Below are 576,716 nucleotides of genomic sequence, written 5' to 3'. Positions count from 1 at the left end.
TTGTCAAATTGTGGTATTGCATAGTGATCAAAGAATGTTGTCTATACCATTTCTACTTTTTGTAATCTATTAAGATTTTCTTTGGATATTTTAATTTTTTTAGATCTTTCTTTTTGGATTATTTTAGAGCTTCAGGTTTTGTGAATGTTTCAGAGATTACCTTTTTCTTTTTTGAGGATATAAAGTGTGATATTTATAGTAATATCAGTTTAATTAATTGTGTTATCTAGGTCATATATATCATATCCTTACTTCATTTTTTCCTCTTGATCTGTAATAGCCAGATAGGTTAATTAAAGTTCCCTGTTATTAATAGGTTTTTAATTCTCCTTGTATATCTTCTAGTAGTACATAAATTGTCATAAATGTTATATCTTTTTGTGAATTATCCTTGGTATTATGAAGTTCCCTGTTTTTGCCTCATTAAATGCTTTTCAACCTGAGTTCTACCTTCTCTGATATTGGATTGTGACCTTGGCTGTTTTTCTTTTCTTTTTTATTTTTATTTGTATGGTATATCATTCTTCTAGAATTAGCCATTCTGAATTATTTTATTTTAAGTGCTTTTCTTGAAGACAGTCTACAGTGGGTTTGAAAATCTAATTCAAAGCCTAGTTATATTTATTAGTATGACAGATATGTCTGAACTTGGTTTTAGTATTTTATATTTCCTGAATTTAAGGATTGTTTTCAGGTATTTGATTGTAAGGCCTCTTATTTGCTTCCTTTGTTTTGATTTTTGCATGTGATTTAATTGATACTAAGAAGGGCTTGAAGTTTGGTTCTCACCGTCACTTTTGTAATTATAGCTTTATTGAATATTCTTAGTGCTTAACAAATCTAAATCAGTTAATGTTCTCCAGAGAAATAGAACTAATAGTTGTATGTGTGTGTATGTACACATATAATATCGATATATACATATAATGGGAAATTTGCTCATGTGCTTATGGAGGCTGAGAAGTACCAAGACTTGCAGTCAGCAAGCTGGAGACCCAGGAGAGCCAATAGTGTATTTCCGGTCCAACTCCCAAAACCTGAGAGAGCTGACAGTTTAATTCCAGTCTGAGCCCAAAGGCCTCAAGGCGAGAGTTGAAAGTGCAGTTTCTACTCTAAGGCTGAGTTCAATGGCATGAGAATACCAGTGTCCTAGTTTGAGGACAAGCAGAGAGCAAATTCTCCCTTATTTATCCTTTTCATTCTATTCTGTCCTTTAACAGATTAGATGAAGCCCCATTACACTGAGGAGGGCAATCTTCTTTACTAAGTCAACCAACTGAAATAAATATTAATCTCACCCAGAAACACCCTACCAGACATATACAGAATACTGACTAACTGAGCATCTGGGCACCCCATGGCCCAGCCAAGCTCACACAAAAAATTAACTGCAGCACAAGTCCATCCCTTGTCAATTTGGCATCAGTATGAATCTCAAGTCATATTTAATCTCTAAATAAGGGTAATAACAAGGTCATAATTCTGCCTAATATACTACTATCCTGAGTACAACTCAAAATGCACTAACCCCTTTCCCAGAAGAGAAATAAAGTCCTTTACTGATTGTTACTCTTTTCCTGATGTCCTATAATTTAAATACTATGATGTAAAATTGACAGCACTTAAATACTATAATATGGAGTCAGTACATTTTATGTTACATGATAAGGGAATAAGGAAGGGAAAAAGACAAAGATATTTCCTATTCACACAAACATATAACAAAATAAGGAGGCATATTCATGACAATTACAGTCCTTATTTCTGTAACTGATCACATGGCCATAGCTGGTATTTATAACCTAACTCGTTTGATTACTTCTTCTTTTTGCCTTTAGCAAGCATCTCAGATGGTCATGGTTCTTTGTCTGGTGAAGTTACCTAAACCTTCATTTCTAAGGGCCTAGGCCATTAGTAACCCTTCCTGGATTGAGTTCTTATACATTTCCATTGACCTTGGTCACAAGGCATGGTAATACTAAGAGACATGCCAAGGGATCTTTGGTATTTCACACCTACTCCTCCTTACCTCCAATGTCTTCTTAGAAGGAAGGATCAACCACTCCAGCCAGCACAGTAACTCCTTTTTTTTTTTTTTTTTTTTGCCTGTTGTTTGAAAGGCATGAAGAGTCCACTGTGGCTGGATGGCAGTTTTAACTTCCAGTTCAGTGGAATCCTTGCTGTGTCTTCTGGTAAAAGCATTCATCCCTTTGGAACTACAACCTCTTGATCAGCAGAGCATAAAATCTGGGCAGAGGAGGATTTTTACTAGGGAGCTCCTAGGGTTAATAGTGAGGGGTACCATTTCCATTTCCACCCCTTGAGTTCTGGACCCTTGAATCCTAGATGTGGGAGAAACCGCGCCATATATTGCATGCCGATTCAGAGCATATACAGTCTTCTGGAGAACCTGCAATGTATTGCCACCTAGTTAGTGCTCTATCTTCAAAAGGCCATTTCACCATCCTGTCAAGCCAGCTGCCTCAGGATGGTGGGGAACATGGTAAGGCCAGTGAATTCCATGAGAATGGGCCTACTGCCACAATTGTTTGTCAGTGAAATGAGTTCCTTGATCCCAAGCACTGCTGTGCACAATGCCATGCTGGTGAATAAGGCATTCAGAAAACCCATGGATTTTAGTTTTATCAGAAGTGATTTAATGCAGGAGGGACAAATCTGTATCTGTATCTGTAGTAAATGTCTATTCCAGTAAGGACAAAACATTGTCATTTCCATAATGGAAGCCATACAATGTAATCAACCTGCCACTTGGTAGCTAGCTAATAACCCTAGGGGATGGTGTCATGTTGGGTACTCAGTGTTAGTCTCTGCTGCTAGCAGATTGGGCACTTGTTAGAGGCCATGGCTGGGTCAGCCTTGGTGATTGGAAGTCCATGATGCTGAGTCCGTACATAGTCTTTATCCTTGCCATGATGGCCATGTGTTCATGGGCCCTTTGGGCAATGACAGGGGTGGGTGGGGAGAAAGACTGATTGGTATCCATAGAATGAGTCATCCTATCACTTCATTATTATAACCCTCCCCTACTTTAGGTCACCTTTTGATGTACATGGGACATGACTATCTTCATGGTTTATCTGTGTGTGTGTGTCCACACACTTCTTCCCAAAACTTCCTTGTGAACAATTTTCCTAACGCTTACTTAGTTTCAGATTCCTGAGCATGCAGCCAAACTATTGTCCAGAGCCCATGTATTGGTATATAATCCCTCATCTGGTCATTTCTCCTAGGCCAAGTAAACAATCAGGTGCATTTCCCAAAGTTCTTTCCCCTTGGGAGATTTTCCTTCTCCACCATCCTGCACGAATGTCCCAAATATGGGGCAGTAGTGCTGCAGCTGTCCACTTCTGGGTGGTGCCTTCACACCGCGCAGAATCATCTGTGAACCATGCTGGGACAGGGAAGGCAGTGCAGCATAAGTCATGTTTTCTGTTTTCTTCATTTTGCTTTCTATACGCTATATTGATATTAAGAAACACTTGCAGTTTTGTTCTGTTGCTTTTGTAATTATAGCTTCTTAATATTATGGTACTTCTTCATATCTTTAGATACTGTCTATGAGTTTCCCTATATAAACTTATCCGTGTGGTTTTTAGTTATCTCTGATTCCTCTTTTTCTGAGTGTACTGGATTCAGGGGGCTTTCTTCTGATATTCAGCTCATTTCCATTCTTGCACCCTCTGGGTGAGACAATAAATATAGCTTCTGCCTCTCAGAATGTCTCTGAGCTTCGGGAAGTATTTGTGTTTGTTTGTTTTCAAAATTTCTTGTATTTACAACGACTGGAATCCCTTTTCTGGGCTTCATGCTACCTCTTCCCATAGAGTTTCTGTACAAATTCAGTTGCTTTTGGCAGTGTTTACAAATATTTTGGAGTCTGACCTCCTGCCAAATATAAGTTTGAATTTTTGTTTTATATTCTTTCTGCTGCCTTTGGATGTGTTACAGGAACCAAGAAGGACCACTAGTATATGCAACCCTGTCCCCACTGGCTTTCAGGATTCTTTTTTTCTATTGTTTTAGGATCTAATACTTCTGACATTGATTGGACATTTTATAAATAAACTTACATTCCTATTTTGTATTAAGTCACTTACAGATGAGGTTATGAGAATGATTTGTTGACATCCAGATATATATGTGTGTGTGTGCATGCTTTGAGCAAAATTAAGTAAAAACATCAGGAAATTATAAAGTTAACAAAATAAGATAGAACTCATAAATCCAATTTTTGAAAAGAAAGATGGACTAAAACATTTTCTGGCAATAATTCTTTTCTTTTGGTCTTCCACATTCTCTTTCCAATGTGCAAACTATAAAATCAACCAAGAAATCAAAAAGCAGCTATATAGTATCATCAAATCCATGTTAAATCCACATATGGTTTGGAAGTATTTGACATCTAGCTGCATATAAGCAAAGGCAGATGCTGAACATTTTTTTTGGTTGACAGTATCAGCATTATTAACTCTGCTGGATTATTTTAGAAGTATTCTCAGTTTCACCTACTAGAATATACTGTTATAATTTCACACTTTACCCCCAGAATGTATGTCTATTGTTCCTGTCTGATCCTGAGAACCAGCCTTAACCAGAGTCCACTGGTTGAGTCCACTGGTCCTAACAAGAAGAGCGGACTTCTGGAGCTGATTGCATCCCAAGTTGTGTGTTCCTTGGTATCTCTGGAGCTGTTCTGGTTACAAGTGGTATGAGCCAGAGATCTGCAGATGTTCGACGAGTCTCAGTGTTCTTAACTTTTGTTGGCACTCTAACAGTTTTGATACTTCAAGAGCAAGTTCTATGTTTATTGTTTATCTCTGGATTTTTACACATAATGGGTTGCTTTACCTTTCTTAGCTCTTAAACTGTGAATATTAATACTTTCCTGGTTAGTTTCACAAACTCCATTCCATGTGGATGTGAGGGTTAAATGAGAATGTATGTGAAAGTACTTTGTAAGCTGTGCAATACTAAACAAATATAAAAATAGCATTACTTAATTTTGTTTGGTGGCAGGTAGAGGGGAGGAGACAGCAAAAAAATCATTTGTCCTGTAGTGTCAGTGACAGAAACCAGTGAAAGATAACACACAGTAAGCTTCTAAAACTGTGTTTAATTTTCTTTATTCAGTTCTGTGCTGCCAAGTGCTAAGTGTCCAAATCTCTGTTAATTATGCATCAGAACTGGCACTGTATCCTAACATATGATCTATACACCTGGTCTGGAGAGAATATAAATGACAACCATATTCTTGAACTTGCTTTCCTGAATGACTTTTTATTAACACATTGGCACCAGCTGTGGCTGCAAAACATTTAAAGCAGCCATGTTTAAATCCTTGAAAATCTAGTGAATAAGATTATTATTGGAACTAACGAAACTATTGCCAAATGGACACAATGGTGTGTAAAAAATTAGAAGTAGGTTTTTTGATCTTGTGAATTTTGAAAGTTTGACTCTAATCAGTGTGTCTTTGAAATCTTGATTCTGATTTTCAAAAACCAACTAGATTATAACTCAAATAGTCCAAATGCCTAGGTGAAATTTTTCTGTTGTACCAATGTACCAGACTTGGGCTACATGCATTTGACATTGAACATCCGCTAAGTTTCTGGGAAAATGCTCTATAGTGGACAACCCTTTGTTCCTAATTAAAAGTACTCTGCACCTTTGTTTTAGAAACAGGGTTAAAGTTCACAACTAAGTCACTGGACTGGAATTGCAAATAGAAACTAGAAGTCCTGCAGAATCCCACCTTTTAAATTTCTATTCAGATCATTCGTGGGGTGAGGTGAGAGTGGAGCAAAAAGTCTAGTTTCTGAGTGAGACTTTCAAGGCCTTTAAACTCATAGACCCCAGAAATGCCCTTGAACTACACACGAAAATGACAACAACTTAGGCTCAGTATTCACTCAATTTCTATAATTAAAATGATTGCTAAGGATATTTTGATCGTACTGAATTTACTACCATGTGACAGGCAGTGTACCAAGCAAGCAGTGGCATATGGTGTCTTACACAATCTCATGCCACCTGTGTGGTCAGTACGATTACCCCACTTCTCAGCTCAGGGAACCAGAGATATGGAAAGCTTAAGAGACTGTTGAGGTTTATTCACAGAGCTTGTGCTCTTAATCATGATGTCCTCAAATTCTTTCATCTAAGCATGCTGGTTTATTAATTTAGGCTTTATAATATCATGTCATGGCAGAACTTTGTCACTTTCCTTTCAAAAATTTAAGAAAGATAAAGATTTGAGTAAATACATATGGACAATGTGAACATTTGTAGAACAAATGCTGACTTTCAGGCTTCATGTTAGTATTTTACTTGAAGAATTCTTCTGATATGTATAGCATGAGGCCAAAGTTTGAATTCTCTCAACTCCCAGTGGATGACAACATTTCGCAAACATCCTTTTGACACACAGAGATGCTGAGCTCAGGATAATATTTAAGATGAAAAATATGGAAAAAGAACTACTGAAGCTTGTGCCAACGCAAGGCGGTTGTTTATTGTCATCTTACTCCACCACACACATTCCTCCCGGAAATGCAACTCATCTTGAGATGAAAAGATTTTCAGACCCTGGATTTTCACACCAGCAGCCTCTCAGAGAATAGAAATATCAGTTTGCTCACAATGCACGCAGTGGTGGTTATTTCAGTCTCTGACTGAGCTCACCACTTCTGATATTGGTATACAGGGGCAATTTGAGTTTAAAAACTGGCAGTTTTACTAATTTTATATTTGAAAGGGACATGAGTTAGTAATAAATGTTTCAATTTTTTCATCTTACAGAGTTTATCTGTTCCTGCATGTAATTTGTTGGCTTGAAATAAAATTTCCCATAGGTATTTAATTCGATTTGGCGTACCGTGTATATTTACAGTTCAGCACAGACATCTGTCGGAGTTCACCAGTCATGGGAATATACGCAGACATACCGTTGCCTAAAGCTTAGCATATATGCAAGTCAGACGGTTGCTTCATAAAACATGGGGCTCACTGCCAGATTTCTTTCTCGAAAGAGGATATTACAGGGCATTTCTGGGTTCCATGACTTTGTGCATGTTAAATGTAAGGCTCATATGACCAATACCCAGACGTGGAGATCATAAGGTTTCTCTAATGAGTAAAATATGATTTCATTTCAGTGAGTGTTTTCTATTCTATTTGTAATAAATGACTTTGTTTATGCATTTGATAGGCAGATCATCTTGCCCTTATAACTGACTTTGGAAATGTAAGTGATTCCACCAATTTTTTTTAAAAAAGAAAATAGGAAAAAAGACCTGCGTTCCTATGCATTTAAAAATTTACAGTATTTTTATATACTATTTCTGGCAATATGCAATGATTGTATATACCAAGGGCAATATGTGAAATCAGGATTTTTGTTGTTGTTAAGGGTGTAGGTTAAGAGATTTGTCCTAATAAATTATTAATTTCTGCTACTTTTGCTGCACTCCTTTCCCTTCTCAGAGGACTAAGAGGAGTGGGGAGCTGAGAGGAAGAGCCAGTAATTTGAAGCTGGCTCCCTCCCGGAAATCCTTGGTGGTGTTTAGGATCTTGGTGTCAAGTACTGCCACCTTCTGCTGAACCAATCCTGCCAACATGGTGTTCCTACCTCACAAGATGAGGATGAACTAAAAATATAAAAGCCCCATAGACGAGACTGCTGCCTCCCTGCATGTTTCACAGAATTCTAGCTCAGGTCAGAAAATGTTACTGGGCAGAAACTTTCGGGCCCTTAGTAACTGTGAGAAGTGTTAGAGGAGAAGAGCTTGGTCTATGTTGGCTGATTCAGAGCAACTAGGGTAAGCTTTCTGAGCCTCAGTTTCTTCTTCTGGAAAACAGGGTTGATATACATATGGGTAATAGGGCTGTTTGAGAGTTAAGTAAAAAAAACATGAAAATACTTAACACAGTTCCTAGCATATATTAAACTTTCACTAAATGGCAACTATTTTTTTAAATAAAGACATACTATGGCTCAGCCATGAGTTGGCATATGAAATTCTTGTTCTTGCCAGAAGCAGTCAATCTGGGAATCATAATTTATTTGGTTGGGTATGTGTCAAATTTGCTGTGGGGAAAAACTTTCAGAACACCGTACTAATGCACTGACAATAACAACAATGTACTCAAAGAAGCGAAAAGCACAAACTTTTCATTATCACATCCATAACCGCCCTGAGAAAGCTTTTACTCATATGGTACATCTTCAGTATTAGTTGAATTAATGAGTCATCTATGCTGAAAAAACCCATTGTCTTCCATCAATAAATGCAGTTCTTAATTTATCTTACCTTTCATTGCCTTTTCTTTACAGAATAACTTCAGAATATTGGTTTTCTTTAAACTTCACTTTTAATTTACGCTAAAACTATAAATAGCGAGGAGAATGAAACAGTAAAAATCCACAGGCCTTCTCAATGTACTTGGATAAAAGAAATAATTAGGCATGTGGTACTACGGTGATTTTTTTTTGAAGTGTATTTTTATTTGCTGAAAGTCCATAGATTTCCAGGAGCTGATCTGGAAGCTGATAATGTTATTCTCTTTTTTGATATTCCCTAAACTTTCGAGGAGGGCCTGGTGTGTTATATTTGCAGCATGGGATCTCTAGTCCTTTGATAAAATATGGTTCCTAATTTCAAAGCTCTCATATTTCTACTGGCATGATCAAAGACACTTGTGGTAACTCACTAGTTAGGAACCACTGTGCTAGACTCTGCAGTTATTGAGAGAAACTATGAAGGATCTTTGTCCAATAAGGGCTTAGTATCTAATTGAAAGAGACTGAGTTCTTTAAGAACATAACTGTATTTTATCATAGCCTGGCTGTAGGGTAAGGATGTAAAGCGTCATCAGAATTTTGGAGTTTTGGATCAGCGACTACCTGTTGGATCATTGCACTCATTTTGTATTCAAACTTTAATGTGCTTTTGAATCACTCAGATGTTGTTAACGAGCATATCCTGATTCACCAGGTCGACGGTAGGGCCTACGATTCTTGCTGTCTAACAACGGTCAGGTGATGCCCTTGCCGCTGGTCTACAGACCGCCCTGAGAACCAAGTCTCTAGAGCAGTGGCTCTCAAATCAGCTCCATATATAAATCACCTGGGGAACTTTAAACACTCTTGATGCCTCCAGCACTCTCTACAGGTAGGAAATTCCCCCCACTTCCCACTCCTCCAGGAATTTGGGACTTTTAAATCCTTCATCTGGTTTCCTAGCCTCAATCAATAGGGGTTAAGGGGGAGCCCCACATGCTCAGAGTTAAGACCACTTCTCCCCAGCCTTGGGCATGTCACATGTTGCCTGGAAAGGAAAGAAGACGAAAGACAAGAATTCATGTCTCATCAAAATCATGCAGCTACTGCAAAATTGTTCCAGGTGTATCCTTCCAAGCCACCTTAATAGACTAAGGTTCTGTGGTGTTTCTTAAGTATTTTGGAACTACAGCTTAAGAGAAACTGAATTTGTCGGATTTTTCCACATTGGGCCATCATATCTATTTATAAGTCTCTTCCTGGTACATTGGTAGGTCTTGTAAATATTAAGACTTACATTCACCTAAGGATAAATATTAGGTGGGAACATAGGAAAATAGAAGCATTTCTATAACTTGTGTCAGTTACTAAGTTATGACATAAAGGCAGATGATTTTATGTAATCAAATTTCATCTCAAAGTTTTATTTTGAGAAATTATAATCCTTCAGAAAAGTTGGAAAAATTAGTGTAATAAAACCCATAGCCCCTTCACACAGACCCGCCACCTTTCACCGTGTTGCCATCTCCTCCCCTCTGCTGTCGTTGGACCAGGTGAGGGAACTAGACATTACGGCACTGCACCCCAAAATGCTTCAGGTGGTGTCACCTAAGAACAGAGATCCTCCTAAGTAACTATGATAGCATTATCATGGTTAAGAAATTTAATGTACAAGTCATATTCAAAATTTGCCTCTTTAAATCAAAGTGGTTTTTTTTGTAACTCTTTTCTATCTTGATAAAGATTTTAAAAGAGAGTCATGTTTAGTTGTAAGGACAGGTTTCTTCATTCAACCTAGTTAAATGTCAATAAAGCCATGTAAGTTAACAGTTCTTAAAGAGTTGTGTTTTTTCCATTTGCTGTGTGGAGTTAAAAATCTTTGTGCCTTTTCCCCAAATTTACCAAAATAATGCTACAGTTAAGATACATTAACATTTTCTTGGATCCAGAAGTAGTTATCTAGGGATTTCTTTTCTTGGGCCAATTTGTGAGGCCTGTGGAAGACAGGAAATTACTATATTTTGTCATGTATATTGCACACTTTCTGCCTAAATTTTTGAGGGAAAAATAAGGATGCACAAAGGGTAGGATACACATGGGTAGTCCTAATTCTGAATCTACACAAATGTTTTTAACTCTTTTACTTATGCTTATGCATTCAAAGTGTAACTCTAGAAAGCAATAACAATATCTTTGTGCAAAATAATACAGTGGAATATGATCATTGATTTTGTTTCTAAATATAAATAAATAAATAATTGAATTAAAAAATTAAAATGAAAGATTTTTTTTCCTGAAACTTTAGGCCAAAAGTGTGGGTGTGCAATATACCCAGGAGCACATTATACACAGCAAAATACAGAATATCTTTGGGGTATCAAGTAGTTAATATGTAGTATTATCTTCCCCTATATTAGTAGCTTCTAACTTTATGTGAGGATATTAGAATTATGTGAAGAGATAACTGATGAGGTCTGATAAGGCGGTTGTCCCATTTTCTAAACAGTTTTCTTTTATGATTAATTAATTTTATGTATCGTCCTGGCTACATGTGAAATATTTGTAATGCTACTCTGCCAAGACTTTTCAACACCTTTTTTTTTTAGCTTGATTAATGACCTTTTAATCGTAGCAAAACTATATATAGAAATTGAGGTTTATCTTTTTTTTAACTCTTGTTAAGAAATATTTTAGGCTGATAGACATTTTCTTTCCTAACACTGATTTGAACCAATCTTTCACCAACCACTGCTCCCCCAGTCCTGCCACTGTGCCTTCGGATGACACAATCCACCATGTTTTGTTGAATGATGAATTGGTAACTGCCTCACAGGACGGTCGGGGGGGTTTAATGAGACAGCGCATACAGCATGCTTAGCACAGTGCCTAGAACTCAGTAGATGGCAGCCATTATTTTAATAATAACCTTTATTATTGACCACTATTATTATTATGGTTAAGTGTTCCAGGCAAAAGGAATAGCACAGACAAAGACGCTGGGGTGAGAAGGCCAGCAGAGCCGGCTTAGAGAGCAAACAGAGAGTGGGTCAGGCCTGGGTTCCCAAGGGGATTCACATCCTGGCTCTGACACTTCCTTGCTGTGTAACACTGGGAAGTTTATTTCCTCATTTTCAAAATTTAGATAAGAATAATACCTACCTCCTGTGGATCTTGTTGGGGTTAAATGAGAAGATAATGCAAATGTGCTTAGCCCAGTGCCTGACGCATATTCAGTGTCACTGAGTTTTAGCTAAGATAAAAACAATAGGTCATGAAGACTTTACATGATTGAACTTCCCTAATGGTGACTGCCGCCTCCCTAATAAAGTTTGGCTTCTCCGTTCCATCTGAGCAACACCCTGCAGCGGGCACAGAGGTCTGGTTTCCTGGTGTGACCCCTGCATTTCCTGCCCAGGTATCATGGAGAGCTTCCACCTAACTTGTCTTGCCACCGTGGGAGTACTTAGATAGTGAGAATCTTTCTGTTATTCTCATATTGTTTTTGCAAATACAATTCTTACTGAACCTTTTTATAGGTTTAAGTTCATCTTTTTAGAATACTACCTGTGATTTTACTGTCCTTGTCTGGTGTTAAGATTACAGGGAGTTTACCAACTTTTCTATGGCTCAAAATAACACAAATAATACAGGTATTAACTATTTTTAAAGAGTAAATACAACATAATTACAAAAGTATTTGACCTTGGTACTGACTTCTATGACATATGTTTGCCTTTTTTTTTTTTTTTTTTTTTTTTTTACGGGAGATCTTTAGTTGTCTTTTCTGTCTAGTATGTAGTTATGGGTCTATTCAGGTGGGTTTTTTTTCACCTTTCCTTGGATCAATTTTTTTTTTTTGTGGTACCAAAGTAAATCTTTTATTTTATTTATTTTATTTTTTTATCTTTTTTTAAAATTGATTATGCTGTTACAGTTGTTCTATCCCCCCTTCATTCCCCTCCACCCTACCCCCCATCCCCACCATTACCCCCCCCTTTAGTTTATGACCATGTGTCTCAAGTCCTTTAGATTCTATATTTCCCATGCTATTCTTGCCCCCCCATCTATTTTCTATCTACTGTCTATGCTACTTATTTTCTGTACCTTCTCTCCCCTTCTCCTCCTCCCACTCCCCTGTTGCTAACCCTCCTTGAGATCTTCATTTCTATGTTTCCACTCCTGATGTAGCTGTCCTTTTAGTTTGCTTTTGTTTTAGGTATGGTTGTTAATAACTGTGAGTTTGTTGTCCTTTCACTGTTCATGTTTCTTTAACTTCTTTTTCTTAGATAAGTCCCTTTAACATTTCATATAATAAGGGCTTGGTGATGATGAACTCCTTGAATTTGATCTTATCTGAGAAGCACTTTATCTGTCCTTTCATTCTAAATGAAAGTTTTGCTGGATAGAGCAATCTTGGTTGTAGGTCTTTGGATTTCATGACTTGGAATACCTCTTTCCAGCCCCTTCTTGCCTGTAAGGTCTCTTTTGAGAAATCAGCTGACAGTCTGATGGGAACTCCTTTGTAGGTGACTGTCCCCTTAGCTCTTGCTGCTTCTAGGATTCTCTCCTTCATTTTAATTTTGGCTAATTTAATTATGATGTGCCTTGGTGTGTTCCTTCTTGGGTCCAACTTCTTTGGGACTCTCTGAACTTCCTGGATTTCCTGGAAGTCTATTTCCTTTGCCAGATTGGGGAAATTCTCCTTTATTATTTGTTCAAATAAGTTTTCCACCGGTGGCTATGCCTTTCCCCCTTCTGGTACCCCTATAATTCGGATGTTGGAGTGTTTAAAGATGTCCTGGAGGTTCCTAAGACTCTCCTCATTTCTTTGAATTCTTGCTTCTTCACCCTTTTCTGTTTGGCCATTATTTGCTTTCTTCTGGTCCACTCCATTGATTTGAGTCCCAGTTTCCTTTTCATTGCTATTGGTTTCCTGTGCAATTCCATTCATTTCAATTAGTTTCACCTTCATATATTTGTCTAATTTGTGGCTATAATCAACCAGTTCTGTGAGGATCCTGATGACCAGTGTTTTAAACTGTGTGTCTGAGAGTTTTGCTATTTCTTCATCGCTTAGATTTATAGGCTCTGGGGCTTTGAGCTCTTCTTGAGCCATTTTTGGTCTGTTCGTTCCCTTTAAGTGTGAGGAACGGAGCCTTGGACTCTCAGGTCGCTGGGTTGTGACGCTGTATGTGGGGGCGTGGTCAGAGCGGGGAAATGGCGGCACCCTCTGCTGTTTTGCATGGCTAGGTAGGAGCAGAGCCTTAGGTGGTTCACCAGGGCTGGGCCACTCAGAGTCCCTGGGTTATAACACTGTATGTGGAGGTGGGGTCAGAGCAGGGAAATGGCGACGCCCTCCCTGCCGCTTGCCACAGGGACCTGCTCGGTCCCGGTCCAATCGCCCACTCCCTTGCTTGTCTATCCGCACACAAATGCGCGACCACAGTCAACCCACAGTCCTGCTCCCTTGCTGTTTCCCCGAGGTCACTTGCTTGGTTGCTTGTTCGGTGGCTCACTAGGTCCAACCCTGCGCCTGGATTCCGCGCGCCTGAGTCGGTCTGACCGAGTTTTCCTGTGCAACCCCGCTCCACCAGCTGCTGATTTTGCCCCTTAACGGTCAGACTGAGGAATTTGTTGTTAACAGACTTCCGAAAAGTTCAATTTTCTGTGTTCTGGCTGTGTTTTCTGTTGCTAATATTTAGTTGTCTCTAAACTTGGTTGTGTGACAAGGCACAGATATCCACTTATGCCTCCATCTTGGCGGAAGTCTCCTTGGATCAATTTTGATACTTTATATTTTTATAGAAAATCATATAATTCTTTCAGGTTTCCATATTGGTTGTCCCATAGTCCCAGATAATATTCTCTGCTAGTTCTTTAAATCTATGTAGTATCTATGATATCTTTTTCATTGGTAATCTCATATTTTTTTGTCTTTTTTAAAAATGAGATTTATTGGGTCTTTTTCGTTTTTAATTTTTTCTATCTTTTGTTAGTTTCTATTTCTTTCATTATTTTAATCTTTTATCTTTATTGATTCATGCCTCATGTTTTCTATTGGTTTATTTGGTATTCTTTTCCTGATGTTAAATCATTTTATTTATATTTAATAGTAACAGTTTTGAAGGAATAAATTTTTATTTGAATTTAGCCTTAACTACATCCTATATATTTTAATATGAAGTGGTCTTTTGTTACTTTCTAAATAGTTTGCTTTTATTTGGTGTAGGTTTATCCAGAGTGTTTCTTAGTTTATAAGAAATACTTTATTGTTAATTTCTAGTTCTGTTAGATTATAATTAAAAAATAAGGCCTGGAAAAATTTCTGTTTTGTATAATGTATTAAGGTTATTTGTAGACATATGCACAATTAAATATCACAACTGGAAGAATATGTGTTGCTTGTATTATACGTGTTTCTATATGTATGCCTATCAAATGTATGCAAATATTATGATTCTAAATTTGTTGTTATTTTCAACTCTGTTTCTTTGCTGCTGATGTTACTTAAGACAAAATATGTTATATCTTTGTAAATGATACCTTTTATCATTTAATACCCCTTTCTTCCTTGAATACTTTCTTACTCTAATAACATTGTGGCTGTTTTTTAATTTTGTGTATGTGTGTGCTTTCCTGGTGCATTTTTATCACTTATGATTTGCCTTTTCTTTGTCCTTTCCTTTTAGGTGTGTTTCTTACTAATAACATTGAGCAGGGAGGGAGCACAAATGCCTCTCCTGGAGAACCCACTGGTGACCTAATGTTTGCACTGACATGTAGGAGCCACGGTCTCTGTTTTATGCTTCAAGTCAGGGTGAGTCTTCCCTGTGGCTGGTTATTTGGCTCTTACCTGAATCCATTGAGAATTGCCTGAACCTGACCGGTCCCTGGAAATAGATGGGAAATGCAAAGTCTCAGACCCTCTGCAAGATTGCCAGCACGCGCTGAAGGTTTTCTCTGATGTACGGCTACAAGGAGGGAAACAGTGTTATGAGGTATGTGCCACAGTCAGTCTTTCATATGTTTAATAAATATTCACATTTCAGGTGCATCTTCTTTTTTAAAGTATCTTAAACATATAATTAAAATATTTACCAAATCAAAAGAGAAGGTTTCGTCTTAGGGGGGTCACATCAAAATACATAAAGAGCCAGACTTTTTTTCCTTTTTTTTAAAAATTTTTTTATTGATTATGCTGTTACAGTTGTTCTATTCCCCCTTTCATTCCCCTCTACCCTACCCCCCCCGTCCCCACAATTACCCCCCCTTTAGTTTATGACCATGTGTCTCAAGTTCTTTAGATTCTATATTTCCCATACTATTCTTGCCCCCCATCTATTTTCTATCTACTGTCTATGCTACTTATTTTCTGTACCTTCTCTCCCCTTCTCTTCCTCCCACTCCCCTGTTGCTAACCCTCCTTGAGATCTTCATTTCTATGTTTCCACTCCTGATGTAGCTGTCCTTTTAGTTTGCTTTTGTTTTAGGTGTGGTTGTTAATAACTGTGAGTTTGTTATCCTTTCACTGTTCATGTTTTTTTAACTTCTTTTCTTTTAACTGAGATTCTGACACTAATTAACTAGCTGTGTAACCTTGGTCAGGTTAATTGATATCTCTGAGACTGAGGTTTGTCATCTGTAAAATGGAGATAACGATACTTCCCAAGGTTGCTGGGAGGGTTGCTCACCATCTAACAGTGCCTGGAGTACCACAGGCATTCACTGTTTCCCTTCCACTCTCCAGGAAAATTTGATAGAGCCATGGTAGGAAATCTGTTTCTGGGACAGAAGATCTCCAGAAGTCTTCTAGACCCAGGAGCATGTCATGGAACTAAACTGTAAGTTCATTGCAATGCAGTCACCCTGATGTTTATACAAAGTATCTAATGACTTGAAAAAGGTGCAAGTAGGGCAAAGACTATCTTCCCTCGGCCAAGAGTTGTTGTTACCGGTGGTCAGACTATCTGACTTAGGAAGTTTTTTCTTTCCTTAAGTCTTGTCAGGTCCCCAAGTGGGTTCCAGTGTTGCTCTCCTTTTTCCTTTGCCCTGGATTCACTTTCCCTGGCTTCCGAGTCCTGCGCCTTTGACATTTACTTTCTCAAGTGTGGTAGAAACCTGAATTGTTTCATATAAGTCATTTGAAGAAGCAAAGTATTAACTGTTCTCTTTTTGGCTTCCTTGTAAATCTATCTCTAATTTATCCATTACTTTTCTTCTATACAATTGGTGCCTAGGTCCTACTACAGGTTCTTGGGAATGAAGGAAATAAAAGGCCTGTCTGTAGCTACTTTGTTAAAATGGGCATTTTTGAAATATTCTACCATAAAATCAAATTTTTTTGTTCTGTCAGAACTTCAGTTCATAAAAACAATTCTCTAAGAATTATTCTACCAAGCAGCATTACTTAACTATAGATAGCTAATCTTAAAACAACAGAAATTTTTTGCTTAGGGATGACTCAGTTATATATACCAGGAGTTAAAAGAGGGCTCTTCTCATCCCGGTTTATGCAATCTCTTAAATAGAATATGACTTCTTTTCCTCTTTTTAAATTTTTTTGGTCTGTAATCTTTTGATTTAAATGTTTGATGGGCTGTTGTTGAAGTTTTTTTTTCTTTTTCATGCAGTCATTAAGACCTTACATGAAAGACACCATCTAGAGCAAAAGTTTTGTTTTATTTTTAACTAAGCCAAAGTGAAAGAACAAATGTGAATTAAGATAAGTAGCATTAGACTAAATTAAAAGTACACTGGATTACTGAATCCCTTGGAAATTTTTTGAAGTGCATAATTTAGTCAGACAAAATGATTAGCTTTCTTTTTCAAAGTAAATAATCCCTAACTATAAATGATATAGAGCAATGTATGTGATTATAAAGTATAAATAGAACATCGATAGCATGTACGGTGGTACACACAGATCCCTGTCTGCAAACACAGGGCGCTACTCAGCGCCCTTTCATTCAGCAGCTGGAAATTGTGGTGGTGGAACTCGCAACGGTGGTGAATGTTGGAATTAGTCTTGCTAGCAGAGCATATGGAACATCTAATATTGTCTACTTAGGGTCTGAGATGCAGTCCTGCTGAGTCACGTTTCACTGTCCAGGCTGATGCTCCCTCTTTGCTGTCACACGTTGTGCCACTGAAGGGGAAACAGCAGTGTCATAGGGTCCGTCTTCTGGAGAAAAGCCACACGATGTAGCTACTTCGTGCTGGCAAGGGGGCGACTGAGTGTAGCTGTGGGCGTGGCTCTGAGAAGCGCAGGCCTGATGTGATATCTCGCATGAATGGGCAGCACCAAAAAGTTTCTGCATGAAAGTAATTTATATCAAAGCGCCTTCTAAGAACAGCATTATTCTAATGAGTGTTTGGTTTCTGATTTTAGCCTCTTTCGTTAATTTCAAATAACTTTTAAAAAATGTGTGTCTGGAGTTTGTACCACAAGTCTACGCAGAGGCAGTCAACAGGAGTAGCCATTACGTCATGGGCTGCTGTAAAGCTGCCTAAGGACTTGGTGCCAAGCTAAGATTTTCCATTTTATACTAGAATTAGTTTTACTAACTGAATTCAGAGAGATCGAGGCGAAATCTACACACTGGCCTGATTCCACATTCTAGTCTATTAGAAATATCCGCCATTCTCTCTCGGCTTCAATGCCTCCAATATTTATTAAAAATCTGCACAGATGGTGCTCTCTAATTATTGTTCTGTCTGCCTTCTGCTACTTTGAGCTGAGGCTGATAATACCTATGTTCTAGGATTGTTTTGTGACTTTAAATAATGATGGCAAAGCTCCCAAAACAGTGTGTAATAGCTAAGAGTTCCATAAATGTAGCATTAAATAATTAAAAATTTAATAGTTATATAAATATGATTATTTTACCTCTGCTCATACCTGTATTTAAAAGAGGTGAACTTTTTTCTATATACTATCTGACAAATGGTAACTTCTGAATAAAGAATCTATGCTAGTAGAAAAACACAAAATATAGATGATTTCTAGAAGTATATTGATAGATTCTCATAATTCTTTTGACAGTAATGTTTTGAGCATTTTACATAAAGACCACAAAGAATCTCAAATAAATTAGCAAACTCTCTTTGTAAGAATACAACCCCAGAAGATACGTGTGTATTTGGCATTCACTTTGATCAAACGGCGTTTCTCGGACTCCACAGTGATGTCAGTGCTGGCGGGCTCCTTTCTGTCATGGTCTCAGGGAGCATCGCTCCGATTTGTCAAAGGCAGTAGTTCCGCCTGCCGCCCACTTCCATTGCCCTGACTGTCTTTAAGTACAAAACTGTATTTGACATTTTATATTTGTTTATTTAGCATTATATATTAAATGCATTAAAATATTATTTGTAAAAATATGTTTTGTCTGGATCTTCACATCTGGAAGGAGACTTAAGGAGAGCTGCACCCAGCCCCTCTGGGTCATGGCTGTGTCTTCGGCACTCAGTATATTGTTGGCACTGAGGCCACAAACAAGTTGTTATTCGATAAATATCTGATGAATGAATAATCAATAAATTAATTAACAAAAGCAAGAAGCACTAAGTCACCGAGATACTCAACATCGCATCCTATTCCAGGAACTGCAAGTTATTTCATGTAGGGGCCAAGTGCAGAGGGCTGTGTGCAATGAGAACAGCATTCACTCAGCACTTCTGTGTCTGGCACTGTCTGAACCTTATCTTATTGAACCCATGAAAACCCTTGGAACTCAGTACTATTATTATCCCCATTTATGGACGAGGAGGCTAAGGCATGGAGAAATTAAGGGTAAATTGCCAGTCAGTAACAGAACCCAGAGAGACAGATTCCCAGACTAAGGCTCACAGTGTAGTGAATAGAAGAGGACAAAAGGGAAGTTGGGGAGATCAGTGAGGAGGCTGTTAAAACACTTCTAGCAAGAGACCAAGACAGTGACTCCCATGAAAACCAAGAGGAGTGGATATAAAGAATTGCCTGGGAGGCAGATAGAATTTAGTAACCAGTTGGTTGTCGGTATAAAGGAGAGAGTCACTGAGCATGACTCAGGGGATGGAGGTGTGATTTAGATGCCTATTATCTCGCATCTTTCACATACTCCCAATCCCCAGTATTGGTCATAGGATTCCCAAAGCTGTTACTCATGCCTGCAGAACCTCTGTGACTTCAGAAGGCCCAAGAGTCTGCACATGAAGCATTTGGGCTACTGGTAGTTACTAAGATCATGCTACATCATGGATATGAAGCATTGACGTGGAAATAAATCAGGAACAAGTAGCTTCCTTCCAACATAGTTCCACCTTGTAGACTTAATTATGTTTTCACTGATGTTGTGAAAGCAGCATTTCAAGTCTTCTTTATCTCCTATGAAAGCAAGCCAGAGCTTAGGCTGTGTGTGTGTGTGTGTGTGTGTGTGTGTGTGTGTGTGGTGTGTATGTATTGTTTTAGTCTATTTTCAGAGTGTATTGGTAGATTTTTTTTGAAGATACATTAGGTGTTCAACTAGTTCATTGTCCCTAATGACTTACTCTACAGAATCCATATTACATACAGTCAGATCTTTTATGGAGGAAGTGAGCCCTCTCAAGGGTCTGTGTCTGTGCAGCACTCAACCATGTACTCCTGGCTGCTCCTCGATAGGAGTCAGAACTCAACTCCTCATAGCTGTGGTCTCCCTTGCACCCCACCGAAAACAACAGTGCTTTGTCGCCCTAGAAGCCTTTCTTGAAAGATACTCCTGAGACTCTGCTCAGCCCCAGAGATGCTCCCAGTTCTTAAACATGAATCAAGGCAGGCTTCTTCCAGCAAACCAGACCATCCTATGACAGACTGCTCGCAATACAAATTCTGAGCAAGGAAACCCTGAAATTGAACTCTTAGCTCTTTAGGTTGTTTTTATTGTTTCCAGCCAGTTAGATGGTTGAAGGGAAATGCTAACCAACAAATAATGGTTTCCAAAGGGAACCTCCCAGTTCAATGAAAGAGTGTGTCTCCCTTATTATGGGAGGTGCCGTGTCATAAGTGGGTGTTCTGTGCTCAGTCAAATTAAAAAAAAAAGGGGGTCAATCTTAAAAACTGTTAATGATAGAACACATGGCATAAATTATACCGTAAACTCCAAACAACTCTGAAATTATAAACATTGCTTAGTCAAGACTTTTCTTATAATGATGCCCTGATGTCTCTGGCACAGCCCAGCAGTTCCGGTCAGTGTTATTTTACTTGAAAGGAAGAATTTCTTTTCCAGAAAAAGTCTCTCTAAGAAAAGCTGTCTTCCTGGCGAACTTCGTGAAGCATCTTGCTCCAAGGGCCTGTGTCATGTCTTGCCTGGGTCCAGGGCCAGGGCCAGGCAGTGTGAGGTAGAGGAGAAGGTTAGAGGAAAGACAAGAAAAGAAGTCATGTGATGAGGAGGAACTGCAGGCTCAGTCCTGACACAGACGGGAGGCCGACTCCAGTCAGTGGGAACTCTGCCTCGACAGAGACTGTCGGGACGCTGAGCCAACGTCCTGGGGCCCTGGTGCAGAGTAAGCATTTAATTCAGAAGGTCTTCCTCTGCGTGCCTGTCAGAACAGCTCTTCAGGGTTGGGACAGCAGAGAGACGACTTCTAAAGTATAAGAATAATATTCACATCATTTATATAGTTGTCTTTTAGTAAGCACTTAGAGGCCAGGCAGTTGGCCAACTATTCTATGTATATGACCTTATTTGATTGTAACAACCCTGGAGATAGGTACTATTATTATCTCTTCATAACAGATGGTAACTGAGGTTCAGAGACATTAGCCTTTACCCAAGGTTATATAGCAAGTTCATGGCAGCCAGAATTCTAACCCAGGTCAGCCTGGCACAAACCTACACAACAAACTATTAAAAGCTATGTTATATTTCTTCCATAAGAATAATTCAGAAAATATGTGTAAGAGTGTTTGGAGGCAGCTAATGCTGTAGAAGTGCTAGTGAAGGGCGCTGCAGTCAGAAAAGCAAACCCACCCCCCTTCTTAATAGCTCTGAGTATAAGTTTTGTGGGTGAGAAACTTTCCCGTCTTGCTCAGAATACTGGACAGCCCAGCTGAAGACCAAGGACCAGCTCATCTTCGGCCATCATGGTATGAGAGCCTTTACTGTCAATGTTGACCTGTCACAAGTATTTCCTTTTTCTTGAGCTTGATTTATAGTTCAGGTACCCTTTATCCTACCCTTTCCTCGAATACTGACCCAAGATCACACTTTTCCTCCAGGCTTATTGACTTGAAAGCACATACTTGGTTAGCAGGGGAAAGGTGAGAGAGTGTGAATGGTGTGGTCTAGGGGTGTCCAACCCTGAGACCTGTGGGCCACACGTGGCCCAGGATGGCTGTGAATGTGGCCCAACACAAAATCGTAAATTTACTTAAAACATTATGAGATTTTTTTGTGTGATTTTGTGCCACAATGTATTTAATGTGTGGCCCAAGGCAACTCTTCTCCCAGTGTGGCCCAGAGATGCCAAAAGGTCGGACACCACTGGTAGCACATCCTACTGCTGGAACAGGGATGCCTGCCTGCCCTGTCGTTTATGGGAAGGTAACACTGTCTTCATAAACAGAGACTCTTGGTGACATGAAGGAGAAAATTTAAATGAACAGGAATATTATTTCCTGACTCCAGGACATTTTCTTCTGGCCAGAAATTAGTTAGGCAATTGGTCTAGTCAGCACACCTCTCCAGTCTGGCAGGTCCCTGCCGCAGGGGCCTGCTTTATAAAAGCACAAATGTTCCGTGAGCCTCTGAGTTCATTTGTATGGCAAACCTCCCTCTGTTATACTCACTCATTCAGTGAATGTTTATTAAGCCCGCAGTCTGTGCCAGGTGCTGTGCTGTTTAGATGACAAACAGTCCCGGCCTCAGAAAGGGCCACAGTATAGTGGGGAATTATAGGATAAATACAAAATTGTCACAGAACGTGGAGTAGGTGATGAGAACACTGTGAATGCAGCGCTAAGGCAGTACAGGAAAGGCAGACTGCAAGTGCCTCCAATTCAGGGGAAATGGGGTATCGTCAGGTAGTTCCCGTGTCTGTCAATCCAGTCGCTGCAGGCCTCAGAGAAGCAGGAGGCAGACAGTGGTGGCTCCTAATTTTTGATTCATTTCTCATTTTCAGCAGCAGACTTGGATGTGTTGAAAGGCTAGAGAAGTAAGCATTTAAGTAAAGTCCAATATTTTTGCTCCTTTGGATTTTAGTGAATGATGAGTTGACTTTCACAGAGTCTGTACCACGTGTTGTACACAAGGGGAAGTTACCTGCATTTCACCTCACAGGTCACACGGAATCCAGCCTGAGCAAAGTCGAAGCTGTTTCCACAGGGCACCACGTAATCACATAACGAGTGAGAGGCTGTTTGTTTTCTACAGAATGATTTGTGAGACATACTGCCGTGTCAGGAACAGAGCTCGTGTTTCTGAGTCAGTTCCACTCCTGTGCGAGAAGCTGAGCTAAATGCTGTTTTCTGTGCCTCAGTTCCCTCATATGTAACCGGGGCAGTAGAAGTCGCTTAGAGAAGTTCAAATGTTTCATAGATAGGAAAAGCATTTCAAACTTTAAATGTGTTATATAAGCAATAATTAATACTTAAAACTCCCTTTAGCTAGTTATAGCTATGTTCCCTAAAGCCTTTTGTACACACTGTCCAACTATGGAGATGGATGGAGGACAGGTTGGTCTTTAGAGGAGGTTTTGGAAAAGGACTTAGAAGACAGATACTGGGAAAGGGGTACCCCTCGGCTGTCCCTATCACATTTCCAGCAGTTCCTGGAACAGCAGTTCCTGATGACATTCTAATAGTTACACTGTGCTATTTAGAACAGTGCTCTTTGAAAAAATGTGGTTATGATCATCAACAAAATAATAATTTATAAAAATTTGGACTTACGACTTTTTCCCCTTTCTACTTAAAACTTGAAAACTTAAAAAATAGGTTTTGTGGAGAAGAATTTTTTTCTTTCGAATATGAGAATTGTAGCCCAAAATGCAATCCAAACCAAATTTCAAGTGTGGAATTATAACCCCTACCTCTGAGTGGAAACCGTGGAGCCCCTTAGCCAGAGTGGCAATTGGCAGCTGTACCTTGGTCTCCTAGGACACATGCAGTGGGACACCAACCAAGGAAAAGAACAGGGAAGGCGCGTGAGGGGAAATGCTAAAACCATCTGTCCAGAGTTGGGTTTTCTATGCTGCTGGCCCAACAGAGTCCTTCTTGTTATCTTCACTAGAGTCCAGTCTCCCTCTCATCCTGACATGGAAAAGAAGAAATAGAAAACTTCTTTTACCGTATTGGGTTCAGAGTGTAAGTGTGGTTCAGTGGAGGCAATATCAGAACGAGGGTCAGAAGACAGGGTTCTAGTCTGCTCCCATCAGTAATGGGAGCACTAAACACGTTGCGACAGGCCCCTTGCTTTCTCTGAGACTCAGAGGTGTCCTCTATAGATGTTATACACATTTCAGAAGTCATGGTGGGAAAAATTCACTGTATCACCTCAGGCTTTCTGCACTCGAAGGACAGACTCAGGCCTCGTGCCCATAGGTACTGACTCTGGGATGCTAGTGAAGAGAGGATACCAGCCCGTGTGGGTCCCAGAGCCCACATTATAACCCACCCTCCATTCCTTCTTCCCTGGGCCATGTTTCAGGTAGGCGAGAGTTATTTTGCAATGTGGGCACTATCACAATTCTCTTTGGTCTCTGTCCACTACCCCTGCCTTCAGATGGGCCAAACGAAGCCAAAAGACCAACCTCCCACTGCCTCAGTCCCACCCATCCTGCTCCAGGAGCTGCGGTGCTGGGGACATGGGCACGGCCCTGTGCCTGCAATCTGTATGCTCTTTGCCTCGGCCAAACCGTGCTCTTGGTCAGGGACCAGCTCCCCTGAGTCTGCTTCACAGTCTCAGTGGTTACTTTTCTTTTCCAGTGACAGTTGAGCTTGTTCATGTTGAATTTGCCATCTTCTGAAACAGGAAAATTGATTTAAACACTTAGACAAATATGTGGGTCCAAAGATTGAGTGTAATGAACTTTAAGTAAAAACAAAGAGATAAATGGAAAACCAGGCAAACAAATGGAAAATCATCTGATAATTAAAGAATTGTCTGATAAATAAAGCGTAATTTAAAAGATAATTAAAGCAAAGATTAGCAAGTACCTCTTCCATCTGAATATTGAAGATGTGAGGCCTTGGTGGCAATTGTGCTACACCACCATCACTGTGATGTAGTGGCTTACTGTCCCAGAAGGTGGACGTCAAGGTGCTCTTTGTGTGGTCGGGCTCCCCACGTGGCGGTCTAAGCTGAAGATGTGCTTTAGCAGCAACTGCTCAGTGAAATGGCTTAGATGTCTTATGCATGGTTCTCTGGTCATGGCTTCTTTCTCCTTACCTCTCTGCCACAAGGTTTAACTCGTGGGTGCAGCCTTCAAAGGGGTTCTAACTCACAACCAGTGCAGGCCTGGGCGCAAACAGAGACAGCTGCAGTATGTTCTTGTGGATGACTTCCTACATTTTTTCCATTTCTAAATCCTCCCAGTAGACCAATTTTCTTTGGGAACAGTGAATATATTTCTCTTTAAGTTTGTAAAAGGAGCTACATAAAATTCTCCTGACATGTTTAAAATGTGTGGTCAAACTGGCATCCGTACTTGGAAATGGCCAGTGGTGGAGGATTTTTCAGTTTGATGATACCTTAAAGAGACTTTAAAAAAAAACGAAGCATTAGTCTCTCAATTAGGAATTGTTCCCACATTTTAGATCTGCCTAGTGGACTTACCAACTTAATGCTGTTTTTGTTACTAATAAAGAAATCCATTATTCATGTTTGAAGCCCAGTTCTTCTTAGTGTTTTGACTTTAGAGAAGGATTTCATTTAGAGAGCTGACCTATGGAAAAAACCATGTCTCACGTGAGCCTGTTTAGACAAAGGGGTTTTTATAATATGCACTGTGTAATCAATCTCTATTTCTCCGGAGTTGCCGTGTCCGATGCACTCAAAAGGCCCACTGTTAATGTAAATTTTAAGCTCTGGAAAACTTGCTTTTCCAAATACTTAGAAAGAATTTTCCCTCGTAGTCTGGAGTCCTCTGCTTTGTGGGTCCAAGATGTCAAGCGCTGCTGCCCTAGTTACCTGAGGCAAGTGAAGATTGGAACACAGCTGCAGACTAAACGCTGAAGCACAGAAATTGAGAGGACAGTGAAGGAAGGAGCAAAATAAACTCACATGTCCATAAAGATAGTAATGGAAGGTATGGTGGAAGTTAGGTAGGCTACTGAACATATTCAACAAATTCAGAATTAATTTGCTTCAAAGTCCACACACTAAGGTACAGTGATTAAGATTCTGGGCCTTGCTACCAAACAAATACAGGTTCAATTCCCTGCTCTTCAGATTATTATCTGAGTGATTCTGGATTTTTACTTCTTTTTGTCTGTGGATGTTTCCTCATACATAAAATGGGAAAATAATTCTGACCTTTGAGAGTTACTGTGATAGCGATGAAAACAATCTTTATAAAGCTTTTTAACATGCACCCAACATTTATTCAGTGCTCAATAAATAGGAAGCATTCCAGAAAAATTCAGTTTTATTCTAGTTAGGAAGTATAGAACAATTTACCTTTTACTCTTTTTCTTCAACGTGTTATTGAGACATTATTTACATACCATAAAATTCACTGTTGAAGTATATAATTCAATGTTTTGTTTTTTGGTAAATTTGTAGAGTTGTGCAATCATCACTAAAATACAAATCTAGTTTTAGAATATTTCCATCACCACAAAAAAATTCCTGTCTGTTTGAAGTTGATCTCTGTCCTGGCAACCACTGATCTGCTCCCCATTCTTATATACTTGCCTTGGCTGAACATTTTCTATCAATGCAGTCATATAATATGTCATCGTTTGCATCTGGGTTCTTTCATGTAGCATGTTTTTGAGATTCATTCATGTTGTAGCATGTGTCAGTTCCTCATTCTTTTTTATTGTGGCATAGAATTTCATTATATGGATATATCATATTTTGTACATTATTCATCACCATTGTATTATTTTCACAGTTTGGCTATTATAGACAATGCTTCTCCACACATGTGTAAACATGTATTTATGTGGACTTATATTTTCATTTCTCTTGGGTGGATTCTTAGTAGAATTTCTGGGTTGTATATTTAACATTTTGATAAGCTGCCAAAGGTTTTCCAACGTTTTCACTCTGAACCATTGTACATCTCCACTGGCTCTGTTCAGGTTTCTCTGCATCCTCACCAATGCTTGTAATCATCTGTCTCTTTCATTATAGTCATTCTAGTAAGTATGCAGTGGTTTTTCACTGTGGTTTTCAATTTGCATTTCCCTAGTGAATAATGATGTAGAGCATTTTTCATGTACTTATTAGCGGTAAATATACCTTTACTGGTAAAACATCTTTTAAAATCTTTTTCTGATATCTTAATTGGGTTGTTTGCCTTTGTATTAGTGAGTGTAAGAGTTCTTTTTATATGCTGAATACACATTCTTTATCAAATATGTGATTTGCAAACATTTTCTCCCAATCTGTGGCTTATCTTTTGAACTTAAATGAACAAAATGAACTCAGAAACAAAACAGAGACAGACTCATAGATGGAAAACAGATGACAATTAGTGGGGAAGTGGCGGGAGAAATAGGGGGTAGAGGGATTGAGCAAAAAGGAAAAAAGGATTCATAGACATGAGTAAGAGCATGGTGATTGCTGGGGGCAAGGGGTAGGAGGGGACCCCTAAATGGTAATGGAAAAATATATAATAAAGATCACATTTTTAAAAGAAAATGAAAAGTTTTAAACTTTGAAGTAGAATTGTAAATTTGTTTAATTTTATTTATTTATAATGGATTTAATGGATTGTTCTTTTGGTGTCATAATCTAAAGACTTTGTCTAATTCAAGGCCACAAATATTTTCTCTTATTATTTCCCCTGAATTTCTTTACATCTGGTTCTTAAATTTAGTTCTATGGTCCATTTTGAGTTAATTTTTTAAAGGCTTTATTTATTTATTTATTTTTAGAGAGGAGAAAGGAAGGAGAAAGAGAGGTGAGAAACATCAGTGTGTGGTTGCCTCTCACGTGCACCCTATGGGGAAACCTGGCCCGGAACCCAGACATGTGCCCTAATTGGGAATGGAACCAGCAACACTTCGGTTCTCAGGCCAGCACTCAATCCACTGAGCCACACCAGACAGGTTGAGTTAATTTTTACATAGGGTATAAAGTAACGATCTAAGGTCAAATTTTTGCACATGACTATCCAATTGGTAATACACTATTTATTGAAAAGACTATCTTTTCCTCCCATTGAATTATCATGGCACCCTTGCCAAAAACCAAATGACCATATGGGCAAGGATATATTTCTAGACTCTCAGTTATGTTCCATTGATTTACATGCCTATGCTTGCAAGCATCTTGATTACTGGGCTGAGTCTCATCTTATATCAATATCACAGTGTCTTGATGACTGTGGATTTAAAATGTTTTAAGATTAGGTAGAAAGGCAGTATAGGTCTTTCAACTTTTTTTGGGTCTTACTGTTTTAATCAATGCAGATCCTGTGATTTTAATATAAATTTTATGATCAACTAGTCAAATTCTATTAAAATGTCAAATGAGATTTTGATGGGGATTGCTTTTAGTTAATAGAACAATTGGAGGGAATTCTAATCCTGATAATATGGAGTCTCAACACTTATGATCATGCAGTGTCTCTCCACTTATTTATATTTTCTTCAGTGTCTCTCAGCAGTTTTTTGTAGTTTTCACTGTACAAGTTCTTTATTTATTTTGTTAAATTTAGTCTCAGTGCTTTATTCTCTATTAACACTATTGTGAATGAAACTGTTCTCTCAGTTTTATTTTTTAGGTTGCTTATTGGTAAGATAGGAATACAATTGACTCTTGTATATTGATATTGCATTATGTGAACTTAATAACTCATTTGTTAATTCTAATAGGTTTTTAAATAGATTCGTGGTATTTTCTACACATAGGATTAAGTTTTCTATGAATAATGACAGTTGCATATCTTCCTTTCCAATATAGATGCTGAACCATACCCCACCCCCATTTTACTCACTAGAACCTCCAGTACATTCATTATTAAGCAGGGTGGTGAGACCAGACATCCTTGTCTTCCTCCCGATTGTAGGAAGAAAGCATTCTGTCCTTCAACCTAAGTTGAAAGGGCAGATGCCCTTTATGGAGCTGAGGATGTGTTCTTATAATCTTTGTTGAAAATTTTTATCATGAAAGGGTGTTGGACTTTTTCAAATGTTTTTTTTATATCTGTTGAGATTATCATGTGGTCTCTGTCCTTCATACCATCAGTGTGGTCCACTGTATTAGTCTTAAACCCACCTGTCTTCCTGGCAAGAATCTCACTTGGGCATGGCATGTGACTCTTTTCATGTGATACTGAACTCGGGCTGATAAATTTTGTATCTGCGTTCACATGGGATGTTAGTCTATGGTTCTTTCCCTTCAGATGCATTTTTATGACTTTGATATCAAAGTATTAATACTGGCCTTAAAGAATGAATTGGGAAGTATTCTCTTTTCTATTTTCTGAGAGTTTATGAATGATCGGTACATTTTCTTTAAATATTTGACAGACTTTACCAAGTAAGCCACAGGGACTGGGGCTTTTCTTTGTGGGAAGATTACTAATTGCTAATTCAATATATTTACTTTTTATTGGTCTATTCATATTTTCTGTTGTTCTTGAGACAGTTTGGTAATTTGTGTCTTTCTATGAATTTGTCTGTTCCATTTAAATTGTCTAATTTGTTGACATGACATCATTAGTTTTCATTTCTATAGGGTCAGTAGTTATGTCTGTTCTTTTATGCTTGATTTTGTTAATTTTTGTCTTCTCTTTCTTTTACTTTGTCTCTTTCTTTTACTTTGTCAAACTAGATGTTTTCAAAGAACCAACTGCTGGTTTTATTGATTCTTTCTTGTTTTTCTGTTTTTTAAAAAAATTTCATTTACTTATGCTTAAATACATAACTCAATATTTCAAACACATTAACACAGTATTTCAAAGTCGCACCTTTCCCTTTGTTCTTACAAACCGCAATTCTAATCCATTCAGAAGATTTTTAAATGATGATTTAACTATTTTATTTTACTTTTTAAAAAGATTTTATTTATTTATTCCTAAAGAGAGAGGAAAGGAGGGAGAAAAAGAGGAAGAGGAACTCAATGTGTGGTTGCCTCTTGTGCACCCCACACAAGGGACCTGACCTGCAACCCAGGCATGTGCCCTAACTGAGAATTAAACTGGTGACTCCTCAGTTTACAGGTTCACACTCAATCCACTGAGCCACACCAGCCAGGGCCATTCAGAGGATATTTTAAACTAGAGATAATTATTGAAATTAAACCAAAGAGAATCCTGGAATACAGAGTTGATCTTTATAGATATAAAGGTGCGTTTAGGCCTCCTCCAAGGGGCTTTTTAAATCTCTGAAGTTCCATATTACTATCCTGTATTATGCAAAACTTTCAAGACATTTAACCTCTATATTCAACCCAATTGTCTGATCTCCCAAACCTATTTTTCACAATAGCCCATACTTGTCTCCTCTTACAATATTGTTTTAAGGAAGTCTTTTCCTTAGCAAGAGAGTGTGAGGGAAAAAAATAATCTGTTGAAGGAAAGCATGATATATTATCTACAAACAAAGATTATTATTTTAAACTCCCTTTTCTACTATTTCATAAATCCACTCAAAACAGAAAAAGAATAAATGAAAGTCATCTTATTTACCACTATACAAACTTCTGGAGGAAGCCTGTACTTAGTTCTATCTTTTTCTGCTGTTCTAAGGGTCTGTTGAGAGCTGCTAATGAAGTCAATTTCCGTCAAAGGCTCCTGGCTCGAGGTTGAAGAGGTGGAAAAGGACTGGTAGTTTTCAAAGCATAATAACTTGACAACTCAGACCAGAAATATGGCAAGATAGAGGGATTACTGTTGTAGGTTATGATTACAGTTTTTCAGAAAGCCCTCCAAATGGTCAAGTTTTTCCAGGGAAAACACCAGAGAAAGGAAGCAAACCAAGTCTACTTAGGAAAGTTTCAAAATCATGGATCTACACTACCCTCTGAAAAATGGCTCCTTATAAACTAAAGCGCTTTAGTCAAGTCAGTTAAATGGCTAAATTAGCCAGAACACCTTGGCTAATTTTTCCTCCCTTCTTTAACCTCAAAAAGAATTTCTTAATGATCTTGATGTTATTTAACAATTCGATAAATGATGCAAAAATAGCTGTCGGACTCTACCTGCCCCAGTCCTATCCTATCACGGCGATAAAAGGTCTGTGTGCTGTGAACAAAGCCTGGCAGGCTGCAAAGAGCAATGTCTGGACCTGAGCAGGGTTTCAGAGTTAGTAGCCTATGAGGCCATAGGTGCCAGGGGCCTGCTGCACTATCCTCCACAGTCCACATGTTCTTGGGTTTCCCCTCAGGAACTTGGCCTCCACTTCTGCCCAGAGAGTTTTGGAGTACCACCACCAGCCTGAATCAGACTGGTGAACCTCCTTGACATCTGGATTGCAAGCATCCCAGTTCTCTCCCCTAACTTTCAATGGTTACGCCCATCTCCCTAACAGCCTACAGTTTCATGTTGCACTCCTTGCTGAGGCCACACAGAATATGACTATATTCAGAGAGAGTTTTAAGAAGTTGTAAAGCAGAGGTCTGCTCATTCTGTAGGGGAGAATGTGCAGGATTTGGGGGAAGTCAATGGGCTGAGCAGTCCTTTTTTCTTTTCTTTCAGAACTTAGCAGCCAATCAGAGAAGCCATTCGGCTGTAATAGAAATCACAAGATTTTAGTTGAGAGGTAGTCATCTTCTCTGCCTAACAGCCCACAGGACATCCAGCATTCTACTCTGCAATATCAGGTTTCAGTAATAGCTACACATGTATAACCAAGCTAGGCACTGGCCCAGCAAATGAATCCCAGAATGTAATCAGGGAGGTAGGATTTGTGTGGAGCAGAGGCTGGAAGGAATTAATGGCAATTCATGGTAAAGGGGGTAATGCCAGGAGGAGTGGAATGTAGCGTACGAACAGGGCACCAGCAGCAAGAATGCCTACCATTTCTGCTGCTCTTCAGTGCTGCCTTGCCCACTGCTTTACTTGCTGAAGGCTGGCATGGGATCGGTTCCCTCAGTAGCTTTCAAAATGAAAAAGGCATGGCTTCAGTCTGAACGGAAACGTCCATGACAGCAATTATAGAAGGCAAGCACTTAAGAAAAAGTTGTGGTGAATTTTCCAAAGAGGGATCTGTGTGTCTCTTAATGAATCTGTCTGCTTCTTTCTTGAGTGCTAACCAAGTGAACATCTGCATGACAGAAGACTAAATAAGATGCTTGGTGGGGGCCCACTGGGGAATGCTGTGTTAACTGAAAGTGTTTTTGTCCCTTCAACAATAAGTCTGGGTTAACAATGGGTTTCTTGGGGGGGGTGGTAGTATGAGACTCAGCTATCTTCTTCTTCATTAAAGATGATGGAAGAATTTGGAGCAAGAGTCCAAATGCCAATTCTGTCTACTTTCTGTAGCAGTACAGCAAGTGACGGCAGCCACACAGGCTGTCCCTCTGCTCATTCTGCCATGAGCTGCTGTGCATTTACATTCACATGCAGGTATGTGACACAGGTATATTGCCTCTCAGAGTTCATCTCTTTACTTAATGAAGGTCTCGTTTGAAATGAATGACAACTTCTACACATTTCACCAGATAGGCATTAGAGAAATAAATGAATGTTGCAAATTTCGGTCACAATGCACACAGAGATGGACAGTTTTGAGTTATTGTAAAACCAATACACCTTTAGGAATCAAAGGTCCTATAATCCAACCCCATTTTACCTGGGCAGAACACCTACAACTTAAGTACATGGGGAAAATGAAAATATGCTTTGCAGGATTGGGGTTTCAAATTAGCTCCACATGTTTTAAGGAAGGAAAATATAAGTTTCTTCTCTTCTTCATTTGGCCAGCTGGTCCATGGAAAGTTTTTAAATTTGATTTTTTATTCCTTGAACAGATCATAATTTTTCCAAGTACTTCTGAAGGAGGAGGCCTTAGGATATGCCTCATGAAGAATTATCATTGTCTAATTTGGACCTCAGATAAACCCTGTAAACAATCTGGGCCCGAGCTGCCTTCTGAGCGGTGTGAAGATGCATTTGATTTATTTAGTGCTTCTCAAACCTCTTCACTTTGACACCTCTGATGGCAGAGGAAAGTGGGTATCTGCTCCCTGAGTCTGAGGCTGCCTAATGCAAGTGGGAATTTTCTTTTAAATTTCGCTTTTTTTTTTCTTAAAAAATACAGGTAAATTTGCATTGTATTCCACAACATATCTGCTTATACAGCAAAATAATGTTTGCACCAATCCTTAAGTCAAATTAAAACTCAAGAAAACTGCACAATGTTTATTCAGTGGTTTTAGGCACCCCCAGTGCTGAGAAATATTCCTCAGTTTGAGATGCATGATTCATTGCTCTGTGATTTGACACTTTATATAGCCACTCATTGTAACCCACCCAACACTGGTAGAATACTACTGTATAGTATATGGCCAGATTCTGGTCTTGGACTAGGGAATTGTATATACCACCCAACCCTATGGCTGATTGTTGGCTGTGTCTGTGACACAACTGCCACACAGAATATCAATAACTAGTTATCGATGACTTGGTCCATGGTCCCTAATGGCCTGTAGTGATGATTTTCAAATCGTGGCCCCTGACTCTCAGAGTCTAGGGACAGTCCCTTAGGTTCCACGTGAAGAGAGGGCTGGGGATTGGAGATCGAACTTGCCCTTGTCAAAACAGCCTTGCTTTTGTCTGTTATATGTAGTAGATTTTTATTTAAAGCTCTGTTTTTTGTAAGTAATTCTTTACACAGAAATCCCCTCTATTCCTAGATTTCAGATTTTTGGCTAATAATTGATGTTGGTCTTTATAAAGTACTATTTGGTACTATTGAAACTATCATATAGTTTTTCCTTTTTAGTGTGTTAATAAGGTGATATAAATTGATATTTTTGATGCTAACCAACCTTGTATTACTGGGACATATGTATTATCCCTTTTACATATTGTTGAATTAAAAGTGTGCTACATTTTTTGTTGTTTGTATAGCTTATTTTTCCTATAATGTCTGTCTCCTTTTTGTGGAGTGCTGACTTCAGAGATGTCTTGGTATGTATTCCCTCCTTTTCAATTTTCTAAAAGAGTTTGCACAGAATTGGTTTTATTTCTTTCTTAAATATTTGGTAGAATTTACCAGTGAGGTCATAGGGCTTGGAGCTTATTTCATTGGAAGGTTTTTAATTACAAAATTAACTAGTATAGGCTAATCAGGTTATTGGTTTCTCTCGAATAAGCTTTGGTAGTTTGTGTCTATGAAGACATTTATTCATTCCATCTAAGTTAACAGCTTTATTGGCATGAAGTGTCATGACATCCCCTTATGATGCTTTCAGTGTCTGTGGAACCGGTGGTGATGTCACTCCTCTGCTCCTTGGTGTCGGTAACTGTGTCTTCTCTGTTTTTCCCCTGTTCAGTGTAGACGTTTATACATTATTGATCTTCTCATAGAAACAGTGCTTGGTTTAATTGATTTTTTTCTATCTGCTCTTTTTTATTTTATTGATTTCTGCAGTGATCTTTATTTACTTCTACAATAACTTCGGGTTTAATTTGTCCTCTTTGTAGTTTACTTAGGTAGGAGCCGAGGTCATTGGTTTGAGTTTTTTTTTCAAAAAAATAATGTAGGCATTTAATATTATAAATGGCTCCTCTACTGCTGCTTTACCAATATCCTACAACTTTTGATATGTAGCATTCTTCTTTCCATCCAGTTCAAAATATTTTGCAATTTTTTTTAGTTCTTCTTTGACCCCTAGGTCATTTTGAAGTGCGTTAGTTTGCAAACATTTGGAGATTCCCCAGATAGCTTTCTTTTACCCACCTTTTTTGATGCACATGCACTGATCAGTATTTAGTTGAGTACTCAATGGAGCAAGCTCTCTGGAGATTTCCGGAGTTTTTTCTCTGTAACTGGGCAGCATGGTGTCCAGCCACTTGTTGCCATGTGTACACAACACAGAGATTTGTGTGGAAGAAAATAGGTTTTTATTAATGGGGTTCCCTATTTGGGGGAGGCTGGGAGCATTCCTACTCTAAACTCTTCTCTTCTGCAAGACATAGAACCTCCTTTGCTCCCAAAAGACTGTAAGCCAAAGCTACGTTCAGAGGTTCCCCATTATTGCTTCTCTGTCCTTTTGGAGCTTGGAGGTCCCCATCCCTCTGGGGTGTGCGTTTGTGGGTTTTACAGTCGCCATCCCCCCTCTGCAGCTCTCTCTGTCTCTCTCAGGGCCTGGGGTGCACCACCAGATCACTCCAGATGGCCGAGCAGGGGAAGTTTCATCTGTGAGGAACCTCCCGTCTCATGCCTCTGTGTGCTGCTCTCAGTGTCTGTGCACTGCTGTCAGGGCAGGAGATAGGAAGCAGTCCAGGACCCATTTACCATGCCGCACTGGGTCGTAGTGTCCCAAAGGTGTGAGCCTGGTGAGGCATGCCTCCCAACGTGGGACCCGGCCTCTGCAGAGCCTGCTTCCAACCATGTGGGGCCTAAGCCGTAGGTAAGCCCAGCATCTGATTTTCCCACAAGCGCTCCCATCTGTGCAGAACAAAGCATGAGCTCAAGAAACCAAGAGAGCCAGAGCATGAGCTTATGCCCATGTGCTGTTTAAAAGTCCTTTCCTAGAATTCCATGCACTCTGGGAGCCACTGAGAGTGTCTGGCTTTTCAACCAGTAAGGGCTAGTGTTGGCTGTACTCGCCTTTACTCCTCTTCTGGCTGCCATGCTGTGTAAGGAGGCAAAGTCTCCAGTCACATTTACTCTGTACAAGCTCCCTTCTGCTGAGTCATGAGTTGCTTAGCTGCCTTGGGCAATGCATGCTCGTTTATTTACAGCTGATAGAGTTTGCATGGAGCAATCTTTCTGCTCTGCCAGCCCCAGCATTTGGAGGAGGCAGCCTGCTTCAATCTGCTGCCCCAGCAGCTCTCCCAGATCCCTGACTTCTTCTGGCAGGAGGGAGAGCAGCCTCTTGTGCTGGGCTGGGGTTTCCCTGGGCTGGGGTCTCCCCTGTTCTCCAGCAATCTCTGACCCAACATATCCCCCATTACATCTCTGGATAGGTGTCTCCTTTCCAGTACTCTGTCCTGTGAACTCTCACTGCCTTGCTGTCCCTAGGCTCTTAGCTACATCTCTTTAACTAAGGGTGTCCTTTGGGTACTTCATGGGTTTTCCCTCCCTGTCCCATAGCTTGGAAATGCTCTCAAAGTATAAAGCCTGGGTAATTGTAGGGCCCACCTTGTTTTCTTCCCATCTTTCAGAGACCATTACTCTTCATTGCCTGATGCCTAGTGTCATGAAGGCTGTTATTTTATACATGCTATCTGTTTTCCGGTGGTTTCAGGCTAGAGAGGAAACCTAGTTCCTGTGATTTTATCTTGCCTCAAAGTAGAAGTCTAGACTGTGTTTTTAAACTTTTTTTTATCCCTTTGTTGTATCTAGTATAGTACCATTTGTATGGAGAAAAACTCCGTGTGTACAGAAGAAGTATACGGAGGGAGGAGGCAGACAGCCCAGCTTCTAGTCCCCTGTGCTTGGAATAACTGATTATACACCCTTGAACAATGATTTAACTTCTCTGAATGTAGTCATCTTCCCTGCCCAGTCTAATAATAGTAAGAATTACCATTTAATGGGCATGTGCCATATGACAGGCACTGTCTTTGCTAAAGGCTTTATGTAATTGTCTCATTTAATAGTCACAAAACAGCTTAGCAAAGAGTATTTCATCTAATCCCACAGTACTCCTATGAAGTAAGTTTTATTAACCCACATTTCAGAAAGAGGAAGCTTAGCCTTTGGCCAAATTAAGCATCTTGCTTCAGTTCACTCATCTTGTAATTCCCATAGCAGGGTCCAGACGAATCCAGGGCCTGTGTCATAGAGATGCACACTCTACAGCCATGAAAATTGAGAGGTAATTGATGTAAACATGCCTTACGGAATGTAAAGCTTAGAGAAATAATAGCTATTCAGTGTAATAATTTACTATAAGTGAATAAATCTCATTTCTATTTCTGTATATACTTCTAAAGCCAAAAGAATCTATGCTTCCATTTTTTTAGATCAATTTTTTAAAATTTATTGTTACTCAGTTACAGTTGTCCTGCCTTTTTCCCCATGGCTCCCCCCTGCCCTGTCCACTCCCACAGTCATATCCCCCCATTGTTCATGCCCGTGAGTCGTCTATTCGTGTTTCTGGACTTGCCCGTCCCCTTCTTTCCCCCATTATCTTCCTCCCTCCTTCCCTCTGGTCACTGTCAGTTTGTTCTTTATTTTCATGTCTCTTGTTCAATTTTGCTCATTTGTTTGTTTTGTCGATTAGTTCCACTTACAGGTGAGATCATATGGTATTTGTCTTTCACTGCCTGACTTATTCCACTTAGGGTAATGCTCTCCAGATTCATCCGTGTTGTTGCATGAAGGGTAGGAGCTCCTTCTTTCTTTCTGCTGCATAGTATTCCATCATGTAAATGTACCACAGTTTTTGGATCTACTCATTTACTAATGAATACTTAGGCTGTTTCCAGCACTTGGCTATTGTAAATAACACTGCTATGAACATTGGGGTGCATAGGTTCTTTTGAATTGGTGATTCCTGATTCTTAAGGTGTAATACTAGCAGTGAGATTGCTAGATCAAAAGACTGTTCCATTTTTAGTTTTTTGAGGAAATTCCATATTGTTTTCCACAGTGGCTGCACCAGTCCACATTCCCACCAACAGTGCACTAGGCTTCCCTTTCTCTACAACCTTGCCAGTACTTGTTGTTTGTTGATTTGTTTATGATGGCCATTCTGACAGGTGTGAAGTGGTATCTCATTGGGGTTTTAATTTGTATTTCTCTAATGGCTAGTGATGTTTAGCATTTTTTCATGTGTCTATGGGCCCTCTGTATGTCCTCCTTAGAGAAGTGTCTGTTCAGTTCCTTTGCCTATTTTTTAATTGGATTGTTTGTCTACCTGGTGTGGACGGGTGTGAGTTCTTTATATATTTTGGAGATCAAACCCTTCTCTAAGGTATCATTTGCAAATATGTTTTCCTGTATAGTTGGTTTTCTTTTCATTTTAATGCTGTTTTCTTTAGCAGAAACTTCTTAGTTTTATGAGGTCCCATTTATTTATTCTTTCCTTTATGTCCCTTGCTGTAGGAGACATATCAGTGAAAATATTGCTGCATGGAATATCTGAGATTTTCCTGCCTATGTTTTCCTCTTGGAATTTTATGGTGTCACAACTTATATTTAAGTCTTTTATCCATCTTGAGTTTATTTTGGTATATGGTGTAAGTTGGTGGTCTAGTTTCATTTTTTTTTTTGCATGTACTTGTCCAGTACATTTCCAGCCCAGAAATCTCTGCACACCATTTATGAAACAGGCTATTTTTGCTCCATTTTATGTTCCTGTCCCTTTTGCCAAATATTAACTGACTGTATTGACATTGGTTTATTTCTGGGCTCGAGAAATCTTTAAGGACCTTGAGATACTTTGCTAAATCTTTAAGGACCTTGAGATACTTTGCTAAATCTTTAAGGACCTTGAGATACTTTGCTACTCAACATGTTTATAACTCATCATGCATTACAAGTGAGAAGAATTAGAATTTTTCTCCACAGATTTGCTAAAAGTGAGGACTATTTCTCCTTATTTACCTTAAATCAAGGGCTTCATTTGATGAGGCCTTTGATTTTCTACACTGTGCTAGGTAGTGAAGGACACAAGTGAAGAACACGCTTTATCTTCTCTTCTGCTAGGCAGACACAGCTGGAGCAACAAGTCCACTCTGCCAAGCCAACCTTCAGGCCACATTAGGGCCACTGCTGTATAGGGGCAAAGGATATGATGTGGCATGATCTACGTGTTGTACTCTCACACTAGCTTGCAGGTCATTTCATGTTTTGTTGTAACAGTTGAAGAACCTAGAGTCTTATCTGAGGTTACGTATGTCAAAACTTGTCTGTGATTTTTTTCTTTTGTTGTTTTTGAGTTAACTGAGCAAGTAAGAGGAGGAAGTTAGTTTGCTCACTCCTTTTTGTCTGTATATGAATGCTGATTCTCATTTCTAACAAAAGGATCTCAGAGCTCTTCCTTTCTAAGTGGCCCAAGACATATGGTTAGGGTCAGTAGAGGGAAAAAAACAATTATGGACTTTTTAGAGGGTAAACAGAAAAATCTTAGAGGACTGAACTCTTCTTGAGTTTTAAGGGCATCTTCTGGAGTAAATACCCGATGGAACAAATCAGTGCAGGATTTTCAGTGTGTTCATGTAGAAAGCTGTTAAAATTCTAAATTCCATTCTTCTGAAAGGACTGTAGTGACAAACTAGAATGTTACTTATTTTTCCACTTTGTAAATGAGAACCTGCTTGTTTTCCCTTTAGCTTCTAATGGTGTGTGCCAGAAAAGTCTGCACAGAGAATGGATTCCTATCTATCACTTACCTCTGGTGCTACAAACGATTTCATGCTAGGTAGAATTGTCTCTGGACAAAAAAGTCAGGCAAACTGGATTACATTTTTCTATCGGAAATGCCAACATGGAGATTGAGAGGTCAGTGCTGCCACATGTGGCCAACCAAATGGAAACGTGTGTCTGTTGAAATAACCTAGTCACTATTTCTTCATTTATTCATTTATTCCACTATTTTGAATTTTTGTCTCTTCTGTTAAAATGATACAGTTCTTCAAATAAGCAGACACTAGAAATGCTGGTCCAATTATTTAGTCTCTTCTCTGTGACAAATAGTTTCAGATTTCTGATTTCCGTTTTGATGGGCATACAAAGGCAGTTCAGGAAGTAGATAGTTGCAGCAGTGTGTCCTTTGGATCATCTGTGAATCAATATTTATTTACCTTTGTATCTAAGAAGTCCCATTCAGTGCCTTGTATAGAGCAAGTACTCAATAAAAGTTTGTTGTGTGAATAAATAATGAAGGTTTTTCCTGTATCACTTCCAATGGGGGATGAAAGAATCAGGAAATTATTTGCATGCTCCTTGAGGAAAGCAGAACTTTTTGGGATTCAGTGATAATTTAGGTTGGATTTCCAAGGTCTCTCTGGGACTCATGATTCTGAAATTCTTTTCAATGTTGACTTTTCAACATTTTATTGGAAGTAAATTGAGCAGTTCTAATCCTTTTCATTGAAAATGCTTTATTGATCTTGATACTAAACTGCTTATGAATAAGACCCAGAAAGTTACTCCCATGTTAGGCTTTCAATCAGCTCATCATTATATGAGTCCAACTGTCTGAAACAAAATAAGAAGTATTGCTTGCATGTGAAATGATACTTTCTAAAAACATCTGACTCTAGAACCTTTGTAAGATAATGTAAAGTTATTATTCATCACAGGAAAACCTAGCCTTCTCTTTGAAGCTTTGTCTGTTGGGACTTCAGTCTTGTCAGATTTTATGAACTTAGAAGGAATGCTTTAAAAGGGTAGTGTTGTGAAATGCAGCACTCATTAGGTTACCTATTTTTCTTTTGCATCTTTTTACAGTTCTTTAAAGAAGCCATCAAAGATGATGGTTGGCACAGAATATTGTAAGAAGTCACACAGTAAGCGAGTACTTGCAGATAACAAGAACAGAGAAATAAAACATAGGGTCTCGGCCTAGCCTTGCCGATAGTTCCCAAACATATCTGTTCTGTGGGCTGACAGTGTTTCTTCATCCTCACCAATGTTTTCTCCTCTCTTGCTTGCCACTTTCCATGTCATTCTTTTCATTTTCATGTGATTAGGTCAGTAGACTATAAGCACCTGCCTGTCAGGAGTGTCCAGCCTTCGGCCCACAGACTGCATGCAGCCCAACACACAATCATAAATTTACTTAAAACCTTTTTTTTTTTGCTCGTCAGTTTCTTTAGTGTTTGTGTATTTATTGTGTGGCCCAAGACAACTTCTTCTAGTGTGGCTAGAGATGCCAAAAGGTTGGACACCCCTATAAGACCAATGCTTCTTAAACTGTAATGCGTATACTTTATTAATGTGCAGATTCTCATTTAATAGCCTAGGGGTAGTGAGGAGCATAAAATTCAGCATTTCTGACAAGCTCCCAGGTGATGCTGGTGCAGAGGTCTTCACTCTGAGTACTGGGCTTTATTTAGGTTTGAGCAACTGTACTCAGGTGCATGTTGAATCAACTAAGGAAGTTTTAAAAATCCTGATGCCCAAGTTGTACCCCAGACTAATCAAATCAGAATCAGTGAAGGTGAATCTGAGCAATGGGGTGCTGGTAAAAGTATAGCAGCTGTCCATTTCAGGGAAAAAATACCCTGATGTGCAGCATTTGCTAATTTCCATAGTGTTAATACTCTCGTTTCAGGCAGTGGACATGATGCCAGTGGACATAGAGTTGGGAAGATTGGCTAATGTTCACTCCGTAAGCCAGTTCAGCAGGCCTCAGTATACCACTGGACCCAAGATCTGAGTTTTTTTAAAGCTCCCCAAGTGGGTGAGCTATAAATGTGATTCTAATGTGAGGCCAAAGTGGACAAGTGCTATTTTAAAATTAAACCATCTCTGTTACTTAAATATACAAACATTTTTGTTTCTTCACCCAGCCTTGGTGCCCTGGACTTTTGTATCTGTCTTCTACTCTCCTACCTCAGAAGCTCACTTTTATTCTCCAAACCATCTTGACATCTGCTCCAATGTCCCACCATCTCCTGCACAGGGTTTAGTTAAGTACAGTAGTCCCCCTTATCCACAGGGGATCATTCCAAGACCCCCAGTGGGTGCCTGAAACCAGGACAGTACCAAACTCTAGTTTTCTTTTTTCCTACACATACATACCTATGATACAATTTAACTTATAAATTAACACAGTAAGAGATTAACAATAATAACTAATAATAAAATGGGACAATCATAATAATACTGCAATAAATATTCTATGAATGTAGTATCTCTCTCAAAATATCTTACTGTCCCATACTCACCTTTTTACTTTATAGCTCCTCTTTGGAATATCCAAATTGTCAGCATCACAACTCTTATGCTTTGGGGCCATTATTAAATAAAATAAGGGTTACTGGAACACAAGTGCTGCGATACCACCACAGCTGACGTACATCCAAAACACCTAGTGTCTAACGTACACTGCATGCGTACGCTGGACAAAGGGGCACCCCCGTCCCCTGCAGGAAGGAACAGGATGGTGTGAGATTTCATCACACTACTCAGAATAGCATGAAATTTAAAGCTTATAACTTGGTTATTTCTAGAATTTTTTATTTAATATTTTTGAATTGCAGTTGACTTTGGGCAACTAAAACTATTGAAACCGCAACTGTGGACAATGGAGAGGAGACTGTACTTGAGAGATCCACTCTAACCTTACTCCTCCTGGAGCCCACCTGTACTTGCACGCCACCAGCACGTGTGTCGTTCCACTCAACCATACCTGCTGTTTGTGTGAGACAATAGAATGGCAGCAGCCATGTTGTTTTGAAATCCAAAGGGAAAAATTTTCCAGATTCAGGGTCCTGTCCTCAGGAATAGGGGCAGTAATCACCTTGAAGTTTAATGCTCAGCAACTACATTTACTTAATTAAAGTAACATGTGGATCAGGGAATGAATGTGCTAAGGATTCAACTTCTGACTCTGCTACTGATTGTTCAGTGACCCTGAGCAAGTAACTTATCCTTTCAAATCCTCAGTTTCCTCATTAAGAAGATGCAGAGGAATATTGCACATACTTTATAGGATTGTTGTAAGTATTATATTGGGCATATAAAGACATGGCCACAGTACTTGGCACAGAGTTGGCATTCAAGAGATGTTAATTATTATTACAATTGTTACTACTTGTATAATTCTACTAATAATGATAACTTCATATTCTGAGGATTTAGGGAACACAGATATGCATCAGTAGATACCATCAGAAAGAAGGAGATAAACAACCAGGGTTCAAGGCTAGCTGATAACTCACCAGCTTAGGGACACCCCTAAGCCCTGGAAACACCCATGCCTTACACAGCACAACACCACTTTTTTGGCTTTTGTTTAATTCTGGTTCATAATCTCAACTTTCCTTTCTTAACTTCCTCACTCCCTTTTTAAGACTAGAAACAAAATAGAATCTCACATGCTTCTGTTAGCCTTCCCAGTGCAGAAGCATCTGTATGATTTATGTGTGTGTGTCGGGGTGGGGAGAATGAGGAAGGAAGAACTAATTTTCAATTACTTTGTTCTAATCAGAAATAAGTCTTCATTTCAATGTCTATCTGTGGCTCCCAGGGTGACTCAGGACAGATACCATGAGGACTATTTAAAGGACAGACAGAACCTTCGTACTCAGGAAGAGGTTAACTAAATAAAGAATTGATGTTTAGTGGGAAAGAAGTGTGGACAAATGGCAACCTCCTACATGAAGACTTTTCCCCTAACTATTCACTCCCTTAAACAAGAAGCCACTTCCTTTCCATTGTAGGCAATTGCAGGCTGTCACTTCTCTTTTGAAATACTTCCTTGCTTCATGATGTGTGATTATGCACAAGAAATGGTTCATTTCACAGAAAAAATACAGCATATTTGTTATACATGATATAATGTATTGTCATAGCAGTTTAGTTTTGGGAGGGATTATATATTTCATTTTGCAGAAAAGCAAATTTCAACCTTTGGCAAAGGGCACCTGTTTTATCACAGAATATAGAATGAATCTCTTAAGCAAAAGAATTTTCTTTTCCAAGGCCTGCTTAAATTTTAACCTCCTCCAGACAAACTCCTTAAACCCAATCCTCCATCAAAACAAGCAAAAATCCTGTGATATGTTTTGGAGATCTGTTATGTTCCAGGTATTATGGTAGGTTTTCTCACATAAATCACCTACATCAGAACTGATCGCTCTTTATTTTCCCATCACATTTTTTCCCTCATTGAGTGGGGATAAGCTAGGGAAAGGGAGACTGAGAAAAGACTCTGCCAATTCAGGGGAAATATAAGTGTTTGAGCTAAGGCTATGGGAATGGAAAGAAGGGATAGAAAGAGGCGGAATTAATGAGGCTTCAAGTTCGAGTCTACATGGAGGAAAGGGGAGGGTAGAAGCAAGAACGAGTTCCAGCTCTTAGCTTTGGTGATTCCAAATTGAGAAGGTAGAGCAGATTGGGGGTGGGGTTTCATGAAACTACTGACTTCTAATACAAATAAAAGATGCTGATTATTTTTCATGGACGTTATGAAAATGACTACTTCAGAGAAGGAATTTAAAAACCATTGATGTTTGATTAATAATGCCCCTCCAATACCTTCTATGTAAACTATCAATTCTCCGGGTGACTAAATATGGAGAATTAGGCATAGACAAGTTTGTCCTGAAAAAATATGCAACATTCTTAATGTCTTAGCCTGAAACCAACAGGCTTGTTCACTGCATATTTTTTGAGCACTTACTGTAGGGCAAGCCCTATTCTTGGTGCTGAGCCTGTGTAGCCTAATGGGATTTGCTGCCTGTCCTGGTAAAGCTCTTCAGATGTACAAATGATGAACAGTGGTGGAATGTGGTGTGGCCTATGATAGAGATACACATTAGGTAGGGACAAGGCACCCTTACCATGTAGGCCAGATGGTGCTGCTGTAACCATGTGTATAATATGAAAGACCTGATCCTTGATTGTTTTCATCTGAATGCTTTATATTCATATAATAAAGAAAAGTTGAGAGGAAGTAAGCTTAGAGTTAGACAAATCTGGGTTCCAAACTCAGATCCACACTTACTACCTATGTCACTTTGAGCAAGATGATCTATCCTTAGAAGCCTGAGTTTCCTCATTTATAAACGGGGATGACTAGTACATTCACCAGGTTGCCGTAAAAATAAAACTGACTAAGAATCAGTAAGTGGATATTACATAGTGGGCATCTAGAAATGTTAATTCTGAAACTGTATTCTCTTTTTCTCATTAATGTTTATATAGTATCATCCAGGAAGAATAAAATTCTATGGATGAATACCCCGAAAACTTCTTATGTAGGATAAGCTAAAGTGAGCTAAAGTCAGAGCATTGGGTCCTACAGTATGTCTGTCTCCAGTGAGTAATTTAACTTTGGGCAAAGCCCCTTACACTGTTTGCTGGATTCATTATTTATCTCCAAGCCTGCACTTTTATTTTCCTAGGCCCCAAGAAACTCACCTGTTAAAATGTTGGGAACTGCCCTGCCTGGTTTCAGAAGCTGTAATACCCTGTGGCTAAGGCTGAATAAAGGACCTTGGGATGATTCCTCAAAAGAGGGACAACCTAAGATAAGCATGGTCATGAAGGGGCCCTCAGGGAAGGACTTGGGGAGCTATAGAAAAAGGGAGTGATAGACTCTCACCCTTTGGTTTTGACAGAGCCTGTGTCCTCATTCTGTCTGCAAGAAGTCTCTTAATCTCTTGGCTGCCTTACCAACCAACTAATTCACCCCCAAATCTTTACAAAAGATTATAAATATCCCTTCACTACATTTGAACACATCTGTTAATCTCTCATTTCACAGAAGACATTTCTCCAGGAGTTCTCCATCCTCTTATTCCAAATTAGATTAGTGCTCCCTAGACCTAGTATGAAACCAAATTCCTGGAATTTTATCTCCTTTCTCCATTATCCTGAGATATTCTTCCCCTCATGGGCAATGGATTTTCTATTTCTTGAATTCCTTGTCTTTTTACTACTCATTTTATGTCCTCATTTTGGAGAAGAAAATTCTCCAGTACTGTTCTCTAAAAAAGGGAAGAGTAGCTTTTGTTTTTGAGATATGAAATATCTGAAAACATCCTTAATCTGCTCTTACATTTGATTGATAGCTTGACTCAGTATAGAATGGCAGGTCAGAAATATTTTTCCCCATATTTTTATTTTATTTTTTGTTATTTTCTTTTATTGTATTTTTTCCATTACCATTTAGTATCCTTATACCCAACTCCTGCAATCACCACACTGTTGTCCATGTCCATGAGTCCTTTTTCCTTTTTGCTCAGTCCCTCTACTCCCTCCCCTCCCCTCACTGAGCTGTCCACTCTCAATCAGAGTCTGCTTCTATTTTGCTGTTAGTTCAGTTTACTCATTAGATTCTACAGACAAGTGAAATCTTATGGTATTTGTCTTTCTCTGACTGGCTTATTTCACTTAGCATAATGCTCCCCAGGTCCCTCCATACTGTCACAAAGAGTAAAAAAAAATTTTTTTACAACCAAGTAGTATTCCACTGTGTAAATATGCCATAGTTGTTTGGTCCACTCATCTACTGATGGACACTTGGGCTGCTTCTGGATTTTGATGATTATAAATAACTGCAATGAACATAGAGAGGCTTATGTTATTTCAAGTTAATGTTTTGGGTTCCTTTGGATATATTTCCAGAAGTGGGATGGCTGGGTCAAAGGCAGGTCCATTTTAAATTTTTTGAGGTAGCTCCATACTGCTTTCCACAGTGGCTGCACCAGTCTGCTTTCCCACCAACAGTGGAAAAGGGTTTCCCTTTCTCCATATCCTCACCAGCACCTGTTTGTTGATTTATTGATGACAACCAGATATGAGATAATATCTCGTTGTGGTTTTAATTTGCATTTCTCTGATGAATAGTGACATTGAGTATCTTCATGTGTCTATTGGCCATCTGTATGTTGTCTTTGAAAAAGTGTCTGTTCAGGACCTTTGCCCATTTTTAAATTAAGTTGTTTGTTTTTTGGTGTTGAGTATTGTAAGTTCTTTATAAATGTTGGATATTAACCCCTTATCAGGTGAATTGGCAAATATATTGTCCCATTCTGTGGGTTGTCTTTTTATTTTGTGCAAAACCTTTTTAGTTTGATATAGCCCCATTTGTTTATTTTTTCTTTTTTCCCCCTTGCTTGGACACATATATCTGCTAAAATATTGCTATGAGCTATGTTCAAGATTTTGCGGCCTGTGTTTTTTTCTAAGATTTTAATGGCTTCAGGTCTAACATTTAAGTCTTTAATTCATCTTGAATTTATTCTTGTGTGTGGTGCAAGAAGATGGTCAAGTTTCATTTTTCTGCATGTATCTGTCCAATTTCCTCAATACCATTTATTCAATAAACTATCTTTAGTCCATTGTATGTTCTTGCTTCATTTGTCAAATATTAATTAACTAAAAGGTGTGGGTTTAGTTCTGGGCTCTCTGTACTATTCCATTGATCTATGTGTCTGTTTTTGTGCCAGTATGACCTCTTTGACTACTATGGCTTTATAGTATAGTTTGGCATTAGGTAGAATGATTTCTCCAACTTTATTCTTCTTTCTCAGGATTGCCATTGCCTTGTGGGGCTTTTTGTGGTTCTATATAAATTTTTGAAATTTTTGTTCTGGTCCTGTGAAATATGTCATTGGAATCTTGATAGGAATTGTGTAGAACCTATAGATTGCTTTGGGTAGTATGAACATTTTGATGATGTTAATTCTTCCTATCCATGAACACAGTATATACTTCTAATTATTTGTATATTCTTCAATTTCTTTCTTCAGCATCTTATAATTTTTGAAGTATAAGTCTTTTACATTCTTGCTTAGATTTATTGCTAGGTATTCTATTCTCTTTGAGCAATTGTGAATGGGATTGTTTTCTTAGTTTCCTTTTCTGCTAGTTCATTATGGCATATAAAAATGCAACTGATTTCTGGATATTAATTTTGTACTTTGTGGCTTTACTGAATTTATTGATCAGTTTTAGTAGTTTCTTGGTAGAATCTTTGGGATTCTCTGTGTACAGTATAATGTCATCTGCAAATAATGACAATTTTACTTCTTTCTTTCTAATTTGGATGCCTTTTATTTATTCTTCTTGTCTGATTGCTATGGCTAGGACATCCAGTGCTATGTTGAATAAGAGAGGTGAAAGCAGACATCCCTGTCTTGTTCCTGATCTTAAGGGGAACACTTGTAGTTTTTGCCCGTTGAGTATGATGCTGGCAGTGGGTTTGTCATATATAGCCTTTATTATGTTAAGTATGTTCCCTCTATTCCTAGTTTTCTGAGAGCATTTATCATAAATTGGTGCTGGATTTTATCAAATGCTTTTTCTGCATCTATTGATAGGATCATATGGTTTTTATCCATCATTTTGTTTATGTGGTGAATCACGTTTATTGATTTGCAAATGTACCAACCTTAAATTTCTGGAATAAATCTCATTTGATTAGGGTGTGTAATCTTTTTAATGCATTGCTATATTTGGTTAGCTAATATTTTATTAAGGATTTTAGCATTTATATTCTTCAGGAATATTGGCCTATAATTTTCTTTTTTTGTAATGTCCTTATCTGGTTTTAGAATTAGGATAATGCTGGCTTTGTAAAATGAGCTTGGTAGCCTTCCCTCTTCTTGAATTTTTTGAAATAGTTTGAGAAGGAAAGGTGTTAGTTTTTATTGGAATGTTTGGTAAAATTCCCCTGGGCTTTTGTTTGTTGGGATTTTTAAAATTACTGCCTGTTTCATGAGGTGTAATCTGTCTGTTCAGATTCTTTTATTCTTCCTGATTTAGTTTTGGAAGATTGTATGCTTCTAGGAATTTGTCTATTTCATCTAGGTTGTCCAGTTTGTTGACATATAGTTGTTCATAATACATTTTTACAACCTTTGTATTTCTTTGGTATCAATTGTTATTTCTCCTGCTTCATTTCTGATTTTATTTTTTGGGTCCTGTCTCTTTTTTTCTTAAGAAGTGTGGTTAAAAGTTTGCCAATCTTGTTTGTCTTTTCAAAGAACCTGCTCTTGTACTCAACGATCTTTTGTATCTTTTTAGATTCTATTTCATTTATTTCTGCTGTGATATTTATTATTTCCTTCCTTATGCTCACTTTGGGCTTTGCTTATTGTTCTTTTTCAAGTTCCTTTAAGTGTAAAATTAGTTTGTTTATTTGAGCTTTTTCTTGTTTTTTGAACTAAGCCTGTAGTGCTATGAATTTCCCTCTGAGGATTGCTTTACCTGTGTCCCACAGATTTGGGATTGTTGTGTTCTAATTTTAAGTTGTTTCAAGTTATCTTTCGATTTCTTCCTTGATCTCTTTGTTGAATCACTCACTGTTTAATAACATGATATTTAGCTTTCATGTCTTTGTGTATTTCTCAGTTTCTTCTTGTGTTGATTTCTACTTTCATAGCATTGTGGTCAGAGAAAATGCATGCTATGATTTCAGTTTTCTGAAATTTATTTAGACTCATTTTCTGTCCTAACATGTGGTCTCTCCTAGAAAATATTCCATGTGCATTTGAAAAGTTTGTGTATTCTGTTTCTGTGAGGTGAAATGCTCTGAAGATACCAACTAAATCAATTTGATCTAGTGTGTTACTTAAAGCCTCTGTCTCTGTTGATTTTCTGTCTGGATGATTTATACATTGAAATAAAAAGGTGTTAAAATCCCCCCTATGACTGTATTTGTGTTGATCCCTCCCTTTATGTCCATCAAGATTTGCTTTACATATTAGGTATTCCTATATTGGGTGCATAAATGTTGACTAGGGTTATGTCCACTTGTTAGATTGTTTCCTTTATCATTTTGTAGTGTCCCTCTCTGTCTCTTAGTATAGCCTTGGTTTTATAGTCTGTTTTGTGGAATATAAGTATTGCTATCCCAGCTTTTTTCCCCTTTCCATTTGCATGAAATATCTTTTTCTATTCCTTTACTTTTAGTCTGTGTGTATCCTTCATTCTGAGATGGGTATCTTGGAGACAGCATTTATATGGTCTTGTTTTCTTATTCATTCAGCTACCCTCTGTCTTTTGGTTGGAGCATTTAAGCCATTTACATTTAAGGTGATTATTGATACATACACATTTAGTGCCATTTTATTGTTAGATTATTTTTTCTGTTTTTTTCTCTCTGTTTTTCTTCTCCTTCCCCACTCCCCTCCCTCTCTTGCCTCCCCCTCTTTCTTCTCTCCTTCCTCCTCCTCCTCACCTTTTAACATTTGTTGCAGTACTGGTTTGATGTTAACAAACGCTTTTAGCCTTTTCTTCTCTGGCAATCCTTTATTTCTCTTTTAATTTTAAATGATAGCATTGCTGGGTAAAGTATCCTTGATTGTAGGTCCTTGCTTTTAATCACCTTGAATATTTCACACCTCTCCCTTCTGGCCTGAAATGTTTCTAGAAATTAGACAACAGTCTAATTGGTGCTCTCTTTTATGTAACTACCTGCTATTCTCTTGCAGCTTTTAGGATTCTCTCATCTTTAAGCTTTGTCATTTTAATTATGATGTGTCTCAGTGTGGGCTTCTTAGGGTCCAACCTGTTTGGGACTCTCTGAGCTTGTGTATCTTTTTTCTTCACCAGATTAGTTAAGTTTTCAGTCATGATTTCTTCAAATAAGTTTCAACCCCTTGCTCACTCTCTTCTTCTGGTATTCCTATGATGCAGAAGTTGCTATGCTTCATGTTGTCCCAAAGGTTTAGGGTCTCCTAATTTTGTAAAGCTCACTTTTCTTTTTGTTCCTTGCTTGGGTGTTGTTTTCTACCTTGTCTTCCAAATCACTGACTTGATCACCTACTTCATCTAACTGTTTATTCCTTCCAGTGTATTATTTATTTCACACATTGTGTTATTTATAGCCGACTCATCCTTTTTTATGGTTGCTGTGTCTTTTTTCATGCTGCTGAGTATCCTTGTAATCATTCCTCTAAACTTTCTATCTGATAAATTGCTTGGCTCCATTTAATTTAGTTCTTCTGGAGAATTCTCTTGTTCTTTCACTTGGGGGCTGTATTTTATATTTCCACTTTGTTTCTTTGTGTTTGTTTCTATATATTAGGTAGATCCATGAGATTCTGGTGCAGACCTAAGGCAAATCCTTCTTGTGACTATCCCTGAGCAACGTGTTTGGAGCTATCAGCAATCTATAGCATTTAGATCACTCTGGGCCTGTTTGTGAGCAGAAAGAACCAGGCTGCACACCAAGGTTGGCTTTTATCAGCACCAGGCCCAGGGGAGGGCCAGCTGAAGTCTTAGAGCTTCCAGGAATCTGCCTCTGCCTGCAGGCTTTCTGGAGGGTTAATCAGTGAATGTCTTCCAGCTGTACTCCTCAGCAGCAAAGCTTAAGCAGTACAGGGTGGAACAGAGTCATTCATGTGGGTGGGGCTATTGCTCTTCCTCAGGCTGGTGCCATTTGGAGGGACTTACTCTGCCTGAGAAAGATGGCTCCAGCAGTATGGGGAATGACTCAGCACAGGGATCCTGGTGGCTGTTCCTTCAGTTCTCTCCCCAGAGACACCAGCCCCAGATTCACCTCACATGTCTCTAGTTCACTCTTTCTTCCCTCTGCCTGGAGCCCAGGTTAAGTGGCTGCAAATGGAATTTTGTTCACTGGCCCTTTAAGAGGCCCTGTGCATCTTGAGCCATCTCTGCCTGGTGGACAGAAACCCTGCTGCTTTTCACAGCTCTCTGTTATTTTGGTACCTTTCCTGGTTCTGGTGCTGTAGGCTGGGGATCCCATCTTCAGATTTAGGCCCCACACTTCTTAGGGCGAACCCCCTGGCCATTGAAATGTTCTTCTAGCACTTCAGTTGCCACCTGTAGAAGCCCAGCCAGCCCTCTCATGCCTCCTGCACACTCTCTACCAATCACATTGTGGTGATGTGGCCTCTTCCATCTCTTCCCATATTTTAAAATGTTATTCCATGTCTTCCAGCTTCCAGTGTTTCTATTTTAGTCAGATGCAACTATGGTTTTCAAAAATTCTGGGGTGAACTGTTTTTGCTTATTGTTTTTTATCACAGTAAACTTTAAACATGTTCTCTTAAACTCAACTGTCTTGAAATTTCACAGTTATCTGTTTTGATGTAAATCTGTTTTCATTTATTGTGACGTATTTTTAATAGACCCTTACGAACAAGAAACTCACCTTCTAGTCTTTAATAGTTATAATAAAGTTCTTCTAATAATATTTTCTAATATGCTCTTTAATCACAAGTTCAAAAGTCATGTTCAGGTTTATTTTATTTCTTAATGGAATTACTGTTTGAAATCATTTTAAGTAGATATAGAGGCTAAATTAAAAGAATAAGAAAGTAATTTCTCAATAAATATTGAGATACTCAATTTTCTGTAAGAAATTTCTTTAACTTGTATAAAACCAGGTCTTTACTAGTTATGAAGGATAAGTAAACTAAAAATTCCTGCTTTGAGATGAGCAATGAATTAGGTCTGTCCTGATTTCTAACATAGACACATAGATGGGAAATGCCTTTTCAATTAAACAAAATGGAAGTCATGCAGGAGTAGCTTGAATGTTTCCCAAGTGAGAACAGAATATCTAGTAACAGAGTATCATGGGATTTATTTCTCAGTTCCTTGATACAATATTCCATTTTAGCCATGAATAAGCTTCAGTTACACTAAGATGAAGGAATGATTAGATTTGCATTAGGAATTGTGGTAAATGTTATTTAGCTAGGATGTACATTAATATAACCCTAGGAAAAATGTTTATTGATTTTACAAGTCATTTATTATTGCAAGTTTTCATCATTGCTTCTGTCTGGAACTGTGAAAGAAAAAAGTCTAACATAATGAAAAAAAGTTAAAGGTTAGTAAATTGAGCAAATACTCTCACTAATTATGCTTATGAAGTTCATTCTATGGAAACTCAACCTTCTTTATTGGACATCTTTAGGAAATTATGAATTCCATAGAAATTTATGTACACACCCTTTTTTTTCATTTTACCAATTTTATGAAAATATTCCTCAAAGATATTATTTAGTTGGCTAACTTAAACTAAGACTGTAATTTTAACAGTCTATTTAATATTTCTTTATTCCTACTTATTGATATGTAGTATATAAATTTTTCTCAGTGAGTCAGGATCATCATTCCACTTAAGATGGTTTTGCTCTCAGGCAACATGAAACTGTATAGTACAATTGGCCCTAATTTCAATGCTTTGAGGAAATTATATTTTATGTGAAAAACCTCCTGTGACTCAGTAAGTAAAGCAAAACAACCCAGTAGGGGAAAAAATAGACAAGCATTTCACAGAAAAGGAATAGCAAATGGCTCATGAACATGAAAAGATTCTGAATTTCTTGGTAATCAGAAATATGCAAATGAAAACCACAGTGGGTTACCAGTATAACACTACTGCAAGAAATCTGACAAAACTAAGTGTTAGTGAGCATATGGAGCCATAGAACTCTTTTACACAGCTGGTAGAGGTATACATCTGTGTAATTCTGTAGCGAACAATTTGGCATTACCCAATAAAGTTGAGTCTGTAAATCTCTATGATGCAGGAATTGCACTCCTAGATGTGAACCCTAGAGAAAATCTCATACATATGTAGAAGAAGGTATATATAAGAATGTTCCTGACAGTACGGTTTATAACAAAAATCCAATAACAACCTAAATAAACATGTGATATAAAAAGATAGATGAACTGTGGTGTACTATATACTGGAATACAATCCAGCAGTGAAAATTAGTCTGTTAATATGTGCCTTAATATGGATGTTTTGAGAAAAAGGGAGTCTTGGGAGGATATATGCAAGTACTATTCAATGTATATAAAGTTTAAATATATATTTTGTAGAGATACATAAAACTTGGTCCAGCTGTAAAGAAAGGTAAAGAAATGATTAACACATTATACAGAGAGTACTTACATGGGAGGAAGGACAGTCGGGGGTGTGATTGCAGAAGTGCGTATAGAGGGATTCTAAGGAATGATAATGTTCTATTTCTTCCATATCATTTCACTCAATCAATATTTACTAGATACCTGCTATGTGCCAGGCACTGCCACAAGTAACTGGAGTGTAAGAATTCACCATGGAGAACATGTTCTACAGGGAAAGACAAAAAAGTAAGCAATGAATATAATAAATTAAGTTATTATTGTAGTAGATGATAAGTTCTATGAAAAAAATAAGGTTGAGGGTTAAGACAAATCAGAGTGGGTATATGTTATGATGGAGGAACTTAAGAGTTAAAAATTTTTAGCTTTATTTGTAGTTAATAGACATAGTGATTAGAAAGCATGTAGAAAGCATGTAGAAAGCTGTTGTCCCAGGAATGGAATACATGCCTAGATCTACCTTGGCTCCAGGAGGCCTGCAAGCAATTCAACCTTTGTGCCCCAGGAGGACTTCAAGAGATCAAGATAGTATCTGACCATTGTGCTCCAGGGAGAGAACTTCCTCCACTTACTGGGATGCAGGTGAAAAATCACTGGTCAGCAGATGAAGAGATGCTAGGAAAATCTTCAGATTGCAACTTTATCTGATTAACTTTTTCCCTGAATTCCAAGCCCCTTACCTATATTTTCCTTAATTCCAAATCCCTTCCCTACCCATTTCTTCTTATAAAAAAGGTTGGCTGGAGATGAGATATTTAGAACCCTAGAAGATGGTTTTTAGGGTACCTAATCTGACACATTCTCAAATTGCCAGCATCTGTATAAAATGACCATAAAGATTCAATCCTTGTTTCTATTTATTGGTTTTGGTGGTGACAGACAGCACAAACAGCAACTTTTCCAGCTGCTGTTACAGAATTAAATGGGATGATAGGGGTAGGCTTCATTGAGACGGTGACATTTGAGCCAAGAATTGAAGGGGATAAGAGTAAGTCACATGGGTACCTACAGTAGTAGCATATTTGGTGATGGGAATAGCTAGTGCAGTGGTGTTAATATGGCAATGTGCCTGCTGTCTTTGAGGAGAAATGGAAAGGGAGTTACAGGTGAAACAGAATAAGCAATACAGTCAGAGAGGTACCGGTATTAGTTGGGCTTCATAGGCCATTACATGTTAAGTCAGGAATGGGCAAACTTTTTTTGTCAAGGGTCAAATAATAAATATTTTAGGCTTTTGGGATATAGGGTCTCCACTGCAAATACTCAGCTTGGCTATTGTAAAATGAAAGTAGGTATAAATAATGTGTAATGAATGGACAGGATTACATTTCAGTAAAACTTAAAAAAATGTTTGGCAAGTGGATTTCACAAGCAGGCTGCAATTTGTCAACCCTTATGCTAGGTGACATGGGGAGCCAGTGCAGATTTTTAAAAAAGGTTTTATTTATTTATTTTTAGAGAGAGAGGAAGAGAGGGAGAAAGAAAGGGAGAGAAACATCGATGTGAGAGAGAAACATTGATCAGTTGCTGCTCTCATTTGCCTCTCATATGCACCATGACTGGGAACTGAACGCACAACCCAGGCATGTGTCCTGACTGGTAATTAAACTGGCAACCTTTCACTTTGTGGAATGACACCCAACCAGCTGAGGTATACTGGGCTGGGCACCATTGCAAGATTTTTAACAGAAGAGCAGCATGTTCTGAGTTAGTCCTTTCAAAGGGTCCTTCTGGCCACTGTGTTGAGAACAGATTGTAGAGTGTGTCAAATATGAAGCAGTGATTCTCTTGCACTAATCAGACAAGGCATGGTAGTAGCTCTAATTTTGATGGCACAATTGAGGTAGAGAGGAGGGGTCCATTTCTCTGCTTTTGAGATTAGAGGAAACTGAATTTGCTGATAGACTGCTTGGATGTGGGTGTGAGAAAAAAGTCAAAGATGATTGTGAAGTTTATAGCCTAAGCATCATTTAAGGAGAGCAATGCCCCTCATGATTACACGCTATTTTTCAAATTATAGATTTACATACTTTTATGTCTTATATATTTAATACTTTTAAAGAGAAGATGTTACATTCAAAGCCTAGTGTTTGATTCAGTAGCCTGACTGACCAAATTTTACCTTTTTATCCGATTTCACTATAAATTCTGCTTTCCCTCCCTTTACTGCATTTTCCCTCCAAGCATATGAGCTTCCAAAGAGCACAAAATGACTATAGTGACTTGGGCGAAAAAGAAACAAAATGTCTAGAATAAATGGAAATTTAAGATTCAAGAGGGGTGCTGCAATTTTTGCACCTACCATTCTCCCGAAACTAGTCTCCCTCTCCTTAAGGAACACCAGCACTTCAGGGAAGGAGAGAAGGGAAAGAATGCTGAAGGAAGGGTAGCCATAGAGAAAAGGAAGGAGAGGAGGAAAGATGGAAAACTCAAAGAACTGCCGGGTCTATTGAGATGATACCAAAGCAATATCTATAATTGGTGAGAATTTCTCTGTTAGATAAATTTCATTTCCAGTGTTACTAAAAGGACAAGAGGAAAAAAGTGGGAGGGAGGAAAAATATGATCCATTACAGGGACTCTGTGCTAAAGTTCCTGTACTATATTCCACAGCACTTCTGACAATGGTGGTGAATCCATTTACAGTGAATTGATGTCAGAAGGAGAGGCAAGGAATTTGGGTTTTCAGTGTCATTCAAGGAAGCAGAAGAAACAATGTGCTTTATAGAAATAGGAAATATTTGTACGGATCTTGGAAGTTTAAGGAAAGGAAATCATGTTTAGGAATGAAAATGATTCTTGCTCTCTATGAAGTTATAATTAATTTAGAGGGAGAAGACAAATATATATAAAAGCAAAGAAGTGAAGGAGGTAGGTGGAAACATAGAATTATCCATGCAGTCTGTTCACCTTGAGCATTGGTGCTCTGGTCTGGGTTGTTTCTAAATTCCAGCCCCTCCAGAGTCTCCTGAGGCTGAGGACAGGTCTTCCAGCACCATCCCACATTTGATCACATAAATCAACCTTATCCAGTCTTACATTCTGAGAGTCAAAGCTCACCATGGGCTGAAATTCCATAGCAGACTGAGGTTTGCAAGGAAATAAGAATGTCTTTCTAGGACACGCTTGAGACAAAAAGAGATACCAAAGTGGAAGATTCAAACTAAGGCAGAAACATGCTTGGGAACCCAGAGGAGAAAGGACTCCAAGGAAACAGGACAAGTACAGAGAGATCCAAGAGTTCAGAACGGGGTTGATGAGAGTGAGCACAATTAGGTCAGGATCATAAGAGAGGTGAGACTGGGAACTGAAAGGCTGTTGAACATCTGCTAGTCTTTGCAACTTGATTTTATGGCTTTGCTTGGGTGTTTTAGCCTGGCTTTAAAGTATCAGGGGTAGGGCAGCCACTTGGCACAGACAGGAACCACATGGCCCTCCAGTGGTGGAGTTGAGAGATGGGGCTGCAAAAGGACTTGCAAGACAACTCATTTTTTTGGACTGTGTAACAGAGGCAGGTGAAGTCATTTGAAAAGAGGAAATGTGAGAAAAAAATGGATAAAAGGAGTATTTGATGTAACTTTACGAATATGGGTCCTGACATTGTATTCCAACTTCCCCACTTACTAACTGTATGACTTTGTGCAAATAATGTAAAATTTATGAACCTAAATTTCCTCATATTTAAGACTGAGATTAGAATAACCAATTTGTACTTATTGACATGATTACTTACATTAATTATATTACATATAGTAATGATATTACATATAAATATACAGTATATGACAAATACATATATAATTACATATATTAGTTGACTTGCATAGTGGTTGGTATATACCATAAATGCTCAATAATGGTAGTTCTCTACCTTTCTTTCACTGCCATATTCCTTAACAAATGATTAGATTAGTAAGAAGCTGATTATTCATTAAGAGATATTATTTGTATAAAAATATAATGTTAACATGGACTTCAGTTAATAATAATGTATTAGTATTAGTTCATTAATTGTAACAAATGTACCACTAGTACAAGATATTAATAATAGGGAAAGTTGCATGTGAGGGGAAGAGAAGGCATGCGGGAACTCTGTACCTTCCACTCCATTTTCCTGTGAACCCAAAACTGCTCTAAAATGTGCGAGACAGTACAGGTAAAGAAAAAGAAGCAAAAGAGATGGTCTCTTCTCTCTAGAACTTTAGTTTCATTGAAATCACAGATTTACAAAAGGGACAATCTAGTCTGTGGTGGCAAGGCATACCTTCTTACAGTTCTTAAGCCAGTGTTTCTCAACAGAAGTTCTATCGACATCTTGGGTCAGATATTGTTGCCAGTGCTCTCCAGGGCATTGCGGGAGCTTTACCAACAGGTCTCCAGATTTTTCCATCTGTCTCCTGAGAGGCAAAATTGCTCCTGGATGAGAATTGTTTACTAATACAAGAAATTCTCTTTCATCCCACGCTCCCACTGATCCACCAGCAAGTCCTGTGTTGTCTTGCCCTTGCTTACCTTGGATCTTACTTTCTCCTAAGAGCCGTTCCCTGAGGTTGCTCTGCCACTGCACGCTGCAGCCATCATCTTGTCTGGACTGCAGCAATCCAGGGCCAGATCACCCTATCCGTTCTTTCTGCTTCTGAACTATCTCTTTCAATTCAATCTTCTCATTGGATCCCATGGTCATTTTAAAATGTAAGTCCAAAACATATCATCCCCCTGTTTAAGTGTCTCTTGTGTAGAGATTCTGGACTCAGGCTGCACATTGGATTCATAAGGGAAGCCTAAAACCAAATTCTGAGGCATCTGTCTCATTCCCATAAATTCTGATGTAATCAGGAATCAGAATGTTTTTTTTCTGAGTTTTTATCCTGATATTTTACACTGACCTATCTTTTAATTCATTAATTTTCTGTTTATCTATGTCTAATATGCTGTTAAATCCATGTATGGTATTCTCAATTTTAGTTACAGCATTTTTTAGTTTTAGAATTTCCACTGGATTCTTCTTTTCTATTTCTTGAAACATATTAATCATGGATATTAGAGATCTTCAATAGGTACTTTAAAAACTGAATTACTTGTAGGTCTGTTTTCATATTCTTTTTATTTTTAATAGTTTCCTTTTTTGCTAAGTGCCAGACATTCTATATTAAAAAATTATAGTCTCTAGATGGTTTTCTCTTCCTCCAAAAAAGGGTTAACGTATCTTCTAGCCAACATATACATAGCCAGATTGCAGTAATTCTATCAAGGGCTAGTTTTAGGCTTTGTTAGGGTTAGTCTATTTCAGTTTTGCCCTCCCTCTGGGGTATATTCCTCATTCATCAAGGGTAGCCTTTCCATGGTTTATGTAAGCCCAAGCTATTTACCTGGGAATCGGCACTTAGGTGGGGGACTCCCACCTCATCTCCCCAACGCATGTGGCTGCTGAGGTCTCTGCTTAGTAATTCAGCATTTGTTTGCTGCTTTTTGCTGAGCTTCTTGGAGGTTTATCCTATACATGCACAGCTTAGCAGTTATCCAATACTTTCAGGGGGAATTGCACGAGACATTTAGGTTCACTTTGCTGAAGTTCTCACCTCCCTGGGATTTTGCTTTCCAAGAAGAGAAGCCAGTGTGAATGTGAAGCTGTGCTTCCCTTCTTCCAGGAACCATAGTCCCTCAAGTCCTACCAGAGTTGGCTGCTCACACAGTTAATTTGTGTACTTTGTTTTACTTTTAACATTATTTTCAATGGAAGGATTACTCCAGTTCAAGCCACTCTATCATGTCTGGTACCAAAAGTCTCAACATGGAGATTTTTCAAAGCTTGCCAGGGGATTCTGAAGTATGGCCAAGATTGAGAACCACTGCTGGTGGTTGACGATTGTTTTTAGATGGAACAATTGGCAGTTTGGCCTATTAAGTCCTATAAACCTGAGGGAAGCCTCTGCCTTATTCGCTGCTATATCCATACGACCTAGGACACTATCTGGCACATAGTCACTTAAATTAGTGAATTAATAGTATAAACATTTTTTTAAAAGCTATCACTAAGAAATATCCCACTTTAAGAACAAATGGGGGGCCTAAAAATACAAATAGTAACAGTCTGGCAAAATGAAGAGAACTGTAGACTCATAATAAAAAGCGGATGAAGTAAGAATTAATTTAATTTCCCATCTCTCTATGTGAGTCTAAAGTTTAGGGTTATTTATCTGACTCAATCAGCTTTAAATGGAAAAATTGGTCAATAGATTTATGATGGGTGGATGTGATGATGCTGTAAGTGTGTGGGTCAGTGTTAAACACTTTACTTTGGGATTAATGATCTCAGAGAGACCTTGCAAAAAATTGCATGTGCTAAAGTGAGATGATACAAAATACATATTGGCCTCTGCCCTGGGTTCTTGGCACAAAGGTCCTGAAACTGGTCATTTCCTGAGTGATAATAGCACTAGGAGCATATTTTGTTTTAATATTTGGTCTTTGACCCAGGTTCATGACACGGGGCTCCTGAAACTCTTGTAGCTTCCTGGGTAATAGGAGTGTCTCTTGTTCCAATGAGGTGACTGTGGATGGGCTCTGGATTGTTTCTCAAATAAGGGCTGGTCACCAGAAAAAACAGGCCATGATTAGAAACTTGGACTTTTCAGCCTCAATCCTCCTTCTTCCGAGAAGGGCTGAAAATGGAGTTAATGATTGATCATACCTGTGTGATGAAGCCTCCATGAGAATCCCATGAGTGAAGGACTCAGAGAGCATTCAGGCTCCAAACACATCCTTACCAGGATGTAACAGCATCCAGCTCCACCAGGGCAGAAGCTCCTGTGATTGGGACCCTCCCAGACATCCCCACTTGTATCTCTTCCTTGGCTGTTCATTTGTATCCTTTTATAAACTGGTAAGTCTATGTTAAATGTTTCCTTGAGTTCTGTGAACTTTTCTAACAATTAATTAAACCCAAGGAGGGGGTCATGGGAACCTCCCATTTACAGCCACACTGGACAGATGTTCTGGGTAACCTGGTACTACTTGTGATTGGCTTCTGAAGGGGGAGTGGGACTGAGCCCTTAACCTGTGGGATTGGACACTACCTCCGGGTAGTCAGTGTTAGAACTGAGTTAAATTGTAGGGCACCTAGCTGGTGTCATGGAAGATTGCTTGATGTGGGAATACCTCCACACATTTTGCGACCAAAAGTGTTGGAAATAAAGTGTTCATTGAAAGTAAAAGAGAAAGACACAGCACTTAGACTTGACCAAGGGTTTTTTCTTTATCAATAAGAATAGTCAGAAAACTCTAAAAAAACATGGTTGGCAGCTTAACAGTTAAAAAAAAATGGCAGATTGGAGGAACCATCTGGCCCAGCATTTGAATATGCTAAAATGTGAACTCAAAGCGAAGCCAACTGAAATGGCAAAAACAAAACAAAACAAGACCGAACAAAACAAAACTTGCTGTAAGGATCTCAATTTTAAAGAGATTAAAGAACAACGAGGGTAGCATTTGCTATCTTAATGTAGATCTTTCCCCTTGAATTGACAATGACCTAAGAAAATGAGGGACAGCATATTTGTCCCCAGGTATCTGTCACCTGTGTTAGCCTCCCACTCTTACGCCCCTTCTTGAGTTCTTGTGACTGATCAGCTGGAGAGCTTTTCTGCCTTCTTAGGAACCATTGAGTGACTAGTAACAGGTGAGGCCAGTGGAATGCGCTGGTAGCACCTACTATTTCAGTTAAGGTTGTTCTCATTCCTCAGTCTAAATCCCTCCTCTTGTTTCCTCCTCGAAATTTTTTAGGAAAGTCTGATGTGATCGCTAACATACACATACAAAGTGGGGCTGCCTCTCCCTTGTAGGACTTGTTAACTAACAGCTCAAAGGCTAAACATTGTGAGTAGTAGTGAAGACATGTGGTAAGGAGCGATGAATTGATAGTTTCAGAATTTCAACTGTGATGTGTAGGGATTTAGTAAAATGAATAGCAGGACTAATTCTCGAGGAATTATGTTTTCCTGGGGTTCTTTGAAGTAGGGAAGAGTGACGAAAGCAGGGAGGGCATTTCTGGTTGAATCCCAGGGATGACCCAGCTCTGTATAACCCTCCTCCTTTTAGATGCTGCCATTTCAGGACTTCTGTCATGGTGATAATCTGTACTGACCACATGTCATTAAAATGAGAGCTATAGGCTTGAGAAACCAGAATTCAGCCCACAATGGGCAGAATACATTGCCTCTGACTGAACCTAAAGACCCTTCTATTACTTTCCTAGGACAACTGTAAGAAAGAACCATAAACTGGATGGCTTAAACTAATAGAGAGCTATAGTCTGGAGGGTAGGATTCTGAAATTAAATTGTAGGTAAGTCTATGTTCCCTCTCAAATCTGTAGGGGACTCCGTCCTTGCCCCTTCTTAGCTTCTGGTGGTTTTCTAGCACCTTTTGCATTCCTTGGCTTGCAGTTTCATACCTTCAATACCTGCCTTCATTGTCGCATGGCATTCTCCTCATGTGTCTTTGTCTTTACATGACCATCTTATAAGAACACCAGTCATATTGGGTTAGGGGCCCACCTTACTCAAGTATGACCTCATCTTATCTAGTTATATCTGCAATGAACGTACTTCCAAATAGAATCACATTCTGAGCTACTGGGGTTTAGGACTTCGACATACCTATTTTGGGGAGACACAAGTCAGCCCATAACAGCTCTCATGTGAGCAACCACAGTGATCGTACAAGACAGGAGAAGAGTGAAACTGTCTCCTCAGTGATGGACTCTAGTTCCATGTCTGCATTTTCTACTGGGATGGAGATATGCAGCTATATGAAACGTACCTCATTTTCTCTGTGGAGCTCCCTACTCTCTTGTTCCCACAGTTGACCCTTCTCCATTTATGATGTACAAAAGAGACATACTACCCAATGATGATAGTGCAAAGCTTTTCTAGGCAGAAAGAAAACTCCTATTGATATTTATATGAAGTTATTGACCCGGACTCAGTGTTTGCTAGCCCTTCCAAGGACTCGAGCTTCGGGATGAAAACCTACTATTCTGAGTGAGCCCACTGGTGGAAATAAGAAAGTATCTTTCTTTTTTATCTGCCTTTCCAAAGTGTCTGCCAAGGTCATGTCTCCTTGTGATAGAAGCCATTCACACTTCACATACCAACCAGTTGACTATGGGTCTGAGGTTATTAGAGAGAGAGAGATGGCAGAGAAACTGCCATCTCTGCCAAATGTTTTGTTTTTTTTTTCCTGACTGTCTGGAAAAAAAAGACCACAAAGTTTTTTCTTAGGAAAGAGCATTTATCTCCAGAATGCCCTCACATACCTCTGTCATTGATGAATATTTAAAGTTTGAGGAGATGAGAAACAAACATTCAGTTTATAGCAGTGCTCTACATCAAGATTTCCTCACGGGCAACCGCTAGCTGTACTCAAAATTGTTAGCAACAGCAGAGAATTTACATGACAGTAGTGCTTACTTTGCATATGCTCCTTAAATTATATTGGCTGCTCTCAGACAGCTTTAGAAGTTAACACTGCCCTTATTTCTGCCCTGAAACTAGGTAATTCAGCACAGTGCAGTGAAAAGAGCGCAGGTTAAGGGCTCAGAAAGACAAACGTGTGATTTCAGTTACCTCAGACTCTGGTGGTCAACTTTGGCGACTCCTGAGTCTCATTTTCCATATTTGTGAAATGAGTAGGTCAGGTTTCTCAGCCTTCAACAGCTGTGTGTAGCGTGGTTAGCAGAGTGTGTTCTTGAAGCCCACAGTTCCTAATTCATATCCCCTAAGTCATGTTCCTTGAGCTCACCAAGCTTCAGTTCCTTCCTTTTTAAAATGAGGAAGGGTAATAAGATTTCTCTCATGGGGTGAAAGAGGTTGGTAGAGAAGATGTTTTGACCCTCTATGAGTAAGAAAGTATCAGTAATCATATTGTTGATATCCATGCAATGATTAATTTATTGAAATAATTTTAAGCTGATAGCTGTGGCTCTAAATAGAAATATTGATTACATTCATACATGTTAAGTGCATGTATGGTATACTACATTGAGAACTATGCCTAGGCTAAAGATACTACTGTAGAATCTTTGCATTCCAGGGAGAGAATAGGTGTTTGCTTTCTCTCTGCCTGTCTGCTTTTTGTTTCAATTGCCCTGTGTCTTAGAGAGATAGAGTATGGGGCATGTCCACAACAAAAGTGAGCATAATGACTTTCAGAGTCTGTTAAACTCTCTATCCTGGGTAGGATTTTCTGGAGTTTAACCAAACGTCAAATGTGAGATAAATGCTTTATCAGTCGTTCCACCTCTCCTCCCTCCCCCCTACCCACCCTCACCTCACTGTAGCCCACAGCTAACCCAAGGGCAGTTTGGAGGGGAAATGAGCTGGATAAAGGCTGATGTGGTCCTGGGATGTTCAGAGGACTGTTCCAGGGCCACCTCATCTGAAATGTATCCAAGTCCATTCACAGAGTGCTTAGGAAGTTGAGTGAAGTTTTCAAACCACAGCGTGCCTTTGTGGGGTAAAGAGGAAGCCCTTCAGGAAAATGCAGACCAAGACAGTCCCCGCCAACCCCGCAATCATTCTAATAAACTCTACCACCTTGCCCTCTCACCTGTGGACTCTACCTCCATGTTGGCCATCCAGGATTTTCTCCTCTGCCTCCTCTTGCGCTGCCTACCTGCTTGCAGCCCTTGTGCTCAGAGGCACAAATACCTTTTGTATAGGAAGTTGTAAAAAGGCAGCTCAGGTGTCACTTGTCATTATTTTAGCAAGGAGAACTCTGGCTCTCACAGAAGCTGTGGGTTTGACCATTTCCCAGGATTTCTCACAATCGCTTTTTCTTCCACAGCTTAATGTGCTGCTCTCCTCTCTATTCTGCCTCACTGTTACAGTCATTAGGAGCTGTGTTGTCAGTTGCTTTCTCCATTTTTGATATTTGCTTAGGCTAAAATATCAGACTTGTTCTGGCATTGAGCTGGCTGAAATTAGAGAAAAAGGCAGCAGAGTGGCCAGAAATACAATCCCAAATCTTCAAAACTCTGCTCATCTGGCAAGTTTAATATTTCTACAGGAGTGAATGAGCAGCCTTGCCACTGTGAGTTTAGGAAGAAAGTTAATTTCCACCTCTGGATCTATGATCAGATTTCATTTGTCTAATGTGTTCAATTTAACTAATGGCTACTGAGCGCCTACTGTGGGCCAAGCACAATACCAAGTGGTTGGATACAGGTCGAACAAGGAATTATCCTTATCCCCAGGGCTCATCACCCCTGAGACACTAAACTGAGAACGTGCCAGTTCAACCACAGGAAATTACAGCCCCCATGTCATGCTAACAGTTTGAATCTTGAGCATACGCAACTTAGAATATGACCCATGTTCAGTTCTCCATGATGAGCTGCTAGCCCTTCCAACATGAGAGCAAGACCTCTTGGGATCTCCCAGGATCTAGGACCGTTTGTGTATGTACGATAATACCCTTTGACACCAGTGTGGCACTGTAGGGTTTGTAAAACATTGTAATTATCCCTAAAGTGGTCAGGACAGATACCACTATCCTTTTTATTGATAACAGTGTTGAAGCTCAAATAGATCATACTGCTTTCTCAAGGTCAGGCAACGAGAAGGAAAGCAACACAGCTGGGACTAGAGCTGATGTTCTAATGATTTCTCCCATTTTTCTTGATATAATTTATTTGCGTCCAATAATCTGATAATAGTTATCTAAAACTATTAATATTCTCATGTGTTTATGATGGATAGATCAAGGAAAATACTTCTTTAATCAATAACTTATTACTGGTACACTGCAAATAACATCTCTACATCAGAGCCTCTTTTTAGAACAAGGCAAGAGGTTTCCAGCCAAGATGGAGGCATAGGTAGACACAATGTGCCTCCTCACACAACCAAAAGAAGGACAATAACAAATTTGAAAATAAAAAACAACCAGAACTGACATAAAATTGAACTGTATGGAAGTCCAACAACCAAGGAGTTAAAGGAGACATATTCATCCAGACTGGTAGGAAGGGCAGAGATGGGCAGCTGAGCAGAGGGGACTCACAGTAAGGCAGCGGCTGGCAGACCCAGCAAGGTGGTGGCTGGTGGAGAGGGAGGTCCCACATTCAAGTGCAGATAAACCAGGAGGAACAACTGAGGAGTGAGACAGACTCACAACCCAGGGTCCCAGCACAGGAAAATAAAGTCTCAAACCTCTGAAAACACCTGTGCGGGTTGAGGCGGTAGTGGGAGAGATTCCCAGCCTCACAGGAGAATTTATTGGAGAGACCCACAGGGTCCTAGAATGTACACAAGCCAACCCACACAGGAATCAGCATCAGAAGGGCCCAATTTGGTTGTGGATAGTAGGGGAAGTGACTGAAAATGGCAGACAGCAGAGAAAGCACCATTGCTCCCTCTTGGACTCCTCCCTCACATACAGCATCACAATGCAGCAACGTGGGTTGCCCCATCCTGGTGAACACCTAAGGCTCTGCCCCTTACTATGTAACAGGTGCACCGAGACAAAAAAAAAAAAAAAAGAAATGGTTCAAATGAAAGAACAGATCAAAGCTCCAGAAAAAGTACCACTAAGTGACAAAGAGATAGCCAATCTATTAGAAGCACCATTCAAAACACTGGTAATTAGGATGCTCACAGAAGTGGTTGAATATAGCCACAAATTAGATGAAAAAATGAAAACTATGCTAAGCAAAATAAAGGAAAATGTATAGGGAACCAACGGTGAAGGGAAGAAAACAGGGACTCAAATCAATGGTGTGGACCAGAATGAAGAAAGAAACATTTAACTAGAAAAGAATGAAGAAACAAGAATTTTTTAAAAATGAGGAGAGGCTTAGGAACCTCCAGGACATCTTTAAACAATTCAACATCTGAATCATAAAGGTACCAGAAAGAGAAGAGGAAGAACAAGAAATTGAAGACTTGTTTGAACTGAAGGAGAGACTTCCCCAATCTGGTAAAGGAAATAGACTTCCGGAAAGTCCAGGAAGCTCAGAGAGTCTCAAAGAAGTTGGACCCAAGGAGGAACATACCAAGGCACATCATAATTACATCACCCAAGATTAAAATGAAGGAGAGAATCCTAGAAACAGCAAGAGAAGAGGCAGTTACCTACAAAGGAGTTCCCATAAGACTGTCAGCTAATTTCTCATAAGAAACCTTGTAGCCAAGAAGGAGCTGGAAAGAAGTATTCAAAGTCATGAAAGGCAAGGACCTACATCCAAGATTGCTTTATCCAGCAAAGCTTTCATTTAGAATGGGAGGGCAGATAAAGTGCTTCCCAGATAAGGTCAAATTAAAGAAGTTCATCATCACCAAGCCCTTATTATATGAAATGTTAAAGGGACTTATCTAAGAAGAAGATAAAAATATGAACAGTAAAATGATGACATACAGCTATTAACAACCACATCTAAAACAAAAACAAAAACAAACTAAGCAAACAACTAGAATCTGGAACAGAATCACAGAAATGGAGATCATGTAGAGGGACTGGGGGACCCAGTGGGGGTTATCAGCAAGGTGACTGGGAGGGAGAGGCAGAAAAAGTACAGAGAATAAGTAGCATAAATGGTAGGTAGAAAATAGACGGGGAGGTTGAGAATACTATGGGAAATACAGAAGCCAAAGAGCTTATATGTATGACCCGTGGACATAAACGAAGGATGGGTAATAAAGTGAGGGAAATGGCACAACTGTAATAGCATAATCAATACAATATATTTTTTAAAAGTACAAGGTAAGAAGTAATATTAAAAGAAAAGAAGAGATAAAGAAAGTGTGGGATGATGCAACTTGGTGGTTAAAAGTCCACTTTGGGTGAGTTGATGAATTTACTAAACTTCCATCTCTTCACCTGTCAAATAGGAATAATATTAGTACCTATTTCATATATATTAAATATTCAATAAGAAGTAGCTATAATTATTACTATAATCATTATAATTCTAACTATACTACACAAAATAAAATCTTAAGCAGCTCTGACTACTGAGCTGGGTCCCCAAGCCGTATGAGAATGCCAAAAGTCAAGTCTGGGGCTCTTTTCTGTGGTCTGTCCAGGGCACTTTCTGCTTTGTGAAGACATTTGCCCAGAAACCTACTACTTTTGAGGAGTTCTGGAAAGAAGAGGAGGGTGGAGGTCAGGAGAAAAAAAGAAAATTAGCAATAGCATTTTTCAATCAGGCTAAATTTTCTTTCTAAGACACTGTTGCCTCTAGTGATGTGTCAGTACAGTAAGTTTGGATGTTTATTTTGCAAAAGAAAATGGGTACCTTTCTACAGATGTGGATGCTGAGGTAGAGGCTGCAGACTGGCTGAGCTGGAAACTGTGGTTCCATGAGAGTGATAAAAGCTGGGCCAAAAGTTCAATCTCAGTCTGGTTCAAGATTCAAAAGAACATAAGCACCTCATGTTCCCTGCAGCATTATTTACAATCACCAGTACATGGAAGCAACTCAAGTGCCCATCAGTAGACAAATGGATAGCAAAGCTGTGGTACATGCACAATGGATTACTACTTGACTATCAAAAAGAATGAAATTTTACCTTTTGTGACATGTATGGACCTAGAAAGTATCATACTAAGTGAAATAAGTCATATGATTTCACTTGTTTGTGGAATCTGAAGAATGTTATAAATGAACAAAATAGAAACAGACTCATAGAAACAGACTCAACTGATAGTTGACTGAGGGGAGGAGAGTTGAGGGGCTGCGTGAAAAGGTGAAGGGATTATATCTACGGATTGGCAGTTACAAAATAGTCACAGGGATGTAATGTACAGCATAGGGAATGTAGTCAATACTATTGTAATAACTATGTATGGTGTCAGGTAGGTACTGGAAATATTGGGGAAAACACTTTGTAAAGGTTATGATTGTCTAACCACTTTGCTGTACCTGTAAAACTAATATAGAATAATATTGAATGTAGACTATAGTTGAAAAACAATGATCTTCCAGGATATGTGCATTAAATGCAGATGCTAAAACAGTACCAACAATTCACGCTGGACACTGCTCACAAACTTTCATAGAACCTCTATAGTTTAGTAAGCTGAAAGCATGTACCCTAAAAGAAGAGAAAGTAATACAAAGCTTAATAGAAAAGGGTTCAAATTAACTGCCCTCTGAAATTATTTTGGATTGTACAACTGAATGTCAAAATGCTACAGATCTTTTAAAAAGCAATTACTAATTGTTTATGAATAGAGTCTGGATAAGTTATTCTGTGTGGTTGTTCCTAATTGAAGTACGCAAACAAAGTAGAAGGACTTTGATTCTTCTGATAAATATTGTGAGCTGCACGGTGCAGAAGGGATGGAGATGCTGTAGTTTTGAAAGGGTCTGAGAGCATTCTCATACTCTCAGAGCATTTACGTACCACACTTATGTCCTGGTTTGATCCAGCAGTCCTTCCTCATGGAGCTACCTACAGTATCAGAGGCTCAAAGTTTATTTTGGATTGAATAAAAATGAGGCATGTGAGAAGCTTACACATACAACCTTTTTTAAAATGCAGGAACCACAGTCTTTTCCATTTCCTTTTTAAAACTGAAGACTGGGAAACTCATCAAGGAGACAAATTCATTCATTTTAAACATGTTATATAACAGGCTTGTGAGATCAGGAAATGAAATGGAAAAGCCATTTCTGCCATAAGGCTTAGCAGGCTGTGATGGGGTTTACTCTTCATGCACTTGAGGGTCATCAGCCTCATGTGGCTTCACCTTCAAAAACTTTATTCTGACCACTTGTACTTGCTACATTATATCTGGATATTTGCAAGGTTGTTTCATAATCATTTGTAGAAATTCATAGCCTTAATCAAATTACAAAAAGTGGTCTAACCACTGGCATACATTATTCAGAGCTTGCAAAGCTATACTTTATATTTTCAATTATGCTAAAATAGTTTTCCAAGGAATCAAACATATGCTTTCCTGTCTCCTTTTCACATCCATTATTTACACAATGTAGAGACTTCCAGAAGTATGTATTTTCATGCCACAAAAAAAGATTATTATGTGAAGAGGCATCCAGTCCAATTAGCTTTAATGCCATTAAATTAGGCAGATATTTCTTTTGTGGCGTATTATATGTACAGTCTGGTGGAATGACAGATGCCTCATTTATCTAATTTGATGTATTCTTCATTTGGTTTCAGTTACACTTTCATGACTAAATTGTACAAAAGTCACGCTCTTTCCCCCTTTGTTTCTTATGTTTCCTATTGACTCTGCTCCTCCAACCTTTTTTGTGAGAGATGAAAGTCAAAATGCATACATGTAGAATGCAGCACTGTTCCAATTTGTTTGAGTTCTTAAGTAAAACCATTCACTCCCGGGTTCACCATAAAGTGAAGCAAAATCCCCAAATAAGCTTTGGCAATGTAGTCGTCAGGAAATTCCTATGGAAGGAAGTCTAATATCTGTGCTGATGAATGGGATGCAGGCCTTTTCAGAGAGTTGAAGCAGGATTCCTGGAATACAGTAAGTGGTTAAAATATGGTTTGTTAAATTTTTTTGTGGCAAGAGCATTTAACATGAGTTCTACCCCCTTGACACTTTTTTAAGTTCGCAGGTCAATATTGTTAACTATACACACAATGTTGTACAAGAACTTACTCATCTTAGGAAACTGAAACTTTTATTGAATTAAACTATTGGTGTCTCCTGAAGAGCTGACTCATTACTACAGAGAAAGCAGGTTTGGGGAAAAAGAAATGTGGGAGTTTATAGCACGAGAATGCTGGTATCATCCCACGGGTTCATCTTGAAGAAAGGAAAAAAGATCATCGGAAAAGAGAGAATTTCAAAGAGTTTTTCATTTGATAGTGAATGTGGATAAAACATGTACAGAGGCTTGGGTTGTAAGTATCTTTATCATCTTTCCTTTCAAATATTAACATTCTTTCAGGAGTTAGCACTTAATACTCTACTCTGAAGAAGATAAATATTATTCTTGGCTCTAATAAGATGTGCTATTCCCCCAAGTCAAACAAGAATTATCAATATGATAATGATATGAAAGTGTGTTTCACTTACAGATAGGTGGATACAAGATTCATCCATGCTATTCCATGTAGCTGCATTTTGTTCACATTTATTACTATGTTGTATTCCAGTGAGAACATAGCAAACTTATTTTTACTACCAGTGATGGACATATGGGTTGTCTTTAGCTTTGGCTATGATGAATAGTACTGCAAGGAACACTCACAAATAGGTTTCATGGTGCACATGTGCGTGCATTGCTGTTGGGTATATACCTAGAAGTGGATTTGCAAGGTCATTAGGTTTGCCTCTATTCAACTTCACTAGATAATGTCAGAAAGTTTTCTTGAGTGGTTGTACCAACTTATACTTCTACTAGTAGTGGTAGCATTCCCATTGTTTCATAGCCTTGCAAGAACTTTGTATTATCAGTCTTTTATATTTTACTTATTCTTCTGGGTATTTGGAGATATTTTATTGTCTTAAATTTGAATTTTCCCAGTGAATAATAGAATTGAGTACTTTTTCATTTGTTTATTGGCCATTTGGATGTCCTCTTTATTTAAGTGCCTGTTCAAGTCTCTTGCTCATTTTCGTGTTGGATATTATGACTTTTTTCTTATTGATTTATAGGAATTCTTTCTATATCCTGAATATGAACCCTTTGTCAGTTATAACTGATATACCTATCTTCTTCTACCATAAGGCTTGCCTTTCACTTTCTCAATGGTGACTTTTGATGAACAAAAGTTCTTATCCTTCAAGTTGTCAGTATATCAGTCTTTTACTTTATAGTTTTTTTTCTTTTTGGTATCCTAATTAAGAAATTTTGCTTACCCTAAAGTCATGAATATATAATTCTCTATGTTCCAAAAGTTTTATCATTTTGCCTTTTGCACTAGATTGACAATCCACTTGGAATTTATTTTTGTGAATATGGTATGAGACCTTAAATCTTCTTATTTTTTAGTGAGACCCAGCATCTTTTATTGAAAGCATCATCACTAAACCACTCACTGCTCCATAGTTCTGCCTATAAATGTGTGGGTCCATTTCTGCATGTTCTATTCTGTTCTATGGGTCAGTTTGTCCATCCTTGAGCTATTTCTGTTATTACATTGTGTCAGTTGCTAAATCTTAATAACTGGAAGAGTAAGGCTTCCTCATGCCTTGTTATATCCCTGCAGCATCTTTATCATCTTAGTCCCTTTCATCTCCTTGTGTGTTTTAGAATTTGCTTGCTTATTTCTATCCCACGCAAATAAAAAGCCCTGATAATTTATGAGATTGCACTGATTCTTTAGTTTCATTTAGCAAGAAGTAATAGCTTTAAAATAGTCTTCTAATTAATGAACATACTAAGCTCTTTATTTCTTCCAGTAGTGGATGTGGAAGTCATATACAACTTTTGTTGGAGTTATTCCTAGGTAATTGATTTTTTGTATTTTATGCTATTGTGCATAAATTTAAAAAATTTCATTTTCTATTTGTGGCTAAAATATAAAAATTAATTAATTTTAAACTTCTACTTTTTATTTGCTTTATTTATAAGCTCATTTATTATTTCTAATACTTTATCTGTAGGTAAAAATTTTTTCTATGTAAACAATAATATTACCTATGAATAATGAATTTTGTTTCTTCCTTTTTAATTGTATACTTTTAATTTGTTTTTCTTGATTTATTTCACTGGTTAGGAATGCCATATAGTGGTTAGGAGTAGTAGAGTATATACCTGTTTCCTTCTCAAGCTCATTATTTTACCATTAAGTATAATGTTTGCCATAGGTTGTTTTGTTTTTTGTTTTTTCATAGATAGCCTTTCATCAAATTAAGACAGTTGCTATTTCTAACTTGTTAGGGATATTTATCATGAATAAATATTAAGCCTTACAAAAAGATTTTTCTGCACATTACAGAGATATACAGGCCTGGCATTTGGGGGGGGGGGCTTTTTATTCTTCTAGTGTGGTAAATTATATTGTAATTATTTTTTAAATTAGATTTTATTGATTATGCTATTACGGTTTTCCAAATTTTTCCCACTTTTCCCCCCTTGATTCAGCACCACCCAACTCTCTCAGGCAATCCCCACACCATTGTTCATGTCTATAAGTTCTTTGGCTACTCCATTTCCTATGCTGTACTTTACATTCCCAAAGGCTATTCTGTAACTACCTGTTTGTACTTCTTAATCCTCTCACCTCTTCATCCATGCCCCCACACACCTCTCCCATCTGGCAACCATAAAATGTTCTCCATATCCATGATTCTGTCTATTCTTCTTTGCTTAGTTTGTTTTTTAGATACAATTGTTCATAGCTCTGTATTTATTTGCCATTTTATTCTTCACAGTTTTGATCTTCTTTTTCTTAAATAAATGCCTTTAACATTTCATATAATGATGGTCTTGTCTGGGAAGCTCTTTATCTTCCCTTCAATTCTAAATGATCTTGTTGAGTAGAGCAATCTTGGCTGTAGGTCCCTGCTTTTCATGACTTGGAATATTTCTTGCCAATCCCTTCTAGCCTGCAAATCAGCTGGCAGCTGATTTATGGGAGCTGCCCTGTAGGTAACTAACTGCTCTTCTCTTGCTGCTTTTAAGATACTTTCTTTATCTTTAACTTTTGGCATTTTAATTATATGTCTTGGAGTGGGCCTCTTCGCATTCACCTTGCTTGGGACTCTCTGTGCTTCCTGCACTTGCATGTCTATTCCCTTCACCAAATTAGGGAAATCTTCTTTTATTACTTTTTCAAATAGATTTCCAGTTTCTTTGTTTCTCTTTTCTTTCTGGCACCCCTATGATTCTAATGTTGGTACATTTAAAGTTGTCCCAGAGGCTCGTTACCCTATTGTCATTCATTTGGATTCATTTTTCTTCTTGTAGTTCTGATTGGTTGTTTTTTGCTTCCTTATATTCCAAATCGTTGATTTGATTTTCAGCTTCATTCACTCTACTGTTGTTTCTCTGCAAATTGTTCTTTATTTCAATTCGTGTATCCTTCCTTTCTGACTGGATCTTTTTATGCTGTTGAGGTCCTCACTAAATTTCTTGAACATCTTTATAACCAGTGTTTTGAACTCTGTATCTGATAGATTGTTTATCTCCATTTTGTTTAGTTCTTTTTCTGCAGTTTTGATCTGTTCTTTTATTTAGGCCATGTGTGTGTGTCTCCTCATTTTCGTAGGCTCCCTGTGTTTGTTTCTATGTATTAGGTAGAGCTGCTATGACTCTCTGCCTTAGTAGTGTGGCCTAATGTAGTAGGTGTCCTGTAGGGTCCACTCGCACAGCCTCCCCTGGATACTGGAGGTGCACACCTTATGTAGGCTGAGTACATCCTCATCTTATAGTTGAGCCTTGACTGCTGTTGGCAGGTCAATGGGAGGAATTTACCCAAACCAGTGAATTGCAAGGACTGGCTGTGACCACTGACCACAACCTCTGCGCTCCATGGAGGATTAGCTGTGCAGGAGCAGGATGATAATGCTCTGGTGTAGTCTGTATTTATTCACTGGGTTTGCAGGCTCTGGGGTATCCTAGGTCATTGTTGCAGGCTAAGGTCAGCCCCATCTATATTTTTCCTGGTGCCACCATGTTGAGCTACTAAGCAATCTGAGATGGCTGCTACCTGCGCTGGGCTTGAAGATTCCCAGGCAAAGCCAAGCTGTGACTCTAGGCTGGCTGTTGCTACTGCTGGGCCCGAGGCCACTTAGCAAGTGGCCTGTGGTATGGGGGTCTGTGGGCTCACTGTACCCCTTTTCCATATGAACAGCCATTCATATGGAAAAATCACCGTTGACAGCTTGGGTGGGTTCTTAAATTGGGTAGGATGGAGTCTCAGGGGATCTCCAGAGCAGGACAAACTGTGTTAACCAGTTTGATGGAGTCTCAGATATGGCACCTGCCTTCTGGCTCTGTGGCTCTGTGATTGGAGGATTCAGAAACAGAACAACAGCCTCTGCCCAATTTTATGTCTGAGAGAAATCTGTCCCCCAGCTCTTGCCTTGATGCCAGACACTTCAGTTCCTCTCTGTCTGCCACTGGTGCCTTTCAAGCTGATACCGCAGTGCTGGAGCCCAGAGGGAATGAGCCTCAGTAAGTTCATGTTTGGGTTTCTTAAGGGGCACTGTTTGGGACTCCTCAAGTTTCTTCCACCAACTCAATCCCCACTGGCTTTCGCAGCCAGAAGTTATGGAAACTTACTTTCCTGGCATTGGAACCCTGGGCTCAGGGGCCTGGTATGGGGTTAAGTCTCTTCTCAAATTTTTTTGCACTACACGTGAATATGGGACCAATGCATTTCACAATTCTGCCTCTCTAGCCCACAAGTCTGATAGATGTGGTTTCTTTAATTCTGTAGTTGTCAGACTTCTAATCAACTCAATTTGTGATAGTTCTGAGTGATAGTTGTTTTATAGTTCAGTAGTAATTTTGATGTGGTTGTGTAAGGAGGCAAGCTGTATTTATCTATGCTGCCATCTTGACTGGAAGTCATTAATAGTTATACATTTTTTAATGTTATATCCATCTTGCAATTCTATAAATCTAATTTGGTCATAATGTAGAATTCTTTTTATGGACTATTAGATTCTGTTTACTGCAATAGTATTTTGTTTAGGATTTTTTAAAATCTAAGTCATAAGGGAAATTGGCCTATGGTTTTTCTTTTTTGTAATATAGCTGTCAGGTTTTGGTGGCCTGTTTACATAGACCTCCTAGCAGAGTTTTCTCAAGCTTCTTCTGGCTTAAAGAAATAAGCTACCATGAAATAAATGGTCCATGTGTCAAGGAACTACAGGAATCCTTTAGGTGCTGATGTTGGTCACAAGCAAGGAAACAATGCTTCAGTCCAACAGTGCAAAGAAATTAATTCTTCCAACAATCTGTGAGTGGTCAGGATTGGATCTTTCTCTCTTCAAACATTCAGCTGAGAACATAGGCCAGAGGATACCTCGACTGAGACCTTGTAAGATCCTGAGCAGAGAACTCAGATAAACTGTCCATAGATACCTATATTATAGGAATTATGAGATAATAAATACATACTGTTTAAGCTTCTGACTTTGTAGTGATTTCTTATGTAGCAATAAAAAATGAACAAATTTTTGTGTCTTTTGACATGTCCTTTCATTGTTTGAGCACTTCTTTATTTTATGGCCCAAAAAGCTATTCCAGGTTCAGCTGTACATTCTCTGAGTACAACTCAAATAAACCATTTTCTCCCCACAAAGAACTCTGGTTCCTTTTAGTGGATAATGGAATTTAGAAAATAAAACCTAGGTGCTGGATATACTCAGTACTACCAAGTATCTGGTTCCCAGGCCTTCTCATTGAGCAAAACTAGAGAATGTGTGTTTTTGTGGTGTGTGTGCATTCACATTTATATCTACATTTATTTCTATATCAATCTATACTATACTGAAAAACATGAGTTCACACTGAAACCCCACTTCTAACCAAGCACCAAAGGGTTTATTCTACTTTTCTTTTTTTCCGTATTCGTGACTCCCTTTTCTGACAGGAGAAGCATGGGTCCCATCTAATATGTTTACTTATTGGATAAATCCCCTCTGTACATGCCCAGTCTCCCATCATCTTTATCATTCTCCACTTCACAGATGCCATCCTCACCCTGCTCTGTCTCTATCACCCAGCTGGCTGAACCAATGCCCCATCACCCTCAAAAACACCTATTTTGCTAGGCCCTACCTAATGGATTATGAACCAAATTATTCAAGAAGGAAGGGACATCTGTTTTCGATTGAGCACCAGATATTGTATATGCAAAATTATAGAAATAAGGTGAAGCCTGGAATAAATCTCTATTCCCACAGAGAGTATTTACATAGTTGCAGGTAGGTAGGAGCCCTATGAATGCCACTTTGCCTTAATAAAAAGTTGTAATTGAGATTATTTGAAACTAGGCTTCTCTTACTATAAAGACCTGCTTCAAGTTGACCTTTACTCCTAGTTTCTAACCCTAGTTTCTTCCCCCTTCAGAAGTCCTTGGACTCTGATTTTTGTCCTCCTAACTCCATGAGGCTGACAAAAGCTCTGCTGGGCTTCTCCATCTCTCAGCTTCCTCTTCCAGAATTGGAAGCAATTCCTAGAGGAAAACGGGCCCCAAAAGCCATGTTCTCTGAAAGTTCCCTCTGTGGTTCTTCACAACCTGTTAGCTCACTAACGTATCCAAGCAATATTTTAAAGTTGGTTTTGTCCAGGTGTTTAAAGTAGTTTCCTAGTTATCACTATGATGTGGGGGAAAGGGGTCAATTGAAGTTATCTAGTTTGCCATTACCAAGAGAAAAGTCACCTATTGGTAACTTCTTATTTTTAAACTAGCATATAGACAATACTTACTGCATTCTTAGCACCACTTAAGCACTTCATATATGTTATCTCATTTTATGTTTCAACCACTTTATGAGATAGGTACTATTATGATCTCATTTTACAGTCGAAGGAACTAAAGTTTAGTGAGATTCGGTAGCTTGCCCAAGGTCACACTGCTGTGTGCAGAAGTCAGCTCAGGTCTGTCTGACTCCAAAGCCTAGGATTTGAAACACTAAGCTATGGTGTTTCCCACGGTTAAACTTCACAGCCTAGAAACAAAGCACCCTGTAGGGAGAGTGTTAGTTACAAGTCTGTTAAGACCATTTGAAAGGGAAGAAGAAAATAGAGATGTTTTCTTTATTTGCTTAAATGACTCTGAGGCAGGGCCAATAACAGCTCTCAAGTTTGGGCACAGAGTACCACATTTATCTTCCTGTTATCCAAGCTAGAACTGTGATGGATTTAAAGTTAAATTAAAAGACTTAAGTGGGGAGGGGAAAAATGCCAACCTAAACTACCTTTATATTCTTTGTGGCATAAATTAACTCACAATTCAAGAGTTCAAGTTCCCTCCTCCTGTGTTAAACATCAGCCAGTTCACATGAAACTGTGCATGGTGACCGGATGTTATAGAGGCAGACAAGCAAAATGTGTCTCACTGATGCATCTGGACAGGAAACCTTAAGTATGGTTTTCTTTTCTTAAAAAAAGAAACCCCAGCCACAGGTGTTTTTGTTTTTCTTCTCAGCGCCTGGTGGATGAAAACACAGGGCCTGTCGTGCAGGTAGCACTTCTCACAAGAGTGGGAGCACATTTTAAGAGACCTGAGGGGCCCTAATATTCTTTCCATAATGAAGACTCAAATATTTTTATCTCAGATACTTTTCTAAAATATATTTATTTGTACTCCTTTATGTACCAAATAAAAAAATTGACTAAATGTTCTTGAAATTTTGGCAAAGTCATCCCTTCTCCACTAATGGTGCATATTTTCCTATCAGCAGCATTTTATTCATGAGGCCATGAAGATAGATAGTATCCTGGACTCTTAGTTTCCCTGTAGACCGCCACTTTTGTTGTACTGCCTCGAATTTTTACATATAACATCTAGTCTTGAAAGAAATCAGAACTCTTTCTAAAATGATAACCATCCTTTCTTAAAAGGTGTTGGTGAAGTAGTTTGTAAAGGATAAAGAGCTGAGGAATGTTAACCAATTCTTCCTTGTCCACTGAGGAATTAAACACTCGCCCTCACTACACAGCCAAAGGTGGAGTAACAGAAACTGTCTGGTATTCCAGCCTCTCTTTGCATGGCTCTTTTATCTCTTTGGTCTCTTTGGTCTCTTTCTTATTTGGCTCTCACCAAATGTTAATTTTCCAAAGTAGATTCCCACTTGGTTAGTAATAATTGCTCATGGTCAAGTTGCAAACCCTAGATAAGACTTCAGCACTAGTAAATAAATGGATATAGTTTGTATGTACTGTCCCCCCCAAAAAAGTTAGAGATAAGATGTGGTTTTCTATTTGGACCCAAGGAAACAGTTTTCTTTGGCAGATTCCCATTTGGTAAGTTCAATGTCTGTTTAACCAGTATGTATAATGATATGGTATACATAAAAATCTGAGCCAGCTGGCATTGGGTTTTCGATTATTCAAAGACAACATTTTAATGATCTTTATAAACTAGCAACCCTGGAAAATACCTAGCAGGCTGGCTCCTTACTTTAGCTCTTGGTGTGATATTGTCAGCTGTACTGAGACTTGAGTAAACTTGTGGGGACTTTTAAATGATATGAATCTGTGTCTTCTTCATAGGGACACGGAGCAATTGCATTTCAGTCTTAATTCTAAGAATTACTTCTGAGAAAATGGTCTGTTTTTTCCTTTCACACACTACACATTGGGCAGCTGATTAGACTTCTCTTTTTTAGTGTTTGCTAATTAAAACATTGAGACAAATTGATAACCTACTAATAGAAGACTTGTAGGCCTTTATGGGTAGAAAGAAACATTTCTAAAGTTAACCTTATTCCTGGCTTCATTTTATTTTCCTACCATTGTTTTTTTTCCCCACTTCAACTTGAGCTATCTTGCTTTATTTTAGGTTTCCTCATAAGCTGCCCTAACCCTTTCTGAAATAAGAAGAGTCAACCATAAATGTCACCACGGTATCTAACTCAGTGAAGACCTTCTGCATTCGATTTGCAGAGAGAGCACCAAGTTCTGAGGGAACGGAACATTACTTTGTGAGAGCTGGAGGGAGGCTTCCAGGGGAAGGCGAATGATGGTTTGGATTTCAGTGGAAAGAAGGGGGCTCACTGAACAAAGGGAGAAGGGCTCTGCAATTGAAGCTGGCTCAGCACAGATGACAAACTTGACCTGTTTCACAGTTCTGCAGAGTAGGGGCCCTTGGAGACAGGGAGCATTCAGATAAGTTATTACTGGAAATGTTTGTGGAAAATTGTTGTCTGCCTCAATTCTAGTAGCATCTACTCTACTATTCATTTCCACTGCTCTCCAAGACATACACCTGGGGTTAATTATACTGAATAAGTAACATGACTGGCTCATGATCTTCCTTCTCTGATATTTCTCTTTCTTGTGACAGACTGGCCACTGCCTGTTCTGTCTCCCTGCTAAGAGCAGACTGAACCCGCTGTTGGACCCAGACCCAGATTCTCTTCCCTTTGATTATGGAGATGAGACTCAGAAATGCTGGCTATACTCTGTTCATTGCCTGAAAACCTGTGAGCCAAGCATCTAATTCTGTCTTAGCTCTGTTTGTCCACAGAGCGGAGAAAATTGATCTGCAGTGAGAGGCCAGAATAAAGTAGGACACCTAACAGAGCAAGCAAGAAGACCAATGTTCCAGAGCCGAGGCTTTCTGATTCCTATCCCTAAGGAAGTCTATAGCTATGGTTCCTGACTCTTGTTTCCTTGTCAGTGTTCTCCTGCTGTGGCTGAAGTAGCTCAGGTAGCTGTTTACCATTCAGGGGTGAATGATCCCTCACTAAGACGTTAGTCCTGAAAAGAATGTACCCAGTGGAAATCACCAAGGATATGCTTAGAAATTTACATGCAACACTCATCCACTCAACAGCTATTCTTGAGGGCTACTATATTCATCCTCACTTGGAAGAAGCCATTGAACCACAAACAGTTGTCCCTTAGTATCCATGGTGGATTGGTTCCTGGAACCCCTGTGGATGCCATACTCCACAGATGCTCGAGTTTCTTATAAAGTATTTACATATATCGTATTTTGCCATATATAATGCACACCTTTTTGCCCAATTTTTGAGGAAAAAAGAAAATGCATTATATATGACTATAATAATTACATACCATGGGTATAATAATGGGGTATAATAATCCTGTGTACAATGTGCACAAAGACGTGGGTGTGCATTATACATGGCAAAGTGTGGTACTTTAAATCATTTCTAGTTAACTTATAATACCTAACATAATGTAAATACTATGCTTATAAATAGTTGTTACACTCTATTGTGTAGGGAATAATAACAAAAAGTGCCTGGACATGTTTAGTACAGACACATCCATTCTAGGTCTAACATTGTACATGTTGGCAACAATGTAACATTAAAAAATATTTTTGGTCACCAGTTGGTTGAATCCACAGATGTGGAATCATATATGGAGGGTCAACTGTGCATCGGGTTGCTTACTGTTAGAGGACAAATCATAAAATAGGTTAAATAGCAATGTGGGAAAATATTTTCTGGCCCAGAAATATGTTTAAAATCAATTGTTAAATAAAGGAACTTATAACATAGTATATGTAACATATTTATAAAACAATGTATATGAATATACAAGGTCTGTCCTAAAAAAGCCCAACCATTGTTAATATAATAAGAACGGTTTGCACAACATCGATGTAACCTGGCAGCCATGGACAGTGGACCGGAATGCTCAGGTGTGAACAATGTCACTTCACTGTACTAGTCAGTGGGGGTGGTAGGCGCCATTGAGTGAGCATGTGTACTGTGTGGCTGTTGCATTCAAAATGAGTGAGTACAGCAAAGATTCTGCATCAGATTTTGCATTAAGCTCAAACACTCCTCCACAGAAACTATTTGGATGATTCAGAAGGCCACAGCTATGGGCAACTGGTGATTGGCAGCTTCATCATCACAATGTGCCTGCTCGTGCAATCATGTCTTATGCAAAGCTATTTGGCAAAACATCAAATCACCCAGGTGATTTAACTCCCCTACAGCCCAGATTTGGTGCACTGTGACACTTGGCTTTTCCCAAAACTAAAATCACCTTTGAAAGGGAAGAGCTTTTAGACCATCGATGAGATTCAGGAAATTACAAGGAGGTAGCTGATGGAGATTGGAAGAACTGTGTGGAGTCTCACGGTACCTACTTTGAAAAGGACCAAGGCATCACTGTTCTGTGTACAATATTTCTTATGTCTTGTATCTTTTTCAATAAATGTCTCTATTTTTCATAGCACATGGCTGGATACTTTATGGACAGACTTCATATGTTTGTATGCATACATCTATATGTATATATCCATATGTAAATATTTTTTTTGCCCTGGCTGGCGTGACTCAGTAGATTGAGTATGGCCTGTAAGCCAGAAGGTCACTGGTTCAATTCCCAGTCAGGGCACATGTATGGGTTGTGGGCCAGGTCCCCAGTAGGGGGCCCGTGAGAGACAACCACACATTGATGTTTCTCTCCCTCTCTTTCTCCCTCCATTTCCCTCTCTCTAAGAAAAATAAATGAAATCTTTTAAAAAATATTTATTTTTCTCTCTCAATCTCTGTACAATTTTTATATATGTGCACAGATTGAAGGACAAAATGAAAATAAGGATTTGAAGGATACCAAAATGTTAAAAGTAGTTTTCACTCTAGTGAAATGATTATAGATAGTTTTTATTGCCCAATTTTTTTCCTATTTGCATGTATTATGTTGAATAAAAGTTATAAACAGCCTAGAATGTACTTTGGCAAGTTCTTCAAATAATGTAAAATAATATGTATTTCTCAAAAGTCTATCTGCACATGTGCATCTTTATAAACCACAGTGAAAGACAAAGTAGATAATTAATTTTAACATTCAAATCTATATCCAGTAAGAGGATAGGGAAACTACCCCAAACGATAGTTTGGGAAAATCCAGAGAAACAGTAATATAACATGTTTTTCAATGTAATATTTTTTCAAATAAATGACATTGTTAACAACAAATATAGATAACTTTGGTTTTATTGTATCATTCAACAAATATTTACTGAATTTTTCCAAGATTTCAGCCCCAATTTTAAGCTATGGAGGGGCCTCCATGAATAAAAATGACAAAGGTCTCTCTGTTCTTGTGAAACTTATATTCTGTTAGTGGTGATCTTTTTAGGAAAAGGCAACCTATCTCCTAGCGTGTGGGAGATGTCAGCTTTACATGTTAGGTCTGTTCCATCCCCGAAACGTTTCTGTGTGAAACCACAGTGATGCTCAGGCACAGTGAACACAAGGCCGTCGTGACAGGACTCGTGCACTCAGGCATCTCTCTGTCATAGGGAACATGCAAATTCACACAGCAAGTTCAAATAGGAGGCACAGGGCAAAGTCAGACTCACCCTGGCCCTTAGGTTGGGGCAGGCGATAGCCAGGAAGACTCAAAGCTAGTTGGAGATGGCGCCTAAGCCGAGACCTGGAAGATAATAGTTATCCAAGTGAGGAGGCTGGAAAAAGGGCATTTGAGGAAGGGAAGCGAGGGCAGACAGGACATGTGTCGTGGAATGAAAGTTGCTCAATATAGGTGGAGCTTAGTCTGCAGAGCTGAAAGGGGCAAGAAGTGAGACCAAAGGGGCAAGCAGAGGTTGTTTGCTCTTTAAAAGGGAATGTTGTCTAATAGCAAGGGTGTGGCTGGCCTAAGAAGCCAGACTGCCACCTTTTATCCTCAGGACTAGGGGGAGTTCCGAAACCGCCCTACGGGTCAGTTTCCTTGCCTGTGAAATAGAACAGTGGTGCGTGACTCTGGGGCTGTCGTCAGGATGCAACGAAATGGCCTCGTTTCTCCCCAAGGAGATAGTTTTGAGGAAGTCATACCTTATTTCATCAACTGACAATTGTCCGTTTTATTGGTTGAATGTATATGTTGCTCATAAAAATGCTCCATCCTCTGTTCTTGCGGTTTTGTTCTGAGAGATTAAGTAAACTAACAACTCTGTGACCGGGATCCGGTTAGTAGAAATGATTGGTGGTCCAGTGGGTCTAGGAGTTCATCAGTCATGCTCTTTGACAAGTTTACAGGTTGCAGAAATTCTCTTTGCAATGAAGTAATATATATTTTAGATTGTATGTGGCTCTAACAGCTTTTTTCATTCTAAATAAATATCTGGAAGTGGTCTGTTCAATGTATTTTGCTGGTGAAACATGAAAACATAAATAACTTCTTTTTACTAAAAGCTGAAACTGCCCTATAACCTGGTTTACACAAAGCGAACATGTATGAGTGACACAGGAACAGGCACCGTGTAACAGCGGACTCATTTGCGTGCATGGTCTTGTGAGGCTATTGTTTCCTGGCTAGTTTTCCTTACGGGAAAGCCACCTATCTCTCTGTTTGCAGCAGGTGCCAAGAACTGACCTCCAACATCCACTTTCCCTTTGACTTTTAGCTGGGCATGTGGCACCCATTTAGAGACTGCATTTTCTACCTCCTTTCAGGTAAGTGTGGCCCTCTGACTGTGTTCTGGTGCAGAGAAGAGATGAAAGGCAGGTGTGCAATTTTCAAGTCATGGCTTTAAAAAGATACTGCCTACCCTCTGCCTCCTCTGGGAGTGGGTATGGTTTTAAAAGCCACCTTTGACCAGTACCTGAAGGCTACACCTCAGGGGATATGGGAACAATAAAAAAGAGGAAACCTTGCTTCCTAGACAAACCAGGGAGCAGAGTCATTACATTTTTCCAAACCCAAATCACCTAACAGCTTAGATTTAGACATGATAAATACATTTCTGCTGTATATAAGCTATTGTCATATTGATTTTGTTAGAGCAGTCCTGACCAACACCAAACTAATAGAGTCCAGAATATTTTTTCTGTGGTGAGATGTAGACACAAAGCACAGATGACACCCCTTGTGTTGAAATCAGAACGCTGGAGCAGAGTGATCAGAGAGCCCCCGATAATGAGCCCTGTCAGCTGAACGAAGATTCTAGAGCAAAAGGCTATGTCTCTTATTATTCCATCCCTGTTACCTGGGGCAGTGCCAGGCACCTGACAGGCCCTCACTGATTATTTTTGACTGACTGAGTGACAGATCCGAAGCAAGCCAGGCAAAAGACATCAAGAATAGGAGGAAACTAAGTACCTAGTATAAAAGAAATAAAATGTGGAAACTTTAGGCGATATCAACAAAAAAGGGCACATGAATAATCTTAGCATTAATGGGAGTTAATGACTGGCATGCACTATGAGTCTTCTTGCACATTTAATCCCCACAAAAAACTCTTGGGTACATACTATTATTCCCCTCATTTTAGAGAAGAGGAAATTGAGGCTTAGAAAGGTACTCCAGAGCTTTGGTAGAATCTGAACTTAGGCCATCAAATTAGGCTTCATGTAATGCTCTAAAACATATTCCCAAGCCCACTGCAAAACTAGTAGATAAAACCGGCAAACACCTTCTCCGTGGCATTTAAGGAGGAGGCAGTTTGTTTGTGGTAAAAGGGTGGTTACGATCTATAAAGCAGTTCAGAAGAGGACTGTTAGCCTTGAGCATATGGTGATTTATAGAAAAAGTACTTTCTATATAAACCTCTTAGGTTTTTTGGCATAAATGTGAAGCAGCATGGCACATAGAAAACCCAGAATGAAATTAGAGCTTCTGCGTGAGCTTGGTAAACTCTCTTAATTCTTTGAGACTTGAGTTTCTTGTCTTTCTCCAAAAGGACTGGACCTGGCAGCTGGGGCCCCAAGCAGTTCTAACTCACTGTTTGTGATCTCTGATCAGCTTCAGAAAGAACATCCTGGACTCCAAGAAGAGAGTGGGTTCTTGCAGGCTTTTTCAAGACACACACTCCCTTTTCTGACTGGTGACCAGCAGTTCAGGGGCAGAGATGTGCAGTGAGCAAGGCAGCACCTAGAGAAAGCTTGAGAAAGTCAAGCAAGTTGATCTAGGAGCTTCCTCAATTTTCAGTTTTTAGTCTTGTCTCTCCTCCTTTTTAGTCACATCCTGCCTGCCTCCTCAGTCCTTTCTCCGAGGTGTGTACACTGCAAAATTTCTGATTTAGAATTTCTCAGAACATTTTTCCATGATGTCTTCCTTCCTCAGATGATGCCCAAGCTTTCAGGCATTTTCCAATCTATTCCCCAAGCATCTGCGTTACAGAACAAGAGGTCCGAGGGAGGGGTAATACAATATTCGGCCCACCTAGGGATGCCAAAAACTGCTATACAACAGGGGCCCCTCCCAAGGACAAAATACTAATATCTACTGGGCTCTTCTGTCCGCCGCCAATTGGAAAGACATCTCTCAATGCCAGAGATTTGTGAAAAGGAAACAAAATGTTTATTTAATGCTATTCAGGCCTAACGCCTCCACTAAAATATCAAAGTCCTTTAGGGTATACACCTACACCCACACAGCTCTCCCTTCTCCCACTGTCCCAACTCCGGGTACTGTAAATCAGGAAAAGAGCGCACATCTATGTCTCAGGCCGCTGGCACCGTCAGCTGTGTCAGGCAGGATCTCTATTTAATCCAAAGTACTGTGGCACCTCTTCATGGTCCACTGGCAAGAGTTCTTTTGTACCCAATTCTATTCAAAGTCTCTCTTGCTTTCCAGACCACGCAGCCAAAGGGGGCACCCCAAAGCCGCGTGGGCCTCTTCTACCAAAGCTGCAGGGGTTCACACTCCACCAAAAGCATGTGGCTTTCTTCTTCACCTGGCTGCAGGGACCTCCATTCTGGCAAAGCTTCATGGTTTTCCCTTTCACCTGGGCAGTTATCCCCTCATGTCCTGGAGCCTATCTTTTCCAAGCTCTCACACAGGCACTCCCACTCAGGGGCGCAGCCCCTAGTTCCTAGGTAGCAGCCACTCCCTTCTCCCTGGCTCAAAACTTGGCCGCAGCTATTTAACATATCTATGAAACCGGTTAAAGGTTATAGATATGTTAAATGACCATTCCAGAGGTTAGCTGCAAAACTGTTGCTATGCAAAACAGCTCTCAATGGCCCTGCTCTATTTGTCTCTTCCCCCTGTGGGAGGGGTGGGGGGGTGAGGACATCTTATATGTCTCTCCAATATTCCTATACGCTTTGAATTCTGGACACCATTCCAAATCTTTTTTGGTGGTCCCTCCCTTGGCTGCACTCTGTATCACAACTGCTAGTTAATTAGCCAGGCAGTTGAGAAAACTAATCATTAGGGCCATGGGGATAATGGTCGATAATAGCCTAATTCCTTTTATAGCAGGGACCATTCAGGACTTGGCTCTGTTATCTAGTGGAGAAGGCATACAGGAGATTTGGGGTTTGCATAAGCAAGTTATACTTAAGACCAGATCTGAATGAAGAACTTAAATGTACTGAACTGTCAGAGAGTTTTCTTCAGTTGAAGCCAATGTAGCAAATATTAATTAACTATGTGGAAGGGGGTTGGAGGTTGTTTTACTCTCATGTAAGCTGTAGTTCAACTCTCAGAACAGTTCAGACAAATGTAGGATTCACTTCTAGAAAGGGCGTCTGCACTCAACTGCTGCCTCTTTTCCAAGTCTGGTAACCTGGAGGGTAGAAACCCAAGTTCTCCATTACTTCTCTGTTCTAAACCCAGAGCAGATCACAAGAGATCAGCCTCCCATTTCCTACTTCACAGACTTGACATGAGCCCTCAGAGCTCTAGGATTACAAGTACTTCCTAAGGGAAGGTGTCCCTGATGTCAAAGGACAGAGAAAGGGAGTGTAGAGATGAGAAAATGGAGCTGTTGCTTATAGTGGATATATTAAGAATATGTACTTATTTTGAATTAGGGAATTATAACATCATGGTAAATGTCATTGTGTTTACATGTTAATTGACACTGAGCACAGGGTTTGAAAGTTCACAGAGATAATCTTTGAACTGGGCTTTGAAGGATAAATAGGAGTTTTTCAGTTTAAGCAGTAGGGCAATTCCAAACCCAGGGGAGTGCATAGCAAGAGCCCACAGGTTTGAGCATGCATGGGGCATTCAGGAAACAGCATGGAGTGGCACGGGGTGGAGCACAGGATACAGGAAGGGGTGAAGTGGAAAGGTAGGATGACTGTTAAGAGAACCTGTGTCCTTGACCTGAAGAAATTGAATACATGGGAGTAAATGGCAGTGAGTCTGGACATTTTCTGGGACCTAGAAACACTAATACTATATAGGAACCTGCTGGGATAATCTTGGAGTACTTGAGAAATACAGACTATAATCCTGCTTTTGTTTAAACCAAGATTATTTGGTGGTAGATTCCCCATGAGTGATGCAGGCACTGGACTGGGTGGACCCAAGTGCCTCTCACCCTTCTCTGTGTTAGGAACCAGACATGGGCTGACATAATTCTGTCATGGTGCCACACCTGCCCCAGGATGTGGGGAGGACTGTTACCGAGCTGCCATTATTGGGCTCGGCCTGAGTACCTTTATAGTAGTGACTATTTTATTTTCTCCTTTAGCTCTCCAGGAAATGTTGGCCATGCCAGTCTTCTGCTTCTTTGCTGGGAAGGGCTGACTGTTTTATTGAAGTATATGACCTCAATCCAAAAGCTTTAATGGAAAGGTGAGTTCGTGTGTGTGTGTGTGTGTGTGTGTGTGTGTGTGTGTGTGTCTAGAAACCACCACTTGGTCTTGGAGTCACTCAGAGATTTGAATCGAAAGGTTTTCTGCAACCTGGCAGTAAGTGTGACATCTGCTTTGGGTAGGGAGTGATGAAGAGGGCTGCAATTAACATTGCCATTAGCAGATGAAAGCACTAGAGACACTTGGTGTTTGTACAGACCTCCCTCCTCCCCTTCTGGGACTGTGACAAAATCCATCTCTGAGTTAAAATACTTCACAGAGATGCCATTGTCCTGCAGGGTAAGACTGTGGCCTGCATGACAGGGGGAAGAGAATCACAGCTGTGTCCATATTAGCTGTGTGATTTAAGTAAGTTGCTTAACTTTGGAAAGCCTCAGTTCCTCATCCTTAAGATGATTCTTCATAGGATTACTATTAAGATAAAACAGCAATTGAGTATGTGAACATGCCTGGCTTATTGCCTTAGGGCTCAGTCAGTTATAGAATTATCTCTTCCTACTGAGTCATAACAAGCCCTCAGTACATCTTGCTGAGCGTATCTCCTTTGGAATAAGTCATCCCAGTTCCTTAAGCCTTTGGCTGAGCCTTATTCCCCAGCCTCTTATTATGTTTGTGGCTGTTTACGGACCTTGCTTTTGGTTCTTTGGTGACACTTGAGAAGAACCCAACCTTGTAGGAGCTGACAGCCACAGCTGCGTGCCAGTTTGTCTCATTCTCACCCATCACACTCCCTCCGGTTCCAGTATCCTCCCCCTCCTGGGACTCTGGCCAAACTGAAAAACTCCTAGCCACCACCCCACCCACTGCCAAGTCGGGGTGATGACTGGTCCTTGCAGCGGCCACTCCTGAGACAGGATCTTGGCAAGGCTGCAGCTGCTACCAAGATGCACATCCTGCCCCTGCCATATCCTTGTTTCAGCAGGATGAGGCCATGATAAAGGGTGTGGGAGGGGCTCTCTGTTTTAAATCCATCTGTAGCATTTTAATTACAGCAGATGGAATGACTCTGTAAGAATTTTTTGAGGGTCCAGTGCAGACACCACTGCCAAACAATCCCCATTAATGCATAACTAATGCAAAACCAATGCATGGCTGGACTTCCAATACCAACGGTTACTCCAACTGGAATGGAACCGAAATACCAATTTTTGAGCTAAATGTGACCAACAACTGCTGAATAATGAGACGATCTGAGCAAGTTTTCTCTATTACAAAGAAACAATCACATGTGTGTTTAATTAATTTTTTTAGCAAATATTCAAGGGCTCGTTGTGTGTCAATATGCTATTCTCAATATGTCGAGATGCTATTCTTAGGGACTTAATGTATTTTTTCATTAAAAGAATATTTGTGATGTTTGAGAATATGTGTGATATTTGAGAATATTTGTGATGTTTACAATATAACTAAGTCCATGTCATCATTTTTTTCATTTCTCACAATATTATTTACTTTTCACAAATGTCAAAACTGAGGCAGCAGCACTTACACCTTGGTTTAGAGTAGAATCAGATCCCATAGTGGAGTCTTGAGATAAGCCTACTATTTATATGTAGCATCATAACCTTCATGGTAACTGCAATTTAGGTTTGAGGAATGGCCTAGTGACTCTCTCAAACACACTTTGGGTAGGGAGTGATGAATTCCCATTACCATCTCGATTTCAGGAATTCTTATTCAACTTAACAAAATATCTGAGTGCTAAGACAGTGCTTGACACCTTATTTCTCTGACTTCTTGCACCTTTCCAGAATGTTTATAACATTACAGTGGTGGGGTACTGGTGGGAATGTTAAGATGAGATTCAGAAATGAAACTTTCCACAACAGAAACCCCTCAAAAATCCTGGCTTTTGGGTAGGTTCTGACTCTTATAACCATACACCACTGAATCTTTTCATGAGGACTAGCAGGGAACCTACAAACTTGGTTGCTTGGCAAATTTTGATTTTTAAGAGGAAGGTCAAATCAAATTTTGCTCAAAAACTTCAGACAAGAAAATTGAACTTGAAGGTCCTCTCTGAGATAGAGTTATATTAATGTGTTTAAATCCCACCCTAAATGTTTATTCTCCATTTGTGTACTGTTCTTATGGTTTCCTTAGGCTTACTTTGTGATTTCCTGATGCATTGCAGTTGATAACTGGATTACATTTCAGTTAATGCATTCCATAATTATTTCAATGCACATTCTACATGCAAGGAAATGTTAAAAAGCTAAAATAGCTAAGTCATATACTATTAGACTCTTAACTTCAAGCTTTCCAATCTACTTGTTTAATTCAAAACTGACACATGTCTTTACTCAAAAATAAATCTTAAAAAATAATTCTTGTGCTTTTCTTGCTCACCCTTAACTGACAGTGGGGCAAAAAAAAGTCTTTAAAATATTTGTTTGACAAATGGACAAAGGGATGAATTCCCTGAGTTCTGTGCAGGAACCGTTGCGTTAGCATGAGTCAGAGCCCCATATCTGAGGGGCTGGTTTTGCTGAAGTTTTCTTGAGTAAAAAGCACATGCTTGGGGTTTCTCCCTCAGTGGAAACATGATGTAATATCTCAGGACTGGGAATTGTTTTAAAGGAGGCTTCTTTGCATTTGTGGAAATGTTGAAGGTCATTGAATTAATAATCCAGATCATCTCTGGAGGGATTTGTTTCAAGAAAGTCCCCTTCAGATCACTTGGGCAGTATAAATGAGTTCCCCCACTTGCTGCCTATGCTAACTTGATGAGACTTTAACTCTTTTACATCTAGTAATTAACACCAGAAATGAGATGAAATATGCTAGCAAGAACATACTTCTCACTGCCTCCTCCTTCTTCCTCTTTGTTTAAAAGAAAGACAGAGGGGCATTACAAAGACAGTACCCAGAAATGATATTTAGTTCTTGACTTTTCCCATCTACTGTGCTGAATTAGAAAAAAATTTTCTTTTTCTACCCAAATGAGAAATACTAATCTTTGCTGAAGCTGTCAAGCCAATCAATTGACTAATAACCAAACTGGTTTTCTCCTGACATATTTTGTCTTCTCTTCTCTCATAACCAAACTTTTCAAAAAAGTGTATATCCAACTGTTAAAAGTATGGTTATTATCACAAATGCCATATGAGTTCATATATGAAATATGAAAAATATGGTCTTTGATTTTCATACCTTGCTTTAACTAAACATAAGGGGATGCGATGGCAGAGTCTAAGACTCTAAGATAGACTCATCCATGGTATTGATCATCAAATAAAGGCCAAGTGAAGGATCTTTGCAGACGTATCAGTCAGGATTCTCCAGAGAAACAGAACCAATAGTATATATACATGCAATTATTGCGGCTGGAAAGCCTGAAGCTTATACGGCAGGTCATCAGCCTGGAAACTCAGTCAGAGGTTGGTGTAGTCTTGAGGCAGAATTTATTTTTCTCTAAATTTCAGTTTAGAGAAAACCCCAGCTTTTGCTCTTAAGACTCTCAACTGATTAAGTGAGGCTCACCATATTATTGAAGGCAATTTCCTTTACTTAAAGTCAACTATGTGTAGATATTAACCACATCTTCAAGGTGCCTTCGCAGAAAAACCAACATTAGTATTTGATTAAATAAATAACTGTGTACTATAGCCTAGCCAGGTTGGCACATAAAAGTAGCCATATGGCAGGCATGGTGAAGAACAACATGGAATCAGGTCATGCTGCTTCATGCCTCATGCCCGTGTAGAAGCTGTAACCTCTATCTGGAATGCAGTTCTTCATGTTGTCCACTTACTCACTGAATAAGTTTTCTACTTATTCATATTTTGCCCCCTTACTAAAATATGAGCCATGGGGATGGAATATGAGGCATGGGGATGGAGAGAAGTTGGATGATTCAAGAGCTAGACAAGAGGAAGAATCAGTAGGACTCTGTTACTGATAAATTATGAAAGTGACAGGGAAAGGCAATGTGGGATAACTCCGAGGTGCTTGCCTCGGACAAGGTAACCAGTGTTATTCACTGGTGCAGAAAATGGAGAAGAAAAATAGATCTTTACTGCTCCGGCCCGCGGAGCAATCAACTGGGGCTCGACCACCTATCTAGAACAAATGAGTTGGGGGGACAAGAGGCGCGAAGAATGGCAACAAGACAAAAGATTCTGATCAAGCTGCAAACTTTATTTTTCCGAACTGGGTATATATATGGGGGGGGGGGAGGGAGAGATTAGGTTGCTTGCTATTGGCTAGCTTGAGACAAAGAAGGGCCCGCTTATTGATTACTTGGGTGCAACTAGTACTCGTGGACACCTCATGTGCCTGTAGCTGATTGGCTTGTGGAGCGCACAGGTTCCTGTAATAAATGCAGTGTTTTTAGCTAGAAGCCAAGTGTAAGGTTCCCAACATCTGCTCCCCTTTTTATTACTTTGAGGGCGAGGAGAATGTAGATAGGGTAGACTTTAACCGGCTGGGGGAGGCAGAGGCCTGACTCCTCCTGGGCTCATTCTGAGCTTTAGGGTACTTTTGGGAGGAGAGGAGTTGGGTACCAACCTCTTTGCAAGTCAGCTTACCTCTCAGGAGACTCGAAGTGGCCGTATGTACAGGCCTCTCCTTGCAGTGCTTTGCCTTGCACCCAGCAGTGTCTATCACAGCTACTTGGCTGTGAAGCATACCTTCGAGGGTTATGCTGCTCCCGCAGGAGGGGAACCTGGCAGGACTCGTGGGCTAGCACCCCAGCGGCTGTACGGCTCAGAGTCCGCTCCATGTTTCATCATTTCTAATTGTTGATAGTGCACCTGAATAGGTCTTCCTAGTACACTGTTAAGTTGGTCTTTGACTAAGTTGGTTATACGTCTAAGAATCCAGGGGGCAAAGGAGAGGATGAGGGTGATAGAAACTAAAGGTCCTAAGAGGGGAAGGAGGTAGGGGAGAATTCCGTTGAGTCCACCCCAAAGGGGGTGTTCAGAAAGTTCCTTTCTTCTTTTTTCTAAGTCTTCTTGTAACTGTTTTATCTTGTCTCAGACGATGCCTGGTTTGTTGGCATAGAAGCAGCAGTGTTCCTGTAAAGCCAAACAGATACCTCCCTGTTCTGCAGTAAGTAAATCTAGACCTCGTCTGTTTTGAAGGACAACTTCTGCTAGGGAGTCTACTTGGTCTTGGATGTCACTAATGGTACTGGACAGAGTCTGGACATCATCAATTAGTTGTTTAGAGAGCTTTGTGTATGAATGGACTGCGACTCCCAATCCTGCAGTCCCTGTGGCAACTGCTCCAGAGATGCCTAATCCAACTAATAAGGGTATGAATGTTAATGCTCTTTTTTGTCGCCCCGCAATATGGTCTAAGCTGGGAATGGGGACAGGCTCGTCTCCGGGGAGAACATCTATATCTGGTAGTAAGGTAGCCAAGACACATAGCCTGGTCCAGTTAGCGGGCAAGGCTGAAAAGGCCAGGTTGTTTCCACAAACGAAAATTTGTCCATAACCGGGGCAAAGGGGGTTACTATAATTGGTTATGCTTCTACAACTAGTAAACTCTATAAAGCCGACGGGAATGTCAAAGCTATTATTTTGAGCTATGCCTTGTAAGCACGGGGAGGGTGGGAATATTGTAGGTTGGACTCTAAAAGGTAAACTAGGGTTACATTGTAGCTGTGATTTATTAAGGGTGGATATATTGACAGGAATAGCTAAAGGCATGGGGGTGCCTAGGCCTCACACATAACCAGCAATCCTCGGCTAGGTGAGGGTTAGATATGTTAAGAGCTTGATGTGTGGCTATTAAAATGTCAGCAGTCTGGGTATCTAGGTCTACTCCCCGCAGTTTGGGGAAAGCTAGTAATTCAGTGGGGGGTGGATATGGTTAAATCAGTGAATTCTTTAGCCATGGCCTTGATTTCTCGAATGAGAATTAAGGCTTCTTGAATGGAGGTTTTTTGGAGAAGGGGTTTTTGGTGGATTGTTGGTGGCTCGGGGTTGTTTAGAATGGGGGCCAGAATACGGGTGGCCGCAGGCGGTAGGTTTGAGGGTGCATGGGGGGCGGCCGAAAAGCTGGGAGATCTTTAAGTAAGGGGGCAGAAGAGAGAGGAGGCCAGTCAAGGTTATTGTACGAAGCTGCCTCTTTTTCGAGTTCAGCCTCTTCTGCTGGGTTTAATTGGTCGACATGGTTATTTGAGGAATTACAGGAAGGGTTAGGGGTTTTTTTAATCTCTTCCTCTATGTTAACAGAAATTGAGGGGGCCCTCGAAGGGGGCCGAGATTGATTTTTTGAAATTTCTTGTCCCTCTTTACAGAGATTTTGGGCTGAAGGGGCCCTCGAGGGGGACCGGGATTGATTTTTTAGAACTTCTTGTCCCTCTTTGCAGAGGCTCTGGACATCCGGAGAATGCCCATGAGTGACTAAGATTTCTTTAATAAGATTAAAATAACTGAAGGCCTGGGGGCCAAAGACTCGATAATAGTCATTAAGGCAATCTCCGACCCGGTTCCAACACCGCGGGTCAATCGCCCCTTCTTGGGGGAACCAGGGGCACATTTTGAGTATAAAGTCAAAAAATAAAACTAAATCCTTTTTCTTAACTCGAGTTCCTCGCACCTTGAGAGTTTGCTTTAATTGACTTATAAAAATATCACTTTGTGAACATGCTTGTCCCATGATTGGGGGCCTTACCTGGCTGAGTTCGCCGTGGAGGGGAGGGGCTCCTGGATCTGTCTCGCGTCACACCAGGAATTACATGGAGTAAGAAGAAATGGAAAGGCAGGATCTTGCAAAAATATGGACAAAGAAGAAACAGGAAGAGAAAAGTGCCTTTGGAGGAGACTAATGAAGAGTTGTCAGAGAAGTAGGAAGAAAACCAGAAAAATGTTGTCACAAAATAAAGGCAACCGGCCAGTGTCAGATGGAACAGAGAAGCCAAATAAGGTGAGGTCCCAAATGCTGTCCTTTAGAGCTAGCAAAGAGGACATTGGTGATCTTGGAGAAAATATTTGCGATAGAGTGATGAGGGTGGAAGCTGGAGTTCAATAGGATGAAGACTAGATAGGATGTCAGACGTGGAAGCAGCAAATGTAAGGAAGTTTTTCAGTGACAAACAAACATTCTCTCTGTGTAAAGAGATGAATTTTTGTATTATAAGAGTCTGTATTGGAATGCAGACTATTTTTGTAATTTTTGTATTCTAATAGTCTGTATTCAGGAGATTGAAGCTACAGGGTGATTTAAAGGGGGAAGTTTAATATAGAGAATTATTAAATATAATTTCAGGGGAAAAGGGGTAGGATTCACAGGAACAAATATAAAGGACACATGGACAAAGTCTAGGGGGGCTAGAAATGGGAGGGAGGTGGGAAGGGATGGATGCGTGGGCTGGGATGGGGGCAAAAGACAGAAAACTGTACTTGAACAACAATTAAAACAAAATAACATTTAAAAAAGAATTATTAAATATCATAGTAGTTTTAGGATATGAAAATGCTTTTTATGATATCTCAGGCCAGAAGAGATGGACAAAGAGAAGGGGGCCCTCTCTCTAAGGCTGTAGTTCAAATCTCATTGGAGAATGTGAATTTGAACCCACTGGATGGCAAAATAATTTGCTGACTTGCTCATCAGAACTTCAGTCACAGCATGACCAGGGATGGACCCTCTGGAGTGCAGGCAGGGCTGTCGAGCCACAGCTGGTGGCCAGTGCATTGCATGGGCATGCGGGAGGAATGGAACACTGGACTTCCTGCAGCCCAAGGAGGCCTGGTGTCCCTAAGGAGAAGAATGTGAGGTTAGGAGATGCATAGCATGGAGAGGACTGTGGGAGACACACGCAGGGAAGGGGGTGAGTACAGACAATGAGGGAGCCAGTGCCAACAGGAAACCTTGAGCACAGAATATGTATATGGAGAGGGCAGCAGGAAGAGGATCACCAGGCCATGCTGGGGCTGCAGAGTCCCTGAGGGACAGTGCCTTTTGGGTGGGTGACTGGGCCAAGTACCACCAGATGTCCTCACAGCCACACCAGTGATAGACCATACTACAGCCAGAAACCTCAGGAGAGCCCCTTCCTCTTGCATTGTGCCCCAGTCTTCTCTGCTGAGAAAGCTTAACATCCTGGTCACTTAACAAAGAAATGCTTAAAGCGGTTCCATCCATTGTCATAGAGCATATATTTGAAGGGTGCATTTGAAGCCTAGAGATAACCAATTGACATTTGGATAGAGGCCATACAACTTGCTACTTTGTTTATGAAAGGCCTTTCTAGGACTCTAAAGATGAATGAGATAGCATTGAGGAAGCACTGCACTGGGAGTTCACAAATTTCTAACAGCTCCATTTGCAGTTGTTTGTTTTTCAGCAGTTTTTAGTCATCCAGGTGTCTGGATAAAGAATGCAAATATAGTACTGATCTAGATTTGCGTTTTGTTGATGGGGGTGAAGAGGGAGAACTTGAGGCATGTGCCAAAGTCTTTAGTGGACGAGAGGAAGTTGCCAGGAAACAGTAAGTGACATTAACAAGGAGGGAAAGAAGTGGGACAGTGGAATAAGGAGCCTGGAGAAGGGTAAGTGTTTGGAAGCAACCAAGGGAAACCAGGAGAAGAGAGAAGACCAAGATATAAGGCAGCCAGTCAGCAATGGGATAAAGGATCCAGTTACTGGAAGGGGATGCTCAGCAGTAGCTTGTCCCAGAGGAGGCAGTCCACTGTAGTAAGAGCAGGATAGGGAGAGGTGCCTGGCCTTTCATTAGGGGGGTGAAAAGTGCATGGATGAGAGCAACTCACCTCACATGTCCTCACTTTGCCACAGTCTTTTTGGTATTTGAAGTGGATTTCTGGCCTCAGAGATGTGAGGAGGACTGCCACAGGCTTGCAGGAGCACCGGGAAGGTCCCATTCAGGGCAAGGGTTTCTTAGTGGTCAGCAATGGTCAGGGTCCTGGTTTTGTTTGTTAGTTACTTATTTAATTCTTTGGTTTTTTTTTAAGTTGGACACTCTTTTAGCATAAGAATCATGTAACTACATTGAAGAAACTTTGCAAAATGAGAGAAAAAGGGTAAAATAATAATTTCTACCCTAATGTAACATTTTAGAAGTCTTCCCTCCCCTTGTGTACATTTAAAAAATATTGCTGTATTCTTAGTGGTGCACAATTTTATATTCCTAACCAGTCATAAATATTCTTCATGTAGCTACATGATCTTCGTAACTATAATTTTAAAAGATAGCATAATAGCTCATTTGTTGGGTGCATTATCATTTATTTAATTATTTCCCTGTGGTTTGACTGATTTTCTCATAAATGTTAGCAAATTCCTCAGTGAACTATGATTTGTAATTATTACTGTGTGTGACTATTCATTTTTGTGCCAGTCAGTATTTTTTTATTATGGCTTCAGTATCATAGCTATTCATGTGGGGTTTCCTAGACTACATTGAATTCAGCATGTCGCAGTGGAACGTCTTTTATTCAGAGGGAAACACACAGCTCTGATGTTTCTCTGACTTAGCATCAAAGGCCTTTGTCCATTTTTCATCTTTAATAAGTCAGAAGTGAAAGAAGATAAAAGAGCCCAATGTCCTTAGAAATAACCCATTTCTATAGTGACAATAGATCTGGAAGCTTATTTATTATGGGTATTTCTGACACCACCCCCACCTACTTTCCACATTTCAGTGGTAGTTGCTTGTCTCAGTGTTTCAGGTCTCACCTGCACATTCGGATAAAACATTGAAGTGGAATGAAATAAACTCATAAGTAGGTCTTGGGATGAATTTTCGATACCATCTATAGAAACTCAAGTTTTGAGGTAAGTCCCTGAGGAGACTGTTTATTCTCATGGCAGAACTAACGAGCAAGGCAGGGAGCAGGGGTGTGAGGAGGTCTGAAGAAACCAGGGCTGTCAGTGAATCACTGGCTCTAGGGCCCGATGCCTGCTGAGCCTAGGGACAGCACTGGTCTCAGGATCTGGAATGGCACCGTGCTCACCTGTTAAGTGATCACGCCTATCTATAAAAGTTAAGGGATCACACCTGTAAAAGTTAGAGAACTGCAAGGCAATAGAACCAAGTCTTTCCATTATCACTGTAAGTCCAGAGCTGTTGTGGGGTGTGCCAGGACTGACTTGTACTTGATCCCGAGAGCCAACTGTTACCTGTTAAGGAATTTTGCAGCTGGTTGACTCCCAATGGTAGTTTGAAATGAGCTGTCATGGGAGTAGTTATATCATAGAAACCAGCCCCATAGAATTACACTAGAGAAATGCTACAAATCAGGATTCCACCCACCCATGAGATCTAGTTGTAAAACATTTGCCAGCACATCTCTAAAGGCATCTCCTCCTTTATCAATAGGCAACTTCACATTCTCTCTTTCTCACTCTTTGTTGGCATGAACTTCTCTGATCCTTAGTTTTCTTATCTCTAAAATGCAAAGCCCAGAACTTAAATCTGAAAGAGATTTTAGAAATTACCTAGTCCATTGTTTTAATTTACAGGTGCTATTAGCTCTGACTTAGAAGGTGGTGTCTTTTTTTCTGAGGGACAGAATCCATGGATGCATTTGTCACTTGGTAGGGTAATCAGAATGATCCACACGGTCTTGAAGCAGGATTCTAAACAGCTGAAGCCTGAGGTGTTACAGAGCTTGTTGTGATTTTACAACTCATGATGATGGGCCAAGCAGAAACAGGAAATAAAAGTCTCAGAGTGAAGACCTGGACCAGGAGCCCAGGGAGGCAGGCCAGTGGGGTCAGAGGAGGCTCAGTAAGTCATTCCAGAAGGAAGCGGATGGATTCATGTGGTTTGATTACTTAGGGTGGTTTCTGATAGTGCGGGGTGGGAAAAGACGTGGTCTCAACTCAGGCCAAAGTCAGGGTTTTCATTCAAACAGGTAGATCAATCATCTAACAAAGTTCAGGCCAGAGAAAAGTAGATATCAGAAAAAATCAGTTTTCAGTAGTTAATGCAGTAGTTCAGGAAAAACAGGTCTAATCATTATAGTATTGGAAACTCTAGGGCCTATGTCAAATTGCCCAGCACACACAGTACATATGCAGTATCTGAGCCTAGTGTTTGCTGATACAATCTTGTGGGATGGAGAGTCTACTCTGCCCTTTGCCTTAAAGACATAGAGCCTTTGTAACCAGGGTTACTATTTGTAACCAGATAGTCTTGATTTCTAGTCTAAAAAGATCTTGATAGACATCTTAGAAAAAATAGGAGTATACATATTTTCCCCCTGGATTATTTTATCTTTTTATGATGTTAATCTCTCCTTCTATGCTTTTTCTTCATTCCAATCAATGTTATAGTTAATTTTGATTGCAGAAATCTATCTCAGAATTGGCTTGCTGCCTGAAGATCATTATAGCTAGGTTCACTAGCATTTCTTTGCATGCTAGCAATCAGAGAAGCAATTAAATCATATTTGGATTGAGCAATGAAAACCAATAAATCCCATTTTATTTAAGTACATGTATGCAGGTGAGGGATTAGAACTCTTTCAGGCACCATGATCAGGTAGGGATTAGCATCAAAATGGGAACCTGGACACCGAGGAACAGACACGGATGGAAGGGCCAAAGGCAGAGCCCAGTGAGTGGGGACTGGAATTTTCAGTTCAGAGGGAGATTCTCAGATCCTGTTGATCAGAGGTAGCGTTCCAGGATCACAGGGTGAAAGTGAGTCTTCAGCTGGTATGGGAAACACCATCCTCTACATTACTGTTTAGAAGAGTTTCATTTTTCTAGTAAGTAGGAGAGGGAAGAAAGATGTTATGTCCACAGGTATCACTAATAATAGCTAATGAATATTGTTCTCCCATGAAACAGGGGTCAGTAGCCATAGTTTAGTCACTCTAAGTTCTCTAGTAGTGGTGTCAGAGTTCTCCCCCTTAAAAGTGTGACGTAAGGAGGCACCCTTAAGTGTATTTGACTTACAGCCTGTATGTGATTTCTCTAGCGTTGGAAGGTTGCTACATCTCAGTTGTTTTCCGGTGTACTTCAGTTTATGCTATTTTGGTCAGTTCACCTTTATTCCCTCCTTTATTCCCACCTTTATCATAGATCATATATTTATTTGGAATTCCATTAATTTCTTTTACAGGGTTAAATTATTCACATCATGCCAAATTAATCACTATTTGGAAAAGTTAATACCTAACATATTTTATTAATTTTTTCTTGAGTGTAACTTGCATTAAAGGGATTCTGACTCACTGTAAATTAAATGTTATTTGATAATCATTTACTAGGTATTTTACTACCTTAATCATACATTAACTGCAGTAGTTTGGTTTTTTGTTTGTTTTTTTTTGTGTTTTTTTTTTTCAGAAAGCCAGTAGGAGTTTCTCAAAATGTTTTACCTTTCTGTATTATGAGATACATTTTGCATATTGATGAGATGCAAAATCCATTATGAGAATATTGGTATCTTGGATTTACATATAGTCAAATTTTTCCCCCGAGGATATCTACTCATGTATATATATTATGGAATATGTGTTTCAGCTTGTTGAATAATAGAAACATAAAATTCTGGTTAATAAATGTTCCAGCATTGGTGGGAGGAAAGGGCATCGACTTGAGCCCCCAGACACGAGTCCTATCCTACCCTCCACTAAACAATACTAAATCTGCATGACAGCCAACATGCTAATTATAAAAGATGCCATCTGTGATGTTCACTCAAGGAAACAGGATTAGGGTGAACTAATAAAGTTGAGATGAGGACAGTGCACAGGCTGAAATTCAGTGTAGGGTATTATTAGTCATGGGTGTTAAGGCAACAGGAAAAAATATATTAGTGACAGAGGGGAAGGTACATGGCCAGTGTAAAAGACTGCTAGCTACAGAGTTGAAACCATTTTGCCTTAGGAAAGCATATTTTATCTAGCCCTGTGGGCTGCTGAAAAATTGGGGATTTGATTGATTGTACTTCACAACTGATAGACTGTGTGGAATGTATCGAATGAGCATTGATGTAAAACAGCTGTTTGTGAATTTCAATGCCAGCATCAAGGAGGCCAAATAAAATTAAGATGCCCTGGCATAAAACAAAGACATCATTGTAGTCGTCAGGATGCTTTTTACACATTTCCCTAAGATCATTGTGTAACTGTCTGACTTAATAAATTCTTCTCTACCACTGAGTCAATTCTTTTGAGAAATTAAACATCTATGTTTTAATCTTGAAAGGCTTAATGACTTTTACAAATTAATAGCCATGCAAGGCAGGCATCAGTGGTGGGAGAATGGGTACTTGTCTATCAGTGTGGTTAGTGCTCCTCAGTGCCATCTTCTTTTATCCAACGGGGCAATGACATCCACACCCACTGCCCCTTGACACCCTGCTTCAACCCTTTAGACCATTCTAAACTGTTGGTTGTGGTCACTGTTTATGTTTCAGAAATGTTTATACATCTAAACAATAAATGAGCTAATTTACTTAGAGTCAGCCTCATTGATTATAAAGCCAATTTGAATATAAGCTGTTTTCAGGAACAAAGATTCTAGAATAAATTAGAAATAATTGTGTTTGAAACAATCTTGGTCAGCCCAACCTTGATCAAACTAACCTAGGCAAATTTTTGTTGCCCTCTGAAGTTTGAATTTATCATTAACTTGAGATAAGATAGAAATTTAAACTCCTAACTTGAACGTGGTAAGTACCATGTTCTCTAGTAGGCAAAGTATATTTGAAACTTTATTCTTAATTCAGCAGTAGTTTATTCAGAAGTGACAGGAAACTTTCAAAGATGTATCTATAAAACAACATGACAAAATCACTATAAAGTTACTATTTAATTCAAAGTATTTTTGCCCTCAGATTTTAAAACTTTCGAGTATAGAAAAATTGGATTAGTTTATGTTTTAATCATCATTTAATTTTTTTAAATCAACACATGTTTATGAAGTTTCTAGGAAGCACTGGTGTCACCGAGGTGTTACTGAGACTAGATTGCCATGTGAATAATGCCGTGTCTTTGTACTGGGTTAAGATTTCTGCAGGTTACCTCTGAATAATCATCTTCTGTGATAATAGGGATACTGAACTCAAGGCAGTTCCTTCTGCTCTCTGGAAGGGATTGCAGCATTTGAGGTGGACAGATGAAGCCAATTCCCATAGGCAAAACAAAGAACAAAGAAATAGAGGGTCACTCCCAGGGGAAAGTTTTATCTGATTGAGACAGAGAAGTAGAAGGAACTGAAGGTTGAACTGTAGAATTTTATCATTAAAAATTTAGAGTTTGATTTTGACTCAAAAATGTGCAGATCTTGGTTAGTTCTGCAACTTCGGATCCATTGCAGTGATGGTCAAATCTATGAAAGTATCAGCAGCAATTGCAAAGCCATCATCAGGAAATATGGGATCAGGGAACTGTTAGCAAGATAGTTGGATTTACTTCTAGAGTGGAGGAGTTCTCTACAAGAGTAGGAATAAGTAAGCTATGCACCCACCCATGTTTTAAATAAAGATAAATTCTTTAATACTATTTATATGTTGTATTTCTCTTACCCATATAATAGCATGGTTAGAGGGCATTAAAAAAACTCTTGTTTCATACCATCACTAGCTTACCATCATTAGTTTACCTTACTTGTGTCTATAACTGCCCTAGGCCACTTTCATTGTTTTCAATACCATTTGTTTCAACTTGAATTTAGCTACTACTTTTTAAAGTTCTTACTTATTCTATTACAGTTGTCCCCATTTCCCCCCCTTTGCCCTCCTCCACCCCTCCCACACCATTGTTCATGTCTGCGAGTCTCTCGTACGTCTTCTTTGACTACTGCCTTCTTCCTTCCACCGTCCTACCCATGCCCTTTCCTCTGGCAGCTGTCAGTCTGTTCTCTGTTTCTATGTCCCTGGTTCCATTTTGCTGGTTAGTTAATTTTGTTCTTTAGATTCCTTTTATATGTGAGATCATATGGTATTAGGATAATGGTCTCTGGTTCCATCCATGCTGTCATGAAGGGTAGGGATTCCTTCTTCTTTCTGCTGCATAGTATTTCATTGTGTAATCTCCAAAATATATAAAGAACTTTTATGACTCAACATCAGGAAGATTAACAATCCAATTTAAAAATGGGCAGAGGACCTGAATGGACACTTCTCCAAGGAGGACATACAGAGGGCCCACAGGCATATAGAACAATGTTCAACATCACTAGCCATTAGAGAGATGCAAATTAAAACCACAATGAGATAAAGGAACATTTATGCCCAGTCCCAGCTGCTTTAAATTCTTTCACTGATGATTCTAGGACTACAATTTAGCCTAAAGGACACAGATTCTTATTATTTAGAAAACCATATTTTTTCCTGTTTCCAAATTTATTCATTTTTAATTAAATTTATTGGGGCGACATTGGTTGATAAGATCAAGTAGGTTTCACTTGTACATTTCTATGATACATGATCTGTACATTACATTGTGTGCTCACCGCCTAAAGTCAAATCATCTTCCATTGCCATGTACTTGACCCCCTTTACCCTTTACTACTTCCCCACCCCCTTCCCTCTGGTAACCACCATGCAGTTGTCTGTGTCTATGAGTTTTTGTTTGTCGTTGTTGTTTGTTCATGTATTACTTTTCATTCAATTGTATACAAAAATACATGGAACACTTTGTGAATCTGCGTGACATCCCTGTATGTCATCTTCCCTGTGTCATTCCAATTTTAGTATATGTGCTGCCCAAGTGAGCACTAGAAAACCATATTCAAGGACTAAGTAAAGACCAATTATAAAGTTGCATTATATAGTTCAAAAATTGGCAAGTGTGGTGGGGTTAAAAGGATGTAACATTTGTGAAGCTCTTATAAGCATCAGGAATTCTAAAAAGCACTTGTCATTTGCTTTCATATTGAATATTCATGATATCTACATTCATCAGTGATGCCACTTTAGAAAAGAGGAAGCAGAGGTCCAGGCTCACAACCACTAGCAGGGAAAACTAGGACCTGACTCTGGATCTGCATGACTCAGACTGTTGCACTGGTAGGAGATTAAAGAAAAACAGTGATGATAGACTGTTGAGTGAGAACAAGATTACAGTCTAGACAAAATAGGAAAGAGTGGAGCTGACATACTGTGTTCATGTCACAGAATGAGCCTCTATATTTCATCATTTGTGTGCTTGGTGTTTCAAATTCAAATATTATTAGAAGGCAACATTCTACAAGCAAAACAGCCCTATGACAGAATCCAAAAACAACTTACTTCCCAAGGCTTTTCTGGAGAGCTTCAGACTCAGAACAAACAATTCAGGATAAAAATTTAAGCTTGACCGCAGAGATTCCTTAGTATGATACACTGGCTTTAATTTTTTTTTTTTTATTTACAAGAACTTTGATCTCCATCCCACTTCAGAAAAGCCTTGAAGTCTCCACAAACGATGGCTGGAGAAGCAAGGATTTGGATAAGGTCCATCCTATTAATTTTGTCATTAATTCTAATGAATCGCTACCATAAAAACGTAATTCTTCCTCTCTGCTTTTGATAATTATTAGAGATAGCAAGATTTGTGATCAAATACCTTAAACTAGAGTAAGTGGCTGCACTGCTATCATAAATACATAATGAATACTCTTAATGATCTTGAAAATGCTGTGAAGGAAAAATGTCTGCGAACAGAACACTCTGAAATTTCTTTTTTCCTTAATAATAATAATAATGGTAATAATGAACACTTACTGAGGGCTTTCTGTATGTGAGGGACTTCCCTAAGTGCTTTAAATATATAATTCCCCTTAATTTTCTCATGACAACCCTATGTGATAAGTACTATCATTATCCCCATTTGACGCATAAGAAGTGAAGGTATTCTAAGCCACCCAGCAATAAGTGGTAAAACTTGGGTTCAAACCCAAGAGACCTCTTAACAACTATGCTAAGCAAGATGACCATTGTATTTCTTTGGATTCAGTTAAGTCTTCAAGCATACAGAGATCATGTTTTCTAATGTTTAAGAAGTTATCTAGGTCTCCAGACAGAGAAGAAGTTTTAAATAGAGCTCTAAAAGTACTTGGGAAGAATATCAGTCTAGAACAGGCACGCTAACATTCTATAAAGGGCCACACGGTAAATATTTCAGGCTTTGTGTGCTGGTCACTGCTGCAGTCCCTCAACTCTGCCATTATAGTGCAAAAGCAGCTCTGGGAAGAAAATGTGTAAACCAAGTGGGCATGTATGTGTTCCAATAAAACTTTACAAAAACTAGCAGTGAGCAAAATTGGGCCCAAATGCTGTACTTTGCTGATTCATGATCCAGAGTATTGGTTTCCTTTTTTTTTTCATTAAATTTTTTGGTTGACATTGGTTAATAAAATTATGTAGGTTTCAAGTGTACAGTTCTATGAAAGAGTATTGGTTTTCAAAGTATGATCGGGAGCATTACCTGGGTACGTGTTAGAAATGCAAATTCATGGGTCCTCCCACTAGAAGCACTGAGTCAGAAACTCTGGGGGGTCCACCTCTGTGTCTGTGTTTGACCAGTCTCCCAGGTGTTCTGATTCATGCTATAGTTTGAGAACTACAGATCTAGTGAAAGGAAACTAATGTGTGTGTGTGTGTGTGTGTGTGTGTGTGTGTGTGTGTGTGTGTGTGTGTGTATTATGTAGTAGAGCTGAGGTTCAAACCAATGGAAGTCCAAGTCCAAAGTATACCTAAGCTAACATATCTCCACAATCATCTTGGAAATTAGTCTATTCCCACCTGATTACAGTCAAAGGAATTAAGGACCAAATAGACTAGACAGATTTGCCCCTACTATTGCTCCCAATTCAGTATTCTTTCCTTTACACCACATAGAAAACTCAAGGTGAGCAGAAATCCCCTACAAGCCCTGTGATCACACCTGAACAGGCAAATCCAAGTCACTGCCTGGAATGATGGAAAACCTCTACAACTCCTTCCAAGGGGAATCTAACAGGTTCCACACTGCTAATGCCGACGCTGGAATTTTCTCGTCATTATACCATAACTTGGGTCCATGAACATAGTGCTGGAATTTCATCCAGCCTCTTTTCAGTTCCCAGATGTAAAAGCATAGAGGTAGTGTGTGTTAAAGATTTAATGAATAAGAAGGTGAAAAAATATTTATTGATCTTCTATAAATGCTAGAAATTATTCCATTTACTTTATGTAATTAACTCAAATAATCCTTTCAAGAACAATGAGGTGAGACTGTATAAGTGAGAAACTTGAGTAATAACTGTACAGGTGAGAAACCTAAAGGGAAATCTATGTAAGTGAATTGACCAATGTCCTACAACTGTCCTGGTTCTGTGTAACTTTAGAGCTCTTTCTTCTTCCCCTTGTCACCTGCGGCACAAGTCCTGGATGTCCCTGCTACTGCATGACCTCAGTTACATGTTGATAATTTCATAAGTTCAGAAGCTGACCATGTGTCCTCTACCCTGATAGAAGTGTGAGATCTCAAAGAGCACTGTAGGATTGTAGTTGAAAAGCTTTGTCTTTAAGTTTTTATTTTACCTGCATAGGAAATTGTTTCAAATGCAAGTGAAATCAATGTGAACAAAAGCAATTGAATAAGAATGAGTTTGAAGGATACTTATTAACACTCCTTAGAATTTGGCCTTTTGGAACATAATACAAGGTTGCTCTGTTATAACATCTCTCCCTTCCCCCCATTTCAATGTTTTCCCATACATAACACTTAAAAGTCCAAGCCAGGGACCCATAAAGCAATATTTTCCCCCCTGTAATGGTTTCCTGCATGTAGAGTTCAAAAACCTCGTCTCCTGGAAAACATTATAAAGAACTTCCACAGTATTAGAATGTAACTCACACTCCTTAAAGATCAGTAACATTACTCAAACATATCCTGCAGTTGTATTTCCATAGTTTATAAATATCATTCCCCTCCAAAAAATTTAAAAAGGAAAATGAAGTGTGAAGTTCCTGACTACAAACCATAATTTTTAAACAAAATCCAACTAAAGATATTTTTAAAGCTTTTTTTTGCAATGAACTGAAAAAATGAGGAAAATAGCCCCCTTCACTGTACGTTATTGTATTAATTTGTGAGGACTGTCATAACATGGCATGACACCAAATGCTTTGTAGCTTAAAATGACAAAAATTTTTCTCATTGTTCTTCAGCCTTACTGTTAAAAACCAAGGTGCCAGCAGGGCCACGGTCTCTGTGAAGGACTGGGGACCAACCCTTCTTTGCCTCTTCCTAGCTGCTGTGGTCGCTGGGGTTCCCTGGCTTACAGCTGCAGCGTTCCAGTCCCCGCCTCCACCTTCACAGGGCTGCTTCCCTCAGTGTCTGCTCCACTGTTGCTCTCCTTTCCCACACACAGATGCCAGTTGTTGGATTTAGGGCCAGTTGTTGATTTTATCCACAAAACTTGCTTTCCACAGGTATTGGGAGTTAACTTTTGGGGGACATAGCCCAGACAACTACAATTTTCAAGTAAATAAAAATACCTGTACGTTACTTCAGGCATGAGAATAGGCCACAGATATTTAAAAATCTTTCCTTATACAAGAACTAATTTATTATTATATAGAAGAAAAACTTAGGGCTTTTTTGTCAAGAAAAAAATTTAAATTTTTAAAATGAAGTTTTGTGATGAAAACGTTGGTAATGAAATTTTTGGTTAATAATCAAAGTATGTGTATTTGTTGCTTCTGGTTGGCATTTATGAAGTTACTAGTTGGCATTTATAAACATCATTCTTATTAGCTCCTTAAATATTATTTAATAAAAACAATGATAATTGTAGTAACTATAGATTAATATCTTATTGTGTCCACACATGTGTAATCTTTCAATCTCAATAGTAATTCTTAATAAGAAGTCAGTACAACTATTACCTACATTTTACACATGAAAAAGTGGACGTCTTGAGATGTTAATAGCTTGTCCACTGCCACACAGCCAAGCAGTAAGTGATGAGGCGAGGCTTCTGCAGATTTTCAAGGTTAACGACATTTATTTCTTTGGTAAAGAATGCCTACTTCATTCCACTAAGTTGAGAAAGTGAATCAGGAGAGTTTGGACTGAAGATGGTGAAATACCAACAACATGTTACCTTTTGTTAGCCTTCTGCGCCCGAGTACTAGAACGGGTGTCTTTTCCTGGTGTTCATTTAATAGGAAACATTTGTTAAGCACACTTTTCATGTGTTAGGCACCAGGATTATTAGTTAATTAAGCAAGCAAGGAAATAAGTAAATAAAATATAAACTTCAAAGCAGCTTACCCTTTAATGGTCACCAAGCTAAATAAAAGATATTAAATCATTATGAATTATGTCACCTGCTATAACTCTCAGAACAAACCATAGCACTGTCTGTCTTTACGCAGTCAAGATAAGTTCAAATGAACATGCATTTATAGCACAAAGGGCAGAACCTGAGACAGTCAGAACAGATCATAGCGGGGAGTAGGGGGCCGGAGGAGGACGGGCAGGAGAAGTGGGAAAGAAAGTGAAGGAGAGGAGGGTGAAGGAGAGGGACATTGGTAAACTTGCAGCACCAAAATGTTTCTTCTGACAAAGACCAGTATTTAACACATTTAGCAGGGAAGCCTGAGGTTACAAATCACTGTGGTCCTCTGGTTCAAGGTTTTGGACCCCTTAACTGCCAACCACATACGAGAAATGCCGTGGACTGGATGCAAATGAGAAGCTGTCCTACAGACTTAGGCAGAAATGGACACGGTGTAATTTCTACTCAACAGTGGCTGCTCCTGAGTGACTGCCAGAGGAATTGCCTTTCATTCTACATCTGGGAAAGTGGAAACTTCTTTATTGGAATAGGGATGGATCAGAGTTGAACAACAATAGCGTTTTCACTTTAATTCCCGACTTAGCCCACAGAAACACTGAAATAGATTCATCGTTATTGCTCATGTTCTTCCATTTGTGTCAGCACCTTCATTTCATACTTGTGGTTGGTACATTGGAGGAGTTTTACTTCAACAAGAACATGTGTGGCCCAGAATTCTATCTAGACTACCATAACTTAGAGAGGTAATACTCACGCAGGGCAGAATAAAAAGAGAAAAATGGTTTCTCATGAGATTAAATAGGTGCTCATTCTCCACTCAGGTTTTTAACATGCCATTGTCGAACCTTTTTTTGTTATAACATTCACTCTTATTCTAAAATAATTCAGGGAAGAGTCAAAATCAATGCTATCTATATTTAGCTTTAGAATTTTAAAGAGTATATTTAAAGGTAATAGAATAGGAAGGAATAGTTTATGTATGCATAAATGGTGATCAATTTTAAGTGTAAGTATTAGTGAATGAATAAAATTAGCACTATCTCTATCAGCCTCTGTCACATCTCCTATGCAGCATGAATGAAACCCGAGTCATCATTATTTCTGCCAAAACTTGCTCCTGATCCTGAACTTCCTGTGACAGTTAATGGGGCCACCACTCTGTAAGGCATCCAAGCCAAAAGCAGTCATTTCATACCTGTGCAGGAGGACTTCTGCTTCCAGGTAAAACTGAATAACTGGCTCAGAACTAACCTCCTGCCATAAACAGTTATGAAACAAAACAGAATATGAGGAGGGATCCAAACAAAATCAGAATTTATTTATAAAATTTTTGTGTGTTTTCTTCCATGTTTAAACTTCAATCGCCTTCAAAATGCTCTTCATCTGATGCAACACATCTATCCACTGCTTTTTTCCACTGCCCAGGACAATTTTTCAACTCATAGATTTTTATTCCTTTTAGTGCTTCTGCCACTTTTTGTTTCACCTCTTCCACATTGGCAAAATGTTTCCCTTTGAGGACTTTTTTCATCTGGGGAAACAAGATTGAATGACAGTGAGGGTGGGGGCATGGGGGTCATGCTGTTTTTGATTAAAAGCTGCTGAACACTCAATGCAGTGTGGACAGTGGCACTTGTATGGGCAAATGCACTGAAAGCGTGTTCAAAAAAACTCACTGAAGCCAAACACAGCCTCTCACAGCAATGCCAGCTGCTATACCAGTACAGATGGGTTCCTAGAACACTTGTCTAGTAGGGGAAGCCTGTGCTACAAGGGACCCACCCACCAGAAGATAATTCCAGTTTATTCTGGGTCCCCCCTTGTATATGAAGCAATTGTTTTCAGACATTGGACCACAGGCAGCACAAAACTAATCTCTAAGAGAATAAAAGATCACAAAGTGAGCCTCACTCTTTACCTCTGCCTGGGTGCAATTTCTTTACGTTGGCACAGTGGGCTGGAGTTGAAACAGTACTGAAGTACGTTGATATTCCAGCCCAGTCAGAATAGAGAAACTGAGGTCATTCATCTGAAACACTAGCAAGGTCATACCTTATAAGTAAGAACCACGCTCTAGAATAAGACCTGCCTGAGATCCACTTTAATAAAACATTAATGTCCAAACTCTGTCCCCCAGTAGACATAAATGTGACCAAGTAATGAGAACTTCAAACACAACTTATACTTTCTACAGACCCACGCTAACAAAATATAAGACCATGGCTACCCAATTCAGGTTAATAAACCAGCAGTTGAACTGATGATTTTTCACAGGAAAAATCATCTCTCTTTGAAAGAAGGTAATAATGTCCAGAATTTCCCCAGTTAGTCATCTACCAAGTTTTGTATACAAGCAAAAATTATTACACATGCAAAGAACTTACTTAGTCAAAAGAAGCGCAGTTAATACAAACTAACCCCAAGACCTTTCACATGTTAGTTTTAGCAGACTTTAAAGTAGCTATTATAAATATGTTAAAAGAATCAAAGAAAAATGTGTTCAGATAAGTACAGGGAGACATGGTCTTAATGAAGTAACAGTCACAGTACCGCAGCAGTCCAAACTGTAAACAAACAAAACCATACGGAAATTCTAGGATGGAAAATCACAAACATAACTAAAAATTAATCAGCTAGGCTTCATAGCAAATTGTAAATAGTATATGAAGGGTCAGTGACCTTGAAGAAAAATCCAGGCATTTTCTAATCTGAAGAACAGAGGGAATAATTAAAAAAAAATTAACTGTGCCTCAGGGCCTGTGGGACAATGTCAAATGATTTAACATACATATAATAGATTCCCCAAAAGTGAAGACAGTGAGGTTAGAGAACAAAATATATCTGAAGACATGATGGCTAAAATTTTCCTAAATTTAATTAAAAAATTGATTTATACAAGAAATAAACAGTATTAAATAAAGAAACCCCTATCAAATTGTTAAAAACCAAAGACAGGGAAGATCTGTAGAGGGAAAAAGATATTACCTGCAGGAGAATAATAATACAAACAATGGCTACATTATCAGAATCATGGGGGCCAGAAGACAATGGAATAATATCTGCTAAAGCTGAGAAAAATCTGCCAATCCAGTTTTTGAAGAATTTTGAAAATAGTCTTTAAAAACTCTTATGATAAACACCTGCATTATAAGAAATGATAGAGGATATTCTTTGGACTCAAGGGAAATGACACTATTTGGAACTGCAGCCTAGAGTAAGGAATGGAGAGCACTGGAAATGGTAAATAAATGGATTAATATAAAAGTCACTTACCATTTAAAAGAAAAATAAAAGTGAGGATGACAGCTATGTAGGAGTATGAATACAATAACACAAGGATGGGTAAATAGAGATACTCTGTCAGATTATTACTCCTGTGACGTGGAAAGTAGCAAATGGGAAGTATGAAGAGTCAGGTGTAAAGGGTGAAGTAAAATATTGGACTATACGTAGTATTTGATAAACTAAATATGTATATTGTTAGTGCTACAGCAACCACTTAAAAATTAAAATCAAGATGTTATAGTTGAGAAGCCAATGGATAAAATAAAAGAATACTGAAAAATATTTGATTAATCCAAATAAAGGTGGGAAAGGAGAAATAGAGGATAAACAATTTGATGAGACCAATGGAAAACTAATAGAAAGATGATTGGTTATCCATAGCAATTTTATTGGAAACAACCCAAATGTCCATCAATAAGGGATGGGATCAGTACAATAAGATATACTCTGCATTAAAAAGAAAAACTAATGCATACAACAACACAAATGAGACTCAAAAACAACTATGCTAAAGCCAGACAAGGGAGTAATTATTGTATGGTTCCATTTATATGAAGTCCTAGAAAATGTAAAAGGAATTTATGGTGCTAGAAATAAAGTCACTAGCTGCCTGGGGCAGAGATGTGGGAGGGACTGACCATCACGGGGCATGAGACAACTCTCTAGGGTTATGCAAATAGTCCAGATTTTGTTTGGTGTGATGGTTTCATGGCATATACATTTGTGGAAAACATCAAATGATACGCTTGAAGTAAAGCATTTTAAAAACTTATCTATGGAATCTATTCTCTTTTGCTGGGTAAGTGACAAATCCAGGCATCTTGATCCCAGTCCAGGTTGTTGCTGGAATGTCACACTGATCCCCATATAACCACTTGCTGCTGGTTTCCAGGGTGTTTTGTTTATTTTGTTTTCTGGTGGACCCTGATTATTATCTCATCATCTTTTATCAAGGAGAAAACTGCTAGGAATCGCACAATAGTAGCCAGTTCCAAAGAGTTATTAAAGGTCTCCGTATTTCTGAATTTTCTCCAAGTACAATTCCACGTGTTGGATGCATCTGGCTTATTTCTTAGCAAGGGGAACACTGGGGTAAACTTTGAAAATTTCCTTCCTGGGAAACTAACTTTTGACCTAAATGTAGAGAATTGGGAAATTTTATAAATCTTTAGAAATATGATTTCAAAGAGTTATTGTGTTACTCTATCTTTTATTTCAATGCCTTTGGCCATTCTACAGCACACATTTGAGGATCCCTAGGAAATGCAGCATGCCATAGCTATTTAAAAGCTGATTTTGTTACATCATTTTCCTTCTAATTATCTTGGGCTGATGATTTCATATTTGATTTGGAAAACATTCTGCTTTGTCAAAGTTTAGATAATAATGTCTAGGCATTTCATGTTAGTGTTTCCTATTATTCATCTAGTAGACCTTAATACTATTTTTAAAATTCACATATACACATTTGGAAAACTGTTTTTTACTTAAAAGTTACTTGTTGAGTAATGTTTGGGTAGTATCAAAGTTTAATGTGAAAAATAAAACCTATTCTGAAATATTTAACAAGCTGAATTTAGGAAAATAACTCTTTGAGGGACAGCTACAGTGGGGATACTAAAATGGGAATAGGTGGATAATCTTTAAAATGCATTTGAATATAAAGAAAATGCTTGAGAGAGTATAAGCTAGAAGGCATAGAGAAAATAAGATATGTGGAAGAGGAAGGGACTCTCTAAGTCCATCGCATTTAAGTTCTTCCTTGTAAGTACTGAAAAAGACTCAGGAGAACAGCTATACTATTTGGAGATTGAATCAGATTTGGCATAAGGAAGTATCATATTTCTGCTTTCCTGGAACAAATTGTGAGCACAGCATGCCCTGTTCTGATTGTCATTTCCTTTAAATTTCTATGTCATCTTCATGTCCTACAGGGGTCACATCCCTTGCTGAGCTAGGTATCTTCTAAACTCCTTTAGCATCATACTATCTGCAAGCTCATATAACACAGAATGCACTACTTTGTACTGTATTTGTGATAAGCTTTACAGTCATTGGAGGGTAATGATGGTACCTTTTCACGTTTGTATCTTTAGAGCCAAGGACAGTGTTGACACAGAGTAGGTCCTCCTCAATTATAATATTACTGTTAGAATGTAAAATGCCCTTCCGCCATCTTTCCACCCAACACGACAGCACTTCATATTTATCACACTGTACAATAATGGTCCATTTACTTGGTAGAATCCTTTAGACTCTCAAGGTTCTTGAGAGCTCAGATGTTTTATTCAACTCATTACTCTCAGTAGCTTTCATATCTCAAGAGTTTAAGAAATATTTATTGGATGAAAGTAAGAATGAGGGAACTGAACCAAGAGAAGTAGATTTTAGTCCTCTGCCACTAATTTGTTCAGAAGTATTAATCAAATGATTTAGCATCGCTGTGCCTCAGTTTCTCCATATATATATATACATATATACATACATATATATATATATATGATTTGATAATAATCAAAGTCCTCACCCAACTCTAAAATTCTATGCTTATTTGATACTGATGATGACTTAAAATAAAAGTCACTTAGTTCAAAAATTGAGTCAATGAACAATCAACTCTTAGCAATTGGTTTTCCCATGACTCATCACTTAGAATTCTAGGAACCCCACACAGGTCAGCATGCCAAAGATTTGGGGGATGTCATTATATTGTAAATAGCGCCTCATCAGGAAAAGACTAGAGATCCCAGGCCATGGAGAACAGGTATGAAAAGGTGATTCACACCAATAGTTCAACAAGTGAGGTGGCCTGTTTTGATAGTGAACCAAAGGCTAAGCATCCTTAGTCCTCTTCCATTGTCTGCTCAGGAAAAACACCAGTTAGTTTGAGGAGTTCTCCAAATATGTAGGTACAGAAACCCTGCATATCCTTTGCACATTTGCTCAGCACTATGTAACCACACTGCAAAAAGCTCTTATGTATTATAACTCACTTAATTCTCATAACAACCCCACTTGACTAATGAAGTAACTAAGGAAAAGATAGCCAAGGTTATACAGCTAATAAACAATGAGGCAGGGTTCAAATTTTCACTCTCTGACCCCAAAAAGATCAGGTTTTCATAGAAACCACACTTTTTTAGAGGTGGAAATGGGGTATGTGTATGTTGAAAATGAATAACTCGGGCTGTATGACAAGGATTTATTGCCTTCATTCCCAAACAACTTTGCCTGTGTATAGAATACAGAGATGATTCCCAGACCGTTGGCATTTGTTTGGAAAGCCAGTTAACCATTCCTCAGAGGCCAGCAATGGGATTACATTAACTGGTGATCTGAATTTCATCCAGATCTGGTAGGTCCTGGGGGGCAGACCCTGCCTGAGAGAAAGCAGCTGTTCTGTCAGTCAGCATGGTGAGGCAGGTGGGCCTCATTATGAGTCACAGAACCAGCTTAAGGACTCACGGGCAAAGGTGGCTCTTTTTTTCCAGGCAGAGGGTGGAATACTTATCAAGTGGTTCTTTGAAGAGGTTTTACTCTGTTGCTTTTTATTTTCCTAGGAATTTTGTAACTTGGGACAGAAAATAAGAGTGATTTTGAGTTATGTTCTTATTCATATTTTTCTTTATTATGTTCCCATATTCATATGTAATAACTATAAATAAAACTGCAACAGACATAGGCAAATGCAATGGGGATGGGGTTTGTTTTTCAAAGTGCTGACAAGTTCTCTTACTCATCTTACTGGAACAAAGTGGTTTGGCTACTATTATCTGAGTCCTTCAAGAGGCATTATTTATAAGATCTCCACAGTTATTATTTTGGCTTATATTCCCAAAATATTTGCAGCAGTTTTTGAGTGGGATATGCGTAGCTTATGATTTGTAATACTAAAGAAGCCTCATGTATTTCTCCTTAATAAGCTCAATCAGCCCTCAAGACCTCAAGCATTAAACAAATAAAGATCTCCCACGGTTTTGTTAATTCACGCTGTTTTCTGTTGTTGAAAAGAATACTCAGCATGCAAACCAAATTGTTACCGGGGAATGAATCCCTCCTCTGACAACCAGACAAATGGTTGTCTGCTTCTACCAACAACCCTAAGGGCTGGGCACTCACTTCAAACAAAAGGGTTCACCTCCATTTTTGGACAGCTCTAACTTTTTTTAGAATTCTTATTTCGAGCTGAAATTGTATTCCTGTAGATTTCACCTTAATGGATATTCTTACCTGTTTGTCTTCATGGGCTCCTCTTCCCCTGCTAGGCCCATAAATTTGGTTGTTTCTCAGAAATAAATGTAATTTTATCTCACACACTGTCCTTGGATAATATGTGGTTTCAGTATTCACCTACACACTGAAAAGTATATCTCAAGCCTGGACTTCTATGCTGAGATTCAAGTCAACACATTCAACCACCCCCTCTGTATATTCACCTGGCTGCCTCACAGTAACCTTATATTCATTTATCCAAAAACCTGTTTTACCTTTACTTAGACTCCTGAATTTGATGAATGAAAATAACAAGTATTGGCAATGATAGAGAGAAATTGGAACTCTTGTGCACTGCCGGTGGAAATGTAAATTGGTGCTGCCACTATAGAAAACAGTATGGAGGTTCCTCAGAAATTAAAAATGAAATTGTCATATGACCCAGCAGTCCCACTTCTGAGTATATACTCAAGAGAATTGAAAGCAGAAAGTCAAGCAGGTATTTATACGCCCATGTTTACAATGGCATTATTTACAATAACCAGAAGGTGGAAGCCACCCAAGTGTTCAGCAATGGATGAATGAGGTGAATGAATAAACAAATCATGGTGTGTACATACAGTCAGTTGGCCTTAACAAGGAAGGAAATTCTGATATAGGCTACAATACTGATGAACCTTGAAAACACTATTCAAGGTGAAATAAACCAGTCACGAAAGGAAAAATACTGTATGATTTGACTTATATGAAGTGCTTAGAGTAGGTAAATTCATAAGCACATTAAATAGAATGATAGTTTTTAGGAACTGGGTGGAGGAGGAAATGGAGTGTTAATGTTTAATGTTTATAGAATTTCAGATTAGGAAGTTGGGAATGCTTCTGGATTGGATGGTGGTGAATATACTTAAAGCCACTGCACGCTTAAAAGTGGTTAAGTGGTCAGTTTTATATTATGTATATTTTACTACAACTTACAAAAATAAAAATTCTGTAAAACCCAATTCTTAACTATCTGTTCTTGTCTGCTGACACTTTCGTGGGCAATCTGGAATTACTCGCAGCTCCTGAGACCCACTGTACTCTCTCACGAATCACTGCTTTCCCGCTTGCTGCCTGGTGAGTTCTTACTCCTTCTTAGAGTCACTGTTAAATTCAGGGTGATTAACCATCACCCTGGTTTGCCCGGGACTGAGGGGTTTCCAGAAATTTGGGGCTTCTAGGACTTAGACTAGGAACATCTGTGGGGACAAGTTGGTTACCCCACTGAAATCACCACACTGTTTCTATGTCCTTAATGTTAGGCCCCTATGATATGCTGGAATATTTTTTCAGGTTCTATCTATTCATTAATTAAAATCCATTGAGTAATGATATATTTTTGGCTTGTGTTGTCATCTCAAACATATTTTTCTCTCTTTTTCATTAGCATATTGTTAAAACCTCATCAAATTTCTGGCTAAGATCACATGCACTGTATCAAAACGCATTCCTTTGATCTACTAGTTTTGCCAACCTGTTTAAAACACAAATTAGATTAGTCTGTCAGATCTCGGTCTTTAGGAACTTATACTAGCTTTCATGGTCACAGCTCGTGTGTGTGTGTGCTTGTACACACGAGCATGCTCACAGATGTGCATATCAGAATAACCCTTTCAATCAACTCCCTTAGGACCTTACATTTCATCAACACCAATTCACTTATAAAAATATCATACTCTTCTCTGTACCCACACTGCCCCCCAACTTCCTAGATTTAAAAAAAAATGTTGAAATCAATATAAGGAATGAAAGATTTTCTTCTCCTGGCCATGTTAGATTCAGAAGACAGTATTAAACAGTGTATGTGTTACTGAAATATGTCTTTCAGAGCACAGAGTGGGGGTCTGCCTACTGATGGTACATGGTGTACTGGCTGAGTTGAAGCAAACAGACTTTTGGAATGTTTATGTCACATGTAAATTAGCTATTTGAATACACATTTATTGGTAGGGATATAAATACAGGTCTTGATTAGTGGTTAGTCATTAACATTAAAACTAGTAATTGCTACCATTCGGAGAGGTCTGGCGGCAGATGAATCTGTTTAAACTGATAGCTTAAGTCATTGCAGCATTTGTGTTTATTTCAAGTAAGTTTTATAAATTTATTTATAAATTTCTCGGGTGTTTCTGGTTGTCCTGGGCTTGCACTATGAAGTTAGGAAAGAGAGCCTTTTCCCTGCTGTGAGGGGATAGTTTGTTTCCTCCCTTAAAATCCGTAAGAGTTGCAACTCAACACCAAAAAAAATTTTTCAATTAAAAATGGGGCAGAGGAACTGAAAGACACTTCTCCCAAGATGACATACAAAAGATGCTTAATTTCACTATCTGCGAGGGAAATGCAAGTCAAAAATACAATGAGATACCACCTTACACCTCTAGAATAGCTATTACCAACAAGACAAGTAATCGTAAATGCTGGAGAGGTTGTGGAGAAAAAGGAACCGTCGTTCACTGGTAGTGGGAACATACACTGGCACAGCCGCTATGGAGAACAGTACAGCATTTCTTCAGAAAATTAAGAATAGAGTTACCATATAACCCAGCAATCCCTCTTCTGGGTATCTACCCCCAAATATTGAAAACATTCATTTGCAAAGATACATGCATGCCTGGGTTCACTGCAGCATTATTCACAGTGGCCAAGACATGGCAACAGCCAAAGTGTCCTTCAGTAGAGGACTGAATAAAGAAGATGTGGTGCATCTATATTATGGAATATTACTCATCCAAAAGGAAAAAAACAATACTGTCATTTATGACAACATGGATGGGCCTTGAGAATATTGTGCTAAACAAAATAAGTCAGTCAGAAAAAAGCTAAGAATCATGATTTCACTCACATGCAGGATACAAAACTGAAACTCATAGGCACAGGCAACAGCCTGGTGGTGACCAGAGGGAAGGGGGTTGGGGAGTAGTAAAAGGTGAAGGGAGTCAAATACATGGTGATGGAAGGGGACTTGACTTTGGTGGGTGGGCACACAATGCAATATACAGATCATGTGGTGTAGAAATGTACACGTGAAGCCTATGTGATCTTATTAACCAATGTCACCCCAGTAAATTTGTTTAAAAACAAAATAAAGTTTAAATTACCAAAATGTTTTAAAATAACAAAATAAAAAATAATAATGCTACTACAGTAATTATTATTGTCACCAGGAAGACCTGTATTCCTAGTGTGACTGTTACTGATTAGCTCTGTGACTACAGCTGTGTCTTCAAGTCTGTTTCAAGATTTGTAAAATGAGGATAAACAATACTGGACTGCAGACCCCAAGGATGGTTGAAAGGCAGTGACATTTACTGAGCAAGTGCTATTTATGTGTCACAGACTGGCACTTTATATGGGTTATTTCATTTAGACAGCATACCCATGAACATGAACAGTAGTATTACATTTATTTTGCAAACAGAGAAATTGAAGCTGAAAGAGATTGAATAATGTACTTGAGATCCCATGGCTTGTAGGTGGCAAAGCTAGGATTTGACCCCATAGTGAGGCTAGGCCTGCTCCATCATATTGCATATGAAGATCTTCAGCTATAAACTATAGACCTACCTACAGAAGTGTTGGTACATGAAAAGAACATTTATTCTGTCATACAGAGTGGGGTGGGGGCACAGATTTTTACATTCCTGTGTAGCTCCTTAAAAATCTATATGATTTCACTAATTTCATAAGCAAGAAAATTAGCAGAAACATTCAAAGTATCACATAACAAAGATGATGTTTATATAACATGAAACCCATTGCTCATTATTTACATAACTATGCATACTACCACAGTGCATTTAAAAGAAGCCAGAGGGAATGGAGGTACCGGGTAGAGAGGGGCAAAGGGGGAAAACTGGAATGACTATAATAGCATAGTCAATAAAATATATTTTTAAAAAAGAAGCATTCCACACAAAGCAGATATTTATTCATGATATTCAAGTGCTACTTAACTTTCACATACTGGAAACAATCATTTATGCATTCTGATCCATGAATTTGAAAATGCTTCCTTTCAGCCCTGACTGGTGTGGCTCAGTTGTTTGGGCCCCTTCCCGGGGGAGGAAAATCACAGGTTTGGATGGGTCCCCTTGCGTGTGTGCCCAAGAGGCAACCCATCAATGTTTCACACACATCAGTGTTTCTCTTCCTCTCTTTCTCCCTCCCATCCCCTCTCTTTAAAGAGAAATGAATTTTAAAAATTAAAAATATTTTTAAGTTCTTTTTATATTCTTTCTTTTATAAGATGCTGACCCATGGGAAAGATGGAGGCATAGGTGGGAACACTGTACCTCCTCGCACAACCAAATTTAAGGACAACAAAGATTTAGAAACAAAAACACAACCCAAACAGACAGAAAATTGAACTGTACTGCAGTCGGACAACAATGAACCATTCAACCAGACTGGTAAGATGGGCGGAGTCGGCGGCCAGCAGAGAGGGGTCCTGGCAAGAAAAGGTGGTGGTTGGCAGACGTAGGCAGGCACAGGGACAAAAACCCAGTAAGGCTCCCAAGGCGACTGGCTGACCACAGTCACACATTCGTGTGCAGATAAACCAGGCAGGTTTAAAAACAGCCAATGAGACAGACCGTGCAACCCAGGGCCCCAGTGACAGAAAATAAAGCCTAAAAGCACCAACTGGAAAAACTATCAGGGGTTGAGGTGCCGAGAGAGGCTCCCAGCCTGGCAGGAGAGTCCGTTGGGGATACCCAGAGGGTCCTAGAACATACACAAGCCCACCCACTTGGAAATCAGCACCAGAAGGGCCCAATTTGCTGGTGAGAAGCAGCAGAGGGGACCAAAATCCGAGAGAGAGAGAGAGAGAGAGAAGAACAAGCGCCGTTGTTGCCTCTGACCCTACATCCACATACAGCGTCACAGCCCAGCAACTTGGGTTGCCCACCCTGGTGAACACCTAGGCTCTGCCCCTCATATGTGACAGGTCTGTTTGGTGCAAACAGACCAAAACTTTATGGCTCAAGCTGAAAGAAGAACAGCTCAAAGCCCCATAGCTAATACTTCTAAGTGACCAAGAGAAAGCTAACTTATCAGATGCACAGTTCAAAACACTGGTGATCAGGATGCTCACAGAACTGGTTGATTTTAGTCACAAATTAGATGAAAAAATGAAGGATACACTAAATGAAATGAAGCAAAATGTACAAGGAAACAATAATGATAGAAAGAAAACTGGGACTAAAATCAATAGAGTGGACCAGAAGGAAGAAAGAAACAACCAAACAGAAAAGAATGAAGAAACAAGAATACAAAAAAATGAGGAGAGGTTTAGGAACCTCCAGGACATCTTTAAACATTCCAACATCCAAATTATAGGGGTATTAGAAGGGGAAGAGGAACAGCCATGAGTGGAAAACTTATTTGAACAAACAATAAAGGAGAAGAAAATAGACTTCCCCAATCTGGCAAAGAAAATAGACTTCCAGGAAATTCAGGAAGCTCAGAGAGTCCCAGAGAAGGTGGACCCAAGGAGGAACACACCAAGGCACATCATCATTACATTAGCCAAGATTAAAATGAAGGAGAGAATCCTAGAAGCAGCAAGAGATAAGGGGACAGTCACCTACAAAGGAGTTCCCATCTGACTGTCAGCAGATTTCTCAAAAGAGACCTTACAGGCAAGAAGGGGCTGGAAAGAAGTATTCCAAGTCATGAAATTCAAAGACCTACATCCAAGATTGCTCTATCCAGCAAAGCTTTTATTTAGAATGGAAGGGCAGATAAAGTGCTTCTCAGATAAGGTCAAGTTCAAGAAGTTCATCATCAATAAGCCCTTACTATATGAAATGGTAAAGGGACTTATCTAAGAAAAAGAAGATAAAAAAGATGAAGAGTGAAAGGACAGAAAACTCAGTTATTAAGAACCACACCTAAAACAAAAGCAAACTAAAAGGACAGCTAGATCAGGAGTGGAGCCATAGAAATGGAGATCACATGGAAGGTTAGCAACAGGGGAGTGGGAGGAGGAGAAGGGGGGAGAAGATACAGAGAATAAGCAGCATAGACAGTAGGTAGAAAATAGGGTGAGGGTAAGACTAGTAAGGGAAATGTAGAAGCTAAAGAACTTGTGACACATGAACATGAACTAAAGGGGGGGAATGTGTGGGGGGAGGGGGTGTGCAGGGTGAAGGGGAATGAAGGGGGGGGAATGGGAAAACTGTAATGGCATAATGAATAAAATATATTTTTAAAAAAGATGCTGACCCATGGGTAAAACTTGTCTTAGCTCCTGTTTTCTGACACTGTTTCTCTTGCATTTTATTTAAGACACATTTTTAGGAAGAACATCCATCTCTTTTAAGGATTAGTCTAGTTATCCTTAAAGGCACACTCTAATTCTTTCCATTTCTTGTATTTCCTGAATATTTTCTATCCACATTTAATATTGCTTTAACCAAAGTAATGCCCCATATTTAGGGGCTGGCACTAATAGTATTTAAAATACTTTCCCCATGAATATAAATTTCAAAATATATTGGTCTCATCTTGGCTACAGATATTTTGTTTTATACATTGGATATAGTTGTTATGAGTATGGAGAAGTTAAAAAAATCTAATCTCTGAGAAGGAAATGATCAGTGATGACAGTGGGCAGATAATGTCTTAAATTTCTAATTTTTAGACAGTTTAGACATCAAAGTTTTTTGTGCATTTTTTAGTTTTATTCAATGTTAACACAAACTATACTATTAATTTAAAGAACTGTTAGAACTGCTATAGAGTCTTTAAACATGACCTAAATTTCCATGGAGGAGAGAAATTATTTGTATGTCATCCAACTAAAGACTTCCATCTAACTTACTTCTTAAATTAAAATGTGAAAGTAAGAGCTAAATACATAGACTTAAAGAGCAATGATGAAAAAGAAATTGGTTCTTGAGCCTTGTCTGTGTGTGTGTGTGTTCTCTCTCTACACACACACACACGCTCAACAGGTGCACAGGAGAAGAATATGTGTTTAATGTTCTGTGTGAAAACACTACCCAAAGTAAAATAGAGGGAAAAAACCTGCATGATTAGTTCATACGCTTAGTATACACTTCAGTGTTTGCTTGAACAGCATGGGAGACACGTACCATATCATAGTCAATGTTACAGCCTAAGAATTGTGTGTCAGGAAAAAGAATTTTAGAAGGTGCAATTCAAAGGGTAAATGTAGAAAACTTCATCTTGGAATTCTTGCCAATCTGAAACCTTTGAGATCTTTGGATAAATAAAAGTGTGGCTATGTTGGAAATCTTATTTTAGAGCATAAGAGGTTCAAATATAATTGTTTGGATTCCTTTTCCCTATTGGATAAGAGCCAGTGGAATCAAGTGTAGTTATATCGAGTCCTGCTATTAATCACACACTCTTATTATTTTCAGGTCTGCTGGGAAACAGCTGTGGCAGCCAGATTGGGCTGGCGCAGAAAGGTCAGAAATGGGAGTGCCTTTTCCAAGCAAAGTGCTAGATAAGCCTCAGAAGGAGTCATCGACAGACTGGACAAATGTAGAAGTGTTTGAAGCTAAAAACCCAAGGCTATATTTTCAGTGGGGAAAGAAATATAACACTCACCATAATCTTTCACAAAGGCCATTGAATAAATAGTAATTCTTCATACACTTGAAAACAAAATTGTTTCAACTTAAACCTTCTTTTGAAGTATTTATTTAAATGTTAGAAGATGTTACTAGGACATGTGCGGGAGTCAGTGGAGGGGCCTGGGGCATGTAGAGACTTAGGATATTAATAGTGTCATATTCCTCATATGGTACTGTTGTTTTATTCTTTAAATTTTACAGACACACGCTGCAATGAACATAGGGGTGCATATATTCTCGCCAATTAGTGTTTCAGGTTTCTTGGGATATACTTCCCAGAAGTGAAATCACTGGATCATAAGGTAGTTCCACTTGTAATATTTTTAAAAGAAAGAGGGGAAGGCAGAGAGACAGAGAGGGAGAGAAAAACATTGATGTGCCAGAGAAACATTGATCGTTGCCTCTCCCACATCCCCAACTAGGGACCTGGCCCTCAACCGAGGCACATGACCTGATGGGGAATTAAACCAGCAACCTCTTGGTTTATGGAATGACACCCAACCCAATGAGCCACACCAGTCAGGGCCCATTTTTAATATTTTGAGGAAACTCCATACTGTTTTCCACAGTGGCTGCACCAATCTGTATTCCCACCAATAGTGCAAAAGTGTTCCCTTTTCTCCACATTCTCCCCAGTTGTTTGTTGATTTACTGATGTTAGACATTCTGACTGGTGTGAGGCGATATCTCATTATAGTTTTCATTTACATTCCTCTGATGATTAGTAACATTGAGCACCTTTTCATATGGCTATCTGTATGTCCTCTTCAGAGTATGTCTATTCAGGCCCTTTACCCATTTTTAATTGGATTGTTTGCGGTTTTTAGGTGTTGAGTGGTATAAGTTTTTCATAAAGTTTGGATATTAATCCTCTATCAGCTGTATCATTGGTAAATGTGTTCTTTCATTCATTGGATTGTTTGTTCATCTTATTGATTTTTTTTGCTATAGGAAAACTTTTTAGTTTGATATAGTCCCATTTGTTTATTTTTTCTTTTTTTTCTCTTGCCTAAGGTGATATATCAGAATAAAATACGGCTATAAGCTGTTGTAGACTGCTCTGCCTGGTTCTAGGAATTGTATCTCGACCCCTTGTAGCTAAGGACAAAGGATGAACTTTGGAATGCAAGCCACAGGAGACAAAGCTTGTCTCTGGTAGCAAATGTTGCCTCAGTTTCCTCCCTGCCCCCAAAGCATGGTCAGACAGGTAAGACCCCTCAGGGGTAAGACCCCTCAGGGGCAACCTAGGCCAGACATGATCACTTGGGAGGCCTTCATGGAAGAACTCAGGGGGGCTGCAACAAAGAGCAATGGACTCTCACCCCCTGGCTTTGACATAGCCCGAGTCCCCATGTTCTCTGGGAGAAGTGCTTCCTGGATCTAATCCCCTTAAGCTTGAATACCTGTTGGGGAGAGGTGCAGCTCCTTGCCTTACTAGAGCGTGTCCTGGGGAAAAAATTCTGACATCACAAAGACTTCCTGATAAACCTGTTAAATTTGCTGTGCTGAGAGTGCTTTCATTCATATGTTAAGGGTTTGAGCAGGAAACCCTAAAACTCTGTTCCTGACAGACTCTGACTCAGACTAAGCCCTCAGATTTCTTTGAAATGTTATCCACTGTTTGATCCTTGCCTCCTTGTATTCCTGTGTATTATAACCCAATAAAAGCCCCTGGAGGAGGGAGCTCAACGCCTTTTTCCCCTGAGCAAACTGGTCACCACTCACGGCCTTTTTCCTCTGGGAAAATGGCCACTTCTCCTCCCCAAGCAGATCACATCATGTCTCAGTCATGATTACTCTCATCCGTGGTGGCTGGGGGGACTTGCGAGGAAAGTTGCCCCCACAATAAGCAATGTCTGAGATTTTATTGCCTATGTTTTCTTTTAGGATTTTTATGGTGTTGAGTCTTACATTCGTATCTATAATCCATTTTGAGTTTATTCTTGTGTATGGTATAAGGAGGTGATCTAATTTCATTATTTGCACTTATGTGTCCAATATTCCCAGCATCATTTATTGAATAGATTATCTTTACTCCATTGTATGTTATCACCTTCTTTGTCAAATATGAATTGACCATAAAGATGTGGATTTATTTCTAGTCTCTCTGTTCTGTTCCATTGATCTATATGTCTTGTTTTTATTCCAGTACCATGCTATTTTGATTACTATGGCTTTGTAGTATAGTTTGATACCAGGTAGCATGATTCTTCTAATATTGTTCTTTCTGACAATTGCTGTGGCTATTTAGGGTCTCTTGTGGTTCCATATGAATTTTTGAAATATTTGGTTTAATTAATTGCAGCATTATTTACAATAGCTAAGACTTGAAAGCAGCCCAAATGCCCATCAGTAGAAGAGTAGTTAAAACAGCTGTGGGAAATTTACACAATGGAGTACTACTCGGCTACAAAAAGGAAGAAAATCTTACCATTTGCGACAGCATGGATAGACCTGGAGAGTATTATGCTAAGTGAAATAAACCAGTCAGAGGAAGACGAATATAATCTCACTATAATATGCAAAATCTAATGGACAAAATAATTTAACAAACAAAATAGAAACACACTCATAGATATAGAAACCAGAGTGACAGCTTTTAGAGGGGAGAGAGTTTGGGAGCTGGTTGAAATGGTGAATGGATTATGCAAAAAAAACACCCCCAAACCTTCATAGCTACAGACCACAGAGCGCTGATTATTAGAGGGAAAGGGAGAAAAGGACAGATGGCCACAGAAGGAGACGCGGCTTTTGATGGTGAAGACAGAATACAATACACAGGTGCTGTCTTATAGAATTCTACACCTAAAACCTACATAATTTTATTAACCAGTCTCACCCCAATAAATTTAATAAGAATTTAAAGAAATCTACATACACATATGATATATGTAAATATACACTTACATACATCTCAATGATATATTTTGATAACAATTTTAACATTAGTAGATGGCATTTAATGTGCTATGATCCTAAGCACCTCAATGATCTGTTAACATATCTTCAAACTATCATATGAAAACTTGTTAATGTTTGTCTAGAACTGTATGATACTCTAATTAATATATGTAGCATTAAACTTTTTTTCCCAATAAATTTTAGACTACAATTTTGTCCTATTAAAAATGAGGGAATTGCTGGAGGAGCTTAAGGAAAAATAAATCTGAGTAGAAACTCCTACCTGTTATTCACATAAAATGGGTCTATAATAAGAGTCCTGTGAAGAAATTCAGATGGAGATAAACTAAAAGGTTTAGGAGGAAATATGTCTCTGGAGGCTACTCCCTCCCAGACAGGCCCTCCCCGACCTCCGGCATCCACAAGCCACCCCATCTGGCCCTGGCAGCGCACTGATGGCAGCAATCATTTTTTAATGGGAAAAAGAAAGAGCTGGGAGAGAAGTCCCTAAGTTTCAAAGGCACACTCCAAAGTGCCAATTTTAATTTAACTTTATGTTTGTATACATTAAAAAATAATGGGCTCCCTGGTAATGCTGTAGCTTTTGGAATTCATTCAGAAGGGGTTTAAAATGGAAATGCTGACAGATTGTGGACTTCAGTGGTGTGAATGTTGCTGCCGTAACACGTCACTACTACACAGGCATGATGCCGACTGCGACAAACATCCTCGTGGCCGTATGTTTTTTAAAAAACTTCACAGATACACACACGCATTTGAAGGGCAGACTAAAATCAAATACATATTTAGTGAGGTAATCTACTCTACATATGTGCCTTTTTATTTTGTTTTGTTTGGTATTTGGACTCAGATTATCCTAGTCCCTTGGCTTTAACCTTAAAAGTGACTAGGGTTCCATGCCAGAGAAAAGCGAGTTGATTTCAACTCAACTGGTTGCTCCCATTTTGTTCACTTCACAATGATCAGTATAGAATCTATGTTCTTGATACTTCCAGGTTTTATTTGAGCAGGTCAGCTAGGCTACAGTAGGTGTGAAATGACCAAACTAGATAACTGTGAGATTCTACTCAGAGGGAATGTGGTTGGGTGTGATTAGAATGGTGCGTTCCTAGTGTTATGCAAAATGTGTCAAGAATGTCTGTGTTTCTCTCTGATTTGCAGTTCCTAATAAATATGTTCCTCTTTCTACCAAAAGTCATAAGGAAACACCCTTCGAGCACCATTTGGCCCGAGGCACCTCAAAGAACTTATCCATCTATGTGGAAGAAAGCATTCTATGTAGAGCTCCTAATCATTCTATGTAGAGCTCCTTAGTTCCTAGACCGACAAATCAAGAAAGGGTGATCATTCTGCCAATTGTATCAGATGCACATTGGAGTAAAGTCATGCAACTGAGAACAAAGGACCACAGCAAAGGAAGCGTCTAGCAGAAACAGGGGGTAAGGAGACAGTGGCAGCAAAGAAGATCAACAAAGGTGAGTGATAAAAGACAGAGAATCCATATTGGATCAGAACTGAAAAAGCACCTTAAATATCTAAAGTAAACATTCTCATAAGTTTTCTTAGTGAGGAAGGATTGAGAGATTTCATCATTTGTAATTTACTCTATGTAAAGATGCCTCAGTTAGCTATGTGACAAATGTAGGTAGCACTCTTCTCAAAGTGAATATTAAATCACTTTTATGAATAATGTTATCACCTTCCCAAAGTCCCCGGTTAATAATTGGCCTGGGTCCCTGACCTGATGATCACAGCCAGGGTTAAGCAACCCTTATGACTTTAACAAACCTTGGGTCTTTAACTAAAATACATCTGTTTTAAACCTAAAAAGAAATCTTAACTTCCAGGACACATATTTTAAAACAAATGAAGTTTAAGCATGCATATCTCAGACGTTTCATCAGTTTCCAAGGAATCATGGCAATCAGAACTAATAATATAGAAGAATCTTTCAAGTTGCTCTAGTCTAATGAACAGAGAAAAAAATAAGCCTAAGTCAAAATTCCTGAAAGACACTCTGTGATCTTTCCGGCCTCCTCTCTGTCCTGTAGCCGTTCCAACTGCAGGTCCCTGATCTCAGTGCCAGAGCCTCTCACACCTCCATGCTATTGTCACCTGGGGTTGGTTTGCCCCAGGTGACAATTTCTCATCTACTTGGCAAAACCTATTCATTCTTACATACCTGAACTTTACATCCTTCCACTCCCTCTCAGCAGAATTGTGTCCTATCTCTTTTGTGCCCTAGCTGCCCTGTATCACCTGCTGGTTATCATCTTTTTCTATGATCTGTCCAGTTGGTTTTTCTTACTAGGTCCTGTCCTAAGCAGGTTATAAGGTCTTTAGGAGTCAAAACTATAACATAGATCTTCATAACCCAGGGCTCTAAAATATTGCCTGATACATAGTAGGTGTTCAACTTTTTAGTTACTTGTTAATTCAATAAATATTTAAGCGTGGTATTTAAATTAAGCCACAATTATTCTGCCCAGGTATATATGAACAAGAACACTTACTCATTAAGATTAAGAGCTTTCTTAGGCAGGAAATAAGTACTATGTTTGGTAACTAAGTCAAGGATAGGTTGACCTATTATCATATGATCACTAGTCTATATGCATAACAATTAATTGTAGTACTTGGTAAAAATGCAGATTGCTAAGCCTCACCTCAGACATACTCAATTAGAACATCTAGGCATAAGATTCAGGCATCTGTAGTTGTAAAACACAACTCATGTGACTAAAATCTGAGAATCATTGGATTCCAAAGAGAATAGACTTCAGAATTTGATGGGTTTGGGTCCAGGTTCCAGCTCTACCATTTATTAGCTGTATGCCCTTCAAAAATTAAATTAACCTCTCAGAACCTCATTTTAAAAATTTATAAAATTAATATATCTCCTCATTGGGCAGTTAAGAAGATTATTACACAAACACATAGGTATGTGATTTATGATATTTGTAAAAACACAAAACTATACCCTATTACCTAGAAGTGCTTGGTAACATCAATTTCTTCTTCCTCTAGGTTCACTTTGCTCCTCAAGGTCTTTTCATCTATCACAATTCACGAAAAACACTTGCAACTGTTCCTTAGATGTCTTCTGTGCAGAATCCAAGCAATCTTTACATCATCATAATAACTTCTAATATGATTACTAGAATTCTATATGCATGCTAAAATAGCCATATCACTTTTTTTATCTCCTTGGGGAATTAATCTGACTCTGATATGTTATAGTAAATTTTTACTTTGATAGAAATGGATATCTCCTTTCTAATATCTGCCAAGACATGCAATCATGTGACAGGATCTGTTAGGCATTCTTTGCCTCCCTGTTAATTTCAGAGGCTGGCCTGGTGTAAATTAAATTCTTCTTCTCTTCCATAAAAAAACATAATTTTATGACCTCTCATAATATTGTTACTATTATTGGAAGAATCTTCCCAAAATATGGAAAAAGTTTCTTCCATTTCTACAACTCCAAAAAAAATACTCTTACCATTAGTTTTGTTTTTTGTTTGTGTGTTTGTTTTGAAAAAGTATGGGGCTTTGTTCACCTGAGAATTCTTGGAAAAGATAAAATGGAAATGTTCCGTGTTGAATTTTCTAATTTTCTTAGTAAAGGGAGAGAAACTTGAACTAAAGGTACTGATAAAGAGCCACGTGTATGAGTTGGAGTTCTTATATGATACCTCAGGCCGATTACTATACCCAGTCAGCTCTTCTCCGATTCCTGATGTGGTTTTGCATCACTGGTTTCTATAAATTAGGTTCTGTTAAAATGTAGCAGCTGTACGAGTATTCATGTCAAATATACTAAATGCCTGATATAAAATACTGTAGAGCTGATTTCAGATGGAAAAATGAGCCTTATTATAAAAGAACCAAAGATACAATGAAACATGAGAGAAACCAGACACTTTATTTAGCCCTTTAATATTTCCAAATGCCAGCATTATTCAAGTAAGTTCTAAAGAAAATATGGATGCCATATCCTGCCTTACATATGAAATTCAAAATCTCGATCTTTTTTCCCCACTATACAGGGTGAGGCAAAGCTAGGTCTACAGTTGTTTTTATGAAAAAGAATATAATAAATAACACCACAAGAATAAACTGTGTTTCACATACTCACAACTATAAACCTGCTTTTGCCCTGCCCTGTATTCTTACCTCAGCATCCTCTCTCCTAAGTAACCTTCTAAATAAGATTCCATAGATATTAGGTGCAACTCTTTCACCTAATTGTGAGTTCTTGGTAGTCTACTTTCATTGGGCCTATCCTTTTCAATAGTAAAACAATAACTTTTCCCCTTATCCTAGATGACACTGAAGAAATTAATACAAATAATCAGTAAAAAATTGGTCTTTGAAAAATTGAATATAAAACAAAACCACCAAGCTTATTTCTGGATATAGGCATGTAAACTAGTCAGTTTATTATTTCAAATATAAATTCTAGTCTTCCTAGAAGACCATCCCAATAGAGGGCTCCAAAAAGGTTTTTGAAGGCAAACTTGCACCATTACATTTAAAATGTAGAGTTCTTCCCCTAGTGTAACCATGCAAGTGTGCATGTATCTAACTTCCTATTTGCTTAACCCACAATCTCGCTCAATTTATGGATCTGCCTTTCTCTAGTTACATAAACTCATTTTAATCCATTTGTTATATATATTTTATTCTTCCCTAGCACATTTTCTATATTAGTTATTCCAAAACATCCACACACTCTTCAGGAGCCCAACCCAACTATTTCTCTCAATCTTTAAGCATTTATTACTCTATTTCTGATTTATGTAAAAATACATTATTAGTGTAAAATATAAAAATGAAAAAAATGATAATTTAATTTATCCTCATTACTTTCACTACCCAGAAGTCACTTTCATGCTGCTGTTACTATTCTGATATATTTTCCTTCAGTCTTTGCTCTAGAATACATAGTGTACACTGTACACACATACACCTTGTGTTATATTGCATTGAATATGGTTTCCCATCCTGTTTTTTCCACTTGAAATATTTAAAAAATTTTCCACATTAGATAATGTTCTTCAAAACATTATTTTTCCACTGTTGCAAAATATTACACTATAATATAATGTGAAACTCATTTTCACTGGGGGCCACATCCGCCTCGTGGTTGCTTTCAAAGGGCTGAATGTAATTTTAGGACCGTGTAAATGGAACTGCTCCGTAACAGTTAAGCAAGAGCTCAGTGCTGCCAGCGGGTAGAAACAAGGTGCCAGGTGGATAAAACAAGGTGCAGGGCCTTGTGTTTGCCACCTGTGCACTATACGAATGTACCATCATTTGCTTATTGAGATATAAATTAATACTGTGATGATCATTCTTATATATATGTTTTCATGGGTAGGTCTGGTTATTTCTCTAGGATATATTCCTAGAATCAAAGTCACCGATCACTAAATATAGTAGTTTTAAGATTCTTAATCCATATTGGCCAATTTCCTATAGTTGTCCCTAATTTACACTCCTCCAGCTGGTGTAAGGGCTTCACTTCACTCTCATCAACAATGGATGTTATTCTTTCTTTAAAAATCTTTGCCATTTGATTTTTAATGGTACCTTATTATTTTAACTTACGTTCCTTGAATTGAGTTGTTTAAATATGTTTTGGGCCAATTTTATTTTTTCCTATGTAAATTGCATATTTCCTTTGCTCACTTTAAAAATATTTCTATGTGCATCTCTTTTCTTATTGATTTATAAGAAATATTCATGTATTTTAGATCTTGGCATTCTCTTAAAAAATGACCTCAACTCTAAAAATATCAAGATCATGAAGTGACTATCCCCACTTCCCTTTAAATCTCAGGGTCCCTGGTTCATCTGTCTTGATCGATTCAGTTTACGACACTCTCCACTATCCTAAAAAGTCTATAGCATTTAAAATTTACATGGTTACTTTTTTACTGAGCAAATGCCTCCTCTGCCCCAAACGTACTGTGTTTCAGGGTATGTGCACCTTTTGGCATCTTCTGCCTGATAAAAGCTCTGTTAACTCCTCTAGTACCTATTCTCATACTGAATGAACCTGAGATACATTTTAATAACTCCTTTCCATACAGAATTCAAATATTCTGGCTCAACATTGTAAATAGAAAAACAAATATTTTTAGTCCTTAAGTACATGATGGGGCAATGGAGACAGATTAGTGAGTTACTTCTGATATATTTAATTCTTACTTATTTTCTCCACCAGACCAAGAACTACCCATCCTTCTTTAGTTGACCAGTAGTGAAAAATAGAACAATTATAGTTTAAGGCTACTTAAGAATAACTATTTTCCTTCAGTTCTGAATTTCCAGGATTCCAGAAAGCTGTGTCTGTTTGCTACGAAAACCGGTGATGGTGGTGGTTGTGTGCAAGGGAGGAGGGATTTTACAGTGGCTGGACCTGACACGCGGCACCTTAACCAAGCGATCAAAACTAACACCACTGGTAATAAGATATATCAACACATGTATACCTGATATGAGGTTCTAAGAAAGGCACAGCATCATTTCACTAGTATTTATACTGAGAATACATACCTGTATCTAATCATGAGAATACATCACACATGTCCAAACTGAGAGAGCTTCTACAAAACGACTGACCAGTGCTCCTCAAAATGTCAAGACATAAAAGACAAAAAAAAAAAAAAGACAGTAACTTTCACAGATGGGAGAAGACTAAGGAGTTAAGACAATTTTTTTTACTCTCTTTCTTAATTAATTAACGCAGTGTAAGATCCTGGATTAGATCCTGGACCAAAGAGTATTTGGGAAAAATCATAAAATTTCAAAAAGACCAGTCGCTTGGTCGATAGCATCGTGGCCGTGTTAATTTCCTGGTTGTGATCGTTACACTGTGGTTGTGTAACATAACATTAGAGAAAGTCAGGGGAAGGGTACACAGAAATTTTCTGTACTATTTTTGTAATTTGTATGTAAACCTAAAATTATTTCAGAATGAAAAGTTGGAAACTGAAAGAAAGGAAGATGAATTAAATTGACTTAGGCCCCAAGCACCCCTGTAAATAAAGCAAGAAATTTGGAGGAGAGTAAACACACCTCTGAGTAGAAACAGATTTCAGGCGTGTGTGAGGAGAATCGAGAAAAAGATTGGGGATGGGAGACAGGCAAGAGGAAAACATCAAATTGGGGGCTGCTGATTTGACATCAGATTGGGGGGGAGTCTTTCGAAGCGTCCCTGGTTTGATGGCACGTGGACACCTCGAAGGAGGAGGACCAGTCACCTGCAAGGTTCCCAAACCTGGAGGAAGGACAGCGTGGGAAGCGAGAGCGCCGCAGCCGTTGCAGCGCGGCTGCTTGCGCCCAGGACGCTGCGGGCTCGGGATTTGCGGACCTCCGCGCGGGCAGTGGGCACGGGGTGGGGGGAGGTTGCGGGGCGCAGGGTGTGTTTGTGTGTGCGCTATGTTTGGTGATGTCATCTCAAGTCAGTGAGCAGTGAAATTTAACACCGGCCGGATTGACTTGGCTCCTCTTCTTGCAGGGGAAGCAGCCGGGGCAGTCGCCGTTGAGAGCCTGCAGCTCCGCCACCGGCCCGCGTGCACCAACTAGATTTTTGAAGTGGGTGTGTGTGCTTGTCTGACAAATGTTCCGGCGTGGGTTGTTTCCAAGGACTTCCCCGCCCCCCTTCATCTCCTTCCCCACCCCCATCCCTTTCTCCTCCCAGGCCCAAAGCAGAGGACTCCACTGGAGTCACAGAGTCGCCTTTGAACCGCGAGTGAACCCGAGGGCTGCACTCGCAGCCCAGCTCCCGCTGCTGCTGCCGGCGCCCCGCCGCCCGCCAGTGAGGTCTCCCCGGTCGCCCGCCCTCCCAGGGGAGCGCTTCCCCGGGCCAGTCCGTTTCCCAGCCAGGAAGCTAGAAAGTCTGGCTGTCTACCCTTCGGGTGCTATTTCTCTCCCTCCCCATCTCCTCCTCCTTTTGTTGTTGTTTTTGCGGGTTTGGAGCATCGTTTTCACGTGATTTTGTTTTCCTTTTTCATGGACAGTACCTGCACCCTTCGCAGAACGGAGCTGGCTTCTGTTTTCCGTTAGCACTTCGCTGCAAGGACAAATGCATACAAATGCATTTAGGAGCCCACAGGACAAGGCGTGGAAAGGTCTCCCACACAGCAAAAACGTGAGTAGCCCACCCCTGGGGCAGGGATGTAGACCAGCCTCTCTCCCCACCTCCGGGATCTGCGGAGCGGGTTGGAGTTTGTGCTCCCGCTTCTTGGCACCTTTTGAAATTGGGGGAGCCGCGAGCAGCGTGGCACCCTCCGCTTGTCTCCTCAATTTGTAAAGTCCCTGTTTGAAAGTTAGTCTCCTGCCAGCGGGTCTTTCCGACAGTTTATGCTAAAAAGAGCTTGCGGCTCGCGAGGGAAAGTTCGCTGGCGCGGGTCCCCCAGCTCCCGCCGCCCTCTCGCCCGCCTTCCCTTCTCCTCCCTCCGGGCCGGGCTGAGGTCCTGCTTCCCCGCGGAGCTCCTCCGGGCGTCCGGCCTGGGGATTGCCGGGGCTTTAGCCGCATCCTGGGCTCTGTGCGCTCGGGCTGGACGGCGAGGCGCAAGCAGGGCGCAGGGTTGCTGGGCGGCAAAACGGGGTGCCCGCAGAATGTCGGGTGTCGACGGCGCTGCTACACCCCCGGGACTCAGAAGCAATCGCCTCTTGTCCTCGGGAGGCCGACAAACGCTCTGCCCATCTGGGGCCAGGGCTGCGCCGGGATCACTGGTTCTCCGGGGATGGGGCTGCCTGCGAGGGGCGGGACTACCGTCCAGGAACGTTCGCGGGGGCCCTGACTGGTACGCCACCCCCTCTTTCGGCGCGGAACCTACTCCCTCCCCCTCACTGGGAAGAAAAGAGGGTTGATGGGGAGAAGGGTGCCTGCCCTTGGCTGGCTGCCCTGGCCCCTCTGGAAGAGGTCGGTGGGTTATGCAAGTTTGTTTCTGGCCCTGGGGGCGAAAGGGACGAAAGCGGCTGTGATCTTTCTCTGCCTGGAAGATGCCCCTCGAGAGAGTAGGTGGGAGGAGGGCAGGGGGCGGAACGGACTGCGGCCACCGAGGGCAGGCGGAGGCGGGCTGCGGAGAAAGACCGCCTTGTGGCAGTGTTTGTATGAACATGTGCTTCCCAGCCGCGTGCGGCCGAGCCTGGCCGCAGCTCGCGCGCTCTGTCCTCTGACCCCTGGAAACCCCGGCAGCCGGGCTTTCAGACTCGCGAGTTTGCACCTCCTCCCCGCGCGCCCGCCGCCTGATGAATCAGCGAGGGGGGACCTCCGACACCCCGTGCGTGCGGCGGGGTGCCGGGCTCCGGGGAGACCCGGTCCGAGAAGAGGTCAGGCTCTTGGCAGCCTTCCGCAGAGAGGCGCGTGCGAGTCGCATGGGGTTTCAAGGCATGTGTCCCCTCACTTTTATCGATAAACGTCCCTCTGCCTGGATTTTCTGGGAAATCCAGGCGGGGTGGGGCTGGGGTGGGGTGGGGCGCAGCGGATCCTGCCGGATTGATCCCATCTTCCTGCTGATGGGGACGTGGGATGACGGACGAGGTTCAGGCTCCCGCAGCTCCACAACCACCTGGAGCGGCTGGGTGACACCCTCCACCTCGAAGACTCTCTGTCCATCCCTGGGTCCTTCTTGCTCTCCCTGCCAGCACCCCCTCCCTGAGGGCTTTCCCGGACTGAGCAAGGCCTAGTCGCTGGCGAACATTCCCCTTGGTAGTTGTGATCAACCTTACGGATTAAAGCCGGTCTTCTGCTCCTGGCCTCTGTCTTGTCTGGTTTACACTTCCCTTCCAGACGCTCCCAGAAAAGGTCCTGCATAAATTCTTGGGCAGTTTGGGGTTTGTAAATTGGGTCCAGATGATTGGGGGGAGGGAGGCAGAGAAACCAAACAGAATGGATTACACCGAGGAACTTCTGAGGGAAAATTAGACTACGTGTACTGGGGAAAGAGCCCGTGCGGAGAGATGTTGGGGTGGGTAGCAGATCCTGCGCGCTGATCTCCCCTGCCCTCCCAGAGAGCCTCTGTGCCAGGGGGCTTGCAGCCTCTTCCAGACCCATCTCGTTCCGCTACAACTGCCAGTGGGGGTGGCCTGTGCAGAGTTAAGGGTAATTCAAGGTTACATCAGATTGCAGCCCCTCACAGCTCCAGACACACACGTGCAAGTGAAGAGAAAGTAGTACCGACTGAGTTTAGAGAATTGTTCATTGAAAATATCCAGTATCCATAAAAAATTTAGAGTTCTTCGGTTTGAAAAAAAAAGACAAAAATGATACCAACCAACACTACGTGGTGGGAACTTGGGAGAAGCAGCTGCTTGCTTAGTGGATGATGAGGTCAGGTCACTGAATTAAACCTGAGAGTCCCTAATAAAGTCCCTGAGGTTTTCACTTTCCACCATCCTTTTGTGGTGATGTTTGGAAAAAGCAGGGGCATTTTTAAAAATCCCAATTCTCATTGGTCACCCCAAAACAATGACAGTTTAAGATTGGATCTCTAAAACATTTTATTTCATGGAGATGCTTTCATATGGATTACTTAATGTGCATTGTGGAATTAATAAAAGAAAATTAAAACCAAAAGTCAGTGTTAGATACATTGACTTAATATATTATTGGAAAGTCTCCCTGGCAGGCTATTATGGTACTTAAAAGATTTCTATAACCAAAACAGAGGGCGGGGTTTTGGATATGTAGACCTATTTCTTAGCTGGCATGAAATTCTATTTTTAAAATTTGCTTGGTTGTGTTTATGTTTAAGTAAATGTTTAAAATAAACTGATGTCTCAGGGAGAGGAATTGTATTTTATGGAAAATGATTTTGGATATTGTTTAGAAGTTCTACTTGGTAATCTGTGAAGTTACAGGAAATAAATACATTATATTACAGGAATTAGAAAAGTTGTGCTGGTTTCCTTGCCATGCTTTCCTGTGACTTATTTTAGAATGTAATTCTGAGTGTGAAGACCATTTCATTTTCATTCTCCTAAAAGGCTAATAACTTTCTGTCATTCATTCACTCATTCGTTTATTCAATAAATGTTCAGCTCCAATTATGTGCCCAGCAGGGTTCTAAGCAGAGGAGATACAGTGGTTGAGCAAGTCAGAAACATAATTTCTTCTCTCCCAATGTGCCCATTTCAGTGTATGAAACAGCCAAGTTTAACAAAATGAAAAAAGGGTATATACATGAGGACACTTATTGGTGCTGGATAGGAGGGAAGGATACAGAGGGGTAATAGTGGGGGGAAAGGCTGACCAAAGGAAATGAAATTTAGACTGAGACCTAAGTGGAAAAGGCATAGAACTTTCCAAACACAGAGCAGTAAATGGCTCAGAGCTAGACAGCACAGTGTATCTGAGGGCCGGACAGAAATGAAGTTGGTTGCAGCACACATTGTAAGGACCGGGATCTGGAGAGAATCACAGAGGATGTCTAAAAGGCTTCTAAATCAGGTTACTTTGTTAGATAAATCCATGGAGGTTAGGATGACCTGACTTCTTGATCTTAGGCTCAGTGTGCAGGTAGAAGATGCTAGAGAAGCATCCAGCATCTATATATTCGTTGAAATTCAGCCCACCTGATGGAGTTACTGACAGATTTAGTCACTTATTTAAAATCTTTGTTTAACAGTAGCTTGTGCCAGGAATTTTGCTAGGCTAGGTAGCAATCAGTTTAACAATGTCTAGGGCATTATGAAGACAGACTAATTTTCTTGCTACTGACCAGATTTTAGCCAGGGGTATCCAACCTTTCGGCATCTCTATGCCACACTGGAAGAAGAGTTGTCTTGGGCCACACATTAAATACATCATGACACATAATCAAACACACACACACAAAATATCTCATGATGTTTTAAGTAAATTTATTATTTTGAGTTGGGTCATATTCACAGCCATCCTGGGCTACATGCAGCCCACGGGCCACAGGCTGGACACTCCTGCTGGGCACTCTGATCACTTGAAGTCCTTAAGCATTTATTTTTCTTGTACTCATGAATTGCCTGCATGCCTGGAATTTAACCAAAAGTTCTAGTATGTTTCACCCTGGATTATTTATACAAATACCTCGAGTTGAATTGATAGTCCAAGAAATTTATTGTATGCAGGTTAGTAACACTTTATTTCCCTGAATCACTCAACTTTATCCCCAACTGCTGGGTTGAGAAGTGTTTTTCAGTTATTTTGGGAAAGAGGACAGAAATTTTACTATTTCTGGATCTTAGCAGCTAGTAAAGAACCAAATCTGTAAAGCTGTCATGACTTAGAGAAGTTTTTGGCTTGTAAACATAGTGTGATGGAAATCGTTGAAATTATTGATGTATGTCACATGTGTGTGTTTTTCAGATTAGTTCACCCTTTCCAATTGGTTTAAATGAAAATCACCAACTAATAAAATAAAAGTTTCCTATTCATAAGATTTCAAAAGTCCTTTTTACTATTATAAATTGAATCTATGTAGGAATGTGCATCAGCAGCCTGAAGGTATGTATCATAATACCGGAGGGTCTTCTGGACATCCTAAACAAAATGATACTTGCGATTCCCCTAAAGTAACTCAGACCCTTCAGAAAAAGTTTAATAGCTCCAAGAACTATCTAGGGAAGATGCCTGGGATAGATATTAGTTCCTTAAATATTCCGAGTATGGTCTTTGGGTATCTATTTCCTGCCTGATCCCCTTTTAGGCCTCACATGTCTGGTTATGTTTTGATTGTGGCTTATCTCAAACTGAAAATGTGGCTAGCAGACCAGACATACAGAGTATTTTACATTTGGTTGGCTATCCTCAGATATTAACATCATGGGTCATATGTGCATTTAACTTTACTTTTTCTGAGGGTTAAAAAATTAGGTCTATAGGGAAAAATTGAATTTTTCACTCATTGGGTGATGAAAATGCTACTCCTTTCTTATTTAAAAATATTTACTGTCAATATTATATAAAATGGATAAAAGGTGAAGACAAGTTGCTTGCTCAGATATTTACTTATTAATTAATCATAAAAGGTACAACACATACAGGCTATAATAGAGTTATAATTAAAGCATCAAGAGTATAGTAAAGACAAAAACAAACTAAGCAAACAACTAGAACAGGAACAAAATCACAGAAATAGAGATCACATGAAGGGTTATCAGTGGGGGAGTGGAAGGGGAGAGAGGGGGGAAAAGGTACAGAGAATAAGTAGCATAAATGGTAGGTAGAAAATAGACAGGGGGAGGTTAAGAATAGTACAGGAAATGTGGAAGCAAAGAACTTATATGTGTGACCCAGGGACATGAATGAAAAGGGGGGGGGAATGCAGGTGGGAGGGGGTGTGCAGGGCAGAGGGTTATAAATGGGAGAAAACGGGACTACTGTAATATAATCAATAAAATATATTTTCAAAAAAGAGCACAGTAAAGAGTGAGTCCTTTTTAGAGGTAATGGAAAATTTCTTGGAGCAGGTCTTGTTGAAATTAGGCTTTGATGATACCTGACATCTTGACAGGTGGAAACTTAAAGGGCATTTCCAGGCACTTACAAGGTCTGTCCAGGGAATAGAGAATAATGTGGAACGGCTGGAACTCTGGGGGTGTCAGGTGTAGGGGATCCATATTGCTAATCCAAGGAGGGGGGGCCTGAATGATGAGGGCTTTTTCTGTTCTTCTTTACTTGGCTATTAGTTTTCAGCATAAATAGAAAAAGAGAAATAAAATCTCATTTTCCAATCATTGATTTCTACCTCTTCATGAGTCATCAGCTTTAGTACAGAGGTACGCTTGCATAAGGTATGGCTCGACTGACTTGTCATAATCTGCTAAAATCACCTGGTTAAAGGATAATGTAGATGCGTTCAGGTTTTCCTGGCTCACTCCAGGAACAGACTTGTTAACACATCTAGGAAGAACTGTATTTTCCAGTTTTCTCCCCTGAGGTCATTGGAGAAGTCTGTGGGTTGGTGGAATTGCAAAGTGAATAAGGCTGGCTGTTGTACTCTTCATTAGCTAGCTTTATTCTGAGTGGAGAAGTGCCCGCTGGGTTGTTACTAAAGTCTGAGTGAGCCAAATCACCTTGGGCAGGTGCGACGGGCTCCCTTTCACATTTCATTTTCTGCTAAAACAGCATAATTCTGACATGTTCTCCTTCAGCAAGTATAATCCTGAACTATTTATAGTCTCACTGATACACATCATGCCAGTTATTTGTTGAAAATATAAATTTGAAAGGAAAAGAGTCTCCTTCTATCCAAACTCTAGATTACATTGGGATCCATCCTGGAGAACCTAGAGAAATCATTTTAATTTTATGCAGTTGTCCTCAATTTTGTTTGCACATTGGAATCACCTGGTAAGTGTTTAAAATTCCTGGTACCACAGACAAATTAAAATCAGAATTTCTCAGGATGTGGGCAGGTTGGGCTGGACTCAAAGTATTAGTTTAAAACTCCCCAGGTGATTCTACTGTGCAGCTAAGGTGAGGGATTTACAGAAACTAGTATAAAGGACACATGGACAAAAACTAAGGGGGTGTGGAAATGGGAGGGAGGTAGGGAGCACTGGGGGGGGTGGGCTGGGATGGGAGCAAAAGACAGAAAACTGTACTTGAACAATAATTAAATACATTTAAAAAAAACGGATTCAAATGATCACTTTGTCAGTGTCATCTGTCCCAGAAGAGTGGTCCTCAGAGTGTGATCCCCAGGTCGGGAGCCTCAGCGGCACCTGGGATCTCATTATAAATGCGAATTCTTGAGCCACACCCCAGACCTAGTGAGTCACTGGCTCTCAGGATTTGGCAGTCTTGAGCCCTTCAGGGGATTCCCTTGCACACTAAAGTTTGAAAACCACCAATATTGAGCAAAAGAAAGGAGTTTAAAAAACAAGATCAAATAATGTTATCTGTGTCCTTGTCATAAATTAGATATATATTATTTAAGCAAAGTAATATTTACTTAAATATATTTTAAGTACAGTGTAACTATGAATACCAAAAGTTCTAAGTTGCTTTCCTTAGAGTTTTGTACACACAATCTATATTAGAATCACCTAGATAAAATCATACACATTCTGAGGATCCACTTCAAATTGTGGCAAGGCCCATAATCTGCATTTTTCACGAGCACCTCAGGTGATTCTGCCAAACTAACATGTGAGAAGCATTGTTCTAAATGGATGACGCCTTGCCCGGGAATCTTTTTAGAGGCCTCGTTAAAACACCTGGTTCAGCTATTTGCCCATACCAGTTGAAATTCAGAACCCTGTTGTGTAAAAGCTGTGCTCTAGCTGTGCTCTGTACTATGACCACGGAATGTGCATTTTCCACTTACTAAGAAATGGTTAGTGTCATTTTAATACAAATCTTATTTTCTTTTTTTAATTTATTTTTATTGATTATGCCATTACAGTTGTTCTATTCCCCCCTTCATTCCCCTCCACCCTACCCCCCCATCCCCACCATTACCCTCTCTTTAGTTTATGACCATGTGTCTCAAGTTCTTTTTTTTTTTTAAGATTTTTATTTATTTATCTTTAGAGGGGAAGGGGGGAAGGAGAGAGGGAGAGAAACATCAATGTATGGTTGCCTTTTGTGCATCCCCCGCTGGGAACTGGCCTGCAGGGAACCGGCCTGCAACCCAGCCATGTGCCCTGACTGGGAATCGAACCTCGATCGTGTGGTTCGCAGGCCCGCGCTCAATCCACTGAGCTACACCAGCCAGGGCTCAAGTTCTTTAGATTCTATATTTCCCCTACTATTCTTGCCACCCCCCTTCTATTTTCTATCTACTGTCTATGCTACTTATTTTCTGTACCTTCTCCCCCCTTCTCCTTCTCCCACTCCCCTGTTGCTAACCCTCCTTGAGATCTTCATTTCTATGTTTCTGCTCCTGATCTAGCTGTCCTTTTAGTTTGCTTTTGTTTTAGGTGTGGCTGTTAATAACTGTGAGTTTGCTGTCCTTTCACTGTTCATGTTTTTTTAACTTCTTTTTCTTAGATAAGTCCCTTTAACATTTCATATAATAAGGGCTTGGTGATGATGAACTCCTTGAATTTGATCTTATCTGAGAAGCACTTTATCTGCCCTTCCATTCTAAATGAAAGTTTTGCTGGATAGAGCAATCTTGGATGTAGGTCTTTGGATTTCATGACTTGGAATACCTCTTTCTAGCCCCTTCTTGCCTGGAAGGTCTCTTTTGAGAAATCCGCTGACAGTCTGATAGGAACTCCTTTGTAGGTGACTGTCCCCTTAGCTCTTGCTGCTTCTAGGATTCTCTCCTTCATTTTAATCTTGGCTAATGTAATGATGATGTGCCTTGGTGTGTTCCTCCTTGGGTCCAACTTCTTTGGGACTCTCTGAGCTTCCTGGATTTCCTGGAAGTCTATTTCCTTTGCCAGATTGGGGAAATTCTCCTTTATTATTTGTTCACATAAGTTTTCCACTGGTGGCTGTGCCTTTCCCCCCTTCTGGTACCCCTATAATTCGGATGTTGGGGCATTTAAAGATGTCCTGGAGGTTCCTAAGACTCTCCTCATTTTTTTGAATTCTTGCTTCTTCACTCTTTTCTGTTTGGCCATTATTTGCTTTCTTCTGGTCCACTCTATTGATCTGAGTCCCAGTTTCCTTTTCATCGCTATTGGTTTCCTGTGCAATTCCATTCATTTCAATTAGTTTCGCCTTCATATGTTTGTCTAATTTGTGGCTATAATCAACCAGTTCTGTGAAGATCCTGATGACCAGTGTTTTAAACTGTGCGTCTGAGAGTTTTGCTATTTCTTCATCGCTTAGATTTATAGGCTCTGGGGCTTTGAGATCTTCTTGAGCCATTTTTGGTCTGTTCGTTCCCTTTAAGTGTGAGGAACGGAACCTTGGACTCCCAGGTCCCTGGGTTGTGACGCTGTATGTGGGGGCGTGGTCAGAGCGGGGAACTGGTGACCTCCTCTGCTGTTTCCTGCCCCTGGGTGAGGACCTGCACCTTAGGTGGTTCACCAGGGTAGGGCCACTCAGAGTTGCTGGGTTATGACGCTATATGTGGAGGCGGGGTCAGAGCGGGGAAATGGCGGCGCCCACTCCCTCACTTGTCTATCTACGCAGGAAAGCACGACCACAGTCAACCCGCAGCCCTGCTCCCTCACTGTTTCCCCGCGGTCGCTCGGTCGCTCGCTGAGTTGCTTACTAGGTCCAACCCTGCGCCTGGGTTCTGTGCGCCTGAGCCCCTCTGACCGAGTTTTCCTGTGCAACCCCGCTCCACCAGCTGCTGGTTTCACCCCTTACCGGTCAGACTGAAGAATTTGTTGTTAACGGACTTCCGAAAAGTTCAATTTTCTGTGTTCTGGCTGTGTTTTCTGTTGCTAATATTTAGTTGTCTCTAAACTTGGTTGTGAGAGAAGGCACAGCGTCTCCACTTATGCCTCCATCTTGGTGGAAGTCTCCAAATCTTATTTTCTTTATGTCAAGGAGAATAGTATAAATTTATATAGTTGGCTCAGTTTGTAAAAGATCATCTTTCTTAGATTAAGATGTACTTTGTACTAGTTCATAAAGGTAAAAACATTGGTAATAGACAATGTACTAATTATAGGAACTTAATAAAAATGATTTTCAGAAGACTCTGTAATCAGTCCTTACAGAAACTGTATTTTACAGAACTGTCACCTGGGTTAGAATAAAAAACAGAATCAGGGCCTACTTTAGCAAGAATAATATAATAAAATATTCTTTTCATCATGTTCATTTTTTAAATTATATCTGTGATTGTCACTTGGGAGTTATGTATAACCAATTATGAAGACTATTCAACAAAATCTTTCAAAAGTTTGGTTATACTGAAAACAAATCACCACATACTTTTACTTGGCTACCGATGTAAATAAATGAAGATTTTGAGTTGTAGTGATTGAGTATTTTGCTCAAAATTACTACTTATCAAAGTGTTCATGTTGATTTCTAGAGGTCATTACTATTTTCGGAAGCAAAGAACTATGAGTTTAGTACAAGTGATTTGAATATGGTATTCAAATGGATTTTACATATAAATATTCATTTAAACAAATAACCAGTTCTATCAATTTATAATCACTATGGTTAAGTGACTATAAGTAGTACAATTTTGCATAAATTTATATGTTTGTATAAATTGCATGTATGGTAATTTGACATAATATAAAATAATATATGATAATAGTAATGTTACTTGTACTAGTTCACATTTACTAGGTGCTTCCTATGTGCCAGGTCCTGGTTTGTGTGCTTCGCATGGAGTTTTTCAGTTAGTCTTCAAAAACCTTATGAGGTAGTTTTAACAGAAGCAGAAACTGAGCCACAGAGCAATAAAAAATGTGCTGTAGTCACATAGTAAGTGGCAAAGCTGGAACTTAAATTCTGAGCCCTTGCTCTTAACTAATATGAATATAAAATAATAGCTGAATTGTTAATCTTGTACTAGAGCATATTTTGGATTTTATATGATTTATAGGTTGCAAATGTCCAGCTAAGTTTTTCCCAATTCTCTTTTTTCAGGAAGCTGCTTCTTCATTTTGTTGTGCTATGTGTGGCGGGGGGTGCTGTTCATGCACACGAACGAGGTAAGAATGTCACCTTGATGCTTCTTTGCTTACATAAAAATTCTGCTGCTGGACAGCAAAAGAACATGACTTTAAAGTCATCATAACCTCAAATTCAACATTAAATAACAAAAAATTCTACCCAGCACAATGAGAATGTAAGGGCAAAGAAACCAATTTTGGAGGGAAATATGACCTTTAGGAAATTAGTCAGATCTTCCATCTGTGAAATTGCTTACATTTTTACAAAAACTCTCTATAAAAGAGAAGTTTTGTACAGTAAAAAGGCTTTGCTTGTGATTTCATTTTAAGTGGGAGTTCTTGGGGGTGGCAAACTGTGACTGAATTACCTTTGCACTTCTTGAAACAACACCAGCATAACTAAATGTTCCATCTAGATTTACATCATTAAGAAACAAAATAAAATTTGCATACCATTGGGCTTTGGCCTTTATGTAATTCAAATGGAGAAGTTTGGAAAATAGATCAGTGTTTTGTTTTGTTTTTGCCTGCTATCTGGTTGCTCTGGTAGTTCAGGGATCTATGTGTACCTAATTTATTCATTTATTAAACAACTTTTTAAAAGTGTCTTCCATTTGCCACATAAAATCCCAATTACCAGTAATTAAAATATGAATAAGATAACATCTCTGACCTCAAAGTGGAAAAACAAATACCTTTGTCAAAGGTAGAAAAAAGCTAAAGTCAAAGAGAAAAACTCTGAAACTTGCTGGATTTACAGATGATGTCACCATGGCCCCGGTTTTTCCTTCTGCCTTTTATCCACACGCTGCCAAGTTAGTTATTCGTTCTGATAGAACCAACTTTTCAATTCAGTGAGCCACTTTTTAATCTGGTCCATCACCAAATAATAGTAAGGAAAAGACAAGTAAATACAATCAAATGAATGAACTATATGTAGGTAAAGAGAAGGCACAGAAAAAGGAGTAGTGCTCCGTTCACCGACCAAATTGAAGAGCAGACATAGATCAATGGTTCGTCAGGTAGCATATAATGGATTAAAACAGTCTTGGAAGGCATTTTATAATTCTCTTTTTTTGGGACAAAGGTTAAATTAGCTCACATGTAACTTCATGCAATATTAATCTTGAGCAAGTCATTTCTAGAACTTTATTTTGCTTTAAGTAATCATAATAGGACAGAAACTGTATCTCCTAATTTTTCACTGTTATTACTATTACAGTTTCTGAAAACTTATTACGTACCAGCCACTGGTACATTTTTCTTCAGCACTACCTTATTATAGGGTTTTTATAATTATGCCCATGATAGAACTGCTGACCCCAAGATTAAGAAGAGTAAAGGTAACTACCCAGAGGGTAACACGTGACTAAATGGAAGAACCAAGATTTGAAATCAGGCATTTATACTGTAAAGTCAACAAGTTTTTTAAAAATGAGCCCTCTTAGACCACAGAGAAGATAGGAAAGAGAAGGAGAATGTATGTATTTTGTGTCTTATTCTTCGCTGGTGCTTTCCATGTATTACTCTAATGTTCATAATGAACCTGCAAGGCAACTGACTCTGCAGAAAAAGAGCCTGGGGCTCAGAGACAGGGCCCGCCCAGGCTGCACAGCAAAGACTGGGATCTGTGTCAGCTCACCTCACCTCTGACAGCTGCTGCAAAACTCTTTCCACGACGCATCCCCTTGCTTCACAGTTGCCATCAGCTGGCTCTGTAAGTGAAATAATTTACAAAATGTGTCATTATCAAAATATTAAAAACCCAGGCAAAGCAAGACATAAAGAAAACTGAACTGAATATTTGTGAATCAACTTTTTTAATAAAAATTCAGAACCAATGAAAGGAGTAAATCAAAGAAGTAATATCTTCCAACCCTAAGATTTTATTTATAGAATACAAAATGTGCTTTTTTATTTCAGGGTGAGCATCATAATTTTTAGTTTTTTATAACCATGACATTTTATTGTGAGTTCTTAAGAAAAATAATGAATGTTTAAAAACTTCTTTGACTTTAGAAAATTGGATACTTTTGAGGACACACACACAAGAAATGAAAATAGTAGTATGCTATCAAAAACTTGGAAGTACTTTTTTTCTAAAATAGATTTTTTGTTAATTTGACATTGTATAATAATGTAACATTTAATCAGATTAAAATATCTTTGCAGAGAAATTGTGATTTTGTAAATATCACAAATATCAATTGCAACCTTAATTTAATACTGATAAATATATCTATTTGATCTAGAGATTATCCCAAATTATACTTCACAGAAATAAATATATTTATACTTATGAGACTTTTCAAAACTTAAATAAGTAACAAGGTAATACAAGTGTATAGTTTAAAAGTCAAGTTTTCCTGCAGTACCCAAAACAACAAATGCTATCCCCAACCTTACCCAGGCCTGCAATCAGTCCTCTGCCCAAACTCTCTTTCAGCACCTTCCTTTGTTTTAACTACCGTACTTCTTAATAACATGCTTAGATATTATTTTGACGTCCTATTTTTGATTGTGAGGCTTTGACACTTTTACACTATCATAGGCCCCCTCTTCCCCATCTTCTTTCTGGCCTTTCAATTTATCTTTATCAAAGTTTTGAGTTAAATTAATATTTACAGTTTACCTTATCATGATCATGTATGTATTATTTTTTTTTACCATTGAGCCACGTACATTTATATTTTCGTTCCTGAACAATAAGAGGGCCTCCATGTTTTTGTTTGCTCTGTGTTCTGTGTCACTATCACTGATACTTCTCAGATACTCCAAAAAGAATTATAAAATTTCAATGAAAAATATTTTTATAAAATACACCATATGTTCTAACTATTTAATTTTTTGAGATACTTCTTCTAGAAGCTCAAATTCTCCTGTTCCACCATGGACTGGTAGTTCCCTGCATTTCCTGTAGAGTCGATTTCTCTCATCTGTGTTAGATTCAGTGTCTTGGGACTCAGATTCTTCTTTTTCATTATCTGTTTTCTTATTTGAGTGGAACATAACTTCCAGTAGAATCCTGCAAAATTCTACTTAGATGGTACATTTTGTAACATTGTGTTTCTGAGAATATGTTTATTTCACTCATATGCTTGGGGGTAGTTTGGGTGGGTATATAATTAATTTTAGGCTATAAATAGTTTTCTCTCTGAATTTTAAAAGCTTTTATCTATTGCCTTCTGGTTTGCAGTTAAGAAATCTTATATTATACTAATTCTTGATTCGTTGCATGTGACCTTTCTATTTTCTTCTTATGAGCCTTAAGATCATCTACTTATCCTTGATGTTTTGAAATTTCACAATTTCATGTGCTTTGGTGCTGGTCTTTTTTTTTCCAGTTTATTGTGCTGGGCATTTAGTAGGTCCTTTCAATGTAGAAACATCTTTAATTTTCTTGGAATTTTCCCTCGTTAGCTCTTTTTCTCTGACATATGAGGTCTATACAGAAAGTGCCCAGCCACTTACTATGAAAAATAGGGACATTTATTGACAAAGATACAAGAAACAGTGTACATAGGACAGTGTACCTCAGTCCCCTTCAGAGCAGGCACCTTGGGCCCTCATACAGTTTTCCCAGCATTTCTTCCATGGTTCAAAATACGCTGTAAAATCCTTTGTTGGAATCTCCATCAGCTGCCCTGTTATATTTTCCTAAATCTCAATGGTCTGAAATCTTTTTTTTTTCAAAGGGAAGACCTATCTTTGGGAAAAGCCAGAGGTCACAGGCTGCCAAATCTGGGCTGTAGTAGGGCTGAATCACCTGGGTCATTTGATGTTTTGCCAAAAAACTTTGCATGAGACATGATGCTTGAGCAGGTGCATTGTCATGATAAAGCTGCTGACCACCTGTCACCCATAACTGGCCACTTTTGTCATATTGCATCTCTCACCCCAATGAAGGACACTGAGATAGTACTCCTTATTAATTTTTTGGCCTGAAGGGACTTTCTTGTATCAGACAACACCTTCCGGATAATAATAATTAAAAAAAAACCACAGTTAACTTGCTGCAACTTTGCTGCACCTGGTTTGGGTGTGGAACACCAGGCAACTTCCATTAGGATGACTGGGCCTTCATTTCCAGATCATAGTTATAGACCCATGATTCATCTCCAGTTACAATCTCCTTAAGGAAATCTGGTTCTTCTGTAGTGGTTTGAATCAAGCCGTTAGCAACCATGTAACGATGTTACTTCTGTTCTGGCTTCTGTAGAAGGAGCTGTGAATGAATTTCGCAATACACGTTTTATGCCAAGATCCTGCATCAAAATCTCAGACAATAGTTTTTGGAATCCCCAGATCAGCTTCTGGTTCTCACACTGATAGTCACTGATCTGATCTTTGTTGATTGCAGGCCATACACATTCAACATTCTCAGGTGTTCTGCTTGTTGCAGGCCTTCCAGGAACATGGGTTACTTTCAATAGATTCTCGACCATCTTTGAAGTGCTTGTGCCACACTTTTATTTTCACTGCACTCATTTCATCATCCCTAAAAGCCTTCTGAATCATCTGAATAGTTTTTATGGAGGAACGCAAGCTTAATGCAAACTTCAATGCAGGTTTATTGCTCTGCTTGCTCAGTCATTTTGAATATGACGGCCCCACAGTACACATGCTCACTCAACTGCATATACCACCCACACTGACTAATACAGTGATGTTGTCATTGTTCACGCATGCATATTCCAGTCCACTATCCTTGGCTGCAACGTTACATCAATGTTGTGGAAATGGTTCTCATTATATTAACAATGGCTGGACTTTTTCTGGACAAACCTTGTATTTATTTGCTCTTTCTGCAAATTCTGTTGGTCAGATATTGGGTTTTGTGGATTGAACTGCTTTTTTTAGCTCTTTTTTTTCATCTTTGTTTTTTATTCTATTTTATGTTAAATTTTCATGAGTCTCTATTACAAACATTTAAGTTTTATTTCTGATGCATTTCAACTTTTGAGCTTTCTCACTTCATTTATTCCCTCTCCAATATCTTGGAGAATATAATTCTGTTTGCCGCTGTTATTGAAGTAATATAAAGAGATCCTTGTGGGTTTCAAAGAGGGCTGTCTCACCATTTAGTAGGTAGAATTTAATTGAATCCCCTTATTTGCATTATGGTGCTTCTCTGCTAGATTCTGCTATGTTTGATTCAGTGTTTCTGCGTAAGTAAGCTTGAGTCTTCTGTTATGTTCTTGAGGTTGCTTGTATAGATTTTTAACTCTTCCTCCTTCCATTATTGGAAGCCTCATGCCTCTCTCCTAAATTCAGTGATTTGGTGCCTTCAGTTAGTTCTTGAGCCTTTTCAGAATTCTGTAATGTGAGTTGGCCTGCCTGTCTTTAGCACCTGCTACTGCAAGTCCTTAGTGTTCAGTATCCTCCAGCATGCTAACTCCTTCATTTGCTTTTCATCTTTTAAAACTCTGTTTATTTCTCTTACCTACTATTGTCTCTTCTATCCATTTGCTTTGCCCGTGTAGTTTTAAATCACATTTCCTTGTTCTCATTTTAATGAAATTTAAGACTGAGCAGAGATAAACATCTGTTATTTGCCATGTTTTCAGTTCATTCCTTTAAGTTTTAATGCAGCTAACAAAATCATTTAAATTATACTGTTAATAAATATAAATTTTGTGTTTGTTTTATCATTGAGTTTTAGGTATAACTTAATGAATAAATGATTTTACTTCAAGAAAAATGAACTATTAAGGCTGTTTCCTGAGCATTTGACAGATATAAATCCCTGCTCGTATCAAATGCAATCTAGTTTCCCTAGCACTCTGTCTCTGTTGGCGGGCTGGCTGCCCATGGTACGGGCGTGGCTGCAACCCCTCTGCAGGGTCACTTACACCACATGAGCCACGTAGTTCACTCTCAACCTGCACGGCTTTCCCGGGTTCGTGATTCCAAGATATGAAAACCACATGTGTGGAAATCCTGATGTATAGAAGTAATCTATGTGTAGAATGCTCATCTTTGAGAAGAGTATTTTCTGTGAAAATTAATCCAAAATGTGTTTATTATTAAGAGAAAAGCAGTTCATTCCAGCTGCAGTAACTCCAAGTATTTTCTCCCAAAACCCCTTTTGGATGTTTAATTAAAAATTTTACACACAGGTTAAAGCCACATTTCTCATTTTATAAATAAGTTTACTTTTATCATATTAACCAGAATAGATGTTATTTACATTAAGAATAATTTAAAGTTGCAATTGCCACTTTTTCATTGTTGTCCAATTACAGTTGTCCCCATTTTTTCCCCCATTACTCTCCCCTGTGTTACCCATCCCCCACCTCCCACATTCAGTTCTTCCCCTCTTTCCCCTTTGGCTTTGTCCATGGGTCCTTTATGCATGTTCCTTGACTTGACCCCTCCCCTTCTTTACCCCATTATCCCCTTCCCCACTCTCCTGTGGTCACTAACAGTTCTTTATTTCCATGTCACTGGTTCTATTTTGCTCACTTGTTTGTTTTGTTAATTAGGTTCCACTTAGAGGTGAGATCATATGGTATTTGCTTTTCACCTCCTGGTTTATTTTACTTTGCATAATGCTCTCCAGTTCCATCCATGCTGTCCTGAATGGTAGGAGCTCCTTCTTTCTTTCTGCTGCATAGAATTCCGTTGTGTAAATGTACCACAGTTTTCTGATCCACTCATCTCCTGAATTGCCACTTTTTACATACCCAGTATGACAGCCATGCTAAAGCACAGGTGGTTTGCAGCCAGAAATCTGGGTGCATGTCCAGGTCCCGATGTTTACTAGCTATGTTTTCTTGAGCAAGGGCCTAAAATACTCTGAGTCTCACTGTCGGCAACTCTAACGTGAAGATAATAGTTGTTCTTACTACATATGATTGTTGTGTGGATCAAATGAAATAACACATGTAAAGTGCTAAGTGCATGCTTGCTACATGATTAACAGACAATAGATTTTAGTAGAAAAAAATACTCTGGATCCTCTTCTCCCCCATAAACTCTTAATATTGATAAAATAAAATAAAATAGTTGTTTTTAAACAATTTCCTTTACTTCCTTAAGTCAGTGAGCTAGCAACCAGGAAGCCTATATTTGAATCTTGATTCTGGCATTGACCAGCTATTGGGGTTAGACTACATAGGATAGAAAGTGGATATTGGGCAATTATCTAGGTAATTTAGTCAACTTGAGTAAGTGTGAAAGGAAAGGAAAAGTATATTGAAGTCTCTACAATCTTTCTTGTTTGCAACTTATATAATTTTATTTTAAATAGTCATTTTTTCATTTCTACAAACTAGAAAGAGTATAGCTCTGGAGCTTTACTGACTAAAACATATACAAATTTTAAACAGTGAGAATTCATTAAAGTTAAGTGCTATACTATATTAATTTAATTCTTTAATACTGAGTTAACACTATTTATTATAGTTCATTAACTATTATTATTTTATATTCTTTATTTAAAATTGGGTAATTTTTAAAAGGCCTTTAAAACTATCAATTAGTAAGAAATGTATAAAAAAATCTCATTTTTGAGGGGTAAACTTAGTACTTCCCTTGTTCCTCCAGTTTGTGATAGAATCTTATTGGTATTGACAGGTAAAATGGTTTTTCAGTTTTTTTGTACTTGTAAAACAAGTGTGATCATTTGTTCTCCTGTATCTATTTCTTTAGGTAGACATAACAGAGTCAATTATATAGCCACTGGATTTAGAGTCAATTACTTGGGTGAGACTAGCAGTTTTATTACCTGCTGAGACTTGATTTCTCATTTTCCCTTCCCTCTCTTTCTGTCTTTCTCCCTCATTCACTTCCTTCCTCTCCCCATTTTCTGTCTTCCTCTCCTTTTACCCTTCTCTCTGCTTTCCTTTTTGCACTTTATTGAGTTCTAACTAGTGATAATGTTATCCATCCTACCAACTATACAAGTTTCAAATGAAAGACAAGCAAGTTTGCCAGATCTGTGCCAATATTTCAGCATCAGCATTGCAAGCTTAGAAGACTGATCTTATTAGCACTCTGGGAGAGGAACTACTTGTTATTAGTATATAACAAAATGCCAATAAACAAAAATCATACTGAAGGCTTCAGGAGGAGGTAACACTCAAATTGAGTCCTTTTTTTAAAAAATTGACTTATGAGTAAAGTTGGCATGAAGGGATATACTTAATGGGTCTCTGAAAGGATAGAATTAATAAAAAACACAGATAAGCTTTGATATGGTAAGAAATTCAAGGAAAGTAAAAAAAATCAAGAGCGAAGAATGGCATGGAGTGAGAAGATATATCATTAAAGGGAAAATGTGTAAAGGCTAGTGTAAATTAGAAGGCAATCTGCAAGACCATGCTTATTTCTGAAACTAACCACAAGTTTGAGGGTTCCCAAGACCACCTTCAGGCTCAAAAATGTTCTAGAAGGCCTTCTGGATCTCAATGAAATCTGTTTTACTCACAGTCATGGTTTATTATAGAAGAGGAAAGAGGTTAAAATCAGTCCAAGGGAGAAACACATGGGGCAGGGACTAGGCAAGTCCCACGTGTGAAACTTCCAGTTGTCCTCTTCCAGGGGAATCATGGTCAGTGCCAACTTTCCCAGCAATAAAATGTGACAGTGTGATGGAATATTGCCAACCAGTGAAGCTTGCCTGAGCACTATTGTCTAGAGTCCTTACTGAGATTCCATCACATGGATGTGGTTGACTGCTCATGCAGCTGACCCTCTGGAGGTTGAACTAATACCACATAACCCAAAGCCCTCACTATAAATCACTTTGTTAGACTATTTGGTATGAGCCAAGGCCTCCAGGTAAACAAATATATTTTTATCAGGCAAGACATTCAAGGGCTTATAGATTACTTCCCAGTAGCTGAGGACCAAGACAGGACTGTTCTTTGGGCAAGTTTAAATTTTCTACTACATATGTAGCATGTGGGGGTGGATGCTATTGTGGAAAGAGTGAAAAAGAAGAGTTTGAAAAAAGGGAATCAAGATGGGGGCCCTAATGATCCACTCACATTTCTTGAGAGTTTTGTAAAAAGGCTACCATATCACTCAAGGTTAGAAGGATCTTCTTATGTGTTAATCTGCTCAGTGTCAAAAACTGTATCATAGGCCCACATAGTTCCATGCAAAAATTAATGCAAAAATTATTTTAGGATGAAGTCATAATCTCTTAATTAGGGAGTGAGAGGATGGAAAATGGTAAAAAGATTTTTGATTTTTGAAACAGGACATCCACAGGCTGAAAGAGCCAGAGCACTTCATTCTTATTTAATGGTTATTTTTTATTACTAGCATGAACTCTCTTGCTTACAGTGTAATTCTTTTTTCCTGCATTCTGAGTATTTCTGTTCTGATCTTGGGATTTTTATCATGTTTGAAATTTAGCATAAACTAAAAAGAGGAAAGCTTATTAGGCTGTGAGACTAGAAACACAGGCAGGGTTTAGATCATTAAGGGTCTGAGGGCTAAAACAAGAAATTTGAGTTTTGAACCAAAAGTTATACGAACTATTGATGTGTTATAGAAAGGAGTGTCATGAACTAAATGTTCATTTTGTTCTGTATTTTAGAAAGGTTTCTCAAGCAGTAGTATGAGTAATGAATTGGACAAGGGTGTATTATTAAAGGCAGAGAAATCTATCAAGAGGCTAATATTATAATCTGACTTAGAGTAAAGAGAGCCCCACTAAAGCTTATTTTGGACTTGGTGACTGAGAAGATATGGAGAATGGGTGGGAAGAAATTACCAAAGATGATTACTAGGTTTCTGAGTTAGATGATAGGATTGATCAATTCATTAATTCAAGTAAGATCTACTGTGAGCCTGCTTTGTTGAGTCATTATTCTGTGTGTTGGAATATAACAGTGAAACAAGACGAAGTCCTACCCTCTGGACTTCCATTTCAACTAGGGAGCTAAGCAATAGGCAAGTTTGTAGATAAATTATGTATACATAATTTTTCCTAAATTTTAAATTCTATAAAGAAAAAAATGAAACACAGTAAGATGTTAGAGTCAGAGTTACTGGGGCATGGAGGATGACTATTTTATATTTTAGTTAGTGTGGTCAGGGAAGGCCTCTCTGAGAGGGTAATATCTGAGCCTAGTTCTGAATGAATTAAGGTTTAGAGCTCTCTTAGCAGAGTGAACACTATGTGCAAACACCATGAATTAAAAATGAGTTTAGTGGGGACTTCCGCCAAGATGGAGGCATAGGTGGAAGCACTGCACTTTCTCGCACAACTAAGTTTAAAAACAACAAAGTTTTAGCAACAAAAACACAGCCAAACCACAGAAAATTGAACTACACAGAAGTCTGACAACAACGAACCCTTCAGCCAAACCGATAAACTGGTGAAGGAGTTAGCAGTGAGGAAGACCTTGCAGGCCCCAGGGGCAGGAAGCAGCAGAGGGAACCGCCATTGTCCCTCTCTGACCCCGCCCCCACATACAGCATCACAAACCAGCAACCTGGGTGGCCCCGCCCTGGTGAACAACTAAGGCTCTGCTCCTCATACTTAACAGGCATGAACAGATCAAAACATGGCTCAAGAACAACTCAAAGCCTCAGAGCTGATAAATATAAGTGATGAATAAATACCCAAACTTTCAGATGCACAGTTCAAAACACTAGTGATCAGGATGCTCACAGAACTGGTTGATTTTAGTCACAAATTAGAGGAACATATGAAGGCTAAACTAATTGAAATGAATGGAAATACACAGGAAATCAATAGTAATGGAAAGAAAACTGAGACTCAAATCAAAGTAGGAGACCAGAAGGAAGAAAAAAATGACCAAACAGAAAAGAATGAAGAAACAAGAATTCAAAAAAAATTAGGAGAGGCTTAGGAACCTTCAGGACATCTTTAAACGTTCCAACATCCGAATTATAGGGGTACCAGAGGGGAAGAGGAACAGCCATGAGGGGAAACCTTATTTGAACAAATAATAAAGGAGAACTTCCCCAATCTGGCAAAGGAAATAGACTTCCAGGAAATCCAGGAAGCTCAGTCCCAAAGAAGTTGGACCCAAGAAGGAACACACCAAGGAACATCATCATTATATTAGCCAAGATTAAAATGAAGGAGAGAATCCTAGAAGCAGCAAGAGCTAAGGGGACAGTCACCTACAAAGGAGTTCCCATCAGACTGTCAGCAGATTTCTCAAAAGAGACCTTCCAGGCAAGAAGGGGCTGAAAAGAAGTATCCCAAGTCATGAAATCCAAAGACCTACATTCAAGATTGATCTCTTCAGCAAAGCTTTCATTTAGAATGGAAGGGCAGATAAAGTGCTTCTCAGATAAGATCAAATTCAAGGAGTTCATCATCACCAAGCCCTTATTATATGAAATGTTAAGGGGACTTACTTTAGAAAAAGGAGATAAAAAAGATGAACAGTGAAAGGACAGCAAACTCACAGGTATTAACAACCACACCTAAAACAGAAGCAAACTAAGAGGACAGCTAGATCAGGAGCAGAACCATAGGAAGGAAGATCACATGGAGGGTTAGCAACAGGGGAGTGGGAGAAGGAGAAGGGGGGAGAAGGTACAGAAAATAAGTAGCATAGATGATAGGTAAAAAATAGATAGGGGGGAGGGCAAGAATAGTATGGGAAATATAGAATCTAAAGAACTTGAGACACATGGATATAAACTAAAGGAAGGAATGGTGGGGAAGGGGGTATGCAGGATGGAGGGGAATGAAGGGGGAAATAGAACAATTGTAATGGCATAATTAATAAAATATATTAAAAATATAAATAAATAAAAATGAGTTTAGTGGTTTTAAGGAGTAGAAAAGACGAGTTTGGCTGGAGCAAAGTTAGGTGGGATGAGATCAGAGAGGTAGGAAGAGAACTGATGATGTCAGGTTGACACACCGAATGAAGAGTTAGAATTGTATTTTTAGTGTAATAGGAAGCCATTGGAGAATTTTGGTCAGGAGAGTGGCATGATATAATTTATACTATACAAAAATTACTCCAGCAGCTGGTGTGGCCATGGGGCTCTTCACTGAGAGAGGCATACAGTAAGAGGAACAAATTTGGGAAAAAATATGTATATTGAGTTGGAAGTGCTTGTGGGACATCTAATTTCTATTGAATAAATTCAACAGGCAATTGGATATGTAAGCCCAGAAGAGAGGTTTTGTGAGTCAGCATATGTGGTTATTGAAACCATGGTTTGGATGAAGTCATTAAAGTTGGTGTTTACAGTAAAAAAAGAGCAAGGCGTTGTCTTGGTAACATCATGATTTATTCTACACACAGAAACAAATGAGTGATGGAGATACAATCAGTTCTGTCACATAACATGTTCATTTTTTTCATTTTTTTAAGATTAATTTTTTTTATTTTTAGAGAGAGGGGAAGGGAGGGAGAAAGAGATGGAGAGAAACATGAATGTATGGTTGCCTCTTGTACACCCCCCACTGGAAACCTGGCCCTGACCCAGGCATGTGCCCTGACTGGGAACTGAACTAGTGATCCCTTGGTTCACAGGCTGGCACTCAGTACCCTGAGCCACATGAGCCAGGGCACATGTGCATTTCTAAAAGCTGTCACACTAAGAGATTGGCTCTAGAGGACTGCATGTGTTTACATTCTGCCTCTGCACTTCCTAGTGCCTTGGGAAAATTGTTTAAATTCTCCATCACTTATTTTTCATAACTGTCTGATGGGGTTTACAATAATGCCTACCTTGTAAAGTTTTTAAAAGAATTATGTGGCTTAATACAGTAAAGTTCTTAGACTTGTGCTTGGTACATAGAAAGAATTTAATAAATGCTGCTATTAGTTTTATTCTTTAAGAAATGCAAAGCACTGGATAAAGTCCCTTGTTGATAATCAGCGTTTTTTTAAAGGGTAACTGATTTCCTTAGCAACACAAACTGGATTGATTATGTGGTTAGGGCCACTCATGAAAAAGTAACTTAAGATAGACAACTAAGTATTTCCTTGCTGTATTTATTGGTACCAAATATCTAACTTTAACCTCAAATTTGCAATTTTGTGATATTCAGCGTCAGGCCTAAACTGATGGTCAAAAGTCTGTCCTTGGATGGAGGCCTTTCTTTCTTCTGCCTCTTCTCCCCACTCCCTTTCATCTGTGCCTTCACTCTTTAGAGTTACTCTCTACTCTCTTCTAGCAATATCTGCTCAAGGATTTGCTAAACATATTCACACTAAGATTTGAAAATGTAAAACCAGAATAATAATTACATTCAACATCCAGTACCTACTCTAGTGGCTACTAAGAGAATATCCCCCACTGTGAGATTTTTGTGGGGAAAAATAGCCCTGCTGTGACTACTGAGGCTCATCGAGGGAGGTGCAGTGCGGCCTGGAGAAGACAGTGGCTGCGAGGCAGCCTGGTGGGGCCAAGATTGCAGACTTTGACATCAGGCTGATAGGGCTCAGATCTATTATTTGTCAGCTATGTGATCTTTATTAAGTTATTTAATATCTCTGGGCCTCAGATTTCTTATCTATAAAATGGGTATAGACTTCAAGTATAAACTTGAAACCATGAGATATTATAATCCCACTTTTGTTTATGGATATTAAACAAAAGAAACAACATGAATGATATAATAAACCTAAAAATTCCATTTTTAGAAAAACGAGGGGACTGATATAATCTGCAGTCTCCCAAAATATGCTGAGGAAAGCAGATGCCATATGGAGTGAAGTGAACAGGAAGATGTCAGAAAGCACCAGCAAAATCAAATTTCCTAAAGTGGGGAGCACACCCTGAAGAACTTAATCTTTTTTAAGCCTTTGAATAAAACAGGTGCCGTAGAATCTCAGGAGGACAGAAGCTTCCCAGAAGAAACTACAAGAAAGAAGCACAGATCATAGCTAAGTGTCTCACTGGGGACCTACTTCAGAAAATGCAAAAATCTGACTTACGGTGAAACATTCATTCTTAATCATATACCAGTGGGCGAAGATACATGGAAAGGACAGTTAGGAGTGTGAGCAGGCTGGCTGTAGAAGTTCTCCTGCACTAGGACTGGTTCAGAGAAGGAGATGGAGCTATATTAGGGGGTCATTTGAGAAGGAAATGGTTAGTGCTGAAACAGTGTCTTTGGGTTTTGAGATTTGGAAGGCATGGGCTTTCCTCTTCTCTCCCCAGCACCCTTCTGTAAACGTCCGGGCCATGAAATAGTACATACAAGCAGTTGGCACAGCACCTATAGAAAGATGCAACAAGGTAAATGTCGGTAAAAACAGCAAAAATGAGAATGTGCAGGTAAAAAATCACCTCTATGAATGAAGATCATAAAACAAAATATAAGAACTCAGAAAAAGGAAAAGATGGCAAGACATTAAAAGGATATGAACTGTGAGCTTGTAAAACTCAGAAAAGAAGTCATAGGAAAAAACTTTTTATAAAGTGAGATGAAATTGGAGTGAGCACAAGGAGATTAGACATTGTAGGAAACAAAAAAGATAGAAATGAGGAAAAGCAAATAAGTGTAACTGAAGATAAAGGACATATTTTAAGATATAGCAAAATTGTAGATATGGAAGATAGCAGTGGAGATTCAACATACTCATAAGAGAATTTTTTGAAGAAAACCAAAGCTATAAAATAGATTAGATATTCAAGGATACAACTCATGAAAACTTTACTGAAGTAAAAAACAGCAATAACAAAACTTCAATCTATACAACAAATGGGCACATGCATGGAAACATCCAGAATGATCAGAACGAAGCCGTAGTCTAATACAATCGCTGCACTTCACAGGTAAAGAACAGCTCTTTGGGGCCTGGTGGGGGGAAATCAAGTCACTTAAAAGGAGGAAAAAAGTTCACTTCTGACTTTTATAACATTCAACACCTATCCTTAAGAAATTCGATGAAATAAAATCTCAGCAAAGAATTTTTATCTAATTAAACTTAAGGTATGGTGTTATCAACAAACAATTCTAAAAAGTCAAACACTCAGAAAATGTTCCCATGAACTATTCTTGAGGAAACTAATAGAGGATAAACTTCAGCAAAGAGGAAATGACTGAGAAAACAACTGCAAAAACTGCCTCTACTTACCAGAAGAAAATGTGGAACTAGAACAGAATGTGAACACCATATGCACTCATGGTGAAGGAATGGTACAACCACCAAAAACAGGTGGTGAAGAGGGAAAAAAGACAGGATGTAGACTGAGTTTGCTGATTAGCACATATGTAGAATTAAATAATATTATCCAATAAAAATACTATAAGAATATTTAATAGTAAAAAGGTAAATACTAAGAAAGAAAATTCTGTTGATTGATATTAGATGGTGAGGGAGAAGGGGAAAAAGAAAAGTTGTTTGCAGGAAAGAAGTAAGAGATACATCCAGATAAAGAGGCTAGGGACATTGTATACATTCATAATTTTAAAGGTAACCCTTATAATAAAAATATAAACCTTTCTAAATCTCAAAGGAGCTACATAAAAAAAAGAAACAAAAAAGTAGTGGGAAAACAAAGTAAAATGACATTAAATCATCCCATAAATAAGTATAAATAGATTTAATTTTGATACTCAAATAAAAAATTTCAGGTTAGATCACAAAATAAATCAAAATCTTCCTTTTTTACCTATAACACAATGTTTCCAAGTAAGTGAAAATAAAAGCATGGGCAAAGGTGTATCAGACCAATGCAAACAAAAAAGTGAGGAAAGGGGGCTTAGTCTTAATACCAGATAAGGTAGAAATTATACCAAAACCACACATAGAAGTTCTTTGATAATGTAGAGAAGTACAATACCAAATTGATAAATGAATATTATGGCTATATATGCATAACATTCATAAATATACCAATATTCTATATGCATCAATACTCATAAAGCTAAGACCTCATGAGATAAAATGCCAAATATATGGGTGGTGTAGACTTTCTTTACCTCTTGTTCATGACACATTAATTGTATAAAAATAAATGAGGCTATGAAGTATAGAAATAAAGAAACAGTGAGGTCCAGCTAAGTAGTATTAAATTCTGTACCCTGAAACATCTTTGCAAGTGCTTATCAAACACTATTGAAAACTGACCATTTGCAATGATGTATCAAAAATAGAAAGTGCAGATTAAATACTGTTCTCTTATTACAGTATTATTAACTTACTATTTAGTAATAAAACCAGAAAACAACAAACCATTCTATCTGGGAATTAAAATTTTTTTATTAAATAATTTGGATAAGTGGAAAAATAAAAGCAAAATCTGCATAGTTTCTAGAATAACAACAATAATGAAAATACCAAAAAAATATCATATTCTATAGGATACATATAAAGCAATACTCAAAAAATTTATAGCTTTGATGTCATATAAATAAAGAACTAAGTACTCATTCTCAGAAATTAGAAAAAGAGTAAAGTAAACCAAAAGAAAATAGGATAAATAATTAATATAAATGCGTACACTAATTAATGACATAGAAAACAAAAAAACCTAAAAAGAATAAAAAATCTTTTAAAATAATCAGTAATGATACTAACTTAACAAAAGAACAAAAATAACAAAATATTCAACATTGGAACATTATAAGAGAATCACAGAAATAAGAAGATGGAATTGTAAAGAAATGTTACATGAAGATATTTGGGTAATACATTCAAAACCCTAGAAGAAAGCTATTACTTCATAGACAAATATAAATTTCTAAAATTAATTCAAGATGTCATTGACAATTAGAATAAATCAATGAACATTAAAGAGATTACAAAAGGAAAGAGCTATCAATGAAGAAGCCAATATGACAAGTTTGGTTTGCATTTGAGTTTTATGCAACTCATGAGGGGAAAAAAAGATAATTCTAAAGGTATTTAAAATTCCATACCTCAAAAAACAATTAAACTTTAATAGTATAGTTTGATAAAAATAGTACAATAAGAGTAAAACCACAGACCAGTCTTCAAGAATTAAAAATGTTTGCACTCAAAACCTATATAATCTTATTAAAAAATGTCACTGCAATACATTCAATAAATAAATAACAGAAAAGAGAGAATGGTAGCAAATGTAACAAAATGTTAACATTTAAGACAGATGCTACATATAGAAATTATATATTTTACTGTATGTTTGAAGTATTTCCCATTTTACTTAAAAAACCCACCATATTTTTGACTATCACAAAAACCCCCAATGTGCTCATATGAAATATTTGTCAATGTTAAAAAAGTCTATTATAATATCAAAATGTAATATACATCCATCAAGTAGATTTTTAGAAATGCAAGGATGGTTCAATAACAGGATATTTATTGAACAGTAAATTGAATAATATATATACATTATTATACTATATATTATATATATGTATATGTATATACCATATATGTGTGTGTATTCTAAAGTTTTCAAATAATATTCTTCCCCCAAATATTTCCTTTTAATAGAATCAGAATTTTGAGGTGATAGATAGTCAGGGTTATTGTTAAATGCAAGAAGAGGTTGTCTTTGGATAAGGAGCAGCCACTGATATCGCACTACCTAAGTGTGGTTTTTCCTTTGTGTACAAATAGCCTGTCTTGCATCACAGAGTGATGACTTTCACACGCTTTATGATTAGATATTCTTCAAGCATTGTGGTTTCCACAGTAGCAGTGTTTATTGCGTAGTTCACTCCTTACTGAGGAGTATGCATACTGAGGTATGCATACCCTCAGAGGCAGGTAGCGCTGGGCTAGAGTACCCAAAGTCACAGACTAAATATAGTAGGTGTTTCAGCATTGTAAATATTGGGATGAGAGTAGTTAACTGACTTAGGTGGTAATTTGCTTTATATTAAAATAAACATAGCCAAATTATGGAGTAATATTAAAATTTTTCACAAAGTATAATTCTAAACATACAAGAAGTCAAAGCTACTTTTTTGTGTTGTGTTTTTATGGGCCTCTTTAAAATATTCCCCTAAATTCCTGGAGAAGCATGTAATTCTAAATTGCTGTTAGGAATATTTTGGTGGAAAAGTTTGAGAGACACAATATCTTAGATATTGATTTTTTTGTATCTTATATACAAACACATATCAATTAAAACTATTATTAAATTACAACTACTTTATAAATAAATAAGAAATAAGTGATGGTGTTTCTAACCTTAAAACATTTGTGCATTTTATAAATCACTCGAGAAAATGCTTTAATTGTATTGCTAGGTTATGCAAGAGTGAAATTCAGTAATTCTTTCATTGTTGTACATAGTTGTCAGATTTGGGTGTGATATATGCCATTATGTTTGCTATTTGTAATAAACATAAAATATAAATATCTTCTAATTTTCTATAAAAGGAAAACTAAGATGATTTAAAGTGTTCCTGGCTAATCTTTAAAACTTTGATTTTTCCTTACTTATCACAGTTATATGAATTCATAGTTCTTTGACATTTCCTGTTGAAAATTATTATATAATATATGTAAAGATACAGATGGGAAAGTTATAAGCCAAAGGATAATAAAAATCATATGGCTGCAAAGCTACTCTACGTCTTTAAGAAAGGATCTCTCATTCTTTGCAAATGGTATTTAATCTTATAGGCCTCTAGAGATAAATATTATATCTGATTAGATTCTGATGGGGCAAATTCATTCATTCAGAAATTATAGAACTATTTGCAAGGTGGGGATGGTAGATATTCACTAATGAATCAGACCCAGAATCTGTTTTACCAGAGTTTCTAACTGGGTAAGGGAGGTAAGCAATATGTAATTAGTAACATTATAGTAAAAAATAAACCTGAAAAATGTATAATTATATAAAATCCATATTATAAATAATCTATGTTACATAATAAATATTGAAAAAAGTCTACAGATTATATAAAATTATTGTAGAGGACTGAGAAAAATATGGGAAACAGAAAAACCTGGAAGGGAGAGAAAAGCATGCTGATCGCATGCAATAGGAATTTAAGTTCACTTGTCCGGGAGATATCAAGGTGACTGAGTACTTTATATACCTCACAGGCATAAGGAGAACTCTTTTGTGATTTATAAATTCCATGGTGGTTAGAAAGGAATACAACCTGAAAAATTATAGTTTTCAAACTACAGCTTAATTTATAAAATGGTTTCCAAATTATAAACTTCTTTTTGTATATCCCCGGCTTCTCTTTAACATAGATGTCATCACATGTTAAGTTCTAAATTAAAAAAGTAAATGACATCTGGGAAACTTTGAACATATATACTGATAGATATAAAAAATAAGATTCTTAATTGATTGGGAAAATCAGATAACGTTTATTTAATAATTAATTTCAGGCATAGGGATACTGGGTGGTGTGTGTGCATGTGTACGTGGGTGTACATTTTTAAAATTATGAAGTATAAGTTTTCACTTTCCCTCTCTGTATCTCTCATTACCTACTAGTTATTGATAGAAGATGCTTATTTTAGGGATTACTACTGATACAGGCAAGGAAGATTTTCTCATACTCAAACATTTATATGAACACATGAATGCATAATAGTAAGAGTCTTTCTCTCTCTCTTTTTAATTTTCAGGCATAGATATTCTTCATCAACTAGGCCTTGGAAGCAAAGATGTAAGACACTCATCATCACTGACTGCTGTACCATCATCATCTACACCATTACCTCAGGGAATCCATTTAACAGAATCAGGTGTCATTTTAACAAATGATGCTTATATTGAATCACCTCTTGTGAAAATTTTACCAGTCAACTTAGGACATCCATTTACAATATTAATCGGGTTACAGTCACATAGAGTGAACAATGCATTTCTCTTCAGCATTAGAAATAAAAATAGACTGCAATTAGGAGTTCAATTATTACCTAGAAAATTACTGATACACTTTGGAGGAAAGCAGGCTATAGTTTTCAACTACAGTGTTCATGATGAGCAATGGCACTCATTTGCCATCACTATTGGAAGCCAAGTTATCTCAATGTTTGTTGAGTGTGGAAAGAAATATTTTAGCGGAGAGACTCTTTCAGAAGTTCAGACATTTGACTCCAACAGTGTGTTTACCTTAGGAAGTATGAATAATAATTCTGTGCATTTTGAAGGGATAGTATGTCAGTTGGATATTATTCCTACTACCGAAGCATCTGCAGACTATTGCAAACATGTGAAACAGCAGTGTCTCCCTGGGACAAGCCTTTTTCATGCAACTATTGGACTAGCTAAGATACCAGAAAACTCTCGGTTGCCTAAACAATTTGGTGAAGAAGTACTGTCACAAGACACACTTACCAAAGGCGAAAGCATTCCAAATATCATCAACAATGAATCTGCCATAGCACCTAATCAACAAGAACACCAGATACCAAGATCTCAGTTAACTTCTCTTCATTCAGGGAATGTGTCTGCTGTGGATCTTGGGAGCCATGGGATTCAGGACAAGGAAATCATTACTGAGGAATATACTCAGACACATTCGAACCTGTCAAGGACCCATCATCTCCTCGGTGAGGCAAGAACAAATATCAAGGAGAAATTCAGCTCTCTCTCAAATTCGTCCAGCAATATCACACAACATAGTGATGGAGTAACTGGTACGTCACTGTTTAAGAAGATATCATCTCTTCTTCCACACAGAAAACAAGGTACAGCTACCAACCTCAAGAATGCTATCACAGCAAATCTACACACTAATGAACTCATGGAACTCCAACAGATTTTAAATGCAACCTTATACAGAGCAACGGATGAGCCACCTGTGGATAATCATCTTGATCTAAGGAAGGAAGGTGAAATTGATCCTGATGCTACTTACCCCACTGAAAATAACTATGAAAGTGAGCTTTATGACTATTATTATTATTATGAGGATCTTAATACAATGATCGAAATGGAGAATCTGAGAGGGCCGAAAGGGGACACTGGACCTCCCGTAAGTTGTTTTTTAAATGTCTTAATGCACTACGTTACCATATGTTTCAAAAAGAATTTTCTAGATTGAACAACACAGAATGGATCAGATCTGTCTCAGAAATGTGTCCTGGCTGCAGTGATTGAATTTATGGTTGTGATAATACATCCAACCAGAATGCAACTCTGGCACAAATAGTGTACTGTTTCTTTTTGGTTTATATTGGCAGACTGAAAAGGTTACTTAATTCTGGAAAAGTGGTGAGTAAGCTATATGTTTTTCTTGTTCAGTTGAAATTCAACCAGGAATTCAACTGCTAAGCATAGACCAGCCTTTTTCAGTAAAAAAAAAAAACATAAGCTTAATGCATAGTCATGTTAGGAGAAGGATATAAAAGTTATAGTAGACTAAAAAAATACCACTTCAGTATTGTTTTAGCACAATAGCATCAAATGCTCTAAAAATAGAGTGAAAATTTATTTTATTTTTTTTAATTTATTGAGTTATTTTTCAAGTACAGTTTTCTTTTGTCAATTTCTCCCATCCCAACCCCCCCTCCGCCCCGTCTCCCCACCTCCCTCCCATCCCCCCCCTCCCCACAGACCTCATCCCTGTGTCTTTCATACTTGTTCTTCAAAATCCCTCCTCGTTTTTCCCCTTAAATTCCCTTCCCTCTCCCCTCTGGTCGCTGCCCACTTGTTCTCTATTTTAGTGTCTTTGTTTTTATTCTGTTTGCTTGTTTATTTTGTTATTTAGCTTCCTGTTAAAGGTGAGATCATATGGTATTTGTCCTTCAATGCCTGGCCTACTTCACTCAGCATAATGCTTTCCAGTTCCATCCATGTTGTTGCAAAGGGTAGTAGCTCCTTCTTTCTCTCTGCTGCATAGAATTCCATTGTGTATATGTAGCACAATTTTTTGATCCATTCATTTACTGATGGGCACCTAGGTTGCTTCCAACTCTTGGCTATTGTAAATTGTGCTGCTATGAACATTGTGGTGCATAGGTTCTTTGAAATTGATGTTTTAGGATTCTTGGGATATAATCCTAGCAGTGGAATTGCTGGGTCAAAAGGCAGGTCGATTTTTATTTTTCTGAGAAAATTCCATACTGTTCTCCATAATGGTTGTACCAGTCTGCAATCCCACCAACAGTGAACTAAGGTCCCCTTTTCCCCACAACCTCTCCAACATTTGTTGTTTATTGCTTTGTTTATGATAGCCATCCTGACTGGTGTAAAATGGTATCTCATTGTGAAAATTTATTTTAAATACACATAATTTTGTAGTGAATCATTGATGGGGAAAAAGCAACCTCCTATGTTATCATTCTAAATAAAATATTTTAATTTCTATGAAGTACTGTCAGTAACATATTTCACTTAACCTTTAATGATATAGTCAGTTTGCACTTCTGGATTAATAGAAGCTCCATCTACCTCAGACAAAAAAATCTGTCAGCCCATCAGTTCAGTCAGTAGAAAATCCAGCCAAGTCACTTATTTAATAATATATGAAGAAAGCTGTGAGATAATAGACTGATTTTTTGAGCTCTGAAATTCTTTTGTTGTGTGGGTGCAATTAAAGATGACCATTTGAAGAATTTTTAAATGATTTAAAACTCATGTAAATGTATTTAAAATCATAACATGAAAAACATTGTTTTTGCCTTTTATATCTCTACCTTAATTTTAATGTCTTTAGAAATTAAATTTTTAATTGCAAGAACATCAAAATATATCTCAAAGTATATTTTGATGAAAATAAATGATAAGTCATTGGTTTAGTTCCAGAAACCACAGAATATAGACTGGGAGAAGATGTTGCCACTTAGCTTATGTTTCCTTTGTGGTTACTACTTGAAGTGATTCATTACATCTTGAGCAACTCTTATTAGAATGAATGCTTAAAAGTTTTCAAATAAAACCTGAAGAATATATTATTAGAGAAATAAAGTCTTTATTTTTTATTTGTTTGTTTTTTATAAATCATTTTATTGTTGTTCAAGTACAGTTGTCTATGTTTACCTCCCATTACTCCCCCCACCCCAGCCATCCCCACCTCCTTCCCCTGATTCCACCTCTTTTGGTTTTGTCCATGTGTCCTTTATAATTGTTCCTGAAAACTTTTCCCCTTCCCCTGAATTACACCCTCCCACCTCCCCTCTGGTTATTGTCAGTTTTTTCCTTAATTTCAGTGTCTCTAGTTATATTTTGCTTCCTTGTTTGTTCTGTTGATTAGGGTCCACTCAAAAGTGAGATCTTATGGTATTTGTTTTTCACCACCTGGCAAAAATAAACTCTTTTTAGCTATGACAATTAATTACAAACATAATAATAATCAAACTGAGCTACTGGGTAGGTCATATTAAACAAGTATGGATACAATATTTGTTATGGATACAATTCTTCAGAAAAAAATCAGTATGATAAGATGAACATTAATCTCTTCTATAAAACCAAAAACAGTCAATTCAACATTGGTAGATAAAACAATAATTTTCAGTTGAAATTTGTGTAGTCTCTACTATGAGTAAAACAGAAACACAGAGTTTGTGGAAAACAATGACTGCTCAGAAGGAGTGTACATTTCAATATTGGGCTGTAAGAAGTACATGTATTATATCTCATGGGAAAGTTAGATAAATGCTACTGAGAAATACAAACTAAATATATAGCATATATATGTTCAAAGGTAAGAAAAATATTTTTGAGGGGATCTCTAAGAAAGATCACTTAAGGCTGGGCTGTTAGGATATGTTCTTGTGGACAACGTTAGTTATAACCTGGGTCCCAAAAAATGGATATGATTTTGGTAGGTGAAAGGAACTTACATATTTTTTATATAGGAAAAGTAGCAGAATACGATCATTTATTGAGTTTTTACTTTGTGGCAGACACTCTGCCATATCCTTTCCATTTATTATCTTATTTTAAAAGAACTTTGTAAGGTTGGCATTATTATCCTCATTTTTTCAGCTGAATAAACTAAAGGCCAGAGAAAGTTAATAATACTTGCCCATAACCACATTACTAATAGGTGATAGAGCCAGGATTTAGTGCCAGGTTTTCTGCCTCTAAAGCTCCAACTCTTTCACAATGTTAGGCTGAATAATGTTAAACAAATGTAAGACCCAACCTAGATGTCAGGTTGTGGGGAGTCTTGATTGTTGAAGTGACAACTCTAACTCCATCTTCTCAATGGGGGGGTTTGTAGATTTCTGAGCAGGCATATTAATAGGAGGTTCAGTCTGATAGCAGTGTCCAGACAGGAAGTTCCTATTACCTTGTTGTTATAAGACTAGGACATTAGGAAGACAGCAGTGAAAATGGAAAAGAAAGGTGGTATTCAAGAGATATTTTAAAGGAATGTTTGGTAGAACTAGTAAATTCATTGGACCTAGGGATGAAGTTAAAAAAGAAAGAGAATCAGACAACTGGTTTTAATCCTGTACATTGAGAGAATGGTGATACTATTACTAAAAATAATGATTAAGAAAGGAAGTTGATTTTAGGAAAAGAAACTAAGTTAACAGAGTGATAGTGACCAGAGGGAAGAGGGGAGGGAATTTCAGGGGAAAAGTTTACAGGAACAAATATAAAAGACACATGGACAAAAACTGGGGGGGGTGTGAAAATGCGAGGGAGGGGGAGGGCTGAGTGGGCAGGCTGAGATGGGAGTAAAAGACAGAAAACTATACTTGAACAACAATTAAAATTAAAAAATTTAGAAAATTAAAATTAAATGCAAAAAAGAGTAGGTAGCTTGAAAGTGATTTATACGTATTCATGTTACATATACGACTGTCAATTGTTGAATTAGATGAAAGCATAAAATAAAAAAAGAAACTAAGTTAAAACATTAAGTTTTGTTGGCAATTCAGTAAGCTGTTGGAAAAGTTGAAGAAGCTGAAGTAAAAAGAGAAGTCATTGTAGGGGATATATATTTGGGAGTTTTCCCATCAACATTGTAGTTGAAGCTATAAGGTTGGATAACTTCAAGGAAAGGAGTTTGACTCAAGGTCGGAATCCAAATCATGAGGAATAATTGATTTTGGGTTACAAAAAAAAGAGCAGAAATGTGAAGGACCAGTCAGATGGGAAAGAATATAGTGTATCATACCCAAAGCCAAAGAAGACAGATATGAGGAGAAACTGATCGGCAGTGCTGAAAGTCACAGAGAAGTCAGAGGGTAAGGACTGAGAATAGGTGGAGGAAATCCATGGGCTCTTCTGATGGGAAAGTCACTGTTCAGCTTTGACAATCCTATTTCATTCAGCATAGTGTGGATTTTAGAAAGCCAAGGAGAGACTGAATGATGATAAAATGATGACCTTTGTGGGGATTGCTCTACTATTTCTTGAACTGATGTTACTGTCTGAAGTCTGAGGGCAGCCAGATTTTCTGCTCATAGATGACTGTTTTTCCCTCTCTATCTCTATGCAGTTATTTCATTGTCTTTGAAGTCCATTACACCTATTAAAGTCTGTGTCATTTTTCTTTGATCTGAAGATTATTTTATATTATTATAGAAAATCCTCCTTATATTCTCAAGCATTTTCCCACTTTTTAATGTTTTTTTAGACACACTGATATGCTTATGTTGAATGTCCTTTGTAACATATTTATGACCTTTTCTATAAACATTTAGATATCTGTAGCCTGATTGCTTTTTTCTATTTCATTTTGTGTAAACTGAGTTATCCTACATCCATATGTCTTTATTGATTTTTCAGTTGTATTTCATCAGTTTTTATTGCTTCTGACATGGTTTTCATCTGCAATGGTTTCTTTTTGTTTTTTGTATCTTTCCTTAACTCCTCTGGTTCATTTAATTACCTTGGTTGCTATTTTTATCTCTTGTAACTTTTCTTTAAGCTCTCTTTTTATAGAAAATTGGCATTTTGAAATTCTTTGAATCTATAGTGAACTCTATGACTGAACCGTTCTCTGTTGCATAGAGCAATTAATTCCTTTTGTAAATGTTTTTACTCTACTTTTAATTTATGTTTCTATCCTCATACTCCCCCTTCTCCTCAATACCTGTGCATAGTTCCCTTTCTGGTTTCTTCCTAGTTATTACTCAACTTTAAAATAAAGATGACTCTATCTGGGCCACTATTTATTTTAGAACAGTATAGGTATAGGCAAAAAGAAGTAATGTGGAGTGGTACAGAAATTCAAATTTAAGCTGCTGCCTTAAACATCATCTTATATTTATTTTCTCCTCTACTGAGAGACATCTCTCCTCTCATTTCACATACAGTTTGTTGTGAAGCCCTTTGTATTAAAGGCTCTCTGAGAAGTGATATGAGGATTTCGACTCTTGTCTTCTATCCCCTAGAAATCGTGGTAAGATTTGGTTGGATAGCTTACAAATGATGGGTTCTTCCTGTCCAGCTCTACCTTCCTTCCTTTTGACCATTTGGACCTGGGTCTTTACTGGGTCATGAATTGTCTCCTGTGGCTTTCGTCTTTCTTTAAACCTCATCACTGTAGTCAAAGGATTGTTCAAATGAACTTTTATAACTGATAAACATTTAGATATCTGTAGCCTGTCCAAGGTTTGAAGCCTGAGGAGGTTTTGTTTTTTGTTTTGTTTTTGGTCATCTCTCAACATCTTTTCTTACTCCAAAGTTTCTCTGTACTTGGAAGATAACTGTCATGTTTTGTGGTTTGTGGTTGTGGTTCTTTTCTCATTTCACTGGGGATGATGTTTTCATCTTTTGATAATTTTTGTTGTTTTCAGTGGGTTTTGAGGGACGGAGGGTAGTTTCAAAATGCTCTTTTACATAAATTCTCTAGTGATCTTTTAAAAAACATGAATCAGATCATGTCATTTATGTGCCTTAACTTTTCAGTGGCAGAAAAATAAAGCACTTGGAATAAATCAGAAACTCTCTACCATGCCCTGTGAATCAGATGTGTTCCGGATCCTGCCTGTCTCAGCAACCTACCTCATCGTGTTCTACTTTTTCTCACCGTCACTATTAGCTTCCTTTCAGTTCTTTTAAGAGTATGTGTTTTTGTTTGTTTCATTTTTATTTACTCATGCCCTCATTCATTTTATTTCTATTTTGTGGGGTTTTATTTTCTCCAGATCTTTTAGGTCTAACTTGACCTTCCTAGCCTTCTCTGGTGCCACAATATAGATTGGGTGCATTGTTTTAATCTCTCTCTTAGTTACTTGTTTTTATTTCTTCCTCACTAAGTAAACTGTATAATTATGTGTTTATCTGTTAATGTTTTTTTATCTAGACTGTAAGTTCTAGGACAGCTTGGTGCTTACTAATGTTCATTGACTGAGTAAATGAATTTAAAAAAGGAATTTTAAATGCAGAACTTCCAAGATTAATCGAGCAGGCATTACTATAGCTCAGAACTATTGGTATAGTAAATACATTTGCATTAGTATATATATTACCCTAGTAATGATAATATTATAACCAATACTGAGTGCTTGCTGTGCTACAGATACACACTTTTTAAAAAATTAATTACTCTGTAGTTTACTGGTTAACTACTACATATTACACACAGTCACAGATATTTTATATAAAAAATCTTCAATGCTCACAATAACCCTGAAATGTAGGTTTTAATCATCAGTATTTAAAGATGAGGAAACTAATGCGAAGAAAGTGTGCCTTGGCCAAGGTCATTTAGGTAGGAAAGAATTGAGACATGATTTGAATCTAGATCGAATGATTGCAAAACAAATGCTCTTTTAATTGAATTATACTTTCTCTTAATAATCAATAATCTGATAGGTAAAGTACTTTTTCTAGTACTTAACTTCATTTATAGGAAATAATTTATTCTTCTCAAAAAGCCATGCCATCTAAAATTACTTTGCCTCTATGGCTTCTATAAAATGCTTATTAATAACCTGTTTTCAAAGATTTGGGAGTGCAAGATAACTTAAAATTAATTTTTATTTAATGCTTGTAAATAACTCAGATATTTTAATCACCATATGAGATATACTTTTATTCCCCAGTATCTAATATTAACTTTAATATTAGCTGCCTTTTCAATGTTAATGGAGTAGTGGTTTCTTTTTTCACAAAGTAGTGTGATAAAGCAATAAATCAAAACAGACATTTGTTTTAATTTTCCATTTAGATTTTCATTTTTAGTACTTATTTCAAATCAACAGCTGTTAACTTCTGATTATAACAGCAAAACCAGAACTAATTTGAAAAAAATTCTAATTTTTAAAAAAAATAAAGTGAAAGTCAATTCACGGTGGAATCTAGTCATATAATAATAGCTGTTAAAACATTTGAATGGCTCAGGAAACAGAATATCCTCAGTATGGGGTTGACTGGAAATAGTACTTCTCCCTCAATGTTATGAAATGCATGAAAGGTATTTTTATCAAGTTAAGTGGTAGGAGAAGGAAAAAATAAAATTAAAGGAAAACAGATAGTTTGAAATGTAGGAAGAGTATTAGAAAACTGCAAAATAATTGTAATATCAATAAAAAAGAAAGTTTCAAAGACAAAAAAGGTACATAAAATGAGGATTGTTAGGTCATGGTCCTTGTTAATGTTAATGGTAAAGCTAGTGATTTAACCATGATATGTATAATTTCAAAGCTCATACTATTTTTCCTGCAATAATGAATTAGTATTTATAAAATGGAATATGTGTATGCTCTATGGACACCAAGAATAATGCCATTATCAGCAGAGTGCTCGACAACCATTAAATGACTGAACAGATGAGTCTGTACTAACCATATCCCAAGCAAACATTTATTCTTCCAAAATCGATTATTAAAATAAGTGAAAAAGATGATGTAAGGCATTATATAAGAAAGCAAAGAAGTAGTTCCCTAATCTTATTTGATATATTTAATAACATTTAAAAAACCCAGAAGGCTTAAAAATTTGATCAGTTTTTACTTTCGTACTTTGTTTTATAAACCATTTAACTCTATTGGTGGCCTTCTGCTATATTGCATTTTGTATAGAGAAGATTTATTGCTGAATATGCTAGAAGTAGCTCATCATAACAGTTTAATATATAACACATATCCTTGGTATAAATCTTTTAAAAGAACATAAAATGGTCAGTGCTTTAAGTTTTCAAGGCAGGTCTTCTTCTGAAATGTGTTTGAAGAAAACTAGTTATTGTTGGTCTCCAAACCCTAAATTGGATTCCTCCTTCAGTAGTAAAAGTAAATTTAGGTAAAAATTACCCACAAAACTACCAGTTGTGGTCCCTGTAAAAACCAGATTCAGTGCCTATAACCATAAGTCATAGGCTTCCTGCTGCCATTTCTGCCCAGATTAAAGAGGACACTTGAGTTTCAGCTCAGCCCTGCTGATTAGGGTAAGGGGATTCCTGTTACTTTAAAATAATCATCAGCTGGTAACTGGGGACTAAAAAAAGAGCCCTAAAGTGAGAGTCTTAATAAGACTTGTGAGAAAAGATGTGTTTATTATCTTCTCTAATATCTTGACATTTGTTTTCCAAGGGTCCACCTGGTCCAGCAGGTATCCCAGGTCCAACAGGCAAGAGAGGTCCACGGGTGAGTACATGCATTCCATTTCCCACATGCTGTTCAAATTAGTAACTTTCCAGTACAGTTTTCCTAGTATTGTACAGTATGTACTCTCTTTGGAAACCTGCCTGGATCTTCAAACTTAGCCATACCTTTGCCAGTTCAAGAGAAACTTAGGAACATGTGCAGCTTGTTTATTTGAGTATAAACACCCAGCCAATGCATTCTCTATGAACGTGCCCCAGAAAGATTATCAAATTTATAGATTAGTGGCTGTTCCAGTGCTACTTGTAACAGTGTTCTTAGTTGCAAAATGATCTCATCTGTACTTGATGTGCAAGGTGGGGTTCATTTACTTTGGGAAATAAAGAGGAGTGGGCTGCCTTAAAAATAGTACGTTCCTGGATTACATAGTGGAAAATAGTAGAGCTACTGACTAGAAAAATACTTGTCCTGAGGAAAAAAGCTGCCTTAAAGATCAGCGGTAGTTTCTCATATTACACAGATCCAACAAAAGATTTATTGCTGTGTTAGAATTAGTTTCTTTCAAACCGAAAAATAAGTGGAGTTTTACTAACAGAAATTCTTCAAAGAGCTAGAAAAAGGACTGTGCGATATAAAGACAAATGCAAATGCCATTTATAATCCATTTTCTATCTTGATTTTTATTTATCCTACAAACAATGTAAAGAAAAAATACCCTAAAATAGCACTTTACGTTGTCCATATTCACATCAAACCTTGTCCATTGAGGCCTGAGATGAATGCTCCCTGGGCTCCAGGTGTTATTTACTATTTTCTTTGTTGCTCAGCACATTCCTCCCAGAGTGCATTCTAAACCTCGTTCACTCTCTCCTGCCTGGAAACCATCCACCCTCCTTCCTCTCTGTCAGGAGATGTGATCCCACTGCTCTGGGGGACCCAGTCCATATTTGCCCTAATTGCATTCCCTCTCCACTGCCAAGGCCATTCTCCCACAGCATGGTCTTCAGTTTCTGAACTTCCATCTATTTCCTTGAGACAGCAGTTTCCTCTCCTAATTTCCATCTTTTTTTCATTTATTTGTCCAATCATCCTTCCTTTAAGGAAGGAACAATATTTCTCTTCTTACAACTAATAATTAGCCCTGGCTGGTGTAGCTCAATGGATTGAGTGTGGGCCTGTGAACCAAAGGATCATGGTTTAATTCCCAGCCAGGACATATGCCTGGGTTGCAGGCCAGTTCCCAGCAGGGGATGCATGAGAGGCAAATATACACTGATATTTCTCTCCCTTTCTCCTTCCCTTCTAAAGATGAATAAATAAAATCTTAAAAAAAGACTAATAATTATATTTGTGTTCCTAATTTTACTTCCAGTTATTTGACTTACACCTTGCAGCTCTACATTTCTTCTTTCTCTAGATCTCGTTTCATTTAGAAATAATCAACAAGTATCTCTGTTTTTAAAAATCCCAAACTTTCATTCTTATTAATTTTTCCTAAAGTCATTGTCCTGGCTCACCCTTGTACTACTAAGCTTTGTGAAATAGTAGTTTACATTCATTGCTCTTATATCTACAAGTAATTTCTTATTCACCAGAAATTTTCTCATCGACTTTATCAAAATTTATTTTTTGCATGTTACAAATGACATATGCTAGAAAATCTAATCTTTTTTCTTTAGTGTTAATCTTACTAGTTATAACTTCAATATTTGCATTGCTGACATGTCTCTGTCTGAAAAACAATGCTGTATTTATTCAGAATAGAAAATACAGATATTTAATATTTAAGTATATGTTGTATGTTAAAGTAAAGGTATGACTGAATAGCACAGAGGTAGATACCAAACCCAAATGAGTGTAGGGGACCTTGAGACCTGGAAGGCTTTCTGGAGGTGGATCTTAGTTCATCTACTTGCTGATCGTGTGAGCTTCTGTTCTCTCACTTGTAAGGAGGAATAAAAATAACCTCCTTGCAGGGATGTTATAAGGATTAATAATAAGAAATATAAAGCATTAACACAGTTACTTGCACATAGTAGGTACTCAGTAAATAGAAACAATTATTAAATTCGAATTGACAAACATTCATTGAATGGCTAATATGTGCTAAGTACTATGCTAATAGTATTGAAAACAGTCTATTTTCAAAGAATTCATAATTCTATAACTAAATAATACATGTCATAGGTAGTTAAAATAGCAATAATATATTTAAGTAACAGATTGCAATAGTATAAGAAATATCTCAAGGCAACATATAATTAATTAATTGCAAATGAATTTTACATGCAGCAATTTCTATGGAGTTAGAAGGAAAGACAAATCACTTCCTGCTGGTAGAACCGGGATTTAGAAGTGAGGTGAGAGCTCTGAATGATTTGGGTAGGTATGGGGGGCAAGATTAAATGAAGTAAGTCTTCAAGGCATACGTGATAGCATAAGCAAAAACCCAAGTGCAGAAAGAGTTAACATGGTTTTAAAGGTGCAACTAAACAACTGAAATTTGTTAGTTTTAGGCTTCTTACTCTTGCCGCTTTTAGCAGTAATACCAAGCAATGTGCCTGGAGATAGGGGCGGTATGCAAGAGAGGTAAACACCTGCAGGCAATGTTCCGAAGCAAAAGATTTACATCTAAAAGAGGATGTTTAGGCCCTCTCTTTTTAAGACTAAAATGTAAAGAAGTTTATTTTTAAAAAGTAATATTTATTTTAATGAAAGTATAGTGTGTAATAGTACTTGAATGTTGTAATAAACACTGCCTGTTATTATATCTAGATCTATTCTAAAAATGATCCAACTTTTTCTCTATTTTCAGGGCATACCAGGGCCACATGGAAATCCTGGGTTACCTGGATTACCAGGTCCAAAGGTGAGTGATTACTAGAGAGTATTGCATGACTTTCCCGATACTAAAGGTCATTAACTTTTAAAGCCAATCTTGGGACCTTGAGGATCTCTGTTATCTCCAGGGCATGATGATTCTTCAATGGGGTTGTCTTGGCCTGGCAGAGGGCCAGGTGCCTCTGGAAGCCACCGAACTTGAATTTTTCTAGTTAGTGTGAAGTCTAGTTAGTGTGAAGCCTGCTTTGGTATTACCAAGTCTTTATTGTCAAAATACGATGGCAATGCAGGGAAACCTTTGAAATATACAGATTATGATTTGAGTAGTTTACCTTAAATCAAGGCCATTTTAATGTGTAAATAAATACTGAGGAAATAAAATATCATTTATTTTCGTGCTCTACCCTTCCCTAATATTTTCACTTGACAAAAATCTGAGAGGATAATGTTTATAGGATGATCAAGTTCTTTATGAAAACAACTAACCTAAAAGCCTCTCTATATATGTATATGAGTATATATAGGTATGTGGTAGTAATATCATAGATAATAGCATGATAGACAGTAGTATGAGCATAGAAAAAAGGGATTCCATACTAGGCTGGTTACCCTGAGAGGAGGTATGGGAATGGAGAAATAATTTATTTATATATATATATATATATATATATATATATATATATATATATATATATATAAAATATGTATATATATGAATTTTGTATGGATCTAAAGTAAATCCCATAAAATATATGGGATTAGATAAATATTAAAGCCTTAGTTGCTAGTAACTTTGGGAATTTTTTAGGATCATTAATAACCCCTCTACTTACTAATGATTACACTCAGAAGTAAACTTTAACCATATAGGATGGGGGGTAAGGACACAGGTTTGGAATCCAAGAGATCTGGGTTCAAGTCTTAGCTCTCTTGGTTTGTATGACTGGAAGCCAAAAAGTGAATCTTTAAGATTCACTTTTTAAGATTCACTTTCCTCTTCTGTAAAATGGAGGAAAATTATAGCACATCCTCATAAGACTGAAGAGAGGCAAGATCAATTAATGTGAGTAAAGCACTTAACATGGCACTAACACGTCATAAATATCATTAAGAATGGGAGGAAGGTGGGAAGGGCTGGCGGGTGGGCTGGGATGGGAGTAAAAGGCAGAAAACTGTACTTGAACAACAATTAAAATAAATAAAATAAAAAAGAAGTAACAAAAATAGTGTATCGCTAGGATAATTGAAATCTAAATTTCTTAAAGTTTCTCATCATTGCCAACAATGTCTTGAGTTCAATAAAGACATTTTTCTCAAAGAGAAAAAAAGATTTGTTTAACTCACGTTTGAATGTGTAACAGTGACAGGAAAGACAGATGACTTCTAAAGAAACCAGAAGCTGGCTTTTTAATGTGTGATTCCTTAGTCCTTCAAGCTTCATGTGGGGAAATTAGAGATATTTAAACCAGTCAAAAATTAAAATAGCAGTGAAGGCCCAGTTCATACTTATTAGGGCTGAAGTGCCGGGGGTCGGCGGACTGTTCTAACAGCTCTTCTCCACAACGGGAAGGAAGATGGGGGCAGGGGAGGCCATGTCCACATGGCTTATATTCTCCTCCCACTTTCCTTACTTCAGTAAGTAGTAGTATACAGTTGTGTACTGGAAAAAAACAAATAAGAATACAGAGAATAGGGTGAGGAGAGATGAAGATAAAGTAAAAAGCCTTTCATTTAATTGACTTCTTACAGTATGTATACATATTCAGGAGAAAGAATTTCAGAAAATAAAGAACTTTGTATCAAATAAAAATGACCACTGTCCTAAGATTTAAAACAACAGTGTTTTTTTCAGTATTGACGGGTATGAATATGTGTCATTGGCAAAATGATAGAAAAAATGAAAATTTGCATTTCAATATATTTTTCTTCAATATTGTGTTTAGTAGTAGTGTGAGCATGATTTTGACTATAACCGTTCACCAATAAAATATTTTTATGAACCCATATATGAGGAGTTTTTGAAAACCTACTTTTAATTTTAAAACATACTATTTAGACCTATTGGGGACTTCTCTTAGAAACCTGAATATTAGTCTTTAATTCATACTTGATTTAATAATTTGATAATTATGTCCAAAATAGTCCAAGGTGACCATGATTTGTTTTAACTGCACATAATTATGGAGAATATTAGATTTGTGACAGGTGTTAAAAATTACCACTCTGTTTAAAGGCATCAAATAAAGCTTGCAGTGTGTGGTTTTGTACAACCAATTTTCCTAGATATTTAACATGCATTTGAAATAATCAGGATTAATAGAACATTCAAGTTTTATACTTTATAATTCTTTTAAAATATTTATTCAAGTCAATGTAAAAAAAGCAGATTATATACTCTTGACAAGAAATTTTGATGTATAGCCCCAGGATTTATTTTCCTTCAGGGAATAAAGATTCCTTTTAAGTTAAGAGAATTTAGAATATAAAGACAATTCCAGTTATTTTTCTTTTTCTTGGCTATTGTTTAGCAAGAATGATATAGGTGGAATTATTGGCTTCTAAGAAAATTAAATAAGAAGTAATCTTGCCACTTGCATAAGAAGCCATCTCTCCATTTCTAAAACCTGAATCTACTGAAAGAGCAAATTAAGACAATGGCAAATATAAAAAAGGTTTAACTGAAATGGAAAATGCATGGAACCTTTATTATAGAACCTTTTTACAAACATATTAGGATTAATGTGCTTTGTAAAAATTGTTAGAGCCAAAAGGTACCTCATAAGTTAAATGATATGAAGCATATAAAGTACCTGGTATAATGCTTGTACATAGTTGATACTTAAGAAATTAATATTTCCCTTTTCATGGAGGAGCTATTTATTAAGGTACTAGACTAATTAGAAGTGCAACTTTTACTGAGAATACCACATTTATTATTTGTTAAATAAAATAAAAATTGTATGGCTCTTATGAATGAAAATACCTCAAAATGTGTAGAAATGTGTTCTATTTATAAGGCTATTTTAAACTTTATAAGTTTACCATGTCCCTCTAAAGTGATCTGGCTCAAACCCCAAACTACTTCCCTAGTGGTGGCCAGCAGCTGAAATTTAAGTTCAGTTCTTTTAGCCCCCCGTTGTTGCTTTCTGCTGATCTCTTTGGAATCTACCATGTATCAGGATCAGCCAAGAATTAGAGTCTATATCCAGGTTTTGGAGGAAACCATATTTTTTCCTTTTTTTCTAGGAACTTCTCCCTCAATTTAGTCATTCTGGTAGCCCCAAACTCTGTCCTCTGACACCATTAGCCAAAAGACTTTTGTTTTTCTCCTTGATTCTACCTACTCTGTGCAGTCTGGGGAGTTTCCATAGGGGAAAATCTGTGTAAATATGTACTATACCAAGTGTGGTTTCATTCTTTCAGGAGCTGAATACTCTCCAGTGTGTTCTGTTTCTGATTGCTCTCCTGTGTATTCATATAGTTACTTTATGTATTTTTGGTGACTTTATAATTGTTATTTGAAGGAGGATTAGTCCCATACATGCTACTCTGCCACTATCTGAACCAGAACTCCCAATAATTCTTTTTTGAACATCTTTAATTTGAGAGGACTATTTGACATCCAAGTGGAGATATGAAAAGGGTATATGGATCTGGAGATCATGGGAGATTTCATAACCAAAAATATGTATTTCAGAATCATCAGCATATATATGGAATTTAAAGCTATAGAACTGATGACATCACCTGTGGATGAATGTAGCTAGAGAAGTACCCAAGAACTGAGTCTTGAGGTACTCCAGAGTTTAGTATATTAGGAAAAAATAAGAGGATCTAGCAAAGGGGACTAAGAAAAAAATGACTGATGAGGTAGGATAGTAGAAGGGACAAAAGTCTGAGTAGAATAAGTCCAAGAGAGAATGGAAGGAGAGGCAATCTTCTAGATAAAATAGACAAATTTCTAGGAGTTTTGTTCTAAAGGGAATAATGTAATGATTAGAGAAGTGAGATGTGGGCTCAAGGAAGGTTTTTTCTTAATTAAAAAAATTTTTAATTAATTTATTTTGTAATATATTTTGTTGATTATGTAATTGCAGTTGTCCCCATTTTCCTCCTCCAGCCAGTACCCCCATTCCCTCCAGCAGTCCCCACTTAGTTCATGTCCATGGGTCATGCATGTACAGTCTTTGGCTTCTGTATTTCCTATACTATTCTTAACCTCCCCCCCTGTCTATTTTGTACCTGCCAATTATGCTTCTTATTCCCTGTACCTTTTCCCGTATGTCCTCTTGTCCCCTCCCAACTGGTAACCATCCCAATGATGTCTATATGATTTTGTTTTTCCTTTGCTTATTTGCTTAGCTTGCTTTTTAGATTCAATTATTGATAGTTGTGAATTTATTGCCATTTAATGTTCATAGTTTTGACTATCAGCTGATTTCTCAAAAGAAACCTTGCAGGCAAGAAAGAGCTGGAAAGAATAAATCAAAGTCATGAAAGGCAAGGACCTACATCCAAGTTTACTCTTCCAGAAAAGGTACCATTTAGAATGGAAGGGCAGATAAAGTGCTTCTCAGATAAGGTCAAGTTAAAAAAGTTCATTATCTCCAAGCCCTTATTATGTGAAATGTTAAAGGGACTTATCTAAGAAAAAGAGTAATATCAAAAACATGAATGATAAAATGACAACAAACTCACAACTATCAACGACTGAACTTAAAAAAAAAAACCCTAAGCAAATGACTAGACCAAGAACAGAATCACAGAAATGGAGATCACATGGACTGTTATCAGTGGGGGTAGAGGGGGAAAATAGGGGCAAAGGTACAGGGAATAAGAAGCATAAATGATCAGTACAAAATAGACAGGAGGAGGTTAAGAATAGTATGGGAAATAGAGAAGCCAAAAAACTGAAATGTATGACCCATGAGCATGAACTAAGGGGAGGGGGGTGATTGCTGGTGAGAGGGGAGGTACAGAGCAGAGGGGAATAAAGGGGAGAAAAAAATGGGACAACTGTAATAGCATAATGAATAAAATATAATTAAAATTAAATAAGTCCCTTTAACATTTCATATAATAATGACTTGGTATGATCTCACCTATAAGTGGAACCTAATCAACAAAACAAACAAGCGAGTGAAATATAACCAGAGACACTGAAATAAGGAACAAACTGACAGTAACCAGGGGGATGTGAGGGAGAACCATTATGGAGGAAAATAGAGGAAGGCTTGTCAAGGAATATAAAAAATTCATGGACAAAGCCAAAGGGGGTAGATCAAGTGTGAGGAGCAGGGATGGGTTGGGCAAGGGGGAATGGTGGGAGGAAGATGGAGACAACTATACTTGAACAACAATAAAAAAAGATAATGACTTGGTGATGACGAACTTCTTTATCTTTACCTAGTCTGGGAAACACTTTATCTGAACTTTATTCTATATGATAGCTCTGCTGGATAGAGTAACCTAGGTTGTAGGTCCTTGCTTTTCATCACTTTGAGTACTTCTTGCCAGTCTCTTCTAACCTGCAAAGTTTCTTTTGGGAATTCAACTGACAGTCTTATGGGAACTTCTTTGTAGGTAACCATCTGCTTTTCTCTTGCTGCTTTTAAAATTTTCTCCTGATCTTTGGCACTTTGATTTATGACGTGTCTTAGTATGGGTCTCTTTGTATCCATCTTGTTTGGGACTCCTTTTCCTTCCTGGGCTTATATGTCTATTTCCTTCACCAAATTAGGGAAGTTTTCTTTCATCATTTTTTCAAATATATTTTTAATTTCTTGCCCTTTCTTTTCTCCTTTCAGCACCCTTAAGATTTGAATGTTGTACATTTGGAATTGTCCCAGAGGCTCCTTCCCCTATTCTTGTTTTTTAAATTCTTATTCTTCTTGCTGTTCTGGTTGAATTTTTTCTTCCTTATGTTCCAAATCATTGAGTTGATTCCCAGCTTCATCCACTCTACTGTTCATTGCCTGTAAATTGTTCTTTATTTCACTTAGTGTAAAATTCATTTCTGCCTGGGTCTCCTTTATGCTGTTAAAGTACCCAACAAGTTCCTTGAGCATCCTGATAACCAGTGTTTTGAATTCTGCATCTGATAGATTGCTCATCTCTATTTTGTTTAGTTCTTTTTCTGGAGTTTTGTTCTGTTCTTTCATTTGGGCCATGTTTCTGTGTCTCCTCATTTTGGCTGCCTCCTTGTGTTTGTTTCCATGTTTTAGGTAGAGTTGCTTTGACTTCCTCTCTTAATAGTATGGCCCAGTGTAGAAAAGCACACCTGTAAGTTGGTTGGGGCAGAGCCTTAGGTAATTACCAGGGCAGGGCAACCTGTGTGAACAAGGTTGATGGAGTCTTAGACATAGTGCTGCAGCTCTGTGGCTCTGTGTGGGGGAGAGCTCATAAAAAGGATAATGGCCACTGCCTGGCCTCTAGAGTTTTTTTCTGGGAGGAAACTATCCTCTGGCATGTGCCCTGATGCTAGACACTTCAGCCTCTTCCTGTATACCGCTGGCGTCTTTTAAGTTGCTGCCCTAGATCTGAAGCCCAGAGGGAGTGAAACTGCTTAAGTTCTAAGTCCACTGTGGGCCCTTGAAGAGGACATGCCTGAGAGTCCTTCAGTTTCTTCTGCTGCCTGAACCCTCACTGCTTTTTACAGCCAGAAATTATGGGGACTTAACTTCCTGGTACTCGAACCCTGGGCTTTATAGTCTGGCATGGGGCTGGGATCCCTTGCTTCTGAGAAGTCCCTCCTGATTTTTATCTACCACATGTGGATGAGGGACCACCCATTCTGTGTCTCTGCCCCTCCTACCCATCTGAATGAATGTGACTTCTTTAATTCTTTGGCTGATGGACTTTGCAGTTATCTTTTTTAAGGGAAGAAATTATAGTGTGTTTGCTCAGTGATGGCAATTATTTGGAGAGAAGTAAAAATTAAAATAATGCAGGGAAGACAGTGTACCAATAATGCCCTGATAAGAGGGAATTGCGGGTTTGGTTATGAAGGCAGAGAATTGTGGAACAGATTTAAATGAAGTAGTAGATATGGTTGTGAGCTTGTGAAAGTTGAAAGCAAGAGCACCAACTGAATGTGAAGAGAGAGGAATAATGAAATACTCATGCATGAAAATAGGAAAGTGAATTGACTAAGATATTTATTGGATACACCAAAAAGCAAAAGAAACTAATCAACATAAGAAGTCACAAATTTAAAGTGAGATTTATCAGCATGATTGTTTTCTCTTAGGCACATTCAGCTGCTAGGAGATAGAGGCAGAATAGGTAGAGAGTTTAGACTTAAGAATTGCCAGGTAAGCTAACACAGGGAGAAAGAGGCAATGGTGTTGTTTATGTATATGAAAAGGTGATTATTATGTCAGACCCTGGAATTTAGTCTGGATAAAGACTGGAAGTGAGTCTATATGGGGAATGAGACACTGAAAATATGGTAGCATCACATATTAGCAGTTCCAGTGGGTCAAATAATTGTTAATGTTGTGGGGGCTTACAGAAAGGGAGCTAAAAAGATAAGAAGTATGATTAGAGTGTAATACTTAAAATTGAGATTATGGAGTTTGTGTAGTTATTAGCAAATGATAAGATAATAATATTCAAGCAGTGCTACCTCAAGATCATGTCATTTTTGTGTTTTCTTTATGGTACTCTCACAATTTAGCTCATCCATACTCTGAAATTTTTAGTGTCAAATTTTTTCATTGAAATTTTTCAGCTTCATCAATAACTCATCAAGAGTTGTATTGTCTGCTTTTCAAGATGGCAATAATTGTAAATTTATTTTAATGCTGTCTTTAGTCTTATTTTTAATACCAATTAATAACATCTTTATAATGAATAGAGAATTTGATCCTAAATCTTGCAAGCTAATGTAGTAGGTATTATTATTCCCATTTCATTGAAGAGTCATCTCAATTTCAGAAAGAATGAATGACCTCTTCAGTCTTTCCACTCCCAATCTCAGTGTTCTTTCCATTATATTGGGTAGACTCTAATCATATAAGTCTGTTCTAACATGTTAATGGGTCTAGTAACTTAGGGAGTTTTCCTTCCTAGACAGAAGACCCTCTGATGATCCAATAACAGTCTAAATGAATTATTCTGAAAATGAGGATTTTAGATTGTATAGCACATCAGTAGGGTAGGTGGAACTTTGGAGTCCTTTGAGTTACAAATTATAGGCAACTTTCTTTTACTCACACTCAGAAGGATACATAGCTTCTTTTTTTTTAAACAAAGGTCATGTAGTAGTAAGTAGAAGACAGTACTAAAGGTCAAAGTCATTTATGATTCATTTATAAACATTATATTTATTTCCAAGGAGGATTTGAAAAGCCAATCAAATGTGACCAAAAATGTGTCAGGAATCATAAAATTAATAGAAAATGAGGGGAAAAGTGAGAAGGCAATTTTGGAGTATTCTCTTTCAAGGCAGGAAAGTATGCCCTACTTCTCTGACGTTTCAGGTAAATTTGGCATGTTCGACAATCTCTGCTTCATGCATTGTGTACTAGGATAGACACACAGTTGACAAGGTTCAAAGCTGACTTTATGCTGACTTGCAGTTTTAGTGCTAGCATACAAGTTGATCAATTAACTCAAGTATATTTGGGTGGGAATGAAAGAGATTTGACTTATATCTCTATAAGTATCTTCTCCAGATGTATAAAGCTTATAAATAAAGAAACCTCTCTCTTTAAACAAAATTTTACTTGCTTAATAGCTTTTCTACTCTTCTAATTTTTAAAACAGAGGATGAATTATCAAATTAGTGGAAGATATTAAGAAAGCTGAATGATAATAAGAAAGTTGATAAATAATTTAAAATTCAGATAAAACCTAAAAATAAGAATTTTTAACATGAGAGTTATAAGTAAAAACATTTACTACAAAGGGTTTTATTACAGTCAGCTTTCTCAAGGACTATTATTTTTCAAGTTCTTTATAAATATTAGCTCAAATCAATTGCATAGGTGTTACAATAAAAGCTTAAAATATGTTAAAATCAATAAGTAAACTTTTTACTTACTAGAAATTGTGGTATGAGAAAGAAAACTGATCTGGTTTACCAATAATTTTCTAAGTAATCTTAACCAACTCAATTATACTTTCCAGATCTCATTGCTTCTTTACTTATAAAATTTGATTTACCAGATAAGCTCTTAATATCTCTTAAAAATTCTAAGTATATTATCTTTTTTCTTTGATGAGGAGGTTTTTAAAAAATTTTGAGGTATCACTAAAGCTACTTCTCCCACAATCTTGTAACCATCTAGTGGTTATGGCTATGAAGGGAAAAAGTCAGCCTGAAAAGCCACCTTTCCATTAAAAATTTTCTTCGTCTCTAGAACATAAAGCTTTTTCACTAGTGAAAGCTCATTTCTCATTTGTAAAATGAAAAGACTTACTGTTGAAATTGAAGGACCTTTCTTTTGGTCTTCCTGCCTTCCTCAATCAGTTTGAGTGCTAGGTGATTGTGGTGGGGAGGGTAGTGGGTGGAAGTGGAAGAGGGTAAAAGGGTGATAAATGGTAATGGCAAAAAATACAGTAAGAGAAAGAAAAGCATCCCTGAATATGTGAAAGAAGACATGGCTATTTCCCTATTTCCCATAGAGTTAAAATAGCATTTAGGACTCTCTAGGAATGGAAAATTATTTCTCATTAGTTGAGAAGGCACCCCTTTGTTTATAGCAATTCTTTTTACAATTACTAAGATATGGAAACAGCCTGAGTGCCCATCAATGGATAAAAAAGCTGTGGTACGTTTACACAATGGAGTACTATGTAGCAGTAAAAAAAGAAGAAATTCTTATATTTTGCAAGAGCATAGGTGGACCTGGAGAAAATTACTCTAAGTGAATTAAGTCAGTCAGTGAAGGAAAAATTTTACATGATCTCACTCATATGCGAAATCTAATGAACACGATAAACTAATGAACAAGACAGTAAAGATACGTAAAACAAACTGACAGCTGCTGGAAAGGATGGTGCGGGGATGGAATGAAAGATGGTAAAGGTATTAATCAAAGAACATGTATGCACAACCCATGGACACAGACAACAATGTGGAGGTTGGCTTGGGATGGGGGAAAGGGTGGGGCTGGGTGGAGGTGGGGAAAGGGAGAAAAGGTGAGAACTGTAACAGCAAAACAATAAAAGGGAAAAAGAAAAAGAAATGGAGTAGATCTATAAATATCTACACAGATAACTGTATGGTGGTTGTCACTGGAGATGGAGATCTTAGTGAAATTTTATGTTTCATTTTCTGTTTTTTGATATGATTGAAATGTATAGAATGAACTCATAGTACCCTTCTAGAATAAAACCACCAAACAAATTATATATATATATATATGGGGGGGGGAGCATCCCTGAATATGCGAAAGAAGACATGACTGTTTCCCTGTTTCCCATGGAGTTAAAATGGGTTCTTACTGGAGTGTTAGCTGGCTGGGCTTAACTCTCTATAACTGTGAACTGCCCTTGAGGAAAAGTCAGGTAAAACTCATCCCCATACAGACTGCTTCCAATTTTTGACTGCAATGAACAAAATAATTACTTTACTTTTCAGAGTCTTCAGGTAGTTTATTTTGGATTTTGTCTACAATTTATAGCTGAAATCACAAGGAGGAATGGACCATGAGATTTATATCACTACAGCAAAAACAAAACTCCTATGTATTACCTCTTTAACTTTTGACATATCTGTACTTTTATCTCCCTTTTAACTAGAGATTTCATATATATATTTATGCTTTTTTCTTAATGAAACTTCTAAGCTATGTTCTATTTTAGCAGTTGCTTTTAAAACCTAGGTTTACTTTATTTCTCAATTAAATCTTTGTTTTCTATTTCTTTAATTTCTGACCTTATATTTATTATTTCCCCTTCTACACTTTTTTCCTTAAATTGAAAAAAAATTAAAATGACAGGTTAGTTAATTTGAAGCCATACTTATGTTAAAATATAAGTATTTAAGGTATAAATTTCTCTCTTTTAAACAGTTTTATTGCAAAGAATTGCAAATATTTAATGTGTATAATTTCATGTTTGGGCATATGCAAACATTCATATCCTATCACCACAATCAAAGTAATAGTCATAACCACCACTCCCAGAGTTTTCTTGTGTCCCTCCCATCTCCCTTGCTTTCTGGTGGGGACACAAAAGAAAGAAAATTCCTCATGACCTTACCTATATATGGAGCCTAAAAAAGTTGAATTCATAGCAGTAGATGATATAAAGGTAGTTACCAGGTGGAGAGGTGGGAGAAATAGAGAATGTTGGTTGGTCAAAGGGTACAAAATTTCATTCATGTAGAATGAATAAGTTCTAGAGATCTAGTGTACAGCATGCTGACTGTGGTTAATACTACTGTATTGCACATTGGAAATTAGCTGAGAGAGTAGACCTGAGGTACTGTTATCACACATGCAAGTAAACATTTGAGGAATTGGATATGTTAATTAGCTTGACTATAGTAATCATTTCACTATGTATGTGCCTATAAGAGCATCGTGCTATATACCTTAACAGTTTTTATTAAAAAATAATTCAGAAGAAATAAATCAGAATTTGAATTATAAATAATCTCAATTATAGCCTCTTGTATTAGGAGATATGAAATAGTTGAAAAAGGAGGTACTCTGGTGGTAATTTTAAGGTTAATATTGTACCAAAAAACCTTGGTTGAAATCTAATGTCATATTTCTTTTGAAACACAAATGATAAAGATTACCAGAGCATGAAGAGTACCAGTTTTTTGCTATTAGAGGTATTTTCTGGTTTATTTCTTTTATTATGAAAGCAATATATGTACACTGCAAGATTCTAGAAAATATTTAAGCTTGAAATGATAACCTAAAAAGTTCATGAATTATATAAGCAGCTTTCTTTTACTGAAAGTAACTAGTTTTCCAGTGCTAAAATGAGAATATAGCTCAATATGTCACAAAAATAGGCTAATAGAGCCTTTATGTGCATCCCTTGTATAAAGATGTTTCAATAGTGATATAACTTTACTAGGCTAAAAAAATTCAGCTATGTCTTGGTACTTTCTAGGAATCTTTTCAACATTTAAACAAAAGGCTATGGAAATATACATTATAAAGTAAATAATCCATGTTCATCTCACTTTAATATATAGTTTAATACCCTATGATGTTTATCATTTCTGCTGATGTATATGACTGAAGTATGATACAATATATGTAATTTATGCTTCATTAAGTGTTTTATAACTGTTTTCTCTAGGGCCCAAAAGGAGATCCAGGATTTTCCCCAGGTCAAGCTATTTCTGGACAAAAGGTAATTATTTGTTTATGAAATAAAATCATGGTGATATATTTCAAGCATTTAAAAATCATCTTTTTGGAGACTTTGTTATCAGAGAATATAGAAAACTATTGGATTTTAAGGAAGGAAGAACTATTTGAAGAATTAAGTACATGCTTCTTTAGCTACTCATAAATTTAAATCTCACCATTAATTTTTTGACTGTCTGACATGGCCTGCCATTGTGCCACCTGCCAATTAAGGATGAGTAGGGTGAAAAAGAGAGCGAGATATGAGTCCAATCTCAACATTTGTGCTTTTTATATGCATGCACATAATAACTCAAAAATACCCAGTTCCATCTCATACCTTTTTAAGGAGAGTTCTACATACTTTAAGTTCCACAGTAATTGTGAAAGAAACAATCATAATTATCTTGTTTTCCAGCTGAGAAAACAATTTACAGAATAAATGATCCATCACATGGATAGTAAATACAGAATTAATGATATGTCTGAGTTTTCTGACTTTTAGTCAAGTATGCTTTTCATTTTATCATAATGCTCTCAAACACACACACACACACACACACACACACACACACTCTCTCTCTCTTTCAGGTTAAAACAAAAAGCTAATGTTTTGAAGATAGCAACAAATTTTTATTAGGAGGAGTTTACTATCTTCCAGTGAGGCTGAATACAAATGAAATCTTTAGAAATGAATATGGAAGCTTTATTTAGACAAGCACTTGATGAATGTGATATAATTATAGGATGTTTTTGTTTGTGTGGTGTGTGTTCACAAACTTTTAAAATCCCTACATACTTGTGGTGGTTCCTGGGTTGAAAGCTGATCTTTTAACTGGCTTATAAAAACTCATTTAAACTTGTCGTATTTATAGGTGTATAATGTGCACTTTTTGTCCAAATTTCTTAGGGAAAAATAAGGATGCACATTATCCATGGGTTGTACTAGTTCCACGTATAATGAGAGGAATTATACATGGGAATCAGCACTAAAGTGTGCGTGTGCATTATACATAGCAAAATACAGTAAAACGAAGTCATCATATTAATGGACTTAATAGATATTTTACTGAGAATAAAAAATAATTTTAAATTATTTAAATTTAAATAATTTCTCATCTCAAACTTCTAACTTCTAGTATTTGGAGAAAATAAATGTCTACTGTTTACACTATCCAAAGTGATAATATGTTATGTCAGCCCAAATTAACTACTACAGCTCCTCAGGACACATTTAAGTGCCCCCAGTGGCACTGCTGAAATGGCACCTGAATTAAATTGCATCATGGTTCAGTAGAATCGAAAGGATGAATCACTATGGCAAAAGTCCTCCTTTATAAAATACTATGAATACAAATGAAGCTACAAGAACTGACATGGAGGACCCATGATACATACTTTGAGATGACAAAATGCAGAGAAACATATAGCATAGCTTAATTCCATCTTTTTTCTTTCTGTGTATAAATAATGCTATCAAATATGATGATGTGTAAAGTTTGGAGAAGATCTTAAACACAGTTGAGCTGACTGCTGCACAAGATACCTGAGACACATTGTTAAAGCAATTAAAAAACATCGACGTGCAAAAAAATTCTTAAAGAATTTTTTTTGGAAATTGAGTTCACTGAATCTAAATAATTTAGATCACTGAATAATTTAGTTCACTGAATTGAGTTCACTGAATCTAAATAATTTAGAAAGGGAAGGGAATTTTTTTCCTTAATTATTACAAGGAAAAAAGTCCACAATCTGAGAAATATAGATGCCATCTCTAAAAATATCTAAATAGATAGAGTAAAAAACAGAAAACTATACTTGAACAATAATTAAATAAATTTTTAAAAATATAAATATAGGACATTTAATTTCTTATTGAAAATTGGGATGGGAGTAAAAGACAAAACTGTATTTGAACACTTAAATAAAAATTTTTTAAAAAGAAAATTTAGAAATTAGAGTTCCACGTTGTTGTGGTAACTGCTTTAAATAAACTCCCCAACTTAACCATTCAGATTTATATTAAATGCTTGGCTTATCTTTCCTTGTGGTTTCTCTGTAAAAAATATAGGGTAGCTCAGAATGTGTATCGTATTTGTGTAAAATATAGAGTGATTCAGCCTGGGAGTTGAGGCTTGGAGGTATATCAGTCTTTTTTTTTTTTTTTAACTTTTTGAGCTTCTTCTATACTTATTGTGGTTAGTACAGAGGAGAAATGTAGTGAGATATAGGATTTAATATCAAGTTGCCATTGAGCTTTAAGTGAAATCCAGCTTTTAAAGCTGAGTTATATTTCTAAAATAGTAAAATTTAAAAATAATTTCTTAGAAATTATATTTATATTAAATTGGGTTCAAGTCAGGATATAAGTTATATACATACAATATGAGTACAAATAAAATACAAACATTAAATTGATGGGAGTACAGGAGGATTGGGAAACAATTGAATTCTGTTCTTAACCATTTAGCCACTCTTACAATAAATATATGGTCAGTGATGAGACACTAAAAGCAATGCAGGGATTAGTCCTTCAGCATGTAATATCCACTAAGTTACATCCTCGTAGTGTGTACATAAATGTGTAAGTCCTCCTGGGATCTCAGTGGCAGGATCCTCTCCTGGGATCCTCCCGGGATCTTTTAAATAATGGTATTTTTTTCCTTCCCATAAAAGAAGTGAGATACTATTCTCATTTTTCAGACGAAAACTTTGAAGGGAATCAAGTAATCCACCCATGATTAGAGGCAGTGAACAGAAATGATCTCTTATTTCCTATTGCCGTTTTCTTTTTCCTCTATCCGAGTAATAAATGGAAACAAAATAAATCTGTATAAACCGTCATCCCATGCAAATGGATGACATCTAAAACATTGGGAAGATACATTAAAATGAATATTAGAGCAAGTGGAAAAGAGCTCCATAATAATCAGAAAAACCCTTTTTGACTGTTTAATATGATGAAATATTAAAGTAGATAATGCACTAAAAATTAAATGGAGCATAAACAGCCACTAAGGAATTGATTTAGGATTACTACCTAAGTGCTCTTTTTTCTTTCAAATATCACTTTTTTTCCACACACAAAAAAATTGTTGCAGCAGAAAAAGGGAAAAGAAGGGAAGTAAAGAAAAAGTGCACCTAGAATAAAGAAGTTTAAGATTACCCATTCCTTTTTGACATTTTCCCCCATCAATTTACAGTCTTTTCTGTCCCCTCACTTCTACCCACCACGGACACTCCTCACCTGACACTTTCTGCTTCCTACCCCACGGGCTCGCAGCCCTCATCAAACCTGGCGAGGGGGCGCTGTGGAGGGGGCCTAATTGGTGACCGTTGGTTGTGGGGCCAAACACAAGGTCCTCCTGAGAATTTCTCATCAGTGATGTCCTGGGGGTTCATTTGCACAGCAGAAGGTGCGATGGAGCCCCCAGAAGTGGAAGGGCCCATTTCCTGGTCCGCTATGTGAACCCAGCCGTGCTCCCCCAGCCCTGCCTCCAGGTTCCAAGGATGTACGTGGGCTCGTGCCGTGGGTCCTTCACCCTAGAGAGCAGGCCAGAATCCTCCACAGTTCCCACACAAAGTGCTTGTGGAATTTTAAAGTAACCTTTAGTTTTCTTAAACATGGTAAACCTTGGAGCTGTGGGAACTTTGGGGGTAAGGTCATTAATTAGAAAAAAGAGCATGGGAGAAAAAGGCACAGGACTATGGGTGGTGAAGCACAGTCCCCCGCCTCGGCCTTGGAAGAGCAAGGGAAGCCTGGGAGCTTCAGAAAAGGTCTCAAAAATAAGGTGGAAGTTGAGCCAGACTGTGAAGATGAGAAATGAATGCAGTAAGATCTTGACGCCTGAGATGAAATCCTGCAACACAGAAATTATAATGTTCAACCCTCTTTCATAACATTAAACCCCTGTGTTTTGTTCCTAGGGTGATCAAGGCCTGTCCGGATTAATGGGCCCACCTGGTGTGCGAGGTGATAAGGTAAGATGTAGTTTTACTTGGACATAATTTTCTCATAATTTGGTGTCATGAACCTAGGAGCTCTTCAATTCCTAAAAATCTCATTTAGAAGTTGAGCCTAAAACCAATGTTTTAAATTTCTTTTCTCAGCAATACAAATTAAGATTTGTGATAATCCAGAAAATAGTGCCCACAAAAACCAGGGATTTATGAAAAGGAAAAGAAAATGCTTCTGTTAATGATGAGAAAATCACTGATAGAATATTAAAGCTCTTAAAATTATTATTAATATGTTAGGAAAATAACCTACTTCTGAAACTTCGAAGTCACTTTTTAAGTTTTACATCTCCAAGGTAAGTTACACTCAGTTATAAGTAATACACTTGGCTTTTTTTTTTAAGGGGATTCTTATTAGGAAATAATAATCTCTGTCATTATATAATAAATAATATATGATATATATAATATATATATGAGGCCTTGTGGGAAGGGTAGAAGTGAGGATTGGGGATAGCTACTAAAAACAGTAGTCATATGCATAGAACTCAGCTTTCTCTGAGGTAAAAAAGAGTATTAACACAGCTGCAATAATTATTTCATAAAATATGTTGTATAGTTTCCTGGATTACCACAAGTGTAAATTTTCCTCTATATATTCAGCTTTTCTTTTTTACCCCACACATTGAGTTGTTGAATTTCTACAGGGGATAAAAGAGACACAAAATTTCTTTCTAAGGTATTAAGAACCCAAAATATCGGTGATATTTGATGTGATGTGGATGTCTAAATATGCATAATAATTAGCTATGTTGGTGCTTTAGTGTGTCGTATTTCTTTTCTCTTGGGAGATGTAGGTTAGAGGTGGTTACTGGTTCAAATTCCATCTGCTATTTCCTGGTTTCCATAACCTCGGGTAGGTTGCCTAACCTCTCTAAGCTTTAGTCATCTCATCTTTAAAATGTAAAGATGATACTATCCACCTCATAGGGAGTTATTGAGAACATGGAATGAGATTATCCATGCCACTATAATGTCAGACAAATAGCAAGCCCTTAATAAATGTTAACCATCAGCTATTTATCTGGTTTTGGAAAGGATCTTGACCTTGTTTGCTTTCCTTTGTAACACTTGCTAAAGGGCTGAATTGTGAAATGATGAAAAAGGTTGTGACCTCATGGAGTATTTATTTTTCCTCCCATGACCACACCACACCATTATTCTTATGGTCTTCAGACTAGTGTTCATCCTAGACAGTACTCTGAATCTGATAACTTGAGGTTGTTGGTTGCCCCCACAGAGACATGAAACTGCAGAGTGATCATTTCTAACATAATTGGTCATAGTATTCAGTCATGAATTTGTTTGATTAATGCTACGTAGCATACCTCTGACCACTAAGTATACCTCTGAGAAAACTACTGATGAAGGACATCAAGCAAAGAAAATCTAATAATACAGAAATTATCTTGATTATTTATTTGATATTAAATATATAGTTTTTTCATTCTAAAGAATAACTGCATATGAGAGAAAAACAAACTAATCATTATTTTCTGAGGTCAGATGACACTGTGGCTCATGAAATCCAGAAAGAAAAATACTGAATAAAAATTTATTGTTTATTGTGTAGAAGAGGATACGGAGAAATATTATTTATAGAGAATTTTAAAAGACTTACTTTAACCATTAGAGCAGATGATTGTTTAAACTTTGAAATTGCACTTACTTAAAGCAGAATATATTAGCTTCCCGGGCCCTCTGGACATATTATATGGATCTCAGCCCATCGATACTTTTAAAATAAAGGTTCTGGCACAAATAGTGCCCCTCTTTTATTATAAGATAATAAGCATGTAATTCTGTAACATAACAATATCACACTCAAGCACACCATGTGACATTTTAGGTGAAATGTTTAAATTAAAACTATAAATTATTACACCCATATTATTACCCTACCAACCACACTCAAGCAGGCCTTACTTCTGCTGGACCCTGTATTAAGAAGCATATATTCTTTTTAGTCTGTGTAAATCTAGTCAAATGAAAGAACAGCATTGATTTAAACAAATTGCAGAATAGACTGTGTGTGTTTCATAGACTCCTTTTTCTGCTATATAACTTTTTAAAATATTTTTTAAGATTCTATTTATTTTTTAGAGAGAGTAAGGGAGAGGGAAAGAGAGGGAGAGAAACATCAATGTGTGGTTGCCACTCACATGCCCTGCACTGGGGACCTAGCTGGCACCCAGACATGTGCCCTGGGCTGCGAATCAAACTGGCGACTCTGTTCCCAGGCCAGTACTCAACCACTGAGTCACACCAGCCAGGGCTGACTTTACAAACTTTTAAAATCTGGCTTTTAGCCCTGGCTGTGTGGTTCTGTTGGTTGGAGTGTCATCCCTTACACAAAAAGGTTATTCCTGGTCAGGTCACATACCTGGGTTGACTCACCCAGTCAGGGCGAGTATGGGAGGTAACCGATCAATGTGTCTCTTTCTGGACCCCACCCCGCTCCTTCTTTACTGTCTAAAAATCAATGAACATATCCTTGGGTACGGATTTAAAAAATAATAACAATAAAATAAAATCTGGATTTTATTGTAAACTAATAGAAATAAATCCTATACGAATTAGGGATCTGCTGTGTTATCAGTTATAAGCTATAGCTGAATTTTCTCTAGGAAAGATTTAATTTGAAGTATTTAGAAACTAAATTACTTTCTGGTAAGTGAAACATCCATGTTTTACTATGATTTGACAGTTGTTCAGAACAGTGTTGAAATATTTGAGATGATTTTGTAATTTTTTCGAGAATGTTTTTCCCTCTTTCAGAGTATGTATAATGGAAACTATACACAGATTTTTTTTAAAGTTTTGCTAGCAAAAGAACATAAGGACTCAATCTAAACTTGAACTAATTTTCCATAGAGCAGGCTTGGAACAAGTTTTCAGCACACTGTCTGTGTGCAATATCTTACTTTAACACAAATATACAATAGAAATACATTCAAAATGAACTTGATAAACTGTTTCTGTGCTCTGTATGAAATGGGAAAAGATGAGATTGATCATTGACTAGAATGTGTAGGTAAGTTATGAGCTGTTTTATGGAGTTTACTAATTTTGGTTTATGTTCAAACTATCTAGGCCACTCTCAGTTGCTTTCTTTGAATAGGATCCATGCTAAGACAACCTAGAATAATGGCTCATATTACCTGTAACCTAGGGGCTTCTATTCCTTCATTCCAGTTCTAACTCTGAAATGGTAGATGAATTCTATAGTCAAGACAAGAACTTAACTTATTCATGTTGTAAGTGAGCTATCTCAGATAAGCCCAATGAAATTAAGAGAATCACTTGGGGTCACTCAGTTATGGAAGAATTGAGAGATAAAACTTACTGACATGGAATGCACTGTGCTTTTAAGTATCCCGTTCATATTATAAGAGATGAATAAATTACTTGGGTTTTAATTAGTGTAGAGTTTATTACACATTTTTATTTATTAAACTATTTTATGAATTATCACAACTAGTACCACTATGACTAATGGTAGCTCTCTTATTGTGTGCAAGGTTCCTGTCTCTGCTGAGCCCCATTTCTTTTCAACTAAAAACAGCTCTTTGAGGTTAGTACTCTGTCAATATGTCATAAATAAGCTGAAGTGTAAAAGAGTTAAATAACTCACCCGGGCCGTGCAGTTGTTAATTGTAGAGTTAGACTCAGACCAAGCTTGTTTGACACATCAGTGTGCTCTTAATAGCTTTGCATACTGCCCATTAATTAATTGATTGATTAGTTCTTTAAGCCAATATTTCTTAGATGCGTAATTCAGTATTCTGACCATGTCAAGTATGTATGCAAGAAGTAAAATTCTGTTTTTCAGGAAGGCTAAGGAAGCGAATATGGCTTTGGATGACAGAGAATAATGACTTCATTATTCCTTTTCTTAGGGAGATTCTGGACGTACTGAGATTTCTCTAATATAAGCCATGTCAAGTAATCTTTAAAATGGCTGCAAGAAAGTTATGTAGAGAATACTGACAACTCTTCAAAACTGTTGAGATAAATAAACAGAAGATTAATATAAAATGTTTTGAAAACTAGAATTAATATTGAGTCAGAAACGACAAAGCAGGCAAATCAGCAGCAATATTTTCTTTCACTCCAGTATAGTTTTTCAGTTTGCTTTTTTTCTTTCCCTCTTTTTATCTCTCTCCCCTTGATTATTTTTAAAAATTATTATTAACATCTTTAACAACCAATGTGCTTCTCCAGATTGACTTGTTACATTGCCTCAATTTAGCTACCTCCATATAACTCATTTTCCTAGGAACTAGAGTATGTTTCACTTCCCACTAAATGTCTAAATTCATGCCAAAAAGCAGATAAGTTTGGTCCAGGGTGCATGTTGACTTGGATGGAAGACTGGAGTCATAATTCTGAGCTTGGACTCCAGATGGATTTTTAAATTGGTTTTTAATACAGCTAATCAGTTCCTATATTGATATTGGAAGTCTACTATTTAAAATTGTAAGAACATTAACAGTGATTTCAGTTGAAGCATTTTTTTTAAGATCAGAAGGATCAGCCAGATGGGCGAAGTTAAGTACATGTTAGCATGAAGTTATAACTCAGAGCAACTGTGAAATAATGCACACATGTTAAAACAGATTTTTATGAATAATGTACAGCAGTATTATTCTGAATATAAAAAATATAACTAATAGTTTTAGTAATAATTATAAGTCAGTGTGAATTCTTATTTCATTCTGGAGGAACTATTTCAATTGCTTTAGAAAATATCTCCATTAATATCTCTATAAAGCTTAAAAAGAAAAAAATCCCTGAAAGCATCAAGTGGAATCACTGTGCTTTATCAGTCACTCAAAAACTAGGCAGCTTTTCATAATGTATTTAAAACAAGGACAGTAAGAAGGAGCAACAACAATAAAACTCAGGACTGGAATAAAATCAGCGGTGGATAGAGAAATAAGAATTCTATTTTTTGTAGTAAATTCATCTTTTCACTTTTCCATTATTCCTGTAAAAATCTGCAGAGCTATGTTTTAGTTTGGCTGGTTCCAAGTCCCAGGGTAGTACTGAAAGTTCACTACAAATGCTGCAGCTTAAGGGCTGTGCTGTCACTGCTGTCACCACCGTCACCACCTTCCTGCTCCGCAAGCTGTCATTCCCACTAATGGTAGGGGAAGCTGAGAACAAGGCAGCACAGTACCAAACGCCCCCACGGGCCAGCCAGTGGTTGCCAGAGTGGTGTAATTTGTGGGACTTTGAAAACTTCCCTGTGTCCAAAGACATTTCCCTCAGCCTGGCTCTTATGATTGACATTTCTAACATTAACAATAAGTGCATTTGGCTAAAAGTATTTTAGTTTCCAGAAAGTTCTTTAAAAAATTTCCATGTCCTCAGAAAATGCTGTCATCTGTCAGGTAGCACCATTTTGAGAAGTAGTTTATTATGCTGTTTTTCCTCCTTGAGACCTAGTTGAGAAGGACTAAAGATGTTGGTGGGACCACAGTAAAAATGGAGCACTAATTCAAGCAGGTTAGTGGGTCAGTATGGGAGGAGTTGGAGACCCAGGTGGGCAGCAGTGTGTTCTGTGCATGAGGGAAGTTTGTTCCTGGACAAGGGGAGGTGTGTGGAATAGAGAGGTTTGTACAGCATTCCTTCCATGAATCTCAAGCTCTGCAGTTATCTGGGATCCTTCGTCTGTCAAATCAAAACAAAACAAAACTGCTTACCCTTAGGCATTAAGAAATTCATTACCCCAAGAAGTGCTTACATGACCATGGTTGTTAGTTCTGTCTAGTTCTGAATTCTTGCTTTAGGGCTTCTTTTTGGTCAGCCCTGGCCATCTTATCACTATTCTCAGTTTTGCTGTAACTTTCTCTGCTTATTTTGGTCAAAACATGGTTACAGGCCTTTCTCTGCACTCCTCAAAGCATTGCTGAGATGAGTCCTGCTGTGTTTGACAAATTTAATAGAAATTTGGGATTACTTAATCTGTAATGTCACTGCATTACAGAAAAAGAAAATGTAATATTGGCTTTCAGACAGCAGCACAATAGGAGTCCTTAAGAGCAAAGACTATATTTTATTCCTTGTGGTGTCTCAGCCCAGTGTCCGGCACATGACATGCACAGATTAGTAAATGAACGAACAATGGTGTTTTTAGGTTTAATCGACTGTGGCCTTTTACCTGGTGCTCGTGGTCATCATTTTTATTTCCCTATACAAATATAACTGATGGAACTTTAAAGTTTTGACAAAAGTTTTTAAAGGTCACAGAATGATTGTAACTTTTCCCATTATTAAGATTGCTTTGCATGGTTTCAGTTTGTATAGTCAGTTTTATGGTCCTATACTAAGGACCTGTATATAAAGGCTTTATGTACATGCACAGGAGGATGGCCTGTATAGAAATGGTTTTGTTTATGTATCCAAATTTTAATTACTTGGGTAAATTCAGGTATATATTTAAAGTTTGTGTTTTTCCCATACCTAAATATTTCTTGTTATGTTTTCATAAAAGGAAAACTTATATGTTTTCTTTTTCTTTCTTTTCTTTTTTTGTCCTGTGTAGTCACTTATTGATAACATATTTGCTGCGGTTCAAATTCTTGTTAAAATAAGTATCAATATTAAAATTAAAGTCTCTGGATTAAAATTAGATTCTAAGCCCCATGTATAATTGGATTTCTTGGTAAGGCAACTTTCCATCACAACAAAAACTGAGACAATTCTATAACTCATTGTAATGAGTTTTTATTCTGTTCTAAAGCACAATTTGTAAATTTTCCTGTCAGTATTTTTCCATGCATTCATTAGAGAAAATCACATGTTTTTTGTCACTGAACATTTTTTTGTTATTCTTCTTATGTTAGTATATAAAACAGTAACTCAAGTAATATTTTCAAAAGACCACAATGTAAACTAATTTTTTTCAAAAAGTAGCCAATTCCAAAGTTGGACTTTTGCTAAAGCTTTAATGTAGGCAGTTTCCCGAGAACATATTTCCTTTGCTTTTGAAAACTTTATAGACTGTAGTCAAAAAGTTAGGGAATAAATGGAGGCTTTTAAACAATAATGGTGCTAACTCCAGTATATTACAGGTATAATAATATATTAAAAGTAACAAAAACATATTCTTTCTCTAACTTGTCACCTTCCAACATGAAGAGAATTGAGATATCATTAAATATTTAGAATTTATTTTCCACCCAAGTAATTCTCAAGTACATCCAAGTCTTTCCATTAGTTCATTCATTCATCTAAGTCTCTCCATCAGTGAACTAATGAGCACTTATTATGTGTCAGGGACTGTTCTTGGCACCGGTGATACCCATATGGAATTAAAATAGACAAGCAGCTTAAATTAAGTTTAAAGTCCTTACGGGGCTTGTATATATTCTGTGACTCCACCACTCAAATCTCATGTATAATCATCTTTCACCTAGACTATCATAGCAGCCTCCAACTGACCCACTCTTCCATTCTACTATACCCCAGAGTGCCCATCTCTGTTTCAGCTCTTATGCCCATGAATCTGGTTTTTCTCTGATACATACATCAGTCATACTTGAGCTCTTCCTACTCCTCCAAGTGTGAATTGACTCATAGAGGCTTTTGACTTGTACACGCCTTTGTTTTACATTCAGCGAAAGCTAAATGTTTTTAAATGAGAAAGTGATGACTTTCTTATAGATTCAAGTAATCACAGAATACTACCTATAAAAGAAAATTTAGTAATAATTTATTTAAGTGCTGTCATTAAACAAATGAAAACTTTAAAGTTCATGATATAGCTAGTTAGTGGCAAAAGTGGATCTAGAACTCAATGTGCTTGGTCTATTCTATTTTTTTTAATCCTCACCCAAGGATATGGTTTTTTTTAATTGATTTGGGGGGAGGGCAGGAAGAGAGAAACATTGATTGGTTGCCTTTAGTATGTGCCCTTACTAGGAATCGAACACACAACCTTTTGGTGACTAGGATGATACTCCAATTACCTGAGCCACCCAGCCAGGGCTGCTTGGTCTATTCTTTATGTTACTAGTTGTAAAACAAAAAGCAAAAACAATTTGTTTTACTTAAACTCTTTTAATAGCAAAGAATGGAGAGAGAATTATTTCAATCCTTTCTGCAGCATTAATGGAAGCAGGGACCATGGAATTCAACAATGTAGGTACTGTATTAAGATTTGGTTTCATGGAGACAGGCACTAATTCAAAGCAGCTCTGAGTACCCTAGCAGCATTAGTTTGTACACTTTTCACTGTACTTTTCTATAACTACTGTTACTCATTAGCTCTCTGTATCTGCCTTATTGTATCATCTTGATTTTCCTATGGCAACTTTCTCAACAATTTTGGCTTACTCTAAATTGTTTACTTTATACTTCAACTTTCTTGCAGTATCTTATTGTCCCAGCTCTTACTTTTGACCTTTCTTTGTGACTCTTTCTGGCTTCAGCCCCCTCCACTACTAAACACCTGAACCAATCTTCCCTCCCTCCCTCCCTCCCTCCCTCCCTCCCTCCCTCCCTCCCTCCCTCCCTCCCTCCCTTCCTTCCTTCCTTCCTCTCTTCCTTCCTTCCTTCCTCTTTCTCTCTTTCTCTTTTAAAAGTTAAACTTAAAACTTGACTAGCCCAGCTTATTACCTTTTTAGAGAAACCTCCCCATTCCTAGTGACCTTATAGACAATGGGCCAGACCCTGTATTGGCCTCCCTTTGACTAGGAGCCATCTCTTATGGCTGAGATGGAGTAGGAGTGAGCTCATGAAGAAGAGATCGTGACTGTTTGGCGCTGTCCCTTTATCAGAGTCTCTGGATGACAATCTCTTCAAAAGAAATTGGACATAAGGAGGATAACATGATTAACATGCCTGGTTCACTGCTATAGAATGCTTCCAGGAAAGTAAGCTCAAGAAATCATACCACCACTGCATTCTGTTTCACCAGGGGGAAGGGCGGGAAGACACTCTGGTCAGAAAATCAGGTAGTAGCCAAGAAAGAGAAGCATTTTCTCAACTCATGGGTTTGTAGAAATAAAAAATAAGTAAATAAATAAACATTTAAAACTAAAAAGAAAAGAAAATAGGCTTATGGTATGGAAAATCTGTCTTTGTGCCTCTTACCCTGGCTCCTCATTCCTTGTCTCCCTGCACTCCCCTGGGAACAATTAGTTCTCCCCTCCTAGAGGTGCTTTCTTATCTCGGAGAGCCACCGCCACTGTCTTAGTGCTGAGGACATTTCTTATTTCCTGTTATAAAGAGTGAAAACAATTTAGTTTTATGGATATTTTCATTTGTAGAATCTTGTGTAACATTCAGACTACTGAGAACAGTATTTTCTGAGAACATCATTTTCTAATGCAGCGGGTGGGCTGGGATGGGAGTAAAAGACAGGAAACTGTACTTGAACAGTAATTAAATTTAAAAAATGGATAAAAAATAATCATTTAAAAAGTAAAAAGAAAAGGATTATTTAATGTGTGCCAGAATCTCATTGTTCTGAGGGCTTAATGCTTAAGGGAGTGATCCTGCAAGGGCTTCTATGGGAGTCATATGAGGCCATTCTCCGGCCCCCTCGTACCTTCTGTAAGGGGGTCTACCACATGACTAGCGACATGCCAAGGGAGGAGAGGTCAGGGGACGGTCTGGACTTCATAATCAACTATATTCTAGGAGAGGAGCGATCGCCCTGGGGGTGAGGTCTCACCCTACAGTACTGGTTTTCCAAGTGTTTCCCTTTGCTAGGCTCCCTGAGCTTACTGTCATGGTGGCCTTATGTACCTAGCCTGCTGTTCCCATTCTGCTCCTGTCGGTTGAACTGCCTGCTGCACCACTTTTGTTGATTTGTTTTGGTGGTGTATATTGTTTGAACATAGTGATGAAAATAAGGACAGCCTTCATTCTAGACAACTATAACTAATAAAGTAAATAACAGGGCAGGTTATTCAATTGTTGATAAATCTATTAAACTGCTATGATTGCCACCTTATTGTCATGATGAGTCAAATCATTTAATTTCTCAGAACTCAGTTTTCTTATCTATAGAAATGAGAAAAATACCTACTTCATAGAACTGGTATTTGGAAGTAGTTGGCATAAAGTCTGGCACATATTATTAGCTCACTGGAGTTCATTTGCTCCTTCTTTCCCCTCCCCCCACTTTTACCCTTTCTCATTGCCATCTCCCTGATCTCTGTAGAATGGCCTAATCAAAAAGGAACTAAGCTCCCAGATAGGCCTTTTCCTTTGCCCTCTTTTAATTCTGTTACTTCCTTGCTACAGACATGCTTACATATAACGTATAGATAACACAAAGTCTTTCTCTCAAATTTGCTTTCTTACCTTTTTCTAGTCTTCTCTCTAGTTCCCAAGAGACCTCTCTATTTAAACATTTTACTGTTAAGTTTAACATCTCAAACGCTGTTTAAATAATTTTCTTATTTCTTAAATTAGACACCTCTTCTATCAATAATTTCCTTATTGTCCAACCAAAGCATTGTTTTCTTCTCAAATTCATTAATTCAAGTTGATAAACCCTCAGTGAGTAACTCTATTCATTCCATTACTTTATATCCTGAAACCTCTAAAACTTATCTTCAGTTCGCAGTATAGTAATTTGAAGTTATTGATACTTGTAAACTATAATTTATTTCAGATTTTTGAGTAATAGTTCACCTGAAATTCTATGAGGCTCTTAAAAAAAGAAACTTATTCTTTTGTATACACAAAAATCTAGTAGATGTAGGTTGGTTTACTGATTGTTGATTAGACCTATACAAATAAGGTTCAGAGTGTTTGTTTCTTTCTTCCTGTCCTTTCTTTCAGCATCCTTCATTTTGCTCACAAAAGAAAATATTTCTAGAGGATAAAGAATATTTATTTTATATCTTTGGGTGTTAACAATAGAAATTAATATTGAATTTTTTATTGTTGTTCAAGTACAGTTGTCTGCATTTTCCACCCACCCCAGCCATCCCCAGCTCCCTCCACTGATCTCACCCTCCTTGGTTTTCTCCATGTGTCCTTTATACTTGTTCCTGAAAACCCTTCCCCCTTTATCCCTACTACCCCTTCCCACCTCCCCTCTGGTTACTGTCACTTTGTTCTTAATTTCATTGTCTCTGGTTATATTTTGCTTGCTTGTGAGGTTTAAGTGGAACCTAATCAACATAACAAACAAGCAAGCAAAACATAACCAGAGACATCCAAAAGAACCTATGCACCCCATTGTTCTTAGCAGCACAATTTACGATAGCCAAGTGCTAGAAGCAACCTAAGTGCCCATCAGTAAATGAATGGATCAAAAAACTATGATACATCCACACAATGGAATTCTATGCAGCAGAAAGAATGAAGGAGCTCCTACCCTTTGTGACAGCATGGATGGAACTGGAAAGCATTATGCTAAATGAAATAAGCCAGGCACTAAAAAACAAATGCCATATGATCTCACCTTTAATATTGAATTTTGGTTCTAATATTTGGAATTTATTGTTGCTAATTTCTTTTTGTTAATTGAGGTATAATGGACATATAACATTTGTTACTGATTTCTTAGCTTTTTGCAGCTCCTTTTGAAGGACCTATGAACAGGCTCTTTTATCTGTCCTAGCTCACTCATGGAGTGTTATGACAATAATTTGAATTAGATAAACTGCATGGATGTGATCCAGTTTTTCAGTAATTACAAATGGATTATGTCTTGTGGCATGTTGTTTTAGCATTAATGAACTAAAATCAACTTTTAAAAAGCTTTAATGAAATTTAGCAGATCATTGCTAGATACCAGCCTTTATAAAAGATGCTGCTTTTTATTTGATACTATGCTACAATTTTAGTAGATAATAACAAATCATTGAAATAATACTCAAATATAATTAAGAATATTAGTAAGAATTTTTGTAATAAAACTTACTTATTGAAAAGATCAAATTTATTAAGAAATAAATTAGTAAAAATTGCATGTATATTGATGAGGAAACTATAAGTCGGGGTGCAAGGCAACTCAAAGCCTGTGTATACTTATTTGGCTTGTGTGGGTTTACTTTTCATAGCAAGTTCTCCTCTTCACCCTTGCAGGGTCTCAAAGGACATCCAGGCCTCCCAGGACTCCGAGGGGAACAAGTAAGTGTTTCCTTTGCAAAGCTGTACCTCTTCCAGTGAGAAAAGATACTCCCTATAGAATTTCACTGACAGATTTCCTCAATTAGCAAATTGAAATTTACTATTTCAATTTGCTAGTTATTTTCCCTCTGTTTAGTACAGGGCAAACTTTTAACTGATTATTTATAATAATCTTATTTTTCTTTTTTTTTCCTTCATATTCCAAATTGACTTTTGCTGTCTACCTAGTACGTTCCAGAACAGCAGTTCTTAAACTTTTATGGTTTGCTACCATCCTCTCTGGGAATCTTACAAATGCTGTGAAACCTTTTCTCATAAAATACGGTTATCCATGCATGTGCACACACACACCCATGCTCACACACACAAACACCTGGTTTATTTTGTACAGTTTTAGGGCCTTGCCTCTTCAATAAATCCTATCCCTGACCCTTGCGTAGGGAACACACATAAATTTCAACAGCACTCCAGATTAGGATGGCGTTAAGCTGCTGTCTACTGTAAACATACATACATAGGCATACTTACGAGTCCAAAGTTTGGAACCACAGCACCTAGTCTTTAGTTCTGTTATTCCTTCTCTCTCCTACCAGAAAATATTATACCATTTTATCATGGAAAAAAAGGTCATATCTCTTGTTTTCAACACGGTATATAGTAGGCTAGTATGAATATAGCAGTGACAGGACAGGAGGTGGGAAACTAACCAGGGTGACAGATTCTGTCCTTGGAGGTTCAGCAGCAAGCCTCGGGAAGCCGTAAAGGGAGTTCAACAACAATAGCAACAAAATTGATGGAGATTGTCACTGGAGGGAAAGACATTAATGAAGAAAGCCAACTTTCTAGTTGCTTTATGTTAAGTGGGACAGTGCACTCTGTTCAGTCTCTGAGGCGCAAGATTGCCAGTTACTAGACATGGCCAGCAAAGCATCAAAGGTACAATTTCAAATTCCTGAAGATTAAACAGTTACTGAAAAGCATTTCAATTTTTATGGGTGAAATTCACTAGGGTGGGAGGGGGAATGTGGAGGGGAAAAAATCCCTAGAATACTGCTTTCTCAGAAATGTATGGATTCCAATGAAGAAAACCTAATATTTTATAAAAAAATGAAAAGTTGATCTTGTGTCAGTAACGACCCATTCTCACATGACTGCTTTATGACCTAGTTCTGTTAATATGCATGTCATTGTTCTGCAAGTGTTATGCTTATTTAAAGTCTAAAATCAATTTTGAAAAATGTATTTTGGAATCAGTTCTTACTTTCTATTCTTATTATTTCCAGAAAGAGGCAATATTTGGTAACCGTGAGGAACAACTAGTATCATTTTATATTTTAAGTGTAAAAATGCTATGATCATTAAGAGGAGCACAACTACTTTGCCAGAAGACATTCACTTCTGGAAAATTTGTAAATATCTATAAATTGGTCAGCAAACATTTTGAAAAGTATTTATGTCATCTGTGCAAGCTTTAGTAATAAGATCTCTCACTCACTGAATTTTTATTAGTTGCCAAACTGCAGTACTTATTAACTACAATTTGTAGTTGGTGTAATCACTAATTGAATATCTCCATATGTTTACTAATGGAATGCTCAGCATCACTAAGACTGATTGCAGTCACCCCACTTTTAAATATATTTTTGCACATAATTCTGTTTTATCCACACAGTAATTCTGTGACCTAGATGTTGTTATTCTATTGTACTAAGGAGAAAACTGAGATCTAGTATCAACCCAGACTTTCCTTGAAGTCTGACTGACTCACGCTTTAATGCTGGAGCACGAAGTGGGCTTGGGGCTGGCTTCTTATCCCCAACTCCTCCAGAGGCCACAAGGTTCAACTTTGTGCCTAAAATCCTCCCTTCTATCTAAAGATTTAAGTGAGCCATTGTCTCAAAAACATTTTTAAGTGCAGAGTGAATTGACTTGTAGTGTTCGTTTTGAGTTTCTTTTGGGCTTCTGTGGTCATCGCAGTGATTTTAGGGTATGGTTGACTTGGCATGTGTTCATGCCATTTAAGTCTATGCTGAAGGCTTGCTTGTTTGCTTCGTTTACTGCTATTCCAGTATAGTGGAATTTAGCCATCTTTTGGAGTTCTTGTGTATTTCTCTGTGCAGATGGAATGGGTTAGCTCACCACACATTTCTTTAACACATTCTATAAGAATCCATTCAAAATCAGATTTATGTCTATAACAGATTGGTTTTTAATTGAGGTTAATTAACCTAATTTGGCTAGGAAAGGAATGAAAGGGATGGTAGTAGGCATTAGTCAGGTAGTGACCTTCAAAATAAAAACAGCATTTTAAATTTGTTTCACTCATTTCTATTGTCATACCTAAAAAGGTTTTGCAAACATCTGGATATTGGTCTTTGTATTTCAGCAATGGACGGGGCATAAAGGAAGTAGTTGTAACAGACCAGAGCAAATCTCTTAATCAGAGGGCTGTACCTAGAGTACTATTGGAAGTTATTTGTACTTCCAAGCTGTACTAGAAAGATACCTTTGAATGGCAGTCCCAGGAGTTAGATTTGCTTCTTTAAATCCTAACTTCTTTCCACTGGTAACAAACATGTCATGGCTCATTTTTCTCATCTGTCAAATAGGGATAACTATTACATTATAGGGCTTGAACAGAATAAGTTACAATATATATATGTGAAATACTGGAAATAGTTCTGGGCACATGGCAGTGCTAAAGAATGTTATTGTAGAAATAAAATATATGTAATATTAATAAGGTAATATCTAGTATGTAAATATGGTTTCTGAAATTCAAAGGATATAATCTCTTCACTTGTAGATAAGAATTTTAACCTGTAATTGTCACAAGCTCACTGTTTATTCACAATTTGTTAAATTGTCCATTGTGATATATATGTATATTGTCCATCTGTCTGTACATGTATATGTGCATGTACGTATATCTGGGTTCATACCAAGGCTCTGCTACTTACTGAAGCATGTTGGATAAGTTTCACAACTTCCCTGTATGTTAGTTCTTCCATGTGTACAAATGGAGAAAATAATATCTATCTCGTAGGTGGTGTAAAGTAGATGTAAAGTACTTGGTATAGTGATTGGCACATAAAAAGTGCTTGGTAAATGGTACTTGTTGGAGCAAGGGAAGGAAGAGAGACAGAAGGGAGCAAAATGAGACAATAAGTGGAAAGAAAGATATAGTAGGAGCCTACATGTCTAATAGAACGGAAGGGCAAAACCTTTCAACTGTGATTCTTACTCGCGATTACCTTGGTCCTCTTTCTCTAGACTTGTTGTACGTTAGGAGTTTTGTGGTGTTTCTATACTTAAAATAGAGGTAACACTCTTCTGTTTATTTCAGAGCAGATGGGCAAAGGGCTGGTGTATTTTGTCATCTCTTTTCATAAGCAGCAAGCAGGAAATGAATTTTATCCAATAAATAAGCAATCTATGACATTTAGCAAAGCTGTCACCAGTTGAAGTAAAGGCAGTTCAGTACACATTCCTCTGGCATTTCTTTTCTTTAAGAATTATTATTATTTTTTTTTAAATTTTCGAAACTTTTTCTTATGGAAAACTTCCGAACACATATACAAGTAGAGAGTGTAGTTGTAATGAACCCCATGTACCCATCACTCAGCTGCAACAATTATCAACTCAACTACCAACTTTCTTTCAGCTGGGCCCCCACCAACCGTCACCCCTTCTCCGAGTTATTTTGAAACAAATTCAGGACATTACATTATTTTGGCGATTCTCAGACTTTCGTGTGCATCAGAATCCCCCAAAGGCCTTGTTCTTCAAGAATTATATAATAGACATAAACTCCGAATAAATTGGTGAATAAATGAAAGAAACTAAAAATTGGTGGAAGTATTTCTTCTTACTGTTCCCACCATTTCTGCAACATACTTCCTCTCCAATGCCTTTGAGTCTCTGTGGATCAGCCTCTCTTGTGAGCACACCTTGTTTCGAACAAAAAACACAAAGTTACCAATTCAAAATGAGTTACATCCAAAGTTACTATGTGACTTTTTAGATAGAACTGTGTCATGATACAGGTGGGTGTTCACCACTTACTATGCATTTATTTAATCAGACTTGCAGAATAGGTTTATATTAGGAAGGCTGAAGAAGTGAAGGTTTGTGAAGTTAGGAAGGTTTGTGAAGTTCATTGCCCCATTTAGTTTTGTGGGCCTTATGCTCAGACAGTTGAGAAGAGTTTCAGATGACTGAGACAAGAAGGAATTCAACTAAAAAAGAGAGTGGTATTTCAGTGCTCTTAGGGTATAATCGCAGCAGCGGAATTGTCTGATTGAAAGGCAGTTCCATTTTTAATTTTCTGAAGAAATTCCATATTGTTTTCCACAGTGGCTGCACCAGTCTGCATTCCCACCAACAGTGCACTAGGGTTCCCTTTTCTCCACATCCTCTCCAACACTTGTTTGTTGATTTATTAATGATGGCCGTTCTCACCGGTGTGAAGTGGTATCTCATTGTGGTTTTAATTTGCATCTCTCTGATGGCCAGTGATGCTGAGCACCTTTTCATATGTCTATGGGATCTCTGTATGTCCTCTTCGGAGAAGTATCTGTTCAAGTCCTTTGCCCATTTGTTAATTGGGTTGTTTGTCTTCCTGGAGTGGAGACTATTCAAAAGAACCTATGCACCCAAGTGTTCATAGCAGCACGATTCACAATAGCCAAGTGCTGCAAGTAACCTAAGTGCTCATCAATAAATGAATGGATCAAAAAACTATGGTACATTCACTTGATAGAATACTATGTAGCAGAAAGAAAGAAGGAGCTCCTACCCTTTGCACCAGCATGGCTAGATCTGGAGAGCATTACGCTCAGTGAAATAAGCCAGCCAGTGAGGGACAAATACCATATGGTCTCACCTATAAGCGGAACCTAGTTAACAAAACAAACAAGCAAGCAAAATATAACCAGAGACATTGAAATTAAGAACAAACTGACAGTAACCAGAGGTGAGGTGGGAGTGGATAAAAGGGGGAAAAGGGGGAAGGGTTTTCAGCAACATGTATAAGGACACATGGACAACACCAAAGAGAGGCAGGATCAAGGGTGGAAGGTGGGGATGGCTGGGGTCGGGGTGAGTGGTGGGAGGAAAATGCAGACAACTGTACTTAAACAACAATCAAAAATTAATAAAAAGGTAAAATTAAAAAAAGTGATTATTCAGAAATGCACCCATTCTTTATAATAAATGCCTTCTTTATTTATGTAGCACTGGGTTTTTCTATCCCAGATTTTTACTATTAATATTCAATGTCTCATTTAGAGTCCTAACCTGTTTTATTTACTTATTTTTAGCAATTTGGGGTTATTTTCATTTCAAGCAGATGATTTCAATCAGATAAACAATATATGTGACCCTTAGTATTTTTATGAGAAAAAATTGTTTAACAAACTTGGGTATTATGAATGAATCTAATTTGTTTTCTTGGGCTTCTTTTGACTTTGATGTATTCTACTTATTCTTCACTTCAGGGAATTCCAGGATCCACTGGTAATATTGGTTCACATGGTTACCCTGGCAGGCAGGTGAGGTAACTATATTTACACTTCTTTTTTTTCATCTTCATTAATATATTTTATGTTCTGATTTTGAGAGTTGGTGTTCGAATGATAATTAATTTATTTTTTAAATGATGAATTACTCAGAGCAAAATAATTTCAAAATCAAAATTGTAAAAATCCATCAAGAATTTTCCTGCAGAAAGTATTGTTTAAAATGGGAGTGGGGTTTTTAAACCTGTTTGATGCTATATACCTTCAAAACTAAGTGCCCAAGGGTCAAATGGAATCATAAAATAGCCCTGCTGCTGATTTCACAATACTGCCACTGACTAAAATGCAGTAATGGTAAGAGTTAAGACTCTGTGTGATAAACATAGTTTTTAAATAACACGGTCATAAAAACATGGTCACTTGGGACACAAGTGGCAGTGAGCTACATTATGTCACTGCTTTAAATGAACTGAATTTAATTTTATATACTGTTTTTGAAAATTCATTCTAATCATTTTATATTTACTTTCCTCTAATTTCTTACTTTCTCTACTTTATGTAGAGTAATAATAGGACATATTTTATTTCTTATGTTTTCATTAATTGATTACTTACTCTTGAAATTAATTATTCATTAGCAAATGGAAAACTACATTTTTAATATCTTTTTTATTCTTAAGAATGAGGGAAGTTAAAATGCCAAACAGTAATTTGTCATTTTTAAGAACTTCATTATTTAAGTCATTAAAAATACACCGCGGATATTATATATTAGAATCTTATCACCAAGTGATGATTTATTAATATGAAAAATATAAATGTACTGAAAATACTCAAGTATATGGACTTTGTATGAAATTAAAAAGCATTTATTTTTAAATATTATTGGACTATATTTTAGATAAGTTAATTAGAAGTGTTTTAAAAGAACATAGGTTTCCAATGAGAAAATTTTTTTTTAATTATTATTTTTTATATTTGATGACATGTGTTAAACTACTTTATTTAGATACCTAAACTATATTTAGGTATAGATTATATTTAGTGCCTCTTATAGTCCCAAAATTCTAAAATAACTTGAACGTATATAGTCTTCATTAAGTATACAGAGTTTTGAGTTTCATACTTATGAAAATTATACCTCTTTATAACTTTTATTAATCTATCAACAACTCTTTAAAAGTACTGTAATATGATAATGATGTCTTTTGTTCACTAGGGATTAGCTGGACCAGAAGGTAATCCAGGTCCTAAAGGTGTACGAGTAAGTAAGCATTTTCATCATTTTCTTAAGTATGCTTGCATAAAAGTAGAGTGAAATGTACAAAATACTAATTTTCACAATTTTGTAGGAACTTTGAATTCAATACATGTTTAGCCTGAGAACAATTATACTTGTTAAATAGATGTTTGCTCTTAACATCACAGAATATAGTAGTAGGTTTTATATCATTCTTGGATAGCTCTTACTTTATTTACATCATTTTTGCTAGCTCCTAGAAAAATATCTGGTATGCTATATGCTCTATAAACATTTGTATTATTATTTATAATAAGTGTGTATGGACCTAAGAAATAATAATAAAAAATAAAGAGACAAAATATTCATATTAGTTTAAGGATGAGATAAAGAAGGAAATAAGCCTGTCACATCAAGAACATACCACCGCACTTCCAAACTGTTAAAGGAGTTATTAACCACTTTTAATCACTAAGGGAGTGAAAAAATTACTGATGTGTTATATAATGTGCTACAAATTAAAATCATAGTTGGTTCTAGGAAAAATTAATAAAAATGTACTAAAATTGTTGTTTTAAAAATTCTTTATTTCTAATAGTTATTTTCCAGAATCTACATCTGTGCCTTATATTATCTAAAATACTTTTTTTGAAATAAGAAATGTATAAAGTATTTAAACAGTATGTGCTATAATGATGCCTTACATTTTTAAAATACTTTCATATGTATTCTCTTCTTCTATTTTGCTATCAACCAGGTAAAGTAGGAGAACAGATGTATTATCTCATCTTATAAATTAGAAAATAGTAAGCTAAAGAATTTATGTGCTTTGGCAAAGTGATAGCTGGCCAGAATTAGAACCAGGTCTTCTCGCCTTTAGCTCTGTTCTCGTTCCACTTTATCCCATGATGCCTCTACCCTTGCACTGAGTGAAAATATAATGGGAAAAAGTCATGTATTTTTTTATTAGAAGCTTCAAGCAAAAAACATGTTGACCTCAATTCTGGAAAGCAAGAAGAGATTAGAGGATAAGAAAATGGACGTTGGAATTAGATAGGCCTGCTTTTTTTCCCCCTTAACTCCTCATTCTCTAGATTTGTGACTTTAGATATCATTCAATTCCTCTATCCTTCATTTAAAAAAATGTATAAAATGCTGATATTAGAACGAACTTTTCAGGAAGTTAAGAGAACTACCTGAGCTTAATATTCTTAAAGCACAGTACCTAGCACATAGCATGCATCCTCTATGCAGATTCTATCATTATTACTGAACTAGAGAGTGTCTTCAGTGCAGGAGATAATGAGTCCAAGCCATGTTATTTAACACCATGCAGTTTTCTCTCACTGCATTTTCTCAATTGCTTCAGTGATTCCTATAAATTTTGGAGTTTGGTTTTTTTTAAGATTTTATTTATTTATTTTTTAGACAAACAGTAAGGGAGGGAGGAAGAGAGGGAGAGAAACATCAATGTGTTGTTGCCTCTCATGCTTCCTCTATGGGGACCTGGCACACAACCCAGGCATGTGCCCTGACTGGGAATCGAACCAGTGATCCTTTGATTCTCAGGCCAAGCTCAATCCACTGAGCCATACCAGCTGGGGCACTTTTTGGGATTTTGTAAATGTCATTTTTACACTATATTATACATTCTTTTGTTGTCGTTCCCCCCATTTGTATTGGAAAAGGTTGTAACCCCTTTTAAGTTGTACTTATAGGTTGGCTGGCTTCATAAAATAATTTTTAAATATATTTTATTGATTATGCCATTACAGTTGTCGTATTCCCCCCCTTCATTTCCCTCCACCCTGCACACCCCTCCTCTACCATTCCCCCCTTTTGTTTATGTCCATGTGTCACAGTTCTTCAAATTCTATATTTCCCCTACTATTCTTGCCCTGCCCCCTGTCTATTTTCTACCTACCATCTATGCTACTTATTCTCTGTACCTTCTCCTCCCATTTCCCTGTTGCTAACCCTCCATGTGATCTCCATTTCTATGGTTCTGCTCCTGATCTAGCTGTCCTCTTAGATTGCTTTTGTTTTAGGTGTGGTTGTTAATAACTGAATTTGCTGTCCTCTCACTGTTCATATTTTTTATCTTCTTTTTCTTAGATAAGTCCCTTTAACATTTTGTATAATAAGGGCTTGGTGATGATGAACTCCTTGAATTTGATCTTATCTGAGAAGCACTTTATCTGTCCTTCCATTCTAAATGAAAGTTTTGCTGAATACATCAATCTTGGATGTAGGTCTTTGGGTTTCATGACTTGGAATACTTCTTTCCAGCCCCTTCTTGCCTGTAAGGTCTCTTTTGAGAAATCAGCTGACAGTCTGATGGGAACTCCTTTGTAGGTGACTGTCCCCTTAGCTCTTGCTGTTTCTAGGATTCTCTCCTTCATTTTAATCTTGGCTAATGTAATGATGATGTGCCTTGGTGTGTTCCTTCTTGGGTCCAACTTCTTTGGGACTCTCTGAGCTTCCTGGATTTCCTGGAAGTCTATTTCCTTTGGCAGATTGGGGAAGTTCTCCTCTATTATTTGTTCAAATAAGTTTTCCACTCATGGCTGTTCCCCTTTCCCTTCTGGTACCCCTATAATTCAGATGTTGGAACGTTTAAAGATGTCCTGGATGTTCCTAAGCCTCTCCTTATTTTTTTGTATTCTTGTTTCTTCATTCTTTTCTGTTTGGTTGTTTCCTTCTTCCTTCTGGTCCACCTTTGAGCTGGTTCTTCTTTCAAGAACAGCTTAAGGCTCCAGAGCCAATAATTCTAAGTGACCAAGAGATAGCCAACCTATCAGATGCACAGTTCAAAACGCTCCATTGATTTGAGTCCCAGTTTCCTTTCCATCACTGTTGGTTTTCTGTGCATTTCCCTTCATTTCAATTAGTTTATCCTTCATTTGTTCCTATAATTTGTGACTAAAATCAACCAGTTCTGTGAGCATCCTGATCACCAGTGTTTTGAATTGTGCATCTGATAGGTTGGCTATCTCTTGGTCACTTAGAATTATTGGCTCTGGGGCTTTGAGCTGTTCTTGAGCCATAATGTCTTGGTCTGTTTGCACCTGTTACGTATGAGGGACAGAGCCTAGGTGTTCACCAGGGCAGGGCAACCCAGTTGCTGGGTTGTGATGCTGTATGTGGGGGCAGGGTCAGAGAGGGGCAATGGCATTTGTTCAGCTCTCTCTCTTGGATTTCGGTCCCCTCTGCTGCTTCCTGCAAACAAATTGGGCCCTTCTGGTGCTGGTTCCTGGGCGTGTGGGCCTGTGCACCCTCCTGGACCCTGTGGGTCTCTCCAACAAATTCTCGGTGAGCCTGGGAGCCTCTCCCGGCACCTCGACCCTGAAAGTTTTTTCAGTTGATGCTCTTAGGCTTTAATTTTCTTCACTGGGGCCCTAGCCTGCGCCGTCTGTCTCTCTGCTCACTCCTTTGCTTGATTTATCTGCATGTGAATGTGTGACCATGGTCAGCCAGCTGCCTTGCACCCTCACTGGGTCCACACCTGGGATCCGCCAATAGCCACCTGCACTCCTGGCTCTATGAGGCCGATCTTTTCTGCCCTACCCGGCTCTGCTGCTGACTCCGCCCCTCTTACCAGTCTGGCTGAATGGTTTGTTGTTGTCAGACTTCTGTACAGTTCAATTTTCTGTGTTTTGGCTGCGTTTTTGTTACTAAAACTTTGTTGTCTTTAAACTTGGTTGTGCGAGGAGGCACAATGTTTCCACCTACACCTCCATCTTGGCCGGAAGTCAAAATAGTTTTTTTAAATAGTACAAATTAATCTTTCATGCTGTAATTCTTTCATTATCTTATGTGACAGTGGGAGGGATCAGGAGGGTATTTCTTTGGGTTTCACATTCACAAAAGGTCTCAAATGTAGATTTTTGACATTAAGAACAAATGTGAGTAAAAAGACAAAAATCACAAACACACAGGATTATAAAATGCTTTTTATTTAAATTGTTTCCTGTTACTGGACTATACCATATGCTATGCACTTTAAATTATTATTTTTATAATATCATGTGCGACATTATCTTTCAACTAGTATTTAATGGCATTAATTGATGGTAAGATAATTACTTTTAAAATACAAATACTTAAAACAAACCAGCATTTGTAACCCTCATTTGGCATTTCTTTGAGTAACAAGATGCTGCCTGCCTTGTAAATGTAGACATGCGTAGGGCCTCTCCTGATGTTTTAGTAGCCTGGCTAGTGATGCAAAATTGCTTCTAACTACAACCTTCAGTCCAAAAAGCAAAAGCTAAATGTGATGTAATTATTTTTTGTTATTAGTTTCGTTACACAATAACTCTAGCTTAGTGATGGTGTTTTGAGAATGACCACAGCCCTGTGTGATTTCTTTGGTGGTTGCTCCTGCCATTTTATTTCTGTTAGAATCAGCATAACATATATCAAGAAACTGCTATGAAATACGTATGTAATTACTCACAGCATTGCTCCCTTTAAAATCTGACTTGTCACATGTGCTTACACCCTGTTAAGGCTTTGGTGAGTGGAGGTCTGGCTTTCAACTTCTGAGTCGTCAAATGATCATTTAGTTCACTGATGTGTGCACCAGTTAGGGTGTCTGTTTCTTTTATTTATAAGCAAAACTCCAATTGTATTTATTAACCCAAAAATTAACTGTTTTTGAACTTGAAGCTATCTGTAGCTAATGATTCTGAACATACATGCAGCTTGTCATCATAACTATAAATGTTTGTAATCAGAGATACTTTCAGATGTTTCAGTTTAAAAGAAACCTTCCTCATCTTCTAGATGCTTGGCTTTCAAGCAAATTATAGATGTTTCAGTTATTATTAAAGTTAAGTAGGAGGAAACTGATTCTTTATCTTTCATCTTTTCCTTGTTCATATAATCTGTAGAACACTGGGAATTTTAAAGGTGTGTTTTTTTCCTGTCAAAGGAAAGTGCTCCTCTTACTATGGCAACAGCTGAGTAGCTTTCACATTCAGGACAGACCCCTCACAAAGTTCTTATTCCAGGCTACTTAGAAATGACTCCTGAGACATTTACTTTAAAAAATGTGATAAAATATATACAGAGATGGGCAAAAGTAGGTTTATAGTTGTTCTTATGGGAAATAACACAGCAATTAATAAATAATGATACAAGAATAAACTCTCTGTTTTGCATACTCAGAACTGTAAACCCTCTTTTGCCCACTCCTGTATAACATAAAACTTTCCATATTAACCAAGTTTAAGTGTACAATTTAGTAGTGTCTTAGTTCAGGCTGCTATAATAAAAATATCATAGACTACATGGCTTAAACAATGAAGATTTATATCTCATAGTTCTGTAGTCTGGGAAGTCCAAGATCAAGTTTCCGGTATACCTGGGGTCTGGTGAGGGCCCACTTCTTGGCTTGTGGACAGCTACCTTCTCTTGGCCAAGAGAGTAATCATCTCTCTCAGAACTTATAAGGGTACCAATCCTGTTCATCGGGGCTCTACCCTTATGACCTAATTACCTTCCAAAGGCTCCACTCTCAAATACCATTATATTGATTATTAGGCTTCAGAATTTTGAGGGAGCACAAACATTTCATCGTAGCAGGGGGCAGTAAGTCCATGCACATCATTGTGCAGCCATCACCACCGTCCATCTCCAGAACCTTGTCATCCCCCCAAACTGAAATTTCACATCCATTAAACAATAACTTCCCATGCTCCCTCTCCCTAACTCCCTGGCAACCATTCTACCCTGTCTATGAATTTGACTACTAGATGTATTTAAATGGAATTACAATATCTATTCAGAAGATATTCAGCATTGTGATATGAAAAATAGACATTTATTGAAGAAGATATAAGATACAAGAAACATTGTACATAGGACAAAGACACCTTGGACCCCTTCAAAGTAGGTACCTTGGGCTCTCACAAAGTTCTTCCAGTTGCCATCAGCTGCCCTGTCATATTTTTCTGAATCCCATTGATGATCTGAAATCTCTTCCCTTTAAAAGGCGGTTTTAGTTTTGGGGAAAACCAGAAGTCACAGGGCACCAAATCACAGGTGGGCTGAGTCACCTGGGTGATTTGATGTTTCACCAAAAACTCTACATGAGACATGATGCATGAGTGAGCATGCTGTCGTGGTAAAGCTATCAGTCACCAGTTGCCCATAGCAGCAGCCTTCTGAATCATCTGAATTATTTTCTCAAAGGAATTGTTCAAACTTGACGTAAAATTTGATGCAGATTCATCACTCTACTTTCTCAATCATTTTAAATGCAACAGCCACACAGTACACATGCTCACTCAGTGGCATCTACTGCCCCAGTTGACTAGTACAGTGAAGTCGTCATTGTTAACACATGTGCATTCCAGTCTACTCTCATTGGGTGCTGGGTTATATCAATGTCAGATCTCATATATATTATGTATCCTTTTGTGATTGGCTTATTTCACTTAGCATGATTGTCTTCAAGGTTAATCTATGTTGTAGCATATGTTGCAACTTCCTGCTTAAGGCTGAATATTTCATTGTATGAATATTCCACATTTTGTTTAGCTAATCATGTGTTGAAAATTTGTGTTGCTTTCACCTTTTGACTTTTGTCAGTAAGGCTGCTATGTTATATAGATGACATTTACAATTTTAAAACCTGCATTCTTTTACAAATAATATACATTAGAATAATATTCTAAGATTTATTATGGAAGAATTTACTCTGAAAAGTCACCCATTCTCTGATTCAAATAAGTAGCCTTTATTTAAAATTTAGTGAATAGGGCCTGTATCTCTCCAATTGTTTTATATCTTGGCTTTTTGCTGTGGTCACAAAATCATTCTTCTCCTATCTCCATTTCCACATTTCTCTCTGGTTCAGTGACAATTTTTCTTTCTTTTGTTCTCAGAGCTCTGACCTACCCTTAAGGCTCTGACCCATCTGACCTTTAAATTTTGCATCTCTCTAGGAGCTTTCTATGAGTCTCACATTTTCATTTTCCTGTCAGGATAAGTACATTCAAATGCCTCATCACCACACTTAATATGACTAATGAAACTCATCCTCTTTCTACCAAACTCTCCTTTCTTATTGGTTTGTTTTCTATATTTCTGTCAGTCTAACTGTAAACCTGAGAATTATCTTTGTCTGAATCCTTAGAGACATATACAAAGACCTGTTGACCCACTGTAATCCTAGTGAATTTTTATAAACTGTAAATTTCATTATATCAAAACTATGCCTAATTTTTCTAATGGCCCGTAGTATAAACTTCCATCATTACATATGCATTTGTATGATGTAACCACTGCTACCCTTTTTAACCCCACCTCTTTCTTGTCAACCACATAAAACCATTTGCAGTTTAATGAAAATTTGATATTATTTAATTTCTATTGATTGATTTAGTGATTGGTGGTAGTGACTAGCCCTACCTGAAATGCCTCCAAAACTCAGCTCAAATGTTGCCACCTCTATAACACTTTATTGAATCTTTCCTCCAAACTTCTGATTGCATATTGTATTTATCACATCACATATCACATACTCATGTCACAATTCTCAAATGATAGTGCAATGATTTGTTTGTATGACCCTCTTTCCCAATAAACTATGAACTTCTTGAGGGCACCGATTTTCATAATCCCAGTGGATCAATGATCCAGAGTGATATTCTATCAAATTTGGACCATTGAATGAGCCTTCTACCAGCTTTTCCTACATCCAGTGTTTTCTGTTTTAGAGGCACTCTGTATCTTGCATAGATTAATATTTTGGAAAAATAACTTGACATCAGGGGATTACCATACTCCCCTAAAGTCAATAGCTTCCAGTTGTCTAAAATATAAAGTCTCCAATTCTTAGCCTGAATTAATCTGGCCTCAAAACTACTGCATACTTTATCATATTGATGAAACAGGTTATTTGTCACAGGTGAGCTATAACTAAAGTATGTTTGAATAAATTACCTTACACAATGATTTCTATGTACTTCTTGTTTCTCAGACCAGTTGGAATCTATGAGGGCACAGTGAGTCTTTGTCCTTATCTATAGCATCTTGCACATAAAATTCTGTCAGTTGTCATTTAAAGACTCTTCCTGAGATCTCTCTATTATATCTCTGCTTACTGTAATTGTTCTGCTTGATGTGTTTTTTTTTCCATCCCCTGTTTATCAAGATTTTGCCTACTCTGTTGGCCTATCTCAAGTGCAAGTCTCCTTTGAAACCTTTGATTGCCTTGACCTTCTGCCACATTAGAATGAATCTCTTCCTCTTTTGTACTTCTCTTTTTTTTACACATTATATAGTCTTTTGATACCTCCATTTTGCTCAAATTTTAGCTGAATATGTACATGTATTTTCTCCCAACTCTAAAATACAATGAAAAAGGGGATTTGGCCTTGTTTATATTAGCTGCCATGTCACAAGTTATATTCCCTACTTTTTTCCTTTAATGAAAAAATTGATCTGTACAAGTAATTTCTGGAAGAAAAGCAAATAAGATGAGGGAAAGTTATTCATACTATTAAGCTGTATACTTTCATATTGCTGTGAAAAAAAATAAGTATCTCTATTTGGAATTACTTATAGGGTAAATGTTCAGATGAAATAATATAAAGATTATCTGCTTACTTTAAGGGTTTCATTGGTTTTCCTGGAGAAGCAGGACAGCTGGGACCTGAAGGAGAAAGAGTAAGTACATGTTCTTCAAATATTATTTCTAAAGTGGTATACATATGATAATGTACAACAGGGGTCATAAACTCAGATGTCAAGCTGGTAATCTTATTGAGTGAAGCAAGCCAGCTTTTGTAAAAATCACCTACCAAAACTATAATAAGGTTCTTCTGAATTTTACCAATTTTTGTTTTGAGAAAATATGATGATGTATTTTAAATTCAGTTTTAAAAAGCACAATTGAAGTATTAACCTAATTATGAAAATTTTATTTTGTAATTCATTAATCTTTGATTTGATTATAAACTCTTGACAGGTCTTATATTTTGTAATGCAGTGTGCAATAAGTAATTCAGCCTCACGAGATAGAATTTTTGTTTGATTTAGTCATGAAAGATAGCTGTTCATAAATGTAGGTGCTTGTGGATGAAGCTAGAATCTTTGCAAGATGATTTGTATGTATTAAAAAATTATATATGTACAGAAGTCTGACAGCCCAACCTCATCTTACCTAGTTTTAGGCACCAGTGCAATTCTGTGATTTCTATTTGCAGGCCTTCATTTATATTGTCAGTATTTTTTTCCAAGTAAAAATGTTATTTTGTTGTTGTTGTTTAAGTACAGTCGTCTCCACTTTCACCCCACCATGCCCTCCCTGCCCCATTCATCCCCATCTCCCACCACTGAACCTAACCCCTTTGGCTTTGTCCGTGTGTCCTTCATACACGTTCCTTATGGCCCTTCCTCCATTATCCCCTGTTATTTCTCTCCCTCCTCCTCTCTGGTTACTGTCAAATTGCAAAAGAATGAAATGAAATGATATTAGCATATTATAAGGTTTGAAAGCAAAGAAGATTATATTAAAAATTTAACATTTAATTTTATCATAGGAATGCTGTTCAGACAGAATTTTCATTTCTGGGAACTGACTTTTTGCTAATGAAAGTAAACCAGATTACTCTTTGCTAGATGAATTTTTCAAATATGTATTTTCAACTGAATTAATTAAATTCCATTTTCTTGCAGTTACTTATACATTCAGAGTTTAAGCTTGCTATAATAAATATCAAATTGTCCAGTCTTCTTTGGTGAGATGAGGTGAAGATTTTTTTGAGGTGAAGATTGTGTTTGCTCTTGGAAAACATACCAGTTATTTGTTTCACTTGTAGAAAATATCTTCAGCATGATCTGACAAATAAGCTACTTAACTGCCTTTTGATACAGCAGACTTACAGATGATGTCTCCAATCCATCATGCAAAGAATTGAGCTGCTTCTCATTGACAGTTTATATAGTTTACATGTTAATTATTCTGCTGCTCATGATACAGTCCTTTTCCGAACTTTTTGCATGAACTTATTTCTAGTCATTGATGTAGTTAATAAACCAAAGTTATATGTTATTGCGGTGTTATCATCTTGGATTTAAGGATCTGAGTGTTGACACTGACCTTCAATGGACACACTGACCACAATTATATTCACTAATTTTGACCAGTCTGTATGAAAACATTAAGACTGTTGAAAGTCATAAATATAAAATTATTTTGTGATATTGTGCCTGTCATGGGTACCATGTCCTAATATCTTCTGGCTACTTAAAATTCTAATTAAAACCATAAATTATATAGCTAACCAGGTGCCATTACTATGTTATAAAACATGTAAGTAGAGAAAAGCAGAAGAGAATAATATGGTGTTAATCACTCCTGAAAACAAATAGAAAAAGTCCTTTTTGAAGTTAATATATATTATATTTATTTATGAAAATATGTTTATTTATGAAAAGTGCTTATATAATTTTGTCTGTACTACCCTGAGATTTAATAAAGCTACTAAAATTTTGAAAATAATCTCATTTAAAAATGATTGAATATATTCTATAAAGATGCATAAAGTACTAATGAAATGAGTCATTGCTTACTTATGAACTCTCTTTTGAAAGAAACATTAGATGAGTGTTTTTCAAATACTGTTTAGTTGTAACTAGATGGATTATTTTAACCAATGTTATCTTGTGACTTCCCTGCTTGTACTATAAATTCCAACCTACATGGTCTGACAGTTTTCTTAGTCTCTAAGGCTTATAAGTAGTTTTAAGTCTCAAAGTGATTATATTAATTAAGATGATTTGGACAGCAAGTAACAGAAAACCTCAACTCAAACTGGGTTAAAAATGAGGACATTTTTAATAATGATGATAAGGATAATAGCAAATTATTTACTGAATCGTTCTATATATGCAAGGCACTATACAAATACTTCATATTAATGAACACCTTTAATACAATACCCAGTAAGATTGGTACTTTTATTATTCCCACCATTGATGAAGAAAATGAGGCACACAGAAAGACTTGTCTAAGACCATATACTAAAAACAGAGCCAGGATTTGAATGCATATTCTGGCTCCAAAGCCTGAGTGCTTAAGTACTGTGCCCTACTGCTTCTTACGTGACCAGAAACCCTGGGTTAGGTTGGGTCTAGGCACAATATGATCTTGAGCCCAGTGATTTCATCATTCTTCTCTCTGCCTTGCCTAATGTTGGCTTTATCTCAAGGCTTGTTTCCCAAATGATTGCTAGATTGCCAGTGCAAGGGCAAAATGTGCCCTTGTTTATGCTCAGCCAGAGAGACATGGAGACAGAGGGGAGGTAATTGGTCCTTGGGTGTGGAAAATAAGACCTGTTTGTCTGGTTGTGCCAGCTTTGGTCATGTGCCCAGCTCAGGAAAAATAACTATCACCAGAGGATCATCGGGGTTCCATTCAAAAGTACAGAGGGGATGGATTCCTGAATAAAGTCGGGATTCAGTTATGAAGAAGAAAAGGGTCCACTTCAGTTACATTAATATATTGAAGCTTTCTGACTATCACACTGATTTAAAGAACACTATTTCTCACTTTGGCATATTTCATTAATTGATGTTTGAGAATATCTAACTCAATTATTTGTTCAACAAATATTTGACTTTTGACTTTTTTTATATTCTAGGGTGTTCCTGGGATTCGTGGAAAGAAGGGTCTTAAGGGAAGACAGGTAGTTAAATTCTTGTTTCCTGAGGTTCAGTTTAGAGCAGTATTATCTAATTATGTGCATATTTATCACCTGTTAAAATATGAATGTGGTTGTTCTTGTCTACAGTCCATGTCATTGAACAGAATTTAATTTTTGCCACTTTGACAGTGTAGCAAATACTACCTGAGAATGTAAAGGAAAATTCATATTAAAAATAATTTAAATTTTAACCCATTTAATGTACAGTGGAAGAGACCTTTTTCCCCATGACAAGGGCTAAAATATCACAGAAAATACATGAACAATTTAATACACTAATGATAGCACTGCCCACCCTCATGGTTTAGAGCTTTTTTACATACCTGCTCCAGATGTTAGCTGAAAAACTAGTTTTCTAACACTTCTTATATTTTCAGGTAAAAAATAATCAATGAGGATGAATTTTTCCAGATAATGTGATAATTTCAGAGATGGGTGGAAATTTTGACATCATCCAACACCCCATTATTTAACAACAAGCTAACTGTGGCAAGGGAAGCATCCTTAGGTTATCTGGCTGGCTGAGTTAATACAGCTGAATAGACACCTGCTTTTCACACGTACTGTTTTTACTGCTATTCAAAGACATTTGTTAGAGTGAGACAGTCTGTGCTATACTGTGTTCTTTAGTCCATGAGGAAGAAAATTGCTTTTCATGATACCTTTTCTAAAATGTTGGTGTATATGACTAAAATCTTGGTCATAATGCTAAAAGATTATAAATCTGTCCAGAATATTTATATTGTTGTAAAGCATTTTAACCTTTGAGCTTTGCAATATTTCTTGAAGGTAGATGTTAAAAGACTTGCTGAGAATCACATAGTAAAACTGGTAAATTGAGAATTTTTACCAGTTTTAATGAGATTTGAGCTCAGCTCCTCTGAATATAAATCTAGGATCCTTTTTCTTACTTCTTAGATATTCTGCTGTCTGTCTTCTATGCATCATATAAAACAGCATTATTTATTTTTTATGACATTTAGACAACATGATAAAAATTATTTTAAAGTTTCACTTTTAAAATTTTAATTTATTAAAATTGAAATTACCAAACTGTCAAGAAATAAAAAATAAGCCAAACAATTTGTTTTCTTGAGCTTACATTGAACTTCATGACTAATCTTACAGCAACAACAGAAACTTTTACCATCACCATCATCACCATTTTTTTATTCTCGAGCTGTGTTAAATGTTCAGTGTGCTAAGTCATTTAATTACACTCTATTGCACTTCAAAATGCTGGTATTTGTTTCTTTAGGTTTTAGCCCTCAAACACATACCTCATGCCTCAGCAGAAATCCTTGTCTATTTATTATGTGTGAAATATTTAAATTAAACATGCACATGTATATGCTGTCTCAGAGTTGACAGCAAGTTAAGTTATCCTCTTTACTCTTGCATTCTTCCTTCTCTGTTTAATTTTTTCTATTCTTTTATCAAAGTATGCTGTCAGTAAAAGAACTAATTAAGTTATTTATACCACAATATAAATTACTTCCAGTGATTAAATATTACTTTACCTATTAGCATTTATATTTTTAATGTAGTTTAAAACAAAAAAGTAATCTACAATGGTTGAATTTTAGCTGTTGGTGAGAAAATATTTTCTCAAAGCTCTTGTGATACGTCATTTCAGTAGCTACCAGCTTTATTGATTTGACTAGTCTTATGTAAATATTAACTTTATCTTGGCAATGTATAGGTAATATGTAGTTTCCTATAAAATTGTTTATGGAAATTTATAAATAACTTCTGGGCTTCTTACTCCATGGAGAATTATAAAATTATCCAAGTGATACTATGGAATTCAAAAGGGTAGTTCAAGAAAAACTGGAAAAATAGTGAGTGGAATGATTACTGGATTCTTTGTTTGATCGTACTTTTTTTTTTTACAAATTTGTAAAGTTTTATTGATTCGAAAACGTATGCTTTTGAACAGGGTAAAAAATGGGGACAACTTCAATAGGGTAAACAATAAAAATAAAGAAAAATTATGCTTTTATAATAGATTTAGGTACTTAAAAATAGTTGAAGGACATATGTATCCTAGTGTTTATAATAGAAAATTTGTCTGGTGCTATATAATATGTTGTGTATACTATATGTACTTTCCTTTGTCTTTAACACAAAATTATTTGGCCATGTTTATGAGGAAATCACTGTACTCAGAGTAAGATAGAGTTACAGCCACAATGTAAATTATGCCAAGACTGACCTCACAGACGCTTCCAGAATGTTGTCCTATGTCTAAATGCTTCCTTATGTTCTATTTTTTTAAGTAAAATCATCTTCAGATAGTTTTGACCTTCAGTTAGGACAACTATATTAGCAGGGAATATTATATATCATGGGACATTTGTATTTCCTATGAGGGTGATTAAAATCCCATGAAGACTGGTCTCATTTCTGTCTGAAGAGCAGTAAAGGGAAAGTATCTTTCGATAATAGGTCCACTCTCTTTGATGTGGAAAATATTAGTTGTGTGGAATTCAAATATAGCCATTTTCAGTTTATTACATCTCATATATTATTTGTTGTTATATATGCAGTAAATATTCAAATACAGAAGTAGAACTAAAAGATTGTAGACCTCCATAGACAGAAACCCATGTATCTGAAAGAATGTTACAGTCACCTAGAAATGCTGCAGTCTGAAAGTACCAGTATCTAAGAAACGTTTGGCTCCATGTGTGTCAAAGACTATTATTTCCAGTTTTCTGCCATTTCAGAGCTATTTAGAAGTGTGGGCTGATGCTTCATGAGGCTACTTCTCTGTGGGTTCCATGTTATTTAATTTACTATCATTAGTATGAATATTATTAAAAGATATACTTTATTACAATGATCACTTCCCCTTAATTAACTAAATTAGTCTTTCTGTGTTTCAGATTAGCTCATTACTCAAATTTTAATTAGCTAGAAGTATTCATTCTTATAAACATAGAATAGTATGATTCAGTTTTAAATAATTATATTAACATATAATTTGTAAAACAACAGTATCTCTTTTTAGATCACTCTGTACGTTTTATGTAACATTTTATACTTAGATTCTTAAAGTCTGAAGGTAAGGCCAGAAACTAGTAAAATAAATCACTTCACTTTCTGTATTATGTGTGATATGAAACATTCTGACAGTCAAAAAAGAATGAAGATAACAGGCATAGAAAACTTTAAAATCCAAGTGCAGGTTTTTCTAAAAATTAATCAAGATGAACTTCTTTGGATTACTGAGTTGGTTTCTAACCTGCATACTGAAGATTTGTGTTTGATATGCATACTTCACACAATATTTGAATATACATATATTGACATCCTTTCATATATACATATAATGCAGAATCATAGGAAAGTGGTGAAAATCCTGTTTATAACTGTTCAACAAGTTAGTAATGTTGCTAAGCTTAGGTTTTGAAAAATGTTGCTGTAAATCATATACTCAAATAGCTGGCCAAATGATCACTTATTTCTCTGAGTAAACACTAAGCCTGGAATTAAGTTGTTGTAAGCCAACTTCCTTAGGGATGTCTATATTATTTAAAATAAAATTATAGGTTTACAAATAAGAGATATCTTCTTTAAGACAGTATAAATATTATATGAATGCTATTGAAATGAACACATTGAAAACATTATTTTGGCTATTCAAGAGTTATTTATTATTTAGCCTCATCCTGATATTTTTAAATTTAATGTTTGTGTTATAAAGTTATTTCACATTAAATCTTCCCAGAAAACTCTTTGTCCCCAAAATAAAACATTGTGCTTATTCACTGTTTAAGGATTTAGTTGATATATGTAACAAAATCTGTTTTTGTTTTCAACCAGGAAAAATAGGAAAATTGTTTTGTTAGGAATTTGGTTTATTTTAGGATGAAAGAGTATGTAAAAGTAGTTGTATTAGCAAATTCATTTGTTCCTTGGTCTTAGATTGTAGGCATTTCTGAAGGGTTTTTTTCTTGTATTATAAGCAATTTTTTATTTCAAGATATTAGTATATAGTACTTAATCAATCACTGCAATTACTTTTAAAGACCTCATGTAATTAGTTACATATTAGGAAATATTTGTGTACTCATGCTTTGGATATGATACTCTTCCTCTCCTTTCTTCCTACACTCCCTTTGTCACCGGGTTCTACTAGGTGCATTTAGCAAAACAGCCTTTGAATATGGGGAAGCCCAAAAGACTATTGATTCATTCTTTTCACTATCTTTGAATAGAGCTTGAGTTATTTTTCCAGAGATTTAAATACAGTAGTAGACAATTTTTTATTGGTCAGGACTCTTTGAAACACAATATTTTACACATTTTCCTGCCTTTACTTGAGAAGCTTCTTGGAACTTATCTAATGAGTCAGATCCATCCACTGATTTATAATAGAAAAGAACTCTTTTTAAAAAACAGGGGAAGCAAGGAAAGAGGACATGTATGTATTTGTTAACTTCAAATTTTAACTACATAATTCAAGTAGCTCCCTTTTTAATGCAGGGTTTTCAAACTTCATTTTGTGGTGTCACTGTCAGGAAATTCTACAGTTGCTTTTGGAAGGGGGAGGGCTTCCAGACTGATTTACTCAGTAGTCTCTTGTACTGAGTTGGCTATGGATATTTATATGGCTCCACAGACCTAAAATACAGCAGAATTGACTTGCCTGGATTGAAAATAAATTTGAAATTGGGGATTGGGAGTTCGCTCTCAATAACTGTCAAACTGTTGTCAAAATAAAGAGGTTTTCTAAGGAGTTTTTCAGACCTGATAGAAATAGAATATAAAAAATTATACTACATTTGAAGTTTGACAAAGAAAAAAGTGTGCTCAGTTTTCTTCCTATGAGAATCAAAATATCACAGCCTTACACTAGGAGAGAAAATAACAACCTTAGTGCACCGTACCACTCAGACTTCTGAGATGTTTACTCTTCTAATTATAGAAAGGAGTGTCCGCTTTCCTTACACATCTTTCTGTTACAAGACTGTATTTAAAGTAAACTGTGTTTTGGCTTCTAACTCCAGTGTTAGAATTTCAGAATATAAAATCCTCTGTTAGACATCTGTTATTAGTTTCTATCCTTAGCTCAAGAGCATCTTAAATTTGTATTGCACGGTATTTCATGTATATACACTTACGGAAACACTGGAGACAGTGTTTTCACTTGCCTAGAGAAAGGTTGCAATTCTATCATAAAATACTACTGTTGCTAGAGCATTACAGAAAACTCATTAATTTTTAGGTGATTCTGTCTCTTTTAGGAAAAATGTATTTTCTGGATTCTACTTTACTGGGTATAGTCTGTAATAAATGTGTTTTGGCTGACTATAACTTAGCAAGATGTATGGAAGAGCCCAAGACTCTTGAGTTAAACCTACTTTTCAAGGTTGAAACAGATACTGAGAAGAGGGATGGATACTCGGTGAACTACAGTTGATGATCTGGGGAAAGTTTAGGCAGGGCTAGTTTTCACACAGATGTGACACCAACAAGTGGAAGTTCACCAGGCAGTTATTTTCAGAGCAGATACATTAAGGGGAAACTCAGTCTGTAGGTTATCAGTATCAGGAATGTGAAAATGTGAGTGCATTTGTGGCAGTGAGGTTTGGCTTGGGTTTAGCGACTATATTCTCTCTGTGAAAAAATAGTAAGAATAAGGTGGGGCCCCTCTGACTGAGGGATAGGACATGATATTGTGTACCACAACTAGTTTTTGGACACAGAATAAGGGAGGGTCCAGTTCCTAGAACTGGAGTACAAGGCTGTAATCAGTCTTTAAGAACAGGGCAGGGACTTGACTCTGAGTACTGAGGTCCTAGCTAGGTTAACAGTAAGGCTGACTTGAAACTAAGTCTTTGAAGATTGGACTAGAAGTCCTGAAATTCCTACCTAGTTTTAAAATTCATCCCAATCATCAGGACATGGTTAGCACTTGAAGTGTGGATTGAAATGCCCTACCTGTGAGAAGAACAGGGGGGTAGAAACTGGACCATCACAGAGTACTTCACACTCTAGCCTTTTCCTACAGTAATTATGGTTCACTTTCAAAGGATTTTAAAACATCAGGAATTCTTGGTAATATGTATTCATATGTAGAATGTGTAGAATTACCTCTATCTTTTATTTTAATCCCGGGTAAATTAGTGTCTCTTTTAATCGCTTAGTCTTGGAAAAAATCAAATTTCTGTTTTTATTGCTAATGCCTAGTTAGTATATATGCCTTTTATGATACTTTTTATTTATCTCTATTTTAGATTGAATATGTTGTTTCTAAATCTTTGTTCTTTAGAATGAGTAAATATGTTCATAATTAGCTACCCTTTAACAAAAGATTTTCATTGCTTTTTTAAATTTTAAAAATGTAGTCATTAATATTTTATGGTTATTTTTGGCCCTCATATTTCTCTAACTATTTTATACATATTCTTTTTCTAATTTATATATAGAACTAGGAAAATAATACTTTTTTTTAGACTCCCTGAGGAATAAGTTTTCCACTGTTTCGAGATACTTATTTATACCACCCAGTGGAGTATCTACATGTGTTCTGAAATACTAACACTGCATGTATTCAAGCATGTGAAGTCTGGAATATTTGTTTTGTTTTAGTGTTAGAAAACTGTCACATTTGATAACAGTACCATTGTTAGACCCAGGCAAAGAGAGAAACTTGATCTGGGCTTTGAACTTTTGAGGCACTGAACATCGCAAAAAATAAATGTATTTTTAAAAAGAAACAAAAGTACCCCTGTTTCTCAGGATCCACCCCTTAGAATTGGCATAGAAACCCTAGACATCCTCTCTTGTTACTGTGTGTTAGTTGTCTATTGCTGTGTAACAGAATACTCTAGGTCAGTGATATAACACAACAATAAATATATAGTATTTCTCAGAGTTTCTGTCAGTCAGGAATTTGGGAGTGGCTTATTTGACTGGGTCTAGTTTAGGGTTTCTCATGAGGTGGCAGTCAACATTTTGGGCAGAACTGTTAGCAACTGAAGGCTTGACTGGGGCTGGAGGATCTGCTCTGGCTCACTTACTGGCTGGCTGTTTTGGTACTGGTTGGTGGGAGGCCTCACTTCCTCCTCTTGGGAAATTTCCACATGGCAACTTGAATGTCTTTATGAAATGGCTTTAGGCTTCCACCAGAGCAAGTGATGCATGAGAGCAAGGTGGAGGATGTAGTACCTTTTATGACCTAGCCTTAAAAGTTGAATGCTATCATGTCTATATTTTGGGAGGGGACTACACAAGAACATTAATCCCAGGAAGTGAGAATCACGGAGGGGTCCATCTTTGAGGCTAACCACTAGAGTTTAATAATATTCTGGCCTCAGAGAAATCGCTCTCCATATCTCTTGCTTATAACCTTATGACTGAATGCCGTGAAGGTTTATAGATGGTACCATTGCTATCATTGGATACAGAAACTGTTCAAGATATTGGTGAGGATTTGAGCGGGAAATAGACGTACCTAGGTGAGAGGAATGATGAATTAATTAAGTTACTCCAGTCAGTCCCCACCCTGTTGTCCCAGCCCATGGTCATTTATACTTATTTCCTAACTGGGCCTTTCCAGGGGGTGAGTGGGCCAGGGGAGAGCAATGGGGGAAATTGGGACAACTATAATAGAACAACAATTTAAAAAACTTTGTAACAAAAAATTAAGATATCTAATTCTTTCAGTGTGAATGTAATAGTCTCTTGTATAATGAAGTACTATTTCCTGGTCATGCAGAGATTCTATTTTCTTCTCTTTGTGTTCTGATTTATGGTTTCAAAGGTAGTAGAATTAGTGCGATATTTGCAATGGCTGCACCCAGAAACAACAAAACATTTTGCATTATTGAACAACTCATATTATTTTTAAAATTGCATTTCACAGGTATAGACACAACATTCAAGAAGCATAATGAAAACTATTTATATTGGCAGTTAGTTGGATATAAAATGCTAGAATGATTAAATTTTTAAATATAGTTATTTAACTAGAATAAAAGATTTTTAAACATTTTTACTGTTGTTCACGTACCGTTTCCTGCCTTTTCTCCCCACCCCTCCCCACCACTCTAGCCTTCCCCACCTCTCTCCCTGTTTCCACCCCCCTTGATATTGTCCATGTATCCTTTATAATTGTTCCTGCAAACCCTTCACCCTTTTCTCCCCTTATTTCCTCCCTTTTCATCACTGTCAACCTGTTCTCAATTTCAGTGTCTTTGGTTATATTGTGCTTGTTTGTTTTGTTGACTAGGTTCCTGTTAATGGTGAGATTATATGGTATTTGTCTTTCACTGCCTGGTTTATTTCACTTAGCATAATGCTCTCTAGTTCCATCCATGCTGTTGCAAAGGATAGGAGCTCCTTCTTTCTTTCTGCTGTGCAGAATTTCATTGTGTAAATGTACCATAGTTTTTTGATCCACCTAAGTGATGGACACTTAAGCTGCTTCCAGCACTTGGCTGTTGTAAATTGTGCTGCTATGAACATTGGGGTACATAGGTTCTTTTGGATTGGTGTTTCAGGGTTCTTAGGATGTACTCCCAGCAGTGGAATTGCTGGGTCAAAAGGCGGGTCAATTTTTATTTTTCTGAGAAAATTCCATACTGTTTTCCATAATGGTTGTACCAGTCTGCAGTCCCACCAACAGTGCACTAAGGTTCCATTTTCTCCACAACCTCTCCAACATTTGTTGTTTGTAGATTTAAAAGTTTTTTAAAAGTTAATATAAAAATTTTAGTTTAACAAATATATTCATTAATTATAATTTGCAATAAAAAAAAGTGGCCCTGGCCAGGCATCTCAGCTGATTGTAGCATTGTCCCATAGACCACAGGTTTGGGGTTTTATCCCCATTTAGGGCACATTTCTAAATTGCTGTTTTTATCCCTGCTTGGAGTGCATATGGGAGGCAACTGGTTGATGTTTCTCACACCCATGTTTCTCTCTCTTCCTGTCTCTCTAAAATCAATAAGCACATTATCAGGTGAGGATTAAAATAAATAACATAAAAAGCTGTAAGTAGAATCAAAGAAGTGATTTACTTAAATTCTAAAAATCCAGAAACAATGTCAGTGGTTCTTATATTGAGCATTACCACATAGTAAAATTTTTGAGTAGGACTTTATACTTCCTCTATTTAAAGAACATTTATTGACCAATTCTGTTTTCTACCTTTTGCTGCATAAAAATACCACAACCTTAGTGGCTTAAAACAATACTCAGTTTTTATCTCACAGATTTCAGCAGTTAAGGTTTAACTGGTCTTTCTGCTCAGGGTCATAAGGCTCTGCCTAAAATGTCAGCTGGCTACATTATCACCTGGAGGCTTTACTGAGGAAGAGTTCACTGCCAAACCCATTCAGGTTGTAAGAAGAAATGATTTCCTGGAGGTTGTGGAAAGACCGTAGAACTGGGGGCCCTGGCTTTTTGCTGGCTCTTATGAACTTCCTTTAGGTCTTGCAGGCTGACCACAGTTCTCTGACATGTGGGTGCTTATTTCGTCAGGTTCAAAAGGGAAGCCTATTCCCAGGCTGCTAGGATGGAGTCTTATATGGTGTAACATAATCATATCAGATACTTCCTCTCACCTTTGCTTTATTCTGCTTGTTAGGAGAAGCAGGTCATAGTCTCATGCACTCTCACAGTGAGGGTACCACACAGGGATGTGAGGAGTCATCAGGCAGTGGAAGTCATTAGGGGTCACCTTAAAAGTTTGCCCAATCTACTGATCAAACAGTGGAGATGAGCAGGAAAAATATCCTCAAATTGAAGAGATCAACTGAAATCCCTGAAATGTCATATTCTTTATAAAATAAAATTTTATAACTGATCAAAACAGTAAAAATGTATGGAAGAAGAATAGGTACAACACAGAAGCAATAATGCAACTCTTGCATACCCATTAAAAAGATGGTTATTACATTAATGAAATTGGTGAATTGGGCAAGGAAGGTGAAAACTCAAGCTTTCCTATGGATAACAATTCTAGAAGATGGACATTACATCTTTGGTAGTGTGAGGATATTTCTAGGAGAGCACAGTTTGATTTAAATTAATGGTTATAGTATTTTAGTGGGTAAACACGAGACAGAATTTCATATTTTATTTTTTAACAAATTCTATCAAGTGGTGAAAGAAATTGTAGAAATTTTCCTTTGTATTCTAAGTTCAAAGACCAAGTGTTTTGTCACTATTGTTACATATTTCACAAGCAATCTTTAAGATCTTGTTTTGGCAATGAAGATATATGGCTGTAAATAATAAATTTCATTATTAAAAATATAGAACCTCTTCAGCATTAAAAAACAAAGTATTATGCATGTAGTTGCAAGAATCAAAATAACAACTGAATAAATGGTGAATAAACAGTGACATTTTCATTAATATAAAACATTGATTGATGTTCTTCAAAAGAAAATACATGTTCAGTATATACCCAAATATGATTTTTGTGGCATTACTGTACTATGCTTCATAGAATGAGAAAATATGTCTAGATGTAGTAGAAAGTATTTCAAAAATTGATGATACAATGATCAATGTGTAAAAAAGGATAAAAATAAAACAAATAAGAAATTAAAATGAAATGAAATATTTAACAGATAAAGTAAGAGAAGAAATAATACATAAAACTTTTTAAAGTAGGTATTATTCATTTTAACAAAACTGTTTCAAGGTCAAAGTCAAGTTATTTATTTATTGCACAATATTATTTATTATTACACAGCTAATATTTATTACACAGATTTTTGAACTACCAGAAGGACAGGATGTTGAAATTAATATTTTATTGTTTTTAATGCTGGTTCTAGAAAGTACAGCTTTTTTGGTAAGTACAGAACTAATAATAGTTATCTCCCCTCTCCCTTCTTCCTCTCCTAATGGTCAGAGTTGTGTGGGAGCTGGAGAATAACTCTTCCCTCTGGGTGAGGATGGGAGCTTATCGGTCCCAGATAGCACATCCTGTTGGCAATCCTGAGTGAGTCCCCAAGGATGCTTTAGCAGCCCAGCTACTTGTTTAGGCTGATTTTCTTCATTTCTTAAAAAGACCTTTACTGAAATATAATTTACATATCATAAAAGTCACTCTTTTAAAGTATATAATTTGGTGGTTGTTAGTATTTTCAGAGTTATGCAGGCATCACGCTGATTTTAGAAAATTCTCATCACCTCAGAAAGAAACTCTGTACCTGTCCATTAGCACTTCAGTCCCCAATTCTCCCCCATACCACCATTAGACAACCAGTAATCTGCTTTCCATCTGTGGATGTGCCTATTCTGGATATTTTACATTAATGTAATTATGCAATGTGCCTCTCATTCTTTATTATTTCACTGAGGTTTATGGGAAATCTACTTATGATCTATCTACAAATCAATCATCTCTTATGTTTCAGACTTACTACAGTATTTTTCCTCCACTTTTTCCATTACCCATGGGTCATAAATGTTTTCAAATACTCATATTAGTACATACTGACTTGAATAGTGCAACAGATTTGTGAGCTTGTTAACAACACACTTTGACTTCCAAAGACAATGAAAGCAAAATACCTGCCTGAACCTCAACTGACTTTAAAGGGAGTACGTCTGCAATATGTTTGACTGCATGGGTAGTTTTTGCATTATCCTCTGATTACAGAATAGGAGAAACTGCTTTTGGTATGAGTTAACCATGTCTTAGAAATAGCATAAAATTTCAATTGCTAAATCATCTTTTAAACTTAGCCCATTTGTACTTGTACTAGTGAATGAATGACTTTTGTCAATCTGTTGACAAGTAATATTTTATACTGGGGTCCCTAAATGAAGAGTTTATAAGAATCTTAACAATATTTATAAATCAATAAATGTAATCCATCGCATAAACAAAAGGAAAAATAAAAATCACAAGATCATTTCAATAGATGCAGGAAAGGTATGTGATAAGGTACAGCACCCATTTATGATAAAAAAAAAAAACCCTCAACAAACTGGGAATAGAGGGAGCATACCTCAATATAACAAAGACCATATATGAGAAACCTACAGAAAACATCATACTCAATAGGCAAAAACTAAAAGCTTTCCCATTAAGATCAGGAACAAGACAAGGGTGACCAATTTCACCACTTCTATTTAACACAGTATCTAGCCACAGAGATCTGACAAGAAAAGGAATAAAAAGTATCCAAATTGAAAAAAAGGAAGTAAAATTGTCTTTGTTTGCATATGACATGATAGTGTACATAGAAAACCCTATAGGCTCCACCAAAAAACTACTTGACCTAATAAGTGAATTTGGCAAAGCAGCAGAATAAAAAGTCAATATTTAAAAATTGAAGGCATTTTTGTAAACCAACAGTGAAATACCAGAAACAGAGATCAGGAAAAAAATCCCATTTGCTATAGCAAAAAGAAAAATGAAGTACCTAGGAATAAACTTAACCAAGGAGGTAAAAGACCTGTACTCAGGAAACTACACAACACTGAAGAAAGAAATTAAGGAAGACACAAATAAGTGGAAGCATACACCATGTTCAAGGATTGGAAGAATTAACATAATCAAAATGTCCATACTACTCAAAGCAATTTACAGATTCAGTGCAATCTCCATTAGAATACCAATGACATATTTCATAGGTATAGAAAAAACATTTCAAAAATTTATATGGAACTATAAACAACCCCGAATAGCCTCAGCAATTTTGAGAAAGAAGAACAAAGTAGGAGGGATCACAATACCTGATATCAAACTGTATTACAAGGCCACTGTAACGACAACAGTCTGGTAACTGGCATAAGAACAGACACATAGATCAATGGAACAGAATAAAGAGCTCAGAATAAACCCATGTCTTTATGATCAATTAATTGGAAAAGAGGGCACAAGCATAAAATGGAGTAAAAATAACCTTTTCAACAAATGATGTTGGGAGATCTGGACAGCTACATGCAAAAAAAACTCAACCACCAACTTACACCATACACAAAAATAAATTCAAGGTGGATAAAAGACTTAAATGTAAGTCATGACACCATAAAAATCCTGGAGGAGAACATAGGCAGGGAAATTTCAGATATTCCATGTAGCAGTATTTCCACTAATATGTCCCCTAGAGCAAGGAACATAAAACAAAGAATAAACAAATGGAAGTTCATCAAGATAAAAAGATTTTGCACAGCTAAAGAAAACATGAGCAAAATGAAAAGGGAAGCAACCTTATGGGACAACGTATTTGCCAATGATATCTCAGACAAGGGTTTGATCTCCAGAATATATAAAGAGCTCACACAACTCCATTCCAGGAAGACAAACAACCCAAATAAAAATGGGCAAAGAACCTGAACAGACATGTCTCTAAGGAGGACATACAGAGGGCCCAGAGACATATGAAACAATGCTCAGCATCACTAGCCATCAGAGAGATGAAAATTAAAACTATAGTAAGATACCACTTCACAGCAGTCAGAATGGCCATCATAAACAAATCAAAAATGGAAAAAGTGGTGAGGTTGTGGAGAAAAGGGAACCCTAGTACACTGTTGGTGGGAATGCAGTCTGGTGCAGCCACTGTAAAAAAAAATATCAAATTTCTTCACAAAACTAAAATTGGAACTGCCTTTTGACCCAGTAATTCCACTGCTGGGAGTATACCCTAAGAATCCTGAAACACCAATTCAAAACAATGTATGCACTCCAATGTTCATAGCAGCACAATTTACAATAGCCAAGTGCTGGAAGCAACGTAGGTGCCCATTAGTAAATAAATGGATCAAAAAACTATGGTACATTTACACAATGGAATACTACACGGCAGAAAGAAAGAAGGAGCTCCTTCCTTTTTTGACAGCATTGATGGAACTGGGGAGCATTGTACTGACTGAAATAAGCCAGATGGTGAAAGACAAATACCATATGATCTCACCTGTAAGTGGAACCTAATCAACAAAACAAACAAGTGAACAAAATAAAGCCAGAGACATGGAAATAAGAAACAAACTGACAGTGACCACAGGGGAGAGGGGATGGAGATAATGAAGCGAAGAAGGGAAGGATCATCAAGAAACATGTATAAAGGACCCATTGACAAAGTCCATGTGGGGAGGGAGGATTGAATGTGGGAGGTGGAAGTGAGTAGGGCAGGGGAGACTAATGGGGGGAAATGTAGAAAACTTTAATTGAACGACAATTTTAAAAAGTATAAGAATCTAACAATGTAGTACTATTTTTGTTAGCCTTACAAATATTTTAAAATAAAAAATATTAAAGTGTTTACAGTAAGTTTTATAAATCATTTTTAAAGTAGCCTGGTAAATTCAGTGGTAAATCTTTAGAGAAAAACTGTAATATATAAAGTAAGAGTGACTGAGTTATTACTTTACCATAGAATTCATAATGAGAAAGTGTGTTACTTTACTAGTCTTCTTGATTTTACAATGTAGAATTCTCAGTAGGCATTTGGAAAGCTTCATTTTCATTGGCACCACATTTTATGTCTGCAGTGTTTATGTGCATTATGCCTTCCCCCAATAAAATTGCACTTAAATGGTTTTTTTTGCACATTATATTGTATCTTGTAATTGGGAGTTAACAGTGTTCAGCACAGCAGAGCAGAAATAGAACACTGACTCTGTGATCAGACGGACTACTCAGTTCTCAGTCCTAGCCATCATAGTAGGTTCGAGTGACTTAACCTGTCTGTGCTTTAATTGCCTCAACTGAAAAGTAAAAATATTAGTTCTCATTCATTCATCCTGTGTGAAGATGAAATGAAGGAATATAGATCTAATAATGTGGAAAAAGCCCTTAACATGTGGTATGTGTGCTAGCACGTGCTTTGTGGTCTCCGTGGTGTGAGTAGGGGAACAGCAGGAAGTAGCAGACGTAATGGATTGGTCAGCTAGAAGTCTTGGTTATGTTTCCCTCATTCAATGATTTTTATATAATGATGAACAAATTTCCATTTTCTCCAGCTTAGCTTTCTGTACATATTATATGGCATGTGAAATAATTTTTATGAAATAGAGAAATACTGTACTAACCATATCGGTAAAGTATTATGCAAAACAAACACATATTTTTGTTGTACTACCATTTAAGGATTAGAAAATAAATATCTCCTATTACTAAATTTCTTAGCAGAAAGCACAGCAAAATGGAATTCTTTATCTATTTTAGTTTTAACAACATTTCTTTCTCTTTCCCTGGGCCAGGGTTTTCCAGGTGACTTTGGCGAGAGAGGCCCTGCTGGTCCTGATGGGAGTCCTGTGAGTAAATTGTGAGGGTCCGACCTTGCAGTCTAATACTGCTTAGACTGCACAGCAACTGCACTTGCCTGCCTCATTACCATATTCATGAGTAAGCACTGTGGCCTGGTTCGGTACCACTGTGCACATTCCAATTTGTATTTTACAATAGGAGAGATAAACTAAAAATATTTAATGAATAAACTGTATCTTGACAGACAGTCACTGACAGTATTTTGACCATGTTAAATGTGACTGCTTAGGTAAATATTAGAAATATATGATCACAATACTGTCTTGCATATTGAGGTGGGAGGGGGAAGGAAGCTTTTCATGTACATGAAGGGCTAACAAGCCTCGTGTAAAATTGTGCATTCAATGACTGTTCTTTTGGACTCAAATATGTCATTGATTAACCTTTTGAATATTTTATAGAGAAATCTCCTTTGGGATTGTTCAGGTATCTATGTTCAGATTAGGAAGCCACCATTCAAAATGGTTTTAATTATATCATCAAAGAATAATGATGGATTGCTGTTTTTTCATACTATTGTGTAGGTAGATGTCCCTTCATTTTTTGCTCTCAAAAAGCATCCAGTAGCTATTCCCCCAATTTATGGCATGTACACATTTTTTTTGCAGAATTTTAAGGTAAAATTAGAGTCAACCACAAAATTCTTATAGTCTAAATTAGGAATAGTTTCTATATTTATACATATGTAAATACTAGCATTTGTTCTTAAACTAAAATATTTGGAAAATAGTTTCTTCTTTTTATAAATTATAACTGTATTAGGTTATTTAGTGAATTTAGCCAAATTTTTATTATAATGGTATCCTAAGTAGAATATTTACTATCTAATTCTTGCCCATGACTCTGGGAAGCTTCCCATTTCAAGCATAATAAAGTGAGCATTACGTACTTTTTTGCTTTAATACCATTTATGTTTAGATATGTGCCACTTAAGGACAGGGATATGTTTTGTGATATGCATCGTTAGATGATTCGTCATTGTGTGAACATATAAAGTGCACTTACACAAACCTAAATGGTATAGCCTACTACATACCTTGGCTGTGTGGTATATTACTGTCGTATGTGCAGTTCATTCTTGACTGAATCGTCATTATAAGGCACATGACTTGCATGCCTAGTGTGAAGCTTAAGTATTAAATAAGTGTGACCTTATTAAATATTTTCTCAGTTAAATATACATGAAATTTGTTGGGGTTGGACTCCTGCAATATTTAAAACTTTTTGAAATCTGCTCTTTATTTTATTTTATTTTTTAATATATTTTGTTGTTTATTCTATTTGTCTAATTTTTTTCTCCCCTTTATTCCCCTCCACCCTGCACCCCGCTCCCTCCAGCAATCCCCCTTAGTTCATGTCCATGGTCATGTGTATAAGTTCTTTGGCTTCTGCATTTCCTATATTATTCTTAACCACCCCCTGTCCATTTTGTACCTGCCAATTATGCTTTTTATTCCCTGTACCTTTTCCCTAATACGCCTTCCCTTCCCCCCTCCCTATTGCTTCTTGAAGAGCATTTTGAGTCTTTAAGAATCTTTAAAATGTAAGAATAGACTAGATGTTTTCAATTTACTGATTTATACTTCTCTATATTTAATACTATATCTTTACTTAAACAATTTGAAATACAAAAAAATAAGAGACTCTTCTTGAACCTTATATTATGTAAATAATATAACACAGATATGTAGTGGATTATAAAGACTATAATGTTGAGTTCAAAAGACCATCACAAAGACCAATTGCAAATCAACTGGAAACAATACTGCTGGGAATTTAAAATGTCACATAAATAATATAACAATGTTGGTGATTTCTTACATTTGTATAGTGCTTTATGAAACATTTTAAAACTTCTATATATGATCATTTTAATTGTGATCTTTACAATGAGAACAAATATTATTCCTGTTTGGTAATGACAAAACTCATGTTTAGAGATATTAAATAATGTGCTTCAAAAGAGTTGATAGTGCTTTAAATCATCAGACCACCTGTCTTTTTATACACTATATAGACTAGTTATGTCTTTGATGCTGATTATGAATGGGACTTATTTTCTGTATTAGGTACATAGGATACAGAGAGAAAGCTCTACCTAGGCTGGGTGGTAGTCCTAGCAGCCAAAAGCATGAAGCCAGGAGCATTTCTGAGGAATATAAACTACGACCAGAGATTTATACTTCTTAAGAGCATGCATGAGAGTAGGGAAGTTTTAGAAATTAGCTGTAGAGGTTGTTAAAATTTGATATATTTTTTTCTAAATAATTTTGTCTCCATCTTCAGAAAATACACTTAGTGTTCTGGAGTCCCCTTTAACCAATCATGCACATTTCTTTTCCTTAGGGACTTGTAGGTGGCATTGGTCCTCCTGGGTTTCCCGGGCTTAGAGTGAGTATCAGATATCTTCATTCTTATAAAATATTTCCTTGTGAATTTATGCTTGTTGGATATGTTTTAAAACTTTAGAAAAATGAGTTTAGTGTCATTGTTGGATTTATACCTTGCCCGTGTGTAATTTCCTAATGCAAATTAGACTAATAGTATGAATCAAAAATTATATTTTATGGTAAGCTAAAATACATTTCTACAGGTTTATGTGTACATATGTATTTATGTCTGTCTCATTAAATGTTACTTAATCAAGAACCAGTTTCTTCACCCTGACCAGTGTGGCTGGCTCAGTTGGGTGGGCATCATTTGGCAAAGTGAACGGTTGCCAGTTCAATCCCTAGTCAGGACACGTGCCTGGGTGGCAGCTTTGGTCCCCAGCTGGGGCTTTTATAGGAGACAGTAGTTTGATGTTTCTCTCTCACATCGATGTTTCTCTTCCCCTCTTATTCTGTCCCTTCCTTTCTCCCTAAAAATAAACAAAATAGTTTTATAAAACCGGTTTCTTCAGAAGTATGACATTATTCTAAACAGCCGTTTGTTTCCTTTGAGAGTCTTTCCGACCATCTAATCTGGACAGACAGACAGTTCTGAACAAAAAACATGGCATATGTAGACTTTACATATGGAATAAAATCGAATAATTAGTTAGGAAAACCATCCTGAACTAAAGGTAGGGACAGAACATCACCAGTGCCATTGAACATTTAAATCTGTAGTTTATTTATTATACTAAAATATCTGACTGTCTTGTTTGTCCACTTAATCAGTTTATATGCAGTGATTTCAAATCTTTGAGTTTCACTCGAGTGTCTTATGTAGGCAAAGCACAGTCTACTATAACCTATTCTGTGGAGGCCAAAACAATGTATATAGATATGTAGCTTTCTGATAATTTTAGATTATTCATTGGAGTGAACAGACTGCTATTTCTGACATATCTTCACAAATACATTTCTCCCAGCCAAGCTAATGGTTAATGACAGTGATATGAATTGCAGATATGTTATATATTCATTCAGAACTATGTTCTTTAACATTCATCTGAGCTAAAGGTAAAATTGAAATACTTAGTGAAATATAAGGACCTTAATGAAAATAGAATCTTAAAAGTAAACTATTTATATCCATATAAAAGTAGGATATGACCATTGGCAGAGATAAAGTTTTTCTTAAAAATCAATTTGGAGCTTACTCTAACATGCGAAGTAGGTAACTAAAACTCTATAGAGCTCTATGCCATAAATTATAGCCATAATATTTTTAGTTTGAACTTGAACACAGGTCTTCTGACTCCAAATTTAATGTTTTCCCCCACTTTAACTACACCAAGGCCGAAGGTGACACCTTGGCCAAAGGAATATGTCAGAAGTTCAGTTATTGGAACAATGCTAAAAATCAGAATAACAAGTTTTATCTTTCCATTTTGGGATAGCAGGAGTATAGAACTGAGAGTCCAAGAACCTGAGAGAGTGTAAGACCTTTAACCTATTCTCTTATCCAATAGTAATGTAGTAACAATAATAAAATTAGCAATAACAGCTCACTTTTATGTAGTGTTTTCTATGGAAAAAACTAAATGGAAATGTGTTATGCCATTTAACTCTCAGAATGACACAATACCACTTAGCTCATAAATGTTGAGCCTGAATTTGAAGTCACGTGATCTTTAGCCAGAGTCCAAAATTTATCTTTTGTACTGTGACACCTTCTTAAAAATTATATTACCTTAAAGTGTATACTATCAGATGAGAGTTTGTTAGGCTTCATGAGAAGCTCTATGTAAAGGTAAAGCCAAAGGACCATTTTTTCCCTCAGAACTTAGCATGGGGTTAAACCTGTAGGTGGCAGTCAGTGGTCTTATCGATGGGGACAGAAAAGAAAGAGGGGAAGGGAGCGGGGTTCCAAAGTTACTCTTTGTGCCTTCATTTAGCCTCTTAGCATTATGTTGGTTAGCTCAAAAGCCGCTGTTATTATGCTTAAGATTGAGACCAAAATTCTTATCATGGCCTAAGATGTCCAGACTTTTGTTTTTGCCTGCATCTTCAGCACATAACCTGTGTGCAGTAACAAACCGCTCGTTCCCGGGTGTCACGCAGCCTCCCTGCCAGAGGGCCGTTGCGCTTGTCTGCCTTGTTTGTCTACCTCTGCTTTTCTGCCTAAGAGTTAACTCTTACTCATTTTTCAGTTCCAGGACAGAGCACGGTGCCTGACACATACTAGTGCTCAGTGCAATAACTGGGTTTTCTGTCCTTTCTCTTTCTCCACTCACCCTTCGGTAAATGGGAAATATTCCACAAGAATTAAAATGGCTAATGACACTAACAATCGTCTTTGTAGTCCTCATATCTTCTTCTTCTACACTGACATAGATAGTGTTTTGCACTCTACAAAATACTTTTACATGCGTATCTCTTTTATAAAGTAAATAGAGCAGGTATTACTCCCTATTTTATGTTTATTAAATTTTTAATCAAAATAATGTGAACACCTACTCTGTATCAAGTGCTGAATCAGATGCTAGGCCTAAACATATGAACAAATTATAACTCCTGTTCTTGGCAATGATTATAATCTAGTGGCATAGAACTAAAAAAAAAGCACTATCATACAACATGATGACTGCTATTGTGGACTAAAATAAAGCCACCGAGAAAGCAGCAACTTGTATTATCTCTGGGATTTAGAGTGGGCATCACAAAGGAGATGTCATTTAAGCTGCGTCTTGGAGATTGTGCACAAATGGGGTGGAGTAGAAAAGGCTGAAGGGCTCTGAGACAGGAGAGGGGGGAAGTGGAACATTTGGGCGATGGAAAGAGAAGCAGGATTGCAGCCTGGGAGGTTGGGGGCATGAGAGCAGGAAGGAAGGAAGTGGCATTTTGAAGATACTTGAGAGAGATGTGGAACTATACACACTAAAGAACTATATAGTCAACAGTTTATCTGCCCTCACTATGCCCAGAACCGCAGCTTCTGCTTTATCTCTCAGGTGTTCCCTTCTGGCAAGTTTAGTTTCTGATGAGATGATACTGATTTTTCCAAATTATTGTTCCATATAGTAGATTGTTATTGTCATTTGATTTATTAGTTAATGGCTGTGATTATCTCCTGTGAGTGCTGATGGGTATGGTTCAAAAGCCCAATATGGAACTTACAGCCTTTTCCACAATGTACTCACTCATATGAACTCTAATTGGCCAGTGGCTGCTATTTTTATATAAAGAACCTATCCTTGAGTCTCTATTTTTTTTTTTACTTCATTTGACTCAGAAGTTCTCTGTTATGTATCACTGTGTGGGAGGCTCTTCTTCTTCTGTTGTTATATCCCAGACACTCTCAGCTAAGCTCCCATGCACAAAATTATTGTCTTCTCTCTACTTCATCTTCTCGTGGAAGAGGAGTGTGGTAGGTAGGAATTGCTAAGGACCTTCAGGTTATCTTTGTGGAACTAAAAACTGCTCTTGAGCCCTAGTTGGTGTCGCTCGGTGGATTGAGCATGGACCTGTGAAGCAAAGGGCTGCCAGTTCGATTCCCAGTCAGGACACATGCCTAGGTTGTGGGCCAGGTCTCCGGTGCAGGGTGTGCAAGAGGCAACCACACACTGATGTTTCTGTCCCTCTTTTTCTCCCTCCTTCCTCCTCTGTCTAAAACTAAATAAATAAAAGCTTTTTAAAAAACTGCTCTTGAGTTATCATGGATAACTTTCATTAGACTATAGTTTTTCAGAATAAGGTTTTCCACAGAAGTCATGATACGACACAAAACATTTGATGTTTTTTAGAAAGTTCTATACTAATACCATTTTACTTTTTAATCCCTGTTTTACTAAGCCACTTAAATATATATATATGTTTTTTGATATCTTCCAAAACTTACTACTGCTTTGTGATTTTTAGAACCTCTAAAAAGCTAAATAGGATATTATGCGTATAAAGTACATTTATCTGAAGATCTTAGACTACATTTACTGAAATAGAATTTAATATTATATTGCCTGTAGAAAAAACAATAGGATGACAAAGAAATATTTGCTTATAAGCTGTGTCTTTGCAGCATGACCAGTGTGGCTCAGCTGGTTAGCTGTTGTACTGCAGAGTGAAGGGTCGCCAGTTCGATTCATGGCCAGGCCACATGCCTGGGTGGCAGGTTCTGTCCCCAGTGGGGGCACATGCAGGAGGCAACCAATTGATGTTTCTCTCTCACATCATTTTTTCTCCTTCTCCTTCCCTTCCCCTCTTTTTCAAAATAAATAAATAAAATGTTTTTTACAAAAAGTAGTTCTTTATATACCTACAAAGATGTTTGCTGCGTAATATCTAAACAGTCGTTTGTTGAATTTTTAATACTATCATAAGTTTAAATTTGTGAATTCTGGAAAAAACAGCCTCTGTAACTGTAAGAACAATTTTTCCTTTTGACAGAATTTGTCAGTGATGTATCAATATTGCATATCTCTTTATTAAGTTGGAAAGTATTACACTTTGTCTCTCACAGCTCCATGTATTTCAGGATTAAGCAGTTGGAAATCATTTATCTCAGTTATAGTTCACAGACTTTAGGGCTCACCCAAAAGTAAAGATGTCATATTTTCCATTCTGAAATTTGTATTATATAAACATAGACTATTAGAAATGCTCCCTTATGTTGGGAGATGGAGTTCTAGAAATCACTGTTTTTAATTTTATTATTAAAGTTTATTCCTCCAGCATTCAATCCATACTTTATTTCAAAACAGTTATGTGCCAGTTATCATGTTGGGTCTTGGAGAGTGAAAAAAATGAGTAAAACATGCTTCTGCTCTCACAGATTGCAGGCACGAGGTAGAGCAAAAAAGTATATAGTGCAGTATACTCAGTGGTGTGGTAGATGGGTATTCCAGCAGAGACAGACATATCTCCAAAGGCTGGGGCATGTAGTAAGGGAGAGTATTTCGGAGAGTGGAAGACAGTCTGTTGTGGCTGGAGTGCAGGATGTGGAGGAGGGACAAGTACAGGGGAGGTGGAGACACATGGAAGGAGATGAGGCTGAAAGGGCTGGTGGAGGCCTGGTAGTGAGCGCTCGGGATCCTATCCTAAGAAATGTTCATTGTAACTAAAAGGGGCAACATTGTCAAGATTGTCACAAATACACATTTAAAACTGCCTTAACATTTTGAAGCTATAAGATAGAGGTTTAAAGCAACTTGGTTTCTTAGGGTGGATGATGAAACGATAGCCAGGCACAGAGAGGGAGCAAGAGAAAGAAGTAAAATGAAGGCATCTGTGACAGAGAAATGATATCTGATCTCCAAACCATCAAGAGACGTCCACCATTTTTTTCAAGTTTTGTTTTCAAATACCATTATCGTTGCTGTTGTCCTTTGTCTTATATGACATCATGTTGAAGAAGTTTTTCTAACTCTCTTGCTGGTAAGAGATGAGGGTGGTAGTAATGGTTTTGAGGAACCTTGCATTGGAGCATTACACTAAAAACCTTGACATTGATGACTATCTTTTTCCTATTATGCTCACAAACGTCCCATAATGAATGCATGAGATAAGCCTAGAAGAATAGAGCTTTTTGTTGACTACTCAGGTTATCCCTGAAATCATGGTAAATTTTATCATTCTGTAAATTCATATTATGAAATAAAATCATTGGAAGTCCTGGCCCATAGTAACTGCCCAAGTGTATTTGCCAAATAACTGAAATAAAAATCTGAGACATTCATGTAAAGTATTTATTGAATTCTTCCTGGGAACATGGCACTAAAATATTTTCCCTGTTTTCAAGATGTTATCTAGTGAAAAATATTTCAAGATGAATGTCATGGACATTAAGTATCGTAGGAGCTCAAGGAAAGAAAGGGTCCTTGTGGACTACACCAGTATGAGAAGGCTTCAGGAAACAGGATGCACTTTACTGAAGTTTGAAAGATGGGTATACTTTCTAAAGGTGGAGAGAAAAAGAGGTTGTTGAAGACAGCGTGCACACGTGGGAGCTTAGTGAGATGAGCTGTTCTGGGTTGGTTAATTCATTCATTTTACCATATTCTCTTCAATTTTTTCTCATTTATTGATTTTAGAGAAAAAGAGAGAGAAACATCAACTTGTTGTTCTACTTATTTGTGCATTCATTGGTTGCTTTCATTGTATATGCCCTGACCAGGGATTGAACTCACAACCTTGGCATATATAGAGACAGTGCTCAGACCAACTGAGCTACCCGGGCAGGGATACCATACTCTCTTTCTGACGTTGCTGGATATTGAATACCTTTCTTTCTCATTGCTTTCCAGGGCAGTGTTGGCCCAGTGGGAGCAATCGGACCTTCTGGAATTCCTGGCCCAAAGGTATGGATCTATTTGCCTACTGGATATTTGACTTTAACTTCTCTATGATATCACAAAATATCACTTTTATTTTTTAGGGTCTTTCAGGGAATAAGGGCCTACCTGGAATCAAAGGTGATAAGGTGATTTAAATATTTACATTATCATAGAAATAATTTCTTATTACATTTGTTGCCAGCACAACTTATAAAATATTTTGTTTTAATATATGAGATCTAGTATGTACTATCAATTATATAATTTTTCTCAGAAGTAGAGAAAATAGAGAAATTAATCTTTTATTGTTAATATTTGCTGTCTTTTAATGCTACCATGTTTGCAAAGCTTAACTGTCTTTGTGTGAAATGTGCTCTGTAGGGTGAACAGGGCCTTGCAGGGGAGCCAGGAGAACCAGGGTATCCTGGAGACAAGGTAACTTGTTTTTTACCATTAATTTTAAGCCAGTAAAAAAGTACAAATTCTTTTAAAAAAAGGTTGTCATTATTTTAACCATATATTTTTTTATGACATGGTATCATTGTGGTTTTATATTCCTCATTTGCAAAAGTTTCCTCAGTTTTTTAAGAATACTGGCATGAATTCTCTTTAAGGAGCTTGAAAATATAGTCATGTGCTGCTCAATGACAGGGACACATTCTGAGAAATGCATGTTAGGTCATTTTCTCCGTGTGCAGACATTGTAGGATGCATTTACACAAGCCTCAGTACTGTTGCCTGCTGCTTGTAGGCTACAAACCTGTACAGCGTGCTCCTTTACTTAATACCATAGGCCCTTGCGACACAGTGGTCAGTATTCATGTATCTGAACATACTTAACAGAGAAGGTACGATAAAAATACAGTATAAAAGATAAAAATGGTACACCTGTACAGGGCCCCTACCATGAATGGAGCTCACAGGACTGTAAGTTGCCCCTGCAAGTCAGTGAGTGAGTGGTGAGTGCACATGAAGGCCTAGGACGTCACTGTAAACTACTCTACACTTAGACTGCACTAAATTTATAAAGGAACATGAGATTAAATCAAATGCAAGAGAAAATAATGCAATCAAGAGACTCAGTAAACAAGATGGATGAGGCTGCTGGTATAACATGCATACTGTTTACAGCAGTCCTATTTTTTATAAGTAGAAAGAATAAACTCTAACATAACAGTAAAAGGTATAGTATAGCAAATACATAAACCAGCAACATAGTTACTTGTTATCATGATCAGATTGAATGTATTATACATAATTGCATGTGCTAAACTTTTACACAACTGGCATGCAGTAGGTTTGTTTACACCGGCATCACCACAAACAGGAAGGATGCATTGCACTGTGGTGTTAGGATGGCTGTGACGTCTTTGGGGAACAGGAATTTTTCAGCTCCATAACAATCTTACAGGACCACTGTGACATGTAGGATCTGTTGTTGACAGAAATGCCATTTGCAGTACCCAAAAAGGCCTAACAGCTTTTCTCTTCCCCCTACTGTTCTTTTCTCTTAGGGCGCTGCTGGCTTTCCAGGACCACCAGGCATAAGAGGAAAGCCAGGACCTTCAGTAGGTTTGAACTTTTGCTTTGCTCTTTCTGATGAGAGGAATGCGTACCGTGGCATGAGTCTTGAAACTAGTTGGTACTGAGTATCAGAACGGTATATAAGCCTACCAGGCTGGAATTTTCTCTCTGAAGTTTTACAATATAGCCTATCCTTCTAGTTTTCAGCTCCTATCTGAAGACTTTTGGATCTTACTCTCCCCAGTTCCCTCAGGCCAAAGCCAAACTGCTGTGAGCCCTAAAGATCTCAGTTGATCTATCATTGAAATAAACAAAATATAAAGTATCTTAAATAATATTTTAATTTTTGCAAATATCTGTTTCATTAAAAAACATTCTGAAAAAAGGATTATGTTCTCTTGTGCATTCAAATATTCTAGTTCCTTTTCTTTTTTTAAACTCTTCTGTATCAATTAGTTGAGAAAAAAGGATATCTTATCTTGTAGTTAACATGAGACCTAACAAATTATAAAACTAAAATTACTGAAGTTAAAATTATTTAAGTAAAGTGATTAAACATGAGTTAAAAGTATATCTCTGCTTGTTAAAAATCACAATAGTTATTACAGTTAACATTGACCGAGTGTTTACAAAATACCAGGCACTATTCTAAGGTCTGTGCTTCTAGTTTGATCCTTGAAACAATTATATGAAGTTGGTACTATTACTACTTCTATTTTACAAGTCAGGGGAACTGAAACACAGAGAGCTGAATGACTTGTTCGTGGTCCCACAGTTCACTGGTGGCCACCTGGGAAAATGTAACTCATCACATATGTCAGAACCCACCCTCTTTGTTGCTGTCACGCTGTGTTAGGATTTAACATGGTAAGGGTTACTGTTTTAATATTGATTACAACTCTATTAAGGTGAATGTTGTTGTAAATAGAAAAAATAGATATAAAATTATAATTTATTAATATAGCATTAAAATATATACTTCAAAGAGTACTGTTTTCCCGAGCAATTAATCATGTTCCTTCTAACTCCACGCTCCTATCATGGGATTACTTTTGCATCAAAAGAAGCAACATGAAGTTACAGCGCTTTATGTACCTCATTCTGTATGACTTCTAACAGTGTCCGCATTTCACATACACCACTCAGGTATTATATAATTCAAAGAACAATATTTGGCCTCTATCAAATAAAATGGTGGTGGTAAGCTTTGCTCCTACTAATTTATCACCATGGACTCAGAGTAAACCTGGTCAGCCACGTACCCAGATTTGTGCCCTGGAGTTGAATCTTGAAACTCCGAAGCATATAAAACAAGGGGCATGAGAACAGGTCACAAAGCTAAAAAAACAAAACAAACAAAAAAACCCTTCTATTTTTCAAGGACATTTTTCAAACATGTAACAGGGACTTTTTATATCTGCAGTGGTTGGCAAAATCAGACCCTAATTTTAACTTTTTACATCTTCACTTTGTATAATGTGAGAGTTTTATAGCTTTTGATAATAATAGAAGGAAATGGTACCACACATATTTGTAAGGCCAATCAATACTAAGTAACAGGTGATAGTAATATAATTCTCATGCTTTACGATCAGGTACTGGAGAAAATGAGAATCAGATATCTTGCTTACATAAGAAAGCTTTTTAATGTCTCCCTTTCTTTTTGGTTCAGTTTATATTAATAATATCCATGGAGATGAGGGGAATCCCTGCCCTGACAAATGGAGATTTAGATTTTAGCCTCAGTCCTGATATTCACCTTCTGTGACCTTGGGCACTTAACTGCTACAGTATCCAGTTTCTCACGTCTACTCAGAGGGTCAGACTACATAATAGTTAGGGTTCCTTTCTGCACTGTGACTGATATTTTCCAACCTTAGTCCTTGTGCTTATTAATATTTCTCTAGTCTAAGCTAAAGAAAAGGCAGAGAGCCTGTTTCATCTTTAAGACATTGTCTTAAAACCCTTCGTACTTTTCCTCTGGAATAAGTCACTAGAAACTCTTGATGTGGTTTTTTCAGGACAGTGATGCAGGGAGCATGAGATAGTGAGAGTAAGTAAGGCTTTTACTTGCTTATTTCATGCCTTTCTGTGTTATTCTAGTAAAAAGTTAATGTCAGCAGGGATTACTTTTGTAGGTGATGGTTGACCATCTTTTGTTTGATCAAATCTTTGAAAAAATATACTTAGGACCGAAGATAGGATAGAAACTTAAGAATTAATATTTATGAAATGGCCTTCTCTTTGGTCTCTCACTTTATTTATCACTTGTGTATATCTTATTAATTGAAAATATTGTAGAGGTTTGACCTGGAAACTTTCCCTAGTTGTGGGAGGAGAGACAGCTGTGTAATGAAAAATCACACAATCAGTTACCATGTTAAAAACAAATTGTACCAGTTAGTGCCTTCCCTAAGGTGTTTGGTCACTATCATGGGAAAAATGTCAAAATCATATGCATGTGTTTTTTATCTGATATTTCTTGCTCTTGGTTTTATGTTAACCAAGATTTTGGTGTTACTTATATTGCTTCCAAATGGATCTAAGCTGTAACATGAGAGAATATTTTCAAGGTAAACAAAGCCCTGTTTTGGAAGGTTTTTGCATTCTGGAGTAGGGAAGCCTTTGTTTCTCAAGGGTTTAAAAACTAGGGAAAACTACAAACATAAAGTTAAGAAATATTCTTTCCTTGAAACTGATAAAACTATTATATTAATTATATTATACTGTATTCTATTTATCACTAGAAGTTGTTGCTGTTTATAAAGGTTTGCTTAATCATTACTGAATTCTGTAAAAGTTTCTTAAAAACTCAGTTTTTAGAAATGAGTATTGATAAGGAAACTTTCAGTTGAAATTCTTGAAAATGAACTTTTGAGGAACAAATAAAGTTGTCCCACTATCTATGTTTTAAAATATCTGATTGTCGATCAACTTTTTCGAAAACCAATGCATGGGGTAGTGTCATTTTTCCCCCCACTCAAAACTTATATATTTAGCGTCTTGTCTAGACATGACCACTAGAGGGCCCCAGTGAGAACACCATCTCCATCACTAAGAAAGGTATTTGTCATTTCCAGAACAAGACTCCTCCTATATACTGATGGTGATTGATTGTAATTTTGTTTGTTTAGGAGAACTTAAGTGAACTTTTGAACATTTTGATTGTTGTATTTGGTTTATCTATATTGATTGCAGTTGTTGCATTATGTACTGTTTTATGTCCATATACTTTAGCACTATGTGAGAGTGAATTTAGTACAAATCCATTTGGAAAGCTGCACTTTACTTCTGGGAAAGTGGATAAACCCATCTTGTATATTGGGTTTTATATAATCTGAGGCCTATCGAAATCAAGTTTGAAACACAGAGAAATAGAATATGACAGAAATAATGAATTCAGTAGTTTTTCTTGTGAAGACAAGGGTATCAGACTACTGGCCTTTCTAGTTCTATGCTTTTGTCTCTCAGGAGCATTGCTAGCCCGCTCTAGTTTCAGGCTTGATCCCCACTTCTCCTTCTTCTGACCTTCCTCTAAGTCCCTGATTTCACATTGCTATTCTGAATATCAGAAAATGGCTTCAGAGTTACTGAAGCCAAATCCTCAAAATTTTAATTAAAGAATAAAAATAATCTAGGAATTCTGTGCATCATCCAGGAGAGGAGAGAGTCCATGAAGAGAAAGATTAATGGTTATAAAATTGATTAACATTTAATGAGTGCTTTCTATGTGCCAGGCACTGTGTTTAGCACTTTACATATGTTATCTCATTTACTCCTTACAGTCGACTGTGTAATAATGTTAGTAATATTATTATTTTTATTGATGTGAAAACTGAGATGTAGAGAAATTATGCAACTAGCATTTAAATCCAGGTGATTCTTAATTACTGAGTCAGCCCCCCCCCCCTCCTTACAGTAGCAAAGGAGAGAGGAATTTTCAGAGACAGTCCTGGGACTATGATGGTTTATGAAGCAGTTCTTTATCTAGGGCTCCCCACATTATTAAGTCAAAATTTACTATCTGTGGGTAACGTGCACACATGTACAGTTTTTTCTTGATTTGAGCATTTAACTCATTAAATTGTTTGTATGTCTAACACTAAATAATAAATATATATTACATCCATACATATTTTACTTAAGTTTTCCACACTCATGGTTACAAATTAAGTCTTTCCGAATGGTCACTACAGTTTTGTTTGATGCTATACTGAGTGTTTGCTGAAGTGTCGCTACCACTTTGCATGGCATAATATATTGAGTGCTGCTTGCTTACCATATGTTTTTTCCCCTTTCAACTGTACTCATTCAATTAATGTTTATATTTTTATTTCCTCCATACCCCACTTTAGGGCCAACCAGGTGACCCAGGACCCCAAGGACCATCTGGCCTTCCAGGACCAGAGGTAAAATGTGGGTAGGAAGATGAAAAATTTGAAAGAAAAATTATAGAAATTAAATTGGATTGTTAAAACATGTTTTTACATAGTAGGTTTAAGAAAGATTCTTTAAAGTTTATATCATTGTGAATAGTTTGTATTAAATTTTTTCTGTTCTGTCGGGAGATATTCAACAGAAGTCCCAAGGAAATAGAGAAGGAATCAGCCACATTATTGTCCTGATTCTATTGCTCCTGATTAATTTGTTCTACATAACTATTAATAACTCATTCTTGGGGCTTAGAGTAATATTTCAGGGCATAAACTTCACTGAATTTGTAATGCACAATGCTTCAAATCTTTGCTATATATGATATCATTTGGATCTCATATCCTAGAAAAAGTACAGTTAAGTCTGTAGGACATATATCAGATTTGCTTGTATATTCTTTGAAATTTTGGCTATGGCTAATGCTTGATGTACGGTGGCTTTTCCTCCTGCAAACCTACATACAATATAAGCTTCTGAAATGAAATATTTGAGTTTTTAAAAAATCATTTAATGAGTCAAAGATATACCACAGGGGGCTCAAGTTCCTGCTGTTCACTCTAGTTCAGAAATATAAGTCAAAATATGTACATATGTGCACATACACATTCAATTCAGAGTCATGGATGCAGCAGTAAAGCTGAGAAAATCAGTTTTGGCCTCAGAATGAGTAACTCAAGCAGTGAAGTCCCCAGAGCATCAGAGAAGTAGGCAGAGTTCCTGGGGACAGCACTGCCCCGATGCATTCTGTCCTTCGTAAACCATCAGATTGACTTCTTACTCCACAGCTGTCTTTCGGGGCTGGTTGGCTTCTTTAATGAATGTCTGTTCTTATTTATTGTCAAATGCAAATCATATTGGATATTGATATTTCAAAAATCTAAAAAATTATCTTGCATATGTGCTTTAAAAAAGAAAAATAGGAAGATAATAGGAGGTAAAACACAGCAATATGCAGATGTCACCATTTTGGGAAGAAGGAAATTATTTTGAGTAACTAATGTAATTATTAACAGATGATTAAAATAGTAGTTAACAGATTACTATTAGTTCATCTCTTTTACTAGCCTACATTCTTTTCATCATTTTTATGGAAATCTTCCTGCACTGAATGGTGTTCACCTGTTTGTTCATACTGAAAATATAGAAATAATTGATCTTTCATTATCTTTAAAGTCATGATTATGAGCATGGATCGTTTTGTTGTAACTTTAGTTATGGATGATATGTGTATGAGGGAAGACCATGTCACCTTCTTACTATGAGTGGTTTGGGGTCCTTTTCTCCTTTTTTATGAAGCCAGGTTAAAGCATTCATGGACCATGTTTTTACTAAATACTCAGTCTTCCCATTTTTTTCTCTGTTGCCTTTGAGACTTTATGACTTGCAGTCACTGTTAGGCATTGTCACATGTCTTTGCTCTCTGCACTTCCAGTACAAGGTCCTGAACCCTGTCTGTGCCCATTCGTCCTCCTCACCTGTATTAAATTTTTTCATGGGGCTAAAGGTGTACTCTGTACCGTCTCAGGAGTTGATGCAAGGTTGTTTGGGGAAACAGGGCCCAGTCCAAAGGTTGTAACTTCTCGATCATAAGAATACAGTAAGTGGGCAGTCACATACTGGGCAACACTTTTATGCAAGTCTTTCTCAACGTTAGACTTTTAAGAGAATTGCAGATCCAAGAATTTAAAATAGTATATTTAATACTATAGCAATCCAGGAAAGTTTCTTCAGGAATATTGTGCAGGAATTTTCTCAGATAAAAGGTCTTTTTTTTATTGTTCAGTTGCAGTTGTTCCCATTTCCCCCCCATTCCCTCTCTGGTCCTACCTGTCATTGTGCTGAAAGTAGACTTTATCCTGTAGGCAATGATTACTGATTTTAAAGCAAGGGAATGAAATGATTAGATTTGTGTTTTTGACGTACATGTCGTAAGAGTAAAGGTAAAACAGCAGAGAGGGAGAGGTCACAAGAATACAGTCCATTTAAGAGGATGACACAAAGTCAGAGCATTAGTGATAAGGGCACATGGCTATAAAAGGAATGTTTATTTCTTAAGCAATAAGAAAGAATTGGAAAATATAATTCACAGCACTTCACCCTCAGTTCAATTTATTCAGTTTGTGTGAGGGAGGAATAAAAAGACGGTTTTTAATATTTCTTGCTTGAACACTTGGGTAGAATGTGAATCACCTTTCTCAAAACAGATTTAAAAAGGAGAGTAATGATACCCAGATGGATGTAGGTAATGTTTTTTATTTGAATTTGTTAGAGCTTGTAGTACATACAGGAAATTAATCTCCTAAGTGTATGGAAAACTGGAGGCCTGGAACTCAGAAGAGAAGAATGAGCTCAAGATACATGTTTGTACAGTCATCCACATCGGGCTATTAGATGAGGCAGTTGTAAGAGGAGAAATCATTCAGAGGGAATTGGTGGAAAGAGGCTTGAAAATACTAGGCCTGGATACTCACCCTCAGAAGGCTACAGTCTCCCCCTCCAGTGCAATTTAAGTTTTAAATTGACAGTATAAAAACATTAAAATAAACCTTGGTAACTTACACAAAGGAGGAAAAGTCACAATGGAAATTACAAAATATTTGGAACTGAATGAGAACAAGTCACTATAAAAACTTGAGTGTTGCACCTAAAGCAACGTCTAGTGCAGAATTCACAGACTTCTCCACAAAGAGAAAAATAAAGATTAAAGGAGTTATGCATAGCACACATGTAGGGGTTTGTTTCAAAAGGATAAAGAAATTGCAAGGTCGACCGCGTTTTCTCTGAAAGTAGGCGACTAAATCCCAAGAGTAAGAGGAATGTGTGTGTGCAGAAGGTGCTGCTTGAGCTCTGTGGAGAGGAAGCAGGGGAGTGGCCGGGAACTAATACCATAATTATTATTATAATTATAAGTGTGTTAGGAACTCAGCTGAGATTGAAAAGCCATTTTCCCAAAATATAGCTACAAATTCCTGTAAATTTTAATTGGAATAGGATTGCAAACTTGAGCCTGAACTTTCTGCTGGCAAAAACAATGAAACATGATCAATGATGCAATTCCCTTCTCCCTTGGATAAAAACATATTAATTGTTCAAAAGAAGGGCAGCAATTCATGGTATTGTATGATTTCCATCTATAAGTGTACACTGATATCATAATGCCAAAGTGCAATTTAGTAAAAGAAATTATAATAAAGGCCAAAATGATGACACCTGAGTATATACTTCTGTGATAACTTTTGTTAGTTATTGGATGATAAGATGTTTCAGTTAACATCTGTAAATTGGGGATTAATATCTTATAAATGAGAATTGAGGAATTAGCCTCATGGTTTTGAGCAGATTACTTGGAGTTTCTTCATTGTGAATGTTGTGATATAGTGACAAATTTGATTTTATCTTTCTCTAAATGACTTACCAGTTGTCCCAGAAACGCTTGTCAAGCAATTTGTCTTCGCTGCAGTGATTTTAAAGTGCCACCTCCATCATTTTCTGAATCTCCGTGCTTCCTGGGTCTCTGTCTGGACTTTGTTTTCTTTTCCATTTGAATGGTTGCTTGTTCCTGTACAAGTATCATGTTGCTTTAGTGATTGAAGTTTATGGTATTTTTGAACTTGATTGAGGGATAACTGGAAATATTAACACATATAACTGTATATGTTTATAATATAATTATTATATACACACGCACACATTCTCACATATTGTAGGATGATTACCACAAAGAAGATAATTAGCACATCCATCACTGCACATACTTAACTTTTAATTTTTGTGTGTGTGGTGAGAATGCTTTTAAGTATGTAGTATCATATTTTTACCTGCGGTCACCACCCTGTACATTTTCCTCAGAACCGATGCTTCTTACAACTGAACATTTGTACCCTTTGACCCACATCACCCCTTTCTCGCTCCCTCCCAGCCCCTGCCAACCACCATTCTATTCTCTTTCTGCGTGAAATCAGCTTTTTAAAAAGTTTTTTAGATTTTACGTACTCGATAACATACAGTATTTGTCTTCCTCTATCTGGTTTATTTCACTTAGTATAATACCTTCCATGTTCATCTGTGTTGTTACAATGGTAAAATTTCATTCTTTTTATGGCTGAATAATATTCCACTGTATATATACTGCATTTTCTCTGTTGCGGAACATTTAGGTTATTTCCATATCTTGGCCTTGTGAATAATGCTGCTGTAAACCTGGGGGTGCATATATCTTCTTGAGTTAATATTTTTGTTTTATACAGATAAGTTTAGAGAATTGGAATTGCTGGATCAAATGGTAGTTCTATTTTTTATTTTTTGATGTTAATTCACATTACCAGCAACGGTGTACAAATATTACCAGACATCGTAACAGTTATGCTATCTCATTTTGGTTTTGGTTTACATTTACCTGATTATTGATGACGTTGAGAACCTTTTCCTGTACTTGTTGGCCATCTGTGTATCTTCTTTGGAAATATATCTATTCATCCTCTGCCTATTTTTTAATCAGGTTGGATTTGTCACTATTGAGTTTTATGAGTTCTTTATTTTGGATGTTAACCCCTTTTCAAATATATATGGTTTGCAAATATTTTCTTCCACACTGCATGTTTCCTTTTCAATTCATCAATTGTGTCCTTTGCTGTACAGAAGCTCTTTAGTTTGATGTAGTCCCACTTGTTTATTTTAGCTTTTTGTTGCCCATGTCTTATCTAGGAAATCACTGCCAAGACCAGTGTCTAAGAGCTTTTTGCCCATTTCTTCTAGGAGTTTTACAGTTTCAGGTCTTATATTTAAGTGTTTGATCCATTTGGAGTTAATTTTTGTGAGTGGTATAAGATAGTAGTCCAGTTTCATTCTTTGGTATGTGTACATTCAATTTTCTGAATACTGTTTATTGAAGAGATTCTTTCTTCCCCATTGTGTATTCCTGGTGCCCTTGTCAAGAATTAAGTGGCTGTTTGTGTATGAGTTTATGTCTGGGCTCTCTGTTCTGTCCCACTGATCTATAGCCAAAGCAATCCTGAGAAAGAACAACAAAGTTTGAGCTGCCACAATTTCTGATAACAAGCTATATTGCAGAGCTATAGTAATCAAAACAAAGTTTCTGTACTTTAAAACTTCATTTGTTTTGGTACTTAGGTACCATAAAGCCCTTGTACTTTATTGTATATTTTTATTAGATTCCACATATGAGTGAAATCATATGACATTTGTCTTTCTCTGACTGGCTTATTTCACTTAGCATAATGTTCTCCAGATCCATCCATGCTGTCACAGAAAGTAAAACTTTCCTCGTTTTTACGGCTGAGTAGTATTCCATTGTGTAAATGTATCATGGTTGTTTTATCCATTCATTTATCAATGGACACTTGGGCTGCTTCCTTATCTTGGCAATTGTAAATAACATTGCAATGAACTTAGGGGTGCTTATGTTCCTTCAAATTAATGTTAGTTTCTGGTCATTAATTTTGTACCTGTTAATTTACTGAATTCATTTATCAGTTGTAATTATTTGGTAGAATCTTTAGGGTTCTCTATGTATAGTATCATGTCTTCTGTAAATAATGACAGTTTTACCTTTGTTTTCAATTTGGTTGCCATTTATTCTTCTTGTGTGATTGCTTTGGCTAGAACTTCTAGTACTATGCTGAATAAGAGCTGAAAGCAGACATCCCTGACTTGTTCCTGATCTTAAGTGGAATGCTCGTAATTTTTGCTCATTGAGTATGATGCTGGCAGTGCCTTTGTCGTATGTGATCTTTATTACATTTAGGTATGTGGGTATGCTCCCTTGATTCCAACTTTGCTGAGAGTTTTTGTCATAAATGAGTGCTGGATTTTATCAAATGCATTTTCTGCATCTATTGATATGATCATATGGTTTTTTCCTTCATTTTGTTTATTTGGTGTATCACATTTATTGATTTGAGAATAATGTACCAACTTTGCATCCTGGGAATAAATCCCATTTGATCCTGCTGTGTGATCTTTTTGATGCATTGTAGTATTCAGTGTGCTAATATTTTGTTGAGGATTTTAGCATCTAGGTTCATCAGGGTTACTGGCTTATAATTGTCTTTCTTTGTAGTGTCTTTTGTTTAAATTTTTAAATAGTTTTTCAATTAAAGTTGTCCCCATCTTCTCCCCATTACTCTCCCCTACCCTAGCCACCCCCGTCTTCCACATTCAATCCTCTCCCCCCCCATTGTCTCTGTCCGTGGGTCCTTTATACATGTTCCTTTATACTTGACCCTTTCCCACCTTTTCTCCGTTATCCCTCTCTCCCCTCCCCTCCTGGTCACTGTTAGTTTGTTCTTTATTTCCATGTCCCTGGTTCTATTTTGCTCTTCTGTTTGTTTTGTTGATTAGGTTCCACAATAGGTGAGATCATATAATGCTGGGACCTGACAGACTTCCCTCCTCTTTAATTTTTTGGGATAGTTTCAGGAGAGATATTACTTTTTCTCAGAATATTTGGTAAAATTCCTTGTGAAGCCATTCAGTCCAGGGCTTTTGTTTTTGGGAGTTTTTTTTATTTCTGTTTCAATTTCATTAGGGGCAACATGCCTAGTCAGATTCTCTGATTCTTCCTGATTTAGTTTTGGGAGATTGTATGTTTCTAGAAATTTATCCTTTTCAGTCAGGTTGTCTAGTTTGTTGGCATATAGTTAATCGTAATATTTTCTTACAATCATTTGTATTTCTTTGGTGTCAGTTATTATTTTCTTTCATTTATGATTTTTTTATTTGAGTTCTCTCTCTTTTTTATTTATTTGTTTATTTATTGATGAGTCTGGTTAAAGGTTTGTCAATCTTGTTTATCTTTGTAAAGAACCAGCTCTTTGATTCATTGATCCTTTGTATATTTTTTACATTTATTTCTGCTCTGATCTTTATTATGTCCTTGCTTCTACTTACTTGGGGCTTTGTTTATTGTAAATCATCTTAGTTTTTCTTTTTCACTGTTTTTCTTTCTATACTTGCATTCTTGTTTTTCCATATAAACTTTACCATTGCTTTATGTAATCTCAGTAAAAAATATTATTATATTTATTGGGTTTGACTTATATTCATAAATTAATTTAGGTAGCAGTGACATTTTTATGATACAGAATCATCCTCTCCGAGAGTAATGTATGTCTTTCATTTAAGTTTTTCTGTGTGTTTTTCAGAAATATTTTCAAGTTTTCCACATATAGGTTTTTGTATATTTTTATTAAATTTGTTCCAATTTAATTTTTGTTGCTATTGTAAATGGGATTTTCTCTACTCTTATATTCTCTAATAGGTTTCTGTATGTATATGTAGATTATTGATTTCTGAACATTAATTTTACATCCTGCTGCCTTAATGATTTCTTTCCTTTGAGTTTGTTTTACCATTGATTTTCTGAAGTTTTGAAGATGTACTCATATAATTTTCAAATAGATCATTTTAGTTCTTCTCCATTCTCATACCTCTAATTTAATTCTCATGTCTAATGGCATTGTGATACCTCTAGTACAATGTCCAAGAATTGGAGGTAGTGTGCATTCTTGCCTTCTTCCCGAACTTAATGGAAGTACTATAATGATTCCTCGTGAAGTAAATGCTGGCATTAAAATTAAAATATGCATATATGTTATCATGTAAATATTCATCAATTTCTATCTCTTGATGTTTTTAAATCAAGAGTGTTTGTTATAGTTTGTCAAATATATGTATTTTGACAAATATTTGTTATATTTTCAACATCTAAGGAGATGATTATATTTTTCTTCTAAATCTATTTATATGGAACATTATAATAAAAGATTTTCTATAACTATTTCTAACGACTGTCTATATAATTTCTATATATTGACTATTTCTGTATAATGACTATTTTCTGTTGCATTCTTGAAAAGTTTTACTTGATCATGGTCTATTATTTTCCTAATCTAATGCTAATTCTACTAATATTCAGCATCAATTTTTGTAAGTGATAATTGGTCTATAGTTTTCCTTTTTGTACTGTCTTAACAAGTTTATATTTATTTCATCAAAATAATTAGAAACTCTTCATTTTTAGTGCTGTGGCATAATTTATGAAACATTGGGACTATCTTATTAATGAAGCTTTGGTGGAATTCTTCTGTGAAACCATCTGGAATTGATGCTTTTTTATGGGATCTTTTCTTTGTGTCATAATATATGGTAACCTGATAACTTTATTGCTTCTGTGGATCTGTGGAAATTCATCATTTTAAGCTTTCTCCTCTAATGGGGTTAGCTTTGTTAAATGGTTACTTCCCTGGGAAATGATCTCATTTATCTAGGTTGTCAAATTTACTTTCATATACTCATAAACCTACAAAATATTCTTTTATGATTTTTACATTTTTAATGGTTATTTCCCATGCATCATTTTATAATTTTAAAAAATTTAAATATCTGTGCTTTTTCTCTTTTTCTTAATTAGGCTTGATTCAGTATGTCTTATTTGCTATTTTTCTTTAAAAAAATCTAAAATTTGTATTTTTTTTCTTTACATAGTATCTTCTTCTATCTTTATTTTTTCCTTCATTCTTTTGGTTTATGTTGTTCTTTTTCTTTAGAGTTGAGAATTTAATTTATTTTAATTCTTTTATTTTTATTTTAATAAGTTAATAACCCAAGGGAATTAAGTGCTATGATTTTCCTTCTGATCACTTTTTAAAAATGCATTTCATAGATTCTGGAGTAGAGTATTTTTATTGCAAGACTTTAAAGGTGTTTTGTAATTTCAGTTTTATTTCCCCTTTCACCCAAGAGTTACTTAAAATGGGATCTTAATATTTCCAACTGGGAGATCCTGTTGGCTTATACTTTGTTAATAAGCCCTGACTTTATTGCATTGTTTTCCAGGACTGTTGTTCTGTGTTTGGAACTTACCAGTCTTTTCTTTGTGACATAATGTGTGATCACTTTCTGTGAATGTGTTATATGCACTTGATGGGAAGGTATTTTTTTCATTACCAGATATAAAGTTTAATATATGATTATTTTTCTTTTTCTTATTGACTATATTCTTTATGTTTTGCTATATCTTCACTTATTTTTTTGGTCTAATTGATCTGTCTGTATTAATGGGATGGACTATAGCCTCTGTTCGTCCAATGACTCTGGGGGCCACTCATTTCTCCCCCATTTGCAATCCATTTCAAATTCCCCTCATCCTCAGCTATCACCTCAGGAGGTTTGGGTGGTTTATGAGGTGGTTTAACCTAAACCTTCATTACTGAAAAACAGTTCCACAAGGTAACCAATGTATGACCTCAGTTCCAGGTGTAATTCTTCCGCCCATTTTGTGTAAAGCAGTCTAGCCCTCCTTCTGCTTTTCAGTGTTAATTAACCATGCCAGCAACTCCTCCTTTTGTTTGCTCATACCTTACTTAAAAACTTCAAAATGCCTTGGTGATAGTTATATTTTTTTATAAGGGGTGTTTGTTTTTCCTCTAGAGGCCTTTTAGGTAACAGCATATCCGACCCTGAATACTCCAAGCTCTAAAGAAAGGAGCAACGCAAGCTCTTAACTAAAATGCTAGCTTTGGGAAGATGGACTGCTGATCCTTCCAGATTGAAGAGGCCTGCATGAATGCAAACTGGTTTTGATTATCTTTTTTAATTATAAAGAAGAAGAGTTCATTTGCCAAATCAGTGGCATGCATCCGAGGGCTTCGTAATCTTTCGTAATAATACTGCATTTGACACAGTTGGGGCTGCGGTAGTCTACAGTCATTCTTCAAAATCCAGCTGATATCTGTGGGGGGCAGTCTGGAGAATAAATCAGTTCTCTTATAATAGTTCAGATCTTTAATGGTGGCACTAATCTCTGACACATAATGTGATTGGCAGTCGTAAATGTGACTGATTGGCCGATTTTTGGAACCTAACTAGAGGAGTATCCCTGTCTTTTAGGCTCCTCATTTGACAATCCAGTTCTCATTATTTATTTGTTATGGAATTTTTGAGATACCCATTACATGTTAATCACTAAAAAATGCTGAGGTCATTTAGGTTAGGTCCTGCCTTCAAGGATCTTATATGCGATATAACCAATATGCAACTCCACTATGTCAAAGCCTCCTCCATCTGTCTTTTCCAGGAATATCAAGATTAATTTGGTTTGATAAAATAAAATATTTACAAAATCAGGTCATTTTTAAAAGTCTAGAATCAATGTAGTCATCAGAGAAAATTATAAAATAGCCAAGAAATTCTTGTCCTTTGTTGCTCCATTCTATGTTCTTTCCCTCTGGGGCATGAGTTCTTGTTTATTTCAAAGAACACATCTTTTTCTTTCCATACTTTACTCTTCACATCAAAGCCTGTTTTTACAGAAAAACATGATAAATGTATTTCAATCCAAGCATTAAATGGTTAAAAAGTAACTGTAAGATAATCCCCTTTCAAGGATGTTACATTTCAACACTAAACAGAAAACTGGCACTAATGCAAGAAATCTTGAATTTGTAGAATTTTAGCTGTCATTTAGTGAACAGGGGCAAATGTGTGGTTGATAATAAACTTTGGTATTTCTCAAACTAATCATAGCATACAAGTGGTCATCCACACTACCAACAAAACAGGCCAGTTTTATTCTGCCAGTTTTGTCCTGTCTTGTAGGTAGTGCAGATGACCACTAGTATGGTATGAGTAATTTAGTTTGAAAACCTTAGGTCTGAATAAAAAGTTGGTGAAAGCAAAGCATTCAAGTTTTTGTTGGCAATGCTACATTATTTGCCATCGGCATCAAAGAAAACTTTATCATTAAAGATCATCTGAACAAATGTCACTTCAAACCACTTCAAAGTTTTTTCTTCTTAATGTTTTACATATTCTAGGCAAATTATAAAATTTCTGTAACAGAGAAATAAATATATCTCTGCATTTAACTCTTCACAATTAAAACCTTAGATGTGTCCCAATATAAAAACATTAAGTGCTTTAAAACATAAGATTAAAAATTTTTCATACTGGTTCTTTCTTCTCTTTTATTGAATTTTATTGGAGTGACAGTGGTTAATAAAATTGCATAGGTTTCAGGTATACCATTCTACAGTACATCATCCATATATTGTATTACGTATTTACTACCCCAAGTCAGGTCTCCTTCCATCGCCGTTTATCTCCCCCCTTTACCTTCTTCTAACTCCCCTCATGCCCTTTTCCTCTGCCAATCACCATACTGTTGTCTGTGTCCATAAGCCTTTTTTTCTTTGCCTAATCCCCTTACCCTTCCCCACCAGCCCCCAGCCCTCTCCCTGCTGACAGCTGTCAGTGTATTCTCTGTAACCATGATTGTGTCTCCACTTTGTTCATTAGTTTACTTTGTTCATTAGATTACACATATAAGTGAAATCATAAAGTGTTTGTCTCTCTCTGACTGGCTTATTTCATTAGCATAATAGTCTCCAGGTCCATCTATACTGTGAAAAAGATAAGATTTCCTTCTTTTTTACAGCTGAATAGTATTCCATTGTGTAAATGTACCACTGCTCTTTTACCCATTTATCTACTGATGGACATTTAGGCTATTTCTAGCACTTGGCTATTATAAATAATGCTGCAATAAACATAGGGTGCTTATATTCTTTTGAGTTAGTGTTTCAAACTTCTTTGGATATATTCTAGACGTGGAATCACTGGATCATAAGACAGTACCATTTTTAATTTTTTTTTAATTAATTTTATTTAGTTATTTTTCAAGTACAGTTTTTTGTCTATTTTTCCCATCCCAGCCTCCCCCGCCCCTTGCTCCCCACCTCCCTCCCATTTCCACCCCCCTTAGTTCTCATCCCTGTGTCCTTCCTATTTATTCCTCCAAATCTCTCCCCCTTTTTCCCCTTAACTTCCCTTCCTTCTCCCCTCTGGTCACTGTCCCCTTGTTCTCTATTTCAGTGTCTTTGTTTTTTTTTCTGCTTGCTTGTTTGTTTTGTTGTTTAGCTTCCTGTTAAAGGTGAGATCATATGGTATTTGTCTTTCAGCACCTGGCCTATTTCACTCAGCATAATGCTTTCCAGTTCCATCCATGTTGTTGCAAAGGGTAGTAGCTCCTTCTTTCTCTCTGCTGCATAGAATTCCATTGTGTATATGTACCACAATTTTTTGATCCATTCATTTACTGATGGGCACCCAGGTTGCTTCCAACTCTTGACTATTGTAAATTGTGCTGCTATGAACATTGTGGTGCATAGGTTCTTTGATACTGATGTTTTAGGATTCTTAGGATATAATCCCAGCAGTGGAATTGCTGGGTCAAAAGGCAGGTTGATTTTTATTTTTCTGAGAAAATTCCATACTGTTTTCCATAATGGTTGTACCAGTCTGCAATCCCACCAACAGTGGACTAAGGACCCCCTTTTCCCCACAACCTCTCCAACATTTGTTGTTTGTTGCTTTGTTTATGATAGCCATCCTGACTGGTGTAAAGTGGTATCTCATTGTGGTTTTAATTTGCATCTCTCTGACAGCTAACGATATTGAGCATCTCTTCATGTGTCTCTGAATGTTCTGTATGTCCTCCTTGGAGAAGTGTTTGTTCAAGTCCTTTTCCCATTTTTTAATTGGGTTGGGTATCTTCTTAGAGTGGAGTCGTGTAAGTTCTTTGTATATTTTGGAGATTAAACCTTTATCTGAGATATCATTGGCAAATATGTTTTCCCATACAGTTGGTTGTCTTGCTAATTTAATACTGTTTTCTATAGCCACGCAGAAGCTTTTTATTTTGATGAGATCCCATTTGTTTATTCTTTCCTTTACATTCCTTGCTCTAGGGGACATATCAGTAAAAAGTTGCTGCGTGAAATATCTGAGATTTTCTTGCCGATGTTCTCCTCTAGGACTTTAATGGTGTCACAGCTTACATTTAAGTCTTTTATCCACCTTGAATTTATTTTGGTGTGTGGTGTAAGTCTGTGCTCAAGTTTCATTTTTTTGCATGTACCTGTCCAGTTCTCCCAACACCATTTGTTGAAGAGGCTATCTTTACTCCATTTTATGTTACTGCCCCCTTTGTCGAATATTAATTGACTGTAGAGAGTTGGGTTGATTTCTGGGCTCTCTGTTCTGTTCCATTGGTCTGTGTGCCTGTTTTTATGCCAGTACCAGGCTGTTTTGATTACAGTTGCCTTGTAATACAGTTTGATATCAGGTATTGTGATCCCCCCTATTTTGTTCTTCTTTCTCAAAAGAGCAGCTGCTATTCGTGCTCGTTTATGGTTCCATATAAATTTTCGAAGTGTCTGTTCTATGTCTGTGAAATATGCCATTGGTACTTTAATAGGTATTGCATTGAATCTGTATTTTGCGTTGGGTAGTATGGACATTTTGATGATGTTAATTCTTCCAATCCATGAACAAGGTATATGTTTCCATTTGTTTGTGTCTTCCTTGATTTCTTTCTTCAGGGCTGTGTAGTTTTCTGCATACAGGTTTTTTACCTCCTTAGTTAGGTTTATTCCCAGATATTTTATTTTTCTTTTTGCTATATCAAATGGGATTTTTTCCTTGATTCCTGCTTCTGCTGATTCACTGTTGGTATACAAAAATGCCTTTGATTTCTGGATATTGACTTTGTAACCAGCTGTTTTGCCAAATTCATTAATTAGTTCGAGCAGTTTTTGGGTAGAGTCTATAGGATTTTCCATGTACGCTATCATGTCATTTGCAAACAGTGACAGTTTTGCTTCCTCCTTTCCTATTTGGATGCCTTTTATTTCCTTTTCTTGCCTGATCGCTGTGGCTAAAACTTCCAATACTATATCGAATAGAAGTGGTGAAAGTGAACATCCTTGTCTTGTTCCTGATCTTAGTGGAAAAGCTTTTAGTTTTTTCCCATTGAGTATGATATTGGCTGTAGGTCTCTCATATATGGCCTTTATTATATTGAGGAATGCTCCCTGTATTCCCACTTTGCTGAGTGTTCTTATCATAAATGGGTGTTGTACCTTATCGAAAGCTTTTTTCGCATCTATTGATATGATCATGTGATTTTTGTCTTTGCTTTTGTTTATGTGATGCATTACATTTACTGATTTGCGAATATTGAACCATCCTTGCATCCCTGGGATGAATCCCACTTGGTCATGGTGTATGATATTTTTGATATATTGTTGGATGCGATTTGCCAATATTTTGTTGAGGATTTTAGCACCTATGTTCATCAGCAATATTGGCCTGAAGTTTTCTTTCTTTGTTGAGTCTCTATCTGGTTTTGGAATTAAGATGATACTGGCTTCATAAAAAGAATCTGGGAGTTTTCCATCCTTCTGGATTTTTTGGAATAGTCTGTGGAGAATAGGGATTAGCTCTTCCTTAAGTGCTTTGTAGAATTCTCCTGTGAAACCATCTGGTCCAGGGCTTTTGTGTGATGGGAGTTTTTTGATTACTGCTTCAATTTCTTTTGGTGTATTTAGATTTTCTGCTTCTTTTTCACTGAGTTTTGGAAGATTGTATTTTTCTAGAAATGTGTCCATTTCCCCTAGGTTCTCAAATTTCTTGGCGTACAGTTCTTCATAGTAATTTCTTATGATCCTCTCTATTTCTGTGGTATCAGTTGTAATCTCTCCTCTTTCATTTCTGATTGTGTTTATTTGTGTCCTCTCTCTTCTTTTCTTGATGAGCCTACTTAAAGGCTTGTCTATTTTGTTTATCTTCTCAAAGAACCAACTCCTGGATTCATTGATCCTTAAAATTGTGCTTTTAGTTTCTATGTCATTTAATTCTGCTCTAATCTTGGTTATTTCCTTCCTTCTGCTTGCTCTGGGCTGTCTTTGTTGTTGTTCCTCGAGTTCTTGCAGGCGTAGGGTTAGGTTGTTTGTTTGAAATGTTTCTATCTTCTTTAGGTAGGCCTGTATTGCTATAAACTTCCCTTTCAGGACTGCCTTCGCTGTGTCCCATAGGTTTTGGGTTGTAGTGAGATAATTTTCATTTGTTTCCAGAAACGTTTTGATTTCTTCCCTAATTTCATTCTTGACCCATTCGTTGTTTAATAGCATACCATTCAGTCTCCATGATTTTGGGTGCTTTGGGTTTTTTTCTTTGGGGTTGGTTTCCAATTTCAGTCCCTTGTGGTAGAGAAGATGCTTGGTATGATTTCAATTTTCTTGAATTTTTTGAGGCTCGTTTTGTGTCCTATCATGTGGTCTATCTTTGAAAATGTTCCATGTGCATTTGAAAAGAATGTGTATTTAGCTTCTTTGGGATGAAGGGCTCTATATATATCAGTTAAGTCCATTTCATCTAGGTTGTTGTTTAATGCCACAATATCTTTGTTGATAATTTGTTTGGAAGATCTATCCATTTTTGATAGTGGGGTGTTCAAATCCCCTACTATAATTGTGTTGCTGTCAATATCTTTCTTGAAGTCCTCTAAGATTTTCTTGATATATTTGGGTGCCCCTATGTTTGGTGCATATATGTTTACAATGTTAATGTCTTCTTGGTGGATTCTTCCCTTGAGTATAATGAAGTGACCTTCTGGGTCTCTCTTTATGGCCTTTTTTTTGGAAGTCTATTTTGTCTGATATGAGAATTGCTATCCCAGGTTTTTTTTCTTGTCCGTTTGCTTGGAAATATTGTTTCCAGCCTTTCACTTTTAGTCTGTGATGGTCTTTGTCCTGAGGTGGGTCTCTTGTAGGCAGCATATGTGTGGGTCATGCTTTCTTATCCATTGAGCTATTCTGTGTCTTTTGATTGGAGCATTCAATCCATTTACGTTTAAGGTTATTATTGATAGGTACTTATTCATTGCCATTTTTGTACCTGTGTTCCTCTCTGTCTCCCTCTTATCCTTCCTTCCCTTAAAGCAGTCCTTTTAGTATTTTTTGTAGAGCTGGTTTGGTGGAGGCGTATTCTTTTAGGCTTCTTTTGTCTTGGAAGCTCTTTATTTGGCCATCTATCTTGATTGAGAGCCTTGCTGGGTAAAGTAGCCTTGGTTGTAGACCTCTGGTTCTCATTACTTGGAATATTTCTTTCCATTCTCTTCTTGCTTGAAGTGTTTCCACTGAGAAGTCAGTAGCTAACCTTATTGGGGCTCCCTTGTATGTTATTTCTTTTTTCTCCCTTGCTGCCTTTAAGATTCTCTGTTTGTCTTGGAATTTAGCCATTTTGATGATGATGTGTCTTGAAGTGGGCCTCCTTGGGTTCCTCTTGATTGGGACTCTCTGTGATTCCTGGATTTGTGAGACTTTTTCTCTTATCAAATTAGGGAAATTTTCTCTCATTACTCGTTCAAATACGTTTTCTATCCCTTGTTCTTCTTCTTCTCCTTCTGGTATTCCTATTATTCAGATATTATTACATTTCATATTGTCTTGCATTTCTCTTAATCCCTCTTCATTCTTTCTGAGCCTCTTTTCATTTTCTTGCTCTTTCTGTGAGATGCTTTCTATTTTGTCCTCCAACTCACTAATCCTATCCTCCGCTTCATCTATCCTACTTTTGAAACTTTCTACTGTGTTCTTCAGTTCGGAAATTGTATTCTTCATTTCCTCTTGTCTCTTGCTGATAGTTTCCATTTCCTTTTTCATGTTGCTGTAGTTTGCAGAGAGATCATTGTAGTCCCCCTGTAGTTTCTGGTAGTTCACTGTGAGCTCTTTGAACTTCATAATAACCAGTGCTTTGAATTCACTATCTGATAGTTGATCAGCCTCTATTTCATCTAACATTCTTTCTGAAGTTTCTGCTTTTTCTTTCATTTGTGGATTGTTTCTTTGTCTTCCCATTGTTTGAGACTCTTCTTGTTAGTCTCTGCTTCTAAAATTGATCTGTTCTGAAACCCTGGTTTTATGGTGTAAACTTCTGTGGTATGATCCTTGTGAAGTTCAGTGGTGCAGACTCCTTGAAGTTTCTTGATGTTCTTCGTCTCCACCTACTCTCACGTATGTCCTTGCGCTGGTCCCTGTGTTGGTTGCCTACCACTGCTGAATGTCCCGGCTCTAGTAGCCGCCTCCTCAAGCACCCAGGCCCGTTACTAAGGCAGCGGCAAGAGGCTGGGAATGTCCCGGCTCCCGTATCTGGCTCTCTCTGCCGCCCAGGGCCGTCACAGGGGTTTGGAGTGTCCCGGCTTCCGTACCTGACTCCCTGGTGTCTAGTCCTGTCTCTATGGCAGTGGCACAGAGGCTTAGAATGTCCCAACTCCCCTACCTGATTCCCCAGCGTCCAGTCCCGTCGCTATGGCAGCAGCACAGGGGCTGAGGACGTCCGGGCTCCCATAGCTGGCTCCTCAGGGCCCAGGCCTGTGTCTATGGCGGCGTCTCAGGGGCCTTTGGTGTCCCAGCTCCTGCAACTGACCCTTCCGTTGTCCAGGCCGGTAGCTATGGCATCGGCACAGGGGCCGAGAATGTCCCAGCTCCAGTTCCTGACTCCTCTGTCTCCCAGGACCATCACAGGGGCTTGGAGTGTCTGGCTCCCGTTCCTGACTCCCCGGCTCCCAGGCCTGTTGCTCTGGCGGCAGCACAGGGGCCGCGTGAGACCCAGCTCCAGTAGCTGACTCTGCCACCGTCTGGTGTTTCAGCATCGGTCACAATCTCTGGTCTTTTAATTTCATAAATGCTGGTAACTGATGGTTTATTGTGCTGTTTCTCTGTAGATCTGCCAGGATTTTCACTCATGAGTACAGGAGCTAGCATCAGCTCCGTCTTACTCCGTCACCATCTTCCCAGCATCCTCTCCCATTTTTAATTTTTTGAATTAACTGCATACTGATTTCCACACTGGTTGCACCAATCTACATTCCCACCAACAATACACAAGAGTTTCCTTTTCTCCATATCTTTGCCAACACTTTTTTGTTGATTTATTGATGATGGACATTTTGACAGGTGTGAGGTGATATCTCATTGGTTCCTTCTTAATAAGGACACATGGCAAATGCCATACAGGAATCTTTTCTATTTTTTAAGCATAATAGTTTTGAGCACTAACCCATGTTTTCTCCTAAAGCTGGCAGCAAACCATCTTCAAATGTGGTTGCAGGAGTTAAAATGTTTGTTGATTCAGCTGTTAATCTTTCTTTGCTACTTTGCTACAGATATTGCCAAGTAGTTGAATTTTGGTTGATATTCTTTGTAAATGAGCCAGTTGTTTACTACAAAAATGAGCTGAAATCAATAATCACCCAGATACCAGTTGTGGCCAAGCAATGGGTACTCTTTTTCCGACAGGGTGGTCTTCCTTAGAGACAAAGACCAAAGTTCGTTTGGCAAGTCTGCTCACATCAAGCAAAGGCATGCTTCTACATGCCCATTTTAGCACCTCATTGACTTAGAATAAGCCAGCCTGTGGCCAACTGCATGAGTTGAGTAGATCTGAGTGCCAGTGGATTCCATTCACTTAAAAATATTACTTTTTTGTTATCTTTTATCACTTGGGTTTGGTTGAGTAATTTGGTATTTTTAGTTGTTACTCAAAAAGTAGTTCTGAGAGAAAACACATGATTAAAGCAGTTAATAAAAATTTCCTATTGTATGCAAAACTGTACCTAGTAAAAACTGTAGGATAGATACAAAAATAGATCATGCATAACTTGGGGAAATGTATAATCTAGCTGGGAAAACAAGGTATATACATATACTGTTAGACAAAGGTAAAGGCATTATGTGAGAAATAAGTAGTGATAGTTTGTGTTCATGGAGAAAGTAACATGAGGTGGAAGAATTAGGGAGGGAGAATGTAAAAGATGTGGATGAATAAGTGGCAAGAAATGAGGAGGGCCTTTCAGGTAGCGTGACTCACATGAGCAGAGCCTGGACATCTCGGTAATGTGCATGTTGGATTTACAGAATGGTGAATAAAACTTACTAGCCAATACAGATCCCTTACATTGGTATGGAGTGACATGTAAGGTTGTTAAACTACGCTGGTGCCAAATTGCTAAGACCTTAGATTCCAAGCTACATGGAAGGTAAGGCATTCAGAAACTCAGTTGTCAGGCCTAATGTCACAATTTTTCTGTTGTGAAAAATATGGATCCTGCCCCCTCATATCCCAGGTAAACTAGTCAAAGTTTTGTTGATATTCCTGGTTTCTTCTCATAGTGCTCACAAATTGCTCTTCTTTTATACCCAGTGTAGGTGGGAGTCTCTGTAAGGGGATGAAATCTTCTGCCTATTCAGGATAAATCTTAGTACTATTAGTTACTAATAATGATAGTACTCAATACCTTTGTTAAAGCATTGTGAGCCTCAGGTGAGGAAACCTTTTCACCCAGAGGAGAGTTTGTTACATGTAGGGTGACTGTTTTTAAATATACCTCATACTTTCTGTTCCTGCTACTTGACCTATAGCCATTTCCCCCAATTACTCATCTTAACAGACAGTAAAGTAAATGACCATTTACTGCCTGGTCTGCTATACAGTTTAATTAACATGTTCATTGTGTATTGCCATGGACTTTCCTCAAATCCTGTTAATCATCTGGTAAGGCCCTCATGCTACCTTTTCCAGAAGCTATGTCTATCAGTATTGTATCCTTCTCATCAGAATGGTCAGAGGATGTGAAGGATCTGAGATTTTGTCCTATTTGCAAGCCAGCAAGTTAGACTGACAGTTTCACAGATTCTGGTAGAAAACATGACACTCTTGGAACAGAGAAAAAGGACAGCTTATTATGCTCAGCTGAAGCAGTTCCCAGAGCACGAACGTTTTTGCACTGATTCATGGGGCCTCAGTTCTCATGGGGTAATGTGAAGAAGGCTAGATGACATTTGCATGTGGAGTGGATTGCATTACATAAGAGCATCTTTGACCTTAGGGAAACTGAATCTTTTATAATAGGCAGTTATGAAAACTAATATGTTCCAGAAAGAGACATAGTTATGTGGACAGTAAGCTTTCCGCTTTTTGCAATGGGGAGACACTATCTCTAATTTGCTATACAAAGATCCCTGAAAAGGCTGTATTCTCTAGACTTATTGGGCAATCACATCATAAGTTATATAATGTCTAATCATGATGCTATACACCTAAAACTAACATAATATTGTGTATCAACTGTAATTGGAAAATACACTTTAAAAATTGGACTAGGACTTCCACCAAGACGGAGGCATAAGTGGAAACACTGTACCTTCTCACACAGTGTTTAAAAACAACAAAGTTTTAGCAACAAAAATGCAGCCACACCATAGAAAATTGAACTATACTGAAGTCTGACAACAACCAACTATTCAGCCAGACTGGTAAGAGGGGCAGAGCCAGCAGCAGAGCGGGTCGGGTAGGAAAGATCCACTGGACCAACCCAGGCTCGCAACCTAGGCATGCAGGCAGCCGAGGACAGATCCCAGGTGTGGAGTAGCAATGGGTGGACCCACTAAAGGTGCAAGGTGGCAGGCTGATCTCAGTCACACATTCACGTGCAGATAAACCAGGCGAAGGAGCTAGCAGTGAGACAGATTGCAAAGGCCCAGCAGTGGGAAGCAGCAGAGGGGACTGCTATTGTCCCTCTCTGACCCCGCCCCCACATACAGTGTCACAACCCAGCAACCTGGGTGGCCCTGCCCTGGTGAACACCTAAGACTCCTCTCATACATAACAGGGGAGAACAGACCAAAACATAGCTCAAGAAGAACTCAAATCCCCAGAGCCGATAAATCTAAGCGAACAAGAAATTGCCAACCTATCAGATGCATAGTTCAAAACACTGGTGATCAGGATGCTCACAGAACTGGTTGATTTTAGCCACAAATTAGAGGAATACATGAAGGCTGAACTAATTGAAATGAAGGGAAATGCACAGGAAACCAATAGTGATGGAAAGGAAACTGGGACTCAAATCAAGGGAGTGGACCAGAAGGAAGGAAAAAAATGACCAAACAGAAACGAATGAAGAAACAAGAATTCAAAAAAAGGAGGAGAGGCTAAGGAACCTCCAGGATATTTTTAAATGATCCAACATCCGAGTTATGTTGGGGTACCAGAAGGGAAAGAAAAAGAGCAAGTGGAAATCTTATTTGAACAAATAATAAAATAAAAGAGAACTCCCCCAATCTGGCAAAGGCAATAGACTTCCAGGAAATCCAGGAAGCACAGAGAGTCCCAACGAAGTTGGGCCCAAGAAGGAACACACTAAGGCACATCATAATTACATTAGCCAAGATTAAAATGAAGGAGAGAATCCTAGAAGCAGCAAGAGATAAGGGGACAGTCACCTACAAAGGAGTTCCCATCAGACTGTCAGCTGATTTCTCAAAAGAGACCTTACAGGCAAGAAGAGGCTGGAAAGAAGTATTCCAAGTCATGAAATCCAAAGACCTACAACCAAGATTGCTCTATCCAGCAAAGCTTTCATTTAGAATGGAAGGACAGATAAAGTGCTTCTCAGATAAGATCAAATTCAAGGAGTTCATCATCACCAAGCCCTTATTATACGAAATGGTAAAGGGACTTATCTAAGAAAAAGAAGATAAAAAAGATGAACAGTGAAAGGACAGCAAACTCAAAGTTATTAAGAATCATACCTAAAACAAAAGCAAACTAAGAGGACAGCTAGGTCAGGAGCAGAACCATAGAAATGAAGATCACATGGAAGGGTAGCAACAGGGGAGTGGGAGGAAAAGAAAGAGGGAGAAGATACAGAAAATAAGTAGCATAGATGGTAGGCAGAAAATACATAGGGGGGAGGGCAAGAATAGTAGAGGAAATATAGAATCTAAAGAACTTGAGACGTGGGCATAAACTAAAGGGGGGAATGGTGGGGGAGGGGGTGTGCAGAGTGGAGGGGAATGGAGGGGGGAATAGAACAACTGTAATGGCATGATCAGTAAAATATTCTTAAAAAATTGGAAAAAGTCCCTGGAAAGACAGACTAGAACAATAAATTCAGCACCTCTTTTGCATAATGTGTATGAATGCAAGAGACTGTGGACTGTAACGTTAAGTTAAATATTGGAGGTATGAAGATGGGTAAGATAACACTCATTTTCTTTTATGAGCTCACATTTTATTGGAAAAAATAAGCCCTTAATTACATTATAGCGCAATTAGTGCTAAATAATCATATTATCAGTTCTGTAAAAGAACAGTGTACTGATTCTGACTAAGGGGAACTAGGAAAGGCTTCACAGATCATGTTACCTTTGAGTCAATAACAAATTGTAGAATGAAGGAACCTGGGGCAGGGAGCTAAGGAAGACTTCTGAGAATCATGGTTACTTGAACAAAGACTGGAGGGAATATTAGGGATTTATTGAGTGGAAAGAATGTTCCAGCACAAATATATGGGGAAGCTACATATATTTAAAGAATAGTTTGTTGTTTTAGTCACATCTGTTTTAATTAAAGTAACAGGAACATAATTCAAATGGTTTTAAGCAAAAAAAAAAAAAAATCAGGGTTGGCTAATATAATCAGGAAGCCCAGCAGTGCATGTGCCTAGAGGCTGGCTGCATACAGGAGCTCAATGTCAGTATAATCAAGACACTCCATCTCTTGACCATACTTATCTTAGTTGGCTTCATTCACAGAACACATTGTGGAAAAGGTGGCTCTTGGCAACTCTAGGCTTCCATTACCCTCAGAGTTAGCAATCTTAGCAAAAAGAAAGCATTACTTTTTTTATACATAGCTCCAGGAAAATCTTTAAGGTGGACTCCAGCCAATCTGCCTTGGATTACATGATCATATTTAAATCAATCACAACTGCCTTAGGACTAGAATATTGTAATCTGCAATATTCTAGTCATTTGGGTCATTTACCTATCCCTGGAGACTGGGACAAGGACTGCAAATTGAGAGAGAGTAATTTCTCAAAGAGATGGTGAGCAAATTAAAAAAAAATGCCCTCTACAGGTCACTTCTTTGTCATCCAGTATCTACATTTACCCTTCTGCCCATTTGTTCAGGTTTTAACATGGCCTCTGGTAACATAGTGCAGCTACCCACACAGTTGAAAATGCACTCTCCTGCAAAGGAAGATAACCCCCGTGTGTTGGTCAGTTATTGCTTAGAGTTCCAAGGCCAGGCTCTTGGATAAAGAGGCATCGTTCTCAGTGAGGCCTAGACATAGGTCTATGGGTCCACTAACCAGTATTTAATTTTAGAAGGAAAAGAAGATAGCCACAGTGTTTATGGAAAAAAGAAAAAAAGGGAAACAACACAGAGTGGCCCAGGCCCGTAGCTGTGCATCTAGACCAACAGGAGGTGATTGATACATGCTAATTCCTCATAACAGTATAAATCAGCTGTTTAAAACCTCCTAACTTCCACTCCCTGGCACAAACACACACACTGAAAGGGGGAGAATCTGAGTTAGTTTCCAGAATATACATTTTATGAAGCAGGAAATATTTTTGTTCTCTAGTGTATGTGTTCAGTGCCAAGAATAAAGCCTTACACGGAGTAACTGCATGTTGATGAGTGAATTGATATTCTTGATTACTGCACTCATGACAGTTTGAAATGAATCAAATATGTAGATATTGAGTACCTAAAATGATACTTATCCAAAGGTAAGCATCAAATCATTATCATGTTACTACCTTTAAAACAATTTGAAATCTGAGCTTTGCTGATTTTTGTCTGGAGACAAGAACTCTTAGAATCTTCAGTTACTTGCTAACTGTTGTCTATCAAAAAGCAACTGAGTATTGAAAACATCCAATACCAATTACCTTTTCATTTGACAGTTATATTGAGCTATAATTTGTACACAGTAAACTGCATATATTTATACAATTTGATAATTTTTGACATTATATAGAACTCATGAAAACATCACCAAAATCAAAACAGTTGAACACATTCATCAAACCACAAAATGTCTTTGTTCACTTTTTCCAATTTTCCCTTTCTTTTCCTCATGTTTCTCCCTTCCCCAGTCTACTACTAATCTGCTCTTTGTCACCATAGGTCATCCAAACCTATGTATCAAATAATGGTCAAAATTGTTTATTTAAAAATTATAAATATCATGTAGCTTTGTGTGGATTTCAGTAAAATAAAAGTGGACTTTGTAGGTTCTTTTAAGAGTGACTTCAGGGTACTGTGAATACTATTTAAAGTAAGTCTTATTTGATAGGAAGAATGTATGCTTGTAATCATAGGAATTCTTGCTGTTGTAGATTTTCTGTGCTGAGCTTTTAGGATACAACACATAAATGGAATTCAGCTGTGCCATTTTCACTGCTCAAATATATAGAGTTATAAAAAAGGGAAAATATTAGCATAGCAATAATCATTTGCAAAGATTTTCAATAATCATAATTTTTAAAATCTGGTTTTTTAGATCTAAAACAGCAAAAGAGTTAAAGAGAACCAGATACCTACATGAATTCTTTATATTACATTTATTTTTCCAGAAGCTCACATTTTCTGTTTATGGCTTTCTCTGAGGAGAGGACAGTTTCTTAAATTGCAGTTGCACATTTCCTTGTGCTAAAGTTTAGTTTCTGTAGTTTACTAGGAAAGTTAATTTATTACTTTGACCTTAAAATTTTTTTTCATTAACTTTTGGATGGATTTTTTTCACTCGGAAAAGGTAATTTTAATCTTTTTAAAAAATTACTTTCCTACTTGGACTTACCATATTACTGACATGGTATGTACTTGCACAAATGCTAAAGAACAGACTCTTACAATTGTTTTTTTGGATCTATATCTCATACTGAATTCTCCCCTTACACATCCTCCTTCCCTCCGGGTGCATTCTTTCTTGTTTTCATATGTGAAATGTCAATCCTATATATAGAAGCTATGTTAGTGACTGTGGGTTGTTTTTTTAGGGTAATATTTGAAACTTTATAATTGAAAATAAAATTGTTTAGATTTTTTTTTTAATTTGGCCATCTAATCAGGCTGTCAAATATTTACTGACTGTACTATATGCCCATCACCAGACTAGGCTTTGCATATCTTTGCTCTCTAGGAAATCATAGTTTATACTTTGCCATATCTTAAATAATTTATTAATTTAATCTTTTCTTGATATGACTTTTTTCCTAAAGGATATATTCATTTCTACTTTGTTCACACTTACAAACTATGCAGAAAATATATTAAGCCAACTCATATTGAGTTCTTGCATATTTAAAGTACGATGGATATAAAAGCCAATGAAAACTTGAAAATTTTTATGAGTTAAAAGGCCTAAATGCCACTCTCATCTATAACAACCATGTATTTTAAAGCTCCCTTATAAAATCAGCAAATGTTTAAATTTTCTGAAATGTTTCTTTTCAACATATTGTTAAAATTGAACATACTATTACCACTACAAAATAATTCAAAATCTGAACTCCACTGATTTTATATGGGGAAAAGTTCAACAAATAAATTTTATTTTCTCTCCGAGGGTCTTGAAATTGTTAAAAATGGTTGCCTACCAAAAATAAATTATTGTCCAAAGCACTCAGTACCAATTTCTTTTTTACAGCTTTGATGATGTATAATTGACATATTTAAGTAGTTATATTATAAAATAATAAGATGAGTATATTAGTATTGTACAATTTTATAATTGCACATGTTTGTACATCCAGATAGTGAACATGTCTGTCAAACTGAGCAATTTCCTTGCTCACCATTTGTAATTTCTTCCTTCTGTTCTTTTTGCCCCTGCCCTTTTCAGGCTACCACTGGTCTGCTTTTTTGCCACTATAGATTAATTTGCATTTTCTAAAGTTTTTATCTAAGTAAATGCATATAGTGTGTAATCCTTTATTATGTGTGCTCTTTTCTTTAGCCTGAATGAAGAAATGCATTTGAGGTTCTTCCAGGTTGCCACAAGCAGGTTGTTTTCATCTTCCTGATGCAGCATTATTACTATATTAATCGGATTAATTTATTGTGTACATTCTTTATCCATTTGAACCATTTTTTTAACCAAAAGGACTATGAATAGCAATAGAAAATAGACACTTTATCACTCCTATTAAAGAACTATCAATGTGCCTAATGTATACCATAGATCATTATAGACTTACTTTATTTGGACATTCCAGCTTCCAAATTTCTGAATACTGCCAGAATAAGAACAACAATATTTTACTTTTATAATTTCCCAGGACAGTAATGGAATTTGCTAGTGCTTTTGGCTTCCCGGTTTTGCTTTTAAAAAATGTGTGTGAATTAGTCTCCAGCCTTTAGCAATTAGGGAATAGTAAAACATTGTTTTTACTGGAGGGAATGTTGAGTCACTCTTCTCTGTGCAGTAAACAGATGTGAAGGGTCCCAAAATAGAAGACATGTTTTTACTTCTTTAGGCTACTACTTCATTTTCAAAAACCCTCACCCAAAGATATGTTTATTTCTCTGAGAGAGGGAGGGAAAGAGAGACAAAGAAAGAAACATTGATATGAAGGAGAAACATCGATTGGTTGTCTCCTGTATGCACCCCAAGCAGGAATCAAACCCACGACCTAGGTATGTGTTCTGACCAGGAATTGAACCCACAACCTTTCGGTGTGTGGGATGACACTCCAACAAATCGAGCCACCCAGCAAAGACTAGTTTCTACTTCTTGATCAAAATTAATGATTAAATTATTTCTGTTAAGAAGGCACAAGGTGCAGGACATAAAATCTATATACAAAGATCAGTTGTGTTTCCATACACTATTAACAAATTATAAGAATGAGAAATTAAGAAAACAGTCTTATTTACAGCTGCATCAAAAAGAAGATAATTACTAGGTATAAATTTAACCAAGCAAGTGAAAACCTGTACACCGAAATCTATAACATTGTTGGAAGAAATTAAAGAGGACACTTGTAAAGGGAACAATATTCCATGCTCATGGATCACAATAATTAATATTGTTACTATTCCCATACTTCCCAAAGTAATCTGAAGATGTAAGGTAATCCCAATCAAAATCCTAAAGGTGTTTTTCACATAAATAGAACAAACAGTTCTAAAATTTGTATGGAACCACAAATGACTCCAAATAGACAAACCAATATTGAGAAGAACAAAGCTAGAGGCATCATGCTTCCTGGTTTGAAACTATATTAAAAAGATACAGTAATCAAACAGTATGAGATCAGCATAAAAACAGACACAGATCCATGGAACAGAATAGAAAGCCCAGAAATAAACCCATCTATATATGGTCAATTATTCTACAACAAAGGATCCAGGAATATACAATGAGGGAAAAGATAGTCTCTTCAGTAAATGGTTTTGGCGATCCTGGACAGCTACATTAAGAAAAGTGGAAACTGGGCACCCTTTTTTGCACCGTACAGGCATACCTCATTTTATGTGCCTCACTTAACAGCATTTGCTCATTTTGTGGCTCAGTATCACATTTTGCCACTACTTGCAATATTTTAAACTATTTCATTATTATATTTGTTCCTGTGATTGTGATTGGTGATCTTTATATTACTATTGTAACTATTTTGGCACACCACAAACTGCACACACATAAAATAGGGAACTTTAACTGGTAAATATTGGGTGTGTTCAGACTGTTCCACTGACCGGTGTTCCCCAGTCTCTTTCCCTCTCCTCAGACCTCTCTATTCCTTGAGACACAACAATATTGAAATAGGTAAATTAATGATTCTACAATGGCCTCTAAGTGTTCAAATGAAAGGAAGAGTTGCATATCTCTCATTTTAAGTCAAAAGCTGGAAATAATTAAGCTTATTGAAGAAGGCATGTTAAAAGATGAAATAGATCAAAAGCCATTAGGCCTCTTGTATCAAACAGTTAGACAAGCTGTGAATGCAAAAGAAAAGTTCTTAAAGGTAATTAAAAGTCCTATTTCATGAATGATATAAAAGATAAATAGCCATATTGTTGATATGGAGAAAGTGTTAATGGTCTGGGTAGAAGGTGAGACTAACCACAACATTCCCCTAAGTCAAAGCCTGACCCAGAAAAGTCCTGACTCTCTTCAGTTCCCTGAAGGCTGAGAGTGCTGAGAAGGCTGCAAAAAAAGAAGTCTGAAGCAGTCAGAGATTGGCTAGGAGCTTAAGGAAAGAAGCCTTCTCCATACATTAAAGTGCAATGTGAAGCAGTATTGATGTAGTAGCTGCAGCAAATTATCCAGATCTAGCTAATATAATGAAGGTGGCTACATTAAACAACAGATTTTCAGTGTAGATGAGACAGCCTTGCATTGGAAGATGCCACCACAATGCCAGCTGAAGAGGAAAAGTCAATGTCTGGCTTCAAGCCTTCGAAGGACAGGTCGAGTCTCTTGTTAGGAGCTAATGCAGCTGGTGACTTTAAATTAGAGCCATTGCTTGTTTACCATTACAAAAATCTTATGGTCCTTAAGAATTAAGCTAAATCTACTTTGCCTGTGCTGAATAAATGGAATGACAAAGCCTGAATGAGAACACATCTGTTTACAACATGGTTCACTGAATATGTTAAGCTCATTGTTGAGACCTACATTGTTTCTGACCTACCGCTCAGAAAAAAGATTAAAAAAAAATATGACCACTTATCGACAGTGCACCTACTCACCCTAAAGCTCTGATGGAGATGTCCAATGGGATTAATGTTTATCCCTGGTAACACAACATTCATTCTGCAGCCCATGGATCAAGGAGTGTTTTTGACTTTCGAGTCTGAATATATAAGAAATACGTTTTATAATGCTGTAGCTACTTCACATAGTGATCTTTCTGATGGGTCTGGGCAAAGTAAATTGAAAACCTTCTGGAAAGGATTTCCCATTCTAGATGCCATTAAGAACATTCATGATTCATGGGAAGAGGTCAAAATATCAACAGTAACAAGAATTTGGAAGAAGTTGATTGCAGCCCTCATGTATGACTTTGAAGGATTAAGACCAGCAGAGGAAGTAACTACAGATGTGGTAGAAATAGCAGGATAACTGAATTAGAAGTGGACCTGAAGATGTGACTGAATTACAGTGATAAAAAAGTCATTGCTATAAATTTTATGTCAAACCTTTGACAGATGAGAGTTGCTTCTTATGAATGAACAAAGAAAGTGGTTTCTAGAGATGGAATATACTCCTGGTGAAGAACCTGTGAAGATTGTTGAAATCACAACAAAAGATTTAGAATGTTACATAAACTGAAGTTAATAAAGCTGTGACATGCAACTCAGTAGAAAAAATCAACTAAACATTATTGAAAAGATATAAAATAAAATAGTATTCAGTCTTTAAAAAGAAGGAAATCATACCATTGTGACAACATGGATGCACCTAGAGGGCATTACACTAAGTTAAACAGGTCAAACAAAAGTCTTTCAGAGAAAGACAAATACTGTACAATCTTTTTTATATGTGGAATCTAAAACAAAACAAACAGAAACAAAACTTATAAACACAAAGAACTTATTGGTAGTTGCCAGAGATGAGAGGGGAGGGCAAAATGGGTGAAGGTGGTCAAAAAGTACAAACTTTAAGTTATGGGTAGTAAAGGGTAACAATATATGGTGATGGAAGATGAAAAATTAAAACAAGTAAGTTGTGGAGATGTACACATGATGGCACAGTAAATAATATTGTATTATGTATTAAAAAGTGGGTAAGAGAGTAGATCTTAGAAGTTCTCATTACAAGAAAAACAATTATATTTTGTGATGATGGATGTTAACTAGAATTACTGTGATCATTTTACAATGTATACATATATTGAATCAATATATTTTATACCTGAAAGTATTAATGTTATAATTGTATCTCAATTTTTAGGTATATTATATCAATTATAATTGATATAATTATATATAACTATAATTATATATAATCAATTATAGTTAAGTCAATTATATCTCAAATTTTTAAAAAGGCAACAGATATTAGGCTGCTCTTTCTTTTTTTCACTTAGTTATAGTACTTTCAATTGTGATATGATGATTTAACTGAGATAGCTAAGCACAATGGAGAAATTTTGAGTTTTCAGTATTTTCTAAATTATTTAAATCAAAATAAAATGGATTGGACTATTCTTATGGGGTGTTTGTTTTTAATTTTCTTTCTGTATATTTTCATGCCAGCATAATTATTTAATCAAACTATAAAATCAAGGAACATGTATAAAGGACCCCTGGACAAGGAGAGGGTGAGGACTGAATGTAGGTGGTGGGGAAATGGGGTAGTGGGGAGTAATGGGGGGAAATGGGGAGAACGGTAACTGAACAACAATTAAAAGTTATAAAGTCTGAATGATGCAGTTTTTATCTTTCAGTTTGTAAGGTCTCTGAAAGTTTGCAACTTGGCAAGGATGGCCATATCCTGTCATTTGATTTACATTTTAAACAGTAAGTTTGAGAGTTTAAAAAATTACTTTATAGACATGTGTTATTAAAGTTTAGCTGACCCAGCTAACTCTGATTTTTTTAATTTAAAAATTATTTAAAAGATAAGATCTCTACTTGGTAGTAACCCAAGTATAAATTTTTCTAATAATAAAATTGTTTCCTGGCCAAGTTCTAGACATTGTTTCTTCTTCTTTTAATAACTGTGATGTGTTTCTGAACTTTTAAATAAAGTTTTAATTGTAAAATATTCAACTTACACAATTATAAGATCAGATTTGTTGACATCTTTTGTCTCCTGTTCCTCTGGTCTTTGGTATTTTATGTCTTTTTTAAATATTCCATTGCCATTATTTTAGTGTTTAAGGAAGCAAATATTCATGAGTATACTCACTTCAATGACTTTTTCACACCGTCTTATTAAAAAGTAAAATAAAGACACAGAAAACTATATAAAACAAATGTATGTCACAAACAGATTATAAGAAAAACACTCTTATAACTGCCACACAGGTCAGGAATAAAACTGCTAGTTACTCCCAAAAGCTTTCATGGGCCCCAACCCAACCACAAGCCCATCTCCTCTCCCAACAGCAAGCAGCTCCTAATTTTTCTTTTATGGTTTATCAATATAGTTTTTTGTGCGTGTGGTTTAAAGTGTGCAACTTAAAAAAATAGTTTAGGCTTTTTTGTTTTATTGCTGGGTCTTTCACTCTACATGTTCTCTTTCCATCCTCTTTTTTCCCCTTTTGGTTCAGTTGTTGGAGATCCTCAGTTGTTTAACCTGTAAAGTTTCCCACAGCCTGGATCTTGCTGATTGTAGTCCTGTGGTGTAGTTATGTTTCTTCATCTTCTATTTCCTGGAACTGGTTGTCACATACAGAGGCCTGACCATACTCAGTCCTGTTTGCTTGTTTTGGGCAAGACTATTGGTGATACTGTGTTCTTTCATCAGGAAGCTCATACTGTCAAGTTATCTCTCCTTTTTTGTGGTGGTAGCAATAGTTGGTAGTAACAGTAATAGGTGGTAGTAATTTAGTAAAAGTACTAAACTGCCTAGATTCGTTGGATTCTTTAGGGGATTGCAAAATGGTGATATTCTTGCTCTATCATGTCTTTTTTATTTATTGCCTGGAATGCATTCCTTCACCTACTTTGTTTGAGTAATAGTGGTACAATATGTATTGGAAAGGTAGAACAAATGCTTGATTCTTCACTTGTAAAGTAGTAAGTTGGATCCCTTTCATCCCCTAAACATACAGGGGTTTTGTTCTTGTATAATTATGAACTTAGGAATTTAAATGTATTTGACATGTTTTAATCCACTGCAATTCTTGTCACTGAAGTTCATATTGTTCCATATCTGGCCACTGGGATCTGCCCCAAGCTCTTGGAGTTCTTTTAACAGGACTCTGGATACCTTTCTTGCTTTCTGGTGTGACGAGACGTGCCAGGCTCATCTGAAGGTTGGCCAGAAACCACGAATTTATCTGTGGAGATGCTCTGAACCAGTGGTTGTAAACCAGTGTCAAAGGGGTAACAGTAGCCAACAAACATGTTGTCCTTTTTCCTCCCCCAAAAAACAAGTCAGCTATTCAACAACAAAAATCTGTTTTTCAGCACTTACTCTGTGCCAAGTGGTGTACGACTTATTGGAAATACGATTATTAGTAAGACATAAAACTGCCCTCAGGAAGTTTGCAGTCTGATGAGGCAAAGACAACAGGCCAACACACTGCACTGAGTGACTTTGTAGGACTGATAACGTGAGAGCGCTTACAGGGGACCTAGTTCCAGGTATGGGGGGCAAAGAAAGATGTACATGTGAAATATTATTGTCTTTCATTTCAAACATAAGCCTTTCAGGTGAAGAAAGGTAGGGGCGAGTTACTTAAGGCAGAGAAGGCAAAGGTGAACTTGATTTCTTTTAATTAGAAAAGCAGTCAGCAAGTCTGTATTAAACATATTCTGTTCCCAGCTTTCAGAAATTCTGTAATCAGTCTTTTAGTTACCACTGACTTTTTTCTGCCAGAAATGTTCCCAAATAATAATTCTTTTCCACAAAATCCAGGTTTTAAATTGTAGTCAAGACATTTTTGTCCTAATCTTGACTGGATGAGTCAGTATCCTTTCTTTTAATTTTTCCTTCCAAGATGACTATTTCAGAATCAACCTTTTTATTCCCTTTTACTAGTGATAATTTTTATTACCATCATATTTAAACCTCTGCTGACCTACCTTTTCTAGCTGGCATTCATATTTAATTGGAACCTTGTTTACTTTAAAGATGCTGATTCTTGAACTTGTCTTACTTTGTATTCCTTTGTCCATGTCCACAGGAAACACAGGAACAACTTTATCTGTGACAAAATACACGTAAAATTACAATCAGTAGCTTATTATCATTAGTGAAACTGGTCATGAAAAATCTAATTCAGGGGTGTCACATCAGCCTCACAGTTAATTTCAAAGGGCCAAAATGTTTTTACGACTATGCATAGGTGGCAAACACAAGGCCCATGGGCTGAATCTGGCCCTCCACCTTGTTTTATCCAGCCTGACACCTTGTTTCTACTCAGCGGCAGCACAGAGCTACCTGCCCCTAGTTAAAGAGTAGTTACATTTACACAGTCCTAAAATGACATTTGGCCCTTTGAAGGCAGCCAAAAGGCTTATGTGGCCCTGAGTGACAATGAATTTGACAGCCCTGATTAATTCATTATTTCAGCAAGAATACTAATTTAATTATTTTAAAGTAACATTCTAGGATTTTTCCTAGCTCAGAGTTTATTTAGCACACTATAGTACATTGCTATTTCTTGGACCAACTATTTTAGATTACTAGAATATAATTTCCAGGAAGGTAAAATTATGATTCTCAGGCAAATATAAAGTAAACATGGGTCAAATATTTAATTCAACTCATAGATCAATTATGGTACCAATAAGAGGTTAAGAAGAGTTCAAAGAGCATTTAAGGAGATAAGTATTTATAGACATACTGTATTTTTCAGACTATAATATGCACTCCCCCAAAAAATTTTGGGAGGAAAAGGGGGGTGCGTCTTATAGTCCGAATGTAGCTTGCCTGGCTTGCTGTGGTGGGCAGCACCACCTGGGGTGGGCAGGTGTGGCGCTGGAGCAGGGTCACAGCAGGCAGGAGCAGGGTTGCCGCTGCATTTTCCTCCCAAATGGCAGGGGGAGTGCATCTTATAGTTCAAAAAATACGGTATATAGGAGTGTTAGAATAAGATAGTTACAATAGGTATCAAACTGATTAAAATGTTCTATGTTCGTCCATAACCTTTGGCATTATTTTTCCCACCAGATAGTAGTTATTTACATCTCTTCCTTAAAAAACCCTACAACTTACCATATAGTTAGTAAACAGTGAGTCTAACAAAGTACATTCCTGTAATCCTTGATCGCTCTGAGTACCATATGGCATTGAAAGGACCTGTTAATGGACCTCTTGCTTTTTTTTTCAAGTTGTAGATGATTTGTGAATAAGACTCCCCATCTCTTAGACAGGATTAGAGGTCTGAGGATTGTTTGTGAACCCCTGATGAAACAAGCTCTGTTTTAATACACTTCGTAAATGTAGTATTCCAATGTTAAACAATTGCCTAACATTTTCTAATGTTGAATTTTGGGGGAGCACAAACTCCTCTAACTGGGCATGAGAGAAAGGCAAAGGGGTTTTTATATGCTTAATAAAGTTAGAGCAATTTGCTATGGCATAAACTTTCCATTTTATGTTCCCTAGGGTTTTCCAGGTGATATTGGGATTCCTGGACAAAATGGCCCTGAAGGATCAAAGGTAAAAATTAAAATATGATAGGTATAGTTTTCTTATCTCACATTTCAATAAATTGGTTAAAAAAAGATTTTAGGAACTCAGAATATTTCTGGTTATCTTTGATATGTCTCAGAAGAATTTAATAAATTTTGTACATCTTGTTTCAGAATAACCAGGAAGTAGTTTGTATGTCTGGTTCTTTTGGTGGCTTTTGTTAAGTTAGAGTATCTCATCCAGTCTTTTGGGTTCAGGTCATTGAAAATCATTTTTCTGGTTTGGTTTGGACTTAGATTAGGATGACAGTATTTGCAAAGCCCATGAATCACTGAAAAAGTATTTTTTTGAAGAGATGAAAAAAATCCTAAAAAACCATAGCGTACAATAAATGGATGAGAGTGCTCTGACCACTAAAACCCTTTAGTGCCCATAAAGTATCCATTAATTAAAGTAAAGAAAGCCTATAGTGTGCTAGAATTTACATAGCACAAATGTAAAAAACCTAAGGATTTTAAGAAATCCTTAAAGAAAAGGATTCCTTTTAGAATCCTAAAAGGAATTCCTTTAAGAAACCTAGGGATTTTAAACTTCCTTTACTATTACTATGTATGTATACACAGCAAAATTTTATTTATATATTTATTTGTTTTTAAGTATATTTTATTGATTATGCTATTACTGTTGTCCCATTTATCTCCTCTTTATTCCCCTCTGCCCTGTAACCCCTCTCCCTCCCGTGTTATCCCCACCCTTAGTTCATGTCCATGGATCGTACATATAAGTTCTTTGGCTTCTTCATTTCCTGCACTATTCTTAATCTCCCCTGGTCTATTTTGTGCCTACCAATTATGTTTCTTATTCCCTGTACCTTTTTCTCCCATTCTTCCCACCCCACTGATAGCCTTCCCTGTGATCTCTATTTCTTTGATTCTGTTCCTGTTCTATCTGTCTGCTTAGTTTTAGTTTTTGTTTTTTAGATTCAGTTGTTGATAGTTGTGAGTTTGTTGTCATTTTACTGTTCATAGTTTTGAACTTCTTCTTTTTCTTACATAAGTCCCTTTAACATTTCATATAATAAGGGCTTGGTAATGATGAACTCATTTAACCTGACCTTGTCTTGGAAGCACTTTATCTGCCTTTCCATTCTAAATGAAAGCTTTGCTGGATAGGGTAATCTTGGTTGTAGGTCCTTGCTTATCATGACTTGGAATTCTTCTTTCCAGCCCTTTTTTGCCTGTAAGACTTCTTTGGAGAAATCAGCTGATAGTCTATGGGCACTCTTTCATAGGTAACTGTCTCCCTTTCTCTGGCTGCTTTTAAGATTCTCTCCTTATTTTTAATCTTGGGTAATTTAATTGTGATGTGTCTTGGTGTGTGCTTCCTTGGGTCCCACTTCTCTGGGACTCTCTGAGCTTCCTGGAGTTACATGTCTAATTTCTTGGCCAGATTGGAGAAGTTCTCCTTCATTATATTTTCAAACAAGTTTTCAATTTCTTGCTTTTTCTATTTTCCTTCTGGTGCCCCTGTGGTTTGGATGTTGGAACATTTAAAGTTATCCCAGAGGACAACTTTGAATTCTTGTTTCTTCATTCTGTTCCAATTGGATGTTTTTTTTTCTTCCTTTTGTTCCAAATGTTTGATTTGAGTCCCAGTTTCCTTCCCTTCACTTTTGATTCCCTGTATGTTTTCCTTTATTTCAGTTTGTATAGCCTTCATTTCTTTCTTTATTTTGCAGGCATACTCAATCATTTTTGTGAGCATCCTGATTACCAGGGTTTTGAACTCTGTATCTGATAGGTTGGCTCTCTCCTCATTTGCTTAAGAGATAAAAATTGTTCTTTTTCTGGAGTTTTGATCTGTTCTTTCATTTGGACCATATTTCTCTATCTCGGAGCATGTGTTACTTGTAAGGGGTGCAGCCTTAGATATTCACCAAGGTTAGGCAGCTCACTTCACTGTGTTGTAGTGCTGTACATAGGGTAGGGGAAGAAACAATGCCACTTATTGGCTTTCTGGGCTCTTGCTCCAGTTTCCATCACTTCCTTTGCTTCCCACAAACAGATTGTGCCCTTTCAGGTGGGGATTCTTGGGTGGGCAGGCAGGTTTGTATACATCCTAGGATCCTGCGGATCTCTCCAACAGACTCTCCTGTGAGGATGGAAGTTTCTCTGGCCACTACAACCCCCCCAGAGGTTTTTACAGTCAGAGGTTTTGAGGCTTTAGTTTCCTGCACTGGAATTCTGGGTGGTACAGTTTGTCTCATCCCCAAGTTGTTCCTCTTGGCTTATCTGCATGCAAATGTGGGAGTGCTGGTCCCCCAGCCACTGCTTCACCAGCCTTACCAGCCACAGCCTTTCATGGCATCCTTTTCACCTCAGCTTCCTGTCTCCACTGATCCTAACCGTCTGGATGAATGTTTCTTCTTTAACTCTTTGATTGATTATCAGACTTCCATGCAGTTTGATTTTCTGGCAGTTATGGTTGTTTTTTGTTTTGGTTTGTTTTGTTTTTTAATTGATTGTCCTTCTTTTGGTTGTGCGAGGAAGTGAAGCATATCTACCTATGCCTCCATCTTGGCCAGAACTCTACAGCAAAATTTTAAATACCAAGAGCTTTTCAGGCAGGCTGACCTAAAATGAGCATTTTATGCAAATAAAATATTGTGAAAATAAAGATATAGAAAGATGAAAAAGCCTGAAGTTGGAAGAGTTATCAGGTTATGAAGTATTGCTACTGTGGAAGGTTATCAGTATGAGTAGAGAGCAAGTGATAGATGAATCTGTAAAGGATATCAAGAGAGTTACAGTAGTCCCCCATTATCCACAGTTTTGTTTCCTCAGTTTGTTGTCCATGGTCAACCATGGTCCAAAAATATTAAGTGGAAAGTTATAGAAAAAGTCCATAAATTTAAATTGCACAGTGTTCTAATTAGTAAAATATCACGTGGTCCTTCTCTGTCCCACCAAGGAAAGGAATCATGCCATTGTCCAAAGCATCCATGCTGTATATGCTGCTCGCCTGTTAGTCACTTAGTAGTCATCTTCATTATCAAACTGACAGGTGGTATTGCAGTGTTTATGTTCAAGTAACCCGTATATTCCTTAATAGTTCAAGAATAGTGATGCTGGCAATTTAGACGTGCCAAAAATAAGCTGTAAATGAAAACTGAATGTAGTATAATAAGATATTTTGAGAGAGGGAGAACACATTAACATGACTTTTATTGTAGTATATTACTATAATTGTTCTGTTTTATTAGCTATTATTGTTAATTTCTTGCTGTTTCTAATTTATGTTAAACTTTATCATATGTCTGTACATATAGGAAAAAACAGTATATTTAGGGTTTAGTACTATCCATGGTTTCAGGCATCCACTGGGAGTGTTGGAAAGCATCCCCTGCGTGGATTACTATATAGAACTATAGTAAATGTTTTACAGACATCTCATTTAATCTTCACTACAACATTATGAGGTAGATATCCCAATTTCACAGATGGTTAAGTTATTCCCTCATAGTCGTATAACTATCAAATAACTTAGCCAGGCCTCTAACCCAGGTGTAATTTCAAAGCTTGATCTCTTAACCACTTGGCTTGGATTTAAATTGTGGAGGACATTCAATACCATACTGAAGAGTTTCACTTTATCCCTAGGCATCATGTAGTAATCAATGATGTTTAAATAGTAAAGAGTTCTTGGTGATTTATATTTCAAAAGGATACCCCTTGTGTCAGAATGTAGGATGCTATAAATAGGAATGAAATTTAAGGCAAGGAAATGAACTAGAAAAATCTAGAAAGAAAATTATGAAGATCCGAAGTAGGACATTCATTCAATCAGTAAATTTTTATCGGCTGCCTCTTATGTAACAGTTGTTGTGCTAGATCCTACATACAAAGATAAAAAATTCTGATTCCTACTTCCAAGAAGCTTACAATCTAGAGAAAGGTAGGCAGGAAATCTTTATATAAATCATATGAATGATACATAATATGTAATACTGTATGAGTATAGGGTTAGGAGACTCAGATTACACTTTGTAGAGAAGGTAGCACTTGAGCCGATAAGATGAATCAGTAAGATTTTGCAGACAGACAAATGGCATTCAGGAAAAGGAAACTTGTGAGAGAATGCAATTGTAATAAATATTTGGAACAAATTTTAGTAAAAGTTATTAATTGTTTGTGTGAAGTTCAAATTTAACTGGGCATCCTGGATTTTATTGGGCAACTCTACTGGCCATCTACAAACTTTTCCTGTATATAGCCATGTTCCCCCTTTCTGTCTGTCTCCATAGAAGAATTCCTCTTCCTCTTCAGTATTCAAGTTCCGCATATATTTTGCATTAATCCCACTTTTGTCTCCTGAATGACCTCATGCCATAAATTATCCCATTTATCCTGATTCTAGACTCAAAACTTTCTGTCTTTGCCTTTAAAATGATTTTCACTGCCAATGTTGTAGGTTAGGCTCTCTTTATTTTTCAGCAGGATTAGTATAATAGCAGTCAACATGTTCTTCCTACCTCCAGTCTGGCATTTCTTCAAATCTACTTCTAAAATGCTGATGGAATAATAATTAGAAATAGTTATATGAAGAGAAGTTGGAATAGAATGTATAGAGAATGGAGTTGTAAATTTCTTATGTCTAGTTTTTACCCTTGACTGACCATACTCAGGAACATGAACTTGATACAGTACATACAAATACATTCATCTATCCATTTATTTAATAACCAATTTATTAGCATTGTTGAGTTTCTTTTATGTGTTAGGCCAAGTACTAAATGTGGAGTTGTAAAGATTTTTAAACCATGGTCCTTCCCCTGGATGAGATTATAGTTTAGTGAGAGATTTTTAAAAATCACACAATGTTGTCAAAAGTTCTATGTAAAAGAATTGGTGTATTCCACTTGTTTCCCCCAGGGTCTTTGCAAATCTTAGTAGGAAATAATACAAAACTCTGCAGTAGTGAAAAAAAATTGGTGAAATGCTGTGAGGGCCCAGATAACGGAGCAAAAATTTTTGCCTTAGGAAATTGGAAATTACTTAATTGAACTTAATATTCTCAAGTATGAATATCATACTAGGTGAAGAACCATATAGCTTCCTGAGTTCTTCCCAGTTTGGAAATTTTATGTCTCTTGAGGTTTTGTCAAGAATAATGTCAGAGAGCAGAACAAAACCACCTACTTCTTGAGTATTGTTACAACAACGATCTTTAAAACGTCCTCATTACTTCCTTTAGTGTTAGAATCGCAGTGCTTAAAAGTGGAACAAAAGACTTGAAATCCAGCTATTTTAATGAATACCAATGGTTGAATTCCAGTGGGTAGTAGTTACTTTGTGGGTTACTTTGAGCTTGCCACCTCATCAGCACCAATATCATGAACCAATTTTATACACATCACTGAAATTTAAAATAATATCCTAGAGATAATTTTATCAAAAGAACCAGAAAATTTTAAGGGAAGAAGAATATGATTTTACATTTTGTAGGTTGAGAACAATCTATTTATGTTTCTCTTTTGGCCCTTACTATTTGCCTTAAATTTTTTTCTAGAAACAGAAAGGAAAAACGGAGCCAAACATGCTGACCCTATTAGCATGATGTGTTTCTTTAGTTGTGTATACAGGATCATGGAAGCGTCTTAAAACTAACTTTATTTTGATGTGCTATCTTGTTTGGCAAATGGAGTCAATATAAATTATTAAAGTTCTGTTGAGACTATAGAAGATGATCAACAGGAAATTATGTCCAGGGTATTTAAAATATGTGGTTACCCTACTTACAAACAAATTGGGTTCTTTCCTGAGCAATTTGGTTCAGCTCTAAAAAAAAGCCTTATATTTACTCTTCATTTTCTGCCAGTTGACTAAAAATTTCAAACTAAGATTAGAAATTTGTATTAATTATGGTTCTTTCAATTATGGGATTGTGTATATATAGATGTACACATGTATATAAATATGAAACATACATCAGCAAGTCTCCTTGAGTGCTGAGCTACCCAGTTTGGCAATCTACTTTCAAGTATCCTAGAACAGTAACAAAACCACATCCTTTGCTGTTTACCACAAAAAGTGAGTACCCAATGAGTATTCTGTATTCCAGTAAACAGTGAAATAATTTATTTGTTGCTGTAATGGTTTGTATATATTACTTTGGCTATAGAAATAGGGGTGGTATAAATGACTGTTATTGCCTGTTTTATAATATTACTGATAAATTATTAGAGAAAAGTTATGTAATAGAATATATGGAAATAACTTTTAAAACTCCCACACGATGATATATTTATTGCTTTTAGAGAAAAGAAGGAAAAGAGGGAGGCAGAGTGGGGGAGAGGGTAGGAGGGAGAGAGAAACAAACATCAGTGTAAGAAATATTGACTAGTTGCCTCCTGTATGTGCTGGGCCTGGAGATTGAACCTGCAACCCAGGTATGTGCCCTGAGTGGGAATGGAAGCCACAATGTTTTGGTGTATGGGATGATGCTCCAATCAACTGAGCCACCTTGCCAGGGTAGAAAAAACGTTTAGTTGAAGTTATAAAAATATGTTATACATTCACCCAGAGAGAAGTATGTTAACTTGGTAAGAGGAAAATTAGTAACTCTAAATATTTACCTTAGAACACCTGAAGATTTACATTCTGTGCACTTAGTTGAGATTTTATATACAGATTTCTTATAGCAACCACTTTACCCTCCAGCTCAGTGAATATTTCTGAGCTGAGCATTTATTTAGCTCAGAAATATTCAGTGTGTTTGTACAATGGGGAATGTACTGTGTTGAGAAATATTTATTGAGTTTTTTTAAGCAATTACTTAAAAACAAGATTAAAAAAAGGTCTTCTGTCTACTGAGAACTTGTAAACTTCTGAAAACGTGACATTTCTACATGTGAAAGGTTAAGAAGCATAACCAGGAGGTACCTATAAGTGAATAATAAGGACCCCAGAAGAGAGAATAACTTAGATGGCAATTTTTCTGAGAAACTTCTTAGAAAAATTAGTATTTCAGTTGGATGTGTTGGGTTTGCCAAGAAGAGCCAAGGGGTGAGAGATTCTATACAATATGTATAAAATGAACACAAGGACGAAGGAGGAAGTAAACCCACCTGACTTAAAAAAATATTAGGAGGCAGATTGTGACAGACCTTAAATATAAAGTTGAGACATTTCAATGCTAATAAAACCCATGGAAGATCTTTTATTCTGGTAAAAACACATAATATGAAATGTATTCCTTAAAATTTTAACTGTAGTACAGTATTGTTAACTATATGCATGTTTTTGTACACTTTAGATCTCTAAACTCTTTTTATCTTGTGTAACTGAAACTCTATCATTGAACCACAATTCCCATTTTCACTCTCCCTAACCCACTTGTACCCACCATTCTACATTCTAGTCCTGCAAATAATATTGCTGTTGACACTTCATGTAAGTAGATTAATTTGTCCTTCTGTGACTGGCTTATTTCACTTCACACTAGATCCTTAAGGTTCATCTATGTAGTAGCATATGCCAAAATTTCCTTCTTTTTTTAAGGCTAAATATCAAATCATTGTCCAATAGTCCAAAAGTTCACATTTTCTTTATTCATTCATCTGTCGATTGACATTTCAGTTCTTTCCGCCCATAAGCTATTGTGAATCATGCTGCAATAAACATGGGAATGCAGCTATTTCTTCAAGAACCTGTTTTCAATTGTTTTACGTAAATAACTGGAAGTGGGATGGCTGGATCATATGATAGTTTTATTTCTAATTTTTAGAGAAAATTCCATACTGGTTTCCCTACTGGCTGCACCATTTTACATTCTGACCAAGAGTGCACAAGTGTTCCAGTTTCTCTACATCCTACCCAATAGGGGTTTTTTTTAGCATTATAATAGCCATTCTAACAGGTGTTAAGGTATTGATTTGCATTCCCCTGATGATTAGTGATATTGAGTATTTTTACATATACCTGTGGATCATTTGTGTGTTTTATTTGGGGAAATGTCTATTCAAAATTCTTTACCTATTATATTCATTGGGTTATTTACTTTTTACTTTTGAGTTATAGGAGTTTCTTATCTATTTTATACATTAGACAATTATCAGATTTGTGGTTCACAATTTTTTCTCCCATTCTGTAGGCTACCTTTTCACTCTGTTGATTGGTTCTTTATTAACTGTGCAGAAGTACAGTATTCACTAGTCTATTTTGCTTTCATTGCCTTTACTTTTGTGTCACATCCAAAAAAATCATTTGAAGACCAAAGTTAAGGAGCTTTCTGCCTATGTTTTCTTCTAAGAGTGTGTGGTCTCAGGTCATATAAGCCCTGAATCCATTTTGAGTTGATTTCTATGTATATATAAGATAAGAGTCCAATTTCATTATTTGTCATCTGGATATCCAAATTCTTAATACCATTGGTTGAAAAGACTATGTTTGCCCCATTGTGTAGTCTTGGAACCCTTGTTGAAGAAATTGGACTGTATATGCACAGGTTTATTTCTGGGCTGTCTATTCTGTTCCTTTGGTCTATATGTCTGTCTTTATGTCAGTACCAAAATTTTTCATTGCTGTAGCTTGTAATATGTCTTGAAGTCAGTAAATACAAGGCCTGCAGCTTTGTTCATTTTTCTTAGGACTATTTTGTCTTTTCAGGGCCCTTTGTGGTTCCATGTGAATTATAGGATTTGTTCTATATCAGCAAGAAATACCACTGACATTCTGCTAGAGATTGCATTGAATCTATAGATAACTTTGGGTAATACAGATAGTTTAACAATAGTAAGTATTCCAATCCATGAACGTGGGATGTCTGTCCGTTGTCTGTGTCTTCTTTAGTTTCTGTCAGCAATGTTTTGTGATTTCCAGTGTATATATCTTTAACCCTTTGGATAAGTTCATTCCTAAGTATTTTTTTCTTTTTGACATTATGCTATATTAGGTTGCTTTCTTAATTTTACTTTTAATTGTTTGTTGTTAGTATATAGAAACAACTAATTATTGTATGTTAATGATATATACTGCGACTTTGCTGGATTGGTTTATTAGTTTTTTGTAGGATCTTTAGGATTTTCTACATATAAGATTCTGTCATCTGTGATCTGAGTTTTTACATTTTCCTTCCCTAGTTGGGTAACTTACTTTCTTTCCCTTGATGAATTGCTCCTGGCAGGACTCTAGTACTATGTTGAATGAAAGTGGTGAGAGTGAGCATCCATATTTTGTTCCTAATCTTCAAGGAAAGCTTTCAGTTTTTCACTGTTGAATATGATATGAACTGTGGACTTTTCAGATATGGCCTTTATTTTTAGTTTGTTGAGGTTTTAACACGAAAGAGTATTAAATGTTTGTTGTCATGCTTTCCTGCATTTGTTTAGGTGACCATATCATTTTATTCATTATTATGTCAATGTGGTATATCACATTCCTTGATATTAATATGTTAAAAAATCCTCATACCTGAGGTATAAATCCCATTTGGTTATGGCATAGGATCCTTTAATATGCTGTTGAATTAGCTCTGCTAGTATTTTTTTGAGGATTTTTGTTTCTGTATTCATCAGAGCTGCTGACTTGTAATTTTCTTTCTTTGCAATGTCTTTGTCTGACTTTGGTATATTCATCAGAGCTGCTGGCTTGTAACTTTCTTTCCTTGCAATGTCCTTGTCTGGCATTGGTATCAGGGTAATGCTGGCCTCATAAAATGAGTTTGGAAATATTACATCATCAATTTTTCATAACAGTTTCAAAAGGATTTTCATGAATTCTTCTTTAAGTGTTGGGTAGAATTCTACAGTGAAGTCATCCGTTCCAGGTTTTTTTGGGAGGGAGGGGGACAGTGAGGGGGTTGATCACTGACTCAGTATCATTAATAGTCATAGATATGTTCAGATTTTGTAATTCTTCTTTTAAAGATCTTATTTATTTATTTTTAGACATAGAGGAAGGGAGGGAAAAAGAGTGGTAAAGAAACATCAATGTGTGGTTGCCTTTCACACATCCTATACTGGAGACCTGGCCCACAACCAAGGCATATGCCCTGACTAGGAATTAAACCAGAGACCCTTTGGTGTGCAGGTCAGCACTCAATCCACTGAGCCACACCAGGCAGGGCAGATTATGTAAGTCTTTATGATTCAGTTTTGATAGGTTGCATGTTTTCAGGACTTTTATCTGTTTCTTCTAGGTTATCCAATTTGTTGTTTTATAATTGCTAATATTAGTCTCTTATGGTCCTTTTATTTTTGTGTCAGTAGTTCTAATGTTCCCACTGAATAAAAAAACTGGTGCCATGTTGAGAAGGATCAATAGCGTTTTCTGAAATAGGAAGCATTCTTTTAGTTATTTTGATCAACTTTTATTCAGTAAGCATTTGGTTTTTAACATGCATTTTGATTTGCAGAAGATTCATTTTAATATTGAAATTTCTAATCACGTTCAGTTTGTTATTTTCTTCTGTAAGTTGTCCTCTCTTTTTTATGAGCTTGTATCATAAAAGGAGAGTACTTGAAGAGCATTTAGTACAAATGATGTATTCCAGAGTTGGTATCTTAACAGATTAAAATGCTATACATCCTGTTCACCTATTTTCAGACTTTGTGAATACTCTATTATGTGTTTACTGTACTATTATCGTGTTAATAATAAGACTCATTACTTTAAATTTAGAAGTACTTTTTCTGAAAAGGTGTCTCATTGAAGACTAACATGCTAATAAGCACATTATTTAAACATTAACATACTGTTCAAAAATAAGTTTAACCTACATTTCCCAACCATTTGTGTGCCCTATAGTCTTCTGTTCATCTACCCTCCTACCCCATTTTGATAACTTCCTAATGGGAAATGAATGGTACAAAATAAAATTGCCTATCTCCAGATTAATGCTGATAGAAAAAATGTTAATTGAGCTAATGCTTTAATTGTGTCCTTGCACTGCTTTTATAGGGACTCCTTGGAAATAGAGGGCCTCCTGGTCCTCCTGGTCTCAAAGGAACACAGGTATGGAGAAAATAAATATCCATTCATCAAATTGTTGAATCTCTCCCTTTTTAATTTTTATGGGACATTAGTTTTTGCTTAAGGAAAACATTGCTTCACTGTGGACAGTTTTTGCCATAGAGGATTTCAAGTTACCATTGTGTACTAGCAGTTACGGAATGGGATTTGCAATCATTCTACAGTGTTCTGGATTCATTAAGTGATTTATATCAGTAGTTTCCATGAAACCACCGAAAATATCTGAGCTTAGAATCCCACTTATTGGTAGTAAAGTTTACATTTACTATCTGTTTTTTATATTTTAAAATAAATTATATTTTAATTAAACTGTGAATTGAGCCAAAATGTTTCTTAAGCAAATGAATAGAATATAGGATTCTAGAAAGTTCTGTATATATTGTTCAGATGTGTTAACATCAACTTCTGTTTGAAGGTGAAAAATCAGTATATTTAGAAAACATGTCAATAAATGGAATAAAATCATTTATTATTTCTTTTTATTTTCTTAAAGAATAATGTATAAAAATTTAGCTTGGAAAATTTTAGCTCTGGCTGAGTAGTTTAGTCTTTTAGGGCATCGTCCTGATAACCAAGATTTCATGGATGTATTCTTGGACAGAGCACATACAAGAAGCAACCAATGAATGCATAAGTGGAACAACAAATTTATGTTTCTTTCTCTCTCTCCCCCCACCTCTTCTCCCCATTCCCTTTCTCTCTCTAAAAAATCATTTTAAAAATTCTTTACTTATCTTGTTCTTGCTTCTATTCCCTATCCACTTATACAGTTTTTGTAAGCACAAATTTTATACTACTTTATATTTTATGAAATTACAAGTAATTTGACCCTGAGAATATTGGATGGGTAAATTAATCAAGAAGAAACTCTAGACATTAACCATATTTGATATGAATAGCACTTTCACTATTATTCACTCTCAGTTTTCTATATATAACATATTATTTACCAATTTAGAAATAATGCAGTAGTGCATATCTTCTTTAGAGTTGATGTGGACTGTCACAAAAAATTAAAATACAAGAAAAATTACAGAATTATTTTCATCATATTTCAGAATAAGCTTCAGATTTCAGAATGAATAGAACAGGATTTACATTTTTAAATACTTCAGGCTATGATATGTTCTGATTTTTTTTTAAGGGAGAAGAAGGACCAATCGGACCTTCTGGAGAATTGGGGCCCAGAGTAAGTATCATATAAATAATGTCCAAAAAGTTCTTCTCTTAAAATTACTAGTCTATAAGGGTTTTTCAACAGTGCCAAATTTTAAGTTACAGCAAAGAATAAAAGTGAAAAGAAACAATAGCCATACAATCTCCCCAAATAAAGTAGGCCCATAACTGGAATTTTCCATGGATATTTTAATCCCTGATATTATGCCTCTATATATTTATTTGTTTCTTCAGCAGTCTTATGGTCTTAGGAAGTTGTGCAAATTATTTATTAAGTTTCTTGAAATGTAATACAAAGCTAAATACCTTAGTCACTTTATTAATATTCTGGGAGTTTCTGTTTTTTAAGTATGTCAGTAAAATTATGGAAATTTAATAAGATGTATTTTCTTCTGACTTTTTAAAAGATGTGTGGTAATATATGAATTTCTCATTTTTAATTTCTGAAAATGAATTCTTTAAGAATTTAGATATGCATGAACTAAAGTTTACATTATTATGAAGTAGTTAAGGTATGCATATTACATGCATTTCAAAGAATAATTAAATTCCCATAAAATACATCTCATTCTTTTTTTCTTGAGAACATCGTAACACACAGATTCTTAAAACACTTAAGGAGACAGAAATTACTTTTTTGCACCTTTTCCTGACTGGCACATATACTGCCACTGTCCCATTGGGGGAATAAAGACTTTTTTAAATTTTATTTCTTTGTGAGGCTCTCTGAGAAGATTGAAGTAATTGGAGGAGACCTTCCACAAGAATCTACCATCACATCTACTCACTTCCCTATATCAGTGCCATTTACTCTGTCTTCTCCTCTGTTACTATGGACAAACAGGCCATTTTTCTAACAAGGTCAAAACTTCCACTTGCTTACTATATATATTATCCTCTTGTCCACTGAAGAACATTGATCTAGCAATTATCCCCACCCTCTCCTGCACCATAATTTTGTTCTCTCTAATGGATCAACCCTATCAGTATACAAACATGCCATTATTTCTTCCATCTTAAAAACGAGAGTTCTGGCCAAGATGGAGGCACAGGTAGAAACCCTTCACTTCCTTGCACAACCAAAAGGAGGTTAACAACCAGCCTAAAATCAATAAACAACCAGAAGCACCAGAAAATCAAACTGCGTAGAACTCCAACAACCATGGAATTAAAGAAACAGGCAAACAGAAAAACCAGACCAATAAGGTGGCAGACAAAGAGAAACCTCAGCAAGGCGGCAGACCCCGAGGGCAGGGCTGGCTGAGAAACTGTGGCAAGGCAGTGGACTGCGTGGTCTGGCTGGCTGTGAGGAGGGGCAGGATGCATGGGTGGGGCTGACTTAAGGAGAAACTGAGACTCAGAGCTGACTGTGGACTGTGGCAGTTGCCGCAGTGGGAGAAGCTCCCAGTCTCACATACGAGTTCATTAGAAAGTGCACTAGAGATGAGTGGGCAAGCCACACTGTTTCCTCTCTGGCCTCTCCCTCACAGGCAACATAGCAAGGAGGGTTGCCCTGCCAGGGTGAACATCTAAGGCCCCTCACCCTTGTCAGCTGTGCCAAGACAAGGAAATATGACTCAAATGAAAGAACAGAATAAAGCCTCAGGAAGAGAGCTAAATGAGGAGGAGAGCGCCAACCTATCTGATGGAGAATTTTTTTTAATTTTTTTTCATTCTAGCCATTTTGTAGCTTGAACTTGTTGGGTTTTTTAATTTAATTATTTTTCAAGTACATTTTTTTTGTCTATTTCTCCCATCCCAGCTGATGGAGAATTTAAAGCCCTGGTAACCAAAATGCTCACAGAACTGATTGAGCTTGGTTGAAAAATGAAAGAACCAATGAAAGATACTCAAAGCAAAATAAAGCAAAATATTCAGGGAACCAATGGAACAGGAAAGAAACCAGGACTCAAATCAATGATTTGGAACAAAAGGAATAAATAAACATCCAACTGGATCAGAACAAAAAAACAAGAATCCAAAAAAATGAAGAGACGCCTTTGAATCTTTGGGGCAACTTGAAATGTTCCAATATCTGAATTATACAGGTGCCAGAAGGAGAAGAACAAGAGCAAGAAATTGAAAACTTATTTGAACAAATAATGAAGGAAAACTTCCCCAATCTGGTGAAGGAAATTGGCTTCCAGGAAGTCCAGGAAGCCCAGAGAGTCCCAAAGAAGCTGGACCCAAGAAGGAACACACCAAGGCACATCATAATTACATTAGCCAAGATTAAAAATAAGGAGAGAATCTTAAAAGCAGCAAGAGGGAAGGAAAGAGTTACCTACAAAGGAGTTCCCATAAGGCTATATCAGCTGATTTCTCAAAAGAAACCTTACAGGCAAGAAGGAGCTGGAAAGAAGTATTCCAAGTCATAAAAGGCAAGGACCTATATTCAGGAATACTCTATCCAGCAAAGATATCATTTAGAGTGGAAGGGCTGATAAAGTGCTTCCAAAATAAGGTCAAGTTAAAAGAGTTATAATAAGCAAGCCATTATTATATGAAATGTTAAAGGGACTTATCTAAGAAAAGGGAGATAAAAAATATGTTCAGTAAAATGACAACAAACTCACAACCATCAACAAATGAACCTAAAAAAATAAAAGAGAGAAAAACAATGAAAACAAAAACTAAGAAAACAATTAGAACAGGAACAGAGTCAGGGGAAATGGACATCACATGAGGGTTTTCAGTGGGGAGGGGGAAGGGAGGAATAGCGGGGAACAGGTACAGAGAAGAAGAAGCATAGTTAATAGGCATTAAATACATGGGAGAGTTAAAAAATGGTACAGGAAACAGAGGACTCAAATAACTTTTATGTATAACCCATGGACATGAACTAAGTGGAGAGGAATGCTGTAGCGTTGGGGGTGCAGGGTGGAGGGGGGATGAAAGGGGAAAATTGGGAAAACTACAATAGCATAATCAATAAATATACTTAAAATAAACATAAATAAAAATGAAAACAAAACTTGTATTGATTTCAGTTTACCTTTCAAGTGTTACCTTTCTCTCCTTCCCTTTTCAGTAAAACTTCTCAAAAGTATTGCCTATATATTCTCTTTCCAAATTTTCTCCTCATCCTGTCTGCTAAAACCATTTTGGTTGCACTCCCCCACAAACTCAAAAACAGTGATTATCTTGTGAAGGTCATCAGTGACCTTCAGGTTAATGAATTCAATGATCATTTCTCAATCTTCAGATTACTCCATACTTATACTGTTCAGAATTTGATTAGATCACTCTCACCTAGAAACACGTTTTTCATTTGCATGATCTTCCTCCTGTCTGGCAGCAAATTTGCATATTATCTTAATCTCTTCAAATTATAAAGTTTGGAATGTTCCAAGGTTTGGTTTGTAGATTTCTCTTTTCTGTCTACACTTGGATAAGTTGGTCTCATCTTATGGCTGGTGATTTTCAAAATTTATATGTTTATATAAGAACCTTCTACCCCCTGAACTATGGTCTTATATTAATGCATGATCTCTCCATTCAGATGTATAAGAAGACTGTCAAAGTGAAATCTCCAAAACTGAATTTATGGTTTACCTTCTAAATTTGTTCTGGCAACAGTCTTCCCCATTTTATTTGGTCACTCTCTCAGATGACAATTCTTGACTTTTCTATTTTTCTTACATTTCACACATGACCTGTCAACAATTCCTGGAATAACTGTCTTCAGACTATATACAGAATCTTACACCACTTCTCACAACCTCCCCTGTAACCACCTTGAAATGTGTGACTGTCATATCTCATCTGGATGATTGCAGTAGACTTCTCTTTGAATCCCCTGCTTCTGCTCTTGCATCAAAGTGATCCTGCTAAAACTTAGACCATGGCAGTTCTCTTTTCAAAGCTTGTCTAAAGCTTCCTGTCTCAGAGTAAAAGCTAATGTCCTTACTGTAGACTATCAAACCCTCCACGACCCATCTCCCATTCTCTTCTTTGACCTTGTCTTCTTACTGATCTTGTCTCTTATGCTGCTTCAGCAGCATTAGCTCTTCATGGTTTCTCCAGCACAGTAGGCACATTCTTCTTCTCACAGGGTTTTGCACATGTTCCTTTCCTCCATGTGGAATGCTCTTCCTTCAGATATCCACATAACTTACTCTTTCTTCAGTTGAATAAAGTTGAAGTCTTTATTCAACTACCACATTCTCAATGAGGTCTTCCTTGGCAATTTTATTTAAAAATTCAACAAAACTCATTCAACAGTTTACATCTCCCTTCCTTACTTAATTTTGTGTCCTTCACATTTACTACTACCTAACATGCTGTATATTTTAGTTTTTTTAATATATTTTATTGATTATACTATTACAGTTGTCCCATTTCTTCCCTTCATTCCCCTCTACCCTGTACACCCCTCCCCCCCATTCCTCCCCTTTAGTTCATGGCCATGTGTCACAAGTTCTTTAGCTTGTACATTTCCCATACTATTCTTGCCCTTCCCCTACTTTCTACTTACTGTCTATGCTACTTATTTTCTGTACCTTCTCCCCCCTTTTCCTCCTCCCACACCCCTCTTGCTAACCCTCCATGGAATCTCCATTTCTATGGTTCCGCTCCTGATCTAGCTGTCCTCTTAGTTGCTTTTGTTTTAGGTGTGGTTGTTAATAACTTTGAGTTTGCTGTCCTTTCACTGTTCATATTTTTTATATTCTTTTTGTTAGATAAGTCTCTTTAACATTTCATAAAATAAGGCTTGGTGATGATGAAATCCTTGAACTTGACCTTATTTGAGAAGCACTTTATCTGCCCTTCCATTCTAAATGAAAGCTTTGCTGGATAGAGCAGTCTTGGATGTAGGTCTTTGGATTTCATGGCTTGGAATACTTCTTTCCAGCCCCTTCTTGCCTGCAAGGTCTCTTTTGAGAAATCCGCTGACAGTCTGATGGGAACTACTTTGTAGATGACTGTCCCCTTATCTCTTGCTGCTTGTAGGATTCTCTCCTTCATTTTAATCTTGGCTAATGTAATGATGATGTGCCTTGTTGTGTTTCAACTTTGGTCCTCCTTCTGTGAGACTCTCTGAACTTTCTGGACTTTCTGGAAGTCTATTTCCTTTGCCAGATTGGGGAAGTTCTCTTTTATTATTTGATCAAATATGTTTTCCACTTGTTGCTCTTCCTCTTCCCCTTCTGGTACCCCTATAATTCAAATGTTGGAACATTTCAAGATGTCCTGGGGGTTCCTACGCCTCTGCTCATTTTTTTGAATTCTTATTTCTTCATTTTTTTTTGTTTGGTTGTTTCTTTCTTCCTTCTGGTCCACTCCATTGATTTGGGTCCCAGTTTCCTTTCCATTACTATTGGTTCCCTGTGCATTTTGCTTCATTTCATTTAGTGAAGCCTTCATTTTTTCATCTAATTTGTGACTAAAATTAACTGGTTCTATGAGCATCCTGATCACCAGTGTTTTGAACTGTTTATCCAATAGGTTGCCTATCTCTTTGTTGCTCAGAAGTATTAGCTTTGGGGCTTTGAGTTGTTCTTCTGCTTGATCCATAATGTTTTGGTCTGTTTGCCCCTGTTACGTATGAGGGGTAAAAGATTAGGTGTTCAACAGGGTGGATCAATCCAGTCGCTGGGTTGTGACTGGGGGCGGAGTCAGAGGAGGAGAAATGGTGTTTGTTCTGCTCTCTCTCTCTTGGATTTCGGTCCCCTCTGCCGCTTCCCACAAGCAAATTGGGCCCTTCTGGTGCTTCCCAGGTGGGTGGGCTTATGTACATTCTAGGACCCTGTTGGTCTCTCTAACCAACTTTCCTGTGAGGCTGGGAGCCTCTCCTGGCACCTCAACCCCCAAAAGTTTTTTCAGTTGATGCTTTTAGGCTTTATTTCCTGGTGCCGGGGCCCTGGATTTTCTGTCTGTTTTGGTTGTGCTTTTGTTTCTAAATCTTTGTTGTCCTTAAATTTGGTTGTGCAAGGAGGTACAGTGTTTCCACCTATGCCTCCATCTTGGCTGGAAGTCTATGTTTTAGTTTTTTAAATGATGCGTCCTCGCTCGAAGGTAAGCTCTGTGAGGGCAGGTGTGTTCCATGCACTCCTCCATGCCCAGTCCTGAGAGCTGTGACTGGCACACCACAGACAGACCTTATACAGAATGAATGTATAATGAGTATGATAAAATAGAATTATCAAATAATTTTGCTTTATCTCATAAAATAGTCTGAATTCTTAGGAAACTTTCAAAATTAGAATGATTACATGAATCTTTTTTTTTCCTTTCTCTTCTAGGGAAAACCAGGTCAAAAGGGTTATATGGGTGAACCAGGACCAGAAGGCTTAAAGGTAGGGCAACTAACTTTATTAAGTGTAATTTTCAAAAAGATCAAACATTTACTTTCATAAAAATATGAAATGAACACACATCAAAGATTTCATTCAACTCAATGAACCAGTGATAATGTTAAAACTGGTTCTAATAGCATTTGAGCATATAATATATATGCTATATAATAGCATATATATCATAAATTACTACATCATTTTTCAGTTCAGACTACCCAGCTACAAATGCTCAACAGCTACTTAGTTGTGGCTACAGTGTTGTCCAGTGCAGTGTCACATTTCACTTATCCACATTGCAATATAAGTATTCACTTTTAGATAGAAATCAATGGCTTATTCCCCTATTTCAGTAAAAAAAATATGTATACATTCCTGTCAGATTAACTATTTGTGATGCCCTGAACTTGATCTTCTACCTTTCATTAATCTATCTGTGTGTTATTTCAGCCTTTGTTAATGCCATTTCTCACCACCCAAAATGGTCCTTCCTCATCACCAGTGTAAATATAACCCATTCTTCAGGACAAATTCAAATGTCCTTTCATAATTCACTATTTGAAATCATTAACATTTGGATTTTCAAAAGGTAATATTGTCTTTACACTGTATTTTACCCACATGCCAATAGGCTGTGGGACAGCCACCATAATTAGATTAATATTTCTGTGGTGTAATGTGAGGATATTCAGAATATCAAAATAAATCAAGACTATAACTAACCTCACTCAGATCAGCTAAATCTTTGCTGCCACATAAATTCAGATTAGGACATGTATGCCACCCAATGATTTGTGAAGATTTTTGGGTTTTCAGAGCTTTTGGGACTGTGACTCATGGTTATGAACATGACCTTACTTCTCTGGCGAACAGTTCCAGCTGCACCAGCACACAGGTGCTGTGTTCTTCTTTACTACTCACCTGTGGCATGTATTCCGTTCAGCTCCGCATTGTGAATACCTTGTTTCCCGAAGCAAATTGTGCATTCCTATGGGCAAGGGCTTTATTTGTATTCTTAGTATCTGCCATAGTACCTACCACCTGCCTTTTGCAGAGTACATCTCAATACATATTTTATTTTTAAATTGTATTTGTAGAGGTGTTTTAAAAGTGATTAAAAGTCCTTAATAGAATGTAATTTAAGCAAATATGTTATTACTGTTTGAATGAAAATAGGGGAAAAACCATATTTGATAAACTATCTAGTGAACGCTGAACCTAGTTTTGAATAACTGAGATTTCCTTTGCCTTTTCCTAGGTTATAACAAAATAATTACATTGCAAATCAAAACATAAGCAATGTCTTGAATAATCTTGTTCAAAAAAATAATTGTTTTTGCAACTTTATGTTCTTTACTAACAGGGAGAAGTAGGAGATCAAGGAAACATTGGAAAGATTGGTGAAACAGTGAGTTCATTTTATGCTCTTTTATATTTTAATTAGCTGTAAGCATTTTTAGGAATCATGTTAGCCATGATCAGTATTTATAAAGTTCACAATACAATCCTATCCACAACAAATTTAAACTCACTTGTGATGTGACAAATAAAGCCCACTGTATTTACACAAGAGTAATGAGGGAAGACATAGTTACTAATATTTTTATCTAAATATAAATTATATTTATGATTTCAGGAGTATTCTTGTTTCTAATATTTGGTCTCTATTTTCAGTTCTGATCATATTATAATCTAAATTAAACCTTAACATTTTTCACTAATAAACATTGTAAGTTATCAAACCTTAAAAATAGCTTAGTAATTTGAAGATGCCATTTTTTAGATTTGAAAGATGGAGTAAATCAAGAGGTAATGAATTAAGTATTATAATTTCCTCAAAAATTTTTTACTTTCTAAAATTTATATTACTACAGAAGTAGGAGGTTTCATATTACAAGTAATTTTATTTTCTACAATGGGTAAAGACAGCTAAAATATTCTTTTAACAAATGAACCTATACTATATATATAAAGTGTTATGTTAAATTAATTCAAATGAATTTATTTACATAGTATGCTGGGTTGTCACAAAGCAAGAGATATCATTTAATAGGTTAAATGAGCAAATTCAATTTCCTATAATTTATCTTACTACTTACATAAAAATAAAATTTAAAAAAATTTGTTTTATAAGCTTAAGTAATTAAATAATTATTTTCTTATGTTATAGAAAAACAACAATACATTTCTGATATACTTAGTTTTGTCATTAATTATTAATAAAATAAGGAGCTAATCCATTTACCTTTTTTTTTAACCATCACTCAAGCAATTTTGTTTTAATTGCTTTTTGAAAGAGAGAGGAAAACATGGATGTGGGAGAGAAATACTGATTGGTTGCCTTCTTGTATGTGCCCTGACCAGGGATCAAATCCAAAACCTGGGTATGTGCCCTGACTGAGGATCAAGTCCATGACCCTTTGGTCTATGGGATGATGTTCCCACCAACTGAGCCATACTGGCCAGGGCCCATTTACTCTTTTTTTAAATTTTTCATTTACTTTTATTTTTTAACATTTTTTATTATTGTTTAATTACAGCTTTCTGCCCTTTTCCCCCCACCTCATTTACTCTTAAAAGACTGTAGCCATACCAATTAATTCTGGATCACTGAAGGTGAACTTTTTTTGTTTTTGTTTAAACTGAAAAGGGAAATTTCAATGGAGTATTTACATCAATTAGATTATTCAAGACTTCTTATCAAATATGATTGTAACTCATATTTCTCTAAGGCCACTAAAAGAAATTAAACTTTGCCATTTCAGAGTGAAAAATTGCTTAAGAAATATATATAAACTATAACTAATAGCTAAAGTTAAAATACCAATGAAGAGCAACTGGTAAGTGTTACGTACTTAATAGTGTTGCTCTAGTTTGGCACAGTATTAGAACCTGCTGCCAGTGCTTTCCAAAGAAGAACCAGGCTGTCTAGGCAGGTGATGGATTTATGTTTGTGGAGAGAGATTAACACTGATTGATCATTTGCTATGTGCCAGGCATAATGTCAAGTGATGTTTCGTATTATGGCATTTCACTTAATTCTCAAGTAATTTGAAAAGACATATTTTGTTATTGCAGTGTTTGAAATGAGGAGATGGAAGCACACTAAGTAACTCATTCAAAGTTACAGAAGTAACTTAAATTACATAAGTTACATAAATTACAGAAGGTAAACCCAGAGCTTCAAACTCAAAATCCGAAGCATTACACCATGCTGGGGGCTTCCCCCTACCTTTACTCCTTTACTGAGGTATATTTGACAAATAATGTCCTAAGATATTTAAAGTGGAGGTGATAATTCGATACACATATACATTGTGAAATGCCCCCCCCTCAGGTCAGTTAATGAAAGAGGGGATATTTTAATGTTAATTGAACAGCCGCTTAGCCTAGATGTTGCAGAGAGGTTTTAAGCATCAGATAAACTTTCAAACAAAAGGAACTTTAAAGGTTTGAGATTTTGTCTTTCTGTTTAAGGATGGGAGATAAAGGCTTTTAAAAATCTTTAGTGACTATATTTAATTAACTAAAATATATAAAATGCTTAGAGAATATTTTTTGTTCTAGTAATTACCAGCTTGTGTTTTATCTTATTAACTTCAAATTCTTAGAAATATAGTTCATCTAATCCAGAGTTCTGTTAAAACAAAACTCTCGAGATATTAGAAAATATAGTTGTACTTCATAAAACTCTGTCTTATAATTTTGAGGATATCTAAGTTAAATTGTAACTATATAGCTAGATTTAACTTCCCCCAATCTTTCTGTATAGGCATTTAATTGCCTTTAAGTGGATCTCCTCCTGTTTTATTTGTTTCTTTCTAGATTTATACAAATTATAAACCAATCTGTGGTAGAGCATGACAAGTATAGCAGTCCCGTCTGTAGTTTGTGTCTGTGTACCCCTTAGATTTATTTACTATAGATGAATAATTAATTTCTATAAATGTTCCCTAAATAAGTCTCTGGTTTCAAAAGATATCCCCTTATCTTCCTAACCCTAGCGTTCTTTTCCTTTCTTTTTTTTTTAAACAGATAAACTGGAATTATCCCCCCTTAATCGCTAGGCCTCTCTGTGTCTTTAACTTTCTAGGCAGAAGAAGAAAAAATAATGCTGTACAAGAAAAAAATAATGTAGTTTTTCAGTATTGGTCAAGAAACCAGAATCAGGATTAGTGTAGATAGACACTAAAAGAACAACTCTTATCATAGGCAAGAATATTTTAAAAGAACTTCTAGCACTTGAACTGACACTCCCATAGAGTGGTTCAGCATCTCGCTATTAGGAGGTTTAGATCACTTTCCTCAATCATTTATTCAGTAGATGTTTATATCTGTATTCAGGCACATTTTTTGAAAACATGGTCCCTGCCTCCCTGAGACTTACAAAGTCTGTTAGAGGTTTGGCAGACATTAAATAATCACATAAAGAAATATATAATTTTAAACATTGATACATATTATAGAAGAAGAATTTACAGGACTCTGACAAGGGTAACAAACTTGGATCAGGAGAGGAAAAAAGACTGTTTTGAAGAAATGATATAACAACTTGTGATCACAAAGAATGGTGTGAGTTAGCGAGGGAAGAGTGGGGAGAAAGATCATTCCTGGAAGGTACAACATAACATGCCTCTCTCCTTTGCCACTTACCATTAAAAAAAAAAAAACCACTTTATTTCCCTAAATACTTTTTCTCACTAGTAAAAAGATGAAAATAATTAGTATTTTATAGAGTTTCTTGTGATGATTGAACATGAGAATGCATTTAAAGCACTTAGAGCCAGTTACATAGTAAAGCCTTCATAAATGTTGGCTGTATTGGTGGTTGTGGTTATTGTTATGTGTGATTGGCCTAAGTGGGCAAGCATTTAGCTGTTTCCAGGAACTTAAAGAAAGCCAGAGGGGGTAGACTTTGGTGAGCCAAGGGAAAAGCAACGTGAGGTGATATTAGTGAAGTAGGCAGGAACCAAATCATTGAGGGCCAAGTTTATTACTTTGGACTTGATCCTAAAATTGATGGAAAATCATTAAAGTATTCTAAGTAAGCCAATTACATGATTTAATTTGTGCTTTAAGATCACTCTTGTTACAAGGGATTGGGAAGTTGGTACATGGTTGCGAGGAGCGGAAGTAGAAGAAGGTATCCAGTTAGGATGCCATTGCAGTGGTCTAAATACGAGAAAGATGATTTGGGCCAGGGCGATGGCAGTGGACACAAGAGAAGTGGATATATCTGAGACATATTTGAGGGGATCATTTTGGACATAGGTGTAAAAAATGGAAGGATTCTAGTAAGTTCCCGGCATTTAATAGGCCTTTGATAACTAAACTACTTATGAATTATCAGGAATGTTATGGAAGCATAAGGAATTGGTATATATGATGCCTAAAGATAATTCTAATTCTAAGAATCTATGGCTCCTTTCTGAAAATTTTAATGTGTCTAGTCTTCCTCTCGCCTGCTGATTTGGCTTCTTTCCTCTGGCTGTCCTCCAGTTTCATTAAGTCTTTCTGGAGTTGGAGCAAACAGAGCTAGACTAAATATTTTATTCAATGGCTCCACAGCCTCCTCCAGGAGCAGGACAGTAACTTCTGTTACATTTTCTTTACTATTGATACTCAAAACCATGCAAGTTTTTTTTTTCCCATAGCAATCAGCTAGGATGTCTTTGGGAAATGATTAGCGGTCAGTCACTCTCAGGATTCTTTTCTGGTCTGTTATTTTAATGATAAAATTTGGAATTTTTTCATGAAGTGACCTTGACTGCATTAAGTTTCAGTTGCCACTGTTCTGCCCACTTAAAAATATTCTTAGGTTTTCTTATAGTCTGTCTGGCCATGTTAATTTATCTCTTAAAATATAGCCCAGCTATTTGATTTCACTTCACTTATTCCTTCATTTATCAATTTAGCAAGATTTCATAAGCAATCTACTGTGTCCCTTCTGTTTTTCTGCCTGCCCTCTGGTGTGCTATTGTAAAGTAAATGACTGATGAACAGAAAGGAAGAAGAAGAGGAAAGGCCATGGATAATCCTCAAAATCAGGTACTCCACTTCTCATGAAAAAACCTTTAAAATATAGAGCTTCCAGTGGCTGATTCTAAGCTGGTTTATAACCAATTCATTTATAACCAAACAGAGGTAAAGTCATAGGAGGAAATTAAAAAAAGAAAGAAAGAAATTTATTTATTGGTGACCTTTTGTCTTTTTTAAATCTGGAAACAACCCTTGTAATATAAGCCTTATGGCCATTCTGTAAGTGAGGAAACTGAAATTTATTGAAGTTATGTGATTGTTCACATTCATACAGGTAGTAAACAGTAGATCTGGGTTTCAGATTTGAATTTTATACTTCCAGTTCCAAGATTCTTTTCTCTGTAGTAACCAATCATCAGTTTGTCCTGTCTTTAAATGGAACCAAAAATGCATCTTTGGAAACCAATGGTTAGAAAGATTCAGGAAAGAGGAAAATAAAATTTCACCTTGTAATCTCTTAGGCCAACCTGACAACTAAATTTTAAAATGTTGTTGACTATTTTTAGTTTCTGGGAAGTAGTGAAGCAAAATTTAATGTATTTATAATGGAGTCAGGAAACATTTTGAAGTACCTGGAAGACTACATTTTAGAAGCACTCAACATAAAACCGCATTTGATATAGTAGTTAGTTTTGCTGTTCTCTGGTATTACATGAAATTATTATCGGATATAATAATCAATACACGTTTTCATTTAATGAGTTTCATTTTTACTTTCATTAAGAGGAGAATTCTAGCTTTGAGGGATCTAAATTATGAAAAGTGACTCTCATTTCCTTGAGAAAAAGTTTCAGAAGCTGATGTCACCATTTAGCCAAATAGAAAGAACAATGTAAAGCACTATCAACCGTCCCTACATAGGGCCGAGTCTCAGTGCATTTATCTTTACAACTGTCATCTACCCCTCCTGTTTTCAGGTTGCACATACCTGTAGCACAAAGCTGTTGTCTACCTCCCACACAGCAGGGAGTGGTAGTTTTTCTCAGAGAATGGAAAGTTATACTAAATGTATATTCATGATACCTCCATCGTGGGGATGTTTATCTGAATAGGATAAAAACAGCTACCATTTAGTGAAAATATGCCAGATACTGTGCATATATTGTATCATTTAATCCTCACAAAGACCCTGGGAAATACAAATTATTTCTATTTTATGCACAGGAAACTTCGGTTTCAGAGAAGTTAAGGGACTTGTCCAGGTGAGATAGTGAAAGAGCAGAGCTGGGATTGAAAGGCAGTTATCACTAACTGCTCCTTATCAACCTACTTCCTCTTATCAGTGATGTGAAGATGCCCAGTTGTCTTTCTAATGAGTATATATCGTCCTGTTATTACTGTATGAAATTAGAGATTTGGGGGCCCCATATACCACACTGTGGTTTGAGGAGCGTCTCAAAAAGTATGGATGTGTTAAAGTTATTGTGCTTTAGGGTTATGTATTTGACGTGCATCATCTTTGTAATGTGTAAATAGCATAACTTGTTTGATTAAGAAGCCACAGTGAATTAATTTCATAATAGTATTAGGTCTATGAAGGTGTAGAAAATTAGAAGTGAAATCAAAAGGAATGGCACAGAAAGTATATGGACATATCACAGGATGTGAACAGAGAAGTAATATGACACTAAAATTCTGAGTAAATTGAAGCGAAGTGAATTAAAAAGACAGTTCTCCTAAAATTTCTCCAGAAAATTTCATTCTCTGAAAACCTGATGCAGGTCACTCTATGGTTAACTATTACTTCCTAAAATGGGGTGCTAATAGTTTTAAACATCAAACACAAGAGATTTCTCTAAGAAAATTGAACCAGCAAATTTCTGGGAACTATTGATTTCTATTTATTCATTTATTTATTATTGAATATATATGGCTTACACTCAGTAATAATTTTTATCTATTTTATTGTTGTTCAAGTCCAGTTGTCTGCATATTCCCCCCACCACTCCCTGCCAACCTCAGCCATCCCCACCTCCTCCCCTGATCTCACCCTCCTTGGTTTTGTCCATGTGTCCTTTACAGTTGTTCCCAAAAACCCTTCCCCCTTTTCCTCCATTATCCCCTCCCATCCCCCCCTCTGGTTACTGTCAGTTTGTTCTTAATTTCAATGTCTCTGGATATATTTTGCTCGCTTGTTTGTTTTCTTGATTAGGTTCTGCTTAAAAGGGAGATCGTATGCTATTTGTCTTTTCACCGCCTGTTTTATTTCACTTAGCATAATGCTTTCCAGATCCATCCATGCTGTCACAAAGGGTAGGAGCTCCTTCTTTCTTTCTGCCATGTAGAATTTCATCGTGTAAATTTACTGTAGTTTTTTGATCCATTCATTAACTGATGGACACTTAGGTTGCTTCTAGCACTCGGCTATTGTAAATTGTGCTGCTATGAACATTGGGGTACATATGTTCTTTTGGATTGGTGTTTCAGAGTTCTTAGGATATAATCCCAGCAGTGGAATTGCTGAGTCAAAAGGCAGTTCCATTTTAAGTTTTCTGAGGAAATTCCATGCAGTTGTCCACAGTGGCTGTACCAGTCTGCATTCCCACCAACAGTGCACTAGGGTTCCCTTTTCTCCACATCCTTTCCAACACTTGTTGTTTGTTGTTTTGTTTATGGTGGCCATTCTGGCTGGTATGAAGTGGTATCTCATTGTGGTTTAAATTTGCATCTCTCTGATGGCTAGTGATGCTGAGCGTCCATTCATATGTCTCTGGGCCCTCTGTATGTCCTTCTTGGAGAGGTGTCTGTTCAGATCTGTTGCCCATTTTTTTAAATGGGTTGTTAGATTTGAATTCTAATCCCAGATCTCTGCCTAGTGCATTCCAAAATTCCAGTCTTCCAGAACTAATGCAGGTGCTCAGCATAAAACAGATTTGCTGGTGCTCTGGCATGAAAGCTTCACGGTGCTGTTTAAAGAGAATGTATGTTTAGTTATACAGGCCAACCATATTTGCACATGCACCAAGTAATAGGCAAGATGATATTATCAGCATGATGGGGTACAGGGCCAGTTTGCTAACCTTTTTAGAGAAAGTCAACAGTATAAAGAACCTAAGAACTTACATGGAATTTTTGTGAAATTGCTCTACTTTCTCAAACAGGCAGTGAGGGCATGATTAAACTTCAGTATTTTCAGCATAGTGCTTTTATGATTATCTTCAGCAATGTATCTCAAGAACCTGTTCTCTACCCAGAGGAAGTTTACTACCTGTAAAGTACTACTAACCATATTTTCCAGTGCAGCAAAACCTAAACCAAAGGTCTCTGAAAGTGAATACTGGAGAATTAGTGGGCAACATCATACACAGTTTGGAAGGCCTAAAATGAAGCCAAGAATAGACCAATCACTTAGTGAGGCCAAAGCTATATAAGATAAATATTCAGAACTAGCAGAAAAAAACAACACAAGAGATCACAAAGCAAAAAGAAATGAAGAATGTGACCCAGTGTGATTTTATTCTGGGAAATATCTTCACCTTTTAGGGAGCTTTCCAGGTTTTTCTTCAGCATATCTTAAAGATGCTTTCCTACACTTGAGCTATAAAGATGTCCTCTGTGTTAATCAAGTGCTCTTGTAAAGAACCATAGTCCAACCAGTTGGCAGAGAAGTTTAGGAGATTCATTGTTGTCATAGGAGAGAATAAAGACAGTCACTTGAAAATGTTCTTCTTACTCTCTAATCTCCCTTTTCCTTCTTATTTTACCATAACTTATGCCAGACACATAACAATCATCACATTTCTACATGTAAGGAAACTGGGAACTTCCACAATTTCAAAATTATAACTAAGAATCCAACACCCAATTTGTGCTCTGTGTTAATATACAGATATTTACTGAGCACCTGCTATGTGCCAAGTAAGGTGCTAGGCAATGAGATGGGCACTGAGATGAACTGAACACACCCTCTACTTTCAAAGTGCTCACACTAGTTTAGAAGATGTTTTTAAATTAAACAATGAGATTAAGGAAAACAACAAAGTAAAATCTATGAGAGGTCACAAATGCTGCCTCCTGTAGCCGTTATCAGTAAGTAGTTTGTTTAGTGATACCGAATATCCAGAATGCTAGATACCTTCCTCACCATGAGATAAAAATTATTCCAATTGTTTTAAAAATGTTCATCTTTTACCTGTTCAAAGATTTTGTTTTTTAATAATTTTTAAAATTTCTCAGTGACAGTTGAAGTAGAATGTTATATTAATTTCAGGTGTGCAACCCTGAAACTGTGACTAGAAGTTTATATAACTTACAAAGTAATCATGCTGATAAGTCTTAGTACCCATTTGACACCATAAATAGTTACTAAGATATTGTTGACTATATTCCCTCTGGTGTACTTTACATCCCTGCGGCTATTTTTATAATTACCAATTTGTACTTCTCAATCCCTTTGCCGCTTGCACTTATCCTCTCAGTCCCTCTCCCTTCTAGCAACTGTCAAATGCTCTCTGTATCTTAAGGCTTTTTTCCTGTTCTGCTTGTATGTTTATTTTACTTTTAATATTCCACATATAGCCCTGGCTGGTGTAGCTCAGTGGATTGAGCACAGGCCTGTGAAGCAAAGGATCGTGGTTTGATTCCCAGTCAGGGCACATGCCTGGGTCGCAGGCCAGTTCCCAGCAAGGGACACACAAGAAGCAACCGTACATTGATATTTCTCTCCCTCTCTCCTTCCCTTCCCCTCTAAAGATAAATAAATTAAATTTAAAAATGTTAAAAAAAAAGATTCCACATATAAATGAATCTTATGACATTTGTCTTTCTCTGTCTGACTTATTTCACTCAGCACAATACCCTCTAGGTTCATCCATGTTGTTGCAAATGGCAAGATTTTATTCTTTTTCATGGCTGAGTCATACTCCCCTGTATACATGCACCATTTATTTATTCATTCATCTAGCAATAAACACTTAGGTTGCTTTCATGCCTTGGCTATTGTAAATAATGCTGCAGTGAATATACAGATATATATGTCTTTTTGAGTTAGTGTTCTCATTTTCTTTGAATAAATACCCAGAAGTGGAATGGATTTGCTGTGTTCTTGTAGCTCATTTTAGCTTTTGTTTTAAAGTATGTTTTTTCTGGTATAAAAATAATTACCTCAGATTTTTGTTTGTTCCCATTTTCATGAAATAATTTTGCCTATCCTTTTACTTTTAGTCTGTGTGTATCTTTTGATCTGAACTGAGTGTCTTGCAGACAGCGTATGTAAGGATCTTGTTTTGCTATTCATTCAACCAGAACCATATGTCTTTTCATTGAAGCATTTAATCATTTGCACTTATAGTAATTGTTAATAGATATATATTTATTCCCATTTTATTATTGTATTTTTATATACTTTTCCTCTTCTTAAAGAAGTCCCTTCAACATTTCTTATAGTAGTGGTTTGGTGGTGATGAACTCCTTTCATTTTTTTCTTGTCTGGAGAGCTCTTTATCTGCCCTTCAATTCTAAATCCTAACTTTGGTGAGTAGAGTAATCTTGGTTCTAGGTCCTTGCTTTTTATCACTCTGAATGTTTCATACCAATCTCTTCTGGCCTGCAAAGTTTCCATTGAGGAATCAGCTGACATTCTAATGGGAGCTCCCTTCTAGGTAATTAAATAATTTTCTCTTGCTACTTTAAAAATTCTCTCTGTCTTTAACCTTTACCATTTTAATTATGATATGTTTTAATGTGGGCCACTTTAGATTCATCTTGTTTGGAATTCTCTGCACTTCCTGGACTTGTATATCTCTTTCCTTCACCATGTTAAGGAAGTTTTCTGTCATTTTTTCAAATAGGTTTTCAGTTCCTTGCTCTCTTTCTTCTTCTGGAAGCCACATGATATGAATGTTGGTACACTTGAAGTTGTCACAAAGGAACCTTATACTATCTTCCTTTTTTGGATTTTTTGGGGGGAGCTATTCTGATAGGGTGGTTTCTACTTTCTTACCTTGTAAATTGCTGATTTGATCCTCTGTTTCATATACTCTACTATTGATTCCCTATGACCTATTCTTTATTTCAGATACTGTATTCTTCATTTATGACTGGTGCTTTTTTATGTTTTCTATTTACATTTTTATGTTCCCTATCTCTTTTTTGAAGTTCCCACTAAGTTTCTCTACTTTCCCCCTAAATTCATTGAGCAGCCTTATAACCAGTGTTTTGAACTCTTCATCTGGTAAACTGCTTCTGAACTTTTTTTTTCTCTTCTTTCACTTGGGCCATGTTTCTTTTTCTCATCATTTTTACTGCCTCCCTGTATTTGTTTCTAGGTATTAGGTAGAGCTGCTATGTCTCCCAGTCTTGCCAGAGTGGCTTTATATAGTAGGTGTATTAAAGGGCCCAGTGGTGCAGCCTCCCCAGTCACCTGATTTGGGCATTCCAGGTGCACCTAACTACCCCTCTCCTGTACCCCACACCATGGTTTGTGTGCTCCTTCCTATTTTAGTTGAGTCTTTTTTAATTGGTTTTAAAGAGAGAGAGGGGAAGTGAGAGAGAGAAAAAAACATTGATTTGTTGTTCCACTTATTTATCTATTCATGGGTTGACTCTTGTATCTGCCCTGACCAGAGACTGTACCCCCAACCTAGGTGTATCAGGTGGCAGTCTAACCAACTGAGCTACATGACCAAGACTATTGTAGTTGAGTCTTAATTGCTGTTGAATCATTAATGGAAGAGATTCACCCCCAGGCTGATTGACTGCTAATTTCAGTGGGGTACTGATGCTCACTGAGTTCGCCCCTTGGGTTGTCACTTGTGGAGGTGGTTGGGTGGTGCTCAGGCATGGTCTGAATCTGTCCACACCAGATGCAGGTATGCTACTTCTCAGGCCTCCAGGGAAGTAAAGGCAAAGGTCAACCACTACCTGTGCTTTCCTTGGGCCACCCAGCTTGAGCTACAAAGTGATCTGCAGATGACTGCTACTTGTACTGGGCTTGGCAGTACCTGGAACAGGCCAAGCTGCGAAGCAAGGCTGATCGTCTCTAGTGCCAGGCTTGGGGCCACATAGCAAGAGGTATAGGGCACACTGAGGCCAAACACTGCCTATTTGAGAGACTTTAGAAAAGTGCACATCATGAGCCAACAAAGGCCATTTGTATGGAAAAGCCACTGGAACAGGCTTGGGTGAGCTCACAAGTTGAGCGGTGCAGGATCTCAGGGAATCACCAGGGCAGGGCTAACAGTGTTAGGCAAGTTGACGGAGACTCAAATATGGAGCTCTCCCTGCTGGCTTTGTTGAGGGCAGGGCTTAGCAGAGGAACAAGGGCCTTTGCCAGCACTTCTGTCTGAAAGTAAGCTGCTCCTCCTGACAATTCAGTTCCTTCCCCATGTGTCCCTGGTGTCTTTCCAGGTGCTGTTCCTTCTCTAGAGCTTATAGTAAATCTGTGCGTGGGCCCTTTAAGAGGACCACCTGGGACTTCAGAAGCCCTCCATCTCACTCGGCCACAATCCCTGCTGGTTTTCACAGCAGAAGCTCTGGGGACTTCTCTTCCCAGCACTGAAACCCTGGACTAGGGATCTAGAGTGGGAATGGTACACCTCACTCCTCAGGGGGGACCTCTAAAGCCAAGATATTCCTCCCAATTTTTAACTGCCACATGTGGGTGAGGGACAAACTGCTTCCACATCTTTTCCCCTCCTACCAGCCTTGTTGTGGCTTCTCTGAGTCAGAATACACTGAGACTGTGTATTCTGTCATAGGATGTCTGTTTAGCTGGATTTCAGGCTGTTCTGACTTATAGTTGTTCTATAGTTTATTTGTAATTTTTATGTTGTTACAGGAGAATGTAAGTGCTGCATTTACCTACTCTGCCATCTTTACCAGAAGCCCCAAAAGATTTTAAATAACTTAAGAAGCTTTTCATCCTTCTTATGATTAAATTATAGAATTTTAGAATGGAAAAGTATGAGGAATTATCTTGTCCATCCTCCTTGCTTTTGAAATTGGGAATGTGAGACCCAAAGTTGTTTTATGACATGCTTAAGAATTGAAAATCTAAACTGGAGCTCATGTTGGTAGACTAGTAATCCACCACCATCATGCTGTGATTTTCCTCACTTTTAGGTACAGAGAACTTAGTGGAAAGTGGGGATTGTTGTGAGGCATCAGACAGTAGATTTTCTGATACTAATTTTGTTTTCAGATGGCTATAAAAAACTCACAACTATGAGGCCTGCATGAGATAAATACAGAACTAATTTAGTGCTTTATATTTAGCAATGTGATTATAAGCATATATGTGCATTCTCCTCTGTGAATGATCCTGCTAGTTGTTAGATTCCTAGTAAGAACTTGAGATTCAAATGCTTTGCAACACAAGTGCCATAGCAGGAGAATTTCTCTTATTTCTCATCCAACTTACTTTTTAAAAAAACTAATAACCTAAGAAGTTTAACAAACATTGGTGATAGCTCTTACCAATATTCACTTTATCATCTTTGATTTATTGCCAAGAGACTCATTCAAAAGAGCAGAATATGTGAACAACATTGCCAGGCAATTTAATGCAGGGAGAGCAGCACCAGTTGCCTCACTATTCTCAAGCTTCCCATAACATAAGGATGAGTAAAAGCATCTGTTGAATAGACATTCCAGGCATATTCTTTTAATCACTGCCAGAACTTCCTAAAGCAGAACTTTATTCTGAACTCTTATTTTATGACTGTCTGTATGGTCCAAGAGAATAAGAGTCAAATAGTTGTTCAGGCAAATGTCAGAGACAGAAATCCCTGTGTGGAGATTGAGCAGACCTTTCCGTTACATCTTTTAGGAACCTGTGTATCCAAACAGCAGGAGTCTGAAGTGGAGGAAGTACAATGCCAAAATAAACTGTTGTCCAATCTGGAAGCTCTAAAATAATGAAGTGTTTGCCTCTAGTCTAAATTTAACTGACTATATAAAATATTCCAAATTATTTATCAATACCTAGCATGTATTATATTATCAGATAGTATTTGTGGACTAAACGAATGAGTGAATTTATTTCATGGTCCTTCTGTACTTTTTTAGTGTCAATGAATACAAGCTTTCTATGTAACTTTCTTTTCTATAGTTAGTGTCCAGTGTTTATGGCTAATCCTTAATTTTCAGAAACTTTAAATTATTAGTAATAAGGCTAATTAGGCATAGTCTTAGTTTCAAAGACTCAGTAGATAATACAGGTGAGAAATAATCATTTTTATTTACTTATATTCCTGCCTCATTCCAGAAAAAAAACAGCAAATAGAGCTATCTATGTCCTGTTTCCAGTACAGTGTGATTTTAGCATAATCTCTATGCTTCATTGTTTCCTCAGTTGGTTTATTTTAATTTCTTACACACTAGGTATTGGTATAGAAAAATTTTCAACATATAATATAATATAACCTCACTGAACAAACAGAAGTAGGCTTAAAGAATATTTTGTAAAGTAAGTCAAATATTTGGTAAAGCAAATTATAACAAGTTGTAATTTTTCCTGCCACAGTATCTTCAGTCTTTGGTGGGCCCCAATGACTTCCATCCCCAGCATGTGGAGAAAAGATTAATAACTCAGTACAAAGGGAAAGGAATGAATGTCTCACTCCAGATGCTGTCTCAGAGTCCCTCAGGTTGGATTTGGGATACATCCCAAATGCTATTTTCTCATACTTTGGACCTGGGAGCCAATCCCCAGAAACCACATATATGCAAAGAACAATTTATTCCCTTTTAGAAAAACATATAAAGCATTCTGTTGATCCTAAAGATGGTAATACTCACCACTCAGGTATTAAAAGTCAGTTTAGGGTGTGTGCCTCAGTGACCACACTACTAAGTATGAGAGTTATAGCTTGTGTTCACCAAACATGAGAACATTGAGTACAGGTAGAAATTTCTCATGTTTTTCCAGAACCTTGGACTTTGATCAAAAAGGGAATCTTCCCTTGTTTATTAGCTCAGACATATTCTACCTTAGTGATTAACAATCTTTTTGACAATAAAGATTGTGTTTTACAGACCAACAAGTAGTTTTTGTGCTTCTATGGTTTTTTTTTTAATGTTTTTAAAATACTCTGAGCACACGTATATGGGCTCACCGACACTTTACAGTGGTTCCAGAGCCCTCAGGGGTTGGAGACCCACAGTTAGGGAACAACTGCAAGCACAACTGGAATATTCCAGAAGAAGATTGCTGAGATGGCATTTTGCTACAGGGTATTATAGGAAGCAACACTTGTGAAAAGAGGAAGAGGAAGCAGGGTTGGGGGAAGTCAAATTGGTGAGGCCCACTGTTTCAGAAGTCCCTACAGGGGACTTTCCTTGTATATGGGCCACCCTGTGAAGAGTACACCTTTGATCAAGACATTCTTCTTTGAAGGAGTACCTCAGTGGCCCATCGTGGTGTTCACCACATTGCACTCCTGTCATTTGGACCCACTTGTCCATAACCTTTCAGGGTGATGCTCCTCTAAGATTCTGGTGGATTATCTTTCAGAGGAAAACTTAGGAGTTAGTGCTATAAATTATAGCACTGCACTCTGTAGCCAGTTTTAGGAACACAAATGATATCAGGCTTCTTCTTTCTGATGATCAGGGTGAATTAGCTGTGCCGGGATGATGGCTCTTTTCATTGTCTGTTAGTGCCTAGATACAGGGCACTTGAAATGCTAGGTGGCAGCCAGAGGATTCTTACTATGTCACCTGGTGAAAATTTGTTCTCTTTGGGGATGAAGGCCTACATTCTGCAGAGCTCAATTTTGTGGGAATGGATAGTACAGGGTCCCACATGGAGACATTAAGAGTGATAGTAGGTACGACCAATTCTGCTTCTAGCCCTTGGTTCTAAAACCAAAGAATATTTCCTGTGGAAGACATAGTACCATATCTGACTCAGTATATATACTTTTCATCCTATAGGATGGTGCTGTATCCTCATTAAGGATCACATTCTCACTGGCAGTTTAACTCCACCATTCCAATGCTCTGTCAGGTTGAAAGCATCTTGGTGCCAAGTGATCTGTTAGATCCCATGGACATAGGCCCTCTTCCATACCTTATTTGCTATAAAATGTGTTTCTTGGTCTGGCACAATATTTTGGAGATCCTGTGTGGTAGATTTAACACTCTGTAAGCCCATGCTATACAGGATATGTCCTGTCTTGTAGAATAAATCTTGGGCCCTTCCAGAGTGAACTTGCCCTTTAGCAGCTGGTTGGTCATCAGAAGAATGGCAGCATGTCACAGGCTCAGTGCAGTCCTCTGTTGTTGACAGGTTGGATATTCAGTGGCAGCACTAACTTACCCTTGGTTTATACATGGGAACCCATGAATACCTTCCATCTCTCCCACATGTCCCTTTCATTCATATGCCCATCATCCAGCACTGAGGGGACTGATGACCAAGACTTGTAGGTATCAACTTTCTAAGTCATTTTGTCACCTTCCAGGTACTCTTTCATTATTGATTGTTTCTGGTAGGCATTAACATTTGATACAAAGATCTTTAGATGTGTATCATTCTCAAATATTATCCTCAGTCTTACAACGTTCTTCCTTTCATGGGCCTAACCAACCAGCTGGATCACTGACAAATAGCCATTAATCTGAACATATTCTAACCTCAAGGCACGTATTCCCACAAAGTGGATGATCTGAAGCACTGCCAGAAACTCTGCCTATTAGAAAGCTGTTTCCTTGACACTTTTTTCATATTGCATAATAAAATTTAATCAGCAGATCTGTTGTAAGACAGTTGAATTCATACATTTTTCAGCCCTAAAGAGAAATAGTCACATACATTCAATATATTCCAAGATAATGCCATTGTCTTTTAAGGCACTCCTTATAATCAGCTTCCATCTATTCTCAATTTGTACCTACATACTATGTGTCTCAGTCAGTTCAGGCTGCTATAATGAAGTACCACTGACGGTGAATTCAATAGTAAACATTTATTTCTCACACTTCTGGAGTTGGAAAGTCCAAGATCAAGGTATAGTGACACAGCCTGGGTCCTGTAAGGGCCTTCTTCCAGGTTTGTAAATGGCTTTCTTCTCACTGTCCCCTAACATGGTGGAAAAGAAAAAGGCTATTCTGTCCCTATTCTTTAAAAGGACACTTATCCCATCATGGGAGCTCCCCCTTCGTGACCTAATTACCTCTCAAAGGCCCCACTTTCAAATGCCATCACTTTAGAGCTCCTGCATGTAAATTTTCAGGTGATACACATTTGTCCTTAGCACTAACCCTATCAGTCTACAAAGTTTGGACTTCTTTCTTCTTCATTAGCTGGTAATAAGGGATCCCCCAGGTAGCCAAAGGTGTCAGTTGAAAAGGAGGTCCTGGTTGGTGATCTGTAGTAATTATTCATTCAGTTTGCAGATGTCTCCATCATGCTTACGTTTCATCACAGATTGCACTGGAGCTGCCTGACCTTGTCTAATACAATTCAGATTTTGTTAGATAGATCCAGATACATCCCATATGGTCTCCCATTGTTAGGTGGTCTCCCATTGCCTGTCTCTACTAGACCCTGGTAGCACATTAGAATTTGTTGGTCAAAACACATAATTCCCTGCCACAGATGGCATGGCCTTGCTCCAAAATCCAAAGAGCAAATATTCTTTCTATAAAGGCAGAAGCCCTATATGGCTTCCTTTCCCACCACTGATGCATCTAATACCATCCAGTGTGCTGGCTGTATGACCCAAGGACAAAGATGCTTACCTCACAGCTTGGACCTACTGTGGGCATTGGCATGATATCTTCAAATCCTTGTCAGGATGTTAAATCCTATATCTTGTAAAAACATTCCCAGATTAATAAACCCTTTTATATCTAATTTTAAGTTACACTTATATTTTATATAATATTATGGCTTCCTTGAAAGTACCTATAGAATCAGGTCCAACACATACTCTTCCAGCTCCTACCAGCACATATTAACTAGATCTTTCATTCCTTTGGGAAATAGGCTCTTCTTCCTCAATCACTCACAGCAAGTTTCCAGGTGGAATATTCTATGACTTAACCCTGGTAATTGGTGCAGTTGCCTAAAGAGGAGCTATGGACAAATTCTAAATGGGTCATGTTTTCTTAGAGGGGAGAGGTCAAACAAGGGGAGAACATTAGTATATAATAAGGAGGGGTAGACCACTTCTATAAACTCTTAGAGCTCAGAGAGTGTAGTGGTTCAAAATCTGTAGGGACCTGTGTCCAGATTCCCCATCACAAGTGTCAGAGTCCCATTTGTTTCTCAACCAAGATTCTGACCTTGGCAGACAGGCTTGTCTTGGTTAGGAATTTAACCTATCTGATCATTCTGACTATAAAATTCTAAGCTTTTGCTCAGTTTTTTCTGCCCTTCAACTAGAGAAGATGAGCCTTAACAACACTTTAGGGAGTTCTGGGGCACATGTGACCCATCAGAGTATAGTCCCACATTAGGCAAAAGTAACCCAGCCTCTTGACCTTCACCGTAATTAGTCTTTGAGTGTACACCTCTCTACTGAAGCCTAAACTTTGAAAGAGCCAATTGCAGGGGCAGTAAGACCTTTCTTAAAGGGTAATGTGGGCAGCTCATCTCTGTTTTCATCACTAGTGCTCTAATTTGTTTGCTCAGTGATGCAACATACCTTCTATTCCAGGGAGTGTGCTAGACAAAGGGATGCAGTATCATATAACACATCATCCTTGCTTTACAGAGTATGCAGACTAAAGAACTTGAAGTTACATCTTCCTACTTGGTAAAGGATGAGGCACAATGAGCTAAGATAGCTTACAGCAAGTCACAGAGTCAAAGGAATGTATTCTTAGTTTATGGATTATATTTGAAAATAGAAATGAAGTGATCCATTGGTTAGCTATTTGGAAATAATGATGTATCACAAATCAACACAATAGTTAATTCATTCTTGTCAAGTCATAAAATTCTGTTCAAATGAAAAGGCCTAAAGAAAATGAACAATATTCTCTTTTTGACAGTATACTTCTTTCTATGTATCACCAACTTCTTTTTTTCATCCTGCTCTCTAAATATTTTTGTTCTTGTCCTTTTCCTCAGGCTATATACTCTCTATGGTGAATCATCTAATCCCTAGGTCTTTAACTACCATCTATTTGCTGATGATTCATAAGTATCTTTCCTTAGCTTGAGACCTGCATATTCATGTGTATAGCAAATAATTCTACTAGAATGTTTTATAGATATCTCATATTCATCGTATCTTAAAAAGAATCCTTTCTTACCCAGATAGATTATATACATTTTCTTTCCACTTATCCACATACCCCACTTTATTTGTCTAGACTGAAAACAGTCTATATCATCATATTCTTGAACCAAAGTGTGAAGATATAAGAACTTGAGGTAGAGAAACAAATAATAGATGTGGGATTAAATTTTCCCATATAGTGCTTGAACTATCACTTTTCTCAAGTCTGATCTCGTTTCTCCTACCCTCAAAAGTCTGTACTACATTGAACCATGTAAAATTATTATTTTTAAGGTGAAAATGGTCAGATCATGAATGTCGCATTGCACAAACTAACACTACCTTTAACTATGCTAACTTCTAAAATTCTTTTATTTTTAAACAGATTAAACACAATAACACTAATGCAAAAATTGATGTTAATATGTTTATAAGATGACACAGATCTAAATCCTAGGGATTTAGCCTTGTATATTGTATTTTCAAATGAAATTGAAGAGCTTTGGGGGCTAAGATTCTTTATCCTGTGCATGTAGTTATTTTCATATTGAAAAGAAAATTTGAAACAGTATAGAGAAGTTCTAAAGTACCATTAAAACATAACAAGTTAAGATAATTACCAAGTTTAAGAAGTTTATATAAAAATATTTAAAACATTTTAGTATTAACTAGGAATATTCTAATTTTATATTAGTCTTTCATGAATAAGTAAGGTATGATTACCTTTAAAATAGAGCTAGAGTATGTTAGAGTTTTTACTGACTTTTTAAAAGAAAATTCTCAATTCTAACAAATGTTTTCTGACGCTAAGTCTTTTGGCCTTCTGAATTTCTACTTTAGCTAACAAAACCTTTAAGACCTGCTGGTGTGTGGTTGGGCTCTGTGGAGGAGGCCTGCATGGTGAGCATCTGGGGCCTCCGGCCAGCAGCCTTCTTGGAAACGTACTCTCTAGCCTCATTCAAGCTTTCAGGTGACTACAGCCCGTACCAAACCTCAGTTACAACCTCAGGGGAATCTGAGCCAGAATTACCCATCTAAGCTGTTCTCAAATTCCTGACTCACATCAACTGTGAGATAATTATTATTAATTTTTTATCCTCACTCCAGGACATGCTTATTGGTTTTAGAGAGAGAGGGAGAAAAATAGATATGAGAGAGAAATATCGACTAGTTGCCTCTTCTATGGCACCCTGATTGAGGGCGGAATCTGTAATCTAAGTATGCCCTCTGACTGGGAATCAAACCCAAGACCTTTTGGTTTATGGGAGGATACTCCAACCAACTGAGTCACACCAGCCAGGGCAATATTTATTGTTTTAAGACACTAACTTTTGGCGGATTTTTGTCCTACAGCAATAGATAGCTAATACAGTTAATATCATAGAGTTCAACCTCTGCTTTGAAATGAATGAATAGGAAGTAACATAAAAATGTCACTCATATTTTTATTTAGAGGTCCATAGGTCAAGAATATGGATGAATGATGATCATTTCCATGTACACTAATTTGCATTTGAGCACTCTAAAATTGAACATTTATGACCTGGTGTAGCTCAGTGAATTGAGTACTTGTCTGTGGACTGAAAGGTTGCTGGTTCAGTTCCCTGTCAGGGCACATGCCTGGGTTTTGGGCCAGGCCCCCAGTTGGAGGAGTGTGAGAGGCAACTGTTCCATATTTCTCTCACTTATCAATGTTTTTTTCCCTTCTCTTTTTCCCTCCTTTCCCCCTCTCCAAAAATAAATAAATAAAATATTTTTAAAAAATGAACATGTATCCTTGGCTGATGTGGCTCAGTTGGTTGGAGCATCATCCTGTAGCCTAAGGATTGCAGGTTTGATTCCTGGCTAGGACGTATGCCTAGGTTGTGGATTCCATCTCTGGTCCCAGCACAGGCACATGCAACCCCTGGTCCAGACTCCTATGATTCCTGGCCCAGGCACCAATCCCTGGTCTGGGCACATGTGGAAGCAGCTGATTGATGCTTCTCTCTCGCATCCATGTTTTTCTCTTGCTCTAAAAGCATTTTAAGAGTGTTCTTGGGTAAGAATTTAAGAAAAATGAACATGTAGTATTTAGTCCTTGACTTTCATTTGTGTATGTGGCACTTGAGGTTTCAAGGATAAAGATTAGTACAAGTCACAGCACCATAGTCTGCCCTTTTAAAGAGTGCTTCTGCTAATAAGGGAGAGCAGGTTATAGGGCAACTTTGCCCAGCACATCTCCCACTGTGAGTCCTACAATTCACAAAGCATTCCCTGTACAAGAAAACTCTCTAGGCATAAGGAACTGGCGGAGATATAGCCTTTGGGATCAGACACAACATGCCAGTATCTTCTCTCTGATGCAACTGTGTTATCAACCAGCCAAGATAGATGAGGCCATAATATTAGCATGCTAAAAATATAGCCTTTGAAACAGAGTAAAAAAGTAGGTTTTGAATATCATTTCCTTCTGTTCAGAAGAATATTTTTTCTGTCATATGTGATTTTTTAAAAAGATTTTATTTATTTATCTTTAGAGGGGAAGGGAAGGAGAGAGGGAGAGAAACATCAATGTATGGTTGCCTCTCATGCATCCCCCGCTGGGAACTGGCCTATAACCCAAGCATGTGCTCTGACTGGGAATCAAATCGCGATCCCTTAGTTCCCAGGCCTGCGCTCAATCCACTGAGCTACACCAGCCAGGGCATATGTGAATTTTTTTAATCTTCCAGACAGAACAAAAAAGAAATTTTGAATAGAATCATTTTTGCAAACTACATCCTCAAACAGTGATTGTCTCGCATTTCGTTGGGTGCCCAATTTCTTCTTTTAAAAATTTTTTATTTAGCATTTTTAATTGCTATTCTATCATAATTATCTCAATTTGTCCCCCTTTGCCCTCCTTCATCCATCCTACCCGCCTCCCACAGTCAATTCCCACACTATTGTCCAGGTCTGTGGGTCATTCTACATGTTCTTTGACTAATACCTTTCCCTTCTTTCCAAACTTCTTAAAAGAATAATCTGAACAATATTTCTCACTTTTTCTCACAAATATTCTCTTAAACCTTTGAAAAACTCATATCCAAACACACAAAACCTACTGAAATTGTTCTTTGAGGTCACCGCCAGCCTTGTGTTTGCTAAATTCTATGACTTTATCTCATTGCTGATCCTTCTCAACCCTACCCATATAACACTGATTTCTCTGTTTGAAAGGCTTTTCTCCCTTAACTTCCTTTGCACATTCCTCATTCTTTTTCTGATTCTTCTGTTTTGTGTTCTCTTCTTTATTTTGCCTTCAAAGAATCTTTATTAAAATTTATTAAGATTCCTGTTTCTCTTTTATTATTGTTGTATTTACTGCATCATTACAGTTTTTCTAGAGATTCATGAAGTAATATTTCAAGATAAAAACCACAATTGTCCCACGGCTAATTTAGCATCTTTTATTTAACTCTGGCCTCTCCCTTGAACTGTTTATTTAATTATAATACCATTCTCATAAGAGTCATTACACATAACCTGGACTAATAACTATAGCTTCTGACTGCACAGCCATGTTCTGTTTTCTCATTTCCACTCAGTAAACATGGTGCTGTCATTCCTCCTTTACTCAAACCAACAATTCTTCTATGAGCACAAATTCTTCTATAAGTACAGCAAACACACATTTTTCACTTGGTATTTAAAACCCTTATTATTACCTAGTATATCACCAATGTGTCTATCCTAGTTTATTTTTTGTACATAGCCTGTATCTCAAACAATCTGGATTTGTTTTATGTTTGCTAAATATTTTTTCCTTGCTACCTCCCACCCTCTGTTCAAATCTGTTCCCCATATTCTGAATACACTTTCACAGTTTCATCTTGTCAACAGTAAGTCTTCTCTGTAAAGCCCTTCCTTATGTTCTCAACCAGACAGAACATCCCCTGCCTTTGCATTATGTAGCATTTTACTTTTTCTTCTCTTAACTTACAGAAAATATGAATTTTACCTTACCTAACTTACTACATTCTGAGCTCCTTTGTATATGTATTCATTTTGACATCTAAGGTATAGTAAATTAACAGGTAAATGTATGTTGAAGTTTTTCTTCCTATTATTTTACATTTGTTGAACACATTGATTTGTAACCTAAACCAGAAATTGTTTCAGTGCTTCTTATGCCAGCTCTGTGGCTTCTGTTTGCTACTTTTTTATATTTTATACCTCTTTGTTGAAGTGCTCACTGTGTTTATCTATACTTCTCCCAAGTTCATGACCATTACTTCAAGCTCTTTATCAGGTAAATTACTTATATCCACTTCATCAAGGTTTTTTCATGAGTTTTGTCTTGTTATATCATTTGAACATATTCCTGTGTGTCTTCATTTTGTTTGCCTTTCTGTGTTTGTTGCTATGTATTAGGCTAAATAGTTATACTACTCCGGTCTTAAAGCAGTAGCCATGTATAAGAAATAAACTTATTGTTTAGCCTTACCTTAGCCCTTGCTTGTTTCTCCAAGCTTTGTGATTACCTAAGCACCCTGATTTACTCTTGATAGATCCCAGTTGTTGAGAGTGTGCCAAGACCGTCTAGTGTTTGAAAGGGAGGAGTATCAGTCAGCACATAGTTTCAGGTTGACTAGAAGCCAGACTGTCAGACAGCAGCTTTTAAAGTAGGCAAAAATGTACAATGCCATGGAACCACAAAGGTAAACCCTGCTGGCCTCCAGACCAGGTGATCTGTAAGTAACTCCTAGGCAACCTTTGCAAATATTGGGGCTCCAAATGAGTATATAAGCTTCCTTTCTGGGAGGTACCAGTGAGCTGTAGCAAGGCCAAGCGAGAATGCAAAAGTGGCGTCCCCTGGCACGCGTTCCCTAAGACCAGCTCTGTGGCCTCTAGATGTGTGGCAAATTTGAAATCTGCCCCTATGTGGAGGTTACAGGACAAGTGGGTGTGTTTCTGTCTGCAGCCTGTGCAATGCTTGAAGGGTCATAGACTGAAGAATTGTCTCTCTCTGGTTGTTTAAGTCCCATGGGGCCCAGAAGTGCAACCCTCCCATATGACCACTAGAGCCAGGCAATCGAGGGCCCATGTGGAGTGTGCATGCCTACTGGCTTTAGCCGGGCAACAGGAGACGGCAAAGTCGGGGTGTTCCTCTGACTTTAGTGAGGCTACACGAGGGCACAGAGAGGGGAATGCCAGCCAGCTTTATCAAGACAGTGGGAGAAGCAGGGCCTGGGCACACCTGGTGGTTTTAATGAAGGAGGATGAAAGCGCCTTTGGCAGGATGGTGAGAGAGTGCGGTGTCTGCACGTACTTACCAGTGCTGGCAAGGGAGAGGGAGAACAAACAGTGGTGCTTGCCAGTTCCTCTGTCTCTAGAGAGAGTGCCAGCAGTCTCTTGTCCCTCCAGAGATGCTTTGTAATTAGCAGATGAATCTCCTTCACATATAATCTAGGTGCTTTTCAAAGTGCAGCTTTTGCCCTGGCTCCTGGGGCTAGAGAGTCTGCACGAGAGCACTGTAAGACCAGAATCTCAGTTCTCTACAGCCCTTTGGGTCTCGTGGATACAAGCCCCATTGGATTATAAATCCAGGCATTTCAGGGACCGACCTGTCTGGTGCAGGTACTAAGGGCTGGAGTGTTTGATGTGGAGCATGACCTTACTCCTCAGAAGCTCTGTATTTGTGAGATCCTTCTCAATTGTGCATTTTTTTTTTTTTTTTTTTTTTTGCAAAACCACATCTCTCCTCCTCCTACCCATCTTGATGTGCTCTGTTAATCCTTTGTTGTGGAGGAGCTGTTCAGCTAGTTTTCAGGTCTTTTTCAGAGGAAATTGTTGTGTCCATGGGAAAAGGTAAGTCCCATGTATTCTTACGCCCCCATCTGGAATTGCCCTTTTTACTCATCATAGGAAGGATATTTATTAGTCACAGGAAAACATATCAGAGTAAAAAATCTCACTGGCAAATGACAAATACAGCAAAGGGAGTGGATTAATCATAAAGCTAGTGTGAAGGTTTCAAGATAAAAGTAATAAATATATATATATATATATATATATATATAACTATAATAAATAGTTAAGGAATAAACAAAATAAAAAGAAGTAAAATATTACATCAAAAACATAAAATATGGTGGAGTAGTAAAAATAGAGTTTTAGAATGAGTTCAAACTTAATTTACTGTCAATTTCAATAGACCATAATATATATATATATATATATATAAATGCTATCCTATATAATACTCATGGTAACCACAAAACAAAAACCTAAAGTAGATACATAAAAGATAGTGAGAAAAGAGTGTAAGCATAATACTAAATAAAGTCATCAAGCCACAGGAAGAGAGCAAGAGAAGAAAAGAACTGAGAAAAACTATAAAACAATCAGAAAAATGCCAGTAAGTACATACCTACCAATAGTAATTTAAATGTAAGTTGACTAAATTCATCAATCAAAAGACATAAAGTGGCTGAATGGATTAAAAAGCAAGACCCATCTATATGCCGAATGTAAGAGACTCACCTCCAATGTAAGGAGGCACACAGACTGAAAGTGAAGGGATGGCAAAGTATGTTTTGTGCACATTGAAACCCAAAGAAGTTGTTGTAACTATACTCGTATCAGACAAAATAGACTTTAAAACAATGATTGCAATAAAAGACAAAAATGAGAATTACATGATGATAAAGGGGCCAATCCAAGAAGAAGATGTAACATTTATAAATATTTATGTATTCAACATAGGAGCACCAATTGACAGCAGTATAATAATAGTAGGTGACTTGAATATCCCACTTGCATCAATGTATAAGATTATCCAGACAGAAAATCAATACAGAAACTTCAGCCTCAATACCTTAAACCAGATGAAATTAATAAATAAATACAGAACATTTCAAAACATCATTCAAAAACTGCAGAGTGCACATTTGTCTCAAGTACACATAGAACACTCCTCAGGATAGGTCATTTGTTAAGCCAAAAAACAAGTCTCAATAAATTTAGGATTGATACCACATTAAGCATCTTTACAACCACAATTATATGAAACCAGAAGTCAATTACAGAAAGAAAACTGGGAAGACACAATTATGTGGAAATTCAACAACACACTGCTGAACAACCAATGGGTCAATGGAGAAATCAAAAAATACCTTAAGACAAATGAAATGGAAATACAATGTATGACTATCTAATGCAGTAAAAGCAGTTCTAAGAGGCACATTCCCATTAATATAGGCCTATGACAAGAAACAAGAAAAATCTTGAATAAACTTTCTAACTTTACACCTAGAGAAACTAGATAAAGAAGAACAAATAAAGCCAAGAGTAGAAGAAATGAAACAATAAAGATCAGAGCAGAAATGAAATAGAGACTTCAAAGACAATAGAAAATATCAGTGAAACTAAGGTGGTTCTTCAAAAAGATAAACAAAATTGACAAACTTTTACTTAAATTATTTAAGAAAAAACAGATGGCTCAAGTATATAAAATCAGAAATAAAGGAGAAGTTACAGCTGCTACTGATACCACAGAAATACAAAGGATCATATGAGACTATTGAGCAATTATGGACCAACACTTTGTATGACCTAGAAAAAATGGTTAAATTCCTAGAAACATACAATCTTTGAAGACAAATCATGAAGAAATAGAAAACCTGGAGAGAAAAATTATTAGTAAGGAGATGGAATCAGTAACCAAAAACTCCCCAACAAACAGCCTCCACTATTGTGGCTAAGTTGGTTGGGTGTTGTCCTGCAAACTGAAATGTCACTGGATGGATCCCCAGTCAGGGCACATACCTGGGTTGTAGGTTTGGTCCTTCGTCTGGGTGCTTATGGAAGGCAACCAGTTTATGTCTCTTTCTTACACCAATGTTTCTCTCCCTCTCTTTCACCCTCCCTTCCCCTCTCTCTAGAAAAAAAAATCCATCCTAATAAACAAAAGTCTAGGACCAGATGGCTTCCAGATGGCTTCACTGGTGAATTCTACTGAACATTTAAAGATGTAATACCAATCCTTTTCAAACTCTTCTGAGAAGTTAAGTGAAGAGAACTCTTCCAAACTCATTTTATGAAGCCATCATTTCCCTGATACTAAAACCAGATAAGGACATCACAAGAAAAGAAAATTACAGGCCAATATCTGTGATGAATATAGATGCAAAAATTCTCAACAAGATATTAGGAAGCTGAGTTCAACAATACATTAAAAGGATCATCCACCATGATCAACTGAGATTCATTCTAGAGATGCAAGGATGATTCAACACCTGCAAATCAATCATAGTGATACACCACATTAACAAAATGAAAGATAAAAATCACATAGTTAGTTAAATAGCTGCATAAAAAAGCATTTGACAAAACTTAACATCCATTTGTGATTTATAAAAAATCCCAAAAATTGAGTATAAAAGGAACATACCTCAATATAACGATACAGAAAACATCATACTAAATCACACTTGGGTGAAAAGCTGAAAACCTTTCCTTTCAATTGAGGAGGAAGACAAGGATGCCCATTCTCGCCCATTTTAGTTAGGCAAGAAAAGAAATGGCATCCAGGTTGAATAGGAAGAAGTAGTAATACTGTCTCTATTTGTGGATGACCTGATTTTATATATAGAATCCTAAAGATCCAGGTAAAAACTGTTATAACTGATCAACTAATTCAGTAAAATTGCAGGATATAAAATCAATATATAAAAAATTTTTACACTAACAATTAACTTTCATAAAGAGAAATTAAGAAAACCATTCAATTTCTAATTACATAGAAAGTAATGAAATACCTAGGAATAAATTTAACCAAGGAAGTGAAAACTATAAGACATTGGTAGAAAAAATCGAAGAAAACACAAGTAAATGGAACTATATTCCAAATTTAAGGATTAGAAGAATTATTATTGTTAAAATGTCTATATTACCCAGGCAACCTACAGATTCAATGCAATCCCTATTAAATTCCAATGGCATTTTTCACAGGAAGATAATAAACAATTCTAAAATTTGTATGGAAGTGCAAAAGACTCCAAATAGCCGAGAGCAATCTTGAGAAACAAGAGCAAAGCTAAAGGCATCACACTTCCTGATTTCAAATGTTACTACAAAGCTAGAGTAAATAAATAATATGGTATGGGCATAAAAGCAGAAGCATAGACCAATAGAACAGAATAGAGAGCCTAGGAATAATTCTGCATATTAATGGTCAATTAATTTGTGACAAAAAGGACAAGAATATGGGATGGAGAAAGGAGAGTCTCTTCAAAAGATGGTACTAAGAAAACTGGACAGCCACATGCAAAAGTAGGACACTAGATCAATATCTTATGCCATACAGAAAAATTAATTCAGCATGGATTAAATACTTGAATGTAAGACCTAAACCTATAAAACTCCTAGAAAAAAACATAGGCAGTAAGCTCTTTAACATTGGTCTTAGCAATGATTCTTTGGACAGGACTCCAAAAACAAAGGCAATAATAGCATGAATATATAGTTGGGACTACATCAAACTAAAAAGCTTTTGCAAAAGAAACCATCAACAAAGTTAAAAGAAAGCCTTCTGAATGGAAGAAAATATTTGCAAATCATGTATCCGATAAGGGGTTAGTATCCAAAATACATAAAGAACTCATAGAGAACAGACTGACAGTGACCAGAGGGGAGAGGGGAGGGAATTTCAGGGGAAAAGGGGAAGGGTTTACAGGAACAAGTATAAAGGACACATGGACAAAAACTGGGGGGGGGGGGGGGGTAGGCTAGGATGGGAGTAAAAGACAAAAAACTGTACTTGAACAACAATTTAAATAATTTTTTTTCAAAAAAAAAACTCATATAACTGGGTAGCAAAAAACAGACCATCTTATTTTTTAAATTGGGTAGAGGATCTGAATAGTCATTTCTCCAAAGAAGTCACAGATGGCCAATAGGCATATAAAAAGATACTCAACATACTCAACATCATTAATCATCAAGCAAATACAAATCAAAACTAAAATAAAATATCAGGCCTGGCTGGTGTGGCTCAGTGGATTGAGGACTGGCCTGCGAACCACAGGGTTGCTGGTTCAATTCCCAGTCAGGGCACATGCCTGGGTTGCAGGCCAGGTCCTCAGTTGGAGACATGGGAGAGACAACCACACATTGATGTTTCTCTCCTTTTCTTTCTCCCTCTGTCTAAAAATAAAATAAATAAAATCTTTAAAAAATAAAATGAAATACCACTTCACACCAGTTAGAATGACTATTATGAAGAAAAGAAAAAGTACTGGTGAGGATGTGAAGAAAAGGGAGCCCTCATGCAATATTGGTAGAAAGATACAAGGTCTGTCCAGAAGGTATTCAGCCATTTAATATTAAAAATAGAAACATTTATTGAAGAAGATACAAGGAACATTGTACATAGAAGCTTCAATCCCCTTCAAAATGGGCACCTTGGGATCTCACACAGTTCTCTCAGTCATTAGCTGCCCTGTTATATTTTCCTAAAACTCATTGACAGTCTGAAATCTGTTCTCTTTCAAAGGCAATTTTAATTTTGAAAAAGGCCAGGTGTCACGGGGCACCAGATCTGGGCTGTGGGGGGTCTGAGTCACCTGTGTAATTTAATGTTTCACCAAAAATCTCTGCATGAGATGTGATGCACATGCAGGTGCATTGTCATGATGAAGCTGCCCATCACCAGTTGCCCATAGCTGCAGCCTTCTGAATCATTTGAATAGTTTCTGAGGAGGCATGTTCAAGCTTAACACAAATTTGATGCAGATACATTGCTCTACTCGCTGAGCCATGTTGAATGAGATGGTCACACAGTACACATGCTTACTCAACAATGTCTACCACCTCCACTGACGAGTACAGTGAAGTTGTCATTGTTCACACAGGTGCATTCCAGTCCACTCTAATTAGCTGCCAGGTTTCATAGGTGTCACACAAACCGTTCTTGTTATATTAACAATGGATGGACTTTTTCCTGACAGAGCTCATAAATTGTTGCAGCCACTATAGAAAACAGTATGGAGGTTCCTCAAAAGATCAGAAGTAGAACCACTATATGATCCATCGTTTCCAATTCTGGGTATTTATCCAAAGGAAACAAAAACACTAATTCAAAAAATACACAGAGGTGGACAAAAGTGGACTTACAGTTGTAATACAAATAAATGATACAAGAATACACTGTTTCAGGTACTCTCAAAAAAATAGGCAAACCTATTTTTGCTCACCCTTCTATGCACCCTGTTCACTGAAGCATTATTTACAATCACCAAGACATGAAAAACCCAAATGTTACTAATGGGTGAATGGATAAAGATGGTGTCATACACATGCATGTACACACACATGCACGAGGGAATAAATACTATTTATCCATAAAAAAGAATTAAATCTTGCCATTTGCTGAAACATGGATGGGCCTTGAGGGTATTATGCTAAGTGAAATAAATCAGACAGAGAAAGAAAAGAGAAATACTGTATGATTTCACTTACGTGTGGATTCTAAGAAAACAAGCCAAAATCAAACTCAGATACAGGTTGGTGGTTACTGGAGGGAAAGGCCCGGTTAGGGGCTGGGTGAAAAGGGTTCGAGAGATACGAACCTCCCATCATAAAAATAAATGTTATGGGGATGTTACATGCAACACAGTGACTATAGTCAACAATGTTGTATTGCATAATTAAAAGGAGCTGAGAGGATAAATCTTAAAAGTTCTCATCACAAGAAAAAATTATGTAACTTTGTATGGGGATGGATGGTAACTAGATTTATTGTTGTGATAATTTCATAATGTATACAAATATTGAGTCATTCTGTTGTATACCTGAAACATTTAATGTTATATGTCAATTATACCTCAATTTAAAAAGAGAGACTGAACACCACAGTTTTTACAACATCTACTGGATTGTACATTTCACAAGGACAGGGACTATGTTTGAATTTGAAACTCAGTGCCTTTCAGCACCGGGCCTGTCACATACTGGACACTCATAAATGTTTCTTTATTGGCTGAATAATCAATTCTGATGTGAAGTCATAGGCTGGACCTAAACTAAAGGGATTTCAAAGATAAAATTTAGAATGTTAGAATGAAATATAATGATTACAGATGATTTAAAACCAGGATGTTGTGCTAGCAATGTAACATGTATATATTTTCTGTTATATGTTTTTCCTAAAAGGGACCTGTTGGTTTACCTGGAGAAGTTGGGATGGTTGGAGGCATTGGTGAAAAGGTAATTTCTTTCATTATTCTGTTAAGTAGTAGATTTTTAAGCTATACTCAAGAACAGGTATTTATATGATATTTTATGTTAATTAGAAATCACCCATAATTTCAAACTCATTTCAAACCTATACTGAATCTCATAAATATATTGAAATATAGCTAATAGCATATATACTTATAATTTTTAAAGCACAGAGTACATTTGGGTTGTAATGATGTGGCTGAAGAGAAGAGTTGAGATTGATGGTCTAGGTTTATGACTAGAAAATATTTAAATCTACTTTATGAGAGCAAGCCCCCTAATGGGAGCAATTTTGAAACAGAAAATAAGATATCACTGCCAGGTCGAAGTCCCAGTCACGATCTTATCTCCATTCATAAGCTATTATGCCGTTATTTATGGACGTTTCTGGCTATGGTGATGGAAATTGTCATCCACTTACCGATTACTTAGAACTCATTACTTCAGGAGTGGCTTTTACATATTGAGTTTCAAATTTTAGGAGAATTAAAAAAAATAAGAGTAATTTTTTTCCTTGAAATCAACAAGGGCTATTTTTAAAGGATTATTATAATTAACTAGTAGGTAATAAACTACTGGATCTTTGACTGAAACCTGACTTGCTGAATATAAATTGTAGGTATGATTGTCTAGTACAATTACTATACAAGACTACTCTTGTGAATAATTAAGTAGAACCAGGATTGGAAGTAAATTAGATGATATTCTAGCTATTTTCATCTGAAATTTTTAAGTCAAGCTCAACATATGTAATATTAATCATTTCCCACACTTAAACTGGTTTCTTCCCAATTATTTTATTTCAATTAGTGTGTCTTCTACCCACCTTTATTCCTCCAGTCTTCCGGAATAGAGTGAACCAATCTTGAGTTTCTCTTTTCCCACTTCCTCTATGCCTAATCTTTCAGTAAGTCTCAGAGATTTTTCTTGGCGATTCATCCTTTCTAATAGTCCAAAGCCACACCCTCAGGCATACTCTTATCAATTTATCTTAAAGGTACTCTCTATCATATTTGCTCTGCACTTTCCTGTTATATCCTCTACATTCTTCATACTGTAAGCAGAAGACTCAGGTTGATGGGTTGTGATGAAACATTTTGAAAAACCTTCACTGGCCCCCTGTTGGTTGACCCTAGGAACTTCTCTACTTGTCTGTCAAAATACTATATAATTTCAGTCTGATCAGTTTAGTCAACAAATTTTCTAATATTCTCCAATATAAACATTTCTCTCCCCTTCATCTCACTTATTATATACTTGTTTCTATTTCTGTTCTTACTGTTTTCTTAGGTTAGAGAATCCTCTCCCCCCTATTTCTTTAAAGCCTAACTGTAGGACTCAAATAAATCCGACCTCTTCCATAAAGTCTTCCCAGATTTCCCTGATCCTTCTTGATTTTTCCCTTCCCAAATTTAGAATAAGTACCACACGACTTAAATTTTAATTGTGTTGTTGATGTACCTTTGTTAATGTCATGCCTCCAATTACTTGAGGGTAGACTTTAAGTCAATTCTCTGTTTTATCTCTCCTCTCACTTAGTGCATTAAAAGTGCTTAATAAGCCCTGACTGGTATGACTCAGTTGGCTGGATGTCATCCCACAAAGCAAAAGATTGCCAGTTCGATTCCCAAACAAGGGCACATGCCTGGGTTGCAGGTTCAGTCACTGGTTGGGGCATTTGTGAGAGGCAACTAATTGATGTTTGCCTTGCACATCGATGTTTCTCTCTCCCCCTCTCCCTCCATTCCCTTCTCTCTAAACATAAATAAAATCTTTTAAAAATAAATAAAAGTGCTTACTATAAACTTACTGATTTTTAAATTAATAATATGACAAATATAAGATGAGCTCAGTTCATACAATTTAGATAGTTTTATGATTTTTCACTCTGATTTAGTTACTTCTGTATTAGGTCAAATCTGCACTAACATTTTGACAATCCAAAAATTTTTAACGTCAATCATTTTAGTCCTTTTAGTCTGCTAGGGATATTTTTGATTATCATGATCATCCAAAATTATTTCTGTGAATAAAATGTTTGAGTAGTTATATTTTAGTTAGTTTTCATAGCATGCTTTGATACTTTTACTATTCTTATATTTTATATGTGGCAAAATTGTGAGCATTTCTACTTACAAAACTTTAACATGTGATGCATACTCAATTTTAAATCCTAGTTATATTTTCTTAATTTTAATAAGACGTTTGGTATTTTATCCCTTGAAAAATATTTTAAGGAGATTTTTGTTATATTAAAATCTAACGACTTTAGGGTAAAAATGCAAAATTTTAAATTTAAAAAATATAATGTTTCATGGCTCAAAATAAAATAAAATGATAAAAAATTATGAATTAGAATAACAAGTACATGTAAGTTATGACTCTGATGTACAGTTTTTCTGTCTAAGCTTATTTCAATTATGACTAATTAACCTTCCTTAATGTTTTTCTTCTTTCTTTGTTTTAAAAGGGAGAGCGTGGAAGTCCAGGCCCAGTAGGTCCCCAGGGAGAAAAGGGTGCTATGGTAAGAGTTCAGTGATTTGAAAGATACATTTCCAAAGAATATTGCAAACTTGAGACATTCCAGAGGTGAAATTGTCTTGAATGAAATTTAACCAAAAAATGCTATTTTATGGTAAATTACCATTAGAATTTTCTTCTCCTTTAAATGGTTTGCCTTCCAAAAGGCTCCATGGCACTAAAAAGCTTGCAAATCAGATGCCCTGGTCAGATGTTTCTAAATGTGACAGGAACTAGCACAAAGGAGTATTATCAATAAAAGAATCCTTGCTTTCAGAAAATACATTGTGATGGATAGGTGGCACACAACACTGCCTACAAATTTGTTTTTCCTAAGTTATTCTTTGATTTTGACTTCTATACTATCAGAAAAGCAGTATGCGCTTGTGTTTTTTTGTTTTGTTTTTAATTTTTTGTTTGTTTGTTTGTTTAGGTATCGGCAGTTGTTTCAGCTAGGAAATTTAAATGCCCATAGACTAATCAACTTTAGAAACTATTACTTCCTAAGACATCCCCTGAATCCACATTAATACTATAGAGGGTGTGGTTCTTCTAAAATTTGGACAGCTAGAATGTTTGTACACATTCACATTAATTAATTGTGGAATTCCTTGGCCCCGGAAAATGATATGATCTCATAAACTGTATAACAGACTTCAGAAGATAAATTACTCTTCTCTTCTCAATAGGGTATTATGTGTGATTCTGCCTAATCAATTTCTTTTGTAGGCGAAGAGTTTCTAATAACAGGATACACAGCTTTTGTGTTGTTATTATTTTTTTACTTCTATTGTCTGTCTATGGAACATTTCCTATGGCCTCTTACATCCTAGATAAGAGAGAAAAATTGTATCAAACCATCACTTTTTATTACTATTTATAATTTACTAGTTTTTCTTTAATGAAAATAAATGAGTTATAATGGGCAGCTTATATCTTTTATATTTTTATTCAAATTATAGGGCTATCCAGGTCCTCCTGGGGTTCCAGGACCCATAGGTCCCCTGGGCTTACCTGTAAGTACAGAGACTTTATATCCCTTTCCATGATGTCTGTTTAAATCTAAACCTATCGTTTCAGTTATGCTATATATTTTTTTGTTTTTATGCAGAATAAATAATGTGTAAACTGACTGCTGCTTTTCTCCCCAATCAATGCAAAACACTCTAGAATATGTCGAGGTATCTTAAACTTCCTCACCTCTACTTGTTACATTATTTACTGTTCACTTGGAACAATACAACCAGTCTCAGTTCTGCTGCCTAATACTAAAAAAAGAAAAAAACACTTAAACTTTCTTTCGAATAACCACATATAATAAAACAAGGTAGTAATCAGGGTTAGAAGTGAGATCAACTGAGTATACAAATCACAAATGTAAGTCCCAACATATTTTTTAGGAATTTGCAAATATTTCTAGCCAAACACAATTCACAGAGAATATATATTTATTAAACAAAAATAGAGTTTTTCAAAATACTAAAAAATAGAGTGTTTTGAAAAACTCTATTTTTGTTTGAAATAGAAGATGAAATCTTGTCTCTTAAGGGATAAAGTTTGCTTATCAACATTTAATAGTGATTGTGAACTTAAATAGGAAAAAGGTCAGCCTTTATAATCCCCCAAACAAAACTATTCTTACCAGAAATAGTTTATGCTGTTTTGTAAAGCTTGTGTTTTTAATATAAGCAGGATGTTGTAGTATAGTGAATGACATATTCACTTCTAAAAATAGGGAAAATGATTTAGGGTATCAGTTGTCAGTCTTTTTCTTCACATAAGATAATACATAAATTTGAGATCTGTCAAAGTTCACTGTTTTTACCCACCTAATGTTATATAGATAAATTTTGTTTTCTAATTCTCTTTTTTAAGCACTATTTTCTTAATATTTTATTTATTTTTAGAGAGAAGGCAAGGGAGGGAGAAAGAGGAGAAACACCAATGTGTAGTTGCCTCTTGTGCGCCCCCTACTGGAGACCTGGCCTGGCCTGCAACCCAGGCATGTTCCCTGACTGGGAATTGAACTGGTGACCTTTTGGTTTGAAGGCCACCACTCAATCCACTGAGCCACACCAGCCAGGGCTCAAGTTAAGTCTTTATTGAAGACTATAAAGCAGGGGTGTCAAATTGATTTTCACCGGGAGCCACATCAGCCTCGTAGTTGCCTTCAAAGGGCCGGATGTAATTTCAACTCTTTAACAGTTAAGGAGTAGTACATTTATACAGTCCTAAAATTATTTCAGCCCTTTGAAGGCAACCATGAAGCTATGTGGCCCCTGGTGAAAATGAGTTTGACACCCCTGCTATAAGGCATAAAAATAATTCATTGTAATTGATTTAATAGTAACTTAATTTTTATTGCAGGCTCTCTTTGTGGCATATTAACTTGAAACATTTTATGGCTTTTTTCATAATAACAGAAAAAATATATTTATATGTTATGAGATTATCATAAATGTCTAGAATAATGGGGATGAGAACTCATAATGACAGCCATTGCTTCTTCAGCAAACCAGGGGAGTTAGACCAGTCAGGACTGCTAAACTGCTGTCTCCCCTACTACTGCTCCACAAATGTCCCTCCAGAAAACTACTTCGTAGTGCATATGAAAAGCTTCCCTTTCCTTGTTCAAGGTACAAATGCCTAGAAATGAAACTTCTCCAAATAGTAGGAAACATCAAAAGCATAATATTAGGGGAGGTAAATATGGTAATTTTTAAATAATTACAGCATATTTTAAGAAGACTAATCAATTTTATTTTGAGAGTTCTCCAGGAGAATTACATGTCATAAGAAATGTAATAACTATTATTCTGATAATATGCCTGTGAATTCTGTAACTGATTTTTAAATTTTCAACATGTAGGGTCACGTGGGGGCAAGAGGACCACCTGGGAGTCAAGGTCCAAAAGGCCAAAGAGTGAGTTACCTGATGGAGAAAGTACCTTAACCTCAAAGAGGGACTTCATAGTGATTTGTTCAGCAAAATAACTTCATATATCTAGGCTGTGCTCAGATATTGTTGGATTTTCCCCTTGTTTTCATTATATTAGATGAACTACTTACATTTATTGCCTCATGATCATTTGTATTTATAAAACCATATATTTCTGTTCTATTTGTGACAAGTTTCACTAATTCATATAGGATTCTTCTTTTTTACTCCCAACTTCCAGTTTCATTGTTTGAGGGAACTGTAAGTGTGAAGACGTTTAAATACATTATTTTTAGACTCACAAGAGGCTCACATAGCAAGGAATAGTAACACCACAACAAAATCAGAGCAGTGGGAAGTAAAAACTCTTGGAAGAGTTTTTAATGGTAAATCAGAGTGACATAATCACCCCTAGCTAATAATTATGCATACAGAATTAAATGAAAAATCTTTTTTCTTTAAAGAAATAATAATCACAATTTGTTGCATGCCTGTCATGTAACTGACACTTTTACATATATCATCTTACTTAATTCTCAAAGCCACCCTAACAAGGGGAGGCAGTATCCCAGGTATTGTATTCCAGGTGAGGAGAATGGGACCCAGAGAGCTTTAGTGCACAGACACACAGAAATGGCACAACTAGAGTGCAGACCTTAATGTGCCTGACGCTGAAGCCGGTGCCTGTTCAACACTATGTGGAATACTAAGGAGTATTTGTTCCTTCATTGATTTGAATATGTGGGGCTTTAAGAATTCTCTTTTCTCCCTTGGCTTTAGCTTGACTTTTATAGCTAGTGAAGGAAATACTTTTAAATTTTAAGAACATGGCCTCCATCTGACAAAAGTTAAAAGCAAAACAAAAATTGCTGTCTTCCGGTTGGCAAATGGGAGAAAAGTGTTACAAGTGTTCAGTTTGAAATAATGGCTGTAATTTCATGTTCTGTGTTTTAGGTGAAGATTGAAGACTGAGAGCACATTTGTCATATTATTTCTTTTCTAAAAAATGTTTTTCCATCCTGGGTGATAGAGTTACAGTCTATAAATAATTGTGATGGCCACATCTGTTTTAGCCCAGATGAGATTTAAAACAGTAAAATAAAAAATAACGATAGATGATCTGTACTTAAACTGTCACTTAGTGGTCTGTGTCCTGCCAGCATGCAGTACTTGGTCAGGTCAAATGTGTTTATTCAACTTTGTATTAGTCACAGTGGGAGAGTTCAACCAGTTTTGTGACACGTGGAAAAAAGAGGTAGTGCTCGTGCTTCTTGTTAATAGAGATCTTACTGAGCATCCAGTCAGAAGCCATGCACCCAAGCAAGATCAGCGCCTGAACCACTTGTGCCTTCTCGTGAGTCACATGGGCCGTCCCTGTGCACTGTGACTTTCTGACCTCTGCCAGTCCTCTGGGTAGATTATTACCATTTCCTGATGTGCCACATTGTCCTCAACTCTCACCTCCTCCAGGATCTGTCTTCCCCTCATCCTTCAAATACATTTTCCTGATTCTTTCCCCAAATAGCTTCTCACAGTTATTTAAAGTTCAGCCAGTGCTTTTAAAACAAAGAGACTTTGGGTTTTGTTTATAACAAAAATGATTTCTTTACAGGAAATTATTTTAGGCTGTCAGTGAACCCTGGGAGGAAGAATGTAGTGTTAGGAACTTCCATTCTAGTTGCTGCCTGGCGTCTTCCTGCTTCTATTCTCTTTCCCATCAGTCCTTTTCCACCATAGGTATGATCTCGGCACCTAAATTGATTCTTCCCAATGTTTTTCACTCAGGAAAAATGAGAAATATGTTCAGCCCACTGAGATAAATGAAAAGGTTCCTTACTGGGAGCTCCTGAGCCCCAGCCCTTCCCCGACATCCCAAAAGGGGAGGGATCATTATTTCCAGCACATCTGTAGTGCCCTGGAGGCCCATGGTTGTGTCCCAGTACACTGGAGGCCTGTTTACACTGAGACCACACTGAGAACTTTCACTATGGAACTGGTGTTTTGTCAACCTTACTGTTCTGCCTGTGATATATACTGTTAGTTAGGGAAGAGTCATGTGAACATCAGGAATGGTAGGACTACTTCTCAGGGGGTCTTCCTGCCCATCCATATGATTCTAACTTTTATTGATTTCCTACACTTTGTTACACCATCTTCTAGTACCATGGAAGATTCGAGGTTAACTATCCCTTAAAACTAGATCACATACTAACTTACATTCTAGTGGCTTTTGAAGTGTTATGCAATATTGGCACTTTTCTAGAGGCTAAGGAAATCTTAGGCAAGCAATAATGTCTGCCATCTCAGGAAACATCTTAAATAACTTAATGTAATAAAATTTTTTCTAATCCATTTTATGAAAGTTATCTAATCATGCCTCATATAGCTGTAAAAGATATATATATATATAAGATTGGCTAAAAATCTTATCCTTATAGTTTGAGATTCTTAGATGGGAAGGTTGGCATAAATTTAAAGTATTTTCATTCATCCTAGTACTCTAAGCTTTGCCTCCCCCTGTGAAATTTAGCTGAGGAATAGTTATATAAGTGAAATAAAGTAATTTAATATTTCAAAACTTATTAACAAAGTATGCATAGTCATGGCCCTCATACAGAAAACACAGGATAGCAGATTCTCTATTGCAGTACCAGAAAGGCAGTGGCTTAGCCTTCTGGGTCACCAGGAATAAGCACAACCTGAGCGGCTGTCCCTTGAGGCTAAATAAGTTATCCCCTGGTGTCTCTCCAATACACACTTCTCTGTCCAGCTGCCTGACAAGAGAGAGAACACTCAGAGCAAAGTGAACCTTGTCACCTTTCCTTCCCATGTTGACCCTGAGACAACTTCAAATCTTGTACTCTTTCTCTAGAGGACAGGCATATAACTGAGTGATTTGTATTCTGATTATGCTACTTAAGAACTAAGTGGGGCCCTGGTGGTATGATTCAGTGGATTGAGTGCCAGCCTGCTAACCAAAGAGTCTCTGGTTCGATTCCCAGTCAGGGCACATGCCTGGGTTGCAGGCCAGGTCCCCAATAGGGGGCCCATGAGAGGCAACCATGCATTGATGTTTTTCTCCCTCTCTTTCTCCCTCCCTTCCCCTCTCTATACAAGTAAATAAATAAAATCTTTAGAAAAATATTTTTAAAAAGAAGTAGGGATAAAAGATTGAAATAACTATATTAGCAATATGTAATATTTTAAGATTTTCTAGGCAAAATATAGCATGGATAGAACTATAAAAATTCTGAACCATTGCTTTTTCAGGGAAATGCATATCATATTGGAAAAGCAGCTGTCAGGATTTGCATTTAGATTCAATGCTGGTAATAGCAGAAGCATTCCAAGTGATAGAGAAGAGTGTCTTTCATGGTTTCTTCATTCTAAACATCTATCACAAGAATAGAATCAGAAGATTTTTTCTACAAGATGAAAGATTGTGTTAGTTTTTGTTTAAGAGAACATTATGTTTCAGTTATTTAGTCTAGAGCCAGAAAAGGCTGCTAGGCAGAATTAGATAGGCATCTGAGTACTTTAAAATTGATAGAAGGGTCAAGCAAAGACAGATATGCTTAAAAAAACATATAAATATACTAAATCTTAGACATTTGTTCTATCAATAAATGCTGTTTATTTTATTCATAGATGCTTCAGCTTATTAAAATCGATTACAAGGATGATAGAGATGGATTTGGAGTTCTCAGAAAAGTCTTCCCAAGTAGATTAGTGTACAGTTTATATTAATGTTAACTATAGGTTTTTCATTTTAATTGTAGCATTTATATGAAGTAGTGGTTCTGTTTCCTGTCAATTAATGCATTTAGGATTATATTAATTATTCAGGAATTTTGTCTACTCTTTAAAATTATTGCCTACAATTCAAGTACCAAGCGTGTGTATAGGTTTATGTAGGTGAGCTATCAGACTTTATTGCAGCCTTTAAAAGCTACTAAAGCCAATTTCTATTTTTCTAAAAGCTGATAAAGAGATTAGAATTTTTTATACAGGATATATTCTCCAAGAACTTTATAGATAATTAGATATTTTAAAACGGGTATTAGAAAAGTAACTTGAAATTCAATTAGGTGCCTATTATAGTATTTGTATGACTTTCTTTGAATTTGTCCTAAAACTTATTTTATCTCAGGAGTCAAAGAAGGCATATACACTAACCCAGGAATAACTTCTACAACCAGTATCAGAGTGAAACTTAAAGGTACTGAAGAAAATAAAAAGAAACATTCTGATAAAGCTAGCTTTTACTTAATTCATTGATCCTTGACTAAAGCTAGAGAGTACCGAACTTTCCTAGACTTCTACCAGCCTTACTTAACCTTTTAACTAGCAACTTTAGGCTTTATAACCTTTAATTAATGTAATAGCTAATTGCTGCACTTAGACTCTTTTTAAATTGTACTTATCTTTGTCATCAATATAGGAGCAGAAACTTCTATTTCTTTGTTTCCTGTGTAGTCTAGATTGGGAAATAAAGTATTTTTGTTTATTGCTTTATTTTTAAATAGTATGTTTTTATTGAATTCATTGGAGTGACCCTGGTTATAAAACTGTATAGGTTTCAGGTATACAACTCTATAATACATTATCTGAATAGTGTGTTGTGTATTCACCACCCCAAGTCTCCTAATGTGAAAGTATTTCCAAAAGTAAAACTATTTTTTGTTGTAAAACTTTGAATGGTTATCATTACTACATGTATTTACTTAATTTTGGAAGGAGTTCCTTTCAACTATAATATATCAATTACCACTTTACTTGTAAATGTGTAATAGTCGTTTTGTAACCTCTCCTAACCTTTAGGCCCTCTGTTTTAGCCTGAATTCACCTGCTAACAGTATTAACCTTTATTTCTTTTTAACATTTGAAAATGATTATGAACTTAATAAAGCACAATTATTCAAAAGCCTTGGATATTTAAACATCGTGTAAATCAGGCAACTCACTTAAATCTGCAGGTTTCAGTTTCTTCATCTTAAAAAGCAGCAGTTGGCCTGATTCCATCCTGACAGTAGGGGATTTCGGTGCGGAGGCAGAAATGGGCAGTTAATTATGAGACTTTTCTTCCTGATCCGGATGCAACCTTTTCTACATATGTAGCTAGGTAGCCACTTAAGCTGACCTCACGGAGAAATGAGACTTACTTATCATCTTTGATAAAACAATCTTTCTTTAAAAATCCTAAATTTACAGCTCTGTGTTGTGGGGAGGGACACACTGCTACCGTTTAACCCCAGACACAATGGCTCCTGACTCTGACACGAGGCTTGGACCCGTCTGCCTGGCTGTTTGTCTAGAGTCACTCTCATTGTCTTCTCCCCACTCCCTCGTTTTCATACCCAACAAATTTACATTGCCAGTTTTCTTCTTTAAATTAGTGCTGTCATTATTCTACCAGTTACTTACTAACAAACTATCCAAGAAAGACAGAAATTTCAGGTTACAAAGGAGTTAAATGTCTAATTATACCAGTGGACACATTTTCAGTCTAGATTTTACTTGTTTACTGTGGCATTTTAGAATGTTAACCATTCGTTCTTTTTCATATTCTCTCAACCACATTCTGTTATTATTCCAAAAGATTTTGCAAAGTATTTTCTTAAAAGGCAGAGAAGAAAAATAGACATGGAAGGTGCCAGAGAAAGAGAATCAATACAGGCTGCTGCATTTTTAAAATGGTGACTATGAGAGCAAGCTCCTGGGTGATCTCTGCTCTGGAAACTCTGGAATCATCTTTTAACAATTATTTGTTTTAACTAAATTTATCAAGGTAACCTTGATTAATAACATTATATAAATTTCGTGCATACAATTTATAATATGTATGTCTACTCTATTGTGTGTTCCACACCCAAAAGTCTAGTCTCATTTGCCTTTTTTTAAATCACCATTGGCTACTTCGTTGTCAAACATTCCAAGCATTCTCCCACCTCAGGACCTTTGCAGTTGTTATTTCTTATGCCAGAATAATCTTCGTGAAGTTATTGGCACAGCCTGCTGTCTCAGCTCATTCGCGTTTCTATCTTCGTGTCCCGTAGAGAGACTTCTCAGGCCAATCTTAACAGGGCTGTCCACTTGCACTCTCTCAAGCCCCTTAACCTCTTTGTTATTCTTCATTATAATTGACCACCTACTGTCATTTTATACTTGAATTTTATGTATTTATTTGTTTGTGGATTCAGGAATTTGTCTCTTCTCCCTTCCATATGCTCTGGGCCTAAATCAGTACCTGGCTTATAGTAGGCACGCAGTAAATGTTGTTGAAGGAATAACACACTTTGAAAATCACTTACCTGTTACATTCAGCCCATACTCTTCAACTTGACATTCAAAGTCCTGCTCAGTAATACTGTAACTTAGTTTTACAGTTTTATTAGAAAATAGGGCAGAAAAAGTTGGGGGACAGATCATAGCATACCTTAAATACAGACTGAGAAATTTTAGGGCTAGAGCTTCGGCTGTACCCTTAGTATGACCAGTGGAGCTGTAGGTCCTCCCAGAGTGTGTCTCCTCTCCAGTCTCATGGATGTGCCCGGGAGGATCAGAGAAGAAATGCAGTTACCCTGAGAACACCCAGGAAGAGAGCCCTATTATAGGATGCAACTTTTAAGTTATTGTAAATAAAGCTAAACTAAGCTGACCTCAGGTGGAGTACGAGAGAAGGTGCTGAAGTCCAGGGGGCTCCTTCAAATCATCATGATGTGTTGGTACATCTGTATCACTGTTTGGTATAGAAATATGCACTACCTCCTCATTGTCTATTGATTTAAATATAAACTCTGGTCCTTTACCTTTTAAGTCCCAGTCTTTACACAATTTCTTAGTATAGAAATACTAAAAAAAAAAAAGCCATGTAATCAATAGCTCAGTTGAACAAATTACTTTGTTTCATTCTTAGTTATCTTTTTTCCTGCCTCTGTACCCTGTCCTTATACTGTCTCCATCTAGAGCTTCTTCAAGAGCACAGTCTCCAGCTGTTAAAATACCTGCATCCCCCTTATAAGCGTGTGAAAGCTCTCTGCCTCCTTTGAATCCTTTTTTTTTTGCATTTAAAATGCCTATCTCTTCCTATCTTATAGTCATTTATATAATTTACCTTATTCTCTACATTTCAACATGGAGAAACTTTCTTTAAATTGTGTAGCCCCATAACACCGAATGCAGAACTTTTTCCCAGTTGATATTCAGTTAATAGTTGTAGAATGGAATTCATTCCCTTGAAAATGACTTTAAGGTCTTCCCAGGACAGTTATAATTTAGACAGGGAGAGAATAACTTTTGCAACCAGTGCTGCTTCATGACTAATTACTGAATGAATGTTGACAGTAACTTAGCTGGGAAGTTTCAAAATTGCACAAATATTCCCAGCAGCATTCCCCCTGTTCTGTGCCCTTGCATCTCCCAGCAACTGTTGTCAAGCTCGTGCACAGCAGGCACAATGCAACCATCACTCATCTTCTAATAAAGTGGAAAGAGCGCTATTTCAAAGATATAAAACCTAAGATGACTTTTCGGACAAACAAACCAGACACTTCTAAATTAGTTTAGAGTTATTTTTAGAATAAATCCTGAATGCTGAATAAATGATGAGGCGAACAAAATACTCAAATAATAAACCTATATTTTAGCCACCTTAACTGAATCATTAATTTTTGTGATCACCTGATTTACTATTTGGCATTAAATCTTGAAAACACTGGCTTGATTCTCTCCTGCACATGGGGTCATCCATGCACCCAGCTGTATTCTTTTCCATGGTTATGGCACAGAAACAAGCAGGAGTTCATCGACAAAAGAAGAATGTCTTCATTTGCAAGGGTGCATAACAGTAAAAAGGGAACATTTCTAATTAACAACAAGACATTTTTTCTATGTCTAGGGACCAAGAGGAACAGATGGTCTCCCAGGGGAACAAGGTATACAGGGTGCTAAGGTAATCTCTGATTTTCTCATTTCATATACAGTTATTTTGAGCCCATATATTCTACCTGTCTAAAATCTGATGCATTCCCTTATAAAAATTGGCTTCTAAATGTTCTCTTAGTGTAAATACAAAACATATATAAAAATTTTACCATACACAGAAATGTTTTCTCATTAATGTTGAACTGTATATTTGATGTCTTAATTTTTTGGATGTTCCTGTATACTAGCATGTATAACTCTAATTTACACTCATTAACTCACTTGGTACTGATCCTTTGCCAGGGTGAAAAAGGAGATCAAGGAAAACGAGGGCCTTATGGTCTTATAGTAAGTAGTAGAACATTTCACATCAAAGATATGCATTTAAAATCTTTCATTTGGGGGGCTGTGTGGTTCATGTTCTGTGAGGAAGCCACTTGACCCAAGCACTCTCTTCCCTGTGCAGGGTAAGACTGGAAACCCGGGAGAGAGAGGAGTTCCAGGGAAACCAGTAAGTGATTAAAAATGAGCTGTGAACAAATTTCGTTTACCATATTCTCTGATACAACTGTTGTTTAGTATTTAGTATGTGAAACTAACAACCCAAGTTCTTTTCTTCCTTCAGTCATTAGATCAGTGTTTTAATTTGAGCAAGTTGCTTATTCATTCTGGGCCCTGGTTATACCTACCTGTAAACAGGTGGTTGATAACTGCTACTTTTACCTCAGCATAGTTATGGTTATTTTTATGTAAAATCCATTTCAAATAAAATGATGTGATATAAGTATAATAGAATATTAATAAAGCCAATACGACAAGAACTTCTCTGAAGCTTCTTGCCCAGTTTGTTTTATTTCAACTCAAGTGGTGTGTAGGCCCTTGTGGTGAGGAGCGGTGTGTGCATCCGCTGTCCCGGGCGCCACGCTGAGAGTTCTCAGTCTCCCACGGCGCTGGATGCTTTCTGCCATCAAACATTGCTTCAGTTAGTGTACAGGTGTCTCTCTGAGAGGCAGCGAGTTCTGTGAGCACCATCATTAACTGAGCGACAAAACTGTTTTTTAAAAAATGGAAAAGTACACACCTCTGTACACAGACACAAATATATGATATTACATATGTAACTTTGAACACATAAGCTTAAATGTATAGTAATTTTGGTTACTTTCATTTGGAATCATGATTTTAATGATTACGTTTTTATTTTTAATACACACAAGTCTATATAATTAAATTTTTAGAATTAGATCATTTAAATAGCCTGCACCTGAAGAGTCAGAAAAGGGGAGGAGAAAACTGTGTGAACCACCGTAGTGTCACTAAAGTCACTGCGTTTACTCGTTCCTCTTTGAACTCTGCTGCCCCCTGCCTGTTGTTTTTCATCACAGCATTCTATTTGGAGCCGTCAAACCTGTAATAGCAGACCGAACAGAAAAACGACTGCATCCAGGGAAAGAGCTTTTGTGACACTGTATTACTAGTGATGTAATCCCAAAGAATATTCTTTGAATATTAGTATTCACCACTGAGTTCCTCTTATATTCATGTGAATGGTGTTTGTGTTGACTTTCTGTACACTGTACACAAAGCCAATATGTTGTAATGAGTGGACAAACTTGAAACACGTCAAATTCAAGTTTATCAGATATTTCTAGGTAAATGTAAATTTTGATACTTGATTTTCTCAATCAAATATAAAATTCACTAGAGCTATTTTTAACCATAGCTTATGGCAAGCAGTGTCATAGACTACTGGAAGAGTAAAGTTACTTTAGTGGATGAAATGGGTTGGATATTAAACCAGAGTTTGTAATAGTTTGAGGTATACTTAGCTCTATATCTACTTTGTCTTATTCCTCTTGATTAAACAGAAATAGACTTTCGAGAGCTAAGGAAACTAGTATCAATCAATCCAAGATATCTGGGTAGTCCTGAAGATTTATTTGATTCCACACAGTAATTGCAGTGTCTCTAGTCATTTATGCACTGTCAACAAATAGTGCTGAGAAATACAGAGAGACACTGGAGGTCAGATTGACCTTTGCTCTTCAGCGTGTGTTCCCAATAGCTGTATGTAGTAGTCTCAGTTAAATAAGTTAGCTCTCTAGATCATATTTTCCTCATCTGTAAAATAGAGGTATCCCTAAATTGTCACAATTCTAAAGCTAGGTATTTGTTAACACATAGAGCACTCTGCTGGTGCAGATAACCAAAAGCATATTTATCTCTACACAAAACTGTTTCCACACATACATCTCAAAGGGAGAATCACCAGCAAAGGCCACGATGCATTGTGTCACTGTGATAATGAAACTTGAGTATCTGTTTTTAGTTTTCTAAGTCTTGTACAAACTGTAACAATTTGTACATTTTTTTATCTACATATTTTTCAGTTGATAAAATTAGGGGGTAAATCTCCAGCTGTGATTTTGTTTCTCACTATTTCTGTCAAATCCTGTTTATGTATTTTAAACTTTATTTTTAAAGCATTCATATTATAATTATGTCTTCCTGATAACCTGATTCTTTTATCATTACATCATGTTCTTCTATATCACTGGTAAAACTTTTTATTCCTGGTAATACTATTTGTCTTAAAATCTACTGTTTGATATGTCTCTCCAGCCTTCTTACCTTGCTGTTTTCATAGCATATCTTTTCCATTCAGTTCCTTTCAACCCATCTGTGCCTTGGTATTTAAAGTGAGTGTCTTATTTGGGTCTTACTGTTTTATTCATTTTGATAATCTCTGCCTTTTAATTAGTGTTTGGTCCATATCCATTTAATATAACAATTGATGTGGTTGCATTTAGGTCTATGATTTTGTAGTTGATTTTTCTTTGTCATGGTAGTCATGTTTTGTTCAGTGCCTTCTTTTGGCATTGAATAATTTTGAGAACTTCGTTTTAATTGAACTATTGGCTTTTTAGCTATATTTCTCATTATTATTTTTAAGTGGTTATGCTAGGTCAAAAGTAGGCAAACTTTCTGTGAACTGTGACAAAATTAATATGTTAAGCATTGTGGCCTGTATGTTCTTCATCACAGCTACTCAGCTCTGCTATTGTAGTGTGAAAGCAGCCATAGACAGTATGTAAGGGAATGAATATGGCTCTGTTCCAATAAAACTTTATTTACAAAAATAGGTGATGGTTCAGATTTGACTGTAGTTTGCCATCCCCTGGTTTAGGGATTACAATATGCATCCTAACTTTCCATAGTCTACTTAGAGTTAATATAATATGATGTGCTACTCAACCTGCAATGAAGTTATTGCCTGACAAACCCATCATAAGTTAAAAATACTGGAAATTGACAATATGTCTAATGAACCAAACATGATAGCTTATCATAGCCTACCTTAAACATGTTCACAGTAGTTACATTAGCCTACAGTTGGGTGAAATTATCTAACACAATGAATGCACTGTAGGATATTGGTTGTTTACCCTCATGATTACATGGCCAACTGCACGCGTGGTTCCCTGCCTCCACCCAGCATCATGAGAGGGTATTATACTGCATATTGCCAGCCAGGAAAAGTTAAAAGCTCAAAATTTGAAGTAGTGAATGCATATCACTTTGACACCATTGTAAAGTCAAAAATCAAAAGTTGATCCATTGGGGACCATGTGTAATGCTTAGCATAATTTTAAGGAACTGAAACTATATAGCCTATTTACCAACATTGTTATTTTGTGCTATAATTATTCTATGTATTTTTCTATATGTGTATATATGTATATATATGCATGTATATATACACATATGTTATAAATCCCACATTGCAAAGTTAAAATTTTGCTTTAATGTAAATAAAATACTTGTCCTTTAAGTAAAATGTATGCTTTAGAGATATTTAGGAGAGAGTAGTGTTTTCTAATTTATCCATGCATTTGCTCTTTTGGTGCTTTTATTCTTTTCTGTAATCAGTACTGCCAAACGGTGTCATTTCTCTGTAACCTATAGAACTTCCTTTTGGTTTTGTATAGTCAAGTTCTTCTAGTGATTAATTTTTAGTTTTGTTTATGAGAATGTCTTTAATTCAACTTCGTTCTGAAAAGATGTTTTCACTTGTTGTAGAATCCTGAGTTGATAGACTTTTATTTGTGTTTATTGAATGCTGAAAAATTGATATGTCATTTTCTTTTGACCTCCATTATTTTTATGAGAATTCCCCTCTTATCTCTGTCATTATTTCCCTCTATATAATGTAACATTTTTCTCTAGCTGCTTTCAAGATTCACTCTTTATCTTTGTTTTTTAGCAGTTTTCGTATGATGTACGTAGATGGATTTGCTTTGCATATATTCAGCTGGAAGTTTGCTGAGCTTCTTGGGTAGATAAATTGCTGTTTTCAGTAAATTGGAAACTTTTCAATTTTGTTTTTTCAGATACTTTTTCTACCCTCTCTTCTCTCCCCTTTTCTTCTTAGATGCCAATTAAATACATGTTAAATGTTTGATATCATCCCTTAGGTCTGGAGGCCCTATACATTCATATTTCAATTTTTCCCCTGTTTCCTCTTTTTTTTTTAATTGGATAAGCCCATTCTATCTTTATTCACTTGTTAAATGCACTGAGTGAAATTTTATTTATGGTGTTGTATTTTTAAGTTTTGCATCAGATACTTAATTTTCAGTTCTATAATTTCCATTGTTTTTTTTTTACAGATGCAATTTCTTTTTTGAGATTTCCTATCTGTTTATTCATCATAACCATGTTTATATTTACATTATGGTGCATGCTTATGATAGCTAACATCTGTGTAATTTTGAGTTTGGTTTCCATTAATTGCCATTTCTTATGAATATGGGAAAATATTCTGTCCAGTAATTTGGAATTATATCATGGACATTATGAATAATGCATTGTGGAGACTGCAAATTCTGTTATATTCCTTTGAAAAGTATTCCTTTTAAAAAAAATTTGGCTGACAGTTAACTTGGCTAGATTCAAAGTCCAAGTCCTCTAGGCTCTGTGGTGGGTGAAACTGCCCAGTGATTTTAATCTCGGCTTGGCTGCTGGGAGCCTGCCTCACCAGTCTGTACTTCATTTGTCAGCAAGAGATTTCAGCAGAGTTTATACTCAGGTTTTGAGGCTTCCTCTCCCTGACTTTTTCTTTCATCACTTTCCTGGAGCTGTGGTCACTCCAAATTCTGCCCTCTTCTCTCTGTGCCAGTAAGACTATAGGTCTCCATCCTGCTTTTAAATACCATCCTCTATGGTTTATCCTTTGGCTAAAAGCAGTTAAAAAAATCAGAAACTCACCTACTGCTATTTTCTTCTATGTGTAGATTCTTCCAATCTAGTTTTTACCTATTTTGGGTCTTTGCTGAATGCCTTCAGATCTTTTTCAAAAATATTTTTGTCCTGGGTTTATAGTTTTCTGGATATAGGCTTATTTGATAGGAACTATTTAGCCAATATTAGAAATGGAAACTATTAACAGTTCTTCTTTAAATAGAATTTTCTCTGGAGTAACTCAAAATACTAAAGAAATCTTTATTTCATAATTATTATAATACAAAAAGTATATAGTGTTATATCTATTCTTTCCCATTCTTCAGAAAATGAAGCTGAGTGTACACAGTTTTTATGATCTTACAGTGAAAGTCTAGATATAGAACTAATGTTTATATGCTCCTTTGCTTGTTGTCATGAAAAGTCTGTAAGGATGCTCTACATACTTGTTGAAAATGGAAAAGGTGTTGAATAATTCCTCACTGAAATCAGCAGAAAGCAGTTTGGTATAGTGGAAGAGCAGGCATTGGATCAGACATATTGGAGGTCAGATATTGGTTCTGCCACTTATTAGCTGTTTTTACTTTGTACTAATTATTTAACCTTTCAGAGACTCAGTTTCCCTGTCTTTAAAATGAGATACTCTTCATAGTTATAACAAATAATGTTTATTATTTGTTTGGCCCAGACTCTCAATAAATAGCAAGCATAACAGTCATTATCATCCTGGTCATTGGTTTCACAATTGCTGAGTTCAAGTCATAGAGCACAGAGTTCTGCTTATTTTCAGTAGCATCTGAAAAGCCTTAAAGGGAGTTTTTATTTGGTGCCAGCTTGTGCTTTCCTTCTTCATCTCCAATAAAAACAGAGTCTATTTAAATCATTTCATAGCTTTGCCAAACAGATTTTATGCACTATTAACAGCATTAAAAGTATACATGAAGCCTGATATTGTGTGCAGACACACTCTACAAAGCAAACTGGACAGAAATGATTTAAGGTTCTAAACTTTCATTGTATGTTTCAGTTGGGATTCTTTATGTTGATTCTGTCACTTAATTCAGGAGCCTTTAGTAATGGGTAGCATATGATTTTTATGACTGAAAAAGGGCCTTACTCAGATGGAAGTCCATGATTTTACATATCTTCTTTTGTCCAACAGGATAACCATACCTAACTAAATATCGCATTGATTGTAGCTTAGAAGATTGCACGTTGCTAGGAATGTGGAATATCTCTGCTTTTAATAGAATATTGTATTTTTCTCTTAGCTTTTAGTTTTAAAATAAATAGTAATTGTGATTCACTGTACAGTTGCCAACCTTCCCAAGGTCAATAATGCAGAGGACACAAATTGCAAATAGACAAGGGCAGTATTTTATATATCATTAGTAGTCATCAGTGTTTGGTATACAGTACATGCTCAGTAAATCTTTGAATGGGAGAATCAAAGAAGACCTGAAACTTGATTTAAAATTCTATGTACCATTTTAGAATATACCCTCACACCTGAGAGTCAATTTGTTGGTATCATAGATGGCATGGTATGAAAAAGGTGGGGGGAAAAGGTGGAAGGATATTGGAGAAGCCCAATTTGGTCATCTATGAACTGAGACCCTTGTGCTTTACCAGGTTTTAAAGCCATAAGTCATACATATTAACACACTGAAAGGATATTATTTTGTATAAAAACACTTTTATGACAATATTAAAGTTAGTAAAAATCCAAATTCAAAATAGTTATACACAATTATTTGTCATTGTTTAGGATGGGGATTAAACATAAGAATACACATAAATATAAAGAACTCCTAAAACAAAAACAATCACCCCCCAAAATGGCAAAGGACATGAATAGACATTAGTCCAAAGAAGATATTAGTCCAAATGGCCAATAAGCACATGAATAGATGTTCAGTGTTACTAGTCATTAGAGAGATGCAAGTCAAAACCACATGAGATACCACTTCCTACCCATTAAGATGGCTATTACTAAAGGAAAAAGGACTCGTGGACACGGAAAACAGTGTGGTGTTTGTAGGGGTAAGGGGATATAAGGGGAGTAAATGGTAATGGAAAAATGCAATTAAATTTTTTTAATAAAAAATAAAATGATTGTCATTAAGAAAAGAAATGCACACACATGCACACAGAACTTAATGACTGTTGGCAAGATGTGGAGCGATCTGAACCCTGTGCAGTGCTTGCTGCAATGTTTGATGGTGGTGCTGCTGTGAATAGCAGTTTGTGGTTCCTCAAACATTTAAACACAGAATTGTTTTATAATCCATCAAGTTTACTTCTAACTATATACCTAAAACTACTGAAAGTAGGGGCTCAATGAGATATTTGTACACCAGTGTTTATAGCATTATTTACAGTAGCCCAGAGGTAGAAACACAAATATCCATTCACAGATAAATGAATATACAAAATGTAGTGTGTATATATGTGTGCATGTGTATGCACACACACAAATATCTATATTGGAATATTATTCAACCTTAAAGAGGAAGGAAGTCTTAACACATGTTATACACGGATCAACCTTGGAGACATTATGCTGCATGAAATAAGCCAGACACAAAAGAAAAATATTGTATTATTCCACTCTTAGGGTACCTAGGGTAGTCAGATTCAGAGACTGAAAGTGGAATGGTGGTTGCCATAGGAATGAGGGAGGAAAATAGGAACTTAATTGGTATACAGTTTGGAAAAATAAAAAGTTTTAAAGAGATGGTGGTGATGGTAGCACAAGTGTGAATGTACGTAATGCCCACAGAACTATACACTTAAATTGTTGAAATGGTAGATTTTATGTTACATGCATTTTATCACAAAAGAAAAAAAAGAATAGAGGTAGACAGAAAAGTTAGGTGGAAGGACTGTGGGAGGGTTGTGAAAGGAAGCTGAGGTAAGGGAACCGATGAAAACATTTTCAGGCACCACTTCTCTTCACATTTTGCCTTTGTTTGTTCAGGGTTCACAAGGACCCCCTGGGAGTACAGGAGACAGGGGACTTGCAGGAGAACCAGTAAGTTTATCTTTATAATTTCCTAATTGTGTTTTTCCTCATGATGTACATTTATCTTTCTGATATTATTGCCTTCTGCTGTGGCGGGCATGTTTCTAAGAGTGGCATTTATCATAGACACCTAACCAGGCAGAACAAATAATTCGTGGTGAATGTAGTGCCTTCCTAGTTTCATATCGTACAATTTGGCCCAGTTTTTCTAGGAAATGTTAAAACTTCACACAGTTCAATGTTCAACAAAGATAACTGTGTTTTATTGAATCCCAGAAAATTTTTATGAATGACTTGCTGTTAGTGTAATGATATCTACACTGCCACATGCATAAACATACACACTGGACACATTTATGAGGCCAACTGTGTAATGAAAGACCACATGGAACTCCAGTACACTGTTGCAGACAATAGTTATGAAGATCACATATCGTAGAAATGTACACTTGAGACCCATGTAATCTTACTAACCTATGTCACCCCAATAAATTAAATAAAAAGAAATAATACCACATACAGAAGTAAATTCAGCACCCAAATCGCCAAAATGTATAAAACTGACAGAAAAGTTGGTACATCAATAGTACAAAAGTTTTCATCATAATTTCTAAATGTCACTTAATTGTAGAGTTTACATGAAAAATGAATAGTGAAAAGAAAAGACCTTGTCGCACCTACTTTCTCACATTTTATTCTTTATTACCTATGAAATCTTTCTGCTAGAATGATATCAGATGTAATATGATGTAACATGCTTCTAAGATTTACAACACAATATAGCCTCTCAAACTACTGGGCTGATCTTATCCATCAGTTGACACAAAGGTTTGCAAGTGGCCTTTGCATAGTTTATTTAACTAGTAGCAAATGGAAAAATTCTAAAAGTCGAGTTATTCTTATCAAACTGTATTACTTCCTCATTTACATATTTAGCCTATGATATAAGTTCTCTAAACAATAAATAAATATTTGATCATATATGCAATTCTTTCTATTTAAAGAATCTTAGATATGTTATTTTTATCAAACTAAATTCTCAGTTTTTTCTGTATTTTGTATCTCTTGACTTGCCATCCCAATTCTAATATTTATTTTATCAAAAATAATGCAACTTTCTCTTGCATTATTTACTTAAATACCTCTTTCTTCTAAAAAAATATCTGTAGCTCCTTGAAGTCAGAGACCATTTCTTTCACCTTTGCAATCTTTCTGAAATAATGTCTGGTATATTATATTTACTTAATGCATATTTGTTTAACTGAATTGACCAAAGGTCATATCTCAAAGATATAATCATTCGCTCAGTAATATTAGATGAAGTGAAATGGAATGAAAATTAATTCAGTCTTAATAAAGACATATTTAAGTGCAGATTGTGTGTGTCGATAGAGCTGTGGCAGCAGCAGAGACAACAATGTCTTTGGCCTTATACAAGAAAAGATTTGTTATTGTAGTTATAAGTGACTAAGTGGCTTCGCAGCACCTAAAAATTGACATTCAGGTCACAGGGACAGTTAAGCTAGTAAATAAAAATATAAATCAATTTATAATGGCTACAGTAGCCTTTGTTTCATATATTTATTTGAGCTGCCTGGCCAAATCATAGAAAGAAAAGAACAGAAATAAATAGGCAAAATGAAGGACACAAAGGAGATGTCAAAACACTTTTATTTGGGGAATTATAAAATAGAAGACTACAACTTTTCTGCAGCCAACACCTGTTATACTTACCTCTCTTTCTCAGGCAAAACTCAAAACTGGTTTATTCATTGCAGTGCAACTATTGGGATTTGGATAGTTGGCCATTCATTCATTTTATCAACAAATATTTATTAAGAACCTGCACTTAAAGTATATGGGTAACCATGGAGTTTGCAGTCTAATGATAGACATATACATTAATTAATAACAAAAATAAAAGGGTAATTTAAAACAGAAATGCTGGCCAAGAAGGAGACATGGGTAGAAACCCTTCACTTCTTTGCACAACCAGAAGAAGTTTAACAACTTATCTAAAATCAATAAACAACCAAAAGGGCCAGAAAATCAAACTTCATGGAACTCTGACAACCAAGGAATTAAAGAAAAAATCAACCAGAACAACCAGACTGGTAAGGTGGACCCAGTGAGCTGACTCAGAAAAACCTCGGGGAGGCAACTGAGGGGCAGGGCTGACTGCTGAGCTGGGCAGAGCTTCTCAGGAGGGACTGGCTTAAGGGGAAAACTGAGGCTCAGAGCTGTCTGTGGGCTACAGCTGGGCATTGGGAGATACTCCCAGCCTCACACGAGAGTCTGTTGGAAAATGCTATAGAGCCAAGCATGGGAGCTGCACTGCTCAGTCTTTGGCCCTCAGGGAGGCTTGCCCTCCCCAGGTGAACACCTAAGGCCATACCCCTTACAAGCTATCAGCTGGGCCAAGACAAAGAAATATGGCCAAGTGAAAGAATACAGCAAAACCTCAGAACTAAGCAATGAGGAAATTGCCAGTCTTTCTGATGGAGAATTTAAAGCTATGGTAATCAAAATGCTCACAGAACTGATTGAGCTTGGTTGAAAAATTAAAGAACAAAGGAAAGGTACCCAAAATGAAATAAAGCAAAATATTCAAGGAACCAGCAGTGACAAGAAGGAACCAGGATTCAAAGCAACAATTTGGAACAAAAAGAAGAAATAAATATCCAACTGGATCGGAATGAAAAAACAAGAATCCAAAAAAAATGAAGAAAGCTGAGGATTCTCTGGGACAACCTGAAATGTTTGAATATCTGAATTATGGGGTGCCAGAGGAGAAGAGTGACAGCAAGAAATGTTGAAAACTTATTTGAACAAATAATGAAGGAAAACTTCCCCAATCTGGCAAAGGAAATAAACTTCCAGGAACTCCAGGAAGCCCAGAGAGTCCCAAAGAAGTTGGACCCAAAGAGAAGCACACTAAAGCACATCATCATTAAGTTACCCAAGATTAAAGACAAAGAGAAAATCCTAAAAGCATCAAGAGAAAAGGAGACAGTTACCTACAAAGGAGTGCCTATGAGGCTATCAGCTGATTTCTCAAAAGAAACTTTACAGGCAAGAAGGGGCTAGAAAGAAGTATTCCAAGTCCTGAAATACAAGGATCTACATCCAAGATTGCTCTATCCAGCAAAGCTTTCATTTAGAATGGAAGAACAGATGAAGTGCTTCCCAGATAAGGTCAAGTTAAAGGAGTTCATCATCACCAAGCCATTATTATATGAAACATTCAAGGGACTTACCTAAAAAAATAAGATTAAAAATATGAACAATAAAATGACAACAAACTCACAATTATCAACGAATGAACCTAAAAGAAAAACTAAGCAAACATAGTATAGTATAGTATAGTATAGTATAGTATAATCAATATAGTATAATCAATAAAAATACTTAAAAATAGAAAGTAAAAAAATAAAATAAAATAAATGCTCTAAAGTCTAGGAATTCAATTCTAAGAGGATATATAACAGAGAAACTATCCTAATTTGGGGGTGGGTAAAGCGTGCATAAAGAGGGGTGTTTGAGCTCCAGGATGGATAGTAGTTATTTAGACAAAGATGGGGAAACGTCATTCCACAAAGAAGTTGTGAGCCTGGGAGGAAGCAGTACATACTTATGTGAAGATTTAAAGAGAAGGCCAGCATGGCTGTGGCACAGAGAGCCAGGGGGGAAGTAAGTGCAAGATGAGGGCAGAAAGGAGGCAGGGGACAAAACACAGGCACTTTTATGAGCCATGTTCCCAAGGATGTGTATTTTTATCCTATGAACAAAGAGATGTCATTGAAAGGATGGGGCTAGCTTTATTATCCGATTATTGCCTTGTTAAAGTCACTCAACTTGATCTCTACAAGGTAAAGATGAAATTGTAAAGGATGAAGAAAGGAAAACAGTGGCTTTCTGTTGCAATAATCTAGGTGAGAGATGGTACAGCCTTCTTTTCCTTTACATTAGCAGAGAAAAGAAATGCATAGGTATAAAAGATTCAAAAAAAGAAAAATCAATAGAAGATAAATATCCTGTACAGGAAGTATGATTCCTAAGTTTCTGACTTTGAAAATTAATGAGATATCATTTACTGAAATTGGAAATACCAGCAAAAACCTACATTTCATCATGGAAGATTTTAAGTTTAGTTTAGCTGTGTTTAATTGAAGGTGCCTTTGAGAAATGTGAAGTTGACAATTACGATGCTCAGAGCAGAGGAACTTACTGAACTTAAAAATATTAGAGTCATTGGCCTAGGGAGAGGATATAGGACTGAGAGAAGAAAAGGATGTAAAGCTGAGCTTTGAAGAAATTCAACATTTAACAAATGTTGCAAGAAGAGGAATGAACTGAAGAGGAGACATAGAGGTGAGAGGAAAATCAGACATATAACTTAAGAGATCAGCCCCAGTCAGAACCTATCTTAAAATCTTCATGACAATCTTAGATTCCTTTAGAAGTATTTAGGCAAATCTGTGTATTTAACCAAATGATAGCCCTTAGACCAGTCACTTGCTTTTGTAAATAAAGGTGTATTCAAACACATTACAGCCATTCACTGACATATGTATGGCTGTTTTAGCAAAGTTGACATAGGTGACAGAGACCACATGATCCACAAGCCTGAAATACTTATTATCTGGACTTCAGGGAAAGGTTTGCTGACCTCTAATCTAGGTTTTAATCACATTTGCAAAAAGAAAAAGTCCAGGCAGTGCAAAACTGGTGGATATAGTGATCCCAAATTTGTGCAATGCACAACTCTAAAAAGTTGCCCTCAAAAAGAAGGAAAATATGAAGAAAATTTCACAAATGTACTATGTGAACTAGAAACTGACTTAAGCAGAAAAGCAAGTAATAATCTAAATAGAAGACTGAAAAATAAGTAAAAGACTGATTGAAGGTTCATGACTTCTCTCTGGAATGACGTTTTCCCATCTTTGTCTAAGTAACTACTATCCATCCTAGAGATCACAGATCAAATACCTGTCCTTGTAGAAGCTTTTCCTCCCTCCAGATTAGGATGACTTCTCTGTTATACATTCTCTTATGTACAAAGAGCTACAGATAGTTTATTCAGTAATTGAATTGGAAAACTGGACAGATATATGCAGAAAAATGAAACTAGATCACCTTCTTACAACACACACAAGAATAAATTCAGACATTGCTCTTAGCAATATTTTGTTGCATATATCTCCCCTGGCAAGGGAAACAAAAGAAAAATAAACAAAATACTATTTCACCAAACTAAAAAGGTTTTGCACAGCAAAAGAAATCATCATCAAAATAAAAAAACAACCCAAAGAATAGAACGTATTTGCCCATACATCTAATAAGGGGTTGTTATCCACAATTTATAAAGAACTTACAAAACTCAGCACCAAAAAAATCAAACAACCCAATTAAAAAAAATGGGCAAAGGGTATGAATAGACACTTATCCAAAGAGGACTTTCAGATGGCCAATAGACATATGAAAAGATGCTCAGTGTCACTAATCATCGGAGAATGCAAATTAAAACTACAATGAGATATCATTTTACACCTGTCAGAATGGCTAGTATCAATAAATCAACAAACAACAACTGCTGGTGAGGATGTAGAGAAAGGGAAACCCTTTTGCACTGTTCATGGGAATGCAGACTGGTGCAGCCACTGTGGAAAGCAGTATGGAGATACCTCAAAAAATGAAAAATGGATTTGCCTTTTGACCCACTTCTAGGAATATATCCAAAGGAAGTCAAAACACTAATTCAAAAGAACCTAGGCATGCCTGTGTTCATTGCAGTGTTACTTACAATAGCCAAGGTATGGAAGCAACCCAAGTGTCCATCAGTAGATGAGAGGTAAAGCAACTATGGTACATTTGCACAATGGAATACTACTCAGCCGTGAATAAGGAGAAATTATTACCCTTTGTAATACCACAGATGAACCTGGAGAACATTACACTATGTAAAATAAGCCAGTCAGAGAAAAACAAATGCCATATGATTTCACTCATATGTGGAATCTAATGAACAAACTGAACAAACAAGCAGAACAGAGACAGACTCATAGATGGAGAGCAGATGACAGCTAGGGGTAGGGGATATAGGGGTTGAGTGATTGAGCTAAAAGGAAAATGGACTCATGGACATGGACGACAGTGTGATGATTGCTTGCAGGAGGAGGTATAAGGGGAATACATCATAATGGGAAAAAGTACAATAAAAATTAAATTACAAAAATAAATAAAATTAATATATTATATTTACCCCAATCCCATTACCTATTATAAATTGATTGTAGGGGCTTGATTTAATTATTCCAATGATAAATAAAAATAAGCAGGCAAAATAGCTTAATATTTTCTTTGTTGTTGTTGTTGTTGTTCAAGTACAATTGCCTCCATTTTCACCCCACCAGGCACCCCCATTCCACCCATTCCCCACTTCCCACCCTCAAACCTACCCCCTTGGGCTTTGTCCATGGGTCCTTTAGATATGTTCCTTGATGACCTTTCCTCTATTGTACCTCATTATCCCCCTCAGCCCTTCCCCTCTGGTCACTGTCAGTTTGTTCTTTATTTCCATGTCTCTGGTTGTATTTTACTTGCTTGTTTGTTTTGTTGATTAGGTTCCACTTATAGGTGAGATCATATGGTATTTGTCTTTCACCATCTGCTTATTTCACTTAGCATAATGCTCTCCAGTTCCACTCATAAATAGCTTAATATTTTAAAATAGCTTAATAATACTGTCATAAAAAAATCAGAGTTAATGTACTTATTACATAATGAACTCACACAACTTGTTTTAAATGACCGTAAAAATATATGAGCAAAGGATATGATCAAGCAATAAATAGAATCTTACAGATAGCTGATAAACAAATGCCCAAAACAATATTTAACCAAACTACTGAAATATATACACTTTTAAGGTACCAGATTTTCCATCACTTTAACAAAGAATTTTAAAAATATTCTGTGTTGGCATGCATTCAAAGAAATAGGTTCTAATTTTTATATCTTGCTTTTGGAATGCTAATTGTTGCAACATTTTTGGAAGTTGACGTTTGCCAAATAATACTATATTACAGACTATGTTCTAAGGGGAAAAGATGCAGACCACACACAAAGACTTATGCCCAAAGACGTTTCTCTCAGAGTTTTTATGATATGGTAGGAATACATTCTGAGGAAAGTCTCTGAATTTTAAAGTACCCATAATATTTAACAAGCTATACTTGAAAAATAGCACTGACTTCTTAATACCTTTCCTTGGCTAACTGTTGAGTAAGGGAAAACTTAAGTGGTGGCCACATACCAACCCAGAGTTTTATCATTCAGAAATTTGCCTCAGTTATCTGACAATGTCACATGATGTGGCAGACCTTAAATATCACTTACAAATAGTATAAATTATATATAAAAATTCACTAAAGCAAAATTTTACTGTAAAGAGGAATTAACAGTATAAATGTCCAGTATTAAGAGAATGATTAATTTATGTCACTATGGAATATTGTATAGCCCTTGAATAATTTTGTTATGAAATATTTGAAATAACATGATATACTATTTATATTTAGAATAGAACTTTAAGCATACATAAGGATATTGAGTTATTTATAAGTTTGGTCTCACAAAATAGTCAGAAGGAACCATGAAAGAATATTTGTGATGTTTGACTTAATCTATTTGTTTGTACCTTCCACACTTTTCAAATATTTTTAAATGAACATTACTGTTACAGTTTAGAAAAACAGTTGAAGATAACCAATCACAACCCAGTTTTGCTCCCCATTATTACATTTTTAAAAGTGAGGTATTCACAAAATCTGTTGGAGTATTACCTCATAGAAAATTTTAACTATCTTGTTATTTTCTGAATCTAAAAAGCACCTTCTGTTTTTCCAGAAAGATCTAAATACTGCCTTTCCAGAAAGATCAAAAAGTACAAGTAGCTTTTTTTTGGATGGCTAGAGAAATGTCATTATATCATAGTGGCTAAATAAGTAAGAATTTATCTAAACTAATTCTAGCCAGTTAAATGACTTCCGCACACTAAGAACATCCTTTACACTTAGCAATTTAATGGTTAGGCAATAAGCTAATTACTCATAAGTGTTCATTTACTTAGAATTCAACTATTCAGTGTCCGAGCGACCGGGATTTCCATAAAGGTCCCAGCATGCATTTCACCACACCTTAGCGATTGCCCTGGGCAAGCAGCGCTCCACCCATTGACTTGGAGCGGAGGAACCTTTCCACTGAGCTTTGCCCCGTAGTAAAGTACATCAGACAGACTGCGGCATATTTTTATTTTATTGGAGACCAGATATTTACTTCTTCAAAAACGCTATTTTGTTTGTCACATATTTTCCCAGGATGCTAAGTAAATCTATAATTATCATACCCACTAAATAGGATGACCTTTGAAAGGCTACGCATAGTATTTCATATTTATTAGGCATTTGATAAGTGTTTATTGAGGAATGAGTAAATTTAGGGGATGAAAGAATGAATGGCACTGCCTTTCTCTCCTTTTCTTTTGAATCCAAGCATACCTTACTATTGTTCACAAAAGAAATGCATGTATCAAAAAGATATATGTAATTTCATTTATACTGAAAGTAAAGTAATACATTAGTAAATGTATTATAAGTCTTAAATATAAGCCGTGACACCATTAAAGTCCTAGAAGAGAACATTGGCAGGAAAATTTCAGATATTTCACACAGCAACATTTTTACTGATATGTCCCCTAGAGCAAGGAACATAAAGGAAAGAATAAACAGATGGGATCTCATCAAAATAAAAAGCTTCTGCACAGCTAAAGAAAACACTATTAAAATAAAAAGAGAACCAGCTGTATGGGAAAATATATTTGCCAATGATACCTCAGACAAGGGTTTAATCTCCAAAATATACAAAGAACTTACACGACTCCACTCTAAGAAGACAAGCAACCCAATTAAAAAGTGGGCAAAGGACTTGCACAGCCACTTCTCCAAGGAGGACATACAGAGGATCCAGAGACACATGAAAAGATGCTCAATATTTCTAGCTATCAGAGAGATGCAAATTAAAACCGAAATGAGATACCACTTTACATTGGTCAGAATGGCCATCATAAACAAAGCAACAAACAACAAGTGTTGGAGAGGTTGTGGGGAAAAGGGGACCCTAGTTCACTGTTGGTGGGATTGCAGACTGCTACAACCACTATGGAAAACAGTATCGAATTTTCTAAGAAAACTAAAAATAAATATGCCTTTGAACCCAGCAATTCCACTGCTAGGATTGTATCTTAAGATCCCCAAAACACCAATCCAAAAGAACATATGCACCACAATGTTCATAGCAGCACAATTTACAATAGCCAAGAGCTGGAAGCAACCTAGATGCCCATCAGTAAATGAATGGATCCAAAAACTATGGTACATTTACACAATGGAATTCTATGCAGCAGAAAGAAAGAAGGAGCTCCTACCCTTTGCCATAGCATGGATGGAACTGGAAAGCATTATTCGGAGTGAAATAAGCCAGGTGTTGAAAGACAAATACCATATGATCTCACCTTTAACAGGAAGCTAAACAATAAAACAAACAAGCAAGCAAAATAAAAACAAAGACACTTAAATAGAGAACAGGGGGACAGTGACCAGAGAGGAACAGGGAGGGAATTTCAGGGGAAAAGGAGAAGGATTCACAGGAACTAGTATAAAGGACACATGGACAACAACTAAGGAGGGTGGAAATGGGAGGGAGGTGGGGAGCACTGGGGGGTGGGCTGGGATGGGAGTAGAAGACGGAAAACTGTACTTGAACAATAATTAAAGAAATGGAAAAAAATAAAATACTTAATCACTACAAAATTTTAAAAAAGAAATGCATGTATCAAAACATATGTAATTTCATTTATACCTAAAGTAAAGTAATACATTAATAAATGTATTATAAGTGATATCTCAAATTTTATATTTAGATGCATGTTAATCAAGATATAGAATAAACTTTTATTCTCAGATTTAAATTTTTATTTTAATACAGGGACCACGAGGACCACAGGGTGATGCTGGACCTCCTGGAGAAATGGGTGCTGAGGTAATCCTTCTGTGGCTCTTTCTTAGTTCATCAGTGAATAATACCTTCTATAATACTCCTCAAATGTATAATTGATTTATTAGATGTATATCATGGAGGATAATTTTATAGTGTTTGGTTCATATTCAGAAAATAAAGCCTAAGATTTCATTACAGAGGGATGACCACTGTTTGGACTTAATTTTATATATATAACATTTTCTTCTTAACAGCTCATTTAAATGACAGAACAAAAAGTGGGTAAAACTTTTCCTTAACTGATGGAAAGTTAACTTGATAACCCTTCATTCTAAGATGTTGTATTTCCTTTATAGAAGAATATTGAGATGTGACCCCATTCAGAATATATTTTGGAATAATAAACCCCAGTTGTTATAACTATAAAGTATAATTACTGTTTCTGTTATTTATTCACTTTAGTACTAAAGAAGTTAGACATAAATTCTCTCCATTATTGGCTGTTTTGAAACTGCTGTGTCTAGGTTCTGCTCTTTACCTTCTGATTAACCTTTCTCTGTCTTTATGTGAAGCTGTCCTTCCTCTTCCTCAGCTTAGCAATCATATTACCAGTGACTTTAATTACCAGTACATATTATTCTGACAAGTTCTCAGTGGACAGCTTAATGCATGCCTTTCTCTTCAGCCGCAGTTATTGGGTTTCTGTTGCCTTTTACATATGTGCCTAGATGTCCCACAAACATCTCAAATGCAAACTATCTAATCCAAACCCATTACTTTCCTACTGTTCTAGCAGTAGTGCCTAGTAGTAGTGGTAGAGCCTACATTTAAATTTAGGTATTCTCTCTACACATACTGCTCTCTTAGCCACAGTGCCTGGCAACATCCAATGAGGCCACTCTGCACAGATGTGTGATTTTCCCAGCAGTTTTCAACTGCAAATATAAATATAAAGGGGATTTAAAGTGCTAAATCAAGAATGGTATAAAAAAAATAAGCACCACAGAGATCAGAATATCAGCTGTTAGATTTAGCTCAAGAAAGGAATGAAAGGAGCCAAGAGGAGATACAAAATTGGGAGGAATTAGGACCTGGAGGAGGCCTCTGAGAATAAAGGCAGTTCTGATATGGGGGAAATCCTGAAAGTGTTGGAATTCTCTCTCAAGAGAGAAATTTAATCTTAGAGTGGGATATTAAGTTCTGTAATTTCAGAGGCAGGGCAGAAATCCAGGCAGGCTCACTTCAGAGTCCTTCCTCAGCCCTGTGCTGTACCGCCTCTCCTAGCAGTAGAGAAGTCACAAAGGTAACCAGGAGAAAATTTGAAATAATATAACTATTTGAGAATTGATTAAATGATGGTAAACAGAGGCAGTATATGGGAACTAAACTTTACCAAGAAGATACATCAACAAGGAAAGGTATAACTTTTGAGTTACAAAAGTAACCACTAGGAGAACTAAAAACAAAAATTCTTCTATAAAGTAGTTGCCTCTGAGGAAGGGCACTGGGGCTTTTCATTATAAGTCCACCTGTACCATTGTGCATTTATAGATATTTTTAAAGCAAGCAAAAAGCAAGGTGCATATGGATTTTGGAAGCTAAGTCAAATAGAAAATTGGACTTTCACTGAAAACACTATAATGACATAACTGATATTTTAAATATATTTATAAGGAAGATTATTACCCATGGATCAGAACAATTGAGGAACCCATGAAAGATAGAAAACAGGAAACTTTTGGTCAAGATATTATTATGAATTAATGCTTTAAACTATATACTTCTACTCCAAATAATGTGAATTATAGAATATAATTCTATATCCTATATAAGAATTCTATATTCTATATTCTATAATTTGCATTATAATTTGTGTGTGTTTATAATTGTGTGTATACACACATACACATTACACACACAGAGAGATGTAGAGGTAAGAGAATTGGAAAATAGAAAAGAGAAGTGAGGAAGAGAACAAAGGAAGGATATATATTAGCATGCTCAAAAACAAAATAAATATCTTCAAGAAACAAAACAAACAAACAAAAAACCAATACAACAGCAATTGTAGGAGATCCAGGCCTAGAAATCCAGTGGTTACAAAAAGCTGTGTGTTTTCAAGGTAGAAGGAACCAGCTTTCCAACTGGACCCACTCACGAGAGGAGACTGGGGGAAAATGCCACAGATAGACAGACAGACATGTAGGTAGATGATAGATAGATAGATAGATAGATAGATAGATAGATAGATAGATAGATAGATGATAGAATCTTTTATAATATGAATAGATTAATATCTTCTTTGTGTGATGTATTTTATAAAACCAAGTTTTTTAAGGAGGTATGTTCCAGAGGGCTTAACAGAAATGGACAGGAAGAGTAAAAAGTGAGGAAAAAAACCCACAGAGAACAGTAAAAGTATGAGAATAAAAAATTAGAAAAGGAAATGGGAGGTAGTTTGTGTTTGACCAAGGATTAACAAATGAGTAGAAGAATTAGAAGAAACTGGTCTTAAAAATCTTTATTTCAGGTCATGTTGTTTTGTCATTTGAATTGTTAAAAAGTTCCAGAAATTATCTGATTTTATGTCATGAAGTTTATCAAAGGACATAAAAGACCCTTCCTGGACATAGATATCTCACCCTTGAGCTAAAAATTATTACCATTTTAGGATGCTGTTATTGCCTCTGTGATTGGTTGTGGAATGTGTACAAATAATGTTTCAACCGACTCTCTTGTAGGGACCTTCGGGTATCGAGGGCGAGTCTGGTCTGCAAGGAGAGCCAGGGGCAAAGGTAACTTTCCTGAGTAATAAGGGGCCTCCACACTTTCACCATTCAATCTCCTGTGTGGGCCACGTTCTGGCAAAACCGTCTTGAAATCAGATGAAGAACAGCTGATAAAAATGAGCCAGAAATTTTTTTCAGGAAAAAATATATATACACACAGATGTGCATATATACAAATATATACATCTGTGAGAGGTGATACAAATTGTAAAGCTGATGGGCAAAATATTAATAAATAACGTGCAGAAAAGAAAAAATGGCAAGTGTTTTCAGATCCCCATGCTCATGATCCGCCCTCCATAATTGTTAAACATGAAGTTTTAATAGAAGAGTTTATTGAGTCTTTCGTTTTGTTTCTTCAGGGAGATGTTGGACCTGCAGGCAGCACTGGAGTTGCTGGGGAACCAGGATTACGAGTAAGTATCTACTAGAAACCATTTTAATCCCCTGCCCACCCATTTCAGAGACTCAGAACTTAGCCTGAAGACTTCAAGAATTGCATAATAAATATTTCTGGTACATTAGAAAATGTGTGGCTGTATTTCATAATTTCAAAGCTGCATGCCAAACTCAGTTCACAGTGTGATTTAGAAGCATTTAGAGTCCTAACCTCATACATCCTTTTCTCAGAATCAACTGTACTCTGCAGAACCCTTGCCAAATATGTGGAGTCAGTGAGACTATCACTGATGTTAGTTAGCATTAAGAAGAAATTCACAAATTCTTGTGATCAACGCTCAGGATGCTTCCTGGCCTAGCAAGACAGACAGAAGATTGAAATCTAATTTATGTCTTTAAAAACCTAGTCATGCAAGGTCATTCAAGGAAATAATTGTAAATAATTATATTTAGATAGCTTACAGAAGTTATTCTAATAGAGTAAGCCTTTAATTTGATCTGTGGTAATTTCCCCCCGTAGGTAACAGTGCCCTGGGTAATTTTGAAACATTTGCTTACTCAAAGCCAAAGTAGAGAGATCTAGTTTGCATCTAGTTTTTTTTTATTTTTTTAACATTTTTTATTGTTGTTCAAGTACAGTTTTCTGCCTTCCCCCCCCACCCCTCCTTACCACTCCAACCCTCCCTACCTCCCTCCCCTGTTTCCACCCACCCTTGTTGTTGTCCATGTGTCCTTTATACTTGTTCCTGCAAACCATTCACCCTTTTCCCCTGTAATCCCCTCCCCTCTCCCCTCTGGTCACTGTCAGCCTGTTCTCAATTTCAGTGTCTTTGGTTATATTTTCCTTGCTTGTTTGTTTTGTTGATTTGGTTCCTGTTAAAGGTGAGGTCATATGGTATTTGTTTTTCACCGCCTGGCTTATTTCACTCAGCATAATGGAAAATTGCAGTTTCTTTTACATTTTCCCTTTGGCGCAGGGTCTGGGGCAGGCAGTGTGGGATCAGGGCAGTGGAAGTGTCAGTGGTGGGAGCAGTGGGACAGCTGGGAAGATACTCAGATTTACTTGTAAATAGTTCAGTTAGCAAGAGAGCCAGTACTACTCATTAGCTTCACAAAGCACGGCTCGACATTCCGCCAAGTTCTGTATCTAAAGACAGCTTTCCGTACGGTGGGGTCTGATTGTTGCTTCTCCTCTATACAGGAGAAAATAGACACCAGAAGTCAGATACACGGAATTTAACTGAATTATGTTGTATTAATCCATGTCAATTTAGTAAAGCAAAGTACTGTAATTTTATGAGGCATGGTGTTTACAGTTCTTGTACTCAGAAACAGGGGTCTAGCTGTATAAATTTCCAAGGTCACCCACCAAATGAATATATATTAACTTTTATTACCTGAAAATTATTGGTATTCTGAGACCATCTCGTATTTGAATTTACAACACTATGATTCCTTAAATCATCTTTAGAACTATTCCAGGAAAATTAAATTATACCTCTTATACTGCCGAATATTCCTTATAAATAAAGTAGAATTAGGAATAAATATACACAAATGCTACTTTCTATAGGTACCAGATACAAAAAATAAAATGATTTAGCAAAATAATAAATCTTACTGTTTCTACCACAAAATAGGGTGAACCAGGAGCTCCTGGAGAAGAGGGTCTCCAAGGAAAAGATGGAGTGAAGGTAAATTATGCTTTTAACATTGTGTATAAAGTAGATGTTTTGTAAAATCTTTAAAATATTAAGTGGGGTGGGGAAAAGGTAAAGGTTTACAGTTGTGAGTATGTGAAAGTGTTGACTCTTGTATTATGATCTATTAATCATTGTATTATTTTCCATATGAGCAACTATAAACCTACTTTTGCCTTGCCTTTTATGTAACTATTTTTATAGTGTTAACAAAAATCTACTAACTATGTGGTGTAATTATTTCACTACTTTCTTGTCCTTAAAATTGTTTTACTGGTTTACAGGGCAACCCAGGAGGAAGGGGGCTTCCTGGAGAGGATGGAGAAAATGGAGAGGCGGGCTCGCCAGGGGCTGCAGGGCCCTTGGGCAGACCTGGGCTAATGGGCCCTCCGGTGAGTGCTGCTGGGTTCATTTTCAAGTACTCAGACAACCAGGCCCCTCTGTGTACATACACACCCAGGTTCTGACCCCCTTCTCTGTGCACTGGGTAATTGGAAGCATGAAGAGAGAGTGTGGCACACCAGGGCGGCTGTTGATCTACCTCACCCCCAAAGAGGAAAGACATTCTCCATCTGTCACCCAAGCCACTGAACCTTTCCTCTTGCACTTCAATGAGATATAATTGACATACAACATGTAAGTTTCAGGTATACAACATGATGATTTGATATATGTGCATAGTAGATGTTGCTAAATGATTCCTATAATAAGGTTAGTAAGCACTTTCACCACTGAACATAGGTACCTTTTTGTGTGCTTGGTGGGAACTTTTGAGATTTTCTCTTCACTTCTTTCAGCCCTACAATGCAGTGTTGTTAAGCATAGTCATCGTGCTGTACATCAGATCCTCACAGCTTGTAACTAGAAGTTGGCACCTTCCGTCTGCCTCCACCCATTTCTCATCTCCCTGGCCCTGGCAACCACCCATCTACTCCCCTTCTGTGATTTCGGGGTTTTTTAGGTAACACGTAGAGTATTTGTCTTTCTTCACTTCACTTACTCTACACAGCATAATGCCTTCAAGGTCCATCCATGTTGTTACAGGTGGCAGAATTTCCTTCTTTGTATGGCTGAATAATATTTCATTCAATATATAAACTGTGTGTGTGCAGTTTTTTAGTATTAGTTGATTATATATCCGGGCTCTTGCCTCTTTCCCATTATCTATGTCTCTTTTAATGCCAGTACCATGCTGTTTTGATGAGAAATCATTTTGTATTGGTATCATTTGAATTTAGGAAGTGTGATGTCTCCAGCTTTGTTCTTGTCTCTCAAGATTGTTTTGGCTTTTGGAAGTCTTTTGTATTTTGTAGTTCCATGCAGATTTTAAGATTTTTTTCTATTTTTGTAAAAAGTGCTATTGAACTCTTAATAGGAATCATATTGAATCTATAGATGCTTCGGGTAGTACGGACATTTTAACAATATTCATTCTTTATCCATGAGCATGATACCTCTTTGCATTTATTTCTGTCTGCTTCAGTTTCTTTCATCAATGTCTGATATTGTTTTGCGTCCAGATATTCCACCTCCTTGGTTATATTTATTCCTAAGTATTTTATTGTCTTGATGCTATTTTAAATGGAATTGCTTTACTTATTTTTCAGATAAGTCATTGTTAGTGGGTGGAAATGTAATGGGGTTTTGTAGGTTGATTTTTTCTGTCCAGAAACTCCTCTGAAATTATTTATTTATTTCAACAGTTTTTGTAGTGAACTCTTTAAGGTTTTTTCTGTATTTTAAGATCATATCATCTGCGCAAAGAGATAGCTTTACTTCTTTCTTTGTGGTTGGGATGCCTTTTACTTCTTTTTCCTGCCTAACCACTGTGAAGAGGACTTTGAGTACTGTGTTGAATAGGAGTGGTGAGAGTGGGCACCCTTGTCTTGTTCCTGATCTTAGAAGATATGCTTTCAACCTTTCACTTTGGAGTATGATGCTAGCTGTGCATTTGTCATATATGGCCTTTATTAAATTGAGATGTATTTCTCCTGAGCTCAGCTTCTTAAGAGTTTTTATCATGAAAGGTCATGGAATTTTGTCCAATGCTTTTTTCTGCATCTGTTGATTGGAGAGTTTCTTATAGTTAATGTTATTAATGTGGTATATTATGTTGCTCTTTTTGAAAATGTTGAATCATCCTTGCATCCCTGAAATAAACCCCATTTTACCATGATGTATGATCTTTGTAACATAAAGTCGACCCTTGAAAAATGCAGGAGTTAGGGATGCTGACCTCCACCCCATGCAGTTTTAAACTCACACATAATTTTTGACTCCCCCCAAATTTAACTTCAGTCCCTCAGGATCCACAGGGAATTGGTTCCAGGACCCCAACCCCACATCTGTGGATGCTCAGTACCTCATAAAATGACACAGTACAGCCGTGGCAGGCATGGCTCAGTTGGTTGAGTGTCTCCAAAAAGCAAAAGGTCGCTGGTTTGTGGTCAGGGCACACGCCTGGATTGTGGGCTCAGTCCCTGGCTGGGGGCATGTGAGAGGCGGCCAATAGATGTTTCTCTCCCTCTTTTTTCCCTCCTTTCCCCTCTCTGTAAAAATAAACGAAATTTTAAATAAACAAACAAATGAAGTGACACAGAACAATACATAGTCAGCTCTCCAAATCTGCGGATTCCCAACAGTGGATCTAAAATACTGGTTGGACCAGAGACACAAAATCAGGGATACAGATGGCTGAATACATATTTTTAAATTAACACATAAATGGACCCATGAAATTGAAACCAGTGTTTTTCAAAGATCAAGTGTATTGTTGAATTAGATCTGCTAATATGTTGTTTGGAATGTTTGCATCTATTATCAGCGATATTGGCCTGCAATTTTTCCTTTCTTACGCCATCCTTGTCTGCTTTGGTATCAGTGCTAACCTCGTAAAATGATCTTGGGTGTATTTCTTCCTCTTCACAATTTTGAAAGAATTTGAAAGTTTAGCATTAATTCTTCTTTAAATGTTTGTTTGAATTCATCACTGAAACCTGGGTTTTTCTTTACTGTGAGGCTTTTCATTACTGAATCAATCCCCTTATATGTCATTGGTCCCTTCAGATTTTTTATTTCTTCATGGTTTAGTCTTTGTAGGTTGTGTAACTCCAGGAATTTATCCATTTTTTTCTATGTTGTCTGAGTGTTATAATCCTTCGTCTTTCTGGTATCATTTAGAATGTCTCCTCTTTCACTTCTAACTTTGAGTCCTCTATCTCTCTTTTCTTGGTATATCTAGCAAAAGGTTTGTTATTTCAGAAAAACAACTCTTAGTTTCGTTAGTCCGTTCCATCTTTTTCCCATTCTGTATCTCACCTGTTCCTATTCTAATTGTTAGCCTGTCTTTCCTTCTGCTAACTTTGGTCTGAGGTTATTTTTCTTTTTCTACTTCCTTGGAGTATAAAGCTAGATTATCTTTCCCTTTTTTAAACTGTGGCACTTATGACAGTGAACTCCCTCTTCAGAACTGCTTTTGCTGCCTCCCGTAAGTTTTGATATATTGTGTTTCACTTTTGTTTCAAGATATTTTTTAATTTCCCTTTGATTTCTTCTTTAATCCATTTGTTATTCAGGAATGTTTTTTTTAATTTCCAGGTACTTGTGAGTTCTCCAGCTTTCCTTCTGTTCTTGATTTTTAGTTTCATACCACTGTGGCCATAAAAGATACTTGATATAATTTCTACAATATTATCCTGAATTAGTTGAGACTTATATTGTAGCCTTGTTTATGATCCATCCTTGAAAGTATCCTGTGTGGATTTGAGAATAATGTGAAGAATGTATATTCTACTGCTGCTGGATGGAATATTATGTACATATCTGATAGGTTTAGTAGTCTATAGTATTGTTCAAATTCACTGTTCTTCCAATTCACTTATTAATTTTCTGTCTGGATAAGCTAGCCATTGTAGAAAGGGCAAGAGGCATTAAAGTTCCCAAATAGTACATTGCCTTTTATTTCTCCTTTTCTCTGTGTTGGTATTTTCTTCATATATTTAAGTATTCTAATATTGGTACATAAATATTTATAATTATTATACATTATTCACTAATCAACTCCTTTGTCATTATATAATGACATTCTTTGTCTCATGACTTTTTTAATCACCAATTTAATCAATTACATATTTCCAATATCCAATCAATGCCCTGCACTGAACAGCTATGGCTTCAGCAACAACATGATACTATAGTTATTAGAAGTCCTCCACGCTATCAAGACTCTAAGTCACTGCCTTCCCCCCTCCTAGTATTACAGTCATCAAAGGATTTAAAGTTAGAGCTTAAGTAAGGTCAGACAAACCTGTTTTCACCAGTTTCCAAGACAGGAACCTCACAAAAAGTTATCTAAGACAAATGTTGTTGACTGAATTGTTTTCCCCAAAATTTATAGGCCAAAACCCTAATTTCCAATGTAACTGTATTTGGAGATACAACCTTTGAGAAGTAGTTAAGGTTGAAAGAAGTCGTAAGAGTACATGCAGCTCTAATTCAGTGGGACTGGTGTCCTTATAATAAGAGACAGACTCACCAGGTAAACACAAGCACAGAGCAAAAAGGCAAAGTGAGGACACAGCAAGAAGGCAGCCACCTGCAAGCCAGAAGAGAAACCACCCTGCCAGCACCTTAATCTTAGACTTCCAGCCTCCAGAGCCATAGAAAAATAACTTTCTATTGTTCAAGCTACCCAGTCTGTTGTAATTTTTTATGGCACGCCTAACACACTGGTACAGTAATCTCGCATGCACTTTTTGAGGGGTATGTTCAAGTCATGCCTCCCCTTTTGCTAAGAACCATCCCCAGACGGAGTGGATCCCTACAACTCCAGATGCACTAAAGGAGCATGGCCTCATGGTGACAGAGACTCAGATGTGAGGGGAACCCCAGCATATTTGGGACCCCTCATATTTTCTCTCCTGAGAATTTGAGACTGGGAATCAGAAGTCCTCATCATCTTGCGACCATTTTTCACTTAAAGTATATTTTTTCTGATACATATAACTACTCTTGCTTTCTTTTGGTTACCATTCACTTGCAGTGTCTTTTTCCATTCCCTCATTCAGTGTTTGCTTATCCTTAAGGCCTAAGTGATCTTCTTGCAGGCAGCATATTGTTGTGTCTTGTTTTTTTATCCATTCACCCATTCTCTGAATTTTGATTGAGAATTTAATCAATTTACAATGAAAGTAGTAATTGATAAGTTAGGGCTTTGTATTGTCATTTTCATTGTTTTTCTGACTTTTGTAGGTCATTTCTTTCTTACTTCCTCCCTTGCTGTCTTTCTAATTTTATGAATTTTTGTAACTATACCTTGAATCCTTTATCATTTTACATATATACTATATGTTTTTTTTCTTTTGGTTCACATAAAATATCTTAGAATTATAACATCCACCCTGGTTGTTGTGGCTCAGTTGGTTGGAACTTTCTGCCCCATGGACCAAAAGTTCGCAAGTTTGATTCCCTGTCAGCACATGTACTACGCTGCAGGTTCCATCTCCTGTCGAGGAGCATAGAAGAAGGCAACCAACTGATGTTTCTCTTTCACATCTCTGTCTCCCCCTCTCTCGCTTTCTTTCTCTCTCTCTCTCTAATGAAAGAAATGTCCTCAGAAGAGGCTAAAATTTTTTTAGGAATTATAACATCTTATTTTAGTCTGATAACAACTTTGATGGCATGCAGAAACTTTATAGTTTTACTTCTTTCTCCCTTCTTTACATGTTAGGTTATTGATATTACAGTTCACCTATTCTTATCGTTTGTAACTAGTGACAAATTATTGTAGCTATAGTTGTTTTAATACATTTGTATTTTAACTAGGGTTGTAAGCTATTTGCACACCATCATTACAATATCATAAAATATGGCTTTGAATATATATTTATCTTCACAAGTGAGTTTTACACATTTGTATGTTTTTACAACATTAATTACATCCTTTCAGCTTGAAAGTGTCCTTTAGCATTTCTTGTCAGGCAGGTTTAATGGTGATGAATTCTTTAGCTTTTCTTTGTTTGGGAAAGTCTTTATCATTTCTTCATTACTGAAAGACAGCTTTAATAGGAATAAGCATAATAATATTCTTTATTAACAGTTTTTTTTCTTTCAGTATTTTGAAGATATTTTACTGTTGCCTTGCCTGCAAAGTTTCTGCTGAGAAACCCACTTATAGTTTTATGGGACTGTCTTGTATAAGACAAGCCACTTTTCTCTTGCTGCTTTCAAAATTTTCTCTTTGTCTTTGATTTTTGACAGTTTAACTATAGTGTGTCACAAAGTAACCCATCTCAGATTCAGCCTATTTGGGATCCTTTGGGCCTCAAAAACCTAGATGTCTACTTTTTCTCCAGGTTTGGGACATTTTTAGCCATTATATCTTCAAACAGGCATTCTTCCCCTTTCTTTTTCTCTTCTCCTTCTGGCATTCCCGCAATGCATATATTGTTTCGTTTTTTGTTGTCCCATCTATTGGCTTTCTTTACTCTTTTTCATTGCTTTCTTTTTCCTCCTCTGAATAATTTTAAATAACTTATTTTTCTGGTTCACAGATTTTTTTAAATTCCACTTGTTCATATCTGCTATTGAATCTCTCTATTGAATTCTTCAGTTCAGTCTTTGTATTGTTCATCCCTAAGATTTTTTTTTGTTTTATGGTTTCTGTTTCTTTTTTAAATTTTCACTTTGTTTATGCATTGTTTTCCTAATCTTATTTAGTTGTCTGTATGTTCTTGTCATTCAGTGTATTTTTAAGAGGATTATTCTAAATTCTTGGTTATACAGTTCATAGAGTTCCATTTTTAATGTCAGTTATTAGTTTAGAACTAATAAAGGGAGTGTTATTACTTTTCTTTGGTATTGTTATGTTTACCTGCTTCTTTATGATCCTTATACGCTTGCATTGGTATCTGCACATTTGAATAGGCAGTCTCCTCTTCCAAACATTATAGGTTTTGGGGGCAGGTAAAAATCTTAACCAGTCTTCTCAGCTTCAGGTACTGAATGGGTCATCTGGTAGTATTTGTGGACAGTCACAGCTTGTTGTTGGGGTCTCCAGTTGGGCAAGTTCCCTACCCATGTTCTGAAGAAGAGGAAGGATTACCAATGACTTGTGTCTACAGTTGGATTGGCCTGCTGGCTGGACTACACATTTAGGCGGTGAGGGCACTGCATAGGCACCCTGGTTGGGGAAGTGTGCTGGCTGCACTCCATGCTTTAGGGGGAGGAATCCCTAGCTGGATTCTGCAGTTACCCATGGTAGGGAGAGATCTCAGGTTGTGTTTCCTGGCAGGGTGGTGTCACTGGTTGGACTATGTGATAAGATAGGGTCTCCTGTTGTGCTCTCTAAATGAGTGGTGTCATTGTCTGGACTTCATGTTCAGGTGGAGCCACAAGCATGGCTTCACAGTTGGACAGAACCCAAGCTGAGCCCCAAGTTTGGGCAGAGTCACGAGCTGTGACTCATGATCACAATCATAGCACTGGCTATGCTCCTGTGTTGGGCAAGATCATTTACCAGACTCTCTAGTCAAGTGTAGCCTCCAGCTGTATATTGCAGTTGGTGGGGCTGGAGACTCTTCTGTGCTCGATGGTTGGGTGGGGTCACTGTCTGGGCTTCTTTGTTGGCTGGAGCCTCAGGTGGTGCTGTGCAATTGGACAGGGTTACTGGCTGGGTTCCCTGTGTTCAGTAATTGACAGGGTACTAGGCTCAACCCTGCTACTGGGTAGGGCCGTGGTTATGCTCCACAGCTCGGCAGTACTGTAGGCTGGGCTCTGAGGCTGCCCATGGCCACTGTTCAGGTTCCCTGGTTATCAGGGGCAGAGGCTATGCCCAATTGTTAGTCATGCTGCTGGCTTGGCTCTCTGCCTGTGTAAGGCTGTAGTATTAACTCCAGAGCTACCCCAGTTCTCTGGCCCTCATTCTGGTCTAGCAGGACAGGATTCTATATCTAGCTTTTGGGCAGGTTTGCAAGTTTTCTTCCCTGCCCAGACAGGGTCATAAAATGGGCTCCATGGCAGGTATACTTCTTAGGCTGAGGTCCCAGACTGCCAACCAAGCTCCCTAACTAGGCAGGATAACCAGCTGAGCTCTGCAGATGAGCAAAATCTCTAAGATCTCTGCTCAGGTATTTCTGCAGACAGGAATGCTATCTACCAAGATCTGAGTGCTAGCTGCTATGAGCCCCATTCCTCTTTGTCTCTATGTGATCCCCAGTGGTCAAGTCCCCAGATTCCACCAACAATCCTTATGATATGAGACCTGAATGGGCCACACTAGAAGTATCCAACAGCACTGGGGAAGATGATTGTTACTTTGGGTTTTCTTTTTCCCACTGGAGAAATGACAGGCTAAGAGGAGCCATTCAGAGTGATGCTGTGCCAGCCTTGGGGAAGGGCAATGAAATCAAAGGGAAACATTTCCTCTTACCCTTCTAACGTCGTGGTAGTTCTCAGTCTCTGTGTTTCAGGGGGGTGCTTGAAACTCACCCCCCAGTTCTGGTATTTTCACAGTGGTGCCTTGTATATGGGTGGCTGCTGCTTGGCCATTTAATGGGGGGCAGGGGCTGAAGTCAGGAATGATTTATGTCCCTCTCCTGATGGTGTCCCATCAGCTTGGAACTTGTAACATAAAGCATTTGAAGGGGAATAGTTCATGCTGTCTCATACTTAGTTTGAATGAACATTTCTCATTTATATTCACAGAACTTATATTATTCCTCTAGAATAATATCCTAGCTCCAGGATGAAACAAAAAATTTTACAAGCATAATTTATCAATATCTGATCTTAAATTATAATATTACTTCAAGAGAAATTCTAAATGTCATATTGAATAATTTTTCCCACCTCAGGACAAATGGAAGATATGAATAAATAGTGAGAACTGCTCTCTTTTGCTTGTTTCATTTATGATATTCATTGTATTCTTCCAGATAAGGCCTCTCTGCTTATTTTACTGTTTTACTTTACTGTTCCCTCTTCCTTACCTCATATCTTTAAATGTGGGTTCTCCCCAAGATTACTCTTTCTTTATTCCTCTAAGTATTATTGCCTTTGGAGATATTCTCATATCTTGGGAGTCATCACTGCAGCCCTAGTAAACTTTAAAGCTTGTGGGTCTCTCTCCACAGAGAGATGATAGCTCTTCAAAAGTAGAGGTTGTCTTTGCTCCTTCCTGTAAACCATGTGCCCAGGACTTCACTGCTCCATATTTCTGCATGGGCTTAGTGAACACTGAGGAAGCAATCACAAGTAAATTAGTCATACTGGGAGATAGGCTGGGAGACCAAGTAGTCATTTACAAAATTTATAGTCTTCACATTTTTTGTGCATTTCTCTTCCTCTGGATCCTAACATCCAGATCAGTGAATGTCCTGTCAGTGACGGGCCCTGACCTAGTCATTTCAGTTAGTTCTCCAAGAACTAGCAAAAAGCTCCATCTAGAAGACTATAAGAAATACCATAAATGAAGCACAAATTGGCCATCTCACCATTCGTTTCATTTATCCATGATTATAATTTTTCAGCAACAATTAATTAAAATTATGTTATATCACCTGTTCCTCAAAATAATAAATAATTGTACCAGCATATTTTAAAGTGACATTTAAAGATTGAGGATAAACCAGAAGTGTCACCTGGTTTCAGGCATTAGCCAACTGAGTCTCCCCCCAAGCCCAGTATTGTGGAACATTAAAGTGCCCATTTCTCCTCTGTCCTATCCTCCCAGCCTGGAAAATTGTGATGGCTGTTCCCCTGCAGTAAGTATAAGGCATTAGGAATTACCACCTCCCCCCAAAAATCACCTGAAACACCATTGGTCCAGACCCTAACCAATAAAATTTAACTTCTGTTCTGTATAGAATCTTTTCAACAACCTATGGATGCTTTATCATTCTCCGTTTTACAAATTAAAAAACATAAACTCGGAAAAAGCTAAGAGGCTTATACAAGGTAACAGCAGATTGCAGAACTGGCTCTCCTTACTTTATTTTCTGATTTCTGTGTCTGTAAGTCACATTTTTTCAGTAAGATAACCAGCCGTGGGCTTGCATTCTTCTTTTCTACAGTATTTGAGGGTTTTTACCTTTTTTAGAGGACTCAATTAGGGCTAGACTCACAGAGAAACCAAGTGACAGTGCAGAGAAAATGTGGTTATCCTCCTGAAATTCTTATAAAATTTGTTTTTATACAAGAAATTCATGAACAATTACTAGAACTCTACCACAGATTATTTCTCAATCAAACTGCCTAGTTCCCCAGCAGAAACCCAAAAGTTGGTGGGGAGGGAACACAACTAAGAAAAAGAAAGGCCTAGTCATGCCAGCGCATAACGCAGCCAGAAGTCCGGGTAGGGATGATGGGGCACGACAGTTGTTGACGGGCGGAGCAGAGATGAAAAGGGGCTCTCAACCAGGCACGGAAAGATGATGAGCACAGATTTCAAAACTGTCATAATTTTTCCCAGGAACAGTCCCGCCTTGTACACATCTTTGGTGCCTTTTTTAGTAACAACACATGTGTATTTCTTTTTTATTCTTTTTGTTGTTCTGCTTGGAATTTTAAATGACTTTCAGCTCATAAACTCAGTAAAAACACCATAGCATATTTTTTTCAAAAGAGTTTTATGATCCAAGGAACTATTGCTTAATAAGAGAGCCTGATGTTGGACTTATTTTTGCACTTTTAAAAACTTTCCCTTAGGCAGTGTCACAAATATGCTACCTTAAATTCTTAAAAATTAAACTAAAAGCGAGAAAGTGAGAAAAAGAAACTAAACATTTTAAAGTAAAGAGATACTCTTCTTACTTTTAAGATGACTAGGAAATGAGATATGCTTTAGAAAATAAAACAAGGAAAACATCAGTAACAAATACCCAAATCCAAGATGTAGACTTCTTTGAATAGAAGAAAAATTATGTATCTTAAGATTGAATTATGTGCTAAAATGTTCAGTTGCCTAAATGTATAACTGAATGTGAGAAAAGAGTTTGGAAACATCTGAGAAGAAACATCTGCCTGACTTATGGCCCTATGTTCATTTCTAAAAAGAAAAAAAAATTGTTTATCTGACTCTGTGGTATCAAAGATCTAAACAGGTGCAAAGCTACGGACTCCAGAATTGAATGTATAAAAATGAAGTTGTTGTCTTTTATTCATATAGGGCAAACGTTGGCTGGATTTATTTGTGTACGGTGGTATGATATTAGGTAGGGATGGCTATCTTAAAAGAAGGTGAAACAAAATAAAGCACCCTTTTCTAAGATGATTTTTCAATAGGATCTTTAAAGTGAAGTAAAAAAGATGAAAGGAATGTCACTAGTTATAAAAATGGTATGCCATACATGGCTCTTGTTTCTGAGACTGTTTGCTTGGAAACCCTGAAAAAATAATCAATTTGGAAATATGAGGTCAGTATAATTAAGGAGTAAAGGGTAGTATAAATCTGAAAGATTCTTATGACTTTGGCCTTAGGCTTATTTGTCTTGAACAGTTGTGACATAAAGGAACTCAGAAGTAAAGAACCCTGCAATGGCCACTATGCAAGAATTGTTCAAATCCCTGCTCTACCATGAAAGAACTGTACATTGTTGGGTGAATCATTTTTTAGTTTCTCAGTTTCTTCATTGCATATAATAAAGGGGTGGGAGCTGTGCAGAGCCTCCAAAATAATTGTGTCAGGGAGGTTGCTGAGTGGTCTCCTGCTCCTTCTATTCCTACTTGAGTCCTAAAAGATCCTTGAATATATATTTAACACATTAGCTTTTGTTTAGGCATTCTTTGGAAGAAAAGGTTCTATAGCTTTAAAAAAAGCATAAGCTTAGATGTTTCCAAATTTTTATTAGCCTTATAGACTGTGACTGTATTAAATGTACTTGTTTATTCTTTAATTCAGCAAAGTTGAATACCCTATATAAACCAAGAACTCAGCTAAACATTAGGAATACCCAGGAGAACAAGATTAGAAAGATCTTGATCTCAGATTTTATAATATGATGGAGAAGTCTAACAACAGACAGGATCATTGCAGGCTGTGATTAACGCAATGATGGAAATAAAAAAGGGTGATGAAAAAGAATAACTAGTTAAAGGCAGGGAAGCCTGTTTCCACCATGGCAGCAAGAGAAGCCTTCTCTGGATAAGGGAAGATTGAGACTTGAAAAATAAAAAGGAACCTGTCATGCAGAAAACTTTGGGAGATCCTTCCAGGCTGATGGAATAAAAAGGGCTAAGAGGTGAGGTGAGAATGATCTAGATGTTCCTGTAAAAGTGAAAGGAAGCTGTTAAAACTGCAGCATGGTAAATAGTGAAAAGTTGTTTGAGATGAGCTTGAAGAAATAAATAAGAGGCAGATCATGAAAGACTTTTTAAACCATGGTAACACTTTTGGATTTTATTCAAAGTGTAGAGGGAGGCTATTGAAAGATTTCAAGCAGAAGAGGAACATTGTCTTTGAAGGGAACCACTCTATGACTTCTAAACTTTTTTAATAATAGCTAGTGTTACTATCTCGAGGGATTAAAATAAATTCCAGGAAATAAATAGAGCAAAATAAATTTGAATTACAAAAGCATGTTATGCAGTAAGACAATTTAATGAGAGAAAGAATGGTGTTTTTAACAAATGGTGCCACAACAAGTGGATACTTGCGTGCAAAAGAATAAAGTTGGACCCTTCCTTGCACTACACACAAAAATTAATTCAAAATGTATCACAGACCTAAATGTAAGAGCTAAAACTATAAACATCTTGGAAGAAAACATAGGAATAAATCTTCATGACCTTGTGTTATGCCAAGTTTTCTTAAATAATACCAAAAATATTCACTACAAGTGACAAAAGAAAAAATAGATACATTGTACTTTATTAAAATAGTCTTATGCTTCAAAGAACACCATCAAGACAGTAGAAAGATGAAGATAAAATATTTGCAAATCATATATATAAAGAAATTTGTATCCAAAATATATAAAGAACTCTTACAACTCAATAACAAAGACACAACCCAACAGAAAAATGAGCAAAGTCTTTAAATAGATATTTCTCCAGAGGAAATATACATTTGGCCAATAAGCACATAAAAAATACTTAGTATTAATCACTATTAGGAAATGAATATAAAACAAAAATAAGATACCTTCTTATATCCACTAGGAGGGTTATTTAAAAATAATAATAATAATGTTGATGAGAATGTAAAGAAATTGGAATGCTGTACATTACTAATGGACTGTAAAATGGTGCAACCACTTTGTAAATCAGTTTGGCAGTTTCTCGAAGCATTACACGTGGAGTTATGGTGTGACCTAGCAATGCTACTCCTAGGTATATACCCAAGAGAATTGAAAACAGGGTTCAAAGAAAATTTGCACGTGAATGTTCATAGCAGCATTATTTATGATAGGCAAAAAATGGAAATGACCACCCTGGTTAGGAGGCTCAGTTGGAATGTGGTCCCACACACCAAGAAGGTTGTGGGTTTGATCCCCAGCTGGGGCAGGGTCAGGAGGCAACTGATCAACATTTCTCACACCAATGGTTTTTGTTCTCTTTCTCCCCCACCCTCCTTCCCTCTCTCTCTCTCTAAAAAAAAAATCAGTAAAATATATCTTTGGGTGAAAATGTTTTAAAAAGTGGAAACAACTCAAATGATTATCAACCAATGAATTGATAAATGTTTTTTTAATAAAGGTAGTATGTCCATACAATGGACTATTATTTGACAATAAAAAGGATAGATATATTGATACGCATTGATGAACTTTGAAAACCTTATGCCTAGTGAAAGAAGACAGGGATAAAAGACCACATATGGCATGAAATGTTCCAAAAAGGCAAAGCTATAAAGACAAAAAGTGGTTGGTGGTTGTCTAGGGCTGGGGTTATTGGGAGGAAATGGAAAGTGACTGCTATGGGTCCAGGGTTTTTCTTGGGGGTGATAAAAATGTCTAAAATTGATTGTAGTTGTGGTTGCAGAACTCTGCAAATACACTAAGAATCATTTCATTGTACACTTTAAATGGATTCATGATATGGTATGTGAATTATATTGCAATAACGTAGTTAAAAATAGATGTGATGTGTCACTTGAGACAATACAGCTACTCTCACAAAGCTGAAAACAGTGCGAAGTCCCAGCTCTTCCCTATTTTATGAGCCTGCTGCACACCAAGCCAACCACTCTTTCTCACTGTGACATGTGCATAAAAGCATCCTCATTTTTGTGATTGTTGCAGAAATCTATTAAAACATGCACATTATAGAAATGTTGCTTTTTTCCACTCTTCCCTGCAAACCTCTAAATACACACATTGATTACAGTTATGTTAACTTTTAATAGCCAAAATTTTGTAGCATAATATTACTTATGTATTTTAGAACAGGCACTAAAATAAACCAGTCTAATACCAGTGAAGGTTTAACCTCTCCCCTGCCCTGGAAAAAAAGAAAAGGAAAAAAAAACAACTTATCTGTAAAAACAGAAAAAATGTGAGGAACCAAGGGAGAATGTTCTGATAATAGTAACAGAAGAAAATGCAATACAAAATATAGGCAACCCCTTTCCCACACACAATGAATTCTTCAAATATGTGCAAAAGTTTCCTGTGCAAAGCTTCTGAGTAGATCCATTATTGGGCTCTCCAATATAAGTCTAGTCCTTTCTAAGCTTTAATGCATCATCTCATTTCATTTTAGTCACCCTCTGAAGAAGTAGTATTATACCCCTTTTATATAACAGGAAACCAAGGCCTTTAGAAGTTAAATGATCTATCTATGTTCGTTCAGCTGTTTGGTGACAGAGCCAGAATATGACACTGAAGCAGGCGGACTTGTAATTACAAGCTCACACCATTAACCTCTGTGACAGTTAATCAGCCTTTTTATTTTAAGTTTGTATTAGCCACAAAGAAGTCTCAGGTTAATGCAACTATAATTTCAACCTCTGGATGCAGCTAGAACTACAGCAGTAGAGCGTAACTGCTTTGGCCTCTAAATTTAGTGACTTTCTGAGGCTACAAGAGCATTTGTTCAGGAGCCTAGGGCATGAGTCATTTCCTTAGGTATCTGTTTATTCGTTCAACAAATATTTATCAAGAGTCTACATAGCACAGTGGTAAACCACAATTTATTTCTTGTCTACATCATTTTGCAGTTTTCCAAGCTTTGGGACACAACTTTGAGATTTCCATTTTCATTTGTAACCGATGCAAGGAGTGCTGTGATTAATTATTAGCCAGTTTAAAACTCTCAACCTGGCTTACCGTGGATCTCATGGAAGCCTAACCATTGTTGACCTGCAGATTCACATGACATTTAAAATTTTTGGTTTACTTTTTACTAAAAATAAAATTTTAGATTGAATTTCTAGTTACTCTTCTCTAAAAAAAGTAGATTGAAATGAAAATATTGTTTTAAACAGTTTAATATGACTACCTTCTTTTACTCCACAGATTAAAGAACATTTCTTTTTTATTGTTTGTTTTTGTTTTCTAAATTTAAAAAAATTATTTGTAGGATTTTTTTTTATTATTATGTTTTCTCTGTTATACCTGCTTGGCTTAAAAAATCCTCCCTTAGCATTTATAAACATCATTACAATCTGGTTTTTTATTTAAATTATTTTATTGTTGTTCAATTACAGTTGTCTGTATTTTCTCCCCACCCCTCCCTCACCCCCCTCCAAACATACCTCCCTCCCTTGCTTCTACCCTTCCCCTTGGTTTTGTCCATGCATCCTTTATAGTAGTTCCTGAAAACCCTTCTCCCCACTTGTTCCCTCCCCTCTTTCCTCTGGCTATTGTTAGATTGTTCTTAATTTCAATGACTCTATTTATATTTTGTTTGTTTTTTTCTTTTGTTGATTATGTTCCAGTTAAAGGTGAGATCGTATGGTATTTGTCCCTCACTGCCTGGTTTATTTCACTTAGTATAATGCTCTCCAGTTCCATCCATGCTGTTGCAAAGGGTATAAGCTCCTTCTTTCTCTCTGCTATGTAGTATTCCATTGTGTAAATGTACCACAGTTTTTTGATCCACTCATTTGCTGATGGGCACTTAGGTTGCTTCCAGCACTTGGCTGTATTGTATATTGTGCTGCTATGAAAAGAACATCTCTTTAATCCCCTACTCCAGTGAAACTTTGAGTTCCCTTGACCAAGATTAGATGGGTTTTGTAACCCTATACATTCAACAAGATGTCGAACCCATATTACCTTAGAGAAATGCTGAAGTGGTGGATGCATTTGGATTTACTTTAATTACATTCTTTCTAATTAAAATAGGTATACTGAAAACAAGTAATTTTCTTCCTCTAATAAGTAAATAACCACTTAATTTTGTCTATCTTGGAAAATCTGTATAGGTAAATTTTACTCACTAGTAACAGCTGTGCTTCCAAGTCATCATGACCTCTTTTGAAATAATTATACAAACATAATATTGTGGAAAAGTAACTCATTTTTACTTAGTCTGTAATTCAGTGATTGTATGATATAACTATTTAAACATTCCATCTAGCATTTTATTTTACAGTTTATTTATTTTTTTATGTTGAATATTCAGGGACCTGAAGGAATTTTGGGAATTTCGGGACAAAGAGGTCATCCAGGAAAAAAGGTAATTTTTTAAAACATCATTTTAGTATAGTTTTCTTTCCTCTGATGTGCCCAGAGGCCCATAGAATGCTCTGGTGTTTTTATTTGCACTCTATATAAAGTAATAAAGAACTATAAATTTACCTTAACAAGGGACATTTGTATACATTAATATTTAATTTTACTTAGCAGTACTTACCACCTTAATTATGTGAAGGCAAATTTTCCACTTTCTAGTTTCTAAAAAGATCTTTTCTTTTTCTGTTTGCCAAAAATTCTTTAGTAGACCATAAGCCAGAAAAGAGAAAAAAGGAAAATACTATACCGTTTTTGCTATTTAGTAACAACTTCAGTAAAATGTTTAAGAGAAATGAATATGATTAGAATTATTTCAGGGTCATTCATGTGTTTTTAATTTAAAAAGGTTAATAATTGATTTTATTTGTCCATATATTAACTAAGAAACACAGATCAAGAATGTTTTATTTGCTCCCTTTACATTTTGAGTGATGTATTTGTATAATTTTAATGCATTATAATTAAAATTTCATTTAATATGGGGTCAATAATTTATTCAAGTACTGATAAGACATAGAAATGATTTTCCCAAGGTACATCACTTCTGAATGTCCTGAAATAACACCATATTCTAGTTCCCAAAGTCCAATTCTATCATTTCTGCTAATAGACACCCAGCCCATCTTATTCATAATTTGGGGGCAGAATAGGAGTAATAAAAGATTTTAAAAATGAATGAGGTAAACTTTGGTTGCCATTTTTGCTCATGAATATTGAAGTCTCTTTTCAGCATATGTAACTTTACACCTGAAATCAGTGTCAGAAGTAGGATGGTGCACATCCCTAGAACAACCTACACCCTTGGGAAAGCCTGTAAATTATTACGAGTGCTAAAATTTTTTTCACTGACTATGATCACAGTTTAGTTTGTGTGTGCTTGAATATCAGTGACAGAACAGGTTGGTTCTCATGTTCGGAAATTATATCATATAATTCTCATGTTCAGAATTATATCCCTTACCGTTGTTTAAGAGCAGCTGTATTTTGGTGCCAGAGAATGATCAGTCAGCCTAATGGAAAATAGAAGATAACTATTTTTATAAGGATGTAAAATGAGATGAAGCTGTTAGAGATTTTTTAAAGGCAAACTCCAGACCAGCGAGTGATGACCCTGAACATGCAGAGCTGTACCCCGGATGGAGCCTTTTCCCATTGAACACATCTGTGTGGCATCGACATTCTCCATAGAAACAGGCTTCTCAATAGGGCCTATATTTTCTCATGATTTTAATAAATATATACATGTATGTGTACATACATACATATGTTTCAAAAAATTTTAAGCTTGCTTATTTGTAACTCAACATGAGCACCAGCTATTCTGTTTGGTCAAAATAATTTTTAGATTCTTTTACCAAAATTACTTTTAGTTATATTTTTAAGATAACTTATTTGGTAATGGTATGTTATAATCAGCAGTGGTGATCTGCATGCAGTGCTATTAAGTTAAAGCAAAGTTAGTATTTCTGCAATTTTGCCTACTACATCTGGAGTCATTCAAATATGTGATATAGTTAAGTAATATAAATATAAATTTGTTTTTCCTTACTTATTTCTCTTATTAATGACATCCACAGGGTGATAAAGGACAAATAGGGCCCACAGGAGAAATTGGAAGCAGAGGTGCTCCTGGACAAATAGGGGAAAGTGGTCCTAAGGGTGCCAGAGGAACCAGAGGTGCTGTGGTTAGTATTTGATTTGTTTCCAGAACTAAGTTCACTGTGGATGGAAAAGAAATGTATCCGTGTCCTTAAAGCATCGTCCCTTGATTAATTTCACAGGGAGAGCAATAGTTCCATTGAAAATAATCTACCTCCATGGGATGTGGAAGACTGTGAGCATTCCACAGTACTTAAACGGCTTAGTGGTTTCTGGACATGAGAAAGGAAGGAAAAAACTTAAAATGGAAATAAAATATGAAATGAGGTTTAAAAATAACAGATTGTAACTCTCAACCTAAGTAGAAAAGTTTATATGCCTTGCACTTAAAACCAGGATTTAATATCTGTATAAAACTCTGTTGTCATAGCTGAGTTTTGCTTTGAAATTAGGTTTACTTGAAAGTGGGTTTTCTTTATATGCTTGGACTCCATGGGCTTACCTAGAGGAAATTTTTCTGTTGTGATACATCTCCATTACACCTAATAATAATCAGTCTTTTAGATGAACTTTACATGATGTTGAAAACAAGGGTGGCATAATACTTTTTGACTTTTAATAATAAATATGTATTGCTAATACTCCAATATTGGGACTGTTCAAAAGGTCACAACATGAGAGATGCAAAATATTTAAGGGATTATCCAATTTAGTCTTTTCACTGTCTCATGAGCTTATTTACAAAATACATGTGTATTTCCCAATTGCCATTTAAATGTCACATATGCTAGGCTTTTCACCAAGGCCTTCTCTAGAACATTGTGTAATTCATCATTTCAAGAGGGTTTGTGGCAGGGCGGGGGAGTGTGGAGGGTAAATGCAGACAACTAGAATTGAACAACAATAAAATAATTTTTAGAAAAAAAGGTTTGCCTCAGGCTCATTTTAAGTATTCCAACCCTTACTGCCATTTTACTACTACTCTAGGTCTTTTTTACTTTTGTGTGAATTACTAAAATTTTTCGGTCTTTGAATTATGCACTCAAAATTTGATAAATTAAAAAGGGTCTTGCATTATTTTTCTACTTACATTTTCCTGATTGCTGCTAAGTACAATAATTCACATTTTTTCCCCTTTGGAAGTTGCCTATTCAGAAGCACTGTGCACAATTTTCTATTAGGTTGTTGTCTTTTTCTTACTGATTCACAGTAAGTCCTTACATATTCTAGATATTATACTTTATTAAATATGCTGCAAAGTATGTTACAAATATACTTCCCCTTCTGTCATTTATCCTTTAATATTGCTTATGATATGTTTAGCTACACAAAAAGTTTTAATTTTTTCACGTAGTTAAATTTGTCAGTCTTTTTCTATACAGTTCTAGGTTTTGCTTTGTTAGAATGCCTTCCCTACTTATTCTTACACATCCTCCTTCTAATACTTTTACAGCTTTATTTTACTTTTAATTAAAAAATACATGGAATTTATTTTTACTATGATATAAATGCAAAGGACTGTTTTTCTTTAGTTCACATTGGTAGTCAATTATGTCAACACCATTAAATAAACAGTTTCTAAACTGTTTCTAAAATGATGCCCTTGCCATAAACTAAACTCTCCAATACTCATTGGCCTGCTTTTATTCTATTTTCCTCTCTCAATCCATCAGCCCACTGTGGGGAGGTGTCAGTCCAATATTATTTAACTTATTATACTTGTACAATACCTTTTGAGATCTGTTAGGGAAAATACTCCATCATTCTCTGAAAAATTTGCCTCTTGCTATGACTTCCTCTTTCATATAAACTTTAGAATTAGCTCAAGTTCCTTTAATGTTGAATCTTTCAGTAGAAAAACACCATATGTCTTTCCATTACTCACTTCATATCTGTCCTCCAATAAAGTGTTATTTCCTTTATCTCTGTCCTCACATTTGTTGTTAGATTTATTGTTCATTTCTTAGCAGATTTTATTATTTATAATGTAATCCTTTTTCCATTACATCTTATTGGTGCTGTGTAAGAAATCTATTTTTATGTTTTGACTTTATATTAACTTTAATTAATTTAGGTGATTCTCGTGGGTTCTTTAAATAAATATTCATATCATCTCCTCTTATTTACTATCCTGACTTATCACTTTGATCAGAATTTGTGCTTAAATATTAATTAATATTTGGCTAGTCACAGACCCATTCTGTGCCTTCTTTTACTCATCTCCCATTCATTTGGAGAGTTGATGTGGAAACTCTGTGACATTATGAAAGCTAGGACGTTTTTAGGATCATTATTTTTGCTTTTTGAATTGAGCCATCTTTCAGTAGTTTAAAGGCATTCACTGATTAGCCTTTAATTTATGTGGTTTATTCATCTGTAAAATATTAATAATAAGAGGAGCCATAGGGTCATTGTTGAACACAAGTTTTTTACCGTTTCTTTTTTAACCACTTTGACCAGAGCTAAAACTGTTCCCCAAAGCATTTGAAACTGTCGATGAGCATGGAGACCCCTAGCCCCAGGGCAGCACTTTCAAAAGCTATCAGGCTTCACTCGCTAATCTTCAGTGCCGCACATCGCCACAGACTTTGAAAAATCCAAAGTACATTTCCAAGAATTTACTAGAAACCTGCAGGATTCTGACAACTGAGAGCAGTTCTCTATTTAATATGATTGAGGATGTTTATACCAGAAGTAAGCCAAAGAGACATTTTTTTGTGAGAGTTTTGTGGCTCAGGAGAAAAATAAAGCAAAAGATGGTGTTATTTTTTGTTTTCCCATTTCAGACTAGGTAGAATTTCATACCTTGAAAAATGTCTAAATTTTAAATAATAGGAGTACAAGTTTAATGATTTAAACAATTGCTTGTTTTCTAATATTACCTTTTTTTAAAGGGATACACAGGATTAATGGGACCTAAAGGAGAACCAGGAATTCCAGGATACAGAGTAAGCAACTCTAGTTGGAAATACAGGAACTAGTGTAAAGGGCACATGGACAACAGCTAAGGGGGGTGGAAATGGGAGGGAGGTGGGGAGCACTCGGGGGCAGGCTGGGATGGGAGTAAAAAACAGAAAACTGTACTTGAACAATAATTAAATAAAATTTTAAAAAGAAATTATATATTTATATGAAAACATTTATATAAAGATGTTATCTCAAATTTTCAAATTAAGATAAAATATCCCTGATGAACCTTTTTAATATATGTAGGCCTCATCCCCCTATAGAGTGAACCCTATTTTACTTTCAACATACTGCACTAATGGTGTGGCCCTGGTAGTATTAGGTAGAGTGTATACAAATGATATGGAGAATGTCTACTCACTTGTCCTTTTGTTAGGGCCATCAAGGTCAACCAGGACTTTCTGGGTTGCCGGGACCTAAAGGAGAAAAGGTGTGTGTGTGTGTATTGACTTTTTAATCCTAAAATTAAACATTGAATTCATGTGTTCTTTGTGAAAGTATGCATGCAAACTGTTTCAAAGAATGAAAGAATCACTCTTCAATTTGGGAAGAATTGCAAATTCTAGAAGAAAAACAAAGAAATAACAAGGGGTGAATATTTTAATAAATCATTAAAACATCTTCCATATATTTTTTCAAGGTTCAGGTGAAATAATACATGTTAAAGTATTGTGCAGTCTGTAAAGTTTTGTAAGAGTAAAATTAAGTACTTATTGAAAGAGATTGGGAGACCCTAGATTAAATGACTAACAATAATACATATATAGTAAAATGTTTTATAAGTTAAGAATAAGTACGACAGTGCTCCACTTGATTTGTAACATGATTGGAACACTGACACTGAGAAAATTCTTAAGCTGTTTTTTATGTGATTAAAGCAGATTGACATTTCCAAAAAGAACCACATATGAATTACAACTGTGTATAAAATACTACATGCTAAGTTTTATAGGTAAAAGTTTTCTATTAAAAAAATAGAAACCAAGCCTGGCTGGTGTGGCTTAGTGGATTGAGTGCCAGCTTGTAAAAAAAAGAGTCACCAGTTCAATTCCTGGTCAGGGCACAGGCCTGGGTTGCAGGCCAGGTCCCCAGTAGGGGGCACACAAGAGGCAACCACACATTGATGTTTCTCTCCCTCTCTTTCTCCTTCCCTTCCCCTTTCTCTCTAAAAATAAATAAAATCTGAAAAAAGAAAGATAAAACCATATCATATATTTTATAACATATTAGAAAAAATGTATATTTTCTAATATGGTAGGGCACATAGTAGGGTGCATATTTACAGATTATTTTCTAATATTTTGTAATATAGTAGGGTGCATATTGACAGGTTATTTTTTACAATTTTTTGTGATTTATTATCTTTATTATAGGGTTATCCAGGAGAAGACAGCACAGTCCTAGGACCACCAGGGCCTCGAGGTGAACCAGTAGGTCTTTTTCTAAAATTATTTTGATGTTTTAAGATAAAATGCAATTACTATAATAGATTCACAACATCAGTCATATCCTTTCCAAGAGTTTTATTCTGTTACCTTTGTAACATGATTTTTATAGGAAAACAGTATTTATGGTCACATAATCTAAAGATGAAAGCTATTTCTATCCAGGTCAAGTTCCTTAGTATAATATGTAAGTTTAATACAGTGACTTTCTAAATCTAACTTTCAGCATTAAATGCATGATAACACCTTTTATAGAGATTATTTAAAAATTCCATACTGTGACCCCGACTTGTGTGGCTCACTTGGATGGGTGTAGTCCCACAGAGTGAAAGGCCTCCAGCTCAGTTTCTGGTTGGGGCACGTGCCCGGACTGCAGGTCGGTCCCAGGTTGGGGCACGTGCCCGGACTGCAGGTCGGTCCCAGGTTGGGCACGTGCCCGGACTGCAGGTCGGTCCCAGGTTGGGCACGTGCCCGGACTGCAGGTCGGTCCCAGGTTGGGCACGTGCCCGGACTGCAGGTCGGTCCCAGGTTGGGGCACGTGCCCGGACTGCAGGTCGGTCCCAGGTTGGGCACATCCCAGAGGCAGCAGATCAATGTTTCCCTTTCACATCGATGTTTCTCTCCCTCTCTTTCTCCCTCACTTCTCCTCTCTCTAAAAAAATAATAAAATTTAAAAAACTTGCATACTCTAGAAATTTTAAGGTAGATATTTGTTTAACCATCAAATGCGGATTTATTTCTAAAGTATTTTTTAAATCTGATATGTATCCTTTTTTTATAGTAGTTCACACCAGAAAATAATTTCGAGACTCATCTAACTGGTTATTAGAACTAATACCTTTTAAAGATCTCTGATCTACAATTTCCTATTTAAGCATTTTAAGGGCTAATGGTCCATGGTTTTGGAAAAGTAGCTATTGTAGTAAATTAAATGAGTAAAATAAAAATGTTTAGTTGACAGAAATAAATACAATTGGTTAAAAGGATAAAACTTACATATTATACTAAAAGAATCATAAGGCAGAAAGATCAGAATATAGAGTCACTCCTGGTATTTTGAACTGGCTCTTTGGAGATGGTTGAAAGTTATACAATGTGTTAAAAGATGGGAAAGATTCTAGAACTTTTCTGATTAAATCAAGCTATGTCCTATACCTAGAGGCAAACTTATCTTTAAGAAGATATAAGATTCTTTATTCAAATGTTCTAGGCTCTCTAAACTTCTGAGGGGGGGAAATATGGAAATAATGCAAAAATGTAAAAGCAAATGGAAAAATATGTGCAAATGGAGTATAATGTACTTCTTTTCCCCAAATTCAAGTATACCAGATACAGAATGCCACTGAAATTTAATATGTGTATTAAAAGTCTATCATAATGATGGTGATTTTCACTAATAGACATAGGACAGGAGGGAAACTTTAACAATATCCTAAATAATTAAAGCAGAGTCAGAGATCATTGTTTTTAAATTATGTCTGTTATCTTTATTATCCACAAAGGAATAAATTAAAATTTATCAATTAGTGGTTCATAATAAGTTTTATGGTTTTCCCAACCAATTTTCATCTGAGTTTCTTTTCAAACAGTAGGTTCTGGTATGTGATAATTGCTTTTTTTTCAAGTGCATTTTAGACTGGATCATTTGCACAGCTTATCATAGCAAAAATTTTGTATTAGAAATCTTTACAAAAGTTAGAAGTGTGAGTTTATTAGATTAGTTTCCACCTTAAGCATTAAAATGAATAAATGTAGTATTTATTAAATTATGTCAAAAATTTTAAATTTCATAGATTAAAGAGTAAATAAAAGAATTTCTGATTAAGAACTTATGCACCCCTATGTTCATATCAGCACTATTTACAATAACCAAGTGCTGGGAACAACCTAAGTGCCCATCAGTTAATGAGTGGATCAAAAATCTGTGGTACATTTACATGATAGAATACTACATAGCAGAAAAAAAGAAGGAATGCCTACCTTTTGGGACAGCATGGATGAAGCTGGAGAATACTATGCTAAGGAAAATAAGCCAGTCAATGAAGGAGAAATACCATATGATCTCACCTATAAGAAGAATCTAATGAATAAAATAAACTAATGAACAAAATAGAACCACAGGCATGGAAACATAGAACAAAATGAAAGTGACCAGAGGGGAACGGGGAAGGGTAAATAGTGGAAAGAAGGGGAAGGGACTAGACAAAGGACATGTATGAATGACCCACAGACGTGGACAACAGTGTGGGGATCAATTGCAGAAGCTGGGGATAGGCTGGATGGAGGAGAGCAAAGGGGGGAAAATTGAGAAAACTATAATAGAATAACAATAAAAAATGATTAAAAACCAGTAAAGTAGTATCAGCTATTAGATACTTTTAAAAGATCATTCAATGTAATTATTTTCTAATTAGTGGAATTAAGTGGTTGAGTGGTCCTGCTTAAATTTTTTTCAATCATTTTGAAGTTAAATAAAAGTGAAACTAATTTTGACATCATGTATAACATACTTTATTCACCTGAAAATTTATATTTTTCCATAATCTAATGTCATTTATGTAAATTAAATACTATTTTGAGGTTACTTTTAATTTTTATTAAATTTATTGGGATGACATTGGTTAATAAAATTATATAGGTTTCAGGTGTACAATCGATAATATATCATTTGAATATTGTACCGTGTGTCCACCACCCAAAGTCAAGTCTCCTGCTGTCACCATTTCTGAAAATTTGTATTTAATTGTACTTCATTTTTTAAATAGCTTTCCTAGCAGAATCATGAGAATTTCTTTAAATAATTCAGTGCCTATGGTGTTCTTGGTGTCACTGAGATTGAGTCCTTTGAGATTATTTAATAAAACTAAATAAATTTATTATACATTTGGTTTCATATTTTTAGGGAAAAAAACACACTAATGATATCATCTGCATTTACAGATTTTTAGATCCAGCTGTGAAATTGTTTTTGCATGTGGTCTCTGTAGGGTCCAATGGGGGAACAAGGAGAGAGAGGAGAGCCCGGAGCAGACGGATACAAGGTAATTACTCCAAGTTTGAACAGAGTTCTCTGTCGGTCTGCTCAGTTTCAAATGAAAGTGACTATCATTGAGATACTTAGCACTGTCGTATGTTTTTGATCCTGGAAGAAGTCTATCTCCTTGTACTTTCTGTTCCTGCTTTCTAGAATCATCTTCGTCTCCTCCCATTACTGCTTTCTTCTAGATGTCAGCTGAAATGTTACTTTTCGAGAGGCCTTCTCTCACTGACCTTTCTGCCTATCACTTTATACCTTATTACTCAATTGCCCTTCATGATATTTAATACTGTCCATAATATCTTACTTAACACGTTTATTTTTTTGTTTATTGTCCAATTTCTACCACCAAAATTTAGGATCCAAGAGAATAAGACCCGTGCCTATCTTTTTGGTTATTATATCCCCAGTTTTTAGGATACAAAGTTCCTGGTATAATAGTGGGAATTCAGTAAAGAGCTGAATTCCTACTGGATGAATTCGGTCAGATGGATGAGTGTCAGTATGTTCTCGAGCCTTATGTCAATTCTTACCCTCATCCACTCTTAGAAAGACTTTATTAGACCAACTCCAACTTCATCAGCCAAATTTAGACTATGTGTGGCATTTATTGTGTCATTTTTTATTAGCAGAGTTGTTTTGAGGATGTTCTGTATTCCTGCCTTTCATCTCTTCCCTTTCTGTTTTCAGTGTCAGTTCCTGAACAAAATCTGCTCTTTTCTTGTGCTTTCTGCTATATTTCTTTGCTTACAATGTACTCTGCCTGTTCATTATTATATAATCTCTACTTAAGTAAATACTATCTAGTTTTTATAATCTAGTTCAAACTACCTTTTCCCCTGACAGCACTCTTTTCCACTCTAACAGCAATCTTTCACTCTTCTGTAACCTTATAATAGTTATTGTTTATAGAAGTTATTTAATGCAAATATTTTACCATCTTCCATTGCTAATTATTTTTCACTCACAGTATTTTAGCTTTCCAATTTCGAATATGACTTCTTTTTTCTTATACAATGTCTGTTTCTTATTCTAAGCCTGTAAATAATATATATATATATCATATGTACACAAACATAGTTCATTTAAGATAATGAATTTATGGGCTGTTTGATCCAACATACACTGCTTTCATGTAAAATTGCTGTGGTCTTGTCTGAAATGAAGACTTAGAGAGCCAGATTGAATGGATAGCTAGTAGATAAATAACCTTATTGATAAACTGATTTTCTCAAGCCTGAAATCTGAAAAATCAACTTTTACTTCCTCAAACTCTCCTTGAAGCAAATGTTGAAGGTGGCCCAACTGTGAGTGCAGTTGTTGTGATGACCATCTTCTGTTTCCAATTTATATAACATTTCTGTCTACAAGTGTTTCCTAATCCAAGGAATTCAGTGGATTTACTTTTCTTTGGGTTGTGATGCTAACCCACTGCTTCCAGTGTAATTTGAGAAGCTTCTTAAACCTCCTTAGCTTTTTCTGTGACTTCTCTACACATTGTCAGAAAAGTCAGATTCTTGCAATATTTTCTTTTGGCCTCTACCATTAGGTAGCTAAAACAGCATATTTACTGTCAAACAGTTAACCATTATTTTTTTTAATTTTATTGATTATGGTACTACGGTTGTCCCATTTTTCCCCTTTATTCCCCTCTTCCCTGCATCCCCCTTCCATCCACATCCCGCCCCTTAGTTCATGTCCATGGGTTGTACATATAAGTTCCTTGGCTTCTCCATTTCCTATGCTATTCTCAACCTCCCCCTGTCTACTTTGTACTGACCATTTGTACTTCTTATTCCCTGTACCTTTTCCCCCATTTTTCCCCTCTTCCCCCTCCCCACTGGTGACCCTCCATGCGATCTCCTTTTCTGTGATTCTGTTCTTGTTCTAGTTGTTTCCTTAGTTTGTTTTTGTTTTTAGGTTAGTTGTTGACAGTTGTGAGTTTGTTGTCATTTTATGGTTCATAGTTTTGATCATCTTTTTCTTAGGTAAGTCCCAGTTAACTATTCTGTTAGAAGAACTGAACAGTCTCTTCACTGGCTAGCAGAAGAAAAACCCTGGCCTCATTGTTCTGGATAGGCATACATTCTCCAGAAATACTTCATCAGAGGAAAACTTTCCCCTAGATGCCCTTTGGAATCTATTGCTTCCTCATTCAAAAATACTCCTGATGAAGTTTTCAGTCGTGCATGTTTCCTGCACTGGTTTGACCCCCCATCTTCCTCTCTGTCCTTTCTTGCGCTTCTGTCTTATTCTGTCCTTAGGCTCTATGGATAATTTTACCATTTGTTGATGGTTCTACTTTACAGTCATCTCATGCCAGACAACCACAATAATTTTATTGCTTAGAAATATCAAAGTCATGAATATTCACACTTGTTTCCTGCCAAGTTTTCCCAAGGACAAGCTTGATTCACAGAGGGGAATAATGCTTTATTTAGAGTTAGAGTATTCCGTTTCAGCCTCAGGTTATATTTTTAAATATTTGCTTTTTTTTAACAGAAGTTTACTTTATTTTTATTAACTTTTATTTTTATTAAGTTGATTAGGGTGACATTGATTAATAAGATCATATAGGTTTCAAGTGTACATTTCTATGATACATAATCTGTATATTGTACTGTGTGCCCACCACCCAAAATCAGATCATCTTCCATCACCATATATTTGTCCCCCTTTATTCCTTATTATCCCCATTTCTGTTTGGTAACCACTATGCTGTTGTCTGTATCTATGAGTTTCAGTTTTATATCACACATATGAGTGAAATCATATGGTTTATCTTTTCTGACTGAATTACCATTTTTTGGACCATAAGACACACCTAGGTTTTAGAGGAAAATAGGAAAAAAATTTTTGAAGCAAAAAATATAGTATAATATTTGATAACATAAGTAACATAATATCTCACCAATGTACATGTAAACAGGGCTCAACAGCAGCATTAACAACCATTATTCCTCCTAATTTTGGGTGGGAAGTAGTGCATCTTATAGTCCAAAAATATGGTATTTCATTTAGCATGATATTCTCAAGGTCCACTCAAGTTGTCACAAATGGCAGTATTTCATCTTTTCTTATGGCCGAGTAGTATTCCATAATACAGTGATACCTCAGTACTCATCGTTAATTTGTTCTGGAACTCATGATGAGTGCCAGAACCAACAAGTACCAAGCAAGTGACAAGCAGCATTTTCTCTTGCAGGGCGGCATCGTGATTCATACAAGTTCTAGAAAGTGTGATGAGTACTGAGCAAATGCTGGGTGCTAAAACATTTCTTTTCTCATCAAAATTTGATGAGTACAGGGTTTACCAAGTTCTGAAGCCAGTGAGCACCAAGGTATGACTATACGTATGCACCACATCTTCTTTATCCAGTCATCTATCAAAGGATACTTTGGTTGTCTCCATGTCCTGGTCACTGTGAATAATGCTGCAGTGAACACAGGGTGCATATATCTTTGCGAATAAATGTTTTCAAGTTTTCCAGGTAGATACCCAGAAGAGGGATTGCTGTGTCATATGGTAATTCGGTTCTTACTTTTTGAGGAACTGCCATACTTGTTTCCATAGTGGCTTTACTAGTTTACATTCCCACCAGGAGTGAATGAGGGTTTCCTTTTCTCTACATCCTAACACTTGTTATTACAGGTGTTATCTCATCCTACTTTTGATTTGCATATCCCTAATAGCTAGTGAAGTTGAGCATCTTTTCCTGTATCTGTCAGCCATTTGTATATCTTCTTGAGAGAGGTGTCTGTTCAGGTCCCCTGCCCATTATTTAATTGGATTGTTTGTTTAGTGTTGAGACGTGCGAGTTCTTTATATATTTTGAATATTAACCTCTTCTTGGAGCTGTTGTTTGCAAATATCTTCTCCCATTCATTTGGTTGACTTTTTGTTTTGCTGTCAGGGTTTTTTTTTGCTTAAAACAGAAACTTTTAAATTTGATATAGTCTTGTACATTCATTTTTGCCTTCACTTTCCTTGCCTTTGAGATCAAATCCATAAAATGGTCTTTACACCCAAGGTCCACAAGTTTAGTACCTATGTTTTCTACTATGTAATTTATTGTATTAGGTCTTTGATTCATTTTGATTTTTGTACAAGGGGACAAACTGTAATCCAGTTTCATTCTTTTGCATGTGGCTTTCCAATTTTTCCAGCACAATTTACTGAATAGACTTTCTTTTCTCCATTGTGTATTTTTGGCTCCTTTGACAGAAATTACATATGGTTTTATTTCTGGGCACTCACATCTGTTCCATTGGTCTGTGTGTCTGTATTTCTGCCAGTACCATGCTGTTTTTTATATTTTACTATATTTTATGGATTATGCTATTACAGTTGTCCTGATTTCTCCCCCTTTGCCCTCCTCCACCCAGCACCCCCCTCTCCCTCAGGCCATCCCCACACCATTGTTTATGCCCATGGGTTACTGATGTAAGTTCTTTGGCTACACTACTTCCTATACTGTACTTTACATCCCCATGTCTATTCTGTGACTACCCATTTGTACTCCTTCATCCATTCTTCCACACACACCCCTCGCATCCAGCAACCATCAAAATGCTCTCCATACCCATGATTCCGTCTCTGTTCTTCTTCTCTGCCTAGTTTGTTTTTTAGATTGAATTTTTGATAGATACGTATTTTTGCCATTTTATTTTTTATAATTTTGATCTTCTTTTTCTTAAATAACTCCCTTTAACATTTTATATAATAATGGTTTGGTGATAAGAACTTCTTTATTTTTTCTTGTCTGGGAAGCTCTTTATCAGCCCTTTGATTCTAAATGATAGCTTTGCTGGGTGGAGCAATCTTGGTTGTAGGTCCCTGCTTTTTATGACTTGTGAATGTTTCTTACCAATCCCTATAGCCTGCAAAGTTTCTTTTGAGAAATCAGCTGATAGTCTTATGGGAACATCCCTATAGACTGTAACTGATTTCTTTTCTCTTGCTGCTTTTAAGATTCTCTCTTTAATTTAACTTTGGGCATTTTAATTATGTTGTGTCTTGGAGTGGGCCTCTTTGCATCCATCTTGTTTGGGACTCTCTGTGCTTCCCGAACTTGCATGTCAATTTCCTTCACCAAATTAGGGAAGTTTTCTTTAATTATTTTTTCAAATAGATTTCCAATTTCTTGCTCTTTCTCTTCTCCTTCTGGTACCCCTATGATGCAAATGTTGTACCTCTTGAAGTTGTCCCAGAAGCTGCTTACCCTATCCTCATTTTTTTGGACTATTTTTTCTTCTTGTCATTTTGATTGGTTGTATTTGGCTTCTTCATGTTCCATATCATTGATTTGATTGTCTACTTCATCTACTCTACTGTTGTTTTCCTTTAAGTTGTTTTTTATTTCAGTTAGTGAATCTGTCATCTCTATCTGGGTCTTTCCTATGTGTTGAGGTCCTCACTGAGTTCCTTGAGCATTGTTAAAAACCAGCATTTTGAACTCTGCATCTCATAGATTGCTTATCTCCAATTTGCTTAGTTCTTTTTCTGCAGTTTTGATCTGTTCTTTCATTGGACCATGTTTCTTTGTCTCCTTGTTTTGGCAGCATCCCTGTGTTTGTCTCTATGTATTAGGTAGAGCTGCTTTGACTCCATGTCTTGGTAGTGTGGAGTAATATAGTAGGTGCCCTGTAGGGTCCAGTGGCACAGCCTCCGCTATCACCCAAGCTAAGTACTTGAAGTGTGCCCTTTATGTGGGCTGAGTACACTCTTCTCTTGTATTGAACCTTGGTTGCTGTTGGAATGTCAATAAGGAAGGATTTACCCAGGTCAGTCAGCAGCAAGGACTTGCTATGACCACTGACCACCAACCTCCGCCTTCCATGGATGATCAGCTGTGCAGGTGCAGGGTGGTGGTGCTCCAATGTAGTCTGTAGGTGTCCATTGGGTGTGATGGCCCTGGGGTTTCCCAGGTGAGGCAGGCCAAGATCAGCTCCCACCTGTGTTTTCCCTGGGGCCATCCTGCCTGAGCTGTAAAGCCATATAAGATATCTGCTACTTCTGCTGGGCTTGGAGATTCCCAGGTGAAGTCAAGCTGCAAATCTGGGTTGACTCCTGCTAGTGCTAGGCCTGGGGCTCACTGAAGCCTGGTATTGCTTGTTTGAGAGGATTTAGGAAGTTTTGAAGCATGAGCCAAGATCCACCATTTACAGGGAAAAGCAGCTTAGGTGGGCCCATAAATTGGGTGCGGCAGAATCTCTGGGGATATCCAAGGCAGGTCAAACAGTATTAGCCAGGCTGATGGAGTGTCAGATATTGCTCCAGCTTGCTGGCTCTGTCATGGGAGGGTTTAGCAAAGGGACAATGGCCTCTGCTCACCTTGATGCTAGACACTTTAGTTCCTCCCTGTGTACCACTGGTGCCTTTCAAGCAGCTACCCTCATGCTTAGAGGGTGAGTCTGAGGGGGTGAGTCAGTGTGTGGTTTCTTTAAGAGGAACTGCTTGGAGCTCCAGCAACTTCTACTCACTCCAACCCCCCTGGTTTAGCAGCCAGAAGCTGTGGGGACTTATCTTCCTGGTACTGGAACCCTGGGCTGGGGGGCCTGGTGTGGAGCTGGGACTCCTCACTCCTAAGATACCTGAATTTTTATCCGTCACACATGGGTGAAGGACCAGCACATTCCATGTCTGCGCCCCCCCCACCTGTTCAGGTAGATGTGGTTTCTTTAATTCTGTAGTAGTCAGACTTCCATTCAACCTGATTTCTGACAGCTCTGAGGGTTGGTTCTACATTTTAGTTGTAATTTTAATGTGGTTGTGCAAAAAGCAAGACATGTCTCCCTATACTGCCATCTTGACCAGAAGTCTCCACCATGCTGTTTTGATTATCATGGATGGCTCTGTAGTATAATTTGAGCTCAGGTATCTGATACCTCTGGCTTCATTCTTTTGTCTCATGATTGCTTTGGCTATTCAGAGTCTTTTGTGGTTCCATACAAATCTGATGATTTTTTTGTTCTAGTTCTTTAAAAAATGATATTGTGATATTTATGGTGATTGCATTAAATCTGTATACTGCTTTGGTTAATATGGTCATTTTAACCATGTTGATTCTTCCTATCCATGAACACAGAATATCTTTCCATTTCATTTTATGCTTTGTGACCCCTTTAATTAATGCTTTCTAGTTTTCAATATATAGGTCTTTCACATCTTTTGTCAAGCTTATTTGTGGGTATTTTATTCTTTAGGTTGTAATTGTTTAGGTGTATTCTTTAGGTTGTTGTAGAAGTGAATTGTTTTTTTCACTTCTTTTTCTATAAAATTTCATTTTAGTATCTAGAAAAGCAGTGGATTTTTGTGTATTGATTTCATATCCTGCAACAAGTATTTGTTTATTGTTTCTATAGATTTTTGGTGGAGTCTTTAGGCTTTTCTATATACAGAATCATGTCACCTGCAAAAAGTGACACTTTAAGTTTTTTTATTCCCAATTCAGATGCCTTTTATTTCTCTTGCCTGATTGCTCTGGCTAGGACTTTCAGAACTATGTTGAGTGAGAGTATTGAGAGGGGGCATTCTTATCCTGTTCTTGATTTTAGAGGAAAGCTTTCAGTTTTTCACCATTGAGTATGATATTAGCTAAGGGTTTGTCATATATGGCCTGTATTATTGAGGTACTTTCTTTTTATACACATTTTATTGGGTGTTTTAATCATAAATGGCTGCTATATCTTATCAAATGCTTTTTCTGCATCTATTGATAAATTATATAATTTTTATCTTTGTTTTGTTAATGTGGTGTGTTACATAGAACAATTTGTGTATGTTGAACCAACCTTTGTGCACCCAGAATGAATGCCACTTGTTAGGGACATATTTTTTTAATGAATTAATTTGATTAATTAGTACTTTATTTACAATTTTTGCATCTGTATTCATTGGTGATAGTGGTCTGTAGTTTCCTCTTTTTTTTCCCTTGTGTTTTCTATTCCAGGTTTTGTTATCAGGGTTGTGTTGGCCTCATAAAATGTGTTAGGAAGTATAGCCTTATATTCTATTTTTTGGAGGAGTTTTTTTTGGAAGAGTTTGAGAAGGATAGGTATCAAATCTTCTTTAATGTTTGGTAGAATTCACTAGCAAAGCCTTCAGGTCCTGGATTTTTATGTTTCAGAGATTTTTGATGGTTGTTTCAATTTCCTCAGTGTTGATCAGTGTATTAGATTTTCCAGTTTTTCATAATTCAGTCTAGGAAGTTTATATATTTCTAGGAACTTATCCATATTTTCTAGGTTAATTGATGACATATAGTCTTTCATAGTATTCTAGTATGATCCTTTGTATATATGTGATATCAGCAGTGACTTCTCTTTCATTTCTGAGTTTTTTAATGTTTTTCCTTGTTTCCCTCAGTGAATCTCTCCAGAGGTATGTCAATTTTATTAATCTTTTCAGGAATCAGCTCTTTGTTGTATTAATTTTTTGTAGTCTTTTCTCTATTTCATTCAATTCTGCTCCAATTTGTATTATTTCCTTACTTCTGCTGACAGTTGCATTTGTTTTTAAAGATGTAATGTTACTTGCAATTCCTCTCGTTTCTTGAAATACGCCTCTAATGATACAAACTTCCCTCTTGTTACTGCTTTTGCTGCATCCCAGAAGTCTTAATACATCATATTGTCATTCTTATTGTCAGGCTCATGTCTTTATATATCTTGTAACCTCATCTTTTATTTCTTCTTTGGCCCCATTGTTTTTTAGTAGTACCTTGTTTAGTCACCACATATTTCTGTGATTCTTTACTTTCTTTTTGCAGTTGATTTCTAATTTCTAAGAATTGGGGTCAGAGAATATGCTTGGTCTGATTTCAATCTTCTTGAATTTGTTTAGGTTAGTTTTTGTGGCCCAACTTCTAGTCGACCCTTAAAAGTGTTCCATGTGCTCTGAAGAAGAATGTATAATCTGATGTTCTGAGATGAAAGGCTCTATAAATGTCATTTATTTCCATTTGACTTGATGCGTCATTTAAGCCCAATATTTCTTTATTGATTTTCTGTTTGGATGATCTGTCTAAAGCTGTCAATGGAGTATTAAGGTCTTCAACTATAATTGCTTTTTTTTAATGTCAGTTTCTCCCTTTAGTTCTGTTAGTAGCTGCTTTAGGTGTTTTGATGCTCCTTGATTGGGTACATCTATATTAAGAAGTGTTATATGTTCTTGATGTAGTATATCCTTTATCACTATAAAATGTCCATCTTTGTCTCTAGCTACCTTTGTTATCTTGAAGTCTGTTTTGTCAGATATAAGTATGGCTACACCTACTTTTTTGCAGATGCTATGTGCTTGAAGAATCATTTTCCACCCTTTCGCTTTAAGTCTGCCCTTGTCTTTGCAGCTTAGATGTGTCTCCTGAAGGCAGCATAGGGTTGGGTTTTGTTTTTTGATCCAATCTGTTACTCTGTGCCTTTTTATTGGTGAATTCAGTTCATTTACATTTAGGGTAATTACTGATATATAAGAATTTTCTATAGCTGTTTTATCTTTTGTTTTCTGGTAGTTCTGTGTTTCCATTGATTCTTTTCCTTCTCTTTCAATCTGTTGCTTTTGTTTTATGGTATTCCATACCTCTTTCCTGGTTTCTTTTTCTTTTTAAGTTGTGTGTCTTAGTTTTCAGGTTTTTGTGTGTGGTTACCTTTAGGGTTTTTTTTTTTTAAATTTTCATGTATATAGTAGTCCTTTTTCTTTTTAATGTGTCTGATCTCCATTCTCTTTTGCAAATTCAGACCTTTACTCCCTCCCCTTTTATGTTTTTGTTGTCACAAATTACCTCTTTTTATTCTGTAAGTTTGTTGGTGGTCTTGCTCCTAGTTTTGTGACTTTTTTCCTTGTTTCAGATAGAATAACCCCTTGAGTACTTTCTGTAGTAGAGGTCTTCTGGTAATAAATTCCTTCAGCTTCTGGATGTCTGGAAGTCTTTATTTCTCTTTCATATTTAAAGTATAACTTTGCTGGATTTATTATTCTTGGCTTGTAATTTCTTTCAGTAGCTTAAATATTTCGTTCCACTCTCTTAGATCTTATAGAGTTTCTACTTAGAAGTCTCATAATAACCTAATGGGCTTTGTTCACAGGGTACTTTCTTTTTTTCTCAAACAGTATAATTATCATGAGTTTACAATAAGAGTTCTTCCTTTGTTATTAATTTTGACAATTTTAATACAATGCGCCTTAGAGAAGACCTTTTTGGATTGAGGTAATTAGGCATTCTGTTCACTTCTTGGATTCAAGGACACAGCTCTTTCCATAGGTTTGGGGAGTTCTTGTCAACTATTTGTTTGAATGGGCTCTCCACTCCCTTCTCCCTCTCTTCTCCTTCTGGTGTGCATATAATTCTTATATTGCTTTTCCGGGTGGAGTCCGATAGTTCTCATAGAGTTCACTCATTTTTTTATGCTCAAGTCTCTCTCTTCTTCCTTCAGCATCATTTCTAGATTTCTGTCTTCAGTATCACTAATTCTTTCCTCCGTCTGGTCTGCTCTATTTCCTACACATGCTACTTCAATCTTGATCCCTTTTATTTTTTTATCTCCAGAATATCTGTTGGTTCTTTTTTAATGTTTCAATGTCTTTGGTAAAGTACTCATTTTGTTTGTTGATTTATTTTCTGAGTACATTATACTGCTTTTTTATTTTCTTGCAGTTTGAATTTTTTCAGAACTGCAATCGTGAATTCTCTGTCATTTAAGTCATATGTTTCCATGTCTTTAAGTTTGTTTTCTGAAAGTTTTTCATTTCCTTTCTGAGCAGCCTCACTCTTTTGGTTATTCATGGTATTTCATAGACACCCTTCTCTGTCTAGGCATCTATGTGTGAGTGGCACTTCTCTAACAGACTGATACAAAGATTTCCACTTCTTTCCAGTAGGTGGCACTGAATCACAAATTTTTAAGGTCTCTTGCACTTGTCTGGCTTTTCAGGTCTCTGCAGGGTGGTGGACAATGAGAGGTGGGTGCCTCCCTATGATTCAGTGCCCCAGCCCCAGGGAACCAACACAGCTGGGGAATGTGGTGGGTGACCAGGCTCTAAACCCGTGAAATCCCAGTGCTGTCCCCTGCAGCCAGGCACTGCTGTCAGTGTAACTATAATGTGTGGGGGTCAAGGCCTCGGGCAACCCAGTTGCTTTCTAAGTAGCTTTGCCCTCCTGGTAATGGTGACATTGGACCTCCATGGAGTACCCCCTGCACCTTGACCTCGGGACCAGTCATGGAGTATACTCTTCACTTAGGGAAAAAGTGAGTCTTTAGTACCAGTTCTTAGGTTTACAGATAATGTGCTCTGCAGCCCAACCTTAAGTGTGAAGGGAGGCAATCTCTGGTAGGTTAAGGGGCAGCCAGGCTCTGTGACTTTGTTTCACTGTCTGCAATGCTGACTACCAGACAACCATAGCCACACCTCCATGCTATGTCTCTGCCCAGGTCATTGGACTTGGCAGCTTGTACTGCCCACTCCTGCAGGAATGGCCACCAAATCTCTTTGCCCCCCCCCCCCAAGTGAAGGGAGTCTCAGCCATAACCTGATTCCTCTCCTCTCTGGGCTGAACAGCACTATGAGCTCTGCCTATAGGGCTGTGTCCTTGGCTTAGCTCAGTGATTCTACCTTCCCAGTTAGCTCCCACTTACCCACCTTTAGATGTTTCAATGTGCAGGTCTCTCAGGTGTGTTGTGTGCTGAACGGGGAATCCTTTGTTAAAGCATTGTTCAAATTGTTGAAACTTCAAGGGGAGAGACCACAGGGATCTCTTACACTGCCATTCCTCTGATGTCAGTCTCTGATTTTCTGTGTATTTTATTATACATTCATTTCACTCCAGCAAACTGTGAGCATTATCACTAAGCTTTTTATTGTGCTAAAATATCTATAACATAAAATTAACCATTTTACAGTGTGCAATTTAGAGGCATGTAGTAAATTTATAATACTGTGCAGTTGTCACACACTACTTCATTTCTGAACATTTTCATCACTCCAGAAAAGAAGTCCCATACCCATTAAGCAGTCATCTCTATTTTCCAGCCTCTGGCAACCACTATTCTGCTTTCTGTCTCTAGTGATTTATCTATTTTGGATATTTCATACAAATGCAATCATATTACATAGGTTTTGTGTCTGACTCCTTTCACTTAACATGTTTTCAATTTTTATCCATGTCGTAGAATGTATTAATGCTTTATTTTTTTTTTTGAGGCACAGTAATCACCAAACTTTTAAAAAACACTTTATTTAACATTTGTAAATATTCTTCCAATTGTGGTTAACTCATGATTTTGCTGTTGGAGAAAAAAATAGAATGGAAAATGCAAATTTTGCTTCCATTTGTCTGTAAACAATTGGAAATCATTTTAAGTCCTTCTCGTCATTCCTTGCTTTCTTTTTCTCTTGCAGAAACTGAAAAGTACAAGTCAATTATGTTGCTCATTATCATCAATACATACTTAACTAGGCATCATTTTACATGATACTTATTATCATGTGATGTATAATGAAATCTCTGCTTATTTGGCATGCATATTTTGGGGTATCTGCCCTAGGCCAGGAACAGAGCCAGGAGCCATGACTATAACACTGGACATTCCTGACACAGCCCCTGCCTCATGGACAGCCCATGAAGAAGGCATACAGAATAAGAACATTTAATCAGTATAAAAACAGATGCAGTGAGTTATAGTTGTCATCCAGGAAACTATATATCACATAGGTCCAGAGAAATTTATTTAAGGCTTGAGAGAGCCAGAGCACATAGTGGGAGTAAGCATATTCTACTGTCAACATTCACTTTTAATGATATGGCAGAATCATGCAGGCACTCAAGATTAAGTCAGGCCAAACTTCAAAACTATGAAATCAATTATTTTCTATCTCAAACTTATTTTTACTTTGCTTTGGCAAAGGCCATAGAATTTTTTGCACACAATAAAATAAACAAATCCTCACTTGGCCTTCATTCCTTAGCATAAGACATGTATCCGAATAGCTATTGAACGCAATCACAGGCAGCTCGAACTCAGTATGTCCCGTACCATAGTATCATCCTGCACCCTTACTCTGCACCTCCTCTTTTTTATGTCCTCAGGTCAGCGAATGGTACCACCAGACATCCAGATACCCGAGACAGTCAGTGAATCCTCCCTCTCTCTCTCCTTCTCACTTTACTCCTCTCTGTGGTCATTCGTCCCTTAAATTCAGTTTGCCACTTCTTTTGATTTCTTAAATATCTCTGGAATCTAGCCACTTTGCCCGACTTTGGTTTACATTATTTTTTGCCTGAATTATTTTTGTAGTTTCCTAACTAGACTTTCTATGCCTAGTTACAGCCCTCTCGAGTCCCATCTCCACTTAGCATGTTTTGTCAGATGAATCTTCGTTTATTTCCCTGTGCTGTTCTCTCTGCCACAATGTCTTCCTTTTACTTTACTGCCTGAAACCCTCATCCTTTAAGATTCAGTTTATCATCATTTCTTTTATAAACCTCTCCAAGCTCCCCTCAGCCATCCAGCTGCTCCCACCTAATATCGTTGGGCAAAATTAATCACTCCCCATCACCGTGCTTACATAACTTGATAATAATATTTACTTCAACATATTTAACTCTCAACATTGCAGAAAATATAGTCTTTGTCAATATTTATTAGACTGGAAAGGACCAGAAGAATTACAGTGAAACGCCTAGAAAGCAAGTTTGTTTTTGGTGAGATTTGTATTCAGACTTCTCAAAGCCAGGAGAGAAGCTGGCTATTCTGTGTGTTCATTTGAAAAAGCTGTGTGTGAAACTACACACAAGAGTGGTGGCCAAGTCATAGTGAGTTTCCTGGTTTCTTCACATGCTCACTCTTCCTTTACGCTGGAACTCCAGCTTTTTACCAATCATGTTCTCCTGGGTCCTGTTTGGTAAGTGATCAATGACAGTTGTACTCACTTGTACCAAACTCCGTCTTGATTGCTCTGATTCTGTTATTTTCTGGCTCTACTTATGTTTTGCTGGTGAGAGTCATGTGTTATAATGGTTTTCCATGTGTTCTAGAAAGCTTTTCAAACCAGCCTTTCTCTCTAAACACTGTTTACTTCCTTAAACAGGACTTAATTTTTTTTATCGGTAAATTGAATCTTAAAACCATAAATATTTGTCTCACAGAATGTAAGCCAGAAAGCTTCAATTGATCCTCCTGAGATAATAAATACTGTTCCCCTACGTATGCAGTCCCTTCTCCCATCCCAGAAAAAGGAGATTAACCTGATAATTGTGTTTCCTATATTTTTTTCCTCTAATAAACAGAGTAGAAAGAAAAAAATTGAAGTGAAGGGGACAGTGGGGAAGGGGATAAAAGAGGTTACCTGCAGAATTCTTCACGCATAACTCTCACCTGAAACAGCACTGCATTGTTGCTAGTTTGTGTCTACACACTCGAAAAGGGACATGTGGGAGGTCAGCATTCCTCCTTAGGAGAACTAGGACGATGACAGACTGCTGAGTGTCAGAGTCACCGGATGTGTATAGATATCATATAGAGTAGCCACTCCCAGTTTTTAACCCAGTACATCTATCCAAACAGCTGTGAACTTAGAATGTAACAATGGGCACCGTTGCACACTTCTGCAGAGGGAATGGGTTGAAAAAAGGAATTTATTCTCAAACTTTTTATTCCTTTGGTAATTTACTGTATTGGTTTCCTGAGCCTGCAATAGCAAATAGCCACAAACTGAGTAGCTTAAACCAACATAAATTTATTTTCTCACAGTTTTAGAGACATGAAATTGGAAACCAGTATGTCAGCCGGGCCATGCTCCCTCCCTAAACTCTAGGCCAGACTCCCTCTGGCCTTTCCTGTCCCTGGTGGCTGACAATGTCTTTGTGGCTACACTATTCCAGTTCTTCCAGTGTCTTCCCATTGCCCTCTCCTTTGTTCCTTCTCTCTCTCTCTCTCTCTCTCTCTCTCTCTCTCTCTCTCTCTCTCTCTCATTTTCTTTCTGTGTTTTATACCGATACTTGTCAGTGGATTTAAGCCCACATGATAGATAACCCAGGATAATCTCCATTTAAGATCCTAATTTAACAATATCTGCAAAGACCCTTTTTCTAAATGGGATCACATTCACAAGTTTGGGGGATTAGGACAAAAACAACTTATGGTTGGGCACCATTCAACCCACTACACCAATCTACAGGGAAAAACAAAACATAACCAAAACTCAACACTGGTTCTCAGTCACCATACTATCCAGAGGGTATTATGTTCTATATTATTTCCAAGAGAGAATCATAATCTCTATGATATTTAAATTGAATTTTAAAACACTTTGCTACCATTTAAAATGATATCACCCTATTCCCTAAGTCACATCTACTGTATCTCCATCTCCTCTAACAATACAATCTTTTCTCTTCCTAGGGTCATGTGGGTGTACCAGGACCAAGAGGCGCCATTGGACAGCAAGGTTCTCCAGTATGTTTTGAAAACATTCTTTGTCATTCTGGCATTAAAAAAATAATGTTAATGTATCTGATTTGATCTCTCTTTCATACGTGATTTCTATTTTGGTTCCTATTAAAGGGTGAGCCAGGTGACCAAGGTGAACCAGGACTAAAAGGAGAGAGAGGATCTGAAGTAAGTTGATGTTGTTTAAGGCAATTGGAAATTTACTGTTGCCTGAGAAAGCAGAGGCAGGAAGAGTTGCCGGGTATTGTAATTTAAATGATCACTCACCCTTCTGGAGCAAAGATCACTGATGGGTTCTAAACAGGGCGTTTGTCAGTAATTGTACTGAAACCTGATTATTGATTAATTTATGTGTTTTGACTGCCATCTAAATTTCCCTTTGCCAGCAGCCTACTCTGGCTTTGTGAGAATTGCCTGAGTCTCTTCCAAAGTAATTGTCTCTTCTTAAGATTTCAGCAAAAATACCACAAGCCTTAAAACCAGTAATTCAGTGTGAAACCCATCAGTCACATCTACCTAGTCGTAGTGAGACAGGGACAGAGATAGGCTGCGTGACACAGACTCACAATTGGTTTAAAATATTTTTTCCAAAAGACAAACCAATTCTTTGTTATCAGGGAAAGAAAAAAATCTGTTGGCTTACTGAATGTAGCCATCTCTTTCTTTGTGCGCTGGTAGTTGTTGCTTTGACTGTATGTAACAACTGGCTTTGTAATTTGTACTTCCAGTTCCTAGCTGCCCTGCTTTTCATGGCATTCTGATTTCAACTTAAGTCCTTAGAAAATGTCGTTTACTTTAATAATAAATTAGGGGAAAATAAATAAAAAGCAATGCATTTGAGACTAGGTTTCTCCTAATTTTTTACACTCATACCTGTGTTTCCTACTTGTGGGGGTAACTAATAAAATTGGGTTGAAACTTATATTACACAGATGTCCGCTCACCTGGAAACCATAGCATCTACCTAGTAACTCCCAGCTAGGTTCCTGAGAACTAATAAAAATAAATAAAAATTTCTCACTGACGGCAAGTCTTAACAAGAAAAAAAAAAGCAGAGAAAGAAGGCATTTGTCCCAGTCACTTAAAATTTTTAATACCCCAAATGGGAAAAGTGGTGGAAAAAGCTGTGAACCTACAACACCGCTGCTGTTTTCATAGGACTTGCTTATATTTGCATTAGGTGCCTAAGGATGCAAATGCTTTCCCAAGGTTTGATTGTAAAATTGCTAATCTTTTATAATTAATACTTTTATATGTTCTTGATGTTTTCTTTTTGACATATCTCAGAAGTAATTAAAAAATGTTTCACTGAAGTATTTTTTGATGTGTATTAGTATCTGTTAAAATTATGCCAATGAAAACCAAATATTCTTACTGGACCACTGCCCACCCAGCCTACATGGTCGGCTCTTCCTGGGCGTCAGCACTGAAGGGTGCTGAGGAGCACGGTTTCAATTCTACGTAATCCAGGGGAACTAGCTATTTCCTACTCTGGGCAAGACTGCTTACATGCAGTCTAAGGTTATGTTAGAAGTCCTCTTAGAATTTAAAATAGTAATAATTGTGACAAGAATGTTCATTGACTATTATTTATTTAGGGTCACCTTAATTGGTGAAGTGGATACTGTCCAATTGCTGTCCTCTTGGTTTTGCAAACCTTTCCATTGTTTTTTGGATTGGAAATAGCCTTTTTAAATCACATGGACAACCCACTCATTTTTCAGATGAATAAATTTTAAGTCCAATAAGATTTTGAGTTGCTTAATATCTCAGAATTACTTACCAACAGAACCAACACTAGAAACTTTACTTCCTGACTCATTATTATTGAAGCCTTTAAAACCTTTTGTAAATGAAGTAATATATGATAAAGTTTACTTAACCAACTAATTCATTCATTGGACTTTCAGACATGAGACTGTTAACAACTATGAAGAAAAATTAAAGCAAGTCAAAACCAGTTGCAGAACCACTTCATATTTTAAAAGACTTTTGTAATGCACATGTAATGAACTGTCTCATAATGTCTTTCAAAGACTTAAATTCAAGTCAAAATTTTATTTTCCTCCTAAAACAAAATTCCAGATTTTAGTGAATTGAAATATCTTAGTTAAAAAAAGAGAGAGAGAAAGAGAGCACGAAAGAGCCCTGGCCAGTGTGGCTCAGTTGGTTGACTCACAAATAGAGAGGTTGCCGGTTCGATTCCCAGTCAGGGCACATGCATGGGATGTGAGCTATATGCTGTCCCCGGGTGCCAGGCAGGTGCACTTACAGAAGGCAACCAGTGGATGTTTCTCTCTCACATCAGTGTTTGTTTCCCTCTCTGTGTCCCTCCCTCCTGCCTCTCTAAAATAAAATGAAAAATAATTTTTTTTAAAGGAGAGATTTTAATTTTTGCCTAACTTACTAAATTTATGTTGCCATTTTAAAGCCACCCTCTAATAAAGTTAGAACTAGCGAAGTATCAACATAACCATTTGGCTTCACTTAAATAAAAACAAGCAAAAGCAAAAACTAAGGTTTGGACTAGAGTGGCACATTTAAAAACGTTTGTTGGACAAAGAATCAGGCTACCTCCTCCAGTGGTCTGTGAATCAGTACAGCCCCAAGAACAGAAAGCTGATTTAAATGGATCTGATTTCAAATGGGCCATTCTGTTTTTCAAAGCTAGCCAGATAAAAAAAAGGCACTATTTTCATGCACTCTAAAGACTGCATATAAAATTCATTTGCCTTTCATATTACAAAAACAGCAAAGTCTGTTGATTTATGAGGTACTTATATTTAAATAAAATAATACAGGTAAATTAAGTTTGAAAGGAATGTAGAATACTTATAGCTTTACTATATATGAATTCTGGGGATTGAAGAGTGACTTTTTCCATCAATGATACCAACTCAATTAATCATCTACTAACACCTTTACGACAACATATTTTCTTTGTCCTTGGCCCAATCTGTAGTTTTACTGAACAGACCACCTCTGTATAGGATTACTGTTTAATACTGGTTGGCTCTTAAGTTAGTTATAAGGCTATCCAGCAATTCCAACTTTGAAATTTTTTTTAAATATACAAATTCAAAAAAGTACCAATGTCCTACATTTTGTTGATCTTTATATATTTAAAACCATTGCAAAACTGGTTTTTCTAGCTGAGCTACTTCCTTTCAGCCATAGTGACAATAATTATAATAAGGAAATCTTTCCTTAAGTGAACATATAAAAAGAGCAGAGATTATAGTTGTGTTATATTTCTTAAACACTTTTTGTGTTCAATGGAAATATTTTATGCAGTTTTCCAAGTAGGAAAACACACTTTAAAAATAATTTAATCATACTTTTTCTTTAGTGTTATTCTGTTGGAAGCAGCTTCCTGCTGATCATTCTCATTTCCTGGTGGTAGACCCTGTATGTAGATTTTAGTGCACAACATTTAACTCTTCTGAAACAATCCCCAACGTAATGGCCATCCCAAAATGTCATCAATTAGTGATGATATGTGAATCTCTTGGGTTCGTTCTCTTTGAATGTTTGGGATAAAAAACTCACATACATGTGTACCATATCTGAACCTTAAGCCATAAACCTAGGTATACTAAAAGTATCACTTTGTTTATGTTCTTTATAACAGAACTTAACAGTTGGCCTGATGCCTGTCCCACCTGGTGGTAGTAACCTAATTGGTGGAAACCTAGTCAGCTGACAGTCTTTAACTTCATACACTCAAATATTCTATGTCTGATTTAGAGTTTTCCCCCACTCACTGTCTTGTCAAGTTTGCAGGTACATTCTGGGTGGCAGTGGTGGGAAGAGGAATGGGAGGCAAGTTTGATCTTCGGTCATCGTCATTTACACTATAACCCACTGAAATTCACCTCCTGTTTTTCTTTCCCAGTTGCCACTGTCCCACCACGTCAGTATCCACCTTGGCCTTCCTGGCCAAGCTCTTTGATCCACATTAGCACGTACAGCTATTTTCTCATCACAGGTGCAATGTCTCCTTAGATAGACCTCTAAGGGTATATGCTTCCATTCTTGGCCACATGGAAATAACATTCTGCTGCCCCTCACCATGCTGGTGTGTGCAGGACTCAGACTCTCTCAAGTCCCTCGATCCAGGCCTCTCATGCCGCAACTTCCACTCAGGGCAGTTTATGTGGACTCCTCCATGACGGCATTAGTCTCTCTAGCCACCTCTCTGTGCCCAGATCCCCAGGCTTATCTGGAGTTACAATTGTCCGAACTATCCTAAGTCTTCAAGGACAAAGTGGGGTGAAGTGTTCTTGTGAGAGATATACATTGAACAGTTTTGTTCTCGTCTTTCTCCAACTTGAAGATCTTTATATCCTTTGAAAGAGGAAAAATTCTCTCTTACGTTAATATAATTTTTCTAAATCTTTTCTTCATGGCATCAGTTTTAAGACTTAAATCCTTTATAACTTTGGTTTTTAATACTCAAAGATAGACTTTTAACATTTAAAATTCAGGCTTTTGTATTTAAAATATGTATTATTCTCAAACAATTACCCACCATGACTCTCAGAGGAGTATTTCAAAATTCATAGCTGGGGAAGAGTCTATTTTGAACATCAGAAATCTAAAACAGATCTATCACTTTTCTTAAAAAGAAAACTGTGAAGGAAAAAAACACTGCTTAATATATTTGTTTACTACTTAATTAGTGCTGTTTAAGATAACTGATAATTTTTCACTGTTTAAAATATTTACTTCTTTATTGTGTTCTGAAAGATATATATAAATCACATGTATATATCACAGTGATCATATGTTCCAGAAGCTTCAACTAAACCTGGGTCACCAACTATCACCTTTTTTGGTTTCCTTACCCTTAGAAAGTCTTTTCATCAGTGACTTTTTATGGCAAGTACAATAGTTTTCAAAGTTTGAAGTAGAACCCTTTATTCATATATCTCCCCATTAGCAGATTCTAACAAAGTTAGATTTTTATCTCTATGTAAAATACCCTTTTTTCTATTATTAAGTATACTATTTCTTCTTAAAATGTTTAAGCTCATTTTCAGAAGGTGTAATATCTTATGAAACTATTTTATTGCTGTTGTCAGATTGAGTCTTTGACACAATTCATCTCCAGATTTAAACAACTTAACATCCTATTGTGGTGGAATATCCTGCTTGTGAGAAGTTTCAGTGACCTCTGAGAAATGTGTATGATAATGATCATATGCTTTTTAAAAAATTTGTGAACTAGTCACTTCCCATTTTTTCTTTTTAAAATAATTTTAGAATATCATCAGAATACTGGCATGATTTGTCAGGGTAAAGTTTCTAACTATTCTGGCAGACCAGTTGCTGCTGAGTCAATTATGATTTAAAACATCTTACACATGGAAAAACAAAGAGTTCCGTGGGAAAAATATCTTTGCTTTGATTCACAAGTATGTTCTCTATGCTTCCAGATAGCACATTTTAGGCTTATTGGGTCATGTCTGTTACTACCCTGTAAGTGCCTTGTGGTCAGGGACTTTGACTTTGCATTCTCAGCACATAACCAAGTCCCTGATACAAACTGCTCAATAAATGTGTACTAATTCGTTAAGTACTTAACCCTTTTCAATAGGGAGGCAAAGGCCCTACCTGAAAATGGGGACATTTGTTAAATAATCTATCCAGTTCCCTTTTAGAACTCTGACTTAAATTCTTAAACCAGGAATTTGGAGCTAGTTGGAAATTCATAAATTACCTGGTCAAATTTTCCCAGTTGGGGGTTGAAGAAACTGACTCCCTGGAACTTTGAATGGCAGTCCCAGTGGTACCCAGCTACGTAGCGGCAGTACTTGCTGTACTGTAGCATCCAGGTCTCAGGGTCCTTTCGTGTGCCTTCAGTTTAATTTACCATATTTAGTACAATCAATTGACAACTGTGATTTACATTTTTAGGGTCCTAAGGGGAAAAAAGGAGCTCCTGGTTCTTCTGGGAAACCTGGGATTCCTGTAAGTAACAAGAATTTTACATCTTTCTTACTTCTCTTAATAGAATTGGCAACTTTAGCAAGCAGCAAAGTTTGGAGCCAATTATGACAAGTGTTAGATAAATCAGATTTTCTTTAAAAAAAAATTGTGAGCCCATGCTGGGGCACAGAGGAAACAAAATATGACCATTAGCTCAACCCGAGCTTGCTGTTTAAAGGTAAGTCTCTGTAACTGGGTGCCACCCTTCAGTGTTCGGGTGCCCTCTCTGTGGACCCATGCCACTCTCTGATGGGAACCTAAAACACAGGAAATTTGGAATCTTGATGAAATGGTTGGTGACAGAGGTCAGAGATCTTAAAGCATAAATAGAAGGACAGGAGCTGCATTTTGAATGAAGGATTCAACCTCTTATTTTCCTGGAGGCCTTAGAAAAAAATTTCAAACTCATCATGGAACAAAAATTAATTGTACCATAGCCACCAGTTTCCCCCTCTGACCAGGTAAACATGCGTTGACTGGCTTATTAGCAAAAGTTTCCTGCTGGTTTTCCCTAGCCATGGGATCGGTGCGGGGCAGGGGTGGGGGTGGCGAGCCGACAAGCCTGTGTTCAAACACAGGTTTGAACCTGTGTGGGTTCAAAACAGTAAAGAAAAGAAACATAAATTGTAACACATTCAGATCAGAGATTCATGCAGATAAAATCCAGTTGCCTAAGAGCAGAACCAAATAGTTCAGGCCTTTACTCAGTCATGCAATTAATTATCCAATTCAAAGTGGCAACAAAATGAGCCATAATTTGTTTGTTTGGAAATGAATACAATATGAGCTTTTGTAGAAGGTCTCTGGAAGCATAAAGAAGAACATACTTGTGAATCAAAGAAAAGATATTCATTTCCCATGGAATTGTTTGTTTTTCCATGTGTAAAATGTTTTCAATCATGGCTGATTCAGCAGCAGCTGGTCTGCCAGGACAGTTAGAAACTTCACCCTTACAAACCATGCCATCAACACCTGTATTCTAAGCTGACAGGTGCATATGGCTGATCTTTTCTCTACAGATGGAGAAAGCATGGGCTGGCACAATGAGAACAACCAGAGATTCACACTAGAGCTGAAAAGGACACACAGTAAATGGCTGATTAGCTGGGCACTTTGGTTTAGGAAACTTGTAACGGCAGTGACCTGATCTTTTGAATCCAAATAGTAAACCATTAAGGAATACGGGAAACAGGAAGATTTATTTGGGGACAGGGTATTAAAAATGTAAATGCCCTCCCCCCATAAATATAAGCATATTTGTTATTTAATCATCTGTACAGCATCTCTCTATAATCAAGTCATTTTTAACTACCAAGGGACTTCCAGGCCTACCTGGGCCAAAAGGGCTGCAAGGGTACCACGGCACAGATGGCGTTTCAGGAAACCCTGGAAAAACCGGGCTACCAGGAAGACGGGGGCTTCCCGTGAGTAGACTGAACATTATTTCTTTGCTTTTTATTTTTTATGAATACTGTCTCCTTGCTAGACCATAGAGATGCTGGCTCTCTTTTTTAGCTGTGACATTGGCTCCAATTAAGCCAATCATCTCTTTAATAATTATTAAATTAATAATTATTAATAATTAATTATTAAATTAATAATTATTAAAGAGATCATTGGAATCATGTTTATGATTTCCAGAGAGTGGCGATGGGTACATTCACTTGGATACTGTATATCTAATAATGCATATTTATAAGTTATGCCATTTTACACATCTAAAATCTCGTAAATAAGAAATAAGTTTTAGGGGCTACCCACCCTAGTTATATTTTGAGTTCATCAAAAACCACCTTTGGAACATTTGAGCCTTGGCAGTACCTCAAGGCAGGTTCTGCCAAAAATTATCTTCCCTTTATTTTAACAGCCTCAGTATTTCACTTTACAAAAATTGTGTGGATAGTTTTTCTCTATTTATGTGGTGGTGGTGCAATGATACAAATTCTCTCTTATTTTCCTATAAAATCTCTACCTTATTTTCTCAGAAATTAAAAATCATATTTTATCTTCATTTAGCTATTGCTCTTCTTTCCTTCCCTCTTGTCATCATAATCAAGATATTTTTGTTTTCCGTGTTGTTTTCACTCAAAATAGAAAAATTAACCACATACCTTCAAGAACCCACTAAAATGTACCCTTTTATGTTTCTGTTATTTGCATATACTCATCTGTTTTTCTCTTAAATAATAGGTTAACACTAATTGTTTATCAAACATAGCATAATGCTATACCTAAGTCCAAATCCAAATTAATATTCTTCATTCACTGTGATGAGTTATCTCATTTGTTTAAAAAAACTATGAAACTATGGTGTAACAAACTTAATTATTTTAGAAATAAATATCTGCCTAGATTCTATCTGTAAAGGTGAATATTATTAAAGAGTCTGTTTGTTCTAGAGTCAATATGTCAGAACATAAGAGTACTAGGTTAAGACCTAGAAAACTCTGACAGTCAGGCTAATATTTTTTAATTAAAATAGATATCTTATAGATATATGCCATTAAAGTCGGTCTGGTTAAAAGAGGACTTTCATTTGAGATCTCAGTCTTAAAAGTAGCTCAAATCAAAACAAAACAAACAAAAATACTAATAAGAAAATACAGGGAGGTTTCAGGCTACAAGATGAGTAAACAAAACTGAATTGTATGTCTATATACTAACAATAAACAATCAAAAATGACATTTAAAAAGCAGTTCTTGCAATAGCATTAAAATGGGATAATCTGACCCCCAAAAAATGTACAAACCCGTATACTGAAAACTGTAAAATATTGCAGACAGAAATTAAAGAGGACCTAAATTAGTAATATATATTCTATGTTAATGGATCAGATAACTTAATACTATTAAAATGTCAGTTATCCTATACGTTGTCAGTTATCTTAAAACATTAAACATACACCTATCATATTACCCAGTCATTTCACTTTTAGCCAAGAGATATAAAAGCTATGTCCACACAAAAACCTGTCCATGAATATTCATTCATAGTGGCTTTCTTTGTAATAGCACTGAACTGGAAACAAACCAAGTGTCCATCAAAAGATGAATCACTAAACAAATTGTGGTACATATGTGCAATGAAATACTATTCTGCTATAAAAAGAATTAATTATTGATACATGCTACCATGAAAATTGATCTCAAAATAGATATGCTGAGTTTTAAAAAAGCAGACAAAAAAGGGCACAGACTCTATGGAGATCGGAATGCGTGTTGGGAGGCATGGGAAGGATGGATTACAAAGGGACAGGGGACATTTTTGAGAGGTGGGTATGTCATCTTGCTTGTGATAATGATTTCACAGGTGTATTCTTATGCCAATATACTTTATGTGAATAATTTACAATTATGTAAAATGGCATTATGTAAAGTGAGGGAGGAGGATGGAGAAATGACACTGAGATAAGTAAGAGTTAGTAAATTAGAAATGATGATTATGTTGGAGAACAGGAAAGACACAATCTAGGTAGAGACAACTGCATAATTAAAGCTAGGAAGAACATTGTGCGTTTGAGAACCGTAGCAAGACCAGCTGGGGGCTAAAGTTTAGTGAGCAGGATGTAGAGTGATAGAGTTTGATTCTGTTCAGCTATATAAGAAGATACATCACAGTGGATATTGAAGAACATATTAAGGATATTGATCATTAATTAAAGATAGTTAGGATTCATTAAGGTTTAAGCTTAAGAGGGACATTATCCAATTTTACATTTTTTTAAAAATGCCCTGTGGCTGTAGTATGGAAAATGGGCTGGAGAGTGGAAAGATTAGATGCAGGAGGCTAATAAGAACACTATTTATTGTGGTATTCCAGGCTATATACGTTCACGGCTTAGACTACACTGGTGAAGTGGAGATGGAAAGAAGTAGATGAATTTAGGTGGTATTCAGGAGGCGGCTTTGATAAGACTTGATATTTGACTATGGGAGGTGAGGGAGGAAAAGGGGTGTCAAGGATAACCTTCACATCTCTAACTTGTGCAAGTTTCTGACTCAGTACACTGTAGGCCCTCACTAACAAGACTGAAGGATAAGTTTATGACATTTTATTGGCAAGTTTATGACATTTAAGTGGAAGTAAGTCAGTAATTAGATATTCTAGGCTAGAGCTTGGAGAGGAGGTCAAATATTATTTTAAAAGTCATCGACATATAAAAATGCACTAATCAGAATCCTATTAGGAAGCAGAAGGAATATTCAACTGGAATTTTGAAGAGACTATTTAGAGAAATGCAGACAGGGTAAAAACAGCCAATGAAGAATGTGGGGGACTTAGAGGCTATCAATAGTAGAAAATGGTTACCACCCTCAGACCTGAAAGGTTAAAGAAAAAAAATAATGTCAAGTTGAAAGTCAAGTTGAGATGTGGAGCTATTGGAAAAGGACAGAATATCAAAACTAGAAGGCTATGGGAGAAATAAAGATATTACCTCTCTCTCCACCCACATTTCTATACTAGTGGTGCATCCCATTGGCCAACTCCAAGTGCAAGTATGAGGACAAGAGAACCCAGGTGATGTAGTCCAGGAAGGTCAGATTCCCAGAACAAATGACACAACAGAGAAGGGGCAGTGAATGAATTTGAGGAGCAAATGGAAAAAGCAACACAAATATGAAGTACACAGTGGAAAGAAGGTCCGGAATCAAGCTATGAGGTGTTCTGTCATTTAGAAGGCAGGTACAGGAGGAAGAGAAGACTTCAAAGGAAACTGAGATGCAGTGATCATGATAGATAGAAGAAAAAGAAGGCAATGCCATGAAAACTCAAGAATATCCCAAGAATGAAAAAGTTATCAAGTATATCTAATAATTCTGAGAGAGTACATCGGACACTTTTTTATTAATTGTGTTTTTGTTGTTTTGTCTCCTCAGCATCTTAAGTCCATTTTTATGTTTACTGTCTTTTTTTTAGTCTTTGTAGGAAACTAGCTTCTCCTAAGGAAGTCAAAAATTTCAGCCCCAGCTGGTATGGCCCAGTGAATTGAGCACCAGACTTTTAACCAAAGGATCTCCAGTTTGATTCCCAGTCAGAGCACATGTCTGGGTTACAGGCCAGGTTCCCAGTAGGAAGCCCATGAGAGGCAACCACATTGATGTGTCTCTCCCTCTTTATCCCTCCCTCCTTCCTCCCTTCCGCTCTGTCTAAAATTAAATAAATAAAATCTTTTTAAAAAATTTCAGACTCTCACTTCTTAGCCCCTCATTAAAACAAGGATGTAGGCCCATGACCTAAGCCGAAACAATCAATTATATTCACAAGGCCTTCACTGGGGAGTTGGTGATACACAGAAGCAGTAACATCAGTAGCTCTCAGTTTCCAAGGCTGATGCACACTGCAGGGTCCAAATTCAGGCTGCCTGACCTCCCATTAATTGTATCCGTTTTTCAAACCTGCTTTTCCAGGTTTATCAGTGATTGTATGAGCTACTCATTGTCTTTTCAGTAAATTTCTGCTTGAAGTCTCCAGGGTTGGTTTCCAATGTTTGCAAGTAAGGGCCCTGACTAATACAGAAAGCTAGTAAGATGAAATTCTAACCATTGTATTATTATTTTTTTAATTGTTCAAATACATTTGTCTCCATTTTCAACCCACCATACCCCCTGGCCCTATCCATCCCCACCTCCCACCCTTGAACCACCCCCTTTGGCTTAGTCCAAGTGTCCTTCATACATGCTCCTTGATGCCCTCCCCTGTCTAGTCCTCTATTATCCCTCTCCCTCCTCCTCTCTGGTTACTGTCAGTTTGTTCTTTACTTCAGTGTCTCTGGTTATATTTTGCTTGCTTGTTTGTTTTATTGATTAGGTTCTACTTATAAGTAAGACCATATAATAATTTGTCTCTCACCCCCTGGCTTATTTTACTTAGCCTAATCCTCTCCAGATCTATCCATACTGTCATGAAGGATAGGAGCTCCTTCTTTCTTTCTGCTGCATAGAATTCCATTGTGTAAATGTACCATAGTTTTTTGATCCATTCATTTATTGATGGGCACCTAGGTTGCTTGCAACACTTGGCTATTGTGAATTGTGCTACTGTGAACATTGGGTGCATAGGTTCTTTTGGATTGGTGTTTCAGGATTTTTAGGGCATAATCCCAGCAGTGGAATTGCTGGGTCAAAAGGCAGTTCTATTTTTAGTTTTCTGAGGAAATTCCATACTGTTCTCCACAGTGCCTTCCATCTGTGAAAGTCATAGTCTACATTCCTACCAACAGTGTACTAGGGTCCTCTTTTCTCCATGCTCTCTCCAACACTTGCTTTTTGTTTATGATTGTTTATGATGGCCATTCTGACTGGTATGAAGTGGTACCTCATTATGGTTTTAATTGCATCTCTCTGATGGCTAGTGATGTTGAGCATCTTTTCATATGTCTGTGGAATCTCTGTGTGTCTTCCTTGGAGAATTGTCTGTTCAAGTCCTTTGCCTATTTTTTAATTGGGTTGTTTGTCTTCCCAGAGTGGAGTCATGTAACCATTGTATTTTAGTGTATGGTGGTCATTGGTAACTTTAGCAAATAACCATTTGACTTGATGAGTGGGGGCAGAAACAGGACTGGAGTGCTTGAGGAGAGAATCAAGAAATTCAGACAATTTTCCCTGGCTGGTGTAGCTCAGTGGATTGAGTGCCGGCCTGCAAACCAAAGGGTCACCAGTTCAATTCCCAGTCAGGACACATGCTTGGGTTGCAAGCCAAGTTGTGCCCCCAGTAGGGGGCGCGTGAGAGACAACCACACATTGATGTTTTTCTCCCTCTCTCCTTTCCTTCCTCTCTTTCTAAAAATAAATAAATAAATAATTTTTTTAAACAAAGAAATTCAGACAGTTCAATAGAGAAATCTGGCTCTGAAGGAGAAAGTAGGGCAATAACTACAGAAGAAACTGAGATTCAGGTAGAAAGTATTTTTAAATAGAGAATCTTGGCCCCATTTAAATGCTAGAAAGACCTAGTAGAGATGGAAAGGCTGAAGATGTAATAAGAGAAGGGAGAATCTGAGTGTGAATTGGTAGGACAACAAAGCCTGCATAGTCCAGCTCCATTTCCTAAGTTATTTTTCTTCTAGTTGGGAATTATTTTCGAAAACCAGATTCTGAGCCACATGTCCCTTTACATATGGCTAGTATAAAAAGCTCATTGAATTGTGTGATGAAAGAAATTGGAACGAATTACAATACTGTTGAATACCTCTCAGGACCCATGGAGTTGAATAATGTCTGGTATTGCAATTAGTAAGCAATGATTTATCAGATCATAAATCATCATCTCTTATTTTTTAGCTTTTTGTAAGAATAAGTTAGAATAATTTCACATGCATACTTAGGGTAATAGGATGTCATTAAGTGTTAAAGTGTTTTATATTCATCAAAATAAAAACAAAATAACTTTTCCTTAAGGAATTCCCCTTTGAACCACAAGATTTCCTTTGGTATTTATGAATATGGAAATGCTTTCTACAAATGTCTCTACTCCCTATAGAATGATTGCTGTGAATGTAGAATGAATGACAATGTCTACTCAATGAAATTAGGTAGCAGTGGCTGTACTGGCCATTAGGGAATGCGACTTTTAGTATGATTACTTCTAAAACCTACTATGTTAATGGAAAAACTACTTCAGAAAGTAATATGGTCTCTAAATACTAGCAAATTCCATGGAATATTTTCAACAAAGGATAAGGATATCTTTCCTTTGGTCTTTTTTTTTTTTTAAGATCATGGCATGGTGGTGTTTTTGGCTTACTTTTCAAGACTGCTGGATTTTTCCACTGAGAAAAATATTTATTCTGGGATTTCTAGCATTATGCAACTGCCTGATTTTCCTAAACAATGTTCTTTATTTCTTTTTGTCCTTTTTTTTATGTAGCCAAGGATTTAAAGAATTCCTGGCAAATTCACTGCAGTTTCAATAGGTTTTTTTTATAACAACTTTATTAAGAATAATGAACATACCATAATGTTCACCCTTTCTGAGAATACAATTTTTTCAAGGTCACATGATTATAACCAAAGGACAGTTTTCGGGAAGTTCACAGTTGCCTGTGTTAATTTCCTCCTATACAAATGAATGTTTTAACACTAGTCAACTTAGCACATTTTTAGTAAATGAATCTACATGCTGTTTTCATTGAGTTGGACTTCTGTATAAGCATAATGCCTCAATCATTTATAGAAAAAAAACAACTTTTCTCTGCAAAGATCATAAATCCATTTGTCATCAAAATGAAGGCTTAGCAGTCTTTATTTTTCATTGCTACAACTAATAAAATTGGTTATGGGAAAAGAGGGGAAGAAACGCAGCTAACAACTTGATTTAGGGCAAATCAAGGCCTTTCAATCCTGACTGCAGTTTGTGAGGTGAACACAGGCTTATGTGTTGTCTGAAATGATATGCTTGTCCTAAAAGAACATTGAAAGTTTTGGGTTTTCCACTTATGGATTATGTCCAGTATAAGAAGGGAAAACACACTTCATCAGCCAACTCATAATCCAAGCATAGAGTAGCAGGACCACCACGGGAGCTTCTATTAGAAACACCAGCACAGTCCTGCCACCTGCCTGGACTGCGTTCTCTAGTCCATGAGCTAGTCACACTAAAAAAGCAGAAGTTTCTAAGAAGTTTTTTGTCAGTGTTTTGAAGAAAGAAACATACGTCCCTTGACCAGATCTACACTCAGCATATCCTGTTAACTCTTGATCACTAAGAGACTGATTCTCTAGTTATGGCTTATCTGTATTACTACTTTTTCCCTCTTCTTCTGCTGCTTGTTTTGGCCCATTTTCTGCTCATTAGGAACTCTTCCAGAGCAGATGAAACTCAGTCTCTTTGGCTTCTTATTGGCAACAAAATGAAAGATTTGCTAAAGGGTTAACTTTCCTACTTGACTCATCAGTGACTGCCACCCAGTCCAACCTAGTTCACACTCCTTGTGGAATGCTGTTCCCTCACAATCTGAACTCTGTTTACATATCCAGTCTTCTGTTCTACCTTCCTCCTCATGTGTGCCTTTCAGTGATAATAACAACAAACAATTATTAAATTCTTATTATGTGTCAGGCAGTATTCCAGGTGTTGAATATGTATGGAGTTATTTAATCCTCACAAAAACCCCACGAACTGGGTAAACATGTTCTCTTCAGGTTACAGAAAAGGAAGCTGGGACTCAAAAAACTAAATAGTTTGTCCACGGTCACACAGACAACGACTAACACCTGCCAGAATTTACATTCAGGCCATGTAGACTCAGGGCCTATGTTCTTAACCACTATGCTATACTCCCTCAACTACATGTGCTTAATTACTTAGATATCCACCAAAGTCTGTGTATTTCCTTCACTTTCATGTCTTTGTTCATACATTTTATTCTCTCAGTGTGCAAAGCACTTTGATCTTTCCCTCTAAATTAAAAAAGAACAACTTTTTGATCTTTCACGACTAAGTTGAACTGTTAGCTCCTTTCAGGCGCGCTCCTGGGACTCCACTCAGTTCAGCATGCCTGCGCTGAACTCCCATGTTCTTTGTACCCTGCTTCCATCAGAGCCTGAATGATATGGTTTCTGGTTACTTATCTTCATGTCTTTCTTCCCCAGGAGATTGTAAACTCCTGTAGAACTGGCATTGTGTTGTGTTCATCTGCGTATCCCTAGCACCTAGCACAGTGTCAGACCCATAGAAGAAGCTCAATAAATATTTGAGGAATCAATATTCTTTGAATAATAAGTACGACTTTGGAGACTGGAGTTTAAAATTAACCTGAGTTAGCTACTTAATATCTTAAGCATTACCTATAAAATGAGTACAATAATACATAATTCATGTGGTTTTTATGAGAATCAAATGAGATATTATATGTGAAATGCTTAGTATACTGCATGGACTTACTGAGTTATCACCCTTTTTTGACCATATTCTTTTTAAAATTATTTTTATTGATTATGCTGTTAAAGTTCTTCCTAATTTTCCTTTTCTGCCCACTCCACCCAGCACTGCCCACCCCCTCAGGCTAGCCCCACGTCATTCATTGTTCGTGTCCATGGGTCATACATGTAAGTTCTTTCACTACTCCATTTCCTGTACTGCACTTTACATCCCCATGGCTATTCTGTCATTGTTTGTACTTCTTAATCCCCTCACCAGCTTCACCCATTCCTCAATATTTCCATCTGTCAACCATAAAATGTTCTACATATCCATGATTCTGTCTGTTCTTCTTTGCTTAGTTTGCTTGTTTGTTTTTAAGATTTTATTTATTTATCTTTAGAGGGGAAGGGAAGGAGAGAAGGAGAGAAATATCAATGTATGGTTGCCTCTCGTGAGTCCCCTGCTGGGAACTGGCCTGCAACCCAGTCATGTGCCCTGACTGGGAATCGAACCACAATTGTGTGGTTTGCAGGCCTGAATTCAATCCAGTGAGCTACACCAGCCATGGCTACTTAGTTTGTTTTTTAGATACTATAGTTGATAGCTATATATTTAGTGCCATTTTATTTTCCATAGTTTTAACCTTCTTTTTATTAAATAAGTCTCTTTATATTTCACATAATAAGGGCTTAGTGATGATGAACTCCTCTAGTCTTTCTTGTCGGGAAGCTTTTTATCTGCCCTTCAATTCTAAATGATAGCTTTGCTGGGTAGAGCAGTCTTGGATGTAGGTCCCTTTTTTTCATGGCTTTGAGTATTTCTTGCCAATCCCTTCTAGCCTGAAAAGTTTCCTCTGAGAAATCAGTTTACCATCTTAGGCGAACACCCCTGTAGGTAACTAACTGCTTTTCTCTTGCTGCATTTATAATTCTCTTATTATCTTTAACCTTTGACATTTTGGTTCTGATGTGTCTCGGTATGGGCCTCCTTGCATCCATGTTGTTGAGGGCCCTCTGTGCTTCCTACACTTGCATATCTATTTCTTTCACCAAATTAGGGAATTTTTCTTTCATTATTTTTTCAAATAGGTTTCCAATTTCTTGCTCTTTCTCTTCTCCTTCTTGCACCCCTATGATATGAATGTTAGACCTCTTGAAGTTGTCCCAGAGGCTCCTTATACTATCTTTTTTGGGGGGGATTTTTTTCTTCTTGTTGTTCTGATTGGTTGCTTTTTGCTTCCTTATGTTCCAAATCATTGATTTGGTTCACAGCTTTATCCATTCTACTGTTGTTTCCTTGTAAATTGTTCTTGATTTCAATTAGTGTATCCTTTGTTTCTGACTGGATCTGTTTTAAGCTGTTAAGATACTCACTAAGCTCCTTAAGCATCCTTATAACCAGTGTTTTGAACTCTGCATCTGATAGATTGCTTATCTCTATTTTGCTTAGTTCTTTCCCTGGGACTTTGATCTTCTCTTTAATTTGGACCATGTTTCTTTGTTTTCTCATTTCCACAGGCTCCCTGTGTTTGTTTCTATGTATTAGGTAGAGCTGCTATGACTCCCTGTCTTGGTAGTGTGGCCTAATGCAATAGGTGTCCTATAGGGCCCAGTGGCATAGCCTCCCCTATCACCCAAGCTGAGTACTCATGGTGCACCCTTCATGTGGGCTGAGTACACCTTCCTCTTGTAGTTGAGCCTTGATTGCTTTTGGCAGGTCAGGGAAGAATTAACCTGAGACACTCAGCTGCAATGACTGATTGTGACCACTGACCACCAACCTCTGTCCTCTGTGGAGGATCAGTTATGCAGGGGCCAGGTGGTGATGCTCTGATGTGGTTTGTGGTTGTCCAGTGGGTATGCAGGCTCTGGGATTTCCTGAGTGGTGAAGTCACGGTCAGCCCCCGAACACCCTGCATGAGCAATAAGACAATCTGAGATGACTGCTACTTGTTCTGGCCTTGGATAGACCTAGGTGAAGTCAAACTGTGAATTTAGGCCACCTGCTGCTAGTGCTGGACCTGTGTTCACCTTGCCAGAGGTACGGAGGCTGGGGTCTCGCTGATGCTGGCTATAGCTTGTTTGAGGGGATTTAGGAAGTTGTGAAGCATGAGCCAAGAGCAGCCATTCATATGGAAAAGTCAGGGCAACAGTTTGAGTGGGCCCATGAATTGGATGGGACAGAGTCTCAGGGGATCTCCAAGCATGGGGAAAACGTTAGCCAAATTGACTGTCAGAGTCTCAGATATGGCACCTGCCTGCTGGCTTTGTGGCTCTGGGAGAGAGGGGGCTCAGAAAGGGACAAGGGCCTCTGCTCACCTTTATGTCTGAGAGAAAGCTTTCCCCCAGCTCTTGCCTTGATGCCAGACACTTCAGTTCCTCCCCATATGCCACTGGTGCCTTTCAAGCTGCTACCCCAGTGCTGAAGTTCAGAGGGAGTGAGTCTGGGTCAAAGTTCATATGTGGCTTCTTTAAGAGGAACTTCTTGGGACTCCAGAAGTTTCTTCCACCAACTTAATCTCAATTGGTTTATGCAGCCAGAAGTTATGGGTATTTATCTTCCTAGCCCTGGAACCCTGGGCTGGGGTCCCATTTGGGGCTAGGACTCCTGGTTTCCAAGATATCACCCCCTGAATTTTCATCCACCTCATGTGGATGTGGGACCAGCCCGTTCTGCATCTTTGTCTATCCTACCAGTCTGGATGGATGCAGTTTCTTTAATTCTGTAGTTTTCAGATGTACATCCAACTCAATTTCTGACAGTTCTGAGTGATAGATGCTCTATATTTTAGTTGTAATTTCAAGTAGTTGTGTGAGGAGGCAAGCCATATTTACCTATGCTGCCATCTTGAGTTATCATTTTAAAATAATATTAAATACTCATGGTTAAGCTAACACTTACTCACTACACAAATACTTGTTTAGTGCCTAGCAGGGCTACAGGTTAGGGAATACAGCAGTGAATGAGGCAGGGAGAGAACTGCCCTCATGAACACACATGGAACAGCAAGAAACTGCTGATGTTTGAGCATTTCTGACCCACACCCCAGAAAGTACAATTTAATAGATCAACCAAATAATTAAGTAGCAATCTATAAATTTTAATTCCAAACTGTGATAAGTGCTGTAAACGAAATGGATAGGGTTTTGGTATAGAGTATAATGAGAAACATTATTGGTGAGGCAGACAATGGTAGCCTCCCTCAGAAGGTTATATTTCAGCTGAGCACTAAAGGTAAGACTGAACAGGGGGACAGTGACCAGAGGGAAAAAGGGAGGGAATTTCAGGGAGAAAGGGGAAGGGTTTACAGAAACTAGTATAAAGGACACATGGACAAAAACTAGGGGGGGTGGAAATGGGAGGGAGGTGGGGAGGGTTGCAAGGGTGGGCTTGGATGGGAGAAAAAAAAAGATGGGACTAAAATGAAAAAAAAAACTCTGCAGTTTGGCATATTCACAGGATTATCAGAGGATCAGATAAGTTAGTGTAGAGAGAGATTTGTCATTTTTGAAATAAAATATGGACATTTAATTTTTTCATAGTGATGTGAGCCTAGACCTATCTAAGAGCCAAAGTATAGATGAAATATCTGCCTTTAGTCCCTGTTAGTCCTGTGATTTTTGAGTTGAGGCCTGCATCAAGGAGATTTCACATGATACATTATTTTGTTCAATATTATAGTGGCATGTGCACTATCCATTTTGAAGGATGGATAAACTACCAGTGGTTCTAATGGAAATGTGTAACTAATTTCTGTGAGGTAATACAATGTTGAAATGCCTGTATTCATTAAGACTGGACAAGAGCGAGTTTTGTATACTCTTGGGAATGGACCAACGTCAAGCAGACCTGCCTTTACTACCTAGACTCGCCTCAACCCTGCTCTGAGTCCCATAAGCTTTAATATGTTTAGAGACCCAAAAGTTGCCTCCTAAATTTAGCACACAGCTCATTCATAAATCTTATTTCTAAGAGTCAGCCATATTATGTATGATTGGCACTGTCGGAAAATATATGAATGCTGCATTATTTCTGTATAATGTGGCCCTGCATATAATCACCTAATAATTACTATCCCACATATTTTTAAACAGCCAATTCTTTCCTGGAGGGATATATTTAGTAAAACAAATAAAATGAGAAATTCCTACTTAAACTGAATGTTTTTAGTAGCTTGGAGTAAAGGAAGCAAAGTATTACTTTTACAACTCATTAGTTTGCTGGCTTAACCAAAAATACAGGAAATATGTTGTCTAATAATATAAAAAATGTCAGGGCATCATAGTTATTTTTCTGTTCTCTAGAGTGTAAATTAATTTTAATTACTATATTTTCACACAATAACAACTGTATCAATATGATACCATGAGCACAGAGGGTGCTTGGCAGTAGGGAAAGGCAAAAACTTCCTTATAATTTCAAGGATAGTGTTTTTTAAAAATCAACTAATTTTAAGTTCAGTGTTATTTTAAATTTATCATTTTACTGTTGAAAAATCAATCCAATTAGCATAAAATATTTATCATTTCACTCAATATAATTTTAAGATAATATTCCTTTCTTAATCCTCCCTTCAACATGGACTTCTATCATTGCCTGTAATAAACTATTTTTTCTTACTTATTTCTTAATGTGTTTGTTTCAATCCTGATGAGAATAAGGCAGCTAAACCAAGGGACCTGGGGAATAGCGCAGCGACAGTCTCTTTGCTCTGTTTTACTATTATGCATAAACCCGTCACCATTGTTCCAAAGTCTGCGTCTGTGCCTGTTCTCTAAATTTGTGCACATGGCCCCATTTTTATTTCCATATCTTTCCATTCAGATCCAGATTTATACTTAAATTATTCCTTCCATTTTCTATAGGGAAGTCAAAGTAAAAGGCAACTCTCTCGTCTTTCCATAAGTGACATCAGTTTAAATAAAGCAGTCTAGGTTCTGGCCAAGATGGAGACGTAGGTAGATACATATTGCTTCCTGGAGCAACCAAAAGAAGGAAAACAACCAATTTAAAAACAAAAAAAAAAACCAACCATAAATACCTGAAAATCAAACTGCAAGGAGTTTGATCACATGGAGGGTTATTAGTGTGGAAAGGGAGGGAGAGAATGGGGGAACAGATACAAGAAATAAGAAGCATAAATGGTTGGTACAAAATAGACAAGGGGAGATTAAGAACAGTCTAGGGATGGAGAAGCAAAAGAGCTTACAAATACAACCCATGGACATGAACGAACTAAGACAGTGAATGCTGGAGGGAGAATGGGTGCACTGTGGAGGGAGATAAAGGGAAGGGAAACAATGGGACAACTGTGATTGCATAATTAATAAAATATACTTAATATAACCATATTGCCATTACAGTTTATGATATGTGGAAGACACTCAATAAAAAAAAATCTTGTGGTTGATGTTGTTGTTGTCATTACTAACCCATTGTGTGTTTTCTTAGAATCCAGCCCTTAAGCAGCCAGCAGTTTCAGTCTTATCAAAAATTGACACTCTCCTGCAGAATTTAAAGCCAATTTAAGGGTACAAATTTACAACTTATAGATAACTACTTCTGGAGAGCTAATGCACAACAGAGTAGTTATAGTCAACAACTCTGTATTGTAAACTGCAAATATGCTCAGAACCCAAATCTTAACGGTTCTAAAAACAGTGAAAAAGGAAATAATAAATATTTGACATGATAAAGTTATTAACTATGCTACTACTGTATTAATCATACTGCAAAATACAAATGTATGAAACCAACATGTTCTACACCTATACTTGCATAATATTATATGCCACATATATCTCAATAAAACAATGAACCAATTCAACCAGGCAGTTTGGCTCATATCTGAGGATAATGGAAATCTGTGGCCATGAGACATCATATGTCTTATTGTTTTATTAACTTTTTAAAGACTTTGATAAATTGTTGATTGGTTTCAGCATCTCTGAAAAATTAATAATTGTAATGTTATTTATTTTTTAAGTTTGCTCAGAATAACTTGTCCTTTGCTGTTGGGTTTTAGTCAAACGATTTTTAAGGCATTGGAAAAAATGCCTAGGGATTAACATCTGTTTCTCTTGAAAGCAAAATTACTCATCCATCTGTGTATTCATAATAAAAAATGTTTGTTCTCTGCTTGTACGAAACAGTGTTTGGAACTTTGTACGGAACACTCTGCTACTGTCCTCAAATTTCTCTCTAAGAAACCAAAATGAACAATAAATAACTTGCAGCATATTCATTGTGTTGTATTAACCGTCTGACAGCCCTGAAAGTAAAGTAAACTTTCTAGTGTACAGTTAACCCTAAGGTCCTTACTATTTTCCACTAAAAGCACCTGTCAGCTTCAGCAGTGTTCATTCAGATGCTGTCCGTTGTCCATTGACCACCTGAAAGACACTTTTTTTTTCCACGTTGGAGAATAAAGGTCTCAAAAATTAGCTAAAATTGCAAGTAAAGTGAAATGAAGTGGTACTATGTTAGAATTCTGGAATGTTGAGGCATCCTAAAATCATCTGTCATAATCTGTCATGTGATGCATGTCCTCTCTCTGTGTCATCAATTACTCCTATAATACACGTAGGGACAGGATACTGAATGCCTTGCAAGACAACACACAGATCTGCTGTTAGGTATGGCAGCGCTTGTGTTCAAGTGACCCTTATTGTACTTGATGTGGCTCCAAAGCACAAGAATAGTGATGCTGGTGATGCATATCTGCTAAAGGGAAGCCATAAAGCGCTTCTTTTTAATGAAAAGGTGAGTACAGTACAATAAGATATTTTTGAGAAAGATCACATTTATGTAACTTTTATTACAGCATAGTGTTATGATTGCTCTATTATTAGTTATTGTTAGTCTCTCACTATGCCTAATTTAGAAGTTAAACTTCATTATAAGTATGTAGCTATGGGGAAAAACATCATATACATATTTAGGGTTCAGTACTATCCATGGTTTCAGGCATCCACTCAGGGTTTTGGAACCCATCTCCTTTGGACAAGAGGGGGACTCTGTTCTAATGTCTAATGATTCATCTGGAGACAAGGAAAACCACTCAAAAGCGTGGCCTTGTTTTTTCATTGACTATCAATGCTGCTCCCGTGTCTTCAGCACTTTAAGCAATTGTTCCTACCGAAAGGTTAGCAATCTTAAACAAGTTTGTTTTTGCTGCGCAATTTAATTAAATCAAGAAGCAATTTTCCTTGCTGGGCTAACAAATGAACCATTCAAAAACTTCACTTTAATTGCAACTTTCTTTTCTTTCTTTCTTTCTTTTTTTTTTTTTGAGGACAAATGCTGTTGTGATTAGATACTCCATTTTAAACTTCCTAATTTTTCTTAACTGTCACATTTCAGGAAATTGTGTCAAGTACTTGGTCTACTTATGTTGATGTATATTGTATATTATTTTTAGCATTATAGCCACTGAATGAAATACACAAAGCTCTGACATCTAATCTGATAACAAAATAATCCATATTTATTTCACTGTGCTTTAAACAAACAACATTCAAAATTCACGTTTTTTCCCTTTGTTGTTTTCACATGACCAGTATGCACTGGTGCTAAAATAAATGCCACAGAGAGACAACATATGTTCCACTTGAAACACTGTCAAGTCGTAACTGTGTCACTGCAGACGCAGTGCGACAAGAGCAGCAGGAAGCAGTGAGTGCCATCTAGAGTCTCAGCCACCACTGCTCAGCCTGCCTCACGTGCAAAGCAGCCATCATGGTGCATCAATGAATGACAAGGCTGTGCTCCGACAAAACTGAAATCCTAACTTCATGTCACTTTTACGTCTTGAAATATTCTTTTGATTTTTTTAACACATAAAAATGTAAAAACTGTTCTTAGCTCACAAGCTCTACAAAAAACAGGGGATGAATTAGATTTGTATTGTAAACCATGGTTCCATAGTTTGTCAAATGCAGGATTTGGCCTTGTGGAAATAGTTTTCTTATTTAACTTTATTCCTGATCACACTATTTGTAGTACATTTTCTGGAATCAAGCGTGATTGGGGAATAGAATAGTCTTCCTTCTCCACTGAGATATAATTGATATGACGTATTCATTTTGGTTGTACAGAATAATGATGCAATATATGCATATTTTGAGTAGCGATTGCCACAATAAGTCTAGTTAACATCCATCAAAATATTCTTTTTAAGGAGAGATTAATAAGTTGTACGAGTTGTCATGTATGCCAGAGTAGGATACAAAAATTTAGAATACAACAAATATACTTTACACATAGGCTACTTAAGTCAGAAGATGCTGGTGGACTTTGTACTGCCTTGGTATTTTCATTTTAAAAACCCAAGACCACTATGTTAACTATAATTAGAGATTTTGGGTGGACCAAAACAGTATTTAAATATTTCACTTATCTGGGAAAGAATCCCAGGACAACTTCCAAACCTGGGTAATGTGTTAACAGTGGCATTTCACAAGACCAACCCTCCCCATATTTATTGAGCCTGTGGATGGATTTTTTAGGAATTGCTCCAGTTTTCATTTCTTATGTATGTTGTTAGGGCATCAGAGGCAGCCCCGGAAGAACAGGGCCGACAGGTTCTCCAGGTCCTCAAGGAGCGAAGGGTTCATCCGGCCTCCCAGGAAGCCCAGGAGTTCTAGGTCCAAAGGTAATTTAAAGTTTCGTTCTGGGTGGTGAGCAGCAGTGACCATCCTTACTGGCCCTGCATTCATTGGCTAGAACACAGGATGGTAAGATTAATAGCTTTTAAGGAAATTTCGCTAATAATCAAAATACATTAGAAAAAAAGGAAAGTATGTGGCCTTGACATGTCCTCCTGGGACAGCTACAGTGCATGTACTGTGCCAGAACAGCCCTCAGTCCAGGACTGTAATGCTTTAAAAAATGCTCTTTGACTCATTTTGCAATTTTTTCCCTCTCTGTGTCATCCACCTTCTCAAAGAGATAAATCTTATTTACTTCCAGATATACTGACCAACCAATTAGTCTGTAAGAGTGCAGAGTATTTCTCAGAGTCGGAGGGACAGCAATTAAGTCTTGCGTTAACATTCATTGCATAGAGTATTGTCACATGTCAATTGGCATCCCAAACAAACTTCTCTTAGAAATATCTCAGCGCAGAACTGACCCAGACAGCCAAGGCAGTAGTCCAGTGCCTAAAGCTGTTTGATAAAAGCCTATGGTTCAGACATTGGCCCCTTATCATGATTACCTCTTAATTGACTTTCACAGTTCCATTCCTAAAGAGTTTTCACACAGTCTGACCTATACAAAGTAAACTCAAAATGCTTTCAGTCACAAGGTGACTCACATGCTTACTCTTTACAGTTTGAACCTCCTGTTAATGGTTATTCCATAAATATCTCTTTTCACTAAAACTCAGTGTAGCTGAGCAAATGCTAAAAGTGGGAAAAGAAATGGTGAGATCCCTACCTCTGAGGTGTGAACCTGCAGTGAAAGAACCCATATTTGTCAAGTCCCTGCCCTGTATCTTTATCTCAAGACAGTGAATGATAATTTGCTGATCTGAAAGAATCTTTGGTCACAGAAAAATAAAATCTCTCAAATAAAATACAAGTTTTATCACATATAAACACCCTCTCACTCATACTGCATCCTCTCACCTTTCTCTCTGCAGCCCCACAATCCGCCTCCTGAAGTTTTGTAAGAATCCCCTTCCCTCCTCTTTCCACACTCCAGACTACACTTAAATTTTCTTTCCCCACTGCTACACTTCTTATTTATTATAATCAAATATTACTTATGTGGAAAATATTGGTGGGGAGGCTGATCATGCCATAGTTGATTTCCCCAGTGCCTTGTTCTATGCCTGAGAACAGGCCTGTATTTGGGTTTCATTTGGGTTCTAAAGTCAAGATCACCTTTCTTTTTCTGTCCTTAGGGTGAACAAGGGCTACCTGGTCAACCTGGAATTCAAGGTAAAAGGGGTCACCGAGGAGCACAAGGTGATCAAGGACCAGGTGGAGAGCCTGGCCTGAAAGGGCAGCCTGTATGTACCAAGTCAGAAATTCACTAAGCACTTATTCTGCAGACGGGAACGCCACCACACAGTAATCACTGTCATGTCTGCTCACGTTGCAGGGAGAACATGGTGTTCAAGGCTTGACAGGCTTCCAGGGATTTCCAGGCCCCAAAGTATGTTTACATCATTTTCTGCTAACCTTCTAGCTAACCAGGAAAAAATATGTTGAAATTCTAATACTGAGTCTCTGACTTGAGCTCTTATTATTTTAATCTGAATGTTTTCCGTTAGTACAGAGTTATATATTTGAGTTTTAAACATGTTAGTTATAAAACTTATGTAACTACATATTTTTATATCAATTGTATTGAATAATTTGCTTTTGTCTCTTCTTTTCATTTTTCCTTCTATCTATCCATCTCTCACTCCCTCTGTCAATCCATTTCTGGCACATTTCAGAGTAAATTGCAGATCCGAGTACAATTACTCCAAAATACTTCAGCATGGACATCATTAACTATCACATTCCATTCTTTAAAAGGCAATTCTGAGTGTGTTGGCACAAGATTATTTCATTCGGGAAATGTTTCTACAGAGCTAAAGACTTTGTCTTTTTGGTTCTTTGCTGTGTTTCCAGGGTCCTGAGGGAGATGTTGGTGTTGCTGGAATATCAGGTCCTAAAGGCCCCGTTGGACAGAGAGTAAGTGTGAAGTGCTCCCATCTGCCCAGGAATTGGGATTCTTTGCTTATTTTAGGAATTGGGGTTAAGAACTCTAAAATTAATATACTCCAAATTAGCGACTTAATGAAAGGACTTTTAAGATAGAAACTTACTAGAACACATGCGGGATTCTTAACCTTTTTCAGTTCAGATAATAGTTTGGTCAAAAGACCCCATGGACCACCCACACTTTCCAGTTCTCTCTTTAAAAACATAATCATCAGAATTAATGTGAACCCTGCATCATGTATTTATTAACTCACACTAGGAACAAAAACATAACACAGTGTTATGCTATAAGCATTAATATGACCCTAGACCACCCCCGTGTACCACCTGGAGGAGGCTTGCCTATGACTACAGTTCCTCATTGAAAAATATTTCCTGATAGCTATGTTTCCCCAGCTCAGGGGTGGGTATCCCCAGAGAGTGATGAGGAACTGCTTAAAGAGTTGCAAAGATCAGGGTCCGAAAAACTCCAATTAGCTGTTTAGTGCCTGGAATTGCAAACCATAAAGAATACAAACAGGATAGATAAGCCACTAGTTGCTACTGCTTATTGGTTTATTTGGGGTTATTTTTTGCTTTTAGGGTTTATGCTTTGTTTCTTAACCATAGTCTCTTCGATATAGAGATGATCTATAAAACTGAAAAGAAAAAACAAAGCTGTGGAACACCGAACAGTGGTTTGGCTGTAGCAGTAGAGCACCTGCATGGCTTACTGCAGGCTAGGCCAGGGAGGAGAGACTGGGCAGAGGGAGGAAGAAGGAGAGTGATTCAGATGCAGGAGAAAGGAATCATGAAGAAGAACTTTGCAACTGAAAACCACTGTCCTTGCAGAAGTTTAAATGAAAAGTCAAATTTTTGAAATTCTGTGCCTCTTCCCCAACTCTTACAATAAATTCTTTTCAGTAATACAAAGAGCCATATTGCCATGGGAAATATTTATTTAAAGACCCCTCTCAACATTTCTTCAGGTGCAAATTTATTAGTTATTTTTATGATTTCTGAAGAACCATGGAAAATTGGTGCTTTCATGTAAAGTCCAATTCCTGATTACCCACAAGTGGGTTATATGTGATAGGCTTCTCTATGATAAATATTGCTTTAAGTCTCTACATGTATTAGGTTCCCCACTAATTAAAATTCATTCATTCTAATTTTATTAAGTTCTTAATTAACTTCTTTCTTGGTGTTATCAAAGAGAATTTGGCTGCCTGCCTAGCATCTGTCTCAAGCAGAGTCTTACCAAGTGCTGGGTATCTGTAGGCCAGACTCTGAGCCTATATTGCTTTGCAGCTCCAGAAACTTGATCAGCTCACCAACAGTAAAGTTCGGATAACTATCTCATAGATGCTAGTTTATTAGTGTGGGCATTTATTTGGTAAGTCATTACAGAGTCAAGTGGAAAGTCTTCATAGGCTAATATTTAGCAGAAAACTACCAGTACTGGTTTACAGTTTGTGTCCCTTATATCATTTAATTCCCATAAAAACCTTGTGAGAGATGCTATTATCCCTACATTGCAGGTGGGGAAACTAAGTCTCTGAAACTAAGTCTGCGGCTCAAGGTCACATATGGTTCTTATACACAGGAGACAGAATTTGAATCCACAACTGATTTAGCAGATGATATGTCAGAAGATTGCTTGCTAATTGCACAAATAACATATAGAATGGATAGTAAGTGGCCTAGTGTCTAGTACTTGCTAATAATCAATCAATAGTTGATTGTTAAGTTAAATTATTTGAAGTAGGAAATCTGGATTAATTGTCCTTTATTTCAAATACGCATTTAGAATTTAACTAGTACCAGCCATAGCACTTCATCTTTTGGACATATTTGGATAAACATAGACAGTTTTGGCTTTTTCGGCCTACTTTGTCAAGAGTCCATATATACCTCTCCATTCTTTTAACAAATCATTATTTCAGAGAGTTAGGTCACAGTCAAGTTTATTAGATTAAGGATTTCTTGACTTTCCTCTTTTTTTGGTGATAAGCCAGTCAGTTGGATATATTTGATTAGGTTAAGAAATCAACTTTCTTGATTTGATGTAAATTTTTGAGATTATGGTATCATATTTACAAATTATCACTTTAACTCAATCTTTGTGTTTTTATTGTTTTATTAAATGTATTTGGGGTGATATTGGTTAATACAATTATATAAGTTTTAAGTGTACAGTTAGTGCTATAACACATCGTTCATATATGGCATTGTGTGTTCACCACCCCAAATCCTCCATTAGATTACTTTTAGAGTACAAGTTGTTTTCTCTCATCCTAGGCCAACTCAATGTTAACACTATCTGTCAGTGCTCTGTATGGCATTATAATTATCTCAGTTGATAGTCTTTGTTGTACCTTGGCAGATGTTGGAAAAAGAAAAGGCTTGTTAGTTATCTACATTTATGTCTTCCGGGTTAATTGTGAATCAGAAAGTCTGAAATTTGCAGCCAGTGAAAGGGGAAGTGGAGATTGAGGGAAAACAACTAAAATAGATAGTTTGTATTCATTAAGAAATAACAGTTTGGGAGGAGTAGATCAAAAATCTAGCTTATTCAAGGTAATCATAATAATTAAATAAAAGCTTACAGTTTCAAAATCATTTGTCACATGTAAATATCACAGTGGCCCTGTGAAGTACTTTCACAGATAAAGACACTGAAGATTAGTCTGTCACATATGATGCCTTCTGTTTTTTTCTCATAGTTTCTCTCAATTCCATGCCACATGTCACTGAAACATCTGTTCCTTCAATATCTGTGATCTATGCAAAATTTTATCATTCTATGTAGTCTCTTTATATAAAGTAATTGCATTTTTATATAATGGCACATATATAATATAGCATTATTGGAGTTACCAGTACATGGAATTGTAATGCTGATTTATCAGTTTGTAAGGAGTTATACCAATGCAACTCTCCTGACAGGAAACTGTAATAATATGTAGAATTGGGCCACACACTGCAAATCAAAATCCCTATGATTTCTACTAATACTACAAGATTTTATAGTGAAAACTAAAATTAGGTAGACATGGACTGTTTTACCATTGCACAGGACATTTTCTAGAATTTTTCTGAATTATACTGACAATGAGAATGACTGTCTTTCTTTCACTCCAACAGGGAAACACTGGCCCCCTTGGCAGAGAAGGTATAACAGGCCCAACAGGTAGAACCGTAAGTTTGTCACCAGTACAGGTCTTTTTTTCTTTAATCTTATTTCTACAGCAGTCCACAAAGGACAATCCTGGGTATTTGAAAAGCAAAGGGCAAAACAGATGCGCGTTTTCATCTGGAAGGTGATTCCTAAGAATGTAGAAATCGCGTGTATTAGGAAAGCATGTACAGCGAGGTAGGCATTAAAACTGGGATTGATGAAGGAAAATAGAACTGGAGTTTGGAAGAGAGGTTGAGCATCATAAACATAATGATGATCACTAAAGGAATAAAAGAATCAGTATTCTGAAGGAAAGAGCATAGCAAAAGAAGAGCAGACAGCTGACATTTGAGTCTTTGGAAATGCCCACCCTAAAAGAAAAAAAAACAGTTGGTGGGAATTAGAAAACCAGAAAACTACAAGGTTAAGCCACATGAGTTTCAAGAAAGTAGGTAGTAGGAATCTCAGAGAATAAGTTGCAGTAGAAGAGAGTACAGATAAAATAATAGTAGGTTTTCTAAAATTCTTGCAACAAACTTTTGATGTAGATATTATTTTTTATACTTAAGACATAAGGAAATAGATGAGTTTTATCAGTTATGTTGTTATTCATGGTGATATAGCTAGTGAATTACATAGCTGATATTTCTTATTTCAAGGCCAGTGCTCTTTCCTCTGGGGAAGAAGCTGTGACAGTATGTGCCAGTGCCTTAAGAAATTTGGCAATGAAGTAAGATAAAAATGAGACAGCGTTTAGGGGGGGAGGTCTTGAAAGAATTTTACTGTACTAATAGTAAAAGATGCAAGAGCAAGAGCACAGTAGAGAGAGGCAAATTGAGATTTGGAGAACATTCATTCTCTGCAGGGAATTAATATTTTCAAGTACTCGAAAGTGTTAGACAAAGAGTTTTCAAATAGGAAGCGGGATGCCCCTATTTTATACTTACAGTATTAAGTATAGCTATTCTCTCTGCTAAAGTTAGAAGAGTCCACTGCCAAATTTACTGGATTTTTAATTTTAAAATGTTAAATGCATAAGTTGATGTTTTTGTAGACTTTCAGCATTTACCACTCAGCTCTATAATCTAAATCAGAGATTATAAGTGAGAGAATTCTCATATTTCAGTGGGTGGTTCTTCAGCAAACTTGGGAATACAGTCTTCTGATTACAGAATGATTTAGTCCTCTGTCAAAAATATGAAATATTAATTGGTTGAAAAAAACATGATAAAACATGGCTCAATTAAAATACCTGTTTTGTTTATAAATGGTTCCTTAGGGTCCTTATAATATTCAGCATGTACATTAAAATTTTTGTATATTCTATTTTTTCCTATTCCAGAAAGAAACTTCCAAGAAAAGTTTATTGTAAAAGAATAAGCATTTGAGAATGGCCAAAACATTGTGAAAGAAAATAGTGGTGGGGGATGAGAGACTTGTTTTTATAAATAAGAAAACAATACTTTAAAGTCATTGTAAATGCAACTATATAGTAGTACAAAGAAATGAATGAATTGATCAGTGTAATAGGCTAGAGCCCAGAGTTACATCTCAGAATAGGAATGTAATTATAACAAAAGTGATACATCAGTTGGGATAATTTTGGCTGCAAGTAATAAGAACCCTGAATCAAACTGCTTTATCAGTAAGGAAATGTGTGTCACCTTATGAAGAGCCCTGAGCTAAGAACTTCAGATTTGCTTAACTGAGTGAGTAGATCATGTTATTCAAGACCAGATTATTTCTGTATCTCTACTCTGCCATCCTTTTGCTGGCTTCATAATTACGTTTACAGCAGGATGGCTACAACTTCGCAGGAGTCACATCTAGAATAATGATCCAAAGTGAAAAGTGATCTATCTTGGGAAATATAAAGCTTTTTTCAGAAGTCTCCCATTGTATTTTTTATGTCTGCTGACCAGGATTCGGCCACACACTGACTCCTACACCAGTGACAGCAATGGAGATAGATTTTCTTGCAGTCCTGCCACCGTCTAGGAAACTGGAACCCTATTTGACCCAAGTTTGCTAAAAATCCTAGGTGAACTTTTAAAGACTTTACTGTAAAAAAAAGTGAAACAATTAAAATCTTAAGAAACTTATCTAGAAAACTAAATCATAGCTTAACGGTTGGGGAGTCCTTTTATATAAAATAGGAACATTTTTATAAAACATTTATATAAAACAGGAACAGAATTATAGAAATGGAGATCACATAGGAGGTTATCAGCAGAAAGGAGGAAGGTGGAAAATGGGGGGAAAGGTACAGGGATTAATAAGCATAATTGGTAGGTACAAAATGGACAGGGGGATGTTAATAATAGTGTAGGAAATGGAGAAGTTCTTCCATGCATGACCCATGGACATGAACTAAGGAGGGGACTGCTAGAAGGACGAGGGATGTTGGGCAGAGGGGGACAAAGGGGAAAAATTGGGACAACTGTAATAGTGTAATCAATAAAATATACTTTTAAAAAAGGATCAAAAATTAAAATAGGATATCAGAAAACTATAAATGAACAGAAAATATATATGAATACTTGAAAAAAAATTAATTTTATATGGAGACAGAGTCCATAAATAAAGTCAAAATAATATAGGGGAGGGTAAAAGTAGGTTTGCAGTTTGTATGAAAAATAATATAATCATTAATAAATAACAAGACAAGAATAAACTTTGTTTCACATATTCACAACTATAAAGCTATTTTTCCCACCCTTGTAAAAGTTGGGAAAAAGTAATTACAACATATAATAGGCTAATGAATAAAAAGCTCATACAAATTAGTGTGAAAAAGATAGAAAACTTAGTAGACAAAAACAAATTCAAAACATCAATAGTTATTTGAAAAGATCCTATCCTAACTATTAGAGAAATGCAAACTCAAATATTAATGAGATGTTACATCCAACCTTTCAGAAAAGAAGTTAAGAAGAATGGTACTCTCATTTATCACTGGTAGAAATGTGAATTGCAGCCTTTATGGAAAGATATCTATTAAAATATGCACAGACACACATACATACATGTATGTGAGGTCTGTCTGGAAAAAAATCCAACCATTGTTAATGTAAAGAGAACAGTTGTGTGATGTTGTAACCTGGCAGCCAAGGAGAGTGGACTGGAATGCACATATGAGAACAATGATGACTTCACTGTACTAGTCAGTGGGATGTAGATGCCACTGAGTGAGCTTGTGTATTGTGTGGCTGTCACATTCAAAATGATTAAGTGAGTAGAACAATGAATCATCATCAGATTTTGCATTAAGCTTGAACATTCCTCCATGGAAACTGCTTGGATGATTCAGAAGACTGCAGCTATGGGAAACTGGTGATTGGCAGCTTCATCAGGACAATGCACCCACTCATGCATCACGTCTCTTACAGAGTTTTTGGGTGGATCATCAAATCACTCAGGTGGCTGAGCCCCCCTACAGCCCAGATTTGGCACCCTGTGACTTCTGGCTTTTCCCAAAACTAAAATCACCTTTGAAAAAGAAGAGGCTTCAGACCTTTGATAAGATTCAGGAAAATATGATGGGGCAGCTGATGGTGATGGGGAGAACAGCGTGAGGTTCCAAAGTGCCTACTGAGGCATCACTGTCCTGTGTCCAATGTTTCTTGTATCTTGTATCTTCAGTAGATGTCTCTGTTTTCCATGTTACATGGCTGGATACCTTCTGGACAGATCTCATATACCCTTTGATCAAGGAGTTCCACTTAGAGGAATTTGTCCCATAGAAATAAAGGCACTCAATATACTAAAGAAATTTTACAGAGGTTTTTTTTTTTCCACAGCACTGTTTTTATTGGCAAAAAAGGCTTAAAATCACATAAATGCTCGTATGTAGAAGAATCATGGAATAACTTGTGGTCTAACCAATTTATGGAAAATAATGCAGTTGTTAAAAAAGAATTAGTTTATTTAGTTTGGCTGACTTGATGTTGTTTTATGGCATGTTGTTAAGTATGAAAAATCTGATGCATAGAAGAGTATATAATAAGATTATATTATATTAAGAATAAGATTAACAGAGGATGATAGTACATGCACACTTCAGAAGTATGCCCTCCCATTTGTTGTGGTGTGCATGCAATTTCAAACAACCATTCAAAATAATTTCTATCAGAATTTTTAATACAAAGATATTTATCACAGTATTATTCATCATGAAAAAATAGAAAAAGTCTAATAGGGAAATTCAACAAAACATTATAATAGTTTATTAAATAGCAGATAAACATTATAATTACCTAGAGGAATGTGGATTGATATGGAAGAACATGCATATTATATTGTGAACAATAAATACATGTTACAGAAAAGGTGAATAGTATTATCTCATTTTTTTACTAAAACTTGCATCTCTAATTTCCACAAGGAAGAACACAAAAATATTAACAGTGTAAAAGCAGTAGGTCCATTAACAACAGCAGAATACACATTCTCTTCAAGCGGACATGCAACAGTCACCAAAACATCATATTCTGGGACGTGAAACAAATTTTATTAAACTTAAAGAACTGAAGTCTAAAATCTGTTCTCTGGCCATAATGGAACTAAACTAAAAATCTATAAACCAGAAACATAATAGGAGAATATTTGAACACTTAAAAACTAAACCACACATATCTACATAATCCATGTATCAAAGAGAATGTTTAAAAGAAAGAAATTATTTTAAACTGAATGAAAATGTATGTAACATATCAAAATGTGTGGGCTATAGATTAGAAGGAGGAATAGAATGCAAAGATGATAAAGGAGGAAACATCTCTCGAGACCAGGTCTTCAAAGGCCGAGGAAAACAAATATCGGAAGAACTCAACCTGTATTTCTTTTCTAAATTGTTTTGTGTCGAATTGTCACTCAGCTATTTCGAATTAATTGAATAAATAAGTAGCCTGTTATACCTGCCTCAGGTTAAGGTGGAGCTAGGGATTGCAAAACAGATAGCATGATAAATGAAAGGACTGTTTTTGTTTTTGTCGTTCCTTTACTTAGGAAAGAAAACTAGAATTTATATGAATTTACTAAACAAGTCTTGCTAGAATAAAAAAAAGAAAAACAAATTATGTTTCTGTTTACAACCTCAGCTACAACTGATAAATAACTATGAATAACACTAATGTAACTTTTTTCTCTTTTAGGGACCCAGAGGTGAAAAAGGCTTTAGAGGTGAAACTGTAAGTTTAACTAAATATGTGGTTATAGTATCACTTGTCCCTAAGCTATAAGCTTCATGAAAGCAAGAACCTTGGTGTGTTCATCATGTATCTAGTACTTGTGGAATAAAAATAAAGTTACATTTTTTCAGGAAGTATATAGCAGTGAAACCCTATAAAGCCTAAACATATTTAAGAACCTGCCTGTCACATTCTTCTCGGATCCCTGTGTGAAATGGAATATTTGCCTTATCAGGCATCAGGAGAAGAGGTGTGAGCCTTCTTCACTAGTGCTGCAAGAGCACTGCCAAGCCACTTTATATATATATATATATATATAGATATATATCCATTATGTCCAGTCAGAACCAAGAGGGCTGCAGAGCAAAAGGAAATCATTGGTTGTAGGCATTATATTTCACCCAGTCCAAAACAATGGTGAGCGGCTGGGTAAAAAGATACACAGCTATTTGGGGACCTACATAGCTCCTGCTGCCACTATTTCCTACTTTTCTGAATATCACTTCTTCTGAGTTGAAGATGTTCTGTAAAGGGTCCACTTTCCCAGAGGAGACCTATTGAGCTTTATAAAGCAGCAGCCACAAACAAGGCAGGCATGGAGTGAAATGAGGGAGCTAGAAACCAGGAACAGAAGGTACATAAGAATAAACTTAGAGATAGCAGTTAAGTCTTGATGAAAAGGTGGTATGATTACACAGTGACAGCTGAGATTTTTGCTTTGCATTGTGGGGTATGCTTGAGCTACAGAACAAGTTCCAGTTATATTAAATAGCAGAAGAATGGAAATTATGTGATTTCAGATAGCCTAAAAATCTCCAAAGGGCATTAAAATAAATGTGTTTAATTTGCAAAAATACAGTCAGTCCTCACATTTTCTCAGCAGACTTACTAGACCAGGAAGCAAGGGAGTATGCACACAATGAAGCCACATTCCCCGGGAAGAGAAGAGAGGGGAAGGGGAAAGGAGGGAGGCGTGGGATTAGCCCATTTCCCAGACCTGTCTGTCTCAGCTGCCGACCTGACCCACCCTCTCCAGGTGGGACGTAAGTTGCCATCAGGATGAGGAAACCTCAAATATCTGTGACAATGTCAAAACCATCTCATATGGAAAAAAAATTCATTGGCTCTGATGAGCTACAAATCCAATGGATTATGCAGGCAATCTTACATTGCACTGGTAGAAACACAGCATCCAAAATAAAGCAGGTAGTGGCAACAGGTAGGCCACCCCCCTGAGGGGAACATGGACAAAATTAAAGAACAGTCAGAGGATGGCTCTCGTAGATGGGTGGTGTCTGAGACCCGTGTTCCAAAAAATCCAGTTGAAATGCCTGAAATATTTAGCCTTTACCATACCGCAGGCTCATCATCCTTCTCCTAATTCTTTGTTCTCTCTTTACTGCCTGGCTTTTGCACTTGATTTTTCTCATCGGTACTATTTCTTCCTGTAGTTCCTACTTATCTTGAGGTTTCATTTAAAAGATCATTTGTTCAGGGTGGTCTTGCTGTTGTTTAAGTTCCACCCCGCTGCCACCTGTGGACTTAATACCTGGTACCCAGAACCGAGTGCAATGCCCGGCAACTCTTCTTCAGTTCTTTGCTTAAATGTCTGCTTACCAGAGAGGATTTTCCTGACCAGTCCATAAATAGCGATACCCCCACCTGCCTGAGATTCCCTGTTTTTCCTTTACCCGCTTCCTTGCCACCTGACATGCTACGTATGTATTAGGATTTTTTGCTGGTTGTATCTCCCCACAGTGCAATGTAGGCTCCATGACACAAGCATTTCATCTGTTCGTTCTAACGCTGTGTCCCCAACACCTAAGGCAGTGCCTGTCTTATAGTGAGTATTTGATAAATATTTAACAAATATTAACAGGCAGTGCCTGTCTTGATAAATATTTAACAAATTATTAGTAAAATGATTAGAGAAGTCTTGGGTATTGGGAACATGATAGTTGTCTTCAAATATTGGGAAGATTTTTCTCAACAAGAAAGAATATATGTAAGTAACTCTAGAAAATAAAATTTAAATGGTTTATTTATTACATTGAATTTTCAGTTTCCTTGCTTAGCTCTCTGAGAGATGGTGAATTTTGTCATACCACATAATCCCCAGTCTACAAAAGTACTTGGCACGTAATATCACCAAGTAGGTACTTATTGGCTAAGTGTATGGAATGTTGAGGCCAATTTCCATACTATAATGAGCTGTCATATAATAATGAACTGCTTTAAAATAAGTCAGTTTTGTGAGATAGTAAGTATCTGTCAGTAGAAGTTTGTATCTCTCTGAGTAACTGGACTAGTATTTCTGTCCTGAGTATGGAATTAGAATATGCCTTTAGAGTCTCTTTCAGCTGTAAGGGTTTGTGATTCTACATAAAAAATAATAAATAAATGAGCAATTCATAAAAGAAGAGCAAATGCATAGGACATAAACAACAGTTCTTTAAAGCAGAAATTAATTCTCATCAGCTCCAGTGACTCTTCTGAATCCGCCCACTTCCCTCACTCTTCATCCCTGACACTCTTATCTAGATCACCCCGATGTCTCCCATTTTGTTTATTCCACTTTCCCCACTACAGCCCATTCTCTACTTAGCAAGCGGAGTAATACTGTAAGAGGCTAAGTCAGATTATATCACTCCTCTCCTTAAAACGTCCCTCTGTCTCCTTCTTGCACTTAGAATCACATAGCAAGTAGTGATATTGTGGAAGCATAAGTCAGATCACATCACTCCCCTCTTAAAACCTCCTTATGCCTCCTTCTTGTACTTAAAATAACATCTACATTCTTCCCTTGCTCTCCAGTGCCCGACGTGAGCTAGCCCAGTTTACCTCTCCAGCCTCACACACCACTTTCCCTTTGCCAACTGTGATGAAAGTCTTTCTCTCTCTGGAACATGCCTTCCTTCTACCTAGAATATTCTTTCACCTCCTCTTCAGATGACTGGTTTTACCTTACTATTCAGGGGTCTGCTCAAATATCACCTTAGAGAAGCCTTTCATGACCACCCTGTCCTGATATTTCTGGTCATTCTCTCTTTTACAATACCCAGTTTTGTATTGCTCTTCATAGCACTTAGCAACTAACTGAAATTATTTCTTTTCTGTCTCCTCTGCTAGAATTTAAATGTCATGAGAGCAGGGAACTTTGTCTGATACACTGGTTATCAGTGTCCAGAACAGAACCTGCTAGGTAGCAGGCATTATTTGCAAAGTGAATTGATTAATCAATGTGTATTATTCCCTAGAATTAAAAACTAAAATTAACAAGTATTAAAATTCTAGCCAGTAAAGTAGTTTTTCCTGAATTAATATAGTTGTTGGTCTTTTGCTCTGTGGGTTACCATAGTCCTCTTCATAATTAAGGCACAAACTTCCAATATCCAAGGAGGAGGTGAAAAATGGTAATTAGTGTAGACAATAAAATTAGTGCAAATAAAAGGATTAACTGGCACATTAGTATTATTAGTTTATTCTGGTTTTATTATTGAATAACTGGCATTAAATGTCTTTTATCCCCTCTCTTCTTCTGATTCCTTTATAGTGCAAAGGGTCTTATAAAAGTAATCTTTTAATCCTTAGAGATCATGTGCAATTAACTTAATCCCAAAAATGTGCAAGTAAGCCTTTCTGCTTGCATTTTACAAAAAGGTTAACATTTTTACACCTCATCAAGACTTTTTCTGTAATTCTACAGGCTTTGTAAATCTTATTTTTTAAATTTTCCATAAAGCTAGTGTAAGAATTTAGGAAGCTATGCTGTTCTTACCAACTTTCATACCATCATGACTCAGTCCCCCAAAACAAAGAAGTTTAAATCTCATTAAGCAACACAGGAAAAGAATTCCCTTTAGCATAAGTTTGGGTTTCTTGGTTAGAAAGATTCATTTTTTTCTACAGTTGAATATCATGAACTCTAGTATTGATCTCACGTAGGTCCTCTTTACCACTGAGAAGTCTGTTTCTGCCTTGCCATGTGTCAGAGAGTTCCTGACCCTCCTATTCTATGCCGATTTCAGGGCTGCCTGCCTATGTGCTATTCTAAAAATAAGTCCCTGAATTCATGCATTTATACTAAATCGGTGATTTTCAACTGGTGTGCTGCAAGAGGTATGCTGGTGTACAGCAAGGATTTTTAAAACATGCAGTACCTGACTGTTTAGTCTGGGCCACTGACCTTTCTTCCATTGGATTGTCAAATTAAAAAAAAAAATGACACCAGTCAATACAATAGCTGTCTGGTGTGAATGAATAAAAATTATATCTACACTTTTTGTCAGATTGGCAAAAATATATTTTTGGTGTGCTGCAGAATTTTAATAATTAGAGTATGCGTGACTTGAGATGAAAAAGGTTGAAAATTTCTGCTCTAAATTGAGCCGGAGTTTTGTGATATTCTGAGGAAACTTCCAAGTAGGTAGCATGTAAAAGTCCCTACTCTTCCCTACTTCAAAACTGTTGTGCTAATAACAAACTTGAAAGGTTACAAAAATCTCCTGGTTTCTGTTAGGCTCCAAATACTTTTAGAACATGATTGAGTCATTTTTGAAGTAATTCACTGATTCCATCCTAGTTATATGACTGTCTAATAAATCTTATCTTATATTAACAGAACTCCCAGTTCAACCCTCTAAACCAGTGGTTCTCAACCAAAAGCTATTTGGTCCTGCCCCACAGGAGACATTGGAAATGTGTGGAGACGTTTTTTGGTTGTGGCAGCTGGGGAAAGGGGGAGTCGTTAGTGGAATCAAACACCAGTGGTGCTGCTGTACCTCCTGTAATGCAAGCTTCCAGACTTGTAAAGGAGAAAGGGGAAGCTCTCTTTAACTAGTGCAGTTTTCAAATTATGATGCTAAATCGTGAATGCATTTACATAAATGCAAATTCTGAATGCTCAGGTTAAGGACATGGATTTGTCATTATTTTCAAAATCTGATGATAAAATATATTATTTTTGGAGGATCATCAGTAAATTCTGGGACTAACCCAAAAAGAGTCTGTTTTCAAAGGTAGTGATTTGACTATAAGGAAAAAAAATACCATAACCATTCACATCAATTTGATTCCCTTTAGGAAATTAAGATAGAAAAATCATAGTTTTATTATTAACTGCTTTATATCGTATCCATAGAGAGTGAATTGCTTTTCTTTAATGGCTCACTAGTGAGAGGAATAAAAAAGAACTAAGGAGTGTTATATTGTTGGAATAATACCTTGTTGTACGTGGCTGACTGCCCTGCTCTGTGCGGTCGTCTCACCGGGGTTACCCTGCCCCGTCTTGTTTGGTTTGCAGCGTCTCTCGAGCATATTTGTGGTGACGTGACTTACTCTGGGAAACCAGCTGAAATGAGCTCAGTAAAATCAGCAGTAGAAGTGGTCTTCTTTCTATGATACATTTCCCTTTCAAAGATCAGAGAGGAGATATGTATTTTGTACTGAATCATCAACAAGATTTTTGAAAGTGTCAGAAATGTGCTAAGTAGGGTGAAATGTCAACTGTTTGTTTTTACCCTGTTGATCCAGAATGGAGACGCATACACAGCCAAATCTACTCTGAGCCTCTATATACCAAAATAACTTTCCCATAACTTACCATGCAGCTTCTGAGGTACATGTTTTAGACATTCTCTGCTGTAGATCGTAATAATATATTATGCAAATTAAGAAATGTCCATCTAGTATGGTCTTGGAGTACTCTATCCTTTTTACATTACTATGTGGTGTTTGTTCTAGTTGTCACAATACATTTAGAATCAACAGCTTTGGCAATAAAACATGCTTAATGCATGTGAAGCATAGGAACAAATTTATTCAAAACTCAGTGGAAGATAAATTTTGCTTTTGCATCTTTCAACCATAACATTCAGTTGGCCATTAAGCAAATCAGATTTTGAGTAGAAATTCTTTTTTAAATTTTATTGAGGTAACATTGGTTAATAACATTATGTAAATTTCAAGTATTCAATGTTATAATTCAATACCTGTATACCCTACTGTGTGATCATTCCCAAAAGTCTAGTTTCCATCTGTTACCATATATTTGATCCCCTGTACCCATTTTACCCTCCTCCCTCCCCATTCTCTTCTGGTAACCACCATTCTGTTGTAATTGCTGTTTTATTATTTTGGAAAATCTCAATATAACTTTTCACATTTTACTATACACATATAACTATTCTAATTCCTAAATTATTACCAGCTAATTTTAATATTATTCATTCATTCAGTAACAGTTTTTGAAACACCTACTGTGTATTAGGTACTATTCTTGTTCCAGAAAGTGAAGATGACTAACTCACTTTTAAGGGTCCTTAGGGATTTTCCAATGTTGTGGAATGCAGAAGGGGTTAGTTGAGCAAGAAGGAGGTGACGTGGGGGTAGGCAAGGTAGGTACAGTTTTAAAGAAGTATTGGAAGGGGAATGGGAGTTAAACAGATAGAAGATGTAAGAAGGAATATTCTTAGTGAGGAAACAGCAAGTGCAAGAGAATCCACATGAAAAGCTTGGAAAATTCAGGGATCTATAAGTAGTCGGTTACAGGTCAAGTGTCAATGTGTTGAGGGGAGCTAGTGGAAGTGGGACCCAGATTTTGAAGAGAGGCAGAGGTGCACATTATCTTAAAACATACTTTTGTATCTAGTTGACTTGAATTTTTATCCTAGCTGCCCCTTATTTGTGGTTATTTAACTATTCTCTTTTCTTGACTGTAAATGGAAAGTGAGCACAAACTTGGCATTCAACGAGTTATTGATAAATAAGCACACAACTTGGAATATAGTGAGTTCTTAGTAAATGGTAGCTATCACTATTAAGAAGTTCTTACTCTGTTATCTAAGCAATGAAGAGCCATTGAATGATTTTAACTAAATAATCAGAGAGTTAGATTTCCATTTTATAAGTATAATGTAGTTAGCATAGTAGAGAGACTAGGGCACGCAGGGAGTCAGATCGCAAGCCCAGGCAAAACACGATGTCTTAGCTGGGACAGCTTTGACAAATTGCTATCAGCTGGATGGCTTCAACACATGTATCACTCACAGTTCTGGAGGCTGGGAGGTCCCAAGTTGAGGTGCCGTCAGATTTGATGTCTGACAAGGGTCCTCTCCCTGGTTTTTAGAAGGCTACCTTCTTGCTATATCCTTACCTGGTGGGGGGAGAGAGATCATCTCTCTCGCGTGTCTTCTTATAAGACCACTACCATTCATAAGGGCTCCACGTAATCTAATTTCCTCACACAGGTCCCACCTCTGAATATCATCACTTTGGGGATTAGGACTTCAGTGTATGAATCTGGGGAAAACAAACATTCAATTCACAGCACGTGATTAACATAAAACTAAGACTGTTGCTGTAAGAATGGATATGCAGTATTTTGGAGAGATTTGGAGGTGAAATTAACAGTAGTTGATAACCAAATTATAGGTGGATGTTAAAGATAAAAACATCTAAGAACACTGAAGTCTTCATTGGATAATTAGGTAAGTGGTAGATAGAAATAACAGGAAAAACACACTTAGACAATGTTAACATTTTAAATGTTATATTTATAATGGTATGTTAACGTGAATAAATTCAGTTTCTAATATTAATAATACATGAAAATAAATATCCAGCTTGTTCATGAATATGGGTGAAAACTCAATGCAAGAACATATAACTTCAAATTACTGAAACAACTTTGTATCTTAAGACTCGCCTCACACAAAGAGGCAGTGACAGAGGCTGGATCTTTGCTGTCCTGTTTACACCGTCCAAATGCATAATGTTTACATGCTGTGCTGTGTCTCCATTTCTCCTTAGGGTCCCCAAGGGCCACGGGGTCAACCAGGGCCTCCAGTGAGTTTATTTATATTTATATCTGTTTATCATTGATGCTTACATGTTTACCTGGCTTCAGATATCTGTTAAATAAAACCTTTTAAAATTTGTTGTGTTGTAGGGTCCACCTGGAGCACCAGGCCCAAGAGTAAGTTTTTTTTGTTTTGTTTATCTCAGTATATCATGTTGACTTTTTAAAGCTTCCATTAACTCCCTAGCTGCCCGCTTGGCTACCTCTGTTCTTTTTGCTAATCTAGTATAGAACCTTCCCAGCTATAATAACTTCAAGTCCAAGCCCCAGATTTCTTGTGTGTGAAATGGAAATGGTTTTAAATAAGAAGTTATCTGCCTCCATTTCTTCACATTTCTGGGTCCTAGTTCTTTATTTTTAAATGTCCTTTTTTACCAGCCAGAATTATACACTTTCTAAGCTTTACATGAATCTTTCTTATTTGCTGGTAGCTATAGAAGCCCTCAGACTTCTTATGTATTTGCTCTTTATGTATTACAACCCAAAGCTTGCTACCCTTATCTTTGAGACACAGTGCTTCTGTTGCTTCATTATCAGCTATTATCCTGGCCTCCAATGTTCCAAACTCAGTTTCCCTTATACTTCGTATCCATGTTATCTTCCTCACCCATGCCCCACCCCACTTCTGTAGCATCCTGGTCAAATATAATGGTTCTTGGATAGATTTCGGGCATAAATGAGATTCACTGTTAGCTTCACTGTCCCAAACAAAGGCCAGTTCAGTGCCTTCCAAGCCTTACTTATTTCCACAAGCTGCTGTAGTGTCATTTGTATCTTGGACAGTTCTAGTTGGTGGGTCACTGTGGCCTACTCTCAGAAGGTCAGGAACTCTTCATGCTTCTCAGCTTTTCATTGGGATAGGGAATAACTTTCAAGCAAAGTGCCAAAAGGAAGATTGTCTCCTTGGAAATGGGAGATTCATTTATCTATGATTTTTAAAAGTCACTTCCCCTTTCTGTCCACCTGACTAATGGGGATTGAAACCGTCCCTGGAGCAAACATCAGTGCAAGTGTTTGACTTTAAATTGTTACATTGCTTTCGACCTCTCTGTTCTTCTTCTTCCCTGGGTCCCCACAAGACATGGGTCACTAACGCCCTCATCAGTTGCCTCTCCAGCTCACGACTGTGACACAGCTGTCGTAGCTGCCTTCCTAAGAAAAACCAGTTCTAAAAGATCATGCATCATTGGCAAATTAGAGGCGTTTAGTGAAAATTTTCACATGGGAGTAACCAAACTTTGGGGGAAAATATTCCTGTCTCGCTTGGAAAATATTTGTATGTGTTCTTATACAGCTGAAATGAAGTGGGATACATGGCAGGTATTTTGCTCTGAACACACTGTGAATAAAAAAAGCATACACTTCAAGAAATTATTAGGAGGATTAAATGAGAAAATATATGTGCTTGCCAGATTATGGTTGCTCAAGTAATACTGGTTTTGTTGTTTCCTTCTCCTTCTCTCCTCTCCGTCTTCCTTTCCTTGGCACACGTGACACCTGGCTTCCTTACACTGTCCTTGCGGGGCTTGCAGAGTGCGTTGCAGGGAAGGTGCCCCGCAGCCTTGAGAAAAGACTTCCAGAGCAAAAGTTTAAATGACAGTGAGAATATACCTACATGGTATTTCTAAACTCAACTTATGGTCACATCTTCTGTGGAACTCTTCTTAATTCTGACCCCTTATCACACTGCCAGAGAGAACTGATCATTTCCCTTTCTTCAATCATACTCATTTATTTTCATGCCAGTTTTCTCTACTAGATCATGAACTCTCTGAAGGTAGGGACTATTTTTTTTTAATTTTCCATTCAAGCTTCTAATAAGTTCCTATTGAATTAATAAATAACTATCTAAATACCAAAAAAAGCAAGCTATATCTCTTAGAAAATTTCAGTAGGAATCTTCCAAACTAGCAAACTTTGCTTGGAGGAAAATTAAAGATAGGAGTTGTCTTGATAATTATTTAGTAATTAGTTCAGAGTATTATATGACTTATTATTGGTGGATCATGAGACCAATTTAATGATACCATTTAGCATGTTTTAATGAAATAGAATAGGAAAAATATGAGGAGTGACTGTTTAGTAGTACAGGGTTTCTTTCACAGTTGATAAGAAGGTGCTGAAATTAAATAATGGTAATTTTTGCATTGCATAGTGACTCTACCAAAAGTAACTGAATTGGACACTTTAAAATGGCTGAAATGATGTGTCATATATTAAAACTAAAGTAGCATATAACAGATTGAATACAGAAGCAAATAAGGGACATTATTTGAGACATTAAAGAGATGTACCAAGCGTAAAACAGTACCACTCTTATCACATTATTTTTGTTTTGGAAAATGCAATTAACCAGAGGAGAGGGGAGAGGGAAATAACATGGGAAAGAAGGGAAAGGGTCGTAAATGAATATGTATAAAGGACTGATGGACAAAGCTAAAGGAGGGGAGGACTGAGGGTGGGAGGTGGAGGTGGGGAAGTGGTGGTAGGAAAATGAAGACAACTCTATTGGAACGTCAATAAAAGAAAATTTTAAATAATTTATATTCACATAATAGAGTTCTTGTCTTAAAGTAGTCAATATAAATAGTTTTAAATTTTAATTTCTACTATGTTAAATATTAAAAGTTGTAACTTAGATAAATGAAAGTTGTTTACAATCCTTAATAATTTTTAAAAGTGCAAAAGGATTCTAATTGTGCAAAGTCTGAGAACTGCTCGGCTAGGTTGTGTAAGATTAAAAGCCCTATTCACAAACCAACTGGAAAAGATGAAGGTGACTATTGTTAGTGCTTAATTTAGTTGCCTGTATTTAGTGCCAATATTTTTGTGTGACTCATGTCCAAAATCTCCCCATTCACATAGACGTGGGGGTCAGAATTGTTTAATCTGCACAGAACCTTTTAGGCTAACACTTTCTGCTTCTTATACAGGCCGTGCTGGCCCGTCTAATGGCCTGTGCGCAAGGCTGTTACCTCTGCCTGGAAAGCCCTTCCACCCCTTCTTGTAACAATTCATATTTGTTCTTTATGTCTCAGCTGAGCTGTCACAATCTCAAGGAAGCCTTCCCTGATCTATGCCTTCCAAACCTCGTATGTCTTCCAGAGTTGGTTCAGATTCCTCCTTTCTCTCAGAGGTTCATGTGTTTTTCTTTAATGGCACAAATCACAATTTGTTATTATGTATTTTTTGAGTTGATTTGGTTAATGCCTTTCCCTCTGTTTAAACTTCAGCTCCACAAGAAGTGCTTCTTTTTTGCTTACCATTCTATCCTCAATTTGTATCATAGTGTTTGGCAGCATGTATATATATACAGAATGAGTCAATTATTCTCCAATATGAAAACCACATGTTGAGGCAAGGTAAAGTCCATTTTATTAATTGTGCCATCATTTTAAGTAGTTTTTCAAATTACCAACCATGAGCTATGAAAGATCTGGTGAAAACAGTTTCTATTATATAGACCTCTAAGTAAAAAGATTATTAGCAATACAAGTATTCTGAAAGAAATTAGATTGCTTGATCTGCTTATAGAGATGTGCTTTCTCCCAACACATGCTTCTTAGTTTCCAAGTTATTTTTTGTTAAAAAACTAAAATATAGAAATACTTTTACTAATGGTTATGTCTTTTCTCTAAAAATATCTCTTATTAAATGCAGAAGGAGATTGGATTTATACCGTATTATTTCTTTTGGGACTAATGGTACATTTTCCAACTTCAGAAATTGTTTTTAAGACCGCAGAAGTATCGGATTAAACTAATGTGACTACCTCAAGACAGTAGTATTTTATTCTATTTTCCTTCCAAGAATATAACTTAAAAATTATTACAGTTATTTATTCTCCACTTTACAATTTATTAACTAAGGGGATCATATTTCATTCTTCTTCCATCGGAGTAACTTCTGGTGTGTTTTCACGCAGCAGAGACAAACCGTTTTTCATTTGAGGGCTCTAGACTTTGGTCCTGTTTTAATTAGGAAACTTTTGAAATTTGGATGAAGGCAGCATATTGTCCTTTCAGATGGCCAGGCAGTATGTGCAAGATCTGTCCAACTGTAAGAGGTACCAGCCGCTTTCAGATAATGAGTCTAGTATACTTTTAACAGCGGAGCTTTCAGAATTTATAGCCTTCGCTTCAGAGCACTCAGTGTTGATCTTATTGCTGATCTCAAATGGTTTTGTTTTACACAGAAACAAATGGATATCAGTGCTGCTATTCAGGCCTTGATTGAATCACATGCCACCCTACAGATGGAGGTAATATATCTGGTTTTATTTACATTGGCAGTTGCAATATACAAATTAAGCAGAAATTTTCTTTGGAGGCCAAAACGTAGCTTTATCTCAAATATATTTAAAACAGATTTAAAAGAATAAAACCATTTTAAGGACAAAATTAATGATTTTAATAAACAGAAATATATACACAGGATATTTTAAGGAATGCATTTAAAACAAAAATGTCATATCGTTAAATGGATTTCTTAATAAGGAATTTGGTGCTGTAGAGGAAATACTTAAATGAACCTGTCCACTTCTTAAAATGAGACCTAGTATCACTACTTATTTGTCCTATTTAGACTAATTATTCAGTGTATGACTTTTAAAAACACTATGAAGTAGGCATAGTAATTATTAAGTTGTGTGCTGCTTTGAAAACTAGACTCTTGAGAGTGAATTTAATCTCTATTCAGAATCAAAATTGATCAGACTTACACACTTGCTTATATGTGCATATCCCCTGCTTTTCACATCCTGCTCCACAGTCATTGCACACAATAGGAATGCATTCTTTTCGGCCTTGATCCCTGTTGATCATTAGAGTTACCTATCATTGATGGCTATGCTATGCATTTTTGCTAATATGATTTTTATGATGACTTGGCAGAGCTACCAGAATACTGAAGTGACTTTAATTGACTACAGTGCAGAGATATTCAAAACCCTGAACTACCTTAGCAAGCTATTGCACAGCATCAAGAATCCTCTTGGCACACGAGATAACCCAGCACGAATCTGCAAAGATTTGCTTAACTGTGAACACAAAGTATCCGATGGTAAGTTCCTGGTTTCCTCTAACTCTGATGTATAATTTCACTTCATCATTTCAGTGTGTTTGAGATTTGCAGTATATTCATTCCAACTAGTAATTATTTCGATAACTGTAATTTATCAAAATCATTTTAATGTCCGTTTTAAGAACCAAAGTCTCTTTGTGGGAGACATGCTTCTGATGTCAAACTATCTTTTCCTAAAGCTTCACATTACAAAGGTCTTCTACTACCCATCTTTGTTGATCCCTAAGTTCCCCCACCCCTTGCTATATCACTTGCTTATACTTTTTTCTTAAGCTGTATCATATTCATATTAAAATTAAAATAGGAAGGAAGGGCTTTGGGGTTGACTGGACCACCTCTCAAGGCTACCAAATTTGGCAATATAAAGAAAAATGTCATAGACCTCCCTCCACCATACCTCCTAAAATTAGTTTTTGCACAAAATGAAATTTAAACCTTCATTTTATGATCAGTGACTATGAAAATGGAGTGATTTGTTACACTTTGAATTTTCTCATCTCCAAAGGGTACCCTAATACTCATTAACTTAAGGCACAAAAGCAAATTTAGAGCCCTGGCTGGTATGACTCAGTGGATTGAGCACCAGGCTGTGAACCAAAGGATCACCGATTCAATTCCCAGTCAGGGCACGTGCCTGGGTTGTGGGCCAGGTCCCAAGTAGGGGGCATGTGAGAGGCAAGCACACATTGATTGTTTCTCTCTCTCTCTTCCTCTTTTTCTCTCTGTCTAAAAATAAAATAAATAAAGTCTTTTTTAAATTAATTAATTTATTTTTTAAATTATTTTTCAACTACAGTATTCTTTCTTTTACTCCCTTCCCAGCCCACCCCCGTGCCCCCTACCTCCCTCCCCTTTCCACCCCCTTAGTAGTTGTCCATGTGTCCTTCATGCTAGTTCCTGTAAATCCTTCTTTTTCCCCTGAGATTCCCACCCCTCTCCCCTCTGCTCGCTGTCCCCCTGTTCTCGATTTCAGTGTCATTTTTATTTTGCTTGCTTGTTTGTTTTATTGTTTAGCTTCCTGTTAAAGGTGAGATCATATGGTATTTGTCCTTCACTGCCTGGCTTATTTCACTCAGCATAATGCTTTCCATTTCCATCCAAGCTGTTGCAAAGGATAGGAGCTCCTTCTTTCTTTCTGCTGCATAGAATTCCATTGTGTATATGTACCATAATTTTTTGATCCATTCATTTACTGATGGGCACCTAGGTTGCTTCCAGCTCTTGGCTATTGTAAATTGTGCTGCTATGAACATTAGGGTGCATACGTTCTTTTGGATTGGTATTTTAAGGTTCTTAGGATATAATCCCAGGAATGGAATTGCTGGGTCATAAGGCAGGTCCATTTTTAGTTTTCTTAGAAAATTCCATACTGTTTTCCATAATGGTTGTACCAGTCTGCATTCCTACCAACAGTGAACTAGAGACCCCTTTTCCCCACAACCTCTCCAACATTTGTTGTTTGTTGCTTTGTTTACAATAGCTATTCTGACTGGTGTAAGGTGGTATCTCATTATGGTTTTAATTTGCATCTCTCTGACAGCTAGCGATATTGAGCATTTTTTCATGTATGTCTTCCTTGGGGAAGTGTCTGTTCAAGTCCTTTTCCCATTTTTTAATTGGGTTATTTGTCTTCTTAGAGTGGAGTCATGTAAGTTCTTTGTATAAACCCTTGTCTGAGGTATCATTGGCAATTATGTTTTCCCATACAGTTGGTTGTCTTTTTAATTTAATACTATTTTCTTTAGCCATGCAGAAGCTTTTTATTTTGATGAGATCCCATTTGTTTATTCTTTCCTTTATGTCCCTTGCTCTAGGGAACATATCAGTAAAAAAGTTGCTGCCTGAAATATCTGAGATTTTCTTGCCAGTGTTCTCCTCTAGGATTTTAATGGTTTAGTGGCTTATATTTAAGTCTTTTATCCACCTTGAATTTATTTTGGTGTATGGTGTAAGTCTGTGCTCGTTTCATTTTTTTGCACGTAGCTGTCCAGTTCTCCCAACACCATTTGTTGAAGAGGCTATTTTTAGTCCATTTTATGTTACTGTCCCCTTTGTCAAATATTAATTGACTGTAGAGATTTGGGTTTATTTATGGGCTCTCTGTTCTGTTCCATTGGTCTGTGTGCCTGTTTTTATGCCAGTACCATGCTGTTTTTATTACAGTGGTCTTGTAATACAGTTTGATATCAGGTATTGTGATCCCTCCTACTTTGTTCTTCTTTCTCAAAAGTGCAGCTGCTATTTGGGCTCATTTATGGTTCCATATAAATTCTTGAAGTGTTTGTTTTATGTCTGTGAAATATGCCATTGGTACTTTAATAGGTATTGCATTGAATCTGTTAATTGCTTTGGGTAGTATGGACATTTTGATGATGTTAATTCTTCCAATCCATGAACATGGTATATGTTTCCATTTGTTTGTGTCTTCCTTGATCTCTTTCTTCAGTGTTGTATAGTTTTCTACATACAGGTGACCTCCTTGATTAGGTTTATTCCCAGATATTTTATTTTTGTTTTTGCTATATTGAATGGTATTTTTTTCTTGATTTCTGCTTCTGCTGATTTATTGTTAGTATATAAAAATGCCTTTGATTTCTGGATATTGACTTTGTAACCCTCTGTTTTACCAAATTCATTTATTAGTTAAAGCAGTTTTTGAGTAGAGTCTGTAGGATTTTCCATATACACTATCATGTCATCTGCAAACAGTGACAGTTTTGCTTCCTCCTTTCCTATTTGGATGCCTTTTATTTCCTTTTCTTGTCTGATAGCTGTGGCTAAAACTTCCAGTACTATATTGAATAGAAGTGGTGAAAGTAGACAACCTTGTCTTGTTCCTGATCTTAATGAAAAAGATTTTAGTTTTTGCCCATTGAGTATGATGTTGGCTGTAGGTCTCTCATATATGGCCTTTATTATATTGAGGAATGCTCCCTCTATTCCCACTTTGCTGAGTGTTTCTATTATAAAAGGGTGTTGTACCTTATCAAAAGCTTTTTCTGCATCTATTGATATGATCATGTGGTTTTTGTCTTTGCTTTTGTTTATGTGATGTATTACATTTACTGATTTGTGAATATTGAACCATCCTTTCATCCCTGGGATGAATCCCACTTGGTCATGGTGTATAATCTTTTGGATATATTATTGGATGCGATTTGCCAATATTTTGTTGAGGATTTTAGCATCTATGTTCATTAGTGATATTGGCCTGAAATTTTCTTTCTTTGTTGTGTCTCTCTCTGGTTTTGGAATTAGGATGATGCTGGCTTCATAAACAGAGTTTGGGAGTTTCCATCCTTTTGGATTTTTTGGAATAGTCTGTGAAGAATAGGGGTTAGCTCTTCCTTAAATGCTTTGTAGAATTCTCCTGTGAAACCATCTGGTCCAGGGCTTTTGTGTGATTTGAGATTTTTGATTACTGCTTTAATTTCTTTTGCTGTTATTGGTCTATTCAGGTTTTCTACTTCTTTTTCATTGAGTTTTGGGAGATTATATTTTTCTAGAAATGTGTCCATTTCCTCTAGGTTTTCACATTTCTTGGCATATAGTTCTTCATAGTAATTTCTTACAGTCCCTTCTATTTCTGTGGTATCAGTTGTAATCTCTCCTCTTTCATTTCTGACCGTGATTATTTGTGTCCACTCTCTTCTTTTCTTGATGAGCCTACTTAAAGGCTTGTCTATTTTGTTTATCTTCTCAAAGAACCAACTCCTGGATTCATTGATCCTTAAAATTGTGCTTTTAGTTTCTATGTCATTTAATTGTGCTCTAATCTTGGTTATTTCCTTCCTTCTGCTTGCTCTGAGCTGTCTTTGTTGTTGTTCCTCGAGTTCTTGCAGGCGTAGGGTTAGGTTGTTTGTTTGAAGTATTTCTATCTTCTTTAGGTAGGTCTGTATTGCTATAAACTTCCCTCTCGGGACTGCTTTAGCTGTGTCCCATAAGTGTTGGGTTGTTGTGAGTTCATTTTCATTTGTTTCCAGAAACGTTTTGATTTCTTCCCTAATTTCATTCTTGACCCATTCATTGTTTAATAGCATACCAGTCAGTCTCCATGATTTTGGGTGTTTTGGGTTTTTTCCTTTGGGGTCGGTTTCCAATTTTAGTCCCTTGCGGTCAGAGAAAATGCTTGGTATGATTTCAATACTCTTGAATTTGTTGAGGCTCGTTTTGTGTCCTATCATGTGGTCTATCTTTGAGAATGTTCCATATGCATTTGAAAAGAATGTGTATTTAGCTTCTTCGGGATGAAGGGCTCTCTCTATATATATATCAATTAAGTCCATTTCCTCTAGGGTGTTGTTTAATGCCACAATACCTTTGTTGATATTTTGTTTGGAAGATCTGTCCATTTTTGGTAGTGGGGTGTTAAAATCCCCCACTATAATTGTGTTGCTGTCACTATCTTTCTTGAAATCCTCTAAGATTTTCTTTATATATTTGGGTTCTCCTATGTTGGGTGCATATATATTTACAATGTTAATGTCTTCTTGGTGTATTCTTCCCTTGAGTATAATGAAGTGACCTTCTGGGTCTCTCTTCATGGCCCTTTTTTTGAAGTCTATTTTGTCTGATATGAGAATTGCTATCCCATGTTTTTTTTCTTGTTCGTTTGCTTGGAAAATTTGTTTCCAGCCTTTCACTTTTAGTCTGTGTAGGTCTTTTGTCCTGAGGTGGGTTTCTTGTAGGCAGCATATGTGTGGGTCATGCTGTCTTATCCATTCAGCTGTTCTGTGTCTTTTGATTGGAGCATTTAATCCATTTACGTTTAAGGTTATTATTGATAGGTACTTATTCATTGCCAGTTTTGTACCTGTGTTCCTCTCTCTCTATTTTCCTTCCTTTCCTTAAAGCAGTCTTTTTAGTATTTCTTATAGGGCTGGTTTGGTGGAAGCATATTCTTTTAGACTTCTTTTGTCTTGGAAACTCTTTATTTGTCCTTCTGTCTTGATTGAGAGCCTTGCTGGGTAAAGTAGTCTTGGTTGTAGGCCTCTGGTTCTCATTACTTGGCATATTTCTTGCCATTCTCTTCTTGCTTGGAGTGTTTCCATTGAGAAGTCAGTAGCTAACCTTATTGGGACTCCCTGGTATGTTACTTCTTTTTTCTCCCTTGCTGCCTTTAAGATTCTCTCTTTGTCTTGGAATTTAGCCATTTTAATGATAATGTGTCTTGAAGTGGGCCTCTTTGGGTTCCTCTTGATTGGGACTCTGTGATTCCTGGATTTGTGTGACTTTTTCTCTCATCAAATTAGGGAAATTTTCTCTCATTACTCTTTCAAATACATTTTCTATCCCTTGTTCTTCTTCTTCTCCTTCTGGTATTCCTATTATTATTATGTTTCATATTGTCTTGCATTTCTCTTAATCCCTCTTCATTCTTTCTGAGCCTCTTTTCCCTTTCCTGTTCTTTCTAGGAGATGCTTCTACTTTGTCCTCCAACTCACTAATCCAATCTTCTGTCTCATCAACTCTACTTTTAATACTTTCTACTGTGTTCTTCAATTCGGAAATTGTATTCTTCATTTCCTCTTGTCCCTTGCTAGTAGTTTTCATTTCCTTTTACATGTTGATATAGTTTGCGGTGAGATTGTTGTAGCTCCCCTGTAGTTTCTGGTAGCTCATTGTGAGCTCTTTGAACTTCCTAATAACCAGTGCTTTGAATTCAGTATCTGATAGTTGACTTGCCTCTATTTCATCTAGCATTCTTTCTGAGGCTTCCTCCTTTCTTTTCATTTGGGGACTGTTTCTTTGTCTTTCCATTGTTTGTGAGACTCTTCCTGTTAGCCTCAGCTTCTTAGATTGGTCTGTTCTGACTCCCTGGGTTTATGGTGTGAACTTCTGTGGTGGAATGCCTGTGAAATTCAGTTGTGCAGTCTCTTTTGGTTATCCTGTTGTTCTCTGCTTCCACCTACTCAAATATGCAGCAACTTGTGGCTTCTCTCCTACAGCAAAGTGAAATTTTTCTCTCTGACTCTACTTTTGGGAAGCCTCTTCTATGGGTCCAGCTCTGGTCTTTTCATATTTTCAAGTTGTTTGTGTCTCGTCTGGTTCCTCTGTGACTGCCAAGATTTCTGGTCTCTTATTTTCATACATGCTGAGCAACTGTTGGCTGCCTGGCTTCTCCTCCACTGATCAGACAGGATTCTCTCCCTTGTATACAAGGAACTGGAATCTGCTCTGTCCTACTTCGTCACCATCTTGCCTCTTGCCTCAGTATGAACTTTTGATAAATTCTATCTCATTGAGACTTCCAGCCAAGATGGAGGCATAGGTAGACACACTGTGCCTTCTCGAACAACACATCAACCTTGCAAGTACTCAGAACCTCGGGGCATTTGGGCCTTTTCAAAGCCCCGTGAATTCTGGAAGGGTCGGTAGCAAGTCTTCTCTACTAAAGCAAGCAAGCACAGAGAGGCTAAGTGAGGCACCCAGCCCCGACTTTTAGCGCAAGCCCTTCCCAACGTGGTGCTGAGTCTAAACAAATTTTATTACATTTATTGGGGTGACATTCGTTAATAAAATGATATGGGTTTCAAGTGTACAATTCTATGATACATCACCTGTATGCCCACCTTGTGTGCCCACCACCCAAAGTCAAATCTCCTTCGATCACCATCTGTTCCACCCCCTTTACAACCTCCCCGCGCCTACCTTCCACTTCCCTTTCTCTCTGGTAATCACCATACTGTTTTCTGTGTGTATGAGTTTTTGTTTGTTTATCTGTCTGGTTTGTTCATTTGTTGCTTTCAATTTGATATCCCACATGTGAGTTAAAGCATATGATTCTAACTTTTCCATTTGACTTATTTTGCTTAACATTATGTTCTCCAGATCTGTCTGTGTTGTCACAAATGGCAGTATCTCCTCTTATGACTAAGTAGTACTACACTGCATACACAGGGTGGAGCAGACATGGGTTTACAGTTGTGAGTACACAAAACACAGAGGTTTATTCTTGTATTATTATTTATTAATTATTGTATTATTTTTTCATACAAACAACCAAAAACCTGCTTTTGCTCCATCCTGTATGTACCACACCTTCTTTATCTAATCATCTACCAAAGACACTTTGGTCATTTTCATGTCTTGTCAAGCCAGATTTTGAAGAAGACAGGGAGGTGAACACAACAGTTAGAGCTACTTTCTCCCCGGTCATGTTCAGAAAGAGTAGTGCTTTTGGTGACTTCATAAGGCCAAGGGTCAAAAGTAGGAACCTGTGGCCTCTCTAAGGTAAGACTTAGGTTTTCAAAGGACCCCAGGACCTCCCTCTAGGAAGAGAGAGGCATTTAAACAAATGTAGCCTAAGACTCCCGGTCAGTCACAAAGTAGGTAAACATGGCTTGCACCCTCACACAACCACATCAGTATTACAACTAAACTACAGAACAACCATTAGCTCCAGGAATAAAGCTTCCTACAACTACTGAATTAAAGAAGAAACCACATGGAGACTGGTAGAAGGGATAGAGACGTGGAATGAACTGGTCCCATACCTGCATGTGGCAGATAAAAATTGGGAGGACTATCTCAGGAGCTTCACACAAGGCTCCTCAGCCCAAGGTTTCAGCCAGGAAGATGAGTCTCCATAACTTCTGTCTGTAACAACCAGAGGATATTGAGACTGTGAAAGACAGAAACTTCTGGAATCCCAGGTAGTTCATCTTAAAAGGTACACACACAGATTACTCAGACTCACTCCCTCTGAGTTCCAGCACCAGGGCAGCAGATTTGAAAGGCATCAGAAACATAAGTAGAGGAACTTAATTGTGCAGTGTCAGGGCAAGAGCTAGAAGGTAGCTTTCTCCCAGACAGAAGTGCTAGGAGATGCCAGTGTTCCTTTTCAGAGCCCTCTCCCCACAGAGCCACAGAGCCAGCAGGCAGGTGCCATATTTGAGACTTCATCAACCTGGCTCACATTGTTTGTTCCACCCTGGTGATTCCTGGAAACACTGCCCCGCCCAACTTTCAGGCTTACCCAAGCTGTTTCCAGTGGCTTTTCCATGAATGGCTTATCTTGGCCCACGCTTCAGATTTACCTAAATTCTCTCAAACCATCTGGAAACATCTGGATTCAGTGATCCCTATATCTCACATTGAATTGCCCCAGGCCTGACACTAGCAACCTTTAGCCTTGGTTCACAGCTTGGCCCCTCCTGGGCACCTCCAAGCCCAGCACAAGTAGCAGCCATCTGCAGATCACTTTGTAGCTCATGCTTTGTGACCATGGACAGAACACAGGTGGTGGCTGACCTTGAATGTGCCAACATCAATCAAGGCTCACCTACAAGAAGAGAGTGTACACAGCCCACACGGTGGGTGCACCTTGAGTTCCCAGCTTAGGTTATGTGGGAGGCTGTGCCACTGGATCATACAGGACTCTTATTATATTAAGCCACTCTGTCAAACCTGGGAGACATAGTAGCTCTGCCTAATCCATAGGAATAAACACAAGGAGGCTGCCAAAATGAAGAGACAAACATTACCCAATTCTAAGAACAGAATAAAACTCCAGAAAAAGAACGAAACAAAATGGAGATAAGCCATCTATCAGATGCAGAGTTCAAAACACTGGTTATAAGGATGCTCAAGGAACTTAGTGAGGACCTCAACAGCATAAAAAAGACCCAGTCAGAAATGAAGGAAACACTAATTGAAATAAAGGACAATTCGCAGGGAAATCAACAGTAGAGTGGGTGAAGCCAAAAAATCAAATCACTGATTTAGAATATAAGAAAGGAAAGAACAATCAGAATAGCAAGAAGGAAAAAGAATCCAAAAAAAGTGAGGATAGTGTAAGGAACCTCTGGAACAACTTCAGGCATACCAACATTCACATCATAGGGGTGCCAGAGGGAGAGCAGAAAGAACACGAAATTATAAACCCATTTGAAGAAATAATGACAGAAAAATTCCCTAACTTGGTGAAGGAAATAGACATGCAAGTCCAGAAATCACAGTGAGTCCCAAACAACATGAACCCAAAGAGGCCCATACCAAGACATGTCATAATTCAAATACTAAAGATTAAAGGCAAAGAAAGAATCTTAAAAGCAGCATGAGAAAAGCAATTATCTACAAGGGAGCCCCCATAAGACTGTCATCTGATTTCTCAACAGAATTTTGCAGGCTAGGAGGGATTGGCACAAAATATTCAAAGTGATGAAAAGCAAGGCCCTACGACTAAGATTGCTGTACCCAGCAAAGCTGCTATCATTCAGAATCAAAGGACAGATAAAGAGCTTCCTGGACAAGAAAAAGCTAAAAGAGTTCATCACCACCAAACCAGTGTTATATGAAATGTTAAAGCATCTTCTTAAAGAAGAAGATAAGAAATGAACAATGAAATGGCAGTAAATACATATCTATCAACAATTGAATCTAAAAAACAAAATGAACAAGCAGAACAGACAAATAATCAGAGAATCAGAGAACATTTTGATGGGTGCCCAATGGGTGGGGGTTGGGAGATGGGTAAAGGTGAAGCAATTAAGAAGTACAGATTGGTTGTTACGGAATAGTCATTGGGATGTAAAGTATAGCATAGGGAATTGGAGTAGCCAAAGAACATAGATGCAAGATTCCTGGACATAGAAAACAGTGTGGGTATTGCCTGCGGGAGTAAGTGGGGGCTGGGTGAAAGGGAACAAAATGGAAAAAAATTGGGACAACTGTAATACCATAAACAGTAAAATATAGTTATAAAAATATGTAGACTAGTTTTACATCATCGAGATAGCTTACAAAATCTTCAAAATAGCTTACAATCTTAGTCCAAGCTTTGAACTTGGACTAAGATGGCTCCATAATGTTTGTATTCCCTATTATATGACAGAAGCCAAAATCTTCTATAAAAGATAACATCATCATAGAGATAAAATTATTTCCAAAAAGAATTGTTAAATATAGTGCCCAGAATACAATCAGTGGTAACCAAACATAGTAGTTTTGACAAATCACCATGAATGAGAACTGGCAGAAACAGCAAACAATAGAAGCAGACTCCAAAGGAAAAAAATGAAAGAATTTTAACCTGAAGCTATAATGGACAAGATAAGCCTTATACAACAACACGGTAATAAGAGGGAAGTCAGAATGTATTTGTACAAGGACAGCTGGTCGGGTAGATGTAGTAGGGGGAGCTTATGCAAGTTTTCTTCAGATTGCTTTAGTTATCTCAGAAATTGAAGCTTCTCAGTCAAGAATAAGGAAGAGGGAATGGGTAGAATAAATTTGAGGGAGAGGGAAAGGTTTTAAATAGTTAACTGCAAGAGTGATGGGAGAATACACTGGGGAAATGTAGTATTACTATACATTTTTATTTCCAAAAATAAAAACTTTTATTATTCTTATTTTATTTATAATAAAGATACATTTTACCTCAGGGAGATTGCCAAAGTTACTTTTTTTCTTGATTATTTTCTTTTATTGATTTTTAAAACTTTATGTTTATTGCTGACACTATCACAGGTGTCCCCATTTCGCCCCCTCTGCCCACCTCTGCCCAGCCCCTACCCCTCCTTCAGCCATCGCCACACTGTTGTGTGTGTCTGTGGGTTGTGCATATGTGTTTTCCGTTAAGCCTTTCGCCTTCTTTCATCTGGTTCCTCCTTCCCGTTCCCCTCTGACAGCCGTCAGTCTGTTCCATGGATCTGTGCCTCTGTTTCTATTTCCTTCATGAGATTCCACATATAAGCTCAATCATATGCTATTTGTCTTTCTCTGACTGGCTTATTTCATTCAGCATACACTCATTTTAAGAAATATATATCAGAAATATACACATACAGCACATTAAATCCAACTTTTCTATTTACTACGTCACATTAGACAATTCACTTTAAGGTGCTCAACTCATCTGTAGAATGAAGCAACAAATTCAGCCATTCTTTCATTTTTACTCAAATTATAAAATGCCCTTAGATTGACAGGTATGTGAAAAATATAGTATTTTTCAGTATTCATTTTATATAATGTTTGCAGCTTCCATTTATTCACTAAATGTAATTTTTTCTATAATCTTCTAGATGTTTACAGATAAGACAAAGTATAAAATTAAAGTATGATCATTTGTAAGGATGTTTCAAATATATTTTAGTATGGTATTTAAATATCTTTGTGGCCTACAATACATTAATAGGAAAATACTGGATTGATCCAAATCTCGGATGCCCTTCAGACGCCATTGAGGTTTTCTGCAATTTCAGTGCTGGCGGTCAGACGTGCTTGCCTCCGGCTCCCGTGACAAAGGTGTGTATCGTGTTCTGGAATACATGTCAGCATTGGCCCCGTGTCAGTAAACAATGATTTTTTAAATTCTAGCTTTAAATAATTATAAATGTTATTAATACATAAGAAATTTTTGTTTTTAAAAAATAATCGTAGTAAATCTTGACGTTTTCATTACTTTTGTGTTGGTTTATCTTGGCTTACTCCACTGATTATAGTTTTAAAATTTCTTTTTAAAATGTGAAACATGTTTGTGCACACACACACACACACACACATTAGAAAATTCCCAAACAGCTGCAGGGTTTGTAATCAGTAATCAGTTACCTAAAATTTTATTGAAAATTTTATGATCATTAAAAGAGAAAGTTTGTCACAGAACTCGCCTTTTATCTGGTGATTGAGCTCAAAATAACTTTCTTAGACATCCACTAACTATTATTGAAAACTTCTTTCAAGTAAAATTCTATAAACCAAGTATTTAGGATGAATGAAAGTTAGCTTGGTATAACTTATACACTAGGTATTGTAACAGGCATTTATGAAAGCTAATGCTTAGTTCTACCTGTAACATATATTGAAGACATCAAAATTGCATTTCTTTTTTCTGGTTAAACCAGCTTGGCATTACCAAGGACTTATTTCTCATTGGCAAAGAACTGATACATGTGTCTCTTTGTGTTTTGTCCATGACTTAAAAAATAACAGCAACTAAAATGCACAGTCTGTTAGTCTTTCTCACTGCCTTCTCCTCCTAACACCTCCCACTTCACTGCCCAGGGTGTTTCACCAGTTCACCTCCATAGGCACTTACCATTATTGCCCTGAAGCAGAGGAAGGGAGGATTCTTCTGTTGTTAGGGAATCTGTATACCGCTAGCATGACAGTCCTACCTCCCAAATATTCACGTTACCATCTTTGTTCCCCTGGATTTGGCCCAGGATTCTTATTTGGATTGTCACAGAAGAAAGGGGAGTTATGCAAAGGAGATAGGAGCAGTGGAAGAGCTGCACTTTAATCCTTTTCTTGACTGAATCAGCTCTCCCATCCCTCCTTTTCCTAAACTCAACCTGAGAAAGACTGGGCAGGTGCAGAAAGAAAGTAGACTTGGAATTGGGGAGCTGGGTTCTAGTTTCTATTCTGCTATTAATCTGAGAAAGGATACTGTGAGCCACCGGAGGACCTGGGTCAGTGACCCTTGGCACCTCAAATCTTCATAACAATCCTGTCATACCCATATTATAACCAACTTAGTGTCCAATAAGGACACTAAGGCTCAGAAAGTTTAAATATTTTACAAGTTTGTGATTCTCATCTGTTAAATGAAGGTATTTTAACTACTTAGACTCTATTGCTCTTTATGATGATCCCTCCATGTTTTCATCCTATGTCCTTCCTTCACTTTTCCTCTTTTCCTGGGGCTTTGCATTTTATGTTGACGCTTCATTTTTTGCTTCTTTGTCATCTCCTAATTGATACCTTTCTAATTTTATGTTTGGAATTTAACATAAATTCCTCATTGTCACTTAAGCCTTGAACATGTACAATTAGAGCTTCTTACTCCAATTTTGCTCTATATTATTCACTGTACTAGTTAATGCTTGCTCATGCATTCATTCATCTTATAGACATCTATGACTGTGTGACTGAAACTACACCAGAGCTGGCAACACAAAGAATATGATGCTGTCTTTATCTTTAAAGGCTCTCAGTTGAAGTTACTCAACCAATTTATTATTACAACTTGTAACTTATCTTTATAAACTAAAAAAATAGTTTCGAATGGAAGTATAGACAGAATTTCAGATTTTTAGAAAAACAGTTATTAAAGTATTAATCAACAAAAAATCCTAATATATTTTATGTAACATTATAAAAAGTATCTTCATTTTTATCTTATCTGGTAGCCTAGTATTCTGCTGAAACCAGCACATACTGGCTTAGGAGAGCCAATAGTGAACATCTCTTCCCAACTCCATGTTCAGTGATGCCACCTTGACAGGCTGAAGTCAGCCATCATGGGAGTACTTATACCATGGAAATCAAAGTGCTATAAATCAGGAATTCCCACCCACTCTCCCACCCTGGCCCCTGCAAGTGCCTGTCAAGCATTTATGAGCACACCACTGACTGGCATTTAAATGCCAAGAAGAGTAGCTTTCTCAAGGCTGTCTTTCAAGGGCTTTCCTCAAGTTTCCCCAAAGTACAAGTTTCTCAATTTCCACATCTTATAATGTGCATATTGTTTCCATAACATTAGTTGGAGTTTGCAGTTGGAAAAGTCCAGATGAACTTTCTTCATTTACTGAGCTCCGAAGCCACCCAAATCATCACCATTCACTGTCTAAACACTCCTGCGTGGACAAGCGCCCAGATGAGTGGCTCAGGATTGCCTGTCGGCTTCAAGGGGTGGAATGGCCAGATTTTTGAAGAAAAAACTCTACTTGAACCTAAAGTGCTTTCAGATGACTGCAAGGTAAAGAAGGGAATGGGGCTTTTAGAATTGTTTGATATAACTAACTTAAAATTTATAAAACTGTAAAATTAGCCATGAGAGTAAGACTAATTGTAAACTGCATATATAGAAGTATAGTAAGTTTCAATGTCCTGATTTGTAATAACCATACATTTTTCAAAATCATCTGTTTATATCATGTTCTGTTAACTTTTGTCACATTCATTGGTCATCCATGGATTTTATATGGAAAACAGGTGTTAATACATTAATTTTTATTTCCCATAGGAAATAATCATGTCATTCATAGATAGATACACAGAGAGATAGGACATACAGATAAATAGATTTCTTGTGCGTATTTTCACCACTGTGATTCTACATCTCATTACCTCATGGGAAACAGGTTATAGAGGCAAGTCGATTTTATTTTATTTTGTCAGTGCCTATGCTTGATATCAGATATGGTGTAATTGCAGACTGACTGGCCCTACCAATCAATATTTGAATTATAGCCCATTTTTATTAAAGTTAAATAACAAGTCTTATGAAAATTATATAATTTTAAAATATTTTGTTATAGGGTAGGCATTGGCAAACTCCAGTGTACAAACCGAATCTAGGCCACCACCTGTTTTTATAAACAAATGTTATTGGCATACAGCCACACTCACTTGTTTATTTAGTATCTACAGTAATGGCAGAATTGAGTAAACCTGACAAAGACCATATGCCCCACAAAACCTATAACATTTACTATCTAGCCCTTTACAAAAGCCTTTGCCAATTCCTGTCCATTGACATACATATTTTAATAACTTTGGGGGTTCTTGTGTCCTGTGACCCCCATATTTACTGCTTGTTACCATTTCCAGGGAACTCTACTTTGTAATAACATTTCCAGATAAATGGTGCATGGTTATTTAAAAAATTACAGACTGTCAGAAGTACATGGCTCATTCTGTATAAGTGAAGAAATCAATATTATCAACAAATTCACTTAAAAATTTTGTCCAAAATTTTTCAGTGGCTTACTACTATCTCTGAGGCACAATCCAAATTTACCATCTCTGTGTTCAGCACTTAAAACAGTCAAGCCCCAGCCTACCCTTCCAGCCTGGGCATTCCCTGGCACTCTGCCCTAAACTATGGCCAGACTGATCTACTCTTCATCGTCATCATCACCATCACATTGACAACAACTCCTACTATTGATACAATGTATTGGAGGCTTATTATATGGCAGATACCATGCATTGCATCCATTATTCTATTTAGTTGTAACAGCTAAATTGTTAGTCTCATTGCATAGGTAAGAAAGTGAAGGCAGAGATCATGCAGCTAATGTGAGCAACTCCAAAGCTATGCCACACTGTACTGCTAGGGACTTTTAATCGAAATCTCATTTAATCCTCACAACCCTCTGAGGTAAGTTTTTATTATGTCCATTTTATATGTGAAAGAGAATGTGGCACCTGGATTCCTATCAAAATCTCTTCCAGAACAAAATCTGTGCACTTAAACCCATGTTAGGCTTATTTTCACAATCACCTTCTACTTTCCCAGTTGTTTTTGGCACTCGTTGTTCATTATTTATATTGCACTTAGTGTATATGGTCTCATATTATGGTTATTCATTTATATATTTTTCTCTCACCCACTAGATTTATAAGCTGCTAAAATTCAGAAGCCATAACTAATTTATTCATCTTTATATTTCCCAAGCACTGTAAGAAAATAGAGGATTACATCTTACTCAACTGTACCAAATATACTTAGTGTTCAATAAATGTTGCTTAAAAGACTTACTGAGTTAAATCTAACAGTGTCTTACACACTGAACTCTAATTCTAGCTATCACATCAAGCTTATGAGTTTAGTAATTTATTTTCAGTGAGCTTTGGCTGCCTTAATTTAAAACAGAATTCATAGTTTAAATAGTCTCTAAAGTTCCTTCAGATTTTAAAAATTTATACCATGATAATCCTGTGAATGAGTAAGTGAATCAACTGCTGAATAAACACTTCTCTAAAGTAGTCAATTGTGTTTTTCTATTTTGTCTTACTGAATCTGAATCATAGGTTATTTAATGATAGTTTCGTTCCACCATAGAATTTATCAGAGTCAAAAGAGCACACAGCAATATGAGAAACAGAAAGGCCCAGAAGGAAGATAGGAAAGAAAGAAACTATATAGTAACCACAGAATGGAAAAGAAAAGAAACCTAAACAATGATTTAACAGAATTATAATTTACTTCTGACTGAAGCAATTCTGGTTATTTTGTGCCTAAAGGAAAGAGAGGTTGAGATAACTCATTTCTTTTCATCCAAGAAAAAAAGCCCATCATGAAGAATTAGTCCCAGATAAAGGAACATAGAACAGATGAGTATTAATCATATTAGGCATTGTGCAACCTTCCATTTCATTTCTGGTTTAATGACTCACAGACAACAGAAGCAGAACACTAGCCTTAGTCTCTAAAACTGAAAAATCAGAACATGCAATGCAATTTCAAGAAAGGAATAAGTCCATGTTTTCAATTATTCACAGTAACTATTAGCATTTATTGAGCATTTTATGCCAGGTATTACTCTATACACTTTCTACTTAGTATCTTTAATCGTTAAAGTAAGTCTGCATTGTCTATGAAAACATTGTCTGCTGAGAATAACTGCTGAAGAAACAATTACACATTGAAGCATTTTGTTCTTACTTTACAGATTCAAGATGGCAGCTGGCATATGGCAAAATTCCTTTTTCACACCCTGGACCCTAATCAACTTCCAGTAATTGAAGTACAAAAACTTCCTCATCTCAAAGCTGAACGAAAGTACTACATTGAAAGCAGTTCTGTATGCTTTCTCTAAAGTCTCCGAATTAGTTCTGAATTACCTGGCTGTTGGCCAGGTAACTGCTGCAGAGGGATAAATATAAACAGAAAGATAGTATCATTATGAAAGGCATGGAATAAAAGCATTGGCTAATTCTTAAAGAATCTCAGGAAGAAAAGACTTCCTCCTAAGATGGAGAAAAGTCATTTTTAAAGGACTATAATTGAAAAACTATTTAATTCTTTTAAAAAGTATGTTGATCTGAGCTTTCTTAGAAAATTCTCTAGCACTGAAGATTTTTAAACATGGATCTTCAGGGTACCCTTTATTTTTTGACTGAGAGCAAAGTACCCATTAGACAGCTGGAGGTGCAGAGCGCTATGGAGCAATACTGGCTAATGCTCCCAAAAGTGCAATGCTTCTGTCTAAAAATTATAAACCACAGTCTAATATGTCTTATCTTCCCAAATACTGAACTGTATCCAGGTCCCCAGTGGGCATACACATCCTAGCCGGTGGTACACTACCTCTTACGTGTTACCTTTTCATGTTGCTTGGTGCTCTTTCTAAAGCAAGGTGCTTGTGGCTTTTATAGACAATTTTATTTCTTTTTTGTCTTTGTCATTCTTTAAGAGTGTATGTACTGGTTACATCAATATTTGTTTTGGTTGTTAGTACTTATTTTAATTTGTTTGGTCACATACTTAATAACAAGTAAAACATTATTTATGTGAAGCCTTTGTTCTATTTTAAAATTCTCTTTGTGGCTGTGGAATCAAAGCCAGTACATTGTAACCTATGCTTCTGCACAAGAGAATTGGGAGGTTACTTTTGTTTTTGTTTTATTTTTAAACAAAAAATTTGTTGTAAAAATTTTATAGGCCAGCTACATCAGTAGTAGGTTTGGGTTAGGTTTTTGGCATTGTTATATACTAGTTTTAAAAGTCCATGATCATCTGGAATGATATTTTGTGTATATATATTTTGTAAAGTTTTAATTCAGCAAATCTTTTGAAATTGCTGCTGTTTTAAATTATAAAAACTTTATATTTCTGCTTTATAGAAATTACATGTTTTATAGTATTAATTGATTTTTGTTCACTGTTCTTCAATATAATGTGTTGGGACCTAAATGAATTAAACTTACTAGTCTTTAAAGCAACATCCAGGGGGGAAAAGAACTTTTTTTGCCATTTAAAATAGACTCGGCCAACTTAGACCTTCCTTGTTGTCAGAGAAATGTTAGTTAAGTATTAAAAGAAAAATATTATACCTTTGGTATATAGAAAAGCTTGTACATGCATTATAAACATACTTTCAGCCACAACAAACCACACTTACCTATCTATAATAAAAATGTGCTTTAAATGTTTTTTGGTGGTATTTGTTTTTCTTCTTTTGTTGCTGTATCCTTTTATTGTATGTGATAGGCCCTCTGGCATGGCCCTTCTCTACTGTGTGTGTTTACATTATTGGAAAGTATCTGCTACGTACCTGGAAAAGGATCACAGGGCCTATTTCTTCTCAGTACGAAATGAAGTCATGGCACAGAAATAAACTGTCCCATATATGGTCGGTTGAGTTTCAACAAGAGTGCAAAGATCACTCAGTGGGAAAACAATAGTTTGTTTTGTTTTAACAAATACTGCTGGGATAACTATATTTTCACATGGAAAAGAATAAAGTTGGACTTTCACCTTAAATCATATACAAAAATAAAATGGATCAAAGTCTTAAATGTAAGAGGTGAGACTATAAAACTCTTAGGTGAAAACAGGGGAAAGACTTCATGAATTGGATTCGGCAATGACTTCTTAGGTACAACACCAAAAGACAGGCAACAAAAACAGGTAAAACCTCACATCAAAAACTTGTCATCAAAGGACATTCTCAAGGCAGTGAAAAGACAGTCTCCAGATGGGAGAAAATATTTGCAAATCTTATATCTGATAAGGAAATAATATCCACAATATAGAAAGAACTCCAACAACTCATAAAAACAAATAAAAGCAACCCAATTTAAAAAGCGGGCAAAGGACTTGACATTTCTACAAAGAAAATATATAAAAAGCTCATGCAAACAGAGGGGAGAGGGGAGGGAATTAAAGGGGAAAAAAGGGGAGGGATTTAGAGGAACAAGTATAAAGGACACAGGGACAATAACTAAGGGGGGTGGAAACGAGAGGGAAGTGGAGAGCACGGGGTGGGCTGGGATGGGAGAAATAGACAGAAAACTATACTTGAAAAATGATTTTAAAAAAATGAATAAAGCCACTATAAAAAAATCTAACTAACAAAAACATGCTGAACTTCACGAATTATCAAGAAAGTGCAAATCAAAACCAGTTAAGACACTACTTTGTATACTAGGATGGTTAGTATCAAAAAAGAAGAAAGAGGAGAAGGAAGAAGAAGAAAGAAAAAATTACAAGTGCTGGTGAAGATGTGGAGAAATTGGAACCCTGGACATTGCTGGTGAGAATGTAAAATGGTGCAGCTATTTTGGGAAATAATTTGGTAGGTCCTCAAGAATTAAACATAGAATTACCATATGATCCAGAAATTCTACTTCACGTATATATACCTAACAGGATTGGAAGAAGGGACTCAAACAGATACTTGTTTTAATTATATAAATGATTAAAGAGGTGTTATTCAGAGTAGCCAAAAGGTGAAAACTCAAATGTGCATCAGCAGATGAGCTGAAACAAATGTGCTGTGTACATACAATAGAATATTATTTGGCCTTAAAAAGGAATGAAATTTTGATACATGTGGCAACATTGATGTGCCTTGAAAACATTATGCCATGTTAAATAAGCTGTACCAAAAAAGGACAAATATTTTATGATTTCACTTATATGGAGTGCCACAGACAAATAAATTTATAAACAGAAAATACAGCAGAGGTTATCAGAGGCTGAGTAAGTGGGATTGGGGAACTATTTTTTAATGAGTTCAGAGTTTCTGTTTGGGGTGTGACAAAGTTCTGGGTGTGGGTGGTCATGATGCTTTCACAACAGTTATGATGTACTTCATGCAACTGAATTACATGCTTTACATGAATCAAATGACCAATTTTCTGGTGTATGTTTTGCCACAATTTTTAAAAGTGGGGCTATGGCAATGATGTCTGATTTACTGATGGAAGAACAGAAATGTTTTTAAAACAGATCAGAGGTTACTTTAAGTTTTGTGTTCCTGAAATATTAAATATAAAGCATATTTTAATCAACTTAATCATAGGCACTATAACATAGTTGAGTGCTGTGGAGAGTAGCTGTGTGATTTAGGGGTATATTTTATATTTGTTATTGCTTCAGTTTCTTCATTGTAAAATTAGGGTAGTGAAAATAAAAACTAGAGTCCTCTGCCCTGGCCAGGTGACTCACTTCATTGGAGCATCGTCCCATGGACCAAAGGGCTGCAGGTCGCTCCCCAGTCAGGGTGCGTAGGAAAGGCCACCAGTGTTTCCCTCTGACATCAGTGTTTCTCTCCCTCCCTTCCTCTCTCTCAGTGAACATATCCTTGGGGAGGATTAAAAAAATAGAGTTCTCCAGAGATACAGAACCAGTAACAGAGATAGAGATTTTTGTAACAATATATATTTATGTAATATTACTAACAGATTTTACTGATATATTATATGGAGATTTACTGTGACAGATTGACTCCCATGGAAGTTGAGAAGTCCCATGAGCTGCTGTCTGCAAGCTGGAGACGCAGAAAAGCCAGTGCTGTGATTGGGTTAAGTCCAAACACGTGGGGACCAGGGAAGCCAGTGGTTTCAAACCCAGTTTAGGAGCCATAGGACATGAGTTGTTCCAGTTCAAGTGGGTAGACAGAAAGCAAAAAGGGGCAATTTTTTGTCAATTCAGACTTTTGTTCTGTTCAGACTCTCAATGGATTAAATGATGCCCACCACATGGGGAGAGCAGTTTACTGAGTTTGCTGATTCAAATGCTAATCTCATGCAGAAACATCCTCACAGCAACATCGAGAAATACTTTTTAATCTGGGCACCCACTGTCCAGTAAAAATTGAGACATATAATTAACCATTGCAGATACTGGTATAAAAAGAGACACACGGATCAATGGAACAGCATAGAGAGACCAGAAATAAACCCACACCTGTATGGGTCAATTAATATGTGGCAAAGGAAGCAAGAATATACAACAGAGTAAAGAGTTTCTTTAATAAATGGTCTAGGGAAAAGTGGACAGATACGTGCAAAAAAAATGAAGCTAGACCACTTTCTTATACCATACACAAAAATAAACTCAAAATGAATTAAAGACTTAAGATCTGAAACCATTAAACTCCTAAAAGAAAATACAGGCAGTAAACTCTTTGACATTACTATTAGTGATATGTTTTTGGACATACCTTCTCAGGCAAGAGAAACAAAAGAAAAAAATAAATGGAACTATGTCAAACTAAAAAGCTTTTGCATAGCAAAGGAAAACATCAATAAAATGAAAAAATGACCTATGGAATGGAAGAAGATATTCACCAATGATACATCTGAGAAGGGATTAATATTCAAAATTCATAAAGAACTCATACAATTCAACACCAAAAAAAATTCAATTTAAAATATGTGCAGAGGACCTGAATACACATTTCTCATACAAACAAGACATACAAAATGGTCAATAGACATCAGAGAAATGCAAATTAAAAACATAATGACATATCACCTAACATTGGTCAAAATGGCTATTATGAATAAATCAACAAACAAGTACTGGTGAGGATGTGAAGAAAAAACCCACGTGAACTGTTGGTGGCAATGCAGACTGGTGCAGCCACTGTGGGAAACAGTATGGAGAGTCCTCAAAAATTAAAAGTGGAACTACCTTATGACCCAGCAATTCCACTTCTGGGTATATATCTGAAGAAATTCAAAACACTATCTCTCCATCAATTTGGAGAGATATGTGCATTTTTATATTAATTACAGCATTATTTGCAATAGCCAAGACATGAAAGAAAAGTGAGTGTCCATCAATAGACCAGTGAAAAAAAAGAGGTGTTACATATGTACAGTGGACTTACTCGGCATCAAAAAAGGATGGAATCTTACCACCTGCAACAATATAGATGGACCTGGAGTGTATTATGCTAAGTGAAGTAAGTCATAAAAAGACAAATACCATACAATTTCACTTAAGCGTGGAGTCTAAACAAGTAAACAAACAGGGACAGATTAATAGATACAGAGAACAAATTGACTTGCCAGATGGGAGAGGGCTGGTGGACTGACTGAAAAAAGGTGAAGGGATTAAGAAGTACAAGTTGGTAGTTACAAAATAGTCATGGGGATGTAATGTACAGCACAGGGAAAATAGGTAACTATATCATAATAACTACACATAGTTCCAGGTGTGTACTAAACTTACCAGGAGGAATTACTTAGTAAATTACATAAATGTCTGACCACTCTGCTGTTCATTTGGAACTAATGTCATATTCAATGCTAACTATAATTGAAAATCAAAATTTAAAAAATTAAACATTGCCCTATCTCACTTGGTTGTTGAGTAGATTCAATAAATTAACATGGGAAAGTACTTAAAAACTGTGCCTTGCACAAAGTAATTACTTTGTAACCATTAGCTACGGCTGTTGCCTTCATCATCAGCATCGTCACTGTCATCATTGTCGAGTTAATAGTTCCATGCAAGCTATTACCAAAGGAGGTTGTTATGAATTCCTTAATAAATTTATCTGCTTTAAGTCCATGCCATCCACATAATTTGTTTTGTAAGTGTAAATTTTATATTTTATAATATATATTAAATATAAATGCTTTTTAAAAGATGCAACTGTAACTGTATATAATTATTAAATGTGCCTTGCTTTTCTTCCCACTTGTATATATTAATGTAGAAATTGCAAAAGTCATTATAGGTAAATATAACAAAGCTTTCCTGTAGTACAAAAGCATAGCAGAAGGAATACTGGACATAGAGACAGAAAATTTTAATTCAGTTTTAGCTCTCCCACGCATTGGTTGTTGGGTACTTGGTTAAGTCACTAAATCTCTTTTCTTCGCTACATTGAGTACGCTTTTTGTCTGCTAGTTGTATCAGTTATACAAGACAGGTGTGTTAAAATCTCCAGTCATGATTATGATAATGCCTGTTTCTCCTTTTACCCCCTTTTTTATCTTTTTACTTTATACATGTAATTAGTTGCATTCAAATTTGCAATTGTCATATTCAGTGATATGCTAGTAAATGTTTAACAACTAGCTCTCCAAGGAAAAAAAGAAAAACAATCCCCAATTTGTAGCATGCGCCAGTTTTCATGGTGTAAATACTCAGACCGCGTCAATTTTAAGCTACCATTCTGATGTTACTGAATGTGAAAATGAGCAGAGATGCACAATATTGGTTCTTCCCAGCTGCCCACACACTGGTTCTATCACCCTATTAGGTTGATTACTTCATCATTATGAAGTGTCCCTTTTATCTATGACATTGTTTATTGCCTTAATATCTATGATGTCTATTAGTATAATTATACCAGCTTTCTTTTTGTTAGTTTCTACATGGTATATCTTTGTTGATCTTTTTTATTTTTAACCTTATTGCATCCTTTTATTTAAGCAAATCTCTTGTTGTAAACATATAGGTATTTTTATTTATTTTTAGTTCACTTTGACAAACTTTACTTTTATTTTTTCTTACAAACAATTTTCCTTTATTTTTTGTTTACAGATTTTTTTATTATTGTTCAATTACAGTTGTCCCCATTTCCCCCCCACTACTCCCCCCTACCGACTCCTGCCTCCACACTCAATCCTCCCCTACCCTGTTGGCTTTGTCCATGGGTCCTTTACACATGTTCCTTGACTTGACTCTTCCCCTTCTTTCCGCCGAAAAATTTTACTTTTAACTACTTAGTCTGGACTTCCGCCAAGATGGAGGCATAGGTGGAGACGCCGTGCTTCCTCACACAACCAAGTTTAGAGACAACAAAATATTAGCAACAGAAAACACACCCAGAACACAGAAAATTGAATTTTTCTGGAAGTCTGATAACAACGAATTCTTCAGCCTGACGGGTAAGAGGGGCGAAGTCAGCAGCTGGTGGAGCGGGGTTGCACAGGAAAACTCCGTCAGATGGACTCAGGCGCGTGGATCCCGGGCGTGGGGTTGCAAAGGGTGGACCCAGTGAGTGACCCAGTGAGAGACCCAGTGAGCAATCAGCGGACCCAGCAAGGGCTCAGGGTGGTGGGTTGACTATGGTGGTACATTCCTGCACAGATAGACTGGCAAGGGAGTGGGCAGTGAGACGGGACCGAGCAGGCCCCGGCGGCAGGAGGCAGCAGAGAGGGCCGCCTTTTCCCCACTCTGACCCTGCCCTCACATATAGCGTCACAAACCAGTGACCCCGCCCTGTTGGCCCTGCCCTGCACCTAAGATTCCGCTCCTCATACTTAATGGGTGCGAACAGACCAAAAATGGCTCAGGAAGATCTCAAAGCCCCAGAGCCCATTACTCTAAGCGACGAAGAAATAGCAAAAGTCTCAGATGCACAGTTCAAAACACTAGTGATCAGGATGCTCACAGAACTGGTTGATTTTAGTCACAAATTAGAGGAACATATGAAGGCTAAACTAATTGAAATGAATGGTAATGCACAGGAAACCAATACTAATGGAAAGGAAACTGCTACTCAAATCAAGGGAGTAGAGCAGAAGGAAGGGAAAAAATGACCAAACAGAAAAGGATGAAGAAACAAGAATTCAAAAAAATTAGGAGAGGCTTAGGAACTTTCAGGACATCTTTAAATGCTCTAACATCCGAATTATAGGGGTACTAGAAGGGGAAGAGGAACAGTCATGAGTGGAAACCTTATTTGAACAAATAATAAAGGAGAATTTCCCCAAGCTGGCAAAGGAAATAGACTTCCAGGAAATCCAGGAAGCTCAGAGAGTCCCAAAGAAGTTGGACCCAAGAGGAAACACACCAAGGCACATCATAATTACGTTAGCCGAGATTAAAATGAAGGAGAGAATCCTAGAAGCTGCAGGAGATAAGGGGACAGTCACCTACAAAGGAGTTCCCATCAGACTGTCAGCGGATTTCTCAAAAGAGACCTTACAGGCAAGAAGGGGCTGGAAAGAGGTATTCCAAGTCATGAAATCCAAAGACCTACAACCAAGATTGCTCTATCCAGCAAAACTTTCACTTAGAATGGAAGGACAGATAAAGTGCTTCTCAGATAAGATCAAATTCAAGGAGTTCATCATCACCAGCCCTTATTATATGAAATGTTAAAGGGACTTACCTAAGAAAAAGAAGATAAAAAAGATGAACAGTGAAAGGACAGCAAACACAGTTATTAAGAACCACACCTAAAACAAAAGCAAATTAAGAGGACAGCTAGATCAGGAGCAGAACCATAGAAATGAAGATCACATGGAGGGTTAGCAACAGGGGAGTGGGAGGAGGAGAAGGGGGGAGAAAGTACAAAGAATAAGTAGCATAGACAGTAGGTATAAAATAGATAGGGGGAAGGGCAAGAATAGTATGGGAAATATACAATCTAAAGAACTTGAGACACGTGGTCATAAACTAAAGAGGGGGATGGTGGAGGTGGGGGGTGCAGGGTGGAGGGGAATCAAGGGGGGAAATAGAACAACTGTAATGGCATAATCAATAAAATAAAAATTTTAAAAAAGAAAGAAAAGGACAAATGACTCAAAAAAAAAGGCAAAGGCTGTTTCACTTTGCAGAGTGATGCCCAACCCACTGAGCCGCACCCATCAGGGCACCACAGCTTTTGTATCCACTCATCCACTGCTGGGCCCGTGGCTGCTTGCAGTTCTTGGCTGTGGTTATATATATATAACCGTATATAGGTTATATGTATCATATATACTATATAATAGGTTATATATATTATAATGGTGGACTATTTCACAGTAGAGAAAATAAAAATAGCAAAGACATGAAAAGATTCTCAGCCTCACTGATGAATGGGAAAATGCCAAGCTAAAGAAGAAAGCACTCTTTTAAAATATATATTTTATTAACTATGCTATTACGGTTGTCCTGAGCTCCTGCAAGGGAGTCACCTTCTTAATTCTGGATACAATTGTTCCTCCTCCAGTGGCCCAGGCCTCTGGAGAGGCCCTGCACTTCTCTCTCTGGACATTCTGGAAACTTTGCGAGGATATCAGGCCCGATTAAAACCCCGAACAGCCCCTAAAAAGATAATGATTCTCCTCCCTTATCTGCATTCATAATTCAAAATAAAAATACTATTAAAGTAAAAAAAATACTTAGTCTGTTAACAGTTAATGTAATTAATATTAATTTGCATTTAAACCTAATATTTCAGTGTTCTTTTGCATTTTTCTCAATCCAAATTGATTCCTTTTATTATTCTTTTGCCCTTTTCTTTGCATTGGTAAAACATTTTTTACTATTTCATTTTCCCTCTCAGCTTGTTGCTTTATTTTTACTTTATTTTAGTGGCTACCCTAGAGACAATAGTAAGCATCCTTAACTCTGTAGAGGCCAGGTAAGTTAGTACTTTTCCACTATCCAGACAACTCAAGGATATTACAAAACTTGACATCCACTTATCTCTCACTACAGTTTTAGGATATTGTCATAGATATTAATTTTGCACATATTTGGAGGCCTACAGGATATTATTTATTTCCTAATGTTTTAAGCTGACAATATTTATTTAATGTTTTTCCATTTATTTACACATCCTTGTGCTTTTCTTTCCTTCATTATAATGCTTTTATATGGGATATTTTCCTTCTGCCAAAGAACTCCCTTAAGTATTTCTTTAACAAATTCTCTCAGTATTTGTTTGTCAAAAACTTTTCATTTTTGTCTGTAGGGCATTTTTACTGGGTACAGAAATCCAGGCTGCAATTTAGTTACTTTTAAAATTTTTTCTATTTCCTTACACTCCCATCACTTTTGGTTTTGGTTTTGCTCATCTGAAGAGTTTTTGGTTTCTTTAAGATTTTAAAATTTTATTACAATGTGCATAAAGTAATTTTCTATGTAATTATTTGCTTAAGATTTAAGAGACTTCTTTCATTTTTATTGAACTTACTGGGGTAACACTGATTACTAACATTATATAGGTTTCAGGTGTTAAAGAGCCTCTTGAATCTGTTTAAAACACCTTTGGCCAGGGTCTTGTCAAACATCACTACTGCCCATCCTACTGTTGTCACCCTTTGGGACTCCTGTTACACAACTGTAGACATAGTTCCGATGTCACATATGTCTCTTATGCTCTTTTCTGCACTTCTTTTTTGTGCATCTGTTTTTATATTTTTCATTGATTTATTGAGTAGTTCACTAATCCCATTTTTGCTGTTAAACTTATCTTTGGGTTCTTAGTTAGAAATTCTGTTTTTCAATTCTAATTTGTTCACTTAATTTTTTATAGCTTCCAATTTGGGGGGGAAATCTTTGATCTTTTTATTTATTACTTATTGAGCATATTAATCATTGTTTACTTGAAGTCCACATTTGATTATTGCCATATTCATATGTCCCAGTTATTTCTATATTGTCTATTTTTTGGAGATTTTATTTATTTTTAGGAAGAGGAGAAGAGAATAACTGAGGGAGAGAAACCTTGATTCAAGAGAGAAACATCAGTTGGCAGCCCCCCGCACACGTCCCAACTGGGGACCAAACCTGCATGCAACCCAGACATGTTCCCTCACCTGGAATCAGACCTGGAATCGGATTGGTGACCTTTCCCTCTGCAGGACGGTGCACAACCAACTGAGCCACACTGATTAGGACTAGATTGTCTATTTTTTCTTTTAGTTTCCAGTCATTTTGTCTTCTCTCAAGACATATATAACATTTTCTACTCAAATGTCATACATTATATTAGAGAATTTTCAGAAGTTCTGAATTATAGTAGCTGCCTCCTGAAGGAATTTAATTTTCTTTTGGTGGGAGATTGGATCCAGTGATTGAGATAGTTCAAGACTAGGTTGTGGGCCTTCGGAGAGCTGGTCTATTTCTAGTTTTTTACTACTCACAGGGTAGGTCTTGAGGTGTCTCGAATGAAAGCCTGTGGTGCAGGGACCCTATCCTCCTTTATCAGGTCTGAACTCCAAGTTTCATCTCACTCTCCCATTCCATTCATCTTCAAGGCTGCCAGTGCTCTGGGACACTGTGTCTGCTTAGCAGAAAAATACTGGAGAAGGTCCAGTTTACTTTTATTCATTTCCTTCTCCCTTACCTATCCTCTAGTGCTGGTTGTTTGGGATGATCATTGATACTACGAAACATCTATATTTTATACCTATTTAGATTTTATAGTTCTTAGTCACGTGTTTGGTATGAGCAATTTCATCATAGCTAGATGCAGAAGTTTCCTTATCTCCAAAAAGAAAGGAAAATTCCTGTCCTTTATTCTATTTTATTTTGGTAGTGGCTGTAGGGATTACAATATTAAGCTCTAATTTGTCACAGGTACCGAATTATTTAAAGTGAAATATGGGAACCCTGTGACAGTATACCTTCTCCTAATCACCTCATTCTTTGAGATATTGTTGTCATATATAGTACATCTATATGTATTATACATCCAACCATGTAAGATTATAACTTTTGCTCTAAACATTTGTATGTTTTTTAATTATAAAAATAAAATTAAATATAGATAAATGCTTTTTTGTAGATTTAAGTTACCATCTGATGTCATTCCCTCCATCTTAAGAATTCCCTTTATTTTATACGTAGGGTGGCTGGTGATTGATTCTGTTTGGTGTGTGTGTGTGTGTGTGTGTGTGTGTGTATGTGTGTTTATTTCATCTTTATTTCTGAAAGATATTTTCTGTAGACGTAGAATTCTTGGTTACATTTTCCCCAGCACTTTGGACATATCAGTCTAATTTCTCTGGCTTTTGTTGTTTCTGATGAGAAATTAACCATCACCCATATTGTTGTTCCCTGTATGTAATATGTCATCTTCCTCTTCATTCTGTCAAGATTTTTCTTTATCTTTATTTGGCTTTCACCAAATGCCTAGGTATTTACTTAGTATTTATAGTACTTGGGGTTTGTTGTGTTCAAGTCTGAAAGGCTCTATATCATCACAGTGCGACAATTTTCTCCTATGATTTCCTACTTTATGTAAATTCTCACTCGGTAACAGCATGGATATCCAAAACAAAATAAAAAAATGTATGTACGTAGAGACAGGTAACCATAAGTCAAAAGTAGAATCTTTACATTCACAAAGTGCTGTAAAAACATTTTCCTAATGGTAAAATAATTTAGTTCATTACATCAAAGCCTACACAGTACAGCAAATTAGTATTCTACCTAGTTTGCCTACAAAGTGCTTTCTGTCGAGGCAGAGCTACTGTAAGGCTAATAAAGTTAAGCCTTAGAGCCCTGTAATGACCTTGAAAATATCTTCATGTGAGCATTTGTTGGTAAAGTTTGCAAAAGTACAATAATTTTTTATTCTTTTTCATAAAGAAAATCCTAAATTGTACGAACCTAAGGTCTCACAAAACCTAGGTCTATCTCTACTTTTTACCTGTAATTAAAAAAATAATAATCAGACTTCCGCCAAGATGGAGACGTAGGTGGAGGAAACACCTTGCCTCTGTGCACAACCAAATCTAAGAACAACTATTTTTAACAACAATCACAACCAAGCCACACGGAAAATCGACAATACAGAGTCCAAAGACAACTAAATGCTCAGCTAAACCGGTAAGAGAAGCGAAGCCAGCAGCGGAGCAGGTTAGCAAGAAAAAATCCCCGGGTGGTACGTGGTGCGCAAGCAGCCAAAGGCGCTGATTGCGAGCTAGCTACGGGAGCGCACAGGGAAAAGGCGCAGCGGGCTGTCTCAGTCGGTCGCACATCTGCGTGCGGAGAAACCAGTGAAGAGGCGAGCATTGAGACCGCACGGCGCAGGGCAGCAGGCTCCCACAATTCTGCTTGGATAAACAGGCTTGGGCAGTGGTGGGACGACTGGGCTAGCGGAGACGACCGCCGTTGTTCCTCTCTGACCCCACCCCCACACACAGCATCACAAACCAGCGACCAGGGTCGCCCCGTCCTGATAAACAACTAAGGCTTCGCTCCGCTTACTTAACAGCACGAATAGACCAAAAATGGCTCTAGGACAACTCAGAGCCCCAGAACCGATAGATCTAAGCGATGAAGAAATAGCCAGTCTTGGACTTCCGCCAAGATGGAGACGTAGGTGGAGGAACCACCTTGCCTCTGTGCACAACCAAATCTAAGAACAACTATTTTTAACAGCAGTCACAACCAAGCCACCCGGAAAATCGACAATACGGAGTCCAAAGGACAACTAGATACTCAGCTGGACCAGTATGAGGAGCGAAGCCAGCAGCGGAACAGGTTAGCATGAAAAAATTCCCGGGTGGTGCGCGGTGCGCGTGCGCAAGCAACTGACTGCGCTGATAGCGAGCGAGCTAGCTACGGGAGCGCCCAGGGAAGAGGCGCGGCGGGGCGGGGCTGTCTGCAGTTGGTCGCGCACCTGCGTGCGGAGAAACCACTGAGGAGGGGAGCCTGCTCGGGGCAGCAGGCTCCCACAATTCCGGATAAACAAGCCCGAGGCGTGTGGTGTGACTGGACAGGCTGGGCTAGTGGAGAGGACCGCCATTGCTCCCTCTCTGACCACGCCCCCACACACAGCGTCACAAACCAGCGACCTGGGTCTCCCGGTCCTGGTAAACAACTAAGGCTTCGCTCCTCTTACTTAACAGCACGAATAGACCAAAAATGGCTCTAGGACAACTCAGAGCCCCAGAACCGATAGATCTAAGCGATGAAGAAATAGCCAGTCTTTCAGATGCACAGTTCAAAACACTGGTTATCAGGATCCTTACAGAACTGGTTGATTTTAGTCACATATTAGAGAAACATATGGAAGCTAAACTAATTGAAATGAAGGGAAATACACAGGAAACCAATAGTAATGGAAAGAAAATTGGGACTCAAACCAAGGGAGTGGACCAGAAGGAAGAAAAAAATGATCAAACAGAAAAGAATGAAGAAATAAGAATTCAGAAAAATGAAGAGAAGCTTAGGAACCTCCAGGACATCTTTAAACGTTCCAACATCCGAATTATAGGGGTACCAGAAGGGGGAAAGGCACAGCCACCAGTGGAAAACTTATTTGAACAAATAATAAAGGAGAACTTCCCCAATCTGGCAAAGGAAATAGACTTCCAGGAAATCCAGGAAGCTCAGAGAGTCCCAAAAAAGTTGGACCCAAGAAGGGATACACCAAGGCACATCATCATTACATTAGCCAAGATTAAAATGAAGGAGAGAATCCTAGAAGCAGCAAGAGGTAAGGGGACAGTCACCTACAAAGGAGTTCCCATCAGACTGTCAGCTGATTTCTCAAAAGAGACCTTACAGGCAAGAAGGGGCTGGAAAGAGGTATTCCAAGTCATGAAAACCAAAGATCTACAACCAAGATTGCTCTACCCAGCAAAGTTTTCATTTAGAATGGAAGGACAGATCAAGTGCTTCTCAGATAAGACCAAATTCAAGGAGTTCATCAGCACCAAGCCCTTATTATATGAAATGTTAAAGGGACTTACCTAAGAAAAAGAAGATAAAAAAGATGAACAGTGAAAGGACAGCAAACTCACAGTTATTAACAACCACACCTAAAACAAAAGCAAACTAAGAGGACAGCTAGATCAGGAGCAGAACCATAGAAATGAAGACCACATGGAGGGTTAGCAACAGGGGAGTGGGAGGAGGAGAAGCGGGGAGAAGTTATAGAAAATAAGTAGCATAGACTGTAGATAGAAAATAGATAGGGGGAGGGTAAGAATAGTAGGGGAAATACAGAATCTAAAGAATTCGAGACACGTGTTCATGAACTAAAGGGGGAAATGGTGGAAGAGGGGTATGCAGGGTGGAGGGGAATGGAGGGGGGGAATAGAGCAAATGTAATGGCATAATCAATAAAAAAGTTTAAAAAAATAATAATAATAATCATAGTTCTTTCTGTAAGAAGTAAAAGGATTATTTCCTTGCTTGTTTGATGACTTTGCAATAAACAGAGAAGGGGCGATGCTAGTGACATCGATGCAGCCCGAGCGGTCGGAACATGGTGTTCAGCAGCACTTCGACCTCATTTTCTGGCCCACACATATGAGTTTGGTCCTTCCACATGAGACTAGCAGTTCTTTATAATTACAAAAATAAGTGTAAGCTAAGCTCTGCTCTATCAAAGCACAACTTTTTCACCATGACCTGCCCAGCAGTTGGCTATGCTATTGGTATGATGATGTTGTCACCTCAGCCCAGGTACACAGTTATGCAATCTGCGTACTTTGAATTCAGAGTACTGGTATAATTCAAAGCCAAATTAGAAAAATGGCACCTCTGTAGAGTAAAGCAACTGATGGGAAATATGAGCAACCTCCTGGCTGTACCTAGCAGTGGAATCTTAAGACAGCACACAAGTACAAAAAGTGATGTCAGTAACAATCCATTACACATACTAGATTTCACTAGGCAACTCGTGCAGGACAAATGTAGAGCTGAAATTCCAGAAAACGTCTTACTTTTTGAAGTAAACACTGGAAAAACAGTTTCATATAAAGGACATTCTTATGAAGGGATAAAGATCTTCCTCAACTATTAGAAAATAAAAACATTATTTAAACATTATTGATATTATATCCAATTTTTCTCACTTGAACATTGTAAATAAGGTTAAGTCATTTAACTACCAATACCAATGCCAAAATACTACATAAAACATTCACAGTGAAAATAATTTTTAATTGTTCCCAAATATTTCCTACATAACTCAGTATAACACAAAAAATTGCCATGGATTTTTCTTTCAAATCTTCCTACAAAGTTTGAAAGCTTTATACAAAACTTAATTAGTAGACACCAGAAAGTTTTTGGTTTAATAGTTGGAAGTGAGAAATTAATATGATTAGAATTTATTTAGTTTGGTTCTATAACTAAGTATTCGGGCTAGTAAAACTTGCTGGTTTCACCCATGGACATGGACAACAGCCAGTGGTTGCCGGGGGAGAGTGGGGGAGGGGGAGGGGGAGGAGGGTATGGGGCATAAATGGTGATGGGAGGAGACTTGACTTGGGGTGGTGAATACACAATACAGTGTACAGTTGATGTGTTGTAGAATCACACACCTGAAAACCATACTTTTTTAATGTCACCCCAACAAAGTCAATAAAAAGGAAAAAATACACTTGCTTAAGTTTAATCATACCTAATCTTATTTATTAAAAAGATAAATGTTTTCAGAATTTAAAAAAGTTTTTCTGAAATCTTTTTAGAAATCTATTTCATGCACTTCTCTGCAACAATTGGTATGCCTTCTGTATCAGGTCTGTATTCCTCTGCTGGATCTTCTAAAGGCTCATCAATTATAATTAAACCTCCTAAATTATGATTTATTTATTTGACTCAGATCATGCTCTCCCAATAATAGATCTAGCTAATGTTTTGGAAATGGTCACTTGTGTTGTAGTAATAGGCTCATCCAAATCACAGTATGCCATGCCCCCCCCCCCCGATAGAGAATAATCACACCCAGAACCAACCTGTGGTTTCTTCCCTGACCACTTACTTCTGTATCCCAACCTTGGGACCCAAGCTCAGGAAATAAATCTGGCTCCTGATCACTGATAGGAAGAAGGATGCAAGCTTCTTTGGAAGGCTTACAAGGCCTTGGTGACCTGGCCTTGGATTCCCTGTCCACCTTCTCTGCCTCCTTTCTCATCAGAGTACCTCAGCCATCCCTAGTCAACGCAAAATATCCACTCATCTGAATGTACTACACTTTTTCAATCCTTTATCTGGTGTTTTTCCTTGTCCTCATGGCCAATTCCTACTCATTCTTTGAGCTAACTCCTTGGGAAAACTTTTTCAACTTTCCCCACAAAGGAATGCACGCTGCTTGATCTTTAGTTCACATAACTGTCCTGCACTTTCTTCGATGTGTTGTTACAGCTCTTTACATGTTTTTCTCCCTTCTCTAATCTGTGGCCTTCCTGAAGGCAGAGTGTAGATTTTAACGTTTAAAATCACGCAGAATATCACAGTGCATGATGCGCGTAGGTGTTCAAGTCCTTTGTATCTTCATATTTTATTGTGTATTGGGAACCACACACTGCTCTGAGTTGAGAATTTAAGTTGACATAAAAAAGGCAAGGTCCAGCCTGACCAGCCTGATTAGCTCAGTGAATTCAGCACAGGCCTGTGAACTAAAGGATCTCGGTTTGATTCCCAGTCAGGGTGCATGCCTAGGTTGCAGGCCAGTTCCCAGCAGGGAACATATGAGAGGCAACCACACATTGATGCTTCTCTCCCTCACTCCTTCTCTTCCCCTCTAAAGATAAATAAATAAAATCTTAAAAAAAAAAAAAAGGCAGGGTCCCTGTGTTCAAAGAGCTTACTATCTGGGAGAGAAACGGGTGTTAATCAAACACTGATGAATATATAATTACAACTAAAAATAGGTGCTCTGAAACAAGCACACAAGCAGGCACATGTGCTCCTCTGACCTTGGCTGGAGTGCTGGGGAGGAGGAGGGGCTAAGGAAGCTTTGCTAGGGAAGTAGTGCTTACCTGACATCTGAATGATGAGTAATTAGGATGAGGCTGAAGAGAGGATATGGGCCAGAATAGGAGGTATCTTTGCAAAGCCATAATAAGGACTTAGTTCTTTATTCTAAGAGCAACAATTAAGCATTGAAGGGTTTTAAGAACTCGACCGACATTGTCAGACTTGTGATTTTCAAAGATGCTCAGGCTGCAGTTTGGAAAGTGAACTGAAGAGGCAAATATTTATTGACAGAAATAACAAATTAACTGAACTACATATCTAGCTGATTTCTCAATTAAAGTATATTTGACATAAAATATTATATTACTTTCAGTTGTACAAAATGGTGATTTTACATATTTATGTACCTTATAGTGTGATCACCACAAGTCTAGTAACTATCCATCACCATACAAAATTATTATAATATTCTTGAATATATTCCCTGTGCTTTACGTTGCATCCCTGTGACTTACTTTATAACTGAAAGTTTGTGCCCCTTGTTTCCCTCCACCTTTTTTACATCTCTTTACCCTCCTCCCCCTCACAACTGTCAGCTTGTTTTCTGTATCTATAAGTGATTTTGTTTTGTTTTATTTGTTTTTGTTTTATTAGATTCCATATATGTTAAATTATATAGTATTTATCTTTAACTTATTTTACTTAGCATAATACCCTCTAGGTACATTTAAGTTGTCACACATTGCATGATTTTATTTTATTTTTTTATATACCTTTTTTTATTTTTTTATTGATTATGCTGTTACAGTTGTTCTATTCCCCCTTTCATTCCCCTCCACCCTACCCCCCATCCCCACCATTACCCCCCTTTAGTTTATGATCATGTGTCTCAAGTCCTTTAGATTCTATATTTCCCATGCTATTCTTGCCCCCCATCTATTTTCTATCTACTGTCTATGCTACTTATTTTCTGTACCTTCTCCCCCCTTCTCCTCCTCCCACTCCCCTGTTGCTAACCCTCCTTGAGATCTTCATTTCTATGTTTCCACTCCTGATCTAGCTGTCCTTTTAGTTTGCTTTTGCTTTAGGTGTGGTTGTTAATAACTGTGAGTTTGTTGTCCTTTCACTGTTCATGTTTCTTTAACTTCTTTTTGTTAGATAAGTCCCTTTAACATTTCATATAATAAGGGCTTGGTGATGATGAACTCCTTAAATTTGATCTTATCTGAGAAGCACCTTATCTGTCCTTCCATTCTAAATGAAAGTTTTGCTGGATAGAGCAATCTTGGTTGTAGGTCTTTGGATTTCATGACTTGGAATACCTCTTTCCAGCCCCTTCTTGCCTGTAAGGTCTCTTTTGAGAAATCAGCTGACAGTCTGATGGGGACTCCTTTGTAGGTGACTGTCCCCTTAGCTCTTGCTGCTTCTAGGATTCTCTCCTTCATTTTAATTTTGGCTAATGTAATTATGATGTGCCTTGGTGTGTTCCTTCTTGGGTCCAACTTCTTTGGTACTCTCTGACCTTCCTGGATTTCCTGGAAGTCTATTTCCTTTGCCAGCTTGGGGAAATTCTCCTTTATTATTTGTTCAAATAAGTTTTCCACTGGTGGCTGTGCCTTTCCCCCCTTCTGGTACCCCTATAATTCGGATGTTGGAACGTTTAAAGATGTCCTGGAGGTTCCTAAGACTCTCCTCATTTCTTTGAATCCTTGCTTCTTGACTCTTTTCTGTTTGGCCATTATTTGCTTTCTTCTGGTCCACTCCATTGATTTGAGTCCCAGTTTCCTTTTCATTGCTATTGGTGTCCTGTGCAATTCCATTCATTTCAATTAGTTTCGCCTTCATATATTTGTCTAATTTGTCGGTATAATCAACCAGTTCTGTGAGGATCCTGATCACCAGTGTTTTAAACTGTGCGTCTGAGAGTTTTGCTATTCCTTCATCGCTTAGATCTATGGGCTCTGGGGCTTTGAGATATTCTTGCGACATTTTTGGTCTGTTCTGGCCCTTTAAGTGTGAGAAGCGGTGCCTTGGACTCCCAGGTCGCTGGGTTGTGACACTGTATGTGGGGGCGTGGTCAGAGCGGGGAAATGGCGACCCCCCTCTGCTGTTTCTCACAGCTGGGTGAGGATCAGCACATTAGGTGGTTCACCTGGGCCGGGCCACTCAGAGTTGCTGGGTTATGACGCTGTATGTGGAGGTGGGGTCAGAGCAGGGAAATGGAGGCGCTCTCCCTGCCACTTGCCGCAGGGACCTGCTGGCCCCAGTCTAACTGCCCACTCCCTCACCTGTCTGCCCCAGCACAAATGCACAACCACAATCAACAGGCAGCACCTCTCCCCGCTGTCTCCCCCGAGGTCGCTCGCCTGGTTTTTTCGTTGGTAGCTCACTAGGTTCAACCCTGTGCCTGGATTCCGCGCTTATGGATTCCGCGCGCTTGAGTCTGTCCGATGAGTTTTCCTGTGCAACCCCGTTTCACCAGCCGCTGGTTTCGCCCCTTACCGGTCAGGCTGAAGAATTTGTTGTTAAAGGACTTCCGAAAAGTTCAATTTTCCGTGTTCTGGCTGTGTTTTCTGTTGCTAAAATATTTAATTGTCTCTAAACTTGGTTGTGTGAGAAGGCACGGCACATCCACCTATGCCTCCATCTTGGTGGAAGTCCCTGATTTTATTTTTTTATTGCTGAATAATATTCTATTGCATGTGTGTGTATCTTCTTTATCCATTCATTTAGTCATGGACACCTATGTTGTTTCTAATATGTTGGCTCTTTTATAATGCTGCATGAACATGCAGGTGCCTATATCTTTTTGAATTAGTGTATTTATTTTCTTTTGATAAATGACCAAAAATAAAATGTCTGGGTCACATGATAGTTCTATTTTTAATTTTTTGAGGAATTTGCAACCTGTTTTCCACAGTGGCTTCACCAATTTACACCACCAACAGTGAATGAGGGTTCCCACTCTCCACATCCTTGTGAATACATATGTGTTGACTTTTTGATAATAGGCTTTCTGGTAGGTTTTAGGTGACATCTCAGTGTGGTTTTGATTTGCATTTTTCTGATGAATAGTGATGTTGAGCATCTTTTCACATGTCTCTTGGCTATCTGTACATATTCTTTGAAAAGTCTATTCACCATGTTTTTTATTTAACATTGAGTTGGAGTTTTTATATATGTTGAATAATAACCCTTTTTGGACATGTCATTTGCAAATATCTTCTCCCATTTGGTGTGTGATCTTTTCCTTTTATTAATGGTTTCATTCACTATTAAAAAACCTCTTTAGCTTGGTGCAGTCCTGCTTATTTACTTTGTTTCTTTTGTTGCCCCTGCCCAGGGAGACATACACAAAAAAATCATTTCTGAGACCAATGTCAAAGAGTATATATATACTTCCTATGTTTTTTTTCCTATGTTTTCTTCCAGGAATTCAATGGTTTCAGGACTTACATTTAATTCTTTAATTCAATTTGAGTTGATTTTTGTATGTGGCGTAACAAAGTGGTTCATTTTCACAATTTTGCATGAATCTGCCCACTTTTTCCAACACCATTTACTGAAGGGACTATCACTGCCCCATTATATATTCTTGCTTTTCTTGTCTTAAAATTAATTGACCATATAGGTGTGGGTTTATTTCTGGGCTCTCTATTCTGTTCTATTAATCTATGTATCTGTTACTATGCCAGTACAATACCATTTTAATTACTATAGCTTTGTAATATAGTTTGAAATCAGAGTGCTAATTCTTGAGTATTCACATTATGTTAACCCCATCTGTTGAATTTTAATAACATCTTCTAGTATAGTGCTATCTAGTAGAAATATCTCAGCCAGATATATTACTTAAAAAGTACACAGAAACAGGTGAAATTAATTTTAAGAATGCATTATACATAATTTACTACATCCAAAATATTATCATTTCAATATGAGATCAGTATAAAAGTGTTATTAATGAGAATTTTACACTTTTGAACTAAGTCTTTAAAATCTGTGTGTTTTGCATTTACAGCATAATCTCAGTTTAAATAACCACAATTCAAGTGCTCGATAGCCACTGTGGCTTAGTTGCTATTGTATTGGACAGTGCAGTTTCACTACCGTCACCCAGTGGTTCCCAAACCTGACTGTATATCAGAAGTACACACAGTGACAATTGTTAAAAATATTTCCCATCAGAAAAGCAGTATGGAGTTACCTCAGAAAATTAAAAATGGAATTGCATTATGACCCAATGATTCCACTTCTGGGAATATAACTGAAGAAAACTGAAACACTAATTCAAAAGAATACCTCTATGTTCACTGCAGCATTAGCCAAGATTCAGAAGTAGCCCAGATGCAAAACAGTACATGAGTGGATGTAAAAAATGTGGTATATTTACACAATGGAATACTACTTGGCTGTAAAAAAGGAAGTAACTCTTACCTTTTGCAGCAGCATGGATGGACCTGGGTAGTATTATGCTAAGTGAAATAAGCCAGTCAAAGAAAGATAAGTACCATGTGATTTCACTTATATGTAAAATCTAATGAACAAAATAAACTAACAAACAAAATACAAACAGACTCATAGACCCAGAAAACAGATTGACAGCTGTCAGAGGGGAGAGGGGTTGGAGGGCTAGATGAAAAAGTAAAGAGATTAAGCAAAAGAAAAACTCATAGACACAGAAGAAGAATAAAAAATAAAAGCAAATTAAACATTTAGAAAACTTTTCCAGCAGCTCCCTCCATTTTGGTTAAATATCTCTAACGGGAAGCCCGAAAGTCTGCTTTTCATCCAGTACACAGGTGGTGCTGATGCAGCAGCCCACCAACAAGCACATGGGAATTACCAAGTTGACTCAAAACTGTCACTATAATGAAACCTCACATCCTGAGAACACACGAGCAATGTCATGGCGAGCGCAGTAGGGAGGATAGTGGACTCACCCTTTAAATCATTTCAAAAATTTATTACTATTGCTATTTTTTAAAAGCTCATTCTGGAAAACCCCATTCCTCAAAAGACAGCAAACTAACAACACTATTGCTCCTGGAGCCCCCAGATCTTCTCCTGAAGCTCTTACGTAAGTGAGAAAGAGGTGATGGAGCTAGGAGCCTAACTCTGACTCTCTGAGAAACTCCTAGGAAATGAAGGGAGTTGGGACCCATTGTGGTGGGGAAAGAAAAGCCTGGAGTCATAGATGGACACTGTTGGGGACCAGGGGCAGCATGGAGAGATAATATGCATCTAATTGTGCCCTTTTTCTACCTACACTACCTTGGGTGGATCACTGCCCACCCCAATACAAGGTGGGCATAGAAACAGCAGGGCCAGCCCAACACCTGCTCAAAAAGGAAGAGTAACACTAATAAAGCTCATAACTATAAATACAGGTTGGCTGAGAACCGCTCTTTTCTTCTCTTTCTTCCACCCTGGGGTCCAGGTGACAGCACAGAATACAGTAGCTCTTGGAAAAGAGATGGCAGATGGCAGGGGTGACCTGAGGGGCATGTTCTCCCCATGGAAGGGCAGATTGGCTATGTGGAGCCCAGATTATAACACCAAAGGCTTTCTACCCTAAGGCACCTTCATTCTCCTCCTTACCTGCCTCACCCCCTTAAAAAATCACTTAGGCTTTCGACGTTCCCTTTCCAAGTATGAATTATAGCTGAGGTTGCTTATACTCCCAAGGAAACATGAGATCACAGTGGAAAATACGACAGCATGTGGGGAGTATAATTCCATAAAAGAAATTTTTTTAGAACACTGGACAACTTGTACTAAAGAAGCAGAATTAATGAACAAAAAAAAGTGATAAATGTTAAATGAGTAAAAGAAATATCTCCAAGGAAGATAGGGGAGAATATTATGAAGCAATAATAAGTTGAAGATACTGATTACAAAAAAATATGTCAATTGAAATGAATTTAGTGGATGGGTTGACTAACAACAGATCAGATATCATCATATAACACATTAGTAAGGCAGAAATTAGTTAGAAATGGGAAAAATATACATGCAGTGAATCCTTGTAACAAAACCTAACAACATTACAAGAAAAGAGACCTATAGATAAATACCCTCATAAACATACATGGAAACACCTAAACAAAACATTAGCTAATTGAATCCAACTATATAATAAAATAAATAGATTTAGTAAGGCCAGAGGACACAAAATAAATATACAAATATCAACTGAATTTCTACACAATAGCAATGAAAACCCCCAAAATGAAAGCAAATAATTCCTTTCAAAATCACATCAATAAGGATAAAATACTTAGATACACAGTTAGCAAAAAACATGAAAAAACTTGTATACAGAAAACTTCAAAGCATTTTTAAGTTGTATAAAAAACAATCTAAACAGATGAATAATATTGCAGGTTCATGAGTTGTAGGACACCATTGTTAAGTTGCTAATTCTCTCCCAAATGGACCTATATGTTCCACACAATTCTTGTGAAAACCCAACAAGCTGTTTTGTAGAAATTGATAAACTGATCCTAAAGTTTGCATGGATTAGTAAAGTATCTAGAAGAGCCAACTCAATTTTGAAAAAGAACAGCAAAGCAGGAGGACTTAGTTACCCAGGTTTAAAACTTACTATCAAGTCATTGTAATCAAGAGAGTGTGGTGTCGGTACAAAGATAGACATACAGATCAATGAAACAGCAGAAAGTCCAGAAATAAGTCCTTATACTTGTGGATACTTGATTTTTGACAAAATGTCAAGGCAATCCAAGGAGAAAGAATAAAGCCCTGGCTGGTGTAGCTCAGTGGATTGAGTGCGGGCCTGCAGACCAAACAACTGTGGTTGTTCCCAGGGCCTGGGTTGCGGGCCAGTTCCCAGAAAGGGACACATGAGATGTAACCATACATTGATATTTCTCTCCCTCTCTCCCTCCCTTCCCCTCTAAAGACAAGTAAATAAAATCTTAAAACAAAAAAGAGTAAAGAATAGTCTTTATAACAAATCTCACTTGGACAATAAAATATCCATATACAAAAAAGAACTCAAACCATTACTCTGCACTAAATAAAAAAGTCAAATGGATCACAGACCTAAATGTAAAAGCTAAAAGTATAAAGCTTCTATAAAATATGAAAGAAAATCTTTTGGACCTCAGCCTAGGCAAAAATATACAAATAGCAAAGATATTAAGGAGAGGGTTATTGCATATGACGAACAGATGCCAAGAACTGGGGAATAAGATTATGTCAACTTTGTCCTCTACAATCTGAGAGAGAAAACATTAAGCTATTACCAGCAGGATTTTCAAAATTACTGGTAGTATGAGGAAAATAACACATTTGTAGAATGCTTCTATTTACACAGCTCTTTCACATACATTTTTTCACTTAATTCTCAAAATAGCCCTCTAAAATAGGTATAACTATTTCCATTTTACAGATAGAAGAAATTAACTGAGACCCAGTGTGGTCACATAGCTAGCAGCAAAGGAGATTTAAACCCAATGTTTCTCTCGTCATAAGAGAACACTGCCCAGCTCAAACTGCCCTTCTCCAGCAATTCTACAACCATGTTTATACTAAGTGATCCTTCCTTCCTTACTTTCTTGATCCAATTAGATTTTTCCCCCAGATATTTGGAATTAGACAAGTGTGTCTCCATGACTGTATAGTATAGTCATGCATTGTAGACCGCTCTGCTTGATTTTAGGAATTGTATCTCTACTCCTTGTGGCTAAGGGTGAGAGACAACCTTTGGAATGCCAGCCACAGGAGACAAAGCCTGTGTCTGGTAGCAAACACTGCCTCAGTTCCTCTCCCTGCCCCCAAAGTTTGGTCGGAAGTCAATGACGGGTAAGACCCCTCACAGTGGGGGGCAACCTAAGCCAGACTCGATCACCTGGGAGGCCTTCATGGAAGGACTCGGGGGCTGCAACAAAGAGCAATGGACTCTCACCCCCCACCCCCGGCTTTGACAAAGCCCGAGTCCCCATGTTCTCTGGGAGAAGTGCTTCCTGGCTCTAATCCCCCTAAGCCTGAATACCTGATGGGAAGAGGTACAACTCTTTGCCTTGCCAGAGTGTGTCCTGGGGAAAAATCTGGCATCACAAAACTTGCTGATAAACCTGTGAAATCTGCTAAGAGTGCTTTCATTCATATGATAAGGGTCCGAGAGGAAATGAGTATGTCTCCCAAAGTTTCTGCAACTCTCTTCCTGGCAGACACTGACTCAGACTCTGAAGCCCTCAGATCTCTTTGAAATGTCATCTACTATTTGATTCTTGCCGCCCTGTATTCCTGTGTATTACAACCCAATAAAAGGCTATGGAGAAAGGCGCTTGGGACCTTTTTCTCCTCAGAGAAACTGGCTGCTCCTGGCCTTTGTTTCCCCTGGGAAACTGGCCACAGCCCACTCCTCCTCCCCAAACAGATCCAGCATGTCTCGGCCATATATTTACTCATTCACGCGTCTCCGTGGCACCGGGGGGACTCGCGAAGAAGTCACCCCCACAGTCATGTACATCTCAGTATAATGAGAATATACATACCTATGAGTTGTGGAGTGACTGTTATTTTTTAACAAGGTAATGGAGAAGAGAGACAGACAACTGGCCTTAAAGAATGAAGCTGATTCAGTGAGAGGCGGCCATATGGCCAGAGGCAAACACATTCACCCCACGGAGCTATGCCACCCGGGTCCCAAAGAGGGACTTGCTACCCGGCCACCTCCAGCAGCCTCCAGCTGTCTGGTCTGGCAGCAGAGAGGCCTCTTTCCCAAGGTCATGTCCCCTCTGGGGCAGCCTGGAGCTTGACCGAGTGAAGCCAGATATAAAGTAATAGGCAGCTCTGCCTGGTGAGGGACACTCTAAAGGAAAAAGCTTTCTCCGAAGCTAACTATCAGGTGGCCACGGTGTTGTCAGACCTGCATCACAATTAAAATTCTCTCTCTGGCCAGTCCTGCTTCCTCCTCCTTCCTTTCACAGGTGTCGATCCCTAGTAACTCCTATTAGCATTTGTTTCTGAACAATCCAATGTGACCACACCACTACACATACCCATACAAAATAAAATTCAGACTTCCATGCTTTCTGGTTTCTGGTTCCTGTTTCCGGCCACTTGTGTGGACACAGCTCCCTTCTACTTCCTGGCCCTTATTTTTAGCTGCATCAAGTACAAACAAGGGGCTTTGACCAGAACATTAATTTTCTGTTTCGGTACTGCCACTAACAGTCATGTAATATGGAGCTAGTAATTTTATTTCTGGTGGTCTTTGTTTTCTTGATTGTCCATGGAGGGGTCAGGAAACACCCTTCTAACCCTCTATATAGTCAACCAAATGGTTGATTACATACAGTGCCTGCTGGGTCACCAGAATGGTTTTAACCATCCCTAATATACACTTTCTCATGGTATTACAGTCTTGGCTAAAATGCCTTCCAAGAAAACAATACCAGACTTTTAGGTATTAAACTGAACTCTATTATTTTGGCAAAGGACCAGTTCCCAAAGTGGTTTTTCCTGCCCCGTAATGTCCAGTGCAGGGAAGGGAGACAGAGATGATAGGGTACAGCAGGAAGGTTCAATCCTACGCTGAAGGAGATGGGCTTGTACCAGCACTCCATTAAGGTGGAAAAGGGAAGGAAAATGTTTTGAGTAACTGGACTGGAATTCAATGACAGTCCTGTGGAACTTCTGTCTCCCTTTCTCTGTCCCTGCCCTGTCTCTGTTCTTGTAGGCAATGCCCTGGCTCTAAACTCCAACAACCCAAAATTCCCTTCTCAGGATCACTCATGCCTCACTTTTCCTTCAAAACTGCTATCAACCATGCCACCACAATCTCCAATATCTCTGTTAAAACTACAGTCCCACAGTGTTGATTGTTCAACTTACATATGTTATTAGCTATAATGCTATCAAGGATCCTTACTGGCTTGATGATTTTCCCTTTGGTTACTAGGGAAAAAAAATACACAGATCATAAAAAGAACAAATGTGGGGAAACAACGAAAGTTCCAAAACCTTACAGTCTTTGTTTCTGGTGTCTGATTTGTAGTTTCAAAACTTTCTCTGTGATCCTGAATGGAAATTCAGATGATTTTATTATCTTGAGGATCAACACTCCCTCTCATTGCTCCCATCTCCCAAATCTTGTCTTTATCAAGTCCAGATGGAGTCTTTCTGTCATTTAATCCTTTTCTAGTGTACTCCTAAACGTGTAATCTAGCCTGAAAATCAAGTTAGGCTGTCTTTGACCTCAAGGGTAGCTGGCATCTCTAAAAGAGACTGTCAATATGATTCCATTTGAAGCTTCTTCCTCACAATTCATGGGATTTTACTAAACTCTCCAAACTTATTTCAATGCTCCTTCCACCATTATTTAATCAGTGGTGCCCCAACTAAGTTTTTTAAGTTACTTCTCTTAACTCTGCTCACCCATTCAAAATTCCCATTCCCTGAGCAATGGGTAACTGAATAAAAATAGCTAAGTGCCCTGCAAACTATAACAGGATTTGAGGGAGGCAGTAGCACCAAGTAACCTAACAACTAAAAAGCCATTTCTTTAGAGTTTCCTTATGCAGCGAGAAAAACGATGTATCTCAGACATGATATGAAAATAGGGTGAAAGTGTCTAAAAGCCCGGTATGATGTTTCAGTCTTCTAGTCTTGAGGATTGAGCTTTCAGCCCAGTCTTTAAATATACATACACATGTATATACTCTCTTAGAATCCTCTAGAGGCTGAGAATAGGAAACTGACTAAGGCGGGCTCTTACTGACAAAGAATTGAAAAAGTAAAAGTTAACGCCTCTGTTCTACCTGAAACCTATTGGGATTCCCGGTAATAATAGCCACCACATACTGAGTCTGTTTCAGTCACTGCTAGCTTATTTCTATGCACGATTCCCTTTGATCTTCACAGTAACACCAACAGGTTTGTAACACTGTCGTCTCTAGAGCATAGGCGAAGAAACTGAAGTTTGCAGAGGCGTAACAAGATATTTCTTCCATTTCCATACAAGATTAGATTTAATCTTTAATACAGATTCGGGCGGGTCTTCCCAAGTCAAGTCAGTAGGTTGGTACTCTCCTCGTTCGAGTTCTCCAGTGCTTCACTTTCTTTAAGCTCTGATCAAGAGCTGAGGGAGGACAGATCTCAGCCCGCCACTCGACGGGTTTGGGCAAAGCACCGCCCCAAAGGCGGGATTACGGTGGGCGTGGCCTCACGCCAATTCTCGTGGTGGCCCCGGGGCTGAGCTCTAGAGCCGTAAAGAGCTCTAAGAGTCGTAAAGTAGCGAGGCGCGGAAGTGTTGCTTTACGACGACTTGGAGGAAAGCGAGCAGGTCGGCGTTTACCGCTGCTGACTTTTCTCACGTGGATTGCTGTCCGTCTTCTGCCTGTAATTCATATCTGTTAGCGTGGACCAGCCACACTGAAAAATAGAGTGGTAGCGGAAGCCAAGGGTTGTGAGCTGATGGATTTTGCTGCTGAAAATGAAGCGACGTCTGGAGGCGGTCTCCAGCGTGGAGCTGAGGGGGCGCGGCTGGGGTTCAAGTCCGGTAGGGAAGGAGTCAAAGGTGAAGCAGGTACGGAGGAGGCCGGCGGTGGAGAGGCGGGGAATGGACTGACAGGAGTGGAGAAAACGGAAGTTAAAGAAGAAAGAAGTGGACAAAGGGTAGAGAAAATGCAAGTGGATCTAACGGTTGTGAAGCATGAAGTTACGGACTGGTCAGAAATGGAGGAAGGTATGCTGAATAGCCAGTGGATAAAGCAGGAGGTGAAGGATGAGCCTGAGGTGAAAGATGAGCCTGAGGTGAAAGAGGAGAAACCAGACACGTTGGAGGTGAAGCAGGAGGTGGATAGTTTGGTGGTAAAAGAAGAGAAGGTGGATGAAACAGAGGTAAAGGATGAGAAAGTGAAGGTGAAGGAAGAGGTGATGGACTGGCTAGAAGTGAAGGAAGAGAGAAAAGATAACTTGGAGTTAAAACAGGTGGAGATGTTTTTTGGTCAGAACGTAAAAGAGGAAATGGTGGATGAAATGTGTGTAAAAGAAGAAAAGTATTTTGCAAAGAAAGAGATGTTGGATGATACAGAGGTGAAAGAAGAGCCTCAGATAAATTCCCTCGTGGGCTCGAAGCGGAAACTGGCAATGTCAAGGTAAGGCAGGGAGAAATCTGTTGGGGGAATAAAGCTGTGGAGTCCTCTGGTCCATAGTTTGGAGGAAACCACACTACCAGCAAGATGGAGGAAATTAAGCACAAGTTTGGGTACCTGGACTCGTGGGGAATTGGGAATGAGGAGGGGCCGGGGATTGTCAGATAAGAACAAATTCAGTGAAAATATGTTGGTAGTGTCCAATGGGCAAGACAGGAGATGAAAATTCTGGGGACTAGAAAACACTTGGACCAGATTCTGGCTTGGCTTATCATCTTGACTCAGTCTTTGTGTGACAGAAAATACAGATGACAAAAAATCTGATAAAGCCAACAACAACAAAGTGGATAAGGTTAGAATTAGACTTTTACTATCTAGAACACAATGAGCAAAGTAGAAGTAGCTGTAGTTTGATGGTGGTATCCCAAGATCCCAGAAGAGCAGTTGAAGACTGAGGACAGAGTGGGTAATAGCATTACTAGATTACTCTGATGCCTGTTGTGGGTTGGGTGTGTAGTTGAGGAAGAAAGATGCAACTGCTACCCTGTACATTTGACTAGGTCTTAATATTTTACTGGTATGTGTCCCTGTAAGATACCAAACATAGCTTATGGATTGAAGTTCTGGGTGTATATACACACACAGTCATTAAGAGATTGCCAGGAATTACAATTGAAAAGGGCGTTTAATAATCTTATTCTTTGATTATAGTAGAAAAAAGTGAAAAGTGAGATTTTTAAAAAAATCTAATACATGTTTTCTTGAATTACATATCACTAATGACATTGTAGATGTAGATGATTTGGAGACAAGTTTCCTAGAGGAGAATGTTCTAACAATGTTTGACAGCTATGAAGTATTTTATCAAAGATATGTATGTATACATTATTCACTATAACCATGTAAATTGGTTGTGATGAGTAATTGACTGAGATTAAAATTTTATAAACAAGTAGAATTAATAATTGGTCATTTATTTATTTAAGTTTCATGTGGGCTTTTGTAGGTGTGAAACTTGTGGGACAGAAGAAGCCAAGTACAGATGTCCACGTTGTATGCGTTATTCCTGCAGGTATGTGTGTGTGTGTGTGTGTGTGTGTGTGTATGTGTGTATATAAAAGTTTCTACCTTATTACCTCTATCTGTACCATTTTTACCTCTAAGTATAAAAGCACCTCCTCTTTGTCTCTTCAGCTTGCCCTGTGTAAAGAAACACAAAATAGAACTAACATGTAATGGAGTTCGAGATAAAACTGCATATGTTTCAATACAGCAATTTACTGAGATGAATCTCCTAAGTGGTAAGCCATCTTATGCATAGCAGATTGATGCTTCCTGGCCATCAGAGGATGTTGTTTATTTTTCTATTTTGAAATTTTTAGATTATCGATTCTTGGAAGATGTGGCAAGAACAGCAGACCATATTTCCAGAGATGTTTTATTGAAAAAACCATTAAGCAATAAACATGTATGTATTTCTTCTAATCCTTTCCAGTTAGAATTCCTTTATTAATTAGATTCATTTTTTGCTCAACAAATGTATTAAGTGACTACCATGGTCTGGATCTATTACTAGGGATACTGCACTGACCAAAACAAAGTTCTTTCCCACATGGAGCATGTGTTGGAATGGGGCAGGCAGGTGTTGAGTAGAAGAACAAATATAATTTCAGATAGAACTAAATGCATGTGGAAAATAAAGAAGGCAGAGGAGATTAAAGAAAATGAGAATGCTGTTTGTTGGGATGAGGTTGTGAGGGTACTATTTTGGTACAGTGGTCAGTAGAAGCTTCTTTTGAGAGATGACATTCAAGCAGCGATCTCAATGATGAGAAAGAGGCAGTTATGTGAATATTTGAAAGAAAACTATACCAGGTAGAAACAAAAGCAAAAGTAACAACTGAGTCCATATCGAGGTTGGCATGTCTGAAGAATTAAAACAGGAGCAAGGTGACAAGTATAGTTGAGATGTTGAACTGTGGATTTTACTTATTCTAAATGAAAGTAGAAGCCTTGGGAAGGTTTTGAGAGTATTTGCTTTTTGAAAAATCACTCTTGTTGCTGTCTGGAAAATGGAATTTAGCTGGCAAGAGTAGAAGATGGGAAGAGGAAGACCAGTTAAAGGGCAGTTACTGTGGTTCAGATGAGAGATGATGGTGGCTTAGAGAATGCTGTTAGAACCGTTAGGAAATACTTCGATTCTGGATTTAAAGGAAGAGCTAACAGGACTTGCTGTTTCAGTGCATCTAATTTTCATACTCTTTCAGCCCTTTTCATTCCTTGAGCTCTGTTTAAAGTTAAAGCTTACACATTTGAAGTGTTTTACAACTGCTTTTGTTCCAGAAATTCTTTAATATTGTTATTGAATCATGTCATGGAATTATGTTCATTTTTAGAAGCTATGTTAATATTGAAATTGTAGAATTTTAATGCCTTTTAAACACTTCCTTTTATTGGTGTTATTGGTACAGACATGACAGTGCACATACCTGGAAGATTATTATGCATCAACTTTTTTCCTCAAGTTTAATTATACATATTAAAGTTCTACTTAAAAGATAAATTACTTTTTCTTTTTTTTCTTTTTATTGTGAAGTATGGCATGCATGTTTAAAAAGTTAACATCCATGTAACTATCACTCATCTAAAATTAGAACACTCCCCAGCTTCTCAGTGGTTTCCTGTCACCATCTTGTGCCCTCTCCTCTGATCCATTCTTATTCCTGAATAGCTTTGTAGTTTAGGACTCTACCACAGTTTATCTATTCTTTTCTTGGTAGACTTTAGGTTTTATGTAATAACAAAAATTTAGAACCAGTGCTGCTATCAACAGTTTGTTTATGAATCATTATTTGCACGTGTGCAAGTTTTTCTGGGGTTTGTACCTGGGAGTGGAATTGCCTTGTTGTGAGGGTGTACGTATCTTCAGTTTGATTAGATGTTACCAAAACATTTTCCAAAGTGGTTATACCAGCTCCCAGTAGTGCGCAGATGTACCTCTTGTCACATACTGTCTGAAACTGTTGGGTCAAAGTTTTAAAATTTTTGTCAGTTTGATGGCTGTGTAATTTTATTGTGGTTTTTAATTTGCAGATCTCTTGATTCCTAATGAGATTAAGCATCTTTCAAATATTTTATTGGCCATTGGATTTTCTTTTGTGGAATGCTGGTTCAAGTCTTTTGCTCATCTTTTCATTGCTTGGCTGTCTTTTTCTTTCTGGTTTGTAGGAATTCTTTGTATTTCTTGGATCCTAGTTGATGGTTATATGTGTTATAAATATCTTCCTTTCTTTGGCTTTTTTTTTTTTACTCTATAGTGTCTTGGTAGCAGATGTTCCTAATTTTAATATAGTCAGATTTATTACATATCTCATTTATAGTTATTTTGTGCTTATGAAGAAATTCTTCTTTACCTTGAAGTTATAAATTTATTTTCCCATAATTATTTTCTAGCAACTTTTAATGTTGCATCTCACATATATGTTTGTAAACTATCTGGAACTGACTTTTGTGTAGTATGTAAAGTGAACTGGAGGTCCCATTTAATTTCCCATATGGATCATACACTTCCTAGCACCACTTACTGAAGAGTTCATCTTTTTCACTATTGCTCTGCAGAACCATCTTTGTCATACATCAAGTATCTACATATGTTTCTGGCCTGTCTATTCCACTTGTCTATCCACACCAGTACTATGCTCTTCCAATTATTGTAGGGGTTTAAACCTCCCTAAAACTTGCTAATAGAGTAAGTTCTCCCACTTTGTTCATTTTCTAGAGTATAACTATATTCTTAAAAATTCTATACCAATAGGAAGAATCAGCCTGTTGATTCTACAGTCTTCCTTCCCCTACAAAATATATTTTAAAATATATTTTATTGATTATGCCATTACAGTTGTCCTATTTCCCCCCTTCATCCTCCTCCACCCTGCACACCCCTCCCTCACTATTCCCCCCCTTTAGTTTATGTCCATGTGTCTCAAGTTCTTTAGATTCTACATTTCCCCTACTATTCTTGCCCTCCCCCCTATTTATTTTCTACCTACCATCTATGCTTCTTATTTTCTGTACCTTCTCCCCCCTTCTCCTCCTCCCACTCCCCTGTTGCTAACCCTCCATGTGATCTCCATTTCTACGGTTCCACTCCTGATCTAGCTGTCCTCTTAGATTGCTTTTGTTCTAGGTGTGGTATTCTCTAACATGAGAATTTTTATTGGGGTTACATTGACTTTGTAGAATAACTTGGGTAATTAGACTTTATAGTATTGCATCTTTAAATCCTTTGTTGTGTTGTATCTCTGCACTTATTGGTAACTTCTTTAATATCTATGGTTTTCTCAGCAAGATGTCTTGTACATTTTAGTGAGCAGCCTTATTAAAATCTATTGCAGTATCTTATCTATAGATTCTTTAGGTTTTCTCTGTCAATAATTCATCATAATGTATTTCTATCCTTAATCTTTTAAGTGCTTTCTCTTGCTCGCTCTCTCTCTCTTTTGCACCTTATTGAAATAGCTAGGACTTCTAATTCAATATCAAATACTAGTGATGATAGTAGATATTTATGTTGCAAGTCTCAAGTCCACCTCTAGGTTTGATAGAAGGATTTTGCTAGAAGGATTCACAGGACTCAATGTGCAGTTCTACTAATGGCAATAATGTATTTCATTGAAAGGGTATACAGTAAAAGTAACAAAATGAAAAAGCATTCAGGGTAAATTCTGGAGGCATTTAGCCACAAGCTTCCAAAGACTTCTCTACCATTGCAGTCACACAGTAAACAGTTCCTCTGGCAGTGAGTTGTGATAACACATGTGAAGTGTCATCTACCAGGGAAACCCACTAGCAATTCTCTGCCCAAGGTTTTTATTGGGTACTGGTTGCAGAAGCACACTCTGCCTAGCAGGTGCCAAATCCCACACTCCCAGGAGTAAAACAAATAAAACCACATTGTTTATACAAACACTTTAAACACAGTGAACTTTCATCATTTGGAAAAGTCAGTGTAGGGAACAATTTATCAGTCAAATTGTTCCAGAAACTAGCCAAGGGTCTGCCTTGTAAGCAGAACCTTTCAAGAATAACAAGCCCTTATTATATGAAATGTTAGAGGGACTTATCTAAGAAAAAGAAGATAAAAAATACGAACAGTGAAAGGACAGCAAATTCACAGTTATTAACAACCACACCTAAAGCAAAAGCAGTCTAAGAGGACAGCTATCAGGAGTGGAACCATAGAAATGGAGATCACATGGAGGGTTAGCAACAGGGGAGTGGGAGGAGGAGAAGGGGGGAAGGTACAGAGAATAAGTAGCATAGATGGTAGGTAGAAAATAGGGGGCAGGGCAAGAATAGTAGGGGAAATATAGAATCTAAAGAACTTGTGACACATGGACATAAACTAAAGGGGGGGAATAGTGAGGGAGGGGTGTGCAGGGTGAGGAGAATGAAGGGGGAAAAGGACAATTGTAATGGCATAATCAATAAAATATATTTTTAAAAATATATTTAAAAAAAGAATAACGGTCACATGCCCACTGGTTAACTCCTTGGACATCTTTGTTTTATAACTCCTGATCATTGTAAGGAAGTTCTGTTCCTTCTTTGCTAACAGATTTTATCATGAATGGTTGTTACGTTTTATCACAGTGCTTTTTCTGATTTTGATTATTTCTTTTTCTAATGTATAATATTCTGATAATATGGATAATATAATCTTCTAATTGATTTTCTATTTTAAGCTAAATTTCTATGGTGTTTTTATTATCGTAACAAAGAATGCTTTTTATGCTTTGCAGAATTTAGTTGTCTTACATGTGTGTGGTACACATCCATTCATTCATTTTGTATTTCTGTTCATGAGTGAGATTGAACTCTAATTTTCCTTTGTAGTATCTTCGTAGGTTTCTGTATCAATATGATTTTAGTTTCATAAAATTGTTCGAGAATGTTTTTATTTTCTTCTCAGATGTATCGAATTATTGGAATTAATTACAGGAATTATTTCTTCCTCAGGAACTTGGTAAAATTTATTAATGAACAAATACAGGCTTAGAATTTGAGCCAGTGAGATATATTCTTTATTATTTATGGGACTGGTCAAATTTTCTGTGTCTTCTTGACTCTTTGTTAATAAATTATATTTTTCTAAGAATTTGTCCATTTGACCTAAATTTTCATATTTATTATGGCTTAAAGTTCTTCATAATATTCTTCTTTATACATGTCTGTATGAATGATAGTTTTCTTTGTGATATTGGTTACTTGTGTCTTCTATTTTTTTTTGGTCAATTGCTATTGTTATTTCTTTTCTATTTTGTTAATGTGTCCTCTTAACTTTTGTTAAATCCTTCTTTTTTCATTTTTAGTTAAATTGCATTGTGGTCAGGGAATATATTCTTTATTCTGAATTTGTTTCTTTAAAATACATTGACTGTGTTTATGGCCAGCATGTGGTCATGTTTTATAATGTTCTGTTTGCTTGGAAAATAAAAGGTATTTTTGCAGTTGCTGAATGTAGTATTCTGCATATTCCTTTTATGTTAGGTTTATGAATTATGTTGTTCAAATTGTTTATAACTATACTGATTTTTAAAAATCAGTTCCAGAGAGAGGTTGGTTAACATTACCCTGTAGATACAATCAAAAGGATTTGTATTTCCTCTGATGGTTCAGTTAGTTTTGCTTTATGTACTTTAAGGCTAAATTATTAGATGCATACCTGAGGAAAGACCATCCTTTGCTTGGTATTTGCATGGTGTATTTTTTTTCTTTTTTCTATGGGCCCTTTTATTTGCTTATGTTCTAGTTATGTCTTTTCTAAGTATCATATAATTGGGTTCTAGTTTTTATGTAGTCTGATAACTGTTACTTTTAACTGCATCATTAAGTTCATTTATATTTTGATAAAATTACATATATTCTTGACCTTATTTTTTATTTATTTTTTAATTATAGGTGATATTCAATATTATATTAGTTTCAGGCATACAGCATAGTGGTCAGATATTTATATAATGTATATAATTTATGAAGTGATCCCACTGGTAAGTTTAGTACCTCCCCCCGACACCATGCAAACTTACTACATTATTTTTGGCTATATATTTCCTGTTCTGTACTTTACCTTCCATGACTAATTTGTAACTGCCAATTTGTACTTGATCCTTTCACCTTTTTAAGCAGCTCCCCAGCATCCCCCACCCCCCCACCCCAGCGTGTCAACCATCAGTTTGTTCTCTGGATCTATGAGTTTGTTTCTGTTTTGTTTGTTTATTTTGTTTTTCAGATTCCACACATAAGTGAAATCATTCATTTGCCATTCATTTGACTTAATGTCACTTAGCATAATATAGTACCCTCTATATCCATCCATGTTATCACAAATGAATGGCAGGATTTCACCCTTTTTGTGTTCTATTGTTTATATGTACCATAACTTCTTTATCAGTTTCCATTGACGGACACTTAGGTTGCTTCCATACCTTGGCTATTGTAAATAATACTGCAGTGACATAGGGATGCATTTGTCTTTTCAAATTAGTGGTTCGGTTTTGGCTTTCTTTAGATAAATACCCAGAAGTGAAATTGCTGTGTCCTTTTTGTCTTTTGTTATAGTCTTTGTTTTAAAGTCTGTTTTATCTGATATAACTATTGCTACCCCAGCTTATTTTTCATTTCCATTTGCATGAACTATTTTTTCCATTCCTTTGCTTTCAGTTCGTGTGTATCTTTTGATCTGAAATGGGTCTCTTGTAGGCAGCATATGTTAGGGCCTTGTTTGTTTGTTTTTTTATCTATTCAGCCATTCTTTGTTTTTTTTTTAATTGGAGCACATAACCATAATTATTGCTAGATATATAGTTGTTGCCATTTTATTATTCATATTTTTTATCTTTTTCTTCTTAAAGAAGTCCCTTTAACATTTCTTGGAATACTGGTTTTTTAGTGATGAACTCCTATAGTTTTTTCTTACCTGGGATGATTTATCTCTTCAATTCTAAATGTTTGCCTTACTGGGTAGAGTAATCTTGGTTGTAGTTTCTTGCTTTTCATCACTTTGAATATTTTGTGCCAGTCCCTTTTGGCCTGCAAAGTTTCTGGTCAGAAATGAGTTGACAGTCTTATGGGAACTCCCTTGTATGATTTTATTTGTTTTTAGCCTTTGACATTTTAATGATGACGTGTGTTGGTATAGGCCTCTTTGGATTTGTCTTGGTTGGAACTCTTCCTGGACTTACTTGTCTATTTCTTTAGCTTAGGGTATGGAAGTTTTCAGTCATTATTTCTTAAATGGGTTTTCAATCCCTTGTGCTTTTGCTTCTGCTGGTACCTCTGTGATGCGAATGTTGTTACAATGGATGTTGTCCCACAACATCCTCATTAACTGTCCTCATTTTTTTTTAAATTGTTTTTAGGTGTTCCAGTTGAGTGTTTTTCACTATGTTGTTTTCCAAACCACTGATTTGGTCCTCTGCTGTTGATTTCATCTAATGCATTCTTCGTTGTATTCATTTCTGACACGTTCTTTTTTTTATGGTTTCTGTGTCCTGTTTTATCTTTCTTATCTTTTGTTGAAGTTTTTTCACTGAGCTCATCTATACTTTCTATAAGTTCACTGAGTATCTTTATAACCAGTGTTTTTTAACTCTTTGGGAGATGGCTTGCCTTCATTTTGTTTCGTTCTTTTCCTGGAGTTTTGCTCTTTGTTTCATTTGGGACATACTTATTTGTCTCCTCATTTTGGTTTCCTTCCTGTGTTTGTTTCTACATGTTAGGTAGATCTGCTCCATCTCCCAGTCATGCCAAGGTGGTCTTAACTAATGTGTATCTTGACATCTTACCTATGATGAATCCAGGAGATAATCCCTCATGATTCTTAACAATTAAGGCTGGGTGTGGGGTAGACAAGCTCACTTTTCATCTCCGCCCCTCCCACCATTCTCTACATGGCTTCCTTTTTATATCCTTGGTTATAAGAGTACTGTACAGCTAGTCTTCAGGTGGTTCTGAAGGCTGGTTCTATACTTTAGTTGTAATTTTGATGTGGTCATGGGAGGAGGAAAGCACAGCATTTGCCTGCTCTGCCATTTTGATGGGAAGTCGCATGTGTATTTGACTTTAAATGTATCACCTTATTGTGCTCTTTGCTCCATTTTGTTATCTCCCTCCCCCCCACCCCGTCTTTTGGACTGATTGAGGTGTTTTGTCGGGGGGGGGGTCTTTTTTTTTTTTAGCACTTGAATTTTTCTCTTCATTGGTTTAGAAGTTATACACCCCTTTTCTATCCTTCCTTTGTCAGGCTGAATATACAACATGCTTAACTTACCTTACCAGCATCTGAAGTTAATCAGTATCTTAACTGTGTAACTAGACAATGCTGGGATCTTAGAATAGGAATTGGCAAACATTTTCTATAAAGGATCAGATGGCAGATACTTTTTCCATGCCATATGGTCTCCATCACAACTACTCTTTTCCACCATTGTAGCAGGAGAGCAGCCATAAATAGTACATAAACAGCGGAGGGGGGGGACTGTATTGCAAAAAAAAATTGGTTATAAAAATTGGTGACAAGCGGGATTTGGCCCTAGTTTGTTAGCAGTTCCTTTAGAACTCTTAAATTTCATTTAACTCTCTACTAACTTTTCTTACTGTTTTTATATATTTAAAGTGTTTTTTTAATCTTCCTACAGTAATTACTTTTTTATCCAGCAAGTGTTTATTTTGGTGTATCTTCATATTTCCAACTTTCTTTTCTCTTTATACCTACATTCATCATCTTAGACCTACCATCTGAGAGATCACTTTCTGCCTCAAGTACATCCTTTAGACTGTCTTTTAGAGAGGGTTTGTTGGTTACCAACTCTTAGATTAGTCTTTCGGTTATTCGAGTATTTTTATTTCATCCTCACTCTTAGTGATTTTTCTTTGTAGAATTCTGAGTTCAGATTTGTTTTTCCAATGTCTGTGGTTTCCATAGTTGTAAAGTCATCTGTCATTTTTAACTGCCTTTAAAATATTTTCTGGCTGCATTATTTTTGTGTTCTGCATCCTTTAAGTATATTTTATTGATTATGCTATTACAGTCATCCTATTTATTAACTCCCATTTATCCCCCTCTGCCTTGTATTCCTCTTCCCTCCAGCATTCCCCCCACTTAGTTCATGCCCATGAGTCAAAGCCCATCTTTGTCTTCTACATTTGCTATACTCTTCTTAACCTCCTTCTGTCTATCTTGCACCTACCAATTATTTTTCTTATTGCTTATATCTTTTTCCCCATTCTCCCCCACCACCCCCAGCTCATATTCCTCCATGTGATCTCTGCTTCTGTGATTCTGTTCATGTTCTAGTTGTTTGCTTAGTTTGTTTTTGCTTTTGTTTTATTTTGTTTTGTTTTTAGGTTCAATTGTTGATAGTTGTGAGTTTGCTGTCATGTTGCTGTTTATAGTTTTGATCTTCTTTTCCTTAAATAAGTCCCTTTAACATTTCATATAATAAGGACTTGGTGATGATAAACTCCTTTAACTTTGCCTTATCTGGGAAGCACTTTATCTGCCTGTTCATTCTACACGATGGCTTTGCTGGAGAGAGTAATCTTTGATGTAGGTCCTTGCTTTTAATGACTTTAAACACTTCTTTCCAGCCCATTCTTGCCCACAAGATTTCTTTTGAGAAATCAGCTTTTAGTCTTACGGTAACTCCTTTGTAGGTAACTTCTTCTCTCTTCTGCTTTTAAGATTCTCTCTTTATCTTTAGTCTTGGATAATTTAACTAAAACGTGTCTTGGTGTGTTCCTTTTTGGGCCCAACTTCTTGGGACTCTGAGTTTCCTCGACTTGTATGTCTATTTCCTTCCTTATATTGGGGAAGTTTTCTTTCATTATTTTTTCAAATAAGTTTTCAGTTTCTTGTTCTTCCTCTTCTGACGCCCTTGTGATTTGGCTGTTGGAACATTTAAAGTTGTCCCAGAGGTTAGGTAGCCTCTCCTCATTTTATTTTATTTTATTTGTTTATTTTATTTTTTTATTGTTGTTCAAATACAGTTGTCTACATTTTCTCCCACCACAACCCCCTTCGTTTTGTCCATGTATCCTTTATAGTTGTTCCTGAAATCCCTTGCCCCTTTTGAATTCTTGTTTCTTAATTCTCTTCTGGTTGAATGTTTTTTTCTTCTTTTTGTTCTAAATCAATTGATTTGAGTCCCAGTTTGCTTCCCTTCACTCTTGGTTCCTTGTATATTTTTCTTTATTTCACTTTGTATAGCCTTCACTTCTTTTATTTTGCAGCCGTGTGCAATCATTTCTGTGAGCATCTTGATTACCAGGGTTTTGTACTCTACACTTGATAGGCGGTCTATCTCCTCATTGCTTAGTTCTTTTTCTGGAGTTTTGATCTGTTCTTTCATCTGGACCATATTTCTTTGTCTTGGTACAGTTGTTATGTTGGAAGTGGCAGAGCCTTAGGAATTCACCAGGGTGGGGCAACTCCCTTTGACACGTTTTGACACTGTTTGTGGGGGAGGGTCAGAGTGGGAATGATGCCATCTGTTCGGCTCTCAGCCAGCTTTCAGTCACTTCCCTAACTACCCACAGGGGAATTGTGCCTTTCCGATGCTGATTCTCATGCGGATTGGCTTGTGTATGTTCTAGGGCCCCATGGACCCCACCAATGGACTCTCCTGTGAGACTGGCAGTGTCTAGTGCTGCCACTACCACCACAGGTGTTTACAGCCAGAGGTTTTGAAACTTTCTTTTCCTGTGCTGGAACCCTGGGTTGTCTTACTCTCCAGTTGTTCCTCCTGGTTTATCCATGTGCAAATAGAGGACTGCCCAGTCTGTCAGCCACCATTTTTCTGTGCATTCCCTCCACCCTGGCTGCCTGTCTCCCTGTCTCCCTCCTACCAGTCTGGATGAATGTTTCTTCCTTAACTCATTGGTTGTCGGCCTTCCATACAGTTTGCTTTTCCAGCAGTTCTGGTTCATTTTAAATTGGTGGCTGTCATTTATTTGGCTGTGCAAGGAAGCAAAGCATATCTTCCTACACCCCCATCTTGGCCAGAAGCCCTGCATTTTTACTATAATGTGAAAATGCAGATTTATCTTTATTCACCTTATTTGGAAAATGTTAGGGTTCTTGAAACTGTATAGTGTTTTTCTTCAGTTCTGCAAGAACTGAAGCATCAGCCCATTTCTATTAAAATACTATCTCTGCCTTATTCTTTCTCTTTTCTCCTTCTAAAACTACCATTAAATATAGCTTAGGTCTTCTCCCTACGTCTTACCTATCCTTTGACCTGTCTTCAGCTTTTTTTTTTCATCTTTTTTATTTCTATATTGCATTCTAGGACATTTCTAGTTTTATTTCTTTTAAAAATCTTCTGAGTCACTTTTTATAGTTTCACTGTAGATACTTTCAGGCTTTATTTTATTCCTTTAAATTTTGCAGAACTGTCCTGTAAGCTGTGTATGATTCATTTAAATTTATTGATACATGTGGAAGTCTCTCGGCTGCCTCTTTTTGTCTCCTTTGGTTCCTGCTTATTAAGCCTTTTTTCTTTATTGTTTATACTTGTTTATTTTTTGAGTGCTGCTTTCTTTCTTTAAAAAGTTATTTGCAAGAATTTTTTGAAGATGGAACACACAGGTCTTTTTTTTTTTCTACCAGGTACCTGGGAACATTGTGAATCTGGGTCTATCTGAAACCAAGTTAAAGTTTTAAGATTCTCTTGACCACAAAAGCAAAGCAAATTTTCATTTCAACTCTGTGCAAGGGCTAGCTCATGACCACAACTTCTAATGGATTTTTCCTCCTCCTGTTCCAGTTAGACCAGTGCATACTTCCTAGCACACTCTGGAGTTTATGTCTGGTTTACCCTTTTCCTGTGACTCAGCTGCATTTAAAGAGAGCTGCCTAGAAGTTTACAAGGTTTTGACTCTGACCCCCTTGCTCAGAGGCTGGTGAGAGGGGAAGCCTGTATTTGCTAGAATTTGCAAAAGTGGCTTCATTACTTTGCTTACCTGAGTTCTCACTGTTTAATAGAGTTGACCTGTATTTTCCTCTTCACTGCTTTTAGAGGTATTAAAGTACACTTTATTGTGTGTGTGTGTGTGTGTGTGTGTGTGTGTGTGTGTGTGTGTGTTTTCCCCATTATCTCCCCATTATCTAGTGTTCTTAGCTGTTTTCATTGGGAGAGTTGGTTGTTATAACCACTGCCACAGTTGAAACCAAAGTTCTGTAGTTATAAATTGTATATAATTTCTTAAATCATTTTTATTATTATCCAGTGATTGCTTGCCTTTCTTTTCCCTTGGCTTGGGTCTTGTTTGTCTTGACTCTGCATTGCAAACTCTAGATCCCCATTTATTTAATCAAGAAACTTGTGTTTAGACTTGACCATTTCTTTGCCTAATATTTTTCATTAGGCTTGGTCTAGGCAGTGCCATGATTCCTCCCCTGAGTGAAGTACCTCTCTAGTAATAAAAACAGATATATATTATAAAACCATCACTCAAAGAGAGAGAACTGTATAGGTAGCACCTATGATTGCCAAATGACCTTGTCTTGGCTTGTAGAGCATATGGGTAAAAGCGCTGGCTCTGAAGTTACACAGACCTGGATTTGAATACGGGCTCTGCCTGTTAGAAATAGTTGTATAGTGTTGGCCATTCATTAATTCTCACTGCCAAATGGAGGTGATGGAGCAGTACCTGTCTCATCGTGTTCTGAGGACTAAATGGCATTGCTTCTTGGCACAGTTTGTGAAACACAAGTACTCAATAAATCTTTAAAAGTATATGTTTTTATGCATTTGTTTTTAGAGAGAGGGGAAGGGAAGGAGAAAGAGTGGGAGAAAAACATCAATGTGTGGTTGCCTCTCATGTGCCCCCTACTGGGGACCTGGCCTGCAACCCAGGCATGTGCCCTGACTGGGAATTGGACCAGCAACCCTTTGTTTCATAGGCCCGTGCTCAATTCACTGAGCTACATCAGCCAAGGCAGTACTCAATCTTAACTGCTATATTTTGAAAGTTATTTTATTCACTTTTTAAATTTAAGGAATTTAAAAATTAATTTGTCTAATTTTTTTGGTTGTTAGATGTACTTCATGAAAAATCGTGCCCGAAGGCAAGGTATTAACTTAAAACTTCTACCCAATGGATTCACCAAGAGGAAAGAAAATTCAACATTTTTTGATAAGAAGTAAGTTTCTAACTTCTTCCTTACTATATCAGGTGTTCTGATGTTATCAGGAATATCTTTTTTGAATTGTTGTTCCATTAACAGTTGTCCCACCTTTTTCCCCCATTGCTCTGTCCTGTCCTACCCCCTACTTCCAAAGTCAGGAACATCTTTTAAGGTTTAGTTTGATATGATACAGTGCTACCAAAAGTGTGGTCTGTGAGCTGTTTGTTATTGATCCATGAAAAGATAACTATACAATTTGAAAATAAGCATTTAGAAACTTAAGCTGATTTTGTATAGTGAAACTAATAAAAATTTGGGCTTGCTGTGTGTGTGTGTGTGTGTGTGTGTGTCTGTGTGTGTCTGTGTGTCTGTGTGTCTGTGTGTCTGTGTGTCTGTGTCTCTGAGATCCCAGATACCCTGGAAGTGTTTCAGAGACTTCAGGGTCAAAGCAGTGAGTCATAGAGGACTCATGCATGGTTTTGCTCAGAGCAGCTCAGCTTTTTATTATCGTTTCTACCTTAGGATTCCACTAAGATTTTATTTGAAAGCCAGTGATGTGAAAGAAAGGGACTTTGGAAACTTTTACTCTGTAGTGAGTGTGAATACAGGTAATACAACAGAGATTAGTTTGCTGCTTTCTGAAAGTGCTAGATCAAAAAGGCCCCATTAATACACAGGACTGTAAGCGTTCCAAGTCCTGTAAGTAGCCCAGTAAATTATTGGATAATGCCCTTCACAAGTCAAGATTCTGGATTTAGAGTTAAAAAAAAACAACAAACAAACTGAGTGAGTTCCTTCCTCTTCAGTCTCTTAGTATGTGTGAAACTTGTACAACTTACTTCCTTTCTCTGGGCTTCATCTGTGTGATGTGGGGTTTGTGCTAGGTAAACTTGAATTCCCTTCCGGTTTTACTCTTCATAAATTAAAAAGACAGCATCAGAATTATTAGTATTCTAATAAACCTTCTGTCTTTTCAAAACATGTTATATTATTAGATAATGTTATCCATTTTTTTAATATGTTTCAAGACATAGATATTTGTAAATGTGGTTTTCCTTTTTCCTGGTTGGCTTCCAGAAGTAAAGTAATGCCTTTCATTTATCAAATGTGAGGTGATTCCTTTGCACATTTTGAAACTAGTATATTTGGAAATTGGCATAATTTATTTGAAATGTGAAGTAACTGCTCTGTGCCTTCTCAGATATAAAGCCACACACTTTTTTCTGCAGCCAGCTCTTTTCCCTTAAACAATATAGTATGGATCTCTTTTCTTGTTATTGCAAATCTGCCTCATTGTTTTAAGTTGTCTGCTCCAACTGTGACTACTCTATAGTAATTCATTTAATTATCTCCACATTCATGAACATTTAGCTTATTTCTAGTTTTTGTTACAAATAATGCTGTAATAAATATTGTTGAACAGATTGTTTTGTGTGCTTATGTGATATTTCTGTAGGATTAATTCCTAGAAAGCAGAAGTACTGGGTCAGAGACTACATTCATTTATACTTTTTAGAGAAACTCCGAGTTGTTTTTCCCTGAAAGTACTACTTTGTACCTTCATCAAAAAAAGTATCAGAGTACCTATTTTAGTTATACCTGCACTTTAATTGAATTTTATTCAACTTTTTTGACTATGTAATCATTAGAGAGGCCGATCTCTTACATTTTTTATTTCTTTTAAGATGTTCCTGTTTATATATCATCTCAATCTGTTATGTTCATTTGAACATATTTATCAGTCTGTTTATCCTTTAATTTTGTCTCCCATTTTCGATGCATTTTCAATAGTTGTAAAAATATTCTATAAAACGTAGAAATAGTAAAACAGAGTGGTCAAGAGCACAAACTAGAACCAGGCTGCCTGAGTTCAAATTTCTCTGATCAGCATCTTCCTAGGTATGTGACCTTTTAAAGTAATGCGCATAACTACTTTGTGCCTCAGTTTCCTCATTTATAAGGTGGGACTAATAATAAAGTAGGGTTAAACCAGTTTTTCATTTCCATTTGTAGTACCATATGAGAATACCTGTTTAAATATCACTAGTACTGAGTTGACTCTTTTTCTAAAAAACTTACCAATTTTGCTCCTGGTCGGGTGGCTCTGTTGGTTGGAACATCATCCCATGCACCAAAAGGTTGTGGGTCCAGTCCCTAGCCAGGGCACATGTCTAGGCTGCGGGTTTCATCCCTGGTCAGGGCCTATATGGGAGGCAACCAATCAGTGTTTCTCACATTGATGTTCTCTGCACCCCCACCCCTAAAATCAATAAAAATAACCTCAGGTGAGGATTGAAGAGAATTATTAATTTTAAAGTTTGAAATAATATTTTGTTTAAATTTCACTTCATTGCACTAAGATATGGAATATTTGCCCACAAGTTTAAGTGTAACATTTGACTTTAATTCAGTGATGAGCTATCATTCATCTTGGGAGTCAGTTCAGTGGTGAAAAAATTGTTAATTTGTGTAACTGAGTTTTTCCATTTCTTCATTGTTAAATGGCCCAGTAAATTTTTAAAGGAAAAATGGTTTTGCTACTAACTGAATTTAAAATGTCTGTCTTCAGATGTTAGATGAATAATAAAGCGTTAATATTACTTTTCAGCTAGTAGAAAGGCATTTTTAAAGAATATTATTGCTTAGTCAGCTTGGAAATCTCTTTAATCCCAATATTTTGTTTATTCTTTTTTTAAAAGATTTTATTTATTTTTAGAGAGAAGGGAAGAAAGGGAGAGAGGGAGAGACACATTGATATGTGAGAGATAACATCGATTGTTGCCTCTCACACGCCCCCAACTGGGTACTCGGCCTGCAGTACAGGCATGTGCCCTGACTGGGAATCGAAGCAGCAACCTTTTGGTTTATAGGCCAGCACTCAACCCACTGAGCCACACCAGCCAGGGCTATTTTGTTTATTCTTATTTAGCATTTTCATCAAAGATTTAAATTTTGGCACTATTGACATTTTGAGCCAGAGAATTCTTTATTGTAGAAGTCTGGCTTGTGCATTCTAGAGTATTCTCCAGCTGTTGGTAACACACATACACACACTCTCTGTTGTGACAACAAAAATGTCTTGCCAGATGTCCCCCGAGGTAGGGCAGAGGGGAGAGGCAGAATCACCCGTATTTGAGAAGCACTGATTTAGATGAAAACAGAAGGCATGCTTACTGAACTTAATGCATGGCAAAGTCAGGGCTACAGAAAATTTTGATTGGTAATAGGTGGAATAAGATAAATAAATAAGGTCCTGTACTGTAGGGGTGGACTATGGGAGAAAAATAAAAACACACTTAGAAGTACCTTCTTTGAGATACCTGTGTTTTTTTAACCATTCAATATGAAAATGGCCAAGACTTTAGGTAATGGTAGTGTTATTTGTTAGAAGGAGTCAAGAAGCAAATACTAAATCCTTTAAAAGAATTGTTTTCACCTCTATTCTCACTTGTGTTTCTAACAGACTCATTTTCAATGCTTTTCTCATCTTTCAAAAGTGATTAAGGCTTGACTTAAATAAACCTGTATTTCAGTAATGCCTGTACCATTTGGTACACATTAGATGATCTTGGGCAAGATCAAACTTACTGGGTTGTTCAGAGGATTGAATGAAGTAATACCATACCAGGTATGTAGTTTGCTACTGGTCATGGACCAACAGACTACATACCTGGCACTCAGTAAATAATATACAGTGACTTTTTTATCTGACATTCTGAGGTATAGTACCTTTACTATATTACATTCACCCCCAGTCTGGGGCAGCATTACACAATCAGTCCATCCTGTTTCTGTAGTGAAACCTAGAACTTTTTACAGCATACAGTGTTACGTTGGTGTACTGTGGGGGTGACTTTGCCAGCAAGTCCCCCTTTTCGCCACGGATGAAAGTAACACTACCAACATGATCTGCTTGGGGAAGAGAGGTGGCCAATTTCTCAGGCGAAAAAGGCCAGGAGCCCCTTCCTCCAGGGACTTTTATTGGGTTTTAATACACAGGGATACAGGTGGTAAGGATCAAACAGTAGATAACATTTCAAAGAAAAACGAGGGCTTAGTCTGAGTCAGTGTCAGGAAAGGGGATTGCAGAAACTTTGGGAAACATACTCATTTCCTGCTCAGATCCTTATCATATGAATGAAAGTACTCTTAGCAAAGCAGGTTTCACAGGACTTTTAGGAACTCTTTCTAATGCCTGATCACCCTAGATCCCACTCTAGCCATGCACCACCTCCCGCATCACCGATTTTCAGGCTTAAGTGGATTAGAGCCAGGAAACGCTTTTCCCTGACGACATGGGGACTCGGGCTATGTCAGAATAGCTGGGTGGGGGGCAAGGGTCCATCACTCCCTCTTTGTTGCAGCCCGCGTCCTGCATGTCGAGTCCTTCCGTGATGGACCGAGTCCTTCCAAGTGATTGTGTCTGGCTTGGGTTGCCCCTCTCTGTGAGGACTCCTACTGGTCATGGACTAACCGACCATGCTTTGATGGGGGGAGCAGAGGCAGCGTTTGCTACCAGAGACAAGCTTTGTCTCCTAGTGGCTCCAATTCTGGAGGTTGCTCACTCATCCTTAGCCATGGGGGGTAGTTACAATTCCTGAAATCAGGCAGAGCAATTCCCAACAGTGTACTCCTCGTTAATTCATTCCAGAACTGGAAATGAGTGCTGCAACCGATAAGTACTAAACCATGAAGTGTTTTCTCTTGGGGGAGAGGGGGAGCATAGCCTCATGATTCACACAAGTCCTACCAAGTACAAAGCATTTCCAAGAAGCACTGAGTGCTGAAACTTTTTTTTCTCCTCAAAATGTGGCAAGTGTGGGGTTTGGTGAGTTCTAAAGCTGACAAGTAGGCGTGACTGTAAATGGGCTCAATCAGGTTTTGCTGCCCAAGGAGTTAGGAAAAAAACTTATATTTTTGAGATTTGGGGATTTTGGATTGTGGTTCTACACCAAGATGATGATGATGATGATGATGATGATGATGATGATTATTATTATTATTACTCCCTGGGTATTACATTAGTTTTTTATTTCAATAGCTTAAACTGTAATATAGTCAAGAACTCAAACTAAACTTCTTAAAAATCAAATGTTCAAGTGGTGATTTGAGCAGCTAATTAAAGAATTCTTTAGGTATTTTTGTAAGTTTTCTATAAAGTCTGACATTATTTCAAAATAAAAAAGTTTTTTAAAAATTTAAAACCCACCCTGGCTGGTGTGGCTCAGTGGATTGAGCACTGGCCTGTGAACCAAAGGGTTGCTGGTTCCATTCCCAGTCAGGGTACATGCCTGGGTTGCAGGCCAGGTCCCCAGTAGGGGGCACTCCAGAAGCAACCACAGATCGAAGTTTCCTTCTCTTTCTCCCTTCTCTCTAAAAAAATAAATTAAATCTTTTTAAAAAATTTTAAAAAGAAGGAGGAGGTATGGGTTAACCAGGCCATTTTCCTCCTCTGTGTTCTTGAGAGTATAAATTAATAGTCATTTAGAAAGCAATTTGGTAATATTTTTCAAAATGTTATATATGCCCACTCAAGGAATTTAGTCCACAAATGTATTAGTATACTTCACAGAGATATATGTACACATATATTTGTCACAGCATTGTTTTTAATGGTGTAAAGACTATGAAAAACCTCAAGAACTTATCAGTATGGGACTGAGTTAGTGATGGTACTTTCATGCAGTGGTATTCTATGTAGTCATTAAATAAAAAGTTAAGTGTAAGAGTACTGTCATGGAATGGCATCTGTGATTATTCAGTGCCAAAAATATTCCGTGGTTTAAACAATTATCTGAAAGATAGGAAGCTCACTTTTTCTATTGACGTAAAATTTACATGCAATGAAATACACAAATCGTAAGTATACATTTGTTGGGCTTTGACAAGTGTGTATACCTATAGAACCTACTCCCTCTGAGAACATAGAATGTTACTGTCATCCCACAAACGTTTTCCCTAATTAGTTCTTCTCCTCCCCAAAGATAATATCTGTTCTAATGTTTTTTTCCTGAATATGCCTCCTTTAAAATTTCATGTGTGTGGAATCATTATAGCTTACCCTTACTTTTGCATGATAGTTAGCTGAATGTGAACTATCTCAAGTTGACACTTATTTTAGTATCTCATTTGTTTGTTACACTTCTTACTTTTGCCACTGTGGAGAATACTGTTGTTTTATATAGTCTTTTTTTTTTTTAAGCTGCTTTTAAGATCTTTATTTTATCTTTGGAGTTCTGCAGTTTCACTACGTGGGTGTTTTCTTTTTTGTTTATCTTCCTCCAGATTTGTTGTCCTCCCGAATATGACAGTTCTGGAAAATTCTAATGAATTATCTTTCTTATTTCTTTGTCTTTGCTACATTCTGGGTAATTTACTCAGCTATATTACCCAAGTTGTTGTCTCTCCTCAGCTGTGTCTAATTAATCTGGTCTTTAGACCATTTTGTTTTGTTTATTTCAGTTATGTTTTTTATTTTTAGAAGTTCTGTTTCTTTCCCAAATCTGCCTGGTCTTTAAGATAGAATTGTATTCCTTTCTCATGTTTCAAGCTCCCTTTTGTTTACTAATTTAGGGTATTTATTATCTATGTAATTCCAGTATGTGAAAGGCTTGGAAATCTGTTACTAGTGCTTGCTGTTTCTATTGACTCTTGATTATGGTGGCTTGTTTTTTCTCCTAAAATGTAATTATGAATTCAAAAAGGTAGTACACATTTGCATTTGCCAAATACCCTGTGGCACCAATCCAGAATCCTCTTTAATTTCTTAGTCTGAAATTGCTGGGACTAGCTATACTAGTAGTAATAATCTGAACTTCAGACGCATTTGAGGAAGCTGCAGTTAGGCATCATTCTCAACTGAAACCTTCCTCCCCATCCCATTTGCCTTATTCCGTCTGAAGCTGAGGTCTCTAAGCTTCCTTGTCTCCTTTTGCGAATGGTAAGCATTTTTCTGGTTCGCCTGCTCACTGGTTTTATGCAGTGATCTCAGATTGAGGTCTCCAGTTTAGGTGTGCCCAGGTTCTTGCCTCATGTCACCCAGTAACTGTTGAAACACGAGCCTCTTGCTTATCAAGATTGGCAGAGGTCTCCTGAGTGTGTGTATCTTGAGCTTCCACTGTGGTTTTCAGTTCCTGTTTCCTTTTGGCCTAAGATTTTTCTTACTTTCTGATGAGTGCAGTATGTTTGTTCTGTTTCTCTCCAGGGTTTCTTACTGTTTGCTTTTGGGAGGGTTTTCAGATGATCCTCTTTACCATGTTGCCTTAATTGTTTAAAATAAGCACTGGCCCCAGTACAAAGGTAAGGTCATTAGTGGGAAAGAGGTGGATCCAGAAGGCATGATAATTACTGTTCATCCTGCAATGCTTGGAATTTCTCTGATAGATGTAACCATATAGATGGAAAATGAAATATATACAAAGATAGTATAACATTATTTTAATAGCAAAATGTAGTATGAATTTAAATATTCATTAATAGTGGACTGCCTAAATTACAGTATACCTTTACAATGGAAAAAGAATGAAATGGCTCTTTTAGTTGTGTTTTAGTTGGCTCTTTTAGTTGTGTTTTAGCTTCTACAGGAAGCTGTAGATATCACACCTGGAGACTGTGGCTCTGCTTGTATAACATGTCTCATTTGGCTCCATGAATTCCTCCTTTTATTTTCTGGCTCTTTGGGTCTGAGGATTCAGCAGTGAGATGGGGAATATACTTTGACTTGTCAATTGGAAAAAAAAAGAATTATATGGAGACCTTTCCCAATAATGTCTTTAGCTTAATTTCAGGCTTGGACTCTTACATGTGGCCTCACCACCCATTTCCCAGAAATGGGCCCAACTTTTGATCTTCTCCCCACACTTTGTTTCTACCTGACCTTAACCCTCAGTTCTAAGCAAACCAGTCCTCCTTACCTTTCCTTTACCGCTGCCAGCTTAGAATTGCATTTCTAACTTCCTTTTGGCCCAGGGCTCTTGAGCTCTCTATGGGCCTCTCTCAGATTTAATTATTAAGATAGTAGGCATGTGCCCATTATTAGACAAAAGTGTGAATTAATAGTTGAGCTACAGCCTGTTTTAGAAGCTAGCCACTAGGTGTCTCTCTTGTAAAGAAATAACCTATTACGCTTTCAAAAATTACTTTTTTTTCTTTGGATAAAATTACAACATTCTAGTTATATTGCAATGATATACCCATCCACTTCTGCGTTAGGCAGTAGCACTTTTTTCCCAAAACAGTTATGGTTTTTTGCATGGTGTTTTGTAAGTTATAGACATTTGTACATTTTTGTAAATTGACTCTAGAAAAGAGGGAGCAAGGGAAAATGAAATGATGGGCTTAGCAGTTATGGTCATGCGTGAGAGACAAGTGGATTTTGTAGTGATCTTTGGGTGATTACATAACAAGTGCTCGGAACAAACTTGTTAACTGGTTGAAAATGTTTAGCTCTTCAGTTTCTCTGCCATAAAAGCAACGATGGGGACTTAGAAAATCAGTGTGAAAGAAGAGAAACCTAATGATTTCCCCAGTCAGGTTTTCCCTTTCTGGAGCCACGCAGACTTAGGAAGCTCCTGTTTCACAGAGGGTGTTCCTTCCCACAGCAGCAGTTAGGCAGCACTCACGGCATGGAAAACCAGATTCTGGATCGTCTTGGGGTCCCTACACTGGTTCAGTTAAGCAATCCTTCCCTGGTCAGCCGAGTCCGCTCCATTGTCATATGCCTCTAGAAAGTGTCCTTTTCCTTTCATTTCCGTCACCACAGCATTTATCAGCTGTATTTTCCTGTGCAAGCCCATCTTGTCTCACCCTGGACTACTGGGGAATTCCAAGTGCACTTACTACCTTCAGTGTCTCTTCACCTCAGTCACTCTTATACACTGCTGCAGGGTCCACCCTTATAAAACATGTTTTTGTGATGATGGTCACCTGCTCAGAATCCTTTAATGCTTCCGTGCCCACAGGAATCATTAGCACAGAGATGCCTTCACTAGCCTTGGGGTGTCTGAAGCTCTCAGGTATTGTACCCCATTCCATGGCTTAAAATCAACTACCTTTTCTTATCCCCCACCCCCATCTGAAATTGCCACCTTCCAGGAGGTTAGAAATAGTGTTTCAAGTATTTGTCATTAGGTAGAATAAATAACCTGTCATCCTCAGTGTATTTGCTTTTTGAGAGAGGAATGATATAGTTCATAATTCTTGAATGTTTATTTTGTACTAAACATGATAAAATTTAATTTGTATGTGTAAGGGGGTTTCTGGGCAAGCTACTCCTCTTTACCTGTTGCCTTATTTGTAAGATGGGGACAAAAATAGTCCTATTTGTGTGTGTACTATATGGTTTTCAACCTGGAGTGCCTGTCAGAATTGAATAGACAATTTCAAAATGTAGATGCTTAGGCTGACCAACAGAATTGCTAATTCACTGGGTTTAGGGTAGAGCTTAGGGTGTCCTTGTTTTTAAAAGCTCTAGATGAGGTTATGCATATGTGGGGGTAGCGGATATATGGGAAACTTCTACTTTCCTCTTGATTTTGAGGCTCTAAAAGGGCTCTAAAAAACTGCCTTTAATTTTTTTTTAAAGCACCACATTATTTTGCTCTTTACTTCTATTTGAAAACCAGTCACCTGTGTGCCAGTAAGTCACTGTCTTTTCTCAAGTAGTTCAGTCAGTGGGAAGACAGACAAGTCAAGTCAGCCAACACGTCGAGCAAGTTACTGCTCTGCCGGAGAACGTGTGCAGTGCTGCCGGAGCACGGAGGAGGGCCCACCGCTCCAGCCGGTGGGGAGTGTTACTCCTTGAGAGCTGGGGACTGGAAAGACCTCCCAGTGAAGACAGAATTCAAGCAGATTTTTAGAGAATCTTCCTATTCCTGTGAGGGATTCATACTAAATGTGGATCTTCATATTCAGTCCCCACCTGATTTCCTAATGTATTAACTAAATGTACCCAGGATGGTCACTATTCTTATTCCTAGAATGTCTTCCCCTTGCATATTTCCTGGGCATCTGTGAAAGTGCATAAGCTCATCTTCTTATTTGTCCTTTGCCAGAATTCCTATAATACGTATTTTCTGCACAGTTAATAGGAAACAGATGCTGGCATTTAGTGCTGGTACTCAGTTTTGGGTGTCCATTGATCTGCTCTCCTTTCTGCATTCTAGTGTTTCCTAGCAGGGGCTCTATTGGCATTTTCAACAGGACAATTTTGTTGTTGTGTGGGACTTAGCATTACAGGAAGGTTAGCATTTCTGGCCCCTGCCCACTAAATGCCTGAAGTACTACCCAATCTTGGAACAATCAAAACTACCCAGCCATTTCCAAATGCCCCCCAGCCCCTAGGTCTGTACCTCTTCTAGTTAAGAACTGCTTTGCTTTATTAAATGCTCAAGTACTTACCAATTATTTGAAGCAAAGTGTACTTTTTCATTTTGATCTTCCTCTACTACTTCCATTTTCTTAATATATTATCTACTGAAGCCAATACCACACACTTAACCTGTTTCCTATTATTATTATGTAGTGGTGAAACTAATTTTTTAAAAAGCAAAATATATAACTGGAACTTTTCTAAGTATTTTCATAATGATGTGAGACATAAAGTTTTGGTTTTCATTCTCCTCAATTCCAGTAATTTTAATCCATGCTAAGTAACTACACAGATCCTTTGTATTCACTCTTCCAAAAATACTTATTATGGTACCAACCCTAATAAAAGAGATGGATTATTTTTATGAGATATAGTTTCTTTTATTTTTGAAACATTAAATTTTGATCTTTTAGTACATTTTAAAAGATAAAAATGTCTGTGCATTAGGGATTATGTAATTCAGGGGCGTCCAACCTGTGGCCCAGGATGGCTATGAATGCGGCCCAACACAAAACCGCAAATTTACTTAAAACATTACTTAGTTTTATTACTTAGATATGTGCATTTCCTATATGAGTGATCACAAACTTAAAAGATTATCAAAAGGGCTGCTGCATAATTAGGGTTATTATATGTGGGCTTTTTTGTTTATCTGTGGTGGTGGACATCACGAAAATTGTGCACAGACTTTTTTTTGCTCATCAGTTTGCTCGCCAGCGTTTGTGTGTTTAGTGTGCAGCCCAGGACACTCTTCTCCTCCCAGCGTGGCCCAGATATGCTGGAAGGTTGGGCACCCCTGACACAGATTAGTTTGTACACTTGTTTTTTCCTTTGAGGATTTCAAAAATTTGGTATTCTTTCTGCTTTGAATTAAAATAGATTTTACAACCAATAGTGGAACAAAACAATTTTTTCCTGAAATTCCTTCAGTTATAATTTGCTGCTTCTAAATTTTACAACATTTGACAACTTATAGATTATCTTCCTTTTCTATTGCTTAGAACTGAAAGATGAAATCTAGAAAGAGAATACTTTAATGCCTTGTACTAGTTATGATGCTTTCTGTTGCATGAAATAAAATACCCAATTCAGATTGGTCTGAGCTATAAAACGGAGGGTGTGTTACTGGCTCTCATAGTTGAATGTCCAGAGGTAGGACAGACCTCAGGGTTAATAGAGACTATGACTCGAGTATGTATCATCAGAAACCCAGTTTATTGCTGATGCTCCTTTGTGTCCTCTATGGGATCAGTTGAATCCTCATGGTTATAGAATGCTCGTGGTAGTTTGGGTTACAGAAGGTATACAGGAGTGCCTCTGTCCCAGCATTAGTGAACAAGAAACCTAAAATTTATTATGATTGAACCACCTCAGCCACCTGCCCAGTCCTGAGCCATGGAAGTATGGTGATGGATTAGGAAGGAGGTTGGTGGTATAGGATGGCCAAGTAGACAATCAAAATATCCACTCTAACTTTTTCAAAGATTTTTTTAAGTATGGACCAAATATCTGATAAAATATGAATGAGATGCTTTTGAATTTGCAACACAGAAATAGACCTGGTTGGTTATTGAATTTTCAGTTCTGAAAAGTTTGTAATAGTATATACTAGATTATACTGCTACCTTTCAGCTGAATAATGATCTTGGAGGAGTGAATTTCTTCTTAGTGTTCCACCTTAACGTTCTTATCTGTAAAATAAGAAGATGGCATTTGTCTCTTAGAGTTACAAGGATTAAATGAATTCATAAATGTATTTACAGTAATGTCTGACATATAAAAAGCACTTAATTGTTGCTGCTTGCTAGTACTCTTTAGTAAAAAGATCTACTGTAGTTTTTATAACTACAGTAACTTTTTAAATTTAATTATGGCATAGTATTTTTGAGATCAGACATGTGGAATGTCTAGTAGCTTCAGCTTACTTACCTCATGGAGTCACCAGTAATTAAACATCAGAAGTAGAAATTTCAGGTATGTTCGCATTGAACTGACATAATATGTCAGTGTGCTTTTTCAAAAGTTGGTGAGAAATACTTCCCTTAATAACTACAAACAGTGGCTGAAAAGTTACGGTCCCGAATATACTATAGAAACACTTATTAGGAGAGTTAAGTAGCAGGACAAGGAGTCTCCCTTTCAGCCCTTGTTTCACTCTTCTTTAAAAACCTTTGTTGTTGGTGCATTGACCACAGAATAAAATACATACCGTTTAGCAGAACATTCAGTACTTTACATTCTGGTATTAACCCACATACCGAGTTTCATCTTCAGCCTCTAAACACTGACTTCAGTGTAAGAAGAGCTTGGTTATAAACTCATGACGGAATATCCTCAGTTAAAGGTCCTGCGATATTCCTCTTTTAATGGTCATTAAGACAGTGAATTGAATGTAGAATTTAAACAATGGTAATAATATCAGTAACATTTTTGACTGCTGTGTTCTGAGCTCCTGACAGATATTTACACATTTCATTTTACGATATAAATACTGTTGTTATCCCCATTTTATGGCGAGAAACCTGAGACCCAGCGGAAATGTGTCTCTCGCTCGAGATCATATCAAATAATAAATCATTGTGAAGAATGGGACTCAAACACAGAATCCACTTAACTCTGCCCTGTCCTTTCTCTCTGGGCATTAGAGTATATTGAGTGATCGTCCTGTGTACAGTGTCAATAAGGAACAGGGTGTGTTCACGGGACAGCTGTGTGCCCCTCTCACAGTGACAGGGAAGGAGCAATGCAGCCGTGCAGGGTTAGTGGGTGACTCACTGCCCTGAGCAGAAAGCTGCGTGGGCTCGTCCCCTCAGTCTCCCCTCGGTCACTCACACCTAGCGAGTGCCCACAGGTGTTGAGTAAATGTTGCTTAGTCAGCGGAGGAACATATGAAAATTGCTGGCTCTTGTTCGTTTTTTTTTTAAGAATGAAAATATTGAAACACATTTAAACTTCGTATTAGAAATACTACTTAGAATTCAGCCTCCATATGTAATTCTTAGTTGTAGCAAGTTGTTTTTTTTTGAGCTGTTAGAATGATTAGATAAGTAAGTATAAGTAACACTAGTTTTGGTGAGTCTCAGGTGAAAAAAAGAAACATCTTAAAACTTTAAATAATGAAATGTTTTTTAAGTTTAAAAAGAATGTTAAAATTATTCTTGTCCTTTCTGTGACTACATTCTGTACTTTCACATGAAAACATCTTTGACTTTGATGATTATTAAAAAATAGCAAATCATTACATTATGTCGAAGATTGATTTATCTAACGTGGACATAAAAAGTAAGAATTAACTCCTTTTATTAAGTCCTATAGTTAAAAGTCTGGGGCATATCTTTATGCCTGTAAATACATGTATGAATGTATATTTTTCAATTGAAATACCATCATTTACAATGCTTTTTTTTCTGAGTGCATATAGTTTTTCTTAATCAGTATGTAAATCTACCCTGATTTATTTAATCAGTTTTGTGATGGTATACATTTAGAATTTTTCTAATTTTTTTCTGTTATAAGAAGTAGTGCAGTGGACACGTTGTATATATGTCATTATTTCTCCAATTATTTGGGGGGATAAATTCCTGGGAATAAAATTGTTATGATAAATTTTTTTCATTATAAGTGCGTGTTTATAGTTTTTATGACATTGAACCACCAGAAACTTGCACTAGTTTATACTCCTGTTGATGATGAAGGGTATCCATTTTACCTCCCTTCCCTAGCTTCTCTGATTTTAACATCTTTGTAAATCTGGTAGCTGAAACTATTTCATTTCTATTTGCATTACTTTGGTTATAAGTAAGTTTAAATATCTTATTGTATCAAGTGCCATTTAAAAGAATCTGATGACTTTTGATTTGCATCTTCTTCCTTGGACTGATGGTAGCACTCCAGAGGAAAATTAGTAATTTGAAGTCAAAAGTCAGAAGAATAATTGAGTATATGGATATAAAACTAACCCCCAAACTTGTGTCTTCATCCACGTATCACTGTCTTGAAACCATGGCATAGAATGATCCTTAGCAGTTTCTAGTAAGCAGGAGTTAGTTGTTAAATGAATATCCTGTATTAACTCACTAAAACCAGGTATGTATAAAATAATATCTCTTTTCCTCCTTTAATACATGTATCATCTTAGTATTTCCCAACCTTTTTTCATTATTGTCCCCCAAAGGGTCTTTTTAGATATTTACCCTCTTTGACCTCCATGATATTTTCTTACCACAGATATACTGTGTATATCTGTTTGTGTACTGTGGCCTTTTGGAGAGTCACAAACCATAGTATCTGAGATTATTTTTACCCTCCCAAGAACCAGTTTGCACCCCCTTTGGGGTGATGCTACCATGGGGGGTGGTGTTGACATTTGAGGAGGAGGAGAGCTTTGTTATGCATGACTAGTTACTTCAGTTTCATGTGAGTCAGGGAACAGGTCAGTGTTTGCGTTTCTTTGTCAGATTGCCCAGAAGGGAACACTAGCTTCAATAATTGTCTCCTTACATCACCGATCCATTATCAAACTCTAAGCATAGAACCTTGGGGTTCCTAAGTTACCTAGAATATTCTGGATACAGTATTTTATTCTTAGAATGTTGATAAATATGGCAAGGACATGGTGACATTTTCTTAGTGGTAGACATTTTGCTGAATTTAGGAAAGAGTGATCCTAATGCGTTAGGAGTAATAGTAAATGTTTAAACTTCTATCTCAGTGGTTCTCAAACAGTGATGATATTGCCTCCCAGAGGACACTTGCATAGGAGTATTTTTATTTGTCACAACTGGGGGATGGATATTGGCAGTGGCATCTCATGCATAGAGAGACCTGGGATGCTGCTAAACATCTTGCAAGGCACAGAACAGTGTGTCCTGCCCACCTCCATATATAGAATTATCTGGTCCAAAATGTCAGCACTGCTGAGGTTGTCAGACCCTGCTCTAACCTAATGATTCTACCTTTTGGAATCTATCTTTAGAAAATAACCCCAAATACACAGGAATTTTACATATGCATAAAGGTACTCGTTGAAGCTATGACTTCAATTTTTTTTCTTTACAAAGTATGTTCTTTTAGAAGACGTAAAAATAAGCAAAATATATCATTACTCACAGATCCCTTCACAAGTAATGTTTTTGGGATTTTGGTGTGTATTTTTTAAGTGGAACATGTATCACATATAGTATGTAATTATGAAATGTGGGAAATAAACTTAATTCTTTTAGACTTAGGAAGAGATTTGATTGGCCATCTCAGGACTGTATCAATTTTAGGAACACCAAAAAAAATTGGAAACTAGGTTAGAGATAATTAACTCACTCATTTTAGGAATACTTTATATAACCAATGCTCTTTAACTACTTATTTACTTAAGTCTTTTACTCTGAATACTACCCCACCCCCCACTGAGTTCTGTCTGAATTACTATTTTTAAATGCCTCTTATACTACTATAGACTGAAAAAGTACAGGCAGTTTTTGCATAAAGTTGACTTCCAGTCTGTATTACAAGTAGAGGTAAATGATAGCCCCATCACTAGGGATATGCTTTTATTTTTTTTTGTGAACTATGATTTAATATGTAAGAACAAATGGTAAAAATTGGAAGCATTCATAATGTCTAGAGATTTGACATTCTTCACATAATGGAATACTATATAACAGTGAATAAACCTCTAAAGCATAATGTAAATGGAAACAAGGCATAGAATAGAATATTTAGAGTAAAACATTGAAATAATGTTAGTATCATACATAATACTATACTGTTTATAGGTAGATAGATATATACATACTATATAACCATATGAGTATAGCGAGAATACATGCCCAACCTCAAGATAGTAGTTGCCTCTGATGACAGGAAGGGAACTGGATCAAAGAACAGTACAAAGGCTCATTAACCTATCAATAGCCTTTTATTTCTTAGAAGAAAAAATTTCAAACAAATATGGCAGTATGCAAATTGGTTAAATTTGTGTATGAGTACATCATTTTTTATATTATCCCTTTTTTGTTGTTTTCAGAATATTGCAAGATCACATGTTTTAAAAGTAAGCGTACTTTTCAGATTTGTTCATGTTTGAACTAAGGCCAAATAAAGATTTTTATAATAGTCATAATTTAGCTGTGTAGATATAATAAAATAGTAACAAATGACTTCCTTGTAACCACAAGTAGTTAACTACAGCAAATAAAGTGACTTCCAAGGGTTTTCTCTCTTGTTTCTGGAATGTCGAGGACTTTCTGAAGGTATTTAGGGTCTACTGAATCTTAAGAAAGGTGAAATGGTTCTTAAAATTACTTAAGCAGTGATTGGGGTGATTGAGTGTGATATACAATTCTATAGATGATAAGTTAATAATTTTCCCCCATAACTTAACATGGAAAGGCAAATATGTTCACAAAGAAATTGTTGTGCATTAAGATTAAAAAATCAGTTTATTCTTATGAAGAGAGAAATGTGATATCTTTCAGCCTCTTGATGGTGATACTGTACTATGCCAGTTTCACAGAAAACAAATATCCCAAGCTCTTTTCTTTTGGAAGAATTATTTTCTTGAAACCAGTAACTGTTGTATTTGCATTCAGAATTTTATATAAAGGCTTTTGCCTCTGAGATTTTAGACATCTGATCTTTAAATTAGTAAAAGGCACTATACAACTTTGACCTTTCAAACTAAATATTAAATGTGCTTGTTTCTTGTATGATGTATGGCACCTTTGACAAATGCATAGTCAAGCATATTCTTCTCTCGCTAGTGCCAAAACCCGTCTCGTTGTTAAACTTTCCATAAACAGATCTGTGATAACTTACCCTAATAGAAGGATTTGCACCTGATTTTATGGTCATTGTCTTCTAATAAAAGCTTGACTAAATCATATAAATGTTTCGTGGGAGATACTCTACCAGATTGTATTAAATGAAAATTAGATTTGGGGGCCATGTTGCTGAGGCACAGATTTGTAGGAGATGCTGACCATTGCTTGGACATGCTATGGCCATTAACTTGCAAGTGTGTCGTTAGAAATTTCTAAGGACAATATATGTAAGCCCATGGTGCAGTGAAGATATTTAAATTTCTGTGATGAACTCAAATGTTTGAGCATTAAGTATTTTTTAAAAAAAGAATGATGTCTAGTGTCACCAAATTTAGATATATTAAATAGAACATATGGTTCTTTTCCTAAAATCAGACACCTGGTAAATTACGATTGCTGATCTTGTATGTATCAAAGTTTGGACTTGAAAGCAAAGGGACTCTAGCTTGGAGTGCATTCTGCTTAGCAACCACCTTGTTGTCTACTGTTTTGCCACTGAATGCACGTACTCATGGCTCATAAGTGTCTCTTACAGCCAGCTGGCCTCAACTGGACAATACTTCATTCACCTAATTTCCAGAATAGTCAAGCAAAGACATCAGCTCATTGTTTTTTAGTCATGAGGAAATTCACTTGTAAACTTCAAGTAGTAGCACACTGATCTCAAATGCCCCTGGACTATGAGAAATTGCCTTCTAATTCAGGAATGTCGAGTCCTTGGAATTCAGAACTGCTTCATTAATTGTTTTTCTCTTTAAAAATTCATGCAAGTATGTTGTTTAAAAAACACGGCCTCTAAAGTCCTGGAAAGGAGATTATAGCTCCGAGTAGAAAATGTATGTTAAAATCTAAGAATTCTTTTAGAATTTTTATATGAAAACAAAAATTTAGGAAGTTTGATTTTATTTTCTACTTTGATCCTCATGATTACTTTCTCTCTTAGAAAGCAGCAGTTTTGTTGGCATGTGAAGCTTCAGTTTCCTCAGAGTCAAGCCGTGTATATAGAAAAAAGGTATAGTATTGCCACCGTCTGTTAAGAACTTACTTGTTTTTATTATGTCTCTGTATTTAAAATGAGTCGTTAACTTAAAGGTGATGTCAGTAACTATGTATTAGTAGTAGGAGGGGTAACTGAGTTGTGTTGTAGGGATATAATGAAATGCTAAATACCATTGAAAATGAATAACATACAACTACCATATCAATATGGATGAATCTTAGAAGTAATGTTGAGGGAGAAAAGCATGTGAAAGAGGAATGCATGTAGTATAGCTCTCTGTAACATGAAAAAAAAATGTGGTTTTGGGGAATACCCTGAGAGGTCGTAGAACTTTAAGGCAAATGATGTTTGCTTCAGCACAGGGAGCACACATTAAGGAGAGAAATGCTGGGAGAACGGAAAAAGCTGAAAACTGTTTCTTAAGCTGGGTGCATATTTAGGAAGTGGAAAATGAGCCAAAATACTACTATGCCAAGAGAGTACTACTATTAGTAGTGTGTTTCCCACAGAAAATACATTTTTTAGATATGTACATATGTGTACTCATAATTGGAATTAATTTATATAAAACTTTTAATGCTTTTCCATTAGTATATGAACATTTCCAGGTATCATTTAAAAGTTTTAATGGTTGTATACTATTTGATTCACTGGGTTATGAAAATTTTGAAGTTGATTTTTAAGTAATATACTTAACATATATCCACATGATGAATAAATCCTCTCTTTGTCATTGTCATATAGATTTGAATGGAATACTTTCTTACTGAGAGGTGCACACCAAACTAGAGATGAGGAAAGGACTTAAGTTTTACAGATAGGGCTCTGTAGCATATTAGTACATATGAATATGTATAAATGTTTGGGGATAGTTACTAATTCAAAACAGTGTCTTAATTTTGTTTCTACAGCTTTATAGTTTAAAATAATGTGCATACATATAGGAAAGTTGGGAAACCTAAAATACTTTGTTTCCAGGGAAGGCAGTATCAAGTTTTTAACCTGGCCTTATGATTTAGAATGAATAAACTTGCACATGCACTGCAATCAGTATCATCTGAAACCTTTTTTCAGATTTTTTATTTTTGCAACTTTCAAATGTAATTCATCCTGACTTCTTTCTTTTCATCTTTGAGCACAGGTGTGTGTTAAAAGAGGCTTCATATTTTTATAATTAATTTATGGGGAGCCTCTCAAAATAATATTTTTAAAGACTTTGTTAAATGGGTCCAAGAAGTCTTTTTGAGCTGTTTTTCTAAGTAATTTTTGCTTAACAAGCCATTATATTTTGCCAAGATTAAAATAAAAGGTCTGTGTTCAGTTACTTAAACAAAAAACCACAAGATTTAGTGATTCTAAGTTAATACCTTCAGTAGAAAATTATAATAAGTTTTGGTTTTGTTTTCTTCTTTGTTGGGAAGGGTACCAGATAATAAAACTATTAATGAAATTTTAAGATCGTACATCGACCCAGAAAAATCTGATCCTGTAATTCGTCAAAGGTATGTTTTTAAAATCTTGTCACTTTCTGAAATTATTTAAAATGTGGAGGTATTTGTAATGTGCACATTTATTATGGAAAGTTATGACTATTAGAATGTGATGTGTTAATGCCATTTACTTTCTGTCCCATTTCCTTGGTTTTTACTCAAGGCTTTCTCAGTCAGAGATAACGTGTTTGGATAGTAATTAACAGAAGTTCGTACTTAGTCCGCTGTGTCCCAGATACTCTTTGAAGCAGATAATAATGTATTGATTCATGTAATCCTCACATTAGCCCATTCAAGTAGATTGCTGGTATTACACCCATTTCACAGAGGGGGATACTGAGCCATAAAGAGGTTAAGTGACTTTGTGTAGCTAATAGGCAGGGAAGCTGGGATGTAAACCCCAGCAGTCTGGAGTCAGTGTCTACACTCTTAACCCTGAAACTGAACTGCCTTTCAAGTTGAACCAAAAACTGAAAATTAGGAGTTTCCAAGTAACTGTTACAGACAGGAAATCTTGTTTCAGCCAAGTCTTCATAAAATTAAGAAAGGTATACTCTGTCTCCTGTCCAGAAACACAGCATGGACAGAAATAATTAACATAGGCCAGTGGAAAGAGTCAGTAATGAATGTCTAGGTTAGAGTAGCTAGCTCTTTCCCTTATGAGCTGTGTGATCAGGAGCAAGTTACTTAACTTCTGGGCCTCAGTTTTTTCCATTAATAAAATGAGATAGATAATAATCTACTAGATATAGTTGTTAGGAAGCTTAAAGAATAGCATATATAAAGTTCCTAGTACAGGATGTAGCACGCAGGTAGTGCTTTAAAAAGGAACTGTTATTGGAGTATAAATCAGTAGTGTTCCTGGGCAGGAACCCAGTTGACTTTCTTCTTACCACATGGTACCTGCTTGGGATATGAATGCTGGGTTTGGTTCCAGAGTAACCTGGTGTTTAAAACTTATACTGTGTGGGTTCTAAAATGACTAATTTAGTTTGAGTTAAGTCTTATCATCTACTCTTGATAAAAGGTAGTGTCCAAACTGAATGAGATCCGTGTCACAGATTGAACAGTGTCTCGGGGTAGGTATAATAATTGAGTTTCATTCCAATTACCGATAATCCATTTTACTATTGGTCATATATTTGGCAGTAAAACAAAATATGTGCCACTGAGTAGAATACATTTTAAAATAAAATGAAATAGCAAGATTAATTTACTGAAATAATTATTTTTTAATTTAAGTTAATTATACATGGAGAAGAGAGGTAATTTTTTTAATTCAGATCCTTCATTAGAATATATCTTTAAACCTTTCTCTATGCTTGTATAGGTAAATTTTAACTCATAAATTTTTACTCATAAATGATCCTCTATGGATGCTATTTTGACATATATTAAACATCAATTCTGCTTTTTCAATGTGACATTTTTATTTCAGGTTGAAAGCCTACATTCGCTCTCAGACTGGGGTCCAAATTTTAATGAAGGTTGAAAATATGCAACAAAATTTAGTAAGGTAAAATTGCTCCCACACAATTTTTTAAAATATTTTATAATTCTGTAATATAATTAAGTAACTTGATTAGCTTAAGTAGCTAGTTATACAAATTATCTGACTATAAATAAAGCCTAGGCTTTAAAAAATCACTTTTAAATTAAAATTTTACAATAATCACCATTATAAGATGAATTCGGTTGAAAAATCACCCTGCTTGGAATATTTTTAAATAAATCATGTGCAACCGAAAGTTGCATTTTAACTTATTTCAATAAATATTCTCTGCAACAGAGTTCCAGTGTTCAAGCTGTTCCTGGAAATACAGAAATCCTTGTGACCAACTGATTATTGCATATATTGCAGTGGAAGAAACACTGCATACAGATGTGAAGGGAGTCAGGTTCTGACAAACAGGAGGATTCGATCAAGTCCTCAGCATCACTGGGCTCTGTTCCTTCTTAAATGGAATGTAGACCACACCGAATGGTCTCTGAGAGTCCCTGCAGAGTCTGCTGAAGTGCCAGTGTGTGTCAGCGTACTGACTTGCAAAATACCTATCTTTTAAGGCTCCTAATGCTTTTCCCATTCCTATTGTTTAATTAACAAAACTAATATATCCGGTTCAAACTAGATCTGGTTGGTCTTGTCTACAATTCAATCTGCTGGTACGGCTTAGAGGTTTGAGGGTCCAAGCTATGAAAGCAGAGCTGCATTTGAATCCCAGCTCTTCCTGCTACCAGTTAGTTGTTCAGTAAATTATATAACTTCACTTGCCTTAGTTTTCTCATGCCTAACATGAGGGTGATAATATTGTCATGAGAGATTAAGTTAACTCATTTTGCACATGGTAAGTGCATGCTTTAATAACTACTACTACTATAGATAAATAGATTCTTAGAAAAGGTCTACACATAAGATTATTAAGATTTTATAACTAAGAATGGATCTAAACATGAAATCTTGACCACTTCTCTTACCAACATATCTCAAATGCTCCTAGCTTTATATCTTTGTGTATGGTTCATTGATTGAAGAATTCAAGTTTTCTATCACATAATCCTTTCCTTAGACTCACTAGTTCAATATGTTTACTTGCAGTTCATTGTTTAACTTCACTTCTTCCCCTAAAAGATTGGGGGTCCCAAATAAGAGAAGAATAGGAAATTCTGTGGTTTCTGCAAAGATAGTTATCCAGAGTTAACCAAAATCAATTATTTCTGAACTCGGTAATCACTTATGTTTAACAAAATCCTGAAGTGAATTCTATATAATTCATGTTTAAACAAAATAATTTGCATTACTCCCTTAGAATTTACCTTTGGCCAATCATTAATGTTTTCTTCTTTTATTATCTACATTTCCTCTTCCAAATTTAGTTCCTTTCTTGCTTTGCACCATATTTTATCTACTTAGTTATGTAAGTGTTACTCATTTTTCACACCATGGTGCATAATTGATGAGTATATTATGGCTTCAGTCTCGTAAGTCTGCTAAAAGAACATTGTCTGAAGGTTTTTATGAAAAGTGAAATGGCTTTTGGATAGCTGTCTCATCTCCACTTCCCTAGGCCATGGAACTAACATACTTTCCCAGTCTTCTCCTGACAACCTGGCAACATGTCCAACCATTCTAGCACTTCGGCACCTTCCTGAGCATTTGCCAAGTCCTTGTCAGAGGCTGCTGGTGTGGGGACAATATACAAATGGCTCCAGAAGGAATGGAAGGGAGACGGTGTAGTGCTATCCATCTCAGTTCAGGAAGTTCTTATTCTTAAATGCTTGTAGGAGAGTAAAACTGCTTGCCTCATCATTTCCTTTGTGTGCACTTATCTGACCCTGAATAATTACAAATAATAGCCACAGGCTACTGATTTAATGGCTATATTGGTGGGATTATTTATTTTATTTTTTTAAGTTAATACGTATGTATTTGAAGCACCAGCTTGCTTTTATAGAATTAAATACAAATAATCTATTTTTGGTATCAACTTCAGCATATTCACCTTATTTACTTCTAATCAGCCATATAATTAAACTTCTTTACCAAAGTTAGGGAAAGTAACCTATATCATTTTGGTACAATTTCTAAGAACAAAAGCTCTTTTGGGTATTTTTGTTTGTTTTATTTCTATTTTTATTTCCTTCATTAACCTAAAAGGAAAGGTTTGTTGTATTTCTTTCCATAGTAAATCAAGGGAAATTGGACTGTGTCCAATGAAGAAGTGTCTTAACTTACTAAGCCAGTTGAACTTGAATCTTTGGCAAAATATTTTCTTCTCCCAAAATTCAAGGAAACTGAAATCGTATGTGATAAAGGGTAAATGTAGGACACTGGGTATTTTAAAGTTTATGCTATAGGACAGACTGCTTGGACCCAGATACCATCCATTTATTTTATTTATTTATTTTTAGAAAGAGGAAAAAAGGAGAAAGAGGAGAGAAACATTGACATGCAAGAGCTACATTGATCAGTTGCCTCTTACATACCCCCTTACTGGGATGGAGTGCCCTGACTGGGAATCAAACCTGTGACCTTTGGGTTCACAGGCTGGCCCTCAGTCTACTAAGCCACACAATCCAGGGAAATAGCATTGATTTTTAACCTGGAAATACATATTATAAATTCATGAAGAGGCAAAGGAGATAGAGATCTCCATTTGTCCTAGCAGACCAGGGTTTTCTGGGAGTGTGGCAGAAATGTATGACGTGCCCCGGGTATAGTGGTTGGGAGAACCATTTCTTGCAGTTGTATAAGAAGAAGTCAGGGTATGTGGAGGCCAGAACAGAGGAAAGTGCCAGTAGATCATATGGTTTATTTTAACAGAGTCAAAGAGGGTGAACCTGAACCAAGAAAAAGGCCAAAGAAATGCACTGAAAGGTCAAATGATTTAACTTCAGGCTTCATTTTCCTTAGGTCCTTTACTTTCTCTTATTATACAGCCTTCCTTCTTTAGGAACCCAGTGAGGACCAAAGTTGAGCCTTGGGTTTATCTTTATCTCCAAAGGTGGGGGGGGAGGGGAATGATAGGTTAATAAAGTAAAAGATGAATGGTGTTAACATTAAGGAATACCTACAATACTGTACCAATAGTAAACCTGAGCCAGACTGAGTAGCATGAGAAGGACTTTGACTTTCCCTTATCTGTGTAGAAACCTTTCCTTTGGATTTTCCTATTTGAGGTGTTTACATGAACTCAGTGTAATGTATGCAAATACCATGAAAGAAGAGGAAGCAAATGGTTACAACCTAGGTCCAGGAATTTTTGACATAAAAATTACCATCTTATTTAATTTTGAGTAGTGATGACATCACTTTAAGACAATAATAATGTCAGAAATCCTTACTGGAGTAGCTTTTATCCTGAGGTGGACCCACATTGGGGTAAAGTAGATCCTTTCATTTCTGGATAAGTCAGCCTCAAGATACAGTTATCTTGACTTCCGCCAAGATGGAGGATTAAGGTGGATGTGCCTGCCTCCTCTCACAACCAAGTTTAAGGACAACTAAATATTAGCATCAGAAAACACAACCAGAACACGGAAAACTGAACTTTTCGGAAGTCCGCAAACAACAAATTCTCCGGCCCGGCCGGTAAGAGGCAAAACCGGCGGCGGCGGGTTGAGGAGTTACAAAGGAGAACTCGTGCGACCCGGGCGCGGGCGCGGAACCCAGACGCGCGACTTTTCGGAAGTCCGCAAACAGCAAATTCTCCGGCCCGGCCGGTAAGAGGCAAAACCGGCGGCGGCGGGTTGAGGAGTTACAAAGGAGAACTTGAACGACCCGGGAGCGGGCGCGGAATCCAGTCGCACGGGTTCCAAACCCAGGATTGGACCTAGTGAGCAGCCCACCGGGTGAGTGACTACGGAGGAGTCAGTGGGGAGGCGGTGGCAGCGAGTTGACTGTGGGTGCCCGGTTACGCGCGGGTGAGGGAGTGAGCGGGGACCGGCGGCAGCGCCATTTTCCCCGCTCTGACCACGCCCCCACATACAGCGTCACAACCCAGCGACCTGGGACTCCAAGGCGCCGCTTCTCTCACTTAAAGGGCCAGAACAGACCAAAAATGTCGCAGGGGGACCTCAAAGTCCCGGAGATAAATCTAAGTGACGAAGAAATAGCAAATCTCTCAGACGCACAGTTTAAAACACTGGTCGTCAGCTTCCTCACAGATCTGGTGGACTATAGCCACAAATTAGAGAAACATATGAAGGCTAAATTAAGGGAAATGAATGGAATTCCACAGGAAACCCATAGAGATGAAAAAAAAACTGGGACTCAACTCAATGGAGTAAACCAGAAGGAAGAAAAAATGATCAATCAGAAAGGAATGAAGAAATAAGAATTCAGAAAAATGAGGAGAAGCTTAGGAACTTCCAGGACATCTATAAACGCTCCAATATCCGAATTATAGGGGTACCAGAAGGGGGGAAAGACACAACCACCAGTGGAAAAACTATTTGAACAAATAATAAAAGAAAATTTCCCCAATCTGGCAAAGGAAACAGACTTCCAAGAAATCCAAGAAGCCCAGAGAGTACCAAAAAAGTTGGACTCAAGAAGGAACACACCAAGGCATATAATAATTACATTAGCCAAAATTAAAACGAAGGAGAGAATCCTGGAAGCAGCAAGAGCTAAGGGGACAATCACCTACAAAGGAGTCCCCATCAGGCTGTCAGCAGATTTCTCAAAAGAGACCTTACAGGCAAGAAGGGGCTGGAAAGAAATATTCCAAGTCATGAAAACTAAAGACCTACAACCAAGATTGCTCTACCCAGCAAAACTTTCATTTAGAACGGAAGGACAGATAAGGTGCTTCTCAGATAAGACCAAATTCAAGGAGTTCATCATCACCAAGCCCTTATTATATGAAATGTTAAAGGGACTTATCTAAGAAAAAGAAGTTAAAGAAACATGAACAGTGAAAGGACAACAAGCTCACAGTTATCAACAACCACACCTAAAACGAAAGCAAACTAAAAGGACAGCTAGATCAGGAGTGGAAACATAGAAATGAAGATCTCAAGGAGGGTTAGCAACAGGGGAGTGGGAGTAGAAGACGGGGAGAGAAGGTACAGAAAACAAGTAGCATAGACAGTAGATAGAAAATAGATGGGGGGGGCAAGAATAGTATGGGAAATACAGAACCTAAAGGACTTGAGACACATGGACATAAGCTAAAGGGGGAGTAATCGGGGGGTTGGGGGGGCAGGGTGGAAGGGAATGAAGGGGGGAATAGAACAACTGTAACAGCATAAACAATTCAAAAAAATAAAAAAAAAAAAAAAAGATACAGTTATCTTAATTCTACAAAACTTCCCTGTATTATATTTTTAATAAAATTAGATGTTATGGGGATACATTTAGGAATAGATTTTTATTTTATTTTTTATATAAATATTTTAAAACCTTAATGTTCTCCAAATAATACATTCATAGGTAAGCTAGGATGAGCATTTATATTTGATTGTATACTTAATTACATTATACCATAAAGGAAACTACATTCAGAGAACATCTAAGTAAGATTATTATAGGTTATAAAATATGAGGTTTGTAATTTAAGATAAACATGTAAATTGGAAGATTTATTTTCTGAAAAGTGCTTAGAAGGCAAAAACAAGTAGTTTCCTTGTGGTCGTTTGATTTTAAATGAAAAATTTAGCATGTTCAGTAATTTCAGAGTGAAATCTTTTTATCAAATACTTGATGGTTCCAATTTCACTGGTTGTTTTTTCCATTTTTCGAGAGTTTATAACAATTGTCTTCTGATATTTCTGATCAACTAAAGCAATCTGAAATGTTTCCCGGGATTTAATTTTTCCTTGCACAACTTTTATTGGTAGAGTTAGGCGATCATGAACATCTGTCTAACCCTAAGAAATTTGCTGTTGATCTATTTGGGAGTTTTCTTTCCAAAATACACAAAGTTTGAATTTGCATCTTCTTATAAAAGCTAATATGGCTTCTTAAGTAAACTCATGTATTTCATGTATTCATTCAGCAAACACTTAGTGAGTATCCACTATGGTGCAGGTATTGTTCTAAACATTAGGGTGGTATCAGCCAGTAAGGAAAGCCATTCTTGCTTCTATGGCACTTACATTCCCAGTGGAGGAGAATTCATATAAGGTGCTGTGTTAGCCAGGCCACACTTGCCCTCTTGTCACATCATTTCTTACCAGCTTTCTAATCTCAAAGTGTAAATGAATGGTTTTGAATCAGAGAAGCCTGTACTGGTAATGCTAGGCCCACACTGCTGCTAAGTTATTACTGACTAATGCATTCAGGATACTCCCAGGTTTGCTGCTATCCATGCAATTATAATTTTTCAAATCTATTAAATTTTAGGTCTCTGTTATATTTTGACTTATAATGGAATCATTTATTTCCATAAAGAAGTTCAGATAAATTGTCTACTCTATGTTTACCTTCCTGCTTTGATATGTATATAAAATCCTGGTTTTGATAAGGATGTAGTTTAAGCTTTTGTGGGATGATATTTTTTGTGCAAATTTACTCAGAGACCATTAATTAAGCACATTTAATTTTCCATGTATATAAATAAAAATTGGAGTTTATACAAGAATGAATAGGCTACAGTTCTGCAGGAAAAACAGACATGAAGCCAAGGTGACTGGAGTTTCTGGCATGGACCTGCTTTCTGACAGATGGACCTGTTTTCTGGACAGGTTTGGGGCATGTCGAGTTTCAAGTAGAAGTGGCATCATTTTCAGAAACATTTTCCCAAAAAATGGCCTTTTCATACTAATACTTTACTATTAGGATTTCCTCAGGGTGAAATGATATCATTCTGGTAAGAAATAGTAATATAATTTTTTCAGAATATTTAATCTATGGAGAAGTAGATCTTATTTTTTTAAATTCCAGAATAGAGTTGGTAGACCCCAGAAGTTTCACCATGTCAAGCACTAAATTTATTGATTTACTGCTTCTCAAAACTAACCCAAATTATGCAATGTTCAAAATAACCTTCTTGCTTTTATTCAAAAACCTGCATCAAAGTAGACTCTCTGTCAAGTGTAGATTATTCTCTAAATTTGTTACAGACCTTGGAAAGTTACTAAGCCTCTGTTTTCCTATCTGATAGTGGGGATCGAGAGAGAAATGCTGTCGCTTGGTTGTGATGATAACTTTGAGATAATGCCTGTCAGATACTTAGCACAGGCATTATTTTAAATAATTATTTCTAATTATTTAAAATTAGAAATTTTAAATAACACCCGTAAACACTTGCCAAACTAGTATCAGTAATAAGACTTTATACCCTAAAGATAATTTAGTACCTCTAGCAGGGAAATAACATACTTACCAGGAATTACGTGCGTGATTTATGACAAAACTAGCTTAGAAAAAGCATAAACTTTGTAGACAAACAGGCCTGAATACAAATCCTAGCTTTATAACTGTAACTCGGTTTCTTTAGGTATGCCAATTTCTTACAGCCAAAGATTCCCATCTTGTACAGATATAGTGCATACTCCTTTAGAATTAATGCATGTGAAAATGCTGTCACGCAGTGTGGCATTTATTCATTGTTTAATTCCTCAAATACGTATTTGGGTCTAGCATGTACGGGTAATCTGCTAGGTAATGGTGGTACACAGAAATACATCCTAGTTTATTGGGGTGCTAGTCAAATACAACACTATCACATTTTCATTGGAACGAGTTTCACAACTGAAATCTAAAGCTAAGTTGATACACTCAGTAAGCATTGTCTCCTTTTCCTTGTCTACCTCCAAATGTTCTTTGAGGCTGCACAGTGCCCTCAATCTATGCACTCCATTTATTAACCCTAGCTCCTCTTTCACTTAATTGGTTCTTAAAATTCCTCTTTCTCCATAGATTTTCTCCTAGTTAACATAGGGGATTCTAATTAGCCTTACTCTTGTTAACAAAACATGTCTTCTCTGGTGCTAAAATGAATGCAAACTTCTAATCAGTACAGACTCTTACATCCTCAATTTCTATTAGGAAGCGTCACTTTCAAAATATGATTACGTCCCTCAGAGAAGCTTTTGCTTAAAGAGTTAGTCACACAGTTCATGAGTTAACTACATCATAGAATTTATATTACTTTAGAGTTAGCAAGAACTACTGTAGACTATTTTGTCTTCCAAATGAGGGCACTGAAGCTCTGAGATGTATCTTACTCAGAGTCACTGAAGGAGATGCAGAGTTGGGACTAGAAAGCAGATCTGAGTTCCTTCACCCAACTATTTGCTTGTTTGCTTATTCCCCAGTCAGCACATATTTACTGAGATCTACCATGTATTAAACACTGTTCTAAGCACTGGGAATACAATGGTGAAGTATTAGGTATTCACTAGAGCTGAAAAGATAAAGGCTTTCTAAAGGAAGTATATATAGAGTGGGGCAAAAGTAGGTTTACAGTTGTGAGTACATGAAACAGTTTATTCTTATATTATTATTATTAGTTACTATATTATTTTCCACATAAACAATTGTAAACCTACTGTTGCCCCATCCTGTATACAAGGTAGAGTCAGCAAGACTGAGTTACAGAGTGGATACAGGAATACATGCAGGATTCATAGTTTTGGTAGTTATAATAAATTATAGTGAGAAGTCTCGCTGGAGATGAGGTTGATGCTCTTTGGCGAAAATGAAATATCTGAATCATCTAGAAATTTCAAGTAATCATGTCGTGATGCCACCTGGAGAGTATATATAGTTGGTTACAAATTATTATGCAACATGGAATGGGTAAATTTACTGAAAACAGATCCAAAGGAATGTGATGGTCAAAGTCTACAATTCACATGATGAGGCTCTCATTTCAAATATATACCATCAGTTTGTTTTCAGTATCTACAAATATTTGGTCAGTTGTTTTTTAGATTCCATATATCAGTGAAATCATACAGTATTTACCTTTAACTGTCCAGCTTATTTCATTAATATCCTCTAGGTCCATCCTGTGCACAAATGTCAACTTTATTCTTTTTTTTTTTAAGATTTTATTTATTTATTTTTAGAGAGAGTGGAAGGGAAGGAGAAGGACAGGGAGAGAAACATCAATGTGTAGTTGTCTCTCACACACCCCCTACTGGGTACATGACCCAGAACCCAGACATGTGCCTTGACTGGGAATCGAACCAGCAACTCTTTGGTGCGTAGGCTGGTGCTCAATCCAAAGAGCCACACAAGCTAGGGTGGTTTCATTCTTTTTCATGACTGAGTAATATTCCCTCATACATGTACTACATCTTCTTTATCCATTTATCAATGGATAAATAGATTGCTTCCATATCTTGCCTATATGGTAAATAATGCTACAGTACATATATGGGTGCATATATCTTTTTGAATGAAGGTTTTTGTTTTCTTCAGAAAAATGCACAGAAGTGGAATTGCTGGATTGTAGTTTAATTTCATTTGAGGAATATCCATACAGTGTTCTTAAAAATGTATCTTTTAATGTAATGAGTGAGCCCTGATGACATCATTTACTACATACAAGCTTGTTCACTACTGATTTTTAGATTTCCCCTTGTGTCTGCACTACTTATTAATAGGCTCAAGTTCCAAAAAGAAAACAAGAGGAAGTTTAAGTTATCCCATCCAGAGAACACACTGCTGTTATTCACCAGTCTTGCCTTCATCTGTTGTTTTCAAGGAATCTAACTAAAAGGCAAAAATGATCTTGACTATTCACATAAGAAAGGGCATCTGAGAGTAGTTAATACTAAAAATTCTTGTATTCCTTTAATGTTCTCAGATATATATTTAATTCTGTACCATTAATATCAAAATTACCTTAATTTTCAAGTCCTTCAGTTTTCTAATGTCAGGACATTAAAAAAATCCTTTTAGTATTACATATTATAATTTTCCTATTTAGAATACCTTCAGAGTATATTCTTTAATCATTCTCTGTCGGCCTTAAATGATATGATTTAATTTTCCACTTCTGGTTTAATTAGGCAAAGGGTGCAGACTATTATCTTTTTTAGGATATAAGAATTTGATTTTTAAAAATCTGTCCTAATAGCAAACAGAACATTTCTTTACACAGCTTCAGCAACTCAACTGAATATACATCTGCCAAATACTACATAGAAAACACGTTAGACACTGAATGGGATCCAACAATGTCCTCAAGGAGTTTACCATTCCAGCCATTGTTTCTCAAAGTGTGGTCCAGGGGTAACTTCTATCAGGGTTCCCTAGGAGGCACAGCTGTGAAATTCGCAGTCTTCCAGGTCCTGTGTAAGAATGACTAAACCAGACCCTCTGAAGGTGAGCTGGATGGAAATCTATACTTTCAACAACTGTTGGTGGACACTGAAATCTGTGAAGCAGATTCTAGGAAAGAGGAAGTACAGGTTTTCTAGTTCTAGGAAAGAAGGAATGCAGGTTAAATGATCAGTTGGGGAGATGCTTACAGTCAGGGAGAACAACTGGCCAGTAGGCACAGGGGCTGGGTGAAAAGCAAAGACAGATGTGGCAGGACTATGAGGAGAGGCAGGCGGGACACTAGGCTCTTAGAATCAACTAGGACTGAGAGCTGGCGTCTTGAGTCTGGGAAGTCAGAATCTAATGAAGAAGCATGAACTGGGAGGTCAGCTCTGCTCTAAGGTAGAGGAGGGTCTTTGCTGGTGGGTGGGTATAGTAAAAGCCAAACAGAGTTCAGATACATATCACTTGCCACTTGTACATGAGCAAAAGTAATTTCTCTAAAAAGGGAGAGGAAAAATTATCTTTCCTCTTACCCTCACTAAAAATTATTTTTAAATACTTCATGTTACAAATCCAAAGAAAGTAAAGCAATTTAAAAAATAAAATCCTCTCTGTACAGAAATAAAATCTTCCAAGAGAAATAGCTCATACCTTTGCTGGTTGGTTTTTTTAAAAAAGAAGTGTTCCAGAATTATTGACTACAACCAGCACGGTGAGAAACAACCAGCAGAATCCGTGTGAGTACCACAGGGTAGTGTACTTAAGAAGAGTAATAATCTTCTGTAATGTTTGTGAAATCAAAGCCCAGAGAATGCTTTAATTTGGCTTGGGCTTAAAGTCTAAAATCTTGGCTTTACATTGCCAATTTTTGGCAGTAGAGTGAAGGCAACTGGTGTATGTTTTTGTCAAAAACACATCTGGAGTGTCCATGCCTTCCCTTGGGTACCTGTTATACCTTATGTGTTAAGTTCATGTCTGTTGTGGCAGTTACCACAAATCAATCTCCTCTCTTAGACTGTGAGCTTGAGGGTTCACCTTTTAGGGCTTAGAGCCCCATGAAAAGGGTTCAGTGAATTTTAACAGACTAAGGAAAAAATACAGACTTGATCAGTCTTAACCTGCTGATACTTTAGATCAAATTTATATATCAAAGAGCTTGTCCTCTGAGCAGATACTACTTCTTTCTGAAGGAACTTGAAAGTATACTGGGCAGCTACTAGAATATTTCTCTCTGTTTCTCTCTTTTTCCCTCTTTTTCCTTTTTTACATATTGAGAACCGAAGCCCCCAACTGGTTAAATGATACAGTCACTGTTTTCATAAATCAAGTCTTACTGGAACACAGTCATACCCACTCATTTATGATTGTCTATAGCTGCTTATGTGCCATAATACAATGGCAGAGTTGACAGTTGGGACCATATGACCCACAAAGCCGAAAAGAATTACTCTGGCCATTTATAGAAAAAGCTGTCCAAATCATGCTTCAGAATATTAAAGTGGTATCAACACCTAGCACAGAGCAGGCACACCTTAGTTAAGTGAATCAGAGTGCTACCTCACTTCCTACTATGGGGAAGTCTCTAAGACAGGCCTGCAGAAAATACTATTTAAAAAATGAAGATACCTAAGGCAGTTGCTGTCTTCAAAAAGGAATTTATCATCATATGGAACAGATTTTACTGGGATAAAATACAAGATACAAGATTGCAGTACAAAACATTTTCTGATGCTCGAAGAATAAAAAATTACACTCCGTGGGGGAAAAGGACAGGCTCCGCCGCAGACACGGACAAACAGCAGACTGCTCAGAAGAATGATGAGGAGAGGACATACAGGAAGCTCATTGCGGGGAGGTGGTGGTGGGGATAATGAAGGCAAGGTGGTAAGTGAAAAGTGGAAGATGGCTGTAAGGTCCTGCACCTCACTTACTAGAAGAATGATGGTGCTAATGACAAGGAATGAGAATCAGCATTTGCTTACTGTTTACTGGATGCCAGGGACACAACCAGCCCATTTAATCCTCACTTACAAGAAAACAAAACAGACAAAGGAATGGATATGGTATGAGGAGATTAAGACATGTGGAGCTTAAGGTTTAATGAGATTATGTGTATGAAGATAGCTGCAAACCAGGATTTGGAGCTTGGGAGAAAGGTTGAAAATATGTGTATCTAGATTCAGCAAGTCATTTGTACAGAAATGACAGTTGACAGTATCATTAAAAATAAGCTCCTGAAACTTCATATTCTTCTAATATCCTATTTATGTCAAAATAAATGTAAAACTAACATGATTGGGTACCTGCTCCCTTGTGGTTAGTGGTGAGTGGTCTGTTTGAAGTACTGTGTAGCTAATACTGAACTTGAGTATGTCCCAAAAATGTAAGGAATTACTTGGCTAAAAGAAGTTATTTTTAAAAAAAATACATAATATAGTCAACTGCCAGCCATATGGAACTTTTTGTTTTCAACATTTCCTCCTTCTACTAAGGAAGTAATCTCTAAGATTAAAACAACAGTAAAAACTCTTAAATTCACAGTCAATTCGGCAGGATATTGACTTGAATGTTGCACTTCATAATACAAGAGTAATGCACATTTACTGAGAGTTATTTTCTATGTGGCTGGCCACATAGTAAATCAGTGCTGGCCACTCATTTAATACCTAATTAAGGTATTATTTAAAATTTCTCCAAATAACACCATGCGACAATTTCTGTAACTCATACTGCCCAAGTCACACTAGAAACAGATCTTGTCAAAATAAAATTTTTCTTATCTTTTGGTTTTCATATTTAAAGAATACAGGAATTAAATTAACAGTTTGCTGCACTTTGTTTTAAATAATTATTTAAATAATTAGAAATAATCGGTGGCTGGCCACTGATACTAGTTTGGCAAGTGTTTACAGGCTAGCTGATGAATAGTTACTCTTTCCATCATTATACTGATAAGGAAAACTGAGTGCCCTTGGGAGTCACAGCTCATAAGGACCAGTGATAGGACTGGAACCCAGGCCTTCTGCATTTAAAAGTAATTGAGCTTACAGTGAGGATAAGGAAAGACCGAACAAGTAGCATCTAGAACAAGGAAGAGCTTTACAAGGCCCTTTTTAAGGCATGTTTTAAAATGTATACCTGGTCATTATTTTACCACATCCTAAAATTTTCAGAGTATAATGGATGGACTGGGATCCTTTACCGGTGCAGTTCTACCTGTGGGACTTTCTGAATGGGGGGCACATGTCTGCACTAACCAGCTGATGAACGGTGCTCTGTGTCCAGCATGTGTAGTCTTTGCGTGGATGCATTGAACTCCCAAAACAAAGTGCAGCAAACTGTTAATTTAATTCCTGTATTCTTTAAATATGAAAACTAAAAGATAAGAAAAATTTTTATTTTGACAAGATCTGTTTCTAGTGTGACTTGGGCAATATGAGTTACAGAAATTGTCACACGGTGTTATTTGGAGAAATTTTAAATAATACCTTTGTTTTCTGAACAGAAGAGTTAAAACTGTCTGTTCCTGTGCTTAGTTTGGTTTTATATATTTTAGTTTGAGGTTATATATCTTTTTTCTCCTCTTCTGGATCTTCATTAACAATGTGGTTTCTTAGTTTTCATTTGGCTTTTGAAAACCATTTTGTTTGCTTAATCGGTTCTTTCTACTCTGAAAATTAGTTTAGTGCTTTCTCTTTATTTAGATTTTATTTATTTATTTTTAGAAAGAAGGGAAGGGGGGGGGAGAGAGAGAAAGAGAGAAAAACATCCATGTGTGTGAAAAGTACATTGATTGGTTGCCTCTCACGTGCCCCCAGCTGGGGACCTGGCTGGCAACCCAGGCATGTGCCTTGACTGGGAATCACATTGGCAACCTTTTGGTTCACAGGCCAGCACTCAATCCACTGAGCCACACCAGCCAAGGCTTAAAATAAATTTAGTACTTTTAAGTTTGTGTTATTTTAAAGGAATTTGGAAAGTGTGAATCTAAAACACTTAGTTTATAACTAATTCAGAAATCTTACTGAATTCAATTTATGTGAGGATGAACCATACTTTAAAAACCTTTAGTTACCAGATAACAATAAACTGATGTATATTAGGGTTAATTTTTTTTAAACAGCCAAAGATTCAACTTTGTACATTTGGAATCAGTTAATTGCACTTTTATCCCAGAAACTTAGATTGAGAAATAAATATGACTATTAAGAATGTAGGTTTTGTGCTACCTTTGGCAGATACATATATCAAACTTGTGGAATTTTAGAGCTGGAGGGATCTTGGTGTTCACCTCATCTAGTGACCTTATTTTATAGTGGGAAAAAGTCTGTAACCTAGGACCTGCTATTATAATGTTAAAGTCGGAGACTATTTCAATTTAGTTTTAGTATTTTTAGGGGATTGAAAGGGAAATGATCTCTAAGGGGTATCAGTGATCAGATGGCAAATAAAGTGCCCTGTGACATTTTTTTTCTTATAATTTTCTGTTTCCTTTTTTAAAAAATCCTAATATGCTAGTAAAGTACAGAGCAGGAACATGGCTAGTTTCTTTGAAAGTTGGTAACAGAGCCATATTCTTGAGTATCAAGATACCTTTTATTTATATAATGTCAGTCACTGCAGCACCTGTTTGGCCTCCTGAGCCAGGCTGACCTGCTCATGCCCCTGTGGAGCTGCCTGGAGCAGGGTCAGCCAGCAAGCCTATAAGGGAGAGCAAGTGAAATAACAAGAGGAAATGTCTGAGAGGATCCCTGAGGGTCAGAGAAAAGACAAATGTTGGTATCTTAATTCTTGCAAACCTAAGTAGTTTGTCTTAGGGTAGCAGGGCCATTCTACTAATGGGAACAGCATAGTTTTTGAAAATTTCAAAAAGATGCAGCTGTCTCTTAGGGTTCAGTGACTTGATGGCTTGCAAAGGAACTGAACCCTAAATGTTTTGGGCAGTGCCAAGCTGGACTGTACAGTTTCCCTCAAGATAATAGAAGCTTTGATGTAAATATGATATAAAATAATGGTTTGAAGGTTGTAGTTAAAGTTGCAAGGCTACATTTAAAATATAAAATGCATAAAATGACAATTGTGTATTTCAGCACTTATATACAAAGTACCCTTCTTTGTTACTGCTTTGTTACATGAAGCAGTTCAATGACTTTGTCCTAAGCTAAAGTTTCTGTAAGAATGTGTTGTTACCGTAGTTAAATACAAATTTAAAACAGTATTCATGGCTTAAGTCAGTTATTTTCAACCTGTTCATCTTATGGCACACATAAACTACTTACTAAAATTCTGTGGTACACCAAAAATGTATTGCCAGTATGACCCAAAAAATAGATGTAATTTTCATTCATTCGCACTGAATGGCTGTTGTGTTGGCTGTTGTCATTTTTTTATGTGATAACCTAAGGGAAAAAGAGGTCCATGGCCCTGACTAAATACTCAGGTACTGCTTGTTTTAAAAATTGTCATGACATACCAGTTGAAAATCATCATAGTAGACTAAGAGTAGCCATTAGTAGTAGAAAAATCCAAGAAATTCCCCATTTCTGCTGAAAGATTATCTAGTGAAGTCTGGCCTCTTTAATGAACAGGCTGGAGAGCTGAGGCCTGGAAGCTTACTGACACAATAGCAATATTGCTGTGATTAGCACTTCGCAACATTTTAGAGTAAAGACTAAAGAAAGTTCATTAGTTCTAATCAAAACCACACAACATACCAGATTTCATTTTCATTTGAATAAAATATTTTTCAAATGTATTACAAATTTTGGTAAATATTTGCAGTGTAAGTACTTTGTGCAGTGCCTGGTTGGCACATACATAACTTATTACCTGGTAATGTTTAAGTATCTCCAAATGTTCCTGTGCAGGGAACCTATAAAATTTGGCTCTGGTTACCATGTGGCTGTTGAAGAAGTTTGGTTTTTTTTTTACCCATTGCTCCAGCTTTGGGAATCTGCAGAAACCTAACAAATATTAAATACTATAAAAAGAAATAAAATGCCGAAAACATTAAGTAAACACTGAAAATTATTTACCAAAAATTGAATTAAGTAGGAAACATTTCCTTATTTGGGAAATTTCTCCTAATAGAAGCTTGATGATTCAGTTAAAATGCACAGAGAATAAGTTACTGCAAGTGTTTATAGGATACCACTGGAAAAGTTTCTGTTTGAGAATTCAAGTCTTGTTTCCTCCTAAGAAAAATTTAGTTATGTCCATTTTATATTTTATTTTGTAAGTTAATGTCATACTTTGATTCTAATCCAATCTCATTTTTTTCTTTGGTATATTTACTGTTAGCTTTTTTAATGATGCTTATTTCAAAGGGAAATAATGTTTAAAAGATGTTAAACATTTAATCCTTGGATGCTGGAACCACTTTTAAATATTGTAAGCACATCTGTATTATATTACACAGGGAGAAGAATGTATGTGTTCTGTGGCCTATGGGCACAGGGTGGCTGGTTTAGGAAAACTGAGTATTTTGCATTTCAAGTTTCTTTTCAACACAAAAAATATTCTACGATTCTAAAATAAAGAATTTAATTCCCAGGGTGAGGTGTGCAGTCAGTCAAACATAAGGAGAGTTTTGGCTTTACATTTGCCCTCTAACTTGTCACCTTCTTAGAAAGAAATTAGTTCTTTATAGTAGGCTTGACTTTGCATTTTAAGTACTTCTGTTTTCTCTTACATGGCACAAACTTAGAACACAAAGAAATCACGACACCAGTTCTTAGTAAGTGTGCTACTGCTGAGTTATGGAGTAAATAATTTGTTACTGATTAAGAAATACCCAAGTGTGAGAAGGATTTGCTCTTTAAACAAAATTACAGCAGACTCAGGTGTATCCCAGCGATCACCTCACTCTTGATCTCTTGTGTTCCACTGTGCTTTTTTGAGTGGGAGGAAAAAGTATTGAGTTACAGCTTTCAGGCTGGGTATCCCTTGGGATTTTTGTTGTGCGTGTGAATATCTATCATTGGTGGAGATAGTGAAGAAAATTTAGAGAGCATCTGCACTGCGTTGGTGAACATGTTCTCTTTTTCCTCTTTGACGTGACATGATATTAACATGACAACACATTCCCATATGCAACTCCCAGTAATCTAGCTGAAATACCGCCCCTTTTTCTCCTAGCCCAGAAGCAGGCAAGGGAGAATGTTAGGGAAATATATCTTTAATCAACTCAGTTTTTTTAAGTAATGACACAAGAATTTCATACCTTAAGGAATACAAGTACCTAACCATCTGTGATACATTGGATAGCTATGTCTGGATACTATGACTGATAAACTCCACATTTCTTAAAATTAGTGCTTTTGACTCATTCAGGAACTCAGATCTGGGGTGTTTTTTTTTGTTTTTTTTTTTAATTTTTAAATAAAGTAAGGCCATATTTAATTAGAAAGAACTTTTTACAAAAGTATTTCGTAGCCAGTTATTTTACTGACATCATGCTACAAATTATTTATCATGGATATAAATAATGTGCCCGTTTTTTGAATTTTTAGGTATTATTTTAACCAAGAAAATTTTATGATACATTAAAAATAGATATGTAAAAGTCTTTACTCCTTACTTTGTATGAAAATGAATGATTTTAGAGTTTTCCTAATGTCAGTTTATTTGATATGCTTTTTTTGAGTTTGTTACTGTTTTTTGTTGTTTAGATCCCACATATAAGATCATATGGTATTTGTCTTTCTCTGACTGACTTATTTCACTTAGCATAATGCCCTCTAGATTTATCCATGTTGTCTGATGATAAGATTTCATTTTCTGTGGCTGAGTAATATTCCATTATATATCATATCTTTATTCATCTGCTGATGGACAGTTTGCTTCTTTTTAATTAAAATTATATTTTATTATTTATGATATTACAATTGTCCCAATTTTCCCTTTTTGGTCCCCCTTCACCCAGCCCCTTCTCCTACTACCTCGGGCAGTCCCCACACCATAGTCCATGTCCATGGGTCATGCATATATATTCTTCGGCTGCTATATTTCCTATGCTGTATTTTACATCCCCATGGCTATTCTGTAAAAGCCATTTTGTACTTCTTAATCTCTACACCCTTTTCACCCATCTGCCTGAACCCATTCCCATCTGGCAACCATCGAAACATTCTCTGTATCTGTCGTTCTGTTTCTCTTCTGCTTGTTTATTAGATTCAATTATTGATATATTACCATTTTATTGTTCATATTTTTGAACTTCTTATTAAAGAAGACCCTTTAACATTTCATAAAATACTGATTTAGTGGTGATAATTTATTTCACTTTTCTTGTCTGGGAAGTTCTTTATCTGTCCTTTGATTCTAAGTGATAGCTTTGCTGGGTAGAGGAATCTTGGTTGTAGGTCCGTGCTTTTATCACTTTGAATATTTCTTGCCAATCTTTTCTAGCCTGCAAAGTTTCTTTTGAGAAAACAGCTGACATTCTTATGGGATCTCCTTATGGATAACTAACTACTTTTCTCTTGCTGCTTTTAACATTTTTTTGTTTTTAACCTTTGACATTTTAATTATGACGTGTCTTGGTAGGGCCTCTTTGGATTCGTCTTGCTTGGGACTCTGCACTTTCTGGACTTGTATGTCTTTTTCCTTCACCAAGTTAGAGAATTTTTCTGTCATTATTTCTTCAAATACGTTTTTAGTTTCTTGCTCTCTCTTTTCTTCTGGCCCCCCTGTGATGTGAATGTTGGTATGCTTGAAGTTGTCTTAGAGGCCCCTTACACTATCCTCATTTTCGGGGGGATTCTTTTTTTCCTGCTGTTCTAATTGGATGTTTTTGTTTCCTTATATTTCAAATCACTGATTTGATTTTTGGCTTCATCTCCTCTACTGTTGATTTCCTGTAAATCCTTCATTGCCTTCATTTCTAACTGGTTCTTTTTTATGATTTCCATGTCCTTTACTTTTTTTATTTTTTAATATTTGCTTTCCCCCATAACATTTTTTAAGATTATTTCTAGAGGGGAAGAGAGGGAGGGCAACATCGATATGTGAGATGTACATAGATCAGTTGCCTCTCACATGCCCCCAGTTGGGGACCTGGCCTGCAACCTAGGCATTTGCCCTGACTGGGAATCGAACTGTCAACTTTTTGGTTTACTGGCCAGCACCCAATCCACTGAACTACATAAGGCAGGGTTCCATGTCCTTTTTTGTTCTGTTGAAGTTCTCTTTGAGTTCATCTACTCTTCCCCTAAGTTCATTGAGCATTCTTATAACCAGTATTTTTAACTCTGCATCTAGTAGATTGTCTCCATTTTGTTTAGTTCTTTGTCTGAAATGTTGTTTTGCTCTTTTATTTGGACCAAGTTTCTTTATGTCCTCATTTTGGCAGTCTCCCTGTGTTTGTTTCTATATATCAGGTAAACTCCCGCTACAACTCTCTGGCTTGGAAGAGAGGCATAATGTAATAAGTGTCCTGTGGGTTCAGTGGCACAGCCTCCCCTGTCACCCAACCAGGGTATTCAAGGTTCACCTACCATGTGGGCATTATATGACCTCCTCTTTTAGTTGAGCCTTGATCGCTGTTGGCAGGTCAGTTTGAGGAATTTAACCAGGCTGATCAGCTGCAAGGACTGGCTGTGACTTCTGACTGCTAACCTTGACCACTGTGGATAATCAGCTATGCAGGAGCCCATTTCTCAAAGCAGGACTTACTTCAGCAGAGCTCTGTTACCCATTGAGTCTCTACCTCTGAGTGTGTCACTTGTCAAGGCAGTTGGGTGGTGGTGCTCCAATGTGGTCTGTAAACTGACCAGAGTGCATAGGCTCTGGGGCCTCCCAGGAGGTGCAGGTCAAGGTCAGCCACCACTGGTGTTCTGTCTTGGGCTTCTCAGCATAAGCTACAAGTGATCTGCAGATGGCTGCTATTTGTGCTGAGCTTGGAGGTGCCCAGGAGAGACTAAGTTGTAAACCAAGGCCAGCTGCTGCTTGTGCCAGGCCTAAAGCCACTTAACAAGAGGTACAGGGCTTGCTAAGGCCAGGTGCTGCTTGTTTATGAGAATTTAAGAAAATCAGAAGCCTGAGCCAAGATAAACCATTCGTATGGGAAAGCCACTGGAAACAGCTTGGGTGGGCTCAAAATTTGGATGGGGTAGAGCATCAAGGAGTCCCCAGGGTGGGGCAGACACTGTGAGCCAGGCTGATGGAGTCTCAAGTGTGATGACCATCTGCCTGCTCTGTGAGGGGAGGGCCAGCGCTTCTCTGAGGGAAAGCTGCCCCCCAGCTCTCACCCTAATGCCAGACACTTCATTTTCTCCCCAGCACTAGAGCTCAGAGGGAATGAGTCCAAGTAAATCCATGCACAGGCCCTTTAAGAGGAACTGCCTGGGACTCTAGAAGTGTCTGTCTACCACAGCCTCAATCCCCACTGGTTTTTACAGCCAGAAGTTATGGTGACTTCTCTTCCTGGCACTGGAACCCTGGGCTGGGCAGTTTTGGTATGGGGCCAGGACCCCTCACTCCCAGAGATACCCCTTCCAGTTTTTATCCACCACATGTGGGTATGGGATCAGCTCAATCCACGTCTCTGCCCTTCCTGCCAGTCTCAGTGTGGTTTATTCTTTAATTGCATAGTTGTAAGACTTTCATTCAGCTCAATTTCTGGCAGTTCTGAATAATGGTTGTTGTATAGTTTAGTTGTAATTTTGATGTGGTTGTGTGAAGACACAAGCTGTGTTTTTCTGCACAGCCCTCTTGAATGGAAGTCAAAAGCCAGAAGTTTCTTGATACGCTTTTTCTATAGCTTTAGAACCTCCATAAAAATAGCTCTTTTATCTGTTTTTTAGGAGTATTAAGCTTACTATGTTATAAGAAAATAACTACTGAAATAGTGTTATCACCATTTAAAAATTTTTTTGTGTATGAAACTGATACATTTCATTTATGAGTAATTTTTAACACTGAGACCACCTTCTTGTTTTGCTTTTATATTGTAAGGTATTACGAACTGGATCCTCACAAAAGTCTCCTTGACAATTTGAGGAACAAAGTGATCATTGAGTACCCAACGTTACATGTGGTATTAAAAGAATCCAGTAATGACATGCAAGTTCTTTACCAGGGTAAGTATAAATTTGTTCCTGCAATGCTCAGAATAACTGTAGTGAAACTGAAGCAATTAGAGCTGTCTGTACTTCTTTATATATGTATTTTCACACTAGATTGACACTCTTACCTGAATTTACTCTATAGCTTTAATACCGTAAACAACCAAATGAGTGAGATGCTACCTCTGTCTGGTTTGAGCACGTGTGAGCTTATATTATAATTTTGAAATAACTAGGTCAGTTTAAGTAAATGTCTGGCTGTAAAAGGATACTCTCTGCCTTATTGGAGTTATATGTGTTTTTGTCTTCTTTTAAGCCAATAGTCTTTAAGCATCAGTCTGTCGTGATTGGCTAAATTTAACTCCTGAGTTAAAATCCCCTTTGTTTTAAAGAGATTCCTAAAATGAGGGATTGCAAAAACATTGTTAGTATCCCACCATATAAAAAGAGAAATGTTACCAGGAACAGCATTTTGAAAGTTGGGCTGCCATTTAGAACAATGTGCTGTGGAGTCAAGTGCCATTCCCTGACTCTTTATCTCCTTTTATTTTCAAACCCATTGTTTTTATTTTCTGATTTTTTGTTTCCTTGGCTATACTCCTTGGCATTTTTGTGAAACTTTAAAACTAGATATTTTCCTCTTTGGTGAATAGTAGATTTGGAAGGAAGTATAGAACTGGAAGTGGTATATGTAAAAGTTCAGTGTATAAAATGACTTATCCTTATTTGCAAATAGTGATTGAAGTAAGCTAGTTGTGTTTGTGAATGCAGATTTGAGGGGATGAAGAAAATCCAGAAGTTAACTTTTAAAAAGGTAGAAAGGTTGCTTACCTTAACTCAAAACCATTAGATACCACTTTGGCTAAGAGTTATTAGGTGCAGGAAGGTTTCATTGTAACAAGCTCCAGAGGACCATAAAATCCTTGGACTCACCTTTATTTTTTAAGATAATACTACTTGAAATATGTGGTTTGAGTTTTATTACTGTGCAGCATTATAGACTGGAACAGGCAGTAACCTTTGTTGTAAGATGTTCTCTGTTTATGTATATAATAGCATTGTTTTTCTTCACAAAAGTTAATAGGAGAAAAATTTTTTCCCAAGTGGCCAAAATTTTTGTCAGTGTCACAATTTGAAAGTAGATATTTAATTAGCAAATGTGAAGTTTCTAATAATCACTTATGGATTTCTAAATCTTGACATTAATTCTTCGCTTTCTGTTTTTCACAGTTTGATCAAGAATATTCTGTTTTCTCAAATTAAATTAGAAATTTTAGTTTTAAATGACCAGTTTCACCTTTTTTCAAGCTGTATAAAAATCTTACTTTCCCCTTAATATAATTCACATAGCCCTCACTCTAAATGTTGGTTTCAGGGAGAGTTGTTGAGTAATGTGGGGGACAAGCCAGGGCAAACACTGTCTGTGTAAATAAACACAGCACACACAGCTCCTCTTTCACCTTGTTTAGGAATGCACATTGAAGTAAGGCTTCCTGTAATGAAGCGAAAAGAAAAGGCTGCTTTTGTAGTGCACTTGGAACCTTCTTAAGTAAAATTTGCTCATTTTCGGTAGGTATATGATGTTCAGCTTATTTATAGGAAGCACAAGTGACTCCTGCTCTCGGCACAGAGGATCGTTTAGGGCTGCTGGGGCAGAGAACTAAAGGGGCTCGGACAGGATTTGAAGGGCCACACCCGTGTTGTCACGTCCTCAATACACGTACCTTAAAAAATAATGTGAGGTCTTCCTGTACATGCGTTTCTTTGTGTAAGCACTTCAAGGTGTCTTTTTTTCAAATTGTACCTTCTCACAACCATTGGATATTCTGCAGGGTGGTCCCTTAATGCAGAAGGAGGTTATATAAGAACAGGACATTTTCTTTGGAAAGCCTTGAAATTCTTTCTCTCTCCAGAGCCAGAATGTTGGATTTTAATCTTGAGTTCATAGCACAAGGTGTCTCTCTTCTAGTTTTGAAAAAATGTGTTTCTGGGCTGGGATTCAGTAGTTTTCACAGTTGATGGTTGTTACAATGTTTGTTATGATTATAGATTGCCGTAATTTACTTTTTCCAAAGTCTGCCTATATTGATGGGTGATAGATGAGTTTTGTTTGTTTGTTTGCTTTTTAAGGAATGAAAAAAGCTGGTTATAAAAGGTTAAGCAGTTAAGGTAGCCCACTAGATTGGAAACGTGGTGTGCTGTCCACCCATCTTGTATCAGTCCTGTGCAAAGTGATCAGAATGGTGTTACGTGCTTCCTGGCTTCTTATTTGCCAAAATTAATTAGTAGATCAAATGACTCAGAAGCATGCTGCATTTCAGTCTGGGGGGAAAGAATGGAGCTCTATGAAAAAAAGAAAACTGGGCAACTTCAGTGATCAAAGAAAGGGAAAAGTCTTCTGCAAACTGCAATGCCAAAGCCCCGTTAATTTAAAAATAACAGCAGAATAATATTTCTCTGTTGTTCTAAGATAACTCCAAATTAGAAAATGCCTCTGCCTTTGAGAAGGAATCCAACCCAAAATTTATTACTTGAATTGGTAAAAAAAAATACCATGGCAGTACAACTACTCACATGTCAATCTCATTGGACCAAGGGGTCCTTTCATCTATTCTGCCTCCCTTTCCCCTCCCTTATCTCTCCCCTCTTTTTCTTCCTTTTTCAGCGTTTGTGTGAGGTGATAGGGTGGGGGGTGGGGGGTGGGGATAGACCTCAGGTACAGGAACACAGGTATAAACTTTACAGTGCAGTAGGTGCTATTTTAGAGTTTGCATCAAGTGCTGAGAACGTCAGAAGAGAAAACAACTAACTTGTAATATCATAAAGACACTCGAAGGACTCTGCTAGAGTTCATAAAATTCCACAAGGATTGGGAGCTATTTCAAGCCCTTTCTCATAAAAAAGAATTCAGTAAACACCACTTTGGTTGCTGGTACAATCTTAAATCTAGGTACTATCAGCAAACCCCAAAGAACTTGGCGATTGGAAGATGACACAAGATCCAGGTTTATGACCTCCAGCACCAACTCTCATTAGCTTTGGGCCCTTGAGCATTCACGCTGCCTTTTTGAGCTTTATTTTTCTTATCTACACAGGGGAGATGAATGGCTATAGGTGTCAAGCAAAATATTCTGTATTTTAACCTTAATTTTCATAGTGTTTTTGTACCTTATTTCCTCTTAGCTTCACTATACAATGAAATAAATAGAGCACTCACTCTGGTTCCCATTTTGCAAATTAAAAAAACAACAACTAAAAGATAGAGTGACTTGCAGTTATATCGATTCAGCAAACGTGCTACACTGGGGGAATGTTCTACGGAGGAAAGGTCCAGTCTCTATTCTCAAGGACCTCTCAGCTTAGTGAGTAATCGTAGACTTGCTTGCTCTTGTCAGGAGTTCTCTTAAAGGAACTGCTTTTCTGCTCTAAGTCTTCTTTCCTGTAAAAGGACAGAGGTGACGATTAGCTAGTCTTCTGTTAGCCCACATTCACCGAATGTATATTGACTCTCAATTTTAAGTTTAAAAAAAAACACATGGAAAAATTTATTCCAACCACACTTGGCTAGGCTTTGTGATAATAGTGATCTATTCAATGGTGCAAGTATGGGATCATAACCACACTGAAGCAACCATTCCCAAGTCTTCCACACAGTCAGGAAGGATGTTACCTCACAAAACATAATTGCCACTTTCAGACATCATTTCTGTATTTATTATGGCCAGAACCCTATATCCTGGCTGCCTGGGACATGACACAGTTTGTCTGTGCTTGTGAGCAGTGCTGTGGGAAGGAGAGAAGAGGAAAAACAGAACAGGCTAAACAAAAACAGTATAAACACTTGACTGTATGTTTTGTTTTGTTTTTTCAGTGAAAAGTGAATCTACCAAGAGCACTAGCAGTCAAAATTGAGTGCTTCTGGGGGAAGAAAATGCCCAGACTTCAGAGGACTATGCATTGACCAGCTGTTGGGTGATTGTTAGTGGGTGGGTACAGTTTTTTGTTTTTCTGAAAAGCAATTAAACGACCTAAAAAATTTTTAAGATGTATTTTCTAATCTCTTGAGTTGACTTACAAAGTCCTTATTCCTAATAACAACCCCTCTTTTGCACCTGATTGGCATAGTGCTTATTTTAATTAGACCTTGGCTTTTAGTATACTGAATTGTATGGGATGAAAACTTTTCTGTTTAGATGCAAACCAAATTCTAGGATCACCTGTGTCAGTCACAAAGCTTTGAAAAGGCTGTGTGACACACCAGCTCACCCTCAGTTGCCCATTCTTGCCTTTGGGACTTACGTGCAACTTACCCACTTGAAATGACTGAATGGGTCCTTTATACTTGGGTAGCACCTGGTACAATGTCCTGTGTAAAGGCTGAACCAGTGCAGTTAGCTACCATTTCTTATGTTTGGTTTGGAAAATCAGCAGCTCCAAACGGTTGTTTGAGCCATCCGTACTCACAGAGTTGGCCACACTTGTCACATAACGAGCTGCGTCTTATTGTAAATTCTGTACCTTTTATCCTGTTTCCACCCATTCTTGTGACTATCCCACAGGGGTGTTGTGGTGACCAGTTTCATGCTGTGCTTTGAAACACCTAGCAGTAATTAAAAGAAACACTCTTTAGTGTTGTTGGAATATATATGTGTATTTATGATATACCTGGCTTAATTTATACCTTATGGCAGCTCTATACATTATGATCTCACATATGAAAATTAAATGTTCCTGGTTTTATTGGAATTTATACAGTTATGAATTTGCAACATGACTATAAAAAGGATTACTACATCTGTGTTGCATCTGTGTACTTAATGGTTAAGAAAACAAAGATAAAATTGGACATTAGTGAGATTCATTTTTAGTGTATAATTGGAATAAGTTTAGACCTAAAGCAAGTCAGAGGCTTTAATTAAAGAGACTTAGAAAGATTAGAAATATGAAAACATAATGAGAAGATGAGTCTAGGAGAAACTTGTAGAACACAAATATATACAACTTGAGGTAGAAATTGGAGAAGGGAAGCTAAAGACAGTAATGCCACAAAGACCCTTGTATAAAAGTGACAGTGGAAATGGGGTTCATAGGGAATAAGGCCCTGCCATCTGAGATATGTGTACGCCCTCAAGCAACCTCAGGAGCCTTCTCCCTCATACAGTAAAAAGTTTGTGTAGAATTGTGTCGTTCAACAATATTACTGGGGAGACAACTAAATGGTATTTCAAGAGATTCATATTTAATCTAAAAGGGAAATTTGTCTTTTTGAAGCAGACAAGAGGATGAACTGAATCAAAAGTGTATCAGTACATAAATAGAATTCTTATTGGGAAAAGTGGGGTGAAGTATACAAGTGAACATGTGATCTGAATATCAGAGCAGAAAGGAATTTCCTGACAATGAAATCTGTTATGATGTAGTCTCATTTCCAAGAAAAGTGTTGAGTTCCATCCCTTCTAGAATTTAAATTGAAAACTGGACAAAGACCAAAGAACTTATCCTGTGCTTTTTCCCCTGCTGAGAAGGAAAAAGAAAGGGAAAAAAACATCTAAATGATCTAATAATGCATCTTTGCCATCTCTATTGTTTAGAATTCTATTAGACTTTTCAATTAGAGGCTATCCCTTAGGAAAGAATTTAACTAGCACAGTTCCCTTAAACGTAACCATCAGCTCATTTGAGTAATATGCATGTTTACTCCCTCAGGACTTACCATAAACATGTGTTTCAGTGAATAACCATGTCAACTGCATGGAGGGGGTGAAATGGGAGTAATTTATTGAGAGCCCTAGAAGTTTGTGGTAGTAAGACCCAATTCCTCGTTTTTTTTTTAGAGACCTTCTCCATTTTGGATTCTTGACAAATTCTGTTGCATAAACAAATTCCCTGACCAACGTTAAGTGCAGCGCCTGAATTTTGTTCATGACTCACATTTTAAAAGGAGAAATGCTCCACCTGGCCTCCTTTATTTATTAAACAATGATTTCAAAGACAAGGTGGTCCTTTCAGAATTGCTAATTATTACATACGGGATTAATAGCCATAAATTACAGTAAACAAAGGTTGCACCTGTTCATGTTATAAATATACATTAAAGAGAATTACTATCATTTAACTCCATAATTTAAATATAACTTAGATATAATTAAAATTTAACTATATAATTTAAATATAAAGATATCTAAGAATCCAAAGTGTAGCCGAGCTGATTTGTTTCCCTGAAGCAAGTGGTAGATTCCGGTTTCCCAGTGCAGAGTAAAACGGTAAACATGTAACTGTAATGCCAAAAATGTCCTTTGTACATTTTGTGTGATTTGATTGATATATACAAGTGCGTTGTAACTGATTTCATGTTATTAAATTTTTAAATAATTTTGATTGTATTTTTCCCATCACCATTTACCCCCCTTATACCCTCTTTCACTTCCACCTGTGCCCCTCTCCCCTCCACACCGTAGTCCATGTCCTTGAGTTCTTTTTCTTTTTTTACTCAATCCTTCCAGTCCTCAACTACCCCTGGCCAGAGCTGTCAGCTTGCTCTCTATCTAGGAGTCTTTCTCTGTTTTGTTTGTTAGCTCAGTTTGTTCATTAGATTGCACATATGAGTGAAATCATATGGTATTTGTCTTTCTCTGACTGGCTTATTGCACTTAGCATAATGTTCTCCAGGTCCATCCATGCTGTTGCAAAGGGTAAAATTTTCTTCTTTGTTGCAGCCAAGCAGTATTCCATTGTGTAAATGTCCCACAGTTATTTTATCCACTCATCTAACTGATGGATACTTGGACTGCTTAAACAAAGATACCAGTTTACTTTTATTTAATCATACACTACTGCATTAAAATGTGTTTATTTTCAGGTAGATACTGTGCACTTTTGATTATTAGCCACTTGTCTCTCCATTTGCAAGTAACAGAAACTCAATTCCAACTAGTGTCAGCCTGAGGGCAGTTCATTGGTTCACATACAGGGAAGTCCATGTGTGACCAGGCCCGAACACCCACAGAACCAATCCTTCCATCTCTTACACTTGCCTCTGACTTTTTCTTCCTGGATTGGTTTTCTCATCTAAGTACACTTTCTTTGGGGATGCTCTTTTTGGGGTGGGAGACAGTGAGGTGAGGATGGTAGATGATGTATGTCATCATAACCAAAGTGTGATGGCAAGTTATGTAAAATTCGGGCAAAGAACTTTGATTTTGCTCAGATTGGATCACATTTCATCCCTGAGCTGATCAGGAGAAGAGTTTCCCCTGAGCAAAGGGAATTACCAGGAAAAGGAATCAAACAGGGAGCAAGGGAGGAAACATGGCCAGTGAGAACCCAAAAGTAATGGATGTCCACAGCATGCTGTTTGAATTTGAGTAGCAAGAGGTTTCTGTTTGGAAGTTGTGTAAAGAGTGAAATTCAGAATTAACCTACACACCCTCATTGGCTTTAACTGGAGATTTTAATTCGTACTTGATGCCATTACTGCTTTCAATTACCACTGTGGGCTTTTAAAAACTGCTTTCCATTTGTGTTTGACATTCTATTGCTACTGGTTTGATCAGATGCACATAGCACCTGTCCAGTACTATCACAGATTTGGAAACTTGCAGTTTCACCAGCATTAGAGAAATACTTATTTTGAAATCAGGATCGTATGAAGGGAAAATGCTTCAAAAATGCTTTAAAAACAACTTAAGTAAAAACCGGCCTTTTAATAAACCTTTGGGAATCTGTACATCATTACAAGGTATTTTAGCTTTGGTCCATGGAAGCTATTTAAAGTGTGTGTGCCTGTGTTCTTTAGAGTGAACTATAATGTAATCATTTTCCATATTCGAGTGTGGTGGGCAGCACTCATTTTGAACCTTGCGGCCAAATGCATCCTTTAGCCTTTGATGAGCTACTTCACAAATCAACTATTATGTTTTATTGTCTTGCCAAATAAAGTTATTAAAACCGTTTCCCTCTGACTTGTCCCTAATCTAATTTGACAGCATTCTTTCTTTTTTTCTCTTATTTTCACCCTTCAGTCACAAAACAGCATGAAGATTACCATGTATGTATCAGGTTTTTTCCCCACAACGTGCCTTTCTTCTCCTTCATTAGACCCACGCGTGTGGGGGATATCCCTCCTTGCCCTTTAAGGGGCAGCTTGAGCAGTAACCGTGGTGATCCTCCCATGTGGAAGTCATAGCTGTGTTCGTGCTGTGTGTCTCCTGATTGGCTGATGCTAATGCCATTCTGTTTGTTGAATGTTTTTATTATCACACAGATAATAAGAGTAGTAACTAATATGTATTAAAAATTTACTAAATATAGCCCTAGCTGATGTGGCTCAGTAGATTGAGTGCCAGCCTGAGAACCAAACGGTCGCCAGTTCGATTCCCAGTCAGGGCACATGCCTGGGTTGCAGGCTGGGTCCCTGGTTGGAGGCACAGGAGAGGCAGCCGGTCGATACATCTCTCGCACATTGATGTTTCCCTCTCTTTTTCTCTCCCTTCCCCTCTCTCTAAAAATAAATAAATAAAATCTTTTAAAATATATTTATTTTTTTAAATAGTTTACTAAATGCCAAGCAGTACTCTGAGCACTTTAAATACATCAACTCATTTAAGATTTTTCACAGCAGTCTTGAGAAAGAGATGCAACAATATAGTCCTACAGTCGATACAAAAAACTCAGTAACATGAAATGCGTGCAGGGTGCGCCTGCACAACTAGCTATCCAGGAATTCCTAGCATCTGACTATAGGTCCCAAACCCATTCGGTAGATTGGCACGACCTGGTAGCAGATGTCCATTCCAGTTAAAATATCGGTGGGGACAACTCTGAGTTAATCCTGTGTTCAACTTGTATTTTTTTCTTTTTTTGTTTTTTTTTTTTTGTTATTTAAAACTTGTATTTCTAAGGTAACAGAGTGAGTCCAGGAATCTCCCAACTTGTTGATGCCCATTTCATCAATCTGACTCGAGATAAACCCACCCTGTGCCTCCCCCATGTCCTGAGACAGCCTGCCATTTCTTCACCTGGCTTCCCCTCGGCTTTCCTGTTCCTCAGATTCACCAAGAGTTAAGAATTTGAGCCCTCTTGCATTTGTCAGCAGGGCCTAGGTGAAGAATGGGACTGGTTCGTGTTACTTCAGGCACATTATTGAGGGTTACTATAAATCATTTTACAGATGAGAAAACTAAGGCACATAAAAGTTAAATCTTATTTATTCTTAGGTCAAACTGTCAAATGATAAGTAATGGAGCTTATATATTTTTCTGCTCTTAATTCCTCTCTGTACCTGGCATTATCTTTCTTCCTGTCTATATCACTAGTATAAAATTCGGTATTTAATTTGCCTTGAAAGCCTAATCTGGGATTGATATTTGCATCATCACAGCATTGAGCATAGTTTCTGGCATAAAGTAAGCCTGGCTATTGAGATGAGGGGGAGGAGTAAGGAAGTTCTCTAGGTTGAAGACAAAAGCAAAGGAACAAAAAAGAATTAGGCTTTCTGATAGATTGTTAGCTCTCAGTCTATAGCAAAGCCCCCAACTAAGAAGATAACTTTGACAGCCGAGAATGTAGGACTGAGCGTAAGCTGGGCGCCATTCTGAGCACAGCACAACTGTTTATCATTGAATCTTCACAATCCTGTGAGGTAGGTACTTCAGTATTTCATGAAATCTAAAATGTCATTAATTAGAGAATGTGCCTTTTATATAACACTAAGAAAGAAAACAATGCTACCAATTAAATTATGACAGTGCTTTTCTTTTTAATTGGACAAATTTATTGCTGTTTACCAAAGACATTTATCTCAGTCGCTTCTCCCCATCTTGATTATATATTAATATTTCATTTGAGACAATGAAATAAAATGCAGGAGAGGGGTATTATTTTAACATAGTAACACCCTATAGTAAAATGGACAAAAACTAAAAATTTGCCTACATTAAAGCAAGTTAAATTTGTCTATCTTGGTATAATTAATCATGTAAGTAAGAACTAATAATTCTGTATAGATTTCCATTGTTTTACCTGGGGCTTGCTGTAAACTTACATGCAAGTGGGCGAAGGGTCAGGACTGCTTCCCTGAAGTTACGTCATAATGCTTTTTAAAAATTCAGTTTAGAATGTTTATATGTGTGTAAAGAGCTCTTTGTGCACTGTATTTCATCAGTCTACAACTCCCTCAATGGTAAGACACAACATTTTGTATACCACCAAAAACACGGCTTAGTCAGTTGTGTGACACACCCTT

The 576,716-nt window shown here is 37.1% G+C and overlaps 2 protein-coding genes and 1 pseudogene across 3 annotated transcripts; 2 read left to right on the top strand and 1 right to left on the bottom strand.

Annotated features, from left to right (window-relative positions):
- Nucleotides 1-102,805: 102,805 nt before the first annotated feature.
- LOC119042775 (uncharacterized) lies at nucleotides 102,806-102,902 on the bottom strand (annotated as a pseudogene).
- Nucleotides 102,903-133,574: 30,672 nt separating this feature from the next.
- On the top strand, nucleotides 133,575-480,275 carry COL24A1 (collagen type XXIV alpha 1 chain). The gene is made up of 60 exons (XM_053655519.1): nucleotides 133,575-133,678; nucleotides 144,032-144,096; nucleotides 163,557-164,911; nucleotides 173,376-173,429; nucleotides 176,203-176,256; nucleotides 188,499-188,552; nucleotides 192,476-192,529; nucleotides 204,623-204,667; nucleotides 210,166-210,219; nucleotides 211,406-211,450; nucleotides 220,052-220,105; nucleotides 223,084-223,128; nucleotides 238,333-238,386; nucleotides 240,746-240,790; nucleotides 247,068-247,121; nucleotides 247,199-247,243; nucleotides 247,479-247,532; nucleotides 248,612-248,665; nucleotides 252,977-253,030; nucleotides 287,002-287,055; nucleotides 297,987-298,040; nucleotides 299,203-299,247; nucleotides 305,480-305,533; nucleotides 306,894-306,938; nucleotides 337,918-337,971; nucleotides 340,457-340,510; nucleotides 341,469-341,522; nucleotides 343,376-343,429; nucleotides 351,342-351,395; nucleotides 351,671-351,715; nucleotides 351,834-351,878; nucleotides 359,589-359,642; nucleotides 369,678-369,731; nucleotides 372,431-372,484; nucleotides 372,841-372,894; nucleotides 374,518-374,571; nucleotides 374,862-374,969; nucleotides 391,141-391,194; nucleotides 392,828-392,935; nucleotides 395,744-395,797; nucleotides 396,193-396,246; nucleotides 397,190-397,246; nucleotides 400,249-400,302; nucleotides 415,698-415,751; nucleotides 415,860-415,913; nucleotides 421,665-421,718; nucleotides 423,053-423,160; nucleotides 440,144-440,251; nucleotides 441,506-441,613; nucleotides 441,706-441,759; nucleotides 442,224-442,286; nucleotides 445,443-445,496; nucleotides 450,630-450,665; nucleotides 458,475-458,510; nucleotides 458,614-458,640; nucleotides 462,719-462,784; nucleotides 463,416-463,584; nucleotides 474,746-474,855; nucleotides 477,095-477,310; nucleotides 480,012-480,275. The coding sequence occupies exons 1-60, from the start codon at nucleotides 133,623-133,625 to the stop codon at nucleotides 480,156-480,158; spliced, it is 5,130 nt and encodes a 1,709-aa protein (XP_053511494.1). The 5' UTR covers nucleotides 133,575-133,622; the 3' UTR covers nucleotides 480,159-480,275.
- A 28,714-nt stretch (nucleotides 480,276-508,989) lies between these two features.
- ZNHIT6 (zinc finger HIT-type containing 6) lies at nucleotides 508,990-571,267 on the top strand. 2 transcript variants are annotated; one of them, XM_037136533.2, is made up of 10 exons: nucleotides 508,990-509,820; nucleotides 510,824-510,889; nucleotides 511,012-511,118; nucleotides 511,200-511,285; nucleotides 523,920-524,023; nucleotides 542,139-542,207; nucleotides 543,617-543,697; nucleotides 545,124-545,201; nucleotides 566,364-566,488; nucleotides 570,345-571,267. In XM_037136533.2, exons 1-10 carry the CDS (start codon nucleotides 509,138-509,140, stop codon nucleotides 570,383-570,385), a joined length of 1,440 nt encoding a protein of 479 aa, XP_036992428.2. In that variant the 5' UTR covers nucleotides 508,990-509,137; the 3' UTR covers nucleotides 570,386-571,267. The 2 variants fall into 2 exon arrangements, with proteins under 2 accessions (XP_036992428.2, XP_036992429.2); XM_037136534.2 differs by lacking the exon at nucleotides 545,124-545,201.
- Nucleotides 571,268-576,716: the final 5,449 nt, after the last annotated feature.

Source organism: Artibeus jamaicensis, unplaced genomic scaffold (genome assembly GCF_021234435.1).
Source record: "Artibeus jamaicensis isolate MK-2021 breed Jamaican fruit bat unplaced genomic scaffold, CSHL_Jam_final scaffold_1019, whole genome shotgun sequence".
NCBI classification, from domain to species: Eukaryota; Metazoa; Chordata; class Mammalia; order Chiroptera; family Phyllostomidae; genus Artibeus; species Artibeus jamaicensis.
Note: the sequence above shows the minus strand (reverse complement) of the source record. Positions and strands in the feature narration are given on the sequence as shown.

Excerpts from the sequence above, each read along its gene's own strand:
- COL24A1 (XM_053655519.1), top strand. The coding sequence starts at position 133,623 with ATGCATTTAGGAGCCCACAGGACAAGGCGTGGAAAGGTCTCCCACACA. Across the intron at positions 248,666-252,976 it reads GAGGAAAGCCAGGACCTTCA|GGCCAACCAGGTGACCCAGG; the intron begins GTAGGTTTGAAC and ends ACCCCACTTTAG. Across the intron at positions 421,719-423,052 it reads CTGGGAAACCTGGGATTCCT|GGACTTCCAGGCCTACCTGG; the intron begins GTAAGTAACAAG and ends TTAACTACCAAG.
- ZNHIT6 (XM_037136533.2), top strand. The coding sequence starts at position 509,138 with ATGGATTTTGCTGCTGAAAATGAAGCGACGTCTGGAGGCGGTCTCCAG. Across the intron at positions 511,286-523,919 it reads AACCATTAAGCAATAAACAT|ATGTACTTCATGAAAAATCG; the intron begins GTATGTATTTCT and ends TTTGGTTGTTAG. Across the intron at positions 543,698-545,123 it reads GATCCTGTAATTCGTCAAAG|GTTGAAAGCCTACATTCGCT; the intron begins GTATGTTTTTAA and ends TTTTTATTTCAG.